Source organism: Anopheles coluzzii, chromosome 2 (assembly GCF_943734685.1).
Source record: "Anopheles coluzzii chromosome 2, AcolN3, whole genome shotgun sequence".
Classification (NCBI taxonomy): Eukaryota; Metazoa; Arthropoda; class Insecta; order Diptera; family Culicidae; genus Anopheles; species Anopheles coluzzii.
Window position 1 is genome coordinate 93,223,871 of NC_064670.1, and position 487,587 is coordinate 93,711,457.

A 487,587-nucleotide genomic window follows, 5' to 3' on the forward strand; every position below is an offset into this window, starting at 1 on the left:
AAAACTACATAATACTTATCGAACTGTCCTTTCCATTAAACAACATTCACGCAAAACACGCACAACTGACGACTGCAAACGCCAAAAAACTCAAATTTCTTCCACCTTTCAACCTTTTCAACACACAACAAAACAATACACTGAGAACAGATGAGTGGAGAACAGCAAGCAGAGTAAGTGAATGTTGTTGTTAACTTCACAGACACAAACATACACAACAAAAATACCCGCCCAGGAAAATGGTAGAAGGAAATTTGCATGAAAATATGGCTCAATTCTACTACACAGTTCAACCTTATTTACCGCTTGTTTCTGTATTGTACCTGCTTCAGTTAAAGTTCAGTTCGTTCAATCAGTTTCGGTTACATTAATGTTAATTTAATATGTTATCATAACACTATGCTACTACAACCCTGTGCGAGCATCTGCATGAGCGCTTACCTTTCAAACTCCCACGATACATTATTCAACGGCAAAGGTTGGCAAGAAAGGTTTGAAAAGGTAAATATGATTGGTAAAGGCGTGTATCCTACGAACGGCAACAATCTGTGTTTTTACGGCGCCTGATTTATTCATTATCACTCAATAAGAGTAGTTAATGAAGAAGAAGAAGAAGTGTGGTGAAACGATGGCCATCCCAATAATCGAGTTTCTGTACAGTGCAAACCCTTGCTAAACCCCTCAACACTTTGGCTCAAGGGTAGGAGGAGAAGGAGAATGTCCCCGTGTGACAACTTTCCAACAAACACGGAAACAACTTCAGGCTTTGCGCCCTGCGAAAGTGCGAAAAATAGGCCATTCGTATTCGCTGGCAGGACTTTCCGCCAGCTCACTTTCCCTCACGTGGGTTTTCATTTTGCTTCAAGCAGGGAGGGATTTTTGTCGTTTTTTTGTTGCTCCTCCAATCGGTATACGTTTGTCCGGTGCCTTGGTCGGAGTTGTGGTCGGTTTTCCTGCTGCTGGTCGGAAGCGCATGCGCGCGTACCCTCAAAAACGTATCTATTGATTTCTTTGCATTATTGCTCCCCACCCCCGGTATATACACACACACACACGCTCCTTCTTGGTTTGTTGTGGAGTGGAAAACCTGGACCCCAGCAACGAACGGGGGTTGGGGTGGGGAGGTGATAGCAAAGGTATTTAGGCGGAAATCGAATGCCAGCTCTCCCTACGCAAATGAGCACATATACTAGCTAGTTGCATCGATTTGCTCCGGTAGCGATATCGGTGGTTCGTGTTGGATGGCCGAAAATAAAAACAAGCGCCAAAAGGAAATGAGAACGGATTTCCTGACATACATCGAAAAGTCGAAACCAACGGCTGTTTCGTCACACTTCTCCACCCAACCCCGAGCCGACGTAATCGTCCAGCAAACCCTGCATTTTGGCATGAAATGTTTTACAGGACGAATACATTCACTTTAATCTGTTTGTATTCATCACTTTTTGAAGTAATTACCAAACTCGTGTGTTGTTTTCGCTGTTAACTCCTCCCCTAACACCCTAACTCAATGTCATAAACAACAGCCACTAACGTGATAGCTCACAGTAAGCATCACAGTAGCCGTTTGTGTTGGTGTGTGTGACGCACCACCAGCTGCGCGGTTGGACGCGTAAACATTACGTAAAAACACGGAAGTTCGGGAAGTGATTGCAATGTGTGCTGCGCTGTAATCTTGCGACTTACGCCCCAGGCAAAGACAGAAAACATCACCTGTCCTGTTCCTCTCACTCGAAAGAATTCAGCAAGTGCACATAACTTGAAGATTACAGCAAATGGGGGATATGGGGTGCAAGAAGTAATTCGATTAGCACCCCCAACGTTGACCCTCCGCAGACATAATGGTAATGTACACAGCAAATGTTTATCTTTGATTTTGTTCGTTACTTTAGCGTTTACTCCTTCTTTTTTGTTTGTTAGACAACAACATGAACCAATAATATCAACACGATACAATAGCAAACTGTTGTTGATTCGAGCAAAAAGAAGTAACAATTCTTCAAAAATAGCTTGCCAGTTTGCTATTGAGTAAAGCTACCCAACATTTCAGCCCTCACAGCTTTTGTACTAAAAACTCGGTTTGATGCAAAGCAGCCGGATCCAAAAGGAAGTATACCCGTCGTGTCGTCTCGTTATCGAAGATTCGTTCGATTTAGCTTCCTAGTTTGTTGCCCGTTTTGCGTTCTTGTCGCAAAAGAAATGTGATCGCTTTGTCATTAACATTCTTCTGTGCATCTTTTTCCTCTCTCTATCTCTTTCTTTTGAAATCACCTCAATCAACCCACCGGTACAGGTCGGCCCCAGATGGTCTTGCACCGGGTGCAGCGGCGGGCGGCGAGCCGGGAGCGGATGGAATCGTCGGAGGACCACGGACGCCTCAGCAGATCGCGGCACAGAAGCGACTGCAGCAAACGCAGGCACAGGTCGACGAGGTATGTGATGGGGCGGTTTGGAGGTAAAGCGAACCCAAGGCACTAATGTTTGATGTGTCGTTCATGCACAGGTTGTGGATATCATGAAGACGAACGTCGAGAAGGTGCTGGAAAGAGATCAGAAGCTGTCGGAACTGGACGATCGAGCCGATGCGCTGCAGCAGGGCGCGTCGCAGTTTGAACAGCAGGCCGGCAAGCTGAAGAGGAAATTCTGGCTACAGAATCTAAAAGTAAGTGGAGCAAATTATTTAAGTGTTTTTTTTAAATCCACTACTCTAACGTTCCGTTGCAATTTTGTTTTTAGATGATGATAATAATGGGCGTCATTGGTCTCGTCATACTCGCAATTATTGTAGGTAAGTGAACGCGAGCCGGTAGGGGATCAATATTCAATTCAAACAATGTTTGAAACACCTTTTTTCTTGGATGCTGTGAAAGACAAAGCAGCTTTCTAGCAATAAAGTTTTAAGCTAACCCGAGATCTTGAAAGTATTTTCACCTTCCTTTCGTTCGGTTTGTTACGCCGACTAACGATGCATCACTCTCTCCGTACCAAACTGTCTTTATTTTTTGCTAATAATTTTTCACAATTTGTTCTATGTTTTGTCCTCATCAGCAAATTACATGTAAAACTCAAAAGACATGCACATGTGGGGAAAAATCATTAACCTTCCCGCCAGAAAGACCCATTGAAAGAAAAACCCCATTTACCAGTAGAGTAGCGATATTTGACATATTATACAATTGTGAGGATGAAGAACATGTCAACGTGGATGCAGTGTAGAGAAGGAACTAATCACACACAAACAAAGCAGATATCATCAAGAACGATGCCCTTGCATGGGAGGGTGAATTAGAACATAACCGAGCTCCGAGATGATAGGTGGCATCATGTTCACAGTATAAAAAATATGCATATAATCACATTATCATCATCTAATATCCTTACGGTTAAACCGGAACCAGAAGATAGAGAGAGAGAAAGAAGGCGTAGAAGCGTATGCAAAGTATAGAACTTCCGTATAGTCAAAAACGATGGATCCACAACCACACGCTCACGGGTATAACACGGGTATGATCAACGAAAAGAAAAGCCATCTTCCAGGGGAGCGAAAAGCCAAGGTTTGCGTACTCCTGTTGATTGTCTGTTTCGCTGTCTAATATCTGTGCGGATTTGTGCACTGATATAGTACTCTGTGGTTGATGCTGAGTTGTCTATTTGAAACTGCTTTTTGTGTTTATTTTACTGTTGGTTTCCCCCCTTTTTTGTTAAACGTTTTGAGATTTTCTGTTCGATTACATGCTCCGCGTCATGTAGCTTGTGTGTCATATTTTGTGCAATGTATAAACCACCTCCCTTGAATGGGTGAGGAGATGTACATCTGGTGTATAACAGTTTGCCTTCGTGTTTTGTGCTGATTGTGCTAAATATTTGACTTGGCCGTACGTATGATGGTACGATGCTTGCGAGTGTAATAGTAGAGCAATAGAAAAGAGAGGAAGGTTTAAAACAAGACATACTAGTAAGTGCATTTTGTTTGCGGATTGCATACCCTTGAGGGGAAATTAAATGATGGGTTTAAGAAGGTAATTTCGACATTAGAACAGTAGTCGCATACGTTAACGAGGGTGAGATGTGCCGAGGTTTTGTTCGCCTTCAAAGAAAGCAAATTTCCTAATTTAAATAGCCAATTTGTATTTAAAAATCACTCTCCAGACTCTTTTACATCACCTTTTAGCTACAGTATTTAGTACCACATTTCTGACCTTTTTAGTACCATTCTGAGGTCTTAGTAATACAACCCCGCCAACGCCCTCTGCAGTAAAACAGAAACAACCGCAAGCGTGTAAATCCTAGCAACGATTTATTTCTTTTATCTGATGCGCTTTCTTTTCTTTATCTCTCTCTTTTCATTCTACGTCCCGATCACGCCCATTTGCAGCAAGAAATTAAACACGGCTAATCGAGAAAGGCAGCCGATTCCTCTTTAATCGAAACCGAAACAAAAATCCAAAATTTCCAGTCGCAAGCTGCAAAATTACTTATCCAAACAACTTTCAGCCCAAAAAAACAACAACAAAAAATGCCATCAAACCCCTTACCCCATCATTATTATTATCATCAACAACACCATCAGGCAACATCGTCCACTCTATCGTACGCGTATATATAACATATGCATATAGCCCTAAAGCCAACCATTATTAGCCAACTCGTAGCGTGTTGTCTCCGTTGTCTGTCGGCTCTGTAACACCGGCGTGGGTACGAGGAAAAAGCGCCGTGCTGTTTGCCAATAGTTTCCCGATTCGGCTTACGATTGCTCTTATTTCGCTGATTCCTGTCCCGAGTTGGGTGTGTGAGTGTATGCGAAAACGTACTTCCGGATGACCCATCGACTACAGAAGAGCGACCAATGTTCAGAAAACGTGGGTTGATTTGTATAACAGATCAATACAAATTGTTAGTGTTTGGCGTGCAACTGACATGTCTTCTAATCGGCCCAAAATTTTGGAAAGTGCGTATTGTGTGAGTTGATAGCTGTGGTGCAAGCAACGCAAAATACCTAAAACAGAAGTAAAAGAATCGAAAAATCTACTACTGAAACAGCTACTCACAATCATCATCAACTAATCAAACGACAACTTCAACGTGCTTGAAAGCGATAACAACGGGCATTGGTTACGCGTACGAGTTGAGTACTTACGCGCGCACGCAGGTTTTACTCTCCCTTTCCGCTCTGTGCCCTGCGCTGTGAGCTCGCATCACGCATCTCCATTCCAGTCTCTTGTTCGGTCTCTCTCTCTCGCTCTCAACTTGTCTCTGTGTCCTACTCTCGTTTCGAAACCTTCAACGCACACTGTGCGTCGTCGCCTGCTTCAATTCGAGCTCTTCAATCCGTCATCTGTCAACGGCAAAATCTGCGCGAAACAAACCACAAGCTTTAAAAAAATATATTTAAAACCAAAATCAACTGACCCAACCAAAACCAATTCGACCAAAAAACGACACAATGGCCGCCAGTTTGGGTGAGAAAATTTTTAACTTGTTCTTCGTAGCTACCGACATCACCCTTACCCCTTAACCTGACCCCCCCCCCAGCCCTCGCCCTCCAGTAAATGCTAAATGATGCAACAATATTAGTGTAAAATTATCGAGCATTTTGCTCGGCACTGTTTGTTGTCTACACTGTGGCTGCGTAATGTGCATTGAATATATCCTGTGGTTCTACCGGTTTCCTTGTAGTGTTTACGTTATTTATACACTTTGCTTTTAGTATGTTGCTCCCGATCAGTAACGCGTTACGTATGTATGTGTGTGAGTGTGTTGCACTTAATCCATTACGCACTGTCAGTGTCACTTAGAGTGTCTAATCGAATAGCAAACGTTGTTAGTTGGTAGCGTTGCTGTTACTGACCGGGAAGCTATGGCAATCGTTTTTGTTATATTAGTAGACTTTGTTTTCTTTTGTAAACGAGTTTTAATTCATTTTTACTGTACCTTGTTTTAATGAGTTTGTTTTATATATTGATTTAATCCAATTATTTTGCGGTTTGGCTTCTAATTAGAAACTATTAGTTATATTTAAAAAAAAACTAGCACTTAGCAATAGCGAACAATATAGTTTATCCATTTAATAGATTACTTAATCAAATAATGTTATTAGTACTTATTACAGTTTTCTCCATAGCTAAAATCTATTATATTCGTTTATTTCACAACATAGTGTAAGAAATTACTTGTATCACAAGCATGTTAGAATCTGTCTACAATCAATATCAAAACACTTTTCCACTCCACTACTTCTTCTATGCTTTGTCTCTATGTGCATGGTGGAGGATAAGAGGAAGCTTCTCTCTTAGTACTATTGCTACCTTGCGATCTGTAGAGTTTGTGTAAGGAAAACTAGTAACGATAAACAATTCGCAATATTTCACTACACAGCAACAACAGGACAGTGGCGTAAAGGATGACACTAAATTATTAATTCAAACTACTACATCCAAACATGTACAACACCGTTCGGCAACAAATAACACCAAATTTTACACGACAAGTTGAAACATTTGGGCAAATACCAATCACTCTTTACGCTACACAGCCTCATGTTTTTTCTTCTTCTGAATCTTTTTCAATTCCTTTCATATGATAATTATTTCTTTTGTACTTCAAATTAAGCAGTAAGCAGCGTTTTGATACAATTTTCTCTATAGTTTATATACCTTGAATAATCATTTTTTCGTCTTTCTTCTTGATATTTTTAACACCCTTTTTTACTCTAATTTTTGTTGTTGTTATCCTAAAAACTCTCAATTAAAATAATACAAGATAGAATCACAGTTCTCGCAACACATACTCACCGCAGTGCTATACAGCAAAGATATATGGAAAACAAAACAAAAAACAAAGAAACAAACAAAATATACAGTTGTAAAATGACAACACAGTGACAGATGACAACGAACATGGTGCAATAAACACGTCTACCAAAACAAACAATCCACTTACTCGCAAAAGCAAACGAAAACGTCCACTCTAGATCGTCTGCAACACTCGTTCTCGTACTGGCTCCAATCGTCTGTGGTCTTTCTCTCACTCTCTTGCTCTCTCGCTCTCTTTCTCTCTACTCTCTCTCTGTTACTGTCTGAGTGTCTATGTCACATACACCCTCCCATTCTTTGCTTCACTCTTCGAAACAACCCAATCACACCACTCACACACTCGTCTACTATCATTACTCGATACTGTTATACTGTCGTAAACCTTTAGTTGCAACAGCAGGGCTACAAAGTGTAAATGTTTGCAATTGATATGAATGGGGGGAAACTACTACTACTACTCTGTACAGTATTGGAATATAAAAACGCGTCGCGTGAAGCATTCAAAACGCATGGAAAGTGGATGATTTCCTTTGAAAAAATGAGTCGATTACGCGATTTAGTACAACGCTGTACTAATAGCTGTTATACAGTCACTTTGCGCAGTGCCATCTAGCGAAAAACCCGTAACCTCTTAATGGACACTTTTCATCAGTTTTAAATGCTTCCTCCCGAGCGTTTCAGCTCAGTAAGTTAGTAAATTGAAGTAAAATGCTGTAAAAGTTGCTCTGCCAGCTCGTTGCTCCTGCTTGCGTGATGTGGTCTGTGCGTAGTGGGCAGACCGCAGGCCTTAGTGTATCCATCCGTTTGTATGTGTGTGTGTGTGTGTGTGTGTGTGTATACGTGTGGGTGTATGTATGAATGTTAGTAAACTCTATCCCAAAGACAACTACTACGATATTTCTACTCTCCACCATCAAACACGCTACTTTCATAAATCTCTCTTCTTTTCCCTTCCAAAATGAGCGCCTAGCTCCATCTCTCTCTCTCTCTCTCTCTCTCTCTCTCTCTCTCTCTCTCTCTCTCTCTTTCTATCTCCCTCTCTCTTTTTATCTCTTTCCTTCTGTATCTTACTTGCAGTCACAATAACAAAAAACGACCAATACACCACCACTACTCCCTCTCTCTACTATGCGTAATACCTATTCTGTAATGCTCTGTTGATGTAGTAACTCTCCTGTGTGTGCGTGTGTGTGTATGTGTGTGTGCTGTTTTCGTGTCGTGCCACAGTGGCACTCGCGCGAAAGTACGCTGCTGTATTAGAATCTCCAGCTTCCCTAGATCTAGATCTAGAGGAGCGGAAACGCAACCCACAATGCACCTTTCCCCCCGCCCGCCTCCATAAGGATCTACTAATCCGAGTTACTAATCTGCCGAAATCTAACTTTCTTCGTAGCGAAATTCATGCCTGCCGATCAACCGCAGCAACCGATGATGATGATGGGCGGCCAGCCGATGCAACAGATACCGATGCAGCAGATGCCGGCCGCACCACCGGCCCAACCGGCTGCACCGGCCGCCCTGGTACAGGACGTTTCCGCCCTGCTAACTGGCGGTGGCGCTCAGCTGATCAAGAACTAAGCGGTGATCAGGACGAGGTTCCGGACAGTGCAACAACAACAACAACAACCACCACCACAACACCTGTCGACGCATGAATTGGTTGGTCATGGAGAACAACAACAACAGTACGGAAAGAAACAATGGAAGAAATGAAGATCAAACAAACGTTACAACACATAGAAAGAGAGAAGAATGGAGTGAAAAGTGAAGAAGAAGAAGAAGAATATGAAGAAAAAAGAATAAGAAGCACCATTACTATCCATGTACTAAAAAGAAAAGAGAAACAAACAAACACACACATATACACACTCACATTACATCGTCGTCATTCGCATGGAGTTTAAGAACATGAAACAAAAACCAAACAAACAAACAAGCAAATACACAAAAGTAGAAACACAAAAAAGTGGAAACAAACCGGAATGTACTAATGAAAACAACAACAACAAAAACAAAAAATCGCTATTGCATTTAAGTGAGATACTTCCAGTATAAGAAGACAAACAAAAACAAACGAAATAAATACAACACATACCGTTATAGGAAGAAACAGAGCAACATAGAAAGTAGTTAAAAGACAGAAGAAAAGAAAAGAAAAAACAGCAGGCGTAAAGAGATCAAGAGAAAGGGCAAAGGATATAAAGTTCAGAAGAAAGGAAAGAGAGAAAGAGAGAAAAAGAGAGAGAGAGATTAAAGAGAGAATAAGGAAAAGGGACAAAGACATCAGCTATTACGGTGTGTTACCGATACTTCCTGCACGAGGACCGCCCCTCATCCCTCCCCAATATTCTTCACGTATGCGCTTCGAACCCGTTGTTCTAAACGATCCGTTGCGCAAACGGTGGTCCAGGGTTCGGAAGCAGAGAGTTTCAAATTGGTGGAAAATCACTTCGACAACCGAAAGTTCATCTGCTCCATCCAGATTGGATGCGTGTGTGTGTGGGGACAGGTTGTTTTTGTTTTATGGCAGCATACACGGAAATCGCTGTAGTACAGTTACACTCCCGTGCAGCTACTTTTCTGTTTTTGTGTTGGTGTGTTATACGTATACTTGCAAAGGCAAATCTCCTCAGAAAGGTGTTCACGGGTGCGGCGGTGTGCTGATGAGTTGGTTGGTCATGGTATAATGTTTAAATTAAATTAACAAAAAAAAATGAAAAAATGAAAGAAAACTTCATTCAAACATTCCACAGACACACACACACACATAAAGAGTCTCACGTTCACACAGCATAATGTTACAGTTTGAAGTTTTAGTAAAATTACACCCACACGTGAAGCGGAAAGTATCGTGCAAAGAGAAGGTATAAAAGCAAGAGTGAGGAAGCAAGGAAAACAGGAAAACAATGTAAGCGAAAACGGAGTGTAGCAAACAAAAACGAATCGAGACAAATTTCCTTACATTATTATTATGATTATTATTGTTGCAGTTGCAGTCGATCGTTCGCGCGGTGTATGTGTAAAGTTGGGGGGCAGACAATGCAGTTGGAGGAGAGGTGTGGTGTAGTAGGCAAGCACTTCATTGAACCATTCCCCCCCCCCCTTCAATCAAACCTCCTTCATCCTTTCCTTACATTCTCCCCCATCCCCATTCCAGTAAACAATGAAGCGAAAGCTGAAGGGAAAACATTCGAATGAGCGAACAGAAGAAGAAGAAGAAATGTCTATACTAATGCATTAAACAAAACCAAAAAAAAAATAGCAACAAGCAACGAAAACATGAAAAGAGCATAAACTATGTCAGCTACTTAAAACACTTAAATATTGCAACAATAAACAGAATTATTTCCACGGAACGGATTCCGAACTTCTCCCGACCATCTGTAATCAGTTCAGTTGACTGAGGGCGAGGAAATGGTGAGGGAAGAGGCGGGGGGGGGGGGGGGAGAGATGGAGAGGGGATGAGCGGAGGAGACTCGTTTGTCACTTCTCATCACCCCCCTCCCCCCTTCATGAATTGTGGCTTCCATTCCATGCGATCACATGCGAAAGAACCGTTGTTTTTCCATTCCGATCCGAATTGCAGGAACAGGAACAGATCGGATACAAACGGGTAAGGTGTTATCATTATGCTCTAGTTTGCTTGCTGGCTTGTGTATTTGTTTTTGTTATAGGAATTAGTATTTGCATCCAGTAAAACAGAGGCGATGAAGGAGGAATATTGTTTTGTTGAGTTTGTAAGTTTTGTTTGAAAAATTAGATTGCGTCTAATCTTATGGGGAGGAGTTACCTTCTCTGTGGCGCACCTTAACCCCAAGGCGCAATGTTCAACTGGAGCAATGTTGTAAAGTATTGGGAAATGGAAAGTGACAGTTAAAACGCACCATACTTAAGGAAGCATTTAAACTAGCAAAACCCAATCAAGAACCCCTTATTCAATACTACTAAGCAAAAGAGAGTTGGAAAGTAAACACTTCGTGTAAACATCACGTCATTGAAAGCTCCAAAAAAACACGAAAAACGTCATCAGAAAAAGAGACACCACACCATGACAATTTAGGGAGGGAAGGGGAGAAGCGTTCGAAGCAAATATAAACTAAACATAGCGATTAATAGTTAAACAAAATAAATCGAAAACATACACACACACACACACACAATCGACAACCGAAAAAAGGAAACAGAAACAGAAACAGACAAACCCTGCAAATTGGGCAAAATGGAGGAGAAAAAAGGAATAATACAAGACAAATAGAAGTTGTACGATGTGTGGTAAACAGCAAAGCGGGTAAGGAGCAAACACATTACAAACACACTAAAGACAGCACGAAGAGCACACAACTTAATTTAGACAGTGAGTTCACAGAGTAGGTAAAACCGATTCGAAACCACAATCATAACCAAAACTAAGGACAACTAAGAACAGAACACAAAAAGAAGAAAAAAAACCCAAAGCAAAATAAAAAAATAAAATAACTTTACTCGCCAAAGGCAACAACCAGCATATGCAGAAGGTGGGCGGCTCTTACACGTACTCGCCCACACTGATTGAAATAACTCGTCATTATCATCACTCTCATCGTATCATATATTGGAGGAGCACGGGCGAAGGGGAATACGGTTGTGTGACAGAAAACAAGACCAGCGCACTTCACATTTGAAGAAAACCCTGAAACCCCGAAGCCCCGAACAGAATCTATCACAGTGAAAGGAAAACCAGGTTACAAAAAAAAAAAAAATTATATACATAATATTGGAAAAGCTACTAATAATGAAATAATATCAAAACACAATTGCAAATGGAATGGACAACCCAGAGAAAAAATGAAAAACTGAAACAGAAGAACAAATTGTGGAAAAAAGAACGAAATAGGTAACAGATACACAGACAACTAGAAAAATCAATACAACAACAATGAGCAACAACATACAACCCACAAGTAATAGGATCCTTCTAGCTCTAGCATAGCATTTTTTTAATTTTCACACTTTCTCCCCCTACTAGAATATGTATAACAAAAGTACCCGTAACAAAAGTTAAGCAAATATATGTGCGACAAAAAGAAAGAAATTGAAGAGATTAAGGAACAGATGGAAACCAAATCCAAACCCCCCATAAACAGCTAATAAAAGACGGAACAGAAACAAAAAATAAGTAAAAACAACAGCAAAATCACACAAATATATATAAATACATTGTACGAGTATTGAACGACACAACAGGAAGCATTAGTGAGAGAAGAAATAGAGGATTGACGGAGTCACAAAATGGTGAAAATCCAAAAAAAAGTGGTAAAAAACTAATAAAATGGGAAAATATATAAAGTAAAACAAAAAAAATATATATATATATATATATACACACATATATACATAGCTTTGAAAATTGTAAAAAAAACACACACACAAGACGAAGAAAAGAACTAAGAAGCAAACCACATTAACAAGGACAAACGAAAGTAAACGAGAAGAAGTAGGGGAGAAATAATCGAATAAATGACAAACAAAAACTACCCAAAACTACCAGAACAACACAAGTAAAGTGAAGAGGGAAAAACAAAACCGCAAACACATGTACGTGCTTCATTGTTATCTATACTAATGCAAATGGGTGGTTGTGGAAGTGTTTCTGTGTCTGAGAGAGAACGCGCGTGGAGTTGATCGGTTTGGAATGCTAACAGTGTGCTGTCCAGCAGAAGAAGAGAAAAAACAATCGCGAAAGGGAACGAAATAAGAAGAGAAGCAAAAGAAAACAAACAGGAAAAGAAGTTGATGTGAAAGATGCTCCATAGGAAATTGAAAAAAAAGGACTAGATTAAATGGAAGAACAAAATAGAAGAATGGGGGGAAAGGAAAGGACACAGAGTAAGGAAAGGTGAAAAAAGCAAAGCAGTAAGGTTTACAAGAGGTGTGTTGGACAAAAAAGGTATAGATAATAATGAACAGAGAATATATAATTAATGATTAATAAAGACAATTAAACTAGTGTATGTAAATAGCTGCAAAGGTGCTGTGGAATGGCGTTTGGTGAAATATCACAATCAGTTTGCAGCGGCAGCCAATTTTCTTCTTATATTGGTGTTGCATTTATTTTCTTCGTGCTTTTTCTTTCGTTATTTTCTTTCTTCGCATTATTTCTTCATTTTCTGGCTTAGTTTTCTTACTTTGCTTTCTTTCTTCATTTTCTTTCGTTCTTTCCTTTCTTCGCTTTATTTCTTGATTTTCTTTCGTTATTTTCTTTCTTCGCTTTATTTCTTCGTTTTCTTTCTTTGTTTTCTTACTTTGCTTTCTTTCTTCATTTTCTTTCGTAGTTTTCCTACTTTGCTTTCTTTCTTCAATTTTCTTATTAGCATTCGAAAAAAAGAAAGCATCTTCACAAGTTATACTTTTCGTTGATATAATGATGTTTTGTTTTTGTTTCTCTTTATTTCAGTGTACAATGATACAGTAGAGTTGTTTGTTTTGTCATTAATATTACTTATTTTCCGCTTGATTTTTCCCGTTTCCTGCCCCGATTCGACACGTATTATTGAAATGGATGAACAAAGTGTTTTCGTTCCTCTCTTTCTCGCTCTTCTTCACCTTTAATTACCCATTCATCGCTGAGATTCGAACGCTCCTCTCGGGAGGTGGTTTGCGTCATGCTGTCCTTCCCTCCTTTACGTTTGCCATTGCTCTTGAAGCTGCGGTGCAGTGCAAGCAGCTCTCGCTAGTATTACAATTATTCACCATCTACAGTGTGTTGTTTTGCATTAACGGGGCGGGTTGCCCAGTGTTGGCTTTGCTCGTGCTTTAGTGTGTTCCGGTTGGTTCTACCGCTCTACCATTTGCATTCGAATTGTCCGCTTCACAGTGCCTTATGTATACATAAGATGTATATGTATATATATTTATTGTGTATATATAATGTATAACTAGAACTAATGCTTCGTGGCTATATCGACCCGTGTTCATCGATCAAACCCACATAGTTCCCCCCTTCGCTTCACCACACCTTTTCTCTGTCTCTCTAACTGATTCCGATCACTTGTTGGGCTTACTACTTTTTTGATGTATAAAAATAATATGTTTTTGTCATGTTTAGCAGCTTCACGGTTCACCCACAACACCGCTGTGGGTGTTTTATTGTAGACAGTGTTGTGTTAGGGTTTTCACCGTGGTTTCACTTTTTTAGTTTAACGCCGAGTTTTATATTCTTCCATTCCAAGATCTTCTTGTTGATTTGTTTTCTTTTTGGTTAGTAGGTTTAGCTTGTCGCATAAGTTAATTATATGTGTGTTTTAACCGTTAATTACGTTCTCTTAGCTTATCTGTTGCATTCTTCCACTTGTTTTTTTTTCTTGTTTTGCTAGAAGCTAGTTATTGTGTTTCATCATCATCATCCTTTCGAGGTGATTTGCTTTTGCCAGTTAGGACACATCGTGGTTAACCTATTATTTTCTCTCTCCACCACCGGCGATGCTCGGTAGTGATCGATTACATCGGCGATCTAGAAATGTTCATCGTAGTTGCGCATTTTTGCTTTTTTTCTTTCGCCTTTTCGTTTTCGAACAGTTGTTTTTTGATTTTTAATGAGCGCAGAATAAAACCTAAAATAGTGTTGGTTGGATAATTTAAATCGCAATCGTGGCAGAGAAATGTTTCCCCAATACACCAAACATATACATACACACATTCATTATTTACATTAACGTGTTAACAAAAGCAGGAAAAACAAGTCTTATTATATATAAAACAAAAAAAAAATATTAGAAAACAAAAAAATGCAAATAAATAAGCTAAAAAGTGAACAAGGGTTTGAAAACAATAGAAAGATATTCAAAATGGAAAAAAGAACGGAAAATAGGTAAGTTTGTAAGAAGAAAATAATATTATAAATAAGAAAAAGGGGGGGAATAACAAATAAACGCAAATTAATTGCAGAGAGTGAGTTGCAAACATAAATTAAATAAATGTGGTAAAAACTAGGGAAAAAAATAAATGAAAAAAACAGTATAAATAAACATTGGACAAATAGCAACCATTAAAGGTGTAAAGGTTTCAAAAATAAAGATAGCCTCTGTTCTAAGGTTTGGTTTACGGTACACACTTCATCTTTCCCTCTTCATTCTCTTCCTTGCTACATCCAAGTTTCTTTTCCTGCATACACAATCCACCCGCTTTTAGTACGGCAAATCATACTTCGTCTTTTCTTCTGTTTACTTCCAATTGTTACTGATCTTTGGTGGAAGACTGGTCCGTATCTAAGCGGACGCGAAAAATGGATGATATTGTGAAACTGTAACTGCACTGCAATCTAACACCGAATGTCAATAGTTTTGGCCCTATCAGTTGCAATACATTCAACCGGCCGCGACATAACCAGTAGGAACCGAGCTTACCGATTTAAGTGCCATTGTTTTCTTGTGTTTGTTTTAGTGCTGTTGTTTACGTGCACGCATCGCCCCCTCGCCATCCATCTAGACCCAAAAAGGTTCGGTTTGGTTGATTTCGTAAGTTAATTGTGATTATTGTAAAGTGACGGCAGCAGAGAAGGATACACATTACAATTCTATAGCTAGCTTTCCTTTGCGCACGTAAAATGTAACACCACGTGCACTACACACAGCTCTCGGAGTGTGTGTATGTCTGTTCCGCTGTTGTTTGTTTTTTGCTTTGTTATAATTACACCACATATGAACCACCTACAGAAGACACATCAATAAAAGAGATATTTTGCGCATTTCCGACTTCTTGTCAGTCTTTACCGGTTCTTTGTTGTCGCAAATGACACAATGATGTTTCGTCCTAAGGGATAATATGTTCGGCTGGATCATCCGCTAGTTAGGTTTTGTTGTATGCATGTTTTAGTTTGAGCATTTCATGTTACTATTTCCTTCAAGGTAGTGGTGGTTGGTACACAGATGAATCGTGAGTGAGTGTGAACGAGATGAAGTGGATTAAAAACTGTACTAAAAACTGTAGCCATTTGATAGTGTGCGATGAGACACAGATAACCTTTCACTGTTGCAGCGTGCCTTGCGATTGGATGCAGACAGACGACTTTCAGACGCTAGTCTTACAAGAAGTCCTCTATAAAAGCTGCAAATTGGAGCATTCTATAATCTTACTACCCCCACACACTCCCACCGTCTGATAATTGGCTGTAGTTGGACGAATTGGTTGCCTTCTTCCCTAAAATGCTTTTGTCCTTTCTGTTATGTGTTTATGTCGCCTTTTAGGGGACGAGCAGAGTTTGATTTCTTGTTGTGGGTTTACTACTAAACGAACTTTCATTTACTTTATTATTCAGTTACGTACCATGTATATCATTATTTCGGTATATTGGTATGTCGGTTATAAGGCGATTGTGGAGATTGGCGAATTCAACACGGGTTAGACAGTAGTAGTTAGTACTGGGTATAATACGAACGGGATACGAATGGTAAGTCTTTTTGTTTAACTTTTGCTTTCAATGTTTGATTTTGCATGTCAACAGCGTGCACTGATTGATTGAATACAACAGGAAAATTTCTTACGTCGAGAATTATGCTGATAATTGATATATTGGGTATGATGTGTGATAGAGGATGCTCCCTCTTTCCCTTTCTTCTTTTACTTCACTTTTGTATAGCTTTTCACAGCTCGCTAATTCTGTCTGCTTGTATTATTTGTTGCACTGGTTGTTGCATTACTCTTGCGATTTTTAGTACGCAATTCCAAAAAAAAAAACAAAAAACAGCTCTTAGAACTACACACTGGGGGGCATACAAGGCTACATTGAAATGTGTAATCATTGAATGCAGAAATCGGCAAAAGAAATAGGAAATTCAAATATTTTCAGTTCGCTCCTGATCCAAATAGGAATAATGCAGATATCTCAATCGTTTCAGCACAATTTTAGCACAGTTTTGCTTGCCATTTATCCGCTCTGGAATCGGTTCTATTGAATTGATCATTTTAATTATTTGCTTCATCATTTGTTCTTTTTTGCCCAATGGAATAAACATGTTTACTGAACAAAATTCATTAATTGAAGGAAAATTAAACAAAGAGAGAGAGAAGAAAAAATAAACAACTACGAAACTCGAAAATGATAAATACCTTAACCAGCCTTCAAGGTACCTGCGTTTCTTCCGCACGAAACTATGTGCGACGGATCAATCTTCTCGCCCCGCAAAAACACACACACGATATGCATCTTTTCTTCAGCCTATTGGGTTACATTCAGCTCAGTAGCTTCTTACAGATAAATGTGAGTGACCGTTAACTTTACATTTCGTATCTGATCGGCAATCCAGCGGTATTGGCTGCTTCCATTTGGGGAAACTGCATCGCCAACACAAAAACAAGAAAAGAAAAAAACTCAAACCGAGCGCACACGCTCTCTAGTCTCTCTCACGTGAGGTGCGCGCGCGCGCTCGCACACTTTTTGTATACATATTCTATATTCCTCTTAGGTGGGTGTGTTTTACTGGTGTTGGCTTAAGCGCGGTAGTGCAGTTCAGGGGGGGGGGGGGGGGTGCGTTAGAAATCTAATGGATTTTTGGTGCACTACGATCGTTGATCGTACGGTTGCGTTTCAGCGTAGCGCCACGTTTTATCTGATCCATAAGCGACTCGTGGCATATCCGTGGGTCCGGCTGCAATGAGGGGAGAGTTAATGTTAAAAGAAAAAAAATCGATTAGAAACGGCGTTTGTTTCGATGGCGCACTGTTGATTCGGTGTGATTCGTTAAAGCACATCAGAACGCGCAGCGGAAAAAAGCGTTAGGCCAAATATGAAGTATAGTAAAGGAGATACAAAAGGCAATGGGTGTAGTAAACAGTAACGAGGTAGATAAAATACATTCGCACATATGCACAAACGCGGTGCGGGCAGCGCCCGTAGAGCAGCGAGGTGTATGGCTACGGATGCGAATAAAAGATGGTGATCTTCCACCGCAAGATTATCGGAATTAAAAAATATGTATATATTTGCTGATGGCGGAAAAGCGAGTTGAGCGGTGAGAAGTAATAATATATTAACATTGTGATTATGCTTCCTAAATATACCGGTGGACCGGTGTTTTGTTTGCGATTTTTTTGGTACATTTTGGTGTCATCACAGTACGATTAGAAGCAATCGCGTTTTACTTTAGGTGAAGTGAGAGAGAATGAATAACCAAAGGCTCATGGGGAAAAGACAAATAGTTAATAAAGAGGGATGATCCTTATTATTATTTTTTTGCTGTGTTTGAAGGACGTAAAGTCAAGCGTTTGGCTGTGGTGGACGACATGAACATTCAGCTTTTTTCTCGTTTTCTATCGCTACCATACTGATACTGTGTGTATGTGCAATACTAAACATTACAAGTACATTCGTAACGATCATTCTGCTACACGCTGAAGACAAATTTATTTCGAACCAAACAATGTTCATTGTACAAGTGAACTAAAACAACGAAATCTGCATGTATGTCAAAACAATCAAGAACAGATCGAATATTGGTTATTTAAAAGCACACTCCATTATATTGTAAAATAGAAAACCAAACAAGGAAAGAATATAAGAACGAAAAAGGGGAATCGATTGCGGCAATTAGTTTAAAAAACAAAATTACAAGGTTAAAGAAACAGAAAACAAAATTAAGGAACGAAAACGAAAACAAAACCACTCGTTCCAATGTAGATGGAAACTACAAAAGCTTATATGCATCCTGCCAACACATCCGTAATACAGCTGATGTGCGACATGACGCTTTAAAAGCATGTAATAAAGGTGAGAGAGACGGATTAAAGTGACGAAAAACAGAGCCAAATCATGTTATATTGTTAGACGAAACAAAAGATGAACAATAAAACAAACTGTATGTGTGTTTATGAAGGTGTGTGTGTGGTTCAAACACACATCGATTTACACGCAATAATTATTTTTAAAAAGGAATGATAAAAATTGTAACAATATCTTGCACAGTCACACTTTCTCACCTCGCGGCGGAACCCATATCTCGACCTTGTCAACGATTTTGAGTTCCATTTATTACACTACACATATGCTTTTAAAAGTGAAACTGTTGGCTATAGTACCGCTCGCCGTTGTCGTGCTAGCGTGTTTGTATTGTTGTTTTTTTTTTTGTAATAATTTGAAACAAATAAAAAAACACAAGAAAAGAAAAGAAAATTGGTAAGAAAGGAGAGGAAACACCGTTTGATGTGTGTACCACGGCAGAGAAGACTGCAGCAAACGCACAAAACACGTGTTTTTGTCTCGTTGCCCGCTTTAAATATGTATACATCCTTTGTCAGCTTTGCATTGAATGCTTACCAGGGCTTTACTGTTGATCAGATTCCGCACGGCAAATGCTTTGCCCGATAGTCGCTGTTCCGCAAGTCGGGCATTTAGATTTTCCAGAAAACCGGCACTAGTTTTGGCGAGCACATTGTGCGTTGGACCGGATGCTGAGCCACTACTACCGCCAGCGGCACCGTTATTGTTTGCCGAACTGTTGCGGCTGTGATGATCTGTAGGAACAGGGATCAGAGGCATAGCCATTAATTACAATTTAATGGAATTGATTTTGGAGGTCAAATAGCATTGCTGTACATGCGATTACAAAATACTGTATTTTTAATAAAGCGCAAATATATGTAAGTTCAAATTTACCAACCGCGCACACTACAGCAAATGAGCACACGCATACATTTTTGGTTTTACAAAGAGCGATTGTCGATTGGGAAAATTATGTGAATTTCAAATTACGAATAAGCAATTACGGCTCATTACTTTACAAACGCACGTCAAAGTATAAGTTTGCACACTAAAAAAAAAATTAGAAAAAAATCCACTGAATTTTAGGAAACAATTCTTCAAGTGGGAATGCATGTTACTAAAACATGAAAAAACAACAGAAATGTTTAAAATAAGAAGAAAAAAACAGAACGTAACAGAACAAAAAAAAAAAACAAAGAAACAAAGCGTAACGTTCGGCAAATATGATATATAAAATATATAAAACAAAATGGCAACAAACAACGACAAAACAAACGAACAGCAAACACACTCGGCAACGGAAAAGAACGACAAACAAAAGCGCACAAACACAGTCAAGAGAGTTGTAAAAACGGATTGGGAGGAGAAAATTACTTGTCCGACTCGGGGTACTACTGCCACTAGCGCCGCCCCCACTGGCCCCGTCGTCGTGGTGATGACGTGTGCCTTTGCCAAAGGACGAAGGTGAGTAGCTACCAACTGGCATGCCACTACCACTACCGGACGACGTTTGGACGGAACTGACGAACGGGTTCGTCGAGACGTAAATGTTTTGCGTTGGATAGCCACCGGCACTACTACTACTATTGCCACTACTGCTAGTAGCCCCGGCGGGTGGTAGAACATGACCGTACTGTGGCTGCGGTTGGTGTTGCTTGTGAGGCGCCTGTTGCGATTGCTGCTGCTGCTGTTGTTGGTAATAGTATGGCGAGGATTGCGGTTGCTGCTGGTACTGCAGCGGCTGATGTGGTTGTTGCTGCTGCGATTGATACTGCGTTTGATAGTATTGCTGTTGCTGTTGATGCAGCTGCTGTTGCTGCTGGTAGTGCTGCTGTGAAGTGGGCTGATTAGAGGTGGAATAGATTGAATGTTTACCCTCGCGTGGTGGATGTGGCGGGGGCTGCTGCTGCTGTTGATGCTGTTGGTAGTACTGTTGTTGTTGCTGCTGCTGCTGCTGCTGTTGAAGGTGTTGCTGATTATTGTTGTACGCTCGCGGATCGACCGGAGTGGACCGTTGGTAGATCAGCTCGTTGCCGGACTGTGCCGTCGTGTAACCGTAGTTGTTTGCCTGCTGCTGCTGCTGCTGCTGTGACTGTTGGTAGGGCACAGGTGACTGCGATTGTGGCGTTTTGTTCGGTGCTATCTTGGCGTTTAGCTGTGCGAGGAAGCTACTGTTTGGCTTCTGGGGACCTGTGGCAAAGAGAAGTGAAGTTGCGCAATTAGCCGTTTGCCCGAATGCGCGTTGCACTGACTCTACCCTTACCAGGACTTGAGGTGCGGAAGCTGGACATGGTCGATAGCTGTTTCGGTTGTGCGTATATTCCTCCCTGTTGGTGGAGATTCGTTTTCGGAGATCGGTTCGATAGCTAGAAACCGGGCGCAAGGTGATCAAACGATCCAAAAATTGTGAAAGTATTAGTAATTCGTATACAGTAGTAGTAGGGTACTAAGAGCAAGAAAGTGAAAGGATGAGTACCGGCTTGTTACTATCAGTGGCATGGAATGAGTTTGGTGTACTGGGGTGGTGGTGATGATGGTGTTGAGATGGGGGATAGTGTGATTGGGGCGCAGTCACTGCAGCAGCTGTAGGAGCAGTCGGGGGTAATGATGATGTCGTGCTTGCAATATGATCATGACCATGCTGCCTGTTGGCGGGCAGTGTACCGTACTGGTTGGTGTATTGCTAATGGTAAGAAATTGATGGATGGCGAACAAATAAGCGAACAGAGGTTTAAGGCACGACGAAACACACACACACAACATGGAGTTCTCTAATTACCGTAGGAGATCCTTGATTGGATGGAGGGTTACTCTGCTGCTGAGCCCTTCGCAACACGCCCGGACTGGCCGGGGTGTGCCTGATTTCATTCAGTGCCTTCACCGTGCCCGCCACATTTCCTGAAACTGGATGGTTTATGGGTGAGAAACAAAGAAACATTGTTCCGAAGGAGGATATGGTCTTAATCACACTTCGTTTCTAACTGCGTATATCGCCATGATTTACTCCATTTGGGAATTATTTTTATAGAGCGTAAGTAGGTTTAGCAGGTTCCGATTTTACACCGGGGTGCATCAAAGTGTCATGCAAATGAAATAGTGAATCTATTCGACGCCTGACTGAATCAATGATGCAGCCACAAAGGAAAGGATGAATGGGAAATACTTGTAAATCATACATCTAACTCAACAGTTATGATAAACGGACACTCCAAATGAGTGTGCATACTACCAGTGCTGCAAAATGTCATGAGCATCACGAGAATTTCACAAACGAAAACAATGAACATATCCGTGATAGCTTGATGCTCATTGCTGATACTCAATGAAAGTGCATGACATGCCGAACACGACATGCGAGTGCTTGAGTCAGTCGGGATACTCTGACTCACAAGCTGAGCTTAATGTCGGGGCAAGCATAATCATGATTTTTCCTGGCTGTGAACAGTGCTGCCTAATGCCACTGTTTCAGTCACCAGCACTCATGTCTGAAACGAAGCTCAAATCAACTGACGTACACAACTGAGATGATCAGAGATGAGACTCAAACAGTTGGAGGCTCAATCACATGCTTGGTGACATTTTGATTAGCACCCAATTCGGGTCAGTCACTTGGTCACGACATTTTCTGTGGGTGATAATCACACCATTCTTGGAATATCTTGACCTGTGGTCCCAAGCAACAAAATGAGCATGCTTTCTCGCTCTGTCTACTTGGTTTGTCTGTTGGGTCAAACAGTGCGAGAAAATAGGTTTATTATGTCTCTTGGAACCATTCGCAAGCAGCGCATATCTCCCATGACCATCATGTTGGCCACCGACACAAAATGTCACGACCAAGTGACTGACCAAGAGTTGGTTGCATAAAATGTCACAAAGCATGTGATGATCGTAACAACTGTTTGAGTCTCACTTCTAATCATCACAATAGAGCTCGTGACGATGACATTATTTTGTTTCAGTTGTAATTTGTCATAACTATAGCAGTGACATTCTGCAGAACTGATGAACAGTAGTAAAAAAAAAGTCATGACAAAGTGACTGACCAAGCGATGGTCGCAAAAATGTCACGAAGCATGTATTGTATTGTATGTATTGATCACACCAATCATTATGAGTATCACCTCTGATTATCACAATTGAGTACGTGACGCTGACATGGATTTTGTTTCGTTCGATTTTTTATGACATTGCCAGTGACATTTTGCAGCACTGTATACTACAACATGAGCTTAATGCGTCCCTTTCAAGGCTTTTTTTAAGTACATCGATCGTTACGCAAAATGAGAAAAATAACATAAAGTAAAAAGATGAAGAAGACAACGCACTACTAGGTGAACTTCCGGCGGCCGAATCTAACAGATAAGCGGGTGGTGGTGGTAAACTTTCTGATGAGGTGTAAGCTAGGCTTTGCTGGGCAAGATTTGTGGTGTTGGTGGTGTTGGTGGAATTCTGTGGAAAAGAAAACGAGTACAAAAAAGAACAAACAAAAAGAAAAAAGAAAAGGAAAAAAGAAAGAACGGAAACCGGTGAGTCGCTTCTGGCTCGAACGTCCAAATCGTACTGTACCTACAGTTCCTACGCTAGGACTAGGCGTTACGCTTGAGCTGCGCCGGACCGGCGGTGGCGGCTTCACCGTATTAACGGACGCACGTCGGGTGACACGGGTCGGTCCTGCAAAGGGAGGTTTAATTAGGGGAGAGCAGGGAGAGTGGAAGGGAGAAGGATAAGAACAAGCAAATTAGATTATTATTTTTAATACACTCTAGTCAACGGGGGGTGAAGTGAAGAAGTAGAAAATAGTCGTAGCTGCAACAGGTAAATACAAATCCAATTTTGGGAACCTCTGATCCCTTGTTTAGTATGTGTCAAAGTTGTTAATTTTTTAAGGATATGTTTTATCTTTCTAACACGCGACACTTGAACAGTATTTAGTTGCTACAGCTAAAGGGACATTCAATAGTGAACTTTTCATTCGTTTTCATTGTTTTATGAAGACCGTACTACAACTTATAGATATGGCAATGACTGTTGAAATATGTGTGTGTGATGCTCTGTATGTATGAACATGAGAACGGAACTGAGAGCAACAAATTAAATCCAAACTAGCAACAGAGAGTACATTGCAAACGCAAAGAGCAAACACTGAGACAAGGTGTGATTGATAGGCGGTGAGGTATGATGCACACATGTATTATAGGACTAGGGCGCAAACACAGCAAAACACGGTGAAAAGAAAGACAAAAACAGTGATAACACAATTGGAACAACATAATGTTTTGTATAAGGTAATATAGTAAATTATGAAACTATACAAATTAAAATTAAAGTATTGTAAAGAAGAAGAATAACAACAATAAATGCTCTCTTAACAACATAGCGACAACATCATGTAACGAAACTACAATTAAAAACACAAAAACTTAATAAACAAGGAATATGCACATCGGTCGGGTCGTTCGACTACTTGCAGCTAATCATAATTAGTATACCACGCGCGAGGCTGTTCGTCTGCGAGATGTCCCTATAGATCACATAAATTAGGTTAATGAGGTATGAACGATGCATGATGGGTGAAGGTGAGCCACAGCATGAGAAGAAGTCATGGTGGTTGATAAGTGTTGGATGCGACGAGCGTTAAATGGAGGATGCAAAATGAGGTATTATAATACATTACAAAATGAACGAACCAAAATACGGATGTGGGAAGGTCGGAGGAAAGTGAAATGAAGTGAAACAAACAAACAAACAAACCAGATAACGATGCAGGTCTCGGGGTGATGGCGGGTTTATTGCGATTGATACGATCGTCGTACGGTGGTGCCGGACCAGCGCTCGATGGTGCGTGATTGGACGAATTGGGCGCCACCGCCGGGTCATTCGCTTCGGCCGTCGCCGTCTGATGGTGGTGGTTGTTGTGGCCATGATGATGATGATGCTGTGGCGACGAGTTTGCCGTCACGGGCAGCGACAGGGACGGCGTTGGCGACCGGGAACTAATGCCAAAGAACGATGACATCGAGGCGGGCGATGCTGGCCGCGAGGTGGTCACGCGGAACGAGCTTAACCGTTGCTGCTGCTGCTGGTGCGAATTGTCGACCGGCGTACCGTTCAGCTGCATCAGTCCGCTCCCGGTCAGCAGATCGTCCGGCGCATTGTTGAGACTGTTGCGGCTCGTGTCCTTGCAGCGCAACACGACCACCTCGCTACGGTTCTGGCTGTAGTAGTTTTCCATCATGAACGAGGGGTTCTCGAACCCGGTCGCGATGCCATCGAGCCCCTGCGTGGAGCCACCGGCGGACGAGCCGAGCCCGAGCCCGATCGAGTGGTTTTGGTGTTGATGCTGCTGCTGCCCGTACGCTGATGTGCGATGGTAGTGGCCGCCCGTGCTGGCATAATCGGTCGTGTCAGCGGACTGCGCATTGTGGTTGCTGTACTTGGCCGCCAGGTTCGTCATCGAACCGTTTGTCTCGTCGGCCGCCTGGTGGTTGCTCAGGTACTCGTCCAGATTGCTGTTGCTGGAGGAGATCGACGACGGTAGCCGACCACCGCCACCGAGGGCAGTGGTTGGCTGTTCCAGCAGCTGCAGACCGTCCTCGGCATCGTGCAGGCTACCATTGCGGTGGCCGGACGCTAGCATACCACCACCGTGATTGTTATTCACACCGTTCGCAAGGATCGTGTCGGACTCGGATGCAGGATCGCCCGAGCCCGATCCACCGTTTGAGTATCGATGGCGGGCGTGCTTCTGTGGCGGATGGTGTGGATGGTGCTGCTGCTGTTGCTGCTGCTGCTGCTGCTGAAGTAGCAGAGCATTTTCGTGCTCTCTTTGAAAGAGATCTAATTCACCAATCAGATTGTTTAGTTCTTCGATCGTTTGCTTGTCGATGCAGTCTAAGGCGGAGGGTGCAGAGTTGCAGAATTTGTTGTTTTTTTTTTTTTGCGATTTGCACACAAACATACCCACGCATATGTGTGCATTGGAGGCAAAAGGCGAGTGAATGGGTGCATTTTTGCATTGTTGCATTGTTGGTCAGCGGTGAATAATTATATAGGCAGCATTGAGTGAGCGGGCACGGGCACAGCAGCAGTAAACGCACGCACAACGCATCGGATCGGAAGTACCACCAACGAACAACCGAGTATGTCGTTGAGGGGCGGAGGTGTTTCAATGCGCATTAGAATGGATATTTGGTGGGTTGCAAAACACACAACAAATCGAATGTGCACGTGTTGCGTGAGTTTTCGATGGTGCAATTGAGCGTTTTTTTTGCAGCGGACGCGCGCGTGTATTGTGGATTATAACGAAAATGAGCAGGACGCACAGCAGGAGGCACATTAACACATAGCGCGCGTGTGTGTGTGGGTACAGATACATACAAAGACAGGAAAGTTACAAAATAAGAAGAAGAAAAAAAACAAAATGTAAATGTGACAAAACAAACACAACAAAAACAGGTGAATAAACAAGACAAACGGAAAACGGTTAGAAATGAAAAAAGAAAAGAGAAAACGGATAAGAACAAAAAAAAAAACAAACAAACAAACGACAAAACACAACAAAAACACGACAAACGATAGAGAACATACGGACATAGGTGCAAACAAGCGTAGGAAAGATGAAAGCGAGTGAAGTGGAAGCAGCGAAAAGGTGAAAACAGTGTGCAAAACATAAGAACTGCCAAAAAAAGCATGATAAACCTCTAGGACGTTTACAACACTAAACGTAATGCAAATTATGCAGCAAAATGCTACTCTTATTATGTTTGGGTTTTTCATGCTTGAATTTTAAGTGAGTTTTTCCTGTTCTGCTGTTATTTATGTATGTTTTTTGTGTTAACTATTATTGTTCTCATGCAAATGTGCAGTGTAAAAGTTGCAAATAAAATCAGTTTAATGTTTTTGACTGTTTTGTACGTCTTTTCAGGTAATCTAGAGTAATTTTTTAGATTCTTTTTTTTTTTTTGCTTGTAAATATTCAATCTCCTTTCACATGCATTTCAAACGTAACTCGATGCAGACTTCACGAGAAAACCGTGTATAGCAAATGTTTCCGCATGGCAACAGACGAAAGTGTTTGCCAAACGTGAACTTTAAGTGTCGTTAGTTAAATTTGCTATACAGAGAGTAAGAGAGAGAGAGTTTACAGAGATAGGAAAAAAGACATATGGATGGGAAGAAACGAGGATGGGGACACACGGGGCAGGAGGATGGCGGCTCGTTCGCTTACCTGCATCGCGATCCAGCAGCAGCTGACCGGCGGATTTGTAGATTTCTTCGTTCGTCCGTCGTCCGTACAGTGCGTTCGGGTCGTTGTGGCGCGTCGAAAGGGTGGCGGGCGACGTCGGCACGCTGAGCTGCTGCTGCTGCGGCGGCGGTACCGTCGGCTGGTGCAGCTGGTTGTTGTTGATCTGCTGCTCGAACAGCGACGTTTTCTCTAGAACTGAACCGGTACGTTTGAGTATATCTTTGTCCTTATCGAGCACGCTTTTGGGCGGCGCGTCGGCGGTCCCGCCGACGGTGGAGCAGTGGGGAGGAGATGGTTTGTTAGTAGAGCTAGTTGCGGTGGTAGTGGTGTTGGTGGTGGTGTTGTTGGAGGAGGAATTGTTGCTAGTATCGGAAGTGCTGATGGTGGTGGTAGATGTTATGTTTGCGGACGCGGAGGTGGTGCTGATGGTGTTGTTAAAATGCTCCTCGTTGTCATCGATCGTGATCGTGTGGTTGGAGGAAGTGTCAATATTACTTTCGCTTGGTGTGACGGCCGCGGTGCCACCGCCCGCCGACGACGGTGTCGTGCTGCGGAAGCCGAGATTGATTGTGCCGCCGCCGGCGCAGCCGATGCTGCTGTAGTTGGGCGTACCGGGCGACCCGGTCTGCGGCGTGTTCTGGGGCGTCTGGGTACTGCAGGCGGACACGTCCGGCGAGCTGATTGCGTTCGTCGCGTTCGAATCGGGCGAGATTAGCGAGGAGGCGGACGAGAGGACGGGCGAGTGCAGTTGCTGTTGCTGTTGCTGCTGCTGCTGGTATGGGATTTGGGAATGGGACTGCAGTGAGGCCGCTTGCTGTACGTTATTCGCACTGGCACCTCCATTGTTGCCGCTTGTTGATGTGTGATGGTTGTTGTTGTTGTTGTTGTTGTTAACATTGTTGCTGTTGTTAGTGGTTTTAGAAGCAGCCATCGAAGCCAGTTCCGTCATATTGACGTAGGTGGGCTGAAGTTGTGGGTGTTCTGTAACAAATGTCCGTTTCGTGTGCGATTAGTGGGAGGTTTTGTTTTATCAATTGGAGGTTAGAGTTTCCTTTGTAAAAGGAACACTCATAGGGAGGGTTCCATTAGTATAAATTAAACAAAGGATCGCTCCAACCTAGAGCGCAACAGCAAACAACACGCAAAGCTTTGTATCGATTCGTCACCGAACTAATGCGACATTTTTCGTTCATACCTTTGGTAATGTGCGCTGGAATCGGAGACGGACACTGACGCGGCACGTTGGGATTGGCATTCTTCACGGAAGTCGTTGAGAGTGGTCTCTCGAGGGAGGAGCAGCGCTAAAACAATCATAAAACCAGTTATTAATCTTGCTGCTAGCTTAAGAGACGCTAGGCTACACTTCGCACACTTACCACTGGTAGCGGCGGTCGGCAGGCAACGTTTGCCGGCGACTTTTGCGTTTCGGCGATCGTTTCCGGGCTCTGGAAGGTGTACACCGTGAGGGCGGGACGCTGGTGGCCCTTCTCGTAGGCGGACGAAATCGTGTGCGGACGGTCGACGGTTGACGTTGCATCCTGTGTGTGCGGTGGCCACGTTGATACCGCATGTGATTGACTAGCTAAGGTGGAGGCCTGGAGCAAGCGGGGACAGGAGATGGGCCCGAGTACGGTGAAATGGGGAGAGGAAAAAAGGCGATAGAACATTGCTTATCAATTTCGGTTCAACCATATGGCCCGCTGTAGGGCCGCCCCGTTGCAGGGAATGTGCAAATTTTGCAAACACCAGCGGGGGCCTCTCTATCAAACAAACTGTTTCAGCTATACAGTCACACAAAGCGCACCATACAAACAAAAACACATACATTTATCATTTTAATTACAGTAAAAAGTAAACAAACAACAAAGAATAAATTTAAAGCAACACTAATACTGCGACTACGATATGGGCCGTTTTGTGCGCGCGCCATGGACTTGGAAACAATGAGTTTAAAAAAATGCTATAAATTAAACCGAACGAAGCACATCTAGCCGAAACAGCGAATGATGACATCGCATGGGGTAGCAAATAATGAAGAAAAACAAAGAGGCAAAGATGTTTAACCTGTGAAGTTAAAGCTGGTGAAGAGCAAAAGCCGCTATCGCTCGATTCGCCTGGTTTCAAACGTATCGCCGGAGAGTACTAAAAACAAACGGAAAGGAAAAGAAAACAGGAAAAAACACAAAAAATTAAATAAAAAACAAACAAACAAACTTGTCTAATACTAGAAAACTTAAGGTAGCAAATAAGAAACACTAAACTAATCAATAATGAAAGGAAATTGAGCTAGGAATTCGAACATTGACATAGGAATAATTTGTGAGAGTATCAAACTAATGGAAATAACTAAATTATATTTTACATCCAGTTCTAGCAAGTAAATTTAACTTCATCTGCTCCATAGAAAACGAAACCTCACGATGGTGATTCTCGCTGCACTCTACTCTGAATAAATCATGCAAAAAGAAAGCAGCGCGTTTGCCAACGTTTATTCACAGCTCTTTCTAGCCTTTTTAGCTACACAACAACACGGATGTAAAATCACACACGAGTTAGCAAATTTTAGCATAGACTTTAGCCGATCTGTTGCGCTAACCTGTGATAACGATCGCTGGAACTGGTGATGGCCCGGCGATCCACTGCTGCTACTGTTGATCGAGCTGATCGAGCAGACGGAGCTCTTGCGCGAGCCGAGCGAGTTCGAGCAGCCGCCCTGCGAGTTGGAGCCACCGGGCGAGTCGGGATAGAGGCTAATGTTTGCCTTCGACTCGAGAATCAGCTCCTCCGATGCTTGCGGCAGTTGGGCGGGATCCTTCGTGACGATCGCTATCAGCTGCATGGCTTCCTATACACAAAAAGGGACAACGACAGAGAGCATCCGATTAGAATCGTGCCCACGGTGAAAGGGAGCCACTCTTCCGGCGGCCCTGCTCTTACCTGCAAGTGACCGAGCTCGGACATCACCTCGCACTCCTCGTGCACCACCGGCTGCAGCATGTTGACGAAGGTGCAGTACCGCGTCCGCTCCTCGACCATGATCGCCCGCAGCGACTTTCGCTCGACCTCCTCCAGCTCGCAGCGGCGCATCGTCACGTCCTGCATGGAGGATTCGACCAGCACGTGCAGATTGTCGGCGGCACCCTTCTTGGCCTTCTTCTGCAGCCGCAGCGTGTCGCTCGAGCGCTTCTTCAGCTCCGCCCGGCACCGCTTGTATTCTTTGGCATGGTCTTTATCGATCACCGTCACCTGCTTCTTCCAGTCTTCCAGCTTTTCCTGCAGAGGCACCACCAGACAGTCCATGATCGCGGTGGTGAACGTTTTCATGCGGCTCTCGACCGCCTTGTGCCGCAGGCAGACGCGCGTTAGTGCCGTTCCAATTTCTTTGGTGGCTCCTAAGGGGAGGGAAGGAAAAAGAGAGGAGGAAACAATAAATGTTAGGAGGCGTGAGTACATTGTATATGCAAAGGGTTTGGCAAGAATGTTGGGTGGTATCGTCGCGTTCGTGCTAGACACCTTAACTGAGCGTTCTGAACATAAAATCGAACACGATTATGTAGTCCTCCACCACGCCGGTCAAACGATAAACACACAGAACCGTCAACCAGAACCGGTCTACTCCATTTTTGGGGGGCGAGAAGCAAGAGCGTCGTCGTCGTCAAATTAGTACGTGATAATTACCACTCGTCGGTGGAACACGTCCCACGTTAATGCTGCCATTCGAACACTCAATCAATTGGGACGGATTTCCTCCCTGTCCAAAATTCTTCTTCTAATGCATTACTACTACTCGATTGGATCTTCCCGTACAGTACAATGTGCAGTTGCAGTTGAAGCCTCTTCGCCATTCGCCACCATCCCCCACGTGCACAAGAGTTTACTTTTGCCTTATCAAAAGTCAGCCACGTCTAATCGGTGCAGTTTGGACTGCACTTCCAATTCCAGTGGCGTCATAAAGCTAACGGAATCGGGAGCTGGTTTTGTTGATTGCTTGGAATTGTTGAGATTTTTTTCTTCCTATTTCAAACACACGCGAGACATCTTTCTGCTCCCTGTGTGTGTGTATGGGTGAGAGATGATAAGGAGCGCAGCAAGCAGTTTGTTGACAAATTTCAATGCTCGTCCCTTCCGGTTTCACCTCACAGTGGTGCAGGCTGGCTAGAGCGTGTTAATTATTATTGGTCAGCGTCATCGGGTGGCCCCCTACTCATTTGCACATGAATTGATCGGAGATTGAAGATTACGGCCAAAATGGTCGACAAAGTCTGTTGACCTACTCTCGGGTGTGTTGCGACTGACTGAACGGGCTTTTGGGAATATCGTTTCCTGCGCGTTGATTAAAATTTGAGTTCGAGACTTCGCTTTTTTCGAATTGAATAAAGTTTGCAGGGTTTACCGAACCTTTTTACTATGTTCGCTGCATTTTTTTTTCTTTCGTGAAAGATATGTTTACAACTCGGCATATAAAAATTCGTGCAAAAAAAGTCTCTTCTTGTCTAATGAGATTTTTAACAATTCCGATTTGGTGCTGATTTGCCTTATTTTTTCATTTTTATTATAGAATACATTAAAACATGTTGTCAAATATTGAAAGAGAAACAGTTAAGATTTTTAACGATCTATAGGTTTGGATTATAATTCAAACGTGTATTCAAACGTCGTGCATAGGAGCCGAAAAAATCTTGGTTCAATGAATTATTTGTACCACTCCAAATCGTATTCCATATTGAGGTTATGTTTGTACAATCCTTTGTCATATTATTAATCCAAAAGAAAGAAAAAAACGGATCTTTGTGGTCAAAATCACAACAAACCAAACGACCATATATGAGCGTTTTACACTGAAGAAAAACTACAAGTCATCAGAACTTCAGGTTCACAAGTGAATATTTATATTCAAACTAAACAAAACTTGATATACTCGGATTACCACCGCCTATGGTAAAGTGGATGAAATCGTGTTTATGTGATCAATCATATGCAGATTAGATTTGGCTCCCACATATCTAGATCTATCGGCGCTTCTTCCGGCGTACCCCCGGACCACAACCTAGGGCCTCTATTGTTCCTGTTTTACACAAATGTCTAGTGCATGGTACTCCCGGATAATAGTTGCTTACTCTACGCAGATGATGCTGAAATCTGTCGTCAAATCCGTGAGCCAGAAGACCATCTTCGACTACAAGCCACCCTGACTGAGTTTGTATCCTGGTGCAGGTGTAAAGCACTAAGCGTCTGCATCGATAAATGCACCATAATCTCAATCAGCCGGTTAAGAGCTCCAGCGCTGTTTAATTATACGCTTGACGGTCAGAACTTCGAAAGAGTGTACTGAGTCAAGGATCTAGAAGTCCTCCTAGATGCTAAACTCTCCTTCGAGGAGCAGATAGACCAAGACCAGGCAAACGGCTACATGGTTTGGTCATAAACATGACGCGTGAGCTTCGTGATCCTATGTGTTATGACACTGTAGTGCGCACTTATCAGATCTATGCTGGAATACGCTAGCATTGTATTTTAATTTACTAAATTCAGCAGATGATCTCTACGAGCCTGGAATGACGATGATAACAGAACTGACTTCACGTTTAAGTGTTCGAAATGCGTCCAACCATAACAACATATAAATGTTATAGTCCATCGATTAATAAACACTAAACACTAAACACAAAACGGAAGGCTCGAGTCAAAATATGCAGTAAAACGTCTCGGTAAACCCTGTATTTTAGTATCTCTCATTTCCTTTCAAACAGCACCAAAAATTGGATTACATTCACGTTTGAGTGTGTGTATGTGTCCATGCAAGAGGGGTTGGTCTGGTGTCACCTGAAGTAGCACTTTATCGCTCCCACATTATTATGCAGATTAGTTGATTGTGTTTTCAATTTCTCGATGAAAGCTCGTACAAGTTCGCTTGTCTGGCCAAGACCAAATCAAATGAAAGTCGTCCACAAAAAGCTCGTTTAATGAAAAAAAAAACACAACGAAATCCACAAAACTTTTGAAAGTGAGCCCCTTGCTCACATTTGCTGTGCAACTGATCTGATCAATAATTTAGCTACCAGCGTAAAAGCTCATCGTAAAACCCACGTTTATGGCTCTGCACCAGTTTAAATTGTGGCGCAGTTTCGGTTTAAATTTTGTTGCCGGCATCGCTTATGCTTAAATAAAACAAAAACCCCAGGATTGCGTGTGCCGATTCTCCTTAGTCCAACATGACACACAAGGCGCCGTTAAAGTAATGCTACAACAACAACAACAATTACTACTACTCTTGCCACGGTGCTTCAATAATTAACCTTCTTTGCTTCACTGGGCAAACGCGCAAAGCTCGTAAAAATATAAAACTCGAAATAAAGCAGCAGTTTGCAGCAAAAGTTCGTGTTTTGTTACCCGCGGGAAGATGCCATCGTGGGTATTGTTGTGTTAAAAACGGGCGCCCGCGTTCACTATGGGCAACCGTTGGTCGGCCGTTGGAATGGACTTTCTACTTGCAACACAGCAATAAGAGTATCACACGAAACATGATTAAGCACAAACAAGCGGCAAAAAAAAGGCGAATGGGTAAATGAACGGTCATCACTTTACTGCTAAACTGCAACCGATCATCGACAGTCAGTCAGTCAGTCGGTCATAGCGTCCAAGTGAAGGGAGAGGGTAGTAGCGAGGGCAATAAGCAGCCGGTCAATTGATTGATCGGTTTGCTTGTTTTCCTCCGTGTGAGCCAAGTGTGCACACATTATTAACCGGCTGCTTAAAAAAGGCGCCACAACAGCCACACACACGGCCACTTCTAAGCCCTTCCGCTGAGTGCAGTTTTCAAGCACTTTTGCCCACTTTGCACACCCAATATTGACTGGTGGTGTGCTGCTGCCGACTAACAGAGAGCTTGCTCACTTATTTACTACACCCGCGTGTGTGCCGCCACCACGAACGCCAAACAGGCGCAAAAAAAAATTGTTTGTGTTTGGGTTTTACACCTCGGAAAAAAACCGCGATATGTTTTGCGCTCGTATTTTCACGTAAATAAACTGGTACGGGGTATTGTATGGAAATGGCCGCCCGTTGGTGGATGATTATTAGGTCTGGGCCAGATAGCAAGAAGAGCTCTCGTGTGCACGCACGCATGGGGCCAGTGTATAAAACCGACGAAATGGAGCTACTGCGCCAGAAGGAAGCATGGACCCATGGTGTATCGTATTTTCGCCACACGCTGTAAAAACGGGAGCATTCATCCTTCGGTAAGCACTAATTTAAGGTTCGGGAGTTGTGTTTTATGTGGGTCTGTCGGTCTTTTGTTTTTCTACGTTGTTGTGCCAGTGTTGGAAGCGATTTTAAATATTTTACACACGCAACGGTTTATCTCTATCGGACCATGTACGATCTAATTGCTCAACATGGAAGCGCTCTCACAGTGTGTGCCTTTGAAGGGGGGTGGTTAGTGGATAATTCAACCCACAAACGATTTATGTCACACGAATGGAAAAGGAAATTGAGTCGGAAAACGATAAATAACTGTTCGGTCATGATCATGTAACTGCTGTTTACACAAAACTTCTTTCCAAAGCATTCCTACATTGCGATCGCGGCGATCTTACACACAGGGTGTTTCGTATTAGCAGTGACAGTTGGCAAACATTTTATCGAGCCGTTGTTGTGACACAATGTAACACCACTGTCATAGCAAAAAAAAAACGAGGTCTACTGACAACCATTCCCAAGAGACTCACAAACCTTATGGCAATTGTCTAGTGTGTCTCGTTAAAGTCTGTAAATATTAGAACATTTTTTTTAAATAGTTTCAATATTACAGAGGGTTTCAATTGAATTTAGACTAGCAGCATACTTTTTTGCACCGTTGCAATAGATTCTTAACTAGCATCCTATATTTTAGAATGTTAGCGATTGACTTTTGACTAGGAGCAATTGTCGGAACTCGGACTAGGAATTCATCGAAATCGATACCGGCTAGCTCCAAAGTTTTCTGGAATCGATTCCGGATAACAGGTCCGCAATCAGTTTTCGGTATCGACTCCGGAATCGGCTCCGGAAATAGTTCCGTAATTGGTTCTGGAATCGGCTCTGGAATTGGTTCCAGAATCGGAATCAGCTCCGGAATCGGCTCCGGAATCAAAATCGGTTCCGATATCGTAATTGACTCCGAAATCAGAATTGACTTCGAAACGAAGTCGGTTACGGCATCTTCATAGGAATAGGCGTTTGGGTCTAATGATCCTACGTGTTGATAGAGGCAAAGAATCAAAATTTACTTGTAAATATTATATTCACATGGAGATACCCGGACTTATTTCGCTGTCTACACTTCTTATTTCAATTCTAAGAACTGATTCTCACTCCGGAGATAACTTCATTTCTGGAGTCAAGCCTGATTCCGTTACCGGAGCAAATTGCGATTCCCAGGTTGATTCCGATTTCGGAGCCGATTCCGATCCTGAAATCGATTCCGGAGCCGATTCCGATCCTAGAATCGATTCTGGAGACGATTCCGATCCTGGAACCGATTACGGAGCCGGTCCCGGAATAGATTCTGAAATCGGCTTCGAAATCAACTCCAGAATCGGCTCCGAATTCAACTCCGGAATCGGCTCCGGAATCGACTCCGGAATCGGCTCCGGAATCGGCTCCGGAATCGGAATCGATTTCAGCATCGGAATCGATTTCAGCATCGGAATCGGCTCCTGAATTGGATCCGAACACGGTCCGATTCCGAGCTCCCACCACTAATCTGAACACATAGCTCAATCCAACTAATGGTTAGGTTATGCCTATGGCTCCACTACTGCATATTTCAATTCAGCCGTTAGGTGCTTTTCATTTGCATTGTGCATTCATGAAATCAAAATTATGGATGAAATTAAATATTATCCACAGATTATTATTCAAGTCGATCTGTCACACCGGGTGTTATAAACGCGCCGCTCTTAGGCTGTTATGCAGGGAGCTGCTGAAATCAATTGCTCCTAGTCAATAATCAATTGCACGTAATCAAAAATAGAGGATGCTAGTCAAGAATCTATTGCGACTATTCAAAAACAAGTATGCAGCTAGTCTAAACTCTATTGAAGGTTGAAGGTGAACAAGAACAGAAGGAGATACTGCAAACAAAAGTGATTGACGAATCGCAACATTAATTCGGCGACATTTTAACGTATTTTCCACCTGCGAGGGCTAAGAGGGGATCAATAAAACCACGCGCAGCTTCACTTCCCTGTCACTCTGGGTACACACAGCTTTACTTTGTTTAGAGCGATCAACCCCCCCACCAGTTAATGTATTTTTGGAATCGATAAGTGATGGTTTTACAGTGAAGTTGACCATGCCCTCTCTGTGACGGTTCAACACACACACACACACACACACACACACACACACTCGGTTTACGGAAAACACTTGTTTTTTGTTGCTCGCTCAACCCAGAAGTAGAAAAAAAAAAACAATCCCCTAGAAAACTTGTGACACCCCCCGGGTCAGCTGCGCCCCTTGCCAGGCTGCGACAGGCAACATATGTTTTCCGCCGATGCTCGGGACTCGGTTGGTGTTTAAAAATAGCCCCGGTCGGTTCCCGCAAACCAATGTTTTCGGACTGGCCACTGGCTTTTTGGCCAACCACAGGCGGACACAGACAAACGGCCACCACACACCGGAGGCAGCAGCAGTAGTAGAGTGGCAGTAATACCCCCAGCAGTAGTAGCAACCTAACCATACACAGCCCATGTCAGCTGGGTGGAAACAGCGTGAAAGCTGAACACACACATGGTCGGTTGGTAGCAAAAACAACAAAAATGGCTTAGCACGAACACAAAAAAAAACGATCCGAAAACTAATACCAGAGAATGATCGGAACAAATAAACAACAAGCCTTGGATTGTGTGTGTGTTTGTGCCCTGTTTAGAGCATTAGAATTGCTCTAGATTTATGCTGCTTCCCTGTTTTGTGTGTGCTCCCCCTGGTCGGTTGTTATGCTGCTGTGCCGAGGCTGTTCTCCCCCCCCCCCCCCCCCCCGGTCACAGTTTGAAAGTCGTAAAAGTTGTACACTCCCGGGACCGGACTGATTCTTCGCCCCGCCGCTTACGTTTTGGGGCGGTACAATTTATGTGTGCCAAAAGCGGGGCAAACACAACACATGTCCTCTCTTTCTCTCTCTCCTTCTATATATTGATCCGCAATGCAGCACCAACAGTTGCAGGTCACATTTTCGATACGCATTTTGAAACATGTGAGAAAATTCATTTCCTTTCCGGGTGGGGGGTGGGGTGGAAAGGCGACACACGTTTTGCAAATTTCATAATCCATAACATTAGGTTCCAATTAGTGGGGCAATAAATACCAATAAGCAATACACATTCGGTCCCCCCAATAAGCGACAGCTGTGTTCGTGTGTGTGAATGAGCAAACATAAACGATTTATGTGCATTTTACTTGGACATAAAATTTGACTGACATCTGCATCGTTTAGGAAAATCTAATTAAAAAGCGTTCTGTTCTGTTGAAAACGTGCCCCACATAGCGGGGGTTCTAGCTTTGGGCAGGATTTTTTTAGTGCTAAAGTGCAACCCCCACAGCAAAAATTATTTTATTCTAATGCTATGCTTCCTGCATGACCTAATTGCTGGTGGTGGTGACCAAAGTGGTATGATGACCACCAATTAAGCGTTTTATATTTATGCCACAATAATCCGGACACAACAATAATAAGCGGACCCCCCCCCCACGTCCTCTCTTCCCCCTCTTGTGGGCTGGCTTTCGTCTGCCGTCCATTATCACTAACCGGGCGAGACCGAACACATTATTGTGTGCGATAAATATTTTACCACGGCCGGCGAGACACCAGCAAACTACTCGAAAACGTAGTGGCACTGTCCATTTTTGTCTATTTTTCATCCCGGAGGCCAAACACGACTGCACGAAGCGTCCGTTCGTCCGTCCGTCCGTGAACCTAGCACGTGGTGTTTGGGGAGTGCACGGGCGCGCACGCTGGTCACACAAAGCTTACCTCTAGAGTTGGTCGCGGCATCAGCGATTTTTTGGAATGCATCCAAGTAGGCCGCCAACGCTTGGATTGCAGCCCTGAAATTGAAATGAAACAGAAATATAGGATGAGTGAGTGAGAAACAAACAAAAAAAAAGGAACAAAATGCACTCTACAGAACACACGGAGCATGCACAAAAACGCAGAGAGCAGAGCACCACCAGCAGACAGTTTTTTGTTTCAGGAGTTGAATTATGCTAAATTTATGACCGCCTTGAAAACACACCGTCACTTTTAGGTGGAGCAACAAAAAAACCATGGTGAAAAAAGAAGAAAAACTGAACCCCCCCCACACACACACACACCCGATGGAAACGATAGTAAAGTAGGCCACTCGTTTGGCAAAATTGGCTACGGTGAATGAAAAACGGGGAAAAATGGCCGTACCCTTCCCTCCTACAACAACTGCTGAGGCTTGTCGGACGGGTCTCCGTAATGCGTCCTTCTCCCAATAGGGTGGGAAAATTTGACCGAGAAGAGAAAAGCTTGCTAAATTTTATTTCACGCCCGAAGCAGACGCAATTGAAAAGGTGAGGTGAGGTGACCATCCAATCGGCATGCACACGTTCTCTTTTTTTTTCACAAAATTGTCGTTAACAATACGTTTTATTTGCGTCATAATTGGTAGTCGGATGGGTAGGGGTGAAAAGGGGGTGGTTTGGCCATAGTAGTTCTTTAGATTTATTTTCCTGAGAACGCCATGAGAATTTGGCAAAGTTTCAATTGGTTCTTCGAAATCGTTGGCGATCGAGAAAAACGATAAAAGCAGCAAAAAATGATAATAAATAAATTTAAATTTGAAATAAATGAAGCAATGACATTGATTATGTGTCTAATAAACACATGAAAAGCGCAGAATTTCCAAATAAATTGAAACTTAACAAGAAAAGGGGCAACAAGTTACATAAATGAAAGAAAGACACATTCTCTTCGTCCACGTGATCCTCTGTCAATTGAAACACGTCATACTCTTTATACTTTCAATGATCCTCTTCTATCCTGTTTAAGGTTTGTTAATCACTTTTACTATCTCTTTGATTTCGACTCCTCTCTTAATTCTTTCCGTAATCGTATTTTTTCTTCTAATTCTCTTTAATTCTTCTTCTTGGTTTTCATTTACTCTTTTTTTCATTAATTTTATGATAGTCCCTACGCTCTTCCTGTGTTTTTTTTTTTTGTTTCATGTTTTGCAAGGTCAAGCCTAGTTTAGTTAGGCTTAGTTTTTCATGAATGATTTTGTTTATTTGTTAGTGTTTAATTAGTTTTAAGTATGTTTTATTTAGCCTAGATGGCGGATATTGGATTAAATAAATGAAATGATATGAAATTAATAAAGCAGAGCAAATGAAATAATTTAAAATTTAGCGATATTAAACATTTCAAATTATAACCAACGCTTCGATAACACAATATTGAAGAATAAATATCATAAATGCACAGTGTACGGCGGGGGCCAACCAACCAATCAATCATATCAATTATTTCACAAACAATAACAAGACAAGAACAAAATAGCTCCGTCAGCGATTTCGTTTTTTCGCCCATAAAGCAAATATTTTAATTACATTAAGCGATAGGCGAAAAACAAAGCCAAATCAACCCATCAAAATTAATGACCCAGTGGCCTGGCGCGCAGCGAGAAGTGCCTTAACCGGGCGGTGTGGGTCGGTGGGAGGGTCGTTGGAACAACTCTCTCGACAATTAACTCCCAAAACAAAACAAAACAAAAATACAAAATATTACACACCCCCTCTTTCTCTCGCTGTAGTGCCCCATCCATTATCTTAATCAGTTGGCAGAGCGGTATACCAACAGCAAGGAAACAACAAAGTCTGTGTGTGTGTTCTGCTTCTTATGATTTTCCAGCCAGGCGCTGCTCATTAAAAGGCGTGCTGCTGCTGCTGTTACACAATCCGTTACATAAATACGCTCCCCCAGAGGGAGGGTTTTGGGGGAAATTGAGCGCCACAGCGCGCGAAAATTCGGTAAGAATGTTGTAGTGCCTCACTTTTGAGTTTTTTTTTACCAAAAAGAAGAATAAAAAACCACGTCACTCGAACGGTTTTTGGTCGAAAGCTATCGATCAAACGGGCGATCGTCGTCCGTGGGCATACGCTGTGTTCAAATTAGTTGTGTGCATGATTTATTACCCCACTCTTTGTGTACCGCTCTTCGAGGCTAGCGAAACAATTTCAAATCGACAAAATAAATGCTCAAGTACTACGGTAAAGTTAATTTCCTTCCTCTTTATTTTTTTTTTACTACAAAAACGAAAACAAACAGGAATTCGTGTACGTACCTTAGACATGCATGCAGCTTTGTTGCTTTGGCAATGAAGTCCTCCCACAGGGGGCTTGAGTTCTGAAAAAAAAGAAAATAATGCAAACAATACGATGAATAAAAGTGGAAGATTTTCATTAGGAAAAGGGACGGAGCACAGCGCTTTTCTTACTTTTCTAACGTTTCTCTAATGTAACACGTTACTTCCCCTTCTAAATGTGGTACATCAGTTGGTGAGGTTTATTGTTAGCACATTTTCAAATCTCTTTTACTACCCAGTTCTTTTGAAGGAATTCATGTGTGCCTTTCCCTTACTGGAAAAATTTGAATACTTTAACTGCAGCCTCACATTTGCTAGAGCACGCGCACACTAAAAGCAAAAGATTGCTCCTTTTTTCTGCGCTCGTCAAATGTTCTTTTGAATTCGTGCAAACCTCCCTCCCTGCTGAAGAAAAGAAGAAACTGACACAGACACAGCAACAACTACTTATGATGATGAATTCATAAGCGGCATAAGGTTGCATTGGCGCATCATGTAAATGCACAAAGAAGCGCATTTTTATTACGGAGTGCCAAGCAAAAGGTACCGAGGGAGCAATACACACATAGAGAAAGAAAGAGATAGAGAACGACAGAGATATTGCGCAAAGGTTGAACAACTGCGTCTGGGTGCCCATGTATCTGACTGCCCTGCCGCGTCTGCCGCTATTGATGGTTTCTCGCCGGCAGTACACTACATCCACAGAGCAACGTCCCACACCCTGCGCCTGGTAATAATGTTATTCATCACCCGCGCAGCAGCCTCCCAAAAGAAGGCTTCCCCTTTGTGCAGCACAATCAATGAGTGCGCTTTGAATGAAAAGACTTATTTCACTGGTGCTCGCCTGGGTCTGGGCACAAATAGAGGGACTGGCTCCTCCATCAGCGGGAGAAGAGACAGACCAGGTTCGTAGTAACTCGTTGTTGAAATGTCAGATCACACTGCCAGCCGGCAACCCACAAAGTGAGTGAGAGATATCTCATCAAGTGTCAAGCATCACATCTCACACCGCCGCCACACATTTTCGATTCGCTATCGAATGCAACCACCACAAACCTGGGGCGGGGGATGATGTAGACAGCATAAATGGAGCGCATTATGCGCGATGGAGTGGAGTGGGCAGTGGCTGCCAATCGACAAAAAGGGGTGAAGGATTAGCATTAAACCCAGGCCGAAAGAGAAGGTGGTAATCCCGAATGAAAAGCGCTCACAATTAGATGTATTAGCATGAAAAGTGAAAAAGTGCGTTTTGGGAGAGTGTTGCTTTTGAATAAGGAAGGGAAGACGTTTTATTCCGAAGGGAAATTACATTAAAAGCCTATAATTTGACTGTTTAAAACTAATTCACCGAGCGCACTTTCTTTTTGGCAAACCAACGACCAAACCCAACAAAAAATATCAGTATTGCACCGAAAATTGGAACAAGAAAAACGCTCACTTCCTTCAAAATAATTTGATTACGCAGCAATATAATGATGTTACAAAAAGATGCGTTATGAAATCTGATGATGAACGGGGGTTGAAGGAGAGTGATGGATAAGATAGAGACGTTTAATGAACAAGACAACAACAGCCAAAAAAAGGGAAGAGCAGAAAAGGGAAATATTTCTTAAAGGAATTTAAAGGTGAAACACGCCGTGGAAAGATTCGGGGAAAAATGCTCCACGGAGGGAGTAAAGAAGATACAAAATGAATAAAACAAAAAAAGGGGGAAATAATGCTCGATTTCATAACGTCCATGAAGAGGCATTAAATTGAATTAAAAGAAGTGGAAAAAAAGAATGAAATAATTACCCTCTTCCTGCGAAAAGCGGCTCAACAGACGAATCGGTGAGGAAGGGCAAGTAGTAAACTGGTACACATTGTGGCGTTCGGCGTTTTGTTGTCGAACTTAGTAAGGGCTTTTCTTCCCTCCCGCCCCAATGGCTAACGATGGCCAACGCGAAGACGCGAAACACGTTCACGCTTGACGTGAAAAAGCTAAACAATAGCCGTGGGGAACGACGACGAGTTGAGAGATATGCTCCAACGAAAACATTGCTTAAATAGCTTTAAAGTCATCCTCCGCATCCCACCAAACGAACAACGTCCACCATCATCTGCAGGCAGCTCGACAAATAGAGCAACGGGCATGTGAGTTCAGGCTGAAAACTACAAAACAGAAAACGCGTCCAGCGATAGTGTAAACAAACTGGGCTGTTGTTAGGGCTGGCAGGAGATTTGACCTAAGCCTCCCCCCCCCCCCCCCGTGCTTGCATAACACACCGCCTCACCACCGGCAGACCCGGTAAGACCCGACGATCAAAAGTTAAATAGAGGCATGGCAGAGAGGTTCGGCTAGAGTTCGGGAAAGTGAAGTGAGAAATTGTCCAATTTCGAACAGGCTATAATGGGATGGAGGAGAAGCGGAAATGCAGACTGACGAGACCTTTCGCTAGGCGACGACTCTGCTCGGGAGGAAATGCATTCATAAGTAGACATTTGTGTGTGTGTGTGTGTTTTGACTGGTGCGATATGCGCGATTGCAAACGATTTTCATAATAATTAGATTTTGAGAAAATCAAGCGAGCAAGCAAAAGGGAAGAACCTCCCCTTTCGGTAATGATACAGGTAAGGAGATGTTTAGTTTGAGATATTTTTGAAGAAATGATTGTTAGGAGAAAGGTTCAACGACCTGAAAAAGCAAGATTGAGTAGAAATGTTACATTTGAAAGGATGAAAACTATTATCAAAATGCACGTTAATTAAAGGGCGCAAATGGAAAACCAACCGCATTTGCCTATAATTTTCGATTGCTCAAATTACACCATTAATGTGAAAATAGCTTGAAAATGTCAAACTCAAAGAGATTTGTGTATTTTTTTATTTTTTTTTATTTATTTAAATCAAAGTTATCGGGCAGTTTGCCTAAATAACTTAATGCTTACAGAGTACAAGTTTAAATTTTTTTTTTTTTTTTTTTTTTAAAGTATGGCCCTAGAACTAACTTGAATATGCTGACGCAGCTGACTAACTGATTGATTGAAATCTGCTGATAACCCTAACCTATTATACACATCAATCATTTTGAGCAGTGGATCATTGGTACCAAAACCAGTCGATCTAAAAGGGCTTCTTAGTAGCTCTCTACTTCTAAGACCTCTAGAGGGAGAAGAAAAGCAAATAAAATTTAAAATGTCAGGTGCATCAAAATCTCCAATTAATAATTTATGCATAAAAGTTATCTGAGCCGTAGTTCTCCTATGCTGTAAAGTCTCTAAGCCAAATAGTAAACACCGAACATTATACGAAGGACGTGGAATTTGGTTTGACCAGGGAAGACGATGAAACATAACACGTGTGATTTTTTTCTGATTTTTTTCAATTTTATCTATGTATGTGATTTGATGGGGACACCAAACTACACTGGCAAATTCCAGGATGGGACGGACTAAAGAACAGTATAATGTTTTTAAACTGAAAGGATCTTTAAAGTCGGCCGAGACACGTAAGACAAATCCTAACAGTTTAAGAGCTTTAGTGACGATAGTTTGATAATGGCTAGATAAACTAAGCTTACTGTCTAAAATAACTCCTAAGTCCCGAACCTGAGAAAAACGTGGAACGCTGTCTTCATTGATTTTGTAGTTATAAATAATAGGATTTTTTTTCTTTGAGAATGTTATACAACTACATTTGCTAACATTAAGTAACATTTCATTATTAAAACACCATGCAGAAAAATAGTTTAACGAGTCTTGTAACATTTCACAGTCGTCAGAATATTTAACAGGTAGGAACATTTTTAGATCGTCAGCATATAATAACAATTTAACATGAGGAGTAGCAAACACGACATCGTTAATAAATATAATAAATAGTAAAGGTCCTAATATACTCCCTTGAGGAACACCAGATAAATTATGGAATGTGGCAGATAAACTAGTTCCTATCTTAACGTTTGGATTTATTGCTACAAACGATCGTTGAAAAGTCATTCAAATTTTCATAAATTGTTAGTAATAATGACGAAATGGACAGCTATTAACAAATTTTTGGAAATTACAAGGAAACTTTCGACAACCAACAAGAGAAAAATAAAAAAAAAAGTAATGTTTTTCCCGAACCACACACAAGAAAGTGCGATATGGTGTAATTGTTTTCCACACTCGCCGGTACCGGGCCAGTACCGATGATTTATTCATTATCCAAGCCTTTATTTCCACCAAATTTGCATTTTCATTATACAATCTTTATCGTACCGAACGTTTGCACAATTTGGCCTCGTACATAGCCCCTTGCAGGCAGGGCAAGAAATGCGCAAGAAGAAACATATTTCTTTCCTCAAACGCGTGATCATTGGCCGGAAACGGAGCGTGATGCTTCTTTCCGATCGAGCGCTGGCAGCACAACACTCTGCATTCGGTCTTTCTTCGCTCATCTATCGCCCATCCCAGCCCTCCTCTATTCATAAGTTACACATTTTTATCATTTATTTTCTTTTCCTCATTTCATGGTATCCGACATTTTCCCCATCTCTCTCTCTCTCCCTCCCCCACCGCTTAGCTTACACTTTATGAACGGTCTGATAAACAAACAGAACCTGCATATAGTGCAGCAGCATAATAGCATAGCAGCAGTACGGGGACAGCAGGCAGAAATGGAGACGAAAGAAGCCACGGCGAGCGCAGGAAAGGACGGAAAAGCTGCTCAAATATAGGGCCGGACCACGGAGCGAGCACAAGGGGGCTGGGGAGAGGGAGTTGCACACAGTTTGGGCTAGCCGGAGCCGGGAATGTCATTGACACCTTTCTAGCCAGCTGAAAACGGGAGTAAATAAAGGTGGTTTCGAGCGGGTGGGTCCACCACCGGTGCATATGAGGGGTTTGTTGCGTGCGTTATGCCATCCGAGGCGGCAAACGGGCGACAGGATGTGCACAAGCCAGCCTTCGGGCAATGTGCGTGTGTGATGTCCGCGTGTAAGCGGTATGCATAATTTACACGCAATGAATAAGCAGAAGAGTTGTTAAGAAAAAACCACCAAGAGGTGTTTGAATAGGAAAAGAAAAATGCTACACGAAATGATACTTTTTTACGTTGAAATCATAAATGCATCATAAAGAAAATTCGAGAATATAAGCGAAGTATTGAAGGGATTTAAAAAGAAAACAGTTAATAAATTAAAATGATAAGTTAAACTAACCAAAACCACAATTACTCCAACACAAGCACACACAAAACAAAAGAGAAAAATGACAAGAAAAAACTAGCTTCAACCGACCTAAAAATCTAAATTAACATAAAAGTACTATAAATAGTTTGCATACGTACAAAAGAAGTTAAGCATCATAAAATTACGTTTCCACTAGAAAGTTTCAATAAACACAAAAAAAACAACACAATCAAAAACAAGTTCCCAAGAGTCACAATGATAAGAAGTCGAGCGAACGATGAGCGTGAGTCAGTTTTGCGTGCAATAAAAATTTGCTTTGTATTGTTTGTGTGGTGGCGTGTATAATAAAACGTAACCAGCCGGACTAGCCGGATGTTGCGAACAGGTGTAGTAGGGCAGCAGATAGGCTTAGACCGAGTTTCGAGCGACAAGTGAAACTGAATTAAACATTTGACATTTCTGTGTGCTGAACTATGTGCTGAAAGCCAGCAACAAACCTGTCCAATAAAATGGCGAAAAAGGAAGAAAACGGAAGAGAAGACTTGACAAGTGAAAATCAGCTTTGGGAAGGGTGTTAAATATTAAATATTCATATGGATACAAATATGGAAACACAGCCGATGGAAAGTTCATATTTTAAGAATTTGTATCTATATTTTAGATAAAACTACCATTGCGTTAAAAAATGGTTGATGATCCCGACTGAAACAAAAATTGTATCAAATTTTAATGGATATTTCACTAAGTTATCGTCGGAATCGATTCCAGCTAGCTCCAAAGTTTGCTGGAATCGATTCCGGCCAGAATTCGGATTTGGTTCCCGAATCAGCTCCGGAATCGGCTACGGAATCGGCTCCGGAATCAGAATTGGTTTCGGAATCGGAATCGGTTCCGAAATCGAAATCGGCTCCGGAATCGGAATTATGTCTGAAATCAGAATCAACTTCAAATTCGGCTTCTCCAAAATAAAAGCCATTTGGGTCCAATGATGCTATTTACTGACAGCCACAAAGAATCCAAATGTACTTGCGATCCATTCTCAGGAAGATTCTCGAAATGATTTCGCTTCTGAAACTTATTATTTCAATTTCAATTCTGATTCCCTTTTCGGAGCAAATTACAATTCCCAGCTCGATTCCGATTTCGGAGCCGATTCTGATTCCGGATTCGGAGTCAACTCCGCAATCGGCTTCGCAATCAGCTCCGCAATCGACTCCGAAATCGGCTCCAGAAACGGAATCGATTCCAGCATCAAAATCGGCTCTAGAATTAATTCCAAACACGCAATCGGGTAGGTCCGATTCCAAGCTCACACCACTACTTTGAACAGTATTCATTCTAAGAGTGCACTGTTTTTCCAAAGAGCATGAAATAAAATCACCATTTCATCACATTTCTGACGATCTCATCGATTCAATCGAGTTGGAGAAACAGTTGTTAAAAAATGTTGTAAACATGTTGCATCGAGAAAAGATCGTTCTACATCTCAACAAAGGAACGTGTGTGACGTAATGTTGTGATGTAAAAGTAGAACAGTTCGGCATCGGTACGCCCAGCCAAACAAACGTACGATACTACGATGCCTTACACACCCAATCCCACATGATCTTGATAGCGAAATTAACATGTACCCTCATACCCTATAAATACAAAAGAACATCGCCTTAATCTCCAAAGCTCTAAAGCTCGTGCTCGTTTTTAAATCCACAACTGTAAGCCAGCGCACAACAACAAACAATCTTTACCGAACGAATTCTCACGCACTTCTACAACGAAGTAGGGCGCGACGCTGGAGGAATGCACTTGTTTAGCAAATTCTACCCCACCAAGGCGCCTTTTATCGAGGCCCCGGACAATTAAGGCGATAATCATTATAAAAAAGTGATGTGTACACATAAGCCTCCTCGCACTGACCAACAACACCAACAAAGAACACCTTGAATAATCCGGCAGACTTTACGGGAGACGTTTAAGAGGCTACCGATTCGGGCAAATCGAGTGTCTTGTGTTTGTCTGCCATTGCGCAAATGTTTGCACTGCACGATGAGATAAACATTAGAAGAAGATGATGAAACAGAAAAAGAAGAAACAGAAGAAACGATACAAATGCGCAAAGTGTAGTTAGTAACCGCATCGAGAACCTCACAGACACACATACACAAGACGACGATGTGTCTAAGATAAATTGCGTCAATATTTGCGTCGGAAGTTTAGCAACTGGCTGTGGACGTTGCCTGTTTCGTTTGGTTCTTGCATTCGATTGCTTCACTTTGCACAACACTCTCCCCACCTCTTTTCGCTTCAGTTGCTCCAGTTTTTTTGCGTCGCCGTTGTTGGCGACAAAGAACCAAAAGTAGACACACCAACCAAAACATCACCTTGGCGTCTCATTAAACGGACACCTTCCGTATACTGCCCGGGTGTCTATCACCTTTTCGCACCCGGCTGACGGCTAGTTAGAGCCTTATCGGGCGGCTGGGTCCGCTGGCTATCGGTTTCACCGGTCACCTTTCACCTATTCCGCACCTTTCAAGACATTGCCATACACCAAATATGGCCCAAGAAAGACAAGAGCAACGAAAAAAAAAAGACCCTGGAGGGCAAAAGAGTCAACTGTGCGCTGTAGAGGGTACGGCACGCAGTTCAGATTCTTGGAGCTGCAACGCCACGGAGAGGGCATTGAACACACCTCGCGTTGGCTGGCAGCTGTTTCCAACCGATAAGTACACTACGCAAGGGCTTTGCGAGAAGGTCAGATATGGCAGGAACAAGTTTCCTTTTTTCCCCTCTCGCTGGCATAGTAATTCCACCTTCCACCCCACACACACACACACAGATACACACTCGTACATCCGACGGAAACAAGGTTAACGCTGAAGCGAATTTTCTCCCTCTCCGACCACGAACCCATCTCCCTTGTTTTAGCCACCGGGGCAACCACCACCACCTAACCTCAATATGTGGGAACTGGGCCATGCCTTTCGCTAGCGCATATTTCTCGGCCCGAGAGTTCGAGAGCGTATCTTTCGCGCGTGAAAGCAAAGCGAACACACCGATGCTCGATGCCTTCTGTTCCTGGGCCCTTAGTTTTTCCTCTTCCTCTCCCGAAGGTGCATTTGGTGTGGATGATGGTGCTGGTGGGAGGTGGTAATTTTTCACCAACCCATTTTGGCCAAGGGTTTGAAGAAATGGGGAAAAGAGGTGAGAGGCGCGCACCATCATCTTCAGGGAACTAATTGATTGTTTGCACGCACGCCAGGGAGGAAGAAGTAGCGGCAATCGGGAAAACGTGATTTCCAGACATCGATGGCAAACGCGCCAAAGTAGATGCACACGGAAATGATTTGGTGGTTCGTTGTGGTAGGGCGATGATTATTGATTAAGAAATTGTGTCTATTGATTCGATTAGAATGATGTGCGGAAATGCAGTTAAGCTCTGAGATTCAATGTATTCAATGAACCAGCAAACTTCAAAGTGAAAGAAAAGCCTTTGACTTTGATGTCATAAGCATTGAATTGACTTTTTTAACCTTCAACGTGAGTTGAAGTTGCAAACATGGTACCTGATTTTTATTTCCATATTTTAAGTTTGATGATCTTACAATTAAATTGATCGGCAACTTTAGCAACAGATTAGATTTTGGACAGTCCATCCACTGAAGTACATTTTTGCATCACATTACATCAAATTACAAAATCTATTGAAACTCAAAATAGCACGTCTTTTTTAACGTATTTTTCAATATCAACATATTTCAATATATTTCACCCATTTCAAGATACATATTGGATCATTAACGACTGAAGAATCTTACGCTAGACTCCAAGACTTCTTCTATTTGGCGTAAACGTCCTACGCGGACATGCCGGCCTATAATACAGGCTTTCAAGACTTTATTCAATACCACGTAGTCGGATAGTCAGTCCTTACTACGGGGGGACGGTCCATTCTGGGCTTGAACCCATTACGGGCGTGTTATTGAGTCGTTCGAGTTAACGACTGTACCACGGGACCGCCCTCGATTCCAAGACATCGAAACCAACATGAGATGTTGGTCTGAGATTTATGTTCATTAGTCTGTTTGGAACACCAACTAGACCACCGTTTGATTCATTTTCTTTTCCAGTCTTCAAAAAAAACCTGCAAGGAAATTGAGATCTTTCGTTCGCTGATGTGATTTGCAGTTGAACTAATTAAGCGCTTACGCGCGCTGCTGTTTGCACATCCAGCGGGAGATCTTGGCGCCCGTGCTGGAGCTCGCTCGAAGATCAATTTGGCACTGCGTGAGAGACAAATATTGAGATTTCCTGGGGCATCCCCCCTGAAGAGCTGTTTCTAATGAGCGGTGATTCGAAGGAATCGATAACATTTGCTCCCCTCTCTCTCCCATCTCATCACGCCCTTATTTGTTCGTCTGGAAGCAGCTGCCAAGGAGAAACGGTGAACATAATCTTCCCCCGCGGTAGGCATACCGTTGGGGGGTTCGCTCGAGAATCTGATTGTGCCGAATTGTGCAACAAAATTAGGTTATGTTGGTGCCCGTGCCTGCCCCCACTGTGCTGCTCTCCCTTGCGCCATCAGCCAGATTTGTAGAGCAAGCTCGATCGCATCTCCAACACTCGTGTGGCCGTGTGATTAGAAGCCATCCCGCACACTCGGTGCATCCCCACACCCACACGGACACCACCGGATTGATTGCGGCGTCAGATGATTCGTGACTGGCATTGTATGTGGATCTATGTTTAGTTTTGCCCGTCAGCTACACGCACAGTAGTAGTAAGCGCTATCGCGGCACCTCCTCGCACACTTCGCACAACCGTGATTCATGCGCGTTGTTAAAATAGCCTTCCTTCTTGGTAGCAGCAAAAAGGAAAGCAAGGGGCCAACTGGGGGGTCGCTGGTGGCCGACTTCGACAGCGATGATGAAGCAACTGTGGCGGCGGCGGATCGACGAGCCGATGCCGCCCGGTAGGTAATGAGCGTGTCTTAAGCTTCCTCATCCCACGTGCAAAACCTATCCGTTACAAATAATTCACCATCAAAGAGGCTGCGCTGTAGGGCTGGGGTAGAAGCGATACATGCACACACACACACACACAAACACACACGTAAAAAGGTACACATCCTCTGGCAGAATGTGTTAATTAACTGTTGAGTGGATCGCAAGAGCGCGAGCGAGATAGAGAGCGCGAGGTTTATGCCATGGTTCAATGAGTTTGGATTGCTAGGATTGCGTATGTTATCGCGTTTAATGGGCTGGCGTGCATCTTCACTCGGTACAGCAGCACGATTTATATCGCTGTTGGTGGTGCGTGTGCTGGTGGGGATGTATTTTTGGGGTTTTCTTTTACTTTTTTTCTTCACACATCTCATGCACCGATTGAAGATCAAAGAAATTCGCTGTAAACCCAAACTACAAACCTTGAGTCAACCAGTAAGTCCGTCAGCTAATTTCGTTGGTGTCTAGAGCGTACGAATCTTAGACAAGGGTTTATTAAAGCTTGTGTAATCAATTTTCTGGTATTTATAAACACATTAATTACAAGACTGCCGTAACATGATTCAGAATCAAATATAAAATTAATCAAATAAAAAGTGAAGTCTTTGTGGAGGCATATTGAAGAGTTAGTATCCGGTCGACCTAATGAAGGACCAAATGTTAAACGACATATTTTTTAATTATTTTTTGTTCATTTATATTCAATTATCCGCTCATAATAGGCTAAACAAGTTGTTCTTAAATCCTAAATCTATATTATCTGAACCTATTCTAACCTGATGCAAAGACCACCTATTAATACGGTTACGGAAAATAACATTGAAATGACAATTATACAACAAGGATAACGAACACAATGACAAATAAGAAAAGAAGGGCAATTGATCATATTGTACAGAATATTAGCAACGAACATTGTCTTCTCCTGAAAGAAGTGCACATTCAGCTTTTCTAATTGCTAAGTTGACAGCGTGTATCATAGTCTGGAATTGGTGTATTTGATGCCCTAAATGTCTTGTTGAGTGCAATACGAGTTAATCGTTTTTGTACTTTCTCAATGATTTCCTAATCTGTGCTACCAGCCGCGGCCCATATTATGCAAACGTACTCTAAAATTGGTCTAACCCAGCAGCAGTACACAGCCATTAAACAACCCGGGGATCATCAAAATCACGAGATAAACGAGACACTATACCGAGAGTTTGTCTACCATTTTTAATAGCAGTATTGATATGATCTTTAAAAATGTTAATGAATCATCCATCCATACGCCAAGATCTTTCACTCATAGTTAATTCTCTCTATCTCTCCGACGTTATTTTAGATTGTAGGACGTCTCCTAGTAGAGCCAGCGTGAGAGATTGTGCAAGACATGTCACTTGAATTTACATTATTTGCATGCTTATTTGCATTTATTGATTGAATGATGTTTTAAACAAAATTAGTAAGGCTAGGCTCCTGCTACTCTGTGCTTCATAATTTCAACACCGTTTTAAGCTAAAAACACTGCATAACTTATACACTGGTCATGTAAACAGATATGCTAACTCATACCTTTTCCATGTGTTTTTTTACTCTTATTCCCAACGATACGTAATATCCACTGCCGACGACAGTATCATAATCTGCGCTAATAAATTAAATGCAAACCCTCGGGGCAAAACAGCGACACACACAACGATCACAACGGGCAGGCACGCACGAGGCATGCCGCGTCGATCTTGATACTAGAACCGTGACTTTTTTGTTATTTTGCCAACAGCAAGCCACCCCCAGGAGCACGCGTCAAAAACGCAACCTCCGTTCGGTGTGTTGGTTCTTCATACAATTATCTCCACCACCACTACCTACCCCTAAACGAGCTTGTCACGGGCGCCCTTTACATCGCAATCACAATGGTTCTCTCCACAGCGGTGTGTCTGTGTGTTATCAAACCACAAAGAGAAGCGGTGAAACACTTACGCAAACAATCCCAACCACCAACCAGGATCTGAAAAGGACCTCATCCTTCGCCCTCCCTTTGGTCGCTAACATTTCCTCATGAAACACACACAGACACCGATACCGATGGGGAGTGTCGTCGTCCTGTATGCTTTCCTCGGGGCTACACTTCCATCCCAGCCGGTGCATTCGCAAACGTTGGGGGCTTTATCTACATAATTATTAGACCATTTCCATGCCGCGTCGTATCACACAGGCGCGCTCAAGCGTTTCACTGACGACGAGACACACACACACACATGTCCAGATTTGTCGCGAGGAAGTGAACCGAAATCAGTGTGGCCAAACGCTACACCGGCGAAATGTCGCGCGCATACACCAGACAACTCATCCTCGCTCTCTCTATCTCTACTTCTCCCTCACTGGGTGTGTGTGTTTCGTTCTATCGAAACCAGCCAATGTGCTTTCCTGTGTAATCCACCACAGCGCAACAAAAACACACTCCACATAAGGTCCTAATTAGAAACTGTGGTGATAATACTACCGAGGGAATGCCGGGCAACGATGGGCATTTGTTCTAACGGTGGGGAAACGTTTCGACAGCACGGGTTCATCCAATAAGCCCCCCTACAGCACTAGCAATCCCCACCCGTGAGCTTGATTTCTCCTAACATCGCGTGCACCAAGAGCGGCAGAGCTGCAGGTGCAATAAGTTGGCAAGGGGGCGTGTGGCTCGAGCTAGCTGTCGGCAGCTCTTGGTGGCAAATTGGTGACGTGTGGCAAAAGCGTGCACAGAGTAAACCCTGGGCATCGTGTGTACGTTTTATGCACATAACACAATGAAAACACGGAAACAAGAACAAGTGTAAATTGTCTGCTCGCCTGATTGCTTATTTTGCTTTGCTTTTGTACAAGTGAGGGAAAGGGAGAGTTAGAATGGAAAGTGGAGACGCATCAAACAAGAGGAGGGACGGTACATTCCCGACTAATGCAATCGTGTCATGTAAAACTTTCCCTCGTGTGTGTGTATGTGCGATTTTTTATTCTGTTCTGTGCTAGGTACAAGCTTAACTACATCGAGGTTATGTTCACTAGATGTGTAGCTCAAACATGCAAATTCATATTTATCATTTTTATTATCATCATGAAAAGTTGTAATAATAAGAGCAATTCGTAAATATTATAAATCATATAAAACTCTCGATTGAAGTTCAACAGAAATTGTAATAATAACAGCAATAAAAAAGCACATAAAAAAATGAAAAACAAAACCTGATAAAATTTAAAAAAAAGGTGGACAAATTAGAATTTAAACAAAATAAAAAATATATATATTCGAGAAATATTTAAACATAACGAACTATGAATGAAGAATAAAAGACAATACAAAACAATACAGTAAAAGTAAGGTAATAAAGTGTAAGGAAATTCAAAAATGAAATGAAGTGAAACATTAACAACAGTACACGAAACAAAAACGATAGTAAACGAAAACGGAAGTAAGATGATAATATCCAATTGAAAAACTAAAGTCAATAAGAAATCAGATCTTTTTTATGTATTCATCTAAATATGATTACACCGGATGTCAGAAACACTTGATGTAAAACAACACCTCCCACTGTCACTAGCAATGCCGACAGCAACAATTATGCAATAGAACTGTGTGTCACATTATTCTGCTATGATTGTATGTTGCTGCGAAACGGAAGGGACACGCACGTTTCACGCCCAACGAACAACATGATTGTATGGCAAACGACGACCACGACGACAACGCCAACGCACCACCCCTGAACAAAAAGGGTCTTTCCTCCTTTCTCCAAGCCAGGCAGTAGTTGTGTCGTGCCGCCTGGCTGAAAGGGATTTATTTCAAGCCGGCGGTCGTGGTGTGGGCCAAGTGCCTACCAACCTACCTTTTCTTTCCATTAAGTCCGAATATTCAAATACGCTCAATTGAACGCTTTCTGCACCGTACGGGAAGATTGCTTGCCGCTCGGTACGACGACACATTCAACCAGCAGCCGGGGCCCAGACAAAAGGTCAGATTTTAGCGGCTACACCGGTCGCGGTAGCAGCCAGCAATTCGCTACAATTATGATAAATTGACCTCACCACCATCATCACGGTGCCAGCCAGGAAAGCGGCCACGGTATATGGTAGTGTGCTGAATCTGCTGCTTCGTTTCGGCACAGATTGAGGGCAATTTCTAGGCGAATTATGGCTAGTGATTCTTTGAGATGGGTAGAAATGGGGAGGAAACCAATGGTACCGAGCAGCAGCCAATGTACCAAGATTGTCCCTTTTTTTTGCATGACAGGTTTTTAGCGTCCCACTTGCTATTGCACAAGGCGGAATAGGGCGTATTGAAGATGGAATATGGAGGAGGCAATTCACAACGCGAGGTACCGTGTCTCGCGGCGAGAGTAGTTTATATCACACATTGTGTGCTGATGGGCTTAATGAATTGCGTGTTGCATAAGCTTTTGCTGCAATGAAGGCGGAGCGAGCGGGTGCGGTTGCATCAATTGAATTGCCCCGTGGGCACTGTGGGGAGTTTTCTTGGCATATTACACGATAAGCAGCTTATTACAAGTGTGCTCTGCAATTGTTTTGTGATCATGCACTCTTTCTATATCTGTTTCTTTTTTTCTTTCTATATCTTTCTCTTTTCATTTTTCTTTTTATTTCTTCCTCTTTTTCTCTCTTTATTTTTATTTCTATTGGTTAACCTTATTTCTCTTTATGACGCTTTCTATTTCTTCCTCTCTTTCTCCCTTTTCCTATAATTTCTCTTTCTAGTTGTTTCTTTCTTTCTTTTTCTACTATTTCTCTTTCTATTTTTTGTTTGTTTCTTTTTTATTTATTTTTTTTTCTCTTTCTATTTCTTTCCCTCGTTCTTCTTCATTATATTCATTTATTTTTCTATTTATTTCTCTCTTTCTTTCTCTTTGTCATACCTTATCTCTCTCACTGTATCTCTGCCTCGATTAAACATGTTTGAGGAACTAATTTGATTATAGCATGTCCTCATAATGCAAATTTATCTACCGAGATAGGCTGGGCATGTGATTATAATAACACCAAATGACCAAGATTTTCATTTATTTTTGTAAATGCAAAAAAGAGACATCTATGCAAGGAGTGGTAAGCTTTCATGTTGTAAAGCTTTATGGGAAATAATCTATGGATTGGGGCGAACTCTTTAGTTAAAATGGAAAGAACGTGGAATGTAGGACATAACTTCAAAAAAGTGTTCAAAAATAAAGCAGGAACATAGAAGATGGAACACATTTTATCAAACATTTGACCGAAATAATTCAAAGAAACTCTAGAAAACTACGTTTATTTTGACCTCCCTTCAAAAGAAGGAGCGCGAATTAGATATGCAATCTGGAACAATTCCTATCGAGGTTCGAAACATTCACAACAAAGATAAGGTCGACCCGCCCGGGAGTTGAAATGTAGGCCATCTCCTGAGGGAAAAGAGAACACACACATAAAACCAACCCCGCAACTAATATGCTCTAGCAAACGAAATGGCTCTTCCAGCATTGGAGAAAAAAAAACTCCCTAACCTTCCCACCGATTGGCCACCCAGCACGTTCACATGATGCATAGCGTTTCTACTACTCGTTGGAACGGCTGCCGCTGCTGCCCAAATTAGCCCACCAAATTAGAATAAAAATTGGAGACATGTTTTGTTATGCTACGGGCCGCTACCCGCCGCCAGTCGCCCAGCGGGTCACCGGCGCAGTCCTAAAAAGATGGAATAAATCACTGAAAACGGGAACTGAAAACGGCCACCGCGCAGAGAGAAAGAGAGAGAGACAAGGGAAGAGAAAAAAAACGAGGCCACTGTCATTTCCTGACCCCACACATACACCAGCATTGTGGCGGTTTTTCCTTTTGTTTTAGTGCTCTTTTTTGTACTCCAGGAGCCTCCAGCTAAAAGGTCATGGACGGAATTGGCTCTCTCCTCCCTTTCCGTCACTGGGATGCTACTCCCGCATCACCATATGGCCGTATCTTTACGTGCGCCAATTATATGCTTCCGGTGTGGGATGGTTTCTGTGTTTTTACGCCCCAAAATGGGACCCCTTTCTCCCAAGAGAGACGCAGCAGCAGCAGCAGCAGTTGCTACAGCATGCATCGCAATTCCACATATGTGACAGAAGCAGCAGCCTAGGAAAAACGTTAAACAAAACGACCCTTTTTCTCTTCCCTTTGGGCTTTCTACTGATAACGTTTGGAGTTTCAATTATTACCCAATGAGCCCCGATGCCCGAAGTGAATGTGGCAAGTGCTTTATGGAACTCTTCCGAGTGGCCTGGCGGCTGGTTTTCGGTACAAAACAGACACACATATATGCACAGATTAAACCAGGGAACAGGAAAAGCAAGAAAAAGGCTTCGAGCAAAGTTGCACTTCCCCTGGTGGAATGACGACCACGCGGTTTCAGGGTTCCACAAAACATGCATCAATGTATAAATAAACTATTCCAACTTTCCAGTTTCAGGCTGGCGGCTGCCACTGAGCTTGGTGCCCGAGGAAAAGGGGTGCTCTGAAGTTGCTTCCGCCCGGATAGTGCTCGATATAGCTTGCCGATGCGGCTGGTGCTGCTGCTGGAACGGCCCAGAAAGGCGTAACAACACCACATGTGAGAAAAGAGCTAACCAAGAGCAATAAACACCAATTGAGGCCGTTCGGCGTAGCGTTGTTGTTCTACCCCAACCTCGAGGCTGTTCTGTCGGGGAGAGAGAGAAAAAGGGCATCGTTGTGGGTGCGATGCGTGCGGAAATTAATTATTTCCTGTCCATGCCTTTTATGGTGGCAGGAGGGGGGGACGGCTGTGAGGGCACGATCAGTAAATGGGAACGAAGATGGCCATTTGGGAGATTACGCGAGATCGCGAGCGGAGGATACACGGCGGGCGTGCACCACAGTACCACACAGAGGAGCAGAAAAAACGGCCTTTCGGGATGTGGTAATAATAAACATAATTAAATAAAAAAACAAAAGGGAAAAGAAACAAAACACACCATCTGTAACCGTGAAAGGAAAACAACAAACACACACACAGATAGACGTAGAACATCAACACAGTTGCTCATGACCGCCAAAGGCAATAGCAATAAATAAAGGCATCGGATTGTGCATTTCGTGGGGGAAAGGGTTTTACCAAGAAGAGTGTTTTGGTAATGAAATCTTATTTCTCAGTGCAACGGAAATGAATATTCATGTAAAAACGTTCAACGCATTTTATAATATGTTTTCGCTATCAAGTATTCTACACATATTTTGTTAGCCACGGATAAAAATAATAAATAATATTTACAAGGGTCGAATCGACTACAATCTCACATTTCAATCTAATTTTGATCACCATTAGAGAACAACTACAGAGAAACAGATTCTAATGTTTTATTTATTCTAGTAATGGGAAACATGAAGATTTCGTCGGAATCCATTCCGGTTAGCTCCGAAGTGTAATGGAATCGATTACGGGTAGTATGTCCGGAATCATTTTCCTGAATCGGTTCAAGAATCGTCTCTGGAATTGATTCCGGAATCGGCTCCGGCATCGGAATTGGCTCCGAAATTAGAATTGGCTTCGAAACGGAGTCATTTTTATTAGCATCTCCATAGGAATAGGCGTTTGGGTCCAATGTTGCTACGTATTGATAGCCGCAAAGAATAAAAATTTACTTGTAAAAGATCTATTCTCAAGAAGATCCCCGGACTGATTTCGCTTCTGAAACTTTTTATTTCAATTGAAGAACTGATTCTCGTTCCGGAAATAATTCCATTTCTGGAGTCAATCTTGATTCCGTTTCCGGAACAAATTACGATTCTCAGGTCGATTCCGATTCTGATTATAGAGCCGACTTCAGAATCGGCTCACCATCGGAATTGGCTCTGGAATTGATCCCGAACACAGAATCGGGGTAGGTCCGGTTCCGAGCTCCCATCACTAATTTCATCAATTCCAAAACTATTCTACATAAGTTTGATGACAGAGGCTAGCGACTTTCGAAGAAAAGGGACAAATTATATCCATTTTATGTGCCATTTATGTCAAATAATAATGCCTTACTTTTGCTATCACATAGTTTGGTCCGGTAATATACAACATAAGCTTTAGAGAGCATGCCAAATGCCTAAAATTGAGCAATACTATTGGATTAAGTACATAATAAAGCACAATAAGATGTGACATTGAATTGAATTTAGCACAAACTCCTCTAGATGCGAATCATATATTATAACGAATAAAATATCAATCGTAAAGATCATTCGCCTAAGGGTTAATGCCTCTTCGTACAATCCTTCCTTAAGCTCGTTTGAAGACACTTAGACAAAGCTAACAAGCAACAAAAGCATCAAAACCGGCGTGCTGAACGTGTTGAAACCATTCCCCGACAAAGCTCAACTAACACACCACACACGCACATTGTTGCTCTTGCTTCCCCTTAGGCGCAAAATCAAAGATAGCAAAATCACGATTCATCCACCGCCACCAAAAATAAAAGAAGGCAATACAACACACCACCAAATCATGACTATGGTGTGTTGCCGGCATTGCTCACACCCTCCAAGCCATCCTGTGTCGCTCTAGAGCTCGATGAATAATTCAATCACTTCGGCATTCAACCTAGCATTAATGGCTTCAACAACAGCAGCAGAGGAGCAGCAAAAAATCGTGCCAGTCGATCGCTTAAACATATATACGGGCGCCCCAAAGTAGAATCAATCGGCACAGACATACTGGTTGAGTTAACAAATATTGTTTCTTCTGGTTTGAAGTTTCGCATCTTTCGCCTCCCGGTCGGTATCCGCTGCGTGTAGGTGGAAAACCGCACCACCGCCCCACAGGTTCGTCGGCTGTGCGCCCCATAATTATACGGGAAATGGATGATTGGTCTGTGCGCACGGCAAAGGGGTAAGTGTGGGTCGTCGCGGTTGAGTAAAGGAAAGGTAGCGTTCATACGATGGGGATGGAGGACGATGGGTGGTTATCATACACCCGCGCACAAACAGTCAGCCGCAGCCGCAGCATCGGAACGAATTGAAAACCATGTGCCGTGCGTCTAGGTGCTGTGCCGGAGGCTGCGGGACGCGATACGTGGTAAAATTTGCATATTTTCTGTCACCATATGCATATGAAAACGGGGGGAGGAGCTGGTGGTGGTGGGTCTTGAAATTGAAAGCGAGCACATCGCAACTTTTCAGAGCGCAATTTAGTGGTGGAGAGGAGCTCAGGATGCGTGTTCCGCTTACGCACACGCGAAGGAAGTTGTTTCATTGAGCAGAGGGGGGGGGGGGGGGGTTCGGGTGCAGTATCGGTGTAGGAGGGGGTGTACAGTAGGGAAGCACTAAAGGGGGTGATAGGGGAACAAAGTTCGAGATGAATTGTGGGCGGCATAACACAACGGCAAAAATAAAACCGGCCCGGAATTGTCAGTGAATATTATGCTGGAGAACAATTTAGTTATCATCGCCTACGGACGGCGAGCGAGTGTGTGTGTGGATGGAGTGACTATTGACGGTAAATTGAGGAATTGAAAAGTTTATAGGAGAAGCAGAGGGAAGTAAACACTCACGAGAATAAAGCATAATAGAGCTTTATTTAGCTTTTTGCTTGTATTTCTCGTAAGAACGGCCTAGTTGGCCGTATCGCTTAGATGTATTTAGCTTATTAGGCTAATCAAAAAGATACAATAAACGTATTTCTTCTTCAGTTTTGTTGAAATTATCTGCTGTCAGACATACTTGTTGCCAAATCGCCTTACGAACTGCTAAACGAACATTCTATTTTTAATATGTAAAATTGCTAACGGCACGCCAAATCAATCTTTACGCGAATGGATACGGTTGTGTGACAACAAGAGATTTGTTTTTGTAACTACATTAACCAATTATTTTGCATAACTATGGAACAAACATAGACTACACAATTGTTAATTTTATTACAATCGGTGTCCACCGTCGCCTGTTGTGCGATAGAATAAGGCCGGAAAAGGCTGAAATCGAACCCACGTCCTTTCTTGCACAAAATCAAAGGCTTAGCACGACACTATATTGCATGCAACAGTGGTGCTGCGTAAAATGTAATGATATTCGATTGCAGTGATAATGAAGCGATAAGAGATAACTATTTGAGCAATGTTAAAACTACGAAAATTGCAATTCCATACACTGTTCAATTCGATTCCACACTTCTTCGTGACGATAAAATAAAAAAAAAAAACAGAGAACCGTCACCTAACAATTTATTTTGAAGGTCGCCGCCCCGCACACGTCCACTTTGCGCGCGGCCACTGACCATAAGGTGACCATACACGACGCGGCCCGAGTAATGCGTGGTCGGAAGTGTTACGTAGAGGCGATTCGTGCAAAGAAATCACTCTTTCCACAAGGTGCGTCCCACACAGACATGTGCCACCTTCCCGTGCCAGCCTCATCTACCGAACCGGTACAACTCGATTGCCTCCACTTTCCTCAGAGTGGACCGACTGGAGAGTGCAAGATTATGCGCGCCACCACCCACCCGACCGACGACGGGTCAGTTTAAATTATTAACACTTTTTCCCCCCGTGACGAACGCGAACGCCGCATTTTCCAGTGCGTGTACCATACAAAACGACTCTCGGACCCGCCACACCGGGGAAGATATTGAGCAATAAATTTTGGTGTCACCCCGAAACGACAGTTGGTGTGTGATCGTGCACCACGTCGAGCGCGTTTATGTTTCACCTTCCGGTCACAGGGCGCGCTGGTTGGTGGTTGTTGCTACCGTTTGTAACGCGCGCCTTTCTCACTTCTTACTGGCGGACCGCGTAAACCCCCGTTTGGTCCGACGGGAAGTCAGGGATTGTCGATAGTTAATTGATTTCTTGAGAAAATAAGCTACCCATTTTTGGGACAGCTGAGTCTTTTGGGGGATTTTAGGTCTCGTGTTTCCTTTTTTGCCGCAGATCAATTACATATTTACGGTCCTTTCCCACTACTTCTCTTTAGCACAGCATTTGCGTCATTCTATAAATTAAACACTCACCGAAAATGGCTATATTTCTCGCTTGAGTTTTCAAGAGGTCAAACGGTCAGTGATATAAAACGTTTTGCTATATATCACTTTATGCACTTCACATTTGACAAATGAAGCTTTGTGTGTTGGTTAAATCCACTTAAAACTGGACGTTTGGCTTTTAAGTGGGAATGGAAACATACAATAAATGGATATTGCATTTTTCTCCTTTTTTGTTTGCATACTACAGCTGATTAATTTCTTTCCTTTCCAATCACAATATCTCACCCATGCCACTTAAAACATAACCAAAAAAAGCCAACCGCACATCACCCGGGGCCTTTCACCGCAAAAGCATATTTATTGCACTGCGATTAATATTCACCCTGCTTCATTTTGCAACGGCCCTTTGCCAAATTGCTTGACCCCCCAGAGTGAAACGCGTCCTGGCAGACGCGTAAATTTGCGCGTGTGATGGAGATAAACACACACAGCGACGCGGCATGAAACACCGCCGTGGTTGGATGTGTGTTAAACATAAAATCCGATTAGTGTCACCGAATGCGAGAGCGCAACAGTGCCTGCTGTGGTGGCGCCTGAAGACGCCCGTACCGTGTGACAACGATCCTAAAATGGTCCCGTGTGGGAAGTGGATCTACGAGCAGATTGTAGACGCTGGCAGGAGTGTCTAAAAATCGGTGGTGATCCCACCTACATGTCCACACAGCGACAACCATCACATAATTTCAAGGGTGAGTTTTTTATTTGCTGTGATCGGGGGGAGATTTCTTCATGACAGCTGACAGGTGTCGGAATGAATAAAAATCTAACTCATGTTTCTTTTGATAGAAAATATGGAACACACTGACAGAGAGATAGTGGGATAAAAGGACAGATAAAATAAGAATAGAATGCTTACCCACGTTGGTACGAAGAATGATCGATGCGTGACAGTGTTTTGAGTGTTTTCCAATAAATCGAAATTTTGAAGCCGGCGGCCCACGGCTGAGTGACACCGACCGTAATTGGGCTGACACTTTCTGGTCAGCACCTCTCTCTCTCTATCTCTTCTTCCAGCGGGAGTCTTCAAGACTTCATCTACCGTTGCTTAAAAAAGTCATCCGCCATTTGTACGACAAAAAGCTGACAGAAGCTAATTAATTAGCATATCAATGGGCCACTTTCCGGTGTTGCTGGTGCTGGTGCTGGAGGATAATCCCACAAAGAGAAGGAGAAACAGAAGCGAAAGGCTAATCCTCCCACTTTTGGAACGCTAAATTAAGGTGGCTGTCCTTGAGTAAAGCCTACGCAGACAATATTTCAACATAATACTTTTTTCATTTAAATCGTTAACATTTACATTTTGCACTTATTTTTTGCTGTCGATAACCACTCAACCGAGATAACGTAACATGCTTTGGAAAGAGAGCAATTACCTCATGCACCGATAAGAACGTACAGATGTCGTGGGTTTTTTTTTTTGCAAAGAATTTCCTTTCCGTCCTTTGCGGATGCGCAGTTTGCACAACGTTGATAAGAGAATTTGTTGGGTGCTGGTGTGTGGGTTTTTTTGCAATATTCTTATTTTTTTAGCACGAACCAAGGTGACGTAAAGCTTCCAATTCCTCCCCATAGAATGCGGCGCCATATGGTCAACAAGGCGGTCGGGGTCGAGAGATAAGTCACCGCTCGGGAATTATGAGCTAATTTGTTGATTTTGAATTGCGAACAAGCACAAGCCAAGCACTTTTACACTGCTTTTTAAAATAAGGAGGACTAACAACATTAATCTTCCAAAGTAGTTACATCCGGTTAATTGCGAGTGAAGTTTTGTTGATTACAATAACAAAAAAAATTGGCATTTTCATTATCCAACTGCTTTCAACACGAAATTCAAAAACGAAATTCTCTCCTGTGATCAGCAAAATATCGACAGCAATGAAATTGATCCCTCGCCAGTCGAACAGCGTAATCGTTTCAATTAACTTGCGCGTCATGTACGCACACACAGCCAATAAACTGCTTCCCCAACCCCCCCCTGTTGTTTCCGGAGGAAAAAGGAAACACCATACGCGGCATCGTAGCAAAAAGTGGCAACACGCACAACGCGTTTCATTAAGTGCTACTGTTATGGCTGCATGTTCCCAGCGTCAAAGCAAAAAAGAAAACAAAACATAACAAAAGCGAAAGAGAAATAGAAAAAAACGCATCCCAACACCGCGCAAAGTGATGCTGCTGCTGTTGATGAATATCTCGCGCGCGTATCGTTTCTGTCGTCGTTATAAAAGATCCAAAACAACGCACAAACACATCGGGGTTTCCGCCAACACCACCATCGATTGCGCAATCGATCCGGGCAGCCGCAGCAGTTCGCGCGATGCGCTTCTTGCGTTGCGCCGAGTGGCGCGAGAAGTTCATCAAACTAAATTAACGCAATACCGTATCAAACCCGAAACTGTTTCTCCAGCAGTTCCCTTTTCCAGCGTCCCACGTCCAACGGGAAACGGAACAGAATTACGCCATACACTACACACGGTGTGAGAGAGGAGAAGCAGCGTTGCAGTGCTATTTGTAACCTGCCTTCCTCCAAGATCCATTCGCACTTTGAGAACGTTTCGCATAAGACCCGTTTGGTAGTGTCTGGGGATGTAGTGATGCTCTACACAGCACGAAATTAAACCCAACCAGCAATCTTCGACAGTCGCGCACTCGAAATTGCACCTCTGTTGCATGTGGGCAGGACGGGCGTTCAAGAGTGGGAAGCGGAAGCGAAAAGGAATGGTGCAGATGCACTTCAATTACAACACCAACCAGCAGCCAGAGCCAGAATCAAGTTTGAAGCATTCAAAGCGACAGAAAGGGGAAAATAAATGTTATACTTCTTGATTATCACACAGTTTTATTTTAATTTAAAAATACTAACACATATTTTTACAACCAGAATGTTGTGTATTTCCAAACATAAGATATAAGAAATCCTATTCACATTGTAATTCAAAAAAACAACTGTAAAACGTGACTTGCCGTAAGAGAAAACGGTACAAAATTTAAACAAATATTTGCTTCAAAAAACAGTTGAAACTCTCTTAATGCTATGAATAACATTTTCATTCCTCTCTCGATCGACCATCAAACCTTTTTCTTCCCTTCTCTCTCGCTCACCGCGTTTAGATGCATTTCTCAAGACATTTCTCCGCCAACCCGTTTCCAATGTCTAAACCAGCGATGTCAAACTCATTTAACCTTGCGGGCCAAAATGCCACTGAAAATAGTAGCACGGGCCGCAGCAGCCTAGTTTTTGCATGATATTATATGATACAAAATCAGATGCTGTAGCAGATTATTTTGAATTGGTCATAGGCCTCTGATATTTCCAACATTTGCATAGTATTATGGCAACTAACAAGATTCAGTACGTAACAATATTGTGCAAAAACTGGCAATGACTAACGGGTTAGTTCCAATACAGAGCAGTAAATTTTGTAAAGAATAGTTGATATTGGTGTCATTTTGATTATCAATATTTTTGAGCTGGAATTAAATCAGTGAATTCTAACTTTTGATACTGCCTAAAGTCTATAAATTATAAGGTCGTTCAGTCCACTTCAGATCTTCATTTTACAGAGGATTGGAAGGTGTTATACAGGTCTGCAATACCCGCTATTCCCTTCCTGCCCCCACAAGTAGTTTATCCTATCACATTGGTCTTGGTAGGATGCCTGCAGGAAGCCTGATGGAGATCGTTTGTAACATTCTATCAAAAGTAACACGTGTTTATGCTGACGTCTGATTTTAACTGATTTCTAAATGTTTTGCAGAAATATTTTGTTCTATTTTTAGTATACTTAATGATGGGTTTGACCTTTTGCAAAACAATATACCAAAAAAGTGTGAGAGCTGTTAATTCCTGTTGGCTAAGTAATTTTGTTAATTTGTACAAGTTTTTTTTTATAGAAATTGCTAAATTGGTCGTCAAGTGCCATGACTGCACAGTGGGCAACGGCCATACAAACGCCGGGATGAAAATCAATTCCTGGTGCTATTGCAGTTTTTCTTCATTTAATACAATTGTTCTTACTATACAGGGTAGTCCTACACTAAAATCGTCAAGACAGCGAATAAAACTTAATAATTATCGCTCACAACATTGCATTCTTGCGTATCAGTTAACAGCATCAACAGTAAGTGTTAGGAATTAAAACGACGGTGCAATAAGTTTCTGACTGAACATGAATTTTTAAAGTATTACGCACTAAAAAAGTTGTGTTTTTAATGGTTTGTTTGGAAAAGAGCTGATTCCTATCTTACGACCTTTTTTAAACTGTTTTTCCTCTCTTCAGCTTTGTTTTTTGCCTGTTTGTTTCAAATGCCCGTTTATGACAGGTAGTTGGATACTGGTGGTTAATGGCTCATACAACAACACGTCAAAATCGCTCGCGCTATTTTCCAGAAAAAGTTTAATAATTTTCGGGGTCGCAGATGGTCGCAGCTAATTTCAACGTCAAAACGTAGGAAAAATGTTGATCTTTCCTATGATAACAAGTTTTTGCAAAATATTTAGACATTACATCAAAGTATGACAAAAAACCTTTCCAATGACACATTAATTATCAAAATCTAACCATCATATACTAAAATATGATGGTTTATGTTCGGTCGAAAATAGCTCAAATTTGGGACAAAAAACACAAAGTTTACACTTTGATGGCCTATGTCTCAGTAAGTTTAAGATAAAAACGTGAAATATTTTGGTTTCAACTAAGTTTAAGTATCTATTTTAAGAAAATGATTATGGTGTTAACCTGCGATGAAGTTGGTTTTTCGATTTTTATACAGGCGTTTGCCCAGGCGTGGACTGGTGGCTCAACAATAAAAAAGTAATGTACCTAAACTACATACATATGAGTAAGACATTCACGATTTTATATGAGCTTGAAAACCACATTTGGCCCGCGGGCCATCAGTTTGACATCTCTGGTCTAAACCAAAAACCTTCAATACTAGATCTTTCGATCTGTTTGCTAAGCTTTTCCGCAACGATCCACGATCGTTACACCACAAACAGACGTGTTTGTAGCTGTGTGCCTGTGTGTAGGTCGCGCTACAGGCAACCCTGGCCTGACAGAATCTCAAACCAGATAGTGCTGCCTCCAGAGAGGAAAAAGAAACGCCACCATCCATTGCACACGACGCGCAGCAAAAGATTGCAGTTGAACGATCGCACACGCGCGCAGCACCGTTAAAACAGTGTGTGGTGCGCGCGGTTGTTGCAGTTTCGTTGCACCCAAAACGGTTCTCGGGTGGTGATGGTGGTGTGTGCCGGCGGCCACCGAGTGGCAAAAAAAAAACAAAGCGCAACAGTTTGCCCAACCGTAGTATGAATGAACACGACGTTTCCGTCTGCTGGTTACTTTCCTTAACCACCGTCCCTCTTTCTACTACTTTCCTTTCATTTGCTCCGCAGTAAAAGAGCGTACGAGCTCTGTTTAAGTGCACACATCTCTCCCACCCGAAAAGATATTCTCGGCTGCATCTTCACGGTGTCATCTTGTGAAGCAGAACCACGCAGCAATACCGAGGAACAAAAAAAAACCTGTATGTGCGCAAAGAAGTAGAGAGAGCCGGAAATTGGAGGCCACGCGCGTTGCACTTTTTACACCACAAACAGGGCATGATGATGCACAACCCAGAGGTGGGAATGAAGAATGAGTACACAGCAGTAAAGGGCAATGGAAAAGCAGAGCGAAAGAAAAACAAGATTCTACTCGACGAAACTGATCCGTTCGGTCTGATTGTGGTCGTGTTGAAGGTTGGCGTTGCTTTCGCGCAGCAGTGAGCTCCGTGTTACGGTAATTTTTGCTGCGAATCTTGACGGTTTGCGGTCTCCTTTTTTTTGCAACTGCAGCTGCTGCTCAAAGACAGAGCACGAGAAACGTGCAAGAAAATAGAACAACGGGGACGGACCTGGGGAGAACAGAGAGACGGGGATTTGTTGCGGGTTCTGGTTTATTAATGCCGTTTCCTTGTTCGACGATCATCGATTGGATGAATTAACACAACTTCCGGGCTTATGTAAGAGCGAGAGATGCAACCATGGGGGGCGTTCGAAGATGTGCAGCTATTTTTGGAATAAATTATTACAAGACACAGTTTGTCGGATGCAGAATGCTGTCTCGGGTGTGTAACGGATTGTGTTGGGTGTGGATGCAGGATTGCCGTTATGAAGCAATAAGCTTGACGTTTTTTTAATTACATTTCAAAACAATTTTCAGCATACTTTTGAATAACATGAATGAGGTTAAATATGACTCCGAATGTGATTCAAAATATGTTTTCTTGAAGATGCTGTCGTAGACGGTTGTAGCACAATTTTCATACACAAATAAATTAGGAATTTCAACACAAAATTTTAAAAAGGAATTTTTAGATCTAAAAACTAAATGTAGATCTTCAAAAAGGAAAGACACGTCTTGACCGTTTCACGATACGTTAGAACAGTTCGCCTGAAAGTATGCAACCAGCATTAAAAATCCTCCAAAATTATGCAATTGCCATGACAAAATCAGCCCTTTAAAAGAAAGAGGGGAAAGCGGGGCAAAATGGACCTGTTAATGATTTGGGTCTGTATCTTATTGGTTAAAACCCTTTATAATGTTATTTTAACGGCAATCGATACCTCAACTTCTTATTCGTGAAAAACAATTAGAAGTTTACGCATTGATAACAAATATATTTGGTTAAAACATTTTTAAAAAGCACCGTCAAAAGTCGTGAAAATGTATTCGGCGGGGTAAAATGGTCTTGTCCCATAGCAAAATGGTCTTACACAAAATGTCAAAACACATCAAAACCAAGGGGCAAAATGGACTCCAAAATTGGAGTTTGGTTTAAGCTCTTGCATCTTGGTAAAATTGTGAGAGTAGAGATTTAAGTTTAGTATTAAAGTGTTTTGCTGAATAATTTAGTAATTAATTTAGTATCTAATTTAGTATATTTCTATAATTCATGTGTTGTCTGTTATTGTTCTTATCGATATAGTCTAAAAATGGCACAGTTTTATGCATGTAAAGCTAGTATGTATATTGTAGCGACCTTGGCTTATACCACAGCCTCATCATGTTGCTCCTGTCAAAACATAACGACCATTTTGCCCCAAGGTTTAAAAGCAAATTTAAAATTTAACAACCCGAGGTCACAAATTGAACATCGATTTCTAACCTTCTAGAGAGTGTTATTAGGTAAGGGATTTTTGAATATTTCGTTTTTTCTATTCAATTTGTCAACACATTCTATTGTGACAGCTAATCTTTTTTGTCCTCAAAACAACATTGCTTACCAACAATTTTTATGGCCAAATTGTACGTGTCTAACGCACGTTTTCCTAGCCAGAGACCGACAAAATCTTTGTCAACAAAAAGAAGAAAAAAAACTCGTCTATTTCACTCTTCCTTCCTCCCCTATACTTCCTGCTTAGAACACGCCCCTCTTCTTCTATCCCTTTATCCTCATACCCGTAGACACATTTCTAGTGAACGCCGCAAGGTGTAAAAATAACAATTAGACTTTCGTCTGGCAAATAAAGGGGGAGACGCAACGCACACCTTTCGATCATTGCACCATGCCTGTTCGCTCGTGTTTTAAACACACTAAAACGCACACGCCAGCCCTTAGCAGCCCACTGTGTTTATCGGCGGGCAGTGTTGGCCTACACCAACACACCCATCGCACGAAGCAGCAGCCAAACAGGGAGACCCAGCCATGCATACACACATCTCCTTCATTGGGTTAAGGCGATTGAACTCGAATTGAGCTAGGGTGGCCGGCCCGCCGCGTTTTCTTCGCGTACGGCCGCATCAAAGCAGCAGTATGGATGTGTGCGTGTTTATCATCAGTCTGGTTTTAGGTTTTAAAAATAATTCCTACCGCGTTCTTAGTAGCTGCTTAGAACAACAAGTGTAAGACGTTTCTAGCTACAATCGGTTTCGCTCGATCTATTTATTGTGAGATTGATGCAATGGAAATGAAAATCACTGCACTCAAATGGCCTCTCTTCTTTCCAGCACGTCCCAAATTGGAGTTGATTTATGTTAATAACGCATAAAGCGAGGCGAGCAAAACGATCGATTGGCCTTATTCTTTCTTTTTAAGCTCTCCATCACACGGGGTGCTGGTGCGTAAACGATGTGCCTTCACAGCTGAACAAATGCTCCCGCCGCCTGCTGCGTGTGGGATGATTGTGCTGGGGCATTTGGAAGCATAAATCTTGGCGTGTCAGTCATCGCACAGCACACGTCATGCAGTGATCGATCGTGCAAAAGTCATCGATCTGGGACACGGGCTGCCTGCTTTCCTGCCGATTGCACCTTGCGATAGAGGATCTCGCCTATCGTTTACGACCCATACAACGCAGTCGTCGTCGTCGTCGTCGTTTCTTCCGGAGAGTTCACAAGTTCGAAGATTCACACACATCGAAAAGGGGGTAGGCAGGCGTTTGGGGTTATATTTATTTATGTGCCAAGCGCGTATGAATTAGATTATCACGCGTGCTTCGTGAAAAGCGCCCCATGCCGTGAAGGGGACCACAGCAAATCGGCCGAGTGACCGAGAAATACGGTGTTGCGTCGTACGGAGCGCGGCATTTTTGATTGATAGATCGATTTCAAATGTCACGCATTTATCGCCTTTTTCTTTTTGGCTTTTTTTGGTTTTGTTCTATGCGTGAGAAAGAAGTAGATCCCGATTGGCCTGGTAAATTGATTCGTCAGCTTCATCTTCCGCTGCTGGTAAGGAAACGGGTAATATGATTTCGATATGCTTCAATGGGGCGTTGCCCTTGCAACAATGGCGCGAAATGAGACGTGCGCGCGCGAGCGTTGACATTCAATTTTGATTGATTTCAATAAGCCGTACATTATTGACATATTTTGTCGCATTACGAAGAATCGGTCGGTGTCTTGGAAAAATGATATGCTCGGGGCGCTGCATACAAAGGGCCCAAACCAGCAAATGGAATCAACCGAAAAGCGGCCCATGGAATTGAATCATTTCGCCTTTTTCTGGTGATGTTTGGAATGAGAATTTGAAACTACAAAGCATGCACACACGCACGCACCACTTCACTAGGGCGCCCTTTTAAAACCCCCTCCCTCCTCCGCTCTGTGCACGCCGCCATCACAATCCAAAATTGACCCATATTCTTACATCACACCCGAAGGGTTCCTTTTCTTTTATGCTTCTCGCGTGTTAAGTTGCAGCACGCTGCATTTTACGACACTTTTGACACAATTCTTGCGATGTTTGCTTCCCCGCCCCGCCTTCTGCACTGCACACACACCACATTTTCTGTGAGCGGAATATGAAATGCACATTCACAGGCACACATAACCGACGTTTGCCACGAAAAGGTGGCAGAAGGAAAAGCAAAACTCGTGAGCATCCGCCATTCAAAGGCTGCAACGGTTTTAAGTGGATTTCGACGCCGAAGTTGCAAGCAAATGTTCCGGATTTCGCGTTAATCAGAAGAAGCGGGAAATGGGGAGGGGGAGGGGGGGGGGTCGCCTCGGATGGAGTTTAAGTTTCATGAGATATTACAGACTGTCACGAGAAGCTGGAGAGCTGTGCACACGAACATAATTATTGTTATGTTTACGTTACATGTTCTAGAACACATAAGTTTATTAAGTTGACCTTTTTTTTTAAATAATAAATTTTAATATTAAATGTGATCAAAAAGTTGTAAATCAAAAAGAGTAAACTGAAGTAATACAAAGAAAATAAACAACGTAAAAAGAATTTGAAAATAGAAAGGAAAGAAAGAAAACATCGAAGAAAAAACTGCGCTAAGCAATGTGCAACAAACCAAACAAATATGAAAAATGTACAAGCCAAACTAAGCAAACAAGAAAAACCAAACAAAAAGAAGACCATTAAAAAGGTACCAAATGCAGTAGAACAAATAAGAAAAAGGTCACAAGAAAACAAGAAAAGCAGAACACACACAAATGTCAACATATGACACAAGCAAACTGACAAGGGGATCAGGTCAGCAGTCCTGCGGATGAAGAGAAAACTGGCGGCACGTGCGTGCTGCTGCGGCAAAAAAAAAACCGGAACAACCCGACGATGTGCACCAGCAAGCCTTTTCTGGCCGATGGAGAAGGGGGAAGACGGAGGAGTTTGGGTCACAAAACAGCGAGAGGGAGAGCAAGAGAATTGAGAATTTATGACAGATCGTGCCGTTGCCATCTTGGGCGGAGATTAAAAATAAAAATTACTTTTATCTCATTTCCTTTGCCGCTCTTCGCCGTCTTGCCGCTGGCATAGAGCAATGCAGCGGTGTGTACAGCACAGGGACACACAGGGAGTGGTGTGCGACCACCATCCCTTTCGGCGGTGCGTTTCCGTTCCATTTCCTGTTCGCGGTACCGGCGGCCGCCACGATTCCGAGCAGAAGACCGGGAGACGCGCAACACACACACATAACTAAAACAACAACCCCTTTGGCCTCTCTTCTTAGCACGAAAGACGTACGAAAGGAGCAAACGAGCCAAGAAAAGGGAGGACTGGAGGCCAACGAAAAAAGAAAAGGAAAAAAGGGTCGTTAGGGATGGCGCACAAAGTTTGCATTCCCGTCGCCGCAGCCAGTCGATATTGGGTTTGGAGGGAGTGCAGCTTTTTTGCCACCGGAAGCAGCCCAAACTGGGGTAGATTAAAAACAGGCAATGAGCATACCGGCACACACAAAACAACAGTCGCCAGCAGCACACAAACAACGCAAACGTGACACAACCCCCGTGACCCGCAAAACGACGTGAGAGAGAGAAGTTAACTGGTCTTTTTTGGGGAGTTGTACCAGTGAAATAATGCGCATCGTCCTGTGCGCAACCTCTAATATCCTGTGCGGAGCAGGTGGAGCAATGGTTAAGGCAATGCGCCTCGAGAAGGGCTCGAGATAACCCCAAAACGTGACGTGCAGAAGAATATTTGGCGCAACCTTCTTATTTATGTCGCTACTTTGCGCAAACCTCTCTTGTACATAAAATAAACATAGATCGCGCACACACAAACACATACCTTCATCTCGTTGACGATGTGCTGAAACAGCGAACCGATGGTGGCCATGCCGGCATCCGTACCGCTTCGATCCATTCCGATGTCCATCGTCGTTCCTCGCCGAACGCCGAACCCGGGGGAAATGATTCTTTCTAATCCACCTTTGCTAGAGGTGCGCCAATGGGTGTTTCCACTAGATTTATCGCTTTTTTACCGATATCGTTGCTCTTCCAGTGCTCACACACTCTAATAGAGAAACGTGATCGGAAACAATATGTATTCGATAGATTTTCCCTCACACCCCCACTGGACAACGCGCGCGTGGAAAAACGACCGTATGTGCTTCTTTTATAACTTCTTTTCTTTCTACACACACACGGACACAAAATGGAGCAACAAAATGTAATGAAATAATAAACGAATGGTGTAGCACTGCCCACTAGGACACGCTCCTTCTTTTCACTTCCCACCGAAACACTTTTTGTTATCCTTCTTGCTAGATATTTTAGATGGGGCGCGCCTCGTAAGGCCTCCCGCTTTATCAACACTCGCTCGTTCACGCTATCACACGCTCACACACACACACACATACACCACACTGGGTGATGGGGAATACGACTCGTGTTTTATCTAACGCTACTGCTGCACGTTAGAAAATGGGGGGAAAAATCAATACCGCGCTGCTGCTTTTCCACTTCCCACGACTGCAATGACCATCCCCTCGTAATGCGCGGGTGGTGAACCACACACACACACTTGTGTGGACCCGTTGCAGAAGGATGAGGCTTCACCGTTCACAAGCAGCTCGAATTTACACACGTTGCCACCAAAAACACTGGACCGAAGGCAAAGAAGCGGGAACACCCGGTGCGATCACATTTCCCGGAAGCGCTAATCCGTCTCTCCGGACCGGAAAAAAAGCTAGCGAAGCGCGAACCGAACACAGCCGGACGCTGTAAAAGGGCATTCGAGTCAGGCTGCTGCTGCTGCTGCTGCTGCCATTTGTATCCTATCGAGCCCGAAAGGATACTCTTCGTTGCGCTCGTTTCCGGACTTGGTGGTTCGCAATGTCGCTTTGTGTTGCGCGCTGTTGCTGGTTCACTTCACTTCACCTTAGTTACACTTCATTTCACTCAGTCTCCTAAAATGAGAGGAAAAACAGAATCAATAAAAAATGCTCCACTATTTATCAAACGCAGCAGGAAGGAGATGGTGGAGATTAAAATCGGTGCAAACAAGACACGATAATTATTGAGATAACAAAAAAGCAGCACACATCGGTCCAGCGGTTTCAAGCCGTTCTCGTCTCCCTCTCTCTCTATCTTCACATTTATCGCCCATGTGTGTTTAGGTGGTACATGCTTCACCGCGTGCAGGATCGATTGATCGATCGATTGGTTCGATCGGAGTGCTCGCCAAGGTCTTCAGCTTTCAGAGCGCGGACCATCACGCCGTGTGTGCACCGTCGTTCTGCAGCAGTTCGCCCACAAATCGCTTGCAGCAACAACACGCCCGAAAGGCACTCGTGGTATTTGGCGCATACCACCACTACCCAACCAGGCACACGCTGGTTTTTGGTAAAGGAAAAACACAGCTTTATTTCAAGGCAGTTATCCGCGCGCGTTTCGTTCCAAATGAGTGTCACTTTCCGAATGGAAATGTGAGCCTCTGTTTCGATGATTACATTGGACGCGCTTTGCGCTTGTACGCCTCCTCTTTGTTTGGCGTTTGGCGGCGCGCTAGACGTTAGAAGGAAGGTATCGATGTCAGCCGGATTAGCAGGAATTTGACGACATCGCTCCCTGAGGACACAACACGCATACACGCTCGAGTAGAACAATCTGTGTGGAGAAGAAAGAAAGAGAATAAAAACAACGATTAGTACTTTAGTTGTGGCTATCCGATGGCAAGCGATTAAGAGGTGGAATTTCCCGCCCAACAATAGTTGCCTAGAATGGAGACGACCCTAAAACTAATAGCGTGTACCAAAGCGATGCGCCCTAAAGGGTCCCCCCTCTGCCCCATTGAAAAGTCCGACTACAAATCCATTCCAACACAGACACACACACACACGCTAAGTCCGGAAAATTCAACGCCAACGCACGAGTTGTCCGCTTGCACACCGCCCTGCCTCACATATAATGCCATTTTTGGGGCACTATTTTTAGTATGATAGAAGAAGCATGGAGCTTCTAATCGCTCGTTTGGGCGGGTTTTCGTTCCCCGAAACTGAATCTGAACAAGCCCCGAAAACATCACGGCGTTATTTTTACGCCCGGTCAATTTGTCCATTTGTCCCCTGGTGAGTGGGTGAAAATCGTACACATACGAGAACGACCAACCCATTCATGGGGAACGGACTCGAAGGCGGCGACGGACACACTTTCCGGCTGGACAACAATGCCACACACGATCTATCACTTCATCGAGAGAAGATGTGTGTCGTTGTTCGAGAAGGTAATCATGTTACAAATCGTTTTGTCAAAGCACAAAGAGCCTGCGTCAAAGCCCATTTGTATCGTTGGTTGTTGACACTGTTTCGAATTTCGTTTAGCTTCTCTGCTCTGAGAGATTCTGGGGATGACGAGTGGCGGGAATGCAATGTTTAGCAAAGGATTTGAAGGAGTTTTTTTAGGACTTTGACATGATTATTTACTTTTTTATTTCATTAAATAGCTTTTAAAATATAAATTTCATATAGGTTTATCGGAAGAAAAGGCAAAGCTATTATTAAAGTTACAGCGATTGAAAGGAGATTTTAAATGATTCTGACGAGACTATCGCATTTTTTTTTTAATAATGCTGGCAAAGGAGAGTAAGAAAGAGTTTATCATTTGATAAGACAAATTGTATATTTAAAAAAATACATTAGCAACAATACATTAGCAGAAAGATATCAAATGCATCCACTGGTAATATGAACAGATACAATTGTTATAAATTCCCAATTGAACCATGTTTTATTTTTAAAAATATCTTACAATTGCTACGCTTAACCTCATTTCCTGTGTTACGAAAAATCATTAAGACCAGAGCACTGCATATCCGAGTCGACCCGTAGCGCAGAGATGAACACATTTTAGCACTGATTTAGCTCCGTTCCACAAAGATCCATTCCAAGCTGACAACAAAGTGTAAATACTGTGCGCCTTTATGCAACGATCCCAGCGCGGGGGAGGATGCCATCTTCTCCGCCACGACCAAGCACTGCAGCTGAATGACAAAAGCAAACAGCTCGCCCGGGGCGCATACAGAATGCATCACCACAACAACAGCCGGCCAAAATGACAGACAGATCTCCCGTAAACATGGCTAAATTATTGAATGGCCTTTTCTTTCGCTTCCAAAACGACAACGACGGGCCGTCGCACCGTTTGCGCACACAGTCAATCCTCGGCCTCGGTTCGATTTTCGTGCTCTGCCGTTATGCCCCTTCTAATGATTGTTTTCTCCGTAGGCCAATAGAAACGACGAAGAAAAGTCGTTCGAAAAGGGATGATGCCTTGGGTAGGTGGTGGGTAAGAAAGAAAGCCAACGTGTGTGTGTTCCTGCTGCCTACATCTGCAGCTGCACCCACCAACAGGAAGGGATCACACACTGAAGGAACAGAAGGGGAGGAGTGTGCTGTCTCGCGGGAGTTGAGGACAACAAACAAACCCACCGTCGTAATGCCATCCTCTCCGTCCCTGCTCTACTGGGATTTGTGGCCTCTCTTCTGGGTCCTGGGCGTTTGTTGCATCCGGAATGTAAGTAAATTTTCGAAATCACGATTCTGACGAGCTACTGACGAGGTTCGTGTGATGAGCTGCTCGGCGCGCTCGGGTTTGCTAATTGAATCGGAAGCCACAGCGCGAGATGGAGAGAGCTAGCGCGTGCTCACGTGGGCTCTAACGATGGTCCAACCACAACATAACGAGTGAAAATAATGCACTTCAGTGGAGGAAAAAGAGAAATGCCCATAAAAATAAATTGTTTTGTTTTGCGGCACAAAGCGCTTAGAGGTTTTAGAATATAAATCACACCCGCTTTTTATGAACAACGTCAATTCAATGATTTACCGTTGTGTGCATATTTGGCTTGCTTCTTTTTGTTGTCTAAAAACTTGTGCAGTTATTGCCTAAGCGCGAAACAATCGATTGATTTAACAAAATAAAGATTTAACTCCACCAGTGTGTTGGCGTTACGCGATTGCTGTTGATCACGAACAAACACTTTAGGCAGAGGAACAACATATCCCGCCGTTCGGGCGTTGATGATAAATTATGTTCAATATTGTTGGCGAACGACTGCATGTGGGATCGATCACGATTTATCTTCAAACAACTACTAATCCTCCAGAGGCTGCTCCAACAGCAGGGAGATGTTCGATGCCCATCCAAACCCATCATTCCGAGAGCAGAGTTCGTGCTCTTTTCCAGCGAAAGGGAAGCGTGAAGTGAACCGTTTTTTCATACCAGACAACAACAAAAAACCCTGAAGTGGTTTTGGTTTGGTTACGATTCGACGAAGGTGCATCGATTCCAAGAAGCATTGCAATGTGCAATATCTCTCTCTCTCTCTCTCGAATGCATTTCACCCCAGTTTTTGCTCTACATACACTCACAACAGCACGCAAGCACACCCCATCACACGAAGAAGGGTTGGGGTTTTTGTGGTTTGGCCATATAGCAGGTCGAGAAACGAGGAGGAAGAAAAAGCCCCAAACTGAAATACTCCAACAACAGGTTAATTTGCGGTAAATGTCAATTGCATCGAATGCGATGAGAATTGCAACGAAAGAAAAAGGTGAGGCACCACCATTGGTTGTACTGTTACACCGTAGGACTATTATCGTGAATTGTGATTGCGCACCACAGAGTGCAGCCAGCCGCCATTCGACTTCGACTCAGAAAGATCATCGCACTGAGAAAAGCTGACCCAAAAAGATTTGTAATTATCAGATTTAACCTTTAGTACCTTCGGAACGGGATTTCCAGACAATGGGCCTCATCGCGAACGAAAGTCGATAAAATTTATCCGATCGGTTAATTTGCTCGAATCCACCGGTGGAATTTATTTTCCACCGGTGGATAAATTCTCCACCGGTGGATAACTCTTTCCGATTCGAGTAGCCATTGATTTTGCCTATCTGTCAATCACACTTTTGTTTACATTTAGAGGTGTTGTTTTGCGGAATGAATAAAATAGTAAATTTTGCTTATTTACGGACCATCTAGTGAAGAATCCACACCAGGCCTTAGACAGTACTGACTGTAGGCCTATTCAAACAAACCGGGTAAAGTGTAAAACGGGTTGTAGGCTGAACAAGTCTAGTTGAAACAAAATCGTATGAACTGGAGGACGAGGTTTGAATACTTTCTGAGCTTGCCACCTTCACTGACGCTTGTCCTGTGCCATATACCATGTGCGTCCATCAACTCCAGCCACCGCGAAACAACGCGGTACACTTATTCCGTGCAATAAAGAGTGTCCGAAAACGCTCACGGTCTCTTGCCCTCGCCAGTCCATTATCCTGGCCTTAATGGTTGAAGTCTCCAAGTCATCTGGCCACTTAACTTTAAACCTACTACGCCCCCTCCGCAATGGCGGATTTAACGGTAAGCGGACTGAGTGGCCGCGGGAGGTCCCGTGGATATCAAGTCCAGCATATATGGTGTGTACAGTAGTCTCATCCCGGGCCTCCGTGAACGATAGAGGCTCCACGGACGAAGGGACTCAAAGACTACAAGGGGCCCATATATGAGGGATCCCAACCAACATCCCCCACTTCCCAAAAAAAAAATAAAAAATTAAAGTGTATTTGTTTCAAAACCAAGTGATGAAATCCACTCCCCACCACCTTCCGCACAACACCTGGGTCGTTCGTTTCCATGCGTTTAACATGGCCTGTCCACTGAAACCTGGCGAGCTTGATACGACAATGAGTGTGCTTTCACACATACGATGATGATTTCGTCAGATTTGATAAAAATAAAATAACTACGTTAAAATTGTAATCTATGTGATTCAGTATAAATGCTTTTCAAGTGTACATATTCGTTTAAATGGATGAACAAAAAAATTCATTGGGTGACACGTTTGTCACGAGGCGTGGAACATAGCGATGTGTGTGTCAATCCGAACACTCCCGGGCTGTACCCTTCCATAAGCGACCCTGAGTTTTTGGGGATGGTCCGGAAGGTACAAGTAGGCACAACACCTTCGATAGGTGCAAAACAACGCAAACGATTCCGACCGGAACTCGCCGCTCCAACGGATTTGAGTTGCTTATAATTTCTTGTACCTAGTGATAATACTGGTCTTCCCAATCTCGTTGCGTGTCGGAACCGATTCTAACATGCCATAAGGCCATAATATAAGGTTGGATAAAAGAGAAGGATTAGCAGAAAAGGATTTTTTTGGTTTCTTATTTCTTAGCTTGAACTATAAAAACTAGATACCTGTTATAAACCTAAATTTATGTGTTTTGATTATTTAAAAAAAAACAGGTAAATTTATATTTTCTAAAAAATAATATTTTAGCTAAATCGAGTGATAAAACATCTCAAATAACTCAAACAGCAAAAAACATTTTATTTTGCGAGCTGTTAAACATGGTTTTTAATATTATTTAGTTTTCCACTGTTATATCAACTGGGGTGGATCAGTAGATATGGCTATCAAACTGAAATGGTTTTTTTATATGGAGTTTTAAACTGCATATCCCACTGCTCGACTTTTTAACCACGTTGCTATGGCGGCAAACACCATTCCACTCCACTGCCAAACCGATCGGTTAGCGAAGATTCTGATTGAGAAAACGCAATTGGATAACATTGGAATTTTGCTAACCGATCGGCTAAATTATCCACTCCGTTATCGACTTTCGTTCGCGATGAGGCCCAATGTGGGGTACATGATCGTGTAGCAATGGGTTCGTGTTTTTGTCCAGAAGTCTTATAAAATGAAATTTTTAAAGGATAAATGACATATTAAATCAACAACAAAGAAACATGATTTAATATCACAAATGATACAAGCAATATCACAAAACAGTTTGCCCTTGAAGTTGCTCTTTTCAAACAATATCATAACAATTTCAGATCATATCACAATAGTAGCATGGAACATGACAAATCCAGCTTAGAACTTTAGTTTAAATCACTTAATCATCATCTAAATGCTGATCAAATGAAATGAAACATACTTCACTAATGCAATATCATCTGATTGGTTTGTGATGATGATTGACTATTGATTTGCTTTATCAAATGAATCGCTTTGTATCTAACAACTTCTTCCGCAATAAAATCAACCGACATAAAGAGCTGCAAAACTATAACCAACTCAGACATATTGCACTTTCCGCAATTAAAAAAAACGATTCAAACGTGCGCTGAACGCCAAACTCATTCAAATGGAAAAAAGAGGAACGAACAGGGCAGCACACATTTTAAATCCGAACCCATTACTAAGCGCTGCTCCGTATGCTCGACTTAAACGATCGACAGGCAACGATCAAACGTCAAACCCTCTGCCCTCTGGTTGGCTCGCTGTTCCTTCTTCCTCTTCGCCTTCTCTCGCTTGATACTGGGTGCTGACTGAAACCTTAGCCCCATTTTTAACATCCCATTGCCACGTCGTCGTCGTCGTCATTGGCATCGGATTGCGTCATCGGTTGCATTCTCGAGTCCGGGTGGGATGCCGAACGATTGCAAACGATTCCAACCACTGCTGCTGCTGCTGCTGCTGCTGCTGGCGGTCGCTCGAGGCAAGATGGATTCCAACTTTCAAGCAACACGAGATCGAGGAAGGTGGTGTTGTGGATGCAAGCAATCGATGCTCTTCTTTCCTACCTGCCTGCGCGGGGAGGAAGCCTTAGAAATGTTCCAGTTGAGGGGGGAGAGCTCTTAACTCAATTCGAACCGTGCCGAAAGAAAAAAAAATACAACATCGAAGTGCGCCCTGTAGGTTAGAATTTCAAATTTAACCCCCGGATCGGATCGCTTTACTCGAATCGTCGCCGTGCCGCAAGCACTTCCTTCTACACAGTCTTACACTCCCCCGAAAATGGTTTGCGGTGGTTTTGTTTTTTTTTTACAGAATGCAAAGGTGAGGAAGGAGAATAAAGAGATGGGCCGCCCTACTGGCTCGGAGAAGGCGTTCTTCTTAAACGGGCTGCTAAATTGAGCGCAATTGACAATGAGCACACGAAGGAGGTGTAGAATGTCGAACAAGCTGATGTCGCCCGAAAGCAAAATCACGGAAAAGGGCATTACAAATATAAAAGAAAATCATCAGATTAGAGGATGAAGAATTAGAGCAAGAAAAAACAGATTTAGCTGATTCCAAGCCATTCAATAAAATGAAAGGATAGAACAGATCACAATGTTACCTCATCAAAGAAACAAAATAATCATTCAAGCACTTAAAAAAGCAGATTTAGTCATCGTTTTACGCGGAATGAGCTTGATGGCTCATCAACGCATCGAGCTGCTTTGTAACGTAATCAGTCACTTGAGTTTGGTCATCAATTAGAAGGCGATACAGTAAGCCTTTTCTAAAATTGCTTTAAAAACAAGTAATTCCACCATCGGATCAACAATTTCTTCTGTTGGAATGACTAGGATTGAGGAATAGTTTCTCACAAACAATGATTTTATAGCGACCAACAATTGAAAAACTAAAATCATTCTGTACTAGAGAGCATATTTGGTCTTCAATAAATGAAAACTTGTAACAGATTACTTGAAATTAATATTTTCAGACATTCAACACAGAATGAAAATGGATCTCATCCCACACAATACCTTGAAATGCTTCTCACACACGCACATTATATGCTGCTACAAGTCAGTCTACATTCTTCAAACACATTCCAACCCAAACACCTTTCGTTTACTTCGAACAAAAAAAACAACCCCCGGAAGTAACACCAACGCAGCAGTTTCGCAGGCTCCAAAAACTAAAAACTAAAAACTGCCAGTCACTGCCAGTCGATTAAAAGCAGTCGAAACGGTTCACAAGTAGAAGTTGAATTTCCTCTATTTAGCACTCACCAAAACCCACAGACACATCCAACAAACAGCTTTTTTTCAGGGCGCGATTTAGCATTATGTGATACACGGTTAAGGGGGAATCCGTTAGTCGGCAAACGGCAACGAAGAAGTAGAACAACTATCATGTACCCCCCCCCCCCCCCTCTGCACCACATACGTTTATATCCAGCACGAAATATCGCTGGCAAAACGATATCCTTCTCTGGTCGGGTTTAGGTATTTCCGCACGTCTAACATTTTAGACACCACACCACAGGCTCAGGCTTGAGAGATCAAGTAACACGCCGTCGGGTCAGGTTTTGCTTTATTTCGTTTCACCCAAGAGAGTACACTGGTACCTCTAACCCAGGGGCGTACAATCATCATCTATTCCAATCTTTGGTCCCGCCGTACAGAGCCGGTGAAGCTCCGTTGTGTACCGGCAGACGTGTACACCATAGCATGGCCTTGCCTTCATTGGGGGGTTGGTGAGAAGGGCTGGAGTAAGGGCGGAAGGGTCCCTCCTTTCCGATTGCGACCAAAAGAGACGGCGGGCTTTCATATTTGCATAGAATCAAAAGCGGTGGGCACACGTTTATTTATTTATGTTGCGCGTTGCATTTAATTCCAATCCCTTTCGGAAGGAATCCTCTTATTCTTTTTCTCTCTCTCTCTGCCTTCCCGTCATAATCTTTTCACACCGAAACATGTTAAAAGCGCGCGAAATTGAAGAGGGAATCTGTGTACCTGTGTGTACTTTATTTTTATTTCATATTTATTTTACCCTCCGCAGTTTAAAGCCCCGTTTCGTTCGCTTGGTTGGCCGGAGCTCCTCTGTTGGTCAGTCTGCTTCTTCTTCTACTACTTCCCGTTCGTCATCATCTCATCCTCCGGCGTGCTTTCACCTGCCACACTCAACTGCACACGCGAGGAGAAATGAGAACTGCAATTGATGTCACGCTGCATATCCCGACTCAAACCACCTCTTCCATCCCATCGCGCTTTTCTCTCTCTTTCCCCATTAATCCATTTCCACCTGACCCCTTTCACTTCGGTGGATTACAATCCCGTCTTCAATTACAGCTTGTATTATCCCCGACGTTCCTCTCTTCCTCCACGCCGCTGCTTTCCTTCTTCGCGTACCCAACAAAAATGCAAAAATGCAACAAGATGCACCACCACTGCCGGGAGTAACGGAGCCACCGCGGAAAGAAGATGGTAAAATGATACAGAAATTACTGCCACACAGGTCTGTCATCACGATAAGAAGAGCCGCGCGCCACGACACAGCACACAACAACACGGAGAGCTGTTGTTTTTTCTTCTTTTGCGCTGTGACATTGCTTATTTTTGCGAGCCCTTTTTGCTCGGTGCTTGGGAGGAGGTTAAAAAGGAAGGGAATGAAAAATGATTGAGATAAGAAAAGAGCTGTTTAAATTGTAGGTCTGACGGGAAAAGATGAAAGGTAAGTTTGGTGCTGAAGCTTTCCGTTTGAATTCAATTTTCCTACTACTAAAACGTTAGTCTCAGATTAGTTTTCATTTATGAATATCAAATTTGAATAATTTTGTTAAAAATAAAAACTGAAATATTTTCAAGGAGATCATTTTTAACAGTATTTTAGAAATAGTAACGCTATTTGTAAAATGACTAATATAGCAAAATAAATTTTACTTCAAACCCCTTTTTCCAAAGACTTTTTTTGTTGCGAAATTGCGTGAAAATGTTGTAATTTTAAATTTAATGCAGCTTAATTGAATGAAACCAGAACTGGAAAAAATAAATGACTTCTTTTCTCACATTCCCAACGGGAGCTATTACATCAATAGGAAAACAAAAAAACACTTCAGAACTTTAATTCGCCAACTGCTCTCTGGCTCAATACATCCATCACGCCGGGAAGAAAAAGGGACGCTGGGAAAAGAACCGGAAATGAACACCGCACCAGAGGAGTTTGAGCTTCCACTCCAGCCAACTCTCAGTGACTGATTGCATTACGAGTGAGTGATCGGCAAAAAAGAAGCGTAGCACACTTCACTGCCAAGCTGTCGATTGCGAAAAAATGAAGCAACAGAGAGCTTTGCACAGTTGTAGCGACTTTCAGCGGCAGTCTTTGGCCGGCGAAACAAGTCACAGGGGCGAACAATTTTCCTCACCAGCAAACCAACCCATGAAGCAAACATAAATGAAGCAACGGTACACAGCATCAGCCTCCCACACCTTCTTCTCTGCTCCACTGAGACTTCACCATCGCCAAAATAGTGTGTCCATCGGGTGTCCATCGTCGGGGATTAAAAAGAAAAAAACCAAGCTAATGATTAAAACATCACACGATGCTGCATAGGCTGGCGTTGCCCGTACGATGGTTTGAGTTGGCCAATCTTCACCAAGGAACACTCCCAGCAAGGTGGTTTGGGGCTGATGGTGGATGGCCCTGCCCAAAAGAAGAAGGGCAATATTTCTTCGTCTGTTTGTGGGTGGGAGGGGGGCCACAAAGGCAATAAAGAGCAGTAAGTTTTTACCTTTTCGGTGACCGAATGCCGGCGCAAAGCTCCCAACCGAAGGAAAACTCATTGGAGAGAAGAAAAGTCAGCACAAAAAAACAAAACTACTTCAGTAAGTGGAAAAAAAACTCCCGATCCAAGGCTACCACCACCGGCATAACAGATCGCAATCAGATTGGAACGAAACAGACGGCAAACGGCCACTTTCCGTTTTTCGTTTTTCACCTCCTGTTCGAGCAGCGACGCGGAGAGGATGGCAGCGGGTAGAGTAGATCGATGCAGCGATGGATGGATACAAGAGTTTGACCAACAAAACGCCGCTTGCGGTTGAGTCACCTTCTTCCGCCATATACCTCTTCACCCGGGGGAGAGGGTTGTGCGATCAAAAGTGCACAAGACGCGCACCGAACCTTCTCACTCAGAGGAAGAGAGCACAGTTTGGCGGACTTCTTCTTTAAGAGGCACAAACAGCGATTGAGTGAAGGAAGGAGTGCGGGCGGGTCGTGAAAACATCAATCAATTACCACCCTTGCTACTGCGTACCTTGAAGAGAGAGACGAAAAGTGGGCAAAAAGTTGAGCCTTTAACATGACAGCCACTTTTCGTTGCTGCTTTTATTGCACCAGTTACAAGCAAGCATTGCGCATTACTTGAAACTGTTTGGCTAACAGATCGAATTGACCGAAGGCCTAACATTCGGGTGGATGGTGGATGGGTTGGCCGTCCTTTGAACGATGTGTAACAGTGTTACTTTTCCACTCGAAGCAAGGAAAATTGATGCACGTTTCGTAAAATTCCACACAAAAAAAACGTGATTTTGCAACTTAAAAAGTCATACAAAATCACAGAAAAATTTAGATTAAATGCTTTAAAAGTGTTGGAAGCATAAATACAACCATAATTTAAGCATTCAACTTTAAAAATATTCAAACTTAATAATTCAACTACAGTATACCAATTTTCGCGGTCAAAAATACCCAAAAAGGTATAAAAAAACACAATTTCTACTGGGTAAACGTTGCTTGCGTTCTATTCGCTTTCGCAAGAGCCGCTCCAAAAGCAGTGCAAACGAAGCGCATCACAGCCCACAGCACCCCTCTTTCTTTACGGTAGCCCTTCGGAAAGGCAACACGCAACAGACACCGCCCGACAGACAAAACGGTCCACACCAACAGTCGCCCTCCTTCCGCCCGTAACGCACGCTCAAAAGCCGAGCCACACACGGAAGAATAATTGTTGCAATTACATTTGGCCGCCCTTAATTTTGTGCACCGCCTCTCGTTCCGCCTATCTGTCCAACGGTGTGGCTGCTGCAGCTACTAAAACAAACCGACGGGATATCTAATTGGACCGAACCGATATGGCTTAGAAATCTTCGACATTGGCGAGAACACACGATGCGATCTTTTCCGAGCGCGCGCACGTCCATCTCATGCATCACTCTCAGCACGCAAGGGCTGGGCTAAGGGCGGCGGTCACTGCGTGCGACTGTGCGTGCATCATGGCCTTGCCAACGGTGCGCGAAAGATCGCTTAAAATGTCTGAATGCATTACGATGAGCTACATTTGCGCCAACCGAGCAACGGACCGTCGATCGCCGACTAAGAAAAAGGGAAGGTTTTGGCCATCAGCACCGGCAAAGGAATAGAAGAAGTGGCACGAAGGGGGGGCGCCAGCACCTGGTGCCCGAAGAGACTTTCCATCAATTTTGAAATGGTAATGGAGTTAATGAACAGGAGGATGTTTTGATTTGGAGCATATTTTAAAATGTTTAGATATAATTGGCTAGAACAGCATCACTGGAGCGTTTAAATTCAAATTGATGGAATCACTAATCATAGATTTTTTAAAATAATTTGCAGCATTTTTTTAATTTATTGTCTTATATACACACATATTCCCTTTCCCTACTGTCTTAATATCATATTATACCCTTATTTCAGTAGATTTGTTGGTTTCAAGTTAAGAAAAGTTAGCTCGAGATGCGACTTGAACGTCGACCTTTATCGTGACATACTGGTCGCTTGGCACGACACTACGAAAGGACTACAAATACACAGTGCAAAAACGTGATAAAATGAAACTTCCAAACATGATCTAGTGCATTACTTATCACTTCAATCAATGCAACAACATTTCAACTGCATTTAGTCACAAAATAAAAGAGTACAGTAAATTAATTAATGCCCTCTCTCATATATTAAACCAAAGCCCAATACACTGTATGTAATGTTGGCTGACAGAGCACGCTACCCCCCACCTTCTTCAATTCCGGTCGCAAAAGCTCACGCTCCATCGGTTCCTCCCTCTCCTTACGGCCCACTCGAGTGTGTAGGATGGATAAGTTTCTTAATCGATTGTAACGGGTGCGTCCGCCATAAAAATAGATCAAATCGATCGACTCAAATCACTTCCCCGTCCACCCTGCGGTACAGAGATTGCACCCTGCTAGTAGAGCTCGCATCGTTAGCCGGGGCTCGTTGCCCATCGAGGACAGAAGCACGGTCTCTCAGCCCCCGCCCGGAACTGGTCGTCGACAGCTTAGCATATAGAGAGCAATTTTCCCTGGCCATCGCATCGCCACGATAAATAACTCATCGCGAGATAGATTACGGCAGCCCGGCCGCCCGTCCTGGTTCGGCAGAGGGGATGATATCTGGATGTTGCTGCTGCACAAAGACGTCCATTCACCCGGGCCATTCCTTCCAGCGCCATGGCCATGGGACCGGCTCGCACAACTGTGCTGAATCACCCGTGTGCTGAAGTGTGCTGATTATTATTACACGCTTCAAAACGGGTTGTTCCGGAACGGACTCTCGCTCTGGTACTACCTCTCCCCTGCATCCCTGCCCACAGTTTATCTTCCGAGACCGCCCGTTCGCCCGTGGAAGGTGGGCAGATGAGTGCATCATTGCCACACACACACACATACGCGCGCGCCACAGCGAGCTCCAATGGAAGAAGGAGCAACACATAAAATATAAAGAAAGGAGCCGCAACGCCGCCGCCCAACCAGCGACGACCAAATCACGACAAAACCGATCCTTTCATACGGGAGTCGGCCCTTCTTTTCCAGACCATGACCGACCGTTCCCTTCTCGCACCCACTCCCCTATCTGGGCCCTTTGACGAGGGCTGGCGCGCTACTGAATGCTGCTGCTGCTGCTGCTGCCGGCGGTTGCTGCGCTTCTGTTGCCTCGTTGGTCGCTCTCATCGCTCCTGCAGGAGAGAGGAAATGGGCTTTTAATGCGGAACGTGCCATAATTGTTGGCAAATAGCGTGCAAAATCGAACCGCCTTTGCAGAAGAACGGGGAGATGAGTGTGGCGCGCGGTCTAGCAAAATATTAACTACATACACACGCGTTACAAAAGGCTCCCCCCTTCCGGCTTAGGGAACCTAGGTAAAGGGGAGAGCTGGCTAGATTATTAGATGAAGCTAGCTTACTCTTCAGAGGCGCTGGATCGGAGAAGTTCACCCATCGTGAGTGATATTTATGTCCCACTGCCTTGACGCGCCTTGTGATGTGCGCTGTGCAGCGAATGTCAGGCGAATGTGGTTGCGCGTATGATGAAGCTGTCGGGAAGTTCTACCCCTTTCCAACGGTTAACTGATTCTAAGGTACCGTGAAATGAACCTTTCGGTCTTTTGATACCGGACAGAGTGCGCTGTGAGTGTGCGTCTCCCGCGTCTCATCAAGATTAACGGTCAACAAACTCTTCGGTTGTGGAGTAATAGGATTAGAGCAATGCTCCACAAAACTGACTTCTACACAAACTTCAGCAACTGGAGGTATAATATTACAGTAAACAAAAATCACGTAGTAGATATTTGATTTTACTTTCTCCAAAAAAAAACCGCTTCTTTCCTTGCGATTTCAGGTCCACTCAATCCTGTTTGGCAAGAACCTTTCCTATTCCAATTAATTAGAGCTTGTTGATACGGTAACACGATAACAAACAGTGTTGTAATAAGGACAGATCCTTCCGAACTTCTGAAGTCAGCAAAAACAACGCGAAAAACAACCAAAACCCCATTCTCCAGTGCCGGGGACAACATCCGCGATGCCTATCATTCCACCAGCAAAGGACATTAGGCAGAGGATTAGGCCCTGAACGGAAGGAGCGACACGGTCGTTCTAGTCGTCATCGTCGTCATGATTGTGATTACTTTGTGTTACAGGATCGCCAAAGGGGGAATTCATTTCGAGAGAGAGAAAGAGAGAGAGAGAGAGAGAGAGAGAGAGAGAGAGAGCATTTTGTGGATTATTTAACCTAATTAGCTGTCGACAACGGGCAAGATCAGCGAATGGAATCACATAAGCTGAGGCATGATTAAAATCTTAACGCTAGGCTCAAAGTGCCGTTGCTTTTGATACAGTTGAGACTAAACATCACGTTCCGGGGTGAAGTTCTACTCCCCCAACAGCTCCACCAGCAGTAACGGGTGGGAAAACTGTGAACCGTCATATTCATTCTCTCGAAGCTCCCAAAGAGTACACGATTTAGGGCAACAAGCACACCCCGGGGAGCAGCAGCGTACTTTGTTTCGTTACGCACGATTTCATGGACCGTCGTTTGTGTTGGCTCTCCTCTTCCGTTACGCTTTGGGATTTAAAATTCATCTGACCTCTCACTAACCTTTTACGGTATGCAGTTTTGCATATGCACTCGTAACGTTACAGCAGTGTTTGTGTATGTGTGTGGTGGTCAAATTCCAAAGTTTATTCCCTATTCCAATTCCAATTCCAAGCCAATCCAATGACCATCCGTGGACAAAGCGGGACAAAAACATCCATTTGAAAGGCCAACCTAGGAGTTCAATTATTGGAAATCAATAACATTTTTAGTTCAACAATAGAAGTTACACCGAGGTATTGGTCGAAAAGATCGCCCGGTGTGTGTTGTGTGATGCAAACTGGGCAGACCTTCCGAAAAAGGGAGATTTTCTGCTGACAACTAACTGTGGTGGCCACAGCGCCACAGATCGCATGAACGTACTTTGTTCCACCATTTGTACGGGATGAAGCGTTTAACCACCGGCCAGAGACTAAACAATGCACACACACCAGGGTTGGGAGGAGAACAAGATACACACACACATGCACACAACCGACGAACACATCCACTGGAACGAAATGGTAACGGGAATTGGAAAACAGGCCGCCGAGTTCGCCGATGGTCACCTTCTAGCTCAGTTTTGGCGTGATGGACAGGGTGTGTATGTGTGCTTGTATGTGCATGTTTCGAGAGGAGAAAAGCTTGATAATCGTTTTACAAATTGCTGGAACCATTCAACCAGGATGGATGATCGTGTTGTGAACTTGATACGAGAATATTGAGAGATATGGAAGTAATACACTTCAATTTAGGATCAACCAGTTTCAACGTTGAACCACTGTCAGCGTGTTATATAGATGTGGTCTAGATTAAGTACTGTTTCGTTACGTTACATTCATAATGTATCTAGTTTGAATAAATCATCTTTGTAGCCAATTTTTGGCATCCCACTCTAGTGCGATTCAGCCATACTTGTTAACTTTATCTTAGAGGAAAAAACCCTCTGGCAGTAATAAAGCTTGTAACCTAAAGAAGTACATAGATAAAAATGAAGTGATTTGGCATTTAACGTTCTATCTCACGCTGTACTTCTACTTGCTGAAGCTAATTAGCGTACGCAACCTTGATATTTTGGCTCGGTCCTAAACATTTGATGTCTTGTTCAGGTTTAAAGGCCATTTTAACGAATTTGCGGAAAATGTCGGTTTTAATATCTCGTAGAATTGCCTCATCTATCCATTTCAAAGAACTTGTTCATTTTTGACGCAGGAAGAAGTTCTTATTTGACGTAATAATAGCTGTCCTATCTTGGATATCTAAAAGTGATTGGTGGATATAACTAGCAAGAGAGTCAATCTTAAGTGTGTGTCTGCATGCGATAGATCTGTTCATGACATAAACCAACGATAGGCATGAAGTTAGATCTAGAATGACTAATAAGTTTGAAATTGTTACAAAAAATGTAGCTTTATTATCATAAATATTGAAATTTTAGGAGGATTAGGAGTTGAAACTAAACCAGTTATTAACCCTTTGAAGGCCATCATATTTAAAGGACTTATTATGCCAATATAATCTTCTTCTTTGGCACAACAACCGTTGTCGGTCAAGGTCTATCCGAACCCAGTAATGGGCTTTGACTATCATATCAATCTTTATGATTACCAGTAGCAGGATAGTCACGATGCAACTCGGGTCTTGAGCCCATATGACGGACATGTTGTTAAGTCGTACGAGTTGCCGACTGTACCACGAGACAGGCATGCCAATAAACAATACAATTGTGAAAGTAAAGAAAGTAAATGTTACCAATGAGTTATTTTATTTTCATTTCGTTTAGAAATACATTGGCCATCATGAACAGACGTTTTGTTAAATATCGGTCAACATGCTTTTATTCAATGTTTAGCAATCAATATTTCATACCGATTCAATAATAACTTGACAACCGATAACAACCCAATTTTCAACGTATGCAAAAGATAACAAGAGGGGTGTAAAAATTGTTTGAACACAAGACTCATCTCCTAATAAAAGTTAAAAATCAGAACTATATCGGTATCGGTAGAGAAAGTGATAACACTTTTAAAAAATAGCTTTCAGTCATATCAACGGACCTCAGCAACTGTTTGCCCATTCAACCGTGCTATACACTATCCTAGACAAATCGCTTGAAGTACACCACCACCACCCCAAACCCTTCCCTCGCACATACTGAGCACATTACCGGCAAAGTGTCTGTAAAACGCGACCGAGAGAGCCTTTTTTCCTCTGTTCCCTGCAATGGATGCTGAACCGCGAGAACCAAAAACAAGAGAAAATCCCGACAGGCCAACCAACAGCCCAGCTCCACCGGCTCCACGGCACCCGGTGTGTTTCGGTGTGTTGCAGCAGCAGCCACGGCGCCATTGTTACACACGCCAGGCCCAAAAGTGGCAAACGTTCAATCACCACACCAACACACACACACACACAAATGTTCAAAGTGCCGGCGCGCACACAGAGTTGCAGGAAATACGTTCGTAAAGGGCAAGCAGGCCAAGTGTAGAGGCTCCGGTAGGCGCCAGCAACCGCTGACGCCATATCAACCGACAGCGCATTATGTGTGTGTGTGTGTGTGATGAAAGAGACGAGAAGACAAACATACCTTTTCCGCCCCCTTGTGCAGCAGCATCCGGCAAACGTTTGATGGATGGAAAATAAAAGGGAATATCAGAACGAAATAGAGAAATGGAGCCCCGTTCTAGGGTAAGTGTACTTGTGTTTGTGTGTGCTTCACTCAAATTGGTAACAGAAGGCGCCGCTCTCGGGCGTGTGGAAAAGCATCAACAAATAGAAGTGCAACGCCAGATCGCTATTGACAACAAAGCAATCGAAAAGATCTGTGCTGCGCTGCCCCGTAATCGATTATTCGCTATTAATCACAGCTTCACCCATACATGCGCGCACCGGATGCGTGTACGTAACAGACACACAAAGGCACGGCTTCGGTGGGAGTGTGTTGTGTTGCGGTGAGGTGATATTCATTCTACTGTGCGCTCATCCCCCTCGCGTTGCAGCAGCGTTTTCCCCCTGTGCTGGAAAAGCTCTCACCCGAAAACGGGAACCATTTTCATGGTCATCATTGCGTCGTCCTTTCGATTTACACCTTCGCCGTCGTACCGGGAGAGAGAGAGAGTGAATGAGAGAGAGAGATGGGAAAGAGATGGAATATTTCCCAAAAACACTGTTTCGCAAAACAAAGGTGCGAGCGAGCAGCACATCAATAAAACCGGGGAAGGGGAAAAGAGAGCATCATGCATGATGCTATAATTGGAAGCTGTTGCCGGAAATGCTTGGCTATTGCCTCGGCAATGGCAGTACGGAAAATCACTTTTTCTAGCCTTTATTTAAGTTCTTAAAGCAAACAGTTTTACGATGACTTACCTCAAATTGGACGTATTTCCAGCGTTTGATAGACGATTTTGGGCTGCTGTCTCCGTTTCACACAAACAAAAAGCAGGATACCATGGCGTAAGATGGTTGCAGGAGAGCGTGTCCAGCACAATACACCCGCACGCACACACACACACACACACTCGGGCGCGTTTGTTCTAGCCTTTCACCATTAGTGCAGGGTTGCTCGCTCGCTTTCTCGTGGACGGGTTAAGTTGCATTTTGCACCACTTTTGGGACTGAAGTTTTAAAATGCATTGCAAAGAACGTTACACAAAAGAGAAGGTGTTCAAAGCAAAGCATTCAAGTTTACAGTCAATTTCAAACACAAATGTTAACCTATAATCCATGCAACCCTGCACTAATTTCACTACGTCTCAATCTATCCTATTGCACACATTCTCGCTTTCATCCAAAAGCTAATCCCAAAGCCTTCTTTTCCTCATCCTTCAGCCATACGCACATACACACACGCGCTAATTACGTACAGTCGGCGTTCACATATGATCCTTTGCCGTGAAAATGGACGGCAAATTTGCCGCAAAAATTAAAGTTCCAAACGCACTGCTCGGCAAAGCAACCGGAAAGTGTGGTGGCGCAGAGACAGCCCTAGAACCCATCCTGGGGGAAACAACACAGTACGGAGCTGCATGCGCCTATGTGGCTGTGTGAGTGTGTCCCATCCAGTTTACCACCGGTGTGGTGTTGGTAAGCACTGCTTTCACAGACGCATTGTTGTGTATCCTTTTTCCGTAGCAGCAGCCGCAGCCGCCTGCCTGCACCACTGTCTACGTTTTATTCTTACTGCTGGCCGCTTTTTCCTGCACCGTCGCACGCAGGTGTGCGTACAAACAGACGACTACCAGCCTATTCTACGCACGCGAAATGCACACATACACACACACTCGCACAAACACACTGTGGGCATGAAGAAGAATGGAGGGCTCTCGTTTCGGTTTTCGGTAGCGCTTCTCTGCTGTCACGCACGCAACTTTTGGCTTTTGCACTTTCATCCCCGAAAACTGCAATACATCCAAGAGCACACAACAAACACACACACACGCGCGCACACACAAATAGGCACAGCAACTGCGTCGTCCTTCAACGCACACACACTCACACACCCACCGTCTGTCGGGAGCCCCTTGCGTTTTGTTTTGTGCAATCGAGAGGTTAGGATCTTGTTTGACTTTTCGATTCTACCGTTCTACCTTTCCACTCACAAACAACCATTCGAAAAGAGACTTTGCGACCGAAGGAGGCGTACTGATTGGTTTGTGGCTGTGGCCTTTGCCGAGTGCTTCGTTCGTTTTCGATGGTTGTGGAGAAAAGGCTAAAGGGAAAATAGCCAACTAGATTTGAAGCGCTGAAGCTCAGACAGACAGGGGGGAAGTTTTAAACCCGAAAACACACAAGCACACACACACATACACACACATGCACTACTGTTCTCATTTCCCTTCTTATTAAAAATACAAACTATTCCTCTTGAAAAACAACACTGAATTATTCACAAATTCGATTGCCATAGCTGGTACGCACGATTAGAATATTCACGCTCTGCTTTTCCACCGGCAACAAACACTAACTACATGCAGTAGAGAAGAACACACATCACCAGGCGCTCGTGGTGCCGCAGAACACGTCCATCGCTTCGGAGCAGGGAAAAAAACTGTTCGCAGCGGTTTTCCTGCACACTTGGCCGAACCGTGCTTTTGTTCAGCTAGACTTTCTAGCTGCTAGTGGGAGCGAGCGAGATGCTGGGAATGTTGAAATTGCACACAAATCCAAGTAGGCAGTGTGAAAGAAAGAAATGAAAGATAGCAGTTGCTTTCATTTGCTTGTATTCAAACCAGTAGAAAGAAAGAGAAAAAGTATGCACTTTTGTTGCGCTGTCTCGAGAGCCGAACGAGCAAAACATCGACGGCGAGTTTATAAGCACGGGTTAGGATAGCTTCTTTTCATAGCGTATGTCTTGTTTGAGTCAAAAAAGCGTGTAACGTTGAAATATTTTATTGAAAATTAAATTATTTTTCGTTTCATCACTCTCAGTTAATATATTGATCCTTTCAACGCTTTAGATTTATTGCTGTAAGCATATTTGAATAAAGGAATTAAAGTGGTTAACTGGCTAAAATCAATGCGATGTTTTTCTACTCATATGAATTCCCAATCAACAAAATGCGTTCTATAGGAGCAATAGTCAAATGTGTGTCAAATAAGATTATTATTTTCACAGCATTTTTTTAATTTTATTAACTTTGAGCGTTTTGGCCTCATTTTTATCAAATCGTGTAATATCAGGTGAAGAAATGAATAAATTATCTTGCTAGTACTTGCTTTTATTTATTTCTCGTTTTCTGAATCCTTCAATACTTTGTGAAATGATAAATTAAAGATCACCCAAGCACCATAGATTAAGCATACAGGGTTTTCGAGGATTATGTAGACACGTTCAGCGAGTTGTAGTTTTGTTCAGGCATATAATAGACTCTATCAGCGAGGTATATCCTAAGTGCCACAAATCCACTAAACAACCACTAAACGGGTTCTAAACGACTCAAGCTCTCAACCTAAACGGAATATAGAAAGACTTCATTTAGCAGACGGCAAACGTCTCATGCATTCTAAAAATATCAAACAACTTGAAAATCGAATATTCATAGAAAAAAACGAAAGCTTCATAGCGTTATTGGTTCGCTTAATAGATGGCGTATTACAACTCATCATTATATTGCTGTCCTTTTCTTGCAATGTTGTTCGACAAGTTTCATCTAATCATGACCCATACAGCCTTCTAACTTTCTGAGCAAAAATCGAATGGTCGTGTGGTCAGATGCGTGGATATCGACACCAACGACCATTACTCAAATCTCACTTACTTTAGTGCTTGTGGTTTACATTGGAGTTTAGTATTTAAACAATCGTATCACCGTTCTAATTCTAGCGATGCATAATTTCAATGCAAAACCATACAACAGTACAGAGGGAAGCAGAAAGCGTCAATACGAAGAAAGCTCCACTGTGTGGTTATCCCACCAGCAGATGGCGCAACCAGCTTTTTTATTACTATTTTTAGAATGCATCAGTCTTTTACGGTCTGCTAAACGAAGTTTTTTTTAGATTCCTTTTAGGTTTAGAACCGTTTAGAACCCGTTTAGAACCCGTTTAGTGGATGTGTGGCACTTGGGTATACACGTTAAAATACCGTACTCAAATGCAATTGATTTGTCACTTGGTTTTGAAAATACATTTTTCGCGGCCCACATCTATTGATTTTAATCAAGGTGGATTTAAAAATATCAGGTGATGGACTCTAGTGCATTTTGACAATTCGTCACTTGACGTAAGGTCCCCAGGATTCAAACTTTGTTTACATTAATTAAATTTGTTCATATAATTTATCTACCCTATTTTTTCGAATAAATATTCTTTAAAAATATATTTTGGACTTTGCGAGTTCTTATTTAACATTAAAACATGGATTAAAGTGTGTTTTTTTGTGTTATTCCGTGAATTTATTCTATAATTCTTTGTGTTTTCGACATTTTTGATTAGGAAAAATTAAGAAATCATTATTTTTTTTCAATTTTTACATTAATTCCTTATTATCTACGAGCCACATGGACAATTTACTTAAGATTAGAACTCATGCTAGCATGATTTTAAATTTCGTGCATAAACAAATCATCAAATCTTTTCTTAATATATTACATTTTTTCGATTAAATCAATAGACATACTAAAATGCACATAATAACAAAGAAATCTGTTATATTTGCTATGCTTTGTGTGTGGAAACCAATGGTTAACGGTTCTAAAATGACGTAAAGTCCCTCAACTATGGCGACCCCCCAAAGGCCCTAATCCACCACCTGATATTTTTAATCCACCTTGATTTTAATTCAACACTTTTAGAAAGCTTCTAATATTGTTCTAGACATGCTTGTTGAAATTTTAATCTTGATTGCACAAGTGGTCCGAGGTTGGAGACCACTGGTTTAGTGTATTCAGGCACTTGGTATGTGTATTCTAGACTTAGTATAATGATTATTTTCTGGAAATCCGGTTGTTTTTTTCTTACAAACCTATGTGTTTTGGTTGAACTAGCAGAAAACTTTGGCACGTTAAATTAACAAAGCATACCAACTAAAACGCGTGCAATTGTTGAATTCCAACTGTAGATTAAAAAAGAGACTAACGCGTATAAACGCAACTGTAGCAACAACTTGTTTTCAGTTTTCCAGAGAATCTACGCTCTCGCCACTCTCATTTTAATCTTTCTCTCTCCTGGATGCGATTGGTGGAATATACACACGGCAGTTCCGAAAACTGGTGCAATGTTCATATGAATTAAGAAACACATAAACCGTTATCAGTTGCACAGGCTCACTAGATTTAAAATTTTGGTCCCGTTTTGGACGTTGCAAACCACCTGTACTGAGAAAACAGTGCAGTTAATAGTGAGAATAGTCGGAAATCGCCTCACGTGCCACTGGTGGTAATTATGTTTTCCATTCATGGCATAGTTGTTGGAAAATGGTTAAAAAAACCTCATTAAAAAATAAAAATAGAATTAAAGAATTACTATATTTTAGCATCTATTTTTTCAAATCCGTACTCTACCAATTGCTCTCTCACCCTCTCTCTCTCTCTCGCATTACAATAGTTTCGTTCTCTTTCGCTCCTACTGCTCCCTTGCCAATCTGCTGTCTGGCTCCACGTAACGACTCTCGCGTGTGAGAAACACAGAGAGCGACCACCAGCGTTCGGCCAGCGTCAAGTCAACCCCCAAACCGCACGGTACAAAAACGGCGAGGGCCGCGGCCACAGTCGCGAGAAGAAAGTGCGCGTTGGTCGGTATTCATCTCCCTGGAGCTGGCAGCAGTCGTCGTCATCGTCGGAAAGGCGCGTCCAATTATTTCGTTGCCCGTCAGCTGGAGGAGTTCGGTGCTGTGTGGTCGTCGTCGTCGTCATCGCTGTGCCGTAAGGGTGGTTACTGCGCGGCATCAAAAGCCCTTTTATTCGGTCGGGCGGAAGATTTGATTGCGTGATTGTGTCGTGTGACGATTGGCCCCGCACGGTTCGGTGTCGAAGCCATTTATTAGTAAACAAAACGGTGGTGGTGAGCGTGAAGGCGATCGTGAAGGGAGCAGCAACCGATTTGCGTAAGGGAAGTGAAAGCCTACGCTAGTGAAACAGGCATCAGGTACGCAGTGTGTGTGTGTGGCTCACTTTTTGGTTTGTTAGTGCAATTTTCACGTGCCTGTGAAGTGAGTGAGTGAGTGAGGGGAGAGACGGAAGCAAGCGAAATGGAGGAGAAAAGTTTGCTACTGAACGTGCACAGCAATCTGGAGCCCCCGAAACCGGACGGGAACACGTTTCTGATGCGCGGCAACTACCACTACTACCATTACGGGTGTGACGGATTTCAGGATATGGTAGGTCGTGTTCCAATTTGCTGCTGCAAAAAATGTGGGCCCCCACCTGAGTGATGGATTCGGGTGGATTCGTGCGGGTGGTTTTGGTTAGAAGAAAATTGGGAAATATATACGCCTCCACCTGTTCTCCCTGTTTTACAGTAAGGTGTACCTTTTGGTATTAAAGGAGAGAAACAGTTTCTTTCAAAATCATTAATCAATAACTTTTCTGAGAAGACTTCATCTAGTCTATAAATCTATTACACACACGCACACAGCCCACAGCGTATCGTATTCGCTCACAGTTTGGTTATCGAAGGTTTTTCGTTGCAATGCAATAGACGATTTATCAGCCAGAAACTTCAGTTTAGCGCTGATAAGGAAAGCAAATAGTCGAATTTTGTTATCATCTATCTGACGAATTACTGAGAATCTCTCCTATTTATTTTCCAGAAAGGTTTATCTAACTGAATTCAAATATTTGTTACAAAAAAGCAGCAAAGACCGATTAGCTGACTATTTTCGTCATTCTCGACATAACCAACTCATGAAGCGATAAAAGCAGGATGTTTCAAAAACATTCCTTTACTTAAAGTATAATTACATTAATATTTTAAACACAAATTAAATGCATGCAGGAAGAGAATATTCCTTTTTTTTTGTTCATCCTGAGACTAACCCTTTGCCTTAAGTCACTCAAGTTCCAGTACACTCCACCCAATACAATACAAAACAAATATTACGAATTCATGGAGCGAACCCCGTGTGTTCCAGACGCCTGCCATGATGTCATCCTGGCTGGCGCTGCTAAAAATGGAACCGCACTGTTGTGTTATTGTTTCCACTTTGGCTCCCCCGTTGTTTGGTCTGCTCAAGCAGCAGTAGTAGCAGTAGCAGCAGCTGAAGCAGTACCACACAACAACGTTCGAGGACATACTCATAAGGGTGTGTACGTTGTGTATATGGGGAAAAGTGCCTACCCCTCCCGCCTGCCCTCGGTAAAAGTGCAATTTTTCTCCTTCGTCCTCGTCTGTGTGTGTGTGTGTATTTGTTCTCAACCCTACAGCGCCTTTCCTTTCTCCCGACATCTACGCCTCCGTTATACATACTCGAGATTTCCACCCGTGTTTGGATTTTCCTATTAATAGAAAGATCTTCTCAGATTTTTCGTTCGCCGACTGTTGATTGCTGATTTTTGCCGCCCATATGCCCAGTGTATTGTTGTGCCGTGTCCGATGCCGATGCCTCGCTTGGCCACGCTTTCCCTGCACACCCCTGCATGTGGGGGGTTTGTGTTTGGCCTCCTTTTTTTAAACCATTTTTCAACTCATTTTCCGACCGTATCCTCAACAGAACACTCACCCTCCTGGTTGCTTCCTTTTTCCCACACTGACTCACGTACAGACCTACCTAAGCCTACTGCGAACGTTTCCTCCTCCAGAACTGTTCCATCATGAGCATTGTGTCATGTTTCACGTGCGCTTACTAGGTCGTCGTATCCCCGTTTAGTAGCGTATATTGCCTTCCATTGGTTCCTCTTCTGCCACGGTGTACAGAACGATGGAACGATGGTAGCGCACCTTGTAGGGCACATTTATTTCCTTACCATTTTTTTTGTTGGTTTTGTTGTCTTTGCTGTTTGTGTGTATTTAAGTATGCCCTTCCCCCCCGTTACCCTTTCTTTAACTCTATTTGCTTGCAACTAGTCCAATGTCACCGTGCAGTACTGCAGCACATCGAACTCGTCTTTCGCCGCCTGCTGACGTATCGTTCTCGGCAGTGCAAGGTGGTGGATTTGTTGCTCCCTTCCTTGGAGGAGGTTTCCGTACAGTGTGCTAAGCGCAATATGGGACGCTTAATAATTATGCTGATTTGTGTTGTACGAAATATTGTACGCTAACAATTCAATTCAATTTATTACGTTCAATATCAGCTGGATAAATTGATAATAAGGTGCTTTTTTTGCATCTTAACAAGAAAAGAATTAATTTACTTGAAGATAAATGCACTTTGTACTAACGATATGTATGCACAGTGTCAGAATTAGTTAAATCCTGCAAGTGAATGTATGGATTAACATCAATACGAGAGCTTTACAGGGTTTCCCACGATTTATTGATTGGTTCCCATCAATTTTTGGTGGGTTCCCATATTTTTTTGGGTCCAATCGGAAAATATCAATAAATTATGGGAACGAACCAAAAATCATTGGGAATCCACCACAAAATTATGGGAACCCACCAAAAAATCATGAGAATTGACCAATAAATCGTGGGAAACACTGTATGCTCACTATTTACTATAGCCCAGTGTTTGATCTTACGATTTCGGATAATCTTTTCTTTCGTGTTTCGGTGTAACTTTTCTAGCGTTCGATATTTACCGGCGGTTGTGGCTTGTTCAGTTGCAAAATTAGAAGAGAGTTTATTTGAAGAACTACACTTATACTTATAAACTATGCGCCCGAACCGAAAGCTCAAAACGAAATGATCTTCGTGTCTCGTTAAACACGACAAATGATAGGGCTTCCGTGTCTGTGTCTCAACACCCAGTTTATTTTGAATTTTATTCTCACTGATCACAACCAGCAGAATCCAAAAAGAAAAAAAGATCTAGTCAGCCCAGATACAGGGTATTCCAAGTCAGTTTCGAATGTAAACATTGTTATTCACCGCATGCAAAATGTGTTTCCTCATAGATCTGACATTTCGTTTCCATCATAATAATTTCTAATTTATACAGCATGATTTGCAACACATCACAAAGAACTGTCAAACTCAATTCAGCTTGAGACGTGTTGAAAATCATGCTGAAGAAATTAAAAATTATGATGATAGAAATGAAATATTAGATTGATGTGGATTAATGCAATGTTTACATTCGAAAGTGACTTCGAAACCTCTGTATGATTCAAATTACTAGAAAGAATGAGCCCACGCACCACTAAATTATACTTTTCACGTAATATTTTAAATACACTCCCTGGAGCTTCGTTTAGTTAAGTAAATTCAAGTATTTTGTGCGTGTTAATCGTAGTATGCTATTAGACATAACCGAAAGCAGCAATATGTTTTTAGCCAAATGTAGAAATGATGCATTTCTAAACAAAAAACAAGAGGCGACATGCAACCAAAACAATTGAATTAAAGGTACTCAGCTTGTAAACAAAACATTGAAATTGATCGGTTATTTTTTAATTGATGATAATTACAAAATGTATTTTTTGTATAAATGTATTGAGAAACTTAATTTAAAATGCAATAAATTTATATTTTTATTTTCTTGAACAAAAAAAAATCTCGTTGTACCATTTTGTGTACCTTTAACTGTGCCTGATCTCATGGGAATATTCAAAAATAATGCTTATTTCATACACTCTGCACTGTCACCGCAGTCCACTACAAGAAGAGACGTGAAGCAAATGGAAAAACAAATCCACCTAAACAGGAACAGGAAATTTTCCGTAAATTAATTGCATTCTTGTTTGCTTCATCGCACAATTACACTGCGTAAAGACTGCAAACAGAAAACATCTGTACCGTAGGAGGAAGAGCGTGAGGGGGAGGGGGGGGGGGTGCAGGAAAGTTTTCTATTGGTGTAGTGTTTTACGCTCTCGATAAAATATTGTTGATAGGCTGCCAAATAAAAAGAAGAAGAAAAAAAACGATCGCAAAGAAACGAATCGCAATTCGTAAGCAATAAACCATTCCCAAAAACCCGAAACGAAAATAAAATCTGCGGCCTTCGGTTCCCGCTTTTCCTGCCCTTTTCCATCCGTGTTTTCCCCACGTGTGAGTTGTTGCAACGTCATGTGCATGTGTGTGTGAGTGTGTGAGTGTATGTGTTCATATATCGTCACTAAATTATAGTCAGTTCTGTGTTGTTGTTTATACGCGCTTCCAATGCGAATTATGATGTGTTTAGAGAAAGAAAAGAAGCGCGGCCTATCTCCCTCTTTCGTTCTGGGTTGCTTTAAACGCAACCGATTAACCTTCGTGTGCCACGTGTGTATGTTGCCGTAGCGGAGGAGGTGAGGACGTTGGCCGCCTCTGTGCTTCACACTGCCCTGCGTTGAACTCAGCCCCATCATCATCTTCATTATCGCAGCGATTGATATGTGAAGGTTTGCGTGCTGTGTTGGTGAGGTCGAGGTTGGGGTTTGTTGCAAAAAAAGCACTGCTATGCTATGCTGAAGTTATGTAAAGGACATTGAAATGGAGGAGAGGCGAAACGCTGGGAGGCAATTATGCATACCGGCCAGTATGATACAGCAGCGTTACGAGTAATGATCGTGCGGTGTGCGGTGTGTCTCTTTAACTTACCCGGCCTATTAGACCACATAAATCAGTGTATGTCCGGCAAAACGAAGGAAAAGCAGGGTGATAATGGGTGGGTGACTGGGGTTTTATGGTTGCGTACTATTGATTTATTGCGTGGAATAGTAAATGCATCTTGAGGAAGTTGAGCTTGTTGATCGTGATTCGATGGATTGGGTAAGATTACTGACAACGTTCTGTTGAGAAGTACTTTTTAGTGCAGTAGATCATTTTGATCCATATGTAGGATTGACTATCCTGCTATGGGGGGAAATCAATTAGTCACTGAAAGCCAAAGCCCACTCGTGGTACAGGCAGGCCTTGACCGACAACGGTTGTTGAGCCAAAGAAGAAGAAGAAGATCATTTTGAATGATTAGATGAAGCTTCCAGAAAGTTTTCTATTGGTGACTCTTTAATTCATTCCATAATGGTTCATACACGAACTTAATATACTTTTTTTATTTTATCTTTAATTAAATCTATAACTACACACAGCGTAGTTCCTCAAATTCGTATACTCCAAGATGTTTGTGTAGATTGCAGAAAACAAAAAGCAATCACAAAAAAACTAGTATAAATTAATCATCGTATAGTTTACAGCTCAAACGAACCGAATAAAAAAAGTTTTTGAAGGAATCAAATAGAATACTCTGAATATGATTAACAAACTACAGATTCACTGTGAAGATCTTCGACTTCACACTACTTGAGACACACAAAGATACTAAGGAATCCATTTAAATTAAATACATTCATAAATAATGAGATGCGCTAGACTTTACAGGCCCAGAAGATGCCTTTTCTAACTAAAAATCATTCTATAATTAGACAACATTTAGTCCAGTGTCTTAGAGTTTGTTTAAATCACACAATTTGTTGTCTCCAAACTAATATTGGGAGATACGAATCGTTAACTGAATCTTCGAATCCCAATCCAATTCTTGGGATTCGAATTTCTGAAACCCTATCCCACTTTAGTTTCGGATGAGCGGAGGAGGATGGGGAGGGGGTTACACAGGAACAAATTATAAACCATTTCTTGAATTATTAACGTTTTATTCCATCAAAAATGTTGTTAAAAAATGTATGTTTTATTGGAACGATCAGCGCGATTATCCTTTATCATTGAGATTTTCCATACAATTTCTAAGTAATCCAAATAAACCTGAATCCAATTGAATTGTAATTAAGTCGGAATCAATCCCAATCCCAATGGAATCACAATCTAATTGCAGTCGAATTGCAATGTGAACATCAATCTCGATGCCAATCGCAATAGAATCTCATACGGATCCCAAAATCAAGCCCAATCTCAATCTTTATCTCAATTCCGATCCCAATCCCAACTCCAATATCAATTAATTCCAATTTTCAAGGGATCCCATCCGATCGAATCTTTTTTGGGATTGAATAATCGAATCTTCCAAATCGCGAAACACTATTCTAACTACTCTCAACACTAATCGCAACAGTTGCATGATATAGGCTCTGATGTACTGATAAAACCCCAATTAAGATCGATGGACCCCAGATCCATTGAATATTCTAAAATGTCAAATGCGCTCATTCATAGCTCAAGATCAAGTTCTGTTTCAGTGAGTCATGTAATAAGCTTGAAACAGAAATAAGAAAAAGGTGTTGATTAGATCGATGGAAACTTTAAACACCAACTAGTATTAATGAATCAGCAAGATCGTTTAGTCACAGCCATGGGGAATGTAGAAATTCCATCAATTAGTCTAAGAAATAGTCGTTTCAACTGAACGTCTTAAAACATACCCAACAAATTGCAATAGATAATAATAACAATACCGAAAAGGTATTATTTTTAAACGAATGAACCAACTAAAGCTGCTTAGTCATATCACAACCGAAAGCTATGACAATCAACAAACAACTTCAACATCCAACACGAATGCAAGACATTTATCGTTTTTTTTTGCTTATCAACTTCGTTTGCTGCAATTGTGTTAGTGCCCTTCCCTATTTATGCTTCGCCAAACTAAACAAACCTTCACACTGTTTTTTTTCATGTGCTCCCCTACACTCTCCGTTTGTTTAGCAAATTAACTACATTTCGTTCCGGACGACTAGCGATCCATCTTGGCGATAAGAGGCTACAGCTGTTCAAGCGTGTAATAACACTGAACCCTCTCTCTCTCTCTCCCTCTCTCGCTCTCGTTAGCCTTCGACCCGATTGGGACGATCTTTCGTTCATCGATCGAATCAGGCCATTCGAATCGATTCGGAATTGAACTAGCAGCACGCATGGCAAAACAAAGATTTGCGCCCACCACCTTCGCACCTTCGCATCGGCCGAGTTAATGTCACTTGTGCTCTTTGTGTCATACCAGCGTAGAATGACATTGAACCACTTCCCTTCGTGTGCTGAGCTTGTTTTGCTGCTGCAGGCACATCGCTCGATCGATTGGGTTCAATTTCCAACCCCCAACGTCAACTTCCTGGTTTCCTGGTGGCGTGTTTAGTGGACTTCTTGGGTAGAGTGCAACCAGTGCGCCTGGTGCATTAGTAATGGCGCTGCTGCCTCTAGATTGCCCTACGGTTTGAAATTAATTTCCCGACTTGACATTTGCAGCTTGTCGAGAGAGAGGGAGAGAGAGGGGAGGAGAAGGAAGGACAAGGAAAAGGCAGCGCGTGTTACGTAAAAAAGGTGTCTAAATTCCGTACCGGTCCGATGAGTTCCAGTTCCAGTGTGCTCTGTGCTTAGTACTTCCTACACACCGCGTCAGACACGGAACGACGATCATCGGGGCTAGTCGGTGACCGTTGTTGTCTTGGAGAAACGACCGATCGATCTTTAATGGTGCAGTGTGATCGATGCTTCCCGCGTCACTATGTCTCTTCCAGTGTGTGTGTTTTGTGGCTCGAAACGACCTTGCCCAAGACGGAGAACCATTTCCGATACACAAAGAAGTACACACTTACGTATGGGGAAGGGGATTTGTTGTCCGTTTAACACACCGTTGTCACAAAGGGACGGACGGAGGGGGGGAGGGGGCGGATGATGTGGTTTCCATACATTGTCATGGTCTGTGAATGAAATGTGATCGTGGATGTATAATTTACATGGTCGAAAAATGAGCGAGGGAAACCTCCAACGGCTGTGTAATGGCACACCGCGGGATGGATGCATTTTGTCTTCTTTTCCTTTGTCAAGCGCGTTTGTCAAGCGAAGGTAAAGTTGTTGTGGAACAGCTGGAACAGAGAATTGCATTTTTTTGAAATCAAAAAGTAACGTCATTTTTATCTTCAGATTTGTGATGGGAAGGCTTAAACAGACGTTCTAAGTATTATTCTTATCAACAACAATCGCTGTTTATCAATGGAATGTGACGTAATCGATAGGATTGAGGTGCATCATCTTACCTTATCGAATTCATCGGAAGAATTAACTAATCTATGCCTACACATATGTAACAACTCGTGTCGTACGCGGGAAGCAAATGATGCATCATGCAGCGGCTCGGAAATGGATCAATTCTTCAAAATCAATGCGAAGCGGATCTAATTCGCTGAATGTCAAGCTGCAGCACACGCTATTCTTTCGCATTTTCTATGGAATGTCAACATGATGCACTTAAATTTCATCACTCCACAGCCAACATGGTTTAAGGAGGATTTGAATTTGATCGCCAAACATTGATATAAGAAAGAGGGTGTTGCATACTAACAATCAATATTGTCGATGGTCGCTCAAGTGCAATCCATTAGACCTGGCTGTGGGACTTATTGGAGTTTCAATTCAATTCACACCTGTCTCATCGCACATGTAGGGTTTTTATCACCTGCCTCGGTATTCTAATCCAGGGATCTCCAAACTGTTGTCTGCAGAGTTCTGGTTCGTTGTTGTATTTATTCGCCCGTCTTCGGTTCAATAACAACTGTCAACCTATTCTTTCTGCGCTTGCATATGCTGTCCCTCTCTGTCACTGCTATTGCACTCTACATTGCCCACGCACCAAATGCGGTTATTTCTAACAAAGGCTATATTTTTACTATTTAAAAATGAAATACTGTGAAAGTTTCAGCACAATAATGGTGCATAAATTTGACATTTTCAGTAATGTATTTTATCATCAAAGCAATATTTGAATATTCACCCATTAGCTAAAGGCAGCTAAATTAAAATGGCCCTCAAAAAGTTATTTAACCGTACGGCCAGACGAGAAGAAATATACAGCGAAATGAACTATTTGACAAGCGCAATATTTGACAGATAAAGCTAAAGGGTTGGGGGAGATACAACATCCGTTTTTCAAAAATCACTGAAAAAGAGTATCTTCTTAAGCGGAACATTCACAAATGGGAAGAAATGATGAACTGTTGACTGACAATTAACAAAATACTTAAAATGGAAGTTTTTTAATAGATTTACTTGCGATTTTGTACACGTTATTTGCTTACATTGCACATCAGCTGGTTGCTGTGATGCGTTACCTGAAAGATATTTCACCTGGCAAATAGTTCATTTCGCTGTATATTTCACCTCGTCTGGCCTTGCGGTAACAAACCATGCACTCATCGCCTGCTATGTGCTATGCTATGTTATATGGGATTTGACAGATAACGTCGGACGTGCGATTTCGTCGTTTTTGCATTTTTGATTTCGTTGAACGCCGCATCCGATTGTATCTGTCAAACTAATTGTGTGGTGTTTTGTAGGAACAACCTCAACTTAATTTTTCATAATCGTTAAACAATCATCCAAATAATCGCAATATGAATCGAAAAAGCGTTTGACAGCACGTGCGATAAAATGGCATGTGACGAAGCACAGACACGGCCCTTATACCACCGACAAACCGACGTGAAACTGGCGTTACAAAAGTGTCCCACACGAAAGTACTGTCATTTACCAGTGAGGCGATCACTTCTGTCAAAGTAAGCTCTGTTCACTGCTGCTTCGATGTAAACAACTTTTCTAAATACAAATTGCGAAGGAAGTGTGAGGCAAGATTTTGTGAGAATTATTGGACAAAACACCCAGGAAAATCATTTTATAAGTTTCCAAATCAATGCAAAAGATGTGAGAAGTACATAAAACAATACACATTGGATTTAGCGAAGAAAAACAAAAAGGGGATTTAACAGATTCTTCTCTATGTCAGTGTAGTAAGCGAATCATTATAGAGATGGCGCTAGTGTTTAACGTATTTTCATTTGAAATAAGGAGACAACTTTTGAAGCTCATTTTGTTCGAAGTGTCACATCGGTTTGTCGGTGCTTGTAGTGTGTTTAAAATTATGCGAAAGAACTGAATAATGTTTGACATTTGTTGAAAAAAAATCTCGCAAGCCATGAAAAATGTTGACATTAGAAATTGACTCGAAGAACTCTGTAAGTACTTACTTACTTATCCGGCGCTACAACAGCTTTGCAGTCTTGGCCTGCCTCGGGAGTGAACGAAACCCCTCACGGTCCCGCGCCTTAGTCTGCCAATCCGTTATACTATGAGTAAGGGTTTTTATTCCTCAGAGAGCCTGAATAGTGACGTTTTAATGATTTACTTTAAACACATCAACTCTTATTCTATATTGGGTGAACCAAAATGCAAATTATGCAGGCTACATCGCAAAACGACTGCGGAAGCCTCTGTATCACAGAGTTGCGCAGTAAAAACATAATTACTTAGAAAACATTGTTGGTCTTATGTTTCTTGTTAATCTAACCTCAAGCTTAATTAAGCTAAATTTTGAAACTTTTTGATGCAATGTTTTGATACACAATGATGATATGCTCCAAACAGACGATACACACGCTTAAGATTGCTTCATCGTGCAAACTTGTCAATTTTAACAAGTTGCCCCGTTTGGTTTGTTTTCTCAGATTCATCCATAAGACGTGGGCATGTGAATGAAAAAGAAAAATATTTACCCAGTTTAAAGGGCGAACACCGGCTGGTGCACGGCGCTGAGGGGTTGTCCCTTCGAGGCGAGGCGGTGTGTGATTTATTTCAGTTAATTGAAACGTATCCCTCAGCTGAAGCGACCAAGCAAGCAACAAACCATCACTCGGGACACTTGGCCTGGCCAATTACTTGCTTCCGGTGGATGGACCGAGCCTTCGACCACCACTCTCTGGGTCATTCAACCATCCGAAGCGCTGTGATGAGCATGATGTTGTTGACGAGTAGTACACTGCTACCGATCGTAGTGATGACGACGATGACGACAACGGCAGTTTTCTGAGGTTACTCCTCAAAACGGTCACCGGATAAATCTTTGACACAGAAAAAATATCATCCGTCAATCCGCCGCTTGGAAGGAGAGTTGGAGAGTTCCATTAGCTCGCGGTGTCAGATTCGCTTTCGTCAGATTATCGTGTTGCGCTGTTGCGCCACACGGATTTACGGTGAGATGCGGAGTTGGCGTTGCCCTTTTTTCCCCCGCCTTTTGTTTGCTCTGGCATGCGCGTTGATGCGTGATGGCAGAATAACCATCGCCGTGGTTACTATGACGATAAAGTGCGTTCTGGTTGAGATAAGCTCGCGCTTCTGCTTGCATTAAAGCAGGGTTTATTGAAACTCAGCACACGGCAAATCTATTAGATCGGGCTCTAAAATAGGGAGGATGATTTGCCGTCATTCTATTTAAGGCAAACAAAGGTGAAACATAAAAGGGAAATCTTAAGAGTAATAATACTATAGGCACGTCTTTGTCTATTTGAAGCTAAAGGGTAATAAAATAATGATCTTCCAATTGATTTTATTATAAGATGGCATGAAAATCATTTCAAGCCATTTGTTTTGTTTTGTTTTCTTTTCAAAAACTAACCTTAGAGTTCAAGCGTTTGATTTTAGTGGTAATTTCAAAAATATTTTTGAAAATCCTATGTTTGATTGTTTTTTTTTAAATATTTGGTTCTCGTATTATTACACTTTTCACGAGTAGTCTTTCTTTTCGTTTGTCTAGTTTATCTTTCTGTTCTGTTTTACTTATTTATTTTTTTTTATATTTATTTTCTTTTGTTTTGTTTAGAATGTAAATTTTTTGGTTGATTTCAATGTTTAGACAAATCTGTATAAATATGTGTTCATTTGAGCATCTTTTTCGTTCGTAAAGATATTTATATTGTTTGGTCTCGTTTAGTTGTTATTATCAAATTTAAAAATATCTCTTATTAACATCATCAAACATTTATTCTTCTCAAAAATAGGAAGAAAAATCATTCTTCTCTTTCTTGTCAGTAAAAACAAAGGCTTACCATTCTTCTAGGGCTTGCACTTTCGCCATTAAACACCACTTCAATCCATCTTCAATCCATCTGTACCGGTAGCCTTTGCCATTCTCACGCGAAAAAGGCAAAATAAAAGTAAACCGGCTCGGCAAAACGTGTGGCCACATGTATCCACGGCGGGCGAATGGGAGCGTGTTCTGCCCGAAGGAAAGCGTGGACACCATTCCCCATCATGTGTGCCAGTTCTCATGGAAAGCAACACACAAACACACGCCGATCCATCAATCGATTGGTTGGGCCCAAAACCGGGGTAAAGCACGCACTCGGATCGGCGCCAATGGAGTGCAGTCCGAATGGTTGTTACGCTTTATTTGTTCCGCTTTTTTCACACAAGATTTCGTCGACCATAGAGGCATAGAGTGCCAGCATTCCGATCCTATGAGCTCGCCCGCTTGGGTAAGTGAGTCATGTGGATGGGATCTTTTTCCCCCCGGGTCGTTCAAGCGGATGGCATTCGTGGAAACGTACATCCAGGCCAGTGCATCCAGAAGACGTAAATCAGAAGGCAGATAATTAGCTAATTGTTGTCACTTAGCACGGCTTAGCACGGGCCACCGAGTGGGCGCGCTGTGTCAGTCGGTGCGAATTAGTCAGGAATTTAGCATTTCGCGTCGAGTGCAGACAGGGCACAGTGGCAAAGCAGCAAAGAACGAGCGGAAGTGAAGCGCACAGTTCGCATATTCAATCAAGCTTAATAATTACGAGGAAGTAAAAATGATTGTTTGTTTGTGCTTTGTGTCTGAGTATAAGAATAATGGGACATAAAACCATAGAACTGTATTGATTTAAACGATCATTTTACGACTCTTTCTCAGCGATGAATGCGCCTGAAAATTGACGTCTTCATACAACCCTTTAATAAGACACAACAAAGCAATATTGTTGACGAGAGGTGTCGTCGGTGAAGCAATTAAAATTACTCACTATTTTTGCTCAATAATTTCGATCGAGATGGGAAAATTCCAAACAAAACTGTAGTCCCTTCTGAGTCATTCGCATCAATTCGTTCCGAAACTGATGGATGCACCATCAAGCGCATCAGTTCTTGGTAATTATTTATTAGCTGCACCAACCACAATTAGCTGGCTGGTTGGCTGGCTGCTGGGGCGGTAATGTGAAAACATTAATTAAAATGTAGCTCCCGCAACCGAGTTGACAGACGGGCGGACGGACGGACACAGACCAACTCGGAAATGCATTGCAATGCAAATCGTACAAACAAACAAAGAGGGGGGGGGGGACAGGGGGAAGGCGGTTGACCGTCACAACTATATTCGGCCTTGACGGTGTGTGGCTATTTCTTGTCTGCGTGTGGTGTGATGATCGACAAGTTTAAATGGTTTGTCAAGTTGTTTGCCATTGCCGTGACGCCAGTGGAGACTTTTATATGCGTAATTTAGCCACGTGTAATTGCAATTGTACGTGGCATCAATTATGTCTTTTGTAATGCGTTTTAATGCATTTATAAGCGTTGATTTATTGTGTTTGTTTACAACTCTTGTTTCACACTGTATGGTTTTACTCGAACTGGGTTCTTAATATTGTTCATTGGTATAATTTGTCAATTCCTTGTCGTGTTTTGTTGAGTTTTGTATTTTATTTTCTCACTAATGTGTTTGTATTTATTTCATTCTATTATTGCAACTGTTTTGTTTTTTATGACCCGTTTCACAGTTCTTATTATGTTCACAGTTTTATTTTTAAGTCTTGACTATTTTCTTAAATTTATAGTTAAAGCTTCACTTGTAATAAGTAGTTTTAATTTATTTTATTTCGGGATATTTTTAAACCCTTTTTGTACTTCATACTTTCATCTCAAACCTATTATATGGTTGTTTATTAATTTTAATTGTCTTTATTGAATCTTTTTTTATTACTCATTCGTTTTTTGTTAAACTTTGCTATGTTTTTGTATTTTTTAATTCCACCTTTATAATTTGTCGATTTATATGTACTTATTAATTCAGTTCGTGTGGTTGAAGTGTTGTTCTAATTAACTTTTTGTTTTCGTTTACTGTTTTTCATCCAGTTTTATTTCGATCTTTACTTGCCAGATCGATCGTTACAATCAATTATAAAGATCCACTTGCACAGCGATCAAGCGATTTTAATTCCCCTTTTCAACAGTTTGCTAACCCAATCAATCGGATGCCGAACGTCGTTGGAAACCCCGTCGAAAGCCCTCATAATATTGTATCAAAACGATCAGTAACGTGATCATTAAATCGCTGCCGAAAGCGTAGATCGACATTAAAATAATGTACTTCTCCATTCGTTTGCGATTCTCCCCTAGTTTCGATCATTCAGCGCGAATGGCCCCAACCCTTGACACGGTCTCGGTCTCGGACAGGGGTGGACCCTGCGCTTGAGTTGATGAAAGTGCAGTGCTTCTGCAGTGAAAACACACACACACACACACGCTTGTTTTCCGCGCCCACCGGCTCTCCATCGCCCACAAGTACGCGGCGTGGCGAAGTGGATTGAAATGATGCTGCGTTGCTTCTTCGGCCAAACCCGTCAGCATCCAATCGGCGGGCAATTTTTCCTTTTTTTCTGCTCTCGAGACACCACTTACGTCATAAGCCATGTTGTTTTTCGCTTCCTTCACCTCGCTCTTTCCTCCATCTGTGCCCTGTGCACAGGTCCCGCACCACACGGTCGAGTTATTTACACGGAATCGGAATCAATTTTCATTTTTCACCCTCCCTCTCCCAATGCAATCCCTTGCTATCATCGTTCTATTTGGATGATGGTCGGGGTTCTGTTCAATGGAGTGTGCCGAAAAACATGTGTGTGTGTGTATGTGTGTGAGGGTATATAAATGGATGCATGCATCAATATCATCATCTGCGCCATCTTCTGTCAAACATTCGACGGGTTGTGTTGTTTGCACTTTAGAAGAATCGTAGGGAAACAGGGTGTGGGGTAGGTAGTAAAGGGATCCGTTTCCTTCCCCACGGTCACATGTTGTTTCGTTTGACCCACGGGGTGTGACCTAGATGACGTTATTAAAGTTTGGAAGTCGATTGTTTATTTTTCGCCGCAAAAACAGGCCATTCGGTTGCGCTCGCTTTGCTAATGTTTTTTTTTTTTTTTTTTTTTTTTTTTTTCACTAAACAGCATGTGAAATTATTTTAGGAATTTAGCTCATTTGGTACAGTTGAGGTATATTCATCAAATGAATGTATGAGTATTATAAATGTAAAATAATAATAATAAGTTAAAAAGCAATACAAAAATAAATAAAACAACAGATCTCTTGCAGAAAAACTGAACAAACAAATGAAACACATGAACAATGAAATATGGTAAAAAGAATAATAAATTCCATTAGTCAGTTAGAGAGTCAGTTAGAATTGAATTGAACAATCCAGTAAACTCAAAAGAAAAACTTCATACTTTCATTTCAAACCTATTGTATGGTTGTTTACTAATTTTGCTTTACTAAACAAAATTAAGAAAAAAAACCCTACTTTTATAGAATATAGAACTTTTATAGGAAACGAGAAGCTTAAAATGAAATAATACTCACACTTACACAATAAAGACGGTACATTTGCCCAGGTCCAGACTAGTGATGGGTAAAGTTGGCAAAAATCCGGAGTCGACTCCGATCCGACTCCGATAAATTCGGAATCGACTCCAGAAGGTAGGTCGGCCTTACTTTATTCGGAGTCGTTCGGAATCGTCCGGAATCACCCGCAGTCGTTCGGAGTCATTCGGAGTCGAAGTCGTTCGGAGTCGTCCTGACTCGTTCGGAGTCGTTCGGAGTCGTCCGGAGTCGTTTGGAGTCATTTGGAGTCGTTCAGAGTCATCAGGAGTGACAAGTGACAAAAAAAACACAATAAAAGGAAATATCTGATCACAAGCACATTAAACCACACGGCCTCTGTTGGCTCCGACCAACTCTGATTCCTGTCGACTCCGTTCGACGCTAGACGACTCCGAATGATCCCGGCTCCGATCGATTCTAGCCGACTCCTGACTACTCCGGACGACTCAGACGACTCAGACGACACTAAACGACTCTGAACGACTCCGAACGACGAATAGTCAATCCTTGCTATGAAGGGACGGTCCATACTAGGCTTGAACCCATGACGGGCATATTATTGAGTCATTCGAGTTAACGACTGTACAACGGGACCACGGGACGCGGATCTAGTGGTTCCATTTTGCCTGAGTCGGAATCGGACTAACAATAGGAGGAACAATTTTGTCGGAGTCGGATCGGAGTCGTGGGTGCACTCCAGAGAGCATGGGTTCATGCCTCTACGTTAGAGCTCTACAGTTCTAATTTAGATGAATTTGTATCGCAGTGTCTGAGCAGCATGGTTAGAGGGAAAGGGAAACTGATCTCAAGGCAGCCTTCGACAGTGTATCGAAAGACTAAGCCTCCCATCTTCGTCCGAATAGTGGCTTCGTTCGTACCTGATTAGTAGTTCGGTGAAAAGAGTTCTCATGAATTCACTAATACATCGGGACTCTCACAAGGAAGCAATCGTTGCCCTTTACTATTTCTACTCTATGTGAACGATATCTCATATGTGCTATCCCATGACAGCGTTTTAATGTATTCTGATGACCTAAACATTTTTCTCCCAGCAAGTAGTGATAGAAATTGTGATATTTTACTACACCTTAGGGTTTGTTTGGTGTGCTAGTGTACTATTAACTTCCTAGACATTTGTGTCACTGTTGTATAAACGGGCTTTTAAATACAACGTGTCAATAAGATCCGTGATCTAGGTGTACTACTAGATGACAAATTATCAATGTGTGACCACTACAATGGTAAAATAAGTAGAGCCAATAGGGCTTTTGGATTGGTACGTAAAATGATGAGTGAATTTAATGATTCTTTGTATATTAAAATGAAATTTGTTAGTCACGTTCGTTCTATATTAGAGTTAGTTGCTGTAGTGTGGTGCCCTTATGCGGATCGCTAAATAAAACGAATTGAAAAAGTACATGCTAAACAGAAGATTTCTAAGATGACCAAACAGTTCTGAGATTCCCTATAGATTCAGATGCTTGCTACTAGGTTTAGAAAACATAGCAAATTGTCGAGGCAAAAGGCAAAAGCGATTTTCTTGAGTAAATTGTTAAATGGATGCGACAATACAGGATGCACCAAGACTTCTTAATAAAACAAATATTCACGTTCCGAGATCTAGTTCAAGATATACAGTGTTTTTCGGGGGGTTCTCACAGTTGTTGGACTCTTTATTGACTCTTTCTTAAGAAGAAATGAACTTTATGTGATGGGTATTGGACTCTATAGCAAAGGATTCAAAAAGGCTGCCGTAGAGTTCATTTCCCAATAATACAAAGCTCAATACCCACACGAAAAAGTCAAGGACAACTATTTATCAGGCGTAATCCCTAAAAACCCCTGTAACAGTTTCAGTACAAGTGGAAGCGTCGCAACAATATTTACGCTTCTAATGAACCAATTTCTTCTAAGATAATTTTGATTTTACCTTGTCATCTAAAAGTCTTAATAAGGCCCATAGTTTTTCGATTGTATGAGCGTCTATTAGCATTAGGTTAGCATAAAAGTTACGATTGTATTTTATATCTATCTCATGTTTAGCCTAATGCAACAGACAAGAATAATAATAACAAATAAACGATAACGACAAAATAAGGCACTCGAATAGGAAAACTAAACTAAACAAACGAGAAATATGAAACAATCGACACAAATAATTAAGACTAGCAAGATATCAAAATCGTTGAATAAACGAAGCAAAAATTAATAAAATATCAAAATGAAATAACCACACACACAGTTTCTAATGCTTCTTTTCCTCTCTTTTCTGCTCTTCCTCTGAACTCTCACCCGACAGGGCTGGGGCTGTGGCTACCGTACGCTGCAATCGATCTGCTCGTGGATCATCGCCAACGGCCCCCCAAAGACGGCCTCGTCCGGCGAGGTGCCGAACATTCCCACCATCCAGCAGACGCTGGTCGAGATCAAAGACAAGCCGGAACGATTTTTTGGGTCGCGCGAATGGATCGGCACGCTCGAGGCGATCTACGTCATCGACACGCTATACGACGTGTCCTGCAAGGTGCTGCACATCGCGCGCAGCGACAGCATCGCCAAGCATGCGGACACACTGCGCGACTACTTCGAGCAGTACGGTGGGTTGATCATGATGGGGGGCGATATGGATGCGGCCTCGAAGGGTATCGCCGGCATCCACGTGAGCGTCGACCAGGACGTGTATCTGCTCGTGGTCGATCCGCACTTTGTCGGGCGCATCAAGACGAAGGAGGAGCTGTACACGAAGGAGTACGTCAAGTGGCAGAAGGTGGAAGACTTTGTCGACAGTTCGTTCTACAACCTGTGCCTGCCGATGCTGAAGAGCCGTGAGCTGGCGGCGTAAGAGTGGTAATCGCATGATATCGCTTTCATCATATCATCGAGGTGGTGTGCAAAAGGACAGAACGACGCATTGTACGAGGTATACAGAGGACAAAACAGGTAATCTGGGGTCTGGGACAGCAGAGCTTTCTATTCCCCTTTTTTGTTGGACAATAGCGTTTTCTAACGATGCAAGTGAGTCCACACCAAGATCGTCAAGAACGGTTGTTGGTGTTGGAAGTTTCTTTTTATCCCGTCCCTTATTGGCCATTTTAATCGGACGTGTAGACCCAGGTGACGAACGTTTATTTATTAGTGAATTAAGCAAAATCAACTCCGCTCTGCCTATAACTTTATATATATCCAAGCATATTACAAAAAAGAAAAGAAAAGTAGTCCAAATCTAATCTGCGCCATTAGTGGCAGAGGTGATCGCGCGTGATCGTTTTCTCCCTAGAAGGGAGAAGCTCTACGGCAGCAGTAAGCAAAGAATAATAATTAGTATAAGAATGCGTATTTCTTTTCTATCTCTTCTATCGTATCGTAGCCTGTAATGTAATCGTGTTTAGGAAAAATGGAAATGATGTGTGTAGCACAAACGATGAACGATTAATTATGTTATCAGCACAGTTAGTAATTCTGTTTTTAACCAGCCATTGCAACGTTTCAAGAGAACACAAAAAGGATACGAATTTATTAAATTGAACCCCTTTTTCTCTTAATCGATGTGGCTCATTGGTAAAAATTTAATGAAAAGATACCAAATCCCCCTTGGCGAAAACTATCCTTCAACGGGACCAAAAAACGACAACACGCAAGAGACGATGCAATTAAGAGAAATTACGTACGTTCGCACGATTGGTATGTCTCAAAACAAAGGGTGTAAAATCAACATACATAACGTATCAAATTCATCTCACAAACCCGTCGACGTTTGCCATAAATTAGGTGTTACAATTCGGTAGTGAAAACATACAAACGTAAAACAAAAGAAACGTACAATTAGTGTTAAAAAAAACAAAAAACGGAAGTATCAAAACAGCTCATACAAATAATTCGCAACGTTCCCAAACACAGGCGATGAGAACCAAACAACAGCAGTAAATGCAGCAAATCACCACCAAACACTGCCCCACACACACACAAACAAGCTGTTGTGTTCGAATGGAAAACTTAAAAGAAGGAAATCGAAGAAGAAAAAATAACTACTTTTTGTCTAAAAAAACAAACAGTTAAAGAAATTAATTTAAATAGCAAACAAAAAACCCGAAAGAGGCATACCCACACACATGGATGTGAAGTTGATGTAGTTAACCATTTTCTCTAGCGTAGTTGAAGTTGTTTGGTGTGCGTCATGTAACAGAAAGATGTGTAAAACTATTTTATTTTAACTGTATGTAGAACATCTAACACACACACACACAAAGAAAACGATGTAGACAAATATGTTAAAGATATTTTTGTTGTTATGTATTTATAGCGCGCGTTAGGTAGGTTCGCGTTCCGTGCCCGTTCAATGGGAGGGCGGAAACGGACGATGAAGAAAGATGAAGATCGCAAAAGAAGAAATAAATATTTACCGTAAATAACGTAATTTTGTGTTTTAATATAATAAAAGAATGTAATAAAACAAAAGATAAAAACAGATAAGAACAAAAAAAACGCAAATACAAAGAGCTACAAACTACAATAGGAAAGTACAGAGTGAAACAGACACGTTTGTTGTTATTTTATTTCTGGCATGGTGTAGTGGGGAGTTTTATTTTCCATCGTTAACCAGGGGAAGGGAAGTGTTATGTATAAAGTTTTCAGTTTTTAAAAGGGGTATGCGCATCATGTGAGGAGAAGGGTGTGTTTTTTGTGTGTATGTTTTCTATCCTTCTTCTTCCTATTTTCAAATATTGTTGTTTTCTTTTGACACCGTTGTTGTTAACATGCTGTTATCTAGATTTTTGTATGCACTTGTTTGTTGTTGTTCCAACTTTGCTAAATATCTTTGCTTGATAATTGTTTTCTTATTATTTTTTTTGCTTTTTGTTATGGCTTCTTACACATTAGTTTGCATTTTGCTCTGCACGCACTTGGGTGTTTATTGCAATCGATGCCATCTTTCGTTCGCCTCTTGCCCATTTTCCACTTTTTCTGCTCGTTTACTCTCGGTTCATTTCTTATTTTGTTATTTGTTCTCTCTCGCCATTTCCAACTGCATACACTTTTTTGTTTGCTTTTGCTAATCCAATATGATCCCGAACAACGCTGATATTAGTAGTTAGACGGACGATAAACTACACAATGCTTTCTAAACTGTAACAATGTGTGTGTGTATGGGTTTGCCTTGGAAAGGGAGAAAGAGGTTCGGTTCGGAGGGGGGCGACGCCACTGGTGCCAAGTGACGAAGGGGTCGCACTATACACCCTAACCTAACCCGGAAGAGATGCTTGCTTGGTGTGTCTAGTTGCTGCTGCAGTAAGTTATGCTTTATAATGTTTGCTTTTGTTTTAATTAGCTTTAACTCGTTAGAATTCTGTACTTTTAGGTTTAAGGTTTTACTTTACTTTTCCCTTTATCTTTTCTCCTCCGACTAATTGGTATGCTAGTAATGCGCGATGGACCTGTTTTGCGTTGCAGCTTCTTTTGTTTCTTCTTCTGGTTTTGTTTGTTTTTTTGTTTGTTTTTTTTTTGCTTATTGTAATTCGTAATTCGTCTTCGTCGATAACAAGCGCTTTTGTAGTTGTGTTGTTTCACCGTTAAGATTCATGTTTCATATAGTAATGTGTGTTATATGTTTGTTTTGTTGCTTTTACTTTTTGCTTCGTATTATCATCCTCATTATTATTAATTATTATTCGCACCCATTCGAACCGACCCGGGTCGGCTACCTAGGGTGCACCAACATATAAGTATAGGCTCGTGTGTTTCTATAGTATTTAGTTACTGTGTGTATAATATAACTTTACATCTTTTTTTCTACACACGACTTTAACAGTGAACGATGTTTGCGTTTTGCTTTGCTTACCCGTGCGCGCGTCTGTGTGTTGTTTTAGGTGACTTTTATGTTTTGTGTGCATGTTGTATCATCTTTGCAGGACGAGAGTTAAAAAAATCGAATTAACTGCTGTTGTACATTCTCTTCTGTATTTTTTGTTTATGCGGAAAACCTTCCTTTTTCCTGTTTTGTTTTCGCTCTCTTTCTCTTCTTCGCTGCACCGTCGCTTAACAACAGTAGAAAATATTGTTCATTGTTAACATGCACGATTTATCCTCCTTGCTTTTGTATCGTGTTATACTAATAAATTAATAACGCAATTACTGTTTATTTCTTTTTCCAATCAGATCTTAGAAAATTTTCGCAACGTTTTAGTTTTTACTATTTGTTTTTTTCTTCTTCTTTTATAACGTTACCGTTCGTTAGTTAGGAGTGATAACTTTTATTCGATTACTTTGCATCTGCGTTATACTTGCCATTACCTTCTAACCAGCCTCCCTCGTCTCTAGATCCGGACAGAATAATGTTTTTTGTTTGTTTGTTTGTTTGTGAGCAGTTTTGGGGAGGAGTGTTTGCTATCATGAACATGTTTTCGCATGTTTTCTGCTCCTCGTATTCCCTTCTTGTTTGAGGAGTACCGGTTCTGTTCATTCCACTTCATTTGCACCCTTCTCTTTCTCATGCAAGTAGTAATTGTTTTTATTTGTATTGAAAGATTCTCGCTATGTTATGTTTTTTGTGCATATCACATTGTTTTGTTTTTCTTTTACAGTTTTTTTTCTAACCTCCCTTTCACCTTGCTATAACAACATTACACTAAAACTGAGAATTTCAACATCACTATGTTTGGGTTCTTTGCATTTATATACTCTTTTGTTCATGCCGCACTGTTTTGAACTGGTTGCTTGCGTGCTTGGAACGCCTTCCCTTCGCGGTTTGTTTAACGCGAGCATACTACTACATCATGGTGCGATTGTAGCGGGAAAGTGGTTTTACAGTGATGAGAAACAACAAATAAACAATAAACACAAAACACAGTAAATAGCCTACAACACTAATGAAGATTCAAACATTCATTCTATACGTTAACGGAAAAGGAGAGGCCTCTATTGACGAAATAGAGCATCAACAGAGGATAAGTGAGTGAAATTGAGGAGATTATTATAGGGTAAAGGCAGAGGAAAGCAATCACGGGATGGGATTCCCGGTTTCCATTTTAAATACTCTACGAATCTGACCAATGCCTTCCGCCACTAATACACGGCAAAGCGCTTATGTCGGGTATGCTTTTGGAGCTAGAGGTGGCCGGTCCGACTGGACAAGGATTCAGTTTCACCTATCAAACAATCTGTAGAGCTCACCTATAAATGCTGCATGCTTTATATCTCTGCATTATATTACCAAAAAACCGTACTTTACTGGCAGCGATTAGTAAATGAAAGAGAATTGTTACGCATGTTGCTTACCACCTAAAAATGTCGCATCGACCGCCTGCTTGCCTTTTCGCTCTATTCTGCACTGTTTGAACATTTGCTTGTGTTTTAGATGTTGTGTATAATATGTATATTGTATAGTATATATATATGTAGATGTAGATATATTTCTTTATATCTGAAGTTTCTGCTTACGTGCTAGTGCTACCATCGTTGGTGGTGGTGCTGGTGGTGTTATGTTCATTCGATTGCTATCTTTTGCTATCCCGTTTCTCCAGCGTTAACCTATGCAGCAGCGGCGTGGTATAGATCCACGATTCACCGATACCCTTGAAGTACTGAAAAAAGGATAATCTAAGATTAATATACGCACCGCTTGACACACTCAATCACACCACTTACCTTCGTGTCCCATTCACCGAACGTTTCCTTCCGCTCTTTGGCTTCTTCGCGTTGCTTTTGCTCTACCTGGAACTTTGCATTCGTTGCCTTTTCGATGTCGTTCGCCCTGGGGGAGCGAGGAAAGAAAATCGGTTGAAAAGGTTGCGTTTATAAGCAACAAATCCAATTTATGCCGTTGTAACTCACTTTAGACCGGCCGTCACTTCGCGCCACACTTTGCGCGATTCGTTCTCGTCCTGTTCGGCGACCGGGCGCACCTTCTTCTTGAAGATCGGTATGCTGTTCACGTCGACGAACGTTTCAAACTTGGAGGGTTTGCTGCCATCGTTGTATTTGTACTCCATTAGGCCGCTCCATTCGCCGCTGATGCTGATGAACGATTTCTTGTCGTTCGGTCCGTAGATCTGCGCGTGTGTGTGTAACGACAGAGAAGTTAGATTTAGTAATTTGGAAAACTATGACGTCTCGCCGCTTACCTCGCCCTGTATTCGATTCTTCTTGCCACCGTAGAACGGTTTCGTAATGAAGTCGATGTCGGCCCGGTAGCCCGTCTGGGGACAGGTGATGGTAACCGTACCGCCGAGCTCAATCCACGGTATCGTTAGGATCGATCTGAAACGTAAACACTCTCGTCAATGATTGTGTTGCAACTGAACAAAGTGCCCCACAAGATGTTCGTGTTCGCATGCTTACCGTCCATAACCATTAGGAAAGGTGACGATATACTCCTCGTTGAGATCACACAGCGTTACCGTGCCCTGGCCAATGTTGTGCACACCGATCGACAGGCCGAGAAATTTGGACTTTGTCCACACGTGCGCCGAAAAGCTGATCTTCTTGTTGTAATGCTCAGCATAGAACGCTGATACTGTAACGGAAGCAAGCAAATGGCATACAGTCAAGGAAGATGTTGTAACTTTTAGGCAGGAAATTGCTGCGTACTTGGAGGATGATGCGAGACCTGCTCGGCAATAAAGGTTAGTTGGTCCCTGCGGCACCATGGTACCGGTCCATCCTTAACCTCCACGTTTGTCGCTTCGTCACCGGTTGCTAAAACGAAGAAAAAAAAAAACAACAAAATCAAATAACTATCCTCTTCTTCCACTTTTCCATTCGCCCGCACGGTCTAGCACTTACGCAGCTCCGGAATGTCCCAGTGGCACTGGAAAATTTCGCCCAGGATCGGATTGTACGGCTTTTTCGCGACGGAACTTTTGCGCCCCGCATGGTACGCGCTCAGGTACCACCGCACCACCTGGATCATGCGTTCGCGCGGCTCCTTCAGGTCCGCTATCCGCAGGAACAGATCCGGATGGGCGAAGTAGTCGGCGTACATCTCCAGCAGCGACCGCCGCTCCAGGATGAACGTCGGCAGCACGACCTTCGTCAGGTCCATGCCGATCTTCACCTGCGACAGCAGATGGGTCACGACCGAACCGTGCGACTCCATCGACAGATCGTTGTCCGACTCGTCTTCGTATAAGGCATCGTAGTCGAGGCTGCCATCGGTCCGGATCGGTAGGGCTTTCGAGTCGTACGAACGGCGCGGCACACCGGACCCGGATACGGCGGCGGGCAGGCCGGTCTCGTGCAGTGTGGGGCGTGTCGCAACACCATCGGCACCGGCTCCGACCAATAGGGGGGCCACGAGCCCACTCTGGCCCGCCGATATGGTGTCCTGCTTCTTGAGCGAGTTGCTTGTGCTGTCCTCGGCCGATGCATACTGTTCCTCTCCCGACAGGCGGCCCGTATGCTCGGAAAGCGTGCGTGTGTTGCTGGAAGGGGGAGAGAGAGACAGAGCGAGAGGAGCGTGGAACAAAGATTAGTGTTAGAGGAATAATATTTTAATGATATTTTATAAAGCGCCTAATTTGATGCTAAAAGGGACATTAAACGTATGTTCATAAGAATTTATGACAAAAATTACACATGTCAGACAATGTGAGATTTTGTTTAAACAAGAAATTAAATATACTTAGATGTTTGCTAGTTTATTTGGACAGGTTACAGGGCTGCTTAACGCAATACCCAGAAGTCCATTCAATACAAGTGACACATGCAGATAAACAATTCCTGAACCCTTATTGGTACTGCAACTGATGTTAAACCTCTAACCGTCCTGGCATTGATCCTGAATTCAGGCCGGCCCTGAAACTGATGTGTAACCTAAACCCATCCGAGAACTGATATTGAACTCATACCGATCCTGAAGTTGATACTAAACTCATACGGTCCTGGAACTCATACCAATTCCATGACCGGATCTGGAACTAATTTTGAATGAATAACGGTCCTGGAACTGAAGCGGAACCTCCAGTCCTGGAACTGATACTGAATCCATACCAAATACCGGACCCATATTATTCCTGAAACTGAAATTAACTCCATACCAGTCATGATACTGATACCCAGCCCATAAATGTCTTGGAACTCAAACCAAATCTATAGGGATCTGGAACTGATTTTGAACTCATAAGGGTCCTGGAGCAGACATTGAACTCTTATCAGTCCTGGAAATGATTCTGAACCCAAACTGGTTCTGGAACTAGTATTGAACCCATATCGGTCCTGGAACTCATAATGAACCTGGAACTGATACAAAACGCATACGTTCCTGCAAACTCATACAAAATCCATGACCAGATCTGAATTTGGACTAATTTTCCATATCATACATCCATAACGGTCCTGAATCAGATATTAAACTCATATACTGGTTCTGAAATTGATACTGAGTTCATAACGATCATGGAAGCAATCCTGAACCTATACTGGCCCGGAAGCTAGTACTGAACTCATACCCGTCCAGGAACTAATACTGAACCCAAACTGGCCCTAGAACTAATATTGATCCCATGGAATTAATCGGGCGGAATTAACGGTCCTTGAACTAATACCGAATCAATGCCGGTCCTGAAACTGATGCTCAACCCATACCGGACCAGGAACTGAAGCAGATTTACCGATCCTCAAAACTGAACCCAAATCCACACCAGATACTGGACCCATATTGATCTTGAAACTGAAATTAACACCATACCAGCCTTGTTACTGATGCCGGGCCCATAAAGGTCTTGGAACTGATATCGAACCCATACCAGATGCTGAACCCATGCCAGTCCTGGAACTTTTCCCTATTTAACAGGGATGTACTTATACCTGTTCCGATAACGGAACTAATCGATCCTGGAACCGAACGACGCTAAATCTCGATAGTAATAGTGTAGTGATTTCGTTGCGAATTTCGTTCCAAAACGAATAAGTATGTTTCGTTCCAAACAACAGGCAATTTAACAGAAGGTTCGAATAAATTTGCGAAGTAGGTTTTTGTAGGTACCTACTTGTGCTTGAATAAAACAACGTTAGATTTTGCTGTTCATTAATTAGATTACCAAATAATATGTATTAATGTGTAGGGAAGTACCCCGATGGAGTGGCCCGGTGATTTATTCGAAAGACACGATGGCTCCCACAACTGGACCGTCCCTTCCATAACAAGTACATATAAAGGCCAAATCTGCTTCTATGGAAGTACATTGATTGATCTACACGTTTTATTTCATTCCGAGAAGAATTTAGTTCCGATCTGCAAAAAAAAGCAGATTCTCCAACAACAGTACAGAGTAGTCTAGAAATGAAGTTTGGCAATTAAGGGTATAGAATTTTAGTTCAATTAATGCAGCGTTAATACTTTTTTTGGTACAATTTTAAATCCTTCTCTTTGGAAATCACAGTCGATTTTTTTAATTTAATTTTTTTCCTTGTCAGTCCACAGTTCTGAATTATTCATTGGACTTTTTTATGCACTCAAGCATCATCGCTCAGCACGAACGTCGAAAGCTCACTTGAAAACAACACAACCGAAAACGTTAAGCGAATGGGCCCATTTAATTCATTATTTCGTACGGAGCAGACCTCTCTCTAGATGGCGCGTATGAATTGCCAATCATCCTTTTGCGATAAATTATAATCCGCTTGTATTGCATTTGTATTGGGCCACTCGTGTGCCCCCCCCCCCCCTGCACACACACACAACACACCCGATAATTGACCACGGGATCGGCAACATAAATATTCGCACAGTACGCCGCCATCCATCGTCCAGGCGCAGTAAGCACAGCTCCACTGCGGACAGCAAACGTGGGCGCGCACGACCCACGTGAGCAAGCAAAAAGGAAATAAAATAAATTTCAATCTGCAATCTGCTGGCGGTGTGCTGAACCGTCCGCGGCGATGAATGGGGAGAAAATACATAATGCGCAAAACAAATAGGAATTCCTGGGGGGTGGGTGATTTTTTGTTTTGTTTTACCTTTTCCCCCTTCCTGCTCCTGCCTCGCACTTGCGCCCGTCCAACTGGAGAAGGATTTAGGGACAACGAACAGAAGGACACACCGTCGAGCCGTGCCGGGTTTAGCAAGCATAAGTTAGGTAACGTTTACTAAGCGCAGAACCAAAAAAATGGAGAAAGCAAAGCGAAATCACAAAAAAAGCTCACGCAACAGCAGCAGAAGCAGCAGCAGCTGGGAAGGAAAAGTTGGGAAAAGAAAAATGACCGTTCTAACAAACCGTCAAACTCTGCACAAGAACACGGAAGCAGTTCCTCTTGAGAGAGAGTGCAACAAGAACAAACAAACCCCTAGGGGACGCAGCAAGAAGGAAAAAGGGGGACGCCAATCCGGTGGCAAGGTGGCAGCACCGGGTACGCGGTACGTGTACGGGTTTTGCAAACACCGAACAGGCAAATGGCAGTGTGACGTGCCTATTCTGTACGCAGCAGTGTAAGCCTGATGGTAAAGTGAGATGGTGTAATGTACCTGAATCGTGGAAAGTAAAGCAAATCGATAACCACTACCGTTTCTTTTGGGTGCCACGAAAAGAGCAAGAGGGAAAGATGGGACGTGATTAGTAGTGTAAGGCAGATATGGTGGAAGTTTTGGGGAGGCTTTCCCGACGGGGGTGGAATAACGGCATGTCTTTGCATGGTGAACACAGACAAACACACACACACCAAATGCTAGATTCCGAGCAATGAGTATAAACTGCAGTCCGTAGAGTTAAGGATAAGTGGTCGCCGTCAGGTCGTAACGTAAACCTGGGAGCCCGTAACGTAACGTCTGCAGAGAGTGGGCCCGACTGCCGGTAACATGCTGCGTGTGTCGTTAACCCGTACGTGATATACACTCGCATACAGAAAGACCCCACCGGCTTCTTTAATGGTTGGTCGTTTTTTTCCCCGCTGCTTAACAATATGTTATTTTGTTTATATCGATCTACCTATTAGATGGCATGTTTTTGCGCATCCATGGTCAATGGGGCGGTGAGGTTTAGTTTATGTGTTATTGAAAGAGGGACATAAAAGTTGGATCGATCATATACTTGAAGTAATATGATGATCCTTTTTTTTCTTGCAAAATAGTAGAAACGAACTATCTGTGTTTAGATTGGTGCGTGTTTACGAGGCAAGACTATCCATAGAGAGTAATTGCTAAGAGCGAAGCTCTATTCAGGAGCTAACGTAACCATTTAGCTATCATTTATTTAAACGAATCTTCAATATTGTATGCCCTTTTGCTCAATAATGTAATACACTTAGATATCTTCGCAGAACTGCTAACACATTAATCACTTTCCGGGCGTCATCATTGACTAAATGACGTTACAGTGTGATGATGATAGTAATGTATCTACCACGGGGAGAAGACGCATCACCACTTCCAGTAGTAATTTTTGGCCATTTTTTTGTCGGTACATCGTTACAAGAGCTCATTAACCTCTTTTTGCCTGCTGCTTGTGCCTACTCTGTGCCTGTTGGATGGGGTTGCTATTAATAAACATATAATGGTAACAGTTCATGATCTGGGCCATTAACGACACAGATGCTGTTATGTACCGTGTAAACTCAATATCACTTTGTAGAACGTCTTTGCCACTATCGGGATTGACGTCTTCAGCAGCAGTTAACAGAGTGAGTTACATAGACATAGGGCAACAAGAGACTTGCTGGAACCTACAATGATGTTCTTCTATTTGGCGTAACGTCCTACGCGGGGACATACCGACCTCTATACAAGAATTCGAGACTTATATCATATTACCACGCAACCGGATAGTCAAATCCTTGCTACGGGGGGACGGTCCATACTAGACTTGAACCCATATGACGGGCATGATATTGAGTCGTTCGAGTTGACGACTTTACCACGGAACCGCCCGAATGAGTTGAATGCTGCAAGTGACAATATGGATTCAAATCAGCACAAATAGTTTATTTGAATTTTTTTAATTACACAGTCTTTCTAGATTCAATTCACTCACTCTCTGTGTCGACTAGTGACTCACTCTTTTCGGATCCATGCAAATTCAAATGTTTGATTTCGCCCAAACTTTCCTAGCATGTATCACCATATGCTTAGGTCCAAAGAGTTTAGCTCCGGAGACGTAGCAGAGAGCTTTTCGATGCACTGATGAAACATGGCAAATGCTCTTTGCACCACTCTTGAACGATCGAAGCCTTCCGGACTGGAGCTGAATCCTGTTGGAAGCAAAAGCTCTTAGCGTAATGGTTTCAAGTGACCTTCGATGGAGGCTTTGAGTGTTCTAAATAGTACTTCTTGTTGGTCTTTACGCCTTTGTCGAAAGATCGCTATGGGAACTCCATAAACACAAGCATTTCAAATGTGCTTCAAGAGTAATCAATGTTTTGTACGAACGAATAATGTTGTGACCAGCAAGTATTATTTTTTTAACGCCACCCTGTAGAGCCTGAGGTACATTCTTACTTATATTAGGAATTTTAAATCATATTTAAAAATTATGATTGTGTTATCTAATAATCAAATAAATCTTATTTCCTATGTATTGAAAACACTCAGAATCATTCAACATATAATACTTTCCATTTTCTAAGGGTCCCACGCAGCAACTTCTACAAGACCGAAAGAAACCCTACCTATCCCCTATTTCCTGACTAAGATTTAAACATATTTTTAATGAAAAACTTTGCACTAAGTCTACAAAATGTATGCCCTGCATAGATATCGGCCGCGTCAAATATATTTTCATAGCCAAGTGGACCACGATCCTAAAAATGTTGGAGAGCACTGGTTTAGTGGCTTTTACTAATATTTGATTTTTAATGACTATTACTAATGGGTAGCAGTTGCCACTTCGTAAGAGACCATGAATAACACATCCTTTAAGGGTAAGAGTCCTATAAGTCTTCAGTTCAACAAATGAACATTACCTTACTAGCGCAAGATAGACAAACGTGACTAAATAATGATATCAACTTAATAATATTATGATACAATCTGCAGAACCATACCCAATGACTCTAAAAGTCGTTATATTCCGAGCTTAAATATTGACATCTTTTGCACAGATTACCCGCCTACCAATAATTCGCGGGAGAGCTCCAAGCATTACATTATTTATTGTAATGCATCCCCACAGTCACCTACTATTTTAATAATGCAAACGCAAACGAAACCAAAGAAAGGGTAAAAAAGAAAGGCGACCTTTATGTTGCAATGCAAGCGCATCGATGGTGCATTTATTTGCATGTGCCATATTCCCCATATCTCGCTAGCACATTGTAGTTTCATTACCCCTTTTTTTACTCAACCGTACACCGACCACCGAACGAGATGAGCTCAGCGAGAGGGTCTGCCTCCACCCTGCGTCACCCAAAAAAGGGGATTGGTGTGAACACAACCGAAATATACAAAATTCCCACCGGGAGCTGGGAGGCAGTGAGTAATAAAATCAAACAACCTCCCCACACACCACGACGAGACTGCATGAAGAAAGATTGTCGTAAAATTGGCCACCACCCACCGCGATAATACCCCGCGCGATATTTCAAGTGGATGGGGAAGAGGGGAGAAGTAGCAGCGAAAAGGGAAAAGTAAACATAAAGGTTGTGTGGTATGTGCAGTATTCGGTGAAAAACACGTTCTTAATATCTTAATCGTAAAGGTACAGCGACGGCAACAACACAACAGACACACAGACACACATCGAGAGCGAAAGGGGCAGAGGAACAACTATAAATATATAGATGTGTGTGTGTGTATGTAAAACTACAGCTGACAGCAGTGCATTTTACACAAGCACAGACACACACACACACCCATATAGATCTTCTCTCACTGGGGGTGGAAAATTTCATCCGAAAGGGGAGGAGGATGGAAAATCGCTACCAGCACTAACGGCGGAAGGAAACGGACGGTTCGGAAGCACGGGAAAACGGGGCGGGAGAGCCTTTAGTTTATGGCGTCACACTGTCGTCATCATCCATCTGCTGCTGCTGCTGCTGCTGCTGCTGTTGGTGGTGGTCGTAGTAGTATTAGTAGTGGTAGTAGTAGTAGTTCTACCCTACACAGAACTCTATCCCTTACATACAAAAAAGGGTGAAAAAAGGGCTTTTCCTCTGCTACTAACACTACTTTGAGGAGGGTGAGAAAAAAAACCCAAAACGAGCAGCTGAGACACTGAGTATATAAATAATATTTCCACCGCAGATACAAACACACACACAGGCGACGGTGAAAAACGCACCACGAGGTGTTGTTCCCCAATTGTATAAATTATTCTTTAAGCAAGTTGTGCAAAACCCGACCTGAAGCGTCCTCTGTGCAAAGTGAAAATGAAGCAAAACCCCCAACTCAGCATGCCATGGTTGGCAACTATCTTTACCTATCTGCCGTCACGGTGCTGGTGCGCCGAAAGGAAAACCGTTCCGCTAATGATTTGAACATGATGTGGCCGCTTGATTTTTCTCCCCGTTTGTTTTTTTTTCTTTTCTCTTTCTGACCAGATGTGTTTTTTTTACCGAACGGTGGCAGCAAAACACAACAACACAACGCGCCTTTGGTTTGCGCGAGACCGATTGGTGGTGGTGGTGGTAAATGTTTCTGCACTCCACACGCTCTTCACTTTCCCTCTCTCTTTCTCTCACACATTTTATCGCAGTCTCTCTCTTTCTCACACACACACAAAGCCTTTGCTTTTCTTACGTTCTAATATTGCTTTAGATTTTCACAAGATCACATTTTGGTCGCTTCGTTTCGATTTTTTCCGCTTCTGTTGTTGTCGCTTTTCCTTCTCTGACGGCGGCTTCCGGAACTTTATCATTCATCGTCACCATCATCATTATCATCGACCAATCGACTATCATCACCACTCACTAAGGGAGGGTTCGTTGTATTGTTGTACCAAATCACATCAGAATGTGGTGAGGTTGGCCAATTTGTGTCGTCCAACCAAAAAGTGATGTCGATTTTCCTTTCCGATTTTCCTATTGAAACGCTTGATATTTACACCTTGACTGCTTCAAGGGGTTGTGTTTTGTCGCTCCCCGTTTGGAGTTGTGTTAAATTTTTAAGCACTTTCTAATGAACTTTGAAACACGCCCGCCCGCTCAAGGCAGCTTTTCTCCAAAGCAAACACACACGGCCGCGGAACAGACGGAACACGATGTCCCTGTTGGAATCGGATTCCAAGTCGACACAAACACTACACACACACTCTCTCTAATGGTGGCTGTAAGTGGGGATGATGGGAGTCCACCAATCGATAAAGAATCTTGCAGATGATTTCACTGAAACTCTAGTTTACCACTGGAACCGTACACGGCCAACGCACAGGTTTGATTGGGGCGAAACCTTATTGAAGTTGAGGGAGCAAACCACCACTCCTCCCCCAGGGGGCAGTCAAGGTCTGGGAAGACAATTGGTTTGTTTTAGACGGGCACAAATCCGTAGGAGGCGGTGCGCGCGTTGCCTCATATATATTTTCCCTCTCCGTGTGGCACAATCGTAGCAGACATTGGAATTGGAGCGAGTGACACTTGGCAAAGACTTCTGCTAATTCCATTCGTTGTTTGGGAGGTTAAAAACTGGGCAGACGAGGAGTTCGTGCTTTCGTGCTTTTAATTTAAAATTCTTGCTTCAGAACACACAAAGAAACGACCCAAACACACAGATACGAAAATAGCAGTCTCGATGGCAAATCTCTTTGGACTGGAAGACGTCGGATTTCGTAGGGAAAAACAAGGAAAGTATAGAGCGTTAGTTTGTTTTAAACGCCGGACACTATACACACACAGGCACAGGCACACACAGGCAATCACGCGAATACGCCAAATCGTTTCAACTGTCACGCAACGCACACCACACCAACCCGAAAGGACTAGACACTTTAGTCCCCAACCACCCCGTGTTTTTTCCCGTCTTTGCGTCGTGTGCGTGCTGCCGTATGCCCGTGAGGTCCTTTCCGTCCTTTCGCTTGCACTGCTGAGTAGGTGTGTGGTGGGGAGGGACTGGGGGACTACCCCGCCACACTGGCACACCGTTGTTGAACTGTAGCGCACCGCGCGCACGTGGAAGCAAGCGAAGCACGAGGCCAAGCTTCTGCCGATCCGTCTGACACACTGATGGCAGACCGTACCGCAAACACACGGCAGTCGTGCTCGGCTGGGGCCAGGCAGTGTGGCCAGCCCAACCGCCGGGGGTCCTCCCGATCGGGTTAGAATCGGGTTGCTTTTTCGGCACTTCTCGGCACCGGAATCGGTTCAATCGGGCGCGCGAGAGAGAGAGATTTTCCGTGCGTTATTGTTATTGGTGCCCGCTCACGCCGCTCGCACTCGGCGTTTTCTCTCACTTTTTCCCGCGTGCAACCGCGTCCGCCCGCCCAAGGGTGGGGTGGGGGGTGGTGGGCAGGAGGGGAGTAAGGAAAAGGGTCCTAGAACTGTGCTAACGTCACGCGATACGCTGCTGCACGCCGCGTTTTGCCGCAGTTTTCGTGCGAGATGCAATGCTACTTCTTCTGCCGCGTTGCGAATGATTTGTTGCGGAAAACTGTTTCGAAAACGAACCAAAAAAAAACGACAACAATCGGGTGCTGCATTTGGGTAGTGTGGTGCATTGGATACACACACATACAAACGTACGAGCGAATCTGAGATTTTGAATCATTGCAACTCTTTAATGTCTTCCGGTTTCGAGGGCTTGAAATGCTATAATTAAAAATCAACAAAACACAACGGATTGCTGTGCTGTTGGTTAGTGCTGGTGGCCATGTGCTTTTGCTGCGACCTAAAGTATAAAGCACACAAAAAAAGAAGAAAAATCACTGTGGGGAAAGCAAAGATTTTCCTCGCTCTCTTTCATTTTATACTCTTTTTCCCAGCCCGTATCGCTTTCAGAGGAGAATTTTATGAATAATTTAATCCATACTGAGCTGTCAATGTGACACGCTCTCTTCATGCATGCGTGAGGCCGGAAATCCTTTACACGTGCTGCTGCTAGTGGAATGTTTTGAAATACTGTACACGCACTAGTGGGTTCGCATGTCCGCAAAGGATTCACGCAAACCTCTTGAAGGAAAAAAATAACGAAAATGAATACTGATACACATAATGTACAAATTGAAACAAAATTGGCGTATGCAAATGCTTGTATTAGTATTAAAATAAGATTGTAGTATAAAAATTATGCAGTTATAGATGGCTCCCAACATTTTACAGTCAATTGTTAATTAATAATTGGATGTAACTAACTCTTATTGTACGTAATTAATTCATGCTAAAATAAAGCTTTATATAAAATTCGATTCATCATACTGTGAGTAAGTTTGAGTAGGGAAACGTGGGGCAGATGAACACTAAGAGAAAATGAGGCTAAGCCACAGAGCTTAGACTCCAAATGTATGTATTGAGTAGTATCAAAACCACGTAATTTATATGAACATTTTTTTAAACAACAATCGAGAAAAATATGAATTAAGGTTGAAGAGACAAAAAGATTATTAGTATTGCCAGTTCGTACATAAGCTTTAATTCGTGCTGCAAGAATACGTCAAAGTTTTGAAAAGCATATTTTTAAATGATCTGATATTTCTCTGTAAATAAATAAATTAAGAAAGTTAATGCATCTTTTTAAAAAATAATATAGCCATTACTGTACAAATTCCATGTTCTTTGGTCAATGCAAATTGTTTTATAGTTCCCCAATGTTTTGACGTTTCATGTTTTGTTGCTTTATGCGCATTTTGCCCCTTATCTAATGCTTACAGAGGTTTTCGAGTGCATTTCCAATGTCAACAATATTTTCATTGCTTGCAAGATGAAATCACGAAAGCTGTCAAATAGTTTATTTCCATCGCAATGATTTCAGTTCTTGCACGTGATTTTCAACATTGGATTTTCAGGCTGGATTGAGTATGACAGTTTTTTAGTTGTGTTAAAAATCATGAGTAAGAACTGAAATTTTGAAAATGCAACAAAATGTAACAATATTTTCATTGCTTGCAAGATGTTTTTCAACAGCTGTCAAATGTTCCATTTAAATCACAATAATGTTTAAAATCTTCCAAATGATTTACAACACGTTTCAAGCTGAATTGAGTGTGACAGTTTTTTTCGTGATGTGTTGAAAATCATGTGTAAGAACTGAATTTTTATTGTGATGCCAATACAATATGCGACAGCTGTTGAAAAACATCTTTCAGGCGGTGAATCATGATTTGTACATTCAGTAGTGACTTAGAAAACCTTGTATTTAGCAAATTAGCATCACATGAAACATCGACTTTTCTTTTATATTTTTGAGACATTAATGGATTGTTTAAAAGTCATGAATAGAATTTAATTGATAGATAATTCGTAAAAACAAAGAATAACGTAAGAACTATTGTCTTTAGGGAAAAATTCAATAAAAGGATTGATTCAACTGATTACCATGCCCATATTGCCCCTCATTACCATGATGAGAATCTTCTCTACGGAACTGATGGATAAAAAATCGTCAATATTTGTCGCGTAAATTCTAGCACAAAAGGCTACTAATTTCAAATTAGTATTAATTAATAATATTTTGAAACTAAACATGATGAATTTTGCCCAACAAACAAATTGTTCTTCTTCTTCTTCTATGGCTCAACAACCGATATCGGTCGAGGCCTGCCTGTACCCACTTGTGGGCTTGGCTTTCAGTGACTTATTGATTCCCCCCCATAGCAGGATAGTCAGTCCTACGTATGGCGGCGCGGTCTATTTGGGGACTGAACCCATGACGGGCATGTTGTTAAATCGTACGAGTTGACGACTGTACTACGAGACCGGCTATATACAAATTGTTACATTTAATAAATTACCATTTTATTTCCCATTTTACCATACAATTGTTACGATGTGTCAATTCGCCAATTGCTATTCGCCCAATCCACTTACTATAAACTAAGCGCAATAAATAAACGCCATTGATGGTACGCGTTCCAGTTTTCTATCCCCTTACATGCCACTGTACAACCACTGGTAAAACAGGGTCGCGTGGAGCAGTATTGGCGGCATGCATTTTGCAATCGTCAATTAATAAATCGATGGGACAATCGAACAACCGCTAAACACCCAATGCAACCACCAAACCATGCCGGAATAATGGGCTTCAGAGGCCTGAGTTCGGTACATCACACACACACACACACACACACACACAAACACACACACACACACACACACACACACACACACACACACACACACAGCACTGGTTATGGGGTTTAGCAATTTCACAAATCGATAGCACCCAGCAGCAGGGGGCTTCCTCTGAGGGTGACGATTAGGAGTGGTCGTTTCTATTCAATCGAATATGTTGGTGGATACGACGACCGCGCGTGGATCGGTTTTGGTGCAGATGAAATTATCGACGAAAATGGATTGGTACGAAAAGCAAGCAAGGGGGCCCGCCATCAATGGGGCCACATGGTTTATTAATTGATGACAACAATCGGTACGCAATTAGGGAAATGTACTCGAACGTGGATCCCGGGTATATAGTTGAATAAAATAGAGATACGGTTACATTTACCGAAAAAAATGAATAAATATTTAAATTATTAATCGCAGGAGCAACTCAATGCAGGTTTCGATTGCATTCATTAATCTCATTACTCTGTGCTGCCGGGGATATTATAACGCTCCGGGTTCAGACTGCTTCAAATTATCTTAACACCGGGATCAAATAACTCGTTAATAATGAACTGTCTGGTTCATAATTAAATTTCCTCCTGCCCTGAGGGGAGACGAGTTGGAAACGATCGTCCTTCTTCCGCCTTCATTCAAACAGTTTGAGGTTAAGCTGTACGCTTCACCACATACAAAACACAACTCCTTTGACAGCTTCGTACCGCAGTTTCGAAAAACTTTGTTCGAGAGATTTCCCACTCCAGAATGCTGACAGAATCAGTATACTTTGGCTAACCAAGAGTCAGCCAGCGGTGGTAGTTAGTGGTGGTGGTGGTGGTGGCGTCAACTTCGTCAGTTGAAACTGTCAAATGTATAATTTCCATTCGATAGGGAGTAAAGACAAACAGAGAAAAAGAGAGAACGCATGCGGGAGAGAGTGAGAGAGCTAGCTAGCACGTGTTTTGTGATGCTGGCAAAGAACACTGACAGGACACGAAAATGACGCTCAAACCAGCAGCCGTACAAGCCCTCCCTCCCCTCCCCTACAAAAGGAGTTCAGGATGTCAGAACCGTGATAGCGAAAGTTCAAGATACCGGTTCGGTGTCGGTAGAATTTGACAATACGTATCTGTGGCCAACTTACCTGGTCGGTGTGTTTAATTGACTAGAGGTGAACGGGGAATCGTTCGCGTCGAAGAAGTCGTCCTCGCCCTCCGAGCTCGAGTAGGACGTTTCCGGCACTGTGGAGAAGGTATGGAGCGGTTCGGTTATCATGACGATGCTCGGGTGCCGCCGGCACTGCTGCCGCCGCCGACGCCGCCGGTGGTTGCGCTTCGCCACCGTCAGTGCATGGCGCGCGAACACCAGCAGTAACACTATGACCAGCGCCGCCAGAAAGCCGCACACCAGTACACATGTGCACTCCAACGTTTACGCGGCTCGTCCCGGGTCGGGGTCGTCCCTGTGGGGCAAAGCTGCAGCAAACCTGGCCTGGCCAGTGTATCAAACACACACACAGTGTTGCGGCGAGAGAGAGCGAGAGAAAGAGAGTTGGAGAGAAAGGGAGGTCCTAATCTAAGGTGTACGGTTCTACACAATGACGCACACTTTCCCTAGAAACTCTTGTTTTTGGCTAATAATTTACGCGTGTATACTTAAACTTCCTTTCAATCGCTGATAGGTTCTCTTTAACGCATTCGAAAAAGCTTAAATGTAAAAAACCCTCTTTTTTTGTTTCTACACACTACACAAACGAGGCGCCTCTAGCACACCGGGACGAGTCACAGCCGTCACAGCTTCAGTAACGCACGAGCACGAGGATCTCTCTGCTTCCTGGGATGGTTCATTCCCGTCCGTTGCCTCCGCGATTGCTTCTTCTAGACAACAATGTCCGCATCCAGCGTACTCTCATTCGCCCGTGCGGGTTTCACTCTCACACGACCCGGTCGGTGGATGAGAACTGTTCTTAAGACTAACTCGGCCTGCCGCTGCTCAAAGTCTTCATTCGTTAGTGTGACTCCTCCGGGTGCGGGAATGATTCACCACCGATTCAAACTAGCTTTGTTGATTTCGTTGGCCACACACACACACACGCACATACGTTTCTGGTCGTCGTTCAAGGCTTCGAAATTGGTGGGTACGAGAGACCGGGGTGTCCGTACGCGCCGGAACAGGATACAGTACTACCCAGCGCACCATTAATTGGCGGTCGCTGTAATGCTCCCCCCGCGCGGTCGTGTCCGGGCGGGGTGCTTCAGCCTTCGCAGGACCCAGTTCCATCTCTCGGAACGTTCTCTCCCTCTCTCACTCACACCGGGAGCCGGAGACTTTCTTACCGAGAAAAGGGAAAAATCACTCTTTCCTGTGCCGGCGATTCCTCGTACATTCTGTCTCTCATCGGTCGTTCATTTTTTCTCCCGCGAACCCGCGTTGACCTCTCTCACTCACTCACTGTCGCTCTCGCGTGTACAATATTATGCAGTGTTTTCCAAGCTCTGCTCAAATAAATCGATATCCACGTGATTTTGGTGGAACTTACGCACCTTCACTCCCTCCTGCTCCCTTTGCAGGCCAAGGCAGCGTGGTTTTTCGCAACACCGGAGAGCCCTTGGCCCACTGCACGCGGGAGAATAGAGCAGTATGCGCGAGAGAGAAAGAGAGAAAGAGCACGAGCGCGCACACGAGATTCCAAACAGCCGGAGGACATGGCGACCCCCAGACGTCGCGGGCTTCGAGTCCGGAGAGGCCTCGGTTACCGTGCGGCATTTTTCTGACAGTTTAGTACCGCATTACACATGCCTAGGCCCGGATCCCGCAGCCACCGGTCGCATATGGCATAGCGGCGGCTCTAGTGTGTGTGTGTGTGTGTGAGATAACGGATAGAACGGGGGGAAACCGGGTTGGTTCTGGTGTCTCTCGGGTAGGGTTTTGGAAACAACATTGAACAACAACGCCGTGTTGAGTGAGTGTTTGGTTGGTGAAGTGGTTGAAAGCATGAAACATCCCTAGCCCCAAAAAGCACTTTGCCCAACGAGGCGTGTGTATGTGTGAGTGCGAGGGTGTTTATAAAACCGGCTGGCTGGCTCGTGGCCGGCAGAAGAAAAAAACCCAAGCGATTTTCCTCCCATTTAAATGCGGCACCATTTGTCCGTCATCGTCTGCAGCTGGCATAAGTGAAAAGAGGTTGCTTTTTTCTGCTGCAAACACCCGCAAAAACGCGAAAAGTCCTTTGCAGCAGTGTCGGAACAGGGTGGTAACATGCTTGCGGGTCGTTGTATCGAAAGTTGCGCAACAATATAAGCGCATCCTAATTACCCGCGTGGCAGACGAATTGGCGAAGACGAACGGTGTGACGGCAATGGCAAAAGCCGACTACACGTACGCACGGAGGTGCGTGTGATCAAGTACAGGTGTAAAACGCTGTCCACCGTTCGATCGATTCGAACCCGTCGTCGTGTATCGATTAGTAACAGCACCTCGTTGGTTGGTCTACCTAATGTCCCTTAGAGTTCTCTTTTTTACCTTTGCCGATAATTGATCGAACTATAACTTCCAGACCGACCGGCTTCCAGTGTACCCTCTCATTACTCAACGCAGGACAATTAATCTAACGATTACCTATGAACTAGAACAAGTTCCTCGGCGGTGAATGACTATCTTCGGTTCGAGTACGCTCCTCACTCATTGCATCACTTTTGATGTTCTTTTTCTCGCTCTTGTTTCTCCGTCTCACTCTCACTCAAACACGCGCACACAGTGCAAACATCTCAATGTTTGTAAGCAGTAACTTTGTCATGAAGGCGTCGAGTGCTGTTCTGTGCTGTAATTTTCGGCCACCCCTGGTTGATGCTTGGTCATAGTGCACCCGGCTAGCGCAAACGGTACTAAACAAAAAACAAAACAACAGTCGTTAACCAACTGCCAACACACGATACGTACCGCTAATGGAAGCGATGTTGGCACGGCGCGAACTTTCCCTGCATTCGTCAGCAACCTCAATGTCCGTGGGTAGCGAGGTGGACATCACGCCAACGACCAGACCTGCCGGGGTTTCGAAGCATGGGAAACAGTAAGGGAGTGGATGGGACTTTAGTGTTGCACCACAACTTACCCGACTCGCTGGGTTCCGTTTCCGTTTCGGACTTGCTTGAGATCGGACCCTGGTAGATGCCGTTGATGGGGTTCGCTGTGTTCTGAAGGGGAAAAGTTGGTACGTGTTAGTGTGCTTGGTGCCAGAAGGAAGGGGTTTTTGTTCTTTACAAGTAACTTACCTTCGCGATCTGTAACAGCACTATTGAGTGTTTGATGTTATCCAGCATTGCCTGAATGGTGCCAAGTGGAGAGGAGATGGAGATTAATAATGATACCATGATAGCTGGAAGTGTCCGTAAGATCATCCAAAAAAAAAAAAAACGCGATGACTTACGTTAACGTGCTCGTTGATGGTTTTCAGTTGCGTGGCTTCCTCCGTGTCACCAAGCGTTTCCAATCTCGCTTCCAGTTTCTGGGGGAAGGAGAAAAAAGGAAAACCAAAACACCGAATACGTCAGCCGGATCTTTAACACTTGCTAAGAACGAAACACGCTTACCGTTGTTTGGTCAATCATTAGCTGCAGAAACGCGTCCGCCTCCGTTACCTTCCGGTCGAACAGGACCAGATTGTTGGAGCGCCGGATACTGGTGCCGGGTGTACTACTGCTACCGCCACCGACACTACCCGTGCCACCGCCAACGCCAACTCCGCTGCCTGGACCGCCACCGACGCCGCCGGTTGTGAAGCCCATCGCGCTGCTCTGTGCGCTCGTGCTACCGCTGCCGTAGTTGTACTGCTGGTCCCACAGCGCTCTGCTCCGGTTCGCGTGCCGCAGTATCGAGTCCTCCAGGCGACGAACCCATTTTTCGCGTTCCTCTGCATCGCGCGCCTATTATCGATTCGGTGTTTATGTGTGTGTGGGCCATTCCGACGCGATAAACCAGGACACGTGACGGACAGGTACAACGTACAGATGGTTGGGTGTATAAGTGTGTGGGGAATTATTACCAGAAAAATAGAAAATCGTTAGCCACACGTGAGAGACGGCCGTTTTTTGTCCTCCCCCTGTACACTACTTACCTGAAAGTGGAACGTCTTGTGATCGACGGTGATCGTGAATGTGTTGACGTCCTGGTCGTCGATGCCAATGATGGCACCCTTTAGCCGTACGCAGCCTCGCCGGACCCCTTTCATCATCTTTTCTTTGGACTGAAAGAAGAAAGGGCAAAAAAGAATGGAGAGCTTGGCGTTACTTGGAGTTGATCGTGATAGGAAGTTCACTGCAAGTACGGTATAGTTAGTGCGGACAAGAAATAATGACTCCCAAGAATAACTTGAGCTCATTAAACATTAATATCTTCAGTTTGTTAGCTCGGAGAGCCTTCACCAGTGTTCACCATACTAACTCCATCTAAATCTGTCCACTCATAAAAAGAATAGGCCGGTGGATAATGAGAACAACGCACCACAACAGCTGTACTCCGTAATGTGACGCACACATGCATGAGTAATTAAATTTTCGTGGATAATTAAGCAAAGCACGCGTCAACGAGTCGTTTGGGGCGCTCTATTACCGTATTTATACCACCGCATCCAGTGGCGTGAAACTGCCAATCAATCAGGTCTATTTCCAAGCATACGACGTAGGAAAACATGAAGAATGAAGCGAAAAAATTCATGAAGCTATTTCTATTCACGCTTCTAATGCAGAATATTTATAGGCTAGTGAGACGACCAGACCATAAAGTGTTGAATTGGAGTAGTAATTACCAAGTGCACGTTACAGTGCCGACTTTAAATAATAATTTCCTTTTTTAAGCCCTACCAGTTGACACTCCCCAAACTCGACACCGCCAAACCGTGTCCTTGAAAAGCTCACACTCAAAACCCTTGGGTCGGGAGGAAAGTACACACAAACCCGACCCGATTGCTTGCCAAAAAAGCTTGTTTATCTGTCGCCAACGCCAAGAAGCAGGTGGTGGCGCTTGTTCTAAACGCCTGTGTCCCCTCCGTTTCGCGTACCGTAGTGGCTTGTCAGAGGCAGGGAGCCTTGTACGAGTAGTCGCTTCGTACAGCACCCGTACCTCAAGTGCTTATAAACAGTCGCATGGTTGGCGCGCGTCCTCAGTACGATCGGCACTTTTCTTCGTATCTGAGGCTCCGGCGGTTTGGTCGGCCGGTTCTTGGTGTGCAAAAAAAAGCAAGCTTAATGGCAAGCTAAAAGCAAGTATAGCTCTTTCTCGTTTATTTCTTCTTTTGGGCAGCAAAAAACCTCCACGGGGCAAAAGCTACCTCCTTCAAATCAACCGGTGTGTGTGTGTGTTGTTGTGCATAGTGTGTATGTTGTGGAGGTAGCAAGTTGCACATGGTCACCACGGGGTTCTGACTGTTGCCGGAGTTGACCTGTCCAGCGGAGAGTGCCTGTGAGGGCTGTGCTGTGAGTGATTAGCCGTTTTTAGCTCGTGCTTAGCGTACAGGGCCACACACAGACATACATTTTAAGATGGACCTGTACCAGTATTACATCTACGAAAATGCCGGTAAGTGATGTTGCATATATCTCCCCCCTCTTGAATTAAAACAGAAAACCAGGTGGACACTTTTAATGCCTTTTCGCTGCATGTTTTTTTTTGCATCGTTGTGGATAGATCAACGAACTAAAGACTGGTTTCTGGCGGGGTCACCGTTTCCAATCGTCGGCATCATTATCTGCTACCTAGCGCTGGTGTACGTCATAGTTCCAAGGTAATTGCCAGTATGATCACTCCATTGAAAACCAATATCTAATGTACCATCTTATTGTGTACTCGGAAAACGGAAACAAGGTACATGCGTAACCGGGAAGCCTACCAGCTGAAAACGTTCATGGGATTCTACAACCTGTTCCAGGTGCTGTACTGTGTGTTTCTGATTACAAATGTAAGTGCCACATGCCACACTTGACACCTACACCCAGGCATTAGTAAGCGTTCCTTCCGAACTAATCAAGGACCAATCTCTTCCTCTCTCTTTTTTGCAGCTAGTGAAGGCCGGCTGGAGGCCATACTTTTTCTACCGATGCGTCGAGACGGACTACTCCGACGACCCGAAGGCAGTGCTGATGGTTGAGACGACCTGGTATCTGCTGATGATCAAGCTGTTCGAGCTTCTCGAGACGGTGCTGTTCGTGCTGCGCAAGAAGCAGAACCAGGTCACGCTGCTGCACGTCTACCATCACATCAGCACGTTCGTGATAGCGTACATCTACACCAAATACATTGGAGGTGGGTTTAACTTCCCTAAACAGTTGTTTCAATAATTTTTATAACTCTATTTGCTGTCGACAGGAAGCATGCTCACGTTCTCGATCGTGGCGAACTGTGTCGTGCACATCATCATGTACTCGTACTACTTCATGTCCGCGTACGATGTGCCGCTGTTTAAGTTTCTCGTCGCAAAGTACAAAAAGTACATTACCAGCATTCAACTGGTAGGTAGTGGTGTGTAGATCGATGGAGCATCAAATTCTTCAAGCGCATCTAACCACTCAAACCCTCTCTAACTCTCATTCTCCCTCGCACACAGATTCAGTTCTGTCTGATGATGGTGAACAATCTGCTCGGGCTCAATCCGAGCTGCAACGTGTCCCGCCCGTTCCTGGCCATGTACATACCGAACATCCTGATCCTGACCTATCTGTTTTACGATTTTTACAACAAAGCCTACAGCAAATCAAAATCCGCCAACAAAGTGAAACAATAAGCATGGGAGGGGGGGAGGATGGGTCGGTTTGGTTTTGGTTGGGTTGCATGCCCACGGTAGCTGCTTTCTTTTCTTGCTTGATTGGCACCGAAATCCTTGGAGAGTGCAATAATAAATCGATTTTATGTTCTCGCGCGTTATTGGGACAGGCCGCAAAAGGAGCGGTAGCACCTTTGCTTTTGTTGGGGGACAGGAGCATAGCTCCAATTCAGACACACATACCAGGGCTAATATATCGTTTCAATGCCTTAGAGACAGGACGATGGGAAAGCTTTAACTAATGTGATTGAATTCGAGGGAATTGTGTATCGTTTTGGTAGGAGAGGTTTGATTTTGTTGGTTCATTTATGGGTAGGATTTGATACAGTAGTAAAAGGGGAAAGGCAGAAAAAGGTGAAACGTTTGTTGACAATTACGTACCAGAAGACGGGTTATTTCCTTTTTGTTTTATAGATTAATCCTTTTTGTTGCTGTTAGACACGTAGTAACCAATAGCAAACTATCATGGAAATTTCGTTACAATCCTGGGTTCGTGACCGCGGACCGAGACAGATACGAAACGGGAGGGGAAGGAAAGACCGTTTGGTTTTTCTCCTTCGTTTTATCACTGCGACATAAATTTAGCTTCCAAGTGCATATAGATATATAGATAGAGAGAGAGAGTGTGTAAGAGAGAGAGTTGCAGCAAATGGCAAATTTAAACATTTAAACACAGAGATTCAATTGCTACTTGCAATTTACACAACAAGGTACACCCCTCAAAAAATGCAGAGATGGTCCAGCAACTAGTTACGAGAGCAACGCTCACACAAAAAATTCCAATGAAATTATAAACAACGAAGAATTAATCAAAAATAAAGAACAACACGCGTGTTTAAAGTATAATTTTACATCACTGTGTTGTAATGTTCGATCCTTTTAAAAGTAGGTATGGATACTGAAGAGAAACCGATCTTATTATTAGAACATGATTATGAAGCACTGTAATATTTTTGATAGGGCTGAGGTATGGGAGAGTCAATTTTACTTTTTTTTAAAATACATTTTGAATCTTAAAACACAACATGTGATTTATATTCCGCATCTTTTTCCGTTATTTCCCCGCCAAAGCGGTTTGCACGCAAGCTATGCATGCGACGGTAAAGTTGAACGCAATTATAGTGTGCAAGTAAAACGGGGGGTTGCATGCTAGAGGTAGAATCGGTTGTGCTTTTCTGCTCAACATTGCTGATTCGAACGATCGCGATGCTTTCGACGGTGGTATTAAATATCAGTAAATAATCGTCTTTGTTTTGTGTAATAAAATAGTATTCTTGTTGTTCTTCTTTTGCGCAACAACCACAGTGTCGGAAAATTAGTTTTTCTCACTTAACGCGTATCATTAGATATTCTACAATGGTTAGTACCCGTTTAAATGTCAACAACGAACGGTCCTACATAAAGTGTCCTACTTAAGACTTCAGTCACATTAAAAACGGATTGCCTGCGAGAAAGATAATAATCGGACCAATTTGGCTAAGCATGATCAATGTTTAAAGCTTTTGGAACTTTGTTGTAGCTTGAAGCGAATAAACAAAGTAAGCATAAGATTGACATCACCGAACCTCAAGCAGGTAGACCAACAGCTGGAGTAGCTTCTTCTATTCGGCGTAACGCCCTACGCGGACAACATGCTGGCCTATACAGGCTTTCCAGACTTAATTCATTACCACGCAGCTGGATAGTCAAATCCTTGCTACGGGGGGACGGTCCATTCTAGGCTTGAACCCATGACGGGCATGTTTTTGAGTCGTTCGAGTTGACGACTGTACACCGGGACCGCCCCTATGACGACTGTACCACGGGAGCTGGAGTAGCTACTGCTTCATTAACTAACAACAATTTATAATGTTTATAATCAACAAAAAACTTCCTTATGTTCAATTTGCCTTGTAAATTTGAGTTGGCAGTTTTGTGAATTTTTCGAAAAGTTGTTTATGCAAACTCAATAACGAGTCTTTTTCTTTCGATAAGCTTTTGGCCAAAGTATCAAAAAATAGCTGTAATTGTCGTTGCTGAGGCTAAATGCGGCTTTTTACAAGAAAAGCTGTATCGAGACAAGATGATTGAAAATACCCGTTGCTCAAAAAGTCCTAACATGTTTTAGTCCAATTCCAATAGTCCAAAGTCCGATTGTTTTGCAAACATAATCCACAAAGTTCCTGAATAAAATTAAAAAAAAAATCCACACAACAGAACAGTATCAAAAACAGACACTACAATTTGATTTGCACTTTAAAAAAACAAAACACATCATGCGTCTAATCCTCCTCTCCTTCCTCCTCCCACCCCTTTTTGGCACCGTCGTAATGTTAGATCATGCGAAATAAGCATACGCCAGTGATGATTACACTTGATAGAACAAAATTGTGGCCCTGCGTGTGTAAAGTCAAACCCATTACGATAAGTCAGCGCACGATCTCTGTTTGCTTACGGGCCAGCTATCACCAGACCCCAGGGTTGTTGATCTAACGCGCGAACAACAATCAAATTGATAGCAGATACTTCCAAAACTCCGGTATCAGGATGTAACTTGCAGGGGATAATAACAGGGGAATGCTATTATGTATTACGTTGCACATATCTGAGCTTTGCCGTTGGAAAGGTGCACATTTTCAAGTGTAACCGAAACTGTAACAAGGAGATTTAGATATGGGGGCTAGAATTTGTGAGAGATTCATTTGTTTCTCCATTCGCTTTCATTCAATGCTAAAATGGCGGGGAATCAAAAATTGATACCATTAAACCGTGATCGAGGATTAAAAGGAATGTAATCTAATAATTACAGTAGATAGTGTAGACGTAATACTTGTAATCTACAACACTAGATACTGAAAAAGCTTCTGATAGTACTTTCTAGAGCGTCACTCTCTTACGTCAAGGTATTGGGTTGGCGCTAAGCTTTGCTAGCCACTGTCTAGAACTTCTTCAATATCTTTTATCCAAACCAATACGCCGCCAATTTCCGTCAAACCAATACGCAAACCCATATTTAATCATCTATAGTGTACTGTCTGTAGTTTGAATCTATCTTCAGATCGTAGCTAACAACATCCAGTTTTGAAACATCCCTCAAAATTGTCATTTTGTATACTTTTGTCTAATTACCTTTTGTTTTTGACATGTTTGTTCATAATCAGGCAACACTCTAATGTGTCACATTAATACTTCCTTTTCCACTAGCTGCCATTTCGCTACGATGGATAAAATAATATTTTTGTAACCTTTAGTAAACATTTTCAAGTTTCAAGTCTCCAAACCCTCATATGGAGCCGTCTCCGGAGCAAGGGTTGCGAGGTGCTGAATAATGTTCCGAAAGCCTGTATAGGCCGGCATGCCCCCGTAGTACGTTTACGCCAAAAAGAAGAAGTTATAATAATGATGTTCTTGCTAAAGCATCTTTTCGGAAGTGATTTCTCGGGTTTAAAAAGGAAGTTTTAGTTCAGAAGATAAAGCACATTCCGAAAATTTGAGAACGTACTATCCAGAGGCGATCCTCGATGATCCTTGGCGTGTTTTTCGTCAATAAATCGCTAAACACTAGTATATCAGTACCTCAGCTAGTCTTTTGCGAACGATTAAAAGCTTTGTGAATGTCCTGATAGGTGAGGAATTATTGTCCAAAATTAATTGAAGTCGAGCAACGACACGTCATGGGTTCAAGTCCCGTATGGGATCGTGCCCACATAAGTAGGACTGCCTGTCCTGCTATGGGCAAACCAATAAGTCACAGGAAAGCCAAGACCACTGGTAGTACAGACGGACCTTGACCGACATTGGTTGTTGTGCCAAAGAAGAAGAAGAATAATAGTTCAACATCTGGTGATAGACAGGAAAGCGATGCATAATATTAAATAATAAAGCCTGCACATTCTACTTTCCTCCAACATCGGTCCAAACTTTCACGAAATCGTTGTGACGCAATGTAGCAAAATAACATAACAAAACCCGTTGAATGAAAGTACGTTTTTGGGGGTACAAAACGGGTCCAAGGAGAACGGTCCCATCGTCAAGCAGTCCTGTAATCGGCGATCGCCACCAAAGTAGTTAAAAATAGTATAGAACGATTTGCTTACGGCATTATTGTAACAACTATTTTACTAGATTTCAGATTGTAACTAGCGTTTGTCGAGCCAAGCTTTCGATCTTTTCTTTTCTTATTCCATTCTATGGGGCTTATATTCTTCCACAGTAATAGGTAAGTCATGATCATGCAAATATGATTGACGAAAGCTCCCCCTACAGAGCCAGCTAATTTCTCATCTAGTCCGCCAATATCCTCCCCCACACCCCCTCCTTTTCACAATCTACCCTTCAGTACCCACACTTTCGAATGACCCTCGCCGCGATCGTAGGCAACCGGTGCGACACCGGTTGCTACGTTGCGTGACTTTTTTCGTCCACCCGAGCGTGATACAAAACGGACCGGCGTGCGCGTGTTGCATCGCCGATTCGAGGGAGTGGACGCAAGCGGAGAGCGGACATTTCTATTCGCTTTATGGGGACGCAGGACGGGCGCGTCAGGGTGAAAACCGAGCGTACCGAGCAGCGCCAGAGCGGGGACAACAATTTCGCGCAGCACAGTCCCACACACACTCCGAGAGCACGCCCGCTCGAGCGCTTCAGTTGACGTCCAACCGTCATCGAAGGGAGCCGCACACGGAAGACGCTTCCAAAGCCCTGCGCCGGGTTTCACTGTTTTTCGCGCATCTAGGAGTTTTTGCGCGGTGTGTTCTAGTGGCAAGGTGCTGTGTGTGTGTGCGTGTGTGTGAAGAGGGAACGGGAGTAGCAAGAATGGATTCTAACGGAACCGAAACGGTGGGCGAGACGCTGCAGCAGCAGTTCGGCCACTGGTACACCTTCCTGGTGGAGGACCTCAGCGACAAGCGTGCCGCCCATCTACCGTTCCTGCACAGCCCGCTGTGGCCACTGTCCGTCCTCTCCCTCTACTTTCTGCTCGTGTTCTACTGGATACCGAAGTAAGTCGAATGGGCCTTTTGGTCCCAAGTGAATCCCCCCCTCTCTCTGAGCTACCATCTCAACGACCCATTCTGCATTCTGCGTTCTTCTAACCCATCCCCCCCCAGCTACATGCGCGATCGCAAACCGTACGATCTGCGCAAGCTGCTGCTCGCGTACAACGTGTTCCAGGTGGTGGTGTGCTACTTCCTGATCCGGCAGCTCGTACGGCACGGCTGGACCTTCCGCTACCTCTACACGTGCGAGCTGGCCGACTACTCGAACAGCAAGAACGCGATCGGCTTTCTGCACGCCGCCTACCTCAACTACTGCGTCAAGACGGCCGAGCTGGTCGAAACGGTGCTGTTCGCGCTGCGCAAGAAGCGCAGCCAGATTTCCTTTCTGCACGTCTACCATCACGTGTTCACGTACCTGCTGGCCTGGATATTCGCCAAGTACGTCGGAGGTAGGTTGGGACTCAAAACGCTGTGTGTGGGGTGCGGAGCAGGACAGTGGATGATCAACGTTTTATTTGCCTATTTACCCCCCTCACCCCCCACAGGAAGCATGCTAACGTACACAATCATCGTCAACTCGCTGGTGCACATGTGCATGTACTCGTACTATCTGCTCGCCGTCATACCGAGCTACGTGCCGTTCTCGCTGGGCAGGCTGAAGCGCTACATCACCGCTCTCCAGATTGTAAGTGTTTATGTTACTGTCCTCCGCTCCAAAAAAAAAAAACAAAACCTTTCTTTTTGCTTCATTTCGCATACCTGCTACACATCATTGTGCTATCTGCTTACTTCCGCCCTACTGCTCGAACGCAGATACAGCTGGTTAGCATACTGGTGAACATACTGTTCGCGATGCGCACCAGCTGCGCCATCCCGCGCACCCACATCCTGCTGTACGCACCGTACATGGTGGTGCTGATCTCGATGTTCATCAACTTCTACCTGAAGACGTACAGCGGCATCACGAGCGCACTGAACGTGTGCTACACCGGCGGCGGTCTCCAGAAGAAGGTTCAATAATTTTAGGGGAAAAGAGAGAGAGTGCCCGCAAGAAAACACACTACCACAGTGCCGCACAGTGTGAGTGTTACAAGTGAGTGAACAATTAAGTACGAAGAAAGATTCACCAACTGCTGCCACACTCTATTAGGGATGTGCAATAAGAGTGTGTAAAAAGCCAACCACAACAACAGCAACAACAAACACAAAGTGATGCGTTACGGAAATCGCTTATGATTCCCAGTGATTAGAAGCAACAAAAAAAACAACACAGAAAACAGACACACACGCGTGCAGGTATGGCACCGGTCCAAAGCCCCAAAGCCAGGGCCATGCGTTGGGGGAAAGAAGAGGAAGAAGCTGCCGCTGCCATTGATAGGGGTTGGGGAGGGGGGGGGAGGGAGGGTACGAATGGGAGGGTTTGGGAACTGAATGCCAACCCACAGTCTAAATAGCATTTGCATTGACAAACTGATGCAAAATTATCTTGCACACATTGGCCTTCTCTCTCTCTCTCTCTCTGTTTTTTGTTGTTTTGTAATGCGCACCGGAACACACATACACACACACAATCACACAAAGAATATACTTTATTCTGTTGTGATTGATCTAATGCCGCTTATCGCTTGTGCACGGTACGGGCGTTACGTAGTAATGCGACCGGGGTCAATAATTAAGCTTAGCAGCGCGTTACCGCGTTTGCCACCCATCCGGAAGGATGAAGAATGATTTCACGAATTTACAAACAACACATACAGATAAACATACGCACACAGCAGCTCTAAAGTGCATAAACAAGCGTGTGTCTGAATCGTAGCCTATAGTTTGTGCGCGGAGTTGGTTGGGGAGGCGAGTTAAATTATATTGCTTAATTATCGGTAAGTGTTTCCCTCTAAGGGAGTTAGAGGGATTAAGTGAAGGAGAAAGAGAGAGCGCGCCGGGGTGGGCTTTGAAGATGAAGAATAAGAAGAAGAAGAAGAGGAAGAAGAAGAAGAAGAAGAGGGGGAGGGAATGCTTTTAAAACAATGTGCAACGCACACAAACATAATAATAAAAATAAAGCAAGCAAATGGCAAATGATGCGTAAAGGGTGTGTGCTTTTACTGATCTTGGCCTCGTGGACGATCCGAACGACAGCTCTCGGAGGCATCATGATCGTTGTTCAGCCAGCACCATTATTGTAAGCAGTAGTTCGAATTCGATCGAAAACGTCCGAAAGTAACAATAAATTGTTTTTGTTTTTCCTCTTCTGTTTCTAAATCAAACGTGTTCGTGAATAATTCAATTGAATTGTAATTATTGTTTCATATATTGTATTACTAAAGGAGTCTTGATTGAGAAAGCGAATTTCAGGGTTTATAATTGCTACAACAAGCACCAGCCGCACTTTCACGCAACGATCAGTCTTGTTTGGCATTGTGCGTGTGCGTGAGTAAATCGAAATCGAAAGCTCGGAGGGTGGAATTTTAATCATTTAAATTAAACATTATTAAAAAAAGTGGTGCGCTTTTAATCACAACGACGCAACTGGGGAATCTTTTATGATCTTGACGTCACATTTTCTGACGATGGGACATCTAATCTATGTTTGAGTTTATATTCGATAGGCATCTAACGAAGGTGAAATGAGCTCGTTTCGGACCTTCGAATAAAATTACCTATTCAGAAGCGTAAAGTTAAGTTGCCGTTTTCCTGAAGAAGGTAACAAAAAACTCAAGGCTCACGGCGCTATCATCGGGTTTTGAACTTTCGTTTCGTTGGTAAGGTACGAACGAACATTAACATAAAGGATGTAGCTAGAAAGACTGGCGGTGTACGACAAAACAAACTGACGTACTAATGCGCATAAAGATATCTAAAAAACAAGATCAAAATGCCCTTTTCTTTATGCTGCATGTGCACAGGTTTGGCAGCGCCCTTGCATCATAATGAAAGTTGTTTTTTCATCAGAAATATAAAGGATTGTTGTTGAACATCGAAACCTTGACTAATTCTTCACTAGAGAAATATTTTGAATAATGTATTGCATGGTTTTTAGCGAATGTAAAAGGAATCATTAACATTCGCTTATGGATTTAACTGCTGGTTTAAGGATCCGGAAGAATTTCTTGAAATGATAAATCCAACATTCCTCTGCGCGAAAAGTAGTGTTCCATAGAATGTTTTAAATAGCACACACAACGAAAAAAACCTGAATTGAGAAAAGCGGTCTTTGATACTGCCCAAATATAAACGCTAAAGCTATATATAGCTGACACTAAAAGCAATTCATTAACAGTAAATATAAAGGATTGTTGTTGAACATCGAAACCTTGACTAATTCTTCATTGGTGAAATATTTTGAATAATGGATTGCATGGTTTTTAGCGAATGTAAAAATAATCTTTAACATTTGATTATGGATTTAACTGCAGGTTCAAGGATCCGGAAGAATTTCTTGAAATGATAAATCCAACATTCCTCTCCGCGGAAAGTAGTGTTCTATAGAATGTTATAAATAGCACACACGACGACAAAAACCGGAATTGAGAATAGCGGTCTTTGATAATGCTCAAATATAAATGCTAAAACTATATATAGCAAACACTAAAAGCAAAGATTCTCGTCTCGTAGCGAAAAAAATGTCCTTACTTCAGTTCCACTTAACGTACATTTTGATGCCCATTTAAACCAAACAAAAAAAACAATCCTGCGAGTAAACAAACCCATTTCTACGAAATAAAAAAGAGGCCCAAAAAACAAAAATCTCTTCAAGAATTTGTACGACACAAGGCAAAATTTGTAAAGCGCAAAAACTGGAAACTGGTACAAGTGTTTTTTTTTATTCCGGATCTCGGACCTCATGGGAAATCCAAAAATTTCATCAATATGCCAAGGTCAAGGATGTTAAAATTTCCCCCTCCGTGCACATATCACGCACCAGGAAAAGGGTAACAAATCTTATAAATAAAGACAGGTTTTTCAATGTTCTTACAAAGACTTTTTCGTGCCCGTCAGTCGTTGACACCTTTGGGTTCGTGGTCGTTCGCTCGTGGTTAGTGCTCTGTTTTTTGCTTCTTGCTCGATGCTGAAAAATCCAAGGCAACAAGGCTCTCGGAGAGACACACAAACAAATGTAAACAAACATAACGACTTAAAACATTAGATACTCCACCGGCAATGTGGAGAAGCATGATGCTTTTAAGTGCTTATCCTACGAGCAGCATAAAAAGCCCTTTCCAAACCAACAAACGCTTTAATCACTGCTTAACGAATTTTGTTGTTGCGCAGCGCCGTAAGAGCAAGAACATATCCGGCAAGACATTGCAAAGCGCACAAAAACTCCCGGCAGGTCCTTTTAGTAGCAAAAACGGAACGCCACCTAGTACAACACAACTCGTGTTTCTTTTTGACCACTTTGAAGCTCGGCATTTGCGCACAAGAGCCATACGTCATCGGTATAATGAACAATTATACGTCAACTGTCCCTAGCGAAATGGGAACCTTCTTTTCCCTTTGCCCAATGCCGCTCATCTAGCGGAAGAACCGGGTTAAATCGCTGCCACCGGGACGACACATTGCCATTGCGTTTGCGTCAAATGGTGATCAAGACAAGACATTAAGCATTCCCAAAACGCAACCACATCGATTGACGTTCCTACTATTCACCCCGGGCTCGAGGAGCACTGCCTCCTTACCATGTGCATATTACGGTGAGTTCTTAATTGCCGCTTTAATTACTGCAACCACCGTCGGCATTGCGCCATCCCTCAGCAGTTGAAGTGCGGCGCGCAAAAGTGGTGCACAATTTTGCAAATTTTGCGATGCCATTAAAGGCATATTATGGGTGTTTTTTTTTTTGTTTCTTTGTTAAATTGTCTGCTCTACGCTAAGGATGTGAAAAACATCATCCCTCATTCAACCTCCGCCGGAACGATGTAATCCCGAAATGTTAGGATCGTGTAGGGATCGCGATCGTAAGCAGTGGTTACGTCGTCGTGGCACACACGCGCGCGCGGATTTGAAAAAGCTCCTCACACGCACACGGCTCACGCAGCCGAACACGGGGCGCAGAGGTAAATGGTGATCAATTTAAAATACATAACAATGTTTTTCTCACATCTACACGTCTATACCCCAAGGCAGATCGTTCGGCAGAAGTGTTTGAAAGTGTTTAACAGTCTGGGCTCGTTCGCGAAGCGTTATTATTTAATATTTGCCCCCTTTCCATACTGGGTCCGGCAAGCTTATTGACACAGGCAGATTGACCCGCCCTTAAAATCATCAACCCATGTTCCATATACCCCCCATGTGCGCCATAAGCCACGCAATCAGCGCGCACAACCCCAAAACAATGTTCGTTTGATGCGCTTTAACGTTCAGTACACACAAGCTTTTGCGCACTTGAGATGAGCGAACATAAGCGAGAAAAAGCAACAACATATCATCCATATGAAACACATCACCACCAACAGTCTAGATCCTTTTGTGTGCACGCGCGCTTACTCGGGATGAGGTAATGGGGCTGGGTGCTTTATGATGTGTGCCCCCGTTTATGAGTGGGCCCCCAGTGTGTGTGTCCGTGTTGAATAAATGTAGCATCTTCAATTTTACGCCAATCCTGAATGATTAACAGCCGTCACACGCTCGACACGGTGAAGGAGCAATTGGTGTGTTTGGTTGGGTGACGGCTGCGGGGGATGTGGTGTAGTGGTTTGTAACCAGTAACAAACTTGCCAGCACTGTTACCAAGGATAGAGTGCCGCCCCATTGGAAGAAGTTGTCTCGTGAATCCCTTTATGTTTAACTTGACATGAATTCTTTTTTAACAAACCTTCTTTTTTTCTTCTTTTTTGTTTGTTTTAATTGGTCTTTTTTAAGTAAGAAGCAATTTTTGTATCTTTGCGATACTTATTCAAACAGGTATCTGAAAATTAAAATCACGAAAGAAACTTCTCTTCCGGACACATCTCGATCCATTCCAGATTTGAACACACATTGCATGCAAACAAGATTGATTATTGTGTCGTACACATAACCACTGCACCACGAGGACCGATCGTGAAAGCAACATGTAAAAGCCTATAAAACTCACTATGTACTGAGGTACTTAGCGATCTTTTATGCTGTGAAAACGGTGTGAAATCATCACTTTTCCCATGTTTCGATCCGATCCCTCGTTAAAAAACGAGCTCTATTTAAACGATCGTAATTTGCACGCCCAGAAAAAGCTGTCAAAATAAACTTCCACATTGCAAAGCTGGACGTGTAGAAACGCTTAAACACAGCCAATCTAGGGTTTCGTCTTGCTCTTTCAAAGCTATCGTATTTCTATTGTCAAGTAGAAAAACAGGCAATACAGCGTAGCAGAAACATTTGAAATCATGATGCAAAAATCAAATTAGATCTATTTCTATAAAGATAGAAACTGCTCCAAAAGTGAGAAAAAAAATGGGGAAATGAATAGTAACCGTGTCCAAAACCATCTCAACGCGCTTTTAATCCAAGCGATTAACTGTTGCGCACGTTCGATCTTGCCGGCCAGCTAAGCATAAGAACCGGGCAGACGGAAGAGACGAGATTGGAATGGAGAGGGCGGCTCTTTCGCCAAGGCCAGCCCCCACAACAATGCAAACGAAACGCCGTGCGCCTCCGAAAGAATGTGTCCCAACGAAGGCCCAGTTTCGCGCCAAACAATGTATCGCGATGGTAGCGCGATGCCACCAAATGCAGGAGTCGCGTTAAAGCCCGTATTAGATTGATCGAACGCCCTTGTCAAACATGGAGAAGGTGGTGAAAATTAATTTCCGCATAAACAACAGAAAATCCATTTTTCTTCTCCTCCCCCCCAAACGCCACCACCGGCCACGAGAATGGAGTCATAAAAACGGACAGTAAGAAAATTAAATGACAACAAAAGCCACATTTCCGAACGCCTAGCGCTCTCGCCCGAGTGCACGATGGATGCACACATTTTGCTTCGCCTCCAACAACTGCAACCCGGGGGGATTGAATGTTGATTTGGCCGCATTCATCAGCACACTTTGTGCACCGATCGCGGCCAACACAAAATGGACAAACACAAGAAGGGCAACAAAAGCGTGGCGCGGCTTGTACTTTCACCTGTGTCGCGGTGTGCGCGATGCGCTTCACGACATCGCGAATGCACTTGAACTCTAAAACCGCGGCAAAAAGGCAGCAGCGCCGTCGTGTGTCTCGGAGATGGTGCTGCTTCTGCTGCTGCTGCTGATTACTTGAGAGCTAGTGCAAATCAATCTGGGCGAAAAAATCGCTGCGTTTCACTTTCTACACACCCAGGGAGAGCGTTCGGTGGACATGACAAAATAAAGTTTGAAAAAATATATACACCACATAAGATGGCTAATTTTACAAAATAATTCATAAAAAACATACGTAACACTACGCACCCACACATACACAAGCTAGCCTAATAGTACGAAATTTAACATGAAAATGTTGTTACAACGCAAAAAGGAAGGCGGTCCCAGCCACAATGTGTGCGCACTTTCTGGTTTCAGGTCCTATATGCTCCACCGGACCGCACCGAGTTTTGACAGACGGCAAGAAGCAGCAGCAGAAGAAGACTAAAAACAGACCCATAAAAATGTTATTTAATTTTTGTCCACCCGCCCCCCATGCACAGGCACCCTTTGGTCCACAAACCAACGGTTGTTAACTGGAGATCATTTTCGATATCATTAAGATGGACTAGCGATTTTTTTTCGCGGGGTTTTAGACATTTTTCCAGCCGCACAGCTGATTTGTGCGTGTCAGCGTGCAAGTGCGCGAAAGGAAAGCCCGATCGCGCATTGGCAGACCTGGGAATGGCCTTCCTAACGGGGTGACACAAGCTTTATGCTGGCTGGCGCTGGTCGAGCTGCACGCGCGCGGTGTTATGTGAAGCAGAACTTAAACTGATGCTGGTTTCACCCCGCAAATAGAAACGTAATAGAGAAGGGGACAAAAAAACAACAACCACCAATTTTGATGCTAGCTTTTGTACAAACCATTTTGTACAAGGCCGATAAGCTAAACGGGCTCCAGATTGGTCGGAAAGATGTGCACTTTTTGTCACAGTTTTTTGTTGAAACTACCATTGAAGATCGCGTTTTCCCAGGCATATTGGTAACGCTGGTAAATAGAGGTCGGATCTCATTTCAGCGGGCTCGTTACTGTGCACTGTCCTTCGTGACAGCCGGACTCATTGCGCTACGGATTAGCCACCGTGAGAGGGTCAAGTTCGTACCGAGCGCCGCTTATTGCACCAAAACTCCCCCAAAAGCACGATTAAGATTAGTTACACGTTTGCCCTCCAAAGACACCTTTCGGTACCTACTCTGTAGGTGAACGCAGTGTGTGTATTTTTTAGTTTTCTAATAATTACTAACCTACATTTAAAAGGCTTATAAAAATTAAAACTCTACACCCTATGCGCTCTTTTTCGGCGGTGCCCTAAATTGTAGCACAAACACCTTTCCACCTTACACCGTCGTGCACACGGCGTGTTAATGAAAACAAACATCAAATTAGGCCGTTTTTTTCATACAAGGTCTTTCACCAACGAGATATGGTTGATTTTTAAGGGCACTTTTCAATGATAAAGCTCACCACCCTCTGCAAACCCTTTGGGTTTGGCTGAGGCTACTACTGTGTACTCCGATGCTATCCGTGTCACTCGCGAAAGCGCACGGAAGCATGGAAACAGTTAGTATATACATTTCATTTTACAGCCCAATACTTCCCCACAACATATTTCGAAGGGAGAGATTTTGATAAAAATGTTCAACATTTGGCTGAACGCACTGGGGGCCACCACCCTTTTATGAAAGTGTCTAACATGGTGAAAGAAAATCAAAAGTGAAAGAAAACTAAATGTATAAAAACATGAAAAATGGAAAGAAAATGTATTCCATCAAATTCTTTACCAAAACTGGTAGCTAGATAAATAAAAGAATGCATCATCATTATAGAAGAAACATAACACAGACAACCAGCACAAGAAAATGAAAGTAAAAAAAAAGTGTCAAGAATGTATAGCAACAGATAAAACTCATCAAGAAGACAAGGAAGTCGATGGCTTAAAAGCGAAAGAATCCTAAGACTGAGAAGAACATCGAAAACGGGCGCTAAATATAACGGCTGGTCAGGCTCGGGGTGATGTCTTTGACATTAGCCTAATGCGTCCTAACCAAAAGGCAATTTCGATTGTGATGAAATGTTTGCAAATCGAAACATATAAAAAACAGACACAACATGCTAAACAAAAAATGATGCTCTTCCGAAGATGCTCAAGAGGACACCGGACCGGACAGCCTACGTGACTTTCTGCACGACACACAACACGCGGCAGGCCCGGACCCAGGCGATTTTGGGGTACGCAGATTCCTGCGAAAAATCAGATATTCTCCGATACCGGTTTTAAACGCAGACATATTCTTACTTTTGCGGAAGAAAATCTTATCACACGCTGGCTAACATTTGAATGCAAACCCCTCAAAGCTTCCCTCGTTATTCCTGTTCCTTTATTTCAGCTGCTGCTGCTGCTTCTTCGCGCCACACGCTTAGGCGCTCCTTTTCTCCACCCACCGCGCGATCACGCATAATTTCGCATGCGTACGACCGTCGGCGACTGCTGCCAAACTAGCCAGCCAGCCAGCCAGCCGCTGTGAACTGATAATGAAATCTCGAACCAGGAAGCGCGATTTACATTAAAACCGCGATCGGTAAGGTCTGCACTAAGCCGGTTTTGTTTGTCAACCAGGGAAGGCTGGGAGGGGAACGAGTCGGAAAGTATAAATTTCAGAATTTGACTTTTGCAGTAAACATGGCAACAGACAGAACCTCAGCATCATCCTTGCTTTTGCCGAAAATGGTCAAACATCCCTGGCCAGAAATGGGGAAGGTTATGAGGATGATTGAAATTCACACTCGAATAATTTTGAACGAAGCATTATGTTCTACAGCTTTTACCGTTTTACTTGCCAACTAACGAGACAAGTGACAATCCATCGGAAAAGGGGTGTCTGTTTCGATGGGATTTTTGGAATTTAAAAAAATACACGGCACTTGTTAATGTGTCATAAATCAAGACAGTGTTGTGTCGCAAAGCATGATGCCACCACCAGGCGTACCTACTACTACTTTGTGCGCGGGTTTGTAGCGGTATCTTAATGAGTAATGACCAATTTGATTGTATCGAATTAGCCTCTGTACGCTTAATGTGCCAGAGGCTGATGGCATTGGGAGGGTGTCAAGCTGGCGTTTGCAAAGTATGAAACTGAAACCCGATACGAAGATAAGTCGGTTGAGGCGGAACTATGCTCGAGACTGTCGAGTGCTCGAGTGCGGCCACCAATCGTCAATTGTATACGATTGGTGGCAGTTTTCTAGCCGATTCTAATCGGAAACAATGCAAATCACTCTTCTAGCATAGTGTGAACGGTAATTGGTTGCGCTGTAATCGATAACAAACGGTCCTTCGGATTCAAGAACGATCCTAGGGGACAATGATTGTACGCTGAACTGCACACGGAACACTGTATTTTACAATTAGTTAGCAACAATTAGACAGCAATTAATGCAAATAACTACGGGCGGTTTCGAGTGGCATGAAGATTAGATTTTTCGATAAGTTTTGACAAGAAAAGCTAGTAAGTAAGTTTCTTCTTTTGTTGTCCATTATGTATTAAAATGATTTTTAGTTGTCCTTTTTAACGCTTAATTCAAAGGTCTTATTAAACCTTCATATCTATAACCAAAACTGCACCTTTACTTCACTTCTTTAACCATCTACTCGGGTAAGGCATACATTTTATACGGAAATTAGCATTTTTATTGTTGAAAAAACATATTTTTACTGTATTTTAGGTTTTCATGATAACAATACAGTAGAACGTCGATTTTCCGGGCAGCTCGGGACCGGACGGTTGCCGGTTAATCGATTTGCACGGATAATGGTCCAAGAAATGTCAAATTCATATAAAAATTATAAAATTCATTAGTTTAATGATTAATTATCCTTGAATCAATCGATTAATCGTTAGTAGAATATTATTTTCATCAATAACTGTAAGTTTAACTGTTCATGAACAAAAATGAATTTCGAAAATACCACTATACACTACAGAGCTGCACAAAAAACTGGTTACCCACTTGACTATAGCAGCAAATGTTCGCTGTACGTTTGAACAGCTGCCAAATTTATGCGCACGGTTAAGCCGCCCGCCGGTTAATCCGCACCCGGATAATCGTCGTTCTACTGTACTTGTTTAGCATAACTTTCTTCTTCTTCTTCTATTTGGCGTAACGTCCTACGCGGACATGCCGGCCTATACAGGCTTTCGAGACTTAATTCATTACCACGCAGCTGGATAGTCAATCCTTGCTACGGGGAAACGGTCCATTCTAGGTTTAAACCCATGACGGACATCTTATTAAGTCGTACGAGTTGACGAATGTACCACAGGACCGCCCCAGCATAACTTTATGATTTATAAATTACACAAATGTAATGCACAGTTAATAGTTAAACAGACATTAATAGAGCATGTCATCCTGACTATCCAGATTTTACAAGAACATTTGGAGCTAGAAAACGTGGGAAGTATAAAATCTATAAATATACTGCTACTGATGCATTGCTATTGATATCATCACATACTTAACGACTCAACTAAAACAAATTATCACCTTTATTAGCTACCCAGGCAGGTGGTTATAGAAGTAAAGGGGTATAAAAAAACTTTTTGTTAAAGTACATTAAATTAATTTTGAAAATTTGAATCTTTGGAGCGCTGTCGGACGCGTTTCTTTAGACATTCTATAAATTTCAGATCGTTACGGTCCTCCGACAAAAAACTATGATGCAATTTAATGAGCAAAACATACCCATAGGTAGATGGTTATAGAAGAAATGAAGGTTAATGTTCAACAAGAATTTACGTTTCATTTGAATGTAGAACTGCAACGCCACAATCGATGTCTAAACCGACAAATTGTTTCTTTAGCAAGCTAAACAAAGCTTGCGAGACGATCTTAGATGATCTTAGAAACCATTTCCGTCTTTCCTTGCGGCAAGCAGCTGATGTAAAATATGCATTTTTATGAATCAATAAGCATTAGCATTGAAATTTATTTTAATCCCACAAAGAGTGGTAAATAATTTGCAACACATTATTTAAGCTGCCAAAGACGTTGAGACGTTCGTGCCTGGTGGTGATCCCACAACAACTGTCTCCTCACCGAGACCATCAATAGGACCGGTTATGCCGAACCACAAAAAAAAAACAATATACCGGAAAAAATACCGAGACAACGACCCTCACATGCAACATATTTTGCGTGTTTTTTGGCAGGTTCGAGTTGTTTTATTTGCCTTTCGCCCTATGGTTTTACATCACACACACGCCTTGCCTTGCCTTTCGTATCTCATGCAGGCAAGCTCAGTTTCACCCGCCCGTGTAAAGTGTAAAGGAATAAAAGTGAAAATAGGTCGCGTACGCGATACGAGGGAAAAGTCATTCCCTTTACCAATTGGGGTTTCTTCCTTTCGGCCGCGGCCAGGATGCAAGTGCATGCTTTGTGTGTGTGTGTGTTCGTTGATCGTTCGTTGGTAGCGGAGCAGGAGAGCGAAAGATCGTTCGCTGGTGGGGAGCAGTTTCGCATCACCGATACCTGAGCGCCATAAGTATTGGAAAAAGATATACGAGACAGAGGTGGCTGTTGGCTACCTATCAACCCACCCCCCGCTGGTGCCGGTGGATGCAGGATGCGAAGCGACGACGATCTTCTCGCATGCTGTGTGTCGCGCAACAATGGCCCGATCGCAGCACTCGAAAGAGCTCAACAAACGCAGAAGCGACGAACGGACCCCAACCGGGGAGGGGGTGAGAGAGAAAAAAAAAATAATAAAACCGACGGCAAGCATTACTCGCCCCCTCCGGCCTGGTGAGCTCGGTTCGCGGATCGCACCTTACAGTTCGCCGTTGGATAGTGTCCCGCATGGACGTGCACCGGAGTACACTCTAGCCAAAGGGAAAATTCGACTCAGTCGCCGCCGCCACCGCCGCCGCCGTTCGAAAGCTGCCCCACCGTTCCGAGTGAAGTGTTGATGTGTTTGGGCCTGATCGGGGGACTCTGCCATACATCGCAATCGACGGCAAGTGACGAACCCCACACAAGCGTGTGCTAGCGCAAAACAGCGGGGTTTATCATCGCGATTTGCGATCGCTTGCCTGCATATTATTAGGCGGCGCAAAGTTCTGAGCCCGCCGTACTCCAGATCGGTGCGCCGACACACACACACACACGCGTCTCATTACTCTTTTCGGGCCGTCCGAGGTTCGATCGCGGACGTGATCGGAAAGGTGGAACAGTGCCCGGAATACGAAACGCGCGGAATACGAACCCAACGGGGGGAACACTGTGCGCGAGGGGCGTGTGTATGCGTGCGCAGATAGAGTAGCAAACGGTGCGACGGCGGAAGTACTACTCCGAAGGGACGTTTTTTAAGTGGAAGAACTGTGTGCGTGTGTGTGTACGAGTGTGTGTGAGCAGCCAACACCATCATCATGGATTTCTTTCAGCAGATGAATCTGACCGACTTCACAATCTACGATCTATTTAACGTCAAAGGTGTCGGTAAGTAGCTGCAAATTCCCCGTGTTTGAAAACCAAACCGCAGGTTCCGTTCTGAAGAGTTTAAACAGCAAAAAAGAAGATGAAGAAGATCCAACAACACTGTACCGCTCGTTGTTGGTGGTGGGGACAGTGTTTTGCTTAAAGGGCAGCAACAATATAAAATAATACTGCTAACCAGCCAGTAAAAACTCCGCTCCTCGGTTTGTAAAACAATAACACTACCCTTTCACCTCCTTTTTTAAAACACACGCGGTGCAACTCCACACTCGCGACAGTTCTGCGGGCTGGAGGGTTTTCGTTTTTCGCTGCTGCGACTTCCCTTGCGCTGCTGAGGGCGAAAGTGATGCAGGCGACGGCTCATTTGTCCGGTAAAGTTTTGGATAGTGGATTCTGACAATTCAAGCAGCACATGGCACACCTATGCGGAAGGGAATTGTGCGTGTGCGTGCATTTACAGAGACTCGAGGCTGGTGACTAACAGCGCGTGTGAAAGCGTGTGGCAACCGACGACAGAGAGATCGTTCGTCCGCTCGCGTACCCCGCATGCGCTCACAACCTAACGGGAAGATGACGTCCAGTTCTGCCGATCGGATTGGTTTCTGACTTTTCGGACGCTTTACGTCATTCTGGCACACACGGGCAGAGCCGTTTTCCCCCCTGTCCAGCGTTTCGGACAGGATTTGCAATCCCTCCTTTGCGCCGCCAGCATACGTAATGAGCGCACTGCGGCTGAAACTTGTCCCATTGTGTCCCCGTCACAAGCGGGGACGGCGGGGGGACAAGTTTTCTTAGGCATAGCAATTGGGCAGTTTCATTTTATTGTCCAAAAAATCAGACAAAAATTTATAGCCAATTTTGCGACACCCAACAACAGGGGGCAGGGGGGGAGGAGGCAAAAGCCACCAAGTGAAAGAGGCCACGGGGGCGGACGATAGCAAAAAAAAGAAACGAAAAGAAAGAAAGATGCCAGCTGTTGGACTTTTGGGGGATTCGTTGCCTGCTTGCGTATGCCGCTCATGCGCAACGGTCGGTCAGCAGACATTAGATTTTGAAAGCCCGGCGATGGGGAAGGAAGGGGCTGAACAAATTTATTACTTAACCACCAAAATTCTAAATGCCCCACGTTTATGAAGGAATGTTCACCGGCTGGGAGGCTTTACGATCGACAGAATTTGCCTTTTTTCGTCCCCCTGTCTGTTCCTGTGCAGTGTCTTAAGGGTAATCAAATGCCTTTTTTCCCTCTTCTCCTTGGCAAGCTATTAAACCCGGCTGCAAAACGTTAAATTGCATACTTGTGCAGCTCTCGAGCATTAAAGTGAGATGCCCCCCCACTCTACCTTTGTGGACACGAGGCAGTATCTCGGGCTTGTCACACTGTTTACTAACCAAGTGTCGGGTAAACTGTAAATTTGCAACTGTGTACAACCGGACAAACGCAGTGTAAATAGGTGGCACCGGGAGGACGTACTAAGAAATTTGTTCATACACACACACACACAAAAAGCTCTCCATTAATGAGGTCAGCGACTAAGTTACACACACTTAACACCAAAAAAAAACAGCGATATAGACGTTTGCCCATTAGTAGCTAATTAATGTGCAGCAGGGTTGCACACGCTGCACTCAAGTCTAGCACTCTATTAACTTTACTGTCACATGATAGAAAAAAAGCAGCAGCAGCAGCAGCAACAAAAAAACCTAACAAAACATAATTATCATGATTTATCTTTCTCATTATCTGCACCACTAAATACTCCACACTTCAAGTCGTACGATCGTTTGCACGTGCTCTGCGTGCGCGCGCGTGTGTGAGTCACTACTTGTCGTTTTAAAATTCTGTCCAAATCAAAGAGCGCCAAATCGGCGATTTGACGATTCTAAAAGCTTCACCACTTGCCACTACCTCTATCCCACTAACGTTCCCATCATAGCAAGTAATGCTCCTTTCAATTGGGTTTCTTTGTTTCTATTTTTCAAAATCCGTGCCGCCGCCGTGACGCACACACACGCGGTTCCACTTGCCAGAGGAACACATCGATGCCTACCCTTTGATGGCATCGCCCGTACCGAGCTCCATCATGATTGCCATATACCTTTACTTCATCTACAAATATGGACCAAGGTAAGCTTCGTATTGTAGTCGTTCTTTTCCTTTTTTCTGTGTGTTCGATCGGACGCGCTCATCTGATTAGAATAATGTCATCCCTTCTCCATCAATTAAGCGACTAATTTGTGTTTGTGTGTGTACATGTATTCGGCTTTCTTGCAGGCACATGGAGTACAGGAAACCGTACAACCTGCGCTGGGTCATTGCGGCCTACAACATCTTCCAGGTGATCGCCTGTGGCTATCTTGTTAGTAATGTAAGTAGCAATGTTTCAGTAGAAAAGGATGAAAAGAACATGAATGACGGACAAAATATATCCATCCCCCCTCCCCTCCTCTCCCTGCAGTACATCAAGGTAGGATTTCAGTTTAGCTTTATCGGACGCTGCACACCGAAGCTGCCCGTCACCGAGTACGAGCACGGGCTGGATGCGGTCTACTATGGCTGGCTTGCGATGTGCCTGCGAATGGTCGAGTTCATCGAGACGGTATTCTTCGTGCTGCGCAAGAAGCAGAACCAAGTTTCCGCGCTGCACGTGTACCATCACATCAGCACCTTCCTTATCGTCTGGTGGAGCCTTAAGCTTAGCTTGTGTGAGTGGTCTTTTTTTGCTAAAATTAAACAATCTGTTCAAATTATAAGCGAATCATTGGTTTAAAATGACATCTTCTCTCCACCCGAACAGCCTACCAGGAGATGTCCATCATGGTACTGAACTCGATCGTGCACATGATCATGTACTCGTACTACTTCCTGTCGTCGTTCAAGCCCTGCCAACCGTTCACCAGCCGCATCAAGCCGATCATCACCATCATCCAGCTGGCCCAGCTGGTCACGATGCTGGTGCACGTCTATGCCGCCCTGCAGCCGTCCTGCGCCGCCAACAAAACCATCTACACCCTGCACGCGGTCAATCTGGTCATCCTGATCAGCCTGTTCACCAACTTTTACATCCAGACGTACGTGCGAAATGCCCGCAAGCTGAAGCAGAAGTAAGGAGCAGCAGCGCACTGTCGCACTACCTTTATTTTATAACACCGTCGGCGCGGGCTGGCATATGGGTGGGTGGTTACCGCTGCGATACAAATGGGCCATGCCAAAGCAGTTGCAACGCTGCACACGCAGGCGCAATATTCTTGCGTTTTTCGCGAAAAATTCGGGTACGTTGGTATTATTCCGATCGTCACAACGCCTGCCTGTGGACAAACTTCTGGCGGGATGTAATGCGTGTAAGGGACACTTCTTCTTAGCCGAGCACAAAACAGAAGGCCTGTCCAGTTTTATCTATTTATACACTTTTCTGTTTCCGTCCCTACTACCGTCTTCATAAAAAAACTACCCTTCTAGACTGCCTTTGCGTTTTTTGCATTTTGAGATAAGAAAGCAGAAAGGAATGAAAATAAACTTCATAAAACTGCTGTTCATTTGTCTACACAATTACTTCAGTGTAAAGTATCATCCGACTGATAAGCCGCCTACCATCCAGTAAATCGGTGGCTACTGTTATCGTAAATTTGCGGCCCAAAAGGGCTTTGACCCATCAAGAACTGACAACGCGTTGGCTGAACGATCAGAAATACATTCCCTTATCATTATCGAAAACCAAGAATTGGGGAAGGCGCCACCTCTCCCCTCGAGATAATCGGCTCAACGGGTGGTCATAAACATTGACCCCCAAGCATGTTTTGAATCCATTTTTTTTTGTTTGTCCGAAAGATATCGCTTATCGGGGGCGCATGCTTTAAAGCAGAATTTTGGGCTTTTCAAAAGCGAGCCCCTGGGCTGCCAAATTCGTCACCCACGGGGACAATAGCAGTCTGTCTAGCGTGCGACACCCGGTCATAAATATTCGACTACACCAACCCGCTATCGAAACGTGACGTAAGCGCAATCGCGATCAAAGTATACGCGCATCGGCAGACGGTTCGTCTTTTTTTTTTAAATCGATCAACCCGTGGTCGTTTATGTGTGGCTTGTGAGTAATAGAATTTTCTTATCATCGCACATTTCAGACCAGAGGGTAGCCTGAATATGGGGGGGACAATATGCGCGTGCCTAGTGCCACTGTTTACATAGTGGCTGACAGGCCGATTGGCGACGCAGCAAGGGAGCAAGCGAAAATGAATATTGGCGAAAGGATTGTTCCCTCGCGTACATGATAAGCTTGAGTTGGAGAGTACACTCGCTTCCAGCAAATGTTTAGATTGTGCTAAAAAAGACCCTCTCGCTCTCTCTCTCTCTCTCTCTCTCTCTCTCTCTCTCTCTCTCTATCTCTCTCTAACCTCTACACATTTGTATGATGTACAACTCGGCGCTCCCTTGCATATAGTGTGTGTTGCGCCTTTATCAATTCGGCTAATTAGCGTGTGCGTGCGTGATAATTCACGATTGGCTCTTGCGCCCCAGATGGACGACCGTGGTCGTTTCTAGACCGTGTGTTGCTATCCCGTGGCCCGCGTGACACTACCCGCACACGTAACCCCGGGGCACGGTCAGACGCAAGCACGCACGCCGAATGGCATCCTTTCCACTGCGCATCCCCCGCCTTCTACCGAACCCCGTGCCATAACGGTGCTCGGAGGGAACTGCTGCCGGGCTCACCACGGGTTCGGTTTGATAAGATAATTCCATTCCAGTTTATGCGTGCTCATCCGCCCGTTCGTTAACACACCAAAAGAAGCTCCGCGATTAATGCGAGATAAAGTTCTTGTGCATGTACTCTGTACCGGGTGGGGTGGGGAGAAGAGGATGCCTTTTCTTCATCTACAATGATTGGTAAAAAGAAAGAAATGTTGATCGAAACGTTTGGCTTCGAAAGTGTTGGGTGTAACATTCAAGTGTACAACAGTGTACTCATGTGGTCGCCGCTCAAGCTGGAAAGCGAACCAAAAGCTGCTGATGATGGTGGAGAAATCCAATGCGAACACGATCGAAGCAACAACAGCGAAGAAGAGAAAACCCCCCTTTTCTCCTCCGGATTGGTTTCTGTCGTAACATTCGCGTACTCGCCACGGACGGACGGATCCGCTCGCTCGCTGTCATCCGGCCGCTCCAAGGCGAGGGCACGACGGGGGTCATGCATGAGCTACTTACGGTGTAGTACGACAGCAATCCGGCGTTTTCATCCAGAACGAACCACCGATACTGCCAGCCCTTCATGACGTTCGTCCACTTGGACAGGGTGCCCTCCAGCATCGCCATCTTACGCGGGATCTAATCGCGAGACACAACACAACGGGCACGGATGGGTGGGCCAGGAGGGGAGGGCAGGGTGGTTGAAGGTTACGGGGGGTGGTGATGGCGCTCTGCCCGCTGGTGGAAGTTTCTGGGACTTGCAACTTGAAAATAGTAATCACAGGCACAGCACACACATACACAAATGGACACACACGCACGCACGTACGTACGTACACACAGGCGTATTTTTAGCACACAGGCGCTGGAAGGGAATGCCGTCTTCGGTCCCGTCCCGCAAGAACATGCACACGCACGGAACCGCGCACACCGCACGTACCCCGGGGCGAATGGCGAATGTGTTTGTGTGTGTTTTGTGCGCACTCCCGCAAACCAGAATGCACGTGCCAGCGAAGCGACCGCAGGTTCCTAAATTTTGCAGGAGCACGAGAAAGTGTTCGGTACGCGAAAACGATTTCCACAAGCAAAACAACCGACGCAAAATTGTATCATCGTTTGACAGCTGACGGCGACTGACAGTTTGCGTTCGCGTTTGGCAGATGGATATTGTGTTTTGGCCAGAAAAGTGTTTCGCAGTCCCATAGTGGGTCGCGATTGTGCAACTTTCCGGGATAGAAGAAATATAAAAATTATATTTTAGAATATGTTATCGTGCGTCAAACTTCATTTTATATCTAGCTGACTTCATTTGAGTGAATAAAATTGCAGATCGTCTTTTGCTTCACGCCAAGAAAGAAAGAAACGGAGGCACAGCAAAACCAGCAGAAACACTATTAAACTCCAAAGAAATCTCTGGTATGCATCAGAAAATTGTGTGATTTATGGGTGGATTCAAATAGCTAAGAACAAAAAAAACCTATTGGAAAATTAATACATTTAGTTTGCCGATTTTTTGTGTCCTTCGCTGTAGTTGTGCCAGAAACCCGTTCGCCCGACAGTGCTGCCGTGCGGGCGAAAAGCGTTTTACGCTCGATTTTAAATTCAAACGCGCAAATGCATTTCGACCGTTGCAGTCACGTGTTCAGAACAAATGGACATTTTATTTTAATCTGAATGATTTAAACAATCCGATTTTTGATTTCTTTCCCTTACTAACACTGTTTTACACTTCAAAATCAATCAACTCAATCGACGGGATGGTTAAGTTCGGTGAATTCAGTCCAACCGGTGGAGCTACATCAAACTGAATAAGAAATACCAAATACATGGCTAATGCTGAAAGAATCTGCAAACAAAAGATAGCGAAAAAAAATCAAATTTATAAACAGAAAAACTGAATGCTACTTCATGCCACGTACCGAACCGAATAGGCTCCAATCGAAATTAAACAACCCACACGAGAACGACATGTCACGCATTGTCACCTGGAGTGATAGTGTAGATAGCTGAAGTAAAACGATATAAATGACATTAATTATGTATCCGTTTTTCTCCTGCTCCAAAACTCCAACTCACCTTCTCGATAACCTCCACGGAAAAGTGATTCTGATGCTTTCGAATGATCTGATGCACAATGTCACCGGTCATGCGGCCACTGGTTTGTGCCGCCGTCGTTGCAGTGATCACGCTCAGTATTCCCACAAGGTAGAACGCAATCCAGGCCCCGTTTGCTATCGCCATGATACGGAATGCCCAAGTGCCGGAATTAAACGCTCTTGGAAGCACACACAAACAATTAAATTAACCCCTCGCTTGGTGGTGTTTTTTGTGTGGTCCCTCCCACACTTACTTGTAGATGGTAAACAGACCAAACACGAGAAACACAAACATAGCGCCGAAGTGAAACATAAGCGACAGAGAGGAGATACGGTTTACCAGCCGTATCGCATCGCACAGATGGTAGTGCAGCACGGACAACCGATTGACCGTCTTCAGTATCGTTTCCATGCTGGATTGATTATCGATCTTAAGCTGCGTGATGTACCTTTTAAAGTAAAAACAAAAATTGTTCCTTAACACATAAACCGATCTGCATCCCGTGGAAGTGTTCCCTTACGTAGTGTAAACGGTCGTGGCGGACAGCTTGTTAAACCCGGCCGAGGCAGGTGCAACCATCGTCACTTTCGGTGGACCTTTGCTTTTCACCATTCCGCCGGCATTTGCATCACCAATCTTCCGTCCGCCCGCCCGCCCGTACACGGTGAATATCTCATCGTACGCAATGGTTGGAGTTTTGCTCTTCCGGTTTTGGTCGAGCAGTACCGTTTCGTTTGATTCGTTCGTATCACCAAGCAGTAGCTGCTTAAGCAATCTATTCACTATCATAAACAGCCGGCGTATATGCACGGTAAAATAGATGTACTCGTTTATGAGAGCGAGCAGTGAAATGTTCATCATGTAGTATGATGCATACAGATACTTTGTAGTAATGTTTAGCGTCTGATCGATGAGATAGTAGTAGCCGGCCAGTATCACGACGAGGTAAATGAGCTCAGAGCTTATTACAATCACTATGAATCTAATGGGGGGGGGGGGGGGGCGAATAATTTTAAAATATTGCGATTAAAACAGCAAACCCAAACCCAATAAGCAGCTGCAGCTTCACTTACGTTTGTACCACCCGTATCGGATAGCGGACGTGAAACTCCTGCTCGACCACCTTCGTAACGTTGTCCAGCAGCTCCATGTAGTCCCACTTTTTCTGATACTGCACCACATTGATCGTTACGATAACAACGCCTGTTTTTGTTTTTGTGTGTGGTAAAATTTCTCATTACTTTCCATTATACTCATCCCCTTTGGCTCATAGCCCTTGGTTCTCACCGAGAAACAATCCGTTCACCAGATGCGTCTGCAGCCCGTACCGCAGGATGTCCGACTCGAACGGCTTCATGTAGTAGTCCCACAGCTTCGCATTGGTATTAACGAGGATAAAGAAGAAGTACATGGCGTACAGCACTATGAGGTAGCCAATGTCCAGCACCGTCACGCCCGGTGACGCCCGCAGAAAGGACTGGGGCCACAGGCCCGCCATCTTAGACACGAGGTAGATCGGTTTCATTATCCGGCAGAAGCTACTATCGGTCGGTTTGATGTTATCGGTGTTCATTTTAAAATTATATTTAGAATATTTAAACTTTTGGATGGTTTTGAGGTGAACGTAGATACGCTTTTCCAACCACACTGTTTTCTCACACTGTTTCGGATGAAATGAGGAACCAAAGTGTCGGTCACGTCGTACTCACAGCACGACGACCCGCGATGGGAACACAATTAGCATTATTACGCCTTTTTGGGTGATAAAAATCAAACTCTTCTACACTTTATTGATTATTCATCCTATCAGAAAAGGGTATCTCGAGTTCCTATCTCAAAGGAAAAATGAAAAAAATGGTACGGAATGAAGCAAAAAACAAAAAAAAAAAACGAATCATACATACATCATCTCTACCCCCTATCACTAGAACAAAACCGTCTAAAATTGTGTGTGGTTATGGTACTTTGCTTCACTTAAACAACTAACACGAAGGGAGGGGAAAATGAAAAACTAAAACAACACACCCCACAGCTCACCACCCATTCTCGGGGTTCGGGGTGAGTGGGGAAAAATTTAGTCACCATGCCAACAAAACGTCAACCAAAAGTGGTCAAGAAAGAGAGAGAGAGGGTGGAGAAAACAGGGAAAGCTTAACCTAACAAAATGAACCCTCCTGTACACTGTGGTCGCAAAAGGTGTGTGTGTGATGGAATCGATAGATTAATTGCACTTAATCACACTGAAACTAACGCACTAAAGGTAACGTGGCAGTTACTACTGCTTCTGGTGGTGGTAGTGGTGGTGGTGGTAATAATTGAAGTAGTGTGCTCCCTAGAACACGGACGCAAACAGTAGTGAGTAGAGCGCCTTGCCGATGTAGTAAATGAGTCCACCGTAGATTAATGTCTTACATATCTTGTCGACCCACCACATGCTGTGCCGGAGGTGAGTAGTGAAGGAACATGAAACGAAACAGCCAAGAATGAAATTGTAAGTAAGAGATAAAATGCTGCTTTTTTGCTCGTCTTCTTCTCCGAATAAAGGCTTGAGTGCTTCCCACAGCTACTTACACACGCATGTGGCGCTTGGCAGCGGGGATAGTATCGTCCGTTTCCTTTAGAATGTACCACCGGGCGGCCCGTATACAGTTTTCGAAGTACTCCTGGATCTCCACACCTAGGGGAAGCGAGTGAAAGAGAGGGGAATTAAAGGCTAGGCTTGCTTGGATGTACGTTACCGAGAATTCGAGCCATCAACACATACCTCCGGCGTCTATTTTGAATTTAACCTTTTCCTCGTCGTTAATAATCGTTCGCAGGTACAGAATCGTGGCATTATCAAAGTCCCACTGGTTGTTGGCGTAGTACTCGAACACTTCAAAACCCTTGGCGATACGCTGATGTATCCTCCATAGTCTGGAGAAAATACAACAACAACAAAAAAGTTAAATGTCATACAAAACTGTCAAACGTGTCGCTTCCATCGCCTACTGCTTCTTACATTGGCTTATATCCGAAGCAGTACAGCAGACAGTCAATCAGGAATGCCGGTATCCAGTGGAAGAAGAACGCTGCCAGGTTGTGCTCCCAGCGGGTACGTTTCATCGTGCCGCCCGGGTACCACAGCACACCGTTCAGCGGGATCTTGTTCGCGACGATCCATTTGCCCCGCTCGATGATACCTTCCCAGGAGACTTTGATCTCGGCCGAGCTCACCAGGTGATAGATGTTGCGCTTGTGATCCCTAACAGAAAGAGAGGACGTTTGGTAAGTTTGCTTCCTTAATCATCCCTCCACAGCTACACTGAGACTTACTGGTTGCCGACGTAATTCCAGGTGCAGACGCACATTGCACTGACAGCGAAATCCACCGGCAGATAGTCACCGTACCCGTCCGAGTCGCAGTACATCGAGCGGATCACACCCTTGCCAGCGCCGATCAGCAACCCAACCGGGCCGTTGATGTTGTCCGTCCAGCCGGGAATGGGTTCGCGCCAGGTTGGGATCACGATCGAGGGACGGAAGATGACGGCCGGGATCTCGTCCATCGACTCCACCACCAGTGCCTCCGCCAGTGCTTTGGTATAGGCGTATGTGTTGGGACAGTCGCCCAAAATTCTGAAACCAATTCAAGAGCAGGTTAAAGTGTGCTAAAGTGTAAGCCCCTCCCGGCACACATTGGACTTAGCCTCCGTATACTCACTTTTTGGTCATACCGTCCACCACACCTTCCTCGAGCCATTCGACCGCCTTGATGACTTTGTGTGGATCGGCCGGCGGTGGGTACGGCTTTTCGAGCAGCAGCTTCTCGTTCAGATGACAGTACGAGGTGGAAACGTAGCCAAACATCTGTTCGAAGCAACACGGAAATGCGCCCAGTTAGCTTCAGCTGTGATACCCCGCCTCAAAAGTTCCCGTTACAGCCCCACCGGTACTTACGTCAAGCTTTTTGCACTGTTTCGCCAGGTCGATCATGTACTTGGTGCCGCGGGTGTTTAGCATGACCGCCTTCTTGAGCGTCTCATCGAAGCGAATCGTGGCCGCACAGTGGTAGATAATCGAAACCTTCTCCGTAATCAGCTGACGGTCCTCGGGTGAGATGGCGAGTTCCGGTTCCGTAACGTCGCCACTGATCACGGTACATTGGCTTATCAACGTATCCAGACCGCGCAGTCCCTTGACAGTTTCGAACAGCTGGCGGGGCAAATTTTGGCACAAACGAGGAGACGAAAGCAAAGGTGAGTAATTAGTGAGTGCATTTTTAATTCGACGAATTAACTAGAGGTCGTTTTAGACACTCAAGAGCAGATTATCAGCATATGCAGCAAGAAATTCATCGCAAACTTAAGAAAGTCAACACCAAGGTGAGACTCGAAGATTTAATTACCTAATCTAGCAACGCATGTGCTACCACTTTATCTGGCTCAAGAGTTGCTAAGCTAAAGTTTAGTAGCAAAAATTTGACCATCACTCGTTATGTCCCCCTCCACCTCTGTATGCATGACATACTATGCTGTGAGCACACAGCAAGGCTCAAAGGCCAAGGAAGCTTCGTACGCTTCATCCACGATTAACACATTTTCTTTGCGCGATTGCTTTAACAGAACGCGCGATCATAAAACTGACCACATCAAAGCCCCAACCTGACCCAGGGCCCGGTAATGAACTATTCACGTTGTTTTTACATTAGAAGGTTCAGTCGCGTAAATTGCGATTGGGAAAGAATTATGTACCAACACGTCAAGGATTGCATTTAAGGTTTCTTTTATTGCATTGTTCTGTGGTTCATAATTAACTGAAGAATTGTGCCATAGGCTCACTTCGAGCACTTTGTAGTGTCTTTCGCTTGAGGTATTATAAGGAGTTAAATAATTCAAATTGTTAGTTTTTACGTCTTCTGATAGAAAATAATGAATATACAGCATTATTCATGATACATAATTCTGTGGAAGTGACACGCCACGTTACGCCATTTCTCCATTGAGAGAGCATTACCCCATCTGCATAATCATTTCCCAACACCAAGTCACACCCGACCCAACCGGGCTAAGGAAGCGAAAGTTTGCAGACAAAATATTGAGCAGGGGCCATGACGCGGCACTCGCGTACGGCGCTGAGGCTATAATTATGCGTAATTGAGAACGATCGATTTCTGCTTGCGTATCTCGCTCGATATGGACACTTGTTGGCTTCGGGACGGACTAATCATGCATCTAAACGACGTGGTGGTACGGGATATAGGTGACCGGTTTAGTAGCATGCAAAACACCCCCTTGTTTTGGTCGTCTGGCAAGATGTTTGTCTGGGTAGGATACATCAATCATCAAGAGATCGTTCTGTTGACCCACTGCTTCTAGCAGCGTTTTGATTACTCACACACTCGAAAGGGTTTGCAAACAGTTCTTGATTGGATTGTTGGAAAGGGAAACTTCAAACTCTCTAGTGGCATAGCGACTTCACTGCACTGCAGGAATGGCGATCGGCGAAGAGCTCCACAACACCCGGCTCCCTGGCAACGGAACCTGCACTGGCGAGGCTTCAACCCAGTGCTAATGATCGACGTCAGGCATTGCTTCATCAAACGGTTGCAGAGCGCGCGCGCGATAGAGAGAGTGGTTTGAATGTGTATCCCGCAATACTGTGCCACCGTGCGCACGACGACGTGTACGCCGATTGCCCAACTCCAAGGTTGGTCTTTTCTGTGGCGGCATGCGCGGCACACCGTGGACCTGTTTTGTTGCCATGTTGTACGCGGTGCGTCTCGCGAAGCTGCCCGCGTCCACTGGAGTCCACTTCACGCAGCCTCACGGTTGAGAGCGAGAGTGAGGCCAGCTAACGGGTGTTTGACGTTTTGGCCTGTCCCATTCCCCCCAAAAGCTACCGCGCGATGCATCGCAATAACATCGGCAGCTGTGGCACTGTCCGCCATTATGCTCTCTCGCATAACGGGGCTTAGTGTACGCGGTTTCGCGGTACAGTAGGTCAGGCGGGCGCGGTACAGTACGCGGGTATTGTTCATCCTTGTGCTAGTTATTTACCGTTGAAGGCAATGTTTGATCTTTTCTGGGTACGCGATGCGCTATGACCCGAGAGCGGTGGCGCCATCTTGTGTTCGTTTACTACTAGCACTACTTACCGGATTGGCAAAGATGTCCTCCAGGCGTTGACGCGGTAACTTGCCCTTCTTTGATCTGACTAGAAGATAGATCTGGCCAATCTCCGGACAGCATCTGTGGATCAGAGGGTATCAATCGATTAGTTCACGAGCACGTACGCGTAGACTTGCAGATAGATTGGTCAATCTATAAAAAAGTGGCAACTGCTCCACTGCTCAGGTACTTACCGGAGTAATTTTTCAATCAGCGCCTTCCCAAGGAATCCGGTTCCACCCGTGATCAGCACGTGGCGATCTTTGAACATTGGCGCGATACGGTCGCGTCCACCATTCATATCGATGTCCATCGTGTGTGCTGACGGCGAGCTTTGCTATCTTCGTTCGTAGCTGGTTGGGTTTCCCTAGAACGCTGTACGACAAACACAAAAAAGGGAAGCAATGGATGAATAAACGTGAGGAAATTAATTCGCAGCATTGTTTAATCCAAGCTAACGATCGAGCTGCTTTCAAACCATTCACGAATGGGATTTACGGAAGCTAAGCGGGTTGTAGGGAGAGTTAATGTATTCGCGCTTGTCGTGGAAATTGTTTATTTACAAACGATGATTGCATAATGGGATAATCACAAACAGCATGATCATTCTAGCTTGGGAACTGTGTGGAATGGTTGAACGGTCCACAATGTAGCACGATGATCGAATGACTGTTCGTAGACGGCAAAATAAATAGATTGCTGTTTGCGCAGCTCACACGCTGGGTAGACATTTTAGGAAGATATTTGTTGACCATTGAGGCTTGTCTTTATCAAATAGTTTTATTTATAATTTGTTGTTGATTTAAAGATACTGTGTCAACTGTAAATCGTAACCTTCAAGCCTCAATTAGGTGTAGACGATTGTTAACATAGAATTTAGCATTTGAGCTATTGCGATATCCCTTCATGTACCTTTCAAATCATCTTCTCTTCTTTCACTCTATGGTATCTCAGTTTAACTCAAAAAACACTGGTACAAACTTCAACTCTATTGACCATCTTCCTTACATAGACGCCAGCCACCCGTACCTCGGTGTATTCAATTTTCTGCTGTCACATTTTCCCATAAAAGATACGAATGATGGGCCAAACAACAACAGCAACAGCAACCGGACTGATGTGACTTGATGTACCGCAACTTACCCTTGTCTTGCTTGGCCAATTATCTAACAAGATCAAGGAAAGATCGAGACGCATCTTGTACACCGGCGCAATCAAGCTCCCTTTTACAGCGAACTGGTTTGGTGTGACACAGAAATTCTTTCGCATTTCTATCGTTTTTATTTCGCAGACAGATTTGCAGCTGGATTCACTTTCAAACTAGATCTTTGCTACATTTCTGAATGGGTTTTTGTGTTTATGGAGCAGACAGTGCTTCTATTCGTACCATGTAACCTTGAGGACATTCACAATAAACCTTATTTTTCCCCCTTTTGCTGTTGCCATCTAGTAAAAAAATGCCGACCGTGTTACCCTTTCTGAGAACTCCAGTGCTCCAGTATCGGTACGGTGCCCTTCGTACGGCTCCCCTGGTACGATAGCTAACGGTTAATTGTGGAATATTTCAATTTCTAAACGACGCTTGAGACCAGTTTTGAGGTTGAACTCTTTCTTTTTTCAACCCAAGTTTCAACCCCTCGGCAAACGCTGGAGACTGGCCCTAACCCTCCCCCCGAGGGGTGTATCTTGTAGCTCTTGTTCGTTTTCTTATTTCTCGTCTTTGTTTTTACGATGGTGTGATGTGATGACCTTCACTATGTGCGTAGAGGCGATCGTAGGTAGAGGCCTTTAATCTTTGTCCGATGGCTTGTTGGAAGGTCACCGTGGACCTGATACATTAGGGCTTTTGGAGGTTCTGTGATACCGATGCCGAAGATTAGAGGAACGTTTGGAAGATTTAACTTTTCCCAACCATTTATCTAGCGTTTCTTATCACATAATATTCCTCAATGTATAGCCTTGAGGTGTAAGATCAGGGACTACTCTTTCAATGTTATCCAATATGCTAAAAGCATTTATAGTAAGAGTTAACAAATATGCATGCATGTTGCCTATGAAAAGGCAGTCAAATCATTTGATTTGATGTAACTAATTTGATTACATTGTGAACTTGTACACAATCGCACAGCAAATGACGCCTTTTCAAAAAAAAACATGATCATTTCAAGATATGATAGAAAATCAATCTTTCGCTTGATGAAGGCCTAATAAGGTTCCGGTAATCTTAATTAAGCTGGAGCACCGAGCTGCCCCATAATAACATCAATCGTGGGCGTTTCCTTCCCTACGTTACGATGCAAACTTTTCGAAACTCATCCATTGTGTTTAAAAACGACTCAACTCAAAAACACACACGCATCATTTACTTCCCACAGCGTGCTGATCGCGCACGCACGTTAGCTAACCTCACCAGTACGTTAATGAAGTTTGTGTTAAACATTTATACACACACGTGCGTGTGTGTACGCACTAGCGTTTTTCCTCGCGCATCCTTTGACAGAAATCGAACTCAAAAAATCGTGTGTGAGCAAACCTCGCGACTGTTGCCGTAACAACTTTCATTTTCGTCATGCCTAACGTTTCGGGCTGCCTTGAATGATCATTTCATTATCACCCGAACACATCCGAATACCGGGCTGGTGGAATGGCAAGGTTTGTATTTGCCCATACCAACCGCAATCCCTTCCCAGGCTAATTGGCACCGAGCGTGTAACTGATTATGCGAATCCGATCCATCAAACTAGTTGTTGCTGGGGTCGGTTGGTTTGATGCAGATGACATTGGGTCAGCGCAAACATTTGATGCTGACCTACTTCAAAGGCTTACGGGTGTGTGTGTGTTTTTTGTTTGTATTAATTGATATCGTGCACTGTAAAGCTAGGTTCGTTTTGTGCGCGAAGATCCTGTTTCTGTCAATTAAGGACAGCAACAACGAACACTAAAATCTGAGCCAACAGGTGGAAAATTAGCTATTCTTGATGAGCAGAGCGCCGATCCTACTGCCATGATTCGTTGAATATTATCGCGTTAAACAGAGGCTCGAACGCGCGATGTGATCGTCTGCCACGCTTTCGCTTCGCTTTTAAAGGCTCTGACGTAAGCCAGAAACCAATCGCGTACGCTTGAACGATTCATTCCATCTCATCGCGGTGTATCAAAAAGATCCGAATTAAAACCAACGTATCCGTAAAACCAAGCTCCCATCTCAAGATCAGACTCTCTTCGGGGGAAGAAAAAACACAGGATGAGGCACAACGTGAAGCTACCAAACAACAACCTAGCCGTTCGCTGACTCCCCTTGTGATCGTCACGGAATTCGATCATTAAAGCACCGTCGCAAACACGTGCCAGTCAAAAACCTTTGCCAAAACTTTGCCCCAACCCACCAAGGTCAATGTCGGGCAGGAGGTGGTTGTTGCTGGCTTTTGCGGAGGCCAGATTTCGGGCTAGTCTCACCAAATCCCGGTTTTTGCTGAAGGTTAGCAGTCGGCAACGAAAGTGGAGCAATGTCTCCGCTCCGGTGAGCGATCGACTGAAGGTGATGAACAGTAACACAAAAAAAGCTCAACAGGTGTATGCTTACGAATGGCGGAGGTACTAATTAATCATTTCGTAATGCGCTCTGCTTGTTTGTTTGATTTAAATTTTACGAATGAATTTCCAAGCATCAAGGGGATGCTTTGAGGTTGCAGTTGCAACAGATGATGATGCGGTAGATGCAAATTATAAAAAGAGAAAAAATGCCATAGAAATTTGGTCATTTTATGAGGGTAGAGGAGCGTTTTTCGATTAATAAAAGCTATCGATCGACAAATAGCTGAGTTGCTGTAAAAGGTAGCATCGCGAAACGGTATAAAACAATAAACCATTTCAGTGCGGCTATAGACTTTTCTCCTACTGCGTACAGTTTAATTAAGCATCATAAAAAAGCCTTTAAACTGCAAAACGAACCTACTATTACATCATATAAAATACCAATCATACAACTCTTTGGCGATTCATCCGATTATTATTTATAAGATGCCGCCCATGAATCACGTGTTATCTTATTTATTTATTTTTTATTCACCATCTAGTAACCTTCACCTAGTCGTGTGCGGGTGTGCATTTCCAGGTTTTTTAAAATATTCACCCAACCAAATTGAAGGTTGTTGACACATCCTCACCGATAACTGGCAGTGGCTAGAGAATCGTCCAAAAAGCGAAGCCGAAATGGTACGGTGCACCACCTTGACAGTGACAAACGTGCTACGTGGTGGTGGGGCGAAGACATCTTACCCATCTCCTGTGTATGAAGATAGCTTGGAGAGAGAAGACAAAGCGACATTGGCGGCCAAAAACTAAAACTCGATCCAAGCCCATCTAACTGTCTTGTGCGTTTGGTAAAACTTGTTTTTGGAATGATTCAACTCGTCCATCGAGACGGGACGCCAACACGTTCAGTTGAGAACGATCAACCTTGCGGCTTAAGTTTTGCGCAATCTGGCTAGGAGTTTGAATTGATGTTTGTTTGTTTTTATAAAACTTGTTTTTCGAAAATGTACCTGTCCAAAACGGTGGTAAAGTCAGACACACACACGGAAATAACAACTTGCAGCGCTACGGAAGCAGACAGAAACGTTGCAGGAAGTGTGATCTTTGACCGGATAGGACCCATTCAATCGTAAAGGTTACGACAGAACTATACTTTAGTTTTATGCGAAACATTAAATCAGCGGCGCTTGATAATAGATAGAGCAAAGTAAATGGAAAGACATTGCATACACACACACACGCATCAGCGTTTGTTGATTATTTATCGATCAACAAGCTGGGCAAGGAGTTAATGGAGGAACGAATTAACGTCACTAAGGTGTCATACATAGGACGGGCAATTTATCTAAATTCATCAAACTGGCAAAAGAAGAGATCGTTAACGGAGGGAAGCCATTTTCCAGCAAATGATAGATCTCGTGCCACTGACGATTGCAAGATCTTTCACTAATCATAGGGGATAGGTTCATGTGTGTGTGTGTGTGTGTTTTCTAGCAAACCATCCTTTCGAAAGGGCAGGGTAGCTTAAAGCTCTAACTCTAACTCTAACCTGAGCGCTCTAATGCAAGAACGTGTTTTTCGCAAGTACTTCAATTTCCGACCCAAACAATAAGCAAGCTCCTATGTTACAACGCATGGCAATTCTGCATGTCTGCTTCACCACTGTTGGGGCAATCTTTGGCCCCGGTGTAGCCGGTTCCTGCGTGTTCCGAACATTTCGAAAGTACGGTGTAGGCCTACGCTAATACTCAGCAACCGTGGAGTCGTGAATGGCGTGCAGGTGGTACCAGCTCTATTGGTTCACGGTTTCGCGCCTATGTGTCTTGGTATTTCGCGGTACCTCATTCCAACGGTCGCGAATTGAAGACGCGTGTATAAATTCGCTGCTGAGTTCTGTAGCCAACCCGCACCCTTATTTCGACCTGACACACAGCCTCCTTCAGTATGTGATGGTTTTTTTTGTGCCGATTGCATCGAAAACACGGTCGAAAAACTGGTTCCTCACTCCGGTGCAACCACTGCTTCGGTGGGGTGTTACCGCTTGTGCGGGGTTGAATATTGAATTCACTAAAAATTTTACCACCTTTTTTTGTTTGGGGTTTTTCGTGAAGTTGTTGAAATCTATGTACACTCCTCAGTTTGCACTTGCTTCTAACCCGTTTTGTCGCAATCGTCCCCGGGTACGATCGATGATGATGATGATGACATCGAAGGAGCTTCATCTGACGAGTCCAAAGTCTCTGAGGCTCTAATAGGATGCCCCCTTCCCTCCTGGTGCACGTGCCGAGCGATAGAGCACACCTAACCTTCACTGGCCGGGCGTGCGACGAAAGTGAAGAGATCGGGCGAAGATCGGCGGCGATGTTGAATGCGCGCCACTATTTGCAGATGGCGCAACACGATCCAAACACGATCTTTCGCCTGCCAGGTGCTGTTGACCTACTACCTACCGCGTTGGATGCCGCGTGTTGTCTGTCGAATTTGCGTCTGGCTGCGCAATCGACAATAAGACCACCAAAAAACCAACAAAAAAAAAATCCACAAGCACTACACTATATTGAAGTTGTCAAGGTCACAAGGGCAAAACCTCAGAAAATTGAGTTCAGTATTAGCAAAGGAGACTAACGCGACCGAAGAACTTGCTTGCTCCAAATGGAATAATATTTCTATCAACTCTCACTTCTTTACGGAATGATCAACGAACGATCGTTAGCCGCGTAATATTACACCATCAATTTGCTTGATGCCTAGCGGCTCTGCGCAAACTTACTTCGTTTGTGCGCAGCAACACCTTTTTGGTTGTTGAAACTGTGTTGAACGAAACCCCGAAAGACTTCTCTCGTGACACGAAGCGTGGAATGGTCCGAACCGTTCGCCAGCTAATCGACCGATCGACTGACCCACCCGTACCAGCACCAGCGAGCTTCAAACCGAACTTCTTGCACGTAGCAACCCTCCCCACCTCACTTTTCTAACGTCTTTGCATCGCGGTGACGCTTCTACCGACTTTTCTCGACAACTCACCCCAGCAGACTCTCAGTGTGGAAAAGCGTGTATGCTGCACACAGACAGCCACACTCTTTGTGTGCACACACATATGCGCCTCTGGCCGAACCGTCTCACGTACCGGGTGTAACGTAAACATCCGAAAGCTTTGGAACGCTCTCTCAAGGTATCCGTTACTCCCACTTCTATTCTGCCAACTGCTTGCGCTGGCTGCGTCTAAGCGGCGCTCATCATTGCGCAGTCCGGTTGGGTAACCGCGTGGCGTTAGATGCCTTTTGAAAAAGCTCCCCCGGCTCGTTAATGTATGTGTGTGTGTGTGTGTGTGTGCACGTGGTGCAGGTCACCGATTTCACTAGGCGAGGCATTTGAAGGTTTTGCTTGCTGCCTCGTGCTATCTCAAGCAAACATTCCACACATTCTCACAACACTGGAGGAAAGCTCCGGCAGCTGGAGAACTTTGCTGTGCTGTGCTGCGCGAGCTTTTGCGCGATCGATGTAATGCGAGTAGTTTGGGGAGGTTTTCCGGCGCTTTTCTTTCTTCGCGGTCGATCAACCGTGAAGCGTTACCGTGCGTTAGTGGAGTTGTTTGCGGCTAAGTTCAACGTACACGGTGCGAAACCTTGACAGAGAGGAAGCAAATCCATACACACCAGCCGGTGGTGGTAATTGCTTTCAGACTGTTTCAAGCTGTGCGAGTAAATCTGTCATTTCCCTGGTGTGTAAAGCTTTCATGAGTATAACTCATACGATGTGCTAGTTATCTCAGGTTATCTTATTGAATTATGCAACCAGAATCGATTGATGTGAAAACTTTGGAATCGGTAATTCAAACTGGAAAGTGTGAAAAACGTTCTCAGATAAAAGGAAGTTTTAAGGACGTACTTTGGGGTTTTCTTCTTCTTTTTTGGCGCTACAACCGTTTTCGGTCAAGGCCTGCCTGTACCCACTAGTGAAGTGAGCTTGGCTTTCAGTGGCTTATTGTTACCATAGCAAGATAATCAGTCCTACGTATAGGAGTACAGTCTATTCGGGGCTTGAACCCATGACTGACATGTTGTCAAGTCGTACGAGTTGACGATTGTACCACCAGACCGGCCCATTGGATTTTATTGGGGGTTTCAGTGGTAAAATAAATCGCGGCGTTGAAGCTGTGTATTCAAACCTAACGTTGAGTCGTGGAAAATTCCTAAATTTGTTTAAGAATCCTTTATCTATACTTAAACTTCCTCTAAATTACAGAGTTTTTCCACTCATTGTTCAACATCAACAGTCTCATATTTTACTTCCATCGTTTAAAAACGACGGGTAGATAAGCAGGAGATAAAGCAGTCATTGAATTTAGTGTACATTGATAAAGTAGGTTATATGCCAGTGACGAATCTAATCAAAAGCGGAGTTGGATATTTCTGTAATTCAAAATAATCAGAACAACAGTTCTTTTACTTACATTTTAACACATCAAAATATGCTGTAGAACGGAATCTGTAGTGTGTGATTGTCCAAGAACTGATCATTACAATGAATATTTAACACGCAGAAGCGAATAATGCTTTTTACTTAAGACATTGATTTAGAATACCATTTATTCACTGTTTTTGATATATCTGTCTTGTTATACGTTTTATTTCCATTGCTATTTCTTTCGTTTTTATGCATCTCCATTAATCTAATTTCCATCCAATATTCAGCATATCATATCTAGCGAGCTTTGAATAATACTGGTCACCCTTGAAACTGATTCGGAAAACCCTGTAAAAATTCAAGTCAAGTAAAGATATTACATAGTAAAGATTCGAAAGTAGTGTCCTTGCAGCGAAGAATGTACCAGTATTGCTAATATATTGACAAAGCAACAGAACACAATAAAATTGCTGGCAGTGATAAAAGATAAAAAAATTTAAATAGTATAATTACACTATTTATATAACAACAGAACAGTGTGATAAATATCTCAATAACATTAGAAAAGACGATGAAATACATAGAATTTCTTTATTGTACAAGAAGATAATTAAGAGCCATGAATATTCTTAGAGATGTATTAAATTGAGACGGATAACTGGTTATTATGCAATGCTAAGTTTGGCTAGTTTTATTTAGAAATTCCTCCTCTATGCTAATAGGCGAAGAAAGCTGTTGTCGTTCCTTCTCATCCTCTTTTGCTCATGTTCGCTTCAGCTGAGATCTTTAAAATTTTAATTTGAATGTTCTAGAAAACAGACCATGCTGAGAATCCAGAAAAAGGGGAAAATAAATCCAAAATTAACGGACAGTGGGCGACAACAAACACATACTCACAAACCGGTATAGGCAGAATGTAAATATTCGCCAAAATTCCACGAAACCGGATAAACGTTCGCCCAGCATCACGCTGAACTCCGTGAACCCGCCGCCGCCGCCGGCAGCTTAAAACCGGATGACGGGCGACTCATCTTCGGAGTTCGGCGAGAACGTACCGATGCTGATTGAAAATCGATCTTCCCGCAACCAGCTGCTCTGCTCTGCGCTGCTGACTGGTTTATTCGTTTTTGTGATGCCATCCGTGCACCGAAATCGCTCGAGATAAGAAAATTTATCGTGAAATGCCGTAGCATCAGCAACCCGAAACTGGACTGTTGTCCAGTCTTCTGACGAAATTCTTCTGCTCCCTGAACACTGACTTCTCCGACGTCACATTCTGCTAATCGACGTTCCACGTCTGAATGGAAAAAAAGACTTTGGGCAGATGCTTTTACGCTTTTCCCATCAATGGAGTGTGTAAGTACGAAGAAAAAGCACCACCAGCACTGGGTGCATAGTTCCGTTCACTGCCTCTCCCGCAGGCCGCCTTGTCGCAACAATGGCGAATAATGTTAATGATGCGTACATGCTCTCTGACTTTCTTCCCGTCGCTGTCGTGTAAGCGGAAGAATTTCCGATTATGTTGTTGTGATTGTGATTTCGGTTGTTACTCACATTATGGCCGTGGGTGCTGGTGTTGCGAATCGTCGAATGATGAGCATAAATTTGTATCGATTGTGGTTTTTTGGGGGGCGCACTTTCAGTTTCATTCAACAGAGAAATCTACACTTCAATAGTGACGTAATACAAAGAGGATGAAGGATCATCGAAATGTGTTGTTGTCTGTGTCCATCAATATACAAATCAATACTTCTTCAAACTGTTTGCTTCATTGGGGAAAATTTTAAATATATGATTTGTACAATTTGTTATGCAATTCTTCAATGTTTACCGTGTGACATAAAAGTAGTATAGTTGGCTACATATGTATTTTATTTAGTTTAAGTTGTATTTTTCATGACATAAGTGCGTTTTTTCTCATTTTCGGATAATTTTTACTTATTTTCAAAAATCCAACAGTTGTTATATCATCTCATTTTATTCTGTTTTAGGCAGAAAAGAAGCTAAAATTAGGTATCCTAATTAAAAGTGTACTACTAGAGAGCCAGAAGCAAAGATAAATTCCTACATTTAGTATTTAACGATATTGTTAACATGTGACAGTATTTTGGACTAAACATTCCTAGACCGACCACTGTTGTGGTACCATATTGAACATTAAAAAAGGCCATTGGCCATTTTTCATCAGTTGCATCACCTTTTGCTATTATACCAGGATACGTCAATGACCTTTTCCTGGTTGGGTCCACGTTCACGATCGTCCTTCAGGAATTCGTTCATCTCTGGCTAGGCCGGCCCAGGCCGATTACAATCATTAACCTGGGATTAATTCACTCTCACTGTACGTACGTGCAAAAGCAAACAACATTGCCCTCGCGGGAAGCTTATCCCAGACGACCTTCAACTCTCGCAAACGCACCAAAAATACCTTTTTTTGTGTTGGAAACAAAAGTAACATGAAATACTCGTTTTTTTGGAGAACTCAACGTGTGTATCATGCCAGCATCGGTGGCAGATGAATCGATTATAACATACCTCACGTAACATTCACGCCCCAAAGGGAATCGTTTGCGCTTACAAACACCGCCTTAGCCACTGCATTATGCTTGCAGTAAAACAAACCCTAACGAAGCTTCCAAAATGATCCATTAAATTGAAAAATTATGGTTGAATTACTTCCCGGTTACGGTGATAGCGACGGTAAACCTTTTGGGTGATGTACTCCAGCACGAAAAATATAACCTCCACGAAGCTGATAAAGCTGCATCCCAGAAAGAGTGCTGTACCGCCGCCCAACGAGACTTGGAGAGGAAAAAATGCAAACAAACAAAAAATATCGAAAAAGCGTCCAAACTATAAACCACATAATTATGGTTGTGACCTCACACAAAAGGGAAAACTATTTGCATCTAATAGTTTTTCCGCTCCTCGACCGAAAACACGTACCGATTAAGTTGCTGATGTCGAACAGTACGTCACGCTTCATTCGCATCCGTGGGTAGATAATTTGCGTTTCCAGCTTACTGTTCGCTTGCCCCAGCACCTGCGGGGGAAATGAAATGGACTTGCATTTGCACGGAAAAGCCTTTATAACACACACACACACAAATTACTGTACCGTTTTCTTCACCAACGCCTGTTTGAAGGAGACGGACTCGCATAGGGGCTGACAGGTGCAGTTCGTTTTGTACCACGCCTTAAACTGTTTCCCCAGGCAGTACAGTCCGGCTGGCGTGCAGGACGGTTTGCCTAACTCGGCGAATAGCAGAACGTTTTGTAATTAAGATGTTTGCAAGCAAGATACCCAAAACCTACCAATGTTATAGAAGAAAGGGACACACTCGCAAAGGTGAAGGGCGGCCTCGATTCGGCAATTTATACGACACAAATTAATCGTGTATACCTACAACAAAAATGCAACAAATGGGAAGATTCATTAGAAGATATACAATCTTTTATACACGCTGGAATTTTGAATTACTAAAGGAAACAATTACGCTAAAGTACGGCAGTCTCTCGGATGGCAGTCGACATTTACGCCTACGGCGGGATAACTGCTTGAGCGCTTTCGAGGCAACCACCTGTTCGACGGACAGTGACGAGCTGATGATGTCGTGCTGATCCAGCGCGTAGTAGATGGAGTTGTCTGGTGTCATGACGTCCTGCTCGATGTGGATATACTACAGAGAGGGAGAATGAAAGGAAGCGACGGCTTGCCAGGTTAGCTTGTTAAGACGAATGTAAAATATGACAAGTTTTTTAAGTGTCAGACACGTGTGCATGCTGTGTCACCAGGGTTTTCGCGCGACAGTCACACTTCCCGCGAGGGCTCGCCATTCGCATATCGGGTGACAGAAACATCACGAAAAGGTTATCGAGTAAGAGTACTGAACGCTTCGCACAGTTGTACATAATGCACGTACAAACATAGAGAGAAGTATTTCTATTGCAGAACGATTGGTTCTACACTACCAAACTCAGATGGAGACAATCTGTTGGCATTTTGAAGGTCTTTAAAAAGGTTTTCCTAATCCTTGCCTTTCTATTGACGTATAAATTCGAACACAATTATAATAAAATTGCTCAGACAACAATTGAATTAGTTTTTTTCATAGACTATACTTTCAATATAATGAAAATACGCTCGCAAAATGAACCGCTTATCAAAAACACATACAGGAAAGTGGCTGGAAATTTTGCTCAAAAACTATATAGCAGTTAATTTGTTGAAAAAATATAAGACCTTGTAACGAAACCTCACCATACAAATATATTTGATATATATTCACTGCAATGAACAGCGTGAAAACACTAACCAAACGTTATAATTGAATTCAAATTGAAAGGATTTCTCCGAATTGGAATTTAATAGTGCATATCAAAAGTATTCGTTCAGTAAATTGTAAATATATTCGAACAGCAAATTTTTGATACATTCCACACTGCTGAAAGCCTACGCTCAGAGTAACTTTATCCGTTAAGGTACATATAATGACCGAGTGAAATCAAATGCAAAATGTTGTATTTTTGTAATTTCTTATTGTATGTAAATACAATCATTAAAATATTTATACTGATGCCAAAAAGGAAATATATAATTCGTAATTTTGATACAAATATTAAAACAATATGTTTAAAAAGTTTATGTCGGCTGCATCTCTAAATGCACCCTGAGCTAAATGTTCGGGCTTTTCTTGTTTTTGTTGCTTCGAGGACTAATCCCAATGAAAATTTATTCTGCTGCTGTTATACAAAACTCCCACAGGGGACGATAAAACGATACAGAATAACCCCATCCGAGGTGAACACTTTGCAAAGAATTTCACTTCAGTTCGTTTTTTCAACCCAAAGCAATCAACATTCCTCAACACAACACCCACCAGCATGGTGTAAAAATTGTTTTTGTGCTAAAATAAAACTCACTCTCTAATCCACGTTGCGTTATGAAAGATTAAAATAGATTTGTAACGGACGCGTGCAGTGGAATGTTGAGAGGGAAAGGGTATTGTTTTGTTGTAGCATGCGAGTTAACTGTGAGCAGTCGTGGCCGAGCGGTTAAGGCGTCTGACTAGAAATCAGATTCCCTCTGGGAGCGTAGGTTCGAATCCTACCGACTGCGGTTTTTTGGGGTTTGATTTTTAATTACAAAAGCTATATGATCTTTTAATATTGAAATGGTGCGTTAATCCTATCATCTTTCCAGGGATATAACAAAATTGCATTTGCGACACTCACCACATAGGTGCGAACCGAATCGACATGACTCATCGCTACCATCGTACGACAGACGTCCAGCGTGTAACAATCGGCCGGCCGTGCCTTCGTGTAATTAGCCTGTGATCTAATCAGCATTACGTTGTACGCAAAAAGGGGAGAAACAAATCATGCCCATCAGATTCGGCGGTCAAGCTAATCAGACTAATCTTATCAATACACGCTTACCGATCGCTGTACGGACTCTGGAAGGCGTACAGCATGGTGGATGAGTAGCAAACGCCTACCTCCGTCAGCACGGGTGCAAACGTTTTCCACGGTGGCGTCAGCGGGGACTTTAGCTCCCGGGCCAAATCAATTACCGAAACCGACTGCAACCTGCTATCGTTCACGAATGGTTCAAACAAGGTCAGGTTGTCAAATCGTGCCCGATTAACTGTCAGCAGGAAATTGCGATAGTGATCGTAGGCACTGTGATTGCTGTCCATCTGCCAGTATCTGGGCGGGTAGGGGGAAAAAAGCCAAATATTAAAAATCTCTATTTTGTTCTCCATTTGGGACGCACCGTTACCGTTCGATCAGTTGGTTAAGCTTTTCCTCGCTCACGTGCTCGGAACACACGGTGGCGGCCGGTGGCCGAAAGTTCCAGCTCAGATAGTCCGTCTCGACGTTAAGCACGGTGGCATTGTTCTGAAACCGCTCCCAGTGCATGTTGCAGATGCTGACCGAGCAGACGACCGAGCAGGCCAGCACCGTCAGCCAGAAGGCTTTCTCTAGCCAGTGTGGGCTTCGCACCAGGTGGGCCAGCCCGTGGATCGAGGATTCGCTAGCGAACGTGCGCAACAGATCCATGACGGTGAATGTGACGACGACTCACGCGAGGGTAGACACAGTATGTGGAATTAATCGAGTGAGAAATGGCGATTAAGTAATGTGGTACGGGAACAACATATTTCACACCATGAGTTAAGCTCTGTGGTCAAAATGGAGTTGATTAAGGTGTTCAAACTCCAGGAAAAGTAAAAGGAAGAAAAAATAAAGAGCAGAATTAGCAAAAATATCGCTTTTTTGCTCCAAAGTATATAACATATCATGCAATAATTTCAATGTAATTTACCAATATATCACCCTTTTCCCACTGTTCAGGAATTTCTACAGCAAAATGACAATCAAAATGCATTATTTCAACATGAGTCTTCCGTGCGGTTGCCGCTACGGTTGGCGAGCTAATCGAAAATGCATGCCACCGCTACGACGGCTACATAATTGTGTGATCACACGAACAATCGGATCCCTTCAAATTCCACCCAATCCTAACGACATCTTCGTTCTGAGCCTGAGACGTCATGGTTGGTTGATTGAGCGCACTTACACATACAAATTTGATGCCGATCAAGGGGAACAGATTAATTTTCCAATAACGATGACTACCACCAGCATTACACACGGATGTTTATGTTGATTTTGTATGGTATTTAGCAATTTCTGTAACATAGAAGGAGATATAATCGGAAATTGTTGTTTATGCAACGGTTGTTGTATTTCAAAACAAATGATGATTTCAAATAAACGTTGACATTACAACAATCAGTCGGTAGTGGTAGTCTCGCAGTGGTAGTTGAAGCGACATACCCCAAGTTGTCATCATTATGCCGTTTTCCAGATAATGAACACTTAACACAGAAACCGCACGGAACCGCACTTTACACCACACACCACTCAGTCGGAAGGTTCGTGTGATTGTTAAGCTGATGATGGGTGCCGTTTGGTTGCGCCTGTGTTCGGTTGGCCGGCTTCCTCGGCCAGCATTTTTATACGTGCTAACACGAGACACTTCAGCCAGGGGAGGGCCCATCCCATCTCTGATAAGAGTAAAAAAGTTGTATCATAAGCTATGACGTTGTTTCTTTCTTCTCTGTCAAAAAAAAAAATGAAGCTGAAAATAATAACAACACCCTTTTGGAATCATCCAAATTCTTGACCCCCCGTTCCTGTACCACCGACCTGTACTAAACCTTCCTGGGAGTAAGCAAAGAGACTGAAGTATTTTAAGAGTAAAAGTCTAGTGAGGATCTTTCTCCGTCCACCCGGCCAGGCGTGCATCTCTACCAGAAAAGGTTGAAGTCCTCGTTATGGAAAAAGCTGTTGTTGGCTGTCCTCTTCGCAACCAAACTCCGAACACTCCTGCTCCTGCCGTGACCCTATACGTCTTTTTCATTGTATACACACACACACACCGACCACCATCTCGACTACAATGCCGCACACCATATGTTGGCGCGAAGAAAACCGCCCGGCAACGTACGGGATTAAGGCATTCACCGGGATAGTAAAGGTCACCAGCGGAATCAGCTCCACAACTCGGCTGAGCTTCAGCTTTTGTACAGCGTGCGTGTAAGATTACGACGCCACGTTCCAGCGCCCGGGTCGTCTTACCGGAACCGGATAAATCACTTCCGTCGGGGTGGTAGAAAAGCCTTCGGGCAGCTTCCTCGGGGGCTCTTCTGCCAGTGCCCCGGCAAACGTTTCCCGTTGAGTTGGGGGAAAAATTAAAATTAATTCTTTAATTACATGCCGTTGCTGGCGCCGTCCCGCGCAGTTGCTTTGGCTTTGGATGCTGGTGGTTGAATGGTGTGTGCGCGCTCCCAGTGACGGTAGTTATTATTGATAACTCCGGCTCCGATAACAATGATAGATGGTGTCCAGCTGGAACGGAGCTGAATTAAACCATACCGGAACCGCACCGGATACCGGTGTCGTGTTCCTGGTGACCGGTGTTTAGGGCGTTTTGTTGGATGCCTGTTTTTTGTTTTTACGACACTACCGCTGTTTGGGGAACAGCGACCCTTGCAGTCACTAATTTTTGCAACAAAATCGCTTCCTGAAGGTGCGTGGGGGTCATGTGTGTTATAAAATCGGTCCAGTATGGGGATGATCTGTTCAGACGAGCCTCGCCATCGGGACCAGGACGTGCAAGCGAGTATGAGTTGTGGCACTACCAAGGCGCTCCATCTCAGAAGAACCGGAGCACGCTTTTAACGGTTCTAACAGCTTCATAAGAGAAACTGGGGAGATTAATGTTCGTTGCTTACATTGTGATAAGTGATTGTGAAGTGTTTGTGAGAATGCAAGAAGTTTGAAGTTTGAACTCGGAACAGGCACGAGAATAGCAACAGATCTGTATCTCGTTTAGAGTAAGTATCCGGAAGGATTATTTCTAGAACTAACATACCAATAGGTACATACAGTTTTACATGGTTGTGTTTTGCACTTCAAGCATTCTAAATAATCAGAAAAGTCCTCAACAATGTCCAAAGTGCGCTTAAAAGCATCAGTCAAAGACTCAGTCTTATTTATTTGTGATTTACTGCAAACTAAAACCACTGAAATCAAAAGTGAAAGTGCAAAGCGCACAATCTATTCGCAAGCCCTCAATTTCACCAACGGAACATTGAAGAATTGGCAAAAGACCTTCGACGCAGAACCGATGCATTGCCGTTGCATACCACGCGACTGGATGATGCAATGTGCGCCTTTGTCTAAGTGTACGGTACCGGTACCGAACGGAACAACAGCAGCAGCTGCAACAACACCACCAGAACGGGAGCACCAGAAATTGGCCTTGCGCGTTCACGGCCCTTCGGGCAATGCATCAAAATTGTGCATCAAGAAGAGTGTGTGCGCGCACGATTTGAAGCTAGAAGCAAGAAAAATTGGCACAAAGTCGAAGTGCAACGGTGATGGTGAAAGTGACAGCGGTAAAGAGCTAACGTTTTGCTGCTTCACCAAGGTGCGGCGGTGGGTTTCGGTTCAGCATGAAACTTATGCTTGCTCACCTACTTTACAACCGGTGTATACCTGCGCTGCGCTTGTACCAGCTACCACAGTCTTCCCTTGGCGATGCTAAATCTTTGTCGTCTCGTTTCGGAGACAATCCTTGGTGCCGCGTTGCGAAGCGCGTGCCATGTCTTCGATGACCTCCGGCCACTACTCTGGGGAGGAAATGGGAGGAACTTTGTCTCGCTTGCACCGTTCGATGTACTTGAAACTTTGCAATAAAATTATAAATCTCATCTGCACATACAGCAGCCAGCCTGTGAGTGGGCAGCAAGGTGGGAAATGAGCTTTTTCTGGCAAATGGGAGCCAAAAGCCACCACACACACGCTCGCTCGCTCTTAGTGCAAGTATTGGGAAAAGATTCACTTCCTAACAATGGCACGCTGGAACAATCGGGAAGGGGAGAAAACAATAAAAAAAACCCGTGCAAGCAACAGCAAACAAGCAAAAGTTCCAATGGAACTTCACCGGAGCTGCAGGAGATGCTGTACTTAGTCGCATCCGTAACACCACGAACATGTTCAATCGCAAAGCGTCCTTGTGCATGCGCCCAAGGTTGCACACAGAGAGCACCAAAGTTACTTACTTCGGGCGCCAAGTTTTTCCGCACCAACCTAGGCGCATGTGAAAAGTTTGTCTGTCCCCGGGAGTCCATCCGGGGCTTTGTGGGGGAAATGTCCGGCCCAGAGATCATGGCATGCCAGAGACCAAAACATGTCCGTGTGCGTTACATGTGAAACTTTGCTGTTTTATGGTCACATTAACGTGCACTTACAACGTACGAGTGCTGCACGCAAATTCATGATGCGAGATGAAATAAATACCCATGAGCGTTAATAGAATGTACCGGGCGCGTGGTTTGGACCGGCCTTTAGTAAGCCGCCACAAGAGACAGGAGGCACAAAAAATCAAAGCTGCCCATTTTTTATTACCTTTTTAGTGAGCCATTTCGTAGTGAGACGTGTGACATAGAATTTTGGACATCATTAAGTAGGAGTTGTGTTGGGGGTGGAAATTTGCCCCCCCCCCCATTTGTGCACTTAGTAATTTATAACGAACATTTACCGCTATGGGGATAGTTGTCCTTCACTAGAATAATCAACTGGTTTTTATTGAAAGCAAAGATATTAGTTTGCATCTGTTAATCTGAAAGATAAGAAAATGTGACAAGGTGGCTTTAATAATGGTTTGTACATCAAAAAAAAAGTACATCACAAGTTGTGCTTATTATAAACAGATGGGGCTAGTTCGACTAAACGATAGTACCCATAACCTTGATGTGTACTTATTTCCTAATGATCATTTTAATGATTTTTATAAAAATATTTTATTAATATCGGTTTTATTATCGGGTTTTATGGACGGATTTTATTGACAGACATGTTAAATATTTTAACATTTTAAACTGAGCCTCTATTTGTATTAAACTAGTTATTTTACCCCGGCTACAGGGCTTCGCAATCGAATTTATGAAGGCATACGCAAAACTCATATTGTTTCACTTTGCTCATATTGTTTCACTGCGCCTGTTTCTTAGTCCAAATCATCAATACAGGGTTTACCTAGCCAATCCGGCATCGTCAAAGCGTTATCGGTCGCCGTAAATACTTTTTCGGGCGACGTAAACCCTCAATTGGGCAGTATCATTTCTAGTCATTCCTTGTGAAGTATGAATCGGGCATAGCGCAGAATAAATTCGGCCTACTCTATATTTTCTTGTTTTCTAGTTGTAAAACAATACTTTTTTGCGATTAGTTTAACTGATGTGTAAGAAAATTCATTATTTTTAAGTTAAATTACAAATAAATTAGTATTTTAGTACCAATTGTTTGAACAGGAACGTTTCACATCATGGTTATCCTGATCTCAGTTTCTTTAAAAAAAATCTATTTATGCTTATTCCTTTGTTATGTCAATTTTATTTTTTATTCATCGTTTCTGTGGTTCGCAATTCGCTAACTATTTTGGTTTATTCCAATTCTTGTTAATGTGGATATTCTTGCGTCCTAGGGTTATTGGTTTTGTTAAACTTTTGAAAATCTGAATATCTGAAAATTTGGATACATATAATACAAATAAATATAAACATAAATCCGGTTTGAAAATAAAGATAATGTTTCTGGTCTTCTTATATCAGCATTGTCACTACAAAAAATAGATAAATAACAAATTGTTTCATTCAACTGCTAAAAAACGAGTAAATATTCATAGATAGAATGAGACGAATAGTTAAGATAGAGAGCAGCAAACAAAATACAGAATGGCAAGTACATGCATGCAAAATAAAAAGGAGAAGGCAATAGAGAAGCAAAGCGAGAGATAAAGTGTGCAAGCGAAACCACGCGTGCAGAAAAATGTTCAATTAATCAAAGTAGTCTGGTCATAGGGTCTACTCTACAGCTCATAGTTTGTACACGCTGCAACACTCTTTCCTTTTCAACCGAAACGGTCCAAGAAACCCTGCAAGTAATCAATCCACCGTTAGTTTTTGCTAGAATTTGTATTATAGATAGATAGATGCTAGCATTTATATTATAAATTACAGCTAATTCGCTAAACTATTAATTACCAATAATTATTTATGAAACATAAAACAAGCCCTCCTAATCTGCTGCATTCGTGTAGGCTTTACTAGAAAAACAACGAAAGGAAAACAATTACTATATTCCTGTTTGTAAGGTCCTCAAAGAAATCAAAGATTTAAATAGTTTTGATAAAATTATGCCAACTAATCGAACACCTTCGATTGCACAAAAGGTATGGAAGTTAGAACATCAACTATGTGACGGCAATTATGGCAAGTGTTGACAAAGGAACCTGTCCAACTTGTCGCTAAACTTGTATCCTAGCTTTTATCGCCTTCTCAATTTTACTTCTTGCATCTTTCTCAACGCTCAACATAACTCTTTACTTGTAGGCATTTAGTTAAACCTACGTCAAACTTCGCTTAACGCTGAAGCACTAACTAATCTCTTACACTCTCAGTTCCCGTTAAAATGTCAGCAATACAAGAACTCTGTTCATCAGCCTCCACTCGTGTCGGTTTTTTTGTTTGTTATACTAATAATTGTTTTTGTTTGAGACGTTTGACGTGCGGTACATACACACTACTCAACCTCTAATCGGGTAGCATGACCGCATACATGAACGCGCCCTGTCAGAGGGTTAGGCGAGTTGTGGGCGAGTTGGCGAGTGTATTGCAGGCAAGGGTAAAACGAAAAATATACAAACCCTCGTGCTTGCAGGCAAAGTTTTCCATTCCTTCACTAGCACGCGCGCAAACGGTGAAGCGAAAGCGAAGTTACAAAAGCTGCATGTTGCTCACATGCGGGCTGGCTGCACACCGTGACGTGCACGCTGAGCTGCTGGATGGTAGAACCACTACTGTACGGCCACATTGAACGGGAAGGCAACAGGTAACAACGTTTCGGAGATGAGTTTTCTTGTACCATTCTTCCTGTTTCGCTTTATTTTCTTTGTTATTCGTTTCTACACTTTTCCCCGTGTGTACCTCGCCCCTCCCATAGGAGCTTGATCCGCTCACGTATAATCCCCCAGCCAAAGCCGCGCTTAGCCAAGGCGGCCGGAGCTCGAAACTGTTTGCGACAGTTTTACTTTTTCGACTCTTTTAAAATACTTGCTCCCGTCACAATCTTCCCTGTTAATAATTTAGTTTGCAGAAGTTTTGAATCGCGCGTAGAGGGAAGCGTCATCGACGATGCAAAAAATAAACTGATGATGATGTTGATAATGAAGATGGGGTACTTTTTTTCGGGAGAATGAGGTTGTGCTGAAGATAAGCTGATCATTGCCCAAACATAGCTAAAACAAAAAAACTGAAAACGGAAATAGCTTCGAAAGTCATTTTATCCCCTGCACCTTTCAGGTTTGATTTTGGCAATATGTGTGACACTGTTGAAATGTTAGAAAATTTGACCATCCTAACATTAGCCTAGGTGGCACCTAGATGGCACTTTGCTAAGCTCGTTAGGGTTTGATCAAATTTTGCTTTGCTACTGCTGATGGTGTACTTTGGTCGGTGGGGAAGGTCGTATGTCCTTTCATATCCTCGCTGGTGGTTTGTAATCGAAACGGTCAGTTTAGTAAAGGAAAGTTACGCTAGGAGCTTATTAGATCATTTTTTCTCCTCAAATGCATCTGTTATGACTTTGTCACTAATGCCATTAGCATCTTTTATTTTGTTCTTAATTTGATTTAATTCTTCGTTTTATGTCAAAGCGCAATCATTTCTATGATGTGAAGTGTTATTATTGATTTATTATGTATCTTTCATATTTCTTATCAACATATCATAAATAATATTTTTTTCATTTATGTTTAAAGTATTTTATTTTCTTTTCAATTACTTTCTTTATTCACCTTTTCCTATAAATCCTCTTTAACAACTTTTTTTCAATTATTTAAGTCCACTTATGAGAAACTGCTACTACCAACAAGGCGCTTCCACATTGACTAAAAACGCACTTCTCCAGCCCAACCCAGTGGATTTGAAATTCGATCACATCTGTACGGCAAAAGTGCTAACACCAAGGAGCGTAACAAAACAAACAAACAAATCCAGCAGCAACAATAACAACAAAAGTGAACAACCCACCGCTGTCGCTAGTCAAAAGATTAGCTCAAAGCAATCGGTTCAGCTTTACTCTGAAAAGCCCTTCCTACCCAGATTCACGTCAGATTCGCTCCCGCCCAGTGTCTCTGGTTACACTTGCCATTCGCGTGCACAAGGCTTCGGTGCAGCTTCATCCACAGCAGGAGGCAGAATGGAACGTTAAAAATCTATCAAACGAAAGCGTGTGTTGTGTACGCCCTTTACTTCGGCCTTTTGTGAAGCGCGTATCCTCTTCGTGTAGTAGCGCCACCGGAAGTAATCGGTACAGGGCAGCATCTAGTGAGGGAGGTTAAAATACACACACCAAAGAAGAAAAAAAAAGTCTCGCACATAATTCCCAGCACAATGGAACGGACAACAGCATGAAAATTAACCCAACCAGTCTTTTTCCCCCCGCCGGGCTGGTGCGAAGCAGACCGGAGCGGGATGGGCAGAATTCTTAGTGTAATAAAAGGAATGCCGAGACCGCCTCCCGACTTTACGACACCGGTCCGGGACCGGGTAGTAGTGCACCGTCGAAGTAAATCTCGCTTAAATACACTCGCTCCGACATGTCTATTGCGTTATGGTGGCGGGGATTGTTAGTCTTTTTTGAGAGGGGGGGGGGGGGGGTACTATGGGAAGGTGGGTGCGCTGGGCATCAAAATAGAGCTCGGGAATGCTTTTCTTCTATTGCCTGATAACACAATAAAAATGAACATACTCGTTCGTCCTTGGTTTGGGCGCGGACGGGACACACTAACAGCTTTTTTTTTTTTGGTACAGATTCTGGCATGTTTTCTCATCACCGACACCTTGCGGCGGTTTAGTGTATTGTATTTTGTGTATCCATTTTGCATGGATTAAACTAGGTCGCACTGTATTAAGAAAGGTATTATTTACATCACTTTTTAACATAACCTATATTTACTCTCCAATCTACTATGCTTTGACATTTTTCGACTGTCAAAACTATGGCTAAATGCGCCATCTGCGGGGAAATGTTGACAACTCTTTCAAGCATATGTTTTAACCAATGACAATAACCATAACTTTGGGATTTGCTTTCCCCATAAAATGGGCAACAACACTAAAACAACTCCCATACGAAATGCTCGCGGGATCACTCAAACGCAAGTGGTGGAATATTACCCAAATAAAATAAATCCCACTTACAACGAACATTTGCACCGGCATGCTGTGAACACACATTGTCCTGCACGTCAGGACACGTCAGGAAGTGAGCTGTACTTACGATACGGGGTGAGAAAATCAACACATCTCCATTATCCTTCACACATCCACACACACACCGCATCCATTGTGGTACACTTCATTGCGGGCAAATTGCACTAATGTCGTAACAGTATCATCGATCATGGCTTGTGCATTCGCACGAGCAAGATTGACAATAGAGTAGGGCAACAATTTGAAGCAACACTATACAACTTTTCATCGCCTCAACCTATGAGACTGAGTGATAGTGACTCTTGATGGGAGGAAATGGGCGGGAAAATACCTTTGCCTTATCCTGATACTGACACTTATGATTGTCGTTTCGCGCCTCCGCTTCAATTTGATGATTGAAAGTAATGCGCTTGTGGTGCGTGAATGGTAGCAGCTGAGACTTTGTGGGCAGACGATGATCCACAGTAGCTAGTAGATGGAGCTTCGTTTGCTACGTGCATCATAACGTGATCACGAAACGTAATTAGTACCATTAGGAGAAGTACGTGCAGATGGCGTTGTAGTTGGGTGACCTTGTTCAGACAGTGTTTGGCGCAGGAAATTGGGAACATGTAGGATTGTACCCAAAACTATCCTGAAAGAAGTATGTTTACGCTTTAGTATGGTGTGGTTTTGTCCATCCATCGGGCATCTCGGAGGTTTTGATTTCAAACCATTAGAGCAAAGGGATCAAAGCGCCTAAATGTATGCAATTCCTTTTTGTTATGACTTAAGATGCTTCCAAGTATTGGATTTTCGTAATAAGTCTTTAATTGAATGGTTTTTAATAATAATTGTTTTGATCAACCTTTTCTACCGTTCCAATACAGTTAATACGTTAATACGGATAAATAAGCAAATTTTGGTGCAAAAGACGTTTAAAAAACAATGTAAGAATTGTTCAGAGCAGAAGAAAGTAAGAGATAATGCAATTTACATATATTTGTATTGACTTTTACCATATATCTTTGGTCAATTTATGATATAATTTGCATACCATTAGGCGATAAAAGGCCAACAAAAAGTATAATAACGCTTTGGCTTCACATGGCTGTATGTATGGGTCGTTTAAGGGGCTTAATTTCTAATTGATAAAGCTAAGACTGTGCTCATGGAGACATTTCGAACAAACAAGAAAATCATCGTCTCGAACGTGTCAAATACTAAATGTTTATCGATTTTGGTGTCTTGTTTGACAGCTTTCAGAGTGCGGTTTAACAAACTAAAGCGCCTAAAGCGTATGCAAAAGCTATGTGTTATTTGATAAAATGTCCTTAAATGGTTCACTTTTCCTTATCAATCGATAATTTGAAGGGTTTTAATCGGGATTACACCTATTGGATTGATTGATAAGCCTTCAAAATAAATAATATTTAAATAAGTCTCCTTAGTGTTATCACTCTAAATGTTAGTTTGATCTAATTTGAGCATGAAATTTAATTTTATCTAATATTGTAATCGATTGTAATATAATTTAGATACCTTGCAGCGCTTAGCATGTGGCTAGATAGTTCATTATGCATAGCTACAATTTAAATTACTAGAAAAAAGTTTGGATATCATACAAATTCCTGTCATGCTTTAATCTGTCCATTAAAACATGCAAGGCTATAACACACGCTAAATTGAATTCCTATACTCATAACTTGCCTGATAATTAGTTTCACAATCCAAAAACCACATTACCCACGAGTAACTAGACAGCACACATTCTACCACCTCAACTTATGGCACTCCTGTATGAACACATTACACTGCTTCGTTACTCTTCGCTTTGAATTTTCTATCCTTCCCCTGTCGCTAGTCCAGCACTAACATCAGCTGTATTGTTCATTCGCCACTCGTGCAAGCTAGCTTCAAAAGCACTTAGGATAGTGCGCCAAACTGTTCCGGCAGGTAAAATGTATCTGAAATGTATTCTCCGTACATTAACCGAATCAAGCTCCTCCAGTTCCGAGCGGGCACCCACGATTGGTATTGGCCAGACAACGACCAACAGCTCTGCTGCTCCCCTCACGGATAATGTTTGCGTAACGGGCTAGAAACTCGCACTACCTTCGGTCTAGCAATGGTCTCTTGCGTTTAGGAAACCCTTTTCCCATCCACTGTGCTGCGACCTGTTGCACAGCAAGGCATGGCACAAGCGCGCGAAGAGGAAGTTCTGGCCAAACCGAGACCGAACGCCCATGGTATCAATTAGGCGGCAAAGGTCGTGAAAAAAGCACCCCCGCTCAACGGGGAATGCACACTAACGATAGCGCTGGGCGCTCAGTTTTCGGGGACATTAATTTTGGAAAATTATCCTCCCAGTTCGGTTTTGCCCGGTGTCGAGGGATTTTCGACGGTGGTAGCGCTCCGCATTTCGGCGAAGCCCGTGGTGAATTTAACTAATGAACTGTGTCGCATGGCTTAGGTGCTGTCGGCACGGCTACTAACGTGCCAATATGAGCCATAATGTAAACCTGGAGGTGGAAGTTTATATACATTTTACAGTGAGGGAAAATATTTTAAACGATTCAATTAAATGAATTATTTAAGCCAAAATTATATGCTAACTTAATATTATTAAATGTTTGCAATCTGTTATAACGCCTAAATGTATGTAATTGGCATTGCACTATTGGCTTTTTCATCATTTTAGCTTACAGGGTTTCCCACGATTTATTGGTTGGTTCCCACGATTTATTGGTGCGTTCCCACGATTTTTTGGTCATTTCCCATAATTTTTTGGTAGCAACCCACGATTTATTGGTCGGTTCCCAAATATTATTGGTCGGTTCCCAAATATTATTGGTCGTTTCCCAAATATTATTGGTCGGTTCCCAAATATAATATAATATAATACCGACCAATAATATTTGGGAAACGACCAATAATATTTGGGAACCGACCAATAATATTTGGGAACCGACCAATAAATCGTGGGTTGCTACCAAAAAATTATGGGAAATGACCAAAAAATCGTGGGAACGCACCAATAAATCGTGGGAACCAACCAATAAATCGTGGGAAACCCTGTATTGAACTCCAGTATGAGTTTTGTTCCCACTTTTTTAAGTCTCCAAAACAGGTACACATTTGCATCCACCACTGTCCCCGAACGGTGACCACCAACAGGGACTATCTCGGAACGGAAAAACATTTTAATTAAGCCAAAATGAAACACAAGATTTTCACCGATGATGAATCGGTGCTCCCTAAGGCTGGGGGTGGGGGTGAGAAAATGGGATGCAACAGAACCACAAAAAAGACATCCAAATATATAATGCTTCTCCGATGCTGTGGCAGAGGCTGTAGGCAGCGTATGAACAAACAAATTCACCTCCATTCGTTATCGTCAACACCTGACTTTATTCGGGGTGGATTTAGGGCGAAAGGTTGGGTCGGCGAACGATGACCGGCATGTGTGTGTTATAAGCCCAATTTGTGGAGGGATAGTTCGTCAAAGCTTCACGTATTCATAAGCTGGTTCAACAAAAAAGCGAATGATATAAAGGATTGCCATATCTGTTATTTAAAGGATAAACGAGAGATATGTTGAAAGAAACACATAACGTATAAAAATAGGCATAAAAATATAAAAATTTGTTTCAAAACACTGTATAAAACATTGTTTCATCTAAAAGAACAGCAAGATCACACTAAACCATGGATGAATCAGGTCGAACGATAAACCGCTTTTTACTTTACTTTACTGCTATGCTGTATGCTCAACAGATTGTTTAACACATCATTCCTAGCCGTTGATTACACTTGCGTACATAATATCTACCCCATATCCTTTTCTCCCATGTCACATTCTCCCATCACTCCCCAAAGAACGGAGAGGAGCTCATATATGTATACGCTCATCCACAAAAATCATCCCACGAAGGGCTCGAACGCCGCAAGCGCTTCCGTTCGCCATCAAAAAGCGGTATCGTTACCGGATTATAGTTAATTGGCAACTAGCAGCGACGATGAAACGCAAGGCCAATGAACGTTGGCCAACCAAACGTGCCAGTGAAAGAGAGAAACAGTAAAGGGAAACAAAAACACACGCACACACACACACACACACACACACACACACAAACCCTTTACCCTTTCAACTCCTTTGCACCCCGGTGGTGGCATTTTCGATGGATGATCTGGTGGTGGAAAATTGTCCTTAAACTATGCTAAACCTCCCACAAGCAGTAAACAAGAAGCACCACAAAAACTGCAAAACCGTTTGAGTCTCAAACACAAAAAAACACTGGCGATTAGTTTGCCTCAAAATGGTTTTGCAAAATTGGGGTCGATTTACCGATACCCGAGGGACAAGCTTGTCATAGCTTGTCAACAAATTTTCCCATTTGTGGGTGGGTTTGTGTGTTATTTATTAACTCAAGGTTGTGTTGTTATCATGAAGTTTTGCCGGCCGGATTTCGGTTAGCCTTGGATAATTGATTTTTATTTTAATAGTTTTGATAGCCACTTTCTCTTCTTTTTGTCCTTTTCCTCTGTGTTTGGGTGCTCTATCATCTCCTCTCTTGCTTTCTGATACCTATGTACTTCTTTTTAACTCATTTTAGTTTGTTTTTTTTCCGCACGAAATGGTCGTGCTATCTTTTTTCTGGCTCTCACTTTGTTTCGATGTACAGCTCCAAGCTGTTCTTTCAACTTTTGATTCATTTCTACGACATTCAACAAACCAAGCAATACACTTTACACTTTTTTCCTTTTCCTCTTTGTTTTGTTTTTCACTGTTTATTTTACTTCCTATCCTAAAAATTCCGCTTTCCGCTGCGGAGTCGATTATTATTATTTCGCCTTACCATTTGTCCATCTTGCTTCCCGTTGCTCTTGCTTATGTTTTTCAATTATTTTTATTTATTAACCCTGCGGCTCGTTTTCCTAATTTCACAATCACGAAGCCCACGAGATTCCATTGCCCTACTCTCCGCCTCTCAACCAACCGGCTTCAAAATCCACCCAGTGGGGGAACAGTTTATTATGCTGCCTAGTCTTTTGTTTCTAGGCTCTTTCGGCCTTACCGATACCTTTCCCGGCATCTTGAACTGCCATTGATAAATGGAAATAAACATCGCCGCTTTCACTGAGTCACTGGCGGCGGCCCCGCCTAAAGTATGTCGAGAGTCGCGACCAAGGGAACGTTGGCTCAGATGAATCGTTCTCAGGGGCGGCTAGCCCGACTCGTCAGACGGTAGACTTATTCATCAGTCAGACAGTGTGTGTGTGTGTGTGTGTTTGTGTGTGCTGTCGGCTGAAGGGAGTGAACAGTTACCAAACAGTAATGGAAAGTTCCCTTTTGTCAAGCGATACGTTTGTGTTCTGTTTCTGAATCACGCTAAAAGAATAGCTGCATGAGAAGTATTTTTGGCATGTTCTATGCTATTCTGTTTTGGGTCGATCGTCATAAGCTTGGGGATAATTTTAGATTTATATTATTGTCTAAAGTTTTTAATTTTTTATCTGTATTGTTCATTTCACTCATCAATTATTTTATAGGAACATACATCCCATTCTAATTGCTTGATTGTCTTCGAATATTTTAGTTGAAATGTAAATTTAGTATTACATGTAGAAAAAAACCATTTATTAACACTCAATAAACATCATAACTTCCGCACAATGTAGTAGCTAACAAATAAAACAAAAGCAAAGCAAGCAATCTGTTGCATACATTTAGGCGTTTCAAGATATACTGTGATACACATTAGCGTATTAGTTTTATCAAAAGTTATCTTTAAAAAAAGGAAAGTATGGCCGTTATTATGTTAATCTAAATAAAAAACCTTTTCAAAAATTCTCTTCACACAAATGCCACTATCTTTCGTAACTTGCTGCAAATAAGTCATAAAGCTATCGTCTGCTTCCTCACATCCTACACATCGACCAATCAGAAAAAAATCCCCTTGAAATGCCAATACCCCACAACCAGCACATCATTTACCCAGCACCGGCTAGCCTGTGGGCAGCTTATTGCGTCCCCGAGAATCAATCGATGCCCAATAATTCTTGTGCAATGGGCTACGAGTGCTGGACGACAATCAGAAACCGCCCGCCCTCACCACTCCTCCTCAAAAGTCAAATCCCATTTTTATTGAGATCTGCATTAAAACCATTCCACAAACGCACATGGCCTCCGGCTGGAATGCCCGGTCCCGTACGTGTGACGCGTACTTCCCACCCCCAAAACCCAAACATAATACCCATCACACAGCCCTCCCGAGCACTTCCTGGAGCGCAGGAAGCTGGGTTCCGTTTTTATGTTGCCTTTCCGTTGCCCTTCCTGCCGTTAAAAAACAGCATCCCACGACCGAAAAGTGGTGGGCAAACCGAGTCGTCGAGTTTGGGGCCATATCGGTATTGTCTCGCTGGCGCCTGAAAGTATGCAACTGCAACTTCCTATAGCTAGCGCGCGGCGCAAGGTTTCGGTACCGTGGGTGTTTAGTGCCTGCAGTGGAACAACACCCCCTCCGGAAAGCTTCTTGCCCATTTGCACTGGCAGATGATAACGGGGTCATTATAGCACCACTTGGTGGATGGTTTACTTACACTTACGGAGCGAAAGTCGATTTTTTTTTCTTATTGCCACAAACTTTGGAGGATGATTCATTACTTCACAAAAGCTTTGGAAGTTTGGTTTGGAATCGGTTTGTGTTATCGTTTTGTTTTGTATGTTCAAAATACCTTTATTCAAAAGAATGCTCCTACGTCACCGTCTCCATTATTCGACGTTCCTAGAGTGCTTACTCATGCAGCACACACACCAACACAACCGAACGTCTCACGATCGTTGGCGAGAAACGATCATCTGTTCGGGAAGATCGGAAAAAGCTCCTGCTCGAGCGTGGGAAAAATGTCCTTTTGAACAATACTCTCAACTACAGTAACAAGGATGCCTAATTCTGTCTCTTTCTCGCGGATGCTATCAACCACCAAGCAATAAACTAAAAGGCCAAAATAAAAATAAATAAAAAACCTACTAGTTGGACCCTTTCGCACGACGAACTTGACTTCGTGCAATTCCGGAGTGCGTGTGTGTGTGTGTGCGTGCGTGTGGGTTGCTTGTGTACACGCATACGCAACAGACACGAAGGGATGCTTTGCTTTTTCCTTTTTTTTTGCTATCCTACCGACCCGACCACGACCCGATCCAGCGCCACTAGTGCTGGCAGCTGGCGGTCACGATGAGTTAAAAAGCCACGAAGGCGTCGGTACCGCTTTCAGTGTCGCACAGCATCGCAAACGCGGAAAAGGCCGGAAAAATAGCGGGCAGCAGCCCGCGCACAGGGAGAGCGAGCGTGAGAGTGGCTGTTGCGGTGAAGAAGCGTTCGAAAAACCGTTGCGCGTTTGCACGTGGTTCGTGCGAGTCGTTGCAATCAGTAGACTTGACGTCTCCATCGCAGGCGAACGCGCCTTCGGTGCCGAGCCGTTGCGGAACAGTGTAATTTTGTAAGGCACAGGGGCACAGATGACAGTATTAAGAGATTGGTGATCTACAAATTTGGGTGTAAAGTGTTGTGCAAAAGCTTTTTCTAAAGTGTACAAACAGTGCTGTTTATGCAGTTGGTCAGAAAAGGGATCAGAATGAAACAAATCCCTTTAGCGCCTCGCTGAGGTGTCTTCTGGTGGAGTGATTGTGTCGCAAGTGAACCAAGTTCCGGTGCATACGAAATCTGCTTACTGGATCAAGAGTGTCCTCTTTCCTTTTCCTCTCTTCCTCCGAAACACTTACTTGCCTTCCTCTACTCCCCAATCCCTGTCTCTCTCCCTCTCGCCCATCATCAAATGTACACCTTTCGACGGACGGAGCACTGCAACGGAGTTTCCATTTTCGCGTACCCAGGACCGACGTAATCGGAGGATCGTGCGAAATGTGTCCACGTGCTGGTAAACATGCAAGATATGCCCGGAGGACAATAAATAGATAAATAACATGATGCGTCTTTCGTCCCCACCCATCGCCATAGAACCTCCTTCCTGCTCGCTCGCATTTCCTTTCGCAGTTTTACTGTTTGCTTAACTCCCAAAAGCTCCTCCGCGCAGATTGTGCCCAGAAATATTTCGCCCGCGTCTTAATTGGCCGTTGACAGCATTTTTACAATCTTTGCTAACAGCTTGAGGACAGCGTACGTTGGTTACGTTCGTCCAACGTGGTTGGAGATATTATTGGCTTGCTCCCAAATTTCTTTCCCCTACGCTTACGCTAAAAGGGGAAGCCGTGAAGAGTTTCGCGTTTACATAAGAAATTCGGGACGCATATCCTTGAGGAAAGCAATCGTGGATAGGGGCCGCACAGTGGATGTAGACAAGCACTATCCTCGAACTATTTTTATGACTGTACTTAACGAGGAAGAACCGCTCAAAGTGCATTAAAAAGGTGTTAAATTATGCATACAACCTGGTAAAAAAGCGTAAAAAAGTGCTAAAAAGTGTTAAAAAAGGACAACTAAAACTGGATAAAAAATATATGTCTTTAAAACTGTTAAGCTCAAGAACTTATAAAATTACACACAAAAATCAGACCAAACCACAAGCCAACAAACCATCTAGGAAATTTTGATGGTTGATGTTAATATTAAAAGGCTTTTGGAATTTTCGTTTGCAGTCATTATATATTTTTTAAACATTCATCGCCGTCGGCTAAATCCTTTCGACATACTTTGAAAGTGATAGTTTCAGTCTGTGTAAGATGGTGAAAATAAATCTACATCACACTTCATGAAGCTTCAGAAACTATTTGTGGGCTATGTATAGTTATTCGCCACACTCAAAATATACAGTCGGTGCCGCAAAATGTTGGCTCTAGCACACCTATTTTTATCTCTAAGGCATCAGTTTTTGCCTGTAAGTCAATTATTTTGTTTACAAAATTTTACCTACGGTCTAAAACTGTGTGTTCCAAAATCATTCAATTTCGATTAAGTACAGGTATTCCACCCAATATACGTCGTACTCGATGACGAGATTTCGTTGTACGCAATATTCTAAATTTGACAGTTCTTCGAACAAATTTTATTGATTTGGCACATCAATTGTCAAATGCAAAATGAAAAGCTTTAGTTTGATTTTTAAAAGCCAATTTAAAAGGTTCCAAATTGTAATCTTTATATGGAATCGCATCAAATAACTAATTTAGAGGCTAAAACCTATGGTTTCAAGCAAAATGACACTTGAATTCGCTATAATTGCACTGAAAACCTCGAAACTCGATATACGCGGATATTCGAGATATGCGATAGCCTCCGGTCTGCATTAATAGCGTGTATTGGGAAATACCTGTAATTTATTTGATAGAATTTAAAATATAACAATCCTTATGCCAATTTTGGTAGATTTAATGATATGAAAAAAGTTGGCATATATTTTTCAAGTGTAAACAATGCGTTGAGAATTTATTGAATTTGATTCGTTTTTTCACAATAAAAACAAACAAATTACACGATGTTTGTAAAAAAATAAAATAATATCATATTGAAGTTATTATAAATCTGTTCAAAAACCTCGTAAATTTTGCATGATTCCTACAAATGTCCTATAAATCTCAAAATGTGTAGACTTACAGACAAAAATAGGTACGTTGGAGTTAAAAATTGGTACGCACTGTCAAAAATGTATACATTAGGGTCACAATTAAACCGCAACAACTGTGACCTAAAGTAAAGCCTAAAATGCCTAAGAAATAAGTATCACGACCATTGCTGCTTCTTTAACCCTAAAATTCAAAGAAAATAGTTTAAAAACAAAATGAAAAAATGAGTCAATACGCAAAATTGAAACCTAGTATGATAAAATATTAGAGTAAAGCCAAATCAACGTCAGGAAGAATGATTAACAGTTGGATGTTTGAATCCAGTTCTCGTTGTTTGAATGAAGATTTCGATCAATTCCAAAAAAATTAAATGCACTGTAAGCACTTTGTTTGTTTGTTCCACACACAATGCATGAATTTAATGTTCAATGTATCTGCACAACAAGGTGTAATCAAAACTGAGTTCTTCTGGGTCATTGAACTACAAGGGAAGATAGTTGCTGTTCCACTTTCGCTTCTCGCCATTAAGACTCCCGAAATTATCCTGGAATGATCATCCAAATCAGATGCTTTTGTTTTGTCTTCGTTCAGTGGTGTCAATCTACTAGAAGTCCCACTCTTTACCCCTCATTATGAGCAAAATAATATGACCTCCAGCGGTGAATCGTCACAGGATGCGTCACCTCCAAATAGAAACCCTCAAACAGCTCCTCCAAAACAACCCGAGCGCCGGTGTGTTCGATCGGTTCCGGTCTAATATTTTTCCTGCTTCTGCTTTCCTATTGCCTTCTCCCCGAAACAGTGACAACCTACGGAGCCTGTGTGTGTGTGAGTGTGTGTAGGGCTGTGAATGATTTATTGATTGCAACTCCGTTGGCAGCGGTTCAAACGGAAATGCTACCCCGCGTTTCGCAAACGCACACGCTTGCTTCTAATTTTATTCTTTTTTGGTAAGATGCATTTCTCGCTCACGCGCTCAACAGACAGCTGGACATCGTGGCGTCACCGTGCTGCTGCTCCAGTTGGCCAGCACGAATCCAAATATGCACAGTGCTTCACAGTTGGTTGTAGTTGAGCGAGAGTGAAACGGTTCGCTGTTTTCCTTGCCCGTTTTTGGTTTGGGAAAAGCCGTTAAAAATTGTGTCCAATTTCCGGCTGACGCACGTCCCTACCGTGCCGGACGAGGGACGAAAACACGGACGAGGAAGAACGCCCGCGGGAAGGCAGCGATACAGGGTTTTAGCAGATTAGCACAGTGATTCGTAATCCGTGACCGGACTAGATGAGGCTGCTGGATGATGATATCTTTGCGCCAGGCCGGGCTCCGAACAGTGACCCTCATTCATTCATTCATGCTTATGGGCCTAATTTGAGGGCGAGTAAGCACAGCAAGCGAACAGATTCCCTATCTATTTAATAACCGCGAGACGAATGGAATCTCTTAAGGGAAAAGCTACTTTAAGCAATCAAATATGAAGCGTTTTTTTATTGCTGTGTTGGCCTTGTGGGACATTGTCAGACTATACTTAGGCCAATACGATAGTTAGTCTACATGATAAAAGTTCTGGTTCTGGCTATCTTGTCTAATTAAATGTGTCTAAAAGAACGGAAAAAGAGTGCCAATTTGATGGATGCGGCAGTCCAAACCTCTCATTGGCATTGAATATATTATGTCCGTATTGTGCAAAAGGAGGTTTCTGGGAAACTATACCTTTGAGTACGAATGAATATCTCCGATTTGCTGCGAGACATACATGAAACTGTTAGTAATCAGTTAATTGAAGCATTCATAATAAATTACAAGTTTTGCTGATGAAGGTAACTGAATAGCATATGTAGTTGTTCATTTGGCTACAAAAAGAATATTCGTTATTTTGACATCAAAATTTAGGCAGCATTTCTTTAAAAGGACGAAAATGTATTGTATAAAATTCATAATAACGAATTTTATTATTTTCTTGAACAGAAAAGAGCTAAATCAGTTGTTTAACCTTAAAACGGTAAACTAAGCAATTAAAAATGTTACAAATTGCATCACCAGTGTTGCAAATTGCATATCTGTAGGCGGTTTATTTGTACAGTGGTTGCATAACTCGTCTGACCATCTTTCCCGATAAGGTTTGAAATAGTGGCCGGCCGAGATAATATTCCCACAGCAAAAACGTCACAAAATATGAAACGTCCAGGGAAACACAATATTTACATCTTTTTATAGACCTTCTCGCGACCACCGACGGTATCACTGCTCGCAAGTGAAACCGTCGTCTGGACTACGAGACGTCTGCTAAAAGCCGTGTGACGCATTTGCCTTCATTGCCAGTGTTTCGATTAAACATTGATTTATTGTTGCAAAAATTCTGTTCTGTTAGCATTGGTAATCAATACCAACATCAACGTTACTTAAAAATGATGATAAATTCTTACATTGCATACATTTAGGCGTTTAGAAAGGCTTTTCATAGAGAAACTTTCGCTTTTGACGAACCAATGGAAAATTTGAAATTCATTATTTTTTTAAGGAATAGACAACCTAAACTAAAGATTCATAAAATAGAATTGCAAAAATTATTTCAAATCTCTAAATTTAAAAATACTCGCACAAACACGCACGCAACATCCCTACTTTCAATCTTTTGGAACATTCTAAACATCTAACCTTGATGCGTGAAATGACGTGGAAAAAGTTTTTCCTATGCTCGAAGCAATCGTTTCCTGTTTGTTCCATGTCAGCTGAAAATGTGCAGCATTGGGACAGCACAAAAACTCACATAGTGAGGCCAATTCACGGTGAAACTTTTATCATTATTTGAAATGAATACGAGCTGTCATAGCTGTTGTTGAATGTTCCACGCTTTGTTTTTTAAGCAACTTGTGTTTCCGCTAGAATTGAGTGTAGTTTAAAAAAATATATTCGCAAGGAGCTGTTTCGTTTATCTTCTCGAAAGGTATCAGTTACCTTAATTTAATTTTTAAATTAAAAAAGCTGATAGAAACAGCTTGTAAAAAAGTGTGAAATAAAAGGAAATTTCTGAGTATCAATTTGACTTATTTCTAGAACCAAACTGCCCGCAGGACCTTGAAATGGCAGACAAAAACGAAGCAACCTCAATGCATCGTTCACAGCCTGAACAGGAAAAGAGCAAAAACTGTACCATATCTCCCCCCTCTCAGCACAGCACCTGAAGTAAAGCTAGCGAAAGCAAGCAAACACTCTTGCACATAACACCGAAATCGGAATATTCCTGTACCATCCCACCATCTACCTCAATGTTCATCGAAAACCCACCTGTTACACCTGATTCCTCGGAATCACAAGCAAGGAAGAAGCGCTGTTATTCTGGTGTCTGCATACAAAAAAAGCAACCCAGCTTAAGATCAAACGACCTACAGCGGGTGCTGCACGGTAGTACGCAAGAGAGCGAATACCGGATTGTTTTTCTATCCCACCGGGACCGACGGCTCCTGAAGTGCTGCACAGGTTTTAGATGACGTTTTCGATTATTCGCCAACCGCCACGTTTCCACGACCACGTGGTTTTCGGTTGCACGCCTCGTTTAAAGATTCCACATCGTACGGTGGCTGACGTAAGAACGCATAGCATTGGGAGTGCTTGGTTGTTTTTTCCCCCTATAATGCCTTCGAGGTTTTTCATCGGTAAAGCTGCTAATAATAGACGAAACTGATATTCAAAGTGTTGTAAAACACACAGACTCTCTGGTGAAATGTGTCTAGTGGCGAGGTGCGCCACAGAGCGATTCGATGTATTATTCTTCATTCGCTAAGATAAAGTGTGAGCACGTTTGTCAATTGCTAACACCAATCAGTACCAGCACATTTGAACTAATAAATGTGCTGCAAGAAATGTGGGAAAACTTTCTTTTCACCTTTCTCACGTACGGGACGCGGTTTAATTTAAGTTTTGGAGCGCGTGGAGGATGAAAAAGCCATGAGTGTGACAGCAATTAGTTCGTACGAGTTTTAGTGCTAGCCGGTAGTGTTCTGATTTATTGCTTCTCAATCATAGCAAAGTTGCAAAAAAGTTCGAAAAGATGTTTTATTTCCTTTTACTTAACCATCAGCAATTATTCAAGAAACTGAAATGTTGTTTTCAAAGAAAACATAACTTTCCAGGAAATAAACTAGTCGAGATTTATTGAAAGCATGGTTTCTTGGGTTTGATAATTAATTACTCTAAGGTCTGCAATGCTATCAACGTAAGAGAGCGATCATAATTTTTAAATTGTTACTTACACCTTAAAATTTACCATTTTAAATGATAATATAGCAGCATAAAATTGAAATAAAATCCTTTGTCGTGCGGATTGCGTGCCTCTAGGCGTTTTGCGATAAATAAGGCATTGCGACCGAGCAACCACAGACAATTACAAAACGCCTAAAGGTAGACATTTTGCATGACTTTCTTTCTATAACCTTTTTCTTGCTTTCTTCGTTTTTATTTTCAAAATTCCCATTTAATGTACAACTTAAGTTATTTAATGGATCTGTTCAATGGTTTGTAAAACTAAAATAAAAAATAAGCAACAGTCATTATTATTTTGCGAACGTTATTATAAAGCACACAGCTCTAGTAAGCGCCTTAAAGTATACAAACATACAATTTTTAAGCATTATTAAGTTTGCGGCGAAGATAAATTGTATAAGTATAGATTAACCCAATCCCACCTTTCAAAGTGGCTTGATGTATGCAATATATTGATTCGATACATTTTTATTCTTTTCGAAAAAAAAGCATGATTCTTGAAACATTTCAAAAAGATATTAATATTTTCAAACGATTCACAAACAAACTTTTTTTTTAATTCAGGAGTAACGATCCAAAAAGGCCGTATTGCTCACAAACATACATTATTAAAACAGGAATTTAAGTTAAATCTTTACTATTGCTCTACAATGTGGATCACAAAAAGTTTAACTTTTTATTCTTTTAGTCCAATCCTGTGTACAGTTTTTAAGGGTACGTGCAACGGGTTTTCATTTGCATTGCCCTATTTTTAATTTATTTGAATTAGTTTTAATTTATGTTTAACCTTCTCAGCTGATTACCAAAAGCGCGAAACGGTATGCAAAATATACAGCTCAATATTATAGATTTTATTAAGCTTAATACATAGCTTACATACATTCAGGCGCTAAGGAGAATAGGAGTACATTTTTACTGACTGAAACGTGAGTGTACAGAAACAGTTAATGAGTTTGAAACCGGTACCGAGAGTGACGATTTCCACTGATTAAGTTCATGCCCTTAACATTTATTTTTTCAAATCAAACAGCTGAAAACTCTACTATTACATCAATTTACATCATAGTCTTACAAATTAAAGCACCCTTTTAAGACGAGCTCAACAAATAGCACGTCTCTCAAAAGAAAAGCTAAAAGAAATCGGTACACACCACAAAACTCAACTCTTTTGCACATTAACAACGCCAGCGCTCCGTACGCAACAATTGGCTTCCTGCAGGCTGACGCAGCAAGAACGAGTTACGAGACAATCACAACTTACACGGGCAAACTCGGGTGCCCGGTGGGCGCAGCGCAGCAAAACACTACACCAAACCCGCGCTACTAAACCGGCTATGCCCATAATTAAATTCAAATTTATCTTCTCACTTCCCGTTCCGCTTGCAAAACCCTTTTCTCTTGCCGTCGGCCGTCGTTGTCGAACATTGGGGGGCGAGCTGTGAGCTTCTTGCGGTTGCCGCCCTCAGGAGCGAACAATAGGAACGCGGGGAGTTTGCTCCCGTCTCGGAAGTGAGAAATTTTCCAAATCGCCCACTTTTGCGCTTCCGTTCCGGTGGTGGTGCACTTTTCCAGCATAAAAATCCCGCTCGCCATTCCCCCGTTGGGAGAACCGTATCGTGTTTTTTTGCTAGTTCTTCCGCCAGTGTTGTGATAGTGCAATTTATCTCATGAGTTTATTTCTGTTTCTTTCTCCTTTCACCAAACCAGAACACTCAAGCAGCAACGGCAGCAACGGTAGCAGGAGAAGCAGCAGGAGAAGCACCACCACAACCAGCAATAGCAGCATAATGAAGTTCTACCTATTTCTCGCCATCGTCGTGTGTAAATCGTGCAATTATTTTTCCCACGCCGAGTATGACTCGCTCGTCGAGCTGGCGGCGGCCGGCGGCGAGCTGAACGGGGGCCACCGGCTCGCGCTGGACGATTCGTCCTCCGAACTGCTGGGCGAATGGTCCCCGCTCTATCCGTGGAGTGCGGCCATCAAGCGCAGCGCCAAGGCGGACATTCAAACCCGCCGGCGCAGTGCACTCGACAAGAACTTTATGCGCTTCGGGCGCACGGACAAGACGGTCGCCCGCCAAACGCGTGCCAATCTGATGCGCTTCGGCCGGCCGGATCGGAACTTTCTGCGCTTCGGGCGTGATGGACCGTACGCAGCAGCGCTGGTGCGCGAGGACGAGCTAAGCAAAGAGTACGCCACCTCGACCGAGCAGCTCGAACCGCAACCGAATGCGGGCGCAGCTGGCGACGAACCGGCCGCCGCAACCAAACGGAACGCTGGACTGGGCGCGTCGGAGGAGATGCAAAGCACGGGCCTGTCGGAATCGGGTGAACAGATTAAACCGAAGCAAATCCTTTACATACGGCGCGACTCGCCGAAGAATCTGATGCGCTTTGGCAAGCGGCGCTCGACCGGATCCGGATACATGCGCTTCGGCCGGGCCGGAAACTTGATGCGCTTCGGGCGGGCAAGCGACGAACCCGCGGTTGCACTGCTCGCTAGCGCGCACGAGTTTGGCCGGGCGGCCCGTGCCGGTCCGAACCTGATGCGCTTCGGGCGGGCCGGTAATCTGATGCGCTTTGGCCGATCGGGAAACGGTACCGGGTCGCGAACGGTCGCCGAGGAGCAGAACGCTACCAGCAGTCCGGCCCAGCTGCCGGAGGTGCTTCCGGCCAGCCTGGTCGATCTGTTCGAGAAGGACCCGGACCGGGTGCTGCTGGACGCACTGGAAGCGGCCGAGGCGGAGGAACGTGTACCGCTGTACATAGTGGAGAAGTAGTGAGTGCCTGCGCTTCGAGTTGCGGCGCCAGTTTCGCTCCCAACGGACGATGTCCACTGAGAAGCAAAATGCTATATTGTTGATAAACTCATTACAAACACAACAAACACACAATTCTGATTCTGTGTGACAGAATTCGGAAACACAACAACAACAACAATCGACAACAAGGCTGGTATCAACAATATGGCATTCGTTTGCTTTTCATCGTCGTGCTAGAATCAATGTAGGCGGTACTTGCTTAAAAACCGCCACAAGACAACGCTCGCGACTTGCAAACAACACTATCAATTACAACACTTCCCGTCTCGCCAGCGCCAGCTAAGCAAAAGTATTAAAACACAGATGTAGATTCCCCCACCCAACGCTCCCTCCCAATCTATTTTTAGTGCGTACAGTCCAAAGGCACAGCACTGTTGTTTAGCAGCAAAAAAACATAACGTTATTTATTAGGAATCTCCCACAAAAGAAAGGGAAATCAAATGGAAATGTGTAAATGAAGATATAAAAGTTAGAGAACAAAAAAGCTCCCAACTATAAGAAAACATGCAACAAAAAAAAAGAAGAACAAGATGGTAGCAGAAAAATAAAAGGAAAGGAAATATATAATAAAATACTAAATATAAAGAACCACTCTCACTACGCATCGGAGGGCAAAGCGCACCAGTGAAGTAGGAGGGAACGGAAAACCAGCGTAGCTTGGCGTGCGTGCGTGTGCCAATCGGAGCGGATCCGGTGCTGGTGCTGGGGTGTACCTGTGTGGAACACATTGCGGACACGAGGCTAGGATGCTACTAGATCAGCAGAACCATCGCACACAAAAAAAACGGGCGGACCGAGCGGGAAATATGCGGAAAACATGTATAGAATAAAGATAATCAACTGATTTTACTCTTCATTGGCAATCTTTCTTCACTTGGGTGTTTGGTGTGAAAGGGATGGTGGAATAGTATTCGAAAGAAAGCCAGAAACTACTTCATTTGTTAGTGTAAAGCGCAAAAACATGAGAAAAAAACGTACCAAAATGAAAAAGAAAACAAAAATAAATCAACTCATACGCCTTTTTTGCCGTCACTGTAAAAGCTTGGAGCAGCTTTTGGTACCAAAGCATTGCGGGTGGAAAAGTTTCGTGAAATATTTCATATATGCGAAAAATTTCAAATTTAAATTTGACCGTTATTTTTAATTATAGTTTTGCGACACATGGTGTTGATAAATCTTCATTTTATGCCAAATATCAAACGAAATCATTAAAATCCTTCAATAATCTTAACCTATGACCTGAATGAAGCACAAAGCCAGCCACTCAGTAAGGTTCCCCGCATGACAAATTTCCCTTTCCAGCGTGGTGTCAGTAGGCTTTGCTACGCAACTCTGTTACATGAAGTTGTCCAATTGTTCTGTGCAGTAAATTACGGGTAGATCACATTTTACACTTTCACTTCTAAATTATCATCCCATTAATAATCGGGGAAAAAGTAAGCGCATTTAAATTATGAGTGAAATAGCACCGGACAGTGCCGATGTCGCTGCTCCCACCGTAGTTAAGAAAAGCCACCGGGTACAGGTGCGTGTACCACCGCCGGAATGTAAGTAACGAATCCTTCCCTTTCTGACGTTTCATCTTTGAATCGATTGATGCGAATGCTTATTTTTGCGCAGTTTCCAGTCAAACGGAGCTACACGCTGGCAAGAGTCCAGGAGTGAGGGAAAGCTTGCAGCCGAACGTTTGCGAACCGCAACAGGTTGGCATCTTAAGGGGAGCAGCAGCGTACACTAAATCATATCGCAACAGGTAATGTTGGGAAAGAACTTTTACAACAACTTTACGTCAGACTAAACGCTCTTCCCCGCTTTTGTATACCCCGCGACCAGTGATGATATCCTTAAACATCTCGCCGTTGCATATCTGTTCACCATCCTGAAGTCACCCCCGAAATGGTCACCAGAAACGTTCTCCGAAATAGTGGCCCAGGAGTTGTCGATCGCCAAAGCCCCACTGGAAACCAAGCTCCCAATCCGTCGAAACGACAAAACGTACAACATTCATCTCTCGAGCACACTCGTAAAGGGACGCTTCGTAACACCGCAGGACCGGTCGGATCACGTTCACCTAAGCATCCATCAGGCACTATCGCGCATCAAGCGCGGAAAGGCAGCCGTGTGGAAGTGTGACGGACACTTCTTCCTCATACGCCGTCTCTTAACCGGCTGGTACTTCTACACCCCGAGCCTGCAGGACAAACCGGCCCTCATGTTCTTCAGCTGTCCCCAGCTGATGGTGAACCTCGTACAGGACACGTATGGTTGCACCGAACGCTCCAAGTACTTCCTTTCCAACGTGGTGCTGCACTCGGTCGAGGAAGGTGATGTGGTGCGCATCGTGTGGAAGATGAAACGCTCCATCGGGATGAAGCTGCTCTCCTCGCTGGAAGCGATCCTGCACGGTAACATCTATCTGGTACGACCGAGCCTGGAACGGTCGCTAGAAATTGGGCTGAACGTGCTGGACCATGCGCAGCAGGATCGCACCAAACCCCGCTCCTGGGACAATAAGCTACTGAACGGTTGCTTCAAGCGTGTTGAAACGCACTGGAAAGCAGCCGAACGGATGGCGTGCTTTGTGCGCGACAAAAGCGAACCAAACTACACGATCGGCGGGTATACGGTAACGTGCCGTACCTCGCCGATAGGACACCGGCAGCGCAAACACTTCGAGGAGATGGTGAACTACTTTCTTGCCTCCTGCACCGCGCTGCTGATCGTGGGCCGAGACTGTTGCTTTGTGTTTTGGGCGCGGGACAGCTTCATGTACTGGTTCAGCCCGTACCGGTACAGTGCGCTGCAGGAGCGGCCCGAGATTGTACAAAGCCGTGCCTGCTTTCTGCACATGACGAACGCGCTCGCCAAAGCGTCCCAATCGCTGTACGAGTATCTGTACGAGCTGGGCGTGTTTCCGGATAGTACGATCGAGCTGCTGCCGGTGCGCATCGAGGATGGGAGTGCACACGCCCCCATACCGGACGATGGGGACGAGGATTCGCTCGACCAGAAAGGGCTTACGATACCGCCGGCGAGTGAGCAGGGCTGGACCAACTTCTACTCGCCGACGCTGCACAGCCCGTCCGAGTTGCGGTTGGCTCGGCAGATGCTTGATATGGTGTATCAGACAGCTGAGGATCGTTGTGGTTGAGCGGCTGTGAGTATCTGGTTACCGGACAACATTTTCACACTCATTGGAAGCAAAATGGATTAACCGCACAAGTGTTCAGAAGCATTTGTAATGTGATCCACTGAAAGGATCCAGGAAAGATTACACAGCCCATCCGATTAATGCTTGAGTTTTGGTAATATGATTTTATTAGAATATAGAGTAGCTGTTTTGTCTGTATTGTAAGGATGGGTGGTTGTACACTATACTTTTTGCGGGGAAGGAAAACAGTAGCCCTCTACGTTACGTTGGCGTAAGCGTTACGCGTAACGCTTGTAAGCCTCAAACCCAAGAAGCATTTTCGGTTTGCACGTTTGTTATTGTTGTCGAGATTAAAGAGGTTTCCTTGTTTTGTTAACGTTTTTCAATGATTTTTAGATTGTTCCCAAAAATGTTTGAAGTCTTTTCACAACTTTGACCACTTTCCTCATATTCTTGAACCATTCCTACGATTTTTTGGCATCGTTACATGATTTTTGAAACCAATCATTCATTTTATTTTTGGAAAACAATCAATACAGTTAGAAACGAATCTAAACATTTTAAGAAAATGGTAAAAATATCGTGAGTCTAATTTAAAACAAAAGTAAATCAACAAAAAAACCCAAGAAAGCATCCAAAACTTCATGGGAATCCTTGTACTGGATATTATGAGTAATTACACAAATAATTATTGGTCACAATGATGTACAGGTCAACCCGTAGTTGTTTAAAAGCGACACTTAATCGTTAATCACCAACTTATCTGAGGTCATCAAACCCAATTTTCAAAGTTTTGGTCTTTCACTAGCCCTCAACATGACCATATAATAAAAAGTACTGGACAGAACAGGCTTTAATCTCATTAAATCCTGTTTGTATTTTTGGTTCTATTATTTCTCTTAAAAGTGCAACCAAAAGGCAGCTTGGGAATTTCATTTCGCACGTAACGCTTCTCGAATGTAACGTAAAGGGCAGCTCTTTACTTTTGCCCTTGTTTGAAGCAATAAAAACGCAGCAAAAGTACTGCTTCTCGATACGGGATTGAGGGTTAAACGGTATTGAGCTTGCCGGAGCTCCCCTTTTTAAGGGGTCCCTTTTTATCTTCTTTTTTGTTTCTCGCTCTACTTTAGCTAAGTACTTTGTGCTAAGTATATACACACACATACACATACATATACACGTTTTCTCATAATGACTAATAATACACACTCGGATAAGAGTAAAGGGCTGTACTCTGCGGCCCTTTTGCGGGGCTCTGCCACAAATGCACCTGTTCGATGGGTCAAACACTACACTATTTAATGCTTCGATTGGGTATTGGGTGCTTCGCTAGATTCGATTCCAATCTGTACACCTTGTGGGTTGGAATGTTGTGCTGTGCGTGTGTGAATGGGGTGAGAGATCCAGATGTTGTCACTGTCGAAACTGTCCGGCGCATTTACGACGAGCCAACGCTAGCACTGTGCGTCAGTAGCATCACGTCCTCCGGCAGCGGGTGCCGCTTGTACTGACGCTCGGTGACGAGAAACACGACCAGCCCACCGTACACGATGTACAGCATGCCGATCGTGTTGATCAGTACGGCTTGCGGTGGCAGTGCGGAATAGTCTTTGCTGTGTGTGTGTGGGGAAGGATGAGTAATTAGCAATTAGTGCCGTTGTCTTAGGACACTGGGATAAGCAGAACACTTACACAGAGAAGATGGCTTTCTCCAGCAGCCCCAGCAGTGCGGCCGCGATCGCCATCACGAATCCAGCCACGCCGAAAAACACGTGCACCGGCATGTAGGAGGCGCGCAGCTGCTCACGTACCCCCGGGAAAAGGTAGGCCGCAAATCCAAACACATACTGAAAAAGGATATTTTGAAGTAAAATTCAGTTAATATTGTCTTGTTTTCTTGCGGGTTTTTAGGTGCACTCTACCTGCAGCGAAAACAGTATCACGGCAGACAGTCCAACCCACGAGTGCAGCGTGTACATGTTCGGGATCGGGTTCGGTTTGGCCAGGTTGTGCGAATCGAAGACGGCGACCAGTGCGACCACGGTAAAGATGAAGGCCGCCCCGTGGATGGTGGCGTGCGTAATCTTGAGCGGCTTCTTGCGTGCGTACCGGAATCCACGGTAGATTAGGATCGCTACCAAAAAAAAGGAACCATGAAACCGATTAGGAGCTCCACCGATACCATGAGACGATGACAGCAGTCTTACAGTTGCCGTAGAGGAATATCATGCCGACGGACATGAGCAGCGGATGCCAGTTGAACTGAACTGAGGGACGGGCGGACCAGCCGAGCCCGTTCAGATGGATGCCGATCCAGCAGCTCACCAGGATGATGATCGTAATGCCGACCAGCTGCGTCACGAGGTACAGGATGCGGAAGTTGTTCAGCGCGGACGGTGGCGGTGGGCTGTTATCCATGCTGTGGCCGTTGCGTTTTGGTTGTTTGTTAACGTTTCACGGTGCACGAAGTGCTATAATTAGAAGGGAAGCATAGGTGTGTGCATCATTAATAGGCAGGCTTATTTAGTCATAATTTTCGATCGTGATACATCAATTTAAATTAATTATAAGCAATGGTTCGTTCTTGAATGAATCATCGTAGCCGAAGCCCATGTTACACGAGCATGGGTGGAACAGTAAACATGCATTAGTTGAGTTTTATCATTTGTTTTTTGTTCATTAATTTAATTAAATATCAATTTGATCTCCTTGAACGCATTTTAACCACTCAAAACAAAAAAACAGCCACACTAAGCCTCAAACAAACGGAAAAGAAATCAGAAACCCCCGCCAATGACCAACACATGATACGTGGAAGCGGCTCGAAAGCGGTAAACGATGCACATTTGTTCCAATTTTGCTTACGATTGCAGTTTGTTTGCAGCAAAGCTGCAATAAAACACTAAGTGGCTCGGCCCACAATATTCACTGTCCATGGTTGACGGTTATGAGCTTGAGATCGGCATTTAATTACACGAGGTTTAATTACACACACAGCCTTGCGCTAACATCAAACAGGGGAAAGAGTAAGCCGAACAAATTGGTGAGATCAGGTGTTATGATGTCAAATGAATCATTTTGATTAACCCAAGTCATTTGGAGGTAATTAGAGACGGACATCACAAGTGATAAGATGTATCTACTAGTAACTAGTTCATTCTGGCCGGTTACAGGGCGATGCAATATAATTTCGCAATATAATATACTTAAAGACAACTTAATAGTCCGTTGTCTCTCGAATCCAAGGAACAGATAAAAAATCTAATTAAAAATCAGTCCAGTAAAGAAATACAGTAAATAATACACTTAGCCGGTCTCGTGGTACAGTTGTTAACTAGTACGACTTAACAACATTCCTGTCATGGGTATGGGTTCAAGCTCCAAATGCACCGTGCCGCCATTCGTAGGACTGACTATCCAATAGTTACTGAAAGCCAACAAGTGGGACCGATAACGGTTGTTGAGCCAAAGAAAAAGAAGAAGAAGGAAATACTACCAAATTCATGTTAATCCTGGAGCTTTAAAATAATTTCCGCCGGTCCTCAAATTGATCCCAATGCTAAACTGATCTTCTAATTGGTCCTGAAACTACACCGATCCTGGCACCGATCCCGATCCAATAACGGTACTAGAACTGGTTTCACACACACACACAGGTTTTAGATTTGGTCCTAAAACTACACCAGCCTTGGAACCGATCCGGAATTCATTACAGAATTTGCACTGATCTAGAATCAATACCGGCTCTGAAACTGATCCTGATCCTATAATAGTTCTGGAATAGATCTTGGACACATTCCGGATTTAAAGCTGATATTGAACCATTACAGATTCCCCATACAGATGATAGAACAGTTCCCCAAGCTGTATTATTTCTGGAGCCATTACATAGATCATTTCGGTCCTGAAACTGATCCCACATCCATATAGATCTTAGAATTAGCCCTGAACCTGCACAGGCAGTCCTGAAACTGCTCCCATAGAATCCATACAAGTCTTAGATCTTGATCCTATAAAGGGCCTGGAACTGATTCCGATTCCATAACGCTTGTGGAAGTGATCCTGATCCCATTCCAGTTCTGTGACTGTTTCTTAACCCAAAATAGCCCTAGAACAGGAACTTATGCTGAACCCATACAAGTCCTGGAACATATCCTGGCCCCATACAGGCCTAAGAACTAATTCTTTAAGATCGTTATCTTTACAAGAACTTGTACCGTTACTGGAGCTTATACTGAATGTATACCAGTCTTGAAACTGATCCCCAACTCATATCGATCTTAGAACTGATACTGAACTTATTCTAATTCAAGATCTGTTCCTAGACCTGCCTCAGTCAAGGAACGAATCACAAACCTGTTGCAATCCAAGAATCGATACAGTACCTGCTTCGTTCCAGTAACGGACTCTACTTCTGGTGAACGAACCAATCCCCGCAGCAGATATGTATTGGGGAATTCTAATCTACAATCGAAGTAAAGCAAGCCCTTTCTATATCTTGTAGTGTGCCTATCACGGAGCTAATAGTGGCTGTGATAAACATCTTTGGCCAGTTCGTTACACTCAGACAGCTCAGTTTACAACACTATAAAACAGCTGTACAAACAGCTGTGTTCCAATTCCTATCTATCATTTCCGCAATCCGTTCACCATCGATCGAGGCTCTACCGACGCTAAAGCGAACGGTTGAGACTTCTAGAACCACTTTTATTGTCCCCGTCGCAATGGGAGTACATTGTTGATTCGATCGATCGCACTCGTAGGGCTCGGCAATCAATTGATTGATTTAAACTCTTGTGGTAGGGCCCGTAGGGCCGGCAGCAAAACTGCCTCAGCAAAGCAGATGATTCATTTGTGAAAGTGACCTTGTGTGACCACGGCAAAACCATCCTTGCACTTGACCCACCCAAGCGTAGAATTACTCTGAAGGGTAAACTTCCGGCTTTGGAGCAAACTTGACGATGACACACGTTTGATAAGCAGTTCTAGGGTCGCCCTCCCCCCCCCCCCCGCCCCACCCCTCTTTTTCGAGTGAATGGGCACGATTTGTTGACCAAAAAGTCTTAGATAGGTAGGAAGTGTGGGTAGGTGTGAGCCGGTTACGTCAACCGTGTCGTCATCCACCCATGGTCAGGGCGTTGAAAATTTCATCTAGCGTTTCAAGGCGGTTTCTAAAATCCACCAATGTCACAGTCCGAGAAAATCCATCATCCATCATTCACCTAATTCAGTTTTGCGAGTCCATCATCCACCAAAGCATAAAAGATGGCAAAGAGACAAATTAAATCACTTTCACATTTACAGCGTGAAAGGACACACACACACATGCCTCAATGCGCCTATGGGTTGGGTTGGATGCTCGGATTCTTCTTTGATGTTTTTCCATGGCTACTATGACTCTAATGAAAGATCACATTACTGCACGCAGAAATGGACCGTTTTGCACCGTCTGCAAGGTGGATCGTTTTGATTGAATGGTGCCGATTAATTAATGATGTAATTTATTTAACTACTATTTTTTAATGCAATTAAAGATACAGTTTCCCTATTTACTTTTCTTCGACTAAATAGACTAAATAGCAAAAAAAAAAAACCATGCGTTGCCTTCTTGCTGGCGTCGTTATCGAGTTTGCTTGTGCTGGTCAAACCCAACTTTCTGGCTTTCTCCGTACTGCAATCCCACAATTATTTCACACCATCGAGCGAAATCGACAAATAAAATAATTAACTGTAGGAGGCATTCAAACCGTTCACAAAAACGCTGCCTGCAAGGTGGTTGGGAAGGAAAAATTCAAACATTTACTTTGCCATTGCCGGTACACAGGAAAAGTTCCTCATTAACTGAGAATTTGCTTTCATATTCTTTCGCATTTGTGTTTTGCTTCGGTTTATTTATTTTTACTGCCTATTTAAACATCAAAATTCCGCTCATTTCACACCCTTGCAAGCTGCCTTCCACCTAACCGAGAGCGTACCGTTTGCTGTTGCTTTGTACGGTGTTTAGTTAGTCGCGTAATTTATTCCAACTAACACAATTTCCCTGGCCACAAAGGTCTAAAAATAATCTGCACGATTTGCTCCGTGTAAAATATTAAAAGCATGTCTTTTTATTGATTTTTCTCCATTTTCATTCAACCGTATGCCTGCTCCCCCGCCCCCGGTTGTGGTCAGCTTGCTTGCGTGCTCTGAGAGTATGTCCCGGTGGACCGTTGCCGCTAATCACGAAAGCCCCACATCAGACATAGCTCATAGCTAGCTCACTCAGCACACACGTCATAAGTGAAAGATAAAGAACACTTTTGGTTCATTTTTTTTGTTCGTTGCTTCTACACCATCCACCCCACGAACAATCCAACTAACCACCCACTATATGGTGCAGATTCTTTCACGTTCGCACGTGCCCGGGAGACATTCTGCCGGCTCTCACTTGACATTTGCTCGTGCGCCTTCTTTTATCTTGCTGCTGATAATTCTATCAACCCTCGCCTGATTTGCGGTGAATGGGAAGGGAAGGGAAGGGAAGGCTAGCTGAAATGGTGGCAGACGATCCTGAAACCTACTGCTATCGTGGTGTAGAAATGGATTGAGTAATTGCTGGAAGGTGTAAGGCATTACAACGCCACATTGGTAATATAATTCACGTGTAATAAACCGCGCAGCTGAATGATAAGTGTCTGTAAATGATAAGATTTGCCATTTTTTTATCAGGACAAGTAACCGTAAAGGTCGTTTTGAAGATTGAAGATTTCCCATTTGTTGAGATTGTGTCTCTTCTTTGCATTGTTTGCACAAGCTTTAGAATTAGAGGTTAAATAGCATAATGTAACGTTTTTCAATAAGAACACATTACATTTCTTTAAAAACTCAATTTTGTGTTTCCTAACTATTAAGTGTAAAGTGATACAAAGCCATTTTAATAAAATCGAGGTCATCGATTTCGTGTAGATTTGATCGCTGAACCTCTAGATTATAATCCTAGCACCTTGTCACTGGTCTACGCAGACGCCGTGTACCGAGCCGTGCAAAATACGAATAAAAAAGCTTCTCGAACCTCAGATGAACTTCTTTTCTTACGTGTACTCGCCCAGACATATTTTAGAGGAATGTTTGAATGCTTTTATTAAGCATTTTAAAAATAACAACTATAATGTTATAGTTTAAGATAAATTATTCTGCTAAACTTGATAGAACAAAACTTATTTAGTCAAAAAACCAAACTTCTCATAAATCAAAAATATGAGTAAAATCAATTAGTATTCTGCCCATTCATTCCCACAACTGGTCAATCACGCTAAACCGTATAAAATTCCCATCCATACTAAGTGCTCCCTTTGCTAACCAGCACTTAGCGCACACACAAGCGTACACACTCTCCGCACACAAACAAACGTCCCCTCCATTCCACACTCCCCTTTTCGTCCACCTTCTAAGCTTCTAGCAAACAACCGTGCAAATCGTGACATTCATCCACGGCCCCACAGGGACCACAACACGTACCAGCACCCGAACCGGCTCCAACGGTTTTGCGATAAAACGCAAAACATGCCACTCCGTTTTCTCACAGCTGCCCATGAGGTGGTTGTGGTGTGTAGTTTTGCTCATTAACAACAACGGTGACCCGTGTGCGTTCTTTTTTGTTTTGCGTATGAAAAATCAACTACAATCATTTCGTACGCGAGTGTGATACACACAATCACCGCACTTCTCTTGGGGGGTTGGGGTTAAAGTCAACCCACGCCACACACACACACACACAACACGCCCTTTCCTTGACCTAACGTTCGTTCGTTTTTGCTAACCTTCTGCAGCAAGTAAGTGGTAACTCGCAAGCGTGACCATTCACAGAGCCCTTTAGGGGAAAAAAAGTGTGGGGCAATGGTTGGGAGGCCTTGTTCCATATGTCCCGCTAGGAAAAACGCAAGGTGAAAGCATCTTTTATACACTAAAAACCGCTCTTGCATGCAGACGTAATTGTAAGCGGGGAAGGTTAATTTTGCTTAATAAACCGCTAATGCACAACGTGATTAGAAAATGGAAATGTGAAGAAAAGGCAATCGTTTTCCTGTTAAAGTGTTTTTCTGTGTAATTATTGAAGAATATCATGATAACCATGACACACACACACGGAACCAACAACAGTTCATAAAGCGCAACAACTTGTTGAGAGATTGTCGGGAGATGTTGCGGATAAAAATATACAAACAAACACATACGGTAAAGGAAAGGAAACACTGGAAATTGATTGTTCAAAACTTTTTCCCCGTTCGCAAACTCGGTCATCTGTTGCGTTAACTTGTCACGCACACTGTGGGGAGTTGGTTTTTTTCGTTCCTCCGGAATGCTCCCCATTTTCCCCAAGAGATGGAAAATTCATTACCACGCAGACACGTTCGCTCAATTATGCTATCATGGTGATGGAAAAGTGGAAAATTCTTAACCAAGAAGCAGGTTCAATGGGACCGTGAACTCATCGAGCATAAATGCGAAAAATGCGCACACACAGCACAACAACACTATCGTATGTCTTTCTTCGCTGCTACCATCTGGTACCCATACACATCGAGTTTCGCCACCAGGCCCGACACACCGACCGAAACAACAACAGTTGGAACAGCTGTAAAAACGGGGCATCATAAAATGCCCTCTTTGAAGTACGGAACTATCTCTATCTTTACCTCTTTCTTGCTTCCTGCCGTGTTTTTTGCGCCCCAAATTAATGCACACACACCAACACGCACGCACGCACGCAGTCACGCTTTTCACGCGCTTTAGATATTCGCGGCACTCGCCCAAGCGCAAATACAGCAAACTCCGTACGCCGCCGTACGCAATACAGCCACGGAACGCGAAACGCAACAGACTGACAGGAGAGCGCCGTACGCGTACCGCGGCTAGCGCGAAGCTGCACAAAACATCTGCGAATCGGGGGGGTTGATTTATTCCGCACAGGGTACGGGGTGAAAAACCCACCCCTAAAGAAGCGATGGAGAGTCGCGCGCGAGCGGGAGAGCGAGAGAGAGAGCATGAGTTCAGCAAGGAGGGGTTGATAATGCGGTACCCCAGCAGCTACGCAGCAAAGCTTTTATCAAATGATCATTCTCACGGGAGAGAGCCGAAGAGAGCGAGTGAAGGAGAGAGAGATTTTTCACGGAGAACACTTGATGGGAAAAGTGTGGCGTTTTTATAGTTACTACAGTGCGTTACAAACAAATGTTTACTGTACTAGTGTTGGTCTGTTCTGTTTGCGTTTACTCCTCTTCTACTGTTTTTTTTTCATTTCTTTACTTTTTTCTTCTAGTTTTTCTGCACTTTTTATTAAGAAAACTTTATTTTAATTTAATGTTTTGTTCATATTCTTTATTTCCGTTTTATTCTATTCTTGATTTACACTTTTTTCATTTTATTGTGATGTGTTGTTATTGTTCTATTATTGTCTGTTAAAATAAACCACTTAAATGAATTAAATGAAATTAAACAACATTTTTCATCATATTAAATTATACAATCTTATTTAAATCCCCAACAAAAGAATACTTTTCTACAATTCGTCTAATATTGTATCTACCTATCTTTGCTATCTATAGACTCAAGCCATCCGGTCAACAGGTTGCGTCGTATAGAGATAGGAGATTGCAATTTGCTATCACTGAGAAATTATTCATTTCCTTTGATCGCACTTATCTTTCCTGTTTCGTGCGGCGACTGTTGTCGGTCCGGAAATGGGTTGTCGTGCATGTTACAAGGATGATAGATGGGGGTTTTGGAGGGTACAATGAACGATAATCGGAATTGTTACAATACTAGATTTCTTAGTAGTACAAAATAGATATTTCTTGGTATTTTTTTTTACAATGATAATTTCTTTCGAAATTCACCGATTAAATATTGTTGGGGCGTAGCCCATCCTTTTCAACCAGTTGTTGTTGTCTGATTCGTTTATATACTTACAGCATCTCCAGCAACTGTCTTATCAACATCAACAAGATAAAGTAGCATCGTTTTTTATCGTAACCGTACCGTATAGCATCAACTCTGAAGCTCCTGGCTCTATTTACGTTACAGTTTATTTATTTCTTGCCGGTCTAGTTGCATCCCTTTACGATGTTTTGCGTTATAATCTCGTGCCACAATATTTAAACGCACTCTGCTCTGTACCATATTGCGATGGTTCTTTTTTGTGGCAATTATACAATCCGCATCTACAATGTACAAAGCGGGTACCCGGGGATCAAAAGATAACCAAAACACCAAGACTATCTGAAAACAAAAAAGTTCAGTAACTTTTTTTTAGTATCAAATATATTTTTTAAACACAAAAAACAAGTCTGGTCCTAAATTAACGAATTTGCGTATGATTCACGCAAACGCGCACAAGACGTGCAACCACGCGAAATGACCCATGAGACAGAGACACTTCGAATTTCTCAAGCATATGAAAAAACGGTTTGCAGATGAACGACACTCGTAAATAGTCGTATTTTTTGACAAATTCAGCACACTTTCCGTTTTTTTTGTTTTTTTTTTATGCAGAAAGCACAAAAAATATATGTAGCAGTTGAATTCCAAGAAGGGAAATCTACATCTTATGACATGTACGAGCACGAGTAAGGCGATCGAGGAAATATTATCGATACATTGATATTAATTCCGGTTATGAGTAGCGAAGCATGAAACCAAGATTAAAACCATTAATAATACAAATTCGATTACTATCAGTTAAAGAGCATTTAAAATCTCAACCTTTGACTGTTTTTTTTTAAATGTTCATAACGAATCCCAAAGGACTTTCTAATGTGGTGTCGATGTCTTCGACATCACCATTTCCGACATCCTGACCGAAGCATTTTGCCAAACAATTTCGAGCCGCTTCAGAAAATATGTTATTTGTCCCTGTGTTTTACTTAAACTGAACTGGAAAAGCTATGAAATTGATAGATAAATATGTTGTGCAAGTATTTTAGTAATTTTTTTCATAAAAAAACGATGAAAAAACTATTTAAATTTCAGATCCAGCACAACCATTCCCTCGATGACAAAAAAAAAAACTTCGGCCAGCCTCAGCCAGATGCGCTAATGAAAATCGAAATTACACTAGCGAGTACGGACAATGTACCCTGACCTTTACTCTTTGTAACAGAAATTTTACAATAAACAGTTTTTGCATTAGGACAATAATAGTTACCATGTGAGATTCCTAGAAATATTCCAAAGAGATAAATTAATATATTAATCGCAACTTAAAACTCTCAGGAACTTGTGTTACCACCAAAGGTCTGCGCCAGAGGGACGGGCTTGCCTGTCTCCTATTGAACTTGGCTCTAGAGAGGGCCATCCACAACTCGAAGGTGGAGACTACGGGAACAATCTTCTATAAGTCATCCCAGATCCTGGCATACGCTGATGATATAGACATCATTGATCTGCGGTTCTCCTATGTCGCAGAAGCCTACCAAGAGATCGAGCAGGCGGCAGAGAGCCTCGGATTGCAGATAAACGAGGCAAAAACCAAACTGATGGTGGCAACATCAGCGGACCTACCAATAAATAATCCGAATCTGCGTAGGCGTGATGTAGAGATAGGTGAACGCACTTTTGAAGTCGTCCCAGAATTCACCTATCTCGGGTCAAAGGTGAACAACGACAATAGCATGGTAGTTGAGTTGTGCGCAAGGTTGCCGGCTGCCAACTGGTCATTCTACAGCCTGAAAAATCAGTTCACCTCAAAGAACCTGTCGCGACGGACGAAGCTGGGACCATTAAGCACTTATATAGTACCGGTACTAACATACACCTCTGAGACATGGACACTCTACAAATCTGACGAAACCCTCTTGGCCGCGCTCGAGAGGAAGATGCTCAGAAGGATCATTGGCCCCGTGTGTATGGAAGGACAATGGAGAAGCCGTTATAACGACGAGCTATACGAGATGTACGAGGACATCACTGTCGTGCAGCGTATCAAGCTCGCCAGGCTCTGGTGGGCTGGCATTGTTGTACGCATGGAAACGGACGACCCACCCCGTAAAGTCTTTTTAGGCCGTCCACATGGACAGATAAGGCGTGGTAGGCCTTAATTAAGGTGGCAAGATGGCGTGGAGGCATCTGCCTTTAAGGCCGGGATAACGGTTTGGTAGATGAAGGCGTGAGACCGTGAGCGGTTTCGGACACTACTGACTCCAGGCCAGGACCAAAATGCGGTTGTAGTGCCGGACAAGTAAGTAAGTAAGTAATCGCAACTTACCAGACTGTATTCGAAGAGTTTCACATGTTGTAGTTTCGCTGTCGTCATAATCCTATCAACTCCAACCGACGGTAACAGGGCTTCACTGCATACATTGTGCTACTGCATTCTACATTCTTTCATGATTTCATATGCACCACACGATTCTTACTTTTTAAGCGCATTTGTTTAATTTATTACCGGTCATTTTGTGGGCTAGAGGTGGAGGATGAGGTGAAAATAAAATGAAAACAAATCGGCAAATTAAAAAAAAAGAAATACAGTTGTTTGATGCAAAGTTCAAAACAACAACGCAGTGCGTAAATCATAATGGAGGGAACACTATGTACAAATCAATTCATTGCAAAGGAGCTGAGATGACGATCTCCTTACGCTACACTACACTCATTAACATCGTTCCGTATGCCCTCGGTTAAGCCTACCAGCTTACGGTCTTGGTTTGTTTAACAACAGGGAAACAGGATAGACACGCTGCAGTTGATTCATCAACGCTTCATCACGATCGCGAGTGGTGATTCGGTAAATAGTACGATCGTAATTACGAGACAACATTATGTCATTTTATTATCATTCCATGTACCGCACAATTCAGCGCCACCCGCCAAGTCCTCACCCTCTTCGAGGTTTTTGAGGAAGGATTTTGTTTTGAAGGACTTCTTGCCCTAATGAAAGGTCTGTCTGTGTGTGTACGTAGCTTTCTTTATGAGTGCTTTGCAATTACTTACGAACGAAAAATAATTATAATTAAAAAGAAAACAATGCAATACAATACAATACATCATCAGCATCATCCTTCATCACCGTCGTCGTACATTACAATATTCTATTTTAATACTATGGGCTCCAATCATCATGCCTTATGCTTATGCCGTGCCGCGATCATCACTCTTTCGCTTGCCCGCCACGCGCAGTAGTCACCACCGATTTCCGTTATTAAAATCAAAAGGATGCACAGAAAGGATGCTTAAAACGCTACTACCATGAGAAAGACGAGCCGTACGAGTTGAACGGAGTTTTTTTGTTTTTTGTTTTGCTGAGTTTGTCTCGTGTCTGTTGCACCGCTCAGGCTCATTTGAGTGTGTGGAAGAAGATGGGCAAGTACAGTACGCGGCGGATTCTATCTGTTCATCCTTTCCATTTTGATTTCGATTTCCCTTTCGATTATTCCATTAGAGGCTGCCCCGTGTGTTTCATCGACACTCTTTCGCTTTCTCCGCCACATACAGATCAATTTTTCTTTTCCTTTTTTCCTCGAGTCGTCCTTCTCCTAAAGCAAACCATTTTACTTTAATAACTTAACAGAAGGAGAAGAAAGATCTAAAAAGCATAAATTTCTTCCTCCGAAACAGTTCCTCAAACAAATGCTCATTCTCCGTACGCCATCATTACCTTTCTCTAACGTTCGCCTTTTGCTGTGGACGGTCCGCGAGCCCCGGGACAAGTCAGGGGGAGGAAAATAAATCGCAAAAAGAAAGATGCGTGTTCTCACCTCCTCTTGCTTCTTTAAATACAAGTACGCCCTATCCTTACCGCGATCACCGCCAGCGAATCTCATCTTAAACACGAAGGAGAGAGAGAAAAAACACATCTATTTAGATTATACTTAAAACGAACAAAACGGCTTTAACGGCTAGTACTTGGTACGTGAGGAAGAACGAATAAACGCTAAACGAAAGAAAAACGAAAACAAGCAGCTACAAATTTAGTACAAGAAAAAAAAACACGCTAACTTAGTAGGAAAACAGTACAGTAGGGTGTGTGTGTAGGGAGAGGGAATTATTATAGTTCAGCCATCTATAGAGTTCTGCATCGACACTCTCAAACATTACAGGGGGTTTTCAGGATTTCTCATAGCTGTGGGACATTTTATTGACTCTTTCTGCCGTGAAGTGAACTTAATGTAATGGGAATTGGACTCTATAGCACACTTGTAGGACAAATCCAATAGGAATTTTCAAGCAACATGCCCAAAAGTCCAATTTTCATCATTTGTAGTTCACTTCCTATCAGAAAGAGTCAAGGAAGTGTCCCACAGCTATAAGAACCCCTGGAAAACCCTGTAATTTGGGTTCTCGTTTTACGTGTTACTTGTGGATAGTAAAAGGGGCAGAGGGGATGATATTTTATAGGCAACTCTCCAAAGAGCGCTAAACTCTCATCATTTCAGGCGCATCACACTTTCGTTACGATTTTGTGGTTAGCTACGATCGATTTTTCTGATCCCTTTCGTTCAATTACTATGACGTCCTCTCCCTGCATAATAGAGTATGTGTGTGTGTGTGTGTGTGTCTATCCTCCTCCTTTCCACGGCAAGCATGTTTGATACGATTTGGTTGCACTTGTGTGTTATTATCAGAAACCAACTACGAGCGCGTGTGCCTCGTTCGCGCCGCGCACGATCCAGCGCCACAGTGAACCTTAAAAATGCGCGAAAACAACACAATTTCTTCACACACCCCATACACGAACCGTTTTAGTAGTACCACCCAGTTGAATGCGACACTAAAGTGTGAGTCTGCTAGAGTGGGGGGGCTGTAAAGGGGTGGGGTACATACGATAACCCGAAAAGGCCTGAAATCATCTTCCCACCGCTCACATTCTATATCCTAGTGAACCGTTTTTTTTCCTATTCGCTCTTTAATGTCTCGAAGCGCTGGAGCGTTAATAGCAGCATCTGTGGTTTTTTTTGGGCATTAGATCCGCGCTACCGGATCTCGTTTTGCTTATTTCACAGCTCACTTTTTCGTCGGCGTTCCGCGCTGGGTAAGGCTTTCGAACCGTCTGAAGGTGTAGTTGATAAACACCCAATCCTTGAGCACTTCCCCTTCCGGTTGTGGATGGGCGGCTGTAAAATGGAAAAGGGAGAGGAAACAGTTAGAGTAATTCGAATGATCGCATACGGGAAAAAAGGGAAATGCCACTTACGTATCTCTAGTGCTACGTCGGGGAATTCGTCAAAGTTCGATGTATCGTCGATCGAGCGCACCTCCACCGGGATGGCCGCCGGACGCTCTCGTATGTGCTCCCAGTCGACGCCGCGGAAGAATTGCACTAGCTTCAGATCCTCAATTCCACGCTGTGAGCCGAGTCTGTAACCGAACGAGACCGTTTTTTGTTAAATAACATACAATGAACGACCTCTAGAGCAACCAATCTCCCCTTACCGTCGTTCAGCTTCGCAGCAAAATTTCACTATCGTATCCCGGGCCTCCTCCGAGATGGGCGTTTCCGGCGGGAAGATGAGCGTCTCCCGCCAGTTCATCACCTTCCGGTACGTGTCCTGCGGGTTGTCCGAGCAGAACGGCGGATAGCCCATCAGCATCTCGTACATGATCACGCCGAGCGACCACCAGTCGCACGCCGGCCCGTACCCCGTCTGCAGGAACACCTCCGGCGCGATGTAGTCCGGCGTGCCGACCGTACTGTACGCCAGCGCTCGCCGGTTGCGCTTCCAGCTTTCCGCCCGCCGCTTCGAGTCCATCGGGCTGGCGCAGGTGCCGATAAAGTCGGACGGTTTGGCCTGCGACAGGTCGCGATAGAAGTCGGTGCGGTGCGATTTCTTCAGCCCCGTGCACAGCCCAAAGTCGGACAGCTTCAGGTGGCCGCGCGCATCCAGCAGCAGATTGTCCGGCTTGATGTCGCGGTGGATGAAGCCGAGCCGGTGGATCGAATCGATCGCGAGCGCCGTCTCGACGATGTAGAACTGTGTGCACTCCTCCGACAGTGTGTCCTTCTTCATGAGCAGCGTCATCATGTCGCCGCCGGGCAGGAACTCCATGATAAGATACAAATTTACCGAATCCTGCGCAAAACCCGAGCAAGGGGAAATTGTTAGCCAAAAATAAAGGTAGGAAAAACGTAAGAAACCCACCTGAAAGCTGTAGTACATCTTCACCACCCACTGGTGGTCGGCCTCGACCAGCACGTCCCGCTCGGCCCGCACGTGCGCCACCTGCTCCTTTTCCAGCATGTCCGCCTTGCGCAGCACCTTCATCGCGTACACGTGCCCGGTGTCCTTCTTCTGCACCAGCCGCACCTCGCCGAATGCACCGCGCCCGATCACCTTGAGCGCCTCGAAGTCCTCCACCCCGAGCCGGGAGCGCTTGAGGCGCAGGAATTCCGTCTCCTTCTGGGCGTGCTGCATGCGCTTCTCCTGCCGCTGCGACTCGGACAGCGTCTCGTCCTTCAGCGACGCTTCCAGCTTCGCCTGGCGCTGTTTCCGCTCGCCGTGCTGTGTGATCAGATTGCTGTAGTAGTTCTCCAGCGTGACCTTCGCTTTGGTCGCCTTATCGAGCGTGTGATCGCTGAAGCGAACCGTATTATCAGTCGCCGTCATGATGCCCGCTGCCGCCGCCGCCGCCGCCAGCTGCGTGCTGCTGATGCCCTCCGTTTTTCCTGCTTCGAGCTGGGCTTTCCCTCGGAAGTAGACCGCCGCCGCCGCCACCACCACCACCACCCCGTGCGGTGGTACTGCGTGCCCGTGAGCGTTGGTTCAATTTAAAAGCTTCAACGTGCCCCTTTCGTCGCCGTTGCCACACCGTCGCGTTGAGAGTAAGAGGCCTGCGTAAAGCGAAATGAAAACAAAAACAAACATGCATTAAACATCGGCGGGCGCGCATGAGAACGATGAGTGTTTGGGGTGTTCTGATTAGAGTGGGTCATTGATTTTGCGTCTCGCGGGTGCCGTTGACGTTCTACATTCGCCTGGCTACTACCGTCACACCATCATTTACTCGATCGATCGTGTCTCTCGCCTGTACTTTGTGATCCACACCAGAACAGACCGGAAAGAAAAGCCAACCACACCAAAGGGACACGACGACAATTACAATGCGGTGAAACGAGCGGAATGTGAGTGGAATAAAAAGTGAAATGCAAACGCGTTATGGAGAGCGAGAGAAAAAAAAAACAGCAAATGAATGCAAATCCATAACGGTTTGAATGTGGTTTGTTTGCCTGTCGCGAATGTGTTTTTGCACTTCTACATCGCGCCACCTTTTCGCGCGCCGTGATGGGCTCTCCCTCGGGGTTGTCAGCTTGGTCAGCACGTTGTACGGGAAAAGGGGGGCACTGACACCAACCACACAGCCGCACCAGACATCAGCACGCGAATTCATATGCAACGAACGACCTCCACGATTAAAGCTGTGTTGCAGGGATCATACAAAACATGCACACACACACCTTATGCTTGCCAGATGGGGATAGGGAAACCCGTTTCAGCAACGTGTGGGAATGGGCGAGACAGACACAAAGAACGCTCCACAATGGGGTGGCTTGCTGACTTTTCGATAACAACCCGCGGGGGCATGGATTGGAGTGTGATTTTATTGATGCAGCCGAACCCGCTTCGGTACCCCTTCTTCTCCTAATCCCATGGCACGTGTTTCCCCCGCTGGAAATGGAAGTGTCAAACGTAGGGGAGATTCTTGATTTACGAAGAAAAAGCACTCGACAAGCGAATGGAAAGAAAAGCTCCACCGCTCTCGGTGCACAGTTGCACTGCGCCTCCTTCCCCCTCTTGTCTCTTTTCGCTCGGTCGCGTACGTACGTATGTATGTTGCACTTTATTAAACAGCCTATTCCATCCATCAGTGTGTGGGGCAGGAAAGGTGTGTAGTGAAAGGGTCAACTGGACCGAATGGGAAGAAAGAAAGGCACGCGCGCACTACAAATGCATTGAACACAACTGAGGAAGGATGGATGGAGGGGAGCAATGGGGAGGTTCTTAGTACATGGGGTGACACACCAACATCACCGAGAGCCCTTCATGCACACCACACTCTGGCGGAGGTGTATTTTTATGTAACGGAGTAAAGGAAAACTGACAGAACCATCATCATCATCGTCATCGTCCATCATGTCGTGCTGCTCTTGTGTACGGCCTACTAGAGGTTGGCATTTCCATTCGCTCACAATGTTCATGTGTACCAAAGGTAAGGTGATAGCGTTTTCCTCCCTTTTCTCTTCACACCTTCCTTTCCTTTTTCCATCTTTAATTATAAATATCTGCCCGAAGAAAAAGATAAAAAACGATATCACTCCACACTGGACAGGGGAGGAAAAACTTGGAGGGGAGGGGGAGTCAGAGCAAACATACGCACAAGTCGGCCACCCGTTCGTGATGATGCAAAATAAATAGAAACGCTACGCAAACAACATATATCACATCATCGCGCAATAAACGACATCAGGTACGCACACACACATGCCACTAGTTAACACGGAAGCACCTTTCACATGACGGGGGCAAATGCGGAGCAGCGCCAGCTTTTCTTCTACTATTATTATTATGCAAGAACTTTTCCGCAGTGTTCGGCGTGGAAAACTGCACTTGAGCAAGTCGAAAAAAACCTGTCGATTCAGGCTCCACCACTGATTCTGCCGTGATTTTCAACCCCTTTTCCCCTTTTTTCACGGGAACAGACAGCCCAACCGCCACCCCCTGAGAACGCAATAGTGCACCACCACCACCACGAACAGCAACAACAACAACGACACCACACACCACCACTATACGCACCACTTTCGGGACGACCGTCGGGGTGTACACCTTTTCTTGCCACCTTTCCCGTTTCACTGACGATGGTGACGATGACGATAATTGTTGGTCCGCGGACCACACGGACCAAGTGTGTGTGTGTGTGTGTGCGTCTTGTAAAGGGCGAAACCGAGGAAGGGCGGAAGGGGGTCCAGGGCAGCACAACAAACGCACGCACGGCACCACGAACGCACACACACACGTACACGCACACACGCACTGCTGACCTAACGGGATTTACACTGACTGCTGCGACCCGAGCCGCGTACAATTTGCTTCCAGTTCTGAGACGGGAAGAGAAAATCTCGTATTTACGGTACCACTGTTGTGCTGAAATTTCTTTGTAAATTAAACCACCGTCTGGCACGGTCGAGCCCACCCGGGGAGGCAAGGTGGTAGTGGACTACCGTGACGTCACAGGTGCCTTTGAGTCGTTTGCGAAAACAGGCCCACTAGCTGCACTTTGTTTGAAGATACAACATCACGTATGGGATGGACTATGAAGCCGTAGTTGTCATCCTCTGATCAAGGTGAATATGTTGCTTAATTTGAAAAAGATGAAATATTTAGATTAATTTATAATCTAAAAGCTAACTGATAATACTAAAAAAAGAAGTTCGATGAAAATATTTGCACTTATTTGCTAAAAATTTACGTAATCGTAAAGAGTTTCAACTTGATTCCATCATGTCTGCATCCACCTTGACCGTCGATTGGTTGACGTTTGCTGATGCCAGTCCCGCAAAGAAATTAAAAACGTAAACAAACACCACGGAGGGCGATCTTCGCTCCTCGTTTTCCTTAAATTTAACATCAAACACACAGCCAGCACAATGGAAAACATACTGGAACCAAGCAGCTCGGACGACAACATGCCGTCGGATAACAAGAAGGATCTGCAATCGCTGCTCTCCTCGGAGGACGACTTCTTCGATCCGCCCCCATCATCGAGCCGCCGGGATTCGTCTGGCAATGAAGATAAACCGGACTTACGGACCGACTTCGAGGACATCATCATGCCGGAAATGGGACACGATAATAGCATACTGATGGTGAAGGACCAGAAAGACCGCGAGCGTGACAAGCGCAAGGAAACCAAGAGCAAGCGCGAGCTGGAGGAGGAGGAGCGCGAAAAGATGCAGTAAGTGGAATGGAATGGTGTCGCCTAATGAAAATCCCTTCCCAACGGTTTCTCCTTTTTTTCTAGGGTGCTTGTTTCTAATTTCACCGAAGAGCAGCTGGATCGGTACGAAATGTATCGCCGGGCGGCATTTCCCAAGGCAGCCGTCAAGCGTCTGATGCAAACCATCACCGGTTGTTCCGTCTCGCAGAATGTGGTCATTGCCATGTCCGGCATAGCGAAAGTGTTTGTCGGAGAGGTCGTAGAGGAGGCACTGGACGTGATGGAAAAAGCTGGCGAGACGGGGGCCATTCAGCCGAAGTATTTACGGGAAGCGGTTCGACGGCTGCGAAACAAAGGGCACATCCCGACTGGCCGAGGGCACAAACAGTTTTTCAAACTCAATTAGTGCTGTAGAGAAATATATTATCCCTTTTTTATGCTATCCTTGGACTAAACAAAAAAATAAAACATTTGAAATTGTTTGGATGACAAAACTTTACCATGCGACTGTTTGTAGCATATATGTTTTATAAATATCTTATTTTTGTCTGGCTACATCTCCGTCCGTCATCTATACACCTTGTCCAGCAAGCTGTCACAAATCTTCAACAAAAAAGTCCAAACCGCATCATTTCGGATGCGGTAAACATTTTGCGGGCAAAATCGTGTAAAATAAAGCATATTTCGCCACCAAAAGTGCGTAAACTACGCATACATCTTTCCTGTGTGTGATTGTGCCGTGAGTTGTTGCGAAAATGGTAAGTTTCCTGCGCAAAAACCGTATGTAAACACAAGCCTACGGCCGGACCATCGCGACGCAGGTTATGGCGTCGGCGGCACACGATTGCGCCCCATAAACATGCACCGTTCATGCCTTTTTGCAATGAGTTTATCCTCCAACTTTCCCTTTCCTTACAGACGATCGGCAAAAATAACAAAATGATCCAGCTCCTGAACTACAGGGTGCGGATCGTTTTGCAGGACTCGCGTACCTTCATCGGCACGTTCAAAGCGTTCGACAAACACATGAACCTCATCCTGGGGGACTGCGAGGAGTTCCGGAAAATTAAGCCGAAAAACACGAAGCTGCCGGAGCGGGAGGAAAAGCGCGTGCTCGGGTTTGTGCTGCTGCGCGGTGGCAACATCGTATCGCTCACAATCGAAGGGCCGCCACCGCCGGAAGAGGGCCTGCCGCGGGTACCGATACCGGGCGGTGCCGGTGGTCCGGGTATGGGTCGGGTGACGGGTCGCGGTATGCCGGCCAACATTGCCGGCGTTCCGGCCGGTCTGCAGGGACCGGTGCGCGGTGTCGGAGGACCATCGCAGCAGCATATGGCCCCGGTGGGCAGGGGACAGCAGGTGTCCGCTCCGCCCCAGATGCGTCCGATGATTCCCGGCGGACCACCGCCCGCCATGATGCCTGGCGTCAATCCGATGGCGGGTATGGCGCGAGGTGCCCCGCCGCCAATGCGAGGCCCACCGCCGGGTATGATGCGAGGTGGTCCACCGCCCAGACCTTACTAGCACCGCGCTAGAATGTGTTCACTGCGCCCGGCCGCACATAAAGTAGATTTTTATCATTTCTTTCCACCTCCATACTCTTTGTTTTGCTCTTGGAATAGCAAACCGAAACAGCCACACAAAATACACTTCTCGCACCACAGTCATGTGGGCGTACCATATGTAAACGTTTGAAATAGCGAATAAAGTAAACTGAACTTTTCAGAATTTTCATCCAATGTAAAGTCGATGGCGTAGTTTATTGTCGTTCAAAAGTGTGTACAAGCCTCAAACGCGACATAAGAAAGTCTGGCGGAATTCTGGCATCTTGCTCATGACGTGAACGAACTCAAACTCGCCAATGTTACCATTGTTTTGCAGATCTATCTCTTTAAGTAGCTAGAAAGTAAAACAAATACCGATAACATATTGGTAATGTCGAAAAGATATGAAATGTTAACCCTCTACTTACCAAATCAGCGATATTCATCTTTTCCTCCTGCTCCAACCGATCCTGCTGCGTGATCCGATCGCAAAGCTCCAGGATGTCTTCCTTTGTGATCAGATTGTCATCATCAAAGTCTGTAAAAATCCCCAAAAAACACTATTAAGCGAAAAAATGGATAACAATCACACATCAATCCGAACCTACCGTATATTTGAAATGCCCAGGACGCCTTCACCGCGAGTGGACACTTTTCCGACAGCACGCTAAACAGATCGAGCATGTCTTCGAAGGAAAACCTGTCATCATTTTCCGACGAAAACACGTGCAGCAAACGATCGCGGAAGGGATTATGCTAAAAATGAAGCACCATATGCAACATTGTCCACTTCTGTGCGTTCATTTCCCATTCTTACCTTTAACTGAGGGAACAAATTCACCACCTCCTGCTCGGGGAACCGTTTGGTGAGTGAAAAGTTGCGTCCATCGTCGAGCAGCAGGAACTTTTGCAGGATAAAAATGATCTCGGACTTGGTAAGATACGTTAGCTCCGCGTACTCCGACAGCTGCTCGTTCGTGATGATGCTCGCCTTCGAACCCATGCCAATCGGTTGATCGATACACCAAACCAGACCAGAGTGTCAAATTTTCAACTAACTTTCGCTGGCGATAAAATCAATTAGAATCAATCAAAGCGCGCACCCCACGCAAGGGGCACAAAGGAAAAATAAGACACCAAATCTAAGTCCAATGCCAATGTGCATAGGAATCGATTCTCGTTAACGATCTAATATTCAGACACATTCCATCGATGAAGAAAGCTCAGAACACACGTTTTGCTTCCGTTTTGTACAATGTGTTGTATTTTTCGCACTTTAAAATTAACACAAACGCACGTTCTCTTTTCTTGTGACGCGCGGCACGATCAATACGGCTTCGCGCGGTGACTAACGTGCAGCTTTTGCTTCAGACTTTTGCTCGCCCCATTGACGCCCGTCTGTTCCGACCCATCCGTTCGGCACTTCCAGAGCGTAATCAAACCACATTCACCCGTTGCAATCAGATACTGGTCCTATTGGTGTGTTTTGGGAGGGAGAAATAAACAGGGGCTCGTTAATGGGTGGGAAATAAAAAGAAACGATGTAAAAAGATAAGGCGCGCGCGTCGGTCGATGATAACGACAAGATAGATGTGTGCAGGATGGGACCGGTAAACTACTTCCCCTTTCCGCGTGCAAGGGGTGTCATACTACTACTATCACACAGGCGTGCTTGTAGGTACTTAAGAAAAGGAAGTGTAAGGTATACAAAAGGCGCGCGCTTAAGCTAACAAACTCTTGCGGTATGAGATTGGTAATGCAGTAAGAAATACCTTTTCGTTGTACACACTGGCGCGTACTATCTGCTTGTTGCCGCCGAACGATCGATCAGGAAGCAAGGTTTTGTTGTCGTACCTTAGCGTGCGTAAGCAATCCTTACTGGAAGTAGCAAATTAAAGAAAAACGCTAGCAAAATATCCGTAAAAGTGTACCCTTAAACTCGTTGGCACACTTACCCTCGGTTAAAATTGGACCCCGCCAGCACGAAAAAGCTCCCATTGCCGTAGTTGTGCGTACCGACCACATTGCAATCGATCGCCGACGTGCGGCGCAACGATTTCGTTATCTGCGCACGATCAAACAGCGCCACACTGTCCTGGCTTTCCACGTCGTACAGATGCAGATCGTTGGTGGTCGTTACGCACGACACCAGATCGCGCCCGGTCGGGTCCGCGTGCCAGTTAATCGAATCGACGGCCGTTTCCACGTTGAAGCAGTACTGCATTGCGTCGTCCTCGGTCAGCTTCGATATGTCAAACACGTTGATCAGCCCGTCCACGCTGGCGCTGGCGAACAGGTCCGGATTGGTGGGATGAAACCGCACGTGCGTTATGTCGTCGCTGTGGCACTCCCAGTAGCAGCCGAGATAGTTTCGCTCGCGCACGTCGAAAAACAGGAGAAAACTGTCCCCCGTCTTCTGTACCTCGCTGGACGCGCACAGCACCCGATCGTTCTGGTTGATGTCACACGAGGTCATGGTCTTTTTGGCGCCTTCGGAGGTATCTGCCGTAAAGAGAGGTCTTACACAAATTTAGACAAAAATCACAACATTCAACCGATCGGCGGACGGATTTGGAAAGCTCACCTTCATACCTAAACACCTTATCACTGGTCCGTACATCGTATAGGAAGACACTGCCATCTTGGGTGCAGCACAGCAGGCTGTTCGGATCGCCGTTAAAGAACCGCACGCCACGGATGCCACTTTCGTACCGTCCGAGCGTTCTGCTTTCCACCGCAAGTTGCCCGCCCTCGCGCACTTGAAACAGCTGCAGCTCGCAGCGCGACAGGCCGACGGCAATTTTGTCGTAATCGCACGATTGGGCGATGTGCAGTCCACAGGTGCGCTTTAACGAGGCGGCCGTTTCCGATGCGGGCGATATTTGCTGCTGAAACAGTTGAACCAACTCCTGATCTTCGCACGAATTCGCATCCGGAACGGGCGACTCTTCGTCCGAACTTTGAAAATCAGCTAACGGGGGAAAAATGGAACTTTCTGAAAATGGCTATCCAGTAAACGTACTGCAGCTTTACAAACCATCAAACATGCTTTTAATTACAGCAAAACACGAGTAGCAAAAGGATCGGTATCGGTGCACTGCTTCCGCGGCTTCGTAAACATCAACAACAAACACGTGCCCCCGGCCGGGCACCAGTTTGACAGCTGCCAACAAGCGATCAAAGGGGGCTTTATTTTGTTTGGCGCGCTTTCCCACTTCCACTGACACTTGTTTGAAGGGCTGTGTTTACTTCGATCGGCGTTTGTTTCCCCTCTGGTACAGGCCAGCATTCCGGTACCTCCGGGTACAGCACACCGCAGACATTTATCAGTGCTTTTGTTGCGATTTATTCCCACCCGGAACGATGAGCGAAACGAAAGTGATACTAAACAGTGCCAACGATCTGCTGCTGCTCGGCGAGGCGATCCGCAGCGTGCCGCTGAAGGACATAGCGCAGGCCTCGCTGAAGGGACTGCGTCGGCAGGAAAGTGACCTCGATCTGTACGCGTTCCTCTTCACCGATGCGATACACCGGTTTGAACCGCAGGAGTTTGAGTTGGAAATTTCCTGCACCATTCTGCCGGAGCTGGTTTGCTTTCTTGAGAAGGTGCGTCACCCAGGAACCGCGCGAAAACCGGGGGTGCGAATTACGTCCTAACACCCGATCCCGTTTACTTGCAGATACAATCGGAACTGCAGTCCAATGCGCTGTCGTTCTTCTTCGTGGAGAATCTCACCATTCTGCTGAAGCTTGCCGACGTGCTGCAGAAGCTAGTGGAATATCTTGCGGAACGGGCGGAACAATGTCAGCTGCTACGCTCGATTGTCATCTTTCCAGAGTACCTGCTGCGGTGCTATACGATCGTGCGGAAAAACTATGTCACGATGGCCCAGGAAGCGGAAGGGCTGGATGTGATGAAGTCATTGTATGCCACATGCAAGAAGCTTCTGGTTGCGTTTCTGGAGCTGCTGTATCCACGGGAAGCGTGTCCCGGGCGGGGAAGCTACTTTCAAGCAATGGATCACGATGAAGAGTATGGTTATCTGGAGAAAGGTAAAACGGAATGTCCCTGCATGACAGAGATCGCTTATTATAGTGGACGAAAGTATAAACATTTTCATTCTTCCCTTCTTCTTCAGTGTGTACTCTGCTGGCAAGTGTGGCCAACGAAATCAGCCCCATCGATTCGCTGCTAGCCAGTGATGTATGGAAGACGGTCGTGAAACTGTGCACCGAGCACGTGGATCAGCTTATAGCACGACGCAGAACGGCCTGCATCGGAGAGATAGTAACGATCCTGAACAGCGGAATTAATGCTTCTTTTTCGGATCTGCGCACTAAAAACGAACCCACAAAACAGAGCACGATCACGCTGAAGCTGAACGCGTTCTTTTTACGCGTGGTGCTGAAGCTGCTGAGCCTGGTCAAGCAACACGTTGACGTGAGTGTCTACACGCCCATCATCAGCACCGTGCTGGAGGTGAAAGCTTGCCTTCACGCCAAAACGCTATGCACTGAGCTGGCAGCGGGCGTCGAGCAGTATCTGCACATTGGCTATATGGCTATCGTGGAAAATTCGTTCCGAACGGAGGCGTTTGCAAAGGTAATAGTAGATGCACTTAAAACTATTTTTACGAATTTATTTAAATTATTTTTATCCATTCTTCAGGCGTTTTCCCAGTATGAGTGCCGTACGCCGCAAGAAATACATTCCTACTACACCCTGACCATGCACATCGTTACACAAATCGTTACAAACGCAAACGATAGTGCCTTGCTCTCCCTGTACTGCATCCGTGCCAACCTTCTGCAGCGCGTATGCGTCTTGCTAAAACGATCCGATTCCTTGCTCTTCGAAAACCCCTCGCTCTACAAACAGCTAGTCGTTCACTGCTCAGCACTGGTGCTGGTCGGTGTGCGGTTGAAAGATCGGGCGGCTCAAAAAACGATCGAAGAAACACTGGTACGAATGATCCTCCACGAAGAGCACTACCACACGGCACTGCTCGGCATCGATCTTTGGTCCGTGTTTGTCCGCTACCACTCCCCGAAACTCATGCACAGCTACCTTCTATTCTGGAAGGCAGTTAACGATCGCTATTCGATCTTTACCACCCGACCGACGCAAGTGTACGTGCGCCAGCTGCTGCGGAACCTGTTTGTATTTCTACCGGTCGCGTACAAGGAGCGACTGCTGGACGCTTTTCCCATTGGCGATGGCAAAAACGATCGATTGTGGGCCGCCGTAGGCCCGTTGCCGAACGAAATCGATGAAGGTAGAAGGAGACAGTTCACGGCGGGCTTGGAAAAGCGGCTGATACAGTGCGTGAAAACGCTTCAGCTTACACCGGGAAACGTAAAGGTGTTTTACGAAACGCTTGGTTTGTTTTCCATCGCAGGAGCAACGACGAAATTGGTGGATCCGTCGGTAAAGAGCTTCTGGAACGCGGCGCTAGATTGGGATGCGATTATGAAAACGACTCCCACCAGTTGCATATTCGATTGTCTCGAACGAAGCGCAACAGTTTCATCGGCAAATTCCATGTTGAACATCAAAAACGCGCCAAGCATAGGCGATGCGAGACCATTCATAAAGTATCAAGTCGGAAAGCTACTGCTCAAAGCTGATTCCCTAACGGACGTGTCGAACTGGCTGGAAGTGCTTCTGCGCGACAAAAACGCGTTCGTAAAAGCATTCTCGTTCCATTTGCTGTCCAAGCTGAAGGACAACCATTCACCATCTGTACTGCAGCTTCTAAACAAACAGCCGCACCTACAATCGCAGCTTGCCCGGTGGCACTCGAACGCGTCTGTGAAGCTTCCAACGATAAAACCTCGTGCCAACGGAACGATAACATCCGTTGCGCACCGTTGTGCGCGGAAAGTTGATCGCACGCGAGACGCACAGTCAACTGGCGGCTTAACGCAAGCGATTAACAACCAAATCGATGAACTGTTTCCGGACGACGATGATGATCTTGATGATGTGGACATGTTTGCGGACAACAGCTCGCAGACGAAGAAGCGTAAATTTGAACCAACGTCCAGCGAGCAGCGGGGAGGCGAAGGTGAAGTGCCAGTTACCAAGTGCCTTAGAGATCTGCAGGGCGCCACTGACCAGCTGGAACGACTGGTTCCATCAGCAAACCAACGCCTACAATCGTCGCAGAAAGGCCAGCTGAAAAGGATAATAGCTGCACTGACGAAAGTGCTCGACAGCTGACGACCGCTGGGTAAGGTATTGTAAATATATTTGTTTTATTACATGACAGATGCAGGCATGTTACATTTAGCTAGTTATTCTGCTGCTGCTACTGTATAGCATTCGGATTTGGATGATCGTTAGCTGTTTGATGAACAGAAGGCAGAAGCAACTGAAAGATATGTCAGCTTTTGAATCCCTCCTTTGTCTCCAATTTCCAACAGAAAAGAAGAATAAAAAAGCTAACCAACTATAAGCTAATTTTTAAGCGAAGCAATGAAAGAACCCCCTCCCTCAAACCGATTAATAATCATTCACCCCTACACCCTTCTCCACACCCATAAACTTGATAACCCATCCGACGCCGGCAAAGTTTTGCGTCTTCTTGTAACGCACCCGGATCGTGCTGCCGGTGCTAATGTAGTTGGCCGGGCTTTCCCCACCGCAGTGCTGCCGTACGACCTTCTCCTGCCCATCGTCCGCCTTCGGCGCCTTTGGATCTTCCTCCCGGTCCAGCACCTGCAGATAGTCGGTCGCACACGACGACTTGCTGCCAAGATCGAACACCTCGAAGCGCAACGCCACGAGCAGATTGTTCGGCACCGTCACCGTCCACAGACATTCCATGCGCGTCCGATTGTTGGCCGGATAGAGCGGGCTGGTAAACACGCCACCATAGTTGTACAGCTCGCCACCACAACCCTGGCCCTGGTCCGTAGCAACGTACGTCGCATCAAGCTGCAGCGACACCAGCTCCCGGTCGGTCGCCGGGAAGACGAGCCGCAGCACGTTGCCGGTCGTAAAGACCGGGTTCGGGGTGGCAAAGTTGCAGTACTCGCCCAGCAGCCGGTCGGCCGACTCGTGCGTACCGTCGTACGCCTTGAGCGCGTGCACCGCACAGTCCACGTTGTACAGGTAGAACATGTTGAAGTAGAGCGCGATCGTGTAGTTGTGCGGCACTTGCACCGTGATCGTGCACTGCTGATCCTTCTGCAATTCGTTCTGCACGATGCGGCCCTGCAGGGCGGTATAGTTTTTGGCGCACACGCTGCTCTCGTGCACGCGCAGCGAGACGCCCTTGCCCTCGATCTGGCCGTCGCTTTCGAAGCTCACGTACACCCGGTTGGTGATCGATACGTACGGGCTGGGCAGATAGTTGCTGCCGCAGTAGATGTTGTACGCGTTGGCGTACCGCGAACCCTGCAAGATGGGAAGCGATGCGATGGGGGTTAGATTTGTACGCGGTGGAGCGGTTGCGTCACACTTACGTGATAGAAGCTGGCCTTGCTGCTGCTGCCACCGTTGAAAATGAGTGAATCGCCGAGACCTTCGTAAATGATCGACTTTAGCTGCGAATGCAAATTCCAATAAGAATAATTAAGCCAACCCAATGATTCCACTGAGAATCTAAATAAGAACTTACAGTAGCATCCCGAATGCCGATGTAGTCTTTACACTCCCGCCCTCCCTCATCGTACTGCTGCAGATCCATCGTGAGGAACTGTATCTCAATCTGCTTCCCGGGAGCGGCCTCCAGCAGCCACAAGCACCGGGCGTTCGGCGGGTACTTGCCGCTGCCTCCAAAGTTGGGCGTATTAAGCGTCACGATCGCACCGCCCGTCAGATTCCGGTTCATCGCGCCGCAAAGCGACGGAACCATCGTAACGGTCGCATCGAACAGCGTACCGCGCAGCGCAGAATCCGTCACATACCGCAGATGCAACGTCGAACCGAAGCTGGACTGCGCATTCACACGCTCATTGCCGCAGAACCGGCCAAGCAGCATCGAAAACACGCTCCCTCCATCCCGCAGCTCGACGTAATCGTCCGTACAGTTCGTGGCATTGCGTGCCGAACCCACGTGGAACTGATCGAACACGATGCGCAGCGTGTAGCCGCTCGGTGCGCGGAACACGTACTGACAGTCCTGCACACGATCGTTCCCGCTGCCGATCACGTTCAGCCGGTAACTGGGCGTCCGTTCGTCGAGCGTAATGTGCTTGTCGCAGTCGGGCGAGTACAGTACCAGCGCCGTCATCTTGGCCCGCGAGGTCGAGAACGATTCCGTCTTGAACGAAACCATACCGTGCCGGGTGCCGCTGATCGCGATCGCCGGCGCGTGGCTGGTCAGATTGCCGCACAGCAGCGCCAACCGCTTGTCCGGGGTCTGTTCCAGCCCCCGGTACACCTCGACCATGTCGAAGTAGCACGATTCCGTGTGGTCCATCTCGAGCGTTTCGAAGCGTACCGTCACCTTCTGACCCTGCGGGATGTCGATGTACCAGCGGCAGACCAGGGCCGGCCGGTACATACCGTCCGGGGGCAGCTGTTCGGGGCTTTCGATGCGCCGCGAGCTCGTAATGTTTGCGCCGCACGTGTCGAGCCGGTACTCGAACCGGAACCCGCGCGCCTGTATGTACCGATCGGTGCGGAACACGATCGCGGCCCGATCCTTCACGCGGAACCGTGCCGGGGGAGTTTTGCGACAGTACGTGCCCACCTTTTCCCAGGTGATGGGTTCGGCGTACTCCAGCTTCCGGTAGACGGTGAGGTTGTCGTACGAGCACACGGACGTGACCACCGAGTCCTCCAGGTCGAAGTCGAGGAAGTTAAACTCGATACCAGCGTCGGACGTGTTCGCCAGGATGGTGTAGTTGCACACCTGCATGTTGTTGTACTTTGCCGGATAGTTCGGGCTGACGATGACGTTCGTCTCCTGCTCGGCGTAGAATATTCCTATCGGGTGGGAAGCAGCACAAGCAATCAGTGTTAGTCATTTGATCTAGAGTTGGGAAAATCATCCATTTTTGGAAGAACTTGCACGATCCACTTCGTTCATTTTATAGAATTAATTGTTATTTGATCGTTCAACTGGCTGTTTTAAGTAGGTTGATACTTTAATCGTTGACGATATGGCCGCACGTAGGTCGTTACTTCATTGATGAAGAAGAAAAGGTCATTCCATGATGAAATCAAAATTAGAGGAGACATTTAAATTATCGTTAAAATGAAGGCTCACATATATTAATATAAAATTAATTGAAATGTATTACTTTAAAGCATTCCAAAAACCTTTTGTTTGTGTACTCAAAAGGAAGCACGAAAATTGATTCCACAAGGAAAGTGTTTCGACAAAAAGGCAACACACATGCTAGTAAGGATGTAATGTTTATGGTTTGAACGGATATGTTTGGAGCGATAGTGCTTAGGAACCTTTGTGAACGATATTTGGAGCGTCGTTCCAAACGTTGCACGTTATTTAGTGCGATCGTTCTCAGGGACTTACGAACGATTTTCCGAGCGAATTTCGTAACAACAATATTTGGAGCGATCGATCAAACGATGATCGTTGGAATGTCGTTCATAGGAAGGATATTTGGTGCAATCGTTATCAGAAATATGACGAACGATTTGCTGTTCATACTATGTTTCGAATGATTTTTGAAATGGAGCTAAAGAGCGAATTTGTATGTGCCTGATGTCGTTTACTTCCATTAAGGAAGCCTAAAATTGCCCACCACTAGTTCATACTTAGCACTACTTAGCCGGTCTCGTAGTACAGTCGTCAACTCGTACGACTTAACAACATGCCCGTCATGGGTTCAATCCCCAAATGGACCGTGCCGCCATACGCAGGACTGACTATCCTGCTATGGGGGGGAAATAAATTAGTCACTGAAAGCCAAGCCCACAAGTGGGTACAGGCAGGCCTTGACCGACATCGGTTGTTGAGCCAAAGAAGAAGAGAAGTTCATACTTATGAATCTTCAGTAATGAGTGGTTTGAATCTGGATCTGTGATTCATATCAATCAAGATTCATGAAAGTGTAAATACTCATACGAATCTCCAAGATTAATTTATCGAAAGAGTCATGAATATCTAAAGATATCATCATCATCTATTTGGCGTACCGTCCTACGCGGACATGCCGGCCTATACAGGCTTTCGAGACTTATTTCATTACCACGCAGCCGGATAGTCAATCCTTGCTACAGGGGCACGGTCCATTCTAGGCTTGAAACTCATTACGGGCATGTTATTGAGTCGTTCGAGTTGACGACTGTACCATGGGGCCATGGGTAAAGATATATTAATCAGGAGATAAATCAACCTCTAAGGCGTCATCGCAGTATCTATCGGTACAGTCATAATGTAGTACTCAGGAATCGTTACGACGGAACTCGAAAAAGAGGTCAAAACAATGGTGAAATAGATTACAGGTGGAGGGATAAAATTGGCTGATTTACTTAGATAGGAAAGCGCAATACAGAGGAAAGCAATAAAGTGGAAAATCTTTGGTTAGATCTTTAGATTCATGGTTCATTCTTCATAAATCATGAGGATTCATCAATTTGCAGAGATTTGAAGATTGAATTTTGAAGAATTGTGAATCTTTGCAGATTGATGAATCTTAGAATTTTTGGTTCAGATTCTAACATTAGCTTTGAAGATTCATTCATTCTCATGAATCTGAATCTTAATAGCTGTAGTTAAAACGATCTTCTTCTTCTTATCTTATCTTCTTCTACAACCGCTCTGCAGTCTTGGCCTGCCTCAGGAGTGTCCGAAACCTCTCACGGTCTCGCACCTTCGTCTGCCAGTCCGTTATCCCGGTCTTAATGGTGGTTGCCTCCACGCCACCTTGCCACCTCAATTTGGGCCTACCACGACTCCGCTGTCCTTGTGGTCGGCCTAAAAGAACTTTACGGACTGGGTCGTCCGTTTCCATGCGTACAACATGGCCAGCCCACCGGAGCCTGGCGAACTTGATACGCTGGACGACAGTACATCTCGTATAGCTCGCCATTATAACGGCTCTTCCATTGTCCTTCCTCACATACGGAACCAAGTATCCTTCTGAGCATCTTCCTCTCGAACGCGGCCAAGAGGGTTTCGTCAGATTTGGACAGTGTCCATGTCTCAGAGGCGTATGTGAGTACTGGTACTATATAGGTGCTCTACAGTCCCAGCTTCGTCCGTCGCGACAGGTTCTTTGAGGTGAACCGATTTTTAAAACGATCATACCTTCTTGAATGCTTCCCGTTGTTGGTCCGTTCATTCATGCTTGCAGTTTTCACCACTGGTAAAAGGCCGGACGAACTGCAGTGAAACGTATTGGTGAACACAGTTCGTCCATTCGCTTGAAATATGAACCCTAAGCAGCTGTTGTTCATTCTTCCCATCCTCTTTCAAACTGAAGAGTCTTGCAAATGCGTCTACTTACCACCACAGTTCGAGTTCCATTGAATGGTAAAACCATCGCCCTCGATCGATTCGTCCGTTCGGAACACGACCTTCATCACCGTGCCGGATGAGTTGAAGCTGGGCGGTACTTCCTTTCCGCACACCCGGCCCAAACTAACCCACTCCCGGTTGCGCTGCTGATCGAACAGCTCCACGTAGTCTTTGGTGCAGTTGGGACTCGTCTGCAGGTTGAAGCGGCCCGTGAACCGAACACCAATATGTTGACCCGCGTTCGCCTGCAGCAACCAGATGCACTCCTGCCCGGGCAGATACTTCCCGTCCTTGAGCGCTGATCCAAACGTTGGCGAGCCGGTGTGCAGTGTACCGCCACAGCCAAAGTTTTTGCTGCTAAGGCGCAGCTCAAAGTCCGAACCCGCACTACCGGATGACCCGTTGGCCGGCACGATATGATATTCGACGAACAGGAGGTGCCGCTGGGTAACGATACCTTCGGCGGGTGGCGCTGAGTCTTTGCAGAACCGCCCGAGCAGTGGGCTGCTCGGTCCGGGACCGTTGTAGACGAGCAGGTACTCCTGGTCGCAGGGCTGCTGGAGCGTGAACCGCTCGAACGCAACGCTGATCAGCGTCTGGTCCGGGAAGGTCACGTACCACGCACAGTGTAGGCCGTCCCGTCCGTACGGTTCCAACCCGACCGGGTAGCTGATGTTGGGGATGGATCCGTACACACCGCCACACTGGTGCACGCGATAGTCCATCCTGAACGCTAGCACACCACTGTACGCCGCCTGCGCCGTGTTGATGACGGTGTTGGGAAAGGGCGACACTACCACCACGTTGGTCGCGTTTACGCACAGCTTCTTCAGCACGTTCGTGCCACCGATCGGTGTGGCGCTGCGAGTAATGTCTACGCACATCCGCTCAGACGGACCGGCATACACCTCGCGGAAGTTGAGTGCCAGCGTGCCAACGTTGGGCTCTGCGCTTGGATCGCGCGACAGCGTCGGGTCGGTGCGCTTGTACGTGCACACCGCCGTCGTTACGTTGACCGGGCTGTTGATGCTACCCTGCCAGCCGTCTAGATTGCCCTCGCACAGCGACGACTCGTCGCTGGAGTAGCGCAATCGGAAGCCGCGCCGCCCGGTCATCGCTTTCGAGAGGTACTGCACCATCATCCGGTTGTCGCTCGAGTAGATCGGCGTCGTTTTATCGTTCGACGTTACGGCCTTGATGCGCACCTGGTAGTTGAGCCCGTCGTAAAAAGACAGCCGCTGGAACCACGGGTACGGTGCGGCCTGGTCCGCTATGTCCAGATCGATAAACTCGACCTTCACCCGCCGCCCGGCCGGCACGGTGATGCGCCACTCGCAGAACGAAAACGGCTGCATCGGCTCACCGTACCCGTTGCTCGCGAACTCGCCCGATTCGCCCACCAGCGAGTGGCTGCAGCGGCTGTAGTTGACGGCGTAGTTCAGCCTGAAGCCCCGGAAGATCGAATTGGGCGTGTTGGCGGTAAAGACAATCTTCACGTTCGGTACCACGCTCAGTATCGGTTGCTTCGGCACTTCCTGGCCGCAAAACTTGCCCAGCTCGACCTCCGTATCGTTCGGTGCGGGTAGAATGGAGAAGATGCGCACGTGATCCTGGCCGCTACAGTTCGCCTTTATCGGCAGGTGCAGATCCTCGAAGGTGAGCTGCATCATGCCGTACTGTCCCTCCTGGATGTAGTACTCACACACGGCCGGCACCGGATAACCGCCCGGCTGGGGGAAGTTTTTCGACGTGATGGTACCGTGCGAACCGCGCTGCACTCCGCCACACTTGGCCAGCGAAATGCGCAGCTGAATGGCGCTGTTCGGCTCGACGCGATCGTTAAAGTACTTCACCTGCAGCGCGTTCGTGCGCGTGATGATGCGCTTGGTCAGATCGCCGGTGCAGGAGTGCAGCAGCTCCGGCGCCTGGGAGGTGAGCCCTTCGCGCAGTTGGACGTACTCCGACCGGCAGCCGGGCATCCGGGGCAGCAGCATCTGGCTGAGCAGCTCGACGCGCAGCAGCTCGCCGGCCGGTGCCAGCACCTTCCAGAAGCACTCCGTGTGCGGTGGCGGCACGTTCGGGTAGTTCGGGGTCGCGATGATCGTCGAGTTGGACTGCGCGGTCAGCACGAGATCGCCCCCACATTCGATGCCGACCTCGCGGTACACCAGCCGGAACCGGTTCGCTCCGGAGTCGCTTGGCCGGTACTGCACGAACGCCCGGTTGCTGCTGGTTTTGATCGGCCCCGGCAGCTCCGTGCCCGAGTACCGCCCGATCAGTGGCGAATGGTCATCGATACCGTTCATGATGGCGACGAACCCTTTGTTCGCGTACGGCGTCGCAACCGAGGTTATGTTGAGCTGCTCGAACGTAAGCTCGATCGTACGCCCCGCCCGGACGCTGATGTTCCAGCTGCACGCGTCCATCAGTTCGGGCCGCCCGATCAGGCTCGGTGTTGGCGGTATTAGCGGCAACGCGTTTGGCTGCGTGATGACCCCGTTCGGGTCGGTAAGCAGGCCGCCGCAGCGCAGAAACACGGACCCGGTGAAGCCGGTCCGATTTTGGTAGTAGTCCGTCCGGAAGTCCACCTTCAGGTGCGGCGAGCCGTGGAACTTGTTCGCAACGCGCAGGAAGTAGGTGCAGACGCGCCCGTACGATCGCCACGTGGCGAGATCGGACGAGTGGAATACCTCGATGTAGTCCGCCAGACAGTCGCTCGACTCTTCCAGATCGACAAAGGTTAGCACCAAAAAGGGATGGTAAAGCGGCAGGGCGGACTGGAAGATCCAGCTACAGTTTAGCCCATTGGTGTAGCCGTTCGGGTAGCCCGGGGAGGAGAGATTTTGTACGGTGTCGGTGCTGTTCAGCACGATCGTCGCATGGCCGTCGCAGAAGTACTCATTGTTGACGGGGATGTTGACTGCGCTGCTGACGAACTTCTGCTGCCAGCTCAGCGAAAACGACGACGATTCCATAACGTCCGAGTGATCGAGCAGGATGTACACCACGTTCGAGGTGGAAGTGACCGGGTCCGGTTTGATGTAGCCGCAGCCTGTGAGCAGGGAGGCAGCCGTCTCATCGTACCCGTCGTATATCTGATGGTAATGAAAAGGAGAAATGGGAAAGAATTCTTGATAGTGAAGATCGCAGAAACGGATCACTTACCCGCAAAGCGCCATCACACATCAGCGGATCATCCGTGTGACGATCGATCGCATATCTGTTGAAGGAGATCGCAATCACAGACCCAATGTCGACGGTGATGCGCCACGCAATGTTGTCCGCCCTGGCGTAGCTTCTAGGATACATTGGAGATGTGATCGTACCACTCGTACCGGTGATCTCACTCATCGTATCTAAAACGACGTACAAAATCTCAACTAAAAGAAATCCAAACGACGCATCGCGACTTCGCATCTTACCGTAAGAGTACTCCGCCCGGAATCCCTTGGCAACGCCCGCGCCGTTCGAGCGGAACTTGACCCAGAAGCTGCTCGCTTCGGTCAGATTCGTTGGCACCTGGTTGCCACAGAAGTCACCCAGCAGGGGACCATTTTCATCACGCTCGCGTACCTCCAGGTAGTCACCGTTGCAGTCATCCGACGGTTCAATATCCAGCTCCGTGAAGAACAGCGACATCTTGTTGCCAGGCGAAGCGGACAGCTTCCAAACGCACTCAACGTTCAGTGGGTAGGTGTTCGGGTAGTTCGGGGAAGCAAACTGACCCATCAGTGCCGTCAAGCGTCCACCGCAGGCTACAAAACGGAGGAAGTACGTCCATGAGCAATCTCAATTACGACCACTCCAAGCCCCGAACTTACCATTTTCAATGGTAGTGTACGCCATCTCCACGAACAGGTTGTCGATCTTGCTCAGCAGCAAGTCCTCGGAGCTAACGAGCACGGTTAGCGCATTGCCATTGCTCACGATCGCCGGCGGAATTTTGTGTCCGCAGCCTTCGAAACGTTTCGGTCCATCCGTGCTATCGCCGTCGTACACGGTCACGCTGGCAAAGCAGTCGCCCTCCAGGTCCATTACGCTCAGATGTGCGATGGTCAGCGTGATGCGCTGCGTTGGTTCCGGCGCTATCAGCACCCAGGTGCAGTTGTCCGATGACATCTTGTGCGCTTTGTTGAGCAGAATATTACCCGGCCGTTTCACTTCGATGCGTGATCCACAATTCTAGGGATATTGAAAAAAAGGAGGGGATATATAATCGCATCTACAGAACACGAGAGGATCTTTCGATCTTTGAAGAATAGGATCTTTCGTAACTACCGTCATGAACTCTGCCTGGAATCCTTTCGCTTCCATGCGTTCGTTTGATTTGAAAGTGACCAGCATCTCGTGCCCGGTAGACGAAACGGACGTCACGTTCGGTTCACTGCCACAGGACGTCAGGAGCAGTTGGTCGGCGGAGGCGACGCTGCCATCGTACACCTGCAGCGAGTCATTGATACAGTTGGGCGAACGTTCGATCGCTAGCGACTTCAGGCGGAGTTGGAGCGTGTGCGTAGCGTCCGTCTGGATGAGCCACTGGCAGGACGCGTTCGCAGGGTAGTTGGACGGATAGTTGGGTGAGCTGATGAAACCCTCGTGCAGTGTAATTTTACCGCCACATTCTGTAGAGAGAGGGAGAAAAAAAGCTTCAACTTTAGTAGCCATATAATCTCTTTTGCAAGACAGAGGGAAACTTACTTGCATCCGTTGTCCTGTAATTCGCCCGGAAACCCTTGTACGTGAACGTACTGTCACTGTAAAACTTCACAAACAGCTCTGACCCGCTGCTGGACAGATGTACCGGTTCCTGCTGCTCGTGACAGATCTTCGTAACCTGCTGCGTAAAGTTCGCATCGTTCGCAATGTGCAGCCCGTCGAACCGGCACTGATCGTTCGTCTCCATGTGGAAGTCATCCACTGCCAGCTCGATCCGCTTGCCCGGCTCCACCCGGATCGTCCAGTGGCACTCTGTCTCCTTCGGGTACTGGTTCGGGTAGTTCGGCGAGGTGAACGACCCCCACGGTTTGGTCAGCAAACCGCCGCACCCATTAATAGACCATTCCGCCCGAAAACCCATCTGCTCGCCGCTCGAGTCCGTGTGGAAGATCAGATCGATCGACCGGCCCATACTAACGATCGGGGGCGGTTTGTTGGCACAGTAGCGCCGTGCGACGGGCAGATCACCCGTACCCATCTCCTGCAGCTCGACGTAATCGAACGGGCAGCGTTGGTGCGTCGCATTGCTCCCTGTCTGCTGCGTGATCGACTCAAAGTCAAAGTGGGAAAACTCCAGATTGATCTTATTCCCCGGCGGTACGCGGATCGTCCACCGGCAGTCCATCGAGGCGGAGTACTCGTTCGGGAAGTTAGGCGACTCAATCACTCCTCCGTACCCGGTCAGATTGCGCCTACAAAGGATGTTGTACTTCAGCTGGAAGCCGCGCCGCTGGTTCGTCTCGTCCGTGCGCATCCGAATGATCGCGTGGTTGGTGTCCGTGTCCAGCACGATCGGGTCCGTTTCTGCGCTGCAGAACCGACCGAGCTTGCGGCCGCTCGTATCGATACCGTCGTAAATGTCCAGATAGTCGTACTGGCAGTCCTTGTGCGATTCCATGTCCATATCGGTGAACACAATGTGGATGGCCGAGCCTTGGCTCATCGAGATGCGCCAGGTGCAGAGCGCGTTCTGCCCGTACGGAAGCGGATAGTTCGGGGAGATGATGGAACCGCGCGGTGAGGTCAGTATTCCGCCGCAACCGGTCGTGGCCGAGTCCCACTCGATCATGAAGCCGGCGTAGTTGCGCGAGCTGTCCGAGTAGAAGCGCAGGTACAGCTGGTGGCTGAACGAGATCGTACCGTTGAAGTTGTCCTCCCCGCAATAGTTTCCGATGAGCGGTGCGTTCTGCGTGCCACCGTTGCGTATCGTGAGCCCGTCGAACCGGCATATTCTGTGCTTCTCCATCTTGAATGAGTGCACGAGCAGCATAATTTGCTGGCCCATCGGCACGGTGATGACCCACTCGCACACCTTGTTGGAGGGGTAGTTTTTGGGCCAGCCGGGCGAACGGATGATGCCGCTCGTGGCGAAGAAGTTGCCACCGCAAGCTGGAAGTATGCCGAGAGGAAATTGTCTTTACTATTATTATTATTACTATTATTATTATTATTATTATTATTATTATTATTATTATTATTATTATTATTATTATTATTATTGTTATTATTATTATTATTATTATTATTATTATGATTATTATTATTATTATTATTATTATTATTATTATTATTATTATTATTATTATTATTATTATTATTATTATTATTATTATTATTATTATTATTATTATTATTATTATTATTATTATTATTATTATTATTATTATTATTATTATTATTACTATTACTTTTATTATTATTTATTGGTGATTATTTGTTTGTCTCTGAGGTTATACAAATGTGTTCTTAAAACTAAGGAAACAAGTGGGACGATGAATCATAAAGACGGGAGAGGCATTGGGAAACTGGATCGTTGTAGCCGAATAAAAGCTATTAACCATTTAAAGCGGAAAGAGCTTGTAAGAATGGGTCACTCTAACCGTGACGAGAATGGCGGGAAGGAATAAGGAGAAGGGGTCTGTCACGCAGGCGATGGGAGTAGTAATCAAGGATCATTAAGAGAGACATTCGGGATAGACGGGAACTTAGACATTCGATAAGGTATGCTTGGATGAGATATTTGCGAGTTCTTAAAGGTTCGAGACTGAGCAATCGTCGTCGAATAGGATGCGAAGGAATTGGATCCGACCAGTCGGAAAATGATGTGTGACTTTTTGCTCAATTCGTCCGATCATTTGGGTGTTTGTCCGGCAGTTCACCAAACAACCGACGCATTCTCCAGTATAGAACGAACCCAACAGCATTGCAAGAAATACAAGGATTGTGTTAAGACCGCTGCCTCATCCTGTGGGCTCGCCGTTGACAGCGGGGATGTCAGCTGGAGACGTCCGCAGTGAGGATCATGGCCAGATAAGTAATAGACGTGCTCTCCTCGCTTTGCGCGTGTGTACGCATCGTATCCGTGTTAATTGCAATAACCAACCAAAGATTAGCCAATACATTCTGTTCAGTTTGTGTCGTATACTTCTCGAGAATACTTTTTTTATGCGGACACAACGACAAGGAAGGGAATGTAAACACAAGGGATCCTAAATTTCATAGGACATAACTGCGGGGACATAGGCCAAACATTCTGTTTGTCTAATTTTGAGTGTTTTCAGTACGATAATGTCTCGTCAACATGCCCATGCCCAACAACATGTCCGTCATGGGTTCAGGCCCCGAATAGACCGTACCCCCATACGTAGGACTGACTATCCTGCTATGGTAACAATAAGACACTGAAAGCCAAGCTCATTTCACTAGTGGGTACAGGCAGGCCTGGACCGACAGCGGTTGTTGTGCCAAAGAAGAAGAAGAAGAAGAAGAATGTTTCGTCGAGTCATACGCCAAGATCTTTTGTGACAGTAAGTCTGCTATGTTTAATTCCACAAAGACAGTAATCATGCTTGATCTGGTAAGTGGTTGACAAACTTTGCACCCTTGAAAAAGTAAAATTATAAAAAAAACGGCCATAGAGTTTCTCGTCAAGAGTCAAATTGATAAACCAAGAATACCAATGTGTCAGTGTTCTTTAAAGTATTTGAAGGGAGAATAGCTTTTGAGAGTAAGCAGACTAAGCAGCTAGAGCCGAAAGATACCTAAAATCGATACAACGTCAACTTGACAGCGTCATGTGATTAAAAGTCGATAGTTAGAACATTAGACGATGTATAATTGGTTAACAAAGGTACGCTAATCCACCGACCAGGCTCTACTGCACTTACATTTTTCCACATCGATAAAGTTAAAGGACAAGCTGAAGCCATCCTTCGACGAGGATGAGTCCGTCACGAACCGGATCGTCACCATGTTGCCGGTGCTGGTAATGGCTGGCGGTTTCTCCGTACCGCAGTACCGCCCGACCAGACTGTTTGCCATCGACGAGTTGTCGAACACCTGCACGTAGTCGTACACGCACCAAGCACTCACCTCCAGCTCGAAGCTGTTCCACGTCAACTGCACTGCGTGGCCCGCCGGCGCCACAATAATCCACTCGCACTGCGCATCGTGCTGATACTTGCCCGTCTCGGCGATCATCGGCGATCGGATGATGGTGTCTTCACGCATCAGCACACCGCCGCAGCTGACGTCGTGGAAGGAGAAGTTGCCCTTAAAACCGCGCCCCGACACCGATCCGTCCGACACAAATCGTAGCAGAAGCACATTTTTCGACGAGATCGTCTGAGGTGGTGCTTTGGTGCTGCAGTACCGCCCAAGCAGTGTCTCGTTAGTTGGCAGCAGTCCATCGTACAGCTCCACATAGTCAAGCTCACACTTGGGGAAGCTGTTCTTCTCAAAGTCAAAGTCCTGAAAGTCGAATACGATCGCCTTGCCGAGCGGTGCGTGAATGACGTAGTCACACAGCTGATCGGATGGGTACATCTGCGGGTACGAGGGCGATATTAGCTCCACCGCGGGATCGGTAAACGTACCGCCGCACTTAATCTTGTACACCAAGCTAAAGCCCGGGTTCGGTGCCGACCAGTCAGTGTGGAACTTGAGCAGCAGCGCGTTCCCGGTCGAGGTGAAAAGAGGCGGCATCCGATCACCGCAGAACTTCCCGAGCGAGGGATCCTCCGTGCTGGGCCCGTCAAAGATTTCCAGATAGTCGAACTTACAAGCCTCACTTTGCTCCAGATGGAACTTGCTGAACCGGATCTCCACCCGGCTTCCGACTGGCTGCTTGATCAGATACTCACAATTCAGATTGTTCGGATACACGTTGTCCGTTTGCGACAGAGGTGAACTGATCACACCCTCCCGCTGCGTATACGTCCCACCACATCCGGGCACGCCTTCTACGACCGCGTAATGAATCTGAAAGCCGGCATCATTGCCGCTCTCGTCGCTGTGGAAGTGTACCGTCGCCTCATTGCTCGGTGTGATCAGCGGTGGCGGATGGGAGGTGTTGCAGTACTTAGCCAGTAGTGTACCCTCATCCCGCAACCCATCGGTAATCTCCAGATAATCGAAGCCGCAGGTTTCGTGCACCTCGATTTTCATTGTGAAGAAGGTGAACTGCAGGCGACGACCCTGCGGTGCCTGCAGATACCACTTGCAATCCCGATTTGGCGGATAGTTACCGGGCGTGCCGGGCGAAGCTATAAGCCCATGGCTGACCGCCGCTATCGTGCCACCACAGACCGGATCGATGCTTTCCCACCGCAGCTGGAACCCATCGTGCGCTGTCGCATTGTCCGACCGGAACCACAGATATAGCATGTTATGGGTGGACTGAAAGTTACCACCACGCGGTAGCTCGTTGCCACAGAACCGGCCAATGATTTGGGCGGCCGAGGTGCGTCCGTCGTGTATCTGTAACCAGTCGTACTTGCACTCGCCCGAACTGACCGGATTTTCCAAGCTGAACTGTGTGAACGTCACGTTCAGGACCTGCGTTTCGTTCGTCTTGATCAGCCAGGCGCAACGCGCATTGTGATTGTACGTGCCGTTAAACTCGGGATACCGCAGCGTGCCGGACATTTGGAAGCGAATGCCACCGCAGGTTCGCGTAGGCGTTTGACACCGTAGCCCGGTGTAGCCAGCCGGGCAGCGGCACAAAAAGTTTCTGGTGCCACTGGAACCGACGCAAGTGCCACCGTTTTGGCACGGATTTGATTCGCAGGGTGAGGTCGTGCGCATGCAGTTCGGTGGATTGGTTCCCGGTGGACAGGCGCAGCTGTAGTTTTGTGCGTCAATCTTCGTGCAGGTGCCACCGTTCTAGGGGAGATTCGAAACCAAAGCAATTTGCGATATATTTCACACATTTTTCCGGTTTAAAGCCGACACTTACCCTGCACGGAGCACTGGCACAAGGATTCATTGATGAGCGATAGCATCCGTTCGGGCCAAACCCGGACCCAATGTAGCCCGGCAGACAGATGCAGTTCGGCACAGCACTACCATAATCCACACATCGGGCCATCGGATGGCAAAGTCCCTGTGTGCACCGGTTACCCTGCGCCAAACACGTCCTTCCATCGCCAGTGTAGCCCGCTGGACAGTTCCCACAACGATACGATCCCTTAAATGTAACGATGAGTTGCATATTACTAAAACCCTTTCAAAAGTATCCGAAATCTTCTGGATTTACCCTCGTATTGATACACTGCACCGAAGGCGACGTACTGCAGCCTCCGTTATTCGTTTCACACTCATCAATGTCGACGCAGTAGAACCCATTCCCACTGTAGCCCGCCGGACACGGACCACAAACGAACGAGCCCGGCAAATTGATGCAGCTTACTTCCGGGTCCTTCGAGCAGTGTGGCTTTGATTCGCTACACTCATCCACATCCACCGAACAGGCCGGCGTTAGCCCGTTCGTCTTCCAGCCCTGATCACAGATACAGCGGTAGCCATCCTTCGCCTGCACGCACGTACCATGACCACACAGATCGGCCCCAGCTGTGGCACAGTCCTGCGACCGGGTGTTACAGTGAATGCCACGCCACCCGTCCGGGCACATGCAGGTGTAGCCACCGTGTATGTTCTTACACGTCGCCCCATTCTGGCAGCCCAGATCGGTGCCCGCAAACAGTGCACACTCGTTCACGTCCGTCGTGCACGTCTGGCCCTCCCAGTTGCTCGGACACAGGCACATGAACGAGTCGTACTGAGCGATACAGGTGCCTCCGTTCTGACAGGGCCCACTGGTACAGCGGTTTACCTGCAGCGTGGACATCAGGAGAGCCACCTTCGTTTCCACATTGCGGACGCGCCGAGCAAGCGCACCGATACGGGGATTCATCTGTGTTACATTTCGTGATGAAGATCTACAGAACAACCAAAAAACAAATTGTATCCTTTGAAAGCTTCTGAAGTTAGAAGAAAGCCCCTATATGCTCTACTTACTGCTGTTCGAGGGTTTCAACACGCTTTATCAACCCATAAGGACCGCTGACGTACGTCGCAAGCAGCTGCACCTGATCGGCCACACTGCCGCCGGGCAGAAAGGGTTGGCTGTCGGTTGATGGTCGTCCATCGATCATCATTTTGGACAATGTTCGCAACACTTGCTCAATGCTTAGCCCGCCGATGTTCAGATGACCGCTTCCCTTCATGTAGAAGGTAATATTCCTGTCCTGTGCCGATTCGATAATAATGTGCCCATTGGTGGCGAGTATTTTGGCCCTAGAATTGGAGTTAGAATTTTAGGGAAAAGTGCCTTACAAGAATCTACTTTTGATTTTCGGTATGTGACAGGATCATCAAAATCTCAAGGTCCTAACTGCCGTTTTAAAAAGAGTCAAATGGTGGAAGATCACTGAAAAATTTAAATTAATTTCCATGCGGCATAATGTACAATAAATAAAACTTCTATTGCTGCTTTTATAGCTGTTCTTTCGAAAGCTTGTTCCTCATATTTCATGTAGTGTGGGTATGTAAGAGAAGAACCAGATAACGTTGTACGCCCCCATTGGATATGTTTTGTTCATATCAACAAAAGTTACGAATTTTTGTAAAGCAAATAAACACTTGAATACTGTAAAATTTCACGAAAACTTCACAGACAATGTATCTAATTACACATTTTTTTGTTTAACACAAACTTCTGGTACATTTGCTATTGGTTTCCACCTTCCAAAAGCATTATCACATGTATATTTTGCTATCTTGTGGTAGGCGTATGCCATTCTCTTCTATAACACATTATACGCCCATTTTGCTTTGGTTTTTGTGTTAAAAAAGGGGTACAATTTGATATTATACTGATCACAAAAGCACTTTTAATACTTCAAGGAAATATTTCACTAACTAGCTCGTTTTATGCACTAGCTTCACACTTACTGATCATCAAATCCACCTTCAACACAGCAAAACACCCAAAACAGCACATACAGTGCAATGCAGGTGGATTTTAACCACATTTTTTATATCATTCACTGTTCACTTCACGTTTAGCAATATTTCACCATTTTTTCACTTCACTTAAACACTTTTTAAAACTACACTTTGGAGGTTTTTGTTCTGATCACTTCCAAGCGATCGTCACTAACTGAGCATCCAGCATCAGGGGATCGTCTTTTATAGGGACAATCTGGGTATTTTACTGTTCTTATTTGTGATGATAATTATTGGAAACACGCTGAACCGGGGCGTTTAACGTTGAATAGAGTAAAACACCCCCTGAAATTAATACCGTAAGTGATAACAGGATATAAGGCTTATTTGTGAATGAATTGCCCGAAGAAGTAAACGATATTGCATGTTTGGTGATATATTGGTGAATGGAAAGAGTGGGTTTTCAACAGATAATAATGTTTATCATTATCTTCTCTTATTTCTAGAGTGGATTGATCAATGCCTCGTCTCAAATGTATCTACGATCATCCCGCTATAATTTCACGGGTACGTAATTCAATAGCTTTATGCTTCTCTGGGAAGATTTAAGTAACATTTTCAAATATTACTAAAATGATACAAAATTTAATGAATTTGTGATATAAACCTTAAATTTAAGACAAATTATTTAAACGCAAGAGATACAAACCTGTCACACCATGAGACACAGGAAGGGAGTCTTACCGGTTGTACGGTGTCATGATCATAGCATGTATATATATAACTGATTTGCTCATTTTCTTTCCTTGCTTTGACGTTTTTTTGTCTATTTGTCTCATTCGCCTCTTTTAATCGGTGGATTAATTCTAAAACTTAGTATCTAACATTCTTCTTTGCAAGCCATTTAGAATGTTTTTCTGTTTTACATGTGGTTTTGGTTAAAGTTCTTTATCAAGGCTAGTTATACGAAAGAATTATGACAGTCTTCGCTGGCGATCGCTGTCTGATGAGAAGATGGTGTCGACTTGCAAATACCTTATACCGGGTAGTCTCGACTTCCTTAAAACTATCCGTTGATTTTATTTAGAATGTTTGTCTGTTTTACATGTGGTGCTGGTTAAAGTTCTTTATAAAGGCTAGTTATAAAAAAGAATTTCATTTCATTTCATTTCATTTCATTTCATTTCATTTCATTTCATTTCATTTCATTTCATTTCATTTATTAATTCAATATCCGCCATCAAGGCTAAATAAAACAGACTTAAAACTAATTAAACACTAACAAATAAACAAAATAATTCATGAAAAACTAAGCCTAACTAAACTAATCTTGACCTTTCAAAAAATAAAAGAGAAAAAAACATAGGTAGAGCGTAGAGACTATCATAAACTTAATGAAAAAAGAAAGTAAATGAAAACTAAGAAGAATAATTTAAGATAATTAGAAGTAAAAATACGGTTACGGAAAGAGTTAAGAGAGGAGTCGAAATCAAAGAGATAGTAAAAGTGGTTAAACAACCAGAAACAGGATAGAAGAGGATCATTGAAAGTATAAAGAGTATGACGTGTTTCAATTGACACAGAGGATCACGGGGACGAGGAGAACGAGAGGGAACATACAGCGAGATGGACGAGAGCAAATCAGGAATTTTAACAGTTTTCGCTGGTAATCGTTGTGCGGTGAGAGGATGGTGTCGATGCTGTGGTCCAATTTGCAGGTAATGCGTTCTGCTGTATAACCATGGCATTCGGTTAAGATGTGATGTCGACGCCACGGAAACTGCATAGCGGTGGGTTGGATTTTTGCAATAAAATGGTGTGGGTGAGCCAGGTGTGTCCTATTGGAAGTCGATAGGATTGATAGGATTCTCTGGTCTTGGTGTGATGGATGATCTTTCCATGGTGGTGTTGGGGTCTTGATGGTTCTCAGGAAAGAGCAGCCGCTTTTAACCCAATAACCATTCCAGGAATTGGCTGCTTGGTCCAACGGCCTAACGGCCTAAGGAAAGGTGCGCTGAAGCAAATAATTTTTGATTATTTTAATCAGGTATAATGAAAGTTAATACTGAAGGAGGTAGTGAACGAACTAATCATTTCACACGCTGTCGAACGCCCTTCTTCACATCTAGCATCACTATTACAGTGGATATTGAGATCCGCTAGTGGTCAGATTGAAGACTCGTTGACAATGGCTCGGAGTCTCCAGAAGTTCATCATTTTTAACAGTTTTCCAAAAAAGCTCAGTAGGCTGATCGGACGATAGCTGGAAGGATGTGTGGAACATGTGCCGGGCTTGAGTGTCGGGATCACTTTAATAGGGGTGTTTCATTCGTGTCCAACCTCGTTGAAAAATAAAGTCCTCCATCTTTTGCACCCAAAAAAAAACTCTAAACTCATCGACTGGCGATTCTGCAATGGACGTTTCCGATTTTATTTGGTAAGATAACAGTTTCTTATCTACAAATATATATAGCTTTGCTTCTGTTACTATGGATTTTTCTGTATAAGTTTTTTTTCCGTGAATGAATCCCTCGTGTCCTGGTGGTGGTGTGGTATTGTTTGTGTTTGTGAATGAGTATGTGAAGTGAAGTGAGTGTAGTTTAAAGTGCAATTTATCCTCATCACTATCCGCTCAGCTAGCAAATCTGATGGCAATCGAATAGGAAAACTTTAGTTTCACATGAGTGGTGTCGGTTGGTGGTGGTGGTGATGGTAGTAAATAGAACACTATCTCTCTCGCCGATTTTTTTCTTCTTCTGCTCTATGTGTTTGGATTTGTGGCAAGAGACTTGCAATTACTTCTTTTTATTAGTTTTTTATTGTTAATTTTTTTCTTCATTTACTGTTTTATGTGCATTTTCATCTAGAACAAGTATCAAGAGAATATCTGTGCTAAAACGCAAAACACAACAAAGCCCCGCAACAGCATCCTTCGAGGGGGCGGGAACGATTTGAAAACTTCGTACTGTTTTGGGGTTTTTTGTTTTATTTGCAAACTCTTTCAAACTTCTTGTAACTAACTTTTCCTCCCGTCCGCCTAACTCACGCACTATCTAACGTTCATTCCGACAGGAGAGGAGGGCTAAACAATTTGACTAACATCGTTTCACTACTAATCTTGTGCGAGCTGTTAAGTAAATATCGTTTCGGTTGTGCTTTAAAATACCGGTGCACTCACCAAATCTCTCTTTCTTCTTCTTTTTCTCTATTAAAAAGGGGGGGAAACAGACAATTTTTGTAGTTTTTTCTTCTTCATCTTCTAATTTCTGGTACTAGTGCTGAAACACCTACTGGAAGGATTCGAAGGCGGCGTACCCAGTGTTGTACCGATTGTAGAATAATTTGAAGGTGGGAAAAAAACATTCGACACTTTGGCCTTGGCACTTATAGGTTTGACTGTTTTCAAAACAGCCGTTAAAGTATAGTTTAGAAAAGTAAAACCTTCGCACCGCAATGCTGCTCTAATAAGTATACCAATACAGGAAACAATTCTTATCTATCACTCTATAAGGAACCTTGTGTGGAAATTAACTATTCCTCTAATATACCTCTTCTACCTTCTCGTATAGGGCTACATTCAACTAATTTTTCAAACGTACAATTTCGTTGCCAAAAATCCTTCCAGTAGCGCTCACACACCTTCCCATCTAATGGTGGAGGTTCTCTTCTTTGCCGGCACTCAAACGGGATCAAATGATGATACACAAACTCTACTGTTTGGAGGTAAAGGGGGGGGGGGGGGGGGGGGTTATGTGCCGCAAAGGAAATAAGATTGTTTATATCATAAGATTTCCATCACTCCACATGTGCACATTTGTATGTGTAAGTGTGGTTGTAATTGTGTGTGCATGTGTGCATGTGTCGTCTCTCTGTTTGTCTGTGTAAAGTTTATGTAGTATGTGTGTAACCCCTAGAACGCTATATCGCTGTTTCTTCTAGTCTTTTTATCCCAATTTCTCTACTTATTACTCTATTGTGGTAGTGCTGGAGTTGTTAGTTTTTTTTATGTTTACTTCATTTTAACCTCTCTCATTTCACTTTCGCGAATGCGTTTTGTTTTTCATAATTTTTTTCCTTAACTTTGCTTCATTCGATCGAAAATATCAACAAAACAAATATCATTCATGTTGTATTCAACGTTCACATATTGTTTGTTCTCTTTCTGTTTCTCTCTCTCTCTATCTTTCTCTCTATTTTCTCTCTCTGTATGTCGTTTCTCTTTCTATCTCTCCCTCTTGTTCTTTCTCAAATTACTGCTACTTTTAAATAGACGATACTATATTTTGTTGTTTTTTTTGTTCTTTGTTGTTCTAATTACTATATTTGGCGTTTAGAGATGTCCTGTTCTTCTTTCTTATTCTTTTGTTTCGGTTTTGTTTGTTTCGTATTTTAAGAGTTTTATTTACGATCATTACCCAAGATTCGGTTAAAAAAAAACACAGTTTTCTGTTTTTCACGTGAAAACTGTGTAATTAAGATCTACTTTATCGTCCAACTTTGTGTCTGTTTACTTCGGTAGCCTTTTCTAACGTATGCGTCGTTTTTTATCAACTTCCATTCTTTTCTCACACATCGCACACTAACGCTTGAGAAGAAACTCAATGCTAATAAAATAGATCTGATTTTGTTACGGTCGTACTATGCACTCTTTTACGTGTTTCGGGTTTCGTTTGTATTCACTTTTTTGTTTCTGTAACATTCCCTAGTTTTGCTTGTATGTGTGCTTGTATTGTGTGTGCGTGTGTGTTTGTCTGCAAACTGCTGCTGATGTCTGCTCGTCACACTCATCATCACACTGGAACAACACACCCATTCGATAGGAACGGCTAACAAGTTGAATGCAACTAGTCTAAATGACACCGAGAGTGGCACAGAGTGTGTGTGTATGCTTTACAATTTTCGTAGTAATAGTTTTGCTGTTATTCGTTTTGCTGTCGTTTTGTTTGAGTTTTCTCTCCTACACTTTTGGTTCACCTTAAAGCTACCTTAAGTTTAAATACAATATTGTTATTTGTTTTGTGTTTTCCTTTTGTCTTTGATTTACCTAATATCGTAGAACTTATAATTCAGACCATGTTCTTGATGTTAGTGTACTTTTGCTTCACTTTGTTTCAAGTCTATGTATTTCCCCATTCTTTCTTTATTCCCTTTTTTATCCATTTTTATTTTCCTTCACTTCAATTTAGGCTTCTGAAGCCTAAGAGCGCGAAACGTCGTTTTGAGGATAATAAGAGACAGCTTATGTAGGTTTGAAGTGTGCTACAGAGCTTATGATCATTGCAGTATCAGAGATTCTTCTGCATGATCATAAGCCAAACATACCCATCAACGAAATGATATTAGCTCATCTCGTTGTGTCATTGCCGGAAAATCGTCTGCCAGTGGCGCATACATACTTCCTATAATAATAGTCAAACGGGGGCCGTTTACGTTCGTTTTACGTAGCCATGCTGCTTCACAATAGAAGTAAATACGGTAGAGAGAACAAGTTGCAATTGCTTTTTGAAGTTGGACCACACATGTTCTATGTATAACCTTAGTTTTAAGCACCTTTCTCCTCGCACAAAAATATGGCAAATTGGCAAATGAAGAATGTACCAAAACGCAGCTCAAATTCAACCATATTTCAGTAAAAGTTCAGGTAAAACTTCTCGGGGCTCTTTTTGCGTACTTTACCTCTTCACACAGCAACACGCACATCCACGCATTCGCTCATCAGATTCACACACGTTCGTTCATTCACACTTCCTTGTATTCTTAGTACCTTTTAGTATCTCTTAGTACCCAAGCCACTACAGAAGACATCAATTTACTATATATATATTAGGTCGAGATAAATCATTCCACTTTTAGTACTACAAAATCTCCCACTCCATCCCTCCCCCCCATCACTTCCCCAGTCGGATGGAGAGTTGAAGGTATCGAGGGGGAGCGAGCAATACCGTCGTAGAAAACCTAACGTCCACTGAACACAAGGGAGAAGGCTAGCTAACGATATTTATACTAAAGTAGGCACTCCTAGAGACACAGATAAATACTGTCATTGACAGATAGAAGTAATGTTCATAACACTCCAGGCCGCTCGGTTGAATGATTCGATTTTGGCTTTGCTTGTCTAGTTACCTTCTGCTTGTCTTCTGACTTTAACTGGAAGGACCAAACGCCTGGGTGTGCCATGAGTAGGCAAACGATAAAACACAGTTCTAAATATCATTCGTTAATAGATAACGATCAATCACTGAGTAGGATACGTACGCATTTGTTAAAACCGGCAGTAGCTGCTACAGTTTGTTTGATTTCTGACGCCGGTTTGAGTGACGGCTTTGCTTGTCGTCGCCGCTCGACGATTTAGATACCTTTACCCCGCGTGTGTGTGTGTCTTCTTAGAAAACGGAGAACTTCCACATACTCCCCTCCATCTGCACACTCCCCATTGCATCTTCACGCACATAAAAATCCCATTTCAGGTTCCTTGTTATCAGGTGCTAAAGTTTTGTTTGGAAGGTTCGTATCACTGTTTTGATACCAACTACAGTCGCTACATTCGATTAGCTGGATAGCTGGAGGTCCGGCGACCGTTCTAAACGGTGCTCGCTCCAAGCGCTATAAGGATGCCTATACGGTTATGTTAGAGTTTGGTGTTTACTTCTTACTTCCCCATTCCGGCCTATTATGTACGACGGCTGGGCCGCTTCGGTTTACTGCCGGTACTGTGGTTCCCCACTTCGGCCGGTACGGCCACTATTGCCTCCTCCACGTCCGCACCTTTCCATCGCGTCTGGCCATACTTTAGCCGCAGTTCTTCGTGCAGCTTGTCCCTCAGCATCGCGCTGCCCGTGTCCGCCTCGAGAAAGGGTGGCGCCAGTCCGTGCGCTACCCGCTCGTTGATGGGAATGAGCCGCCTGCGGCTCGATTCGTACAGCTCCAGGTTCAGCGGTGAGCGGCGGGAGCGCTTTTTGGTCTTGACCGGCAGGATCGGTTTCTCCTCACCGTCCGGTTTTACACGCCCCTCGGTCCCGACGGTGTCGCCCGACCCGGCGTCCACCGTGTCTAGCCCGCCCGTGGCCGCTGTTAGTTTGCCGTTGAACGTGTCACACTTGAACACGGACACACTTTCCCTGCTGTTGTTCTTACCCGAGTACGTGTCGAACTTGGAGCTCGAGCCTGGTTCCGCCGAACCGGCGGCACTGGCGGCACCCTTGCCAAACGTCTCGAAGTGATGGGACAGGTCGGGCGGTGAACTGGTGGCCGCATCACGGCTCAACCGTCGACCGATCGTCCCGAGCCGCTCGCTGATGATACTGTCCGTGCTGAAGCGCCGCACGTTGAGCGACGAAGAGAAGGACGAGCTCTTGCTGCCACCGTCCTGGCGCGATCGGCCAAACCCGAACCCGGCCCTCGAAAGCCGGCCCGGGCTGGCCCGTCGGCTCGCGGAGGCTGACGCTGACAGGCGCGATCCGGCTGGATGGACCTCGGGAAGCAGCGCTTGTGAGGTGCTCTCCGACGTAGCCGACAGTGATGCGTCCACGTCCGTGTCTAACTGCACCCTGTCGAGTTTGATGTTTCTGGGTCGGTTTAAAGTACACACGCATAAGCCACACTGAGTACAGAGAGAAGATGGGAAAACCATGCACCTACCTGCGTATTTCCTGGATCATCTCGAAGAACTGGGCTTTGCTCTTGCGGCGGCGTCTCTGCTCATCCTCCTTCTGGGCCAAAGGGAAAGCGCGCGTTAGTTAGGCGAAAAGTAAACACAAACCTAGTGGTTACGGGGGCGTGCCAATGTTCAGGGGGAAAACGACCGTTTGGTCGAATTGTTTTTTTTATTCATTTTTTAAACACTAACACTACTGAGCAAGGTGCAAAATTTCGAAGCTACCCCAAAAACTCCATTTCCTCCCAACTGTATACATTACCCGTTTGACGCTCTTCTGGAACAGGCTCGTGATCTGGCCCTGGCGGATCGTGTGCACCAGCTCCTTGGCCGCATGGTGGGGCGATACCAGCTCAACGCAGTTGATAAACCGATACAGCTTCTGGCTGAAGAACATGATGTTGCGGCTCTTCCAGATCGTGTCCTTCGGCTGGTGGCGCAGTATCGGCAGCGTGTACTTGTAGAACACGTGCTCGATGATCAGTATCAGCACACCGAGCACCATACCGACGCCGAGCAGCAGGAAGACACCGGCGACCGCCGTCACACCGAGCGGTTTCGGCTGGGCCATTTCGCGATCTAGCTTGAAGCACGGCAGATCGCCGTACCATTTGGCGGTCAGTATGTCCAGGTAGCCGTCATGCGAGTACTTCGAGATCAGTGCGGACATGGTCTTCTTCAGCGGGAACCTATTCCAACCAAAACAAGGGGTTACTCTACATGTTGATAAATGGTTCCCAGTGTCTTTAGGTAGACTTACCCTTTGGACATGCCTATCGCGTAAGAATCTTCAATATAATTATCACCTATACGCTGCAAGGAGCAGCTTTGGTCCGTACCACGGTAGTAATCCAATATTGGAGTATCACACATCAGCAGATCGATGGTGCGGTTTCTGTTTAAAGAAAGATACATTGAGCAGAAAATTAATCACAAGATCACAAGGACCTCCAGTCCTTTAACCGATCGTTGCTACATACTTTAACCGCTCGATGCCTTCGTCGATACTTTGGAGTTGATATTTTTTCATGTGCTCCCAGAGCCGCTTATCGTTCTGCTGAACGTACGATTCGGCGGCGGTGGCGATCGGCGAACCAACTCGTTGGGTGAGCATCTGCAAGAAAAATCCCATCAAGATCACAGAGTAAGATCACACAGAATAGGCCGCTGGAGAGCCGTTGTAGGCCCACACCATGTACATACCGACATTTCGTAGTATTTCGCCTCATTGTGGAACAGTAGGCCCGCTATCAGCGCCGCAATGTTGGCAGTGTAGGACGCAATGAAAATGACGCTAAAGCCACCCCATACGTTGATGAGAAATTTGTTGGGCCACGATTTCGGTGCCTTGAAAGCGACCAAGTGTCCACAGAGCAGACCCCACATTACCCAGAGAGCTGTTATCGAAAGAAAATGGGGTAGTGTATGAGCATTCCGGGTTTGGCAGGCTTCATCGTCCAGCATTACACTACATACCCGATGACATGCTAAAGTTTTTGCTTCGCTGCCGTCCCCACGGATTGAGCCCGAACGGGCTCAACCATTCATAGATCGCTACGGCCACGGCAGTTACGTTGAGCGACGTGAAGATCGCTATCCAGAGCTCGGGCGAAAAGGGCAGTAGAAACGCTAGCAGCGGTATATCGGTGGCAGCTTCCGGTGCTGCCAGCAGGGAAACGCCGCCGTGGAAGTACGGTATCGTAAAATCGATCACCTCCGAACGGGCTCTGAAAAGGATATAGTACAGATAGCAATTGTGATTCTTAGCACCGAATTGGTTTGAAAATTTATACTTCACTTACTTGGAAACGCTTAGTGGTGCAAAGGAAAGATCTGCTGTTCCGGAGATAAGATCACCAATAACGCCATTCCACAGTTGGCGTGTGCGTACCGGAGGTGCAACGGGAACTTCGAATGGGTACTGAGGTGCTTCATCCCTGGCGGTGGCATTAATTCCCCCTTGTGAGAGCTTCAACTTGGAGCCCCGTTTGAGGCTTCTTCCCGATTGAGCTACAATGATGACATTACAAGTTAACAATTACCTCAATTTAAAACCGAGAAATGGGTAACCAAATCATGGCCCTTAACTGGACAAGCATTGGTCAGTCATAACGTACCACTCAGGAATCGTTTTGACGAGAAACGAAATAGAAGTCAAATGTAAACTCAATTCACAAAATTGCAGAGAAACGGAGCAATAAATTGCTGAAGTGAATGAAGTCAATGAACAAATAAAAATCCGTGCAAATCTTTAGATAGAGATTTGTGGATATATAAAGTTCCATAAACCATGAAAAATCCATGAACCTTTATAATTTCACGATTCTTTAGATATTAATGAATCCGGAGATTTAGATTCAAGATTTAGATTTAGATGATACAGCAATGGGATTTAACAGCTTGAACATGAAATTAATGACGATGTTGAGATCGCTAGGCGAGACACCCGAACATAACACGAGAAGCTTACGTATTAAACGTACCGTCAAATTTTGACTGTGATTCCACGTGCGTCGGTACTGCCGGTTTCCTAACGTTCGTTGGCGGTTCTGTCGGTTCCGGCGGCGGTGGTACTCTCCGTCCGAACAATCCATCGTGCACGATGTACAGATGGAAATCGAAGTTAATTTCCGTGGCCAGCTTCTGCAGCAAATCCATCGACAGGCCATAACAGCATCGTGTTCTACAAGCAAAGTAAACCGTGTTAACATTCTTCAAAATCTTTTGCAGAAACCTAATCCTCAATGCTTATTACCGATACAGTGGATACTTCTGGCGCGGCTCCTCCTGCAGGTGCAGGCTAGAAGCTGGCTGAATTTCTCTCAACCGATTGCGCCGCTCGATTTCGTTGAACATAAGCGTAAGATTGTGCCGGCCGGTGGTGTATATTTGGTAGCAGATGAGCCCGCGCAAACACTGGCCCTCCTCGTTGACGGACGATTCCATCACGAACGGTGGTGCGACGGAAACGACCACGCGGAACATGGTTTTCGCTTTGCCGGCCAGTCCTAAGATGCAAAAGGTAAACCAAGGTCAGATCACATCGTTGGTGGCGCAACATTCGTATACATACCGGACACGGTGACATCTCCGCCGGGCCATATTATCGTATCGAGATGTACCGAGCGTCCCGTAATGAGGCCCACGCGACGCCATTTGGTAGTGATCCCAGTTCCAGCCGTGTTCGGCGCCGTTCCATTAACCGATGGGTTGGTGTATCTTGCTCCTCCTTCTCCTCGATCCGCATGGTGGTAGTCTCCCCTTGGTGTTGATGATGATTGTCTCGCTGTCGGCACGAGGTTCAGCATTTCAAAATGGCTCACGAGCGACTTTTCGATGAACCCGCTAGCGATCGGAAAGCCGGACAGTGCCTGCCGGGCATTTTGCTGTAGATTCCTGGAGGATTTAAAAAAGAGGGACACATTAACAACTATGAGCAATATCTCACGAAAACGCGTTAGTGAACTTACTTCGCAAAGTTGAACGCTTTGGCCAGCTCGACCCGATTGATCGTACCCATGCAGCCGCCCTTGTACCGTGTGGCACCGCCCCGACTTCGCCCACGTCCATCGCCTCCTCCTCCTCCTCCTGCACTGCCGCTGCCAGCTCGGTCCGTGTTGTATTTGTGATTCGTGGTCGCCGACCACCAGGTGCTTTGACGCTTAACTCTAGAACTATTTGTACTACTGACATCACGTAAATTTGCACTACTATTGCTTATAGGCGAAATAATATCGTTCGTTCCGTGCACTGGTGCGGCCACCCCCGGCTGCTGGCCCGTTAAACTAGGTTCGTGAACACTTGGTTGAGTATTTGCACTGTTAACTGGTAATGTTAAAATTTTGTCTCCCTGTTGCTGCCGGTCGCCGCCCGGTACGGAACGTTTCTGCTGCATCTGCATCGGTCGCTGCTGGCGCTCCCGCTGGCTCTGGGGAGGCCCTTTCGTTTGGTCCTGTGTGCCACTGCCAGCGCGTCCGCTGGCACTACCGCCCGTCGGCCCCGCACTACCATCCCGTCCCGATGGTCCACCACGTCCTTTGCCGCCGCCGGTGGCCGGCATATCGTCCCGCTCGACCTTGGCCCAGGTGGCGGCAAACAGTCGAACGGCCGCACGAATAAAATGGCGATCGATCTTCATCTTGATCGGTCGCAGCGCGAGCAACCCCACCGGGAAGTCCTGATTGTGATGGTACAGCACGTGGCCGGAAGAGTTGTGCGGTTTCAGGTACTCGCTGCTACGCTTCAGCTTCATCTCCGACCCTTCCGCGGTGGGGTACTGCTCTGCGTCCACCGCCGTCGTCGTCGTTGCGCTCAGTGGCAATGCTCGCTCGTCCTCAAAGTCTTCAAACTCGTCCGAATCCACTGGCAGCTCATCGAACCGTTCGGTGCGGCGGGCCACATTAACCACCGTATTGTTGTTGTTGTTCGTCTTGCCCCTTGCTCCGGTTTTGGGCGCTTTCTCACCCTTACTGCTGCTCATTGGTCGACGTGCTTTCCCCTGCTTTGCGCTGCTGCCCGACTCGGCCACCGCGCCATCCTGCTTGGGATTGATTAGGGCCGCACTGCCAAACCGGGCCTGCGAGTGACCGGTGTCCAGGTAGGAGCGGGTTCGATTCTTGCGCAACCGTGGATCAAAGTCCTCAAACTCCATGCGACGCTCGACGAGATCGGCCAGGTGCGACTGGTGCCGCAGGTCGAACGTGTCGTAAAAGTCCGTCTCGAGCTCGCTGCGACCGCCCAGGCCCACGTCCAGCGGTTGCTGCTGCTTCGGATCGTAGGACGGTTGGCCCAAATCGTAGAACTCGGTCGCGGACGTCGTGTCCATCCACAGCCAGACGAAGTGTCCGTTCAGCATCTTCATGCGCTGCGCTTCGGCCATGATCAGCCGCGCTACCTTCAGGTTGCACAGGACCAGCACCACGCCCTTGGTGGATCGTGAAATGAAGGCAAGTTTTCTGCGAAAAATAAGCGATGGTGGCCCATGATCATGTAATCATTTCGTTTCATCGCTTTGGACTGCAAGAGGACTTACTTGTAAATTAAATCAAAGTTCGTTGGTAGTGTTACTATAATTGGATTGAGCGGCTTCTGGCGCAGCGGGGCGCCTTTCTTGCCGCTTATAAGCACGTACGTATCGACATCGCACAGAATATGGTATGAATGCCAGTGAACCTGCAAGTAGCGTGTCGGATCAGATATGTCAGGTGGCGTTCTTAATTTGAATGTCTCCAGTGCCAAGATTACACTCACTTGTAAAAAGGTTGCTCTAATGGCTTCAAAAATTTCCCTAGAGGATGGCTGCAGTATTGCTTGTAATTTGGTTGATAGCTAGCGAGTAAAATCAGAAAGAATTAGTACAACATTTTGTGTTTTAAGCACGTTCTTGGCGTTCTTACTAGTGATGTGTTTTATAGAGCGCCCCTACAACTCCGATCAGACTACGGTTTTTCTTAGTCCGATTCTGACTTCGACAAAATCGGAACCACTAGTTGCGCTCGGAGTCGGTTGGAGTTGGAGTTATCCGTAGTCCGAGTCGTTCGAAGTCGAAATCCACCGGAGTCGGAGGCCGGCTCCAACCCTGACACTGACCGATTCCTCACGACTACGTCTCCGTATGATTCTGACGCCCGGACGACTCCGACTCCGGATGACTTCGACTCCCGGACGACTCCGACTCTCGAAGACTTTGTCTCCGGACTACTCCGGACAACTCCGGACGACTCCGGAAGACTTCAGACGACTCTGGTAGACTTCAGACGACGATTCCAGTCGGACCTACCATCCGGAGTCGGTTACAACATGTTCGGAGTCGAATCGTAGTCAACTTCCAATGTTTGCCAACGTTACCCATCACTAGTTCTTACCTCATCGTAGGAGTTGTGCAGTGTAGCAATGCCTCCCTTTGCCCACAGTACGGGCACCTTCATCGCGTTCCCGGCCAGCGCTAACGATTTGGCCGCCGGACTGTCGCCCACGATCACCATCCCGGACAGCGGCATGCCGTCGATCGAGTCGCACGCGGTCGTCATCAGCTTGGACGAGAACCGGCCACTGTCCGGCAGGTTGATGTAGATCGGTCGGAGCGGCGGGCCCTGCGGATGCCCGAACGGAGGGCCCATGTCGATCAGCGTGCGGGCCAGCGTACGGCCCCACAGCTTCGCGCCGCCCGTTACCGCCACCGCAAAGTACACCGCATCCGGTCGCTCGGGAAAGACGGGCTGCGAACCGTCGTCCACGGTGAATGCGCCACCGGCCGGATGTGCTTTTAACATTTCCGCCGCCACCGGTCCACCGGCAAACTCGACGGTCGCATCGGCGTCTAGCGTCTCCTCGCTCGAGCTGGCCGAGGATGGGACAGTCAGCCCGGCAAGTGCCAGCAGCGACAGCAGCAGCTCTACCACCAGAAGCGTTGACGACCGTTTCCAGGGCAACGCGAACATTATTATCGTACGGATGTTCATCGCTTTTTTCTGGTAGTGGGTGGGGATGGGGGCTGGTTGGATGGTAGCGACCGTACACCTTTCCGCCCTCCTCCTCCTCCTCCTCCTCCTCCGCCTCCGTTTCCTTCTCACCGGTTTCGTAACTGTTCGGTTTCGGGTCTTTGACTCCCCGATTATTTTTTTGCTTTCTTTACCGGAAGTGTTCTTCGCCTATGCCTGCTGGCTGATTATGCATGTGCCACTTGTCCCGGTGCGATGAGTGGACTGGAAAGTGTACGTCTAGAAATAGAGAGAGTGTGTGTGGGAGAGATAGAGAGCACATGTATTGCACATATTTACCACAAACAAGTACAGCTCATTGAACAACAACAACAAAATTAACACTTCAGAATTCAGCATTTAAAAAACGGACAAACATTCGAATAACACGCGCACAACATCCTGACACGTACCCACACACACACACACACCCAATCAATGCCGTGCAGACACTGTCACTATCACGGTTGATTATATAATCATTACGTTTAAATCAGAACACACATCAGCAGCAGCCCTAACGCCTCTCGATGCATGAATTCTTGACGGCCGCTAGCAACGTGACTCACACAGCGCCAACCAACTCATGGACTGTGTTGGGAGTGAGCAACACCAATCAGTCCTTCAAGGGTAGGGGGTTGGGAAACCTTGGCACCACCAACATCCTTTGCATTTTTTGCTCATTTCTGCTCACCGGATATTGAGATTTCGATCTGCCCGTGTAGCAAGACAGTGCAAGGACTTGGAGGCGCTGCATCACAGCCTCCTTCTATGCAGCATTATTGTGTGGGATTTGGGTTAAAGGGAAGGAACAAACTGGAACGGAACAAAAGGTGGGGGGGGGGGGGGGAAGGGGGTGAATGTTGTCGAGAGTTGCCAACAAAAAGGAGCAGGAACTTGTTGACATAATAATCAGGTTGTTCTTTGGCTGTGTATAACTCCCTCCCCTTGTCTCACTCCCTTCCCTCTCTCTAACCCTTCCATTACTCACCGATTGATGCTAGTGCCATATGCCGCTGATAATGCAGGTTTCATAATTTGCCACCTTTTCGCTCCGTATCTTGTCCGTTTTTCTCCTTTTTCTTTTCTTTCTGGCGATGTTCTAGCTTTTCTTGCAGGATTCACACTACCAGTTCTTCACTGTCGATGATTTGAAAACTTTTCCTCCGTTGTTTGGCTTTTCTTTCCTTTTTGGCGTAAGCGAAATGAAATTAAAATCCAATTGGAATCCCACACACAGTCAGAATCGTACAGGAACAGCCAGTTGTTTCTCGCAGGAAATGAGCTTGAAGGATATGGATGGTGGTTATTTTTGCCTTTCCTGTGTTCCCGTAGCAAAAATGACACCCCCGCGCGCACCCTGGCTCTCCTTTTCTCACTCTCTCTCTCTCTCTATCTCTTCCTCTTTACTCCCCCACAGAGCCTGTGCAAATCCACCGAGCGGAATCCACTGGCTTTTGGCTGCAGCTGCTGGCTGACTGTGGCGCGGCCGACGACACAGATGACACGTAAATAACTCCTCGTCCTCGGCACGGGGGTTGATGATATCCTTTACTTCAAAACATTGAGGGCTCACGCGAAATTGGGAGCGAACGCGCGGGAGCGCACGCTCGGGTGCGCATGTGCACGTCGCGCGCCACCACAATGTTATCATGTCGCTCGCGTATGTGCGGGCGAATTTAAGTGCGGAGATGGAGCGGGAAGGAAGCTGGATGATGTTTGAGTTGCTTGGAGCTGGCCGAGAGGCCGGAGCATCTGTACGGCGGTGTGATAAGGTTGGTCCGGGAAGCGTTTACACCGAATGACGAATACGGGTGGCCCAAAATGACGTTGGGCTGTGGATTTTTAAAAATTGAGTGATTTGGATGGATTGGAGTAAAAATTTAAAAAAAATCAGCTCATCCGTTTCTCTCGAGTAGGGATTAAACTGATTATGGTGAAGATATTGAGATATTTAAATCGGTGGAGTGCGGCGGACCAGATCACATGATAAAGTCGTCAAAATTACCTACAAAGAATCCGGAATCATGGGGTTACATCTCGCATGTGTTGGTCCCACCATATGTATGGCAGACTATACTGGCAAGGGTAAAACCAACCAGTCACTGATAACAAAGTCTCCATTAAGTGGCAGTAGACGCAGGCGTTGGATGTTAAACGAAATAAGCATCTATAATGTTCAGAGATGTCTGGTGGTGAATTCGTCATCTCGCACGACTTAACAAGCGATGTCCGTCCGACGTGTGAATATTCGAATGTATGTATAGGCTGGCTTACCTACGAGCAGGACATTGCTCCAAAAAAAGGAAGATTGATCAGAAAACTCATATTGTTGCGTCTTATATTCTAAGAAAGTGTCATATGTCGCTCTTAAAATCTTCCTACATATATGTAGGCAATTAAATTATTTGGTAGTTGTCTGCTAGTCACGAGAATAGGGGACGAAATTTGAACGATAATGGAGAAAACGGACGATCCCAACGGCTTTTGTGAGCATGTTTCTGATGATCACGTGGTCTAAATATGCTGTCTCCAAGAAAAGAAGGCGTGTCTTCTATCAGCTTCCGTACAAATTTTTGCGAAACCATATTTTCACTTAACCCTTTAAATTTACTAGTAAAATCCCGAAATAATGCTCGAAACTACATGTTTTTACATTTAATTCTTTTATTTTGTTTTTATTGTTTTGTTTCAAAACATTTCAATTCTCAGAAATTCAATTGCACCGTTTTGTTTCCCTATGTCCCCTGTTGGCACCATAGTCTTGCCTGATCTGTCAAGGCAGACGTCATTCCAATGGAGTGGAGGAGACGAGAAGAAAAACACGAATCTACGCAGAGCATAGAAAATTAGTCATATACTTTTATATTGCTTAATCCAGTGTAATATTGACGGCTTAACGATGCAAGGTAAGGAATCCCCGTCTTGGGTAAAACGTTCGACGTCCGGGAAAACCTCCCATGGCACACCGAACCACCCAAGCGACCTGCAGCTTCGGTGCTACATCATCAATTTTTTTTCTCTTCTGCATCATCCAATTGTACCCATTGTTTACTTTGGCAGGGGATCAGCAGCAGTTCTTCAGCAGTGGTACGTCCTATCCGCAGCAACAGCCAGGATATGGTATCGGGTTTGCCCCGCAGCAGCCCGGAATGCAGCCCGGCTTTCACCCGAGCGCGTTCGCGCCATCGGCTGGCTCGCCGGACGGTTACTCGCCGTACGATGCGGAATCCGCCACGGTCAAGGGGTTCGATTTTAACGATCAAACCATCCGCCGTGGCTTCATCAAGAAGGTGTACTCCATCTTGACCGTAAGTGTCTCGAATACGGTGTTTGCTTTACTGTTTGTTAATTGCATTATTGCTGTCTTTTGCTTTTCGCCGCCGTCACCAGCTGCAACTATCGATCACGTTCGTGTTTGTTGCCTTTGTCATGAACCATGAGCCGACCCAGCTGTTTATTCGCCGCAATCCGTCACTGTTCTGGATTGCGTTCCTGGTAATGATCGGCACGATGATTGCGATTTCCTGCTGCGGTGAGCTGCGCCGTAAGGCACCGGCCAATTTCATTTTTCTGGGCTTGTTTACCTTTGCGGAATCTTTCTTGGTATCGATGGTTGCTGCGACCTACAAATCGGAAGAGGTAAACGTTATCGTCCGGTAAACGAGCGAGCTCTTTTTCTAAGGTTCACAATTTTTCTCCACCTCTCCAGGTGCTGTTAGCATTCGGCATAACGGCAGCCGTCTGTCTCGGACTGACGCTGTTCGCCTTCCAAACCAAGTGGGACTTTACGATGATGGGCGGCATCCTGTTCACGGCCGTCGTGGTACTGTTCCTGTTCGGTCTGATTGCCATGTTTTTCCCGGGCAAAACGATGCAAATTGTTTACTCCTCGTGCGGTGCGCTGCTCTTCTCCTTCTATCTGGTGTACGACACGCAGATCATGATGGGTGGCAGTCACAAGTTCTCCATCAGCCCGGAGGAGTACGTGTTTGCGGCGCTGTGTCTGTATCTGGACGTGATTAACATTTTCCTTCACATCCTCTCCATCATTGGGGCATCGAGGAATTGAAGCGCTTTCGACGTACATTTATTCGAAACGATCTGTGTGTTGTTCGTGTGTGTGTGTGAGTATGTTATAGTACGAAGATGTTTTAGGGTGGTCTGAATGATGGCGGTAGCGAAAGCTGTGTTTTAGGGCATGGACTGCTAACGAACTGCAACGGTAATGTGTACGGAGGAGCGATTGAAACTTACACGCGGGTCTTGCACGTAAAGGACACACGACGCACACAGTTAGCTCTTTAACCGTGAGTATGATTCAGTTCCGTGGCCAATCTACTCAACCCTGCGTGCTCCACTGTCGTACGACAGGCAGGCGGGCAGGCAGCACCATACGCATACCTCTCAATATATCGAAAAATGTATTTATCCTCCCCTTCATGTAACGATCACCGGTACGCGGATGGTCGATTCATTTGTGCTAATGAAGCTATTTGCTGAATGTGGGAAACCGTAAAAATAAACTTTCACAACGACTTTAAATGGCTGTATCAAATCGTTTGCAATGTTATTGATTTGCATTTCACCTGATTTTTTTGCGAATGTGACAAGAAAAAGAAACTCCATACTCTAAAAACTCCATCAGAAATGATGAAACTAGTGAGAGGAAAAATGAAGATATCGTCGGAATCGATTCCGGCAAGCTCAGAAGTTTGCTGGAATCGATTCCGGATAGTAGGGCCGAAATTGGTTCCCGAATCGGATACGGCTCCGGAATTAGTGTCCGTTTTCTGCATTTCCATGAGAATAGGCGTTAGGGCCACGATTGTATTGATAGCGGCAAAGAATCAAAATTTACTTGTAAACGATCCATTCTCATGGAGATTCCGAGGCAGGATTCGTTTCTGAAACCTCTGATTTCAATTCCAGAACTGATTCTGACTTCGGAGCTAATTCTGATACCGATCCTGGATCCTGGATACCGAATTCTGATACCGATCGCGTTTCCCGGGTCGATGCCGATTTTGATTCTGGATTGATTCCGGAACTACTCGAATTGATTCCAAACGCGAAATCGGAATCCGGTAGTTCTAAATCCGATTTCCCAGAACAAGTTGAAACGGTTTTTGGTCTTTTAAAAAAATATTCGCGTAAAATTCCATTAGATGATGTTGAGCACCCCTGTGCAGAACCCTGTTCCAAAACCTATTCTCAGCTATTTCGATCTATTTTCTCGGTTTTTAGAAAAGCTTTTTAATTTAAGTAGATTTGAAGAAATTAATTGATGAAAAAGGTGCTACATTTCAGTTCGAAAAACCATTTTAATCAAACCTTTTTACAAAATCGCAATTGAAAAAGGTAAACAAGCACCCGTAATGTCAAACCGCTCAGCTGTCAAAATGGCGCTGGCCGAACCGCCCAGAAGCAACCAGACTTTCGCTGCGTCAGTTGTCCACAAAGCAACACAGCGATCGGTTTTGTTAGTGTGTGCGCCTGTTCAATAGAAGAAACAACACGCAATACCGCTCCGGCAGTTCTAGCGCTTCTCGAGAAAGTGTACCCTTGCACTAGCAGTGTTTGGCTGTTGAGCATAGAAATCTCGAATTACCCCGAACGACTCATCCGACGCCGACGGAACTCGCAGACTGATAAGGTAAGCTGGTGGGTTTGTCAGATAAGTCCAACGATGTTTTGATTAGCAAGCAAAGCCACCAAATGCACCATCCACTAAAAACAGTGGACACTGGTCCATATATAGCCCGCATGAGTCATGACAAGGGGGAATCGATAGTTTTCTGGCTTTTTTTCTCGCTCCATTTGCATAGTGGCCTCCGTTCTGCTCGTTTGTTTTTGTTTTCCGCTCGCCGTGTATGTGTGGGTGCGTGTGAATTCGCGGTACCATTTCAATGGCGGTGCTTTTTGATGACTTTTTTTTTGCCTACACCTCCCCCCCCACCCGTTTGCTGTAGTGCATCATCACAAAGGAGGTGGTGGTGGTAGTGGTAGTCAATTTCAGTAGCACTTCCACTTCCCCACCCGCGCACAAGCACTCATTGAATTCTGCCATACTCGTCAAGTACATGCTTCATGATTAGCTGGGCTTTGCCTCTACTGTGCAGTGTATTTTACCCCAATCCCAACCTGTTATTTTTCCACCTGATCGTTGCAGATTACCTGGTGTGCAAAAACATAAAAAAAAACGTAAAAAATCTCCTCGAAGCAAAGATAAAATGCAAGGTAAGCGAATTCAACCGGACACTACTATGTTTGTGCTACAATATCTGTTATCTTTTTTGTAATGTATGTGTGACTATGCGTATGTGTGTTTGTGCATACATTTGTGCGGTCATCTGGCGCGTATATGCGTGCGTGTTGTGTTGTGCTCAATTTGGGACCTTGACTTTTTAGTGCAACACATCGTGAAAAAAGCATAAAACGCAATCCGTTTGCAAACGCCGCCCTTTGTTGCATCAGATGAAGAAAATGGGCGAAAATGGTACTGTTTTCCCAGTTAGAATGATCCCGTGGGGGAGGAGAAACATCGCAAGATTCTAGATAAATAGCGCCGGCTTCTAGGATCAGTCTAGAATTTTCGAGTCTTCTCCTCCTCCCGGGAGGGCGGCGGTTACCAATGTAACCGCAGGAAGGTTGAGGAGTGTTGTGTTAAGCCGGCCTACTGCAATGCGCTACAGATTCAGCTAAATGTGCAAATGTAACATCAACAATGGCATTAACACACACGGTTGTTGACACAAACAGTCATCCCCGGGTGTCATGCGGATAAGATAGAAATTGCTAGGCCGCCGAAAGCATCGAGCATTTTCGAAGACAGAAGAATTGAAGTTACGCCGAAAAGGGTTTTAATGAACTGTTTTTATTTTTGCTTTTTTTCCTTCCCATTTAAGCAGGTGGCTTGTAATTGAATTAAACTGCACAACCCTCCCCCCAGCCCCACACGAATCGCGCAACCCTCGTGTTCGCTAAAAGAGAGACAGAGAGAGCGCGCATTGAGAAGTTAGAACCCGCAGCGGGCCGAGGAGTGAATCACTCGTTTTGTGTGAAAGTGTGTAAACGGTTCTGAAACCGGGGGAAATTCTACCACCCCTTTCTCAACCAAGAACAGACAGACAAGGGAGAGAGAGATGGCTTATCAAGGAGGAGGATATTATCAAGGTTTTGTTTACGATTTTTTTGTTTTCGTTATTTCTCTTAACTTTACTACTCTCGCCTGTCCATTTATCAATGCATGATTTATTGGAGTTGTTTTTCTCTCCTACTATCACAAGAACTTCTAACTACTAACTGGGTAATGCTTTACTGTGATGCAAAACCACTTCCTCTCCTACTCATTTCAACTCATCTTTGCTGGCCCGTTTCCGTTTCGCTTTAAACGAGTCTGGGAACAACTCACTTACAACGATGTAACAATGTTCGATTCGATTTTTTAGTCTTTATTTTTTTTAATGATTCATAAAACCAAATAACGCACGAGTAGTAGGGGAAGACGACCACATGTTACACGATACAACTCACAATTCTAACACTGCGGAACATCCATACACACGAGCCCAGTACCCTGTGGAGAGGGTGCAGCTGAACCAACTACACTCAGAAACGCGCATTGAAACATGTGTAGGAAGTCTAGGAAAAACGTTTGGATTTTGCGGTTAAAGTTGTTTGAAAATTGTGCCACACGCTCATACGACCAGCTGAGAGGCTAGCGAGTGCACGTTTGTCGTTTCTTGAAGTTTGTGCTGACTGAGACTGAGTTTTGTAAACTTTAATTAGCAACTTAATTTGTAACACATTAGCGCGAGGCACAAAATAGTAAACGGTACTGAATCATCATTTGTGTAGGCAAAGGTTTCTGTTAGTGTGCATGTCCAGCGAAGGTGTGGTGTAGATGTGGAACGGGAAAAGTAGCCTTGGATTCACGTCTGTGTGATGCGTGGTGGATGTGGTCCGTTTAAAGCAAAATCAATCCCACCTTCAAATAAAGAAGCTTGATTTTAATGTGGCGCAATATTGCACCCCGGGTAAAGATTCCACTCATTTCAGGAACATTCCAGGTGTGTGATTTATTTGAATTAAACGGACCACCTCACGGGACGATCCTGTCAGTTGTGTGTTTGTGTGTTAGCGTGACGTTAAACTGTTTCATATTTCTGGCGGGTGTGACAATTCCTTGACTAATAACGCTTCCGGTGCTTTTCTTTTCCTGCATTCTGTGCGCGCTCCCTGTACAGACCCTAATCAAGCGTACTACGGTGGTCAGTATCCGCAGCAGCCCGGCTACAATCCGAACTATCCACCGCAGCAACCCGGTTATCCACCGCAGCAACCCGGCTACCCTTCGGGCGGCTACATCCCCGGCTATCCACCACAGCAACCGGGCTACCCGCCCCAACCCGGCTATCCACCGCAGCCCGGCTTCGTACAGCCACCGCCAGCCATGCCCGGTGCGTACGGTGCCGCCTACGATCCCGAGACGGGCAGCGTCAAGGGCTTCGAGTTTAACGACCAATCGATACGGCGCGGTTTCATCCGGAAGGTGTACTCCATCCTCACGGTAGGTTGGGCTATTTGCTGTGCCTGTTTTACGTTTACTTTTTTACTAATGGGGTTTTTTGTGTGTTGTTTGTGCTACTTTTCCATTCGCTTTAGGTTCAACTGGCAATTACACTGGGCTTCATCACGCTGTTCCTGTACCATCGGCCGACAAAGCTATGGGTGCAAAATCATCCGGAAATGTTTTGGATCGCGCTCGGTGTGATGGTTGTCACGCTGATCTCCATGGCCTGCTGTGGCGATGTGCGCCGAAAGGCACCGATGAACTTTATCTTCCTGACGCTCTTTACGCTAGCCCAAGCGTTCCTGCTCGGCGTTACCACGGCCAACTTCAGCTCGCAAGAGGTAAGCGATTCTACCATAGAAAGGTGTTTTTTAGTGCAAAAAAAAAAGAATCGTGAAATTTTAACACCACGCACCGCTTTGCTCTCCCTTCCAACCCCACCCCAAGGTCATGCTGGCGGTAGGCATAACGGCAGCCGTCTGTCTCGGGCTGACGCTGTTCGCCTTCCAAACCAAGTGGGACTTCACCGTGATGGGCGGCATTCTGTTCGTGGCCGTGCTGATCCTGATGCTGTTCGGGCTGATCGCGATCTTCTTCCCGGGCAAAACGATCACGCTCGTCTACGCGTCGGCCGGTGCGCTGATCTTCTCGATCTACCTGGTGTACGATACGCAGCTAATGCTTGGCGGTGAGCACAAGTACTCGATCAGCCCGGAGGAGTACATCTTTGCCGCGCTGAACCTCTACCTGGACATTGTGAACATCTTCCTGTACATTCTCACCATCATCGGTGCGTCGCGTGATTAAGCTGCGCTCCGTGGGAGGTAGATCAGGTTGTTTGTGCTACTGTTTTTTTTTTTTTTTTTTTTTTTTTGTTAGTTTCATTAACTCTTTCGTTGACTATCAAGCGTTCATTCCAAACGAATTGAATTGTGGTACGAATTGTAGCTGCAGCCTTGCTTTTGTTTCGGGTCAGCTTTTATCGGATAATATTGGATTACTAATGCAGCGTTGTTAGATTGATAACCCATAATGCCATATGTGTGTGTTTGTGTGCGTGGAATAATTTCCCCCTCACTCTAGGTGTCTCTAATTACCGTTTGAGCTAAGCTGCTATACAAACACAAGATGCGCGTATGAATCTCTGCTTACGCTCATCCATTCAAATGTGTGTGAACCCCTTTGAATTTATGACTGAATTTAAAAGGTTCTCAATTTAAACAATCTTTCTTTTTCAACATTTTTCGTTATTTTTTTTCTTCTTCTTTTGATTGCATTCGGTAAGAATTATTTGCCGCTTGAAAGTGGAATATAATCTACCCTGCATATAAATTTCATCACCGTATAAAGTCGCACCCGGAATAATGCTACTTAAGCTTTCCCCCTAAACGATAAGCGTTGACAGTTTTTGCACCGTGTCATACGAATTCCGTGAGGCTTATCTTGCTTTGTGTTGTGAGGTTACGATGGTACGTCTGGGAGTGATTCAAACGTTACATTTTTTGTTTTTGTTTTGAAGCCTTGTTAAAAGGGGTGAGCCCGCATTTGGACTCGCATTATTGCACCTTCACGCATACAGCATATAAATACGGTGGTGGACTAATTGATGAACTAAGAAACAAGCAGAAACTTAACAAAAAAATACGACAGCTATAAGAAACACGCTGAATTGAATCCAGTGTCGAATTGCGTACGGAATTTTGTTTCCTCTTTACCATTGCTAGCGTTGCTTGTACTGTTATCAAACGCATGTTATCAGATTGTTTTTTTTCCTGTTGGTGTCTGAAGAAGAAAACGCGAACTTAACCAGTACGTGGTGATTCATACGACTTTTTTCCGAGGCGCAATGTTTGTGATAAGGGCTTGTAGAAATGAGATCCAAAAAAGATGATACCAGTGAGGCTAACATACATACAAACGATGTTTTCAGATTTCGTACCGTTAGGAGCTGTGTTCCGGTGTAAGGCAAATATATATTTTAAGCATGTGCCCTTTTGAAATGTACCCCCTCGTAACTACCAAATATTGTTGTACACCACCAAATGTCACTGCAGCAGCAAACTAAACCTTTATCTATACAGCGTGCAGATGCTTCAGTGTGTGTGTGTGTAATGTTGCTAGCTGCTCCATGTAATAATGGTGATGATCTATTTATTTACCCATGAAACCATCGTTCGTTTGTTCGAATTCTCCATTCGAATATGCTTGGAGAGAGCGGGCTCTCCTGTGAATGGCTTTGCGGATAAGAATATCTTTACAAGCGTTACTTACAGTTGCAACAAATACTAAAACAAATACCAAACCAGTCCAATATTTAAAAAAAATCATATTATATTATCCATCGATACACCTACACAGAACAGCTAGATATGTATATAATGTTTTCCCTGATAACATAAATACTGGATAACGAAGATGAAAACACTATTTAAGAAACGAATCTATAAGAAGAAGATTAAAAATAAAATGAAATAGAATTGAAGAAACGCTAACAGCAAACCCAGTGAAAACAAAAAAATCGAACCAGTCCAATAGGTGTGTAGTATTTTTGAGAAAACAATTAATGTATGCGTGCGTGTGTCGTGTGCAGCCATCGTTTGACAATAGAGGATATATGGAACATGATTCTAATAACTTACTAACTAAAATGGGAACAGAGCTAGCTGCTACAGCAAATCGGTGAGCGTGCAATAGTTATTGATAATCAAACAGACAAACATTTAGCGAATAACGTACAACATACACACTCACACATCTTGCGCATTGCAATGAAGTGTGTACATTTTCCTGCAGTTTTTTTTAAACAATAAAACCAACTCTTATTGTAAATGAAACATTAACGCTTTAGTGCCCCGCGCGCATAACAGCCTGTACGTTGCGCGTTGAATTTTTCCGAACACTACTCCTGCGCGCGCGGTTGCTGCTACTGTTTCACCGGGTGCGTTCGTTTCCTGCTGTAGAACGGAACCTGAAACGGGTTGGTCAGTGTGATCTTTTCCCCATCGGCCAGCGTCTGGGGCAGTGGCATGTTTTTCGTCTCCGGCAGGAACAAACTCGCTATACCGCCGGCCGTCAGCGCGAGCCCCATTATGACCAACGGAATGGCCACGTTTTCCTTGCCCTGTGTGTGAGAGAGAGAGAGAGATGGAGGAAGGGAGGAGAGAGAGAGAGAGTGACGATCCCTGGGGGTTAATATAATCTGTGGCAGAAACAGGAAACTCGTCGCTTTGCTACGCACCGTGTAGTTCATCAGCGGTATGACGATCGGGCCAAGCATGCCGACGACAGAACAGAAGCTCATTCCCAGCCCGCGTATCACGGTTGGATAGATTTCCGATGCGGTCAGCGGAACGACGACGAACGCGGACGAAACACCCATTTTGCCGATGCAGTACAGTATGAGCGTGGTGGTGCGACCTGAAAGACAAGCAGGGGGATATAACAGCCACCGATCGATAGAGGACGCTGAACTCACGCTATGCGGAGAGTGTAATATAAGAAGGAGTATGTGAATAATCTATGCGTATCGAATTACAACGCGGGAACAGACGGCATATGGTCACCAAGAGACTAAGTAATTACAATGCTGAATAGTGAGGAAGAAAAGGCTTCGGAACTTGGGTGCATGAAATTAGCAATTTGCAATGACCATCGATTGGGTTGTTCAAATAAAAGGATTTAAATACGAAAAAACGAGACAACCGAGAGAACGATTAGTTTCCTGAAGTTGTCTCCCTGATGGTAGACTGAAATACGCGACTTCTGAGAGCTTTTGAGTCACTTCTAACTCCAATGGGTTGATCAAAGTCGAACTTGATACGTCTTTAAATACGCGTGACAGATCGAATAGTTTCCTGGAGTTGTCTACACCCTACATGTCGGTAGACTGCAATGCGCAACCTCCAAAGTCACTCATAAATTGACTTTCCAACCTGTTGATCATCTGGTCAAACTTGATTACCCACTGGCTTAATGCAGTCGTTGCGGTTGTAAGGCTTCGCAGAGAATATCATCATCTTTTCTTGTCTGGAATCTACAAGAACTCTCATCTTCTCAACGTTTTTTGTATGTCAACCAGCTGGTGAATGATCGTGCTGGTGAAACCTTACCTTGCGGAATGATCGTGAATGCGCAGGCCAGCCCACCGATCACCATCGTGGTAAACAGTACACCCCGGCGCCCGAACAGGTTCAGGCTGGGCCACAGCACAATGTACGTCGGCAGCTCTACCAGCCCGGCCAGGAAGAAGTTAAAGATCTCGTCTCCCCCAAGCGCTGGCGCATAGTAGCTCAGGCCCACGTAAACGCTCGTGTTGGTCAGCCAGATGAACGCTACGAACGTGGTCTTGCGGCGCATCTGCGGCTTGTCAAAAAGATGCCGCAGCCCTATTTCGTGCGCGTGCGAGTTTGCCGTCTCGTCTGTGGCCGGATGTTCCGGAGCATCTTCCAGCGACAGTGCCTTGATACGCTCGTCCAGCAGCTTCCGATAGCCGTCGTCGATCGTTTTTCCATTCACCCTTTGTGAGCATCGCATCGGATTAGTCGGAACGGTTAATGTGGGCAGCAAATGAACACACCTACCTGGCCATTTTGAGAAGAATCCGCTGTGCCTGACTGTACTTGCCACGGGCGGCAAGCCAGCGCGGTGACTCCGGGATCAGTGTGTAGAAGAGAAACAGAACTAACAGCGGGAGGGAAACGGCGATCGACAGGGAGCGCCAGTCACGTTCGTAGTACACGATCACCGACAGCAGCACCAGCCCGACCGAGTACGCAATATTGGAGATGATGGTGCAAAAGTTGCGACGCTTTGGTTCTACTAGCTCGATCGCTGAAAAGAAAGATCACATGTTTGATATCCTTGTGACCTTAGGATCAAGGTTGGCAACACCTACCCAACATGTAAGGGCTCGACAGGATTGCCGGTACGGTTAGTCCCACGACGATGCGCGTCACCAACCACGATCCGTAGCTCCACATAGCTGCACCAACTGCACCGGCCGTTACCTGCACCACCAGGCAAAGGAAGAAGGAAAGCTTCCGTCCCCAGTAGTCCTGCATGTACCCGAAGCCGAGATTACCGATCAAACCGGCAACACCGAACACCATCAATGCCGTCGTAGTGTCAAAGTCTCGATCACATACCAAATTCCACTGAATAGAAGGTAGGAGAGGGGTCACAAACCGGTAGAATCATTTCAAATATATTTTACGCCTGTTCCATTGTTACTTACATCCGTTACTACGGTTGAGTTGAAGATGGATTGATCGTAGGACCAGCCGTTCCGGCAGCTGGAGATACCGTTCGGTGGTGACAACTGCTCCAAGGACACATTTCCAGCCACCGAACGTAAGTGACTGGCAATTTCGGAATAGTTGCGCAAATACATGGAACATTTGGAGTACCCGATCGTACCGTCCGAGTATGGTAGCTGGGGTATGCTGGTAAGCGATCAACGAAATCCGACGGGAAATGATTAGATAAATTGGAGAAATAGATGTTAATTGACGTTGCAGAATTAGTGTGTGTGTGGAGGGGGGAGGTTTTTTCGGGACAGGAAGTAATTTGTCCTAAATCAGGAATTTGGAGGGTTGGAATTTGAGATGGGTAACTCTGATACAGATGTATGAATCTGAATGAATATTCTAAGTGAATCTTTGAATCGAAACCTTATATTTTGAGATTAATTAATCTGTAAAGACGTTTGAATCTCTAAAAATTCACAAATCTCTAATGGTTCATGAACTTCTAAGAAACATGAATCTATACCGATTAAAGAATCTCTGGAGAATCTCTCATAGGAATCTATAGATTTATGAATCAGTATCTAAAGATTTTCAGTTATGTTTTTGCTGATCAATGCTTGTTGTGTACCGGAGATCTATTCATCCGAAGATGATGGATACTTTAAATATTCATGAATATCGATAAATTCATATTAGTGTTGAGTTTCATGAATATTTTGTTGTTGTGGGTTCAAACCCCGCATGGACCATCTTCCCGTAGCAAAACAACCTATCCGGCTGCGTGGTACTAGCGAAGAAGTCTCGAAAGCATGTGTAGGCTTGACATGACCACGTAGGTTGTTACGCCAAAAAGAAGAATAATAAGAATAATGAAAAGCTCTCTAAATCTTTATATATTTATGAACCCTCGAGATCAAAGAATCTCTAGAGATTCGTGAATTTTTCGAGATATATTATTTCTTTCAAATTCATGAATCTTCCGAGATCTAAGATTTAGGAATCTTTGAGTTTCTTGTATCTTTCCAAACGAGATTCAGAGTAATTAAATCATTTCAAAGGTTCATTCAGATTCACCTAATACTTATTCAATTCTTTGAAGATTCTTTAGAAACTCACACTCTATATATTTAGCGGGTTTTGAATGTTTAGAGATTCATACATCTTTGAAGATTCGATCCAGATTCGAATCACTCAGCTCCAAAGATTCGTTTGAATTAATCTTTAGGAAAAAAAATCATGAAACACACAACCCAAGTTGACACATAAATTACCTAATATTTTTCAGTAGATCCGCTAAATGGTTGCCAAACCCATCGAATTGTGGCACTTTGCACCAGTGGTTCGGCTTTGCTGCTAAAAATAATTGGCTAAACGAAGGATTTATTAGAAAAAAAGGGATGCGAATGGGATTAGCATGTTTTAATACTGCAATTCTATAAGGTTACTAAAAGTATCGTTTAAATAATCTATCGAAAAATGCTCAATATTACAAAAATTGCTTTAAAAAACTACCTGTAAGCGTGAAAAGCGCAGGGAAACGTGGCGGGAAACAGCAGCACCCCGATGATGATCTTCTGGTACGCACCGAACCCATCGCACATATCCAGTATGGAGTCGAAATCCATGGCAACACCGCTCAACACTTAAGCGCACAACCTGCAGCAGCTTCACGAACGCACTTCGATTCGAACCCGAAACGACGGTAATCCAAGTATTCGCTGGACAACGACAGCTCCACCACGCATGCTACACCGATCGAGACTGAGCGAATTGCACACGATTGGCATGGTTTGAACAACTTCACTGGCCTCCCCCGTACATCAAAGGGAGACAGACCCCAAATCCCCGTCAGGATATCTGCTGCTGCTATCTAGCATCTTTCGCTTAAGTGGATGCATTTATCTCATAGCGATTTAAATGCTTTCATCGGATGCGTGTACCGACAATACCCCCCCACCCCCCACCCCATCCCGGGATACTTGAAACTCGAAACGGTGGCCACAGAAATTGGAGCTAATCATGTGCGGTACGCGGTTGTGATGCGTACTTTGGCTTTAGCGCATTTCATTGCTCGTTCGATCGTCGAACGTTGCGGCACGTGCTCGGTCAGTTTGGAACAGTTTGCAAAGACACTGTGGATTCCTCCCACAAACCACACAAACACTGTGTTCAGTAATCAGGGGTGTTGTTATATTAGCAGGTGTTGCCACTAGTTATGCTATTACTATTTAGATGCAATATTTTAAAGATTATTACCACGTGTTCTGTAAAGTGAAACGCATTGTGCGCATGCAGTGGCGCAACAATTTAAACGGACCGAGAAACAGCAAGAGTGAAAATTTTCTTCAAGTTGAAGCACATGAAGCAACGAAATATAGATAATTGTACGAAAATTATTAACAAACCCGGCATCTAAGCTGCAATCAAATCATATTCAACGTATTATTTCATTACACTAACTGGTGCGTTCTGAACTCCTCTCCCGCGTCTCTCCCGCACAAGCAATTCGTCTATTGCTTTGCTGGCCACAAAATTAGCCCTAATTGAATAACAGATTCGCTGCTTAAATAGGGACGACGCATTTAAATTAATACGCACATTAAGCCAAAACTGCTTTTTTCTTGCTTTAAATGTGCAAATGGTTGCCTTTAGCTGAAACTAGATAAATTATTTGAATACATATAAACCTTTAAACACGATAGATATATTTATGAATATATATAGTTATCATTAATTTATTCAGCACGATTCAATACAGAAGAACAAGAAATATTTAACTCAGCTTTCACAGATTCATTATAAATTGTGTAATTCGTATATGCGTGTGTATGTGTGTATGTGTTCAGTTTTTATGTTTTTTTTTCAACAGATAAGATCAAATAATACACAACAGGGGGTGGTAGTAGGTAGGTTTTTCTAACGAGACTTTGAAACCATATCACACATCAAATTCCATATCTTTTACAACACAACTAAGCTCTGAGTTGCAAGCGTGTAGCTGTGTCTTTTGTTTGTATGTGTGCGTGTGTGTACCCGGATAAGCCGGGGGGAAAAGGGCGAGCGATTCCGCGATTACCATCCCATCTGGTTCGGTGGCGCTCCTGGTGCGCCCGGCTGCGGTTGCTGCTGTTGCTGCTGTTGATGGTGCTGCGCACCGTACGCACCCGGATACGTTCCATAGTACGCTGGCGGCACCATAGTTGCCGGTGGGAAGCCGGTGTAGGCTGAAAGAACATAAAAAAATCCGATTAATTATTCGTCACGGTGTTTTTTTTGGTTCTGCTCTTACTTACCCGACGGATAGGGCAGTGTACCGTAGGGATTGAAGCCTTGCGGCATCGGCGGTGGCACGTACCCGGTGAAACCGCCCATCGCTGCCATATTACCCCCGTACGCAGCGGCCATCGGAATTCCCTGCATCTGCTGCGGATAGGGCGCCGGCGCTGTACCACCAGCAGCAGCAGAGGCCGGAGGAGCGGCACTGGCCGGTGCACTGGCGGAAGTGCTGGCCGGCTCGTTGCTTGCCGTCGTAGACGTGTGGTGCGTCGGAATGACCGGCGTCGGGGCAACCGACGCCTGGCGGCTCGACTCATGCGTCAGGTCCTTCATCAGCTCTTCCTTTTCGGTTTTGCGCGCGAAACAGTAATCGCTGATCTTGCTCTGATAGACGAGCAGAATCTCCGTCAGCCCGTTGTAGAACGTTTCGCCCTCCTGCAGGTAGCCCTGCAGCTCGGTAAACACATCGTAGGCCGCCGCCAGCTCCGACAGCGTGCGATCGCGCTGATCGGTCGATACGCCCGATTCCGACACGAACCGCTCGTGCGCTTCGCGCACCTCCGTCGACAGCACCTGCTGACGGGCCAGCGTTTCGCCGACCTGCTCCTGCAGCGGTCCGATCACCTTCCCGATTTCGGACAGCGAGATGGCCGGCTCGTTGATGACGCCCTCCGTGGACAGAGCACTGAGGAACCGGTCCTTCAGGTCGATCGTTAGACCCTTCAGCTCCGACTCGATGCACTCCCGCTCCGCTTTCATCGTTTCGACCGACTCCATCAGCGAGCGGAGCGTCTGGGCGGCGGAAGAGTTGGACGCCTGGCTGTTGCTGCCGGCGCCCGCCGAGGGAATCTCCTTCGCCAGCTGGTCGGCTGTCATCGACAGCAGCTCCAGGCCGTGCTTGTGGGTGGCAAACTTCTCGCGGATCACCTTGTCCGCGGCGGTCGCGTTGTTGATGATCGTGCGGTACTTTTCCCCGTTGGCACGGAACGTTGCGGCCAGCTTGTCGGAGGAGGTGCGCGTCCAACGGTCCTTAAACTGTGCCCTCAGCTGATTGTCCGAGTCGCGCTCCTCGTCCATCATGCGGAAGGCCTGAAAGAAAAAGAAAAAAAGGGAGGAATACTTTTACTGTGTCCAAACACCGAAACAATGGAGCCACCCTTACCTCGTCCAGAATCTCCTTGTTGCGCGTAAACAGCTCCGGCAGCCGTTCGATCAGCTCCTTCAACTGCGCAATACCGCCCTTCTCGCGCACCGCGCTCGCTTTCTCCTGCAGCGACGGGGGCAAACTGTCGCCCGAAGCGGTCACCTCCACGATCGCGGGCAGGTTCAGGCTCGACAGCAGCCCATTCAGTGCGGAGGTCGCTTCCCGCAGCCGCATGATCTCCCCGTTGACCATCTCCGACTTGCGACCTTCGCACGCTGCCAGCGCCTGATTGACCGCGACCGGCACAAGCGCACCGAACAGATCGTGAAAGTCTTCGCTTAGGGGCGTCGCCAGCGGGAGCACCTTCGCCAGCTGCGCCTTCCCCGGGCTCGGCAGATTGTTCACGTCCGGGATGACTTCGTTGTAGATGAAGTCGTTGTCCTTCTTCGCCTCGGCCAGGCTCTTCTGCGCCCGGTTCGCGTACTCCTGGAAGAGGGTCGGATTGGAGGAGCGCGATTGGGCCGTCTTGAACAGCTCGACCGCCTTCTGCAGCCGGCTAATCTCCTCGCCGAACGCTTTGTTCGCCTTGGACACCTTGCTGTGGTACAGCATGGTGAGCGCGTGCATGGCCGCCTGCCTGCCCGCCACCTGCGGTATCCACTCCTTGTCCCACAGGGCCCGCACGCCGTCCCGCTGCATCGAGCGCAGCGCCTCCGAGTACAGCTCCTCGCACTGGGCGCACAGCTTGGCCACGACCAGGTCCTTCATGCTGTCCTTGATCGCTTTGATGACGAACATTTCCTGCGCCTGGGCGAGCATCAGATTGCCGAGCGCGGTCAGGCTGTCCTGCGAAAGGTCGGGCGTCGGTTCGCCCTGTATCGTGGCGGAGGCGAGCGTTCGCAGGAAGGTAAAGATGGACGCACTTTGCTGGAACAGTTTCGCCGCCTGCTTGAGCCCTTCGTCCGTGTCGGTACTTTGGCTGCTGGCGACGGCGCTCTGCAGGGCGGCCAGGTTGAACAACACGCACGTCCGTTCGTACGCGATCGATGTAAGTGCTGCGACACAAGAGAAGAGAGCAACACACACGTAAGCGTTCAATTTATTAACTCATCCACATAACGTCCCACATCTCTCCCCCGCACGGTTACTTACTCAAGCTTATACGGCCGCCGAAAATGGATCCCTTGTCGAATGCATCCTTCCACTTGAACGGTACCTGCAGCTCCTGCACGGGAATCTTCGACTCCAGCGCCGACAGCTGATCGTAGTAGCGATAGTTGACCTCCAGGCCAGACTCCTGCTTATCGAACACCTTCCAGACGGCGGTGTTGCGTAGCGTATTCAGCTCCGCTATGGCCTCATTGATGACGTTCAGCTGGTCCGGCTCCAGGTTACGGTAGTTGCTTTGGACGAGCGTTTTCAGCGGTTTGGCAAAGTCCACCTCCGACGGTTTCTTCATAGGCACGGACAGGAGCCCCATGGTGAATCGTTCTTTACAGGATTAAACAGGTACAGGGGGGTTTGGGATGGGAGGTGATACGACACCACGATATGGGGAGGCTGTATTCTTTTCCTCTTTTCGATTCCTTCGACCACCAGCCACAATGAAAAACGCAACACACACACGCACGCACACAAAAACGCCCAATGCTCGTGTTCTGGAATGCACTCTCCGTTCCGGGTTAGCGGAATTATTCACCCCAAACTCGCTCGCTCGCACACCCGATGCTTTTATTAGTAATGCTGGGGTATGAATCATACGAAACTTTTCCCCTTTTTTTCATGCGGGCCGCCGTTTTGACAGGTGACAAAACAAGCAGGCACCCGTAACGATCTTTTTGCTTCGAAAAATGGACTAAAAACGGCATTAAATGTGGGATATGACGTGAGAATAGCGTGGTAACAGTTGTTTTATTTGTTTCCCAGTAATTTAAGCAGCAAAAATGATTTACTTTCAGCTGTACACTGCAAAAACAATGGATATTCCCTTTTTTTTCTTGCGACTGTTGCCTCATGGATCAACAAACATGGAGCTGTTTTGAAGTTTTCAAAAAAGGGAACTTCAGCTGTCAGCTGACGGGCAAACAACGGGCCAGGTAAACAAGCGGACTAAAACTACAAAATCCCACCCCAGCGCCAGATAACGATTGTGGCCAGTTCGTCGTCAGTAGCAGATTAGACAGGGCAATCGAAACCACCAGTAAAGGCAAACAGTGGAATCGGCTGGAAAACAAAATGAAGAACCTTGCAGAGCGTTCCGCTGGGTCTCTTTACTGGTGGCTGCTGGCCACACTATTCCTACCGATAGCCATTCCCGGTCTAGTGCTGAAGCTGCTGACGATGATGAAGGAACAACGGAACGCGCGCCATTTAAACGGGAAGGTAAGAGAAATCCGGTCCATAAAGCAGTTGGAAAGGCATAAACCGTATTCTGTTGGATTTTTTACAGGTCGTTCTCATTACTGGCGCTAGCTCGGGCTTGGGGGAAGCGTTAGCGCACAGCTTCTTTCTGGCCGGGTGCAAGGTAGTGCTGGCCGCCCGTCGTAAGGACGAGCTGGAACGGGTGCGAAAGGATCTGCTTGAGCTGCATGCGGTAATGCGCTTTACAACCCTGCTCAAACCCATCACTTTATTTAATGTGTCCCCCCTTTGTCCCCCACCCTCTCCCGCTAGACCGTGCCGACCCATCCGCCGATAATTCTGCCGCTCGACCTTTCCGATCTGAACAGCATCGGCGGCAAGGTGCAGAGCGTGCTGGAAATACACGGCGCCATCGACATACTGGTCAACAACGGCGGTATCAGTGTGCGGGGCGATGCCCTCTCGACGGCAATCGATGTGGACATACGGATAATGCTGGTCAACTACTTCGGCTCGGTCGCGCTCACGAAAGCTTGCCTACCGTCGATGATGGCACGCAAGGAGGGGCGCATCGTGAGCATTTCCAGCGTGCAGGGCAAGTTTGCCATCCCGCACCGTTCCGCGTACAGTGCATCGAAGCATGCGATGCAAGCGTTCTGCGACAGCTTGCGGGCCGAGGTGGCGAAGGATAACATCAAGGTGACGCTGATATCGCCCGGTTACATCAATACGGCGCTGTCGCTGAACGCGCTTACCGGGACCGGTGCATCGTATGGCAGTGAGTATTGCATTTTTTTTTCTGTTTTCATTTGGGTTTGTGTAAGAAAATATGAAAAAAATAATAATATGATGTTGTAGAAATGGACGCCGCAACGGCGGGAGGCGCATCGCCCCAGGACACAGCGTCCAGCATACTGAAGGCGATCGCGCGGGACGAAAAGGATATTATGCTGGCGCCGATTGCACCGCGCGCAGCCTACTGGTTGCGCCACCTGGCGCCTTCCGTTTACTTCTGGATAATGAAGAAACGGGCGGAAAAACTAAACTCCACGTAAACAAACACCAAAGAACGACAAACCAACCTACACATTCTTTCTAGTTCCTTTCATTTCAATCGACAACGGGTGTGTGACCATGGCAGGGCGCATTATATGTTTTTTTATTGTTAGTTTACAATTATTGGTAGCTATTTAAAACTATACGTTTACCACCCCGAACCCCATTCAACCTTTCCCCCCACCCATCGTTACCTTCTAGTGCATGGGCATTAATTATTTGATAGTGAAGCAACAACACACACACACTCGTTACCCGATATCAAAGAACGCAAGGCGCTAGAGTAGTACGCCACTTGACTAATTAACCAACGGCAGGAAAATGTATAACGCCCCAAACATAAAACCAATAGCAGAGCAATAGCTTGTTGTATTTTTTTTTTTTGCAATTATAAAATCAATTAAAGCGATAAGGTCATGTTTGTATATGAACAAAATATCGTTTGTTTTCTTTTCTATGCGTGATAAGCAATCAATTGTCTACCGAAATAACCTACCCCAGAGGTGGTGTGGTGTTAAGATAAGACGTTTTAATGATCCGTCTACCGGATTAAAGGTCGACAGCTGCTGGTGCTTTTTTAATGGGTCTCTCTTAATGATTATATTTGCTTCAAACCACGTCACGGTAGCCTGAAACGGCGCCATTCCCACACGTTTTTATCTGCTTCTGGAACTGAAAAGCTCTTGAAAAACGTCTGCCATTTCAAGGTCAGTGCTCATTAACTACCCGGAGACGGATAAAGAACATCATCATCAGTCCGGGTTCGGCTAATGACCCTTAATAGTGTAGTGGTGTCGCGCCCAGAGACACGTGCACGTGCTGCTCTAGCCGTGTTTTGCGTATTTAATGTGTCCCGATTAGTGATGTGCTTTTTGGAGCGCACCTACGACTCCGATCCGGCTCCGACTATTGTAAGTCCGATTCCAACTCCGGCAAGATAGAACCACTAGATCCGCCCGGAGTCGGAGTCGTCCGGAGTCGTCCGGAGCCGCTCGGAGTCGTCGGAGTTGTCCGGAGTTGGTCGGAGTCATCGGAGTCATCTGGAGTTGGAGTCGTTCGGAGTCGGAATCGTCCGGAGGTGGAGTCGTTCGGAGTCGTCCAGAGTCTCCCGCAGCCACCAGTCATCGGAGTCATCGGAGTCATCTGGAGTTGGAGTCGTCGGAGTCATCGGAATCATCCGGAGTTGGAGTCGTTCGGAGTCGGAGTCGTGCGGAGTCGTCCGGAGTCATTCAAAGTCGTTCAGAGGCGTCGGAATCGTAGGAGTCGTCCGGAGTCAATCGGAGTCGGAGTCATTGGGAGTCATCTAGAGTAGATCGGAGTCGAGCCATATGGTTTAATTTGCTTGCGATCATTTTATTTCGTTATGTTTTTTGTCTTTCACTTTGCACGTGCACTTACAAGCCTTTGTTTCGAAGGCCGTATCCGAACGACTCCGGGTGACTCCGACTCCCAATAACTCGACGACTCTGAACGACTCTGAATCTTCCGGAGTCGATTCCGAATGTTTGCCAACTTTACCAAATGAACCTTCTTTTATGTGATACAAAACAACACTCACAGTTTCTATTCCATTTCGTTCACTCTCTTTATTTCTATTTAAGATCGTTTTCTTTCGTCCTTATTATTAGCACAATCATATTACACTTTCAAACTTACTTCTTCAATTTGCTTTCTTAAATTAGCTTCTTAACGCTACTGAAAGGGATTAGCATTTACAACCATGGATGCCATGCCGGATCCATCAGACACAGGTTCTCCGGATTGGTGGCCAAATGCACGAACGTGCTCATGCGGTTCGATTCCCCGCTGTCGATGCGGGACAGATTGTTCAACCGGCCCATAATCGTACCGACCGCCTTGTTCACCGTCGTGATGATCGTTTCCGCATCGATATCGATCGACGCGTTGTCCTGATCGGTCGGTATCGTCGCTGTACCAGCCTGCCCCGCCGCTCCAGCCGTGCTCGAAGTGACCGGTGTTGTGGACGAAATGAGGGTAGATGCGCCACCACCAGCAGCACCACCACCACCAGCCGATTGATCGACCAGTACCTTCTCGTCGTTCAGCCGCTTCTTGTGGAAGGCAATGATTTCGTCCTTCAGTATCGCCTTCAGTATCGTCGTCAGCTTGAAGCTGGGCTGGATGAAGCAGCGTGCCGTCGCGACGGCGGACGCCGTCAGCGGACCAGCCACACCGATCGACGACACAAACTCGGTAATGTTGGGCGTCAGGCGGAACGGTACCGCCCGGTTCACGTCCAGAAAGCCCGTACTGTCGTCCATCTCGAAGCGGAAGTACGACACGTTCATCAGCCCCGAGTCCTGGTGCAGATAGATCATGTCCGGGTTGAGCCGGGTCAGGCAGAGCGCGTACTCGAGCAGACAGGACAGGGCCAGCTGCAGGGTAAACATCTTCCGGAACTGCCAGTAATCGGTGGCGCACGGGAACGTCCGCACGGCCCAGTCCTTGAGCAGCGTTTTCGGCACCATCTGCGCCTGCGTTTCCTTGAAAATGTCGCGCAGAATGACGTGATTCGTGGGCGAACCGCGTGCCTGTATTTTGGCCAGTCGGTCGTAGTACCGGGTGATCGGTGCGTCGTGCTCGATGTTGAGCTTCGTGCAGCACGATTTGTACACCTCGAGCAGGGACACGCTGGCCGGATTGTCCTCGACCAGCCGCATCTGTGGCGAGACGGCAACGACGCGCGGTACTGTTAGGTAGAGGAAGCGACGGGACGTCTCCTTGCGCTTTACCAGGTAGGAGTTGAGCATGCGCAGCAGCTGCAGCAAGCGCTCTTCGCGCCGCGCATCGGCAATGCCGGTATCGTTCACCACGAGGTACGGATAGATTTTACCATTCGTGCCGCGGATGTACAGACGCCGGGCGGCCGTATTGTGCTTCTGGACGATGTCGACGCGCGGCATGAAGCGGGCGATGCGAATGTGATAGTGCGAATTCTTCGGCAGCAGCAGCTCGCCCGGCAGCTCCACCTCGGCCGTCTTCTGGCTAAAGTTGGACAGGAAGCGACACTTTTCCTCTATCAGGAAGGATCTGAAAAAGGAGCGAAAAGGATGGGGAATTAGTAAAAAAAAGAAAACAAAGCTTCCAGCAAAAAAGGTCACTCACTTCGGCAGCTGTTTCGTTTTGGCCTCGAGAATTTTGATCCACATCTTTAGCTTCATGATGAGATTGTGCAGCTTGATGGCGCCCGGTTGCGAGAAATCAAAATCGCTCGTAAACTGACCCTTCATCTTCTGGAAGACGGGATCCTGTACGGTGGCCTGGGCACGCCGTGCCAGCGATTCCGATGCGGCCGACACAAACGTTGCCGAGACGGAGCTGGAAATGTTTTCTAAAACCACAAAACAAAGAGAGTAAGAATCAGGGCATTTTATGTGTCCTTTTTAGAGAAAAAAAAAACGCCTTCTACTTACCAATTCCGATGCCGAACGTAGAAACCAGCTTCTTGATGAAGTTTAACGTGTGCTGCGTGATGGTCGCCTCGTTCACCGCTCCACGGTTGTCGAACGCGATCGCATAACACTTAGTAAGTCCTTGGCGCAGCTGGCGCAGTACCTCCTCGTACCAGTTCTCCCGGAACCACACCATCTGGTCGATGATGCCCTCGAGCGAGCTCAGCACGGTCGGATGGATGTCACGCTGCAGATGCATAATCTTCGAACAGCGCCACATTGGTGGGGTGGCCCGGATAGGGGTAGTAGTGGCTGCACTGGCACCTGCTGCCGGTCCTCCAGCCTGCTGAGCAGCGCCGGGTGTTGCAGACGCACCACCGGGAGTTGCTGCACCCGCTGGCGTACCAGCTGCAGCCCCAGCGGCAACCGCAGCTGCTGGAGCTCCCGTGGCGGAGGTGGACGTTACATCCGCGGAAGCGGTCGGTGTCGATCCAGGAGCACTGCCCGGCGTTGCACCAGCTGTACCGGGCGTTGCGGCACCTTCCTTCGAGGCTTTCTGCACAATGGAAGCCTGCTGCTGCTCCAGGCTCTTGTACCGCTCGCGCTGCTCGATCTTGAGCGTAAGGTAGAGCGTACGGATCGGGAAGTAAACGGCCTGCGGGAACATGCGACCCACCTGGCTGAGCAGATTCATGATCACGTTGCCCTCGTACTGTACCAGGCTGCAGAGGAGCTGCGGAATCCACGGTACCCACTGGCCGGGCGGTACGCCCACCGCGTACTTGTCCAGCGCATCGAGCAGCGACGACTTTTCGTCGTCGTACGACAGCAACCAAAGCACCTTGGCGAGGTATTTGCGCGATTTGCTCTCGATCTGGCTGCGGCAGGCGTGCAGGAAGCAGGTTACCGCCGACACGCCCAGATGAATCTGCCGATAGTCGCGCGTGAAGATGTGCTCGAGATAGTCGCCCCAGAAGGCCCACGCCTTGATGAGCGTATCGTGCAGCTGGGTGGCCGCGCTGAACGCTTTGTTTGCCTCCTCGGAGCGACCGGTCTGGGCGAGCAGCAAACCCTTCAGTGCGTAGAACTCGGCCGTCATTTCCTTGGTGAAGTATTCCAGATTGGTCGGTTCAATCACTTCCAGCGCTTCCGACAGCTCGGCCCGGCTCGTGACCGACGCCATCTGCAGGCAGCACTTTACCTGCTGTCTTATTTTCTGCAAACAAAGTAGACTTTCATTAGTACCATAGTAACGAATACAAACTCAAATCGCCTACATACCTGGAAACAGTCGACCACCGGCACGGACGGGATGGTGTAGATGCGGGACAGCGAATCCTGGCACACGCTCGTCAGATTTTGCTTGCGCGCTATCTTACCGAAGTGTATGATCGTCTGGGCGGACGCGTGTGCCCCCAGCATGCACTGTGCGTTCGGTTCGTTGTTGTGCTCCAGCGCCGACGTGATGATCTGATAGTGGTGCTGGCGCCACGTGAAAATGTCACTCCAGTGCGACAAATCGTCCGCAATGACGGGCAGCCGGTTGCGCCACGTCTTCACGATCGCTTTCATGTCGTGCAGCGACGTGGTCCGGTGCTGCAGCAGCCCCTGGTGGATCTGGCTGGCCTCCTGCAGCTCCATGATCTGCTGCGAGGCTTGCAAAATCGGCAGATGGATGTGGGACACGATCGGTGGCAGTCGGCGCCACTCGCGCATACAGTAAGCGGACGCCATCTCGACGTACCGCTCGACCGACACGGCACTGCCCGCGTGCTGCGGATCTTCCTGGTTCAGAATCGCCAAATAGCCGCGGTACAGGTTGATCTTGTAGCCGACCTGCTTCGGGCAGGACTGTTCCACCTTCAGCAGCGCCTGCTTCATCAAGCTCCAGTCCGGCACGCGCCACGCACTGTCCATGATCAGGTACGTGTTCTTGTCCCGGCACAGCTGCCCGTAGTCCATCAGGATGTCCCACTGGTTCAGCTCCTTCGCGCACCGTATCCAGTGGTTTTCCCACAGCAGCATCTCGCTGTTCATGTCGGTCGGCGTCTGCCCGTTGCTAAGGTCCTGCTTGAACCGCATCATGGCCGCATCGTAGATGCTCTGCGCCTCCTCGAAGTAACCCATCTGCTCGTGTGCAATCGCGCGGCTCGTTTCCGCATACTTGGCGTACTTCTGCCACAGCCCGGCCCACAGATCTTCCTCGTGCAGCGCGGAATACATCTGCGACAGTGGTTCGCGCACGATCGAGCAGTCCCGCATACCCTGATCGTCCTGATCGACACAATCGGGCAGCAGATCCTTCACGTTAGCCCAATCGTCCGCCAGCGATTCCAGCATCAGCGTCATCCGGTGCCACAGGTTGTGCGCACGGCCCAGGTAGCCCATCAGATTCGGCGGCATGTACACCGGCGGCTGGCACTGCGCCAGCGCTTCCACGAACGTGTGCATCGCGCTCGGATTACAGTCCCGCTGGATGATGTGGGCGCCGGACGCAAGGAACGGAATGATTTCCCGATCGAGCGACTGCTGCTGGATCGGGTCGAGAATTTCCCACAGCTTCGGGAACATATCGAGCCACACCTTCTCCGCCAGCTGCGTGTCCATGTGGCAGAGCTGGGCCGTCGCTACGAGCAGCTGCTCCGTGCGCACCTTCCGATTCGCTTCCATAAACTCGGCCTGCCGGCTGATCAGTTTGGCGAGCGCCGCGTGTCGGTTGGCCACGGGCCGTTCGCTTTCCTCGTGCCGCGAAATGTTCGAATCCACGCTCATGTCCATGTCGAACGCGTCCTCCTTGTCCTCGATCGGATCGAACGAATCGGTCGTATCGTTGTGGATCGTCGTGTAGATGACAAAGTTTTTGCGCTCTTCCGCATCGGCAAGATTGATCACCTAGAATAGCGCAAGGAAATCGTTAGCATTTTTTTTAACTTGCGACTAAATAGCCTGCCACTTACCGAAGATATGCTTGGGAGGAGATGGTTTTCCACGCTGTTCTGTATTTGCGTGGTCGTATTGGCGGTCAGTATTAACAGCTCGATACACTGCTTGATCCAGTAGTGCTGCCCGATCGAGTCCCACGAGTGTGAGCAGATAATGTACAGCAGCCGATCGTGCAGCCGGCGACGCATCGACCCGTCGAACACCTCGAAGAACTTGGCCCGGATGCGCGGCACCGGGCAGCGCAAGCCGGCCACGAACGCGGCCTCCAGCTTCGACGTCAGCTCGGTCGCTTTCAGCACCTCGTCGCGGTAGATGTAGTTCACCAGCTCCAGGAACTGCCCGTTCAGCTCGAGATCGTCCGAAAAGCGTTTCTCCACGTACTGCATCAGCTTCACCAGCAGGATCGCTTTCTCGCGCAGCGTCGGTGCCTGCTGCACCGTCACGGGGGTGTTTTTGTTGTTCTTCATCCACTCCTCGATGATCTTCACGATCGCCTTGATCACCTTCGAGTCGCTGCTCTTCTCGATCAGCCCGACCAGTATGGCGCCGATAAACATTTTGCGCATCTCGACGCTCATCACGACCACCCGGTTCTTTACCAGATCGAGCGACACGACTAGCAGCTCGAGCGCGATGGAGCTGGTGTTCGCCACGTCGCTCATCGACGCACCCGCGCCGAGCCCGCCGGCCCCACCGGGACCGATGGCACCGGCACCGCCAGCACCACCACCGACGATGCCGCCCGGACCGGCCGCTCCGCCGAGCCCACCCATCGCACCGAACCCGGTCAGATGCTCCTTGGTGAGGCGGTTCAGCAGCCGCATGAAGGGCGAGATGAGCCGATCGATGTAGCCGGGATTGTTGGAGCAGGCCGCCTTCAGCGTCATGAGCGTACCGAACAGGGAGGAAGGATTCGCCTGGGATGACTTTTCGTACGTCGCCAGCCCGTCGTAGATCATGCGCGAGATCGTGGTGTACAGTATCTCCAGCTCGTCGCACTTGTGGTGCGCATCGGTCGGGAAGATGGCCATCAGCCGGGAGAGCAGCCCGTGCATCAGCTTGATGACGCGCGTGTTCGAGCAGGTAACGCAGGCGGATAGGCCGCGCTGCAGCGGCCGCAGCATGTTCAGGATTTGGTCCTTCTTCAGCACCCCCAGCAGGAAGGTGAGCAGCTCGAGCGCCGTACAGATGTTGCCGATGCTTGCCGGCTGCGTGTCCACGTTCTGCAGCACCTTGTCCAGCCAGACCAGCTTCAGGTCGACGGGCGTGTCCGGTTTAATGGCCAGCTTAAGCAGATTCACGCAGCGGCGGGAAAGATTGTCCCCGGGGGTCACGATACCGTGTGCGCCGGGCGTTACATCGTTGATTTGACACGCCATGCGGAACAGGAAGTTTAAAACCGTATCGAGCTGCGCTCGGTCGATGGACCTATTGACACCGTCCGTTTTGCCACCCGAGCCCGAGCTCGAGGAGGGCTGCGGATCCGTGTCACCTACGGCCTGCTTCTTCTTGATGCCTCCCGCCCCATCGTCATCGATACCGGAAGCGGTGCGCTTGACGGCGCCACTCGACTGCAGTTTGTTCGGCCCATCGGGACAATCCGTTCCATCCGCCCCACCGGTCGCTCCCATTTCCATTGACTCGTCGGCGCCGGGCACACCGGTTCCCTCGCCTACCGCCGCTGCTGCCGCTGCCGCCTCGTCCGATTCGTCCTTTACGCGTTGCATCTCCCACTTGATGACGACTTCCGCCAGATCGATCGTTAGCTTGCGGTACTCGGTCGACGTGTTGCCGACGTTTCCCAGCCTTTGCATCGAGTTGATCATCTGCTGCACGAGCTGATGGCGCACCGGATAGTACACCTTGTAGTGGCGCACGATCAGCTGCAGGATGTGGAAGAGCTGCTGCATCGAGTGGCCCTCCTCCACGATAATCTTCTTCGTCCAGTGCGTTAGCATCGTGTTGCCGTCCTCCATGCGCAGCGGCATGGCTGGGGTGAGCACCTCCAGTGCTTGCTGTACCACGCGTCGCGCTTCCACGGCGTGAGCTTTTAGCAGTGAGTGAAACACTGAAAATAAAACGGAAATAGCATTTACGTCCTTAGTCGCTACTTCTTTCGAACTCAACTTACCCTGCAGCACGATGCGCTTATGGATGGCAAGCCGCGCAATGATGTGGCTGAGCAGCAGATGCCCATGATAGCGCGCCGACGGATCGACACAGTTGCGCGGCAACAGACAGGGCCACGCGAATGTCATCAGCCGGCGCAGCTTGTTGCCCTCGCGCTTGTTGTTGGCATCTCCATCGTGTATGTGCGGCGATGCCTTCTCCACCAGCAAACTGGCAAACTGGAGCAGCGCAATGCGCACGCAATCCTCGTTGGCGAACGGTTTGTCCGGATCGATCACCTTGTTGATGAACACCGACACCACATTGCTGTCATCTTCCTGGTACGGGGCCGGAGGAGCGCCCACCAGTTTGTTCCCTTCGCCCTTCTCGAAGCTCAGCGCAAAGCTCGGAATGATGATCATCATCAGAATTTTGGCCTTCAGATCCTGCGCCAGTTCCGGGCTGGGGAACACTTCGACAAACTGGAAAAATGCCTTCCGCTTCCACTCGACCGTGTAGCTCTGGCAGACGGTGTTCTGCAGGAAGTCGCGCATAAACTGAAAGTCGGGCACAAAGCGCAGACAAAGCGCACGGAGCAGCTGGAACAGCAGCAGAATCTCGTTCGTGTTGTAGGAAAAGTATTCGATCAGGATCTTTGCGATCAAATGCCACAGATCGCAAACCACCGCCACTTGACACGTCTGGATGGGAAGAAAGAGACAATAATAACGGGTCATATTAACGCCCTGTACGAAAGGCACCATTTGTCAATCAAACTACCTTATACAGATCGTTCTTCCAGATGCTCTTCAGTGCGGTAATGATCTCTACTTGGCTCGTTATCCACGGACCGTCGAACTCGACCAGTGTGTGGATGATGAGGACCGCCTGGTGCTGCGTTTCGTACCGCTCCTCGAACGGTTTCGTCACGGTGGACGATTCCGAGTTGAGCAGAATGAGCTGCGTCAGGCGCGATCCCTTCAGCTGTGCCGCATTGCGGAACGGTAAACCGTCCTTGTGCCGCAGCAGGAAGATTGTGAACCGATTCCACTGAGCGTCCTTCATGACGACGTCGGTCAGCAGCAGGTCGATCGTTTCCTTCGGGTAGCGCAGCAGGAACTTGACCAACGCCGGCCGATAAGGTGACGATGGTTCGATCTGCGAAATTAAAGAAACCGCAGGTTTCGCTGTAAATCTTTTTCCCGGCAGTGAAGGGGCATCGAAACTCACCATCAAGCTTTTCTCCGCCTGCAGTATAAGCTTGCACAAGCTTTCGATGAACTTGGGCGAAGCGGCCGGTATCTGCTGGAAGATCCCCAGTATGGTAACGATCTTCTTTTCCATCTCGCTCGTCTTGGAGGTGGCCAAAAAGTTGCCCTTATTGTTGGCGATCGTGTGCTCCAGCATTTTGCGCAGTATCTGCAGCAGCGAGTCGCACAGCTTCTCGTTAAACATGGCCGGGAACAGCTGCGTCAGGTAGGACAGGCGGCGTGTGCCGCTGAGCGTGAGATTGCGATAATCGCCCAGCATTAGCAGCAGGGGACGTATGACCGCGTGGATCTGTGATGGTGAGAAAGGAAAGGAAATTATTCATGCCCTTTACCGCATTACCACCCAGCCTTACCGATTCCTTGGTGACGGTACAGCCCTGCAGGAAGTTTTTCATGCACAGGAAGGCGGCTTCCTGCAGTTCGGCATTGTTTTTCTCCAAGCCCTTGAACAGGATGGAGAATATCTTCTCCCGGCACCCGTTCGGTATGTAGTGGCAGGCGGCCAGTGCGTTCAGGGCGCTCTTGCGCAACGGTACCAGGTTTGTGACCGTCTTGTAGCACTCCAGCTTGTTCAGTGTAGCATCCTCGGCATCGGACAGTGTCAATACTTCGTGATAAAATACTTTGTGCGTCAACACGTTGAGATCTGAAAGAGAGAGAAAGTGTTAATAGTTTAGTACAAAACAGCCCTGTAATGCTTTAAAAATTCAACACTCACCGATGGTAAACAGCCGTGGCTCGAGCGTGGTACAGAAGGTGTTACCATCCATCAAACCAATCTGAGCGCTGGCCGGTTGATGACGCAACAGGTGCTTCTTGGGTGGTATCATGTCGACCAGCACCTCTCTGTGCGGGTCCATTACCTCCGTGACCGTTTTCTCCTGCAGTTCTGCAATCAATCGTAACGATGACATCGCCTGCAAAAGAAAGAAACCGGATGGAACGTCAGTGTGATTTTACCCCCCAATTCGAACCGTTGCTCCTGTTGCCGTCTGCCTTACCGTTTCACGGACAAGCGTGTGCGGGCTCGTAACTTGCCGCACCAGCTCATGGATCACGTCGTGCATTGCCTTCTTCTGCGTGGCCAGCAGCTCCTCGTTCTTGCAGTCCTTCTCCAGCGGGGTCATGCAGATGCGCAACATCTTCTCCAGGAACGTGCGCGCCATATCGATCGCACCGCTCGACACCTCCCCCGTCAGGTCCATAATGATGAACATGAACGCTTTCAGAAAGACGAACGTATGCTGGTACAGCCAACGCATCGCCATGTACTGGTACAGGAACTTGAGCGCAATGCAGCCACCCATCTTCGAGTACCAGGGTCGCTCGTAGCAGAGCGCGGCCATTTTCTCGCCGAGATAGTTCATCAGCGGCAGTCGGCAGGCACGCTCCTTCGAGCCCATAATGTTGGTGGCCGTCTCGAGGATCAGCACCATCGCCAGATTGCCCGGCTTGCACAGTTCCTTCTCCTCATGGCCCATGATTTCGGCCAACGCGTCGATCAGCACGAGCGGATCCATCCCGACGTTGTACCACTGGAAGTGTTTGAGCAGCGGGAACGGGCCGGCCTGCTGCGCTATCGCGACCATCGTGTAGTGCCGCACGACGGCCACCATCGTGGGCAGTACGGAACCGCGCAGCTCCTTGGTGGCCGCCGCCACGAACATTCCCGTCAGTGCCGTTTGGTGCGTCAGCCGGGCCCGCTTGTCCGGCGCGATGTAGTTTGCCACGTTCGGGGAGCACTGTATGTTGTTCTCGGTGAAGCTGGGATGCATGAACAGCTTCTGCAGCGTGTGCTTGTCGTCGTCCAGCGTGATCGAGGCGGCCAGATAGCATCGAATCACCTCCCAGCTCTGGCGCCAGTAGAACGGATCGGTGGTGCTACACTTTAGCGCGTTGAATGCCGTTTCGATGACCTTATCCACGGCGAAATTGATCGGATTGCGATGGTCCTGGAAGTAGGCGACCACGGCCGGGTTGGATGGATCGTTTTCCTGGTACTTCAGCTTTTGCGGTTCGATCATCATCTTGCGATTGCCGCCACCGAACTTGCCCAGCACGCGGAAGGCAACGATGGCCGCACTGTCCTGGTTGCGGAGCGTGCGCCAAAGTGCTTGCATCAGATCCGCCCGCACGGGTTGGATGTGATCGTACAGGAAGTCCGGTTGCAGATTATCCACACAAAGCTCCAACGTTCTTAAGCCCTAGAAAATAAAAAGAAAAGAAAATATGTTAAGAGAAGAAAGCTTCCAGCTAGCTTCGCCAAGTTACCTGGCTTATTAGTGTGTGCGATCCATTTAGTGCCGACACGAGCGGATCCATCAGCATGGGCAGGTACGGCAGCAGCGAGGACAGCCGCACCGGAACGGTCAGACAAAGCTCCACAAACAGATCCTTCATGTGCTGCTTGTGGAATCCGCTCTGGAGCCGATTCAGCCCCTCGAGCAGGTTCGGCAGCAGTGGCAGAAACTCTTGGTACAGCAGATCGTGCGATCCACCGCCAATGGAACGGAACAGGGCGCGCAGCAGCAGGAAATAGTTGTACGGTTCCTTGGCCGTCATTGCCAGCTCCATCGACCGGTTGACGATGTTGTGCAGGTGGGGCCGAAGCATGTGCTCGTTCTCGGCCGCAAACAGACTCACACTGCCAAAGACCAGCTTAAACAGACGCAAATACAGGTTGGAACGTTCGATGTTCGATCCCATTTCGTCCATCCGCTCGAGCAGATACTCCACCAGCACGGTAGCGAACAGGGGGGACGTTTTCGGGTTGGCCAGGAACGAGTTTGCTATAACCTGCAGGGTGGTGTTTTTGTACAGCCGATCGACCATAAAATCGATAGTGGCGGTGAAGATTTCCTGAAAGTTTTGCGGATCCATCGTGAGGAACTGCAAAGGAAGGGAGTGAAAAAAACGATTATTGAAATTGAACTAAATTATGACTAAATTATACTTTCTCTCTCTATCGACTTACCACACCGCTAAAATGCTCCAAAACCTCTTTCTCCTCCTTGGTGCGTGGCATCTGCAGGGTTTGCTTCTGCACTGGGATGGCCTGCGCACCGCCCATACCGGCGGCGGGGACATTAATCGTGTAGATATCCAGCGCTTCCAGCGCCCAGTGGAACAGATCGATGAAGATGAGAATTTCGCTTGGGTTGAATATTTTTGTCGGCCCCTGGTGTTCGTTCGAGTTGACCGTCCTGGGCGGTGGACAGTTCCAGGTCACTGCCTTGACACCGCACACGAGCGTCTTAATGAGGCTGCGATACTCCGACACGTTCAGCGTGCTGGGAGCTGGCAGTCCAATGCTTGTCGCTTTCTGCGCCGAACCATCGGTACCGTCCGCCGGTCCGCTCAGTAGATCACGGGCTAAATTATCGCCCTGCCCAGGGACTGGGCCACTCGTCTCGGCGGGCTTCGCTTTCCTACGATAAAGAAATGCACAATCAAGCGTTATTTAAGTTAATTTGATCAAATTCAATGCAAAATACGTACCATTTCGCCATCAACTGTGGCAGCTGCACTTTCGAGATGGTTTGGAACTTGATCGTAAAAATGCGCAACATCGTGATGAGCAGATCGCGCGCTATCACGGGCTCTACCTCGCTCTTCAGCCGAATGCATTCGACCAAATTGAGCAGCAGCTTGCAGGACATGGTTTGAATGCTGGTGGGCAACGATTCATCGTGTATGTTTTTGGCAAACAGATGGACCGCCTTCGACAGCGCCTGCAAACTCAACTGCTGCCGGATGTGGTGCACCAGATCGGCCAGCGTGGAGTAAGCGAGCGGTCGCAAATTTTCATGTGTCGTCCAGCCTTTCCCCAGCAGCACATCGTCATCGAACAGCTTTTCGATCATTGGCACAAAATCTACGGCACGCGTGAGGAAAGGTATTACGCATATGTCGGAAAACCAATTAACAACCAATGTGTCTTACGATTTCGAAATTCCGTCTGCAGGATGTGGCGTGACGCTACCAGCAACTCTTTGCGCAAACTGGCCACCTCCTTCGGGCAGCTTTCCAGCAGATTTATCATGCCTTTCACCATCGTCGAGGCGTGGGTATGTACTGCGTCCGGGAACAGTCGCAGAATGTAAGCGGAAAACGTGAGCGTTTTAATTTGCGCACCCATAAAATCGACGTACGTTTCTTTGTTGAAGCCGGGAGAGTTCCTAAAAAGGAAGTTAATTTAGATAAACTTTTGCAGGGAAAGAAGGGAAGTATAACAATACTTACTTATGAGCGAGGGATGGCTGTAGGCTGATCGTGCTCATGACTAGTGGAATAAATTCGGCCACCTCTTGGTGAAGGTTTTGTTTGTAAATTTGATACAGCAAAACTACAATGATCGGCAGCTCTTGCAGCACTTTCAGCGAGTTGATTCCTTTCGGGATGAGATTGTACTGAGAATGTACAGAAAAAAGAGATGGAATTTAGAACAAAAGAGTTATTACTGTTGAGAGATGCCCGTTCCCCTGCCAAGGGCTTACCGAAGCGGTGGTCGTTTTCCCATCGGCCGTTTTCTTCTCCAGCTGGATGTTTGTCATGGTAAATATGTCCGGCAGCAGTGTTTCAAAGTTTAGCTCCTTCAGATCCTTCACCTTGATCGCAGCCCGCGGTTCGAACATGATGCCCATGTGCTTCGGCAGGTCGGTGTAGATTTTCTTCAGGTACGCCAGAAAGTCCATAATTTCGGCGTGGTACGGTGGCCGATACTGTTTGTGTATGTCGACGATGATGCGCAAGCAAACCAGTACATTTTCCTCATTTTCCGTCTGCAGCAGCTTTATCGTGAGTATGATGATTGGCTTCACGAATGGTCGCACGAGTTCACTTTGGGGCAGTCGGTGTATCATTTCCAGGATAAGTTTTCGTACCTAGCAAATATGACCGTGAAAGTGTATGTGTGTGTGTGTGTGATTAGCAATGTTGTACCATGCACAATGCGAAAAAGTCCCATTTGCACTCACTTGCTGCATGTTTAGCTCGGAAATGAACATCGACTCCCCGTCCTGGAGCACCTTCAGGAAGACGCGCATCGCCAGCTCGAGGAAGTTCTGGTAGCCGCTGGACTGGGTGATGAGCTCGAAGTTTTCGCTCAGCTCCTGCGCCGCCTTTAGCTTAAACTCATCCTTCGAGCTGGCATCGCCCAGCATCGTCACGAAGCTGCGGAAGTGACCCATCTGCGTTGGGTCGAGCGATTGGGACGTGCCGGCCTGCGAGGCCGTGTTTGCCGGATAGTTTGCAGCCATATCGGGGAGGGTGGTGTTAGACGCCGGTGGTGGTGGTGGTGGTGGTGGCGACGACGACGGCGGCACACATCTACAAAACAAACGCCCTTCTTTTTTGCACACCACCAAGCGCTTGTGGGCAAGCGATGCTTCCAATCGCTACCAGACAGTCGCTACGCGTTGTACCATGCAAATAACATTGCGATGGCTTCGCACTATTGTTGGTGAATGAGGTGCTTCACTTTACAGCACGATTAGTGTGTTTTTTCAACGTAATTTCAGCGTTTTGCACGAACTTTCGGTAGGCAGCGCTGCTTACCACGCTTTTTTCACACACATACACACCCGTTTTCATCGGCGTCAAAGTTGTCGGCTTGTCAGTTTGGTACAGAGTACTGGGTTGAGTTCTTGACCGGATGTCTGTTTTGATTTTACTGTTTTTATTTGAAATGACGGTTGGTTTGAATCACGCAACACTTTAGAAAACATATTGAGTTGATTATTTCTTAAAATATGACCTATGATATGATAGAGTAACAATAATAAAGCGATTTAAAGTTGAATAAAATAAATGTAACGATAGTATTTCAAGGGAAAAGTGATAAAACTATCACAAAAGACAAAATATCAAATTAATGGAAACTTCCTTGTTGTAATTTTACAGATTAATGTGTTGGCTTAGCAATTTAAACTATTAATTAGTGCTCTTGTATTCCACTAACTCCACAGAATCACCCTGTTGATGTTTGTCAACGATCACGCACACCTGTGTGGCTCTGGAAACATTTCGCAAAAACAAGTGCGTCTCTTCGGAGAGCAAGGTTGAGAGCGAAACACCGCGCATTTCCCGTGGAAAAGCTTTGCTCGCGGGAAAACCTAGCTGTCAACATATGTTGTGACGGACGCGCTCTTTCGTCCTGCTCTGTTAATGTGTGTGTGTGTGCGTCCCGCGTGTATGTAAACAATCTACTAAAGTGTGAAGAGAAAAACATACACACACCCATACATACACCGGTGTAAGTATAGAGTGAAAAGAGCACATTTGCGGTTTGCAAAGGTTCGCTTTATCGTGCGGGATGCGAGCAGAATCGGTACCGTACTGGGTGTGTGTGGAGCAACAGCCACCAAAACAGTGTCAGTAGAGCGTCGAAGCCAGCAGCAGCAGCAGCAGCAACAGCAGCAAACGACAGCGCTTCCTCCTACGTAGAGAGTTGTAGCATTTGGCGAGGGACTGGAAACATCCTCCGCATCGTAGTAGGCGACACGTTCTCATGTTCTTTGTGGTGAGTGCAGTGAAGTAGCAGCAAAGTGATCTGGTGTGCAGTAGTCCTTTAAGTGGTGGTCCCTGTGACTGCGTGCATTACGGCAAGGAAACAGTCGCCATTAGCGCCGATGCGCCCTGTTCCTTTTTGCATTTTCTTTCCTCCCCCGAGGGTGCTCGTTATCCTAAGCGCGCGCGATACAAATTGTTGTTATCTGTTGGCTTCCGGTTCACGCTACCCGGGGTTGGTGAAGAAAGCAAAGTGAAGGTTGCGATAGGTAGCGATATCGTGTGTATCACTCGCTTCTCTACCCGTACAATATAGCCAACCAGCTCTTGAGTGTGTGTGGGCTGTTTTATAGTGGTTTTTGTTGTTATTGCAGCGCAGTGCAAGGCGCATACCGATGCAAGTACCGAATTTTCCGACCGCATACAAGGCCACGTGAGAAAGGAAGGATTCGGGTTTATTTCGTTTTTCCCCCCTACACTTTAGAATTCCATCAGTGAACCAGTGAACAGGGTAAGTGTGGTGTGAATCCTTTTACAATTGGTGCAATAAAAAGCAGAAAGAAAGTGTACTGCAGCCAGACGGAATGCAAATGAAAGTGCCCGTTTTAAATAGTCGATCGTTTTGCGGAATTGCGAAAAAAGTGTCCCAGAAAAATAGAAAGCTCGTGATTGTGTGAATGCAAGTTGTGGGTGTGAAATAAAAGAAAAGGTCGATTTTCTTGCTTTGTGCTTCATCGCGTCCGTATTTCATTGCGGTAGAAAATAGTGTTTTTAAACTCCATAAACAGAAAAGCGGCAATAACGCCAAATCCATACTCTCCATACACACAAACACATCAAGTGAGCGTTGCTTTTTACCGCCTGCGCCCGCGAAATCGTTTGGGTTGCCAAGAAAAAAATAATATAAATATATAACACGCATACCCATAATAATATATAGGCCAACGGAAATTGTGTGTCGTAGGTTGGGAGTTTTTTTTACTCGCTCCCCCTTTTTGCCAAATAGTGTTTTACCGAGTGTAAGTGCGCGCGTGTGTGTGTCCGTGTGCGCCTATCTGTGACTTGAACGCAAGCAATTTCGGGGCCGCAATCGAATTTCGTAATCGAATTAGTGGAAATGTTTCCCCACGCGACCTGCCTGCTGTGGAGCATAAACAATCGGCGAGGAGGAACCGGTGGATCGGCGCGGGATGACACCGGTGGCTGGGTACACGTGACCGGCGGGACGGACGCGATCCACTGCAGCATACGAAGCGGCCCACCAGACCAGGTAAGTGTGTGTGCGTGTGTGTGTGTGTGTGTTCGGGAGATTATTTTTGGTGGTTTTGCTTTCACTGATTAATTTTGCGGGCCCGCGAGGCTTGTTTCTCTCTCCTTCTTTGCCCGTGTGTGTGTGTGTGTGGGCTTTTGATTCATAAATGATGAAATAATATTGATCCTCCAATCAAGCAGCGCAAAAATATAATCTGTCAATCAATCTCTCGCGATTTTGCTTTTTTCTTCTGTCAATAGAGATTTTATGCAATTATGGAAGTCGATTTTGGTGAAGTGTTTCAATTTACTCAGTTGATAATATGTCAGAAGATGGAATGAGGCTTAATGTTGATTTAACAGGGATTTTATAAATAAAACAAGAAATAAATAAATAAATAAAAAATAAAAATTAACATATTAAAAAATAATAATAAACAAATAAAAAAACAATAAAAAATAATTAATAAATATATTTATTTATTTACTTATTATTTGTATAAAGTTACTGTATGAGACATTTAAATTCCTTATACAGAAGAGCGCTGATGGAAGGTGGTTTATGATTGAATATCTCTGAATTATTTGGCCCACATCAAGGTGGACACAGTCGTTAGATACAAATAGATGGTCCTACTGAGAATTAAATCATGTCCTTCAGTCTAGTAGGCATCGATGAGTTTACCATTACATCCACGAAATGCCCAACGAGAAGCCTACACCAAAAGCCTGATGCTACTGTAATTAATGTAGTGAAATAGAAACCTCTGTTCGTCTCAAATTGAAATTAAAATTGCTTATTTTTTAGCTCTAATTAATGTTTTATATTTAGACCAACTTTCAACTTTCCTTTTGACGTCAGTTATCCGGTCTGTTTGTATCCAAAAACGAACCTTATAATGAGCATATTATTGAGTAATTAACTAAACACCTTTTAACAAATACGCGCTTAATAAACACTGTTGCTTCTACGCGTACGCCTGGCTGCGTACAAACGACTGGGCGTCTCCATCAGACGCGCACACACATACACGAAATGTTGATCCAAAAGCCACTTGAGACGAAACTATTGCTGGCCGGGGGCTTAAATTTCTTCGCGTGTTTGGGTTTTGCCATGAAACCGTACGTTACAATACCACATCACAGACAGTCGTGTCGTACGGGGTTGGGAAGTCGGTCACGGCGCTTCTCTAACTACTTTACTCGTTGGCGTCGTGCACAATAACAAGCACTAGCAGCACATATCGTGTGAGTGTGTGAGTGTGTTTGAGTGTGTGTGTGTGTGTTAGTGGGGAGAAAACACGCAAAACTTTGGGTGGTATCCTTTTAACCAGGGCTGAAGCGGTTAGTATGACGACCATTATCGAATCGTCACGAAACGCACCCAACCTTGAAGAGGAGCGTCCGCTACTTTCTAGGTTAAGGGGAAAAAGGTTAAGACGTCTGACTATTATCGGCACCCATGCTGCTCAGCTAAAAGCTGGAAGGGCAACACAGCTTTAAGAAATCGACACACGGGCACACCGCGCATTTGTGGCACATATGGGCCCGGGGATGATTATCCGTACACGATGACGGTATTATCGTACCGTGTTCTTCGAAAGCCTTCAGGTGTTTAATTACCGTAATTACACAACAGTGCGAGCAACAAAGAAGGGGAAAATAATTGAAGAAAAACATAAAAAAGTTTGTTGTTTTCTTGAAGAATTGTTGCTACACTGTAAACATTTTTTAAGATCGGCCGAAGGCAAGATCGAGCGAATGTTTTGTGTCTTTACCATCGCTTTCCGTGCTGTTCGACTTCTGTGAAATTGCTGTTCAAAGGCAGCCGAGGATGGTTTTGCTCACAGGGAGGTGTTGTTTAGCTGTACAATGTTTTTTTTAATACATTTTTAGTTGGAAGTTTATTAGTTTTTGTAAGTTTAATTTCTAGTGCTTATCCTTTTAATGACAAAAAAGCATTAAAAGAAAATCATTTGTTTCACTATTCATTCTTTTGATTTTGAGATGGATTAAACTTTACGTAAATCACTCCGAGTACATTCTGGAACAAAAAGTTTACAAAATCTTACATACATCGATTACACACAAAGTTATCTCATGTTAATTCTATTATCGAACAGAGCTTAGAATTTGCCCGTACGTTACAACCACACATGCATCGTAGTAGCCAAGAATCAATCCGCTAATTGTCGGCTTACCACTGCTACCACCATCGACGAGTAACCGACGACAACAGTTGCTAGGTTTCCTGCCTTTGAAGAAAGTCCACCAACACCCACCACCCCATCCCAAAATGATAACAACGTTCAATGTCGTACTTATCGATTGCCGCATCACACCCAGCCCACGTCGCAATTGGATCACACCGGATTGCGATGATTTGCTATCGGTCCGGGCAGGGAGACCGAGAGATATATTTACTCACCTTTCCCTTGAATAATGGAAATAAAACAAATCGAGAAAGCAGATAAACCATGAAATCAAATCAAATAACCTAATCATGAACGTTTGGCGAGCCGCATCCCTGGCGGGCGAATGAGGCGGGCACTGATAGCCGGCTTTAGCGATCGATTAGCGGAAAAGGCCAAGAGCGGCACGATAATCCTGGAACGCCCGGTATTGAGGTTGTTTTCCACTTCATTTCCCGAGCCCATGATATACACATCGCCCTCATCGCGCCTTATCGCCAACTCAATCAAGCGCGGCAATCGTCGCCCCTAAAACTACTATCGATTTTGGGGACGGCGAAACTCTGCAGACAAATGAGGGTTTGCAGAGCGATTAGCAGGCGAAGAGAAATACAAAGAAAGAGGAGACAGAGTAAGTTGGTGAGGCGTGAAATTATGGACAGCAAAATTTCCATACACTTTCCCTCCCCGCCGTGTCCTGTGCAATGACTGGTACCGGAGCCCCGATACCTAATAATGCCATAAATTTACATTCCGCTTCGGTACGGTCATTTCGGCCCTGGGGGTAAAGTGGTTCAGAACGGTGGCTGATCGGAAGAATAAAAGGATTCGAAGGAACAAAAGCAACAATATGTAGAAAAAAAGGCGAGAGCACACAAAAGCTCTTTTTTACCATCCCTTGCGGGCACATCATCCATTCGGGCGAATCTTCGATCAATCCGGTGCATGGGTGGGGACGGGAAGGGGGGGGTCCGGGTGAGACGACCCGAGACCAACAGAGTTCGCTCCGCTCCGAAATGTCGATGCTGCCGGGTCCCGAGGGCACGGTGCTGCCGGTTGGCGTGGAATAATGCACCCGTGGCACGGCAGAACGACGTGTCATTATCCAATAATGAGGACAGCGATCGGCGCTAGATTAAGTGAGCCAAGGATGAGGCGGGAAAATTTATGTGCTGCCGGAACATTCCTGCCCCAGGTCGTTTATCAGCTCCGATCGGTGCGGCCCCTCTGTGTGTATGTGTCCTTACCGAGTGGGAAGGGAAAAGTCGGACGTGAAGGTCGGAAATGTGTAGATAAACATCAGATGTTCCGGTTCTCTTGCGGGACAATATTCCAGCCCGATGATAGCCCAGCAGTGAAGTGGGGCTTTTGGTCGGGAAGGATACATGTTGATAGCGTGTGTACGATAGCATTAAAGTGAGCGCTCAATGAAAGTCTCGTGACCGATATGAACTGGCTTTTGAGCGTGTTTTTCTTTTTTACGATGAGAACCGTGACCATATGCGAAATGGGTTTGAAGTTGATGCGAAAAAGATGATGAATTCGCAAAAGTTATTCGTGTAACAATGCAGAAGAATTCTTATTGCAGTTGAGTTTTGGGCATTGTGGTTTCGGATTGGGCTGACCAGATGTTCCGCATTTAATGGGTCAGTCCAGTTTTTTTAATCCAAAAGTTAATGAACCATCGTATATGTGAAAGCTTCAATCTCCCCCATTTTTGTGATGAAGAGTAACGATTGAAACAAATAATTAGCTTCAGTTTACAGATCGTTAAGAGCGCGTGTTTAAGGAGAAGAAAAACAAATCGCCAAAAATGTGTATAATGATGCATGGCCTGATAAAGTTTTTACTTCATCAGGCCATGCATCATGAACCGTTTTATGAACCATTTTGATAGGTGGTTTAACACTTTAAGCGCCGCGACTTATGAATTCGTATTCGTATTCGTATTCGTATTGTTGGTCGCAAAATTGTTGGTCGCAAAATGTTTGGTCGCAAAAATCTTTGTTGCAAAATTCTTGGTCTCAAAAATCTTGGTCGCTAAATTCTTGGTCGCAAAATTGGTGGTCGCAAAATTTTTGGTCGCAAAATTGATGGTCGCAGAATTGTTGGTCGCAAAAGTTTTGGTCGCAAAAGTTTTGGTGGCAAAAATCTTGGTCGCATAAATCTTGGTCGCAAAAATCTTTGTTGCAAAATTCTTGGTCACAAAATTCTTGGTCGCAAAATTCTTGGTCGCAAAAATCTTGGTCGCAAAATTCTTGGTCGCAAAATTCTTGGTCGCGAAATTCTTGGTAGAAAAATTCTTGGTCGAAAAATTCTTGTTCGCCGGTTCTTATAATGTATTTTTAAATTGAGTTATTCAAATTGTTTAACAGAATTTTCCTTTTTTCAAATAAAAGGCAAAATCTTCTTAACTGCTATTTTGAATTATCCTTGCGATCAGCACAGACGAGCGCCATCAGGTCGTTTAAGTTTGACATTTGATATAATAAAAAAAAACTCTACAAACACAAACACAAGCAAGCGAAGCTTATTTACAAGTAATTTGCCGCCAGTACGCCCCCGTAGAAATAGTTCAAAACAGTGTTAAATTACTTCGTAGAATACATATTCCGTAAGCGTTAATGTACACATTCCCCGTCGCTCATTAGTAACAATGAGAAATTGCTACGTATATTCGTGCGATCGGCGTCATAAGGATGACCCAAGGCGGGCAATGTTTAACGTACCAAAGGTAAGCACGACCCTTTCCGATAGTCAGCAGGCTTTGGCCGTTACGACCGTTTTCATCTGCTTTCGTAGGATCCGGAAAAGTTTGAGGAATGGCGCGCGGCACTACCGTTACATCGACCCTTGCGGCCACACGACAGGGTGTGTGAGAAGCACTTCAAGCCGGAAGACATACAGCGAGACTGGACGTACCACATACGGGGCGAAACGCGGAAGCTGATGCGAGCGAAACCGGTCCTGCTGCCGGACGCAGTTCCCTGTGTTTTCGACATCGTGGAAAAGGTCGACAATAAAGAGAACAGAGGTCGACGGAAAACAGCCGAACCAGCGGAAGAACCACCGTCGGAAGAAGGTGGCTTGTTGGTGGTCGTTGAAGGCACCAGCCCGCAGGAGGACGAACCAATTGGCGTGGAGCAAACGTCCATGGTTGTTTTGTTTAAGGACGGATCTTTGGATGGAGCGATCAAACAGCCAGCACCCCTCGGTGAAGGTATGGAAGAGGCACTGGTAGAAGCCGAACCGGATGCCGCGACAAAAGAGTCCATCTTCGAGGAATTGTACGACAACATCTATGAGGTTGAGCTACCGTGTACGCTTTGGGGTGCGCACCGGGAACCGGACAGGAAGTTTGCCGCATTTAGTCGCTTCGAATGGCGCCCGAGCGATGACGGGGAAGAGACAGTTAAATCGGTTTCGCTTTTGGTCGACTGTTCCTTGGCATGCCGGGCCTGGTACCGTGGGCGGCTCGTGCTCGAAAGGGACATTTCCACGAAGCTGGTACCCAGGCCGGATGATGAAGAAACATCAGTTCGATTTAATGTTTTAATAGAATTACTTGACCGGCTAGAACAAGCTGCCACCGAGAAAGGTTCAGTGGACGAAGAAAAAGTTCAGCAAATCTTAGAAAGTTGTATCAAAGATTGATCTCCCAAAGCAACCGGCTACGTACAATAAAAATAAACCAAAAAAAAACACTACCGTATCCGACGGCTGTTTGAACTCATAAGCAAGTGGAGTTGAAAAATGAGCTTCCCTCGTTCATTTGAATAAATATAGCAAAGCGGCCACGCCGGGAGAATGTTTTGATTCGATTATGTACGTCTTACTCAACGACCGCACCACCACCAACTGAAAAGGTCAACGTTTATCGGTCTGAGAAATCGATAAGCTTGCTTTTCCTTGGATACGTGTGCGGTACGTAGGCCGAGAAGACGAGATTTGCGTCATGTTGGTTTGCCCTTTTATCGTCTGAGCGCCATCAGCAGGTGTGCTCGCAAAACTTCCAAACCCAAGATGTATTGGTTGTTTTCGTGTTTTCACGCGCATTTATTTCAAATTACCATTTTTATACTGTTCTGCAGACGAGCTTTTTATGAAACTTCTCTATAACAAATTATAAATGTTTTCATCGGTTGTCCTCCGTGACGGAAGAAGAAAAAACCCTAAACTGCCTGCTCGACACAAAGTCGAATGACGGAACGAAACTCTGTATTATTCTTTTTTTGTTTCATTAATTGGAGATATTGTTCATCAGTCTTCTCCTCACGATGATGACGACGCGGCTGCTGCCACCGGCATCGGCATCACGTTGTTGATGCACTCCTCCTTGTTGATCAGGTGGCAGGTTTTGTTAACCAGATTCATGAGCTCGTTCAACCCAAATGCCCAATCGTTCAGCACCTCGGAGGCTGACTTTTTCTGCGAGAAATGGATGATGCCCGCCGGCCGGTCCGTCTTTACCTTCAGCGTGCCGGCGTTGACCATCCGGGAAAGGTACTCTTCGCACTCGCCCTCGCTCAGATCCAACAGCTCCGCCATACGCTTCAGGTTGATGCGCGTGTAGTAGTTGGAGATGATGCGCACGTTATGTTCGATCAGCCGGTTCTTCAGCTCGGCCCAACACTTCTTGCCGTGGCTAGTCTCCTGGTTGAAGATGTCGAACGTGTTCAGCTCCGCCCCGTACACCGTGCAAAGGGCGTCGAAATTGATCAGCTCCTTGCACATGAACAGGCGCAACAGTTCCCTGCGGACGGAAGCGTTTGTTACGTTAGCACAGTGCGATAGCGCAGAATGGTGGAATGGGAACTACTTACTTGTACACCGGCAACTCCTCCAGCAGCTTGTTCTTCGACAGATTGTGCATCATATCGACCTGCTCGTTGTCGTAGGGCGAAAGGATGCAGTACAGCACGGCGTAAATCATCATTTTCTGCCGTCGCTCCGTCTCTTGCGCAATCATGTCTGAATCCACCACGGCCAGATAGTGGCGGGAGGTCTTGATGAACGACGAGTCCTTGTCCAGCCGGATCATCAGATCGTAGTACTTGAGCTTCAGGTCCTGCTGCTCGGCATCGTTGAAGAACTTGATGTTAATCTTCTTCGCGATGATCTGCGTGCGTACAAAGTCCTGCTTGGCCAGGCAGAGGCGCATCTGTTCCAGGATCAGCTCCACCTTCTCGCGCTTGTCCATCGTGCCGTACGTTTCGACCTGCAGCTCCTCCATGATGGTGGCCGCACCGGTGACGTCCCCGTCCGCCTCCCGGATGTCCGCCAGCATCTTCGTGAGCCGGGCACGCTCGACCTCGACGTAAATTTTGCCCTCCGTCACCGTACGCAGCGTGTCGATCAGCTTCAGCTTCGTTTCCTTGTCCGGCGTCTGGTCCACGTAGGTGCAGCACTCCTGGATCATCTTGGCCACCGCCTGCTTGGACTGGGACCGACGCTTCACCAGGATTGTGACGTACTCGTTCAGATAGTTCCAGTTGCGGGCCTCGAAGCAAATCTGCACGATTGCGATCAGTACGCGCGCACTGGACACCATGTCGGCACCGATGCGCGTTTGCTTCTCGAGCTGGAGCAGAATTTCGAGCGCCTCGTTGAACTTGTTCTCGTCCTTTGCCATCTCCTTGCAGAGCGGGATCTTTTCGTCGCAGGTCGCACTGTAGTCGACCTCCATCTTGACGATGCGGCCCTCGAACGCGTTAATGTCCATGGCTTGATCCATTTTGCGGCCGGATTTGCTTCTTTCGTGCTCTCCCCGTAAGCGCTGTGTGTGTGCTGAGGAAAAGCAAAACAGAGTAAACGCTGTAGCGAATGGTAGTTGGGATGTGTTTTTACGTCCAAACACTACTTACATCTAGGCAGAACTACTCGTTTGAGGTGCTACTGCTACAGAACCACAAACGCAGTGCGTTTAGCTGAATGTTGTTTGTCTTTTGGAAGGATAAAACTTCACCAAATTATGCACAAAATGTTTGGCGTGCGGCGAGCGAGTGATTCGTGCGTTTTCCCAGCTTGACAGATGATGACTTTGCGGATTGTGTTTTCCTTTTTTTTAATTCAGCGCTGTCAAACGAACTGCCAACACTTCGGGAAACTTCGGCTGCGAATTGCAGGGTTAGTTGATCAATGTTATGAAGGGTTGGATTTCTGAGCGAGTTATGCTTAAGTTCTTGTTATTTACATGAGATGAATTGATCAAATGGTTTTTATCATTACAATCAATCCAAGGTGGAATGTATAATGAGGTGTAGTTATAGCGGTTTTGGCTATCCCCCCCCTAGGCTCCGATTTTGACAGATGGTTTTCCGCTTGTATATGTATTGATGGATTGTTTACGTTTTGCATGGTCAATATTTAGTGGAGATCAATTTGGGTGAATATTTTAGTTTATTAGAACACTGCTCGTGATTTAAAATGGATATTTTCCTTCGAGAACTTGAAGCGTTCGCCAAACGCGGAAAACTAACTGTCAGTTTTCTTCGTCGATTCTTCTTCCACCTAGCTGTCAAAACGGGCTTATAACTTGACCTGATATCTTTACGGTCCTTGAATCAATCTAAAAAACAATCTAAAATAAGCTATTATTCTCTTTATGACAAAAATATGTTAAACGTCTATTGGCTAGGAACCCTGCACCGTTAATCGATTCCGCCTCGCTTTCGTTAGTTCAAGTACGCAGCCATTTCGTCGATATTTTTGAAATAACCGTTGGTTGCAGCTATAATGGCTGCGGCTGCAGCGGCGATATTCCGTTGGCCGAATATGTTTATTTATATTAGGTATATTTTCGTTACAACTCAAACATAGTTTTTAATAGTTAAATACGTAACATGAAATGTATTAATAGTATTAGCTTTCGAATACATTTGTGAATCTTGAAATGTCATAAAAACGTAAAATGTGTGTGTTTGAGAAAATCACCATTCTTAATATATTTACAAACATCATCTATTCTTGTTTGCGTGACCTGCAAATGTTTTGTAGTATTCTATTAGCATGCGATTATAGAGCAGCAATAAGCGAACGCCTCGAAAAATAGCCAATCACGTGCCGGAATAAAACATAACATGCTAACCTTTGCAGAACTGTCCCTTTCGACATTTCGAACCGGGACATTGCTGCCGGCAATGATGAAAGTCTACTGATGTGCCCTCAGCCCCTCTTCCCCCCAACTCGCTTCCCTTGAACGCTTCTTGCTTGTTCCACCTGCGCGCTGTGCGGGGTTGAAAATGGTGTCTACCTTCCGGCAAAAGTCCCGACTCGTAGCGCAAGCAAATGAGACGAGGAAAGGCCTCGGTAGGGCCAGTGTTTGGGCGGTTAGGCAGAAAGGCTAGGAGGGGCTTTGCTCAAACAAGCAGCAGTAAAAAATAAACATATCGTCTCAGCATCATCCCCCTGCTCACGGGGCAGAAGCGCTAGCTTCCTGTGCTTCGATGCCGCTCGATAGGTCAAATCAAAACACGATCTGCCTGTGCTCGGATAGCCCGCGGGCAGGTGGAAAGTTACCGCCCATCCACCAGTTCACTTCAACCGTGGTGGGAGAGGGGCTAGCAAAACAGGGCGACACCACCACTGTCACGGATGAGCGATTAAAGGAAACATGATTTTTTTTTTGCCTAGCGCGTTTGTTTTTATATTGCGCGAAAAGCTACGCATAGAGAATGTCAGACGTCACAGCTTTACTGCTGTGTGTGAGTGCGGCCCACATCAGGCCGTGTAGTCGGAAAGTGATGGTATAAATTTGATGCAAATGATCATTGGTGATAACGTTGAAGATGTTCGGTAAAAGCATGATATTTTGTGTAAATGTAAAGATTTATTTAGTAAAATGTTTTAAGTTTTTTAGTAAAATAATTATAGGACATCCTTGATTTAATTTCATTTTCCATTTGTATTGAAATTGATTTGCAATATATGTGTGAAAGTTTAATTATAGCAAGGATACTGAATACTGCAAAATAGGCCACAATACACCATTGGAGCATTACACAAATACACATCACGGAATGGAGCTCTTGTTCATTGGCGTATCAGTTTCAATCGTTAGAATCAGTGTTAGAGTATGTTGTTCTAATTGTGATATTATGGTGATGCAGCACAATTATTATTTAATAAACATAGAGTACAATAAAATCAGACAAAACAGAGTTTCATAATTTAAATGAGCTTGATTATTTAGAAACTATATATAATTTCCAGAATGAAGTGTTGATGTAAAAAAGCCAAATAACTACTTAACAATGTTGATATTTCTTAAAAAGTTGTGTGGATGGCATAACTTTAGGCGTTTATGGACACAGGTTGCTTCCTTTGTCTGCGAAGAATTGTATTATAATTGAATAGCATACCTTCAGGCGTTGAGAGTTTGGCAAAGCGGCAATGGCTCGTGCAGCCACAGAACAGCTGAATAAATTCGTATTCGATAAATTTTTCATAAATTATGCACATAATTTTGCACATTGATAGCACACAGATCGTTTCAACATGATTTCCCATATCGTCCAGACTCTGTAATGAATTAAAACACAAATGAATCTCGCATTGCTCGTTGCTCCAATACACGCGTGTTGTACTGGGCGCTCCAAAACGTGTTGCTTCTACCGGCCCTGCTCACCGGCTAGTACCGTCTCGGTATGTGAGTAGGGCAAAATGGGTACGCGTTAACCTTCAATCGCCCTCCTACCGAATGTCTCAAGCCGGCAGATGAGAGCGAACGTCCTTTTACACACACACTCACACCTACACGGCCAACCACCAGCGAGGGTGCGTTCGAGTGTGAAAGCTTTCCGGAAACGGTCTCCTTGCACGGTTGCCACTGGGCTCGAGATTGAGCCAGACCTCGAGCCAAGAGTTCTCACGCATCCGGCTGACTGTGGGTATGTTTTGCGTGCGTATGTGTGTGTGTGCGCGCGCCTATGAATGGCAATGCAATGGGGTACAGGTGGGCCGTTTCGTTAGGTAGGAGCAGCATAGAATGGCACGGCGATCCTTGAAGGTGCTCCCGTTTGCAACTTTAGCGGTTCAAGGTCGTGAACCGTTTGCTTGCCTCCGCGCTCTTTACCACACGCCACGTACGCTCCACAGCACAGTTCACGGCCGGAGCCGTATGGGACGATGAGTGCATCGTGGATGCTGATGCGATGCAACAGCGCGCATAATCCGGGTGCAGTGAGTGCCACAGCGAAGGTAGCCGTTTTCCCAGGGAAAACTGAGTGCTTGAGCGATTGACAGAGCGCTAATAGCATCCTTGAGATGGGAATGGGTAGAAATATGCTTCCGCAACTGAATGAAAATTCATTAAAGAATATGATTATCGATGGTATCGATAGTGGTAAGACAAAATTCTTCGAAAAAAGAAAGCAAGTTGAGAAACACTTTTGAAGGGTTCAAGCAAAAAATCGTAAGTGAGAATTTGAGTTACCACATACACTTCGGGTGATTACATACTGCAAAATCATTCATAACCATGAAAAATATAGGCTGCTTTATCGTGCCAAATGGCTGGGGCTGTCGTTAAACTGATGCTTCATAATTAGAATTGCATTTCCATATAAAAATAAAACATATACACTTGTTTTAGACACTCAAGTGTAGCCCACGTTTTAACTTAGTAATCGTTAAAATGGCTTCGTCCTATTTTAATCGATCGCATTTTTAGACTTCGATTGGCAGCCATTTCGGCTGAAAAAATCCTCCATGCCAACGTTCAACGTGAAATGCTAGATCACCGAAACCGTGAAGCACTGGAAAGCGCCCTAAATGAAGCAAAATGCACATAAGCTTCGTCAATATCGAATTTCACTCCGCCCGCATTCGGCGAATCGCTGAATCGATAATGGTTCGGCGTACATTCAACAGGTAGCGGTTTTTGTGTATTTGTTGGTTGCTGTTGGTTGCTTTTTGCACAATAGCTGACAAAGGGGATGTAGTATTGCAAAATGGCAGAATTTTGCAGTGGTTTTCATTTTTTGAAATTTTATTTATTTTTGGATTCAGATGAACAGTCGTTTAAATTGTTTGTTGGTAAGCTGCGGGGAAAATGTAAAATATTTGCAAACGTTTAGTCTAAATGTAATAAACAGTGCTATGAATTGCGCTATGAAAGCAGCTTTTTGCAACATATTGCATACCTTTAGGCGAATCGGAACACGAAATGAAATACGTCGAAAAGTATGCAATGTACTTGCATATTTCATTTTAATCCATTTGTTCACGTTTACATCACAGGACCATCCTTTATAATGATTAAAATACGAATTGCGTTTCTCGAAACAATTTGCACACAGCTATGAAATGCGCTTTCGTTTCGTGCCAAATAGTTTGAAAAACTAACCTTATTTCAAACCCAAAATCAAACGCACCATGCCGTGAAGAATGCGACTAGCAAAGCTGGATTCCGGTCGGTCGAGCTTGAAATAGTCAAACCAAAGCTAAACATTCAGCTTCACCATTCCCTCCGTTCGACGGGTAACGATGCCCTCCAGCGTTTTCCGCGCTAACAAACGGGAAGCGCACGAACGGGAAGCATATTTCCGGCCCGTTTCCGTTCCCCCGCTTCTGCCTTCTGCGATGCCTTGGAATAGGAATAGTTTTGAATTGTTAGCATGATTTATGCGCCAGATAAGTCCGATCAGTGCTGTGGGTTGTCGGTCGATGTAGAAGCGGCAAGTGCCAAGTGTACGCTCACCCAATCCCATGTAAACCTGGGATCCGAGCAGATTGAAGGGTATCCCATTCAATAGTTGATGCTGCGTTCCCACTGGCTTCCCTCGAATGTGTTTGTGTGTGTGGTGCGTTGCCCGTAGTAGCCATCCCAATTTAAGCTGCCCTGCTGTAGCCACAACAGCAACGCAAGAAAAAGAATAAAAATCAACATCTTTGATGGTCGCTTGGTGGAGAAGGTAGGCAGCAAGAAGCGAACACAAAGCGGTAGTGGTACAGCGATAACAAATAAAAATGTGATAAGGATGCGAAAGCTTGGCTGAAGAGTTGCTGCTGCTGCTGCTATTGCTGGTGAAGTGCTTCTCGAGCGAGAATGAAATGGATACGGCGAGGAAGATGGAAGCAGCGAACGGCACGGAACTTGAATCAAATGTGAAAGAACCGGTAGATCGGGACCGGGTGAAAGAAGATTCGTATTATGTTTTTTTTGCCGTCCTCTCTTTTTGGTTGCTTTCCTTTTTCTCCCATTTTATTGGTTACGGGCAATTTTGCACTCTCGCAAAGCTCCTTTATCTCAGGGTTGGGGTTTTTTTTTGTACTTCGCCTCGCCTTTGCAGATTTATCTATCTTGGCTAGATAAGGGGTCAAATCTTATCAAACCGGACTTCATAGAGCGGGAAAATTCAAGTACGCACTTGGTACTTTTACTCCCACTTGCCTTTTTACCTACCTTTACTGCCATTAGGCGGCCGGAAGCGGGAATGATGAGAGCAGGATCGAAGGGCCGAGGCAGAATCCGTAGAGCGCGTTCTCAAGCCTCGGACGCTTTTTAGGATGAACGCGTGCTCGGCCACGCTTTGACGAGCAATATTTCCATTCCGTGGAAAATTAACCATACCGCTTCGATCCTTGTCCATTCTTGTTCTGCTCCTTTCTTTCCGAGATGTAAAGTGCCTGCGGAAAAGCTCCTCATCGGTGAGATGAAACGGATGACAACATTAAGGCGAATCCTTACCGCTTGCTAAAGGAAGCGTTTTATTTCCCGGCAGGTTCTTATATTGGTCTGTGTATGTGTGTGTGTATGTGTGTGCGTATTTTGTTTTGCTTTTTTTTCGTTCCTTTGCTTTTTATCCAGCGCCACAACGCAATTCGTTCCATCCACCCAACGGGGTCATTCGGTCGATGCGCACAGGAGAGGGAGGGAGTTGGGTCGTAAAAAAAAGATCTTGTTTTCTCTCAAAGATGTTCCGATTGTTCTTGCCCTAGTCGGGAGCGTTCAAAGGGAAGTGTCTGTTGTTTGTTTTTTGTTCGCATTTGAAGTTTATTTGAATTCCGGAACCACTCGGGCTCTTTGGAATAGGACCGCGGCTAGTGACTCGATTTTCGAGTCACCCTTGGCAGGGAGGGTTTGATCTTTGACCACTATGTACCACGGAAAAGGCCGGCAACTTGCTCGGAAAAATCGCCCTGTACTGTGAGTATTTTTGGATTTGGTTCGCTCACTGCTTCAGGTCCAGGAAAATTTGGTACTCAAAAGTAGAAGTTCTATGAAGCCGGTGAAGAGTGGTGTTAGTGTTTGAAATAATTTAAAGTAAGCTTCGCAGGAAAACGAATTATTTATTGAGTAGGCGCGTGTGAGTGCGTGTGATGCTCAATGCAGGAGAAATGATTCATTCGATTCGGTCTTTTCGGTGACTTTGGCAGTACCTCGGGACTAAATCGTTCATCACTGCTCAAGTATTCCTTCAATTTACGTTGCAATTATAGAAAGCTTCTGTCCAAAAATGTTCATTACTATGCAGAATTTTTAATGGGTTCTTCTAATAAATAGAATTCTATTTTGAGAATTTGGTTAAGGTTTGGGTAAATTGATGGATCGACGAACTAATATGAATTGATGGATCGAGGGCCAAGATTGAAGCTTAACGTAGCTGGCAGTTTCTTTGAACATTTTTAACCGCGAGCAACGTAAATTGAGAAGGGAAATGTAGGACGCTATAATTCCGAACAACCAAATAGAAGAAAACAATGGCATCACAAGATGGTTCCATTCATAAATGCCACTCAGGTTATCGGTTTCGTTCCGATACCGAATTCCGAATGAAAAGTGATTTTTAATTTGTACAGAGAATGTATTTCAGAACCGATTTGCATCAACAGACCTTTCTAATAAAAAAACGCCTAAAAGTATGCTCATTTCATCACAAATTATATGCAGAAAGCTAGCTGTACTAGATTTTCAAGGTGTTTTAATTCTAAAACTAAATTTTCACTCTCCGAGTTCACTTCCGAGTGTGCACATAATTATTCAACGCCTTCAATTTGTTTTTCAACAGCTTCCAAATGGTGTATTTTCTTCCAAATTAAATTTCAGTTTTTTCACATGCTTTTCAACACATCACAAAGACCTGTCAAACTCAATTCAGCTTGAGACGTGTTGAAAATCATGCTGAAGAAATTAAAAAATAATTATTATGGAAATTAAATACCAGATTGATGGAGATTAACATCTTGCACGTGGTGAATAACAACGTTTACATTTGAAACTGACTTGAAACCCCCTGTAATTTGTTATGTCATACTTACTTACAAGATAATAAAATAATTTGAGTTTCAATCTGGATGTACTTCATCAATTTATCTGTAAATATCCTTTCTCAAGTGTAGGATTCTACTGCAAGACTGCGTCATCAAAATGGGGCTTCAAATAATTAAACTTAGCGTAAGCTTCTCCACTACCTAATTATTGTAATGACGTCTTACCTTTTTGGGACGTGATATCATCAACCTTTCCGCTGACAAATATGAACGTCCTCCTGCAGACGGAAGAGTTTTTAGCGACAAAAAATGATGCTTACCACAAATATTCATTATCTCTCCATTATCAAAGCCAGGCAGCGTTGTACCTACCTTGGCCACGGGAAGCTGCATTTTCTCCCTAATTAATATGTGATATTCCAGTGCAGTGACAGTATGCAAGCGATGTGCCCTGTGGAATACGTCGTTGGCTTTTCCTACGTCAACGGTTTTCCAATGCAAGGGTAGAACAAAAAAGGACTCGTAGAAAGCGTATTAGTGTACTCCGGTGTGAAACCATTTACAGGGTTTACCAAGTCACTTTGCGATGTGAGCTGCACAATTCATCTCACTTGATACGTATTTCTATTCTGACGTGCTACTTCATTTGGCCCGAAATAATTTTCTATTCCGCCGCATTCATTTTCATCCATTATATGAAGTCTTTTCACATGGGATGTTAGCTGGAGCCGTCCGCAATGTTTACATTTTTTTCAAAAATAAATTTTTGGGATTTTAGTGCTGATTTGTGATACAACTATGTTGTTTAACAAAGAATAGAAGTTTATCTTTGCTCCGCTGTAGCATTCTAGCCGAAAAATGGATTATTCTTTGAGATATTAGCAGTTGAACCTGCTCAGTCAAATCTGCTTATAACTCAATGAATAACCCATGTTTCGGCTAGAATGCTACAGCGGAGCAAAGATAAACTTGTATTCTTTGTTAAACAACATAGTTGTATCACAAATGAGCACTAAAAGCCCAAAAATTTATTCTTGAAAAAAATGTAAACATTGCGGACGGCTCCAGCTAACATTCCCTGTGAAAAGACTTCATATAATGGATGAAAATGAATGCGGCGGAATAGAAAATTATTTCGGTCCAAATGAAGTAGCACGTCAGAATAGAAATACGTATCAAGTGAGATGAATTGTGCAGCTCACATCGCAAAGTGACTTGGTAAACCCTGTATCAAATCCGTTCCATCGTGCATCCTTTATCCAATGAAATCATTCGCACACACACAGACGCGCGCGTTTTCAAAGACTCATGAGCTCTGGCACACATTCGCCAGATCACGCGCCATATTTACAGGTCCCATGCCGTACTGGTAGCAGTAGATCCAGCGGCTACTTCTAGTTCTGTGGAGTCCTTTCTTCCATTTCCATCTCTGGACCGGGCACGCTCTAATCCGATGCCAATGGTGTCCCGGCTGCACCGATGATTTATCGCACCAACCGGCTAAAATGGATGGAACGAAACTTTGCACCAGAGTGAAAACGTGGTCAAAAACTGCTTCATCCCAGATTGGGTTATTCGTGCTGGAGTTGTGGTTCATCTGCAAGGAAGCCGTAGTGTGCACGTAAACATCAATTTCAAGTGAAAAAGATTGTACTTAAAGCTCAAATACTTTCATACGTTGATGTGGATACAGTTCCAAACACTCATCCAAATATTGATTATTCTTTTCAATTCAAACCATTGGTCTACCTCTTCATTTTTGCTCCAAAAATAACCGAAAAACAATAAGCTCCCAAGCTTATGCACCAATATGTTTATCCTTCCAATGTGCCAAGGTGCTGCCTACCTGCGGCCTTTCCGATTGCATCTCAACCTGCATGCACGCATTCACCCAAACACGGTAGCCAAACACGGTGGCAAACAAACTACAATGTTGCGATGGCTTTGCAGCAAACCTCCAACGTTAATCCCCGCAATCCATCGTGGCAGGATTTCCATGGTAGGCGTTTAAGATGGTATTAGTATCTCAGCCTCCCCGGTATGCCGCATATTAAGCCACCTGCCACCACTGAAATACAGGCGCTGGTGCCGGGAAGAGCTGCTTCAGCCACCACCGACACAGGCCGAACGAAAAGCGTAAAGTGCGTTGGTGTAAAACCATTTTCACACACACTGTTTGTTGCATTTGTTGCTTCTGTCGGGATGCAATTTTTTCTCCCCAATTTTCCATCATCCAAATGCTGCTGCACAAGCTGCTGATGTGTGTGTGTGTGTGTGCTGTGCACTGTATTATGACCATGAGCTGTCCTGTGTGGGCGCACGAATGCATAGCAGCGCGCCAACAATATAATTGCAGCCGGCAGTTCCGTCTATGCAAACGGAACCACCGTTTGCAGCCGGAAATGCTAAAAGGTGAAAGGCTCATATGCTATGGATTTCGTTAGAATGCGTTTGTGTGTGGGCTAACGCTGCGATGAGATGCTACACTGTCCGATCAGATTCCAATTGTAAATGTGCGTTGTTATTCAACTCGAATGCATTTGCAATATAGGCAGGGCAATGCAATGAAGGGGATGAGGGGGGGGGGGATTAGAGGTGGAAAAACCGGAAGCAGACAGCTTTTGATTATTGTGCAATTAAATAAACTGAAAGCTCATGTATAAATGATTCGATCACCGGGGTAAACCTGGAATGTGATCCACAAACTGTGTGAACGCATTATGAATCGTTGATATTTTATTCCGATTTAATTGGATGGTCGTGTGATGATGTGTTGTGTATGTTTGGTCTTGTGTGTGCTTGTGTGGTATGGCTAATTGGATTTGTGAAAATTATGCCCCAACAAACGATTTAATAGGCAAAACGGCGTATTAGCGTTAAGGTCGTTTTATATAGAAACATCTGAATCAAGTTTTAGTTCAACTAAGCTTACAAATGAAGCATAATTTTATCCAAAAAACTATGTTATGTGTTACTGCATAAGTAAAAGAAATTGTTAATATTTTACACAGCAAATAAGTTAAATACTTCCACAATACAAAGAGTTTTCCACTGAAAAAATAAAACTTGTAGTCTTTAAAAAAAAAAAAAAACACCACCCTCCTGCTCCTAGGATATCATTAAAGGATAAGAGAATAGAAAATGTTAACACATTTAAATATCTTGGAGTTTGGTCCGATCGCAAATGCCTTTGGAGAAGACACATACAATACTTAGTAAAAAAGTGTAGCAAAAGGATAAACTTCCTCAGAACGTTTACGGGTACGTGGTGGACAGCACATCCCAGAGATTTACTGCAGCTTTACAAATCAACAATCCTATCTTCCCTCGAGTATGGCTGCATATGTTTTCACTGGGCAGCTAGTACACATGTCCACCGGCTCAGGCGAATTCAATATCGATGCTTGCGTATCTCGCTGGGATGCATGCTTTCTACACACACCATGTCCCTCGAGGTGATGGCTGGGATCATGTCACTGGACTTAGGAAGGATTAAACAGCTATCACTAAGAATCCTGATTAAGAACTCCGCCTGCACCTCAAATAGCCTGGTTATAAAAAAAAACTTCATTGAACTGCAATATTTGAATCATAATTCAAAAATACTACAAATATAGAACGATTACTTGACTTTGGGCATAAAATCGCTGCTAACTAACACCCCATCTCCGATCAGTCATTAGACAAATTTGCCAGACGAATTCCTATCAATTGACATCTCAATGACATATTCAAGGAAGATATTCACCAAGGACACTCTACCGGAAATAGCTCCAAAACTATTCGGAGAGCGTTTTGGGAATGCAAACTTGAATAATGCATACTTCACGGATGGCTCCAAGATAAATGGCAAAACAGACTGTGGAGTATTTTCGCGTCATCGAAATATTTCCTTACAGCTAGAAGCACCATGCACTGTATTTGTTGCGGAACTTGCTGCTATCTCCTGTGCGCTAGAAGACATCGCTTCTAGACAAACAGATAGATACGCAATTTTCACAGATAGCCTCAGTGCCATCGAAGCCAGCCAGCCAAGGTCTCAATCAATTGAAGACTCAAACTATTTTCATCGGAAGATAAAAATATGTTTGCGTTCTCTCTTTCTGATAGAAGCTTCAATATATACCCATAGCCTGGATTCCTGCTCACAGTGCAATAGCTGGCAACGAACACGCTGATAGACTGGCGAAAGCGGGATCGAACTCGATCGAAATACTCAGTCGGCCTATATATCCGCAAGAAGTGCTTATGGTACCAAGGCATTACTGTATCGAAAAGTGGCAACAATACTGGAGTGAAGATGATCTTGGTCGCCATTGTCATTCCATATTACCGAATGTTAATATACACCCATAGTTTTGAGGCTTGAAGGTTGGACGTTATCAGGGCTATGTCAAGACTGATTTCAAATCACTATGGGTTAAACGCTCATCTCCAGCGCATCGGCTTGTCTAAGACAAAAGAGTGTCTGTGTGGTATAGGACACCATGACATTGATCACTTACTGTGGTCGTGTCAAACGTACGAAAACTGTAGGTATCAACTCCTTGCATCAGTGAAAACTCTAAAAAAGACACCACTCATCCCAGTTCGAGACCTATTAGCTATGTTAGATATAGATTATCTTAAAATTATCCACACATTTATGCAAAATAATAATATTTCCACATAATCATTACATTTCACACACATCCACACAATAAATACAGCTTACAATAGGCAGGTTTTTTTTTCAAGTTTAACAAAATACACTTCCTTGAAAGGGCCAGGCCGTAATATAAAAAAACAAACAAACAAACAAGTTAAATACTATCTAAATGCTGTGCTGCTATGAGCTTTTAATTGTATCTTTTTAGATGCAGTTTGTTGGTTATAATTTTATTGAAAAAGTATGTTTTCACAAAAAGCAAGTAACTCAGTTCGAGTTTGTTATATCAATCAACAAAATTGAACAGAAAAAAACAACACATTTCAGTGCATCGCGCTCCAGTGTACGAAACACTAAACAAACACTAAGCTGACTCCCGCATTAACGCTGGCCGTGCAAACAGTGTGCAGCAATTGAAAGCGTAACATCACCCATAACTGACCCTCGACAGGAACAAACTCTCTAACTCACACACACAGAGAGATAGTACTAACCAGGACAACGAAATCGCCCTTGGCACTCCGTCGATCCAAATCAACACACTCGTACGGAACGATCCGACGCCGGAAGTGTTGCTGCTGCCTAAAATGGTATGCATTTTCCAAACTCTAACACTTTTCCAAACCCAGTAGTGCCAGGCACAGATCAGAGGCCGCGTTGCAGCCCGTGCCCAGTGTTGTTCCCGGGCTGGGTAGTGGACCTGTGTTTGCATAAGCTTTCGACCGTCCCACTCCACCCCTGGGGGACTAGAAACTATCTATCCATTCATTTTTCCTGCCGAACCTTTGAAGAGCGAGCGAGCGGTTGCACCATGACCCGGTGACACAAGAGGGGGTGGGTTTGGCAGAAGAATGGGGGTTTGATTTGCAGTTTTTTTGTTTCTTTTTCCCTTCCTGCATGTTTGTTTCATTTCCAGTTAGAACGCCACGCTCGGTCATGGCCACGCTAGGAAGCTTAGCAAATCATTCCGCACCTTGCTGCTTCCTCTACCTCTTTCCAGCACCCCTTGCAGCGGAAGCCTTCCCCACGTAAGTGGAAGCAACCGGAAATGAAAAAACACCTCCCTTCCGGGGGCGGCAGAACACACACACACAGACACATTCCACTGCCCGGCCCAGGGATCGGCTAGATTCGCATATTTGAAGTTTCGTTTCCAGTCCACTCCAACTCCGCTCCTTCTTTCCTTCGCATAACGCATTGAATGTACAGGAACTCGCGTCAGTATGTGTTTTTGTGTGTGTGTGTGTATGTGTTGAATGGTACATTTTTTGCGCACCTTTCAAAATCTTTCGCCCTCTGACACATACACATACACTCATAGCCCTCCCTGGGCCCCGTTTCCAGGCGCTCACGGGCGCCTGCTTTGATGCAGCGGGTGAAAATCATTAACAAACTGTCGGTTGGCTTCAACTTTTTTCTGCCCACCTTCTACCTCCCCCACACGAATGGGCCGTGAATGGGAGCAGCTTTCGTGCTGCTGTTGCTGGCTTTCTTTCCATTTTTTGTGTGTGTGTGCTCTCATTTCTCTTGTTTCTCTTTAGATTTTCCGACACTCATTACACTTTTAGAACTTTTTCGCTTTTTTTTCTTTTGTGTCCGTTTTTCTTTTCGTTGCATTGGGTAGTAGTAGGTTTGTGTTTGGTAGCCTTGCAATCAAAAGGAAGTCCATTTTTAAAACGGGTTAACATGGCAGATGGGAGCTAGGAGAGTGCCCCCGGTGTGCCGGCGAGGATGTGTGCTGGAAATTGAATAGTTTTGCTGGTTATAACATTAACCTAATTAACGGTCGTGCTAGCACGCAATTGACATTTATTGCACAGATTGTTTTAGTTTAGTATTGAATATGAAGTGTTTCTGTTGAGATTTTATTGCAATTTTGTACAGAGAACAAGTTGTAATGATTGTATAAATGCCTAAATGTACAGGGTTTTTCTAGCGAGTTCAACATCGGAAGCGAACAATTCGTTCCCGTAAAATGCATTTCAACAATAACAAAGGAAATTCGAATGATCTGCCATTGGTTGCTCGGTACACGCTCGACATTCATTTGAATATGTTGGGATTTTACGGATTGGAAAAGAAGCTTATAGCGTTGAGCTGGCTTGAGAAACACTGTAAGAAAAATTATATTATTTAACTCGTTGTTCCAGAATGTATCTATCATATAATAGTAATACAGTTTAGTTTTCGGCCAATAGGGTAAATGTACCAATAGTGGTGCAATTTGTAGAGGTACTGATGTGTTTTAATGGATTTAAAGTGTCAGGAAGGACAATTTCTGATTATTTTAACACATAGCAATTGGAATATGTTTTATCTTCGCAATCACAACCATTTTTACCTTGAAATACATCAAATTTACGAAAAAATACATATTTTTGTGACTGCTTCGTTGTGCCTATAATGGTGGTATGGTTCCTATAGTCATCGTATTGTGTTCCTATAGTGGTGGTAAACAAAGATGCATCAAAAATGGTGTATAACATCAATAAAACTTAGTTTAGAAACTGTTTTCGTATGAATAGCAAGGATTACTGCCATAATATTGGTTTTTTGCGTAATTTGATCGTAAAAAAATGTATAAATTTGATTGATGAAACTATTCACTAAAGTACTGCATCACACCTGTCATCAACCAACACCCGGAAGAGTGTGCTTGATTTGAAGTCAATTTTTCATTCAGCTAGATAAGCGAATTTTGGCCTTTTTTGGTAAATTACCTAAATAAAACTCATTTCTGTTGCTTATTTTAGTGAAAACAGTAAGACATGTCAAAAATTTCCTCGAAAAAATCTAAAATGACCTGTATTTATTGATTTTATAACTATAACCACTATAGGAACATGCCTGTTTTGTGTACCTATAATGGCAATATGGTAAAAATACTTAAAAATGCATAATTATGGTCAAAATGCAAATAATTTTAGTAAAACAATAATATTTCATAACAGTTATGTTGAAAAATTAGTAATTGCGTGGTTATGTGGTCATTTAGAACGTTAACAGAAAAATGAGTTTCGTTATGAAATCCTAAGGATTTTGGAAAAATGTTGACACATTTCACAAAATAATGGATTTTTCGGTCACTAAATAACGGAATGGTCCCATTTAACTTTTAAAACCTTTGTAAAAGACTAAAGAACATTTCACACTAACTGTTACGAAAAGAACTTAGGCGAACCCTGCAATCATCTACCAAACCGGGCGAAATTTGCAGCGAGTTAGAAATGATCGGGCGAACCCGATCGTGGCCGGAGCGCGATGAACACCACACGTGTGTGTGGGTGAGTGCTCGAGAGGCCGAAAAGGAAGAGGTTCGGGTTCGGGATATCGCAGGGCATTCGGCAAGCGTACGAGCAGGGAACGGGTTGGCTCAGAGCGATAGGCGAACCTTTTTTGTAGTTCTTAATTTTTCACTGCTTTCTTACTTTGCTCTAATTGATTAGATTTGCTTAAGTACATAGTTCAACTTTCGTCAATCTTTTCCGTGAAAATAAAGGTATTGTTAAAACTGAACTCACAAACGCCTACTACGCGCCTCCTTGTGCTTACACTCTTTTGCCTACAAAAAAGGGTTCTTCAGTGCGTTAAGTGTAATAGTGAAGAACAATGGGACCGAAGAAAGCACGTGGTTGCAAGGCTTGCGGTAATCAGGTCGACGACACTTTGTACGTGCAGTGCGATGAATGTGATGCGTGGTGGCATTTCTCGTGTGCCGGTATAACGGCATCCGTAGAAGCCGTGGAGAAATGTGCGTGGTTGTGCGAGGAGTGTGCCAGGAAGACGCTGAGAGAGCAATCATCGCCACGCGAGGGCAATAAGGAGCCCAAGGAAGGAACCTCGAAACACGTGGATGGGGATCTCGTTCGTAACCTCAGTTTGGAAGCAGCGACGGATGGCGGGGCGCGCCCGGTTACAAACCCACAGAGGCGGCCGCTTTTATCGCTCGATGAGGCCAACGACGAGATAGCGCCAGGAACATCGACCCACGTGGCAGGGGGACCCGTACATAACCTCAACCAGGATGCTGCGACGGAAGGCGGGGTGCGCCCGGTCATGACACCAAAGAGGCGGCCGCTTTCATCGCTCGATGAGGCCGACGGAGGTAAAACGTCTGTCTCATCGAACACCGTGCACAGAGGATCGTGTCCTAACCTCAACCTGGATGCGGCAAGTGATGACGTGGCACGTCAACTCGCCGTGCTGAAGCGGCGACAGGAGGTGGAGAAACGGCGCATGGAGCTTGAACTGCAGCTGAAGTTCGTGCAGGAGGAAGAGGCACTTCTCGGGTTTGGGGAAAATAAGTCTTTTTCAATTTCACCACAACTTAACTCTTTTCAGACTGAAAAGAGAACAGTGAAACGCAGCGAAGAAGAAAAAGAGGAACCAGACCTAACTCCACGACAAGAGGCTGCGCGGCACATGGTTTCTAAAGAGCTCCCAGTTTTCTCCGGTGATCCCGCTGAGTGGCCAATTTTTATATCGCACTACGAGTATACTACCAGGCGATGTGGATACTCGAATTGGGAGAATATGCTGCGCCTGCAAAAGTGCCTGAAAGGACCTGCCCTCGAAGCTGTTCGGAGTCGATTGGTGTTACCGGACGTAGTTCCGCAGGTTATCGAGAAGCTACGTTCCAAATATGGGCGGCCGGTGCACTTAATTAAAACATTCATCGAGAAGGTGCGGAAGATTCCGGCACCCCAAACTGACAAGCTGGACAGTTTAGTCGAGTATGGGGAAGCAGTGCAGTGTATGGTGGACCATATGGTTGCGGCTGGTGAACGTGCGCATATCACCAACCCGCTCTTGCTGCAAGAGGTGGTCGGCAAGTTACCAACGGATCAACAGTTACGTTGGTCGCATCACATCCGCGGAATGACCTCGGTAGATCTGTCCACATTCAGCGACTACATGGAGGATTTGGCTGAAGACGCTGCGAGGCTGACGACAATTGACTCTCCTTCAGTGCGCGGGACCAGCAAGGGAAGGCCTACGAAGGGCTACGTCCACGCGCACGTGGATCCAGATGGAGCGACAACGTCCAGCGCGGCTGAGAGGCAGTGTGTATCCTGTAACGTCGCGGGGCATGTATTGTCGACATGCACTAATTTTCGAGGACTGCCGGTAAAGGATCGATGGAGGCGAGCGCGTGAGCTATCGGTGTGCTTTAGCTGCCTGGAGAAGCACAATTGGCGATCGTGCAAAAATCGCTCTCGTTGTGGAATCAACGATTGTGCATTCCGACATCACGCGTTTCTACACGACCCGGATGCATCAATAGAGTCGCCTTCTACTGCAGACCGAGAACGGCGGCACTTCCCGAGAACCAGTGGAAGTCAGACGCACCAGGTAATAAATAATTATCATCAGTCGAATCCGATGTCGGCGCTTTTTAGAATCGTTCCAGTAACAGCGTATGGACCCGGAGTGATGATAAAAACCTTCGCGTTCCTGGACGAAGGTTCGTCAATGACGCTGATGGACGAAGACCTGGCAAAGCAGTTAGGGGTGAAGGGAGATAGACGACCTCTATGTATCAAGTGGACAGGTGATACGACTAGGGTCGAGCCGGCGTCGATGATGATCGATTTACAGATCGGACCTGTGACGTCGACAAAAAGGTTCACCCTGAAAGCTGTGCGGACTGTCACCAGCCTTAGCCTCCCACAGCAAACTTTCACGATGGATGACAAGAGATGGGACCATCTTAAGCAGCTGCCATTACCAGAGTACCGTGATGCTCGGCCTCAGTTGTTGATCGGGCTGGACAACCTTCGATTGGCGGTGCCGCTGAAGACGCGTGAAGGCCTTGCAGGGGAACCGGTTGCCGTAAAGACTCGGCTTGGATGGTGCGTGTACGGAAAGACGGCTGAAAGCCAAATCGGAAGGGTGCTGCATATGTGCGAGTGTGGAGCATCGGACGAAAACACCACCATCCAGGGGGCCTTACGCAAGTTTTATGAGTTGGAGCAACTCGGGACTGTCTCCAGTGACGTGCCTGATCCAGATGAACGAAGGGCACTGACGATCCTGGAAACAACGACGGTGCGGATTGGTAATCGGTTTGAAAGCGGTCTGTTGTGGAAGACAGACAACGTGGAGCTTCCTTCGAGCTTGGGTATGGCACGTCGCAGGCTGGAATGCCTGGAAAGAAGAATGGAACGTGACCCTAAGCTGAAAACCGTGGTGCACCATCACATAGCCGATATGATGGAAAAGGGTTACATCCACAAGGCGACGTCTGCTGAGCTTGCAGAGTGTAATTCGAAGCGAATTTGGTACCTGCCGTTGGGAGTGGTTACCAATCCGAAGAAGCCAGGGAAGGTGCGCATCATCTGGGACGCCGCTGCTAAGGTACAAGGTACGTCCCTAAATGACATGTTGCTGAAGGGGCCGGACGAGTTAATTTCTTTGCCAGGGGTGTTGTTCCGGTTTCGAATGTACGGGATAGCGGTGTGCGCTGATGTCAAGGAAATGTTCCTGCAAATACGCATGCGCGACGAAGACAAGCATGCGCAGCGGTTCCTGTGGCGGGAAGATCCTGCTGACGATATCGCAACGTATTTCGTGGACGTCGTTACCTTTGGGTCAGCCTGCTCCCCAGCCACCGCACAATACGTGAAAAACCGGAACGCCAGGGAACATGCCGAAAAATACCCTCGTGCCGTACGTGGCATCTTGACCAGCACGTATGTCGACGACTATTTGGATAGTTTCGGAACACTCGAAGAAGCCAGTCGAGTATCCAGAGAAGTCAGGGGAATCTTCTCGAACGGCGGGTTCGTACTCCGGAACTGGGTTTCCAACAATCCGGTTGTTTTGGAACGGCTGGGCGGCGAAAGCTCCAGTCCCGGTATGAAGAGTTTGACCTCTACGGCGGATGATGGAGAACGGGTGCTCGGATTGCGATGGAACCCGAGCTCGGACCAATTGTCCTTTTACACGCAGGCGTGCGTGGGAATGGCGGAGATATTTGAGACAGAGCGTACCCCTACCAAGCGAGAAGTGCTCAAATGCGTGATGTCACTTTTTGATCCGCTTGGACTGTTGGCAAATTTTACCATCCATGGAAGGATCTTGATTCAAGACCTTTGGCGAGCTGGTACCGGTTGGGATGAGGCCATCAGTCCCAGTCAAATGCGAGATTGGCGTAGATGGGTGGATGTTTTTCCTCTGATAGCCCAGCTTAGGATTCCGAGGTGCTACTTCCCGGAGGCACGAGAGAAAGTGTACGAGAATGCGGAGCTACACTTGTTTGTGGATGCCAGCCAGCTAGCGTACGCTTGCGTGCTGTATTTACGGGTCGTCGATTCTGAAGGAGAACCGCATTGTACCATGCTATGCGGAAAGGCAAAGGTTGCTCCTCTGAAGCCTTTGACGATACCAAAGATGGAGTTACAAGCCTGCTTGTTAGGTGCACGGCTTCTGAAGTCCACGGAACAGCATCACCCGATTCCTGTTAAAAAACGGGTGCTCTGGACGGACAGCACGGTGGCGCTATCATGGATACATGCCGACCCTAGGAATTACAGGCCATTTGTCGCGAATAGAGTGGCGGAGATTCAGGAGAACGCCAACGTGAATGAGTGGCGATGGGTGCCCACTCAGGACAATCCAGCAGACGAAGCTACCAAATGGAAAGGGCGTGCGAACTTCAACTGGGATGGCATTTGGTTCCAGGGTCCATCATTTCTGCTGCAGGATGAAGAGTCTTGGCCGACGAGAAGACTCGTTTCAACTACTCCGGAGGAAGAGATACGGCGGGTCAACCTTCACCGTGAGAAGTTGAATCCTGGACTTCTCCCTCTGAAAGCTGAACGCTTCAGCCGCCTGGAAAGGATGATCAGGACGTTGGCGTGGATTTTCAGGTACGTGGACAATTTGATGAGAAAGGTGGGAGGAGCCCCTCTACACCTTGGGATCCTCTCTCAAGACGAATTGGAGAGAGCGGAGACGATCGCGTGGAAGCAAGCGCAAGGGGAATATTTTCAGGATGAAGTACGAGTCCTGAGTGTCGGTGAGGGAACAGGAAGGAGTACCGTGCCTAAGGATAGTCCTATATATGGCCTCTTACCCTACGTGGATGAGCGTGGTGTTTTGCGCATGCGAGGACGGATTGGAGCAGCTCCGGAACTGCCATATGCTGCCAGGTACCCAATCGTATTACCACGTGACGCATGGATAACCCACCTGCTGGTGGACAAATTTCATCGCCGGTTTCGACACGCCAATAACGAAACCGTGGTGAACGAACTGAGGCAGTATTTCCAGATCCCAAAGATGAGACGGTTGGTTTCAAAAGTGGTTCGGCAATGCGTGTTCTGCCATATACGACGAACATTGCCACAGATCCCCCCGATGGCTCCATTACCGAAACAGCGGCTCACTGCATTCGTGAGGCCGTTCACATTTGTGGGACTGGACTACTTTGGACCGCTGTTGGTGAGGAGAGGAAGAGCACAGGAGAAACGATGGGTGGCGCTTTTCACATGCCTAACCATAAGAGCAATTCATTTAGAAGTTGTGAGTAGTCTTTCCACAGATTCCTGTATTTTGGCAGTGAGACGCTTTGTGGCCAGGAGAGGCGCTCCCGTTGAGGTGTTCAGCGACAACGGGACGAATTTCGTGGGAGCCAGCCAGCAGCTAAGGAAGGAAATCGACGAGCGCAACGATGCCTTAGCTGCGACCTTTACCAACGCGAACACCCGATGGACGTTCAAACCCCCTGGCGCACCCCATATGGGAGGGGTATGGGAACGCATGGTGCGATCGGTGAAGGCTGCGATGAGTACGATGACGGAACTACAGCGTACACCTGATGACGAGACGCTGCTTACGGTGATAGTGGAAGCGGAGGGAATGATCAACACACGCCCACTGACGTACATCCCGCTGGAATCGGCGGATCAGGAGTCTCTTACTCCTAACCACTTCTTGCTGGGCAGTTCATCGGGAGTGAAGCAGAGACCGGTGGCACCGACTAGCCTTCAGACGGGGTTACGGAGCAACTGGAAAATGGTGCAACATATCCTGGACGGGTTTTGGAGACGGTGGATAAAAGAGTATCTTCCGGTGTTGGCACGGCAAAGCAAATGGTTTGAGACTGTGAGAGAGATTGAGGTTGGAGACATTGTTCTGATAGTCGACGGTGGCGCTAGGAATCAGTGGAAGAGAGGGATAGTAGAACGAGTGGTTTCGGGAGCCGACGGGCGGATACGACAAGCTTGGGTGCGAACAAACACAGGGACCCTCAGAAGGCCGGCGGCTAAACTTGCCTTATTAGAGATAAGAAAGGGTGACCAATAGCGTATTGGTCACGGGCTGGGGGATGTTACGAAAAGAACTTAGGCGAACCCTGCAATCATCTACCAAACCGGGCGAAATTTGCAGCGAGTTAGAAATGATCGGGCGAACCCGATCGTGGCCGGAGCGCGATGAACACCACACGTGTGTGTGGGTGAGTGCTCGAGAGGCCGAAAAGGAAGAGGTTCGGGTTCGGGATATCGCAGGGCATTCGGCAAGCGTACGAGCAGGGAACGGGTTGGCTCAGAGCGATAGGCGAACCTTTTTTGTAGTTCTTAATTTTTCACTGCTTTCTTACTTTGCTCTAATTGATTAGATTTGCTTAAGTACATAGTTCAACTTTCGTCAATCTTTTCCGTGAAAATAAAGGTATTGTTAAAACTGAACTCACAAACGCCTACTACGCGCCTCCTTGTGCTTACACTAACTTAAATAACTTAAATACTTTTAATTTGCCCTATGAACCGCATTTTAGAGCAATAGCACCACTATTGGTACTACCACCACTATATGTACATTTACCCTATGTTTCGTCTGTTTCTTTCGTTGAGATATTTCCAAATTTTGATTCTCCAGAGACTCATGAATATCTAAAGATTCATTCGTTAATCCAATGATTCATTAATCTCCTAGGATTGATTAATCGTCAAAGATTCATGAATCTATATGTTTCATGAATCCATCAACATTCATAAATCTCCAGGGATTCAGTATGATGATTTTCAGACATGTATGTTTTTCAAAATATTGAATTTGCGCGATCCCATGGTACAGTGGTTAACTCGCACAAGTTAACAACATGCTCGCATCGGTTCAAGCCTTGCATGGACCATCTCCCCTTACCAAAACAAACTATCCAGAGGCGTGGTGCTTGCCAAGAAGACTCAAAATTCTTATAGGTTGGCATGATCACGCCAAGAAGAATAATAATAAAAAAAGCTCAAGCTCTATGAATATTTGGAGATTTATGAATCCTTTGAGCTTCATGAATCCCTAGTAGTTCGTAAATCTTTCGGGTTGAATGAATATTTTGAGATATATGAATATTTTAAGATTCATGAAGCTTTCCAATCGAGATTCCGAATCATTGAATTATTGAAAAAAGTTCATAAATTCATTAATCTGAATCAGATTTCTTCTTCTTCTTCTTCTATGACACAACACCCGGTGCCAATCATGGCCTGCCTGTACCCACTAGTGAAGTGAGCTTGGCTTTCAGTGACTTTGTGTTACCATAGCAGGATAGTCCGTCCTATGTATGGAGGCACGGTCTATTCGGGGCTTGAATTTATGACGGGCGTGTTGTTAAGTCGCACGAGATGACGACTGCTCCACCAGACCGGCACCTGAATCAGATTCAGATTAACACTAATACAGTTTAGGGCTACACAGAATACAGAAATGCTACCTTCGGGCGTATGTGCATTGGTCCTGAATAAGAATAAATGAAATGAAATTAAATAAAAATATTAAAAATCAAATGACTCATTTTCTCATAAAAATGTGTCCTAGAAGTCTTTTAATATCGATTTTCTTAAATATAGTTATCTATCGATAGTTTAAGTTAAATTTGTTGCTTGTTTGTAACGATATTCTACGATCAAAGTAAAATCAGTGTTATTTTATTTTATTTACTAATTTATACTTCAACTTGCTCGGCAAGGCTATTTGATGTTTGATTATTATATTTTTCAAGTCAATGTACAGGCCGTGATAGCTTCCCAAAAGTTTAATTAAACACCTCCTAAGGGTAAGTTGGGCTCGAGACGCGATAGTTGGACGATAAAGCTGTAAACCATTTCCTATCCTTAACGTGAACCATTATTCCTAGAACACATTGAAACTAAATAGCGAAACAACAAAAAGAAAACTATTTCACCGCGCAACAGTGTGTGTGTGTGTGTTGTGCCCGGTAGCACGTGCCCGGGTCTACCTTGGCAGAACCCATTCCGTTTGGCCCCGGAAAGGAGGCGCAAAGATCGAGCACACAGTTCGTACGAAGGTTATGTTCTCTAGCGTGCTATCTACATATTACCCACTAACCTCAATTTTATGCGAACCACCTCACCTTTAGTAAGTGAGCGCACACACACACACACATACACACATACATTGTAACATTCGTCTTCTTCCTCTCGCACTCACTACCAATTTTTCCACCGTAAGGCTGTTTCGGTCTGGTTCTGTTTTCCGCCTTCGGGAAGGAAGGAGATGCGCTTTCCAAGAAAAACACCCTCCTACTATATTTTTCTACTAATAAAACCGTCAGCTAGGCTCCCGTCGCTGCTGCTTCCTCCCCAGATAAGGGTTCGCCCCGTCTCGCTCACCTGCCAAGACTAAGACCGGAGGGGGGTCAATCAAGGTGACCCCGACCGCGCGGAGGTGGGGTTAAGAGAGCCGGGGATAAAAAACCGGTGATGAAGTCGTAACCATGCGGCCCAACTTCATCCTCGGCCAGCGCGATACCCGGGGATGGGGGTTTTCAATTTTTATTTTCCTTCGCATCGTATGGCACACAGGACGCTTGCAGGATATAGGGGAGACGATTTTTAACCCGGATGAAAAAAGAATCCCCCACCATCGCCGTCACCACCATCCCTATCACCATGGCCAGGTAGAAGTTCTGTTTTCCGTCCGTTTGGTTTCTGGGGTTTTTCCTCTTTATCTTTCGTCTTCTGTTGTTGCTACAGCTCCACTCAGCTTACTAGCTCGTTTTACTTTACCCTACCACTCAATCAGCATTAAGAGCTTCGCGGGCGGTAGGTAGTAAAGGGAAGCGGCAAGGGCGGGAGTCTTTTAAAGCGCACGAGATAGCGGCCCTGCAACGGGACGCGGGACCGAAGCATACGGTGCTGTAACGTGTGCATAAAGACAAAAAGGCGAAAAACATCACCCCGACCGGACCGGTGGCTTAATCGTTCGGCCTGCCTGCCTGCCTGTCTGCCTGCTACGGCACCGGGAGCTTTTGCGTTCCCGGGACCTGCTGGCGGCTATTTTTCATGGCGGTGGGGATTTTGTTTAGTTTCGATTAGCTTTCGAAAGCGCTGCTGCCGGTTGCAGGTGTGCAGTAGATGGGTACGGATTAATGCTAACCCGATGGCGAGTGCCCGTTGTTGGACGATGGATGGGCCGGGGTCATGGTCGATGGGTTAGTTGTTTAGAAGGAGCTTTTGTTCGATTGCCCTGCAGGACATTTTAGAGCGCTTGTGTGTGTGTGTGTGTGTGTGTGTGTGTGTATGTGTGTGTGTGTGTGTGATACTTATGGTGATTGAAAATGCACCCAATGACTGTCGATACTAGTAGATAGTTTCAAACTGTTCGGTGTTATTTGAATAACACAGCAAATCGTTAGCTAATTAATCCTAGAAGAAAGGAAAAATGAAAGCATAAATAAGAATTGTCTAATTAATTAGCTAGATGTTTGTATTATTTTCAATGTTGACTAATTGAAAATTACTACAGCCAATACACTCCAGTTACAGATAGTTGATCCAAAAATGGCCGGTAGCTGTTCTCGAGCGATTATTTTAATTTATTTAAAGTTACGTTCGGTTACACAGTCGCAACGGCAATGTATGGCATTTGATGCGGTTTTAAACAAATGTCTTTAAACCGTTTCCATCTCAAGTGAAATTGGGTCACTGCCTGCCTAATAATTAATGTTTTATTAGCTCAGAGGTGCCAAACAGTTGGCCCGCGAAGTCTTTCGGTGTGGCCCGCGACCGCTCGAGTCAAAATTTATCGTGCATTTCTGCTTCTACAGTCAGTCAATTCCGATTTTGAACTTTGCAGATTACTAATTGTCAGACCATCGTCCATCGCCATAAAACTTTATCGGTGTTGCTTCGTCTTCTCTCTATGCATGTTTGCCTAAAAAAGATAATAATTTCGAAACACTGTTTGAGTTATAGAACAAAAATCAAAAATGCGTATTTTGCTGAAATCGTGCATTCAATTCCGGACATATCTCATAATAATCCCATTCCAATTAAGATTCCTATAGATTTCCTATAATAATAAAAATAAAAATCCTATTATTGTTGGTTTGAAGTGTTTGAAGAAATAACTGATGTTTTAGCTTCAAACTCTTAAAACAGTCGTAAAATGCCGTAATTAACTGATCCATGCTGTGTGTGGTTATGGAATATCAATTGTTCTTTTGATTTTAAGCACTCAATCAGGGTTTAGAAACCTAAGGAGCATTTTTTTTAAGAAAAAGGCTTCGAATAACTAGCAAAATCGCTCATCAAAAAGGGATAACAAAGGGATCGCTCTGCCCTGAATCTTTGTTAGCATATTGGTTTTAGAAAGTATAAAATCGAACCCCTTTTCTATGCATGGTTGCAGCTTAGAACATTATATTTCTGCAAAACGTTTAGAATTCGGCAGAAATCAAATGCCAGCAAAAACACGTGTTACTTTTGATAGGATGTTACAAAGAATTTTAAGCTTTTCCATGAAGCAACACCAAGGCGACTATATACTAGACCACAGGTGAGCTTATAGCTCTGATTTTGGTCACCATAATAAAAAGGGAGGAAGAAAGTTTCTAACTTACGTAAATACTGTTCACAAGTAATACATGCTCAAACATATTGATAGTTAAAGTCACACCAAAGATTAACATAAAATTTACTATTATGCTATGAATAAACCAACCTACTTAGTCATTGGTAGTTATTTGCCATTATTTTTGCGTATCTGATGTTGTTAGCTGGCACAGATTTTGAAAATATGAGATGCCTAGAGCCAAATAAAAATAATCTCCTACAAAAGTCCTTTAGTAATATGTTTCTTGGATTTAATAACTACTTATATTGAATATATTTTTATTTTTAATATATTTTGAATATTCAAATAATTTGTATCGTCAAAATGAGTATATTTTGTAGCTAATAAACTTAATGTTTATCTTCAGACATTTTTGCAATATAGGCGAGGGTAAAACATACTTTTTCCCATTTAAATCTTTAAAAAAAGTAAAGCGAATCATTCAAAAAACTTTTCTACCTAAAACACATTTTACACACACTGTATTGAATAAAATGTGTAGATCACTGTCGTGCTTTTATCTCTCCCATCCAGCGCCTCGCACGCCAACCGCTCGGGTTGTTCTCATGCTCACCCATTTTTTTTGCTGATAAACTTTTAGGCCTACTGCTTATATGGATGCACTTTCTGCGTTGTATGCGCTTTCCGCATGGCCGCTAGCTGATGAGACGTTATGTTCACTCACACGAACGGTATCGCAGCTATGAGACGGTTTTGTGGCTCACTGCTGCTGCTGCTTGCTGCTCGATTGCAGCCCACCAAGTGAGCTGGAAAAGCATAACCCGGGAAAATTGCTAGACGAGCGCATAGAGTTTGATGGAAAGCTTTTTTCACGTTCGATTTCGCTCACGCTCCCGCAGCATCTCACTGAGCGGATGAGTGATGATGCGAGTGAATTGAAGGAATATGGGTGTTTCTGCGTTACCAATTGCACGTTTAACGTCTTGTAAAGGTCCTTTTGCAACAAAAATAATATATAAAATATTTGTAGCACAGTGCAAACATTGAACAAGGTTGTTATGCCAAGACTCGATTGATTTCTCGAACGAGTTGAGTTTCATCTCCCAAGGTGTTTGGGCATCAAACCTTAGGTTGCGATTTTTGTGACACGATACGAGACCGGACCGGTGGTCACGATATGTGTGTCTTACAGACACACCTTCTATCGTTAAGCATCGAGCCCCAAATCAAATTAAAAAAAAAAGAAAAACACACACAAACACCAACATCTCCCTGCAATCAAACCCGTTCCTCTTCTACCGTGTGGAGCGCTGGCAGACTTTGGGGATTTAATTTATTACGTCAAATTTACATATTTACCAAACCTAACCTTGTCTTGTCGTGTCGAGGTTCGTTCGCGACCGTACCGGGAGGAACCGGTTGGTTGCCGTGAAATGAACCAACCGTCCTGCCAAATTTTGGCCGTGCTGCCGCGTGCGTGTGTTGTCACTTTCACTCGGAATGAAATCGAAATTTCCTTCCTTCCCGTTGCGTGTTTTTTCGGGTCGGATTGGGAAGAAAATTCGATCGCAACCTTCGTCTGCCAAAGACGTTTTCTTTAAAAGCGGTGCTAAAAATCGCTTATTGTGGTTAAATTTCACACCTCTCCCCTGCTACCAACGATGGCCACCGTGCTCGATTCTGGCTCATACATTTCCTGGAAAGGGCGAAACCATTCCCTTGTCCATTGATGATTTCGGACCGGAAGTGAAGTGATTCGTTTTAATTCCAAGTTAACCCCGCCAACGAGCGGGATGGGAATTTCCTTAATTTTAATTAAAAGAATCTTAGCAATTTGGCTGCAATTAGCCGGCGTGGTGAAGCGTGGATGAAGATCGTTACATATTTTCAGCTTTAGCCGCCATTAGCCTCCACCACCCTCCCTGTGGAGTGGAGCTTTTGAATAGATGCAAAGCTAAGTAGCAGCGAAAGCTTCCTTTTCCGCTGGTACGCAGCGTGGAGCGCGCTGTGTGACCATCTAACAGCTCTTGCCTCGTACCTTGTCTTGCCATTTCGAAAAAGGATATGTAGAAGACAGGAAGAAGAAGGTGTTCTGACGGTTCGGTCAGGCCGTTTCTCTGCTCATCCGTCATTGAGTTCCGTTGTTCGTTGGCTCACAGTTTCCCGTTTGTGCGATGGGCGATGACCCGTTGCCGAAAATTAGCATAGCAAATCATCGGCATCTAAACAGCGCCACATTATAGCTGATTACGTATTCATATTTTGGCGACCGAGCGCACTGGACCGCTGCGAAGGAGAAATCTTTTACGCCGCGTGTACCGCGTAGAGAGAGAGAGTGAGATTAGACCGGGGCGTTCGGGCAAGGATTGGTCGTTCGTGATTTAATACGCGCCCGGAAGGTGCGTTTTTATTCTGCGCCAGCCCTTCCGTTTAAGGGGCTCGGATGGACAGGCTTCGGCGGTGTGAAAATGGGATATAAACGCAGCCGGGGCAACAGCTGAACTTGGTGTGCGGCCGCAGGAAATGGTTGATGAAAACGTGCGTTTTTAATTACACGGAACAGTGGAGTGGCAGAATTCGCAGAATGGACCGTGCGGCATTGCCTTGTCTTGGTGGGCGCGCCTTGGATGAGAAGAAGGCAGCAAGATAAGCTGAAGATCGATCTAATATTGATGTTGTATGGTTAGGTTTGACGTTCGAATGGTTGCGAGTTTAGAATCACAGTGGAATCATCCAGTTTAAGAGTTTTTGTGTTTGTTGTATCGAGGAATATCTTATCAGTTGAAATGTAACGATCATCCTTTCCATCAGATTAGCATAACTGTTTTGTGGTGCTTTTTTATGTTTATCATCAATTTATTGTTGCTGTTATTCAAAGCCCATTTAACGCAATTTGATGGCTTGTAAGCAACATTACTGCTACTAGACTGTGCAGATTTCTTTGGACATTTAAAGATGATAATTCTCGTTGTTGCAAGAACCGCACGTTCTTTAATTGCTGGGAAGAATGAACTGTAGCAGTGTATGGGAATGAATTCTGTGCTCGTGCTGTTGCTGTTTGGCTCTGATGCGTTAACTCATGATGAGAGAGAAAAAGAGAGTTAGAAAAAGACACGAGAGCACGGGGGAGTGTTTGCCGGAGATCTGACGCTTTGAATGAAGCAAACAAATGAGAGATAAATCGTCAGGTTAGGGTTTCCGAGGCATGTTTGTTTCGTGCAATTTATCTATTTACATAATTTGTTATATCAATTGCATTTTTTTCTTCTATTGGTTAAGATGCCAAACAACTTCAACTAGAGCTCAAGCAAAGTATGAATTTCGTTGAGTTTTTTTTTCAAACTTCTGTTGAACTGTTTCTAATCTCTTATCGTGTGAATTTGATATTTGTTTTCCCTTTTTCTTGTGAAAAAATATATGTCACTTGTTTAGGCTCTTATCAAAAATGCCGAAGTAATTCATTAGAACAGCTATTTAATTTTTCTTTAAATAATTATGAAGAAGTTCTATCAGTTCTAGGCTCTTTGTTTTCAGCAATTAAGTCTTGAGCAGAATAATCATACACATGGCCATGTTACTTCTTCTTTTCTTCTATTTTATTCTATTCCATTACATGCAAATGTGTGGTTTCATTTTCTTATTTCTCTTTAAATTTGTTTAATATGAATTTTGTTTTGAATCTTTTCAATCTTTAGTTTATTTGTGTCTAATTTCTTATTCCGTGAATTTGTGGCTTGTTTTCGCTATTTTTTCCAAATTCTTGTACACTACAGGGATGTCAGGGTTTTAGGCCGGTCAACGGGTGATGAGATCCTCCTTAAAACCCCCGTGAAAAAACAATGGCAATAGGCCGTTGAAGTGTTGAAATTCATGCTTAAGAAATATAACAAATTTATGATGGAATTGAAATATCACAGTGATATGGAATAATCACACTAACCCACATGACATTTATTGTGTTTGCTTAGTTCACTATATACACTTCGTGCGTGCTCATGTTCCACTAAATTCGATTTTAGTATTTTCTAGCATTCGGGCTCAGATGAACCAACAACCTCTTAATAAACCCTTGTCTAGCAAACTGAAACTCGAACTTCAGACAGCAAAGGCCCTAACTCACTCGTCCCTCGGTGGTTCATTCCCGATTCACAACCTATCTCGCACGAGCTCCCTCTACGCTCTCCCGCATCATTTTGAACGCTCTTTAGCTCTCCGCTCTCTTTCTTTCTCGCGCTCAGCAAAACCTTCGCAAACGGGAGTGCAAACGGAATTCATTCGCACACACACGGACAGTTCATTTTGTTCAAACATTCAAAGTTCTTCTTCGCTGTCGAGAAGAGGTGCGTGCGCGTTTCGAAACCGAACACTTCCTTCTTGCATTGAGGGAAGCAAAAAAAAAAAAAAACAAAAAAATACCCCCGGACCGCGGAGCAAAAGGGAGAAAACAAAACGTGAGATGTCCACCGTAAGAGGTTAGCTCGTGCAAATGCTGCAAACCAGATAGTAGGCATGGATTTTTACAAAACCGCGCTGTATAGTTTGCTGAAAAGTATGTTTTTGAGACCTGACGCCCTAAGATAAGCGGGGGCCTCACTGCTGCGGGTGTTTTTTTTTGTGTGTGTTTTTGTTGCGAATTTTGCAAAGTGCTCTTTGGTGGTGGTGTTGTTGCTCTGGTGCTTGCTGTTGCGGCGGAGGGTTTGGTCCCGTTTGGCTGCAATGTTGCTGTTGTTGTCCAGCAACCACACCAGTGTATCCAGTGTGTGTGTGTGTGTGCGTACGGTTGCATGGAAACGTCAAAAGTGCGTTACACAGGGGGTCTGGCCATTCTTTCGCCCATCCACCAGCTCTGTGTGTTTGTGTGTGCCCGCTGCTGTCTTCCTCTAATCTTTCTTCTGTGCCTGTTTCGCCGGGAAGAGACCAGAGCCAGTGTGCCTTGTGTATGTGTGTGTTTGTGTGTTCCGGTGAATGAGAAGCGTCGTTCCGTTTGTAGGGGTTGGTGGGACACACAGAGAAATAGCGATAGCCAGAGAGCAGCGAGAGAGCGAGAGAGAGCTTGAGGCCTGACAGTGCGTGTGCAGTGCAGAGGGAAAGGGGGAAAGAATATGAAGCAAAACAAAAACAAAAACCGAAAATAAAACAACACACCCATGTTTAATGCAGCCCCTTGTCATCGGTAGTAAACAAAAGAGCGAACAACACCCAACGCAACGTACTGGAGGCTAGAAACGAAAGAAGAAGCAGAACGCACCCCGTCAGTGCGTGCCGTGTGTGTGTGGAGGGGTTGTTTCTGAGTGTGATGGGGTTTCTCTGAACCATCTCCCCCCCCCCCCCCCTGATGGGCTGCATTGAGTTAGTGGTAACGGGTAGGGTGGGTCGTTTGCCGCAGCTCGTGCGCCACCGTCAACGTCGCAGCAGCAGCTAGGAGCTGCGGCGAACAGAAAAGTGTCTCGTGTCAAAAGTCATCTCAGGTCGCGTGAGATAGTATGTAGGCCGCCATGCCAGCTCTGGTAACCTAAACAGTCGAACATAACTCACCAGCGGAGAAGGTTGTACCCTTACTATCGCAGACACAACGGCACACTCGGTGGGGGTGCAGGAATGGTAGGGTGTCGTGTTAGAGGGAGGGCGCAGCATTCCAAGACTCTCGCACCGAAGGTATGCAGTGTGTCGGTGTGTATGTATGTGTGTGTGTGTACGTGTCCCCCAAAACCTGCAGAGAGTGTTGTGGAGTGTGATTTCAAGAAACAAGACACCCCGTGCACAACTTGTTAAAAAAATAGCACGAAATGAAGAAAATAATATCGGAGGAAGAGAGCGAGTGCCGTAAAGCTGGTTCCCATAAAACAACACCCACCCTTAAGGGGGGGATTGTTCGTTGTACTGGATTTGAGTAGAAGAAGCAAAACAGCAAAAAAATCACCTACAAACGAGAGGGAGAGGGCCTGGAGATGAGTGCTTAAGCTTTAAGTTAATGTGTTCGGGTGGCCTTCAGCGCCCCATGTACACACCGTCCGAGAAGATCGCTTACTTTTCTGCATGTGATCTGTCAGGGGGGCACCTTTGGGGATTGGGGAAAGGCAACACGGGTAATGTCAAAGGTGTTTTTTTTTTGCTCGTTGTCTGTGTCTTGCTGCGTCACTTTCCCGTGTCTTCGTGCGTGCGCTCTGTACTGACTGGAGATAGGCTGTGCGTATGACTTGAGTTTGACAGTTGCTGACCACAAAATGCGTAAAAATGTGTGTGAAAATCTATGAATTAATCTATTTCCATGAAGTCGAATCTTGTCGGCGTGTGGTGAGCTGCAAAAGCTGCACAAGTGTTTCTCTGTATTTGCGGCAGGTAAAGCCAGGCCCCAGGTGTACCAACATAAAAGCGGCCCATCGGTAGCAAAAGAGGGAAAACAAGTTTCCCACACAGGTGTTGCCACAGTCTTTCCCTTACCTTTCTTTCCGGTCGCGACGGCTTCTAATGCGAAAAATCAACCTTTTGGATCGAGATTGATCAAGTGGCAGACACACACACAAATACACAGACACAGGCAGACCGAGCTGGAGAAAGTACACCCCGTCGCTGTGACACGCTCTGTGCACCAGTCAAACACACGCGCAAGTGTGAAAGAGATGGACGAAAAAGTGGTGATAGTGAGTGATAGGAGTGAATTGGAAACAACATGTATTCCGTCTTCAGTGAGGGACGGTAATCTAGTTAGCAGGGTGATGGTTTGCCACTGGAGAAGGAAGGGACGGCGGAGTGTCTTCAGGGGTGGAATAAGGGTGAGCGTGAACACGCACGTTTGGGAGCGTACGAAACGGTAGAGAAAGAGAGAACGAAAGAGAGTGCGAGTGAGCATTACGGTGGGTGAGATGATTGTGTGAGCGAAATCGGAGCGAAAATGAGCTTTTGCCTGTGTGTGAAATGAGCGTTTGCTGTTTTTCACCATCGCAGAGCAGAGTGCATTTTCCCCGGACTGATAGCTATTTATGTGCAAGTTGGTGTGCGAATGTGTGTGTGTGTTTATTCTGGGGACCAAAAAGCACACGCGTGCTTTAGGAAAATCATTGCCATAATTGTGGTATGCATGGAATTTCATCAAATTCAAATTTCATGGAAAATACGGTTTCTTCGAATGAGGCAATGGATTATGTTTTCACTTAAACTCTCTGAAAAAAATGGTTCCAATTATAAAATGATTCAATGTTCCATTTTCAATAATTTTTTCCTGCTAAAATAAGCAATAGAAGAAGAAAAACACACACACACATTTTCTATGAATTTCAGCCCGAGTTGAATGCTCGCTGAATGTGTGCACTGAAAATAGAACATCCTTCTAAATTGACAGGCTTCGACAAATGCAGCAGCTGTGTGTTGAACGTAAAAAAAAGACTTGTTTCCCCTGACCGTCTTTCTCGTTTTGTCAACCACCGCTCTCCATCTCAAAGTCGGTAACATGCCGTCCCGCCGTTGGAACATAACCTACAAATGAAAAACGAGCAAAGCACAACAACACAGCAACAAAAAAAGTTATGTACTTTTTCGCCGGGCTAGAGCCAGCCAGCCACACGGTTTCGCTAGAAATAGGAGTGGAAAAAGAAACGGAAAACACAGCATAGCGAAAAAAAAGGAATCAACACTGCTCCCTTTTGGCTTCAGTGCACGAATGCTTGGCTGAGCCCCCGGGGCTGGTTAAGAATATATGCCGAGGATAAGCTTGGCGTCGTTTGCTGGAGAGAGAGATTCCTCCCCCGGAGAGCGCTGGGCGCTGGAAAACCTTTCCCTCTGCCTTATCATGCTAGAGACACAGAGAGATGGAGAGAAAGAGAAAGAGAACCAAAAGTAGAGCGTGAGCGTTTGCCTCTTCGCGTTGTGCTCTTAATAAACACGCTCCAATTGATAAGAGAGCCAGAAGGCGCACGGAAAAAGGGAAAACTACAGTGAGAATGAGATAGGAAGTGAGAGAGAGAGAGAGAGTAGGGAAAGCAAAAGTGGGTATGTTGTTAAAAAACTCCACAGCAAGCGACTGAGTAAGAGAGGGAGAAAGAGAGAGCTACTTATCGTCAATAGGTTGCCATGGAAACTGTTTTCCAGTGGGTTTAATGTAACATGGGAAGCTTCGCTGGGCTTTTTTTTTCACGATTCCAGATCAAACCAAGGGAAAACATCATACAGATTGAGTACATGTTTATTAATATTTGATTGAATATGGTTTTTTCTATGTTTTGAAGACTACTTTTTTTAAGGCCAGTAATTTATTGAAATTGTTGAAAAATGAAACAACGATGGTGTATGTATTATTTTGCACTTACACTTTAAAGTTTAAAGGTAACATGGGCACGATTAAATCCCGACCCTTTGTGAAGCTCCTTTTCTTTCTTTTTCACGTGTGTTGACGCCACAAAGAGTCCCTTGCAAATAAAGGGGGGACGAGGGATGGAAGTTTTCCCTCTCAAGTAACAGAAGCACAATTTCCCAATGCGTGATTTATCCTTTTCCCTCGCGACCGATGTAACGTCGCTTGAAGGGCACAACCTTGACTGGGAAGGGGGAGAGGGGGATGGTAAGCCGTAAAGAAAATAGGAGGCATATACACGCAGCCACACACACATATACACACAAACAACAACACAAAAAGGGTTTTGTGCAGGGAAAATACGGCAAATGTTGCTCGGAAACGGTTGAGGATGAATCAGTTAGACAAATGCTTAACGTCGTTCCCTACCAAACCGGCTCAACCCATCCTTCCCCCCCAAACGGTTCAATTTCATTCGTCGGAAGTCGGGCTGACCTTTAACCGTTTACCCAGCAGCGCTGCATCGCCAGCGCGTCCTCTCCCTTCCCCAGTGGGTCAAACAAATAGGGAACGATGTTGGGGTTAATTAAAGAAAATTAAATTCGTATGTGCGCGCGTCCGCGCCCTTGAAGCGCGTTTGGCCGTACTGTACTGCGAGGCGCCTCATAAATGGGCGGTTTGGAGCTTTGGGGATAGAGAAGGAAAATCGCGTTTTCTCTTCGGTCCGCGTACCCCCTGTATGTGTCGACGCAAACTGATGACGCACGATCAAAGCTGGCTGCGGAAATACGTGCGCGCGTAGAACTTTCAATAGCCGAATCCAAAAGGGCAAAGCTTATGCGATGGGTCCATTACACCTCTCGCGCTCGCCTCGATGACGGGGACGGGGGTGGGTTGAAACTTTTGGTGACAAATTGAATTTATTTCAATTTAATTTATGATTCAGTTATGGAAGCGCCCAGCGTCGTTTGGTAATCGTTTTAAATGCATTGTCACTTTTTCGTTGCGTCACCCTCGGATTAACGGGGAATGATGATGATACCTGTGCTCAGCCTGTGACGTCATTGGAGCGGCTTGACTATTTTCGGATTGCAGGTTCGGTTTAAAATTAGGACACACTGTACAGTTTTTCTTCGGCTTCGTCTTTCCAACCGCTCGGAGCAGGAAGTTTAGCATCGCCGGTATGCCTCAATATGCAATCTGCATATTTACCGGATGCAATAAAGCAAACCGAAGTCAGTACACCAAACGATCCCGTCCTTTCGGTGCGGTATGTATGTGTGTGTGTATGAGAATGACATAAAATGGCATAAATAATTCCACCGCACACCGCGCTTTGCCGTAGTGGCATACGTCGCATATTCTTCTGCCGCAGGAAGTGTTGCGAAAAAGTCCAAACCGGTCAGACATGACATTTGAGCTCGTCACGAACAGGGATAAGCAGGCTCTGGTGGTCGGCTTTTAAAATGTCACCAAGCTCCTTCTGACCGGTGGCACTGTTGTGCTGGCTGTGCTTTATGAGCGGCAGTGCTGTGTGCGGGAAGGTTGGTTTTATGGTCTCGCCCTGTCCTTAAGAGTGGGGACGACATTGGGTAGGGTTCCTTTTTCCACCTTTCCTTGTCTTGGAGTTTCCGAATGTCTTCGGAGTTTGTTGTGCCGAAAATATGGCCAGAGTAAAACAGGCAGAGAAGTCCAACATACACACACCAGCAGTGACCAGCGCTCGGCACTGAGTGCGGCGGAAAGCGAGAAAATGCCGTAGGAAATTGATGACGCAGACCGGTACACCGATGGGCTGTGGAGTAGTGATGGGTAAAGTTGGCAAAAATCCCGAATCGATTTCGACCTGACTCCGAAAATTTCAAAACCGACTTCGGAAAATAGGCCCGTCCATTATCCGAAGCTGTCTGGAATCGTCTGGAGCCGTCAGGAATTGCCTGGAGTCGTCCGGAGTCGTCAAGAGTCGTCCGGAGTCGTCAAGAGTCGTCCAGAGTCGTCAGGAGTCGTCCGGAGTCGTCCGGAGTTGTCCGAAGTTGTCGGGAGTCGGAGTCAACTGGAGTCGTCCGGAATCTGTTGGAGATCGGAGTCGACCGGAGTCGACCAAAGTCGAGGTCGTCCGGAGTCGGCTGTAGACGGCCGGTGCAATGTTTTTTGGGCATGTATTTGATCTCCGATTCCCGCCGACTCGACTTAAACCGCTATTCTAAGAAAGAAAGGACGGTTTATTAAGTGCAAGCGCAAAGCAAAAGAGAATAAAAATCTCGAAACGAAATGCTTCCGGCCGATTCCGATTCCAGTTGACTCCGGAAAACTCCGGACGACTCCGGGTCCGGGCGTCTCCGACTCTGGATGACTTTAGCTGACTTCGTACAACTCTGGATGACTCGGGACGATTCCGGACTACTCCAACTCCGGACGACTCCGACTCAGGATGACTCCGGACGACTTCTGAAGACTTCGACTCCCAGCGGAACTAGTAGTATCGGAGTAGTATTGGAGTCGTGGGTGCGCTTCAAAGAGCACACCACCACATCTGTAAAGCGTAAAAGAAGAAAAAGCGGTAGGACCTAATATGAATTTAAACGGGCCATTCTAACGGCTGTTGGAATGTTTGTTTTCCTAGGTGGAAATACATGACGAAAGGCGGACAGAAAAAAGGTTCTTGGTATTGGAGCGTGAGTTTTTGTTTAGCTTTTAGCTCCAAAACACGTCACCAATGGTCGTTTTTTTCTCGCTTTTCGTTCGAATTTTCCTTCGCTCAGCGCTTAAGACAATGCCGCACCAAGAGGCGTGTTTCTTTGGACGGCAATCCGCTCCGCTCTGCAGGATATATAGCACCACCTTCGCCCTGGCCTGGCTCGATATTTCGACTGCAAAATGCTAATGAGAACGTAAGGTTGTTGTTTTATATTTCTTCTCCTCGTTTAAAACCCGGTTCCAAAGTGGGTCAACGCTGGAATGGGGAGCAGGAAGGAGGCAGGAGTTCCAATGCTTAAGGTGAGGTTAAAGGGAAACAAGTGGTGATGTGGAGAGGCGAGCTGCTGGATTCAAAAGGGAAGAATTTATAGCATTTTTATGGAAAATTTAATAGAACGTCATCGTGAAAAATCGCCCAAGCGGAGACTGAGCTGCCCCTGCTGGGATGGGACGGGTGCCCAACGGGTGTATGTGTATGTGGCTTAATGTTTGTTTATTTGTTTTTCGTTTCTTGGTGCTTCTTGCTATGCTTTCGGTTTGGTCGCTTGTACGGTCGGCGCTGCCGAAGTGATGCGATCGATGTGTTTTAATGGAGGAGTATTTTTGCCGTTTTAAGCTGCATGTTTTGCACCCTCGTGAACAATGCCCAGAGCTGTGAATTGTGGAGTAGAATTCATGGTTAAGAAAGAGGGTGTAATCCCTGTCTGTGGGTTGAATAAGAAGGAATTTGTGTTTTTGTCGATTTTTGGAATAAAGACCACACCATGGATGTCTGGTGAATGGCCTAAAAGATGAGGAATTAAATATTTAAACAATATTTTTTCCTCTTCTGTCCACTCACACCATTTTGATGCATACAACATAAAACAGCAATACTTAAAAAGGGCGCTAAAAGTGTTCGTCCTTTTTGCAATCCTAATTGTGCGCACTGTGACGCATGTGTTCTACTCTTTTCCACAATCAATGATCAACCGAAACGATGCGCCAATGCCTTTTGTGTGGGCGTTCTGAGGATGAATTCTCTCACCTAGCAACGGTGAATGATGCTGCCTAGATTAAAATTAATTTATACCATCCAAAAACCGCCAACACTCTTTCCCAGAACTCGTTGGAAAGTTTAACCACAGCAGAGCTATTTAATGCAATGGGACCAGTTAGTCCAATTCCACCGTTTCTTCCTGTTTCACTGGAAAAAGGGGTACCCCCGTGTGTGTTTTTGTGTGTGTGTAGGAGCTTTTTTGTCCGTTCCGTCTGTAACACAGACACACACACACACACACTTTTTACAGCAGGCGGTGGGAAATTGAAAAGAACATTAATAATCATGAGCAGCAAACGAACAAACCTTTGGGCTGAAACGGAAAGGGTGTGTGTGTATGTATACGCGACTCGAAAAGATTTAATTGATTTTGAAAACTTTCTCCCTCGCCGCGTAGCGTGGGAGAATGACACGGGTGGAATGGTGGGGTCGTTACGAGGGACGGTACGGGACATCCCTTATACTCCTGTTTGGGACTGATGAATTGTTTCGCACGCGATCGATCAACGCTTGGACGCAGGGAATTGATGGGAACGACAACCACAAATTCAAATTGTGTCACATCGTCGCCCCTCCCTGGCGGCAATCCTTTAAACAAAACTTTGACAGTTACGCCCACGGACCCCGTGCCGCGTTTTTTTGTGTGGCGTCTGTTTTCGAGCATTGTTTACACTTACCCAACACGGACACGTCCGCTATCAACGTCGGCAGTCGGCAACCGGCAATGCTCCTCATCATCAAGCGCAATCATCACTGCAGCACCACCATTCGTCAGCAGCAGCTGTTTTCTCGGAAAATTCGGACGAAACACAGAGATAAGAGAACTTCCCAAACAAATGAAAAACCTACGGACAAGACGAGGGAACAACACGACGAGCCGGTGACAATAAGTTTTGTTTGCACGTGGAAGTTTGCACGACATCTTCCTAAATCCTGCTCATCCGTGTGCGTTTCCCGGACCAGCCTGCCCGCCCCCTCCCCCTCTTTTCCATTAAGCTTCATGTTACCGCCCTTGTCAAAGGACGGATTGTATCGTTCTTTGATGAGCACGGTTGAGGGTTCGTTTCCCCCCCCCCCCCCCCTCTCTATCTCTCTTTTTCCTTCCGATCGCAAAGCAGTGCAGGGAATTTGTATACACAACGGCTTATATTTCACGTCTGCCAATATTTTGTGTACAACGCAGCACTAACCGCCGAGGATTGTCGATTGCTTTGGCTGTGCCGTCCAGAAGTAGTAGATGTCCCTTTTGGACGACCGTCGGGCAAGTGGTGTCACCGACACCAGTCAGCTTTTCCAGGGGGGCGTGGGTGGGCCATGTATTAGGTGTTTGGTTTAAATCCCTTCCCCACTGGCACTGGCCTTAATTATAAACTTTAAGCACAGCAAGCCCCCTTTCCACCACTCCACGGACAACTTCCGCGCGGGTGTGTCGGGCTGATGTGAAAACGGATTTCCAACGGCACTGGACTGGTGAATGTTTGGTGCCGGTTCTACGTTTTGGTTTATTAGAACCGTCCTGCTGTCCTGTTTGCAGCGTGTCCGTGTTGTTTTGTTCCCAAAGTTTTAGATATGTCATCGAGGCGAAGGGGAGGAAGTGAGGTAGGCTGGTGGGATTTAAGCGACAGCTCCGGAAGGATTGTGTCTAGTGTTTCTGTGTCATGTGAAAGTGTTGGACGTGTCCGCACTCAAGTCCTTAGAATCTAATTTAAACTTTTTTTTGTTGTTTTGGTACGCTCCGATGGTGCGTTGTGGTTGGATTGTGTTGATTTGATTTGCGTTGACGATTGGATGTTAGTTGAAGATTGGGAAAGTTTTGACCTGCTAGTATCTCGGCAGATGGTGAATTTTTGCTTATAATAATTTCTTAAGCTTTGGAGAGAAGTTCAGGATTCTTCGGTTTTGTTCGGTTCTCATTACAATACCTCAATTGTAAATCAAGTTCAAGGTTCAAGTGCTTTTACCAGAAAAAAATTGCTTTGAGCATATTTATAGGTGTTATTCGTAATGGTCATATTTTTTTTCAAAAGTTTGAAGAAAACCATTGTTAGATTCCAATTTTTTGACACTGCAGTTTTGGATGTCACAGTGCGTATTGAGCACTATGGCATTATGGAGTATAGATGCTACAAACTCCTACATAAGCTTTCCTTCATCTTTAAATGGATTTAGTGGGATTATTCCTCAAATATGCCTATAAAGAAAAACATATGTTTTGCTTGAACTGCCGTCATATCATCTTACTGAAGCAACCTCGAATGATTTCAATCCAAAAAAATCCGACTCCAGTATTTTTGGCTGCGGTCAAGCATGCTTCACAGTCGGCAGCGGTATCCGTTCGGCTCAAAAGAGAGAGAGAGAGAGAGAGAAGGTTCAACCGTTTAACACTACACCGCTGAATAAATCTCAATCACCATCAACCCATCCGCTGGCGAGTCTCGCGCGCGCACAGAACGCGGAGCAGCGATGACTCGCACCCGATTCTCATAGATCTCGACAGATCGCGACCTTGAGCCAGGCACGTATATGGTCAGTATTTCTCTTACGTCTCAATCGGTCACCATCGGTAACGGCCACTCTTCGGTGCTCGATGGTGCTCCGTAAACGTCTCGTCGACACGACCTAAACGATCATTCTCGCTCTTTTGGTGTCTTTCTCTCTCTCTCTCTCTTTCTCTCGCGTGCTCGTAAAGTGATCGTGGTTCGTAAAGGAATCGACCGAACGATCAGCAAAGTCTCGCGATCACCCCCTTCCACCCAATTGCGGAGGTGACTTACTGTCGCTGTCACCCTGCCGGCCGAAAACCCGCTAACTGGCAGCTCGGTTCGTCCCTCCGTCGGGCTCGTTAGGTGAACGTGTTAATTTTACGAAATTGACGCGCGAATGCCACCCGTACTCTTGCTGTTGTGGGCCTTTGAGCAAGGGAAGAGGGGTTAGTAGCACAATCCGAGGCGGGGGTACATCAGCTTGGAACTTGGCTTGGTGGTTCGATTGTGAGATTTTGAGTCTGTCGTGTTTGCCATCTTCGAAGGTGAACCGGGTGTATCGTGGCCCCCTCCCATGGGGTGTGTAACCTCCGGCCATGCGCCTGAGTGACAGCTTTCGTTCGGGCTGTTTTTGTTCCCCTTTTTTTCGCTGTCGTTTACATCGTGTCGTGAGTGTGCGTGCGTGCCTTATGTGTGTTTTGGTTTGGACTGGTGCACACCTATGTCAAAGTGTGTGCAAGACTGCAAAGATTTGGCCCGTGAAATGTGCGCTAAACAGAAAGTGAACCGCGAACCGTTTACCATAAATGTCCCCTGTGATTCCCTTTTTACAATAGTTTGTCTTTTTCTCTATACTATTCGCTTCAATTCAGGAAACAAAATGTAAATGGTGCTATTATAGTTTAGCTACACCGTGCTAATAACCCCGTGAAGCATAATTATCATCGAGCGAAAGCACGTTGCTGAGTATAGTGTTTCGTGCAATTGTAGTGAAGTTCTGCACGAGAAGAAAAGAGCACAAGTGAAAGTGTTTTATAAATGATAAACCTGTGCTTTACATACAGTGCAAAAGCTTGAGTGAGTGTGTTTGTGTGTGTGTGTGTGTGTGTGTGTGTGTGTATGTATGGTGCGTTTTCATATTGTGCGTATCAAATGCAGCGCAGGTGTGTTGCAGCAAGCCGGGTGATTTGCATAAGTGTGTAAATTATCTCGCCTATGCCTCCGTGTCTGCACTGTGGCAGGGTGTGTAACTCGTGTGCGCTGCTTAAAAGCTCGGGCTTCGTTCGCTCCGGTATGCTAGCATGAATGAAAAGGCGAACCGGTGCCATACAGCTGTTGCGGAACAGATGTAAAGCGGGAAAAATTAACACGTGTCCAAACTGCAAACTTGCAACGCTGGTTCAGTCCGCTCCCGAAAGCAGCAACCTGGTGCAAAAGAAGAGGTGCTGTCCGAACGGCGAGGTGTTGAGCATTATTACGCGTAGCATAATTTATTAATGGTGCTGACGATGCAATAAACAAAAAAAGCAACCGCTAAGCAATGCACAGTAGAAAGAGAATGAAACAAATGTTCCTGCCGCAGTATCAGCGTTTGCGGGGCGTTTAAAGAGTTTTGCTGGATAAAGAGTCTTTAGAGAGGGTTGATATGTGTATGTGTTGCCCCTTCAGTCGTCGTTTCTAACCATGAACGAACCGATTCGCTGTTAAACATATCACGCATCGCGCGAACCGGGTGCGCTATGTTCGTTTGCTAAAAATCGGGCAAGATCGGTTGCTTCTCTATCCGCACCATTCACTTTGCCATTGCACGGTCCCCACCACACGTGTACGTGTGAGGGTGTGTGTGTGTGTTTGTGTTTGTGCGTTGAGTAAGCGGAGCCGAACGCACCGGGGTTTAGCAAAAGCAGTCAAGGTGGCCGCGTCGAAGAGATCCCGCGGGACCTCGGCGTCCGAAGGTCGCCTTGCGCCGCCGGCCGCATCGACGGACAGTGTCGGCGGTGGGCATACCGCTGCAACGAGCAATACCACCGCCACCACCGTTGCCACCTCGTCCTCGTCCGGCGGCCCGACCATCGATCCTTCCACCGCCAGCCTACGGTCGTCGAGTTCGCGCCAGGGTTCGGTCGATGGCGTGATGCAACGATGCGGCCTCTGCTCCATCATCTCGAGCCTGCTGCGGCGCGCCATGTGCGTCGGGTCGCGGCGTGGTAGCGGCGAGTCCTACTACCAGGAGCTAGCGGAAACAAATGTAAGTAGTGAGCGGCGGCTGTCAACGGGTAATGGGAAAGTGGGGACACTTTCACCAGTGAGGCACCATGCGTCTCCATGGGCGGGGAAAAGCGGAGCTTTTCTCAATGGGAACAGTGTGGTTTTTGGGCAAACAAAAAAAATGGTTCAGTTTTGCGAAAGGAAAAGCTTACAATTAAATGCTACTTTCTATTTCTATTTCGGCGAACACAAACCGCGTTTACGATTCCGGTTTTGAAGAGCCAAAAATAAATCTCAATTGTGTGAAAACACTCATCTTATCGCCAAATATGACACCGGCTCAGCGATGAATTAGACATAATTAGTGACTCGTTTCCAAATTCCCCCACTTCAGCACCTTTTTTCAGCTTGACAACCCTCTCCAAAGCCAAACCACTCAAAATACATCAAAGCGAACGCTGCACAACATTCGGTGGCTCACTTTGTCGAGATTAATTTGCCAAACGATGCTCAAAGCTGTATGTGTGTGTGTGTGTCGCCGCTGACGTCATCAGCCTCACACACGGGGGAAGCTATTTTAAACGGCATCAGCTGGCGTGCCAAAACGGTGGTTAAACAAAAAGCTCACTACCATGAAGAGATGTTTCACGGTGCGGTCGGCTGCCAGCATCACCTCCGTCATGCAGCGTGGTGTGTCTTCCGTCGCTAATTGTGAAGCGTCCGATTGGAGGCGCCGTTGCGTCGTTTTGCTGATTAAATTATTAGTTCAGCGCACGGTACGGCCGGTTTTGAGCGCCATCAATGCCACTCGCGTGATGTTTGTTTTGGATGCGCGACAAAAAAGAAGCTCGACCGGTTTGGTGCGTTTTTAAAGCGTTAGTGTCGTACGCAGCTGCGCTTGGGCAGGAGGGATGCTGGGATGCTGGGTGTGATAATGTGGTCGTCACGGAATGATGTGGCCGTGCGTACGTGACGGTCAGTTCCAAATGGAAGCTGATCAGCTGAGGGCTGTTATGGTGTGACGAATGTTGTGCTAAAGGTGTGTTGTTTGCAAGGCGCAGTTCAGCAGTGGAGAGAAATGCTTTGGAAAGAGAGAATGCTTTGTGTTGAAAAGTGCCTCCGTTAATAAGATAGATAAAGGGGAACTGCTAGCATTGATATGCTGACCATCTGATGATGGGAAAAATGAAGTTTTCATCGGAATCGATTCCTGCTACATCCAAAGTTTTCTGGAATCGATTTTGGATAGTAGGTCTGGAATCAGTTTCCGGAATCGATTTCGATATAGGCTCTGTAATCGGCTCCGGAAACTATATCGGTGTCGGATTTGGAATTGGTTCCGGATTCGGAATTGGTTTCGGAACCGGAATTGGGTCTGGAATCGGAATTAGCTCCGGAATCTAATTCCGTTTCCGGAACAAATTGCGAATTCCCGGTCGATTTCGATTCTGGATCCGAATCTGATTACGAATCTGATTCCGATTTCGGAACCGACTCAGGAATCGGCAATGAAGTCAACTCAGGAATTGTCTCCAGAATCGGCTCCCGAATCGACTCCGGAATAAGTTCCGCAATCAGCCACGATTTCAGCATAGGAATCGGCTCTGGAATTGATTCCGAACACGGAATTGGAATCGGTTAGGTCCGATTCCGAGCTCCCACCACTAGTACCACCAACCTTTTAGTACCAACTTTTGCCAGCTCATAATAGGCGGTTAGATTGAGATATTTGTGATGCTTTATCTTGCAACCCGAATCCTTTACCCAAGTATTACCCAAATGCCACAGGTTATTGGCGAGAGGATTAACGTTACGGTTGTACCCGTCAGCAAACTGCAGACTTCCAAACCCGTATGCCGGCAGTACAAAAAAAACCGCACAAATGGCTCTTTTTCTGTTCTTCCTCATACGCCCATCTGTTCACCTTTGACCTCTGTAATCGGTTCAAGCTGTTCATCGATTTGGATTGTTCCGATCGATCAATTTTGCTCCCATCGGTCATGTTCGAGTTAGTTTATTTTCTGCGTTTTTCGCTTTTCTCCTTGCGCTCCACCTTTCCCCAAGGAGGAGCGGAAACGCAATCGCGGTATAATCCCACGCCTGCTGCGAAAATGCACAACTTTTGAGTGCGAATTGAAAAGTTCCTAATGCGAGATAAAGCGTGCCTGTCAGTGTGTGAAATGATCAATCGCTTTTATTAGTTTACTTTTGTTTTTAGATAAACACTTCCAATTGTGTTTATGTATTTTACTTTAATAAGAAATACTGGCATTGGCAATAGATATAAAAGTACATAAGCCTTACGCGTTAACATATCAATCCATTCCGGGTTCATCGATCGTAGATCTCGCGGGTAGAACAAACTCCGCAAGTCGTTGGCTTTTGGCGGCTTTGCTTGTTGGCTTTCGCTACTTTGCGCTGAAGATTAGATTGTTTAACCACGCAAACCCCCTGCTAGTAGAGGACCGAAGCCCGTCGAAGAGGGTAAAATCTTACCGTACCGTTTGGATACTCCGCCCCAGCCAGATAGTGCGACGGCCGGATTAGGCAGGGTTGCCCCTATAGGAGGAAACGTACGCGTGTGCACGGGGGACGTTTGAAATGTTTATTTACACAGTGCAAATATGCATAACGTCCGATTAAGCATGGGCTGGTAAACACTCTCCGCCCCACACAAGAAGCTGGTGTGTCTTTTAAGCTTGGCGGTGCAGTTTGCCTGCGGCCGCCCCCGATGAAGATCTTTGAACCTACCGTGTGTGTGTGTTTTTTTGTTGTTGTTGTACTGTCTCACTCTTGTAATGGGAAGTGTAAGGGTTGTCACACGCAAGAAAGTAAATGATGACGGTGCGATAAAAGGAAACAGTTTGCTCTATCGGTTATGCAACGCTGTGTTATCATGAGTGAGAAGGTCATAGCTATGGTTGAATTAATGTTGTTTAATTAATTAATTTGTTAATTTAAAATAAGAATTTAAAACAGAAGTTGGTATGTGTTAACTTAAAAAATAAGCAGAGTAACAGATTTAACCCACGACATAGAAATACAACAAATTGAATAAGCGAAATCTTTCATCGCACGCATCGGAAACACGTTGATGCCAAACGTCCTAAACCCCGTACTCGAATGCCAAAGAGCAAATAAATAATAAAACGTACTGTTTGTTTCCTCAAATTTGCCATCTCATGCCATCGTACCGCACGCACACACACATACACACACTTCGTTAGGAAAAATAAACACAAAAATATCAAAGGCCAACGAGAGTAGGCGAACTAAACACAACACAAAAAAAAACACAGCGCACACATACAGTGAAAAACTCACATATCTTCTAGTAGTGTACAGAAGACGAAGAAGAAGAAGAACGCGCTTTCAATGTTTCTCCAAGTGTTCATACACACACACACACTCACACACTCACCGACTCACAGTGTCTCCTACAAAGACGCATGAATGTTATGGGCTGATGAGTGTAGTCGAGCTGAAGCACGCGCAGAGGGACAGTGGGTGTGCGGGCGATGAGGAGTTCGGCTTCCACTTTACGCTTCGAGTGAAAATCGATAATTTTTTCCTCGGATGTGGGTCGTGGATGTTGCTGAACTCGTCAGCCCAGATGCACTGAAGGCTCCGATGATGATGATGATGGCGATGATGGCGATGATGCTGGGAGGATACTTTGTGCTCTTACTTGGCGAGAGCTTTCAATGGATGAATAGCGTGCTGGCTGGGCTGGGTGTCTACCCAGTTTTTCCCAACTGCCGCGAAGATGTGTGGCCGAACCGGAGCAAATGAAAAATTACAGCAGCAGCAGCTCTTTGATTGCGTGGGCCCGGTAGCATTTGTTCGGACGTACGTACCGAAGCTTGACCACATTTAGAGCACTTTCAATGTGACATTTATCATCCCGAGCCAACGATGGGCCTTCATGATTGAGATGGATTGAAGTGTGCTCAGGGTGCAGGGTTCGTTGCGTTACCAAAGGAAGACTGTTAGCAGTAACGCCAAGGAACAGTAACCTTTAACATGGCTTTTCGAGCGATGGGCGAAAACATCAATTTTGAAAATATTATATTAATGGATATTTTTGAATTTTGGATTGATTTAGATTGCAAAAAGATCAAGAAAAATCTATTTAAAAAATCTACACTTTCGAAGAAATCATAAATAACTGTTAAAGGTGTCACATTTAATTTTCTTTTGGTTTTTTACTTCGTGCCGGGATCTTTTTTGTAAAAAATATAAAGATAATTTGAAAACCATGTTAAATAGTATCAAATAATCAATCGATCACAATGACAATGGCTCAATATATCGCAAAATAAAATCTATTGCCAATTGGCTCATAGCATTAGCAACTTTTTTCTAAATTGCTCCAAACAAAAACTAAAATACCCCCTTCTACTATCAATCAAACCAGCGTGCGTACAATTTTCCCGCCCAGCGGTGTGATGCCTGCAACTCAATCAAAACGAGATTTACTTTACATTCCTTCACACCCATCGAAGTGGGTGAACCATTGAGCAATAGCTCGGTGTGAAAATAGCACATTTCACGCAGCCAAATAGCTGCTAGCATTTTCCGACCCATTCCCCCCGTCCAACGTTGCTTCACCGACACACGTACGCACACAAACAGCTGGATTGGAAATCCAGGCGCGATCGCCACCCGCCCCGAAGATCGTTACACACCGGTTCCGTCCGGCCACTAGTACGCAAATGTATCCCGTAGAAGTGTAATTATTTATAGCAATTCGTAAACAAAACAGATCCAAGGGATGGGGTAGGGGCAGGGGAATCGTCAGCGTGGACAACGGGGGGTTTGATTTTGTAACTCCCCGGTTTTTAGCGCGCCCTCCACACGGATTGGAAAACCTCCGCTCGGCGAACCGTTTGCGTGAGGACTTGTTTGTTTTTGTTTGTGTTTATGTAGTACTGTGTCTGTGTGTGTTTACAGCACACATGATGCAAGCTGCACCTGTTGAGTTGTTTTGTTAGCATTCTCCCTCCCTTTCCCGCCCGCCCTCTTCTTTCTCACGAGGGATTGTCCAAATGACACACACACACACACACACACACACACACACACACACACACACACACACACACACACACACACACACACACACACACACACACACACACACACACACACACACACACACACACACACACACACACACACACACACACACACACACACACACACACACACACACACACACACACACACACACACACACACACACACACACACACACACATACTTCTAACGTCCTCACCAAACGGACACTGGTCGCGGTCGTGGCGTTTTTGATAATCTCCCACTGCACGCACACGCTTTTGCCTGGGGGTGGAAGAATTGATAGTGTGAAGAGGGTTGAGAAGTGAGACGAATGACGACGACGCCGACGACGCATGCACACACCGCACCGCACCGGACCGCAGATGGGTTCGGCAACTCCAGCCAAAGTGGTTGTGGTTCACCCGGTGTGGACCGGCGAGAAGGCGATAAGAAAGTCTAATAAATGATTCAAACATTGACTAGCCTTCCACTTCCAACTCTTCAGCTCGAGTTGTGTGTTAGGACGGCAGCCCTTTTGCCCTTCCCCACCATGTGCCTCGGTCGAACAAACTGGTAGCGATGGCTCCCGGTTCGCTGGGGACGCACTTAAGGGAACGAGCAGCAAGGGTCGCCTACTGCTGGTCAAGCCCGATGCAGCAGCTGCGGATGGCGGAAACGATGTTTGCCGGCAGTAAACATCCATCAGAGATTGTTCAGTTTTGCTACCAATAGCCAATGGCGCGATGTGGGTGGGTGGTGGTGCAGCTCAAGTGGTGCATTTAGTGGCAAGTTCGGGTGCAGAGTTAGCCGGCAGGTGTGCTGTGGCAGTGGCGGTTCAAGTGTGTGCTCGTGTGGCTTATGAGCTGTGGCACTTTGATTTGTGGCTTTTGGGATCAGTTCGTTAAGGTATGGGTGGAAATTGGAAAACTCTAAGTATATAAGAATGCTAAATTTCATCTATAAAATAACTGCAAAGTATTTAAACGAAAACGAACAGGTGTGCGTTCCCTCTGCTTTTGGGTTTATGTTTTTTCCTTCTGTGAAACAACAGACACAACGTCTGGGACAAGATGTTTGATAAGTCTGGGCTTCGAGTCGAAATTGATTGCCGTCGAAATAGCAAAGCAACAGCCACGACAAAAACTCCCATTAACTTTGCGTCTGCTCGTGTAGATAATGGGGCTGTACGCAGGGCAATACGAGGTGTGTACGATAAGAATGTGGTGTTACGTTGGTACGTTTATCTTGCGCCTTTAACACGTTGCTGCTGTTCTTTCTTTTCTCTCTTTTTTATCTCTACGTTTCGTAAGCTTGGTTACTAAAGGATGAGCAACAGCTTAACTTTTGTTTGTACGCTAATGGAATCGATGGTCGGTTTTTCGTGCAATCGAACACAATTTCAACCATTCCCAGCGGGGGGAAAAAAATGATTAAGCATGCCTACACAAAGCGGCCCAGATAAGCAAGGTCTCCAGATAGATGGTGGATGGCTTATCGGATTGGAAGTTCGGGTCACAATCGCAAAACGTTCGCGCAGTGTCTTGTAGGTGACGTTTTGTTGCCATAGACGGGCACATGAGCATTTCTTTTAATTCGAACAGCGCTCGGGGTTCGATTTTTGCTCGGTAAACCATGGAACCACTTTATCGCGAGCCTCATTTCAAACTATGTGCGTCATGAAACGAATTGAGCGCGACCAAAAACAAAACGCGTAGTAAAATTTAATTGATAAATTAAACGCCACAAACACACACATACCTGAACTAAACAAACTTTCCAGCCTGTCCAGTTTACTACCATCCATCCATCCGCAGCCGGTGTGTGGAAGCCGGTTTCCTTCGCCGCTGTCTCCAAACGCCAAACTTATCATCCCGTTATCAAGCGCTGGTCCGGTGTTAATTACTGCCGGTTGATGAAATCCGTTGCGAGCGCGGGACGGTTGGGCAATGGGAAAGGTTGGAGGCGTGGAGACGACCCTGGACAGGCCTTATTACACACGGACCATAACAAGACCCAGACGCTAGCGGTGAACGAGGCAAAAGCCTGTGTGTTTCTCCCTCTGTCTAGCATTTTGTTGTGTTCGCTGTTATGGCTCGGTTTTCAATTATGCTGTCTCTCTGATAAGATTTCCCAATCCCAACCACGAATGTAGTGCAGCAAACAAGAAGCACAGTTTCGGTCGAAATGTATGTCGATCGATGTCAGTACGCTTAGCCCGTGGAGGTGTGCTGCGGCGGTCGGTGAAGCTGCGGCAGCAGTTATGTGTCCCCTTAAAGAATACACCCCGTCAAGGCCAGTGTGGGGCCTGTCCGGCGGGCACGTGTTTCAAACGTGACCTAATTTATTTTCGGGAGTATGGCTGGAGAGTGCTGATGAATTCTTTGCCACTTTTGAGGTGTGTATGACATAACTAGAAAAGCTCCTGCATTTGTTGGCAGGAAGGTTTCCCATCAGCAATTGAAGCTAATGCGTGTGGGATCCATTCAATTTAACTTCTGATTGATACTGAGCGATATATTACGCCCATTGAAATCGGGACTACAACCGGACTGGAGGAAAGACAGGGTGAGATTCGTTATCGGAGAGGAAGAACGCTATGTGCGCCAATGCTTCACCACGGTTTATGTGGGATTGCTTTGAAGATATGGTTTTACCTCGTCATCAAATCAGCTTGCCACAATTATCCGATTACGGTCGCGTTTACGTTCAATGGAGAACGTCCGTGAGGAAATGTTAAGACGTTGCAGGACAGAAAAAATGTGTATTTACGTGTAGAACCATCTAAATTCATAAGAGTTGTTTCCAATTTTTCCCTACGATAGTTGTGATTGCTATCTCGTCGGGCTCTTCCTATAACTTCTTATCAATCGCGAACTGGTTGGATCTTCCGATCGGGATGTTTAAAAATAATTCCCCTCATTCGAAGGTGTTATTTTTAGCCGAGCGTGATTGGTGGAGCCTTTCCGATGAGTGTGTGTGAATTGGCGCTGCATTGCCCTTGAAATCAAATTAAACAAACCAATATTGCCACGTTTTATCGCTCTTGAGCCGAGGAACATTGTAAATGCTGTGTTTATTTACCGAGCCAACGAAATTCAAGTGGACAGCTTCTTGATGCATGTCAAGATATTATTCGTTTTGTTGCGACATATTCTTCAACCGTTTTAAGTTAACACAAAATATGTATTTTTTGTTTTGTTTTGCGTTGTAAAGTTTGGGTCTTTTTCAATCTTGGTTAATAAGCTTCTTTTATTTGCTCATGTATGGCCACTTTACACCGTACCACTATCAACAACTTTTACCAGCGCGCACGGCCCGCTCGCTCCACAAACGCTCGGGCCGAGTATGTCGCAACCAGGCAGGCAGCACGTTCTTTATGCCGCCTGTCCACCACGGTATGCGATTCAAATTAAATTGTTGATTTTACGACACCCAGTGTCGTATGCGTGTATCCCATAAAAAGTCGGCAGGCAGGCACTCAGGCAGGCAGCTGCCGCGGGAGGATGGCCGCAGGACCAATAAAGATATGTGCCGCCGTTGTTACCCTTGCCGCTTCACGTGCCCCAAGGGGGGGAAATGGGCGAACTGGAACACAATGGGGTGGTGCTCCTGTCCTTCTGTTCCGCGTCCACATTGCCGCCCTACAGCGATCGGAAAGGGAACGTGGAGACACAAAGCAAAGGCTGGTGGTGGCTCAATTACGGAACGCAAGCGGCTTCCTGCTCCGGGCAGACGTTATGGTTCTATTAGTGCTTGCGACTGCTATCATCGTTGGCGTTGGCTGTCGGTTTCGGTTTCTGTGTCAATTTTAATTCCGCAATCCAGTTTACGCTCGGATTTTGCAACGCGAGCAAGACATTCCACGGCATGGTACGCTGTGGTTGGCGTGGAATTCTTCCTTCATTCCGCCCCGGAAGGCAGGGGGGGGGGTGTTAGATTAGCATAAGCGTTGCGTGCAACGCTATGTCACTGCGCAGTAACGCGCTCAGGCCGCACTGCTGGAGGCACGTCTACGAAAAGCAGCTGAAGACACACCCCAAATCGAAGTTTATTGATGCGATTGTTGAATGGCGGGGATAGTATGAGTGTTGGTTCGAGAGGTGTTTCTGTGTGGTACTGATTTGTTTACAAATTATGAAGTTTTGATGATGAGGCTGGTGTTATTTCAGAGACTGGTTTACTTGTTTTCTTGTTGCCATAATACTGGGATTGTGATATAGTGTTGGGTTTCATGAATCTTTCGTTAAGCTTCATTCATATGACTCTTCAGCAATGAGTGATTCGAATCTCAAATCGAATCTCCAAAGACTAATGAATCTCTGATGATTTATGAATCTATAAAGATTCATGAATCTCCAAGGATTCATGAATATCAAAAGATTCATGCATCTTTAAAGATTCATATATCTATTTAGATTCATACATTTTTAGGGATTCATAAATCTTTAGACATGTATGATTTTCAAAATATTGAATTTTCGCGATCCTATGATATAGCGATTAACTCGCACGAATTAACAACATACTCGTCGTTCAAGCCTCACATTATCCCCCGTAGCAAAACAAACCATCTGACTGCGTGGCACCATCATTATGAAGTCACGAAAGCCTGTATAGGCTGGCGTGACCACGTAAATTGTTACGCCAAGAAGAAGAATTATAAGAAACTCAATATCTATAAATGTTTGAAGATATATTAATCTCTTAAGATGTATGAATCCCTAGAGAATCGTGAATCTTTTAAGATACTTTTCGAGATTCATGAATCTTTAAGATTTTGAATCTTTCCAACCAAGATTCAGGTTCATTAAATAATTTCAAAGATTCATTCGGATTCATGAATCTTAATCAGATTAACCCTACACAATTGTGGTACAATGCAATTGAGTGATTGTGAAATCAACCGGCAAAGCATCCTTGCCTTAATATCAATGAAAAAGGAGTCTGCTCCCATTGGACATCTCGCTTGACTTGTCATAAATAGTTGCCCTACTATGCGGTAAGATTGTCGGCATTGAAGCATCACAAAAGCAAGCAGGTCAATTGCATTCACGCACTGTGCTCTGAATTGAACTGACAATCGTTTAATTCTCAATGATTGAGTGTGTCTCAAAATAGATTCCGATAGCCACAAAGAGCAAGAAAAGAAATAATGTAACAATATGAAGCCTGTTTGTGAATGCGAAGATGCTGTCACAGGGTAGCAATGCATTTGCATCGAATACTAGTCTACAGTTTAGACCATGGTACGCGATGCCACATTGCGTAAAACATGTCTAGAGCATACGTGTGACATAGTTGTGCACGATACAGTGTGTGCCGGTGTCTAATGTTGATTGCATACTGACGCCGGTACATAACATAATTGACTAATGCTTAATCAAATGTGTTTCGACAGAAATGACTTTTGCTGTGATATTGTCAATAAAATTTAATATAAATAAAAATCATGTACTTGTTGTTGAGCATTCAAAGGGTGAAGTACTAGCTATTTGGGTATAGTGGGAGCATTCTAGCATGCTGGAAGATTCACAGACGCGCAAACAGCTTAGTAAACATAACCTCTAGCGTAAACAGCACAATTAAGCACAATGCAAGCGTAACGCGCCAATAAACAACCTGCAGCACTTTATTAAGCAGCCCGTTGCGCAACCGCGACGCAACGATAAAATTATCCCCCGGGGGCCCTTAAAGCACACACACACACACGATCCGAACGATCGTTCCTAATTTTCCAATTCCATACCGCTTCACCGTATCGCAAGCGCTCCAAGCTTCCATCCAGCGTCCATTTGTAGTGTTTGCTAGAGGCGGTGGCATCTTCGCATTAAAACCCCCGTCTCGCTCAATCCGTCCAGCAGCGTATGTGAAGTTGTAAGAGAGAGAAAAAACCAACGAGAAACCACCAAACCCGTCCACCAAACTATACTATCTACTACTACTACTACTGGTGAAGGGCACAAACCCCGCCCCTGTGCCAGGGCTGTGTGTCAAGATAAATCGTGATAAAGTAGGACAGGTTGATTGAGGAATGCAATTGATAAGTGTTTATTGTGTGCTTGATGAAGATAGACGGGTTTTTGCAACCCCCGCGCGGGTGCGCGCTGTCGCCTAATGGCCGGTAGGTCGTTGGGCCGGTAGGGGGTTGGAAAGGGATTTGATGTTGATCATAGTTTTATGCAAACGTTCACTTGATCCGGTGCTGTTCTTGCCCGTGCCCTCCCCACGAGAGCTCTTGAAGCCGTCGGCTTGGTGAAGGCAAGTGCACGCGAGCAACAAGAAAACAACTGCAAGCAATGTTGATCAGCACATTGCGATCGTCGTGTGATCGTGTGGCAATTTGCTTAGTTGAGCATGATTGATACAGTAGTGAGCTCGGCGGGCACGCCAGGGCCAGTGACGACAATGACGATAACGAACGGGTGAAACCAAGTTAGAAGTGGGTTGATTATGTGCGTTTGATAGTGTGCAGTAGGTTGCATCGAACTGCTTCATTTACTTTTATTTTTCGGTAAAGTGTTGCACGTATTTTGAGTGCTTTCTTGTTGCTTTTTTTGTATTATCAAGTTTGGTATTTTATGTTGTAGATGAATATCATTTATCCACAATAAAAATAGAAACGTATCTCTCTAGAAATACATTAATCTCGTGGATAAAAACTTCCGCCTTTATTCAAAATGCATCCGAGCAATAACCACAAACCACCACCGTCCCCGTACGAATAATGGCGGCATTAAAAATAAAAGCCCGCCGGAGCGTTTGAGCGCGCGCCTGTGTTCGTGTGTAACCGTACTTTCGAAGAAACCTGCATCTAAGATGGTGGCATACTGGTGCAGCAGCTGGCCTACGATCAGCTGCACCTGCGGAAGCGTCGAGACGACGGGATGAATGTCATAAACTGCACTTAACGCTAAGCCAAGAGCCCGGACGATTGCAGTTCATAATGGAGGCAACCTTCTCCTTCCTCTCCTGGGTGGTGCGAAAAACCAACCACCACGGGATGCGGCATCGAGAGCGAGCGAGCATGTGTGGGTTAGAGCGAAGCGAGCAAACACAAAAGGGCATAAAGGGTTGGTTATTAAACTAAATTTTCTGATGAATCATTAGAAAACTTTTGTACAACTCTTCTCGTACGTTCTCGTACGCCTTTGTTCAGGGTGGCTTCAGGCCCCGGTTGACACTCAACCTGTGAATCCATGTTTGTTCACGCCAACGAAACGCCAACCGGGTGCGATTATGGTACGGGACGGGCGGGACGGGGCTACCACCGGTGCTGCCGGGCTAGGGCGACCTCCAGCCAAAGTTTTACACACCAGCCGATGGTACCATTATCTTTGGCCGTGGTGTGTGCGGTTATCGGCATATGCCATATGCATGCTTTTGGTGGGCTTTGGTGTGAAATTGAACCACACCTGGTGCGCACCTTGGCAAGACACCAGGGGGCTTAAGCAACTCGTTTTTATTACGATTTGTGGCGGGTTTGTTCGTGAAGCTGGTGCACCTTGCCGTTCCGTGTCCTTGCGGCCTCCGGTAAGGGTTGGCTCTTAAGGGGTTGCCATTACGACCGAAGATTATAGCTTCCTCAATTCGTTGGGCTTGTTGTTCTTTTGGTTTTGATGGTCGCTCCGTGGATGGTGGTGTCGTTGGTGTGCGTCTCTGCGAAACTGTTGGACTTTGCGAACCTGTTGACAGTGCGTGTGTGTGTGGCTGTAAAAGGAAGCGAGTTGTATTTGCCATATGGTTGGAAGGCTTTTAGGTGGGTTAGGGTTTATAAAACTGGCTGTACGCAGTAGTACGGAAGTAGTTTTTTTTACAATACGCATCAAAGGCTTTGTTTAGTTACGTACCAGTTCAAGGTTCATAATGCGAATGAACTGAGTTCCATCAGCGAATAGAAGAACAATGTAAAGAACATACCTTTGCACAATAATTGCCATACACCTGCTAAGAATGGATCTGTAAGGAATCAAGTAACCTTAAATTCTTCTTTTGTATCACTTAAATAAGCCTTCTAACAACTCCAAATTCAAAACAACGTGTCGCAAATAGATTCCGCTAGTAAAACTGCTCACTCCAGCTGTTATTAAGGAACAGTAAATAGATGGACGCAAACAACACTCGTCTGTCACTCGTCTTGGTTATTATTTCAACGTAATCTATTCAAATCACCGCCACAATAGCCGGCCGGAAATCTTTGACACCGGAACCGACCGGATGATTATGGGTCGGTTATGGGAAAAGGGGGGGGGGGGGGGAAAAGAAAAAAAACAAAATTCCGACGATTGTTAATGTTAGGAAAACACCTGTTACCTGTCAGCTGAACCAACCGCAAGCACATCCGAATGGGGCCGGTTCAGTTCCCCGCACGATGATGACATTCGTAAAACATCCAGTGTTCAATGCGATGGCGATGCCCGTTTCGGACAACCGCAAGTAGTAGGAATGTTTGGAATTCTTTCACTGTGTAAGCGCGACAAAATGAATACGTTTCCGTAGTTTTGACATTTATCGCGCATCGGGCAATGTTTGTTTGGCGCGACGAGGGGATGTGACGGCCAGCTTCTCGCATTTTTGGAAGAGTTTGCGTTTCGAAAACATCTTACAGGCTCAGCACACCAGCCGTTACCAGTTGTTGATATTTGTAAAACAGTTGCTGTTTAACATTTACCGCTCGCGTGTTCGGTCTGTTCTAATGACATGTGTGAAATGGGGGGGGGGGGGGGGTGTTTGTTTCGGTGTCCATCATGTACAAAACATGTCGTATTTTGATTCCTAGCCACTTTCGAATGTTGAAAATGTTGTTTTATTTCCATTTTCTGTAGCCATTTTACTAATGTTTCTTTTCTCTTTCCTTTATATTCGCAGGTAAGTCATCGTACTTGGGTTGAGTTATGCGTACGGCAACAAATTCGACGTGATATTTTCATTATATTGCGTGTCCAGAGGATGAAAACAAGTACTTTCTCACTATTTATGCCTTTTATTTAAATTAACAACCTTACGGCCTTGATCGTATTTTCAATCCATCATACATGGGTAGATTTAGTTCTCAGGACTTCTTTCTTTTAAAATGTAGAACAAATTAAATAAACACAAATAAGGTATCAGTGATGCACGCCGTGCTATTGAAATCGTGATATTTTAAAAGTAAAGCTCATTTAATGATAAATAAAGCATCTCTAGCACAACGTTTATGTTCAGTCACGTTTTTTGTTTCAATAGCAAGCGTGTTAAGTGGTCAGCGCGGTACTCTCCGCTGTGGGCCATAAATATCCATTTCATATTATTCCAACTGCGCATCACTTTTAGAAGCTACGGCAGATGCATTTGTACAAACAATTGCCTTTCAGCCATGAACCACCGCTCCCCGCTCCCCTACGTCCACAGTGTTGTGTGGGCGGGTTTTGGCAAAACAAACAAGATTTACCGCTGAAACACAGAGCACATCCCGCCGATCCCCCACGACCACCACGACCAATGATCGCCGATCGTCTTTAGCTCATTATTCATACGAACGGCCGAGTGGTGCACCAGTGTGCATCAGTGCGCAAAAAAGGCAACTAGTAGGCGACGCAATGGTTGCATACAAACGGCAAGCTTGCGCTACTCGATTTGCACTATTACATGAACGGGTGAGACGTTCGCAAAACAAAAAGTGCGAGGAAAAATTAAAACCGATTGACGATCCCGTTCGCGAGCCAGCAGCTGCAGCAGCCAGTAATGACTGCACCACAATTGCATATAATTTTCGAACCCCCCTCCTTTCGCATCCCAGGAGCTGGTCGGCAGCCGCATTGATGAAACGCTGGATGGATGGATTTCTGTCGCCATTTCTGTCGGCGTCGTCGTCGTCATCCGTGATCGTATCAGCGCAAAAGCTGCGACGCACGCGACCTTTACGCGCGATGACCATATTGGCGAGCGGTCGAGCGACCAGTTCGAGTCGAGTGTGTCGAGGTGGTGGCGGTGCATCTCGGCTGGCTGCACCGTAGATAGCTAGGCTATAGGGTAAAGACGCTCTCAACGAGAGGCGATTGAATAATTGACGCCATTGATCGGGGTGACATCGGGGTGCGCCGGGTGGATGGGGTGGCCGTATAAGTAATGAAAGAGCAAATTAATTCGCGCATCAAAGCGGCTCCGTTTACCTTCCGTGAACGTGCCGTGGGTTGTGTTTGTGTTTCGCCCGACTGGAGCGAATTGAAAAGGTACGGGAATTTGTTTTATTGGTTTGCTAAAAACGTTAAAACATAAATTATAATACATTTTATTATGCTGTAAAAATCGCTGAAATTCCTCAAAGTTCAAATTGGAATTCAACGTTAGATATAATTGAAATTTATATATCATTGCAAAAATGTGGACAACATTTAAAATGATGATCCAAAACGGGATGAATAAGCCGTATGATATTTGTTTCTTTGTTAAAACGCTTAAGGTCGGGGAACACTATCCGTACTCGCTAGTTTAATTTTGATTTTCACTAGCGCATCTGGCGGCGGCTGGTGGAAGCTTTTTTGGTCATCGAGAGAATGCTCATGCCGAATCTCAAAATTAAGTAGTTTTTCATCGTTTTTTGTCATGAAAATGGATGCAATGCGTGCAGGACATTGCAGGTGCAGGTGCACATTTTACAAAACTTTTCTCAACCGAATTAAATATAAAACATGGAAAAATAACATATTTTCTAAAACGGCTTCAAATTGTTTAGCAAAATGCTGCAGTCAGCCGCTGCCAGATGCGCTAGTGATAATCAAAATTACGCTAGCGAGTACGGACAGTGTCCCCCGGCCTTTACAAATAACGTATACAGTCTGTTCCCGAGTTACGCGCTTCTCGACATACGCGGATTCGGAGATACGCGGTTTTCTAAATTTGACAGATTAAATGTCAAATCAGTACAATTTGCGTCAAGTTCGGTATAAATTGCATTTATGCTAACAAATTGAAACCGCTTAAAAGCCAGAAATATTATAATTTTCTGCACGAATCATATCATATAAATGATAAAGTGTATAAAAATAATAAATTAAATTAAAAAAAACTCAGAGTAATCAATAGTATTTTAGTCAAAAAACGTGAAATTCGACATACGCGGATATTCGAGTTACGCGGATTCGTCGGGACCGCAGAAACCGCGTAACTCGGGAACAAACTGTACTACAACATCAAATCACACAGCCCACGAAATCTTCTGTTTCATGAAAATCAAACCGATTACCCTGTCAGGATATGATATCTTTGAAGTTTCTTGCTAAAAAATAGCCGCTAGATGTACGCAAGAGCAACGTAAACGGCTACAGATTTAGTTACAGGTGTGATAAAAGCGCGATAAGGAAAAAAGGTGAAGAAATCGTTTGGGTGTGATTTGAGACTAGCAAAGCTCGTATCCAAAACACGCTTGGTGTGTGCTATACACAACAGTGCGTTATTTTCGCGTCATATAATAACGTCCCGTGCGTGTGATGTAGCGTGGGAAGAGCATATTGAATGTCTTTCCAATGCGTCCCACACACCGCTAGCGTGTATCTATCGTTGAGGGGGAGGTGCAGAAGAGCGTACGTTGAAGGATTTATGAACAATTTCATGCTAATCCAGTTTCAACTCTTTTGTCACGTGATATAATAACCCGTCCTGAAGGTGGAGGTAAAATTTTTAGTCGAGTTATTTCCACTGCCGAAGACGTTGTCATGCCTTGTGGTGGCTTTTGAGCTTCCTGCTGGATAAGAGTGCAACTATTTGCAGTGAACCGAACGTGGGTGTTAATTTATGGGAATGATGAAGCCTGTTTCTGGTTCGATGCAGCAATTTGTGCCGGTTCACTTGGAAAAGGCTTGAGTTCTGATGGTTTAATTAGAATTCATCCTACGCAAGCATAACTGATAGCATCGCTAGCCATTTGAAAACTGATGAGCAAATACAACTATTGTACAGTAGCTTCTAGTGTGGCGATTTTAATTGCTGTTAGCTGCAATAATACAATTATTTAATTTTCCATACCTAGCGCAAGCATCACAAAATGGAGTGACGTTTTCAATTTGCCCTGAAGGATGGTTCGAATTTTGAATCGAAATTTAATTAACGATATACCGTTTGCGGTACCGAGCCGATATTGATTACAACATTTTTTCCATGAGCTTTCGAGTAACAAAAAAAGCTGGCCATGATAAGCACTGTTTTTCGCCGTATCGACGCTGGTGAGCCGTTCGGAGTAGGAATAATTGCATATTAATGACACACCATTGCACTTGCCGGTGACGGTGGTGTATCGCCTAACGTGCTCATCGCTTACAGCATAACGGATTAAGAGGAAAATTAATAGTTTTACATTTTAAATTATTTCCCTCGACACCCACACGGGCTCGTCCCACCCTCGATCACGGTGTCTTATCGATCCCGTCTGTGCCGCTTATGACCCGAAAGCTGTGTACGGTTCGCGCAAAGTGAGCATCCAAACGGACCATGGCACTTCGACCCAAGCATACACAGCTGCACAGCCACACCAAACCGAACCACCGTCAGTCATCGGCAATCGGTAGGAGGGCACGTGTAGTGCTGCTGGTGAAACTTTTCTATAGTATCGATTTTCTCGATTGGCAGAGGAATTTATGGTGCGCCCGCGCGTTCTCTGCGCGAACGAGGGGTAGTGCTGGTTGGCGAAAAGTTTTGCGCGAGGAATGTTAGCATTTCGTTCGCGTCTAGCGAAGCTCTAGCGAAGACGGTGCAAAAACCACAAGAATCTGCTCCGTGATCGCATTGGGCTGGTGGAAAATGGTGGGAGGGAAGGAATGGTGAAGCGACCGGGCTGGATAAGGTAATAATCACAAGATAAAGCAGATCCTTGTTTTGTGAGTTAAGCGTTGTGCGCTCCTGTGGGCGTTCCTGTGGAGAGGGCAGGACGGTGTGAAGGTAACTGTTTCTGGTGGAAAGTTTTCGCGCACTCCGCACGGGGCAGCCGGTCCCCCGGGACACAGCCTCGAGGCGACGGTGATAATAATTAATTCCAAATATGCTCCCACGTGGTCGTTGGCATGATAACTTGGGATGAAGAGGGGAGATTGCGCGTAAGACAGCGATAATATGCGATTTTCACTCGAGATGAAGTTAAACATTAACACAGACGCACACACACACACACACACACAAACGCCCGGTACAGCTGAAAACGGAAGTGTTTGCTTACCGCGGGAGCGCAGTTATCTAACCGCACCGTTAATTCAGCGTGTCGGTCGTAAGTTGAGAAGCAGCAACGATCCTAAACTGTGCGCACAGCGAAGCGGGCAGGCAGTAATTTAGTTAAAGTTCATGTTTAACTAAATTGTAGCTATTGGAATCGATTTTTCAGGAGTCTATTTTCCAGCGAAAAACCAAAACCGCTGTTGCGGCAGAGCGTATCGCGCGTAAACGTAATACATCTTCTGCGCGAGAAAGACGTACATTTCAAGACGATGGTCCAGTGAGCAATTACCTACATGGCCTCGCGTACACCCACCACCGTGTACTGCTACTACCAAGCGGCGCAGTTTTGCCAGAATCAACAGGAACCTTACCCACCATCGATGTGCGGTTGTTAACGATCACCAAACGCTCACCCGGGTCAATGGATGGATAGAGTCACGGCACAGTACCGTGTACCGAATCATAAATCAAGCGAATAAGCTCGTGTGTCCATGGTGCTTCACTGCATCATCAAACCATCATTACCCCCCGGCCATCTGCACGTTGCCCCCCTCCTCCCACTCTCTCTTTTGGTGGGTGGATGCGCCTGGTGCTTCATGATTATTTGCTGCTTCGCTTTTCCCGCGCCCGCTACTCAGACTCCACCGCCCTAGAACGATCTAGGATGGAAAACTAGAGCACGGTACAAGCACGAAAGCATGGGAGCAAAAACGGCTAACTTAAATTTCATTATCACTCCAGCAATTAAGCACCAATCGGAGACGACGGTGCCTTTTGGCGTGCGAGTGACACACACACATCGAAATCGGGCACATGCTCAAGGCGGAGAAGTCGTGCCAGTCACGGGTACAGCATTAATAGCATGATGGTTCCCCCTCCCCGATGGTATGCAGGTGGGTTGGAACTAGTTGGATGGATCCACCACACACACACACCCACACCCACGCGACAAGCATTTTCACGTCGATGCTAACAAGGTCGCGAAGACGGTGAGATCTTCTTACTGGGGCGAAATTCTAGAAGCATTAACCACAAGCATACCGTTCGCCTGTTCGTATGGAGGTATGCTTCGTACGAAAAGCTCTACCCACCCACGTCCAATGGCGCCCTCAGCCGTACTTGAGCAGCGAAATGCTCGTGCTCGTGGCACAGTCGTGTGCTTGTTCTGTGCTGTCGCAGAGACGCAAGAGGCTGTTCCGGGAAAAGCTGAAGACTGTTGGCTGGATGTGCTGGAGAGGGCAAAATGTGGGTTTGTTCGGCGATGAGGTCGGTGAAAGGTGAGTTTTATAGTTTTCCACATTTTCGATTGGGCGGTGGTGCCGTAGCCTGCTAGAGATCTAAAATCGAAACCAGGCCAACGAAGCTCATCAAACAAGGCTACCCGGGGCGTGAGCTAGGGACAAAATGTGTCGTATTTGGAGGCCCAATTAAAAGTATATCATACACACAAGCATTTTATGAGACCTTGTTAAAAAGATGTTCGTTTTATAAACCACCAAGCGCGTCTCCTTCTATCTGTCAATCCAAATCAAAATTAAGTAAAGCCTTTTTCATTACACAATAGCCAATTTTTCGTATTACGACATTTGCTATTCTTACCGTACAATTTCACTGTGCCATTGTTCTGTGAACAGCAAGCAACCAAGTATCTTCCGAATCAATTTTACCGCAAATGTTGAGCCCTCCTACTAACAATGTCACCACTTGCGTAGGCATCGCTTACATCAGTATTGCTGTATTGGTCGTTGCAGTACGCTTTTAAAGATGTTTTTTCCTCCATTTTTTGATTGCTACAACTTGACTACTAGAAGAGCTTTGTAGCATATCTGCTATACAGAACATATTGTAATACACACTATCAGCCATAGACACATAGTAACACACTTTGGAAAGCCAAGTCACACCATTGTAACACATTCATTAAAACACATTCAGTAAATCAGATCATACCATACACACCCGGAAGAGCTCAGGCCACACCGTTCATATAAAAACAATTGTGACACATTTAACAGAACCAACCGAAACATACAACATAAGCAGGAACAGTTTATGCTTTATAACCCAAAGCAGGAACAGTAGAAGCATTAAACCCAAAACAGGAACTTAGTGACAAGAACCATCGTTCTTGTCAACAAAAGACAATCGTAACTAGCTTAGTGAAAACAATAACTTTCCAACATACAACCCGGAACCAAATGTGAGAAACCCTTAACTTCATTTGAGTATAAATAAAACCAACTCCGATCATGGCAGGTCAGATTCGTTCGGACTGTCAGGATAGGACTATGCCCATCCTACATCTATCGAGTTCTCATTTAAAGAGTTTAGTTATGTCCCCCTACCCAAGGTAAGGCCTCTAAACTCCAACGTTTCCAGTAAGGGAAACCTCCTAAAGGTTTCTATGATCGCCTGGACGATCAAGTGTCGAAAGTCCGCTTCGGAACAGTATCCACCTCAGTTCTACTAAATTCGGCAAACGATGACGAAGGCCACCCTGACCAACGCGAGTTCAAAGTTACTACATTGCGATCGACCCAAAATCCAACGTACTGTGACTATCTCAAAACATACCACATGGCGACCGTAACAGCCATCGAACATATTACATGGCGACCGTGACCTTAATCTGCAATCGACGGGCAGAAGTATAAACAAATTATTTGTGATACGTACAACGGTAACGTACAGCAGTGTCGTGCTAACGCATCAAATAGTGTAAAAAAGTGCGTTTTTGACCATAACCGGTATACGACGGAAAAAAGTGTCAAATGTGCAAATTTGTATTGAACAACGCAACTGGCACAAGTGACCCATATAAAAAAAAACAATCGCTATGAATGAGCGACCAAAAGCAAATACAGTGTGGTGTACAAAATGACAACTCATCGAAAATATAAGTGATGAACCGTTTGAAGTGTGATATAAAGCAATTATGCGAAAAAGTGTTGTGACAACCTACCTTAACGTGCAAAAATGCAACAACATTATGAATAAACCCTTAAGCGATCAGTTTGCAAACTAGAGCTACCTTGAAGTGAGGAACATCGCATCAACTAAAGTAAACGGAAATAATGATGTCATGAGTAATGAGAAGCAGTGCAGTGAAACCATAAGCAATACCTATGTAGAAGTGATGTTTATCGGAAAGGTGATAGAATGAATGGCGAGAATACAGTCCACGAGATGTAACCAGTGTGATTGAATGGAACAACCGTTCCCAACGTGGAAGACGAGAAGACAAGGCGAGTTCACTGCCCAATATGGATTGGCATGCGCGAATGGACATAGGGTCCCAACCTCGAAAAGACGTCGAGTGACGACTGATGACATCGTAAAAATTCTTATCAGACATCGAGTAAACACCAAGCATCGATTAAACACCAAGCACCGGTAACGAGGCATCATCATGAGCTGCAACAACAAAGATACATGCTATGTATTTAAAAAAAGGTACCGTAAATACGAAATTTTACTGATCAGACTGCATAAAGTATCAAAAACAGGCTATTAATTTACTTAAATTGTCTATAGACTGTGACAATACCAACAATAACAAATTGAACGATGCAAAAATTGTTAGAGAAAATAGAAGAATCAGACATAAATTATGATCAGGTGAAACAGCTGAACAAATGTAGGCTCTGCCTCTTTAGGCAATTTGACTAACAATAGAAACTAAACCAGACAAAATGGCTGACATTATGGAATTAATTAAAATCACCACTTCTCTCATATCAAAGTATGATGGTAATGAGAAGGATTTGAAAAGTATGGTGTCAAATTTAAACGTACTAAAGAAAATAGTAAATCCGGAAAATAAAGAAACAATAATAGAACTAGTATTAGGACGTCTTACAGGAAAAGCGCGAATTGTCGTAGGGGAAAACCCAACCTCAATCGAAGATATAATTAGCAAATTACAAGACAGGTGCAGCATAAAGGTAACACCAGAGATCTTAGTATTGAAAATGGACAATACTAAACAGATTGGAAGGATAGAAGATTTTGGAAGCGTTATTGAAAAATTAACGCAACAACTAGAAGAAGCATACATTGCAGAAGAGATAGCGCCAGAAGTAGCAAGAAAAAAGGCAACTAAATCAGGAATCAGTGCATTGAGTTATGGACTCAAAAATTTCGAGACCAAAATTATAATGAGATCGAGTAAATTCGAAACCTTGCATGAAGCAATAGAGCGAGCAGTAGAGTTGGAGCTAGAAGACAGAATGAAAAAGGGAAATAATGATCATATAAAGATCCTATATGCAAACGCTAACAGGAAAAATAGAGAGTATGGAAACAACTACCAAGGAAGGAATAATTTCAACAAATTCCAAAATAATAATAGATTTCAGACACAAAACCTACCCAGGTTCCCACCCGTAAGATATGCACAGAACAACAACAGAAACAACAATAGGGATTTTCAACACAAAGATACCCAAATTAATTATCAAATTTATCCAAATTTTGATCAATCAATAAAAACTCAAACACCATCCAATAACTACAGTTATATAAAAAATAACAACAGTAGTCAGAACAATTCCAATAAAATCCAATGCTATCATACACAATTCAATAATCAAAATTACGAAGACTATACAGATACTATTCAAATGAACGATCGAACTCACAAAGATTATAAAAATATTAAAAGCAAAACGAAATATTTAAACAGAAAACTTGAAGATATATCAAAAAGAAGAAATGCATTAAATAATGAAACAATTAATGATATGAAAGGGCCAAGAGACGACTCTGAAATGATATTTAAAGAGAATAATAACTTAACAAAAGAATATGAAAATGATGCTAAACATGATTATAAACATGAAAACAAACAACATATACAAATGATTACAACAAGTAATGACAATGAGAAAAATATTGTTGAAGAACAAGTGACAGATAGTTTATTACTGCTAGACAAAATGGAAATAAATAATGAGATTTCTTGCAACAAAAATCATACAATCGAGCTAAAACATATAAAGAGAAGAAAACGTAACATCAAATCAAAGAAGAATTATATAAATGAATCAAACAATGAATTATATTGCCAGGATAAAAAGGCTAGAAAAATGAAATATTCCACATTATGTGATGTAAACGTAAAAGAACCAAGAAGAACTATTGCTTACGAAAAGTATTTAAAAGAGCTCCTAGTAAAATTTCATAATGTTATCTCCATGCTAAAAGTCATAATATCTATAAAAGCAGAAAACTCTATATGTGAACCTAACAAACAAATTATAGGAAAATCTAAATATTTTATAGGAAAATTAAATATTCCCAATTCTTTATCTCTAAACAATAGATCTATTTACATAAAATATTACCCACCTTAAGAGATAAGAAATGATTTTATTACTAAACCAAAAAAAAAGCATAGCAAAAAAAAAACAGTTTATTTAAATGAAAAGAATAACTTCAAACAATTTCATTATTTACGTTATTCTATTAAAGGGGGGAGGTGTAGCATATCTGCTATACAGAACATATTGTAATACACACTATCAGCCATAGACACATAGTAACACACTTTGGAAAGCCAAGTCACACCATTGTAACACATTCATTATAACACATTCAGTAAATCAGATCATACCATACACACCCGGAAGAGCTCAGGCCACACCGTTCATATAAAAACAATTGTGACACATTTAACAGAACCAACCGAAACATACAACATAAGCAGGAACAGTTTATGCTTTATAACCCAAAGCAGGAACAGTAGAAGCATTAAACCCAAAACAGGAACTTAGTGACAAGAACCATCGTTCTTGTCAACAAAAGACAATCGTAACTAGCTTAGTGAAAACAATAACTTTCCAACATACAACCCGGAACCAAATGTGAGAAACCCTTAACTTCATTTGAGTATAAATAAAACCAACTCCGATCATGGCAGGTCAGATTCGTTCGGACTGTCAGGATAGGACTATGCCCATCCTACATCTATCGAGTTCTCATTTAAAGAGTTTAGTTATGTCCCCCTACCCAAGGTAAGGCCTCTAAACTCCAACGTTTCCAGTAAGGGAAACCTCCTAAAGGTTTCTATGATCGCCTGGACGATCAAGTGTCGAAAGTCCGCTTCGGAACAGTATCCACCTCAGTTCTACTAAATTCGGCAAACGATGACGAAGGCCACCCTGACCAACGCGAGTTCAAAGTTACTACATTGCGATCGACCCAAAATCCAACGTACTGTGACTATCTCAAAACATACCACATGGCGACCGTAACAGCCATCGAACATATTACAGCTTGTTGGAAAATCGCTGTATTGTGAAATTTATTTCTGCAAAAATGTAGCTTTCAGCTAATGACGCCAATAGTGCGCTGCGGTTACGGTACAGGAATGGTTGCTTTCACACTATGGCTTGAAGAAAATGATGAACTATTGATGCAAAAAAGGGTATTATGGTTGAATTATTCCTTCCCAGCTCTGCGACACGGTGCAACCGTTGCGAGCTGCACCAGTAGATAAGAAGGTTCTGATTGGTTTGTAACAGCAAAAACAACGGCCCAATAGCATCACGAATAGATGATATTATGTGTTCGATTGTTTTTTTTTTTGTTATCTGCTCGACACTGTAAAAGAATTCTGTAGGCCAACCAAACGTGATCGAGCAGATGCACGTGCGGAGAGTTTTCACTATCGCAAACGTGCATACGTGACTGTAGAATGCATCGAACTCTTCTACCTTTCCCGCCTACCTACCGCCCATTTCACCCTTGCGCCATTTGTGCGCATAAGACACAGAATGTTCATTTGTGCACGTTTGCACGAAAAAAAAAACACACACCACGAGAAAATGCATAAAAATTGCAACAGAAGCGAAGCTAGTCGTTGCGATTGCGCTTGCGAAAGCTTTTGCCTCGCCATTTTTATTGCAGATTAAGATGTTTTTTTTCTCTAACCTCCTCCACACCAAACGAGGCTTCTTTGAAGCGGCTTTACCTCGATGCGATGTGCATTTTTGCATGGTACGCTTTTCGCAACAAAAAAAAACCTCAGAAAAAAGAAAGCACAATTCTTGAGTGGATGAAGCGAATAGGAAAACTCTATTTGGGGGTAGAATTTTAAACGAGTTTGCAAAACTTTATCCGCAGATGCATGATCGAGTAATTTATTATGCAAGCCATTTTCTTTGGCGTATTTTTCGCCAAACGCAAGCATCATTTCACATACTGCGTTTGCGGAATTTTTACTCCTCTCTGTGCTCTATGCTCTATGCTTTCAAGCGGGCGGCTTTTGGGTACGGTTTCGCACAGAAAATATGGACCTTATTTTCTTGCCAAAACTCTTTCCGCGAGCGTGAAGCACGAGGCGCGCGCGAAAGGATTCGACGCGGAACCGCCGGTATGCTTTTTTTAATGCCTTTGACGGTTCGTTTTCAATGCAGTGCGCGCACTCTCTCTCTCTCTCTCTCTGTAGCGAATTCATGCGAATTCCGTTGTGATGGAGCCATTTTAATCGCCATGGTTTCCATATCAAATATTGAAAGCTCATGAATACGTAGCGAATTTGCGAAAACAAAAACAGAGTGGGAGGGGGAAGGGGGTGTTCGATGTAGGTTGTTGGAGAGACTGCTTGCGTGCCATATTCATATCGTAACGCGATCGTTAGCATCGGTTTTAACGCAGCTGGCTCAATTTATAGGCATTGTGCCGCGAGTGTTGTGTTTTTTCGGCATTTAGTGGGAAGTGTATTCAAGTATTCTGATTTGGTTTGCATTTGCGGTGGCACGTGTTTGCATGCATTTTACAGTCCAGAGCACAATGAATAATTGTGTAGTGCATTGCCTGTCAACGTATTAATACGCTTTCGCAATCAGTCTCCAAACATCAATACCCTCTGTGTTCCAATTAGAGAACAAAACTCATCAATCCATATTTTCATATTTCGAAATACTTAAGTTTCTTGCAAAAAACTTGAGCAAATAGTTTACTACGACCCCATTGCGCAAACCGGCTCTATCTGCTGCAAATCAACCTGTAATCATCCATCCAGCCGAAACGCTATCAGGTGCAATCCTGACGTACAATGGGCAGGTTCATTGTCCACCCGATATTCACTCCGCGCGGCTGGGGCGACAAAATGACGTTGGACGCTTAGCATGTAGCGCGAATACTCGCTGACGTAGGGGGTGGGTGCGATGCGACACTTTGCCCCTCCGCGTTGGATGACGCGTGTGCTTACACGCGCAACTGTACGCGCACTTTTGCTGATTCCGTAACGACCACCGCGGTGCGGGTGAAGAGGGAAGATGGCGAAGACGCCAGCAGAAGACGGACCTCTGAGCTAATGATAAGATGAGTATGGTTATTGAGTGAAGGCGTAGCAGTGCGGTGGTACGCCTAGCTTTTGACGTTAATAACACCACGTTCTTGGCGGGAAAGTGTTATTGTTCGTTTCTTTCTTTTCGGGAATTGGCTTTTGTTGTGGCGAAGAGGCTTATACGCTATTGTACAGAAGTGTGCGGCACTCAACGTCAAAGTCAGAATTATTGGGAAGATATCTTCTTGGTAATGATGATCATTACTTTAGTAACTGTTTGTGAAACGATGTTCAATATAAGCCCAATCGATGGTCTTGTTGCAAAGCAGTAATCGTGTGTTATAGCCTTGAAAATTAAACTCTCTAACTGAACTACCAAACTTTCATGTAATAAACAGGATAATTAATAGCTGAATAAAAGATTAACAGCAACCACTTAAGTAATTTACGAATAATGAAAATGCCCTGCCGGTGAATTGCACCCTTAAGCGGGCATTATTTTTAAAACGCTTCCTTAAATTAAGAATCCTTAGTGCCAGTCACATCGATCCGTCACGGGACGCTCACGTGCGGGCGCCCTTTATTACTGGATTGGTGCAACCGTCGTAAATGCGAACCTGATGATGTTGCATTCGGATGCTGCTCGGCAGCGGAAGAAAAAATGTATACACTTAGAAACTAACTCTCCCCCCCCCCCCCCTCCCACACACACACACACACACAAAGGCGTGCGCGCGCGTCCATACATTGTGCTGGGTTGTCCGCGTGTCAAGAAACCCCTGGAGGAAAGCAGTGAACGACGAACCCGTAGCGCGGGTGCTGCCGAGTGTAGTGCCTTCGAAAGGTTCGCACGGACATGGCAGTGATGAATGTTACCGCTCGCTACGACCGTCCCACTCCACCCCTCTTTGGCCCCCATCACCAAAGGGATGGAAGAGCAGCTATGCTCGTCATTGCCCATGGTGTACAAGCTTCTTGTAGGGTGTTGTAGACATTCGTCTTCGTACAGTGCGCTGGACTGTGGGAACCGTTCGAGGACGTCGTTTGGTACATGGGGCGTACACGTTTCAGGGGGCCGCTGTCCGGCCGTGTTACGCTCGGCAGATAATAAGGATATGTGATGAGCGAGAGAAATGGTCAAATGAATGGAAGTGACTGCGACTAGGTTGGTTCTGCTCCCGTTCGTGCCACCCCGGGTACACAGTGTTGGGGTTCGATTTGTGTACGTGCTGCGTAGTGTAAGACGGAGTTCACTTAAGGACACTGTGGAAATAGTGTCCGTCTTGGTTGCTTTTCCGTTTTATTTTGTCCTGTTGTGCCCAGTCCCCCAAGGGTCGCATAAACCATACATCGACGTAAAAATTTATTGATTTATCTTATCGGATCGGAGCAAAAAACCTGTATGTGTGTGTGTGCGCGCGCTGTCCTCCTTGATGCGCTCGGCTCATGGCGTCCTCTTGCTTCGTCCGCGGCAATCCTCATTTCGAGCGAGTACGTGCTGTCTATCGTACAATCCCTTCAGGCGGGTGGAAGAGAGCGTTGAAACCCCGAGCGAGCGTTGAGGTTCAGTCATTCTAGCAAGAATGCCATCGGTCGCTGTGCCATCACTGTGAAGGCTCCACGCTTGCCCTGCCCAGGCACCAAACCATACCAAAGGAGCTATCCGGGCCGGATGAAATGGAACCGACACGGGGCAACGCTACTTATAACCTATAATAGAATTATTTATGTACACAGCCACGTACCGGCCAGATTGGATGGCCGTGGTGGGCAGCAGTGGTGGCGGTAGTGCAGCATCGTGCTCAGGATCGTGAAGCTGTGCCGATGAAAACCGATAATCATACATTCTTCACTACAGCCCCATTGTGAAGTCAGCATTGTTCGCCTGTCAGCGTGTGGTTCTTTCGCATGCTCCCTGTCAGGCGCTCGAGTCCACTGGAAAGGGCAGGCACAGGCACCGGCTGACCATCGAAAGCTAGCCAAAATTATATAGCATTCCCCCGGTGTTGCCTGTGGTGTTTGCTATTATAGGTTATATTTCTTACTCGCCCTCCCAGCGGAATTCGATTGCGTTGGCATTGTGGACGCACTGTCGGCGCAGGCCAGCTGGGAGCATCTATACACTGACCGGTGGCGGGTAACAATTCATCAACAATTCCATCATCCTGCGGTGTGTGTGTGTGTGTGTTTTGTGTGGGACAGTAAGCGGCTTTGGGCTGTTTTTGGGGGGACGGAAAGGATGATTGTCCTGAGAAATCCGATTTAGTTTTTCATGCTGCAAAGGAGGGATGCCGCTTTCAGCAATCGTTTTAGGGTTGACCATTATTATTGAGCCTTCAAAAAAAAACGAAGAAGATGAAAACATAAAATCAATCGATTGGAGTTTATTTCTAGTTTATGCAGGGAAGAAGGAGGACATGAGCTTTCCGATTTTGTGTGTGAAAGATTCGGGCCGGCTTTAGGGTTTTCCAAGTCAGTTTCGAATGTAACCATTGTTATTCACCGCGTGCATAATGTTATTCCACATAGATCTGACACTTCATTTTCATCAAAATAATTTTTAATTACTTCTTCATGATTTTCAACACGACTCAAGCTGCATTGAGTTTGACAGTTCTTTGTTTTGTGTTGAAAATCATGTGTTGAAACTGAACTTTCATGTTGAAGCAAATACAAAATTCGAAAACTGTAAAAAACATCTTGGATGCGATGAATAATTATGTGCACATTTGAAAGTGACTTAGAAAACCATGTGTATGTAGTGTGCTATAGGAACTGACCATTGATTTGTGAATTGTGCTTGCTGTTGGTTTTTTTTATTATTGCAGTTGATAGAAAAGCCAATTATATTCTTATTGTTTTCATGCATGGATATGATGGTGGAATGTCTGAGATATCGGGTGGATTGTGATTGACTGTGATAAATTCTTTAAGATGTTTAATGTTTTCTATATCCTTTATTATTATTATTATTATTATTATTATTATTATTATTATTATTATTATTATTATTATTATTATTATTACTATTATTATTATTTTTATTATTATTATTATTATTATTATTATTATTATTATTATTATTATTGTTATCATTTTTATAATAATAATATTAATAATAATAATAATAATAATAATAATAATTATTATTATTATTATTATTATTATTATTTATTATTATTATTATTATTATTATTATTATTATTATTATTATTATTATTTATTCCGAAAGTTATCCAGTTGGTGTAAGCTTACATAACATACTTATTTTTATAAGTAATGCTAAAGAACAGTGCTAACAAAAACGTATCAAAAGACATAAGTAGTTTAACTGTCAATCAACCAAATAAATAAATAAACAACATAAACTGTGAATGCGTCGTACTCTGCTATGTAAAAAGGTCCGTAAGTTCAAGTCAACATTGTTTCCTAGCGAGTTATAGGCACTTATCATTTTTAATAAAGGATCGTTAGGTCCAAAATTAGTCCATCTGAATTATATGTTAAATAATGCCCTGGTTCTTAACATCCTACTGGTAATTAATGCTTAAATGCTTTGTAATAAGCCGGTCTCGTAGTACAGTCGTCAACTCGTACGACTTAACAACATGCCCGTCATGGGTTCGATCCCCAAATAGACCGTGCCGCCATACGTAGGATTGACTATCCTGCTATGGGGGGAAATCAATTAGTCACTGAAAGCCAAAGCCCACTAGTGGTACAGGCAGGCCTTGACCGGCAACGGTTGTTGAGCCAAAGAAGAAGAAGAAGCTTTGTAATAAGTGTTGCTTTTAATTTCTCCTCCGGTATTAGAATATTTAGCCCTCCTTTTGTCTTACACATAGCTAACTGATGTAGAGAAATCCTAACTGATGAAAAATATCTTGGATGCAGTGAATAATTATGCGCACATGCGAAAGTGACTTGCAAAACCCTGTATTTTAGTGAGTTTCACAATATTATATGCGTTTTCAGCGTTGTACCCTGTTTTCACTTCATAATCGATATTTAAACATTGGCATGGTGATTGGGTTTGCCCTCCCCGCCTTTTTTTACTCCTTCAGCAATGTTCCTTGCTTCTTTGGCCACAGCTGCACCACGCTCGATGAGTTTGATCATTCTTCAATCAATCTACACTCACACACGCCGCAACTTCACACCACGCTGTTTTCCACGCTGACGTTAGGTAATAAGGAAAATCCAGCGACACACGCCCCCTTTTCAACTTCTCAAAACCCGATAGGTGGTGACGTTCTGCTGTCGAAGGTTTGTCGTAAGCGTTTCATCCAAAAAGTTCGCCATTTTTCCACCGTGCTTCCACCCTTCAACTGCCTCGTTCCCTCTTGCATGGGAAAAAGAAAGAAAATGGCAACCACCCAACAAAAGGCGGCATGTTATGACACACAGCAGAAGGTTTACATAGCGATCGAACTTGGTGCTTTTCTCACGGTGGCAAAACTTTATCCTGCGGCACTGGCACTGCTGCTGCTGCTACTGCTGGTGCGTGTGCCTTCGTGTGTGACGGTGTATCTTTGTGTATGTGTGCGTAGCGGTGTGTACCTTTCCAATTAGAGTCTTCAACTTCGATGTCACTGGAACTGATTAGTTCACGTTCGAGGGGGCCTGTGTGGTTGTGGGTAGCGTCGAGATTGATCTTTGCTTTGCCGGCTGCTTTCTTCACTCGTGCATTTCATTTCAGGGAGTGCGCCGGTTCGGATGCCGTTTTCCCGAACGCCGTAGAAGCTTTGAAGTTGTCACAGTGCTGCTGGTGGTGGCTGTGGTTTGCTTGCCCGTAGCAGCCCCCAGTCCACCTCACTCGTTCAATTGTCGATACAAATAAGCAACAAACTTTCACTTTCCTACAGCCGCAAGCCCTTTTTGGGGGTAGGATTTTTCTTCTGCTTTTTTATACTTCTGTTCTCTTCAGCCATCTCCTTTTCGATTAGTGAAACTTGGCAAAATTCCCCTGTGGTTCTGTTTTTTTGTTGTTGTTGAGCGCACATGCTCATTTTCCATGAAAAATTGCCACAACTTTCTTGCTGGGGTGAAAGTTTTACTTATTCGGTAACTGGTTTTTTCTTCTCTCTACATTAAAAAAATCCAAACTTTGCCCTCACTTCGCGGGAGCGGGTTGGCGTGAGCTTCATTTCGGCAGGGGCTGCAGAGTGGGGCGAGTGCGCCAGGGAAAATCAATGCAATCACACTGATTAACTTCAACGCCACGCAACGCCCCGTACATGGTTGCGGTGGTGAAAGCTGGGCGTTTTCCGCCCCCTTCCCTCTTTTGTGACAAGAGTGAGTGTTCATTTTTTCTCACGAAATCCCCCAAAACCAATTTGTCCTTTCGCGACAAGCGTGGTGCACTTTTGACACCTGCTGTTGAAATATGAAAATGAACTTCGGTGGCACCGAACCGGATCGATTCGGCAAATCGGTTCGATGGGAGATTGATTGCTTTCCGAGGAGGGTGGAGGTTGTGTCTTTTCGGGTGAAATTCCATTTATTAATTCTTTGAAGAAGTTGTAATTTCAATTGTTATTAGTTATTTTACTTTAAACTTTAAGCTTTACTTTAAATATATTTTATTTATCAATGGAAGCAAGACATGACGGTTTTATTGGATTTTTCTGCGTTATGAAAATAGCATCGAATGATCAAAAAGCTGTTTGTCATCGTGAAGTCATGGCTGAAGAAAAACAATTAAGTGTTACACAATCGAACCATCCAGCATATCTCTCCAGGCCATCAATTCCGATCCATCCATTGCAAATAATGGATGCCATATTACACAAAATAATCAATTCTTCTTTTCGGTACGAAAAACAAACCACCGCAAAAACCAACTGTCCATCGAACAATTGAAAAGCAACAGCATCATCTAGTGCACCCTTTCCAGGGCACATATATTTAAACACAGCAGCAAAAAACAAAACCACACGCTGGCATCCTCTGCAGTGACGCAACTGAGCGCCGACAGTTCCAAACCACTGCAAACGTTGAACCCAGCAGTGTTTGTGAAAGGTTGGTGCGCGAGAGCAGCCGGGGACAGCTGGGGTCAACTGGTCAAAAAGGGGTTTGTGATGGGAGTGATTGTGCTGTGATAGAAAAGAAAGAAGAAAAAATGCAGCAAAGAAGTCCGTGGCACCTTGCCAGACCGTTTTACTTCCGGTTGCACAATCAAGCACAATTGAATGTGGGTGTATGTGTGTGAGTGTGTGTGGTTGTGTATGTTTGCATCGTCTCGGGCGTGATGTCTTCTAGAGAAATGAATCATCTCGTAAATACAGCAGGGGGTGCCAACCGTAATGGCCAACCGTGAGTCCTCGTGTGCGTTTTATTTCTCGCACGGGAGCCGGTAGTGAACCTTACGAGTGGAGGTGGTGGTGGTGATCATGGTGAAGGATTCAGTTTTGTTCAAAAATAGCGACGCATGACCATGGCATGGTGAAAGCATGTCCTACCACACAAACACAAACACACACACAGACACACGTACAGAGGCTTCTGTGTTGGTAGCTTTGCGGACGTTAAAAAGCTTTTATTTCTGGCGTTTCTTGGTGTACCCGCGACCTAGCCCAGCAATCGACCCCACGAACCGCCCGATGTATGAGGCATGGGCAAACTTCGGGGTGCGAAGTGGGGAACCATGTGCACAATGTGCAGCATAGCAGGCGCTGCCGGTAAGCATGGAGCTTTTCTTTTCCTAGTGCTTAGGTAGGAAGAGCCGTTGGGAAGCGGGATGAATTTCATTTTCTTATCGTGCCACGAGAACAGGATCGATGACTTCGTTAATAGCTATTTTGGTTTTGCTGAACTAGCAGGGTAGATATCTTCTTTATATAGCTTTCTTTTTTCTTTAATATTCGTATCTTTTTACTGAATAAATGCACTGTAGTATGTTCCATACTTATTCAAATATAGAGTTATGTACACATGCGCTACGCGCTATGATACAGGTGCTGAGTAAGAAAACGGTCGCAAGCGAGCCATCGATGTTACTCCACGCGCGGAGTCAAGTTCCAACGGGAACTCCACTGGAAGCAGGTTCCCACGACCAGGTGTGGTGTCGTATGTTCAGACGGACCGAGGCAACATGATCATCATAAACGTGGACGACAACGTGACCGGCAAACCTGGCAGCACCGAAAACACCAGCCTAGCTAAATAGTACCGAATCCAGAAGTTAGCTTTAGTCTTAGTTTAGCAGTTCGCAAATAAAGATCCCCAGTAATGTTTTTTTAAAACTTACTCCGGGCTATCGTAAACATAATTGGCGCAGTCGGCTAGGCCCAATTCACGTTCAGTGACAAGTGTTCAAGTACAGTGCAGTGAAATAACGGAAATAAATCTGTGTATCGCCCGGACTTTGCTCCATCGCCCGATCCGTGGTTGACTCGTGACGATCGCGTGAATTTCATTATTTCATAAAGTGTAAGAACAAGTGCACGAACGGTTGGTTTCAACTATTTAGAATTGGAAGAGAACATTCGAACAAAAGCTAGTGGCAAGACTCCCCAGCCAGCGTTACTGGGTAAACTAATCAACGCAGGACAATCGCTGACCCAACCCGTGGACAACGAGTGACCAAAGAAGAAAAGGAAGGACAATCGCTGACCCAATCCGTGGACAACGAGCGACCAAGGAAGAAAAGGAAGGACAATCGCTGACCCAATCCGTGGACAACGAGCGACCGAAGAAGAAGAGGAAGGACAAAGCAAAGGACAGGTAACGGAAAACTCTAATTTCCCGACACGTGGATAAAAAGAAATCACAGCTGAATATTATAAAAACTAAAAATGAAATTTGGAATGATTCTTTTCCTCATAATAGTTTGGACTAATTCAAAACTTATAACAGCAACAATTTACAGAGAAATTCCTAGAGAAGATAGAATAGTCGCAATAAAAATAGGAACGGCCAAAATAAAAATTGGATATCATAGAGTAATACATACAATAAATCTGGAAAAAATAGAAACTAACCTTAACTATATTCAGAATTTAGCCAATAATATTAGCCTAACCAATCATCTTAAGGACACCTTAGACTATAAAATCCTATCAGCTTATAAGAAATTAGGAAATATAAGACCTAGAAAACAAAAGAGAGGCATAATAAATGGTTTAGGAACAATTATAAAAATAATCGCAGGAAATCCAGATCAAGAAGATTTGAACATAATTAACAGCAACCTAGAACATTTAGAACATTCAGAAAACAAAATCATATCCAACATTAACGCTCAAGTTAGAATTAATTCCGAAATAGAAAAATCAGTGAACAAAATTACACAAACTCTAAAAAAAATCGAAAATCAAATGAATAATCAGATAAAAGTCGTAAAAACTGAAATAGAACAAGTAAATCTTATCCTGAACATTGATAACATTGTACAACTGCTAGAAGACATAGAAGAACAGATTAGCTTTGCTCGTTCTAACATAATAAACAAAAATATTCTATCGTCAAACGAAACGGAATATATATGGCAAACATTAAAAGATCAGAAAATATTTCTGAACTTTAAAGAGGAAATTTCACAATATGTTTCATGCATAGTTACAGCAATAGGTAAAAAAATATTTCTAGTAGTAAAAATACCGATAGTAGAGCGAAAAGATTATGACCTCTTACGAATAGAAACTCTAAACGTAAACAACACCCGAGTAGAGACGGATGTAAAATTTGTAGCCAAACATAAAAACACCATTTTCAATGTTAACGAGGAGTGCACGATTTGCAACAACCCACAACCGCTAAACGACAAGTGTATCTCAAATATCATCAGAAATCATCCATCTAAATGTACCACCACCACGAGCTCCGAGCATACGATAATACGAGAAATGAAACCAGGAGTCATTCTAATCGATACCACCCTTGGAGTGCCAGTCATTGATTCATGCTCAAACAGCCAAATAATAGCAGTACCCACACTAATTGAAACCGGCAATTGCACCGTAAAAATCTTAAATAGCACATTTACTGCGCATATTGATGTGCTAGACCAAGAAGACTACTTCATACCCTTAACTGGCAGCAAAACAGAAATAACTCTTAACAAGCCAAGTATACAAGATCTGCACACAATGCATATTAGTAACATACATCAACTCCATACAATAACACTCCGCTTACGCACGCATACAATTGCAGGAGGGATATTAATTGTTGTTCTAACAGGCTTTCTTATAACTGCATTTTGCATCTACAAACACAAAACCAAACATGCAGAGAAGAAAATGTCTACCGAAGCTATTCACAACATCATCCCACTGCAAACGTCGGTAAGTCGATCGAGGACGCTCGACGTTTAAGGAGGGAGGAGTTATGTACACATGCGCTACGCGCTATGATACAGGTGCTGAGTAAGAAAACGGTCGCAAGCGAGCCATCGATGTTACTCCACGCGCGGAGTCAAGTTCCAACGGGAACTCCACTGGAAGCAGGTTCCCACGACCAGGTGTGGTGTCGTATGTTCAGACGGACCGAGGCAACATGATCATCATAAACGTGGACGACAACGTGACCGGCAAACCTGGCAGCACCGAAAACACCAGCCTAGCTAAATAGTACCGAATCCAGAAGTTAGCTTTAGTCTTAGTTTAGCAGTTCGCAAATAAAGATCCCCAGTAATGTTTTTTTAAAACTTACTCCGGGCTATCGTAAACATAATTATAGTTTTGAAATTAAAATTGTATTTTGTCTTCATTTGGATTTTTTTTAAATACGCTATTCAATCGTTATACATTATATAATGAAGCAATTGATTCAGCATATCAATATTGACGTTAAGTTAATGGCACTTTTATGTCACTAGATAATTAAAACTTTGCTGCAATTTGTCTCAACATCTGTGCACGAAAAGAGAGTAAATATTGACGAAAGATAGCAACGCAACTCCCCCTCCCAGTCATCGTTTGTGGCAAAGTTTGAATCTCAGACGCCGTTTCCACACAAAAAAAAAAAACAAGAAAAAGCAGGCGCAAAGCAACAACGATGTTCAGTACGAGAAGCACTACGAAAAAGGCGAACCGACAACCAGCCTGGGCACGGAAACGGTTTCGGTACCGAATTAGGTCAACATGGCGCACTCCGTACCGGGTGCGAGGGACTGAAAACAGAACGAAACGTACTCCCGAATGCGCTTGCAACCGAAAACCGCCACTTCGACGTAATCTACCGCTTCCCTGGCCAGCCCTCCCTGCCCCAGGGCCCGGCTCGGGAGAGGAAAATAGGCTAATGACCCGTTTGGAACTACACCGAACCCGATACCCGGGGAAAATGAACCAGAGCTCTGCCCGGCATGATTCGTACAGCTCTCTGGTGCTGGTCCTGCTGCTGCTGCTGCTGGTGCCGTGCGGTGCCAAGTATCGATTGCTTTTCCAGACTTCCGGTCTGCTAGTGCGACCGATCCAATCGCTGCGCAGCAACGGACGAACAGGGTCCGCGGAAAGAAGCAAACACCCATAAATGGGAAACCCAAGGAAAGGCTTAGACAACTCGTCGTTAGTTTGTGGTTTTTCCTTATGGTACCGCTCGCCACTAGCCTCTCCGGCACGCACACGCTTTCTCTCTCCCTCACGGTTTAATGCTGGTTTTATGCTTTATGCCCTACACTTGGGATGCTTCACTATCCCAGCTGGAAATTGCATCTGTGGCTGCGGGGAGTTTCGCCGGAAGTTTCATCGCTCGTTGTCTGCCCCGCATCGCGCATCTTTTTTGCCGTCGGGCTGGGTAGATTTGATTTCAGCTCACCATCCTCCTCCCCGGAAAGGAGGTCAGTCGCCGTGCCCGGTGCCCGAAAAAATAGGCTCCCCCTTTCCCAGGGCTTCGTACAAGACTCCCCTGGCAGACTACGTGCGTCGACGAACGGACGAGACTTTGTCCTGATCAAATTTGGGACGGTCGTAAAAGAAAAATCGGGCAACTGGGTCGAAATGGCGGCGACGGCTTGAGGCTTCGAACGCTCTGACGTAACGTTCGCGCATTAATCAGCACGGAATGGACAAAAAGGAAAAGAAAACGTAAGCACCAACCGGGGGATAGAGAGAAAACAGAGGGGGGGGGGTGTTTATGCGCCCAATGATGACGTTTGTTTCGGTGCGATCGGAGAAGTACCGCCCATATAACTGGTAATTAGGGCACACGTTTGGATGAGGTTTTTGTTTATTCATTTCATCCCTTTGCGCCCCAATGTGCAACTGAATTACCATGTCATGTTTATTTGCATTTGCTGAGGGTAATGTATTCCTAACATCTTAAAACGTTGTTTAAATGTTAACGGAATGGTGATGGGTTTTTGTTTCGTGTTTAGCATTTTTGTTTGTTTGTTGTTATTTTGTCATTTTCTCATTCTTCTGCAGGTCGTTGTCACTAAATTGTACTAATTGTCTCTAAGGCAACTCAATTTTGACCTGTAATGCATCTGTTTTTGACATTTGGTTTAAACCGATTTATTCGTACATTTTTCAAACTGTGTATTTTAAAATTGGTGAATTTAATCTACATTATTAACAATAAAATGAATAGAAATTAAAACACTTTCCCTTGTCCTGTAACTTTTTTCAGTTTTAGTGGAGGCTTGTATTCTTAGATATGCACTATTGTTAATACCTAAAAAGGATAAAATTACAAAAGTGTTTTCATTAAATACATTGAAATTACACACTTTTTTTAATGCTGATGTGAATAAACAACTTATGTGTAGATCTGCTCATAAATCTGCTCAAATTCGTTTATTTATCATGATGTTTTCGTTTGTTTATTTTCATAGAAAATTTGAGCCAATTGGCCTCATTCGCCTCTTGTTATCATGATTTCTTCTAGAAACTTGCAGTCAAAAATGAGTACAAAAATTGATGCCCTACAGTCAAAAATGGATGCACACTGTCAAAAATTGAGGCAAAATGTTGCGGCAACGACTATTTTGATTGCCGCACTGTACCAAACTTCTTCAAGATTCACATTAAAGTCATCATTTTCAACCTTTAAAAATTCAGCAATTTCAACATAACTCGTTTTTTTTCTCTCTAAAATGTCTTTCTTAAAGGCATTACTCGCCCCGTTTCGGCCAAGCGGTAGCGCTTTTAATTTCAAATAACACTTACAGTTGAAAGATTAAAATTCTTCCTCTTGTTCCCTCCTAAAGGGTGGTGCTGTCGGAACAAAACACACTTAATGCGTGATGCTGTTTGCGGGTCACATCCCACGAAAAGATCAAACCGACCGTCTTGCAAAGAAGCCGCTCCATCCCGTTGTGTTTGTCTATGTGTGTGTATGTGTACGTTTGTGTCTCGTGCAATTTGCTTCCATTTTCCGGCCGAACCATAATGAAGGCAGAAAATTCGACAGAATGTTCTAAATAATTCGGGCCCGCATTCTTTGTGCGGAAATTGCAAGCGTGTTTCGCCGTTGGGGGAAAACCCGCCTGTTGTTGCCCTCGAGTCGAGTCGGTTTGGCGGTTCGGGTCGGTTTGGCGGTTCCGCTGAGCGAGTGCGTGCCGGCTGTAACGCGGGCGGTTCGTCACAGCCCTGGCTTCCGAAAATTGTTCAAACAAACAAACAAACAAACCTGCTAGATGGAGGCAAATGTTCACACGCCGTAGTCAAAGCCGGGAGTCAAAGCCGATGGCAAATGTTGAGTTTTCACCCCGTGCTGGATCTTCGCTTGGTTGAGAAGATGGGTTAAGGAAGTGGAAAGGCAGTGATCGACCGTTTGTGTTGTTTGGTGCGGAAATTTCGCATTATTTCCTTTGTTTCTGCTCGTTATTGGGAGAAATGGCATCTTTGTATAAACTGTATTCTTCAATATTAATCATGATATGTTTAAATCAATTTATGCTAAACAAAATATTCGCATACGATGGTGTAGCAGAAGCAATTTCCGTCCGCACGCCCTTTCAATCACCTTTAATGGAGAAGCCCAGTACTTCACCAGCTCAAGCATGAAACGTCAAAACCAAATGACGTCATACGAAACCCAATCATGGCTGGGCCGTGATGGTGCGTGAAAATATTCGGCCCAGACTCTCCATATCCATATCGGTGACAAATTCGAACAAGCGATAAATCTCATTATATAATCCGTACAAAATGTCCGGCAATGAATCGAGTGCCATCGACATGACAGGCGAGAAGCGATCGAAAACCGCCGGTATGTGTGTGTGTGTGTTGCTTCCTGGCTGGAGTGCCAGGTGCCAGCAAGGCAGGCCGGCCAGCAGAAACCATCAGCAGAGACGTGGGACTCGAACTCGAACCAGTTCACACGGGATCGATCCAGTTTCGTGTTCCGTACGTGTACGTTCTGGCAGTAGTGTGGGACTGAGCCGCACAAGGGCGAGCAGATACGAAACGGCGGGGCGGAAGGATGCTTTATCGTGTCGAAACGAGATGGTTGTTGAGGTAACGCTGTACGGGCTTTTGTATCCGTGAATGGGGGCGGTGAAAATCGGAGGAGATGGGATGCTATTTTTTCTTGCCCGATCTCTGTTTTTCCTCCGGGGAAACTCTCCGGGAGAAAGTCGTCTTCTCGTCCCGTACTCGAGTGTTGTACAATCAGTAGCAGCAGTGGCAGCCGGGTGCTATTTTTAACATCCTCCGGTGCCACTTGACATGTGACCGAAAATAGCACCCGACGACGTCGAGTTCATAAGTGAGCGTACAACATGCATCTCGTGCTTGGCGGCTACGGTGCTGTGGCTGGGGCGAGAAAATCTGCTGCTAGAGAGTATGACCTGAGAGTATGCGTATGCGTGTGTATGTGTGTGTATGTGTTTGGTATGCATTTGGAAACCCTCCGCCCGGGAGTGTTGGGGCAAATCCATTCTGGAGAGTGAAACCGTCGTGGGCGCCGTGTGATTATTGTCTGTGGAATTGATTGCACTTGGTGCTGTCTTTCCAGATTAATCGCTTTCCTTCTTGCCAATGGGCTGCACTGGCGTGGAGTGGAACAATCAATTAAAGCAAATTGATGTTAATTAATTTTTCCTACAATCTAGGTGATCGTCAAGTGTGTGTTTCTGTGCAGTATTTTTATATTTTGACACGCAACAACTCGCGTGTGGAAGTACGTTTTTTTTTTCATTTTCTCACAGCTTTTCATTCACAATCAATCATGTGGAAAGTTTGCGCTAAGAAGGTGTATCGAGTTATTGCTTTATATTCATATTCATTAATCAAGCTTACATTTTGAAATGAATCCTCAGAGCTTCATCAATAATCTCAAGAATTAAAATCTTTTTCCGAAACCAGCTCTTCGAATAATTTCTCTTATTGATCACAGTAAGTATTGGCGCTTCTGTGCTCTGCAAATGCAAACAAACGAGTGTTTATTATGTGTTGATTTATGAAGATTATTTAAATGCGTGGATCTCAAGCGGAACGTCCGCTTTCAGTACTGTTGAGACTTTTCCACCGATTACCATCAACGCCAATCCATCAAAATAAATACCATCCAAAATAGAGTACAGCGAGCGTTTCGAAAACTTCGATCTGAAATAAGACGAGCGAAATGCCGTTCGACTGTCCCGCCCGACTCGCCATATCGCGTTGATAATCTGCCATATTTGTCACCTTAATGTGACGCATTGTCTAGCGACTTTCACTTACCCTCTCCCGTCCCCTATCGTCACAAAAATGGCACCACGTAACCGATAGGTTCATTGCAAGGCGGCGTAGATCCTGTATTGTTCCTCAGTGCGCGGGAAGGGAAACAACGCGCTCGAAAATTACCACACCAAGAACAATGCACGCACTAATTAGCTTGCGCGATCGCGTAACGCGACACATTTCTTTACTTCGTTTAATTTGTGCGGCGCCACAGTCGCCACGATATTCGACGACGAACGCTGCTTGACGAAAGCCTCGTTCGCCTCGCCGCGAAGGAAGCCACTTGGGGGGAGAGTGCCCATTAAAATAACAAATGTCGCTAATTTATATTCGCATCCCGCGAGCCGCGAGTTAATCATCCGTGTGTTATGGAGCGGTGATGTGTTTAAGCCAATGGAAAAGCAGACAGCATTTTCCATAGGGACACTTGATAACCAAGAACACACACAGAAACACTCTCTTTCTGTTTTTTTTTGGCGATCATTACGCTAGGCGATGTCGCAATGGAAATAATTTCCACTTGTTAGCGAGACAATTCAATGCAAGATGGAAATGAAGCCGAACAGTGCCCTGGCAGTGCCTTTGCATACCTTTGCCTCCGCCGTAATGCCGAATCGTTTCGCACTGCTGTGCGTTGTGTGCGTTTAATGTTGAATAATGGATAATGGAAAATGTAAAACAAGTACTTATGAGAGTAAGAGCAAAAGAGGACGGTGCTATAAAACACTGAATGTGCTTGTCTGTGGCTTTTTTGCATTTGCTAGGTTTTAAGCAAAAAAAAATGTCAGCATCCGAGCATCCAGGAACGGCATCCATGGCAGTATGACAATGAAAAATGAGTTGTGAAAATAAATTAACAATTCCCTGCTCTGATGAGACTTGAGCATCCTCCACATACAAAAAAAAATCAGCACTCGTTGAAGCATAAATCATGTACTCAATGGTAGCGAAATGATATGCTGCGTAAGAGTGAGACAGTCGAGGAGACAGCATTTGCATCTCTCCGCCTCTTTCTTCGTGCCATAATTTCTTACATTATTTACAACCACATCAAACCTACCGTCGGGGAAGAATAGTTTTGCTGATGTACCAATTTTCCCTGGCGAGAAGCATGGCGAGAGCCCACACAAGCGCACCATCACGGATGGAACGAAGGGAAATGAATCAATAAATCATCGAACGGCATCCATCCGTGCATCTGGCGATACCTGTTGTAATTACATTTTCCGGCTCATTTCATTGCATTTCCACCCTGTATTGCTGGCAGCGATCGGGTTTTTCAGCATTCCAGAGATGGTAGCGGAGGTACGATGACTTGGAAGGAGTCATGACATGCCATCGAACCCTCCTCCACTCGCAGAAGCGGTGCGGTGTAGTAGCGCGGGCAGAGAGGACCATCATCCATTTTACCGTGAAAACCAATTAAAGAACGTTTCCATCGTGGGACAATTTTTGCTGTCAGCAGGTTTTGTTCTTGTGTATGTGTGTGGTGTGGCGATGTTCGTCATGTCGGCCAAGTGACACGTCAACAGGTAAGCAGCCGATGATGCTGCTGTTGCTCCTTTGATTTGAATGTTGATTACATCTCCTTGACCAACCGGTTCGGGCAAGGTTTTATAGGCAATGTACATTGTAATGCGCACCATGTCTTCGTCTCAGTTCCCTTTTTACGATCTAACACCATTTTTGTTCTCTTCTTTTCTCTTCCCTCACAGGTAAGTTGCGATACTGACGATACTTTCTGCAAGAAACAACCGGAACGGAAGGGGATGCCGTACGGAAGCCACAAACAAAGGGCAACACACATCGGGATAAGGTTAATTTGCTTCGCGGTGGATTATTGCTCCGGCACGTGATTCAGCAAAACTGGTTTTGGCTGGTCGGGAGCTCATTTTGTTCCAATTATTAGCTACACGCCAAATTACATGCCATTTACACGCTGGTTGACTTTAGTAAAGGCGGGTTCGATGGGGAATTGACATGTGTGTGCGTGGAAGTGTGTAGTAGTGTGGTGGTGAGACGGTTACAAATTAGTCACATTATTATGATACAATTATGTATTTTCCCCGGAATCAATTTGAATAATGAGTTCAAGTTCAACTCCGAACTAGAGCTTGAGATTGGTCTTTGGTCACTTGATGTACACATATTAGTGCACAAAATCGCTTGAAATAGCAAACCTGAAACAAAATCAAATTGGCTAAACCATTTCTATTCAGGTTCTATCATTACTAATTCATATGTTCAGTGACATGCTTTTATTCTACTAGCTACTTGTAGTATTCCCCGGTCAAAGTAATGTGTCGTAGCGTTTTGAACATAAACAAATAATATTAGGCTTCTCTTTTTCATTAGTATCACGCGCAGGGAAAACATTGTTTTTGCTCTCGGTAAATCTGATAATCTGACCTCTGGCAAAACGTTTTTGGCAAAATTAGTTGCTAACCCCAATTATTCTAACAATGGGGCCCTTTCCATTTAAGTTCGTAGGCTGAAATTTCAGCCTGTCAGCTGTTTGCTTTGTGTATAGCAGTTTTCGAGCAGCTATCGAAGTGGGTATAATATACAGGTGGGCTTATCTCAAGGTGTATGAATTTAGAAGGGTGATTTTTATCGCTTCTGTTTCTGAATGAAGATTTTAAGTGTGTTTTGTGTATTCGTCACGCCTCTATAAAGCTTGTTTGAACAAAAGTTATCTCCCATCCTGTCAAAAAGTGGTCAAATTTGGTTATAAAAACATGTTATGAGTCCACCTGAAATACATACACTTTGATTCTATATTCCATCACCTGAACTCTTTGATTCACCTTGGGATAAATAACACCTGATAAACATGATAAACATCACCTTATTTTGCCATTTTTTCGATCAGGTACTCGAATCTAATTCTAGCTTTGAGGCTAGAATAATCTAGACTGAAAATTGCAGGCTAGTTTCATGTGTGGTTTTGTATGGAGTGTTTACATGATTTCAGCCTCTAACTGTCAAACTCCATGCAAAAAACTGACTAGAATCGTGAAGGGCTCCAATGACCCATTCTCTATTTTAAAGTATAAAATTAAAATTTCATCCTTATTAGTGGAACAATATTCATCATCTGGGATATATTTTTCATACCTATTTTACCTATGTTATGTACAAAGATCCAATACTTACTTATCCGGCGCTACAACCGCTTTGCGGTCTTGGCCTGCCTCAGGAGTGTCCGAAACCACTCACGATCTCGCGCCTTCGTTTGCCAGTCCGTTATCCCGGCCTTAATGGCGGACGCCTCCACGCCATCTTGACATCTCAGTTTGGGCCTACCACGCCTCCTCTGTCCTTGTGGACAGCCTGAAAAGACTTTACGGGCTGGGTCATCCGTTTCCATGCGTACAACATGGCCACCCCACTGGAGCCTGGCGAGCTTAATACGCTGCACGACAGTGAGGTCGCCGTACATCTCGTATAGCTCGTCATTAAAGTGGCTCCTCCATTGTCCTTCCACACATACGGGGCCAATTATCCTTCTGAGCATCTTCCTCTCGAACGCGGCTAAGAGGGCTTTCGTCAGATTTGGACAGTGTCCATGTCTCAGAGGCGTATGTGAGTACTGGTACTATATAGGTGCTCTACAGTCCCAGCTTCGTCCGTCGCGACAGGTTCTTTGAGGTGAACTGCTTTTTCGGGCTGTAGAATGACCGGTTGGCAGCCAGCATCCTTGCGCGCAACTCAGCTTCCATGCTATTGTCGTTGCTGACCTTTGACCCAAGATAGGTGAATTGTGGGACAACTTCAAAAGTGCGTTCACCTATCTGCACGTCACGCCTACGTAGATTTAGATTATTTATTGGTAGGGCCGCTGATGTTGAAACCATCAGTTTGGTCTTTGCCTCGTTTATCTGCAATCCGAGGCTCTCTGCCGCTTGCTCAATCCCTTGGTAGGCTTCTGCTACATAGGAAAGCCGCAGACCAATGATGTCTATATCATCAGCGTATGCCAGGATCTGGGTTGACTTATAGAAGATGATTCCCGTAGTCTCCACCCTCGAGTCACGGATGGCCCTCTCTAGCGCCAGGTTGAATAGGAGACAAGCAAGCGCGTCCCCCTGGCGCAAACCTTTGGTGGTAGCAAAAGGTCTTGAGAGTTTTCCATTTCCCCTCACCTGGCATGTGACGTTGGTCATAGTCATTCTAACTAGCCGTATCAGTTTGGCCGGGATTCCAAATGAGCTCATAGCGTCATACAGTTTTACCCTTGCTATGCTATCATATGCAGCTTTGAAGTCAATGAAGAGATGTCGTGTCTGTATTCAGCCATCTTCTCCAAGATCTGCCGCATGGTGATCCAATAAGGATAAATAATATTTCAAAACTTTGTTTTTTTTTTTTTTTGTTTCAAATGAGTTATACTGTTTGAAAACAAAGTAAAACGTCGATTCAAATCGTTTGAAATCATACATCAGCTCAGACCTTTAGTGCGGTAGAGATGTTCATTTAACGAAAACTTACATCAAACACTTGTCTCTTCGAATCAAACTTTGCTATCTTAACTTCCCACTCTCAATCAACACTTCGAATCGATTCGCTCACGAGACGATACTATCAGGCACAGTAATCAAAACGTTCGATCTTGTGTCGTGCGTACGGAAGTCCATAAATTAGTTTACACCAGTTTCGCTACGGTAGCGATATCGGGTGTTATCGCACAAATTATCATGTCGGCCGCTCTTTCTCCACCGGCAGGGGAGCAAGACGTATTCGGCAGAGCAACATATTCCCCCCGCCCTAGGATGGGTAACGGTTATCGCGACCGGCTCTGTCACGATTGTGCCTGTGTCAAAGGCATTTGGCGATAGTGATGATTGAACTTTCTAAAAATAAACTTTTATCGCCGCTCCGTGTCGTGCGCGAGTAGTTATAATATCTGGACTACCATGATTAATGGTGCTGCATTTACAGCTCACCGGTAAACAAAACAAAAAAAAACGAAAACAAATCACACCCCTTCGGTATGATGTATGATTCGCTCTGTGGAAGCGTGCTGCGGGTGTGGTTGGCCTTCGTTTCGATGCTTTGCTCCCGATCATGCTGTTGTGCAGAATTGTGCAGCGCAAACTTTCTTCATCCGTGTCGATAAGCACACGGTAAAAGACTGCGTCATAAATCGTGCACCATTTTCAATTGGAATTAGCGAGACTAGAGATATAGAGACAGAGAAAGACAGAGAAAGACACAGAGAGGGTAGCGTGCAAATTGGGAACAGAGAGGGTAGCGTGCAAATTGGGAACCGATTGTGTGTCACCGGAAGCGCTGTTTGCTTGGTTGCATTCGGGTTTCGCTGAACTGATGCAGCGACTGCTGCTTGCTTGCCGTGTCCTACATACGTGCGTGTGACGTGTTTATGACGTATTTATGCCATTCCGAGCACGGTCGGACAGTACCGTTCGGATAGGCATCCAATTGGGGATGGGGGATCGATTTTGGATGAGTCTGTCAATTCGGTTCGACACGATTAGCAATCGTGTCAATGGAATAATAAAATTTTATGACGCAGGCGAGATTTTATCGCACACAACGCTGTGCGCCAAGTGGTGATTAAGATTATGGTGTGGAAAGTTGGAGAAATTGTGTTTTGGGGAGGGTATCGCTTTGTGTTGCTTGCGCAGAAAATAAAGTACCGTTAAGCTTCATTACGTGCCCTAATCATAACTACACTGTTTAACGTGCGAAAACATTGATGAATATAGTTCAGTTAAATTGACAAAAGTACGCTTGACGGGCCAATTGTGTCTAATTTTTACATTTAATTTGAAAAAGGTGATTTTATCATGTTTTTCTATTTTGTACTCTTTTCCACACATGACTACATCCATAACTGATTGATTTCTATTGTTATTGGTAATATAGTTGTTCTATCTAAAGGGATTTCTTCACTATGTAGATTTTTAATACAATACATAAAAACACCATTGAAACAGATTCTCAATAAAATTACTCTGAATTTTCCTGCTTTCACTGCCACTGCACGCCCTACTATTGCACTTTATGCACGATCCGACGAAGTTGTTGAACTCTGCAGCACTTGCCATGACTCATCAAAGGATGAGCAGAAAAACCGATCGATTCGCTTATCAGTCGCGTACTTTGACGACCGATTCGCACACCATGCGCGCCCAGAGTATGTCACCCAGCGCAGTGAAGAGCGTTATCTGATCAACGAGAATTGAACCAGAAGAGTGCCTCGAGGGCACGGCATTTGGCACATAGATTCGTCTGCCTTTTTTCGCCCTCCCCTGAGCCCATGTTCGCTTCCCGCCAGTGTCGTAACGCCAGATGGTTTACCTTGGGGCAGCAGGTACACTCCCAGTCGGCATGCCCAGTGGAGCCGTATTAAACACCGCACGCAAAGTTAAGCTAAAATTTAATGGCTAATTTGCAAGAAAAAAAGGAGATACAAATTTAAAAAAAATAATTTTAAACTACAACACGCATTAGCACAGCAACCTCCTGCAATCTCCTGGGTGGCCAATCCCCCATTATCGCAGCGTATTAATGTATATTAAAATGCGAAATGACTCATTGATTGATTAGTTTCATGAGGTTTCGTGAAACATGCGTTTTAAAATAATTGATTGCTCGTCGTATTTCATCTGCTAACGAGCAACGTGAAACCTCTGGCTGCCCGTGTGCATCATGGCTCAATTAATTTACCACCCACAGTGCTTATTATGGTGTTGGGTTTTGTTTTGTCTGATTATGGTTTTACTCTTCTTTTTTTGCAGCTGATATGCTGCATACATATTTCATAATAATGTATTTCAATGAAGTTTTTTATGTGTGCTTGATTCCAATGCACGTTTCAGAGCGTTAAAACATATCGACATCAATTAATGTGTATTTTGCTACTTTAAATTGCTACTTTAATTTTTACTGCTACCAACATTGTCTAACCAACACAGTGGGATACGCTCAACAATATTGCCAACATACGCACACACGCACACTTATCTAACTCTTCGTCCCCCGGTCTGTGTAGTCTCATTTTTCCGCCCCATCACGCGTCAGTTTCAAATGGTCTGGTCTGCCTACCCATCTGCCGTGCCTGCCTGCCTGCCTGCCTGCCTGTCAGACTGTGCACTGTCAAATGAAAACTCAATTATTAACGCCATATTCAATTTCCGCCATAATTTCCATCCACTCCCGAATGATGAGCGAGACACCGCGCGCTGGGCACGTGTAGTATCAGGTGCTGCTTTGTGTGGTTTGAAATTTTGTCACCGGTCCTGTTTCGCCAGTGAAGTGAAATCAGAAACCGGTCGGATTCCCCGAACGCGCGAACACGACGTTTAGGAAATTTCCATTCGCAGCTGAAGATTAGCAAACGGTGGAACGGTATTTAAGATGCGAGAAGCATCATCTAGGTCGCTTTTGCGTCGTAAAGCTTGGAATGGTGGGGTGGGATTTGATATTTTGTAAATTAAAGAAGAAAATCACCGGCCTCCCCCCAGCTCCGTTTGTGTATTGATTTCCGGCACAGCACGAGCTGAGATTCGTTTGAGTGATACAATTCTGTCCAATTTTCCAATCGCTCACTGATTGGTATCTTCGTTCTCGTTCGGCGCTCAGCGACCCATCAGCATACGGAACAACGGCTCATTAGCCGAAACGTCGCAACTGATCATCGTTGAACGTTTGCGTCGTTCGGCATCGAGGACGAAGCTCCCTGTCTCTCTGAACCACACAGACACACACACACTCATCAACATGTTGAAAACGTGTCCCAGTGTGGTGATGAAAATCGGTGTTAAAAGACATTTCGTCACCTTTCGGACCGGGGTCCGACCAATCAACCGAGACCGCCGAGAGTCTGGTGTTGATGGTTGAATTTAATTTAGTTGACCTTCTTCAAGCTTTTCCTGGTGATCCTGGGGGGCGGAAGGACATTTTAAATCGACGCTCTTGTCACCTGTGGGGAACACTGTGTGCAAACTTTGTTTCTTTTTTTTTTTTTTGGTTGGGTTGGCAAGGATTATCCTTTCCTTTAGTTCGGATCAGAGAGAAGTTTCGGGTAAAGAAGTCCTAAAAGTTTTCAGCCGACAGACTTGGGTTTGGGATGCACGTCCTGGAAAACGGAAGAAAATTAAATTGCAATAAATAGAGAGTGAACAAATAAGAAATTACTTTTCAGTTCAGGTGGAACAACGGTTTGTATTGAAATGGGGGGAAATAATTAAATTGAAAAGTATTCCCCTGTTGATTGATGGAAAAGTAAACGAGAAATAATAATACAGAAAGTGTAGATGTTTACTAACATAAACGTAGAAATCTATATGTAGATATTGAGCATATGTAGACATGATCGAATAGTTAAAAGTCTTGTCAAAGATGAATCGCTTTGTTTGTGAAGTTGTAGTGTTGTGTACAACAATAATGTGTTTTTAAGCAGAAACAAGTCATGTTTATGTTTATTTAACAGTCTCTACCACACACACACACACACACATACTCTCATACACTTTGTAACAACTTGTTGTTGTTTAAAAGGCTTGTGATTTTATGGTCGCTTCCTCTCCTCCTCCCTTCCAGGATTTTAATGTTCGATTTTTACGCCGACATGCTGAACGATAAATCATTACTTCTACTTCGCCGTTCGCTCCGGGCGAAGGTTGAACCAGCATTAGCTAGCTTTATTTTGTGGTTTTTGGATGTACAAGACCGCACCAAATGCACAACAAATTCCAATCGGTCAGAAACACACACACACACACACAACTTGTCGTCTCAATGGAGGAGGTTTTTTTCCTTGCAACGCCAACACCATAATCAGCATCGGAAAACGTCCCAGCGTCGTGTAGGCCTCTTCGTTAGGGTTGTGGGTAGAAAATAAAACCGCTTACTAGTTGTTGGTGCAAAACCCAGCCAAAGAGAAAGCAATAAAAAAAAACCAACACTCACACACACACACAACTTGCTCGAAATGCAATATTTCAAACGCTTTACGAGCGCGCGCGTTCGGGTGTTTTTTCCACGGCAAAGTGCTGCCGTGTGCTGTGTCACCTGCAATGCCACCGCACACGACGCTGGTCGGTGACGTGAATGTCTGCTGAAAACCTTCCCCCGATCCTCGTACTCTCGATGTGTCGCAAGGGCCTTTAGCAGCAGCAGCAGCAGCAGCAGCATGGAAGAGACGAGAGTAGCGTTGCGTTTTTCGCGACCCCACCGATATCGAAATGGCTTAACAAAGTTGTCTTAATGGTCGGCGGGTGCTCGCGGCGCTGGTCGATGTTGGTCATTTTTATGACGGTTGCGTTGTGCTGGTTTCCTTCCAGCATTCCTTCACGACGACGGTGCCGGTGCTGGTGTCGCACTGTACCGGGGTTTATTCGCTCGCTAAGATCGTTCGTTCGTGCGGGCGGAGAATGGGTTGATTTATGAGGTGGAAACAGTTTTTCCGTGCGGGCAGTGTGCACGGTTAATGTGGCAATTAAATGATCATTGCTAGTGCTGTGGGTGGATCGTGGTCGCCGCTCGAATGAGCCTCGGTTTTGCGCCACTTTTCAGCACGAACAGTGTGCGGTAATGGGCACGTGTTAATGTAGATTCCGCGCAATGAGCTGAGCTGTCTTCGTTGGACTTTGTATGGATTAGGGTAAATTAATGGAGGTGTCAGTAATGAGCTAAAATCTTCTGAAAGATTTAAATTGTAACATTTGTTACTCACCTGCTTACTGACTCTCGAAATCGTACAAAAGTGTATTTTCCCAGGGTTCTTGTTTTTTAAGTTATGTTTTACGATTTTTTGGTGTTACACTTTTTCCATTCCAGGAATTTGTTTAGCAATCATATAATCGTTTCTTGTTAATGTATCTTAATTTATGAGGGAATGAAAACACCATTTCAGAATGGCTTTTGTATCTTCAATGACACGAGAATAGTTTTTTTACGAAAAAGGCAGTCAGAAGGACACATCGCATGTTGATCTTCAATGTACTTACGACCATAACAGTAAAATAAAAATGGCCATATAAAACAGTCAAGCAGATTAGATCATTTCACGTATGTTTTACAAGAATTGTAAACTTTTTATTGCCGTCATTGACACCACTTGCTCCACTTGAATCCTTTGATGTGCGTTTACTATATGCTTGGCAAACGCTCTCAGGATTATGAAGACTTACTGCACTCGGCAGCAAATGTGTTATACCAACATACAAAAAAAGCGAAAATAATCCACGCTCCCCAAAACACCCTTACTTCAGCACGATTGGCACGTCACAATCACGGTTAATGAAACTTCAAATTGCGTCGCCAAACCATGTTCGTCACACCCGGCACGATTCCGGTACGTCGTTCCGGTCGAATCGAGAGCAAAAGAAAACTCATCCACAACCCTGGCCCTGGCCATTCGATTCTTGTCGTCGTCGCCAAGCGAGCAAAATCCTCGATAAAAATCAACCTCTCGAGTGGGGTTGATAACGGCAGTGCGGGCCATGCGGCCATGCTTTGGTCCGTCTCTCTAACCCAATAACCTTACACCATTAACGAACACAAACCGCCCACTTTCTTCCTTTTCTAATATCCCCCGAGTGGTTTAAGATCTCGCTTTTTTGTGTTTGTGTATGTGAGTGTGGGTGTGTGGGTGTGCGCGTTTTTCCCGGCAAACTGGCTCTCTAGCACGGGGTCTCACCGCCCTCGGATGGACTGCAAAGGGCTTCTGTTCGCTTGCATTTATATTCGTTTTTTTGCTTTCGGGAGAGCGTAAAACACCAAAAAAAAAATCTCCCTGTGATCGTGCGACAATGGGTAATAGCCCCACTGGAGGGATAAAGTGCTTGCGCAAAAAGGAAAAAAGGCTTCTTAAGGGATGAAAGCGCGGCGCGCCCACACGCTCGGATGTTCTCGGGACGCCGCAATTATTTTTATTTTCCGTCATTCTCCCTCTCCGCTGTTTTTGTGTGTGTCGCTCGTTTCGATATGATTTCGATTGTATGATGAAGTGACCGGCGCTTAGTTGGGGTTAGGGGCGAAGGAGGGAGAAAGAGAGAAAGAACTTTGGGACCTGGATGGGTGATGAAATATTCATTGATCGTAATCGTAAATGAGTCGATAATTTACGGAAAACTCCTGCCGTGCGGTTTGCGGTTTCATGCTGCCACTAACAGGAGTTTAATAGACGATTGGCCTTTAAGTTGGGAGGTTTCTTCGCCCTGGCCCTGGGTGAGGAAAGGGCTTCTTTTGTGCTTTTGTGCCGCTGTGCAGCTTAACGGGCGATGATAAGAGGAATTCTCTGTAGCTAGAAGAACTACACTTTTAAAGGCTCAAAGGACATCGCATTCAGAAGTGGCTTTTAGCTTAAAGCTTGGCGACGCTTGGTTTGTGGGACAAATTGCTCTTTTTTAATAATTTTATTGTTGTTATGAAATTTTGGTTTTACACGTTTCCTCTTTACATGTTTACAGAAACATTCAGATAATCAGTTAAACAATTTCTGTAATATGGCAGCCTCTACGCTGTTCAATAGAACATTTATTTCCATTACCTTGTTGGAGGAAAAGCTATATCAAGACTATACATGCTCTTCTACAGGCAATATTGCTAATCAATGTTATGTTATTTGTCAGATTCAAAATATTGTTCATCCTTTGTCCACCAACAGCGTATCACTCCTTCCGAAACAAGTGGTCGCAAGCTGCTCGAATTAAATCAATTCCTGTAATTTCGCGCCCAAACGATTTGAAGGTTCAAAATATAACCTTGCCACACCACACATACAAAAAACAAACTAAACCCAACCCAACGAAAGCCCCTAAAGCACACTTCCGACAGCCAGATTTGATAAGTTTTTCTCTAATCTTTCCGCGAAACCAAACCCCCCGTTCGCTTTCCCTCTTTATTCCCCCATTGTAAAGGGCCAAATGATTTCCATCTCGCTCGGCTAACTTGAGCTAACTCGCCTAATGAATGGGAAAACCGTGCGTATGAAAACAAATCCCAACACCGCTGCACGCATTCGCCGCCATCCCTGCTTCGTGCCTCATTTTTTGCTTTCGGTCGGTCGAGGGCCAGTTCTCAAGCATCATATTTCCCTCCCCGGGGGGAAACGGGGCATGTTGCGCGTGGTTTGAAAAAGAGTTGCACGACCCCAGAAATCTCGACGCGAAGATTATCCAAAAACAGAACAACAGAGAGAAAGAGAGAGAGAGAGAGAGAGAGAGAGAGAGAAAAAAAATCAAAACAAGCGCCATCCCATCCCCGGGATGGGAAGCAGGAAGGATGGATGGAAACCAATACTTTTTGTTGCTGTCGGTCTCTCGTTTTTTCTCACATTGGCCGAAGGGAAAGGGGGGGGAGCAATACTTCAGCAGATCACTTCCAATTAGGGCGCAACCCATCCCGCACGGCTCTATAGGTTTGGGCCATAAAACATTCTCATCATAAAGTTTGAGTGGTGCTGCTTTGGGTAATTAGGGCATTAGCCACATCATAAACTTTGACAGCGTATCACAACCATGGTCACGGATGGTCCGTGTACATATACATGCGTGTGTGTGTGTGTGCACGCGAATATACACTGTGGTAAATTCTCTCCCGCATCGCAACTACCGCAAGAATCAACAGCCAAGAATGTGTGTACAAAAAAACAACAACTCGCAACAGCATATGAAAAAGAAAACCGAAAAATGGGCAACATTTTGGGTGGGTGGATGGGTGAATGGGTGGTGGTTGTATCATCGTTGTTAAATCTGAGAATGAGCTTTTCCCAGCCCGCTTCAAGTGGGAAGCGGCAGCTGGAACCTAATCGGGAAATGTATCATATGGCTTATGGTGTCGGTCGGTCGGTCGGTCAGTTGTTCGGGCAACCGCTCGACAGTGAGTGAAGCGAGTATATGAGACTCAGTTTATCGGCAGCACGGCCAGGATGGTTGGGAAATAAAAACAGTGATCCCATGACCACCAATCATTGTAATATGATCACTTGGCGGAGCAGCAGGCAGTTTCAATGGGGCCGATAATAAGAGTACACTGTTGGCGTTGGCGAAAAACGTAGAACGGAGCAGGGTTCGAAGCTAATTATAAATGTCGTTGTAGTGGCAGTAAACATTGGTCGTTGACCTTTAGTAGGTGTGAAGGGTTTCAATCATTTTGTATGATTTGGTAGATGAAGCGATTATAATCACGCAAAAGGAAGATCTTGTTATGTTTTATTTTTTTAATTCAATACTATGTTGATTATGTATCATAGGAAATTAAATGGAAGTCTAAGAACCATTATGCCAACTTGTGCTTCGTTTCCTAGTACCTTATTTTACTGCAAAAAAAATGCTTATTCCTTCTATAAAAGCAATGGGAAGAACTTTAAATCCATAACCGTTGAGGTATTTTTAGATAACAACAAGCATTTTCGTACAACACACCGAAACAGATATAAAATCGATCAAGCGATAAGATAGATTAACATGTTTTTAACCTTTAAAAACGAAAATATTATCACACAACAAACCAATGCTGCGTTCGTTTCGAGGCTTAAAACGATCCCGGATGGCTTAACGTAAAGTTTAATTTAATTGGTAAGATAAAGATAGCAAAACTGTGCCCCGCACTGCCGTGATTCGTTTCTGTTATTATCTAATACATTTGTGTGAGCTTCAATATATCTTATCTTACCTTTTAAGTGCGTACGATCACGGTCACATACGGTCATATGATAGAATAAGTCCCCGCAAGCCAGTCGATTGAGAGATGCGTTTTGTACGGATTACGTTTATTTTAGATACTAGTGACGCTTGGCCGTAGTTCATCGAATGATCATTTTTTATCGCCCATTTACTCATTACTCATTTGCTCACCTTAGTGTACGACGCGAAACATATCGCCCACAGAAAGGTGTTTTATTTTCGGCACCTGTGTTCGGGGCGTCAGAACCGTCACAAGAGGTGCACGACTTGCGACTTCTACCTTTAAACGATTCATTACGAATGGCGTTTGGCAATTCGACCTTTCGGGCGCATTTGCTTCAAATCTGTACCCACGACACAAGCCATACCGGCGGCCATACCGGGGTGCAGCAATCTCGGCGCCGACATTGAGCTGCAGTTTTACCAGCCAGCTTGCACGGATGAGGAAATCCGACACGGTTAATTGTGAATGCATCACATTACGATGTCAGGACTCAGGCGGTAAGACGTTTGATGGACGTCGTGGAAGTAGTGCTGGGATGGGATTTTGCTCCCACTTCTGCTTCTTTCCATTTCACTATGCAGACCTCCCGTGTTCCCTGATTTAATCCGGATGTCGGGTGCAACCGACCGGAACGGATTTTGCATTCCGTTCCGTTCCGATTTTGCATTTTCTTGCAAGGGCGGGGAAATTATGCCGGAAAATAACAGAGAATGGTGACGGCTGGCTGACGGCAATGGAACGGGCAAGGTTAAATGAAATGATGTGTCTGTGTTAAAAAAAAATATAAAAAAAACCATTCTAAAGCGTTTCACAACATTTCAAATATCCTTTTCTAGCAAGTTGAAAGGCTAAAACAACCATATCGGTCAACGTAAATTTGCATTTCTCATTGAACGTTTGTCCGAAATCGAAAATTTGTATCCAAAACATTGAAATCAATTCCATTCCGTGGATCATATTTCATGTTTGATGGTTTGTTTCTGTTCGGGGTAATAATTCCACGTCCACACAGTTGACATTTCAATTTCCTGTCACAAAACTTGTTGGCTTTTCCTGGCAGAGCGTTAGCGCGCTGCTGTGCCACTGAGCAAGTCAAGTGTTACACGCCATTCCATTAATTTGGGCCTGCGTGTATGTATTTGTTTCTATGTGGATATCCCCCAACCATCAACCGTAACCGTAAAAACAAAGAACACAAGCTCATCGAGACAAATGATCTATGCGTACCGTACCGTTACCTGTCACACCAAAATCGTATGCAAAACCTCGTCCTCGTTGTCTTCGCTCGTCGTGTCAAGGGAGGGCGGTAGGGGGAGAGAATCCGTGCAATTGTTTTACGACCTCGGCCTTGTTTGCCATAAAGCCGAAATAGATGTCTTCATCAATGTCCATCGCCGTCAGTGCAAGCGTGTGCGGCCGGAAAGGTGAAGAAACAACCAGTGTAAGGAGAAGTCCCGGTGCGAGCGGGAAGTGGTGGTGGTGGTGGTGGTGTGAAAAACCAAACAAATCAAACACCAGCATTCCAACGCCAAAGCTTTCCCACTGTAGTACACCGTTGGTTGTGTGTATTCTTTTCCGTTTCATGCTCCGTTTTGCTCCTTTGACTTTGACGATTCATTTCACTGTCGACGTGTGTCAGTCGTCGGCAGTCAGTGTGTATGAGCGAATGGCGGGGTGAAAAGAGAAGACAAAACATGGAGGGAGGCTGAGGTAAAAACAATGTTGTATCGATTTGTTACACAGAGCACACTGAACGACTTCCTCTTGCTGTGTAGTGTAGGGTGATAAGGGTGGGATGAGATACGGGGGGCACCATAACTGTAACCAGATGGGAAGAGCCTGTCAAACGGCTCTTTGGTTCGTGGACCAGCCGATGCACAAGTTCGACTAATAGTTTTCTGCTTGCGGCAATCGTACGTGCGCTCTCAGAGCAGCACACCTGCGCTACGTTTTTCGTTTTGGATGGTGTTGATGTGACCACAATATATATGTGTGTAATATTGAAAATATCGATTAATTGTCATTGCAATGCAGCAGCACGACGTTTGGGGGGATTGCAACGAACAGAGAGCATGTTTGTTTGTTGAATTTCACATTGTTTGACGTGAGCGTGATTGTGTGGTGTATGCGTTGAATGTACATTTCGGTGAGAAGCAGGAAAATGTCATTGTTTTTTCAACAGCACCCAAAACAAATCCAGTTCATCAATAGCAATATGTTTAACACGAAAATTTGAAAGTGTTTTTAATGGAGCTACTAACATTCACTCCGACAATCATGACAAATCTTTAATGCAAAAACAGGCTGGCTCCTTGTTTGCCCCGTTCCTACCCCGTTCCAACAAAAGGGCAGTGGGGAGAAGGGGGCTAAATGCTTTCAAAAATTGTTCGCAAAGTGTCAACTGATCCGCTAATGGATCGGTGCCGCGATGTAATTTTTCATTCTGTTTGATTTCGACCCACGACCAACACGACGCGCGCCGTCCATTTTCCCACTTGCTGTCCAGCAGTGTGGGGGGGGGGGGGGGGGTGGGGCTCGCCGGGCGTGACTGTGAACGATGATCCGACTTGACCGATGACCACCAACACCACCGCTACCACCGCGCCGCATCGTGCAGGAGGCTGCATCATCCGATTTGTACACCAACACCTCCGTCGGAACCTCGGAGCGGCTCGGAGAATTCAGAAAAATAGCACCAAATGAATCATTTTCCTTTCGTGACAGGGTGCACTTTTAAAGCAATTTATCACCCACGTGAAAATGCAATCGTCTCTCCCTCCTCTCCCTCCTCAGCTTGCCCAAACATTGCGTTACTGTGAGTGCGGGCGCGCGCCCAAGCGATGATCGAGCAGAAGAAGGTAAAGCAAAAACACCTTTCACATCAGCGCGCACACAGCTGGTGAGCGCTGTGACGGTGCAAGCTGCATCCGACCCGGAAAAAAGTGCATCCGAGCTGGCGTTCTTTGGCCACTGCTGCATTCGTAAACATTCTCACGGCCCTCCCGCTCAGCACTCTTGCTCCCTTTACGCTTGCACCCGAACGCTGACAAATGATCCAATTTTCGAGCAAACGAACTGCTGCTACTGCCCGGACCAGCCGCAACGACGACCGTTGTGCACGAAATAAAATAGCATTGAAAGCGGAGTGGCCAGGGAACGGGAAATGCATCAGTCAAACAAACGGACGTGCTTTCAACTTTTCATCTCACCCTCTGACCCATCCCCCTTCCCGCTCTGACACCTCCCCGCGAAGAAGCGAACCAACCAAGCCTGTCGGGCTGAGGCGGCGGAGGTTGTTTAATGCAAGCTACCGTTTCCATCTTCTTGCAAATGGTTTCCACTTTTTTGAGGTTGTGTTTTTCGTTGAACACTCCGCAACCGGGCTGTACCTCGATGGGTTGGGAAATGGGAGGTGGGTGTTCCGATCTGTACGGACGGTGGGGTTGGGTTCATTAAAATTGATTTGAAAAATATAATTGTATTTCTTCGCCTAGGCCTGGCCCGGCCTGGCGGGCGGGTCTGGTTCGCCCCCCCGGAAAGCCAATCAGTAAACAATCAACCGCAACGCCGAACACCGAGCGCCTAGTTCGATCAAGCGCCGAATCGTGCACATACACGCACGCCCACCACAATCCATTATGCTTGCCTGCGCGACGAAGCCAGCATAATAATGTTGTCAAATCAATTTAGCATACTTAGCACGAAGGCTTACCGCGGGAATGGGTTTTATGGTACGGAAGGGTGGCGGCGTGCACACGTGTGTGTGTGTGTGTGTGTGTGTGTGTGTGTGTGTTTGTGCGGGTCCTTTTTATCTAGGAGTACATGTATATTAACCTTTTTCTTGTTACATTTTCGAAAACCGCTCGTGTCCTCGAACGATCGCGTGTAACAGTGTAAAAAAAAACACCCCAAGGAACATTCATATAATGAATGAACACTGTCACAACGGAACCAACAATTGCAACAGCAAAAAAAGCACGTGGGAGAAAACACAGCACCCCATTGCAGCGGGAAATTATTTCAATGCTTTGTTACGTGTTCACGTTTCCAGCTGTGGGTGGGATTGAATTTTTGTTGTTGTCGTTTCTGTGCCTGTTAGCTTGTGTAATGGGGATTTGGAAAAGTGCAAAGTATTAGGACAAAGTGGATGGTTGAGCTCACATTAAAAACGGAACTTGTTTTACCATTTGACCAGAAAATTTCATCATTTTATTCTCCTCTTAATTCCTGTTTCTTGTCGATTTAAACATTCTTTTTGCTCGAATTTTTTGACGCTTTCTTCTAATGTTAGAAGCAGTTTGAGACACGTTATTTTCTTTTATCACTTTATCATCGCTGCATTCCTTTTAATTATTATTTTATTCATTTTCAAGTGGAGGGTAAAATGATTTTTTTTTATAAAAAACTGATCATCCAAAATATGTGCACAATATCATTTATACCAGGGGAAGGAAGGTAAAGACGGACACTGCGGGTAAGATGGACGCTTCTCATAAATGCATCAAAATGGTAATTTTCGAAAAAATCAACAATGCAGCATCCTAACTTAAAGTTAAACAACACATTTGAGAACATTTTTGGCATAGAGTTAAATGAGTTGTCGTGATCATTACAGGGTTTCCCACGATTTATTGGTTGGTTCTCATCAATTTTTGGTGGGTTCCCATATTTTTTTGGTGCGTTCCCACGATTTTTTGGTCGTTTCCCAGAATTTTTTGGTCCAATTGTATTGATATCCAATCGGAAAATACCAATAAATTATGGGAACGAACCAAAAATTTATGGGATACGACCAAAAAATCGTGGGAACACACCAAAAAATCATGGGAACTGACCAATAAATCGTGGGAAACCCTGTAATGAAAAAACTGGCGAAAGAACAAGAATGAAAGCAATACTAAATATTGTTTTCTGGTGGTTTAAACATCCTGACACCAAAGCGGGAAAGACGGACACCTTGTTGTAGGGAAAGATGGACACCGAATTTATTGATTTTTTTACTTCTTATATCAATTGGTGATGAATAGATTTCTTCAAATACCTTAAATAAGGATATCCCGAAGCTATAAATCAATCAGCAACTAGAGACAGTATTGAAATAAGCGAGAAATGAAACACCGGTCAAAATAGTAGTCATTCGTTATGCTTTTACTCGCTCGACGCTAATGAGGCGCTTCACGAAATCCAATATTTTTTTACGACTTGGACAACTTTAAGCACTAAAAAGATGAGGTCGTATCAACATTCTGGAATAGATGAGAAATTCTATGGGATTACAAATATCAAATGTTGAATTTTGACATAGTGGAAAATGGATTAAACCAGGTACGTCAAACTGGCGGCCCGCGGGCCGCATGCGGCCCGCGTCGATTCTGAATGCGGCCCGCGAGAGTATTTTGAGAATTGCTAAAAGCACTGCAAACCATTAATCTGTTATTACTATTTGTCAAAGTGTATTAAATTTTCCAGAGAAGAACAGTCCTTTTGTTGGTATATTTTTCGAAACTTACATGAATGTACCCATAACATCTCATAAACTTAATCTACACAAACGTACATATCAATCGAGACCCTTAAGAATCATTGAATCGAATGCAAGCTCATTCGTATTATGTTTCGATTAAATACTGAATATTAGCATAATGTTGTGCACACTCGATTGCACATTCTGTATGGAAAAATAGATTTGCGTCAACTGTCTACAAACGAAAAAGGAATGAAAATAACTTGATACATACACTAGGAAACTTTGCAACAACTAGTGATTGATTGTCTGAATCGCATCCACGGCTCAAAACCATTTCCGATCATAGCTATTCCGACTTCGAATGCGGCCAAATCAAACCAACAGTTCCGTTCGGTGCCGTCCGAAGCCTATAGAGCCGTTTAGAGCCATTCGGAACCGTTGGAGTCATCGGTTATCCCACCGAATTCGTCAATCTCCATGCCCCCGACTGCCGAGTAAAGGATTCATTCGGCTACGATTTTTTCCGACCTTAGAATGTTACATCATTGATATTCGATTGGAGCCACTTCTGTTTTTTGTCATAATCATGCCACCATAAATGTTAATAAAAATGATTGTTGCCAAGCTGGAATTATTTGTACCCAACATTCTGCAAGACGAATTAATGTAATTTCCAACCTCCCCAAAAATGAAAACCAAAATGATATGATTACGCTTAAGCCTAAAGGATTTGGATTAAGGATAAAAATAATCGAAATGCCGAAGCCTTGCAATACAAAGCTTATTAATAGATTAGCTCACACAGTCCTCAATTCCTCAATTCGCAAATCATCTCCCTTCAAGTGTCAAAAACAGATTTGCCAATCTGTATGGGATCACACACCACGACTCTTCGTCAGATAAAATTATCGTAATTAGAAAAAAAAAAGTTATTCGTAAAATACGGGTTCTTGTTATAAGAAATAAATATATATCCAGAACACTTGGAACTTGGAAATTAGCGAAAAATAATGTTTAAACACGTGTTATTACAATTTTTCTCTTGATCTATCAAAAAATTGCAAGCAAATATTTTTGTTATTCATCCAGTGATGGATAGCTCGGATTGCTTGAAAAATATTCACTACAGGCTGCTAGACTTCTCCTACTTCAGTGAAAAAGTGTGTTTGACAGATATTTTTCTCATATAAAAAAGAGCACATATAAAAATAACATCGCGAATTTGTACAAAACAAACGATTCCATATAAGAAGCGAGGAGTACAAAAAGTCAATTTGTTTAACAATACAAATGTAAAAAAAGTATTTTACATAAATATTGGGGTATATTTTCCATTCTCAACTTTGCGGCCCGCGAATCACTGAAAATTTGTACTTGCGGCCCTCTGATGAAATGAGTTTGACACAGCTGGATTAAACTATTAGCAAGTCCCTCAAAAAATACTGGGGTCGTGGTCTTTTCGCGGACAAATTTCCTTAAAGGAAATTCTAGACTGTTGTTCTGTAAGCTGGAGCAACGTCAGCTGTAAATGCGCGATTTGCTGTAGATGCTTTAGATGCTGCATTCTACGATATATTAGAAGCGGTGCTTACAATTCCTAAAATCCATGGCCGAATGATTCATCGTTGCAATAGGCCAAGAATTAATTTATAAACGTACTAGGACGTGGAAAGCGATAGAATTTGTTAAAATACTGTAAAACTCTTCACTTTCCAGCGTTTTCTACCCTTCATGGTGTCCATCTTTCCCATATCAGGTGTCCCGAGTCTTACCCGAACTGTTCAAAACCGCACGAAAAAAAAACATGTTTTTCATTTATGAAAAAAAAAACGCAAACAACGATGGAAACTCAAAAGTTTCAATACATTTTCTGATTTAACATGAGTGAAAGATAATATATGCACATTTTCATGGTCGTTGCACTTATATATTCCTGATTTTTTCCAATTCCCTTAGCGTGTCCGTTTTTACCTACTTTCCCCTAGTGTTTCACTACAATACAAAACATGCAATAAAAACTACGTAATTGACTTTTTGGGTAGTCAACTTCACGAACAAGGGCAGTCCCGTGGTACAGTCGTTAACTCGAACGACTTAATAACATGCTCGTAATGTGTTTAAGGCTAGAATGGAACATCCCCCCGTTGTAAGGACTGTCCGGCTGCATTGTTCTGAATATAGTATCGAGAGCCTGTATAGGCCAGCATGTCCGCGTAGGATGTTTACGCCAATTAGAAGACAATATTATCTTCCAATCACAAACAATATTAATTTGCATTTTTTTTTATTATTTCCTCTCTCTATCTCTCCCAGGTACGTCAATGTGTTAAATACAATGAATCTTCAACCGTGAGTATACACTATGGATATTAACTTTTCAACAAGAAACCATCTTGATGTCGTGTAAAAGCTGTCCTCTATGATCATTATGGTTCTTTTGTCCTCGAACTTTAATTGTGACATATGTTTAATATTTGTTGTACATTCCCATCAACAAGTATGGGAATTCCATTCACATCGTAAAACATGTGCCACGCGTACCTGTAAAGCCTGAATGTAAATCATAAACACAACATAATATACAACACATCGACACACATACAAATGCGCTTTCTCCATTTTTTTCATTTTGCTTTCTCCACACAATCACACATTCAGCCCACGTTCATTTGATGTTCTCGTTCGAGAGTGTCAACCAGAAACAGAGCTAAAAAAAAGAACACAGCCAACCATCGTCCACGCTCGGTACCGCCCAACCGTCAATATTCATTTTCAAACCATCTCGCACCAGATGTTTGTCAATGAAAAATGTACCTAAAAATAGGCCAAAGCCCCTCCGGCCAGCGCGAGCTCCGAATGGTGGTGGGCATCACTTTGTTTTGGCCCTCGTCAAATTGCGACACCAGTGGCCCTCGTCCTTGAATGCTGGAGCCTGGGACACTCAGCAGCACTGCGGCCGAAGTGATTCGGGCAGGTCGCTCTTGCTTTGATACCGGTCGGTTGATGCTGTAGGCCGCAGCAGCAGCGGCTGGCTAGGCTAGGCTGGCTGACATTTATCCATCACATTAACGTTTGACCTTTCGGGGTCGAGGGATTGTGAGATTAGGACAAAAATTGAACATCAAACAGCACGATTGGAGTTGATTAAATAGTCCGCTTTCGTCGCGCCGAGACTGGTGCGGTTAGTGGCGAAGATCCGAAGGAATGTTTTCCTTGGTTTTATTTAGAAATGTAAGAAGGTTTTGGGGCTGATGACGAAACATTTCGGATGAATTATTTATTACCACCATCGCTATGGATCTATTGATGTTGCTAGTACAGTTTGATGTACCATAGATTGATAATTCAAATCCGTCGTGACAGCATAAGAGCATAAATCCTGCATGCAAAAAAAAATATTTAGATTTTTTGTTTTGTACCGGAAGTGATATGTCGCTCGGTTCGTGACAAACAGGAGCTGCTTCCAGGAAGTCAGCGTTTTGCCAACCATTCACTCCGTTTCCGTACATCGCAATGGAATCAGCGCTTCGTTCGTTTAAAGAAGCGCAAAAGAAAGAGCACAGCAGAAAGCGTAAAAAACATCCCTTAAATAATGTTAATGGAGAACGCGCCGGCCCTGAACAACGCGCAGTGACAAGTGGAGAATTTGCGGCATTATCCCTACTGTTCTTTTTCCCTCCGCTTACCGGTTATCACTCCACGGGGCCGTCCGTTTGTCACTTCCGTTGGGCGGAACACACAACACACAGAATCCAGCCCCTCCTGCAGGACAGCGGCGTCCACCGCACGACCAAATGCAAAACGCTCGGTTTCGGAGCGCCATTTTCCTTCGCCATTCAAATTTCATTAAACTAACGCGAACGCGTCGCCTCTACGTCACTCGATCGATCAAATGTCAGTTCGGCTTTCTGTTCGGCTCGGCGCTCGGCTCGCCTTCCATTTCTGTACGTCCACAATGGCTGCTTGAGATCTGTGCCCGAAGAGCTCGAAATTAGATTAATGAACCGTCGAACCTTTTGGCGAACGGAAGAGGACACGGAATCAACCGAAACAAGATTAGCGCATCGAATCCGACCCAGATGAATCGATCGAGTTTTTTTTTGTCTTCACGGTTTGGTAGCTCCAGGAATTAAATTGACGATAAGGATCTCTTGGAAGGCAAAAAAAGTGTGGCGTTGCTGATTTTTTTTTCTGTAAATACTATTTATGTTATTACCACTGAATCCAAGTATTGACATGTCTTTTTTATGATTGTTTTCAATCATCAGTCTGGCAATCGGTATGCTTTTGATTTCAATTTTACATGACTTCAAATTATTTTCATACCATAACCACAATAGTACTGATTTGCCTACAAGATACGTTTTTACACTTCCCCTACCAGCAGTGGATGCAAACATTGCACAGAAAGGGAAACCTGACTGCTTGGAGCAATTGCTCCACTGTAACAGCACCATTCAGTTAGCACTCCATTTAACCCAATTCAGAAAAGTAACTAATGAATATGGAAAACTAACCCCCTTCCGTTCTGTTTCACAAAACTCCCAACCACACCCATACCTCCGTACAGTGGCTGCAGCGGTAAGAGGCGTGTTGTACGCTCCAGTCAGTTGCGTTTACGGTATACTTTTATTTTAGTTTAAAACGACCGCGCTAAAAGTACCCCGGTTAGCAATTTAATTCCCGACACTTGGACGCTTCGATGACGCGCGACCATTCGCCCTGTGTGTGTGTGTGCGTGCATGCATGCGAAGAGTTTAATTAGTTTTGGACACAATAATAATCGGCTCTCGGCAGACCTACCGGAACACACTTGCAGAAACTAACACGCCACCGCACGCCGGGGCCGCGTGCTAAATTTAGCCGGCCCCCTGTATCCACGAATACCACAAATCCCGTTAACACACGTTTTGCTACACTTTCCGCGCGGTGCACCCCCTCTCCATCTACCCTTCACTCACGGCTAAACCTTCGATTAGAGTGTGGGTGAAATCAAACCACATGAAGTCCGCGCGCGTTTGTGCGGGTGGTGGGTCCGCGCGCTACATGCACTCTGAGTGGTCGTCACCTTTTTGAATACCTCACTGATGGGATTTTTATGACCCACAAGCACGGGCAGACGGGGGAGGCGTGTGGCAACGGAAGAGTGAAAAAGAGTAATTAAATCGTATATGATTTATAGCAGCATGGCAAAAGTAATGTAACAGCTCTCTAAATGCAGCACTCCGGCAGGCCCGGTGCAACCTCAACAATAAATGTAGCACACGGCATGGGGTAAAACGGTGAGCAACGGAAAAGGGCCCAACCAACAATCCCATCGTCACCCCCTTTTTGTGTGCACCAAATGCACACTGAGGCTGCGGTTGGCTCTAATGCCCGTGGTTGAGAGACGGTGCATGTGCGTGTTTGTGCGGTTCGTGCATGGTGGGTGCCACGCGGGGCATAATTTAAACACGAGTATATTTTTGTACTTGACGGAAAGGAGAGCGTGTAACGGAGGGGGTCGTGTAGAAGTTATGAAGAAAAAAACATCCCATTCCCACCAGCAAAACCAGATTCTGATGCACATCCGGACGTTTTTATTGTCCCAGAATTGCAAAAGAGTGTTTTTTGTATCATTCCCATCTCCATACACACATCACGTACCTGCTCTGTATATCATTAATTATGCGGATTACACAACGACCAGCATTCGTACAGAAATGGGATTGCGTTGCACCCAGGATGAGCAATCCTCTTCAGGTACTGCGTGAGATTCTAAATCTCTTACCGACGAATTGTGAGGGTTCAGCATGCCATGCCTCCCCCATACCGGATAGCATAAAAAAGCCAACTCGAAAGCTTTCGGTACTCCATTTTTTATCTGTATACACTCACAATTATAATCTAGTGTAATTCATCCTGGTGCTCTTACACGCGCGTGTTGCTTTTCGCAACACAAAACATGCTTCGTTTTTGTTCTGGCGTGTGTCTTTTCACTCGAACAAAAACCCCATCCCATCGCGCTATACCTGCCTCAACTTTGTACGGATTGTGCTTATTTTACTTATGAACTTTGGTCCCATTACGAGCTAAGGGAAAGCATACTGTCAGCGTGTAAGTGCCCGGCGCGTGACGCAGTGAATCGCTAATACCGGAAACGGTTCGTCGTGCAAGTCGTTAGATTTATAGCCTGTCTAACACTGGCGCTGCAAGAGGAGCTGTGGTAGACTGCGAAACTTAATCTTTCCACGCTAGCTTTCGAAATCGGACGGTTGCAACATTGTTGAGTCGGAGATGCATGTATTTGACGTCGCATACTTTGCGCGAAACGTGCAGTTTGTAACCGTGGGGATAATGGTTTTTAGACTTAGCTTGACTGAATTGATTTATATTAAGAATTTATTCATATTAGAGTTGATTTATTTTTGAAAACTACTGGGCGTCTCCTTTTCTAAATTAGAAGACATCTCCTTAACAATATTTACAAAGCACCAGGCGTCTCCTTTAACTAAAGCATGAATCATCAGGCATCTCTACCAAAATAGTTTAGGGTTATAAAAGCAAAAATAGAATACATTTTCCATTTATCTTTTAAGTACAATGCAGCCTTTTTAATAAGAAAATCTAAGCTAATACTAAAAAAGGCTTTTTAACGAGTGTAACAATCGTTTTGTGATACTTATCCAGGAGTGTTGGCACATAATATGACGTCATTGAGTTCATTTCACATACGTTTCGTGCACCGTAACTGCAGTCGAACGGTATGTGCATCACCACACTTTCCATTTAGGTGGTAACCGTGTTAACGTACCCTCTCTGTTCATATAGACGGTTATTGATTTCACGTACGTTCGTATTACTTTAGCTTCCTTTTCCCCCACTACAGCACTTTCCAATTTTTTGCACACGTTCATGAAGCGCTCTGCTACACCACCTCGAAAGCAGCAGTGCAATTACCGAACAATTTTAAGCCACTACACTCCGATATGCCAAAGCGTAAGCGCAAAAGGCGAACACATAATAACATTATGGAAGAAAGCAGAGCAAAAGTGAAGAAATAAAAAAAAACAACACTCAACCAAACAAAATTGCATCCGTGCAAAACGGAAACAATGGGAAAGGCAGGAGCAAGAAAACAAAACCACCCCCTCCCTTCGACGGCGACGGTAGCAGCATGTTCGGGGGAGGGGGGAGGTGGGGTCGAAATGGCGTCAGTCAGTGTTCGTTGGTGATTTACGTTTACGGTGGCATAACGGATCACTTCGCTATTTGTTAAAGTGTTTCTCACCCTCACCGAGGGTTGTTCTTCCTCGCCGTACCCCGCCTTGCGGCGCTCTCCTTTGTTTAGCTCCCGTTGATCGTTTTCTTTTTCCATCCCCTTCCCCTTCCCCTTTTTGTCCATCATTTTCATCAACTCACTGCTGATGTCTTCAGCAGACGGCAAATGCCGTTGCTGGTTGGATGATTGCAAGACAAATAGAGCGTCTTTGCCTGTCCGTGCCTGGGCGTGTGACGCCAGATCCCAACACTGCTATACAGGGTGGTTCTGGTCGGGTCGCTAGGTTGTGGGGAGGGCGGGCGAGCCATGAAAAGTGTACGTAAACCACAGCCGGGGCCAGTCTGCTCCGTACAGCCCCCCAAAGGCCCGGCGTGTGTTTATCGAGGGGATTAAGAGCAAATTCATCAATATCGACTTCCGGCACGAAGCTGTGATTTGTCTTGCAAACCGCACGAAAGTAGATGGAGGCGTACACAGAGCCAACGACACCAATTGTTGCTGATCTTCTTAGATCGAGGCAAGGTGTGAGGAGGGAGGGATGACAAACGAGAATAAAATATTGCAAACCGCTTTCCGGCAGCTGGTTACCGTACTGCTACTTATTGATGTTGATGAATGGAATTGATTTGTCGAAATTAAAAACAGATCATTCAGCACTTGAACTTGATGCCGGATTATTACGGATCGTGTGGATGTTTAAAAAAATGTTCCTAGTGACGCTCGAACACCTAGAAACATGTACATAAACATATTGAGAAAATAATAATTGAATAATAATTAAAGAAGATAAATTATTTAATAGTTTGCATATAAATCTCTTCAAACAACCGTTCTTGCGATGCATCACCCTGTGTTGCCGTTGACAGTAAGTTCTTCGCATTCTCCACATTTCCACACGTCACCGGCAAGCGGATGGAAAACAAAAGCACAAGACAAATCCACACACACACAGTCACAGGCAGAAATCGTCACTCGTCGGCGTCATGTGCCGTGACATCCCCGCCCCCCTTGAGTGAAAACGCAAATATCGCAGCACCCACACACAGCCACGCACACACAACTCACAGCCACAGAAACACACACACATTACACACAACTATTACAGCATCGGCTCCGGCAGGCCTTGTCTTCGGCTTTTGCCTCGCTCGGTCTTTGCTGTTTGCCATTGCCGGCAGTGTGACGATGGTCAGTGACACGGCCACGGTGTGAACGTGTGGCGGTATGTTGAAACGCACTTCTGACGAGTCTGATTTCGGGCAGTGAGTGTGTGTGGCTGCTTGTGTGTGTGTGTGTGCGTACAGTGCGCCTGAACAAATACTTCTCGCTTCTGCCGCCCACAGCACCCTTCACAGCTGTTTATGCGAAAAAAGGGCGAAGAAGAGACGCCAAAAAAAAGTGTACGTACTTCAGTCACGTTTCGTACTGGACGCGTTGGACGGTTCGAGTACAAAAGTGAACAGCGAAGCAGAATGGGAGGTAAGAACGGAAAGAGACCGCGTAAGGAGGGATTGCCGTTGGAATTGCTTTTGAGTCTTGCCGGCGTTTTGTCTTGCGCTTCTTTCGATTCGCTTCGATCGCTCCCACGATGACGTCAATGCCGCTTAGGTGCCCTGAGGTGGCGCGGTATGCAATCATGCCAGAACGGTTCTGCTTCCGTACGCCGGACGCGGAACGGGGTGGGCAACAAACCCGCCCAGTGGTTGCGTGTGCGTGTCTGGCTGTGTTACTTCCCTGCTACCGATAAAACAATATTTGCTAAATAGCCAATTGGGCTTTGTAGCGTTTGCTATTATGTCATGTCTCGGCTAGGTCTCGTGTCAACCATCAGGCCCGTGTGGTCAGACCGTGCCGGTGGCGGTGACTTTTTACCTTTCTGCCGGTACGCGAACACCTGCGAACACACCGCGATACGATGGGCCAAGATTGAAGCTGTTTGGATGATGAAAAACAGTACGGATACGTATACGTTCGCCACAAAATTGCCATCGTGGGAGAGGGCGGCAAAGCCATCGCAAGCAGAACAAGAGAGTACTTGGAAGATGATAACGGCCTTTGCTGAAGCAAATTTGTTTTGGGACAAGGTTCCATAGTTCATGGCCTATTTGGATGTTGTTTGGAACCTTCTTGAAATTGAAGAAAATAAGTTTGTGCTTTCCGGATTACAAGCTTATCGCCTTGGTTGAGATAGAGGGATCTGTGAAAGTGAAATGTTTATATAGAGGTAACTATGCTTTTTCTAGTTCAAAACTAGGCTTCCTTAACCTTTTTCAACTATGAATAGTTTGCTGAACTTAATCCTTACGCATTAAAAACTGTACTGCAATTCACTGTAAACGGCTAACCTCAAGTAACACCGCTGTGAGACGTAAAGAACCTCAAAGTGCTTGAGATGATTGTTTCCCCTTTATGCTTACAATGACCCGGTGCATTGGGTCGTGGTTGGTTCCGAGCACAAGTGGTAAATTACACATGACCTTTGAGTTTGCAGAAAAATCTCGTTTATTGTTTCGCATTTGACCTCCGCGTCCGCTTGCGCCCCTAAAGTCGTTGTACTGGCCGTCGGTTTAACTCGGTATGATCAAGAAGCGACGTGAAAGCCCCTAGTTTACTTTCACCCCCAAGTGTATCACTCAAGAGCGGGTGCCATCACACAATCGTCTTAATATTCGTCCTTGCGTTCTTCTTTATTTTTCATTGATGAGCTGTCTGCTTCGTCGCACAGAAGACAGTTGGTCCGGCTTCTGCCGGGGCGGGCATTCCATTCTTTTTAATAAACCTTTTATAATCGTCGCCTTGGCTGAGTTCGTCGGCCCGGCTGCGTCCGCCCGGACTGTTGGGTTGGGTGTGAAAATGTTGTACAAACTCGAACGTCCATTCGTTGTTGGGTGAGTAATGGTGAGTAAGTCCAGCATGGTGAGAAGAGAGGTGGGAACGTTTCCATTCACAACAAAACACGCTCTTGGTGAAAGGGAATTTGTTTTTAATTGTAGGGGATGAGTACAATATGGGCCCACAAGATGAGTCATTGGGAATATTGCATCTGGTTTTTTCACATTTATTCATCACTTGCATGGTCCACGCGTATGACATTGTCACACTGCTAGTGAGATATTTGCAGTACGTACATGCTGGGTTTTTTTACGACCACCAAGCTCTTGCAGTTTCTGGACTCTTTAAATATTTTATTTAATTTTCTATTTTTTATTTTTTTTAAAACTACTTTATAGGACATAATTTGTACCATCTAGATTTTTCAACCATTCAAATTGGATGCTCCACCTTTACAATTTCCACTCAATCGGTTCCTTTTTCTTCGCCTAAAATAAACGGGATTGCTTCTCCCGGAGCAACGGAAGCCATCGAGACGATGTACCCTTTAGCCAACCCTTTATTAGCTTCGTTCAATCATACGCCACGTGCAGATAGAGCTGTTGATCCGAACAGGTTCATTTCTTGCTTGTACAAAACCCCTCGCTTTAATCTTCACATTATTTGCATCGAAAATAGATTCACGCAATATAGACATTTTTCCGTGTTTGATTGACACTCGTGAAACAAAAAAAGAGTTACACCAGAACAGCAACACGATTAGATAAAGAAGACACTTTCGACACGCCGAACGAGTAAAAATACGCTTCCAAATCGCAACCAGCAGAGGGAAGATTTTTTTTTCCTTTATCTATCATCATCCATGACACTCCACAGAGCAGCATCACTTTCATCAATCTCTATCAAAAGCAAACGCGGGGCAAAACGAGTCGCGAAAGGCGGGGCAAACGGCGCAACATCACACTTTTTTGTGTGTGGCTTTTTTGCAGCTCAACATTATTCGTTTTCACGCTATGTATGCACGTCGATCGTCGCGGAGCAGCGCGGGGCTGGTTCCAATTCACAAGCTACACTTTTTCGATTAATATGAAATCAATGACGTCTGCTGATGCTGTCATGATTGACACCCGGTGCTTGACTTTCCATCGATAATGTGGCTGCACAAATGTTTGCACATCGTGCCTGCCGTGCACCACCCGCCGTCCCGAGGAAAGCATGGGAAGGGGAAACCGTTTTCCAGCAGATTGCACCACACCGTACGGATGCTGCCGAGCTCTCGGAGCTGACGATTACGATGTCGTTTCTACAAATGGTCCAAGATCTTTTATCCTCCTGTCCGCTCCCACTCTTGCACTGGCCGTCTTAGCCTGCGGAACAGTCTGTGAATCATCGAGATCATCCCATCCCATATCGTTGTCTTACAAGCCAGCTATAGCTGCTGCAGGGCGGACGGAACGCATGTGTGGGCTAAGTGTTGAATGGCAAGTTATGTTTCTTGCTATGAATTTTAAAAGCGTCATCACCCGCTTTCTATTCGAGCTGACTCAAGGTGAACAGAACGGACCATCCGGGCAACATACCGGGCGTGAGTTTGTTTTTACGTCGTCCCGCTTCCCTTGCCTGCCCTGAACGATGAATTATTGGTACTAACGAGAACCGGGCCACAAGACCATTCCGGGAAGATATCCTTTACCGACCTTTCAGGTCAAGCTTCTGCCACCCGTACAGGGCGGAACCGTATGCCGGCAGCTAATGCTATGCAAGGTGAGCAATGCAATGCTGTGCACCCTTCTTCGAGCGGGCTACGTAACCTCTGAGTCCTGTGGCCGTGTTCCCCGTACACTTGTAAGTAAAAGTGGCAGGGAGAAGCGCTGAAGAAAAGCACACACACTCAGCAAAGCGTGCACCACGTGAAGGAGGGCAGAAATATCAATTACTTTGTGTACTTCCGGGCTCTGCTGTCGGCGGAGAGCAAAATAGCTCTCTTCCGCCGTCACTCCCACATCGTTCGCATGACAAACTACCCAGTGATGGATTGTATGTTTGCTTGTGTGTGTGGGGGTGTGTGTAAACCCGTCCCGGATCTAAAAGAGATTCCTTTTGCACCCGGGCTTCGGCTCTTGGGCAATGGGTAAGCTTTCGTCGGTAAAAGTGATTGTAAACTGTGCCTGCCCCAAGCCCAAAAGGCGTCGCAACGTGCCGTTGCCTTTAAAGGTGTATCGAGCTATCGAGATGGCATGTTTCGTGAAACCCGTCCGTCGTTGGACGGCGAGATGAAAAGCGGACTCGATTATGATTATCGATCTTAATCCGGTCCGGGCTGGCATGTCCGTCCCGTCCATGGCGGTCCATGGCACACGAGCCTGGGCTGGGCTGGGATGGGGTTTTGTACCCTGCGAGCTGATGAATGAATGAAGACAAGAAGACATTCTTTTGTGCCCTAGGTGGGGCTACGAGATTCTTTACGATAAAAAGGAGCTTACGGCATGCTGGCATCCTTTTCGCAATTCACGGAACAGGTTAGGCAGAGAAGGTAGGCAGTGTGGAGGTTTCTACTAAAGTGAGACAAGAATCGATGTTGGCAAACGAAAGGTTTCTTGCGAATGTTAGAAATTTTTCTTTAATAGAGGCAAGCATTTGGAAAATTTGAAGGGCATTCCTAGAATGTTACAAATAAAGCAATTTGTGTTGGACGAAAGCAGAAGTTTTTTTTGTAAATAACTTAACATATTTAAACATTATTGAAGCAGGGTTTGCGTTAGGTAATTTAATTATAAAATCAACAGAAAGAGTGTTTTAATTATTTAAAAAAATACTATGATATCCCTTTATCAACTTTACAGAAGCAATATTTTAAAGTGCTTTATTACTTACCAAAACAGCACTTACACGTACGACATGAACCTCACATTTAGAATCAACTTTAATTATTTTTCAAATTTTCAATTTTATTCCCATAGAGCTTGCAACCTAATGAAGATCAAAGCAGAAGCAAATTAAAACTTTCTTGCAAACCAAAAAAACCTACACCTTCTAATGCTGCTGCAGAGGTTGGGCTGCTATTACTTTAAATTTTGCGCACCAACCCCAAAACCCATAAACTACCACTTGCAGCGTACCAGAAGCGGTTTTGCTGTGGAAACTTTACCATCAACCGATGTAACCCTTTGAGCGGAAAGTTAATTCGCTTTTCATTTCGCTTTCAAACATATTTCGCCTCCGTACCGGCCTTTCTCATTCCTCCACCTCTCATCCCCATCCCCACGCCCATCCGTATTGTGCTTTTAATTGCTACCACCGGCAGAGATTTCGGGTGCATTGCAAATGAGCTTTGCGTTCCGCAGTTTCGGTTTCCCATCCAATCAGACTTTTCAAGCAGCTGCGCGGAGCTCAAAGCTGCGATGTTCTCATTGCGGTTGCTTTGGCAACGGTTCCCTCATTGCCCGAACTGCACCAACCGGTACCACAAACTGTCACTTGTGTTTGTGTGTGTGTGTTCAGCGTGTTTGTTTTTCCATCTGCTCGAATCACTTCCCTATTTTAGAAAACTCTTTTCGCCAAGGTAATTTGCCAAATTTCCAAGAACTATGCTTCACGTCGGGTCCGTCCGTTTGTTTGCGTCTGGCGAAGGATGCAACTCAGCACCGGCTCAGTTCGCTGGCAGTGCTGTTGCAAGACAAGGGCGGGCAGCATATTTGATGGTGTAACTCTGCTACTTTCCGGGGAGGTGGTGTTATTTGTTGGTTGGCTTTTTTTGTATAGTACCGTTTCACCCGGCATGCTTGCGTCAAACGGTGCACATTGGCACGGTTTGCGGTTGGGAAGTAGTTTTAATTAGCGAAATTAAAATCACACAAATGTGGTACATTTCTCATGGCCAGTTTGTTTAATGTTGTTTTTCAACCAAAACCAGGCTAGAGTGATGCACGTTGCTTCACACTCATTAGTAAAATTAAACTTTTTTTGTGTGGGCTGTTCCAGTTGGAGTTGCAGTTTGAAAACAAACCGTATTGGAAAAATAGTGGAAAAAGACGAACGTTCGTCGTTAAAATTATTCACACTTATCGTATATATTTATAATAATTTCAAAACATGGCTAAACCTTCAACAAACTGAGCAGAACTTTCCCTTCATATGGTAAAACTTTCAATTTTTTATTTCCACCATATAGTTTATCAAGCATCTCGTCCTGGTTAAAATCCCCACTGGTTGACAGGTCCTGTTTCATCAGCGATAAAATTAATGTCGCGCAAGTCGTGTGAAAATGCACCGCTGCTGCAGTGTAAAATGCAATCAGCAGGATTATATTAGATTGCTCTCACGACATAGCAGGATGGGTTTAAGCCATCCTCTTCATTACCTTTTGAGTAGACGTTTAATTCAAGTGAGCAATGGGACGGAGAGAAGCGTAGAGTGAGAGAATGTGATAGAGTGAAAAAACTCATTTTGCGATATTTTTTTTTTGGTAAACTTTAAAATGGCAACTGTGGTGCAGGATTTCCTTACGCATGCAACGCTACAGCGCGCGGTACACGAGAGTTGAAAATAGACGAACGTTCTTCTTTCCTTCCGGACGCTCTGCGCAACGGGAAATCGCATCCTCATTTACAAAACATCCGTGGAATGTGCACGTATTTGTGGGTGGTTGTGAGTGTATTTGTTTGTTTGTGTACGCACACACACACCAAACAGTAGGAATAAAATCAAGGAATGCAATACCAGCAGCATCCCAGAAATGCAGCGATGCAGAAAAAATGATTGGAATGCTGTTTCTCGAACGCTGCAGATGAGGGGAAGAAGCAAACAAAAAAAAAGAGAACAAGAAGCCATAGCATGGGATGGCAGCTGAAAAATAACGTCCTTTTTTGCCGTTTTTTCCATCCATTTGCTTCTTCACAACTTCCACGAAGTACAAATCGCACAACCGAACGTGACCTGTAAGAGGTAAAGCAGGCAATGGTTTAGATCTAGCAGGCAAACAGGGCACGCCGGTGGAGAGAGGAACACACACACAAAAAACGCTTGTAATGCTTCCAAGAGGTGAGTTCATATTCAAATCACTGAGTGAAAGAGCGAAGCAAAGTTCACGTAACGAGATTATCCTGCCCGTGACCGGAAAACGATGTCCGAGCAGTAAGCGCACCCAGGCAGTGTGGCACCAAGTGTGGCTGTCCCTGTTTCGCTTGCGGGACGCTCGTATCACATGAGCAGCTCGGGCTATTAGGGTGGTCTCCATCGATGGAGACGCTTGGTACCTCACACGGTAAATGGAGACGCTTGGTCGCTGTCGCTGCCGGGCGCGATGCTCGTACGACCAGCGCCGCTACCACCACCAGCAGGTTTGGACTTTGGCGGTTGGAATTTGCCCGCGGCTCACGAGTGTGAAAAATGGCTGATGTCGACAGTGATAGATAGGAGAATTTATGATAATTTAATCAATCATTGACTTTTGCGGATGCGAGTTGTTCGCATCACAGGCTAGAGTGTGTTTGTTTGTGTGTGTGTGAGAGAGAGAGGAAGTTTTTGAGTGTTTAGAAGGGTGGCAGTGTGTTCCTTTTCGACGCTCAATTTCCATCCCAAGCGAAAAAGGTGAGCCAAATAAATTTGTTCAAACTCGTGAAATACAATTATTATTGAACAGCGTGAGAATGATTTAAAAAAAAGTTTGGCATGATGTGTTGAGTTCGTTTGTTCTAGTTGTTGGAATTGTTTTTCATTCTCAAATTTTCTCACCATAATAATTTCACCACTTTTGGTAGAACAATGACATCAATGTAGCAAACAAATGCTACATCGAAATATTTAACCATTTCACCAATTCCACGAAATTTGTACAATATTTGTGCCCTTTGTTTGCCCGTTTTTAATCGATTACGGTTCGATTGATTTCACTGCAATCACTTTATTGTGTTCGGAGCACAAAATGGGCTGTAACAAACACATGTAAACCGGTCCAATGAAATGTATTGTCATCGTTCATGTTTGGTGCTCATTAAGATTAAACGATTCATTGAAAACGAATCCCATTCCATCGTTCGGTGCTGTTCTCTCGCTTAAACAATCGTTACGAAAACCGCAGTGAGCAGGGCAATGGCAAGGGAATTTCAAAAATGGCATTAATATAATGTTCAATTTTTATTACATTTCCTTTTTGCTTTGCTATCATTTGTCACCCTATCATAGCACACTCTATCATCTCCGTTCCCTCTCCGCAATCGAACCATTCTCTCCAACCTAGCTTTCCTCACTCTGTCCACTCGATTGCCCAAACTGCAGCTGAAGTGCAGCACTCGATGACATTCGATCGCAATTGTGTGCGGCCACGATTAAACAACTTCGTGTGCACTGTTTGGCCTCACCTCCAGCCCCCGCAGCTAGATCTGTGTTTGTTAGCTGCCTTTGGTTGGAAAGTTAAAGTTCGTTTCCCTTCGTCCCATGAGGGTAGGTTTGCACCCACACACACACACGCGCACACGGGCGTATGAATATCCGGTTTTGCGTGGCCGGTAGTCGTAAAATTGTGTACGCCACGCCACAACAGCAAACAACACCAAGCGTGAGGGGGGGGCTACTGCCGACATGGTAGGATTATATGGTGCCACTGCCCGGGACAGCCATTGACTGATGATGATGGGGTCGTTTACATCAAACCAGCCCGGGTCTGGTAGACGAGACACCGAGTGCAACGAACAGGCGGGCTGCCTACAGCGAATCATCGCTCGGCCACCTCGGGTGATCAATGGCGAGGGAAGTTTGGGATGAGAGGATGAGGGATTTTGACCACCAAAACAGGATCACGATCACGCTTAGGGGATGATTGGACAAAAAATAGTTGTACATGCGAGCGTACTGTGTGGGGCATGAGCTAGAAGCGAGGGTGGATGTTTGGAAAATCGTTTCCAATTGAATCAAGTTCCGTGCCCCACTGCAAGGGGGAATAGCGACAAACCAGAAATTTGATTTTGAATGTAGCAGCAACATGTCAGTCTGGTGGTTAAAGAGAAACGATTATTTTCTGTTTGCTCGAAGTACACGATATCGTAATGCAATCAGGCAGAGATGCACGTAACATGGCAAATTGATTGCAGTTGATTTGATAAAATTGTTACACAAAAAGGCTTATTATATCATGTTACAGTTTTCAGATATCGTCTGATGTACTTAAATATGTGAAATTGCCTTTATATGCATTTGGTACCGATCAAACATAAATGAAAGTAATGCATTCCTCTTTGATTGATCAAATCAGTGAAAAAGTTGATCCTCTACTGAATTGTTCTCAACCATCCAATCATCCAGCAGACTACGAAACTAGTCCACACGAGGTGTCAATTAGATTAGATCAAAACCACCCAACGCCAGGCAAACGATACAGCCAGGGTCAATTACCGATCGATTATTGGTTCGGTCGAGATGCTATGCAGCAGTCGTTCCGTGACACACCCAACGAATCGTCCGTAAATGCTTCCCATACCTAAAATGATCCCGTAGCGGGAAATTGTGTTCCAAGCTCGTGATCCAGTAGAAGACATATACAACGGCGGGGACATGAAGCGAGGGGTCGATGTGATGTGCTGGAAAAGGATAGGGGATGAAGTTAAAGCCATTTGTCGTCTCCCAATCGGCACAAGACATTTCCGGGAATGCAATCGAGTGTAGAACCAATTACCACGTTACGATGAAACGAGCTGGAAAGAAAGATCCATTTCAACCAGCGGAGGAGGACATTAAATTGAGTAGCTTCGCATTTACTTTTTGGGTTTTTTTAGACATCAGCAAGAATAACCAAATTGTGGATAGCAATGGAATACATTGATTATCATTTTTCCGGAAAACACACAGAACAAATTAATAGATTTGAATAAAGATAGAGACCGAGAGAGTGAAGAGTTGCACAAAAAAATAATAGTTAATTCTTATTCATATTTTTTCGTAACAATCTGCTTTTTTTGTTTTCCCGTTATTGATAAAAATGTCTTATGGTGTAGACTACACATTACGTTCAAATGAAATTGAAAACACTGCGAGCAAAATATAAGCAAAATTTTATTCAAACAATATGTATCGTCTTGTGCAGTTGAGAAGGCAAACGATGGACTGTGGAAAACACTCACAGCCACGACGTGTTATTCAAACATCCTGACAAATGGGGTTTTTCCTGCCGATTTTGTTGACTGTACTTTCTAGGCAAACCCCTCAACCCTCCCTCCTTCCAACCTTCAAACCAAATGAATAACAACCTCCTGTCTCGTGCATTTGTGTCAGTGATGCACCCCACTCTTGGCGTGTGTACGATCGTTTGCATCGTAAAATCTCAGCAAGCGATGGACGCTTCCACTAGCATGCCCTCTCATTGGCACACGATGCGATCCAACGCACATGCTCTCACCACACCTACATTTCCCACTCCCGTTGGCACAAGCGCACACACACACACACATCACACACATTTTGCGTCGTAAAGGAATGCAACGATCGATGCACGATCCTCACAGTTCAAGATCATGTCAAATCAAAGTGGGGAGAGAAAGTGAGAAAGTTTGTTTCCCACTTTTATTCTTCGATGATTCAATAGTAAACGGAAGCAAATGCACCCGACCATTTAGCGTTGCTTTCATCACAAGTGTGCGTATGTGTGTGTGTGTGTGTCTGTAAGTGTGTTTATATTCCCGGTTGCATGCATGCAAAAAAAACGAATCAATATTTCCCCATTCCTTGCTCAGTAAATTGACGCCCAGCGCGTCGCCCGCCGCACTATGTCCGTTTTAGTTTCACAGCGGCACGCGAACACTTACACGCTTCGGTTTCAGTTTCATTTACTGCCATTCTCCATCCTCCCTTTTGCGCTCTCGCAACCCGCTCGCCCCCAGTGGCAGGCAAACAGTGCATGTGCAAAATGCAGCCCGAGTAGTGCGCCTGGTTCAGTAATGCGGTATCGTTGTCTCGTTGCAGATCGCGGACGTCGCCACGGTGGAAACGACGGACAGCTCGAGCTACAAACGACTGATATGTAAGTACACCCTTTTTCTCAGCCGTACGTTTTCAATCTTTAATCACAAGCCACAAGTCACATGAATTTACACGATTCAGCAAACCCGCGTTTACGGATTTTTGACAGATTCGGTCGGTCGAACTAATTGGTCGAACGGCCGGGAGGGCGCAAGCGAAAATCGTTCCAATTCGTGCCACCGTGAGTGAGTCAGTGACAGTTATGCAATGATCAGTTCAGCGCCAGTGCCACGCCGATAAATGTCATAATGATTGACCAGTGCAATGGAGATGCAGTCATTTCTTGTGATTATGCGCTTTACCCTTGGGGTGAACCTACATACAACCCGCCTCTCAAAGTGTGTGCGTGTATTTGTGTATTAGTGGTTTAGAGTGTGAGTGGATGTATCATGTATTGTGCACCCGTTGACCGATCCGATGATTTAGTGCGTGCAGTGACACTCTCGCTTTGGCACGGTGCACTATCGTTGCAGCGTTGCATGCATTAGGGGTTTCCCTTGATCTGTCTCGCTTCCGTTCGAAGCACGAGCAGGCACTGCACGAGCGTGAGAGACATGCAAGGGGAAAGGGAATGGTTTATTGTCATTTTTGCCGTCACGGTTACAATTACGATTCGTTTCGCGCCAATGCATTAACATGGGAAAAGGGCAATGAAGATAACGGAGTGAGACAGAGCGATGGAGAGCAGATTTAGAGAGGGACAAGACATACAAGACACAAGCTAATATAGTTGGCGGTGTTACAGTGACAATCGCATCACCGTCAATGGTACTGGGCGGTGATGTAATTGGTAATAATTCATGCTCAAAACGACCGTCGGGGTTGTAACAAGATGCATGTGCACGGTATTCGATTGCACAAAACGATTGTATGTATTTTTTTCTATTACTAGCTTTTCTTGAGCTTTATTTTTCCATTTTTGCAGCAAATTATTCCGTTGAACTTTTGGATATATCGCTCCAAGAATTTACAAACAAATAAACAATAAAAAAGAAATGAGATGAAATTCTTTACTTAAATGAAGCATATTTTTTCCATTCAATTAGATATTCCAGTATGTTAGGTAACATGGAAAAAATACGATTAATGCAAGGTTTTACGGTCATAAAAATAAGAAGAAGATTGTTCCACTGACAGGCTTAAATTTAAGCTTTCTGGCTTAAAATGTAAAATACGCCACTACTAAACTATTACTATCAAAAACAGAGATTGAAACTTGCAAGACACGAAAAAAACTCGTGCCTTATTGTTTTGTAACAGAAAATTACATTTTTTTAAAATAACTGTCAAATGTTGGCAAACATTTCCCGGAAAGCGTTACCCACATTCATTTAATGTATTTATTACCCATAGAAATCAATGGTTTTCCTAATCTATATCTGATTTTAAAGAAACAGAAACGAATAAGATTTTACTTCTATAATTAGAATCAATATGATGAATTAATTGCACGAAAAAAGTAATTTCCTGCCTCAATATGGACAAGTTTTCATTATTTAAATCATAACGTGCATTACCAAAATATTTTCCAGTTGTAATTAGCTAGCCTATTCATAGCCCGCTCGCCCCGCGCTCACACACACAATCAGACGTGATTATATTTAAACCATAAAAGAGAACTAATTTGATCTTACAATCAGCGCTAATTCGCACCATGTTCCATGTTGGCTTCCATCGATGAAGCTCAGGCCCAAATGATTATCGCGAACAGTACACCGAAGTAATATTATTTCTGCTAGTAACAATAAACAGTGCCAGCCTTGGCATTGTCAGCCTCTCATCACTTTTCCTGGAAGCACAGCTAATACCTTCAACGCGCTCCTGCTTCGAGCATTTCTCTAGCCCCAGCCAACCAGCACCGTATGCCCACCAGAGCTGGATCGGCCCAGCCCGGGCCTGGAAGTCGATCTGCACTGGCGGCTGCCAGCTTTCCACCCTGCCAGCGGCCAACCAAACACCGTCTAATAATGCCCACCGGGTATTGTTGGGTGCGTCCTGTACTTTTCCGGCGAACCGTCGGTGTAATAGAGCACCCCGTGCGTTTGTATGAAGCTTTCCGATCGATCCACTTCCCGGAACCGGTCGGGTGTGTGCTGTTTTTGAAGCAAGTGCCGTGATACAATCGTCATCGTACACTTGACAGTACGCACACACAGAGCGAAGGATGTAAAGCGCTTGTAATGCAAACTTTCTACTAAAGGGGGTACAGTTTCAAGTTGTAAGCCAAGGAAAAAACAGACGAATAAAAATCACTCTTTAATTAACACTAATGAATTTTTGCAACAGCAGTCAAAGGTACGAGGCAAACTGCCGCAGGGCTGTCACCATGGGCTCGAGAAAACCAACCTGCTGCTGCTGGTGCTGCTACTTCTCTCCAGCACTTTCCGACCCAGCTCGATGCAATATCATCTTTAGAGGGGAAAAACGGAAAGTAAAAAGCTTGGTGTTTGATTGTTGTTACATTCATTTTCCACATCTCGACGGCTGTGTCTGCACGTTTTGCACGAAACACTCGTTCGAAACACACCGCAGGGCAGGGACATTTAATCTCCGCTAATTAGAAATAGATCTTCCGGGAAATTGTGGTTCAAGCCTGAGGCCCTGTTTGTGGTCGTTGGTCGCTCAATTAAAGCGGCAAAAGTTGTTGCGATTTCAAATATGGCCCTGGTTGTGCTTGTTGCTTAAAGCTTCGCTAGCGTTAGCGTGATTTATCACGACAATCAATAACATAAAACATTCAAAGAAAATTAAGCAGTTTTGGAAATGTTTGTTCTTGACTACCAACAATCAAATCTGCCATTGGACTGTGACCTCTTTTTTGTACCTTAAATCACCCACTGGGCATCTCGTGTCGCTCGTGTGACACGCTCGGTGACGGTGGGCAAAATGGTCAGCCATATAAAACACAGATAGCCCTGGCACGAACTGCTGTTCCACTGTTGCATCGGTAATTTGTTAATCTGTAGCGTAATTATTTTAATTACTCGCCGCACACACTCTCGACACGACCGTCGCGCATCACAGCAAGGTTAGCCGTTGCAGGCCACCAGCAACAGCAGCAGTAGCAGCAGCACAAGCAGCTCCGTCAGACAACGATCACACGCACACACGATCTTGCCTTCCGCTTATGCAAAGTATCGCTCGCTGGAGTTGATTGCTAGGAAGGAACTGCGTCAGTCCCCGATACTGACGCGACCGTAAAAGTGCATAACAATCCCCGGTGACAAAGTGACGATGGCGGGGAAAGGTGAAGTAGGGCGGTCCGTGTTCTGTGGACGTGGAGCGATTTCCGAGTGGGAAATTGAGCGAAACAGCATTGAAAACGGCCAAGGGCGACTGGCAACCGTTTTTAATTCTAGCTGCAGCACGACGATCGATTTAATTTGCTTCTAATTCTAGGCTAATCGCTGGAAAGGCTATGGCCAGCGATTGCATGGTTTTCGTAAAAGCTTTTTTTGTCTTGTTTAAGTATAGCTGGAAATGGCTGCCCTGAAAATAGACAGAATTGCTCTTACTCTTTTCATTAACTGCTATTGCGTATTCAATTAACGAGAAACAAGTGATCTTAATTATCAATTTCCCCATATTTCCTTCGGGGGCAGTATTTGTCAATAAATATAAGCAAAGGAACTTTTTTTCAATCATTACACAATTACACAAGCAATTTAAACATAAAAGAAACAGCTCCTACCAGATCTTCATCATCAACGGGGGTACGGTTTTTGACCCATCTAACCCTCTTTGTTCGGGTACGACCATCGTTATGAGCAGATAATTACACGGTACGCATTTCTAACCTTGCTTGCCGAAAGGAGGAAACTAGTGGCGTAACACTGGCAAGTCCAACGTGTGCAACACTCTCCTCTTGAGACCCAAGCAAAACAAGGCTGCCGGTTCGGGCCGGACAAACTCCGAGCAGGAAATTAACCAATCCAGTGGTGCGTTCGATACTTTGATTGCCACTTTACGAAAGCAGTTTAATTGAGTTTACTACATGTATGCAGTTCGAAGCCGGAAAGGATAAAAGCGGCACAATGGCGTTTCTCAGTGCTCGGTGCACGGTTGTAGCAGTAGCTGTAGTAGTGGTAGGACTGTCAGCATCCAGCATCTGGCGTCGTTTGTTGCCTCGGTTCAGTGTGTTACTTTACCATCCAGTCTTCCCGATTTTGACGAAGCGAGCAACCGAATTCGAATTCATCCCCAAACGTAGGGCAAGGAGCTGGTAGAGTCCTTGGCGACACGGGACAAACGGAAACCGCTCCCATTTGCGTGCGTTTAGCTCCCACGCTTCCTCCCATTCCCAATAGTGCCAATCTTCCATTCCAGCCAGATGGATGGCAAAAGCCTTCGCACAGTCCAGTTGCTATTTTCCGAGCAAAATTCCAGTGCTTGTACCACGTCCCACTTGTGCCTATACCGGGCAACGGTGTACGGCGTGACCAAATTGGTCCAACTGTTTCGTTGTGTGTCTGTATTTGCGCAAAGTCCTTGTGTTGCATTCGCAGCTCTGCAGCTCCCGATCCACAAACGGGAATACACACGGCCACCCTGTTGTGCGGCTGTGCGGTCGTAGTGGTCGGATTTTGGAATTACGATTTCGTGCCCGGTTCCACGAGCGAGGAGATTTATGTACAACTTCAACCAACGGACAGGAATGCCGTTCGGTAAACCGTTTAAATTGGCGAAACAGTTCCATTTGCAATTGGATGTAAATTTTAAAACACTCATCCCATTCGGCTGCAACTGTTACAGCGCTGAATCAGTGCAATCAAATACTGCGAAGCACCATGAGCATTCAAACTAATTATGCAGCAACACAGAGCAAGACAACGAGACAGAAAACGAAGTGCATGAAACATTATGTCACATCCTTTTTCAGCTCTGGAGCCGTGCCAATACGCGGTTTGATAAATCGTCCCATTCGAGGCAAAACCTTCACGGTCCATCTTTCAACGGTCCATTTAGTTAGATGTCATTAAGATGCAGTGAAGTAGGCCGTACTGCTAGTTCTGCCCGACGGCGTGCAGCAAAGTGTCGTGGTTGCTGTAGGTGTCAGTAGATCAGTTTTTGCACCACTGCGCCCTGTACTCCAAAATGGACCAAGAGCACGGCAATTAATCAAAATTATGAAGCACAACAGCAAAAGAAACACTTTCATCAAACCGTCTCAAAAGAGACGCAAACGGAACCGTTAGTAGCGACCACAGCAACGACGTGGCACTGTAATGTGAAGAAAGGTCATTTCACCATGCGGTGTGGGTAAAGTAGTGCGAAATTAATATTTAATTTCGATGCTTCGATTGCTTTTTTAAGGTTTGAGGTTGAGTTATGCAAGAAGTTCACTGTGATCCCTCTCATTAATTTAATTTTAGATAACTCTAGCTGTCACGAGTACTGAGGATTAAGTAGTCCAAAATGACCCAACAAAAAGATTTATTTAAAGTTATAGTTAAAAATATTTAGCTATTTAGCTTAGTATTGGCCTTTTTCATAGTTCCAACCTAACTAGCTCCGACAAAACCCACGGCTTCATAAATCAGATGGAAGCAAATCCCAACCAATTTATCGCTCTCCCCCGAACAGCTCGCTGTATTGCGCAATTGTTGCGCACTATCACCCATCCGTTATCACCTTCAGCACACACTAGAGCGCTAGTTAACGGTGCAAAGCACAACCTTTTGCCTCGCTATCGGAAAATCGATCTATTGGACCAATCGACCCACACACACAGACACACCTTCCGTCTCGCTTTTCCCGCGCTTTCCATTCCACAGCCAATTGCAAAACAGCGCCCATTTCGAACACGAAGCTAGAATAACTTTGCTGGAGCACGTGTCTGGAGCAGGGTGGAAGGCAAGTGTGGGAAGGACAGTCTTTATCAGCGAACCACCCGCTAAGCATACACCGCTGCTAAACAAGTGCTAATCGAAACGGTAGAGAATGTGTGTATGCACTATTTTCTCCACCGTCCTTCCAGCCCCTCCCTCTCCCCTCTATCCCAGCAGCGAGCGGTTTTTGTGTGTATGTTGCGCCTGCTTTGTTTGATTTTGGATCGACCTTGGGCGCTTTCGCCACTGCCAACTAGCTCATCATTGAACTGTCGATGAGGTTCTGTTGGGTTGTGTTTCTCTCCACCTTTCTGCACCCCCCCCCTCCCCCCCGATTTGGTTCAGACATGTCCCCCCTTTCCCCGGGGACGTCAATGTGGAAGCTTTTCCAACTTCCGGCTTGCAAAGTCGATTGGACGGAAACGTAACAAAGCACCCCGGGAGTTTCTTTTTTCTGCCCTGTCTCATGCTCATTCTGTCTCCCGGCACACTTCATACACACACACACTCGCCTTACAATCAAACACCAATTTCCGTTTCCAATGATAAACAAAGCGCCAGCGTGCACGGTGCTTCGCACCATATTGCTAAACGTGCCCGCCTGCGTTTTTTGTTTGTATGTGTCTTGCTTGGCTTTGTTCAGACAAAGGTAGAGTCACGCGATAACGCGCGACACCTAACACGACACCATCATCGATACGGTACGAGTGTTTTCCATCCCCTCAAAAAAAAAGGAAGAAGCAACGAGAGGTGGCTAGGGTAAAGCGCTTTTCCACAAATAAAACGAGAAAGATGGTCAGCAGATACGCACCGGATGGTTCTGTCGCCATTTTCATAACCTTATCTGGGGGTAAATGTTTGCGTAGGAGAACGGTAAATAACTGGTGCATTGGAATGAACTTAAGCTCGCGTTGCCCTCGTCCCACCGAGGTTTGGGTTTGGGGCTTTGGAAATTGAGCAAGCGTTGGAAAATGCTAGAAGCCTACCGCTAGCTAGCGTGGCTGATACGGGGGTTTTCCAAGGATTTTTGGATGTTTTCCGATTTCGTTGGAATTTGTGCCTCGATTAATAGGCTGTTCCTAGCATATTTTTGAATCTATCCCTCAAACTGTTATTGATTATATCCACAAAATGTGTTGAATCGTTTGTTTGACAGATGTTGGGACGATGACAATAATTTGTGGAAACGATTCAAAAATATGTTTAAAAGGGTTGAATTATTAAAAGGGTTTAAAAGGGTTGATAAATTGAATTTGATGAATTATAAAAAAATAGATACATTTTTTTTCGTGCGACGAATTTAACCACATTCGAGAATCATCCACAAATCCTTCAGATAGAACCAAATAACCATGGAAAACCTTGAAATTCACTGCATCCGGTTCGAAGGACCAATTTGATAAACTCGTCGGATTAAAATACAACCAATCATTAATTGAAAGCTCATTTCAAAGTAACAGATGATTTCCTAATCATTCAGCAGCAAAAGGTGAGTCACATTGTTAATTTACATTGCTAATCATCACCCAGCTTATTCCTCACACTGGCGGAGACAATCAGCGCATAATGTCCTCAATTTTCAACACTTACAGTAGCACCTTCTTGACCACCAATTAAGGTGCGCTCAACGAACAGGGCACTCCTTTAGCTTAATTCTACCCGTAAGCTTACCTTAATGCAAACCGTTCTGTCTTGGGGATTGAGAAGATCCCCACGCACTGACCTACACGTGGCAGGTGGAACACTAACCCCCCCCCCCCCCCCTATCCTATCCGCCTCTGTTCTCTAGAGCTTTAATGGAAAAGTTTATTTCGATTGGATTTTCTTCCCACAACGGCACATTCCGTTGTCTGCCGGATGAACCAAGTCCAGCGGAGGTTCCGCCCCATTCCCCGGTACGTGTGAGATGTGGACAAATATTTGCATACTTCCGCTGCTTCAGTGCTTCAGTCCGGAAGAAGAAGGGGGTAGCAATGTAAAGAAGGCTAGTGTAGGTTCGATTTCGCCGAACACATCATCCGGATCCTTTCCGAGTATCACACACACACACAAACCGACCAGTTTGTATCCTTCCTCTTTCCATGTTGTGGATCGGGCATAAACTCACAGAAGAAACAGACACACACGAAGAAGGAACGGCAGCTCGGAACAGTATTAAGTGATTAATGTTATGTTTTTTCCACTTCAATTAAATCGGATCCAAACCGGCCAATACCCAGAGCGAGTGTTTCTGTGTTTGCATACACACACACATACACACACACACACATACACATGTAGATCGTACGTTTGCTGCGATGTCTCCATCTCGGTCCGAAAATGCCCCCAAGGGACCGGTACCGATGCTGCTCCATCCAATCGGATGCTTCGGGAACCGATCCGGATGAACCGCTGAAACCATGTAAACATGTTTGCACGCAGCGTTTTGGTACGGCCGGCTGCTTCCGACGCGCATCCGTGTGTGTGTCTACGTGTATACGCTTCCGTTGTCAACTGGCTGCTGGCACGATCACAGCAGCTCTACTACACGACCGTTGCTACACGACCTCGCACCAAGGCTACCGGAGCCTGCGAGCGGTTCAAAATAAATGTTAAGCTAATTAATTGGCTGCTCGGCCAACGCTGGCTAGCTGGGTGGAACCGGTAGCGCTTGTAAACCTACTGGTGGAAAACAGTGTAAATGTAGGGAACGGGGTCGGTGTAATCAAATGCTTTAGTAGCGATGCAATCGAGCTGTTACGATGGTTCAGCATCAAAGGAAGAGTTGAAATATTGATTGGATTTATCAAACGAAGTTAAAGTATACAAAATTTCATATTAACCTAATAAGATGAGCAGCAACTACAGACACTCTTGAAATATTTGATAAACTATATTATCTTGCTTTGACAAAATTTGCTATTCATTTTCGTTCCACACCCAGCAAGAAAAAGTATTATGCTATTTATGTTTCAACCTTATTTCTAAATTTGATTTCAACCATCGGCCGTCAGGAAGCACTGTGTGTGTGTGTGTGTGTGTGTGTGTGTGTGTGTGTGTGTGTGCCGTTATTAGTTTAAGATGAAAAGGAAATCGATTTCATCCATTCCTACTGGCTTCGACGGCACTGTTGCTTACCGGCAGCCAATCGAAAAACTCTGCGCAGCAACGTTTCCGTGGAAACGTAATCGTTTGGCCGAGGAGGAAACTAATTTCCTATTTTCAACGCCAACTTGGAAGTTGAAAAAAGTCCCACAAACACACACACACACACTTACAGTGAAAGCTTTACGCACAAATACAAAATCGGAGTTTAATTTAATGTGTTTGATTAAAGCAAATGCTGTTGTGTACAGTGTTCCTTGCTTGCGAGACCCACGCCTTGTCCGGACAGTACTGAGCGTATTGAGATAAATTTAACCTAAAATGGCCGCACGAAGCAAGCTGGAAAGGTAAGGCCAAATCGGTCGAATCAATGACGGACTTTGACAATTAAAAAGTTTCCGTACCATTTCTGGTATGTATTTTGTTCGGCCGGTTTTCCTCTCCAGCTGTTCCAGCTCTACCTTTCCGTGTCTGAGCGCTATTTTTGCTGCTCTTGGTGATCAAACTTTCAGCAAGCATCGCGGCCCGGTTGGTGGCTGGAGGCTTGTGCCGAACCGAGCTGAACCACAACCGCTCAATATATCGGGCATATCTTTGATCCATCTCTGCTCTGCTGGCCCGGGAACGGCAATCTAAGTTAACTTATATAAGTTATTTTATATGCGAGCGTGAAACTTTTAATCAATCACAAAACAAGAAATATTGCTTTTTGAAGTACTGTTGATACCTTCGAGCGTAAATAAATTGTATAGTTTAATACTTGGGAAGAAGAAGTAGAAGAAGAATACAACGACGTTGAATACTAGGCGTCGCTATTTTGGCATAATCATCAGAAAAGTCTAACCTGCAATGAAGACCTCCGTTAGCTGCGGGCTTTGGATCATTTCACTTATGCTCAATCGTTCGATTCCCACGCCGGCAGCGCTCACACTAATGCCAAAGTTTGACACTGTAATATCTTTATCCGCTTCTGCTCTTTAATCTGGGAAGAGGCACTAATCTGGGGGCCAAAAAATCGCTTACCATTTTCCCTCGGCGACCCACAGCAAAGTATTGTGAATAACACTTAAAGCAACAAAAAAAAACAAAACACAACACCGAAAAAAGGGGCCGGCTACACAGACGGGGCTGAATATTTTATCCGCAGCACGATAATGCTTCTGGCAAAGTACATCAAACACCCATTTGTGCGAAATATCTATCAGCTCGCTAATTGTGCGGTACGCGCTCGAATCGAAATTTATGGCGCTGGCGCCGGCGTGAGAGGCTGAAGTGATGGCGGATGGATTAAATATGCAACCTGTCGACGCTGGGTGTGAATCGATCGCACAAGATCGCGAGTTTAAACAGGGCGGGAGGGGGGGGGGGGAACTCCGCCGATTGAAGTGGTTGAGCAGGAAGGGAAGAGGGTTCGTTGTCTGTTTTACACTTTAGTGCAGCGATTCTTTTCGACGGCGTCAATTATGGAACGAATTGATTGGATGTACAGTAAATCACAATTAGCGTCAGCGCGCAGTCGTCGTCCGTGAACTCGGCGATTCTAAGTAACCTTTTAATGGAAGCTGATAATAAATAATGATATATTGGTTCGTTGGCTGATATAAACATTGGTTTGAAAGTTGAGATTGGATGTGGAAAGTGAAGATAGATTACTCATTTTAATGCAATAAATTGTCTAACATTGGCTAGTAGCTGATTGAAACAACAAAAGTCTAACATTAGTCTGATATACCAAATCGATGTGGTTTTATATCATGCAGATAACGGAAATTAAAAGTGTCACGACAAAATATTGAACTAATTACATTTACTAAAGTGTAATGCCAATGTCTATTGCGCCTAAAGGTATGCAAAACGTGGTTTATGTGATTAATAAGCAAATTAACAGCTTTAAGCACAACTACAAGCTAAATTTACTCAAAGCTATTTAATTCTTTTTTCATAAAAGCTATTTGATTCTTTACACGTGTTAAGTTTTACATTACCGATAAAGTAAAACAATCACATCTAGCTAAAACACTTACGTAAATGTTAATGTACATGTAAACCTCGCAATATATTGCAAACCATGCAACAGGTGTTCCTCGCTTCCTTCCAATCATTTTTTGATGGAATGCCGGTGTACATTGGGCACTTGCACAACTTCCCATCATATTTGCCCAAAGCACGGACAGCATCAAGGAAATCCCCGTGCCATAATAATCGAACGTACCTGGAGGTGCAACAGTACCGGTGGCGGCAAAAGAGAAAACCACACGAAGCTTCCCGTAAATTAACGTTGGGAATTGTGCACCGAACACTGCTAGCCATTTTTCACACTTTGGGGAATCATTTCAGAGTCCCAGCACGTAATGTCCGTATCTGAAAGGATTACGCAGCTCTTCCGACCGCTGCCGACCAGGACGGGGGACACGCTGATGACACGTGGATTTAAACAGAGCGACTAGAAACGAGATTTGATCCGGTCAGCTCCATTTCGTGTGTGTGTGTTGGTTTTCGTCCAACTCTGTTGCACAATGGAGTGATTAACTTTCTCACAGCTTCTTTCACGTTCCAATGACACGGGATCCTTTGCTTGACTGAGTCATCAAAACACCCTTTTTCGCCGTAGTCACAGAAGGTTCAGGGAGGAGAGAAAGAGAAACTGAGTGAAGAAAAAAAACACAGGGATAATGAGCCGTTTGCTACAAACATAAACACCGTTTACCGTCCGGTTAAGCCTTTGCAGAAAGCCCTCATTAAAAAGGCTTACTGGTATCATAAAAACATTACTCTTGATTGCGACTGCGGCCCGTCGCTCCTTCCTGGATTAGGGCGGCAACAGTAGCGATAAAAAGGGGGATCCGGGTTGGGAAGAAACTGCCACAGAAAAGCCATAAACATTCCATCAATTACTTGCACTGTGACAGTAGTGGTGGTCTTGTGTGCATGTGTGAGTGCACAAGACGAATAGGATAGGATTTTATGCGCGAATAATTTTTAATGTTTATTCTTAAGCCAGGAGGCCAGAGCAGGATATTGCCTGGCTTTTAAAACTGTTCCGCTATCCCTACGGCAACTCTCTCTCTCTCTCTCGGAAGGTGAAATTATCGTATCACAGCAACGACGGCAACGAAGATGTGTCCAGCCTTCACATTCTGCCTTTCTTCACGCGAAATTGATAAAATTGCTAAAGATATCCATAATATAGCCCTCGCCCAGACATAGCATTCCATCGGTGCCACATTTTCTTCGTTGGTTTTAGTTTTGTTTTCATAAATTTTACATTGCCTTAGCTACACCAACACACAGACACACCGTATGGCCGCCCTTCAATGGGTTAATAAACGGTGAGAATTAAACTGGGAAAAGGGAAAGTGTACGAACATTCCAACCCTTGCTACCCTTGCAGGAAGCTTGCGCCGAAAAGGGATTTAATAGACCCCCGTGCACCGTGCCACATAATGGTCCAGTGTTGGCCGTTCCTGTACCTTCCTGTTCCTTTTCAGAGAATGTTGTGAGTACATCCGAATCGGACCTTCTCGTTCATGGGATTTGATCGTCTTCCCATCCCACATTAGGTTAGTTTTGTCCCAACGAACAAGCTGACAAGACGGATTGAGGCAAGTGAAGCCAAGGGACTACTTTTGGAATGTTGACAAGATGAGGGATGCGAATGTGTATCCGGTTGTAGTAAAGAAATAACAAAAAACGACACTCCTAAACACAGGCAGGCAGGTTCATTCTTGCAGTTTAGCTAGCCCGGTTGCAAGCGGATGGGCAAGAATCTTTACCCTCTAGGCTCGTCCCCAACAAAAGGAGATAGCTCGAACCAATGTCCGCAGACCGTCGCAACGGGACGGTATTTTCGTGACGACAATCCTGCACCATCCCAAGCCCGGAATAATGCAAAATGGGCCTCGGCCCGATCCCAATGAAAATGCCGTACCTATGTAGATCACGCCTGAGCAAAAAGGGGGGAGGGGAGGAACCCACGGTGTGATGCCTTTTTGGCAGCTCGCACCGCCTGGAAACTGGAGCCGCATGATCAAAGGGATGCGCACGACGGTACGGTTTCGGGCCGGACCGGTGATGATGAAGTTGTTTGCTCCGGACCTGGCCGGAGCGGGTAGATTCGTATGTGGATCCATTCGGTTTTTGGAATTCATTTATGCATTCTCCGAACGTTGTACGATTGTGGACAGACGTCACGTGTGGTGTTTGCGGTTTGAGGTGAGTTCGGTGTCGGGATGGGTTTCATGGTTTGTGTCACTAGCAAGAAAGTCGCTTTCAGCAAGCAAGCAGTCCTGTTTGCCGGAGCGTAACAAGTTTAATTGATCTTTAAATGGGTGGTGAAATATGTTGCTTGGTAGAAATCCAGCTTAAATTGCATTTTAAATGTAGTGTTCTGCTCACTACATTTAAAATGCAATTGCATTGTTTGAGAAAACATAGTGAGTCGGACGATTCTAGTACGTACTCTTGATAACCTTCATCAATGACCAAACCCTATAAACCTAATTTTAATTTGGAGACATAATTGTTTATCTTCCTTCGGTAAAAGTGTTATGAGATTAGATGCGCCGAAGGATATGCAAAGTATTACATTTGAGAGGTTTAATCATGCTTTTGTACCGATCAAAGTGTATTTTTTTGCATACATTTAGGCGCAAAAGTAAAATTCAAACTTGGAATGATAAAATATATTCTTGCATACATGTAGGCGCTCATAGTAAAGAGCCACTACGTCCAGATCCAAGATTAATGAATTGTCAATTCACTTCACGAATGCTTGAGAAGCAACAGCTCGAATGTTGTATACCTTTCTCATCAGTATCAATCATTGCATAAATTTCCCATTAAAAGCTCCATAAATTTCCAACCAATCGCATTACAATGTAGCAAACTTTATCTTCACATCGGCGTAATTTAATTTTCTTTCCCTTTCACTCATATGCCCTGTAACGCCCCACACTACCATGCGCTTGCTCGTTGCAACCGCGTACTGTACGTTGATTTAATTTGCTTTAAAATGTTCCGATACAAACTACTTTAGTGCAGCTTCCGCCGTGTGGAGCCCGTGCCCGAAAGGAAACAACACGGCTGATAGCACCAATTAACCGAAAATAGTTCCCATGAAGGTACGGGCCCACGTTCCACATTCCACGTTGCAATTCTCGAAGGCCACCACAAAACCCATTAGCGTCAATTAGCGTGTACAGTTCAATTATCAACCGCTTGTACTCTTAGCTATTTTGTTGTCTAATTAATTCACTGTTGTCGTTGTTGCTGTTGTTGTTGTTGTTGTTGTAGTTCGTCGCTCGCGTTCGTCGTGGGCTCTTATCCGACCTGCCGCAGTACTCACACAATTGGGCATCTGCAGTGTACTAAATATGTATACGCTCACTGCTTGCAACCACTACCGGGGTCGGTATGGTAAGGATTCTCGTACTTGCTTTTTTTGTACAAAAGCTCGTATAAAAACCTATCATATTGTTCACCAACCTCCAAAACCACATCAAAGAGTATGGAGAGCAACAAAAAAAAATGCAACAATAAAGCAGAAATCCATTATCATAGGGAGTGTTGGGATGATAGTGCTTACTCTGTGTCCTGTTTTTATAAAAAAAGCGAAATAGATCTGGGATTTGTTAGAGGTTTTACTCGAGGGGGTGATGCATAATTAGATGATAATTTGATTCAAATTGTTTGCTGCTCGGGAAGCTTTGGTCTCTTGCCACACCCGTGACCGTGTATGCTCTCGATCCGTCGGAAAAAAATATACCTGAGCCAAGTGTTTTCGGGGCATTTAGTTGCACTGGGTTAAAGGAACCTTGTGCTCCAATCGAACCGACCGATCAAGGATCAACCACAACAATCCACAGACAGAAAGAGAGAGAAAAAAGATAGAGAGAGAGAGAGAGAAAGAGAGAGAGAGGGAGAGAGTGAGAGAGAGAGAGAGAGAGAGAATTGGGTGGACACAAGCTCACTTTGTTCCTGGCACAAAAAAAGAGTAAACAATGCAAGACTTCCCAAGGAAATCTACGCACAATAGCGTCTGTTTATGGAACAATCGTTTCTTGGCCATCGTCCTCGGTTGTCCGTGGTCGTTATCGTCATAAAAAGCGACCGTTCAATTATTATTCCAACGAACCGTAAAGGAAAAAAGGGCCACGAAACAGCAGCACTACACACAATCGGCACGACCGGGCAATTAATTGGCCCCGTCAGGATGTATCGGTGTGCACTTGGAAAAGGGAGAGTGGAGATCCTCTCCCTTCCCTCCTCGGTACAAACCAAAAAATGTCCCTTCCATCGAGACTGATCGGTTACGAGATTGGAGCAAAGGTAGCTAGGGCAGCCATTGCAACAACGGACGGTAAATGGCGAATGGCGTGGGGCATCGGGTAAAGCAGGACTCCATAAATATCCCTTCATTCAGGCGGAACCGTTTTCGTTCCGTTTCCGTCCTACCAGCCGTGCTTAATGTGTTTCGGTATGTGTATGTGTGTGTTTATGTACGTGTGCTGGCTCCGATTACGAGGTGTATCGTCTGCGTTTGATTGTTGTGCCGTTTTTATGGCCGTTCCCGGAGCAAAACCGGTGGTTAGATAAGTAAATAAATCACTACCACCCACCATCACCGTTTACACTGGTTCGCCCATTTGGGTTTGCGACTGATGAGCTGCTCCGCTTTTTTCGAACGCAAAGGCTTTGCATGTGTAAACAATTCGTTAAAGCGCCTCAATAGTTTTGATTCGAGTTTTTTTTTTTCAATGTACAAATAAAGGCTTACTCCAAGCTCTAAATTCATTCAGATTGTGGTTGTGGCGATGCCGGCAAAGCGCCTGTAGATATGCAAAACGCATTCACTGAATACTGAAGTATCACTTGAGCAAATATACAAAAAAATGCATACCTTCAGGCGCAGTACGCTAAACCGTTAGTAGCAGGCTACATTACTTGTTTTTAATTTCAAACTGAAATTATGAAATACTTATTAGTCAATATGTATGTAAATATTGACTGTTTGTATCTCACATCTTAAATGTTTGTATTAGCATTTTATTTATGATTAATTATCCCCAATAACTTTAAAATTCAATAAAAACAAAATTAAAGCATACATTTAGGCGTTAGTTTTCCTCATGCAATAGAAAATTATTTAAATCACTTACATACATACCCATGTAGTAATTGAGTAAAACATCGATATTGCACAGTTGAAATGATTCGCACATCCTTCAAACTGCACAGTTTTTCCCCCTACAAACAGTCACTAAACAGTTCCGCACTACACTACGGAGCAGCAATCCAAATCCATTGGAGAAATTGCCGTACCTAACCGGAATTAAATTTGCATTCCATCCTTCTCCCCGGCAACTGCCACTTGCAATTTCTCTCACTGCTGGATAAAAAGCAAGTTCGCTCCCTTACTTTCCCGAGTAGATCAGAGCTTACTAGCTGATCCAAACTAATCTAGAGCCAATTAAAAATTTCTCCCATCAACGCAATACACCTTCGACCTCTCCGCACCAATACACACCGCCACAACAGAGCAGAGCCACAAGCCGTCTGCTGCACACGAAACCCAGTAGTAGCAGGTAATGAGATTTGCCTCCGCACTGTAACTTTCTTTCTGCTGGAAGTTTGCAAAACTGCAGCCGCACAACTGGCAGGATGAAACAGGTGAGTGCCACCTGGGAGCGGTTTGGCTCCTGGGACCCGCCACACAAAACTGCCACCTCTTGCTCTTCAACCAATGGTGGCACCAATCCCTTCGGCAGGCAGCCAGGCAAGCAAATGGTACACCCGAGATGCATTATTTTCGGTTACGTTTGTGCATAAAGAAATATCACTTTGGGTCGGGTGGCAGGTGGAACGATAGTATTAACAGAGAGCCCCCCCCCCCCCCCCCGCATCTCCTGCAACTCTCATTTGTGGTTTTGTTTACCCCACCTGCATGCTCATCTGCACGTTTGGAAGGAAATTGTTGCAAAAATACTTTGTTGCACAGAGTTTTCCATTTAGCAATTGTCAGGTACAGGTTTCTGACAGTTTTTGGCTTTTCCGTGCCATCATGCTTCAACCGTGGAGTAGTCGCCAGCAAATAACAAGAGAGCATTGAGATGCGAAACAAAACAGTCACACCAGTCTGTATGTATGTATGTATGTATGTATGTATGTTGCCGTTGCCGTCCATGTCTGCCAGAAGTAACTAAACGACCGTGTACCGACTGTACAGGCGCTACAATGACAACCAGGTCCGGGGTATTGGCAAGATGGAGGTATAGTTCCCGCTCGCTCGCTCCCGCACCATCCAGAAAGGCACAAGGTAAAGATTGTGGTTTCGCCCGGCAGACTTACGCACCCGCAGACTGCCGCTACTTGGGAGTAGAAATTAAATTAGCTTAAGTGGATTTCAGTATCTCTCGAGCTGTCGGCTGCAGGACGCCAAAAACACTGGAAACACACACACACAAAAAGATGAGTCCTCCTTCGTCCTACTGCCCTGCCTCTGTCGAAGTTACAGAAAGAAAAAGCAACCATCTTGCGTCAGGTTTAAACAACAAAATTGTGCCGGGTATTGTGCTGTGTGTCAGTGTGCAATTGTGTTCCGGGGTTTGCCCAGTCCTCGAAAGGCCACGAGAGCGGGGCAAAACGAACTGCCTTCTAATGAAGGACTTTTGTTTGCAAAATTTCCAACTGGAGCTTTAGTGGGTCTAAAACACATCGAGAGAAAGAGAGAGATAGAGAGGGAAAAAGATGCGCAAGCCGACATTGAAAATGAACTCGAAAGCGCCCGAAGCCACAGCAAGAATCAGCCTCCAGGGCGGGCAGCAACAAGAGATTTCCCCCCTCTTGCTAGCAAGCAAAGTTGTTGAACGAAAAGTAGCAAACTTTACCCTTCCGAAACTGGGTGAGTGTGCGTACCTTCGGGAGTTGAAAGCTTGGTTTTTTCCTCGCTCTGTGTTTGTTAAAGAAATGTTTAAAACGCCGTAAAGCATTCGCACGCCGCGCGCGCGATGGGATGGGATTGTCAGGGGATGCAAAATTTCGCTCCGCTGTTTCCGTTGCTAAACTCTTTCCGAAGGCGAGAGCTTTGCTGCACTTCCACCGGATAGTGGCGTGGAAAAAAAAGGATGGGAAAGTTTCGCTGTAACCACTTGAGGAGCGTTTTGCACTTCCTGAATGTTAATGTCAATTAGGAAGGGAGGGAAACGTTGCAGTTCGGTGCAGGGAAACGTTGCGTAGAGAGAATGAGGCGGAGTGAAGCAAAAACAACAAAAGCAACCAACCCGGTTGAATTGAAAACTGTGTTTGTCGAGTTGGTTTGGTTTGGTGGGAATTGCAAAGAAAACACTTAATAAAACTGTGATGAAATGGTAACGCAGGAAACAAAGTTTGAGAGGCAGTTTGCATTCACGAGCGATGAGCGATGAAAGTGTGCACAATTTATGCATTTCAAGCGTTGGCAGAGAGTTGCTGCACAGTCAACGCTAATTGTTCAGAGTGAGTTGAGTGGCATTGAGCCTTTGTGGCAGTAACAAAATAGAAGCTAAATGGAGTGTTTAATGAATTTTATCAATTCTTGGTAATTCTTCCAATGTTGTTACATTTCTCAGGCCTTTCTTTGGCTGCAAACTTCCCTATCACCGACTATTCAAATTCCAGGAAGTATGAATTGGTTTAGCGGGGGAAACTGCTCAACACACATACACCAGCAATTAAATGGCCAACTACTACACTGCTCAACTCATGCACAAACCGTCGCGCAGAGGAGAGGCGTCAAAATGGGCGCAAAATTAACTATCCAATTCATTGACATTGCCGTTGCCGTGCAACCGAGAGGGATCAAGAGAGCCAGTGTGTGCGGTGGAGAGACAGAGAGCGCGCGCGAAAAAGAACAGGAATAGGAACAGTTCGACCCATAATACCATTGCACAGATAACACAATTACATTCATGGGAATTTAATTCCAAACACACCCTCAGGGGGGAAGCTGGAGAGTGGCGTAACGCAGTGCGACCACTAGCGACCACTCGCTGTGCTGGATGGTTCCGGACCGAACGCGACGCGATGATAGAGATTTGATGAGATTTTCATACGAATTCATTTCCATTCCCGGTGCTGCTAGTTTAATGATGGGAGCAATTTTTCTCTTCTTTTCACGGGGCCGCCCCTTCCTGCGCAATAAAATGGAAAGCCCATCGCTAGAATGGCGTGTGAATGGTGGCCGGTGATGGTTCTGCCGTGATTGGTTCGAGTGCGGAATGAGTGCCGGGATTTCGGAATGCGTTCAGCGACGACGAGCCCGGCTCACTGATGCGCACCAACGCCGCTAATACGCAGAATTTTCCAAGAACTGAAGGTGGATGGCAGATGGCCGAGCCCACCCATCATCGTACCCGGCCCAGTAAGCCGGCATACGGCATCGGAATAATCGGGCATTTGGCATTGGCTACCTTTTGCGTGCGCAGGCGAACGGGACCACCACCACGGCTAGTGAATCAGATTATTGTACGTAATCCTTTTTCACCGAAATCGATCTATACAAACTATTGTGGGACAGTTCAATCGCTTGACGATTTGATATGGCAGCGATGGATCATTTTTTTCACATGTTGTGTTTGTGTTCGCATGAAAAGAAACAGTTTTTTTTCTGGTTTCAGTATAGTTTTTGCACTGCATTTTGAAGCCGATAAACATAACTTTTAAAATAGTTTAAGGCCGCTTTCAACCTTAACAGAGCATAGAATAAATGGAAAAATATGAATTATGCATAGCTTAATGCTGCAGCCCACTTTTAATCCCACTTGTTACATTGTGTAAGCACCCACGTGGCGCTTGATGGAAACCATAAAACGTGTCTCGTTAAACCATCAAAGTAAGCCTTGTGCTTTTCCTAACCGTAAAGAACCCGTTCTTAAAGTACCACAACCGACACAAACACGCACGCACACACACGCAAACAACGAGACAGGTGTATCAACACTTCGTGAAATGTGACCGGAGCTTCCGGAATGGTAGCAGGCGCAGTGTGCCGGAACGTCCGGGCGCTTTCCGGTGCTGCGATACTGCTGCTACTGTGATGGTGGTGGTAGTGCTGGTGGTGATGGTGAGATTAATTAAAAATTAAGCACCCTCGAGGTGGCGTTGCACATCAGACACACACACACACACACGCACGCACACACACATTCAAGCTTCCGTTGGTTTTGAATTTGGTTTTCAAAGTGAGCTTCTTTTTTTTTTTTGCTGTATATTATTCCTTTCCCGACTCGTTCGTAGCGCAGAAATGTAAAGCGGCATATATCAAACTTTCCCACAGAAAAACCACAAACTAGACACCCCGACATACCGTTGCTACACAGTGCTGTTTGGTGCTACAGCATGCATGCAAAAAGGGGGGAGGGGGGCAAGAATTATGGCAATCGTACAATTATTAATCAACAGCAAATCAACAGCCACAAAGCTTCTCGTTGCTGCAGTCTAGCTGGGAGCAACAACAAAAAAGCTGGTGGCACATAAAACACGATCCTGCTTGCTGCCTGTGCTCGATGCAGTATGAATGCATTTTTTTGCCTTTCCCTCGTTTGTGTCTGAAGTAGTGGTTGAGGGCGTGTGTGTGTGTATGCTGTGAGGTGTGTTTTTATATTGCCAGTCCTTTATTGGATTCCGGTGTTAACATGGTTTTGTAGTGCGAGGAAGAGTGGGAGAAATGGCAAATATGGCAGCGTATGTGGTCTGGGCAGCGTGGGGGTCTGTGCCCGTTTTGTGTTGGCGACTGTAATTTCCGGCCATTGCATGAGTGAACCAAATAGAGTACTTTATTAAGCTGCTGTAAGGGTTGTTTTTTTATACCATTCTCTTTCTGCATCATACATGAAAGCGAACCCCACTGACGACCCCTGTGCGACTGGTCGGAAGTTATTGGAATGGAAGAATGGAACGGACCTTTTGGCTGGATAATTTTCTTTAATCAACACTAATTTGGTGTCTGCTTCCGTTGAACCCCGGAAAAGGAAAAAACGCCGTACATTAAATGTGAAAAGCTGAGTTTTTTTTTGCTTTATTTTATAATTAAATTGTGAAATACTTCCTTCATACCCTCAGCAATCGTAAAACAGTCCATCTGTAATGACCTTTCGGTATGAGTCACGTACAGAGAAGATATTTTATGTTAATCCCAAACATTTATATTAATTTGTCTTTAAGCTCGCCCCCGTTTGCCATATTTCAACGCATTTGTCTGTACGGTGGAATCGGCAAGCATGTGTTGCTTACATTTTTACGCAAAAAAGGTAAGATTAGCGAGGCCTATTTTTATTCCTTTGGCCACCTACCAGTGCCGCCAGTCGCAGCACCATTGCCATCGTTGTAACGCCACCAAAATATTAATAATAATCACTCGGCTTAAGCCTTAAAAAATCGGCTGGACCGAAACCATTACCGAAAACCATTACCATGTGTATGTGTGTGTGTACAGGGTGTAGTGCGTTATTGCGGCTTGTATTTCAACTAATGCCTGAAAAAAAAACCCTATAGTCTCGTTACATATGATGCCACCGTAACAATATTGCACTAATAAAGACTAATGCTTGGGCACAGGAACGGAATACCGCTGCCTCGAAACACCAGAGCACTACCAACACATACGCGCTGCTGGATTGTATTTACGGTTTCCTTTACAACACAAATACAAAAAAACAAACCAAATACCCACCATTGTCACCATCGTCGAGCCGGGACAATTGGATTAGATATTACAAATGCCGGTCCCGTGTATGAGCTTTTGTCCTTCTTCTTGCTGCACCTCTTCGCACTCTGGTGAGATCGAAAATGAATGGAAATAGGACGTAAAAATACGCACGGACAGTACACATGCACACCTACTCGGTCTGTCATTTTCCATTCAGCAGGCTACGCCGAAGCCGGCATTTTGTGGAGCTTTCGAAAATATCTGTTCATTGATTGAAATTAGGCCGCGTAGAGTTCAAGTGGGAGATTCTTTGATGGTTTTGTTACTAGGCTTTGTTTCATTTTTATGTATTTTTTTAAATAAAAAGTTTGAAAAACATGTACAATTGTCAAACATATCAATTTATGAAGATGAAAATTTCGAAGATGAAAATCAGCCTTACACTAAACAACTAACAAGAGGAAACTTAGGAGAACATCAATTTGTATATTGCTCTGGAAGTTTAAAAATAAATTACAAGGTTTTCCTAGTCACTTTCGAATTCGAATTATAATTATTCACCGCATCCAAGATGTTTTTCAACAGCTTTCAAATGGTGTATTTGCTTCAAAATTAAATTTCAGTTTTTACACATGATTTTCAACACATCACAAAGAACTGAAGAACTTAACTCAATCCAGCTTGAGGCGTGTTGAAAATCATGCTGAAGAAATTAAAAAAATATTGTGATGTAAATGAAATATCAGATCGATTTGGATTAACATGTAGGGTGCGGTGAATAACAATGTTCACACTCGAAAGGGGTTTGGAAAACCCTGTATATTTGAAATCAAATATTTTGGGGAGTAATTTTACTTTCAGCCATCTAAATAATGATAATGATGTAAATATAACATGTCTTTCCTAAAAAAACAACATCATATTGCATAAAGCTGATTAACTCGGTACAGATTTCGATCCTACGGCATTAAAATAAATGGTTCAATACAATATCATTGTGTGTGTGTTTTGCTCCTCAACCATAATGCCTTGTAGCCTTGTAGCAATCATTTAAACACACTCCGATTTGCCCAACATGCTTTTTCCCCCCGTTTTGATCCGCTTTCCGAACCCAATTTATAGATTAGCAAACCAACGCAACCGAACCTTTGGTGCCTCGGAGACAATAACAAGCAGATAACAATTCAGTGTGTGTGTGTGTGTGTGTGTGTGTGTGTGTGTGTGTGTGTGAGTGCATCTCTTTCTCTCCATCTCTCTGTGCCTGGAGCGTGCCTTTAAAAGCATCCAATTAAAGACCGAAATTAAAACAACAACCTTTAGCCCGGCCAGAAAAGCAAAGCCAAATCTGGATCTTATTATAAATCTAATTAATCTTTACGGCTGCTTTTGATTGGTTGGAGTTCGTTTCGTGCGAAAAGCGCACACAAAAGCAACAAAACAACCCGGGCGCCCTAAAGCACAACTTCATCCATCCATCCATCCATCTTCCTTCGAATTGTGCTGAAGCTTTCGCAGTTATCGAAGAAATAAAACTAAATCTTTTACCATTTCACCGGAACTGCCCTTAGCATCGAACGAGGGATGAGCAATGGGGAATGTTGCCCTGTCAGTGGTTTGTCATCGATGGCCGTGCAGAATCGATCCACGACCGTGATGACGAATCACGGTGTACAGAAATCCCCTTTAGCTTTTCCCGGGAAAAATACTGGACACTCTGGCGGATCCGATGCCGGAGGCACCGACGACGAACTACCAGGAAGCGGCTGCCCAAAGCAATAAATTTTGCTCTCACTGTTCGCTTCTCGGGTGTACCAGGTGACAACGGCAATCATGCATAAGCGTGCGCTCGAAACGTGTGTGTGCGCGCCCGAAAGTGGCTCACAGTTAGTGCAGGAATTTATTTCCGGTGATAACGAAGCAATTTGATGGTAGCGACCGAGGGAAGGAGAGCTTACCCCCGCAGAATGGCTTCAATCGCGACATTAAGCCAGGAGGGTGTCCAACCAACGCGCGTTGATGTGCGAAATTCCATTCCGCGCTTTCTACCAACACCACACACGGGCCCGATCGAAACGCTTCCACCACCATGGAAGCTCACCTTTTACCGAATCCAATTTCTCCGGATTAGATTTACGCCACCATCATCGGTGGCCAGACTCGCCCTTCGACCCATCGACTTCAGTTACGGTGACCCCGGTGCGAATGTCCCGGTTTTGGTCGTCCTTCTTTTTTATTATTGGCACACCGCTAACGGGGGACGATTATTCGGCTGACGTTATGAATGCGAGAACACGAAAAAGACGGAACTTAACAGGATTATGGTGACCTTTAATTTTTACCGAGACGAGATTGATTCCTTAGCCGTGGATGCAATTTCCTTCCGTCTGGCAAACCTTATCCTTAGCTTTCAAAAGGAAAATGGGAGAAAGTTAAGCTCAACTTTTGAGCCACTGTTAGTTCCCAACACCCCACCCCCCTGAACTGGAAACGTAGTGCAGATAGATCTTCTCTGTCCGTTTTGGATGTCTTGAGAAAGCGACAAGTGGAGGAAGAAGAGAAAAAAAACAAAAATCTTTTTGGGGCGAAAACTCGTGTCCGAAAGTTACCGCGAACAAATGGAGAGAACCAGCCCAGCGGCTGGTTTTTTTTTCTGGGATCAATCCCATTTACCAGTCTCAAACCTTCCCCGCTCGCTTTCCCATCATGCGCACAATCATGTTTTATGTGGGTTAACAAGTTTTGGGGAAGAATAAATTTTACTGTCAGATTTTATCCTCTTTTTCATTGTCAACGTTTCATGCCGGTCGGGTTTCTGGTTCTTTTTTTCTCATCACCTTCTCTTTCGGTAGCAAATTTGTGATTCATTCGAAGGAATTGTGAATGTGTTCATGTGTGAGTGTTTTTTTTTTTTTTGGATCCCGGTAGAAGAATTTTCCACTTAATTCATAGGATGTTCACAGTTTGCTTGTGAGGTAGCGTATTTCTCGAAAGCGTATTTCTCGGAAGGTCCAAATATAATTTTCATACGAAGAACCTAACCCTGTACTAGATCATTGTACGATTATGTTATCTTAGTGCTACCATTTAAAAAAAAAAACTGGGAGGTAAATAGCTAAAAAGAGCGTTTTTCTTTTTAGTTTTCTTGCCAAACATGTGAATATCATAGGCTCCAATCATAAAATATTGAAGAAAAAAACATTTATGAATGATATCGATGGTGTAATATAAATAAAAACATAGAAACGGAGAGTTAAAAAAACTCAAAGCTCTTACGTGTTTTAAGCATTATGAATAATCTTTGATGTGAATAACAGTTGCTTAGATAATTTTTTACCAGTTTTCTTTGTCCATTCTTAGCAAAGTCCATATAATACAGAGGTCGAGCCGTCCAGAACATTTGATCAAAAAGCGTGGGAAAGTTTTGACAGCTGGATGAAAAAGCTTCAATAGTTTCATCGTAGCATGCATTGAGGTTTTAGTTGTGGTGCATTCAGTGGTCTGGATGCATTTTCGGTCATTTTTACATCGTTTGTTCGTAATATTATACTTAAAAAGTTCATTGATAAAAAAGATAGGATTTTAATACAATTATTGATCATAACAAGATCAGTGCCCAAATTTAGGACGAGATTGTGAGCAGCTCAAGAGGACAAAAGCTAAGAGGCTAAATTCCTGATTGTGGACGTTTTTAAGTGATGGATTACTGAAAAAACTACTCCATGCCACGTTCATGAGAAAGAAATGTACAGTTACACTAAGTTTTGTGCACAAAATGCACAATTAGCCCTGAAAAGTGTTTGGTTGTTTGGAATCGTTTGTGAATGCTGTTTCATCTAGCTGTCAAAAACAAGCTTTCAAAATGGTGGACCAAAATCCAGCGATGCATCGACCTCTGTATTATATAGACTTTTATTCTTAGTAAGCCCCTAAATGTAGGCAAAATCTAATGAATTGTTTGAAAATTAAATTCATTGCATACATTTAGGCGCTAAGTCTTTTAATGGCTTAAATAGTAATTGATCTTTTAAATTGTACACTACAACTTACTGTTGGGTTATCAAGCATAGTATTAAATTGTTTTATACGCTGTGGATCTCAGGTATTTTCTTATGTACACTTATACATAAAAAAAACACTTCAACAACAACAGGGAACATTTATAATCGTATCAGAACCCTCTATCTAGCTTTATATCTAGAGAGATAAGGAGAAAAAGTGAAATGACATTGTTATCACCTTGCCAGGATTAGATCTTAGACGTTTGAGGATTATCAATCCTGAAAACTGTTCCAGATCTGTACACCAGAAACCCGTTCTTTACAGTAATAGAAAAACATATTTTGTTCCAATCCTTTAAACAACAATCTAACTTCATTAAAGCTCCTTCTATTTATCACAAACAAATGTTTTCGCCTTGTTTTCGCCCTTTAAGCAACGCGCCTTTTAAACAAACTCCCAAAACTCGTCACGATTATCCATGCCCAGCAGGCACAGGAGGTCCCTGAAAGCTTTCGGCCGGCCCGGGTTGCAATTTCGTGTTCGCGCCGCATGATGCTCGTAATAAAAAAAGCCATCTCTCACCCCACACACGGCATGGGCACGGGGTGGGAGCTACCACAAAAAAACACCCAAACCAAAAAGCCTCCTCCGCTCTCGCTAAATCACACACACACACGCACGTTTCTGTCCCCTGTCCCGGGGACACTCCATATGCCATATCCATAAATTTGGATCACATCATCGCTTCAAATCGTTCAAACCGTTCCCTGTAGCACCCCACAAACATACACACACACGCTTATTCCGCTCCGTTTTAGCGTTTCAGTGGGAGTTGGGATTTTTCGACTACTTCGATCATCACCATCACCACCACTACCAAGGGGTTACTTCGCTGTGGTTATTTTCCATCATGGGTTCGATTTTCTCTCCCCAACTTCCCTAGTAAAACGAGCTACTAGATTAAAGCTTTCGGTTGATTTGCGCCGCAAATGGGGTGGGCTGGGAGCATTGTAGGGTGTTGGGGAAATGGGCCCGGTGTCAGCTGGATGCTACTGTCGTAATGTGTCACAGCTTGATGTCGAGTGCGCGTTGTTGCCACTGGCCACAACTGCCGGGCGCCGGGGATGCGGTCCCAGCAGGTATAAAAGTGATGCCCCATTGCTGGGGCGCTCCCATCGCTCCCGGGGACGGTCACTCACAGCGGAAGTATCTAAACGGGCAGGGCAAAACGCGAAACCGAGCTCAGCTTTAGAGGATTTTTTTCTTGTGGGTCTTAATAGATTTTAGGTTAGCTGAGAGATTGCTTTTTGTTTCACATTGAGTTGTCGTTTTAAACTGAAAGTGAAAATATTAGATTAAACGGTAAGTTTCTGCGTACGCATGGTTACATTTTCATATTTGCAAATTCAAAATGGATCAGGATGCAAAATCCTAGAGAACTAGGAGAAAATGATGTGACTTTATGCTTTAACACTCTCGAGTGGTTTTGGTTTTTTTAGAGCCATATTTAACACTCAACACTTCTCGGCACTGACCAGCACACATGGTGGCAGGTCATCAAAATGGAACACCGCTTAACAACTACTTTCCACATCACAATTGCCACCTGCCTACCCATCATCATCACGTGGCGATCATTTTATGTCCCACCATACTGTACAGCAAGAGCTAACAAACAAAAAACCCCTCCAAGGAACTCTTCCCTTCTTGCTAGAACACAATGTTCCATTCCGGTCCATTTTGGAACCATTCCCAAATAAAAAAAAAACGACAACGGCAACATCAACAAACAAACGATATTGCAACCAACAAGTGTGCTTTGTTCGCGTTTTCATTACTCCCCGGTTGCTGTCCGCTCGCGCATTCTCACGGCAAAATAAACACTTCACTTCAAATCGCATCAACAGCGAACAGCGGAATGTCGTTGTTCTATGTCGTTCTCGCAAGAGGGAGAGGGAGAGGGAGAGGGAGAGGGAGGGAGAGAGAGAGAGAGAGAGAGAGAGAGAGAGAGAGAGAGTGAAAAAGAAAACGCAACCAGTGACAAAGCGCATTGACGTTCGGGACGGCATGGATGCTTTTCTTGTGTGGCTGCGATAACACAAAACGCGCCATGGAGGTTTTGTTTCTGAAGTGAAGAAGTGAAAAGTTTTCCACGCTGTTTGAACGCCAAAAAAATGTCCCAAAAGTTTTATGTTTTTTTACGTGCTACCTGTGCACTCCACCCCCACCCTGTATGCACCCTCCCTGAAAAAACATGCCCTGAAGTTCTTGCGGAGGATGGGCCTGCTTTGGGTGGAAGGAAACAAAACACGAGCGTTTGGAGTAGTGGTGTGCTCCCTGGAGCGCACCCACGACTCCGATCCTACTCCAACTATTGTTAGTCCGACTCCGGCAAAATGGAACCACTAGATCCACCCGGAGTCAGAGTCGTCCGGAGTCGTCCGAAGTCGTTCGGAGTCATCCGGAGTCGTTCGGAGTCGTTCGGAGTCGTTCAGAATCGTTCGGAGTCGATCGGAGTCGGAGTCGTCCGGAGTCGTCCGGAGTCATTCGACTCCGACGTCCAATTCCGATTCGACATACGACGGAGTCGAGCGGAATAGGAATTGGTCGGAGTCAGCAGGAGCCTTTGTGCTTGTGATCAGACAATACTCCGGATAACTCCGACTCCGAACGACTCCGAATGACTCCGAACGACTCTAAACGACTCCGAATCCGAACGACTCCGAACAAATCGGAACGACTCCGAACGACTCCGGCTCGGAACGACTCTGACGACTTTGGACGATTCTGGACGATTACGAACGGCTCCGGATGATGAAGGGAGGACCTACCTTCCGAAGTCGATTTCGAATTCATCGGAGTCGGATCGGAGTCGACTCCGGATTTTTGCCAACTTTACCCATCACTAGTTTGGATGTTCTTATGTTTTGGCGCTGCAGCTCTGCAGCACGCAAAACGTTAGGAATTGTTATTTCTTTTCCTCTTCTACCGCTGTGTTACCCTTAATCATATGAGTTTTTATCAAGGTTTAACGTTTACCGGAGCTATGTTGCTTTCCATTTCTCCTGTCTCCTGTGTGTTCGGGCGGTGCTGTTTAAAAAAAAGCCTACCGTTCAGGAACCGCCACCGTTCCAAAAGCCAAGCCTTGCAGCTCGCATCACGGCCGGTGTGGAGGGTAAGTCTTGTTAATTTTGGGGAAATCGTACCACACCGGGGGTATGTAAGAAAACATCATTAAAAATTTAGACCAATATCGAACGCATACACAATCGTCGCTGCAGGCAAGGGAAGGAGAGAAAATGGGAGGGAGAAAATGCTAAGAAAGCGCTCCCACAATGGCACAATGCGCAAGCGACGCCGTGTCGAAGCATTTGACGAACGCCCAAAGGTTATGAAGTTACTAAAGCGATAAAACAAACTTTCTTCTTGACGAGTTCGCGTACCCCGCTGCCCGCTGTGCAGGGGGTGTGTTTGCGTGCGTGCGTGCGTGTTTGTGTGTAGAAACGTCACTGGCATTGTATGAGAGGAGCCACGGGAGAAGGAGGAGAAGTTTTGGTGTGGCTGGGGTTATAAAAATCTCTTTTTCGGTGGACAGTTTTTTAACGACCGAACGGAAGAGTGTAATTTGGTTTTTAGATGGAGATTTCTTGTTCGACACATTTTGAAAGATATGCAAAAAAAAGTTTGCTTGGTTTCAGGAAACTTTTAAATATGGAAATACGAAATAGGAATGTGAAAAATATCAAAATAAGCGTAAATAAACACAAACAAAAGTTTATCGGTAAAAGCAAAGCAAAATAGCACAAAGAAAAGAAATTGCTACGGAATATGAAAGAGAACAAAAACATGCTTATTATTCTAATTACAAAGAAATTCATACAAAACGAAAAAGAAACAAATTAAACAAACGAAAAAAGAAGACAAATTGACAATCATACCAAACAAAAGCAAACATACAAATACATTAGAAAACACACAAACATACCAATGAAACAGTTGAATGGTTTCTTACAACTGCTTTCCCTTCTTTTTCCATTGCAGCAACCACATCCAGTAACGCCCCAACGGCAGCGGCTACGACGACGATCGTGGCACTGCAGACGCCCACCGCGACCACCCCAACCGTAATGCTGCTGCACGGTGACGACGAGATGGAGGAGGACGATGCGCGGCGGGCACTGAACGGTGCGACCGTGCGACGAATCTCCGAACAGGACCGGCCCCTGTTCGAGGCACTGATGGCGGAGGAGCGCGGCGAGCTGCCCCGGCGGCGGCACGCCTGTACCGGCCGCTTCCTCACCATGCACAAGCGCCGCAGGAAGAAGCTGCTGACGCGCAGCCTCGCCCTCGATCAGGCCATCCTGGACGACGTGCTGCACGGTCAGGTGCAGTGCATTCTCGATCGCGTCAACCACTGGCGCTTCAATGCGTTTACGCTCGAGACGGTCACTGGTGGTAGGTATTTCGTGCTAGGGATGGGAATACAAATCACCTTTTTTCAGTGCTTTTAATCAAAGCAGCAGATTGGTATTAGAAAATGGAATCTTTGAATTAACTCCTAAAAGATTGACATTGACTCACTGAACCGACTAGATACTAACTCTTTTCGGGTTCAACTCACTCACTCTCTGTCCCTACTAGAGCCTTAATCTTATTGATTTCGATTTTTTCACTCTCTTTGTCGATTAGATACTCACTCGTTTCGAGTTCATCTAGGTTCAGTTCGGACTAGAGACTCACTCTTTTCGGATTCAACTCACTATAGACTAACTCTTTTTTAATTCTACTCACTTAGTAGAGCTACTACCGACTAACTCTTTTGAGATTTATATCACTCACTAAATGGAGCTAACAGACGTTAGAGACTCATTTTTGCAGATTTAACTCACCGACTCACTCATTTCGGATTCAATTCACTCACTCACTGGATCGGACAGAGAGTCAGATCTTTTCGAATTAAACTTACTCATTTTCTGAGACGATAAAAGACTCACTCTTCACTCTTTTTGGAGAATTAATTCAATTGCGCTCCCTTCTAGCAGCTACTACAGATTCATTTTTTATTCAATTCACTTACTCACAAGACTGACTAGAAAATAACTATTTTTCGATTCAACTCACTCACTATCTAATTTGATAAGAATCTCACTCTTTTCGTTTTAAACTCATTCCCTTCTGTGCCGACTAAAGACTCATTATTTTCGGATTGAATTTAATTACTCACTCTGTGGAGTAGAGACTCACTAGTTATGGATTGAACTTTCACGGTCTCTGTGATGATTCGAGATTCCCTCTTTACGGATTCTACCCACTCACTTACTGGAGCTAGTGCTAGTGACTCACACTTTTCGGATTCAATTCACTCAATCACTAAACCATCTTGAGGATCACTTTTATCAGATTAAACCCACTTGCTTTTTAAATCAATTAAAAACTCAATCTTTTCATATTAAATTCACTTCCTTCTGTGAGAAGCATTCTTTCGAGATTTAATTTAATTGCTCTCTGTTTCGATTAGAGACTCACTCTTTCCAAATACAATTCACTTATTCACTGTGCTTTCTAGAAAATCAATCATTTTGGATTCAATTCACTCACCCGCTAAACCAACTTGAGAATCACTCTTTTGAGAATCTATTGCATGAGTCATAAATATCGAGAAAAGATTCATATAAACTGTTCATACTAAGTTCAGCAGCTTACCAATGTGTTTCCCCAATGTGTTTCTCCACTCACAGGACGCTCACTGCCGGTATTATGTGTTCATCTGTTCCACTGGTACGGGCTGCTGGACCACTTCAACCTAGACGTAGTTAGAGTATGGAAATTGTTTAGCTTAATCGAGGAGGGCTACCACAGCACGAACCCGTACCACAACTCGATACACGCGACGGACGTCACGCAGGCGATGCACTGCTTCCTGCAGGAGAAGCGCATTCTGGAGAATCTGAGCCCGCTCGAAATCATGGCCTCGCTGATCGGTGCCGTCACGCACGATCTCGACCATCCGGGCGTGAACCAGCCGTTCCTGATAGCGACCTCCAACCATCTGGCGGCGCTGTACGAGAACACGTCCGTGCTGGAGAACCATCACTGGCGGTCGGCCATCGGCTGCCTGCTGGAGAGCGGCGTCGCGGAACAGGTGCAGGACATACGGCCCGAGCTGGAGCGGCAGATCAGCTCGCTCATACTGGCGACGGACATTACGCGGCAGCAGGAGTTTATCGGCCGGTTCCGGGACTACCTGAGCCGGGATGCGCTGGACATGCGCGACACCACCCACCGCCACTTCATCCTGCAGATATCGCTCAAGTGTGCGGACATCTCGAACCCGTGCCGCCCGTGGGACATCAGCAAGAAGTGGAGCACCAAGGTGTGCGAGGAGTTCTTCCGGCAGGGCGACTACGAGCGGCAGCTCAACCTGCCGGTGACGTCCCTGTGCGACCGGCAGTCGACGACGGTGCCGAAGATACAGACCGGGTTCTTCAAGTTCGTCGTCACGCCGCTGATGGACGAGTGGCACCGGTTTCTCCGCACCGATCTGTCCCACTCGATGATGCACCATCTGAAGTACAATCAGACGCAGTGGGAGAGCAAGCTGCAGGCGGAGATCAACGAGGAGACGCGCACGGAAATCTCGGACGCCGAGCTGCTGGACGAGGAAGACATTGACGGTGGCGAGGAGGATGGTGCCGGTGAGGATGAGGCGGACGATTCGCATCATCTCGATCTGTCCGACAGTTCGGAGGTGCTGCTACCGCTGGCGATGGCCAAGCTTGGCCGAAGAAGCTCACTGCAGGTGGCCGGTTCGGCAAACCATGGCTTTGCGGGACGGATGCGCAACGAGCGTCGACTCTCCGTGCCCGCGACCCACTGCATCCCGAAGATTATCCTACCGGCGAAGGAACCCTCGAGCGGTGGCCGTTCCGGCGGTGGTTCTGGAACCGGCGAGTTCACCCTGCAGCCGCCGGAATCGATCCAAGAGAGCGATGAGCACCGGTTCGATGCGGACTCGCTGTCCATCTTCTCCTCCGACAGTGACAGCTTGCACCGGGGAGCGCGCGGCTCCTCGACCGGCAGCACCGCCGACCGGGAGCGACCGCTCAGTGCAGAAAATCTGCTGCCCGACTGCAGCATCGCCTCGATGACGGACGGTGCCTGCGGCGATCGGCTCAATCTCGTGCTGCACGGTGCGGTCAGCGTGGGCAACACGGCCAACCTGCTCACGGTCGGCACGTCCAAGCATCTGATCCGGCAGCAAACCTTCCCGCCGCTGCAACCGTACGTCCGGACGCGCTACATGTCGTCGCAGGCCGAGCTGGGCGCCTGCCCGGAGGCACTGCTCGAATCGCACTCGTCTAGCTCGAACAGCAGCGGATCGACGAACGCAGCAGCGGCGTCGGCCGCCCTATCTAACGTCGAATCTCGTGGCCGCGTACTGGCGACCAGAAAGGATAGCATCAAGCGGGAGCAGCAACCGGACGGGGCCGGTTCGTCCCAGGCGGACGGGACGGGCAAGATCAAGGTGCCGAAGCTGTCCCTCGGCCAGAAGGAGAACCTCGACCCGTCGATGCTAAAGCGCAGCCTGAGCAGGCGGCGCGGATCCGCCCCGGTCACGGTGGCGCTGCCCACGAAGGCGAGCGAAACGGCGGGTGGGACTGCGAGCGGCGTTGGCATCGTCGGCGAGATTGGCAAATCGTTCATCATCAAAACGTGCGATCTGATGCGGCGAGGTTCGATGCCGGTTGACGCTCTCATGCGTAAGTGTTGCTGTAGGATGCTTTGCATCTTCGGATAATGTCCTTAATTCAATTTTTCCCCCATCGTTACAGACTCCAAGGATCTTCCTGCGTCGCACAGTGCGGCTGGCAGTGCCACCGCTGGTGCGGCCGGTGCCGTACCGTCCAACGCAGCACAGCTACCGAACAGTCTCGTGGCACCACCGTACCCCGGCATGCAGCGGCGTGGGTCCGTGCCGTGCGAAAGCACCAACAATGTGGCGCTCCGGAGCAGCTTCAGCATCAAGCGGCGCAGCACGAAGAAAGCGATCCGCCGGCGGTCGTCCGGCGGGGCGGAAATTCTCAGCCCCATTCTGTCGGAGGATGCGGCCGGTGGTGGCAGTAACGGTGCGGGTTCGTCGTCGTCGTCGTCCAACGCGTGGTACCGGATCAAGCGCGATTCGGGCCACCGGCGTGCGGGCGACAACGAGAGTCTGCTGTCCCGGCGGCGAGGTTCCCTGCCGGTCGAGGTCCTCGCGATCGGTTACTCCGGTAAGTGTGCGTGAGCTGCTCGTTCAATAAGCAACCCAAGAGCAAATTGCATACCCTGCAGGCGCTGATTGGAATTGTAAACGCCGTAAAGTATGCAATCCGATAGGCATTACACGGATTTTAAGGCCTGCGGAGCAGTTTTTACGCAGCTTTCAAAAGGCTATTCGAATGAAACCATTTCAAATGCTTAAATTACGGCATAAAATGCCAAAAAGAAATGTGCTTCTAGTTACATTCAAGCCATATCCTTATCGATAGTACGAGCTTCTAAGCTGATTGCTCGGTTCCTTTTCCAATACTACGCAGCTGTCTTTGCGGATCCAAACACCAAACAAAAAATACGCTTTCGCACACCTTATCCCATCGAAGCTTCGTAAAATTAATGTAACCTCCAGCGTTTGCGCCCCTTTCGCTGCTACCCGTTTAAACCTGCCTGCTGCCGACATTCGGGTCCCAGATTACCAATAATAAGTATCAGCACCTGATTTTGGCTGTTTGCGGGTTGCGCCGAACAGCACCAGCAGCAGCAGCAGCAGCTTTTCCAACGCTCCAGCAGTCGAGGCAGTCGTTTGTTATCCTCCACGGTAGCGGTAGCCTACACAACTCTCAACCCACCACAGCCACCGCCATCCCCATTGCGGTGATAAAGCTGTCGTTTCACGAGCTTGATCATATCTTTTTATGGCCAGTGTGTGCTGCTGTGCTTTTGGGTGGGTAAGATTGGGGGGAGTAAAGGGAGGAGGGGTATATTTTCTGTTTCCTTTTTCTCCGTAACTCCTTTGAACTTGCTCTTGAAAGAGGTTTTTTTGGTCCGAGCATATTTTGCTACCAAAGATATAGGAGAGGAATGCAAGGAGTAGCGCATGTGTGTGAGTGTGCGTTCCCACCGAGAAGGAAATCACTATTCGCACCTTGGCAAATAATCCAATATCAGCTTCTCCATCAGCGCGGAGCAAGCGAAACGCGAAAGGACGGAGAACGTTTGTTGTCGGCAAAGTCGAACAAGGATATTCATTGGTTGCGGCTGAACGGGTACTGAGATTTAGCCTTTACCGTGTGTGTGTGTGTGTGTACCCCACAGACTATACGCACCATCTGTTTACAAGCCCGCTCAGTGGCACTCAATGTGTGTGTCGGTGTGTATATAGTATATGAATTGGGTGGTTGAATTTATGCTTCTTTTCCACCCGGGTTGGTCGGCCGTACCTTTCCGGATACAGGAAAAAGCCACACCGGGGTAAAGAATTCGATTACGCGCCGTAAAGCTTGCCCGCTCCCCGTTGCCGCCTCTATACGATAGCGATTGGAGCAAAAACCCCTCTTCTGCCCTGTGACGATGGTACACAAGCACGAACAAAACGAGTGTAGGAAACCGAGGGGATTTTTTTCTGCTGCTGCTGCGCGATTGCAGCACTGGCAAATATATATGTATGTATGTACAGCCCGTTCTTCTAGGATAAAAGATGGCACACAGGGATCAATATGCCGAAAGTACTCGTGCGCTCGGTTGAGCGATGGATCGGTTGGCTCCAAACCCGACAAGGCACCGAACTCGAGCGAAGAATGGAGCCGCACGAAATAGAGCCATCAGTCTTATTTATGTGCACATCAAGCGCACCTTTCCGTGGTCCGATCCCTTTTTCGCCGTTTTGCATACGCTCTTAGTTATGCTGCCGATGCTGCTGCTGCTGCTGCTGCAGTTAGTAACCATCCACCCGTGGCCCCCTCTTTATTCGATTTCGGGGTAATTCCAGCAGCGGAGAAATCTCGCCGTGCACGTTTTTATTGTTTGAACAGGATTTAAGATGCCGTGCCGGAACGAGATCATCGGAACGGTGCGGCAGATCGATCCTTTTTCCAGCTCACTGCAATAGGTGCTGCTCCTCTGTTTATGCCTTTTTAATGGGGCATTGTTATACTGCGTGCGTTATTTTCATTACTACACGCTATTAAGGAGATTAGGTGGGGCTTTGGTGCGGAGTTTTCGCTTCAATCGTCCATTCTGGATTCGAAATGTTAGCAGCAGACGGGTAGTCCGATAGCTGTCGGTTAAGCTGTGTCCGTGGTTTATGGGCTTTTTTAGAGTTGATTAAATGAACATAAAAAATAATGCAGTTCATAGCAATGGGTCCTAAATAAACTTAAGATTTGTGAGAGTCGTAATTAATTGACGTTGCGCAAAAAATGTATCCTTCGCGGATATGAAAATTAAGACAGCATAATTCATGCTTTGTTGCTACACAGCTGAAATGCAATAGTATGTTACTTTGTGTATTGCGGATTGCATACATGAAGGCGATATCTACTTAGCGTAAGTAGAACAAAACGCCAGAAGTTATGCAATTCGAACAACTAATTTAATAATTTAATAATAAATTGGTTTAACGGAAGCTGAATTAAAACTAGATTGAATAGAAATTCTTCACAAAAGAAATGCTCAGCTTGAATGCTAGCAAATGACAATCTTGTTTTACACCTCAATTCATCCGATTTGAGCAATGTATGAAGCTATCCATGAAGATATTTCCCATATCTCCCATCAAAATTACATCAACCATCTACCGAACCTTAAACAAACCTAATCGATGCATCAAAAGCGTCACGGAAGCTTACCGAACCGAAAAACTTACTCTCGAACCCCGTCCCCGCACCGTCTGCTGCACCCTCCTGCCCGCCCGCGAAACCCCTGCAGCAAATGCCAACCGATGCATACCAGTGATAAACCGATTGACCTCCGATTAGTGTTTTTCTGCTTCTCGTACACACCGTCGTGCACGAAAGTGCCATTAGTTTCGCATAAGCCACCGGGATCACCCGAGCCAATCGCGAACCAGTCTCTCCAGCATGCACCCACATTTCCCTCCGAACCCATGGCGGAATGCAAAGAGGGCGTAGGGTGAACGTCCGGTTTTGATTTATGGTACTTCGGATGTGTGGTTCGTACTGGAATCTGCTCGACTTTCCGCCCCCTTGTTCGACTGGTACACCTGTGCTGTGTTTGTATGCTAGGGCACCGTACCACACGCACGCACACCCACACACAGAGTGGTGTAGTTCGGAATGGGAAGTTTATTCCCGTTGCCCTACTGGGCCACACATACACTCTGCAATGTAGAGCAGCACCGGGGCCAGGTAGTTTATCATTCGGTGTACCCATGTTGCAGGAAGCTCCATACGAGAAGGATGTCTATATTTTGCCTTGCCCGAACCAGTGGACACTTCAAAGTACGGTCCGGCTATGTATGTTCTTTCCTTCCTCCTCAGGTTTTCCTCTCAGTGGGTTAATTTCTGTGGCTTCCTCAAGCTGGCGCTGTATGTCCGAGTCTGTTTGTTGGTTGGTTTGCTGGTGGTGTATAGTTTACTGCATCAGCTTTACAGGGTAGTTTGCAACACATTTGTTCAGTTTTTAGTTTTTTTTTTAATTATGTTTACCTAAAGTGTTGCGGATAAAATATCAAACAATATCTTAGTTATTGAAAGGGGTACAGCTGAAGGTGTAGTTTAATAGAGGCATGAAGTTGTTTTTTGTACGTTTATAATGATTCACTTCCCAATTGACATTTTTGAGCACGAATAATCGGGAATTCGAGCAAATTCCCTTAATCTGGAGCCTTAAACTTCCCTTAAACTGTTCCTTAAAGTCCTTTAAAATCAACTGTGATGCGGCTTTTTCGTTACTTTCTTCTACATTCGCTCGGAAATGATGTTTCCTATCGTTTCAGTTGGCCATGTTCCTATTTTATACTTAAATAATATCCATTTTTCATGAAATAACGTCACACATAATTAGCTTTTGTTTTTCATCGAAAAACCATGACTATGAATGAAAAATCAAAGATTGATAGAGGAACGTCTAATTTACGAACACACCAAATCTTGACTCTTTCAACAAACTTGATCACACAAAAATCCACAATTTCAAGCGTATCGAGTACTAATCGAGCAGATATGGGAAAACAATTTCGAGCAAATGTCACTTGGGTTACTAAATTGGGAAAAATAGTCATTGCATACTTTCAGGCGTTCAGCTTGTATAATGACGATTGAACAGTTTTGGCATTTTGCATACCTTTAGGGGCATTTAGCATTTTTATAGCAAAATTTAACTCTGAAGCAAACTTACCAACCGGCAGTCCAACCCTGCACCTCCAGAACACGATAAAGGGATAAAGTTGTCCATATTGTTTTTGTTTTCCGTACTTTTTTTGCCTGAACTAAACATGCAGTACGATTGCGAAAATATTACCCCGTACCATATATTGACCAACGACGATGAAACCATACACACATGACGATGAATTCCAGCAGCGAATTCGAACGACAGAGATATACGACCGGCAATGTAGGTGTAGAACACCTCGAGCCAGGCCCTCGAAAAGGTGCGCATAGATTTTTCAATCCCTTAGCTCGGCCCCAATGCCCCAATCGAAGTGCGCACCAACTGTGCAGGGAAACTTTGATAGATGGATTTTCCATCGGTCGTGGTGGTGGTGGTACAAGAAATTGCGCTCGAAGTAGAACGAACTAAAACTAAAACTACAAAACAAAATGTACTAAAAACAACCGCAAACCAATTGGGGGCGAAGAGAAAAACACACATGGAGAGAAATCTTTTTCTACCAACTACAGCGACCGCACACACACATCTCGAGAGTAAAAAGGGAAAAGTGTTCCACGTTTTGCTCCTGGTTTTTTTTCCCCGGTACGTATTAGCTGCATCGTGCAAGCGAAGACGACCATATAGACGAGTTGATTTATTGTTTAATTTCCCTCCCTGTGTTAAGCTGAAAAACACACACACATGCTATACTACTGCTCGCAAGGATAAAAAGCCAAGTGTGTTCCATATGCAGTCTGCTCGTCTGCAGCAAACATTACTGTGTAAAAGTACGAGCCAGAGAGTGAGATATCCCCAGCACACCAATTAAAAAGCTTTATGGTTGAAGTGTTTGAATGAATTGCAGCGAAGCATAAATGGGCAAAATGGGGGAGGTAAGATGTGCAAGCACCGCCCCACTTCAAACATCGTCTCATCAGAACGGATTAGCCGCCGTTGCAAAGGGGACGGAGATACAAGTTTTCTCTAACGATCGTTCATTTTTGCACATTAATTATCGTCTCTCGTTCTCTCAACGAAATTCCTTAATGCTACTACTCTGTGCAAATCTTCTCAGAAAAGCCATTTTCTATCAAAGCGGTTTATTTTAATTAATAGATGCGAAAATGAAACTTAAAGTATTGCTAAATTATGCTCGCTAAATGTGAATAAATTAATGGCAGCTTCTAAATTTCTTCTCTCTATTCCCCTCTGTTAAAATCTCATTTCAGGTACTCTGCGTCACTAGAAGAGTGTAGAGGAATGTTGGAATTTCCACCCCACAAACCATCACATTGTCGTTTGCCATTTCCATCATTCCAATCATGTCCAACCGTCGATGCAAACCCGCCAATCGCGGCGCTAAACCGTAGCGATCTAATGCAAACGAAAACGACGCTACGATAAGGCTGTCCCGGCACAGGGGAAAGGTCAAAATATCATTCTCCAGTGGTGAAAATTTCTTGGGGGAAGAAACATTGGAAAAGAGAAGAAGATGTAGAAAAAATGGAAAACAGAAATAACAACAAAAACAACAAAAAACAACCCTTTTTGCTCATTCCTACCACCGATGCTTCCCGCCTATAGTCGAGTTATAGAGTGTACACGGAACTGAACAACTACACAAAGCAAGATGAATGAAAAGAGAGAAGCAAAAAGTAGACAAGACAACAACAACAACAACAAAAACACACACAAACAAAAATCATGCATTATGGATAAGAATACAAGAACTGATCAGTTTCAATGAGAACAAAACAAAATTGAATAAACCTTAGCAATGTGTGTGCGTATCATTAGGAAATCGAAGAAGAAGAATAAGAAGAAGAAAAAAAACACTTGGAAAAAAGAAAGGAGAAGAAATCCCATCTTTGTCCCGATTTGTTGTGTGTTTTCTGTGGAGGGGGTATAAGAGAATCAGAAGAAAAAATAATCAAAGCTATATCGAAACACACTAGAAAGATCGGAAAAAAAAAATCCAAATAAATCTGTGAGTGGTAGCATATTTAAATTGACTAAACAACAATCGTTGATAAGTGTGCGTAAGTGTGTGCATTGGTGTTGTAGCAATTGTAGAACGTAATGTTAAGAAAGAGAGCGTAAGCGACATAAAAGGAAAGAGAGAGAGAGAGAGAAAACATTAATAAAATAAACACCCGGTTAACGATAGGCAAACTACTAAAAACACACCACCATCCCCCGCCGTCCCCGTCCCCTCTTCGCTCCTTTAGTTAGAAAACGGTGCTTAAAATCGGTGTAAAGAAGAAGATAAAGACCACAAGTCAGGGCAACGTTTGTGGGCACGCGATTTGGAATGCATGTAAAAGATAAAAAGTGAACAAAAGTTAATGGAAAATGAAAGTAAAAAAACGCCCGAAATGGGGGAAAACCCCACACCATCCGACACACACACACAAAACTGGAGAGCTTATGTAAACACACACACACACACACATACATCTCTACATCTCTCAAGATCAATTCTTCACTTTGCATACACCACGATCAATTTATCTCTCGCCATTCTACATCGCACCATCGTTCTATCGAGTCTATATCAATCATTTAAATCATTGCACTTACTAAACACGTCACATTCGTCCCTTTTTACTATACTATAAGGAGCTGGTATTCCTCGAATGTAAGTGTATGCGCACGTATGTGTGTGTGTGTGTGTCTAATTTTCTTTCTGTTTAACATTAACAAATTATGCCTTCCCATATTCGTCTGCACTCGGAATGTGCGGGAATAGAAATCGTTTTTGCCCCTACTTCAAATGCATATAATTTAATGTGGAAGAAAACAGCACACAAGAACTCTTTCCAAAAAAAAAAGAAACACAAAAAGGGGAAAGTTTTGTGTTAAGAGAAAGAGAAAGAGAAAAGAAGAGGAAAACGGGGAATAAACAAATGAATATGCTAGACAGTAGAACCTGAACGCTGGCTGGTTCCAGCCTAAGGAAAAGAAACAGAAACATAAGCAGTAGAAGTAAACAGTAGGCAACGGCATGAGCAAAGGTGTGAAGCAACTCTTCCAGCCAAAAACCATGCAAAACAGTAACAAGAAATAGTAAACGACATGAACAATACATATAACCTTGGTTTGTAGGGCGCATAGCACAATAGAGAGAAAAAGAAGGAAAGAGAGAAAGAAAGAAAGAAAAAAAGCGAACATTAGAAACCCATTGGAGCTAAGCAAACAGATAAACTTCCACACAAAAACACAATACTTTTCCATAAAAAAAGTTTTGTAATGTGAATTGACTGTGAAAAGTGGTGCATGAAGAAAATAGGAAACTCTCTTCCGTTTTAGTGTAGCTATTTCGATCCAATCAAACAAGAAACGAGCAACAACAAATAGTAAAAAAAGACAACAAATTAGAACAATAAAGAAACAAAGGTAAGCACATAATAGCGGAAGCGAAACAGAAGCAAAATTCGAATTAACTAGCGCAAAAGAAAAAAAAACAAAACGAATCAAAACAATGCCACACTTTGGCAAAAAAGTGTTATTTATTATATGTTTAGTATGTTTAAGTTGAGCAATAATATATTAAATATTTGTTACCTTTCACCTGCTTTAGTTTCATCGATAACTCCCATATCTTTTCTATTTTATTGCTTTTTTGGTTTTTGTGATTTGAAACACACTCTTTTAAAAACCGGTCCCCCCCCCCTCCCTTTTTGGCTTCACTTTCCTCCAATAATCGAATGGGAAGGAAACATGATACTCCCATCTTAGCACAGCTTAGAAATCAACAATTACCAAAACAAAACAAACAAAAACAATAGAAAATATCGCATAAATAGTTGGCTTTTGGGGCGTGTTTTGCGCGCACGTTTCAGTGTGCCTGTGTGATGTGTGTATGTGTACCAGCAAACAGCCGTGTAGCCGACGTACAATAGCGTTAAACGCGGCTAAGAAGCCTCCCCCTTTCCCTCTCGTCGTTCCTTCTCTGACTTTTACGTCAAAATAGTAAACAAAATGTGTAATAGAAAAACAAATGAGAGATGTGTATTGCCGTAGCGTAAATGTCTCAACCATAGAACACAACAAAATAGAAGCAACAAACAGTGCAGTGCGTTGAAATGAAAGAGAAAAACAAACAAACAAACTGGAACTTTACACAACAACATAACAGTAAAATAGAAACATAATACTAGCAGTGAGCGTTTTCCTGTTGGCGTTACAGTTTAAGCGTAACGCATAACACACACAGACGTAACGCAAATTATCCTGGTAACTGTTTTTAGATGTATTTTTCGACTCTTCATCCTGGGACCGTAACCTCACCACCTCCCTCCACCACTGGTCGGTCTGGAATCGATGCAAGGATGGGAAAAGGAGGAATTTGGTCCAAGTGTAGCACTCACAGCCCGCACTCTTTACCCATTTGTAACTTTGTCCTTTAGACGCATTTTCTGCAACGCAAGTGTTTGCGACGTGGTAGAGTCAGTCTTTCCTACTTATTGTATTCACTCACACACACACACACGCACTCCGGTGTCCTTCGGCGATGGCGATCGTCAAACTTACTTGAACGAACTTTAATGAAACGGAAATTAATATCTAAGTGTACACGCCACTTCAATCGCCGTCGGTGTTGGAGAGCGTGTTTTGTGTAAAGCCGGTCCTCTCCCCCCACTTCCCCCATTTATCCGATGTGTGTAAAGGTGTATGGGGAAAACGAGCACTCAACTACGCAAGAATATTTGGAGCAGGAGCTTGGAAACGGACAAGATTTTCTAAGCAAATATAATAAAATAAAATACAAACAAATTAAATTGAAATCATCCATCAAACATACGGAAGCGAACTTCACAAACAGAACGTTAACAACGTGTGGTTAACATTGTGGCAGAGGAACCTACAATAGAAATGAGCAAGCATACATGTAAACCCTTTTTGGAACCAGCCATTCTAAACATTACAAAGCAAAACATATAAAAAGCTATCTGCATACTCGAGTCTGGCACGAGAAAGATGCAAAATGGTGTGAAAAAGGTGAAAATAGAATATCAAACAGAACAGCAAACAGTCACAAAGCAGGAACAGCAAAAGAATTAAAAAGAATGTTGACCAAACAAAGCAACAAACAAAATAATCCAAATTGAACCATTCTACAACTAGTAGTAGCAGCTACTAAAAAGCAGCAACATTAAAGATGAAAATCCTAATTTTCATACTACCATACTCTACACTTTTGTGTATGTTGTGTCTCATATTACGTACTACACACTTTAATTTACCATCATCACGGTGAATAAACACATTGGAAAATCAACCTTTACTACTACTATCTTCAACTCCTTTTACGTGCGCAACAACACGAATAAGCATTAAATTAAGTGTGTTAAATAAACCAAAAAAACAACAACAAATGGAACAAAACCCGAATGCCCCCCCCCCCCCCCCCCCCCCTCTAACGTCCATCAAACAATGAGAAACTGGTAAAACAATGTAAACAAAACGGAAACCCAACATTGCATTGCAGCTGGAATCAAAAACACAATCGGATCGCATCGGACGAAACTTGCTGTGAAAAGTGTAGTAGGAGAACAAATGAACAAAACAAATAGAGAACAAAATGAGAAGAACAGTTTCTTTATGATGTCTTTTCTTTCTTGTGTCTTGTTTTTGTATGTTTTCTAGTTTGCTCGTACTTCGTACTTTCTTCTCTCTCGGTTGCTTTTGTTTATTTTTTTAATGTTTTTATATTTCTCTTTATCTTCTTTGTGTTGTAAGTTTATTCTTTTTTATGTAATAACCTTTCATTGCAATCTATTGAAATCCTTCTATTTCTATCTATGTTTTTATCTTATTTTCTCCTTTTAGAGATTATTTTCAACGCTTATCTGCTTCCTTTCAGCTTTGTTAACGTTTTAAAGTTTTTTTTTTCTTCTTAAATAGCAAAGTTCGATCACATTCGCTATAAAACAAATCTCCGACCATAATGCGAAAGAAAAGAGGAAAAAACACTCATACACACACACACACCCACACACTATGGACCAATTCTTCACTATTCTATACAATGCTATTACTACTACTACTACAACTACTACTACTAATAACACTACTTTGTACTGTACATAGAATGTAGCTCAATTTATTGGTAA

The 487,587-nt window shown here is 44.7% G+C and overlaps 31 protein-coding genes and 1 non-coding gene across 68 annotated transcripts in view; 17 read left to right on the top strand and 15 right to left on the bottom strand.

Annotated features, from left to right (window-relative positions):
• LOC120961648 (vesicle-associated membrane protein 2) overlaps positions 1-10,179 on the top strand; it is a 25,053-nt gene extending 14,874 nt beyond the window's left edge. For 5 of the 7 annotated variants that reach the window (XM_040385565.2, XM_040385564.2, XM_040385563.2 and 2 more), the window contains exons 3-7: positions 151-173; positions 2,294-2,432; positions 2,504-2,662; positions 2,737-2,788; positions 8,206-10,179. In XM_040385565.2, coding sequence (XP_040241499.1) covers positions 151-173; positions 2,294-2,432; positions 2,504-2,662; positions 2,737-2,788; positions 8,206-8,390 — 558 coding nt within the window. In that variant the 3' untranslated portion in view covers positions 8,391-10,179. Of the gene's footprint in view, positions 1-150; positions 174-2,293; positions 2,433-2,503; positions 2,663-2,736; positions 2,789-3,048; positions 3,555-8,205 lie in introns of all 7 variants that reach the window. The other 2 variants (XR_007452182.1, XM_040385568.2) reach the window with 2 other exon arrangements.
• Positions 10,180-13,198: 3,019 nt separating this feature from the next.
• On the bottom strand, positions 13,199-93,575 carry LOC120960996 (uncharacterized protein DDB_G0283357). Of its 12 annotated transcripts, none has more exons than XM_040384518.2 (20): positions 93,385-93,572; positions 72,350-73,469; positions 40,135-40,196; positions 37,800-37,873; positions 29,726-30,180; positions 29,385-29,633; positions 28,853-28,930; positions 28,165-28,383; positions 27,984-28,089; positions 27,284-27,769; positions 26,771-26,983; positions 24,295-25,434; positions 23,114-23,214; positions 22,869-22,992; positions 21,323-21,447; positions 21,020-21,226; positions 20,807-20,909; positions 19,918-20,733; positions 19,099-19,295; positions 13,199-17,434 (listed from the first exon to the last, which is right to left on the bottom strand). In XM_040384518.2, exons 2-20 carry the CDS (start codon positions 72,434-72,436, stop codon positions 17,327-17,329), a joined length of 4,950 nt encoding a protein of 1,649 aa, XP_040240452.2. In that variant the 5' UTR covers positions 72,437-73,469; positions 93,385-93,572; the 3' UTR covers positions 13,199-17,326. The 12 variants fall into 12 exon arrangements, 11 of the variants coding, with proteins under 11 accessions (XP_040240452.2, XP_049463565.1, XP_049463564.1 ...); XR_005752685.2 differs by adding an exon at positions 18,762-18,877 and having other exon boundaries at positions 17,299-17,434; positions 26,771-27,769; positions 93,385-93,574; XM_049607608.1 differs by having other exon boundaries at positions 26,771-27,769; positions 93,461-93,573.
• A 2,959-nt stretch (positions 93,576-96,534) lies between these two features.
• Positions 96,535-116,803, top strand: LOC120953517 (probable Ufm1-specific protease 1). Its single transcript, XM_040373524.2, has 2 exons — positions 96,535-97,282; positions 114,689-116,803. The coding sequence occupies exons 1-2, from the start codon at positions 97,154-97,156 to the stop codon at positions 115,229-115,231; spliced, it is 672 nt and encodes a 223-aa protein (XP_040229458.1). The 5' UTR covers positions 96,535-97,153; the 3' UTR covers positions 115,232-116,803.
• Positions 116,804-117,570: 767 nt separating this feature from the next.
• LOC120953513 (oxysterol-binding protein-related protein 9) lies at positions 117,571-165,751 on the bottom strand. The gene is made up of 15 exons (XM_040373518.2): positions 165,125-165,751; positions 138,611-138,739; positions 138,087-138,419; positions 137,924-138,001; positions 137,769-137,819; positions 137,609-137,690; positions 137,437-137,538; positions 134,642-134,738; positions 121,168-121,805; positions 120,973-121,080; positions 120,724-120,898; positions 120,507-120,642; positions 120,217-120,434; positions 120,031-120,136; positions 117,571-119,966 (listed from the first exon to the last, which is right to left on the bottom strand). Exons 1-15 carry the CDS (start codon positions 165,230-165,232, stop codon positions 119,880-119,882), a joined length of 2,448 nt encoding a protein of 815 aa, XP_040229452.2. The 5' UTR covers positions 165,233-165,751; the 3' UTR covers positions 117,571-119,879.
• On the top strand, positions 134,751-142,161 carry LOC120953516 (elongation of very long chain fatty acids protein AAEL008004-like). 3 transcript variants are annotated; one of them, XM_040373522.2, is made up of 7 exons: positions 134,751-136,459; positions 139,795-140,070; positions 140,179-140,275; positions 140,356-140,449; positions 140,550-140,793; positions 140,857-140,999; positions 141,095-142,161. In XM_040373522.2, exons 2-7 carry the CDS (start codon positions 140,034-140,036, stop codon positions 141,269-141,271), a joined length of 792 nt encoding a protein of 263 aa, XP_040229456.1. In that variant the 5' UTR covers positions 134,751-136,459; positions 139,795-140,033; the 3' UTR covers positions 141,272-142,161. The 3 variants fall into 3 exon arrangements, with proteins under 3 accessions (XP_040229456.1, XP_040229455.1, XP_049463501.1); XM_040373521.2 differs by having other exon boundaries at positions 134,751-136,417; XM_049607544.1 differs by having other exon boundaries at positions 134,751-136,396.
• Positions 145,776-147,328, top strand: LOC120953514 (elongation of very long chain fatty acids protein 4-like). Its single transcript, XM_040373519.2, has 4 exons — positions 145,776-146,289; positions 146,398-146,735; positions 146,832-146,971; positions 147,100-147,328. The coding sequence occupies exons 1-4, from the start codon at positions 146,105-146,107 to the stop codon at positions 147,304-147,306; spliced, it is 870 nt and encodes a 289-aa protein (XP_040229453.1). The 5' UTR covers positions 145,776-146,104; the 3' UTR covers positions 147,307-147,328.
• LOC120953515 (elongation of very long chain fatty acids protein 1-like) lies at positions 158,893-163,455 on the top strand. Its single transcript, XM_040373520.2, has 5 exons — positions 158,893-159,924; positions 161,950-162,046; positions 162,194-162,287; positions 162,378-162,624; positions 162,717-163,455. The coding sequence occupies exons 1-5, from the start codon at positions 159,855-159,857 to the stop codon at positions 163,025-163,027; spliced, it is 819 nt and encodes a 272-aa protein (XP_040229454.1). The 5' UTR covers positions 158,893-159,854; the 3' UTR covers positions 163,028-163,455.
• Positions 165,752-166,292: 541 nt separating the features above from the next.
• Positions 166,293-168,364, bottom strand: LOC120953518 (gustatory receptor for bitter taste 66a-like). Its single transcript, XM_049611156.1, has 7 exons — positions 167,990-168,364; positions 167,776-167,905; positions 167,234-167,684; positions 166,956-167,200; positions 166,682-166,880; positions 166,525-166,611; positions 166,293-166,451 (listed from the first exon to the last, which is right to left on the bottom strand). The coding sequence occupies exons 1-7, from the start codon at positions 168,273-168,275 to the stop codon at positions 166,329-166,331; spliced, it is 1,521 nt and encodes a 506-aa protein (XP_049467113.1). The 5' UTR covers positions 168,276-168,364; the 3' UTR covers positions 166,293-166,328.
• Positions 168,365-168,455: 91 nt separating this feature from the next.
• Positions 168,456-179,327, bottom strand: LOC120951296 (fatty acyl-CoA reductase 1). 2 transcript variants are annotated; one of them, XM_040369926.2, is made up of 10 exons: positions 179,156-179,327; positions 173,046-173,226; positions 172,839-172,932; positions 170,642-170,896; positions 170,406-170,551; positions 170,018-170,320; positions 169,704-169,946; positions 169,467-169,618; positions 169,274-169,379; positions 168,456-169,137 (listed from the first exon to the last, which is right to left on the bottom strand). In XM_040369926.2, exons 2-10 carry the CDS (start codon positions 173,162-173,164, stop codon positions 169,035-169,037), a joined length of 1,521 nt encoding a protein of 506 aa, XP_040225860.1. In that variant the 5' UTR covers positions 173,165-173,226; positions 179,156-179,327; the 3' UTR covers positions 168,456-169,034. The 2 variants fall into 2 exon arrangements, with proteins under 2 accessions (XP_040225860.1, XP_040225861.1); XM_040369927.2 differs by lacking the exon at positions 179,156-179,327 and adding an exon at positions 178,836-179,085.
• A 4,417-nt stretch (positions 179,328-183,744) lies between these two features.
• LOC120961372 (uncharacterized) lies at positions 183,745-186,974 on the bottom strand. Its single transcript, XM_049611157.1, has 4 exons — positions 186,578-186,974; positions 186,235-186,504; positions 186,028-186,133; positions 183,745-184,472 (listed from the first exon to the last, which is right to left on the bottom strand). Exons 1-4 carry the CDS (start codon positions 186,856-186,858, stop codon positions 184,248-184,250), a joined length of 882 nt encoding a protein of 293 aa, XP_049467114.1. The 5' UTR covers positions 186,859-186,974; the 3' UTR covers positions 183,745-184,247.
• Positions 185,830-185,911, top strand: Trnas-aga (transfer RNA serine (anticodon AGA)). Its single transcript has one exon. It is a non-coding gene; the product is annotated as a tRNA-Ser (tRNA).
• Positions 186,975-202,884: 15,910 nt separating the features above from the next.
• LOC120952063 (uncharacterized) lies at positions 202,885-213,152 on the top strand. Its single transcript, XM_040371173.2, has 2 exons — positions 202,885-203,564; positions 211,175-213,152. Exons 1-2 carry the CDS (start codon positions 203,549-203,551, stop codon positions 212,245-212,247), a joined length of 1,089 nt encoding a protein of 362 aa, XP_040227107.2. The 5' UTR covers positions 202,885-203,548; the 3' UTR covers positions 212,248-213,152.
• A 714-nt stretch (positions 213,153-213,866) lies between these two features.
• On the top strand, positions 213,867-215,581 carry LOC120950159 (uncharacterized; the record flags this gene model as incomplete). The annotated part of the gene is made up of 2 exons (XM_040367970.2): positions 213,867-214,042; positions 214,123-215,581. Coding segments are annotated over 2 exons (1,494 nt in total), but the record flags the coding sequence as incomplete, so codon positions are not given.
• A 3-nt stretch (positions 215,582-215,584) lies between these two features.
• Positions 215,585-224,336, bottom strand: LOC120950160 (plasma membrane ascorbate-dependent reductase CYBRD1). Its single transcript, XM_040367971.2, has 5 exons — positions 224,116-224,336; positions 217,648-217,911; positions 217,363-217,574; positions 217,133-217,287; positions 215,585-217,053 (listed from the first exon to the last, which is right to left on the bottom strand). The coding sequence occupies exons 2-5, from the start codon at positions 217,856-217,858 to the stop codon at positions 216,879-216,881; spliced, it is 753 nt and encodes a 250-aa protein (XP_040223905.1). The 5' UTR covers positions 217,859-217,911; positions 224,116-224,336; the 3' UTR covers positions 215,585-216,878.
• A 3,883-nt stretch (positions 224,337-228,219) lies between these two features.
• LOC120948480 (serine/threonine-protein kinase tricornered) lies at positions 228,220-234,605 on the bottom strand. 2 transcript variants are annotated; one of them, XM_040364856.2, is made up of 5 exons: positions 234,205-234,605; positions 231,553-232,241; positions 230,846-231,483; positions 230,607-230,770; positions 228,220-230,526 (listed from the first exon to the last, which is right to left on the bottom strand). In XM_040364856.2, the coding sequence occupies exons 2-5, from the start codon at positions 232,015-232,017 to the stop codon at positions 230,417-230,419; spliced, it is 1,377 nt and encodes a 458-aa protein (XP_040220790.1). In that variant the 5' UTR covers positions 232,018-232,241; positions 234,205-234,605; the 3' UTR covers positions 228,220-230,416. The 2 variants fall into 2 exon arrangements, with proteins under 2 accessions (XP_040220790.1, XP_040220791.1); XM_040364857.2 differs by lacking the exon at positions 234,205-234,605 and adding an exon at positions 233,915-234,179.
• A 343-nt stretch (positions 234,606-234,948) lies between these two features.
• On the top strand, positions 234,949-235,787 carry LOC120961038 (transcription initiation factor TFIID subunit 11). The gene is made up of 2 exons (XM_040384609.2): positions 234,949-235,363; positions 235,430-235,787. Exons 1-2 carry the CDS (start codon positions 235,056-235,058, stop codon positions 235,749-235,751), a joined length of 630 nt encoding a protein of 209 aa, XP_040240543.2. The 5' UTR covers positions 234,949-235,055; the 3' UTR covers positions 235,752-235,787.
• A 159-nt stretch (positions 235,788-235,946) lies between these two features.
• On the top strand, positions 235,947-237,090 carry LOC120961373 (small nuclear ribonucleoprotein-associated protein B). The gene is made up of 2 exons (XM_040385084.2): positions 235,947-236,103; positions 236,264-237,090. Exons 1-2 carry the CDS (start codon positions 236,101-236,103, stop codon positions 236,867-236,869), a joined length of 609 nt encoding a protein of 202 aa, XP_040241018.2. The 5' UTR covers positions 235,947-236,100; the 3' UTR covers positions 236,870-237,090.
• LOC120961039 (calcium and integrin-binding protein 1-like) lies at positions 237,065-238,209 on the bottom strand. Its single transcript, XM_040384611.2, has 4 exons — positions 237,707-238,209; positions 237,498-237,645; positions 237,318-237,427; positions 237,065-237,244 (listed from the first exon to the last, which is right to left on the bottom strand). The coding sequence occupies exons 1-4, from the start codon at positions 237,890-237,892 to the stop codon at positions 237,134-237,136; spliced, it is 555 nt and encodes a 184-aa protein (XP_040240545.2). The 5' UTR covers positions 237,893-238,209; the 3' UTR covers positions 237,065-237,133.
• On the bottom strand, positions 238,146-240,042 carry LOC120961037 (WD repeat-containing protein 89). The gene is made up of 5 exons (XM_040384608.2): positions 239,927-240,042; positions 239,474-239,860; positions 238,845-239,391; positions 238,662-238,767; positions 238,146-238,362 (listed from the first exon to the last, which is right to left on the bottom strand). Exons 1-5 carry the CDS (start codon positions 239,934-239,936, stop codon positions 238,216-238,218), a joined length of 1,197 nt encoding a protein of 398 aa, XP_040240542.2. The 5' UTR covers positions 239,937-240,042; the 3' UTR covers positions 238,146-238,215.
• A 133-nt stretch (positions 240,043-240,175) lies between these two features.
• On the top strand, positions 240,176-243,347 carry LOC120961036 (uncharacterized). The gene is made up of 4 exons (XM_040384607.2): positions 240,176-240,495; positions 240,570-240,942; positions 241,029-241,492; positions 241,559-243,347. Exons 1-4 carry the CDS (start codon positions 240,253-240,255, stop codon positions 243,110-243,112), a joined length of 2,634 nt encoding a protein of 877 aa, XP_040240541.2. The 5' UTR covers positions 240,176-240,252; the 3' UTR covers positions 243,113-243,347.
• On the bottom strand, positions 243,124-260,494 carry LOC120961032 (cubilin homolog). Its single transcript, XM_040384601.2, has 14 exons — positions 260,277-260,494; positions 259,341-259,619; positions 258,580-259,261; positions 258,280-258,510; positions 256,211-258,206; positions 253,026-254,432; positions 252,606-252,949; positions 252,149-252,509; positions 251,750-252,082; positions 251,493-251,683; positions 248,317-251,422; positions 244,515-245,827; positions 244,360-244,440; positions 243,124-244,291 (listed from the first exon to the last, which is right to left on the bottom strand). Exons 1-14 carry the CDS (start codon positions 260,354-260,356, stop codon positions 243,395-243,397), a joined length of 11,301 nt encoding a protein of 3,766 aa, XP_040240535.2. The 5' UTR covers positions 260,357-260,494; the 3' UTR covers positions 243,124-243,394.
• A 3,510-nt stretch (positions 260,495-264,004) lies between these two features.
• LOC120961033 (uncharacterized) lies at positions 264,005-276,722 on the bottom strand. Of its 4 annotated transcripts, none has more exons than XM_040384604.2 (16): positions 275,395-276,722; positions 273,789-274,643; positions 273,175-273,252; positions 272,957-273,096; positions 271,395-272,879; positions 270,998-271,320; positions 270,680-270,932; positions 270,408-270,607; positions 269,727-269,934; positions 269,401-269,651; positions 269,128-269,321; positions 268,905-269,038; positions 268,685-268,819; positions 268,187-268,613; positions 267,909-267,979; positions 264,005-267,817 (listed from the first exon to the last, which is right to left on the bottom strand). In XM_040384604.2, exons 2-16 carry the CDS (start codon positions 274,383-274,385, stop codon positions 266,941-266,943), a joined length of 5,373 nt encoding a protein of 1,790 aa, XP_040240538.2. In that variant the 5' UTR covers positions 274,386-274,643; positions 275,395-276,722; the 3' UTR covers positions 264,005-266,940. The 4 variants fall into 4 exon arrangements, with proteins under 4 accessions (XP_040240538.2, XP_040240539.2, XP_040240537.2 ...); XM_040384605.2 differs by having other exon boundaries at positions 267,909-267,976; positions 275,395-276,721; XM_040384603.2 differs by having other exon boundaries at positions 264,005-267,835; positions 267,909-267,976; positions 275,395-276,711.
• A 454-nt stretch (positions 276,723-277,176) lies between these two features.
• Positions 277,177-278,961, top strand: LOC120953056 (protein lifeguard 1-like). Its single transcript, XM_040372733.2, has 4 exons — positions 277,177-277,312; positions 277,467-277,714; positions 277,797-278,045; positions 278,116-278,961. The coding sequence occupies exons 1-4, from the start codon at positions 277,306-277,308 to the stop codon at positions 278,473-278,475; spliced, it is 864 nt and encodes a 287-aa protein (XP_040228667.1). The 5' UTR covers positions 277,177-277,305; the 3' UTR covers positions 278,476-278,961.
• Positions 278,962-279,845: 884 nt separating this feature from the next.
• LOC120953055 (protein lifeguard 1-like) lies at positions 279,846-285,477 on the top strand. Of its 5 annotated transcripts, none has more exons than XM_040372729.2 (6): positions 279,846-280,059; positions 280,576-280,643; positions 281,312-281,579; positions 282,653-282,975; positions 283,071-283,319; positions 283,426-285,477. In XM_040372729.2, the coding sequence occupies exons 3-6, from the start codon at positions 281,549-281,551 to the stop codon at positions 283,783-283,785; spliced, it is 963 nt and encodes a 320-aa protein (XP_040228663.1). In that variant the 5' UTR covers positions 279,846-280,059; positions 280,576-280,643; positions 281,312-281,548; the 3' UTR covers positions 283,786-285,477. The 5 variants fall into 5 exon arrangements, with proteins under 5 accessions (XP_040228663.1, XP_040228662.1, XP_040228666.1 ...); XM_040372728.2 differs by having other exon boundaries at positions 281,315-281,579; XM_040372732.2 differs by lacking the exon at positions 281,312-281,579.
• Positions 285,193-290,857, bottom strand: LOC120953054 (beta-alanine transporter). The gene is made up of 8 exons (XM_040372727.2): positions 289,737-290,857; positions 289,496-289,591; positions 288,212-288,419; positions 287,873-288,131; positions 287,559-287,808; positions 287,088-287,494; positions 286,217-286,395; positions 285,193-286,099 (listed from the first exon to the last, which is right to left on the bottom strand). The coding sequence occupies exons 1-8, from the start codon at positions 289,847-289,849 to the stop codon at positions 285,902-285,904; spliced, it is 1,710 nt and encodes a 569-aa protein (XP_040228661.2). The 5' UTR covers positions 289,850-290,857; the 3' UTR covers positions 285,193-285,901.
• Positions 290,858-290,927: 70 nt separating this feature from the next.
• Positions 290,928-294,412, bottom strand: LOC120953053 (programmed cell death 6-interacting protein). Its single transcript, XM_040372726.2, has 4 exons — positions 293,797-294,412; positions 292,663-293,699; positions 291,518-292,589; positions 290,928-291,448 (listed from the first exon to the last, which is right to left on the bottom strand). Exons 1-4 carry the CDS (start codon positions 294,122-294,124, stop codon positions 291,297-291,299), a joined length of 2,589 nt encoding a protein of 862 aa, XP_040228660.2. The 5' UTR covers positions 294,125-294,412; the 3' UTR covers positions 290,928-291,296.
• A 310-nt stretch (positions 294,413-294,722) lies between these two features.
• Positions 294,723-296,497, top strand: LOC120960981 (dehydrogenase/reductase SDR family protein 7-like). The gene is made up of 4 exons (XM_040384486.2): positions 294,723-295,026; positions 295,094-295,237; positions 295,318-295,783; positions 295,864-296,497. The coding sequence occupies exons 1-4, from the start codon at positions 294,880-294,882 to the stop codon at positions 296,058-296,060; spliced, it is 954 nt and encodes a 317-aa protein (XP_040240420.2). The 5' UTR covers positions 294,723-294,879; the 3' UTR covers positions 296,061-296,497.
• Positions 296,498-297,621: 1,124 nt separating this feature from the next.
• Positions 297,622-311,386, bottom strand: LOC120960979 (transcription-associated protein 1). Its single transcript, XM_040384485.2, has 18 exons — positions 310,774-311,386; positions 310,294-310,680; positions 310,040-310,206; positions 309,740-309,975; positions 309,296-309,671; positions 308,772-309,225; positions 308,069-308,686; positions 306,799-308,001; positions 306,516-306,714; positions 306,151-306,443; positions 305,757-306,086; positions 305,307-305,684; positions 304,549-305,227; positions 302,432-304,485; positions 300,756-302,366; positions 299,496-300,690; positions 299,188-299,413; positions 297,622-299,112 (listed from the first exon to the last, which is right to left on the bottom strand). The coding sequence occupies exons 1-18, from the start codon at positions 311,053-311,055 to the stop codon at positions 297,774-297,776; spliced, it is 12,027 nt and encodes a 4,008-aa protein (XP_040240419.2). The 5' UTR covers positions 311,056-311,386; the 3' UTR covers positions 297,622-297,773.
• Positions 311,387-312,071: 685 nt separating this feature from the next.
• Positions 312,072-483,604, top strand: LOC120952983 (uncharacterized). 9 transcript variants are annotated; one of them, XM_040372606.2, is made up of 8 exons: positions 351,719-351,974; positions 362,804-364,179; positions 426,724-426,759; positions 443,453-443,510; positions 473,144-473,557; positions 474,841-476,862; positions 476,935-477,372; positions 482,701-483,604. In XM_040372606.2, the coding sequence occupies exons 2-8, from the start codon at positions 364,066-364,068 to the stop codon at positions 482,715-482,717; spliced, it is 3,099 nt and encodes a 1,032-aa protein (XP_040228540.2). In that variant the 5' UTR covers positions 351,719-351,974; positions 362,804-364,065; the 3' UTR covers positions 482,718-483,604. The 9 variants fall into 9 exon arrangements, with proteins under 9 accessions (XP_049463941.1, XP_049463942.1, XP_040228537.2 ...); XM_040372607.2 differs by having other exon boundaries at positions 351,719-351,928; XM_040372604.2 differs by having other exon boundaries at positions 351,719-351,897.
• LOC120952985 (uncharacterized) lies at positions 318,264-319,855 on the top strand. The gene is made up of 2 exons (XM_040372611.2): positions 318,264-318,481; positions 318,550-319,855. Exons 1-2 carry the CDS (start codon positions 318,404-318,406, stop codon positions 319,399-319,401), a joined length of 930 nt encoding a protein of 309 aa, XP_040228545.2. The 5' UTR covers positions 318,264-318,403; the 3' UTR covers positions 319,402-319,855.
• LOC120952984 (26S proteasome non-ATPase regulatory subunit 12) lies at positions 319,774-321,798 on the bottom strand. Its single transcript, XM_040372610.2, has 3 exons — positions 321,612-321,798; positions 320,571-321,534; positions 319,774-320,500 (listed from the first exon to the last, which is right to left on the bottom strand). The coding sequence occupies exons 2-3, from the start codon at positions 321,479-321,481 to the stop codon at positions 320,020-320,022; spliced, it is 1,392 nt and encodes a 463-aa protein (XP_040228544.1). The 5' UTR covers positions 321,482-321,534; positions 321,612-321,798; the 3' UTR covers positions 319,774-320,019.
• Positions 397,492-400,377, top strand: LOC125906921 (uncharacterized). Its single transcript, XM_049607989.1, has 2 exons — positions 397,492-398,397; positions 398,503-400,377. Exon 2 carries the CDS (start codon positions 398,991-398,993, stop codon positions 399,987-399,989), a length of 999 nt encoding a protein of 332 aa, XP_049463946.1. The 5' UTR covers positions 397,492-398,397; positions 398,503-398,990; the 3' UTR covers positions 399,990-400,377.
• Positions 483,605-487,587: the final 3,983 nt, after the last annotated feature.

Excerpts from the sequence above, each read along its gene's own strand:
- LOC120950160 (XM_040367971.2), bottom strand. The coding sequence starts at position 217,858 with ATGGATAACAGCCCACCGCCACCGTCCGCGCTGAACAACTTCCGCATC. Across the intron at positions 217,575-217,647 it reads GATATTCCTCTACGGCAACT|CGATCCTAATCTACCGTGGA; the intron begins GTAAGACTGCTG and ends TTTTTTTGGTAG. Across the intron at positions 217,054-217,132 it reads GAGAAAGCCATCTTCTCTGT|CAAAGACTATTCCGCACTGC; the intron begins GTAAGTGTTCTG and ends ACACACACACAG.
- LOC120953053 (XM_040372726.2), bottom strand. The coding sequence starts at position 294,124 with ATGGGGCTCCTGTCCGTGCCTATGAAGAAACCGTCGGAGGTGGACTTT. Across the intron at positions 292,590-292,662 it reads ACAAGGAGATTCTGGACGAG|GCCTTCCGCATGATGGACGA; the intron begins GTAAGGGTGGCT and ends TTTTTCTTTCAG. Across the intron at positions 291,449-291,517 it reads TACACTGCCCTATCCGTCGG|CCTACACCGGCTTCCCACCG; the intron begins GTAAGTAAGAGC and ends ATGTTCTTTCAG.
- LOC120952983 (XM_040372603.2), top strand. The coding sequence starts at position 313,422 with ATGTTTCCCCACGCGACCTGCCTGCTGTGGAGCATAAACAATCGGCGA. Across the intron at positions 313,575-443,452 it reads GAAGCGGCCCACCAGACCAG|ATCGCGGACGTCGCCACGGT; the intron begins GTAAGTGTGTGT and ends GTCTCGTTGCAG. Across the intron at positions 476,863-476,934 it reads GCCGGTTGACGCTCTCATGC|ACTCCAAGGATCTTCCTGCG; the intron begins GTAAGTGTTGCT and ends CCATCGTTACAG.
- LOC120953056 (XM_040372733.2), top strand. Across the intron at positions 277,715-277,796 it reads AGGTGTACTCCATCTTGACC|CTGCAACTATCGATCACGTT; the intron begins GTAAGTGTCTCG and ends CGCCGTCACCAG. Across the intron at positions 278,046-278,115 it reads CGACCTACAAATCGGAAGAG|GTGCTGTTAGCATTCGGCAT; the intron begins GTAAACGTTATC and ends CCACCTCTCCAG.
- LOC120953055 (XM_040372729.2), top strand. The coding sequence starts at position 281,549 with ATGGCTTATCAAGGAGGAGGATATTATCAAG. Across the intron at positions 281,580-282,652 it reads AGGAGGAGGATATTATCAAG|ACCCTAATCAAGCGTACTAC; the intron begins GTTTTGTTTACG and ends CTCCCTGTACAG. Across the intron at positions 282,976-283,070 it reads AGGTGTACTCCATCCTCACG|GTTCAACTGGCAATTACACT; the intron begins GTAGGTTGGGCT and ends CATTCGCTTTAG.
- LOC120960979 (XM_040384485.2), bottom strand. The coding sequence starts at position 311,055 with ATGGCTGCAAACTATCCGGCAAACACGGCCTCGCAGGCCGGCACGTCC. Across the intron at positions 308,002-308,068 it reads CGCACACACTAATAAGCCAG|GGCTTAAGAACGTTGGAGCT; the intron begins GTAACTTGGCGA and ends TTTATTTTCTAG. Across the intron at positions 306,715-306,798 it reads ACACGCTTGTCCGTGAAACG|GCGATGTCATCGTTACGATT; the intron begins GTAAGGCAGACG and ends TTTCTTTTGCAG.
- LOC120953054 (XM_040372727.2), bottom strand. The coding sequence starts at position 289,849 with ATGGATTTCGACTCCATACTGGATATGTGCGATGGGTTCGGTGCGTAC. Across the intron at positions 288,420-289,495 it reads GATCTACTGAAAAATATTAG|CATACCCCAGCTACCATACT; the intron begins GTAATTTATGTG and ends ATCGCTTACCAG. Across the intron at positions 286,100-286,216 it reads TACCGCTGATGAACTACACG|GGCAAGGAAAACGTGGCCAT; the intron begins GTGCGTAGCAAA and ends TCTCACACACAG.
- LOC120952985 (XM_040372611.2), top strand. The coding sequence starts at position 318,404 with ATGAGAAATTGCTACGTATATTCGTGCGATCGGCGTCATAAGGATGAC. Across the intron at positions 318,482-318,549 it reads CAATGTTTAACGTACCAAAG|GATCCGGAAAAGTTTGAGGA; the intron begins GTAAGCACGACC and ends CTGCTTTCGTAG.
- LOC120948480 (XM_040364856.2), bottom strand. The coding sequence starts at position 232,017 with ATGACGGCGACTGATAATACGGTTCGCTTCAGCGATCACACGCTCGAT. Across the intron at positions 231,484-231,552 it reads AGATGTACTACAGCTTTCAG|GATTCGGTAAATTTGTATCT; the intron begins GTGGGTTTCTTA and ends GGTTTTGCGCAG. Across the intron at positions 230,771-230,845 it reads TGCTGCGAAGCTGAACGACG|ACTCGGCTCACAGCGTGGAA; the intron begins GTAAGGGGAGAT and ends GTTCGGTTACAG.
- LOC120952984 (XM_040372610.2), bottom strand. The coding sequence starts at position 321,481 with ATGGATCAAGCCATGGACATTAACGCGTTCGAGGGCCGCATCGTCAAG. Across the intron at positions 320,501-320,570 it reads GAGGAGTTGCCGGTGTACAA|GGAACTGTTGCGCCTGTTCA; the intron begins GTAAGTAGTTCC and ends TTCCGTCCGCAG.
- LOC120960996 (XM_049607608.1), bottom strand. The coding sequence starts at position 72,436 with ATGGACATCGGAATGGATCGAAGCGGTACGGATGCCGGCATGGCCACC. Across the intron at positions 30,181-37,799 it reads TGCCGCGACCAACTCTAGAG|GAGCCACCAAAGAAATTGGA; the intron begins GTAAGCTTTGTG and ends CCCTCCCCTTAG. Across the intron at positions 29,634-29,725 it reads CCGAGCTCGGTCACTTGCAG|GAAGCCATGCAGCTGATAGC; the intron begins GTAAGAGCAGGG and ends TTTTGTGTATAG.
- LOC120961372 (XM_049611157.1), bottom strand. The coding sequence starts at position 186,858 with ATGGATCTGTTGCGCACGTTCGCTAGCGAATCCTCGATCCACGGGCTG. Across the intron at positions 186,134-186,234 it reads CAGAGTCCGTACAGCGATCG|ATCACAGGCTAATTACACGA; the intron begins GTAAGCGTGTAT and ends AATGCTGATTAG. Across the intron at positions 184,473-186,027 it reads ATTCGGTTCGCACCTATGTG|TATATCCACATCGAGCAGGA; the intron begins GTGAGTGTCGCA and ends CCCTCTCTGTAG.
- LOC120961038 (XM_040384609.2), top strand. The coding sequence starts at position 235,056 with ATGGAAAACATACTGGAACCAAGCAGCTCGGACGACAACATGCCGTCG. Across the intron at positions 235,364-235,429 it reads GAGGAGCGCGAAAAGATGCA|GGTGCTTGTTTCTAATTTCA; the intron begins GTAAGTGGAATG and ends CTTTTTTTCTAG.
- LOC125906921 (XM_049607989.1), top strand. The coding sequence starts at position 398,991 with ATGAATAATCAGATAAAAGTCGTAAAAACTGAAATAGAACAAGTAAAT.
- LOC120953518 (XM_049611156.1), bottom strand. The coding sequence starts at position 168,275 with ATGAACACCGATAACATCAAACCGACCGATAGTAGCTTCTGCCGGATA. Across the intron at positions 167,201-167,233 it reads ACAAGCTGTCCGCCACGACC|TGCAGATCGGTTTATGTGTT; the intron begins GTTTACACTACG and ends ACTTCCACGGGA. Across the intron at positions 166,612-166,681 it reads CCGTGGAGGTTATCGAGAAG|CTATCTACACTATCACTCCA; the intron begins GTGAGTTGGAGT and ends GTTTTACTTCAG.
- LOC120953515 (XM_040373520.2), top strand. The coding sequence starts at position 159,855 with ATGGATTTCTTTCAGCAGATGAATCTGACCGACTTCACAATCTACGAT. Across the intron at positions 162,047-162,193 it reads ATCTACAAATATGGACCAAG|GCACATGGAGTACAGGAAAC; the intron begins GTAAGCTTCGTA and ends GCTTTCTTGCAG. Across the intron at positions 162,288-162,377 it reads GTGGCTATCTTGTTAGTAAT|TACATCAAGGTAGGATTTCA; the intron begins GTAAGTAGCAAT and ends CTCTCCCTGCAG.
- LOC120961032 (XM_040384601.2), bottom strand. The coding sequence starts at position 260,356 with ATGTGGTTAAAATCCACCTGCATTGCACTGTATGTGCTGTTTTGGGTG. Across the intron at positions 259,620-260,276 it reads GAAGGTGGATTTGATGATCA|GGCCAAAATACTCGCCACCA; the intron begins GTAAGTGTGAAG and ends CTCCAATTCTAG. Across the intron at positions 251,423-251,492 it reads TGTGTGATGGCGCTTTGCGG|ATATACGACGGGTACGATGA; the intron begins GTAAGTGATCCG and ends CATTACCATCAG.
- LOC120961039 (XM_040384611.2), bottom strand. The coding sequence starts at position 237,892 with ATGGGTTCGAAGGCGAGCATCATCACGAACGAGCAGCTGTCGGAGTAC. Across the intron at positions 237,646-237,706 it reads ATTTGTTCCCTCAGTTAAAG|CATAATCCCTTCCGCGATCG; the intron begins GTAAGAATGGGA and ends CTTCATTTTTAG. Across the intron at positions 237,245-237,317 it reads AGATGAATATCGCTGATTTG|CTACTTAAAGAGATAGATCT; the intron begins GTAAGTAGAGGG and ends TTTACTTTCTAG.
- LOC120961036 (XM_040384607.2), top strand. The coding sequence starts at position 240,253 with ATGAGCGAAACGAAAGTGATACTAAACAGTGCCAACGATCTGCTGCTG. Across the intron at positions 240,496-240,569 it reads TGGTTTGCTTTCTTGAGAAG|ATACAATCGGAACTGCAGTC; the intron begins GTGCGTCACCCA and ends GTTTACTTGCAG. Across the intron at positions 240,943-241,028 it reads GTATGGTTATCTGGAGAAAG|TGTGTACTCTGCTGGCAAGT; the intron begins GTAAAACGGAAT and ends CTTCTTCTTCAG.
- LOC120953513 (XM_040373518.2), bottom strand. The coding sequence starts at position 165,232 with ATGGCGATGCTGGAGGGCACCCTGTCCAAGTGGACGAACGTCATGAAG. Across the intron at positions 138,002-138,086 it reads TAATGATTGACCAAACAACG|AAACTGGAAGCGAGATTGGA; the intron begins GTAAGCGTGTTT and ends TCCTTCCCCCAG. Across the intron at positions 137,539-137,608 it reads AACGGAACCCAGCGAGTCGG|GTCTGGTCGTTGGCGTGATG; the intron begins GTAAGTTGTGGT and ends AAACCCCGGCAG.
- LOC120953516 (XM_040373522.2), top strand. The coding sequence starts at position 140,034 with ATGGACCTGTACCAGTATTACATCTACGAAAATGCCG. Across the intron at positions 140,450-140,549 it reads GTGTGTTTCTGATTACAAAT|CTAGTGAAGGCCGGCTGGAG; the intron begins GTAAGTGCCACA and ends TCTTTTTTGCAG. Across the intron at positions 140,794-140,856 it reads CTACACCAAATACATTGGAG|GAAGCATGCTCACGTTCTCG; the intron begins GTGGGTTTAACT and ends TGCTGTCGACAG.
- LOC120951296 (XM_040369926.2), bottom strand. The coding sequence starts at position 173,164 with ATGGACATCGATATGAATGGTGGACGCGACCGTATCGCGCCAATGTTC. Across the intron at positions 169,947-170,017 it reads TGGAATTACGTCGGCAACCA|GGATCACAAGCGCAACATCT; the intron begins GTAAGTCTCAGT and ends TCTTTCTGTTAG. Across the intron at positions 169,138-169,273 it reads GCCAAGCGCCACATGCGTGT|CATGTGGTGGGTCGACAAGA; the intron begins GTAAGTAGCTGT and ends CCTCCGGCACAG.
- LOC120961033 (XM_040384602.2), bottom strand. The coding sequence starts at position 274,385 with ATGAACATCCGTACGATAATAATGTTCGCGTTGCCCTGGAAACGGTCG. Across the intron at positions 270,608-270,679 it reads CAGAAGTATCCACTGTATCG|AACACGATGCTGTTATGGCC; the intron begins GTAATAAGCATT and ends CTTTGCTTGTAG. Across the intron at positions 268,614-268,684 it reads GCGATAGGCATGTCCAAAGG|GTTCCCGCTGAAGAAGACCA; the intron begins GTAAGTCTACCT and ends TGGTTGGAATAG.
- LOC120953517 (XM_040373524.2), top strand. The coding sequence starts at position 97,154 with ATGGAGGAGAAAAGTTTGCTACTGAACGTGCACAGCAATCTGGAGCCC. Across the intron at positions 97,283-114,688 it reads GTGACGGATTTCAGGATATG|GGCTGGGGCTGTGGCTACCG; the intron begins GTAGGTCGTGTT and ends CTCACCCGACAG.
- LOC120961037 (XM_040384608.2), bottom strand. Across the intron at positions 239,392-239,473 it reads TAAGGTGTTTAGGTATGAAG|ATACCTCCGAAGGCGCCAAA; the intron begins GTGAGCTTTCCA and ends TCTTTACGGCAG. Across the intron at positions 238,768-238,844 it reads GGGTCCAATTTTAACCGAGG|TAAGGATTGCTTACGCACGC; the intron begins GTAAGTGTGCCA and ends TGCTACTTCCAG.
- LOC120953514 (XM_040373519.2), top strand. The coding sequence starts at position 146,105 with ATGGATTCTAACGGAACCGAAACGGTGGGCGAGACGCTGCAGCAGCAG. Across the intron at positions 146,290-146,397 it reads GTGTTCTACTGGATACCGAA|CTACATGCGCGATCGCAAAC; the intron begins GTAAGTCGAATG and ends ATCCCCCCCCAG. Across the intron at positions 146,972-147,099 it reads ACATCACCGCTCTCCAGATT|ATACAGCTGGTTAGCATACT; the intron begins GTAAGTGTTTAT and ends GCTCGAACGCAG.
- LOC120960981 (XM_040384486.2), top strand. The coding sequence starts at position 294,880 with ATGAAGAACCTTGCAGAGCGTTCCGCTGGGTCTCTTTACTGGTGGCTG. Across the intron at positions 295,238-295,317 it reads ATCTGCTTGAGCTGCATGCG|ACCGTGCCGACCCATCCGCC; the intron begins GTAATGCGCTTT and ends CTCTCCCGCTAG. Across the intron at positions 295,784-295,863 it reads GACCGGTGCATCGTATGGCA|AAATGGACGCCGCAACGGCG; the intron begins GTGAGTATTGCA and ends ATGATGTTGTAG.